The sequence below is a fragment of the Opisthocomus hoazin genome, chromosome 6 (assembly GCF_030867145.1).
Source record: "Opisthocomus hoazin isolate bOpiHoa1 chromosome 6, bOpiHoa1.hap1, whole genome shotgun sequence".
NCBI classification, from domain to species: domain Eukaryota; kingdom Metazoa; phylum Chordata; class Aves; order Opisthocomiformes; family Opisthocomidae; genus Opisthocomus; species Opisthocomus hoazin.
Window position 1 is genome coordinate 6,433,987 of NC_134419.1, and position 418,665 is coordinate 6,852,651.

Consider the following 418,665-nt stretch of genomic DNA (forward strand, 5'->3'; position numbering starts at 1 on the left):
GCTGTCCCCCGTTGTTACCCGCACTGCGCATCACCAACAGTCTGGATGCTTCCTAGACCTGCCTGGCAAACCAACGGACAGCACAGTGTAAACCGAAGTTCTCTGACCTGTGTGGGACACTTCTCTGGCCTGGCTTTCATTAGGACCAGAAGTTCCTCGTTTTCAGGATTTTTGCTTCTCACACATTACCTAAATACGGAAAACAGCCCAGCACCAGGAACAGAAAGCTGAAAATAAATACTGCAGGTCTTGGCGCTGCAGCTCTGGAAGCAAAACCTAGGTCGTTCATTGATCCTGAAAACACCTTCCATGACAGCCCAGGGTAGGTGAATTCAATCACAGCTGTGCAGTTTGAAGTTATTTAAGTGGGAAAGGGAGCTGATTACTTGTAAGAAATAAATTGAGGGTTTTCACATCCCTTGCTACAGCCTGCTCAACAAGTGTTAATTCTTTATCGAGGTATTATCCATATAGTCACCTCTCCCAGTTTCCCTCTCGTATTGTCTCCAGCACACCCAACCTTAACCTTCTGCAAATGAACCGTCTGTAGGCCAGAGCATCGCTGTTTTCAGAAAAGCTGGCTGTTTGAGGGTACGTCACAATGTGCACAGAAAGAAATGGCCTTGCGCTAGCCCAAGCAAACAAAACAGGATTTAGATGTTCTTAAGAGAACCTGCAATTATCTATTGAAATTTAGGGAGTTCAACACCTTCGGTAAGTTTTGAGTGTTTAGTTTTTAGTGTCCAGAGAAGAAAATTCAGCAGGTCCACATGGTGACACTCAGTCCTGTTTTAGGATGAAGACCAATTCATAGTTTTCCCACTGCATTACCTATCCTTGAGTGACTCTCCTGAAACAAGAGTGCTGACCACAACAGATCAAAAGTCGCTTCCTTACGGTATATTAGACTTCAATTCCCACGACTCTGAACGAGCAGGTTTCACCCATCCCTGTATTTGGTTCTCTCTACCCTGATACGGGGACTTGTGAGCAGTCCCTTGTGTACATACACACACACAGAGAACAGAGAGCACTTTATCACCCACCAGCAGAGAAAGACTTCGCCTGCCACAGCTTAAATAACAGCATATGGAGAACAAGATGACTTGGGGCACTAAAGAAATCGGAGCAAATACGAGAGGCAAGATTTCCAGTTTTTAATAACTAGAAGGAATTAAAACAATAGTTTGTTGGTTAAATTTGTTCACACAATCATTCTGAACTGTGTTTCTTTTGGAGGAAAAAAAGCCTTTAAAAGGAGTATTTTGCTTATAACCTGATTTTATTTACAAAATTCATTTCAAGTTTTTTTCATGTTTTACGGTAAGAACAAGCACCACATTTAAATCATGAGTGAGGTACGGAGCTCTGAGTGAGCCGCTGTTAAACAGCAGAGGCATTAGGTAGCACCTATACTCCGGGGCATTTTGATTTTCACCCCAGGGCTTTAGGAAATGCCCACAGTCGCAGGGCGACTGAGCCTTTGGAATGGTGGATAGCAAGGTATGGAAACCCATTTTACATCCGACCCTGGAATGCAGCAGAGGCAAATCACCCAGCCTGGCAAAACAGCTAGCTCTTGCCACAGGCAGGGCCGAGCTGCAGCCCACGTGGCTGATTTAGGGTTAACTAGAGTTTGCAGTTATCCACCAGGAATCTGCTCCCAATTACCCTGAATTCCCCGTACTTCCTACCAGCACAGCACAGAGCTGCTCCTTTCTGTTATTCAGCTGATGACACCTGAAGATCCACACCAGGGATGGAGCTAAACTGAGGTATGACAAATGGGCAGAAGCGAGAAATGGGTGAGTCAGAGATGGCTTTGTAGCAGGAAAATACACGGCAGAGTAGAAGAAACTTTTCTTGCAACAAGCCCACGCGGACTTCCACCAGGTGAGATTTACAGCACCACTTTCATCATTAGTAGTTCTTGTCTTCAGCAGCCCCGCTCATAGCGTGGTGCCAAGAGAGTCACGTTGTCAGCGCTTCTGCGCTCCCCCCACGACAGAGAGGGCTCCCTGCTCCACAGAGACGTAGGCACATGAAGTTCTCCCCCAGGTTCAAGCACGACACCTCACTTTTTATGGCTCTGTACAAACGCGGGGACAGTGAGCGTGCCAGTCTTGACTTCTGCTCGGATTTCAGGTTTGTGCTTTAACGAGAAGACAAGAGCTCGCACCATTCTGCGATACGGTGCGCTAATGAGACGGGAAGAGAGATGAAAAGCTTCTCGCTCAATATTTTCAGCCAGTGGGTGATCCATCTGAAAACAGCAAAGTATAAAATTAGATCTTTACATTTAATAAGGAGACGGATTGAAATTGGAGTTTGGTGCTTTTCAGCGTTTCCTCATTAATCAGCTGAGATTCAAGGAAATCTACTTCTTCTCACAAGTATAACAGGAAGAGCAATTTAATTCCACCCTAGCAATTAAAGAACAAGGCAACATGGTCAGTAGCAGGGAACGTATCCACATCTCCAGCTGGGTGGCCGTACTTTGCCATCACAACAGGAAACTAATCTGCAAGTAACTTTGAGTATCAAGCTCCACTGCAATTATAAGCTGCGTTGTACTGTCTCCATAAAGCTCACCTTTGATCTTGCTGATATAAGCTACCTTGGACACTATTTTAAACTTGATTCCGACAGCAACTCTAAGACATGCCAAACGCTTGGCAACTCTGCCTGGTACTATAAAGGGAAATGCGGGCTCTCTGTGTGGAGAAGGAGGTGTAATTAAGAATGTAGAAAGGGATTTGCTAAATGTTAATTATGTAGTTATTGCTTCAACATGTGCCAAAACCTGTAATTTAGCACAGCTTAGGAAGAAAATCCCCCACCCACCAAGAAATGGTTTTCATTTCACTTCTGCCTTTTGTGATGGGGAATCTCCCATGCTTTGCATGGAAGAGATGTCCGTGTGCCAAGCAGTATTCCTCCACACCCTTTGCCCACTCTGTTCTTGCTCCCCATGACTAAATTGCCTCTCTGCTGGGCAGCACTAGAAGCCCCTCCGATCCATTCAGCCCCACCTTTCTTTTTGTCAGCCTCTCAGGTGTCCCTGCTCCCCATTTGCTGTACCTCTGTGCCTCCCCTGCCTACATACGCTGCTCGTCTGCTGCTGTAAGCTCCGCCGACACACACAGTGCTAGCTGCAAGCTAGAAGGGTACTTTTCCTTGCTGTGCTTCCAGGTGAGTCCTGTTCAGAGGCAATTCAGCTTTACCCAGTACGACTCCTTTTAGGGTGGTACCACAGCCTTTAGGTCCCACAGGTTCAGACTTTACTACCAGCCTTATCACTGTGTGTAGATGTGCTTTCCAAGAACTAAGCCTGACCTGGCGCCCTGGCAAAGGCGAGCTCCCACCTTTCTCAGGCATTCCCACAGCAAACCATCCTTTTGTGGTGCCTCAGTCCAGCTGGACTGGAAGTTGGGGAGGTTGTTCTCACAGCTAGCAAATACACAGCTTTGAAACTCTTGAGTGCTTATCACTTGACTTGCCATTTAAAGGATAATTAATGAATAAATTAAAAAGGGTAATTATTATGGCATTTCATAGACCAAGCAAACTACTCATTAAGCCTTACAGCAAAGCCTTGTTCATTTACTTAAAGATACCTGAGGGATCTGGCATTTATCACCACTTTATATACTGTCAACCTTGTCTCTCTGTTTTTGCAATAGATTTAAATTTACAAATGTTTAATTACTTAAATGTGAAACACCCAAAAGGTCCCAGTGTTGCTTCCACAGCTGTTAAGTAGTAGGAAAAACTTTATGTTCTGTTAACTTCCTCCTCCTCTTGTAGCCCAAGTGCAGTAGATACACAATTACTCTGCTGACTGGTTATGTAAATGAGAGACCTCACTTACAATTAGCACGTTTACTTGGTTAACAACCCCCCTCCCCCAAAAAAATCTACCTTGAAAACAAAGCTACTTATAAACAGGGGCATGCAGAGAATAATTGAAAACAGGAACAGATCATCTGGTTCTGTCCCCACTCTGCAGGCAGGACCAGCTTTACAGCAGCTACGGCTGAAAGAGGTTTGTTTAACTTGTTCTTCCGAGAAGGAACTCTTTGAGCCAAAGACAAATGGATCTGAATGCTACCTCTAGATCCAGGGCTTCACAAAGCAGCTTCCGCGCGTTCTTTCTGAAAGCCTCGGTCTTGGGATCGCTCCTGACCTCTATTGAGGGTTTGTTTGAATGGTCTCTGATGAAAGTTCGCCACTCCGTGTAAATATCTTTGGCGAGGCTGGCCACATCGTGATCTGAATGTTTGCGCATCTTATTCACTGTGTGACCTGGAAAACAGTAACAGCTCCTTCAGCTTCGGGAGGTGGACAAAATATCATGGACACCAGTCAAATCACACTGGTGCTAAAGCAGCCACACACATTTTTAATTCAGGCAGTGTCAGCAAAACAACCAGAGCATTGACACAAATATAAATATAAAATTACTGGGAATGAAGCCTGAAGTTCTCACTCCTTGACTTCTGCAGTGATTTCTGCCTGAGCAATTAGCAAGGAATTGACCTCTACATGTGAAAATTACCTTACTGAGTGACCAAGGTGTGGAGCGACACTCGTGTAACACAGGGCTACGCTGATTTTCTACACAGATACCAGACTGGGTGAAAGCTTGTGAGATTAGCCTACAAAGAATGCTGGCTTTAAACTGAAAACCCCTTTACGGAAGCAGACGTCGGTGGTGATGACCACAGCATTTTATAACATGCAAACAACACAGCGACTCCGAGCAGAATCCTTCCAACCGACAGCGCCTGCCACTGCAAGAGGCTCTCCTCTGCGAGGAGACAAAGGGGACCTTCTTCTCGTGGGGTGTCTCTCCCTGACCACTCGCGCGGTTGGCCAGGAGATGTCACTGTTAGGCTTCGGCGGCTCTTCCAGCCCGGCCGGGTTCAGGCAGGCACTGGGAAAAATCTCGGGAAAAGCCTGAATAAGCTGAACGCGGCAAACGAAACGGCAATTCAGAAGTATGGGGAGAGGGGCAGATCGCCTCTCCTTTTCTTAGGCAAGGGAGGCTCTCTGAATTGAGATCCAGCTGCTCTGACGGCAAACCAAGGCCAGCACGACTGTCCCTCACGCCGGGATGCTCTCCAAAGATGAAAGGCAGGGACCATGTGGTCTCACATCATCCCTCCCCCAGGTCCTATGGAAAAGAGCCAGGCATCGGGCTGCGTCATTCGCATGTTGCTGCCCATCTGCCAGGGATTTCTCAGTGTGAAGATGCGGTAAGCAGTTCTGGGCCAATCTGAGGGGAATTTCTCCCACGTTCAGAGGATTCAGGCAGGTCAAATAGATAAGCCATGTCTCGGATGGCAAGAGAGCACTCTGCCATGCCCCTGACAGAGAGCAGGAGAAAAAATAAGACACAGAGGTGCCCAAGAAGAGCTCTTCCAAAAATCTGACCACAGATGGGGTGATGCAGTATTTGGTAACAAACAGGGAAGCTGGGAGGAATTAGCCAGCAGGTCGAGGGAGGTTCTCCTCTCCCTCTACTCTGCCCTAGTAAGGCCCCATCTGGAGCACTGTGTCCAGTTCTGGGCTCCCCACTTCAAGAAAGATGAGGAGCTACTGGAGAGAGTCCGGCGGAGGGCTACGAGGATGATGAGGGGACTGGAGCATCTGTCCTATGAGGAAAGGCTGAGGGAGCTGGGCTTGTTCAGCCTGGAGAAGAGAAGGCTGAGAGGGGACCTTATAAATGCCTACAAATATCTGCAGGGTGGGTGTCAGGAGGATGGGGCCAGACTCTTTTCAGTGGTGCCCAGAGACAGGACAAGGGGCAACAGGCACAAACTGAGGCACAGGAAGTTCCAGCTGAGCATGAGGAAGAACTTCTTCCCTCTGAGGGTGACGGAGCACTGGCACAGGCTGCCCAGGGAAGTTGTGGACTCTCCTTCTCTGGAGATATTCAAGACCTGCCTGGACAAGGTCCTGTGCAGCCTGCTGTAGGTGACCCTGCTTCGGCAGAGGGGTTGGACTAGATGACTCACACAGGTTCCCTTCCAACCCCTACCATTCTGTGATTCTGTGACTTTTTCAGTCCAAGCTCTGAAAACAGCACACTGGATGTCAACCACTTTTTACTGCCAGCTACTCTCATTTCCTAAAAAGCTTGCAAGCTAGTCTCTTTTGTACTGACAAGCCAAGCACACACAAGACAGCCTAATATTCACAGCCTAGATCAGACAAGACGTACCTATTTTTGTTGAAAGTAACACTTGCTTGGAAGGTATTTTCTTCTTCAGCTCCTCCAAAGCTTCGATCAGATTCTCTTTCGGTTGCCCAGGAAGCTCAAGCATAGACTTCCATCGTTTTATGTCTTCCACAACCACAACTCTCTGCAAAAGAGAAAAGCTATTAGGAAGCAGAACATTCTTCTTATAAATAAGGACACTGGCTTCATCTTAGCTAATGGGGCTGTTATCAACACATGAATTATTGATTATGGCATGAACCAGAGCACAGAATACGTGATAGCCTGGAATGATGGGTACTTGCTTGTCATCAGCAGCTGCTGCAAATCAAGACTGAAGTAACTAGAAAGCAAAGCAAAATGCTTCACGTTGGTTTGCCAAACTTAGGGCATGTAACAGCAAATGTCTGCTAGAAGGGAAGTGTTTTGAATTTAAGGAGCCCGTTACATAAATGTCTTTTAATAGGAAAAGGGATTAAGAGGAAGGCAGCTAATCAGCAGCCTGGTAGAATCTGGATCCTGCTCAGATTGGCTTTAAATTTAAAATAACGCCAGCAGGGAAAGAAACAAAGCATTAGGGAACATGAATGCAAACTCAAGTATACTGGATACTTGCAGTGTTTTTCACTCTGCTTTTGCCACAGACCTTGACAGAACAGGCTGCAAACAGTGCCAGTCTCGTATTTCGGACATGAGGCATCTTGCGAAGGTTCAGCAGTGGTCAGACAGCTGGGGTGCCTTCTGCACCACTGTTTCGCTTTCTGCCTTACATTAATAAGCTCTTTGGTGTGGTAAATGTTTTTCTGTTGTGTTTCCACAGCTCTTGCGCAGGCCTTGCACGGGACCACCACGCAACCAACTGCGGGGCTCTCCTCACTGGGGAGAGAAGCGAAACGGCTGGCAACACCGCAGCTTGGGCTGTCACCCGGCTGTACTCAAGCTGTGTGCCCAGCCTGACCCCACGCCACACCAAACGCTCAGGCAGGAGCCACGTTATAATCCGTCTGGGTTCAGGAAACCCCTCTGAACGCAGCGGAGCCTTCCTAACCTCGCATCCCCACTCTCCGTGAATCACACAATCACAGAATGGTAGGGGTTGGAAGGGACCTCTGTGGGTTGTCCAGTCCAACCCCCCTGCCGAAGCAGGGTCACCTACAGCAGGCTGCACAGGACCTTGTCCAGGCAGGTCTTGAATATCTCCAGAGAAGGAGACTCCACAACCTCCCTGGGCAACCTGTTCCAGGGCTCCATCACCCTCAGAGAGAAGTTCTTCCTCATGTTCAGATGGAGCTTTCTATGCTTCGGTTTGTGCCCGTTGCCCCTTATCCTGTTGCCGGGCACCACTGAAAAGAGTCTGGCCCCATGCTCCTGACACCCACCCTTCAGATATTTATAAGCATTTCTAAGGTCCCCTCGCAGCCTTCTCCAGGCTGAATAAGCCCAGCTCCCTCAGCATTTCCTCATAGGACAGATGCTCCAGTCCCCTCATCATCCTTGTAGCCCTCCGCCGGACTCTCTCCAGTAGCTCCTCATCTTTCTTGAACTGGGGAGCCCAGAACTGGACACAGTACTCCAGATGGGGCCTCACCAGGGCAGAGTAGAGGGGAAGGAGAACCTCCCTCGACCTGCTGGCCACACTCCTCTTAATGCACCCCAGGATCCCATTGGCTCTCTTAGCAGCCAGGGCACACTGCTGGCTCATGGTCAACCTGTCATCCACCAGCGCACCCAGGTCCCTCTCCGCAGAGCTGCTCTCCAGCAGGTCTGCCCCAAGCCTGTACTGGTGCATGGGGTTGTTCCTCCCCAGGCGCAGGACCCTGCACTTGCCCTGGTTGAACCTCATCAGGTGAGGGCTGCCGCCCCGACGATCTCGGCGAAGAACCGGACCGACGGGGTGCTTCGCGGGCCGGTCCCCACCCCCACGCTGCCCAGCTCCGCGTAGAAGCCCGGCGAAGGCCCTGACGCCGCTCCGCCCGCCCGAGGCGCCTCAGAGGAGCCGCCGCCAACCCCGCACGCAGCGCAAGGCCCGGCCCCTGCCCCGGCGCTGCGGGGGAAAGGCCTCCCCTCAGGCCCGGGCGAGCCGCGCCGCCCCTCCCGCTCCCCGCCGGTGACCTGCCTTGAGGGACTCGAGGGTGGCCTGCCGGTAGGCGCGGGGGGCCGGCCCGGCGCGCCGGGAGCTCTCCGGGCAGCGGGCCCTGCGCACCACGAACCGCTCCATCCGCCCGCGCGCCCTCCCGGAAGTGCGCGCCCCCTCCCCCTTTCCCCCGTGTAGTTCCCGCCGGAGCTGGGGCCTTATGGGATGGCTGCGGCCGTCGCGCGACGCAGACTACATCTCCCAGTAGGCACCGCGCTCGGGAGGGAGGGGGGCGGGAGGTAATCTCGCGAGAGTTCCGCGGCGCACGCAGCCGCCGGCGGGGGCCTGAGGGAGGAGGAAGATGGCGCGGCGGCGGAGTGGCTTCCTCTGTCTGCCTCTCGCCCTGGTGCTTCTGGCCAGCGGCAGCGCTCGGGCAGCCGGGCCGCTGCCCGCCGCCTCGTCCGAGGCCTTTGACTCCGTGCTGGGCAACACGGCGTCGTGTCACCGCGCCTGCCAGCTGACCTACTCCTTGCACACCTACCCCAAGGTACGGGCGGGCCCTGCCTCACAGCTCCCCGCGGCGGGGCGGGCCCCTTCCCGGGCTCGGCCCCGTTCCCCTTCTCCTTTCCCCGGCAGTCGTGCTGCGGGGCTGGCTTGCAGCGCGGCCCCGGCCTCCCCGGCACGGCCGGGCCCTGGCCTGGCCCCTCTCCCCCCTCAGGCCCTTTCGCTGCGGGGTGACAGGAGGGGGTTTCCTCGGGCAGGAGCCCTTTTGGCGGCCTGTCCCCGGGCGAGTTCTCTCAGGCAGTGCTGGACGTGTCCTTCAGTAATCTTAAAGATGAAGGAGGCTCATGCTCGCAGTGCTCAGGTGCAGCCTGCCACTGTTCTTCGACGGCAAGGCTCATCTGGCTTAAATCTTCATCCCCTCAAAGCAGGGAATGCAATGGCTTCTCTAAAAATAGATGCTTCGTTTTGAAAATAGATGGTTAGGTTGCAGCTTGCCAAATAAACGCCACTTTATAGCTTTGCTAGGGCTGGGTACTTTTGTGGGTTTGGGGCGATATTCTGCTTTTTTTTCTCCTATTCCTGAAGAAGCAGCTCTAATTTGATTCGGGCTGCTCCATATTTTTGGGCACTAAAACAGTGCCGTGTCAGTGACAGGCTGGAGATCCTGAGTCAGGGTGCCAGTGTGGCACTTGGATGTTGAAGGGTGAAGCGTAAATTATGATGAGTCAGAACCTTCAACCTGTGTTTTGATTCGCTTGCGTGGAATTTTTTTCATCTTGTGATAAGATCTGACATAGTGTCTAACGGGAATCTAGTTTCGTGCTCCAGAGTTTGCTCTTGGTTCCCGCTTTGTACAGCTGTGAACTACTGGCTTGAATTTGGAAATTCTAGTGCCAAAAATCTCATCGTTCCTCATTCTTTCTTGGCAACGTACTTCATTATCAGCTGCAGCTATGGAGCAGGTTGAACTTGTAAGCGGTGGGAGCTCTTACCCCATCTTTGAGATTTCACAGGAGGGCAGCGGGCAAATGGAAGCAGTGACAATGTTAGTAATAGGGCTTTGTCTGCTTTCATGTGGAGCTTAAATCAGATTTTGTGACTAGTGGATACTGGCATCCCCACAGAGAGAAGTAACAGGGAGCTGTGTGGAATACGAGTAAACTGTATATACATCTGGAATACAAGTAAACTGCAAATACATCTGTACTTGTGGCATGTTTTGGTGCCTACATGTGGTGATAGTGAGGAGAAAGAACTAAACCTGAGAAATTACGACTAAACAGTATCCTGATACGTTTCCATACTGTTTTGGAGCAGTGCTCTTATTTCTGTTACAGGACTCTTTCAAGTTCAGGGAACGCTGATATTTCTGTGATTGTTACTGTACTTTTGAATTTTTTTGTGTATTGTTGGAGCTGTCAAATAATACATCCGTCTCTTCCTTTACATTTAGTTTTTGTTCTGTTTGTCACAAAACTACCACTTGAATTTGAAGGGAACTGGTTTAGTTGTTATTGGAAAACAAGACAAGCTTCAATAAGACTTTCATGGAAGACTGCCATGAAAATCTGTCTGCTAAAGCTAATGCTGCCTAGATATCAAACTACAAATGTGTTTTCTGTAACAGCATAACTATCTTGCATTTGAAGGGAACTGGTTTAGTTGCCATTGGAAAACAAGACAAGCTTCAGTAAGACTTTCATGGAAGACTGCAATAGAAATCTGTCTGCTAAAGCTAATGCTGCCTAGATATCAAACTACAAATGTGTTTTCTGTAACAGCATAACTATCTTAGTCATCTTGTCAGTGTTGTTAGAGTTAAGTTTTAATTTATGTACACAGTTTTCTATTTTTGTGCCTGTAAAGCACGTGAACTTGTGTTTTGAGAGACAAACAATGGCCAATTCAGTTATAACAGGTTATACAGCAAGGTGTGGCGTGTTTGGTTTTTGTTAAATCAATTCGGAGTCCGTTTCCCACCTGTACAGCAACTGGCTGCAGTCATTTGAGTGCTTACCTAGTTAGTGGTTTTGATGGGTCTGATTCGTGATGGGGTGTGATTGTAAGCAGGAGCGCTCACCTGATAGAGGCTGTCTTCAGTTCTGCAATGTGGGGAGCGCTGTGTGTGGAACATGCTTGTCCATCCCTTTGGTGTTGCAGACAGAAGAAGTGCTAGGTGTAGGTTTTCTGTAATTTTTATACCTGCAATGAGGAAGCACTTTTCCCCTTCAGTTCAATAAAATAAATAAAAATGTGTGTTTGCAGAACTGATTTGGCAAGTAAGCAGTTAACCAGGGCACTGGTATAGTACCTCAGAAGATAATCTCTTATTTTGACAATTCTGTTGTAGTTCTGATTAGAGTCTGGTAGGGAACGTTGTAATGTGTCAATAAAATATGTCAAAATTAGTCTGTTTTTGTCCTCTCTTGTTGAGTTCTACAGTTTAAGTTCTGAGATGGAAGACTGTTCTTTGTAGGGTTAAACATAGGCAAATCTTTTGCAGCAGTATTTCTTGTTTTTAAACTCAACACTTAAAAAAAATGCAGTGCAATTTTGCTTGTGAGTTGTAGGACTGGAATTACAAAACAGAATTTGCTGTTCCAGGTCTGCCCCCCCACCGAATGAAGAGCTCTATTTGAAATAAATGAATAGGTATGTTAGTGCTAAAGAGCTGTAGCTTGGTTTTATTTCAGATCATCCAGAGTGTCACGGTTTCTAGGCCTAGCGGAGGGAAGGAGGATGATGCTCCCGTGGGTGGCTTTTTATAGCACTTCCAAAAAAAGAAATCTATTTGTTTTCTGACGATTTATTCTTGAATGGAGGGATGCAAGTCTTCTCTTGTGCCTCCCCAGGAAGAGGAGCTGTACGCGTGCCAGCGAGGCTGCAGACTGTTTTCCATTTGTCAGTTTGTGGACGATGGCATTGATTTGAATCGAACCAAACTGGAATGCGACTCTGGTAAGACTTCAGTACTCCTTCAGCATCCTGTAATGTGGGGACTTTACAGAGGGAAGAGCAGGAACGTCTGAAAGGGTGGTGTTAAATTGGTGGTGTTACTTCAGTTGCTTTCTGGTTTTGTTTAACAATTTCTTGAGGTTTATGTACAGGATATAAAACAAGCATCTTAAAGAAACGTTGTCTGTTCTCTACGAGTTTCTTCTTACCTGAATCTTAGTGTTCTGTTCTCCTGAATTTCTTAAGTGTCATTGGTCTCTGTAAATAAATCAGTAATACTTCATTTTACTATAAATAGTTTGTCATAGAAAACACAAAATGGCTGAGGAAAGAAAGTCCAGTCAAATTAACACTTTTCCTTTAGCAATTCTATGCGACAATCAGTCCCATTTACGATTCCTGACAAACTTGTGTATAAAAGCGAATTGTTCAGGCAGAGTAAGAACACAGATCTTAATGTGCTGTCTGCCTTGCTACTTGTAGTCTAGGCTACGCCCTGAGGTTTACGTACAGCTAAACTCTTGGGAATGAGGTACGTGTTTTGTTTGAAATAGGACACTGAATGCTGGTGACTAATTCTCTCAGATTATCTGTGGTAGAGCAAAAATTTCACAGCGAAGATGAAATATGTGTACTGTAGGCCAATGAATAGTGGCTTTGGAATTGTATAGAACTTTCATCCGATAATGCTGAGGCAGCTGATTCACGGTTTTATTCAGAGATGAAGTGGGACATAACCACCCAAAGCAGGAAAGGTAGGAGCTCCCATCTGCATAAGTCGGCACTCCGCGGAGGCTTTTATCCGCTCAGTAGCTCACAAAACAGGAGGGCTAGTGGCTGGCTCAGAGAGCTGGTGGAAGGTATGCAAGTAGAAAGCCTGACACGCAAAGATGCTAATGTGATACAAAACTGCATTAAATACTCTAGAAATGGGCTAATGCTCTAGTCTGTCATACACTCTGTATAGCTGTGATACAGCATGTCAGTCTACTTGTCAAACCACGCATGAGAGAGTGCCATGTAAAAGGGTAATGTGGCAATAGACCACATGTAGAGGTAATTGAACAGTTGCTTACTTTCTGGTTTAGCTCTCCTTTCTGAGGCTGTTGTCTTTTGCTGGCTTATGTTCTATAAGCTGTTACACTGGTTGGTGCCCTGACTAAGTATTCTGTGCTTGGCAAGGTACATCTTGGCTGATCTGCTCAGTTCTGGCTGCTGATGCTTCTTTATGCCTGCAAACACTAGTGTGGTGGCAGTTTTACTGTGGAATTGCTGTTCAGGTGCTATGAGCTGAATACTCAAATGTTTAGCTGCTGATGCCATGCTTCCTGCCAGCTTCTTAGCCTTTATGGTGGTTGATTTGTTCCTGTGGAAAACTGGGAGAGCTACTGTCGTCTGTTTTGCTGCTTGGTTTGATTCTTTAGTTCGGGTAGTACTGCAGCATTGTCCACCTACGCTTTAGAGTTTTGGGGAGGAGCTATGCCCATGTATTGCCTGCCTGATTTCTCCGTGAGCAGGATAATCTAAATTACTCTCTCTGAATAATTTAGATTTCTTGGTCTTTATGATCTCTAGTGAACCATTAATAGAAGCTATTTGTAAAACAAAGAGTTATTCCATAATACTTTCAATGCAGTTTCTGTACTCCACACACTAGCAGGAAAATGGTCCTTTGGTTTTGCTGTGATACCATGACTTCTGTTGTTACCTCGTAGGGATTTAATGGACTGATGGTCCCTCTGTTCTTTTTAGGATTCCACCTCTATTCTCTGAGGTAAAAATTCATGGTTTACACGGTATGTAGAAGAAACACTGAAGTCCTAGTGGGAGGGTCAGTGAAAACTTGTGTCCCTGAGTCTGACCAGGGTAACATTTCTGATCAGTTGATCTGATTGCATTCAGATTTCAGCTACCTCATCTGTCCAAGCTCTGATTCCTTAACGTTCATTAGACCTCAGAGCAAATGCTCCCTTGAAGCGACTGCCATATCTTTCCCTGCAAATGGGATTGTCAGTCCTTTAACTGCTGCTTTGTTTCTGATCCAACTTATACTGAAAATGTTTTCTTAACTAAAATGCAGAGTTTATCTTCTCATTTGGGGAACTTCTTCCTTGCAGCCTGTACTGAAGCATACTCCCAATCTGATGAACAATATGCTTGCCATCTTGGATGCCAGAACCAATTGCCATTTGCTGAGTTAAGGCAAGAGCAAGTAAGTAGATGACATGTTTTTCAAATACCACCTACTTGTTTTCTGTTCAGTGTGTCTTCTCTTTTTTAAATTTCTTCAAATGGAAGATAAATCTTCCTAAGGGCTGAAATCTAGGCATGGGGCGAGGGGTGAGCCAGACATGACTTCTGTCCTTTTCATAGAAAAACAAATGGAAAAGCAGTTAATGTTGTGCTTGCAGTTAATGTCCCTGATGCCAAGAATTCATCTCCTCTTTCCTCTGACACTGGTGAGGTCATTCTGGAGTGACATGATGGATTCAGCTCAGAGCTTCATAACATCCTCATGGACTTTCTACCTTCAAGCAGATGATGGCAAAATTGTCATATTCCAGGTGCTTGCCTTTTTCGTTGAGATTAAGGTGTTCTGGCTGCTAAATGTTTAACTGTGCTCCTTCCAGTCACAGAAAAGACTGTGGAGCACTGTCAGAAGTGGATTTTTCATAGTATTTCACTATCTTTAGGGCCAGTGCAGGGGAAAAAGAAAAAATAAAATCAAACTTCTGTGAATGGTGCATGTCTTACGGTTAACTTCTGTATCAGGTCTGAAAATCTAAATGATAAAGATCCGTGGAAGCCTGCTAGCAGGATCTCCTAACTCCTTGTTTTGTTTTAGTCAAAGCCAGAAGTACAGTATGTTCCACAGCTTGATCAGGAAAATGGAGATACAAGAGGATCCTTGTCGCTGAGTAAGACAGCCTGTAAGTTGTGCTTTGTGCTTCGGAAGAGCAAATGCAAATGTTCCCTGTTATGCAAGAAAAAAAAAAAAAAAGTTGCAGGTGGTACATAAAAGCAAACTTTTAGAAAGCTGAAATAAAATTGTTTGCCGTGTAGGCAGTGCTGTGTATGCTAAGCACAGTCTGTGGTAGAAACCCAGCTCTGCTGGAAATAGAAACATGCAGGCTAGGGCTGTTTTGAAATCTTCCATTTGTGCTCTCTGTATAAACAAACCGTATGGCATTTGGGTCTTCTCTTCTGCTGCTTTCCTGACCACTCTTTCTGCGGTTGTATTTCAGCGGACCTACGTCCAGGAAGTTCACAGACGTACCGAGGACTTTTTGAAGAGCGAGAAAATGACAGCTTTTTCAAGTGTCTTTCCATGTATGTGTATTCCAGAATGCCTGTACCTAGTGAGCAGGGTGATGGCCTTTTGTGTTTGTATAGGGACACGGTTGCAAGACCTCAAAGTGCTGCAAGTCTGTTAGGTTCAGGATGCGTAGCAGTTAAAATTGTGTGTCTGACTGTTATTGCTGCTTTTCTGTGCTGGCCCCATGTTATTTGCAGGCTATTCTGCCAGCTTTGATTCTCCTTTCCATTTCAGTCAGACATCATATTGGTAATTTCCTACCCTGTTTTTCCAGTGTGTTCTGTGAACTGTTTAATCAGTCCTGTGTTTTGCCTGTTCTTTAGCTCTGGATGTGTTTCAGGGCAAAGCACTTGTTTTATATTTTGTTTTGGGATTGTCTCATATGAAAGACACTGTTGTATCTCATTCCCAGGCTGAAAACACTCTTTCCCTTACTCTGATTACTTTTCCTCCTTAAAAGATTACACATGAAGGATCAGTGAATTGCACTCCGAATGTCGACAGAAAAATCTGGTTTTAAGACTGTAAATGGGAGGATGCTTAGGGCCCAATAAACAGAACCCAGCAAGTCTTTTGTGTCTTTCAGATCAGATACTAAATAGATATTAGAGTACCCAGGAGTCTGAAGTGGCCCGTGTAGCTGGAAGAGCTAGAGGCTAATGAATCAGCAGGAAATGCAGTCAAAACTGAGCCAAACTTTTTAGAGGATGCATTGTCTTGCGTTCAGTGTATGAAATCTAGTAACATTCTTTTCATTTCAGAAATTCCAGTTGGATTTTAACCACTACGCTTGTCCTGTCAGTGTTGGTGCTGCTCTGGATTTGTTGCGCAACTGTAGCTACAGCTGTAGAGCAATATGTTCCATCTGAGGTAACGCTATTTTATAACTTGGAATATTTTGAGTTTATTCATTATGTTGCTTCTGTGTTACAGCTGTGTAGAGACCAAGAAACGTTTGGGGGAGGTTCAGCTAGAAAGAGCTTTTTTATTTTGCAAACGTGGTTAGCAAACCAATTTAGTTGTTGCAGTGATGATTTTATAGCTGAGCAATTCTTGCTTATTCCTGTGGGTGATAGGTGCTCTCAGCCTTACTCGGGCAGCCCAGATATGAGGCCTTTTGGTTTGTAGCACTTTCCTCTTGACAACCTTCAGCTTACTCTTAACAAATGGAGGCTGCTTCTAATTCCTCTGGGAGTAAAGCTATACTGAGAGCTGGATGGTGTAGGTGGAACCCGGTGTGGGTGTAATCCAGGAGGACCAGTAGCGAGAACAGGAGTGACCACGTATTCCCGGTGAGCACAGAGGGTCTGAGCGGAGAGGGCTGGCTGAGCTAGCATCCCCAGCAACTCCTGAAATAAGCAGTCTCACAGTCTTTGCGAACGGAGGGAGCTGTTACACGAGCACTGTATCTGCTGTTGTTCTGGCAGATTTAATCCGTTTCTTTTGGGCTCAGATCTAGTTCCAGCCATGAATTTCAGATGTTACGGAAGGCCTGGGTTAACTTGTGTTAAAGGGCTGCAGCAGTCAGAACCGCGGATGTAGCTGCGTAATGACATGCATTGCATTCACAGTATGGAGAGTCTTTGTCTGAAAGTAAATTGTTTAAATATTTCAGAAGCTGAGCATCTATGGAGATTTGGAATACATGAATGAACAAAAACTGAACAGATACCCATCCTCTGCACTTGTTGTGGTTAGATGCAAGACTGAGGAGCATGAAGAAGCAGGACCTCTTCCTACAAAAGTCAATCTGGCTCAATCAGCAATTTAAATAAGTCTCCATTGGATCCAATAGACTAATTCTAACAGAGCTAGGAACTCCTGATTGTTTGTGGTGGTTCTTCAGACAAGAAGCTTAGCAGCCAGTCTTTAAATGCAAATAAAGTTACAGAATCAACAAATGTCATGGGATTTTGTTTTCAACTAGTAGTGAACATTCAGACATCTTGAATTTATGTTTTTTCCAGGCATAATCACTTCTCACTGGTGTTTGCTATGTGTCCTTTTGCTTACAGAAGCGGTAAGCAGGCTTTCCATTCTTCTGCCTTGACACTTTCAAACTTATCTGGGTGTTCTAGGATGTAATGTGTACATTCAGAGTTAGCTTTGTAAAGGTATAAGAAATTTTAAGTAGGCAAGAGATGCCTTTTTAGTGTTGCACTTTCTGTTGTAGTTAAGAGAAAATATTATAAAATTATCTGCTGAATTTTTGTACTTGTTAATGTCCATGCACAAAGAACCCGTGTCTCCAAAAACAGAAATATATTTTTTCTACAGTGTGGCGGTATCCGAGGTGGAAAGCGTCTGTGAGGTGCTGTAGGCTATAACTCCGTTTGTGAAAGATGGAAACTTTGTGACAACTTAGGGACCTACCCCTTCACACACATGACATAACATGGTCAATTATTTTGTCAGACTTTAGCCTTTGAGTCTTAAATTGCTTGTAAAGTTAGCGCCTGTGTTTTCGGAAGAAATTCTACTTTCTGTTCTTGATTGACTGTTCTAGTCTTGTAACTTCATTTACAGAAACAAGTTGATTCCTGGGAGATGAGAACAGACAAATAAAATTGACTGTACAGAAAATGTTGACTACACAACTTTTTGCTATGCTGTTATCGACGATGATACTCGGTATGAATGCCTGCCTGTGGCATTCCCTCATGGGCAGCGTGGCCTGGTCTTGCTGCACGACTCGCTAACACAACCACAACAAACAGCATCTCGCAGATTTCCAGTTTTTTCTTGCGGTGCTCTCTGAGGAGATTGCTGTGTGCTATATCCCATAGCACTGACAGGTTGGGGATGTGTGTGGTTTATTTTAAGGTCTCTGTGAGGGTTTGAAAGCTGAATAGGATTTATGATCTCCAACTCATCATCGCATTCTGTTGATTATGCAGAACTCCACTGAAAGTTTAAAAAAAAAAAAACGAAACAAAACCCAACAGCTCTTCAGGTTTTGAATTCTAGTGAGAACTGAAGAGGTTCGGGAGGGTACAGCAGTGTTCCCTCGCTGTTCAGACTGGTTCAGTAGCCGTTCCTGATTTGGCTGTAACGCTGAAGGTTGTGTAACTGCAGATGACAGAGCCTTTCAGGGGCAATTAAGCAGGAATGTGCATTAAGTGGTCTGTGCAGTGCTGCTGCAAACCCTGGCCTAGAAGCCCTCGAGCGGGTTTCCTGTCAATGAGGTTTAAGAGCATTAGGAGATGTTTGTTTTAAGGAGGCTGCTATGAACGTGCAGAAATTGTAGTTTGAAATCTTAAATTAGGGGTACCTCTTCATGCGAAGTTGTTCTTCAGTGGGACAATATCGTAGCCCAGAAATCTGGGTGCCAGCAGCCGCTGGTGAGTGCCATTGTGTGTAGGTGGCATCACTGCAAAGGCCTCCAGCGTGGCTGTTGGGAAACTTGGCGGTCTGATGTTTTCGAGATGTTTCTGGTCACATGGTGCAAACCTCCGCATGCAGCCCCGGTGCCCTGCCGCGTGCCAGCGTTCCACTTCGAGCAGTATCAGACGCGATTTGTGCAACGGGTGTTTGAATTTGTTTGTAAATATGGGCTTTACATTGGTGATTGCTGCCTGTCTTCTCAGCACTGTGTCTCGTCTGGGGTTGCTGTTCCAGAAGAGACTTTAGCAATCCCAGTTTTTCTAACTGGATTACTGACATGGACATGTTTTCAATTCTGTTAAAATGGTTTCCATGGCCATTATATATAGTTGCAGAGGCAGTGTTCCAACTGCATGAAACTGTGGCTATTTGCCACGTACAGCACAACCGCTGTTATGTTGATGACTTGGTTTCACAGAACTTACTCTTCCAAAACGTTTGACTTCACTGCTTGCGTTCCTGGGTTTGAGTGAATCCAACAGCTTCAGCTTGCGTTGGGCGCTGTATCTGCCTGCGGCGAAGGGAGAGGACCCGGCACAGGCCTTGTGCGTTTGGTCTCCTGTGGGCTGCTGAGTGGCATTTCAGCTGAGCGGAGTCAGGGATTCCCTAATGCGCTGCTGGGTTGCGGGAACCTCGGTGGCAACCTGGCGCCTGGCACTGCGGCTTCCAGGGCAAGCCAGGGGCTGAAGAATTTGTGGTGGGCTCATAAGCTCTTCTCAAAGTACCTTCCCGCAGTAAAATCAGGTGCTAGCTAGGCTCCAGTAATTGAACTGTTTCTCGAGATTTCTAATCTAAATGGACTAGTTTAAGTTGTCTTCGCGTTTAACTTTGCAAAGTGGCTTGTCCTACTCATGTTTTGTTAAATGTTTGACTGTCGTTGTCAGAGGCTGCAGTTGGGTTTGATCTCTGCCCAAAACCACTGCTTAAATGAAGGGCCTTGAATTACTGAAATTGCAGGAGGAAAGCATTTTGTATTCTGTGCAGGCACGTGTTCAGCTGAACTTGCGTCGGATCTTTGGAGGGAATCATCTTGACACAAAGAAGGCAACCCTCTCAAGCGTGCGTGATTCATTGCTGGCAGCAATAGCCATGGTACGTTTGGGGGGACCTGGGGGTTTTTTAGGTGCTAGAATTAACAAGAAGGCTCCTGTCATACCGGCTATCTTCATCTGTGTTCCCTCTTCAGCTCCTCTGATCTTTGGCAAAGATTTTTATTTTTTTTTTTACTTCCGAAGGGCTTGCCTGTGTTCGTTACCTCATCCTGATGAACTCGTTTTTCTGAACTATAAGGAGTATTTGATATGGGGTAACAGCTCTCAAATCCAACTGCCTGGTTGGTTACAGCTGAGCTTGGTATCTTGGTGTGGGAAGTAGATGGTGATGGATGTCAGGTCTTAGGGGGCATTGGCCTCTCAGAGTGGGTTTACTCTGTATTTTAAACCCCTCCATCGCAGATTGTTTTGTGGGCTCTGCACAGCTACCCTCCCTGACCTGGCTCTGACGTGGGACTCTTGGCAAACTCACAATCACCTCATAAGCTTTCTGAAGGCACACAACAGTCCTGCTGTTTCAAGTCTGCTTAGAAACTAGAAGTTCCTCTGGAAAGGTAAACAGATCCAGAGGTGAAGACACGCAGGTTTTAACCCTTCGTCTGTCGTTCTTCCATGCTGCAGCAGCTGCCCAGACTTGCAGGCTGCTTGGTGGTCTCACTCAAAATCCCCCTCGGAACAAGAGAGCTCTCTCGCAGCCAGCTGAACAGTGGTGTGTTCCTGTGAGGAGCTGCTGCTTTGGACAACTTGATGGTGCCACGCTGAAGGAGGAGCTCCTGAGAGACTGGTGAGTTCTGGCTGGCCTGCGAGTGCAGGGCTGGCAGACGCCCTGGTCAGGAAGCGTCTGTTCACTCCATGTCCTCGAGCATGAGTTGTGTGGGGATGGAGAAGGAGGTAGCCGTGATTGTTCCTCCATGTTGGGCATTATTTGGTGTTTTGAATCAACTCGAGGCAACTGTCTCGGACCCAGCTTTAGGCAGTATAGCTGCCAGCTTCTCCTCTGAAGCCCTGGTGAGCTAGCTTTGCTGGTGCTTGGGGAGGAGTTGTGATCTGTGAGGTGGCAGCAACTTGGAGGCACTCGAGTCCTATGGATTGTCCTGCAAGCAAGAAGAACGCGGGCTCCTCGAGCACTTCAGGCCAGTGTTTTTTCTCGCCACAACCCCCCATAGCAAAGCTGCCTGCTCGTGGCATTTTATCCTTGGAGGTGCAGAACTCCACATTGCGTGTGCGCAGACCTGCAGCCAGTTTAGAAGGCCACAGTCTGTTCATAAGTTGGTGTTAGCTGCAGGCTGAGCTGCTAAGGCTTACTGCAGGCCTGGACATTCGAGTCCGCAAGTGAAGGAGAGGACCGTGAAGGATTTGCTGTGCCCATGCTCATTGCCCAAGCAGGGGAGCTGTTCCTGATGGGGTGTCCTGCACAGCTCCGCTGAGATCTGGTCGTCTTGCAGGAGTCGGGGCTGCTGCAAGGCCAGCGTGTCGGCTCTTGAGAAGGAAGTGGGGAGAGAGGAGACTTGTGTGAGGATGATGAGACTCTTCCCTCGAGTTTTCATCGTGGAGGGGGGTTCTTCCTGACTGACACCAGGGTAAATGCAGTTGGCACCAGCCGGAGGTGAGCATTCCTCTTCCGAACCACGGTCAGGAGTGGCGATGGGGTTCTCGGCGTCTGAAATCTCCACGTCCTTTCCGATTTGCCTAATGCCCTGTTGTGAAACCAAGATGGAGCCAGGAGGAACGAGAAGCAAACCAGAAATCCTGCTTCCGACCAGAGCACGGGCTCAGCGCTGCCTTCCCTGTCCCCTCCTGCTTGCACGCCCGGGCAGCAGCGCGCTCCTTGCTTTCCTCGCTCCGTTGGGTTTTGTATCCTGGTAACATCGCTCGAGTTAAGGCGCAGAAAACTCCCCGCGGTGCTCTGAGCTGCTGTGAGGGCTGTGGCTCTGGGAAGCATGAACAAAACTCACCCGCAGGTACAGTCCTTCGCTTCGGAGAAATCTTCCGTGCCGCTGTTTCCTAAAGCACCCGTGCTCTTGAGAGTGGTGTTTGTCTGACCTCTTTGTCGCTGGTTCCTGTCAGATTTCGAGTTGTTTCTGCTTAACCTAATTTGATTCAAAAGGAAAGTATTGATACAAAGCGCTGCCTTAGTGTTTGTTTTGCAAATGGGTAATGAAGATTTAAAAGGTGTGCTGATTGATGGCTTCACAAATTGAAGCTGGGCTGCATTTCCACCGAGGCAATTTTTACTTGTATGTAAAAAGAGAGGAAGGTACCGTATGCTCCTGGTTAGCATGGTACGAGAACTAGAAAGGCATAGCTTGCGTGGTTACTGCGTGCTGCTTCTGGAAACAGTCTTTTATTTCTTTCCTTCCAGAGAAATGGTGATGTGCCTGCTTTTGATTCAGCAAAGTCCTTCTCTGAGGAAAGAGGTAATGAATAAAATGCAGAGCTTAACATTTTTATTATTAAGGTATAAATCAATTGAAACCATCTATGTAATGTAAAATACAACCAGTATTTATGGTCTGTTGAGTCTGATTTATTTTTTGTCCCCCCCCTTCTGTGTAGTGAAACGTCCAGACTATGAAATTAATAAGCATTGTTGGCCTGGAGTTGGCAGTCTAATAGCACAGTAGCATGATCGGTAATCACAGAATGGTCGGGGTTGGAAGGGACCTCTGTGGGTCATTTAGTCCAGCCCCCCTGCCAAAGCAGGGTCACCCAGAGCAGGCTGCACAGGACCTTGTCCAGGCGGGTCTTGAATATCTCCAGAGAAGGAGACTCCACAACCTCCCTGGGCAGCCTGGGCCAGGGCTCCGTCACCCTCAGAGGGAAGAAGTTCTTCCTCATGTTCAGACGGAACTTCCTATGCCTCAGTTTGTTCCCGTTGCCCCGTCAGAAAGGCGCATGATGAGCTGGCTATAGGCTTTCTATATGTTTTAATAGCCAAACTTCAGCAAATTTTGCCCCTATTAAGAAGAAGGTGGGAGCCAACAGAATCAATAGCCAACCTGTAGGTCGGGTTGCCACACCGTTTCATTGCTGCCATTGTTTTATACTCGTGTCTGTTTGCAGCAGTTGGGCTTCCTGGTCAAAGGTGTTGTCCTGTAGACACAAACCCGCTGTAATTCCCCGCTGCTCTTTCAAGCTGCCATGTCCCGCGTTTGGTTCCTGCTCAGGCGTGACGGAGGGGGTGGTTGCTGCCGCCAGGATCCCTTTGCTGTTGAGCGAAGGCCGTGCCTTCACTTGTGTTTGTACAGTACAGCAGCTAAGTAAATAGGAAGCGCAGCGAAGACAAATTCCAACTTCTCGACCAAAGTTCTTTAAGTTCAGAAATACCAAAATGCAATTACACGTGCAGGGTTGTCTCAAGTGACCGGTTACATCTTTCTCGGATGATCACGTTAATTTTTTTTCTGTTGCTGTGGGGATACAAAGGGATGCAAGAACATCCAACGCTGGTTTAGAGACAAAGCACTGGTGCTGCAGAGCGCCGAGACGGGGGCAGCTGGTCGGCGTTGCCCTTGCGTGCGCTGCTCTCGTGTTGCCATGACTGAGTTTGGCCTTTAGCTTCCGCATTTGGTTTGATTGACGTATGTGGCTTTCTGAAAGTTGGAGTCCCTGGAAGGTCGCTGCCCTTTTTACACTGGAGATGTCTCTGGGGGGGGAACGGGCTGCTCTTTGGCCAGTTCTTACCATTTGGAGCTGATAGTTTAGCGCCGTTCTGTGGGGTTGTCAAAGTCCTGGGTGGGGCAGAAAGCCTGAAGCGCTGTAAGATGGAGTTTTACCTCTGGAGTTTTGCCGTGGGCTCTAGGAGGGCAGCTTTCCCAGCCTTACACCGACCTGCCCTGTGTTTCAGCTGCTCCCTGTGTGAACGGGGCTGGGCGGGGCCTTGGCCTTCTCCACCCTTCTACATCCGTGCGCGTTGGGTGGGCTCCGACGGAGACGCGGTGTCTGTGCCGTTCGATCCCAGTGCTCCGTAACGGCGGCACGGGCTCTTCTGCACTGCAAGCAGTGGAATTCCCTACTGGGAGGTGTTCAACATCAGGGTTGGGCTATTAAATCTCAACTATCAACCCCTAAACTCCAGCAGCCCCCCACCAGCCCCGCACGCAGAGCCCCCCGAAACACCCAGCCCCTCACCTCTCGCTCTTGCCTCCTGACAGACTGCTGCCGGCCCCGCGGCGCCTGCCCGGGCTGCACGTGGAGACGCGCGTGCCTCGCGGCCGCCGCGCTGCTCATCCTCGTCCTCGCTCTCGCCGCGGGCTTGGCGGCGGCGCTGGGACTCCTGCCCCGTGCACCGGGTTGGTATCCTAAGAGCTGCTATTTTTTCAGTAAGGGAGGCAGAAAATGATGTTGCGTGAGAAGAGCCGTCGTGTCCATCGCTGAGCGTGAAGTGGTGCTTCCTGGTGCGGGGCGGAGGAAGGAAGGGGACCTGCAGTGACCCCAGGTCGCCACGAGCTGTTCCTCAGCTCCGGCGTCCCGCTCCGTAGGGTTGTGGTAACTTTGGGTGGCACGGCCATGCTTCAGACTGCTGCTATAGTCTTCAGACTCTGCCATGAACCTACCAGAGATTAATCTTGGCCCCTGGTTATTTCCAGAACAACAAATGAATTTCTTTTCCCCCTCTCTTCCCCTTGATCTGTTCCCCATACCATGAAAATGTTGGAAAATAAAGTATTTCTGGCTTTCCCTTCAGCGAACCGCTTCTGTGCAACTGCCAATAACCGGACAGGCTTCTTGTGCAACGACGGAGCAACCTGCGTCCCGGCCAGGCGGGTCTGCGACGGAGTCGGCAACTGCGGGAATGGAGAGGACGAGCGGGACGAGTTCTGTGGTGAGTGATTTTGTTGTCACCCTCCTCCCCACGCTGGTGCTCCTGTGGTGAGACTGAGCAGCCGGCATCCCTCTAATCCTGCTCCACACTGCTGGATGCATACCAGAGCAGATAAGCCTGGGAGATCCTTTGTAGGGCAGACGCAGAGAGGCAGTGCTGCCCAAAACCCAACGGGAGTGCCGGGAATCAAAGACTCCAAGCTCCTCTGATTTTCCTAGGTTGTTTTTTTTTAAACCACGATCCAGTTTTCCTCCACTGGTTAAGCTGTATGCCTACATGGTTAAGTTATTGTCCAGTTACCCTGGAAAAAAAACTCCTTAAAGCAGAAGCGTGAGGCACCCTGACTCTGCTTCCAGCTCAGCCACGAGCACCCCTTTCCCTCTCCGACCGCAGCTTCCCCGTCTGCGGCGGCGTTCATGCCCTGACACCCCCGTGGCAGCAGCCTTCGGCAGCTGCTGACCCCGCGGAGCTGAGCAATTGCCCTGTGCGTCCGCCCTCGCAGGTGACTTGCCCCGCCGCCTGCCAGGATACCTGGTTTTCCGCTGCGGAAACCCCGCGTACTGGGTCTATGCCGATCAGAGGTGTGACGGGAGGAACGACTGCGGAGACTGCTCTGACGAGATGGGGAGCTGTAAGTCTGTCTTCTGGCTGCTGTTGGGCCAGAGGTCTTTTCTGCTGATGGATTGAAGTGGGTTGTGCAGGTGTGGTGCTCGCTGATGCTGCTGGAAATGCCTGGAGGCTGGCATCCACTGCTAAAACACAAATTCGCTGGGACAGGACGCGAGTAAGAACCGTGCAGGCTCCATCCCATCAGCTATGTTCAAGCCTGAGGGCAACCAAAGGCTCCGTGCTTTGCTTCCAGCCCCAGAAGTCGCTCCACCTCTGTGGCTTGCAGAGTGTGGAGCAGTTTCACCATGATGTGTAGCTGTAGGCAGCGGTGATCCTCCAAGCTGGCCTTTGGCTGTTGGTCAGGAGATAGGTACGTCTCTGAGTCGGGGACACTGAGGGGGCCTCAGCAGCTTCGAAGCCATCTAGATCTTCCTCTTGCTAAAACGAGCAGCAGGTTTGTTGCAAAGTCACCCCCCTGGTTTTGAACCTCAGGTGAGACCTGCTGGTGTCAGGAGCTTTATCTAAAGTAGCTTATGAAAATAAATTGTTCCTCCCTGGATGGCATGTCTGCCACAAAGGTCATTCCAATGTCACGCCCCATGGTTGTGTCCCTCAAGTTAGCATCAAGCGAGTGTCCGCTTTGGTGGGTTCACAGACTCAGGGTCGTCACCAGTGGCTTTTCAGTAGCTGCCAGGGGTGAAGGGGTGGCTACCTGCGTTATAAAAGGAGGGAAGGGGCTGGTGCAGCAGAAGCATTTCTGTTCCCTGTTTTCCGTCCCTCCCAGTGGCCGCCTGCCCCCCGTGCGGGTCGGAGTGGTGGAGCTGCAGCCCTGTGCTCTACGAGTTCTGCTCCTGCGTCCCCAGGAGGCTGTGCCGGGACGGCATCCAGCACTGCCTTGGCTGGTCCGATGAGTACGTCTGCAGACCGTGAAGTCTTGGCACCCAGCAGCGCTGGAGACTGCAGGGTACTTCCTGCATCGTCACTTTTAAGCCTCGGTGTCCTCCGGCTCTGCTACCCGCTCGGGAAGCTCCAACCGAAGCCAGCCCTCATCACCAAGTGCTTTGGGCTGGAAGGGATCTTTAGAGGACATCAGCAGTGCTCTGGCCAGCTCGCAGTGACACCGAGCAGGGAGCAGATTCTGTGCCTCCAGTCTCCAGCTGCCCACGCTGTGAGCCGGGCACCGGCTGTGGGACACCTTCACAGGTTCTCTGGTCCTGTGAGGGTGAGTCCCTTCTACGTGGGCAGAGCACCGTCTTGCAGCGTTGACTTGACAGCTCGATGGGTTCTGTGCAGGCTGCTGGAGACTGCCAGCCGCTGGCAACACGGATACTGTGTCTGGCCAAGCCTGGGTGAGGGGCTTCTCCAGCATGGACATGCTGGTGGCTTTGTGGGCAGCCAGGTCAGGGTACACTGAGGACTACCCTGAAGAGCAGGAGCTGGGTGAGGTGAGCCTTTCTAGACCTTGGGTTGGCATTTCCCTCCGACACGTGATCCTCACGGGCAGGAGGAGAAGCCCATGCTTGTGTCCAAAGCACGTCTGCAGATGGTTTCGGCAGCGGCTTTGAAGGCTCTCTGCTGATGCTCCCAGGATGATTCCTCGCTGACGCTGAGGGTGATGCCGTGGCGAGCTGCTGCACAGGCCACTGCCCACGCCCTTCTCAAACCACAAAGGCCAACGCAGAGAGTGTAACGGCAAGGAAGACTGAAGTGGGTGTTCCATGGTGTGTGGGGACAAATCACCGTGTCCCTGTGACCACAAAGCTGTCCCTGCAGGGCAGGGAACTGGCGTGTATGGCAAATGTACTTCTCCCAGGGCTGTGCAGTTCTGGAGCAGCATCTCCGCAGGCTGAGAGCAGCCGTGGGGCTGGGATAAGTTTGCACTGAAGGTGGCAGAGAAAGGAGGAAAAGAGAGTCGCTGCCTTGGAGCGGAGAGCAGCAGAGAACCAAGTGCCGCAGCTGCTCCCGGGGCGGTGCGGTATGACACGGGGTCTGTTTGCTGCTCGTCTCGTTCATCTGCCAACAGAGCCAGATCAGGCAGCCAAACCTTGAAGCAGTCCTTGGGATACAGATACGGACATGACACTGAAATTTAAGAAAGATGCAGTCTGCTCCTTTGAAAAGCTCATCTGTGTCTAAAACATCATCTCAGAGAAAAACCCACATTTACAGTGAGTGCACTTTCTTTTCTATGCCCAAAATAAACATCAGGCGATACGCTTCCCGCCACCATCCCAGGTCATATATCTTTAAAAATAAAACCCATTCAATCATTTCCTCTCTGTCCTGTGATCTGCAACTCAGGATGTCACCATGGCTTGTGTCAGCAGTGAATGTTTCTTCTAATTTGTAGCTGGGATCCAGCTGTAGATCTGAGAGATCTTTTAAAAATAGCTTTACTGTATTCTGACTCATACTTCACCTGGAATGAGATGGCAAAACTCTGCGTAACGGAACCGGTACTGTGGGAAACTTTTAAAGCTGCGTTTAATAACCTGTCCTTCTCCAGGCTTGGCTAGGGCGGATGACTTGCCTTCTCCATGCCTGCAGAACATTCCTGCAGTGCCTTCAGCACTGCAGCTCGGAGCAGAGGTTAGGAGTTTTCTGGATAAACATTTCTCACTTGCAAGCTTCCAGCCTCAATCGAAGCTTGAAATAGAGATGCACATTTTTACTGGAGAGTCACAGACATCTAGCGCTTCAACAAGGCTGAGCTGGGGTTGGTGAATACAGCCTGGCTTATTGTAGTTGCTGTTGTTCCTCTTGTTACCCCAAAGTACGTTCTGGGGCAACCACTGAGGAAGTCTTGCAGCGTTTCTAAGAGGAGCTTGAGGAGGGGTGATTCAGCGGCAGCACTGCCAGGTCAGCCCCTGCTTCCCGGGGAAGAAGAGCTTCCTTCGGATTCAGGTCGGGTTCAGCTCCGGGCTGTTTGCCTGTTCCTTGGCTTTGAAGTGCCACGAGCTCGCCGCACTGGGAGGGTGCAGGTGGGCTACGACGTTCCACCAAGGAAAGGTGGGAAAGGGGAAGCAGAATCTCATCCCTCATGATGGGAACTGGATATGGATAACAGAACAACTGTAGTTGGTGAGGACTGAACTAATAAGCTGTTAAAAAGAGTATAGAAACCTCCATGCTCAGCGTAGGGCCTGCCCAGTACGGTTGGTGAAATAATTTGTTCTGTATCAGGGATATTGGGGCAGCTGTGACTTTGTGGAGCCTCTGGTGTTTGCTGTGGTTGGGAAGAGGATGCTGGTTGGGCTGACCCGTACGGCAACTGCGGCGTTCTCCCACTCCAACATCTGTCCATCGTTGCCGCAGGTCACCTCTGCCGAGTTCCACGATGCTCCCGAGGGTGAAGGGGAAAGGCTGCGGGCATGTGACGTGCGGGCGTGGGGAGCCGGACGTTTGTGCTTGCTGTGAGGAAGGCTGCTTCTCCACCCCAGCAGAGGCCAAGTGGTGGCTTGCCTTGGCTGGGTGGGGACAATGTCGGCATCTGGGAATCCTTACTGTAGTGTGAGGCATGATACAGGAGGGAAATGCCACCTTCGCTCTCCTTCAGCGTGAGGGTGAGGAAACAGAGGCAGGCTTAGGGCATGCAGAGGATATCCCTGGCTGCAAAGAGGAAAACAAACGCAGTCTTCCTTTCTGTCGTCTCTCAGCTTTGTAACTGAGCTGAACCACAAAGAAATGGGGTCAGGAACGTGATCTCTGCATCTAGGACGGCCAGTAAAGGTTTACTGGTGTCAGAGGAGCTGACCCGCCTGGGATGTGCAGGGTAGAGCCCCAGCGCTGCTCTCGGGCTGATGTCCCTGGATCAGTTCACAGCAAGCGCTCTTGGGAGAAGAGAGCTGTGATTAATGGCCTCAGGGTAGGAGAGAGGAACCAGGGACTCATCCTGCTCTGGATTTACCCGGGTGAAGAGGCCAGCCAAGAGAGTCATGGGAGCAGCAGTCTCCGAAGCCAGCCTGGAAACAGCCAGGGATGCAGTGGGCAGTTTAAGCAGATGCTTGGCTGAGCCCGTCTGTCTCAGGGTGAGTCTCTCCCTGTAATTTTCTTCCTTACTGCATTTTTCCTGGCCAGCAGAGGCTGTGTGCCTTACAGAGAGCAAGAAACAGAGGTGAGTGGGTTGAGGACGTAGTGGTAAGCGTGTCTAAGTCTTCCTAGGGTAAAATTGACACAGTGGTGTGTTTAGAAGAGGAAGTCTGCTGGTCAGCAAGAAATCTAAGAAATGGAATAATTGTACCAGGGATGGGGAACGCAAGAAACACGGTGCTGTAAAACCCCTCTTCTGAAAAGGAAAGGTGCACTGTGTTATTTTACCGGCGAGCCTGGGACCTGAATCACGATGGGCCTATTTTCCGGCTCAAGGCATCAGCTCCCAGCTGCTTTGCCGATGTTAAATGGAGCCTACGCTTCCCCGAGGCGCCCGTCGCTCCATGGTCGGATCTCCACAGTGGTGGAAGGGCTGGCGCAAGAATTCCGCGGTGGCTGCGGAGCAGGAGGAGGGTTAGACTTCAGTGCCACAGTCATCTTCCTCCCTGTTGAGACACTGTTTTGCTCAGTCACTACTTGTGCCGTCATTTGTCTCAGCAGAGGGCTGAGGTAGTCGTCAGTGGAAGCTATTAATAGCCTTGAGTTTCTGGGGGAAAAAAAAAAGTAGGGCTTGAATGCAAGTCTGCTTGTTTTGTTTGTGGGTGGTGCTTTTCTGAGGAAAATTCAGCAATGAAAGAAGAAAGAGAGAAAAGAGCGTAGCTCTTCATGGATTTTTGAGATGAAGTTCCTTTTCTTGGCCTCTTCATGATTTCTAAGGATGTGTTGCTTTTCTTGTCACTGAATTGTGGCAAACAACAGTGTGAAAGGAAGATACCCTCTAAATCAGCACCAGTAGAGCAAACCTGTAGTAAATTCTCAGCCTCAGAGCGCTAAGAGCACAACGATGGTCACAGAGCCCAGCTCCTGGTGCACCTCGGCCGGTTTTGATAGAAACGCTCAGGAATTCAGTGATAAACACACCTGCAGCATCACAGCTCTGCTCCTGGCTGCAGACAAACACAGAACGAGCCGGAGTATCTCGGGTTTTTTTACAGCAAATACGTATAATTCATGTTTGAATTATAAACTTCCCTGAATGTTTCTAGATGGGGAAGCGTGGTTAGTATGATTGCAGGCATGTGCCTGCACCGGCAATGAGTTTTAAACCACAGAGCACTCTCAAACGTGGCGAGTTTGCTTCTAAGGGAGAACATATTGCAGCTGCAGAGTCTGTTCTCTACAGTAACCCAGCTTCAGCTTTCATTTCCTGGGCTCACCCAAGAGACTCGGGGACTTCTGTTCTACTCCGGATTTCTGCAGTAACTGATACCGAGGGGTTACTGTCTCTCGGCCTCCCTCCCCTGGGGCCTCTGCTTACGCTCTTTGCTTCCTCCCTTTGTCAGAGCTCTGCCAGCACAGCCTGGTGCTTACAGGCTGAGGTTTATGTTCCACCAGCACTTGTGAAGTCCCAGGGCACTTGACAAGCACAGCGCGGCTTCATTTCAGGCGAGCTGCAGTGATTATTCTTCTGCCCCTCAATAGGCAAGAGAGGAGGAGGGACAGGACCGGCTATTTTTGTGAACGATATCTACATCAGAAGAATTAGTTAAGGATGACAACAAAAACTTTATTTGAAAAAATTATTATGTATTGAAAATATACAGTAGTATCATCCACCTTCTCCTTGACTCTGTCCCTCCCCAAGCGTAGGTTAACCCACAAGCACATCACAGCAACCAGATTTACCAACACTGGTCTCCTTTGTTACTCCCTCTCAGGACGTCTTAAATTCTGTCACCAGCAAGAAAACAACAAACAAAAGACCCACTTCTTTCTGACTCAGTAGGTATTTAACAAATCCCAGTCCTCCACAGTGAGGCACAGATGCTTCTGTTTGGAAGTCCTTTCTCTCTCTTGTTCAGCCAAAGCTCTTTTTTTATTGTTCTTTAATTCGTGGCTGCCTCCAACCTCCTTTTTCAAAGGCAAATGGCAATTTTGAACTTTTTCCTTATAAAACTGCAAGTTTCCGCATGCTTTTGTTTCTGCCTCCACCAGCTTGCATTTGACTACTTCCTCTATTCTGCGTGTCTTGCCATCTACAGGGGAAAAAAATAAAAATCAAGTTTAGATTGCCGGAAAAACAGAATTATGCTGTAAAATGCACATTTGTGTTGCAAATTGTTTTGGCCGAGCCCACCTGGAATACTGTCTGCTTTGCTGAAATGTGCATAGAGAAACGTAACATTTCTATTTTGAGCTCAGCATTTTAAGGAGAAAACTCAATTATTATATGTTGCCCTAAGCATGCTGCCATGCTGTACTTATCCAGCAGTCCAACAAACGAACAAGCTCCAACACATGGTAATGCAGTGGCACAAATGGCTGAAATTGCACTCTTGAGATGCTATTTGTACCAAAAAAAAAAAGGGGGGGGGATGAAAATATTCCTTGTAGAAAAGAAAACAAATAACCTATGTGGTCTCTATGCAATTACGTACAGAAGTGCAGAGCTGCTGTTCTGGATGTCAAGTTGTCTTGTGGCTTCATGGCCTCCGTAACTGCCTGCTCCCACTGCAAAACTGTCTGAAATAACATTTGAAGGAGTTAAAACGTTTCTTGTAAAATTTACAGAAATATAACTGGAAAGAACTCCACCCCTTATTCTTTCCTACTCAGTGATTTAATACTCCACAAGGACAATTTCTAGAGAGTAAAACAGACTTCAAGCCCCATACCTGCTCTGCCCATCCCTCTGTTTTGCAGTTGCTGTGATCAAACTCTTTCAGAGGCACTTTTGAGTGAACCAGGCCTATCTGCATTTGGATCCGCTTAACGACAGCATTAACGTCCTAGAGAAAAGGGAAAGAAAGCAGTCAGAGTGGGAGAACATTTGATTATGCTTGTCCAGTAAATTTAGATGCTTTTCTTACCTTGAGACCTGTCCCAGAAATGTCCAAACAATTCAATTTCTTGAAAGAAAAAAGGTATCCGATTCCTACATCCGTGATTTTAGGGTTACCTGTAAGGTCAAGTACAGTTATCTGAGTTGCAAGATGTGGAGAAAGATGATCAGAATATCAAGAGACTGCTTGTTCCAAAAGCTAATATTGGAACAAGGGGGTCTGGGCCTTTTTTTGCAGTATGCTTCATGTTTTGAAAGTGAGTCAAAGCTGACTTTTTCTCTCTAATGATCAAAATACAAATATTTACAATACCAGTTCTCAAACTATTAAAAATATTTATGTAAGTAGCAAGTGGGTGAGACTACAGGTATGACCTGTGCTTTCTGGAAAGTTGGTTGGTGAAATTTGGGGTTGAGTACTTGGCTCACGGGAATCATCAAATTAACTGTATTCCTTCAATATTAAGGAGGACAAATCCTTTATCAGAAAGGATACAGGTTGCTTCTAGTATCGACCCATGAAGTACTTACAAGACAAGTCTAATACCAAAAGATTCTCAAGTCCCTTTTTCAGTACTCGTACTGGTGCTGTCATTCTGCGAATGCCGGCATCTGATAAAGCGTTGTCTTTCAGGAGAAGCCGTTTAACGCTGCGGGGAGAGATACGAATGTGTATTTTACAGACATTATTTTAGACAGTTTTGCAAAATGTCCTAAAACTGTGTTGGAGGGCCAGGGTCTTTCCTGTGCCAACCGTTGTCTACTTTGTTAATGTTAGTAAGAAGTAGCAGGAAAGCAGCCTGGATTAGTAGGACTAACGAATCTCTTTCTATTGCCTCTGCTAGCCCAACAGAAGCACTTGCTTGACCAGGTAGTCCCAGAGCTCCAGTGACAAACTGACCCCAGAGCACAAGCATTTGCTGAGACAGTAAGGTTCTTTATACACTGAAGTCCTCTAAGCTAAGGCTGCCAATCTCAACTCCACTCAAAACTAAAAAAAAAGAAAAATGCTTGGCAAAACAGGAGAGGACAGATCTGGTAAGAGCTAAAGCAATGATTTTAAGTAAGCATTGAGGGATTATAACATAGATGAACAAAACTCAGGGAAAAACATAACACTAAAACATACTCCAGCACACTTCAAGACAAAAGCTTGATGCAAAATGCATCAAAATCTTATAGCAACATAATATCCCCTAATTAGCAGTCATCCTGCCTATTGATTTCCAAATTTTCTACTTTTCAATCTTTAATATCCAACAAAATTACAAAATTTATTTTTTAAAAATGTTAATTAACTAATTCAACCTACTGCTTGCAGAAATCTTCATCTGAAACACTGGTTTGGTTAGAAATTCGGCTGATAAAAAGTTCCCTCGTAAAAAAAGAAACAGAAGTATAAAACTGTTCCAAATGCTTAAGATGCAGTTTTTACCTGGCCAATGGAAATTATAAAAAAGTTGATTTAAAACCATGAGACAGTAAATTATCTTGCATGGTTGTAGGACCTTTTATGATTCAGTATGTGCTTTGGATCGTGTGCTTTGTGTACAATAAATTCTGTATTTGTTCACCTCAAGAGCGGGTTTTATGAACAGCCAAAATCTTCAAACTTACACATTGCTGCCTGTGAAACTTTCCTTTAAAGTCACAGCCCGACTCTTTGAACTGCCTAGTGATAGGAAAAGAAAGTGTACCTAGACAGAGCCTCTTTGGTGAGGTGTTCCAGCAGTTCATGTTCATCTCCAAGTTTACAACAGGAGAGATCCAAACACGTCAGCTCCCGGAAAGACTTAATTTCTTCTAGCTTTTCAGAGATAACCAGGTATCTGCAAAGAGGAGTGGGGGGAAGCTATCAGTGTTCAGGCACATAAGGAGGGTCCTATGTCCTCAAGTGTCACAAGCATCACACAGCCGTTTCTTGTTAGTACCTATGCGAAAACTGACAGAAACTAGCCAGCTGTCCTAACTACATTTTTATGTGCAGTCTGCACACTACACATCCGGGTTCCCAGTCTTCTCCTTGAACACGTCATGGTTTTGCTTTGATTCAAAATACTGGACTAACAATTAAGACTTCAACTTGCAAACATCACAATTACAGACTTTGTTACAGATTCTTATTGTATTATTTCAGAATAATGCAAAATATATATACCAGCTTACCATACATCAGCTTCACAAACTGCTCTTCCTCAGCGTATAGGAAGCGAGTAGACAAACCCACATTGATCCAGGTTTAAAATCTACTTCAATTGTATCAGCTTGTCAAATGGCAAAATTTTACTTTTTATATACATACATAAAATAGTTCACTAGAGATAAACTCCTACAGGACACTTGGAGGCCTCCAGCTAGAGCTGTGACTGCACCCAAGCAGTAGTTACTCAGTGGGTTATTTTTTTAGCTGTGCTGGTTCCCTGATCTGATTCACTCCGTAGCCACGCAAACATCTGTGCTGGAACTATTCGGGAGGAGGTTTAGAGACGGGAACAAACCACTAAAGAATGGCATGCACGAATATGCGGTAATAAGCACGTAGCAGTCACTACCTCACCAACCTCCCCTGCATTTACCTTATTGTCCCCGAGGCAAAACAAGCCCCACATTCACTAATCTTGCCTGAATTCACCTTGCAATCCCCATGGCAAGACAAACCCCAAGGTCAGCATCTTCACTGCTGAAATGAGGGGTGCTTACTAATGTGATCCCTCAAGGAACACCTCTTTGCCCATGCAAATAAGGGGACCTTAACATCCTCCCACTGCAAGTATACCTGTCAAACCACTGCACCAACTCCCTTGGCTGTGCAGTTCAGCTGTGCGGAAGGCAGTAGGTACAGTCAGACCACAAGCCAACTCTCGAGAGATACTACTAGCCCGGCGCGGGGAGAATGAAGAGCAGGCTCTTTTAGAAATAAGATTCATCAGAGAATGCCTTAATATCTTACTTCCTGGATTTCAAAGACTCGATACTTAACTCAGCTTTCTGTAATGGCAAAAGATGCCAGAGGTAACTTCATTTCTGAATTAATCCCATAAAAAGTATCTGTACTAGAGATAAAAAGGGAGTAGGCTTAAAGGATAAAACAAAGGATAATTGACCTCTGCTCAAACATTCCTGCTGTGCTCAAAACACCCTTGGCACTTCAGATGAATATGCCTGTACTTTGATTTTAAAGTGGATTAACCATCTTTTTTTTCAAGTGTACAGATGGAAGACAGACTGGTTATATTACTGGGAAAACTTCAGTAGGAGCAAGGCTTTAAAAACACAATCCAGTTTTAAGCTTGGTAAGACTCTTTTTAGTGAAAGACAACATGGATATTGAGAAGATGGAAAAACTGGTGCTGGACTCTAATCAGAAGCTTGTTAAAGCATGTTCAATATGGGGATGGGAACCACAATAAACTAAGGTAAAACCTGCCTGACTTGAAAGCCTGTAACTTACCTACAAGACTTCTTCTGAGCCCCCAAAATGAAACGGGATAGCAAGCTTACAGTAAATAAACCCATACAGTTTGCAAGGGTGTATTTTATCTGTACAGTCAGCTAAGCATGTTGAAATGTTTATAAACAGCATTTGCAAAAACATCCCACAAAATACCTGAGAAGGCATTAAACACACAGATTGCTATGGAACTGCTGATTATTATCGTTAGAAAATAGCTGCAAGTTTAACCCCTCACATAAAATCTCCTGTTAGTTAACGTGGATGTAGTCTGCTACCTGCATTACGATCTGTATCGTAGAATGCAAGCAGCAGCTGCGCTTGTAGGAAAGGAATGGGACAAAACGAGCCAAGCTGCAGAGACAAGGCTTGGGTCACTTGATTATTAGGTGCTGTCCTAAGGCCCAAGAGACGAGTTTTTTTTAATTATTTTTGAGAGAAAATAAGGGAAACTTTAAGCATGCTATCAAAAAGCCCTAGCAGATGATGGTATTTGTAACCGAACACACTTACCTGTTCCGCAAGCACAACGAACACAGCACCAAACCGCCATACGCTTCGGTAAACTTCTGCAGAGCTCTCAGTCCCGTTACTGGTTCTGCGAACTTTTGTCTCGCCTCTGCAGCTGAAAAGAGCTTTTCAGCAATCTGCTCTGGGAAACCAATCAACGAGTCAATGTGATCAACATTGTCAGAAATGTAACCCAGCACCAGGCTGAAGAGAGACTTGGCCGAGTACCGGAGGTTCCCCTCCTTGGTGTACGTGAAGATGAAATGATCAGTCCTCTGCCTCCTTGCCCTGTCGTCCTCCCTGTTCATGCAAAGCTCCACCGAGAATCCTCTGGCAAACAGCCTAAAAGGTCTTGTTTTGGGAGGGACATGCTGGAAGCCGCCTGCGCCCCGATTGACCACGTGCAGCTTCCCGTTTTCGCGCACGTATATTGGCCCGGTATCCAAATGGCCTTCTGAGTGGAGACAGTAAGACATTCCCCTCGACCAGCTCTGGAAAAACAAACCGTAGACGGGTAAAGCACGGCCGCAGAGGAGAGCGCTGCCCGGGGAAGACCCCAAAGGCTGGCAGCTCCCCTCACGCCCCCGAGCACGGCCATGTAACCCTGCAGCGCTGGGACAGGGCTGCGTGCTGCCCGCCGTCGAAGCGCAAACGCCCGCCAAGTGGGAAGCGAACGCAGGGCTGGAGGGGTGCAGGCCCTGCCGCCCTCTGCCCGGTGCCCACCAGCAGCCTGGGACTGGTCCCAGTCCCGCAGGGGCGCAGCAGCAGGTCCGGGGCTGCACAGAGAGCAGCCCCCACAGCTCGGCCTGGCCTGTGGCGGGGGGGTACCCATTTGCTTGGGTCCTGGGGGGGGGGACACCCAGCCACCCAGTTTCCTGGGGGGGGGGGGGGCCCTCAGATGTCTGGGTCCCTGGGTGGGGGGCACCCACGTGTCTGGGTCCTGGCAGGGAGGCACCCACATATCTGGGTCCTTAGGGGGGGCACCCACATATCTGCGTTCTGGGGGGGGGCACCCACATATCTGGGTCCCTGTGGGGGGGGGGCGGTACCCATTTGCTTGGGACTTGGGGGGGGGCACCCACCCACCCAGTTTCCTTGGAGGGGGTGGTCCTCAGATGTCTGGGTCCTGGGTGGGGGGGAAACCCCTATATCTGGGTCCGGGGGGGGGCACCCACATATCTGGGTCCCTGTGGGGGGGGGCGGTACCCATTTGCTTGGGACTTGGGGGGGGGCACCCACCCACCCAGTTTCCTTGGAGGGGGTGGTCTTCAGATGTCTGGGTCCTGGGGGGGGGGGGCACCCACATATCTGGGTCTTGGGGGGGGGAACCCCTATATCTGGGTCCGGGGGGTGGGCACCCACATGTCTGGGTCCGGGGGGGGGGGGGTGGGGGGGTGGGACACCCATATCCGCAGGAGGGCAAATGGCTGACTGCAGCAGGGCAGCGGAGCCTGCGGGAGAATCTCCCTCCCCGGGCGGGTGGGCGAGGCTCCTGGTGCCCCCTCCCCAGCCCAGCCGGCGCTGCGGGGCTCTGGCCTGTGGGCAGGGGTCGTGGCGGGGGGCAGGGGAGGGACGGGGTCCCCTCAGCTCCTGCCCTGAGGGGCCGGGGTCTCGGGCGCGCTGAGGGGGGCGGGATCGGGCTGAGGGGGGAAGCGGGCGCTGGAGGGATCGGGCGCTGCCCGGCGGTGAGCGCGGCCCCGAGGGGCGCAAGGGGAAGGGTCCCCGGCCCGGCCCCCCACCTACCTGCCCCGGGAGGGGCCGCCCCGCCGCGCCGTCAGCCGGGCCGCGGCTCCCCGCTCCCACCGCCCATCCCGCAGCGGCCGCGGGCGGCGGGCGGAGCCGCGCCGGGGGCGGGCCCCGGGAGCGGGCCGGGGCGGCGCGGGGCATGGCGGGAAGCTGAGGGGAGCGGGGCGGTGAGGGGCTGCTGCTGCCACCCCCCCACCTCCCTCCGAGGCGCTGGGTCTGAGGCGGCGGGTGCGGGGCGATGCGGGCCGCCGACTGGTGCCTGAGCTCGGCGGGGGCTGCCCTGGTCCTGGCCACCTCCAGCGACGAGCGGCACCCCGCCGAGAACGTGGCGGACGGGTGAGGGGGGGCGCGGAGGGGCCGGGAGCGGGGCGCGGGGCCCGGCGGGAAGCGGCTCCCCGTGATCCCCCCTCCTCGCTGCCGGGCCCTGGCAGGCCCCGGCCTTCGCCTTGCCGCGGGGTTCGGCTCTTCTTCTGGGACCCCCCCCCCGCCGTGTGTGAGGCCTGCGGGGGTACCCGCTGAGCACCCGCAGGGAGCTCCCCCAGCGTCACGCAGGGCTGTGCTTAAAACACCCCGAATAAACGCGCCGCAGCGGCTGGGTTAGGTTCGGGATGAATTTCTTTCGAGGTGGTTCTGGGTAGAAAGCCGCAGGTGGGGGGCGTTTTGTCCTTTTTCTCTCTGCAGAAGCTCAGAAACGTTCTGGACGACGACGGGCATGTTCCCGCAGGAACTCATCGTTGGGTTTCCTGCGCGCGTGAGGATCAGCAGAGTCGCAATCCAGTGTTCGCAGGGTAAGGCGCCGCGCGCTGCCACGGGTGACGCGGGCTGTCACCCACAGTGGGTGGCCGTGCCGTGGTCTGGGCTCTCACGGTCGCAGCGCGTCCCGTCAGGTGCCACTTTTAACACATTCATAACGACTTGACTTCACAAAGCAGTCGTCCTCCACCTCCAAAGTATTTCATAAATCAGAACAAGATTGAAAATGTACCCCACCTGCACTTAATTTGTTCTTATAACACTTTGTTTTGAGCTTATCATTAACCTTTCTGTTGCACAGTGGTGGCCGCTCTAATGTACTGAACAGGACTACAGTACTCATGGCAGGGGCGTTGGAACCAGATCATCTTTAAGGTCCCTTCCAACCCAAACCATTCTATGATTCCATGACTTATTCTTTTAATGATCTATTTTGAATTCTGATTTGTATAATTTTGTATGACAGGAATCTCTTAGTCTTACTTTTTTAAACAATGTGAAGGAAAATGCGAGTTCTAAACCAGAAAGGACCATTGCAAGGTCAGAGCATGGAGACAGGAGCTTGACCATTAGCGACGGCTACGCAAAAGACGCGAAAACTGGTCATTGTGTGTCCAAACTGGAACATGAGGGTGGTGGTTGCATTGCAGACCTGCATTACAGACCAATTAGGGGAAGAATGGATTGGTTAATGCTTTTAAAGTGTTTTATAGATGACAAGGGGTGGAATAAATGTCATTATCAATAAAGACTCAGAATTTGTGTTGATTTTTTAAATGTGTATATATATTTTAGTGCGGACTTTAAGGATTGAAAGAAGCGTATCTAAAGACCCGGTGGGTTTTGAAGAGTGCATTGAAAAAGGTAAGATTCTGAACCTGAAGCAGCGAGGATTTTGTGGGAATAGTGTTATCTTTTTCAGTGAGTTATTTTGACCCCATATCTATTTGTTGAGTAGTCAGGTGTGGCTTGATGATTATTCCATTAGACGTTAATGTTAATAGTCACATTTAAATGAAGTTTATGAACACTGCTGGTCTCTGGAGCAGTTTGGAGGTGTAAAATGCTGTATAAGGGCTAAAAGCACTACTTGTGCACTCGCTTTTGTGCTCAAAAAAATTAAAACCAGACTTACATAGTATAATAGAGTGCCATTGCCTGTGTGGTTTTTTTTTTTTTGTAATGCCTCTTGGGTGACATTTTTATGAAACAGTGCAATGAGTGGGATATATATACACACACACACTGGGATATCGCAAAAAGTATTTGTTCTGTTAAATCACCTGGGGGGAGGGACACAATTTCTGTATGCAATGCAAGTTCACAGTCCTTAAACTCTCTTGAACTCTGAAGTCCAGTGAAAACATTTCACAGCTTTCCACATTGTTCTTCATTATTTGCTTTGGAATATATTTTCTAGATTTGCAACACACAGAAGGACAGCTTCAAATGGAAGAATTTTCAGTGAGTATTTACAGCGTACATCAGTAGTGGTTCATGAAGTGGGTTGTGTAGACTAATTGGGGAAAAACCATGAAAAACCAAACATGTCTTTATTTACAGTTATTGCTAAGTGGATGCTAGATACAGGAATTTGTAGACCGTGGTATGAAATGGCACTGCCCGACTGCTGCTTTGTAGATTATGGTATGAAAATGCACCTGCCTCCTGCTCCTAACTGTGTGAAAGAGCTCTCTCCACAAGTGTGGCTGTCTTTCCTCCTTCAGTTGTTGCCTTCAAGGCTGGCTGCAGTGTTCAGGAGGGATGGGACTTTTTTCAGCTGCTGCCATCTAAAGAATCTCTGAAGCTGGCTAGATGAATTAAAAGAGCTTGATATGTGTGCAGTTTGAAAACAGACACAGAAATAATGTAGATCCTTCTGTCTAACAAACTTCTGCAAACGTTGTTTGGTAGCTATGTTACTACAGAGAATGCAATAATTTTTTTTTTTCCTTCTACAGCTTCCTGATTTCCAAGCCACTTACTTGCGTTTCATCATCAAATCTGCTTTTGATCATTTTGTATCAGTGCACCGGGTGATGGCAGAGGGCACAGCAGAAAACACTTAAGTCCAGCTTAAATTTGTACCTCGATTTTTTTTTTTATAAAGAAGTTACATTTTCGTATCTGTAGTGAAGAGAATATTTATTACTAAAGCCTTGTATTAAAGTGTTTTTTGAAGGTGTGGATGTGGTATGTATTCCCTGCCAGTTTAATGCATGGATGGACTAGAATCATTTAGGTTGGAAAAGACCTTTAAGATCAAATCCAACCACGATGCAGAACTCTTGTTAATTGTAGTAACAGCTTTCTAGTTTTATAACCTAGACTGTTACCCTAGAACACTTGAATGTAACTGAGTCCATTTAAATTAGTATGTTTATATCAGGCTTTCTTAATATATGAATTCAAACTTGATTTTCTGTAAAATGGTTCCCTTGCACTCTGAGGAAAAAACAGTGTGAAATACTTAAATGGGAGGTATTACTTCCTACTGTCAGACGAATCCTTCAAAAGTTCTTAAATTGGTAACTTTCTCATCAACTCAAACTGTCAGGATTAATAGGGTGAATATAAACATCTACTAATGCTTAGAGATAAGCTGGGGGGGAGAGGGGCAGGGCAGGGAGGGAAATAATTTGAAGCTGTGTGAAGTGGTCTGGTAGATTTTTAATAATTGCAGATCAATCCTTTGTTTCTATAAATATTTTCTACAATCAGGTCACAGCTGTCTGCGCTTTGTGCTATGACCGTCATAACAAATATTAGTAGAAACAAGTGCGGATAGAGAAGATTGTCTTACTCAGAAGCCTTCCAAAGTCGGTGAAAGTGAACATTTAGGAAAATTGTATGCATACAAGAGGATCTTAATAATGTGAAATCGGTTGTTTTGCATGCCAGTCGACTTGCAGATGTCACCACCCCTGAAGTTTATCCTGCATGGTATTCCTTACAAATGTAAACGTTGGTATCCAGTCCTGGACCCAACGGACCCAACTGCTGTTCATTACTGCACGTGGTGGGAGCGTGGTAGGGCACTGCAGGGCCCTAGTTGGGGTTGTGGTGATGAGACTTGAAAATCTCTATACAAACACATCATGAACCACATTACAGATGCTCTTTACATACTCATACATTATTCTTGTTGTCTGTTGTCTCTTGTTATTTTTCTCTCCTTGTTATTTTTAAGTTTTTTCCTTCTTATGTCTGTACAAACTTCTTCACTGAGCTTTTTTTTATCCAGATAGTCTTTACGCTGAAGTCCTCCTCTTTTTCTATTTCAGTTTTTCCAGGATGGCGCGTATTTCCTGGGGGTGATAATTCCAAGGCCCCACTCCTCCCTGCAAAGGCAATAAAATGATACAGTGATGCTCAAATATGCAAAGCAGAAGTCCTTCAGAGCACAGCAGTTGCACCAGAACTGTGGGCAGGTGTGCTCGGGCTTCCTTTGCACAGCAGCCATCTCCTGGGAGACGCTGTATGCACAGGTTACACCCTCCTGTGTGACTGGGACAGGGCCAACGCCTGGATCCTGGAGCTAGAAAGCGTCCCTGGATCTCGCAGCTTAGCTGTACCTAGGTTTCCTGACAAGCCAAAAGATAAATATTTGAGCAAGACTGAGGTGTACATCAAATATGTACGTTATAAAGGCCCAGACTGGTTTTGCTGCAAGTCCTTCTCTCTCCACAGTTACAATGAACTGTGAAATTTTTACTGCAATACTCACCATTCAACATAAAACATTCTCAAATTATGTTGAAATTTACAAACTTAATATATTGTGCTCATTATGATTATTGTCGGTATTTTTTACCTTGTAGATGACCTTCCCTCTTTGGAGTAGATACAGTCGTTCTGGCAGTGCAGCGTATTTTGAACTGCTCAGGTTTTCCATAGTGTCTAAAACCACTGGACATAAAGGATTCTTTTCCTGAAGAAATTGTGCTGCAGTTTTTCGATCTTTGAGGCTTCTGTGATTTTTAATAACAATATTGTTTTTAAAAGCCCAACCATCTAAAACAAATGAGAAAGGGATTTAGCAAGGGACATTTTGAATAGGTGTTAAGGGGGGAGATGTACTGTGTGTTATATCCCAAAACTGTGTCAAAAGAATACTGCACTTTACTCTGAATGCCAAAACTTGGCACGAAATGAAAGCCCCTCCTCAGAGTATGAGCGCGCTAGAGCTTTTCAGATAAATAGGTCTCAAGATCTATTTTTTTTCCTTTGATTTCAGCAAACTGTATTTTGCCCTTGCCCTGGATTCGGAAATACTTGATGTGTTTTAGGTGTTTTGGGTAAGGTTTGTCCAAATTACTGGCACAGGAGGGGATGTCGTGCTGTCATCCCCGTTCATTTAGCGCAGTCGCAACGACAGGTCCGTTCATCCTGCTGGGTTCCGCTCGTTCAGCCTGTGAAACAAAACCTCAGACCTGGGAGAAGTGAAACGTTTGGGCCAGGGCACGCCTTCCTGTTTCAGAAATACGCAAACGCACGTTTGCGCACCACTCTTGCTAGTAAAGTAGAAACTAGTAAAAAGGGTTTGATGACTGACTTAGCTATTATCTGTTTCTCAGCTACTGCAAGTGATGTATTGATACAAAACTTGAAAAGTGTAAATGTTACGTTTTAGAAAACCACCTTAACCCTGCGATAAAATCAGTGCCAGTGTGTTACTTACAGTCCAGCGCAGATAAAGGAGTGTGTATAGTTTGTTTGCTACATTTTTCAAATTAGAGTCTCTATCCTGTTCTTGAGACATGTTAAAAATTATTTATTTTTTTGTAAAGCACGTAACATGCTGGCATTGTACACTTAACCTTTGTTCTGTGAAATGCCTCCCCCCCCGCCCCCCAAAAGGAGCTGTACTAGCACTGAGAGGAAGTTTTGCAAAGACAGAACTCTGCTTCACCTGCGCAGAAATGAGCGTCTTCAGCAGGAGTACCTCGGTGTACGGTCAGATGTGTGAGTAAAGTTTTGGGAGAATTAGGGACACAAACTGGTCCCTAGCTTTGATGTTGCTGCTTTTGATTCGAGGAAGATTTCCTTCCCGTTTGCAGTTCCCTCCTTTGCTAACACACTTTTCTTCCTAAGGGAATGATACGTCTGACGTGTTTTGGCAGGCATTACTGCGATACTTGTACCGTACCTACTGCGTGAGCTTCTTCGATGTAGACGATAAGGAAATCTGCTACAGAGCTGAAATCTTTGACGAGCCTGTTGAACTCATCAAATTTTAACATAAACGAAGGTCAGGTGCAACTTCCAAAATTCAGGATTAAAGGTCGGTTATCTGGAAAAAAAGGGGACAGTTTGTGGTTCATTCGGTGGTGGGAGGGAGGACAGAATGAAATTAATGCACTGAATTGAGCCTCCACCGCAGTTTCCTGGGCAACAGGAGGTCAGTCACTTACCCTGTAACTCTCGTAGGACATTAAAATCGGCCGCAGAGCATCTGCATCTATGCAAAACAGGCATGAAGATGCTTTCTTTTCCCTAGCCTGGCTCTGACCTGCACCGGATCCAGCAATGAGCTTCACTGTGGGGACCCTTCCCTCTCTAAAGCCTGGTAAAGGCAGGAGGCACCGTGCGGTCACAGGGCTGCTCCCATGTCCTCATCACAAGAGCCAGTTCTCACCAGCATTTTGGGATAGGGACCTGATCTAAAACATACCCAGCAGGTAGCACATCGCAGCCTCCCCAAGATCCTTAGTACGAAGGAACTTAAAAAATACTAAACGCAGTCATCGGCAAGGTTTTTCGAAGGACAGCGGTCCCGGGATGGACGTGTAAGCACAGAGTCCCGATGCCTTTTAAGGAACCTATTGGACATGGCTTGAATTTTTCCCGAGGTGCCGGTTCTAGCTGAGCTGAGTGGAAGCTGCAGGCTTTCCAGCCGTGCATCACAGGGCTTCATGCTTCCGATGTCTTTCTGCAATTTTCTGTCCAAACAGAGCTCTGGTTGTACATTATTAAACTGATGTTACACAAGCCACGGGCAAAGGGGTCTATGCAGTTGCTTACAAATTAACACAGCATGTGCCCACAGGTCTTTGCATCTGTTTGCAAGGCCTCGGCCTCACAGAACTTGCAGGGTGTTTAAGCACCTCTTTTAGTCTGTGGTTACGCTAAATTATCTGGAATTTGTTCAAGATCTTCCTTCTGGCTAGGCTTAACTTCAAAAACTGCTGCTAGCATAGATCCACCCCTAGCGAATCTAATAAAGGCGGTACCTTCCTGTAGATACCGTGCATCTCTTTTCCAAATTTGTATCCTATTTTCGACATAAATACAGAGATAAAATTAGAAAAGCAGAGTCAGAGAAGGACGTAATCTCTCCCATGGGGATAGACTGAAGCTTAATGATTAATTCCACGTTCTACTGAGATCTCTGTGGGAGGCAGCGGACAAAGTACAAAGCAGATGCTTATTTTTACTGCTTTATAGAAATAATATATAGCCACTTATATAAAATGTAGCCACTTTGAATCTGGAAGAAACCACCGTGTGCTTTCTGGGCTTTGGGCTGGCCAAGGGAGCTGGTGTGGGTCTTTCTGCACGCACAGGGAGCGACAGCCAGCACTCGTGAATCCCTGCCCACGGTTCCAATTCTGGGTATTTTCTCCCTAAAATAAATCATTACCCTGGCTTTCAGTGAAGAGGGGTTTCCAGGCAGAGCCAGCTTTTGCAAGCGGTTCCTAAGCTGACTGGCGTGAAGGGAGAGTGGAGCCAGGATGACAAGCCCAGGTTATTTCTGAGAATGGAGAGGCAGAGAGCTGGAGTGAAGGTGCTGCACCTTTTCCATCCTCTGATGCTGACGGTCTGGCCTGCCATGCCGCGCGCCCTCACGCCGGCTGCCCGTCCCTGCTCCCTCAGCAGCCTCTGCTCCTCATTTACCGTCTCAGCAAACCCAGCCCCTCCACGCGGCTGATTTACTGACCTCGCAGGAAATCAAGGAGGTGACGGACTTCCCCGCTGAGAGTCACCACCGGCGTGTTGGGAGCAGGGTGTCCCTCGTGGGCTTCGTCCTCCAGCCTCTTCCACTTCACCTTCAGCACAAAGAGCAAATACTTGAAGCTGAAGAAAGTCGGACCCCAGTTTTCGTAGCTAAACTTCGGGTTCTCATTCATCCTGCTCTTCTCGCCCTGCTTGAGGATATATCTTTTCATGGCATTAGGGAACAGTATCATCAGCGTTTTGCCAACAACAACGCATGCGGTAACGTGCAGAAGAATCAGGATTTTCTGTAGGAATACCCTGACTCCCAGCATCGTGGTGGAGGAGGTCTGACCGCTCCGGACAGGAATGTGGCGCGACGGCAGGGGCAAAGGTGGACGGTGAGGGGGAGGACAAACGTTCACGTGTTTGGCCAAATCTCTGCCTCGCACCCCGTCACGTCTCCGTGGACTTCGGTGTCGGCGCGGGGAGCCTGTCAGCTGCACCACCTCCATCTGCGTGACAGTGACGGGTAGGTGCTGAGCGCCAACTGCCCCCTGACGAGGCTCGTTCCCAAGTACGTCGTGTGTTTGACGAACGACCTGCATCGGGATGTTCTCCCAGAACCACGGACTAGAAGCATGAGTTACGCTGGCGGCTCGTGCGTGCCGGGCTCGGGGCTCACGCGTTTTCGCAGGGGGCCATCGCCGGCGACGCGGCTCGGGGCCTGGTATCCGTGCGGTGCTAATGGTGACCTGTTCCCACAGCTCTGCACACTCGAGTTTGTCACCTGGGGGCTGGCGGGACACCCCAAAAACATAACACCAAAATAGATGCCATTTATAAAAAATATAAATTATCAGAATATATAATATACATTTATAATGGAATATATGAACATCCAACGATATGTATGATCTATATGTGCGTGTAGGAATGTATATAAGATGCATAAACACAGCAGCCCCACGACGGCCGCCCCGCCGCGGGCTCTTTAAGGGGGTGGGCCGAGGCGGAAGAGGAAGCACAGCGTGGCCTCTGATTGGCCGGCGCCGGGAGCTTCGCCGGGGTGTTCCTGTCGCGCCGGGGGAGGCGAGGGGCGCAGCGGAGCTGCTGATTGGCTGTGGCCGCGCAGCGCCCTCCCCGCCCCTTTAAAGGGAGCGGAGCGGCCACTGCCGGGAGCGGTTGGGCTGCGGCGGCCGGGGGTGCGGGGCGTTCCCTGGGGCCTAGGCCGGGCTGAGCGCCGGGGCCGGCGGTGCCGCCGGGAGGGGCGAGGCCTGCGGGCCCGGCGGGCGGATGGCGGCGGCGGATGACCTGAAGTTTCAAGGTGAAGGCGGGCGCGGCGGGTGGCGGCGGCCCTGGGGCGCTGCGGGGGGTTGCGGGGTGCGGGTGGGCCGTTGTGGGGGGGGTGGGTGCCGCCGGCGGGGAGGCAGCGGTGCCCGGCCTGGGCCCGATCCCTCGGGTGGGGAAGGGGAGGCTGACCGCGAGCGGGGCGCTGGGTGCCGCGGAAGGGAGCGTGGCTGCAGGCTTCCCTGGGTTTTGGCCCGTTCAGTTCCAAGGCTGAAAAACCTGGGGGTTTTTTTGGGGGGCAGAGGGTGAATCTTGCCCGTTTCTCCAGCCCCTGCGGAGGGGCGGCTTCCCCCGGGCTGGCAGAGCCTGGCCGGCCCCCGCGGTGCGGGTTCGTGCGGTCGCCTTCACCCCCGTCACTCCGGGCCCCAAGACACAGACCCTACTGGCGTGTCGGAGCTGCTGACGTGGCCTTGGGCTGCCCGGGGGGCTGAGCGTGAGTTTCTGAGCCACAAGAACAAGGATTTTGGTAGCTTGGTCATCATCTGTCTCATAATTTACTTACTTGCAGAATTTGACGATGCAGCTAATTTGCTTGCAGCGAATCGTGACGCTACCACCATAAGCATCGATGAGCCAGGCGAGATCCCCAAGAATAAGCACGGCCGGCTGCAGGAGCCGGGGAGAGAAGAGGACGATGAGTTGCTGGGGACTGATGACTCCGATAAAACAGAGGTAACTGACGCTCTTGCACCTCCAGTGCCTCCATCAGCGGCTGTGCAGACGGTGCTGGCCACACTGAGAGATGTGTGGGGACACCAGGAATTTGTGCTGGGTGACTTAAAACTCTGCTTCTTCCCTCTGCTGGGGGAGCTGGGCTTGTTTAGCCTGAAGAAGAGAAGGCTGAGATGGGACTCCAGAAATGCTTATAAATATCTCAAGGGTGGGTGTCAGGAGGATGGGGCCAAACTCTTTTCAGTGGTGCCCAGCGACAGGACAAGGGGCAATGGGCACAAACTGAAGCAGAGGAAGTTCCAGCTGAACATGAGGAAGAACTTCTTCCCTCTGAGGGTGATGGAGCCCTGGCACAGGCTGCCCAGGGAGGTTGTGGATTCTCCTTCTCTGGAGATGTTCAAGAGCTGCCTGGACAAGGTCCTGTGCAGGCTGCTGTAGGTGACCCTGCTTCGGCACAGGGGTTGGACTAGATGACCCACAGAGGTCCCTTCCAACCCCTGCCATTCTGTGATTCTTCTCTGTTGCAAGTTACTTTCTCGATGGCAGAGTTGGCAGAAGGAAATGCACACTGGCTCTTGAGCTGTTGTGGCCTGCAGCCTAGGGAATTGTACTGAAATGGTGGTGATTTACACTAAGGAAACGTGCCAGGAGATGAGCGCAGCAGCAGCTGAAAAGCCAGTCCTGTGCTTGTTTCTGCTGGTTCTGCTGTGGGGGTGGTGGCTCTGGCAGGAGAGCAGAAAGCTTCGAAACAGCCAGGGCTCGTCTGGGGTTCAGCTAACGCAGCCGTCGGCGACGGCAAGGGAATTTGTGATGCGGATGAAGGCGTGCGTTGTACGTGATGTGGCAGAAGATGGTATCAGGCTGCTCCTTGGAACTCCAGGCCACCACTCTGCTTGTGGGGAGATAAGAGACTAGCTGCTGCTGCAAATATTGGAGGGGGAAAGGGAAATGAGTAAATAATTTGTAGTAAGCACCACCCTGTGAAGTTTGTTTTCTGTCCAGGTACTGAAATAATTTAACTGTTGTGTAAATGAACTAGTAATGCATAAATTGCGTGCCTGTAACATTTTCCGTGTTGCCTTTCCCGCCACGCAGCTGCTCGCAGGACAGAAGAAAAGTGCCCCTTTCTGGACATTCGAGTACTACCAGACATTCTTCGATGTGGACACGTACCAGGTTAATACTCCACTCCAGAGGAAAACTGTTGTCTGGACCATGCTTTATCCAGACGCTGAGGTTTTTTCCTCCTTGCTTTTCAGTCAGACAAATCTGTGTGTTTTCACAGGTCCTGGACAGAATCAAAGGTTCGGTTTTCCCAGTACCAGGGAAGAACTTTGTAAGGCTGTATATCCGCAGCAATCCCGACCTTTACGGTAGGTGCAAGGTGTGAGAAGTTCACTTCTGTGCTAAATGTTTCAAGTTTGTATTTCTTTTTGCTTGCTAACCTTAAACAAGAGGGCAGAGGAGCTGTTCTTGAAGTTGTTTGTTTCCTTTTAAGGTCCGTTTTGGATTTGTGCCACACTTGTCTTTACCATCGCTGTCAGTGGCAATCTCTCGAACTTCTTCATCCATCTGGGCAAACCAACGTACCACTACGTGCCGGAATTCAGAAAAGGTTTGTAAGTAGTCGGTACAGTCCTGAGTTTGTGGGTTTGTTTTTTCGTTTTGTTTTTTTCTAAGCACTAATGAAGTAATATAAAAGCAGGTCACAGCTTTGGTTTAGCAGAGTCTCTCTGTTTGATTGGTCTCTTTAAGGACTCTCTTCACATCTCTGAAATTTTAAAGTGGGCTGTAGCTGCCAGAGCCCTACTCCTCCGGAGCATAAAGTAGTTACAGGCTTTTAGTAGAGCAAGCAGGAGTAATTGGAGCAATTATTTTTTTAGCTTTAGTGAATGCCGCTTGTGCGGAGAGGGAAAGCCTGGCAGTGGCCACTGTGGTGCTTTTGTGGGTGCTGCTGTGGATCTGTGGCCTCCTAGGAGCCTGCAGGCCTCGGGCAGAAAATGGCTGCATTAGTGTTACTCATAGCACCTACTGAGAGCTGGAAGCTGTTAGCTTCTGGCAAACTCAAGCATAAGCAGAAGATGCTCAAGTGATACGTGCCCCAAAGAACTCGGTGTGAGGAGCCAATTGTCTGTACCTGTCTCTGTAGTCTGGAGGAGACGCTGTCCCTGCAGAGGGGCGCGCCTCCTGTTTGCTTCAAGAATCCCCAGCTTACTTGGAAGAACGCTGCCACCCAGGGAATCCAGGCGCTTCAATAATTTCAGGTTTGACACTTGTGTCTGTGTTCTTTCAGGTTTTTTTAGCATGCCCGCGTTCTGTTCTCATTTTTCAGTAGCTGTTACTAGCTGAGTTTTTATGTTTAACCAGGCTTTTTTTCCTCCGTGGCTCTTCCTTTCACACTGAAACTGATAGCATTTTGTACACAGGTGTGATAAAGAAATTGAAAATACCAAGAGAATACTTTCTGGAATCTTTACTTTTAAAAGTAATGTGAAGTGTTGGCAAAATAGTGGGTGTAAACTGCATGTAAATGCAAAGTTCTCAGTTTATTAGTAATTCATACTTTATATATTGAAAGTAACTTCAAAGGTAGCTTTCTAGTTTTCAGGCTAAACGCTTTCACACATTTGATTCTGGCTGATATTCTAAATAAAATGTGAAATCTTTTGTCATGTTTCCAGTGTCCATAGCGGCAACAACGATTTATGCATACGCTTGGCTTGTTCCCCTTGCCCTCTGGGGATTCCTGATGTGGAGGAACAGTAAAGTCATGAACATTGTGTCCTACTCCTTCCTGGAGATAGTGTGTGTATATGGCTACTCCCTCTTCATTTACATTCCCACAGCGGTAAGTACGGCCTAAGGAGTGCACCTCTTGCATGCCATGAAAAAAGGTCCTGGTTCAGGAAATTTTCTATTTCTTGTAATGTTCATATTGGCCAAAATCTTGGGGACTGGGTAAATCATGTGGACCTTTTGCTTAGCTAGAATAAAGCTTACTGTTTCAGCTTGTCTAAACAGCAGTGTGCCCAGGTGTCCAAGAACGCCAACGGCATCCTGGCTTGTGTCAGGAATAGTGTGGCCAGCAGGAGCAGGGCAGGGATCGTGCCCCTGTACTTGGCACTGGTGAGGCCGCACCTCGAGTGCTGTGTTCAGTTTTGGGCCCCTCACTACAAGAAGGGCGTTGAGGTGCTGGAGCGTGTCCAGAGAAGGGCAGCGAGGCTGGTGAGGGGTCTGGAGAACAAGTCTGATGAGGAACGGCTGAGGGAGCTGGGGCTGTTCAGTCTGGAGGAGGCTGAGGGGGGACCTTATTGCTCTCTACAGCTACCTGACAGGAGGTTGTAGTGAGGCAGGTGTTGGTCTCTTCCCCCAAGTGACTAGCGATAGGACAAGAGGCAGTGGCCTCAGGATGTGTCAGGGGAGGTTCAGATTGGAAAAATTTCTTTCCTGAAAGAGTGGTCAGACATTGGACCAGGCTGCCCAGGGCAGCAGTGGAGTCCCCATCCTTGGAGGTGTTCAAAAAATGTGTGGATGTGGCACTTCGGGACATGGTTTAGCAGGCATGGTGGTGTTGGGTGGATGGTTGGACTTGATGATCTGAGAGGTCTTTTCCAACCTCAATGATGCTGTGATTCTATGGTAATGTAAAGATGTCTTGTGGGTCCTGGAATAGCCTGGGGCAGGTGGCTTCCCCAGAGGCAGGAAATCCAAGCGAGGGTGCTGCTGGCGAGCCTGGCAGGCAGCCTGTGGTGGCTGCAGGACTGGCGATGCATGTGTCCCCACATCAGTGTGCCGGGTGGCAGCGCTGATGGCTCTGAGGAGAAGTTTACCTGGCAGGGACCAGCCTGGGCTGCTCTGGTAAGGGGCAGGCCTTGGAGGGAGTGCCGTAACTCGGGAGACATGCTCTTGTCATGTCTGCAAGTGTTGTTAGTCTTTCTTCAAATAACAGACATATCAGATAAGGCAGGAGTTAATTTGTGCACAAATTGTCTGGAAGTGATGAAATGTCACAGAATGATGCGTTAAATGAATCCTTGTTCCACACAGTCTCTTTAATTATCATTTTACTCCCTTTTACAGATTTTATGGATCATACCGCAAAAAGTGGTGCGCTGGGTCCTGGTGATGTTCTCCCTGTGCCTTTCGGGGTCTGTTTTGGTGATGACCTTTTGGCCCGCTGTCCGAGACGACAACCGGAGGATCGCGCTGATGACCGTGGGGGCTGTCGTTCTGCTTCATGCTCTGCTGTCTGTCGGCTGTTTGGTACAATGCTGCCTTTCCTTTGCTCTGATCTGATATTTTCTGGGACTGGCGACATGTTACAGTGTGGGGAAGGAGGAGTTGGCTGGTTGCTGGAAAAACGTTATTAAAAAAGAAAGAAATAGTACTTCTGAAAAACCTGCAAAGTAAAATAATCCTGTTACGTCAAACGTAGCAAAAATTGATGCCAATCTGATTTTGACAGTGCCCGTAACAAACTCAATAATGAATGTCTTTAGCACAAAGACACCGAGAGTAGTCTTAAATTTATCTGGAATTCTCCATAGTATCAGCAAAGTGTTAGTCTTTATTGTATCCGGATGCAGCTTATTCCAATGAGTACTGTGCTTCGTTAGTCCTTTAAAATGATTAAATGTTCAATATGTAAGGTGTGCTTGTGAGTTCTATGTACAAAAACGTGAACCTGCTAGCACTTAGTAAAATGCCAGCATTATGAAAGCAGAAGATCCTAACGCTACTGGCATACGTAGTGATGAGAACTTAAATTATTTTGTTGTCTTTTTTGCAGTAGGTAGAATGATAATCACTCAGGCTTTGGTTCTGTTCCCCTGCCCCAGCTTCCAGAGTAGACAGGTTTGGCTCCCTGCAGCTCAGCGTGCAGGGGGGCGAAGGCAAACACAGCTCTCGAGTTAGCAGGAGACTTGCAGCTGACTTCAGCGCGGCTCCTGTCTCCAGAGACTGCCTGGAGCTTCTTCAGTTAAACTGGCAGAGCCAAATAAACGTCTGCAATCCAGTCCTTTCCAGTACAGGTCTTTTTCAAACGCCTTAGCTGCTAACTGTTATATTGAAAAGTACAGTTTAGAGCAGCATTTTATTTCACCATTTCTAATCTGATTAAACCAGAAAAGATCCAGATTTGCCATTTCAATTCTCTGTTTGTACCTTGTGAACAGTGGGTGTGGAAAAGAAAGCTGGGACGAAGCACAACTGTTTCTTTCTCTCTAAACAGTGTTTTTCTTCTCTAATAATTCAGGCGTACTTTTTTGATGCCCCTGAACTGGAGTTTCCTGCACCTGTTATCCCTGCACCTATTATCCCTGCTCACAATGGAACAACAGTAATAACGACAAGTCAGTAAATGATAAGGTAAGAATCCAATCTAAACTTTCTTGTGTAATCATCACAAACATCATGAAACTTTTCCCCATTACTATGGTTGAATGGGAAAGTCTGTAACAGGGCAGTTTTGCCAAATGGTACCTATATATAAATACTATTTATGAACTGTTCTTCCAGTTGTAAGTGTAGCCCTAAAAATGTAAAAGACTCTGAGGAACAAAGACATGTTATCTTTCTTTTCTTTGAGGTTTACTGTTGGCAAAGAAACACATGTAAATAATCTACTCAAAAATGTCTTTGCAGTGACTTATGGGACTTTTTCCTTCAATCCCTTACAAAAAACCCAAAGTGTTTGTTGGAATTTGTGCTGCACGAAATACAGTTATACTCCTATTTTCTTCTCCTTTTAATGTTAAAAGTAAATTGGATTAGTTTTTCGCAAACCTTGATGTTTGTGATAGTGTGTTTCAGAGCAGCAGCTCTGGGAGGGGAACATCGGTGTACTCCCTGAGCAGGGCTGGCTCGAAGCCTGAGCCGTCCGTGCGGACCGGTTCCTTGTCTGGGATGGTTTGGGGTTCTGCTTCCTGGCAGCTGGGAGCGCTGCCAGCAGCAGATGACATGGGAGTTCTGTTGGAGAGACGAGACATGGAGCAGGTCCAGGAAAAGGCTAATAGACACGCAGAGGCCAGGCCTCTGCAAGGGTGTATGTGGAGATGGGAGTATTGACTGACCAGAGGCTGTGTTAGATTTAAAAAAAAAAAAAAAAAAAAAAAAAAAAAGGCCAAATATGCCTAGCAAAAGTTGTCATAAAAGATTACCAGCTGTGACACAATCGAATCATGCAGATCAATTTTAGCAGCTTTCCTCTTGCAAAATCAGTTTCTCTTCCCAGGTGCCTATTAAGTTTCAATAGAATAGTAATGAATTTTAGTGTTTAGATACAAAGATGTGCCTTATTGTGTCCTCTGGTGCCTGGGAGGAGCTGTAATAGTCACAGGAGTTATTTCTCTCTTTCAGATTACAATGCCTGTTTCTCCATCTGTACAGTAATTTTATTTTAGATTATTTTTTCACTCAAGAAGAGGGAAAGTGCATGAACAAGGCCTGTTTTTTGTAGAAGAAAGGACAGCCATGTCCCATGGACTCAGGGACATCTCCATGCTTGCTGGGGGGACTGACTGGTTCTGTGAGGAGAAACAAACTGTTTGAATCTTAACCCCCTACAGCAGTTTTTCTTCTTTTAAATTGTCTGTCCTCATCACACTATTTTGCCTCTGAATAAAGTGTTCTGCAGGTGATTTTGGATTTTGTTGATCATCCAATACTCTTCCTCCAAAGCCGTTGAGGGGGTTTGCGAAGGTGGTGGGGGGCAAGAGGACAGGATTTGCTGTATTACTCTTGCCCAGCCCCTTCAGTAGCAAAGGCTGCCTCGAAACTGGTTCATAGAATCACTAAGGTTGGAAAAGACCTCTCAGACCACCAAGTCCAACCTTCACCTCGACACTGCCACGCCTGCCAAACCATGTCCCGAAGTGCCACATCTACACATTTTTTGAACACCTCCAGGGATGGGGACTCCACCGCTGCCCTGGGCAGCCTGTTCCCAATGTCTGACCACTCTTTCAGGAAAGAAATTTTTCCAGTCTAAACCTCCCCTGACACAACTTGAGGCCATTGCCTCTCGTCCTATTGCTAGTCACTTTGGAGAAGAGACCAACATCCACATCACTACAACCTCCTGTCAGGGAGCTGTAGAGAGCGATAAGGTCCTCCCTCAGCCTTCTCCAGACTGAACAGCCCCAGCTCCCTCAGCCGCTCCTCACCAGACTTGTTCTCCAGACCCCTCCCCAGCCTCGCTGCCCTTCACTGGACACGCTGCAGCACCTCAACGTCCTTCTTGTAGTGAGGGGGCAGCCGCTCTGCCTCCCCGTGGGGCCGTGTAACCCCTCCCCTCCGGCCCCACGGGCGGGCCCTGCCCCGCCGCCGCCGCACAGGGCCCCGTAGCGGCCGCGCTCCCTGAGGGGCCGGGGTCCGCGGCCGGGCCTCCCTCCGAGCGGCGCGGGGCACGCCGGGACTTGTAGTCCTCCCGGCGCTAGCCGCCTCGCCACTTCCGTTCGGGGGGGCGGGGAAAGTGACCCTGCGCGCTTCCCATTGGTCGCCGGCCGCCCGGCCTCCCGGCGTGCGGCGGAAGTGGCGTGCGGCCGGCGCGGTGTGGCCGTTGAACGGCGGAGACTTTGAACGGCGGCGAGGGCCGCGGCCATGGAGCCGGGCCCGGGCCCTCAGCGAGCGCTGCTCCGCCAGGTGAGCGCGGGGCCCGGCGGTGGGCTCACATCCCCCCCCCCCCCCCCCCGCCTCCCCTCACGTTGTGCTTCCCGCAGGTGCTGGGCTGGAGGGTGGCGGCCGCCGTCGCCTGGTCCGTGCTGCTGCTGCCCGTCTGCACCGCGGCCTTCGTCGTCCTCAGCGGCCTCGACCCGTTCCACCCGGTGCGCTGGATCTCGAGTAGGTGCTGCGGGCTCGCCTCGCCCCAGGGCGGCGGCGGGGCCGGGGTCGCTCCGCGGCGGCGCGGGGCAAGGCGCCCTGCGGCCTGTCGGTGTCGGCGCGGCCGCGCGTCTGTGGCGGCCGGGGGTGTTTCCCCCTTCGCTGGCGTTTTGGGCTCAGTCCCGGGCCACGGGAACTGCCTGGGGCCTGGCGCTTCCCCACGGCCGGTGGACTTCGGCGTGGGAGCCTCTGCGTTGCTGCTAACCGCGGCGGCCGCGGTTCTCCCTGGGCAGAAATAACTGCCCCGGGCTCCCGTGTGCGTCCTCCAGAGAACAAACCGGGCTGAGCCTTGTCCCGGGGCTGGGACGCTCTGCCCCGCTCCGCCCCGGCCACTGCTCCTTGCCTCCGACCTGGAGTTTCCCCTGGCTGTGGTGCAGTGAGTCACAAGTGGGATTTCTGCAGTAGCCGCTCTGCGCGGTGAGGGCGGGATGGCTGTCCCGCGGTGAGGGCGGCTGACCCTCGCCTGCACACGCAGACAACCCAGAGGAGTTTCGATGGGAACGTAATACCTGTGAAACTTAATACCTGCTGTAGGTGACCCTGCTTTGGCAGGGGGGTCGGACTAGGTGACCCACGGAGGTCCCTTCCAACCCCGAACATTCTGTGATTTTGCTGCTCCAGGCAAGGAGACTTGATTTGTTTCGCTCTTTGATTATGTCTTATGGGCTTTTGTATTTTCAAAAATAATTTACTCCGTAAGGAATTTCTTGGGTTTTAAGCGTGGCTGCATGGTTGCAGCTTCTGTTAAGTGAAGGGAAGCTGTGCTAGCTGAGCCATAGCTTAATTCACTTTGAAAGACTTTTTTTTTTTTTTTTCCCAAACAAAGTTCTGAGTGGAAGAGAAAACCAGTTATAAGGGTGTAAAATAGCTTCCATGAAATTTAAGTGTGCTTTTATGCAGAAATACTGCGCAGCTGGGCAGATGTGGTCTGCGATTACAGAGTCCATTGAATGTTACTCCCCTTTATGCACTTAGTGGATTACTTCGAACTGCTTAAGTGTTCTGTTCTGCTACTTAATGTGTCACTGTTGTGTTACTGCAGTCTTCTGAGCAATGTTTTTTTTAATTTTAGATTCTTTCAATGATTTATACACCTCCTATGCCATCTTTTGTATCCTTCTTATGTCTGTGGTGATACTAGTAATAAGCATCTTCAACGCTGAATTTTATGCAGGTGGGTTACGTAAATTGCTGTGATACCTGAAGTGAATGGGGTGACCACTTAAAGAGATTTATATTTACATTTGACATACTTAACATTGGTAGACTTCCTTTTAAATTGGTGTAGACAATCCACAAAGCTATTTTTAAGTGAATCATCCCAGATTCCTGCTTACCTCATGGCTGAGACCCTCTTAATTGAGCCACTTCATTGATTCCTTTATCATTTAGTGACTGGTTCCAACTGTGAAGAGTTCTTTGGTGACAATTGGGGTTTTTTGGTTTTGTTTTTTAAATGAAGGATTTTATTAGTAAGAAATGAAAATTCACTTTCAGCTTTTATTTACAGTTGTGCCATCAATACCATGCTCTCGGTTAGCACTGATAGGAAAAATTATTCACCCTCAGCAAGTTATCCATTCGGTTGTTCATGCTGTAATGGGAATGTTGGTTGCTTGGTGCGCTGCAGTTATGACAAAAGGGAAGTTCCAGTTTCTTGCTGTGCCCTGCATGCAGTCAGAAAGGTAATTATTCATGTGTTAAAGATAAATAATGCAAAGAACTTCTATTGTAAAATGTATTTGCTGATGACTTCATTCAAACGAAGAACTAAAATCTGAGTACTATCAAAATAAGCAATTAATTGATATACTTTATTAAAGGACAGTAAATACCTTGCTTTGTAAATGTTACAATGCACAGAGAAATAACTGGGCCAAAACCCCAAAATCGCCAGGATTCTTAATGGAAAATTGAATAATAACAAATTGGTTGTCACTTGAAGTAAGTCTTTGTCTCCTGGTTAGTGTGACATGAGGTCCCTTCCGACCCCAAACAGTCTGTGATTCTGTGTGATTCATAATACTGGAAGCATCCTCATGTCTAAATTGCAAAAAGAAGTGGTGGGACTCCTACTTTAGAAAATACTTGCTGAGATGTCATCGTATGTACTGATCAGGAAAGTGAAATTCAACTTCTGAGTTGAACTTCCTAAGGTTAGAGTGACTTTGTTTTTTGAGATCAGAACTAACTCTAAGTTTTCTGTTTCAGTCTAGATGATGCTGTTCCTCAGATGTGCCTAAATGAATATCACCTCTTTTTTCTACTTTCTGGAGCTTTCATGGGATACAGTTACAGTCTTTTGTATCTTATTAACAATATGAATTATTTGCCATTTCCAGTCATACAGGTAAGAGGTTGAAACACTTTTGCAGAAAGACATGTCTAAGGAAACAAAAAAAGCCTTGACTCTTTATATTGTTGAACATGGCGGTAGCAGCTGTCTTGCTGGCATGCTTTTGCTAACAGATGAAACATATGCTCAGCTTTAAATGCCAGTGATGTTCCCCTTTCTCCTTCCTGCTCAGCCACTTTGAAGTGAACACAGAGGTCTGGGATGCTGTGACTATAAAACTTAATGGCCCCCCCATGCATGTTAAAAGCTGACTGAGCTGGGCCATTGCAGAAAGTGACCTACAGGAAAGAAACAAGATACACAAACTGAATGTTAACTTCAGGAACTGGCAACAAGGGTCACCTAAAAGCTGAAAATCCTGGGGGGGGGGGGGGGGGGGGGGGCATATTATCAGTTGTAACTGGGTACCAGATAATTTGAAGTCTTAACTAGCACATTACAGCTTTCTTAAAGCTCAACATCTGAAACTTGTTCATGTGTGTAGTGCTGTGAAAACTGAAATTCCATTAACTCCGTTGGAGGGGACTCTAGCAGTGACACAGAAATCTGTACCAATGTGAAGTGATGGGGAGTGGCTTGTGAAACATCATCTTACAAATATTTCTTCTGTTGCTGTAGCCTCACAGCAATCATTAGCTTTCCGTGATTCCCAGATTTACGAAGTCCAACCAATTTGGCAAAAAGTATCTTTAAACAAGGTTGTTTGTATTAGTGGAAAACATTTAACTCATGACCGGTCAGTTCATCAGCAAATTATGCATCATTTTGGCAATGCTGTAGTTACAGTATTTTTAAAAGTTCTATTATTTGAATATTGTTAATTCTCTTTAAAAAAAAAAAGTAAACCCACATCTTAGCTAAATAAAAAGTTAGATCTCTGGTTTCATTTGCATATAGTGTCAGATGGGTTGCTCTGGTCATTTGGGAAGATACGGAATTTGTTTGCATGGAGAAGGGCCTCAGTTTTACACTGTTTTCGTTGCTTGGGGGATTGCTGACTCTGTGACTCATGCTTGTCTGAACTTTCCCTATATTTTAATGGAACACTTTATTTCTAAAGGAAATCTAAGTAGATTAAATAGGCCCTCTCTTTTTTGTTTTTATTTTGCATTAGACATAATTCTTCTAGTTTGTTCCCTTGTCTATAGAGTCAGTTTACCCCATCCTCCATTTTCATACTGCTACAAGCAGGAAAAGGGATGAGAACTAGAGATGTTTATAAAATGGCAGAAGGAGACCAGGAGAATAAGTAGGTGTAACACTTGGAATTGCCTTAAACTATTTTTTTTTTCTTCAGGTTTTCAAGTATCTTTGTCCCTTATTTTTTTTACCGTTTTATTGATTTGTTCTGAATGTGGAACACTAAACTATTTTTTTTGTTTTTAGCAATACAAGTACTTACGTTTCAGAAGATCTTTGCCTCTCCTCGTTAAACACAGTTGTGTGGAATCGCTATATTTTGTTAGAAACTTCTGTGTCGTGTATTACTTTTTTGGTAAGGGTTCCCAAAATTCTCTGTCTCTTTTTTGTTTTGTTTTTTTTTAATTCCTGTATTTTGAAAACTTTAATCAGTCAGGCCTGTTATACTATTTCAGCCTTCCAGGTAACTTGCTGAAGGCACCTAGATGTGTTTAAACAAATAAAGAGATCTAACACCTCTCTAAAACAGTGAGAAAAGGCACAGGGTTTGTACAGCAATATTTGTGTGATGACAATTCTTACAGCCTCACAGAAGCTCTTTTAGCATATGAGGAGTGTCTCTTCTCCAGAGATTAACAGCTTCTATAAGGCTTTATTGTCTAGCTGATAACATTCTAAGACGATGACAGTATTCTAGGGAGAAGGGAGTGGGGAACAATTGTTTTCTAACCCGAAGTTTGTGTTTCATCACTGTACCCAAACATAGGCTGCTGTCTCTGCTGATCTCTTCTGTGCAGGAAATCTTGTTGCAGGCAGCTGCAAACTCACTTACATGTAAGAGGAGCTACCAAATTCTAATCGGCTGGTGTTTTACGAGTGCATATTTTAAAACCTGATGCTTTGGGCCACTGTTTACATACTTGTCCTTATTTGTGGCAACAAGATTATAAATCTGAAAACACAGTGCCATTAAAAAAAAAAAGTTTAATCTGTAATTTATATTCTATTTTTTCTTTAAGTATTCCCAAATATTTTTTAACATGGGTAAACAATCTCTGTGCCTTGGACTGCTCCTTCCTTTGCCTGGCGTTGGAAATACAGTGTCACAGAGCTGAACCTGACATACCAGCAGTGGGCTTGACTTCACTATATATAATGTTGCTGTATTTTCACTATTTTGACTTTATTCTCAAGTGCCCTTTATATTATTTGGAGGAAAGTGGGGAGACAAAGGTGGTATGGCTCCCTCCCAAATGAAACTGAAGTTTGATCTTTAAAACTATAGTAAAAAAAAATCTGTGCTGATGAAGGTGATTGCACTGGACTTTCTAAAAGTCAGAATTTTTTTAATGTCATGGTTATAGTTACTGTCCTACATGATGTCAAAATATGCTAGAATTCATTCCACTTTATTTACAATTGGGGATAAAATACAAGTATGGTGGTTCTGTATCGGTTTCCATTAAGTCTTTAAAAGCACTCTGCTGCTGCCTGAGCTGTAGTAAACGTTAATATTAATTACTATTAACCCTCTTCTGTTGGTGAGGAAGCACAAATGCTGAGAAGCCAGCAAGAAAAGATAAGGTCTGTGTCTCTCAATGTATAGCTGCTGGCCTGGAGCCTTTTTCATTCTCTTGTTTCTGTTTCTTAAAAAAAAAAACACAAAAAAACCCAACCGAAAAATCAAAACCAAATAAAAAACCCCCAAAACCCAAAGGTAGATTGTTTCCTGATGCACGTGTGTTACAAGACCAGTCTCTTGTCTCTACACATGCATTGTACTTAGGTCCTTTTTTTATTTTTTGGCGTATTGTGTCCGTGTTTTGCAGTGTTATATTTGTGTCAGTGTTCCTTTTTGATCCCCTAGGTTATATCCCGAAGGTGTGGATAAGTACCACAATGGATCTTCGTATAGACAGGTAGGTAGTATGTTGTGCTGAAAGCTTGCAGGGGAGTATTGCTGACAGCTCCTCTCGCTGAAGAAGTCCACCTTAGCCGCTGGCTCTTTGTGTGTAGCAGGACTCGGTTCCTTGCGTCGCTGCACAGAAGGTGGGGAGCATTGGGTACCTCTGAGACAGATCCAAAAGTAGCCAACATCCCCTTACAGGAGCCGTCCTGTAGATAGTCATTAAGAAATCCTCTCTGTTTGCTTTATCTCTGTAAGTGTCTAAAGTATTAGGGTAATCTCTCCAGGTTGCGTATATGTGTTTTATCTCCTTTTCTGTGTTTTGGAGGGTGGGGGCATATCTTTATTTTGATTTGGCTGCCATTTATTTTAAAATAGAGAAGCTGGAGTATTAAAACCTTAATTGACTAAAACTGTAATCATTGTTATTTATTTCATATTTCTTTTATTTTCCTTAATTTCATTAATTTTTCATAACTTCATCACAGTTACTGAAAAATTAAAGAACTGGAATCTCAAATATCTTTGAGAAACTGTTTTTGCAAAAAAACCCCACATCTTTATTCTTGCAATTGTTGCTACTGTAACAGCTTACTATAGAACTTTTCCATAATAAAAATACTTAGATCTTCTTGGTTTTTTTATCTGCAGTAAATTGCATCCCCTTGACTCTCTGACTGGCTTATTGGATCTCTCCTTGTTTTACCACGCCTGGTTATGTGGCGTATTTCTTCTGATTACCTGGTACATTGCATGGTTACTCTTCAAAATCTATGCTACAGAGGTTAGTACTTAGTGACAGTGCCAAAGGTGTAACATCAGTGTTTCACAGAGAATACTTTCTTTTCAAAAGAAGTTTTACTAGGAAATAACTAATTGTAAATTTTTGAATTTTCCAAACATGCCCTACAGATAGTATCTGATAACTGAACAGTCAGGGCATTAACCGACTTTCCCTTTTGCTCCTTGGAGCAAGGCAAGCCGGTGCTGCTTACAAAATTAATGCTTTGTTATTGCCACCTCCTTCTCTTACTCCCCTACTTCTGTTTCCATGTCCCCATTCTCCTGTACATGTTTGATGCTAAATCCATGCAGGTGCTTTTGGGGCCGCCCTAACAAAGAACCGCTTTGTGCTTTCATGGGTTCTGCACAGTGTTCTTTGTCCTCTTTAGGTGTGAAGACAGATAAGCCAGCGCAGGGCCCGTATGTGACTGGCAGTGTCCTAGCTTGGTCTCTTGCATGTGGTTCCATGCGATGATTTTGTAATTGAGTGTGAGACTAGCTGAAGACTTGTGACAAACAGCTACAGGTTACGTAGGAAGATAATATCCAGCAACTGCACAGCTCTCAATCGAATTTTACAATAGAAAAGAGAACAAAATGCTATCAATTTGCTGTGAGCTAAACTCTAGAAATCTCAAATTTAAGCAAGCCATCAAGTACACAGTTCTTCGCCACAGAGACATGTTCATCTAACTTGGGCTGCAGTATTAAAGTAGACTTCAAGCAGTCTTGGGAATTAAGACGCTTTTGCTTTTTCATTCAATCATAAAATTACAGATTAATATGGCTAAAAAAAGACTGTTTAAATATATAATGAATCATATTGGACTAAATGTGAGACCATGATTGAAGAGAGAAGGAAAAAAAAAGTCTTGCCAACAAAGAATTGGAGAAGACTTGATCGTTAACTAATCCAGATATTTCTTTGTAAAAATCCAGAGGAAAAAAAATTGTTCATCTAACTTGATTTTTGTTGTTTTTTTTAAAAAAAACATTACTAGACTGCAGATTAGTAAGAAAAAAAAAGTGAAGTTTAAATCCTGGACCAAGGTATTGGTGTGAAACACTCTTACGGGATGAAAGGCATACAGTGCTTGTTGGAGTGTTAGCTTTAATTAAGAAGGTCTAGTTGTTGTGAGTGCATGGAGAAAAGATTAACAATGAGTCAAGCATAACTGATGTAATGTGTCAGAATCTATAAAAGGCTCCCAACAACTGCTCTGAGGTGTGAACAACCTTTTTCAAAGGACAGTAGTTGAAGTCCCAGTGAGCACTGTGTATCAGTGTCTGTAATTATTGTATTGCTCATAAAACTGGAAGGCAAAAGAAGCATCCAGTTGTGAAGGTACAAAATGGACCTTGCCCTTTTGACTGTTGAACAAAAGATTTGTTTACCCACATGATTTGTTTTTTATGAGCAAAAATAGATACTTGCATAGTGTTAACTGAAAAGTCAGGAAAGAACTTGTAAACTTAGTCTGAATGAAGTCACTTTATTAATGCTTTGAAAGCAATTGCTACCTGAAATTTCAGTTTTGCAGCTGGAAACAGGAGAATAAAACTGTGATACGTGAAATGAGTGCAGTAACACAAAACTGACAGACATTACGGTTTAGATTTCAGTCTTGTTTCTGAATGTGGTGTCACTATTTTTTCCCCTGGATATATGGTTAGAGGGATTTCTTGTTGTAATGTTATGATGCCCCTAGCTACACATTATATGGGTACATGGAAGGTGTTTGAAGATAAAGGTATCTGCATTTTCTGAGATTTCTCAATTTTAAACATATGGAGTAAAGTCTTTTTGTTTCTGTCTTGGAAGTTTCAGGCTAGTTTACTAAGTTGAAGCAGTGGGGTATGTGCCTTTGTAGTTCATCGTTCGTCTGACAAGTAACAGCTCGACTGTGGTCTTTCACAAAGTTTTCTTGTGTTTTCCTCTGTATAACAACTTCTGATGTTTGTATTTAGATGCATCATTTTCCTGTCCAGCCAACTTTTGCTGAGGAGACAGACCAGTGCCTGCCTAAAATCTTAAACAGCAACCCTCCCCTTATTATAAAGGTAACTGAATTCCCACCATCTCCCCAGCTAGGTGTGTGCTGAGGAGGTGTTTCTCAAAGCAGATAAAGCTACCAGTTAGTTAAACCGAGGTGCTTGTTCTTTGACAAGCTGCCAGGGAACACTCAAGCAGGAAGTTATGCTTAATGGTGAAAATTTGTTCAGTGGTGACATCTGCTGGTGCTCACCACACTGCTGCTTTAAGCTGAAGGCAGACTTGGAGGTGAGATCTGTTTGTCTGCAGCGTAAGTGTGTTAGTGTGTACTGATGCAAAACCAACAGGTTAGTGACATTCAGTTTTTTTTTTAACTCTTTCAGCTTTGGGTCTGGTCAGATAAGCAGGTGTTTTGTCAAATCTTCGTACAATCTTAACACTTTGCCTCTGCTGCTTATGTTTGAGTTCTTACGTGTGTGTTCTCTCTTGAAATTAAGAAATTATTGCCATATTTATATTAGAAGTTGGAATTCTTTATTTAAAAAGACAATACTAAAAAGCTCCTTAAAACCTGTGAGTAAAGAAGAGTAATTTTGTTCTGGCTATGGTAATCATTAATGGGATTTACTGATTATAATATTTAGCAATTGGAGACCGTTATAAGAAGTATTGTGTAAATAAAGAATATTCTCCTGCACGTGCAAAATCCACGTTTACTGATTTTGCAGATCTTTCATAAGACTGGAGATGTCGTAGGCTGCAATCCATTTGAATCCATTTTTTAAGCTTTGCTGCGTTATGAAAGGGTGGGTGGGGAAGAGTCGAGCACAGCACAGTTAAAGGTGGAGGAAGTCTAATTTATAATCTCAGCCATTACTGAAGTGTCTAATTTATAATTGGGTCTTGCATAGTGTTAGAAATCTGGTTATTTTTGGTTTGCCATATTAACTACTTAATCACATGAAAAAGCAGTATTAGGTCTGGTACCGTATGGCACACTGTGTCATTGAGCTCTGGGGTGCAAAAACAGTTCTTCCCTTAGACTTTTTTTGCTTCTTGGCTCTTTGTCTGAGCTGTTAGCTGTTAAGATAAAAAAAAAAATTGTTAGATCTTCTTGAACTCAAAGAAATGACGTACCATTAAAGTTCTCTGAAGCTCTTACTAACTCATCCAGAGTGGTTCTAGGGATGTGTGCAGTCATTTGCCTCCCTTCTTCTGTTACACGCCTGGCTTTAGTCTGTGTGAGCTCTTTCTTTGTTAGGGATTGCTTTTGTATGGATAACCGTATTTTAAGGAAATACATTGGACTTTGCATGCACTGAAACATTTTTCCTTTCTTTGTAGTTTTTGGCCTTACAAGACTTGATGTTACTTTCCCAGTATTCTCCTGTTCGACGACAGGAAGTCTTTAGCCTTAGTCAGCCAGGTAATTATAAAAATTATTTCATATTCATTCTTTTTCTTTTTTTAAAAGTGTTAGTCAAATGCTTTTAGAAGTTATTTAATGCTGTAAGGCACGCTACATAAGCCAGGAGGCCTCATCCCTATGATGCCTTTTCCAAAAGGACACTTAATTATCTATATTCATGTTGTTTCATCTACTAAGCTCAACACTGGTGCCTGTTGTTTGATTTCAATGACAGCCGTGAGGAAGCAGAGGTCGTAGGATACTGAAAGCAGGGCCCTCTTGACACCACCAGTCAAATAGTCCAAAGCGAATAATCTAACAGATGTGTACGAAAGCCTAATTTTCAGATGTGAATGAGGTGAAATCAAGCATAAATGGTGAGTCACCACTAGAGCTGTGAAAGCAAACAATGGCTATAATTTCAATTAGTGTTCAAGCCTCTTGCTGTATGTAAAGATAGGGCAGAGAAGGTCAATTAAAACTGCTTAGAGGCCTTCAGGAACTTCTTGTTACACCTCATCAGGAATTCTAGTGTTTGTACTACTTCAAAACTGTTTACTGTCACCGTTGATATTACTTTGTTCATTTTAGTTGTTCAGTGATTTCAGATCTGATGAGCCAAGCTGCCTGTTTTTCCTGCTTGCGTAGTGGGTTTCACTAAAGTCTGTTGATGGAAGGGTAGAGTCTGTCTTCATCTTCCTCTCAGTACAAATAAACCATCGCGGTGAAAACGCGCTGTGTCTTTTTAACAGTGGAGTGGTACTATAATCTTTGAAGCTTATGCTGAGAGCACGTGGGCGCTGTCAGAGTAGATACAAAGATGAGCATCTGGGTTAAACGTACCTACTGCGTTTCCTTTTTGTTCACACGCTGCTAGGTGGGCACCCGCACAACTGGACTGCGATATCGAGGGAATGTTTGAGTCTGCTGAGTGACCTGACCCAGAGGCTGATCACACAGCAGGAAGCTGCGGCAGCAAATGGGAGAGCAAAGCAGCCAGCAGGAGAGCTGAAAGTATCTCCACAGACTCCAGGTACGTGAGGAAACACTCAGAACAGTTTGTGAAGCGTAGCAGTACCAATAGATCGCCTAGGTACATTAGTCTCAATGAAGTTGTGTGGGGGAAAATGAGTCACAGGGTTTTCTGCAAATAAATGCAAACAAAAAAATTGCCTCCCCCGACTTCACTTCAGGTATTCTTGTTGAAATAATCCCAAAATAACTAGAAAATTTGGAAGGATCATGTTGACTCAGTTTGTTTACTTTGCATGATGGTATGTTCAATACAGTATCTTTTCAACACTTGCATGAATTGAGAAGGTCTGAGTATTACAATTTTAGTAAGTGGTTGAACCTAGTGTAGGGAGAACTTAAGTCTTGCCAGGAGATGCTTTGTAATTTGCATAGCTGCTCTTGTGATTAGTTTAAGATGGTAAAATTAATTTTTAGTTTTGTTGTTGTGGGGACTTAGAATATTCTGTTTGTGATATACTAGTATCACTGTAGAATTAGAAAAACCAGTCTGACTCTGGCACTATGTGCAGCCTGCAAGCGTTACACGTGTTTTACATGCCAGACTTGGGCATCATTCCTGGCAGCAGAGCTGTGCTAGCGCAAGGGGTGCCAGGCAATTGAATCCCTTAGCAGTCAGTGCCCGGATCCAAGTGCCCTGGCACCAGCAGGGCACAGTTGGTATGGCAGAGGTGGATTTCTTCTAGTGCTGCTGTTCCTTGGATTTTGTGACTGACATGTCTTTTCCTACACACCAAGCAGAATCAGAAAGAATTGCCATTCTTTTATAGGTAGCCTTTTTTTGTAGTACTTATTTCTAAAAGCACACTATAGGTAGTTACATACCAGAGCATAGTAATCCTAGCTAGCAAAAGGAGAAAAATAAATAAATCCACAGGGATCTTTCTCATCACTTGCAGTTCTTAAACTGATGAACTTTTAAAGCACTTCATGCTCATGTGGATATGTACTGCTTTGCAAAACCACGGCGAAAACAATGCCCTTTAATAAAAGCTTTAATGATAGAGAGGTTGTTGACATAGCAATCAAATAACAAAACTCATCTCTTATTTCCCATGTGCCAGCCTGCTTGTCTCCATGCAGTGTGTTCTTTGTCATTAGGAGCTGCTGTGACAGACGACATGTCTTTCCAGTTACAGAGGTCTAATATTGTTCCCAGAGCCTCCATGTCTTCACTGGTTAAATCGTCTCTAATGCCTTCAAAGACATCGCCTGGGTCTGATGTTGGTTCGCCTTTCAGCTCACCTGCTCTAAATTGCAAGATGGGAATTCCGGATGTAAGCTCTCCTTGGCATGGACCAGTCCAAAGTCCTCATGTTATGAGAAGGGGACTAAAGCTGTGGACATCAGGTTCAGGTAGAGATTTTTCCACAGCGCTGTTTTAGCCTTCTAGTTGTAAGTGTAGTAGGCATGTCGATGGAGATCTGTCTTGAGGATTAAAGTGGCAGCAACCAGTGTTTCTGAAGATACTGTATTTCTCTTGTAGATCTGCAAATGAATGGTTCCCACCACGAATCCTTCCCAGTGCTCTCTGCTGCAAGAGTTGGCAGTGAGGCAGTGCAGCCAAGCTTTATTTACACATGGCTTCAGAACAAGCAAGAACAGGTAGAGTATAAGTTGCAGTACAGATAGGTTACAGCCAATGCAGTTCAGGTGTTCTCTCTTCTGGAAGAACTTTACATTTTTCTAAATGATTACGTCCTTCTCCAATTAGGCTACATAACAAAAATCTTCCCCCCCCCAATCCGTTTGTACTCTGAGGAGATGGTAGGGTTGAGTACAGCCAACTGTGCGTACCTTAGACAAATACAGATTATATTTTTAATCTTTTGTTTCTTTTCAGATAAAAAACTTCTTGTCAAAACGAGTGCTGATAATGTATTTCTTCAGCAAGGTAACTGTGATCCTATGTGTTGTGACTGAGCAGCATGGGCTAGAAATGCATGAGCGTATGGATTCTGCTTGTGGCACTGTGTACCTTTTGCAGATAGTAACAGTTCTAAAACCTTTCTTTTACTCTAAGGTTTTCTGTAAGTACAACTTTGTACTTACTGTGAGTTTCATAGCAGGATTATCCAATACCTGCATAAAAAGAATAAGAATATTTACTTAAACTCATTGGTTATAAACTGCATTTTGCATAAAGCATCATGTACTAGTAAAACACAACTGAGAACTTAACTAGAATTGTCTCGGTATACTAATTGTAAGGTGATATGGCTTCTAGTTAGTTTTAAAATTCACTTAACTGCTTTTTGTTAGGACAGTGTACCAAATACATTCTTTATAGTTTTCCTTTGTGGGAGAAGTGGTAGCTAGAATGTTGGGTATTTCTCCTTAAGAAATGCTGGTACTAATATTACTACTACTTTTCAGGTGAACTTGAACAGTTACACTAAACTTGCGTAGCGTTTACACAGAAAAAGAATTGGGTATTTCTCTTAGCATAATTAAACGATAACTCTGTTAACTTTTTACAGAAGCATCCCCCTTTAATTTAGGTCTTTGTTTTTTGGGGATTTAAAAGTTTCTTGCAAATAGGGATCATATTTTTATATGCAAATCTTTTTTGTGTATGACATAATGGTTTATACTTACATGTACAGCAGTGTTTTCTGGTCAGTTATGGACTGGAGCTGAGACTGAGGCATCAAGAGCATGAAATAGGCACGAGGGAATTGTATTGCCCATTTAGCCCTTGAAAACTAGTTAGCTTTTTCTTTTTTTTTCTTTTTTTTTTCTTTTTTTTTTTTTTTCGGGGTGGAAGGGAAGTCCCCACCATAGCTGTAGCTTTGTGCGCAGCTCCTGTCCAAAAGAATTTTAGTTTCTTCAAATATCAGATTTTTCTGGGTATTCTGAGATCTGTCAGCCTTGCGGGTCTCTTCTGAGGGGAGGGACGTGACCCTATCAAATGTGTAATACCCTAAGTGAAGCCTGCAATTTTGGTGATACTATTTATACAGTGCACTCAGAATGCTTTGATTTCTTCTCAGCACCCAGAAGCTTCCATCGAAGCTGTCTTCTCCGATACCCAAATGCACATCTGGGCTTTGGAGGGTAAGCAGGTTTTCTTCCCCGGTGATCCACTCTGTTGGCTCATGGAACTACAGCAACTGAAAAGATCCGATTCCAGGTTCCTGGGATTCTGTGCTTTATAAATGTAACGGAAGAAAAATCTTTGAATCTCTTTTGACAAAATCCCAGCTGCATTTCAGATACCAACATGAATAAAGGCCTGATTCACTTGTTAGTTTTGAGATCCCACACGAGATCTTGCTTTACTTTCTGTAGAGGTTTGGTAGAGATTACTAAACTTGATTTCTGTTGCTTCTCCCCCATGTGAACCCATGTATCACTTTTACATTTTTTCCAGTAACAAATTTGTGATGTCTTTTTTTCAAGAGCTTTTCTGACTAAAGGCTCTGAGTCTTTCTCCATTAGTCACGGAGAGTGGAGGGAGGGAGGCAGGCACTCAGGTAGTAACTTAACAAATCAATGGGAAAAGATGGTCTGCAGACAATTAAAAGACCAATGACAGTATGTGGTGGCACTACGGGATTTTATTTTTTGTTTCAAAGTCATGAGCAAATACAGATATTGATAGAATCTTTTTATTAGATTTGACTGTGCAAAAGTTGATCTTTTTCCTAGGCTATATGTTTTATGGGCAGATACGCCATGCTGTGTCAGATTTAAGATGACAGGTTGGGACGTGTAGGGTCAGGAGATAGGGATCACACACAGAGTTTGCAGGAAAGCAGAAGATACCATTTGTGATTTACCTAAGGACAGGGGGCTGGGCTGCAGTTTTTAAAAATATGATAAACAAGTAAACTGAGAAGGGGTTTAAAGCTAAATCAAGGTTTCCTTCAAAGTAGTAGACAGTTCTCATACAAGCTGAACAAAGGAAGCTAAGTGATCTGGAAATGTTTGTTTATGGCTAGAAAAATTGTGAAATAGGTCCTGTCGCTTGGTTCATGTCGGGTACAGCTCTGATCAGAGCAGTAGAGAGATGGAGCCAATGCTTTTTTAAAATTTACTTTATATGTAATCTCTCTTGCATTGCCATGAACCTCAGACTATCGTCAAACCAGTGACTGGTCTAGTCCTGAAGCAAGCCAAAGCTGAGGTAACTGTCATCTGGCTGCAGTAAGTCCTGGAGAATTCCACCACAGCAGTAGAATCTTCAAGCAAAACCATGATCTTTGTTACTGCTTCAGTAGTTGAGAATTCGGTAATTATAGCAACCTTTTTTTTTTTTTTTTTAAAGGTCTGTCTCATTTGGTAGCAGCCTCCTTTACTGAAGACCAGTTTGGAGTTGTCCAGACTACATTGCCAGCTATCCTGAGTACTTTACTGACTCTTCAGGAGGTAAAAACTGTTCACTCTTCCTTACTGCAAAAGGAGTTTAGGAGGAGGAGTTTGTTAATTTTATATTTTGACATTGCTGACCGGTGATAATATTCAAGTTGGTACCACTGTAAATGGCTTCTCTTCTGCAGTTAATATAAACAAAACAGCTAGTTGCCACTGTGTGGATTATGAAACAGCTGAATAAAAACCCTGTTAGGTTTTTAAAATGTAGAAGTAAAAAGCATGTTTTTAATGGAATGTTTAATTAAAAAAAAGTACTATGTGCTTGGTTAAAAGCCTGATTTCAGGGGTGCAGCAATCACAATACTGTATTTTATGCATAGTTAGGACTTAATTTTTATTTGGCTGTACGCAATTCCTCATGCAACCTGGAGCATTTGGAAACATTGAAAATCACAGGAGGTAAGATCTGTGTGGTGTTTCTCTACTAACGCTGAGACGTTACTGTCAAATTACTGATGTTTGTGTAATGTGTATTTAAAAAAAAAAAATCCAGATTTGTTTCCTAGGCAATGTGTCTCCTATTGACATAACCATTTTACAATGCCTTAATGGAGTTTCTTGGAAAGAATTTAGAGGTTATTAAAGTTCTTCAGTGTAAGTCATCTATTCCAAGAACAGGCACCGGGCAGGGGGAGCCAATAGCCTTGTTTCTGAGATAAACAAGCCACAATACAGGCCAGAGTTGTATTCCTACTGCAGTGTGTGCTGTGCTTAGCATTTAAGACTCATTAGCAGAGAATCTTATTTCGCAGAACTTGGTTCTGTGTTCACGTTGATGGCCAGGAACGGCAAGCTCAAGCTCAGTCCCCAACACATTTTTGTGTGTCTTAGTGGAATTCCTGAACTGGCACTTTCTTTTTGCTTTAGTTGACATAGATGTGTTGCTAGTTACATTATGAAATAATTGAACAAGATGAAACAAGTTTGTTTATGTTTTTCTCCATCAGGTCATAGACAGACATTTCAAACTGCCTCATGTTTCTAGCAAGCCCCCCAGGATTTCGGGAAGTCTGGTGGACACATCCTACAAAACGCTACGGTTTGCACTTAGGGCATCTCTGAAAACAGCGCTATACCGGATAACTGCTGTCTTTGGAGAACACTTAAAGTAAGAACTTTTTCATGGTGGCTTGCTTGCTAAATTTGATTTTAATTAATATTATTGTAGGACCTGTGAAAAGGGAAGTTTGGGCAAAAATCCCCTCAGGTCATTATTCTAACATGGTATTTTAGGGTTTTTTTGTTTGTGGAACCCTAAAAAGTTCTTGTTTAGATATATGGTCCTCCTTAGAAACATATTAGTCATAGATTTCTGGGCAATTTTTCTTAGTGACTTTTTGTGAACTCTTTAGAAGCAGTCCATGAATACCACTCGTTTAATAAGTCTTAGCTGTTGAAAAGCAAGTAAATCAGCTAGAGACAATTGTCTGTTCTGTAGGGAGAGAATCCGATGAAGAGTCCAAATAATCAAATTCCCTTGCTTCTGGGTTGTTTGATGGCTCTTTCTCAGCTACTGTCACAGCAGGCAGACTTCCATAGTTGGCCTCTGAATATGTAGGGCTGAAACTTCCTGCAGCATCTGCCCATCTCTCCCTGTGGGGATGAAACCCCGCGCAGTTTGGAAGTGCTCGATACACAGGAGAGAGCGTTTTAAGAGATTCTTTCTTACCTAAATTATCCTTTCAAGTTAAACAATTGCTTGTGTGTGTGTTTAAAGGTAAGGAAATAGGCTGGGTTTCTCAGGACAAGTGTGTTTTAGTAGTGGAAGCCGTTGAGGGTAAGAATTGACAGTTTTAAGGGTTAGTATACTTTTTTTTCCTTGGAAGTAGATTTTTCATACAGCTGGGTTTTCTTAAAATTTAGCTTCAGTGTAATTGTTGATTTCAGTGTACGCTTAATCTTGGCACGAGGCTTTACTTCTGGTGTATTGCATTTAACGTAAAATCTTATGTTCTGCATTTGTTGTTTTTAGTGCAGTGCAAGTGTCTACAGAACATAAGAAAAGACTGCAGCAATTCTTGGAATACAAAGAATAAATAACAGATTTTGATGCAGCTACGTTATTTTTCTTTCCCCAACACTCTTGGTGAGAAGAAGGTGGGACTTTTTATCTTGGCTTTTTGGAAAAGCATGTGGAAGTACAAGTTACAGAACAAAATTCTTAAAACTGTAGAAGAGCTCTTCCAGGTTTGGATTATCTTTTATATAATAAAAGTTTTCTAAAATTCATCTTGCCTTCTTTCAATATCACTTACAAATGAGAAAGTGTTAGTTCCTATTTTACGTATGGCTATGACATCTGAGATTTAGAGTTACATTGCCACTCGGATCCTTCACTGTTTTTCATGATGTATTCTTTCCCTGCCCTTTTCTGTTAGCAGGCTGGATAGAGATTTACACAGATACTTAGCGTGCCTAAGAGTTTCATAAATTTAGTTGATAACACTTTTAGTGCAGATGAAGCGTGTACTTTAAGAGTAGGAAACAGATGTGCCCAGGAATAAAACATGCTACTCTTCTGTAAGATGGAAATATTCCTTCAGAATAAAGTGGATGTGCAGAAAGGCATTGTTAAAGCACAAATGCTGCTTGAAAAGCTAGCAGCTTGGATTTTATCTTTAAGGTGACCTGGGAAACAAAGTTCTGATATATATTGAAATATACAGGAAACATGACTGCATTTAATAAAACTCCAAGTTACGATATTGTGAATTAGTTTAGATCAACAGCTTTCTGTTAAGGGGGACAGGAAGGATGTTAACAGCATATCCAACTTCTTCAAAATAATACACATTATTGCTAGCTTCTTGTGAACAATATGACTTTTTAAAAGCATTTTCTTAAGCTTTTTGTCTGGAAGTAAATTTGTCCAAATTGTTTGAAAATTAGCTACTCAGTCTTTAAACTGACTCCAGTTACTGGGATATCTACACTAGAAAATATGTATGGAGTATGAAGAGCTGAGATGTAGTTGCAGTACCTTACTGTAATTTCCTTGGGCTAACAGTAAGCTAAATCATCTTGCAAATGAGTTTAATGTGATAAGAGGAAACAAAATTTGGATCATTTTCCTTCCATTCTTTTCAGTGCTCTTGGTCCTATGGGGTTTTTGTGCTTTTTTTTTTTTTTTTTTTTTTGCTACAGGGCCTAAGATTTGAAAATGGGCCACAGTGTCAGTTACGGTGGTGTCATAGAATGACAGTAAGCCAGATGGGCAAGACAGCTGATAGCAAGTGGTTGTGCAGTAATAATTCTTAGGGGTCCTGTGAGATTTGGGTAAAAGAAAAACCCAAATCTACAATGAGACCTGTATATTGCTTTCTTCACTACAAAGACACAGAACTCTCTTGTCATGCAGACACTGCCTGTGTTAGATGTGATAGTGGAAATTAGAACTGTATTGTTCCTTTTGTGTGGAGGTGGCTTACAGCAAACACCGTAAGGTGATGGACTGCCTTTCATTGTATTTGAAGGTTAAAAGCACAAAGTCTTTTAAAGCTTCACCAGGCTTAACTTCTACCACAGGTTTGACCATTATGTCAAAGCCTCTTGCCTGTCTGGCTGATTTTCTGATATTGCAGTGTGCACCTGGAGATAAAATGGTGCTTTAGCTAGTACCTCAGGTAACTGCTGACCCTAAGACTTATGCCGAAAGTTTCAGATAAATTTTTCATGCATTTAAACAGGTGCAGAGTATTTTTTTTATTGCTCTGGTATTTTCTGCAATGCTCCTCTAACTACAAGCTGTAAGTTGTAATTAACAGTGTTATGGCTGTCAGTAGCAGGCTTAAAATGTAGACTTATCTCGGTGCCAGAGTGCTTGAGGTCTGTCGTCCTTGTGTTGCAGTAGAGATTTGCACATGACATCCGCTAATGTGCGTGTGGTTCATGGTATTCTCTGTGTATGACAGAAGAGCTTTCAAAAGCTGATTGCTTTGTGGTTTCTTTAAAAGCTCCAATTCTTAAAGAGCTCTAGACTTTTTTTTAAGCCTTTACTTAAAAGTGCATCTTTAATAGTATCTCATGCTCATGAATGTAAGCGTACAAGAATATGAAGTGTACAGTGGGTGCCCTGTGAAGATGCAGTAACTGGCTTACACAACTCACAGAATCACAGAATCACAGAATAGTAGGGGTTGGAAGGGACCTCTGTGGGTCATCTAGTCCAACCCCCCTGCCGAAGCAGGGTCACCTACAGCAGGCTGCACAGGACCTTGTCCAGGCGGGTCTTGAATATCTCCAGAGAAGGAGACTCCACAACCTCCCTGGGCAGCCTGTTCCAGTGCTCCGTCACCCTCAGAGAGAAGAAGTTCCTCCTCATGTTCAGACGGAACTTCCTGTGCCTCAGTTTGTGCCCATTACCCCTTGTCCTGTCACTGGGCACCACTGAAAAGAGCTTGGCCCCATCCTCCTGACACCCACCCTTCAGATATTTGTAGGCATTTATAAGGTCCCCTCGCAGCCTTCTCTTCTTCAGGCTGAACAAGCCCAGTTCCCTCAACCTCTCCTCGTAGTGGAGATGCTCCAGTCCCCTCACCATCCTTGTAGCCCTCCGCTGGACTCTCTCCAGTAGCTCTTCATCCTTCTTGAACTGGGGAGCCCAGAACTGGACACAGTACTCCCACCAGGGTAGTGTAGAGGGGAAGGAGAACCTCCCTTGTCCTGCTGGCCACACTCTTCTTGATGCACCCCAGGATCCCATTGGCCTTCTTGGCAGCCAGGGCACACTGCTGGCTCATAGTTAACCTGTCATCCACCAGGACACCCAGGTCCCTCTCCGCAGAGCTGCTCTCCAGCAGGTCCACCCCAAGCCTGTACTGGTGCATGAGGTTGTTCCTCCCCAGGTGCAGGACCCTGCACTTGCCCTTGTTGAACCTCATCAGGTTCCTCTCTGCCCAGCTCTCCAGCCTATCCAGGTCACGCTGAATGGCAGCACAGCCTTCTGGTGTATCTACCACACCTCCCAGTTTGGTGTCATCAGCAAACTTGCTGAGGGTACATTCTAACTCTTCATCCAGGTCGTTGATGAAGAAGTTAAACAAGACTGGGCCCAGTACTGACCCCTGAGGGACACCACTTGTTACCAGCCTCCAACTAGACTCAGCGCCGCTGATGACAACCCTCTGAGTTCTGCCATTCAGCAAGTTCTCTATCCACTTCACCGACCACTCATCCAGCCCACACTTCCTCAGCTTCCCCAGGAGGATATCATGGGAGACTGTGTCGAAAGCCTTGCTGAAGTCAAGGTAGACAACATCCACGGCTCTCCCTTCATCTACCCAGCCAGTCATGTCATCGTAGAAAGCTATCAGATTGGACTCAAACAGGGATAGCATCCTATTCTAGTTTTGGCTTTGGGGATAATTATAGTCCTCTGGAAAACTGTGCTGGTGTTTCAAGTCCTTTTATATACTTCTGTCTTAACATAATCAATCTGTGAAGCCTTGGTGAGGTAGGGGAAGAGTCTCTTGAGGTCATTTCTGCATTCTGGGTAACAAGTTAAAAAATAAAGCCTTTTTACGGCTGGTTTCTGTGTAACTTCAGTTAAGTTGGATCCCTCAAGCCTGATAATATTCCTCATCTGTTTAATCATCTCAAAGCTGAGCTGCATCCTCTTGCTGGATTGCATACCAAACACATGAGTGAAGCTGATAGCGTTTGGTTTGATGGCTGTTCTGGTAACCCTGTGAGCTACCTGCCTCTCCCTACAGGTTGGCTTTAGTCAAGAGTATCTCCACAATTATTTCCACTGCAGCTGTGGAGAGGTTGCTGCTGATTGTTCAGATCTGTTTTCCTGTTAGGATGGAGTAATGAAATAGAGGCTTTAGCTCTTAAGCAGTCTCTTGTAAATATTTTAAAAAACCCCAACCCTATCCTGCTTCATTTTCTGAGATACAACTTTGAAAATCCAGACTGTGGGTGGACAAATGTGGTGGCCCTAGTCCTTGGAACGGTTGCACACTGCTGTCTGAGGGAGCCGGGCAGGACTTGCTGCCTTGACAGCAGCACTTTGCCACTTTGGAGAATCGTTTTGGTGCCAGTTGCAGCTCGGGGCCTTACTGCACCCTTGAGGTGGTTTCAATGCTGTTGCTGCTTGCTTTGAACAGAGGCTGCATTGTATGTACCGTGCTCTGTGTCTGAAAGCCTTGAGCAGCCATCTTCCCATCTACTGAGACACATGTGTGGCTCCGAGGGCGAGGCAAGCACCCCTGCATGTGCATCCAGCTGCAGCTGCGGACGTGTCGGTCTCTTGCTGGTGAATTTGCCGGTAGGCGTTCAGTCACAGGCAAGCAGTGCGGTCTGTGTGCTCACCGGAGCTCCTGGAGCTGGCCATCAGCAGATCTGATGCTCTGCCTGGGGGTAGGGCCTGGCATGTTCCGGGGGCTGGGGGTGTGTGTGAATCCCTGTGAGGTGGCCCTGTGGAGGTGCTAGGTGCCAGGTGCTGTGCTGTCCCCTTTCCCTGGGGGATGAGTGGTGGCAGCTTGCAGAGCTTTGCATTTGGTAGCTGTAGGGCTTCACAGGCTGGCGGCAGCTGTGCTCCCACCACTCCCATCACCACCTTTCTGCAAAGATGCAATAAAAAGATGAAGGTCTGGGTGGATTCTTCAAAGATGCTGCAAGCTGAGGACCCTTCCCATTACCCACACACCCTCCTCTCTGTGGTCTTGATATTTTCCATCACCAGTGCAGTGTTAATGTATTTGCTGTGTCAATCAAATGTACTTGGGTGCCGTGGATGTACCGGGAGTGTGGTTTGCCAAGCTCTCATGTTGTAAGCGGATGTCCTCACACCAGAGTATTGCTTCCCCTCGCTTCAGACTCATAGTAGAAATTTGCATCTCGCATATCACGTTTGGACAAACCTGTAGTGTAAACAAACTGCACAGCTCCCTTATGTCTGAGAAAACAGGCTGTGAGAGAGAGCAAAACCTGTGTTCTACTCTGATTTTGGAAGACAAAAAATAGAGAAGACCTCACCTTTCTGCCCTTGCAAAAATCTTGGGACTACAGTACAGCTAGTCAGTCAGGAGATAAAGCAACACGGTGTCTCTGGAGCCTGCCGTGAGATCAAAACACAAATTCAAGGGGGAATGGTTCCCTGTGTGGCCTGCTGCATGCAGTAGCTGCTGCTTCTAATAGGTGATGATGGCATAGGAGTTCTCTCTTCTTCTGTTTCTTTGTTTAATCCCCTTAAAGAGTCAGTTCCAGAAGTAGGAAAAATTTCAAGAGAAAACTGTGGCCTAAGAAGCACGTGTATGTGCTCACGCAGTCATCAGAGGAACGAAGTGTGGAGTGAATAGTGAGCTCCTCTCCCTCCCCTGCCCAAAACACACAACAGGCTTTGTTTGCCCTTTGCTTCTTGAATAACTCAACTTTTAAATCTGACTACTAAAACAACGATGCTGGGGCACGCTCATGTATTTAACTGTATCTTGTCTGAAAAGGTATGGCGAGAGCTCTGCAGTGATCTGTGAAGTAAGTGGGAGTGGGATTATATAGCCTTCTGCGAGTCGAAGATTGTTGTAGGTGATGTGTAAGCATCATTCTCTGCTTGCTCTCAGCAGCCTCCATTTGTGCGCTGATGTCAGGATGTTTCAGACCAAGAGGCGGGTTGCCTTCAGGGCGAGCTCTGAGGACCAGGTAGATGGGGCACCAGCTTTGTACACTGCCGGGTTCCCTGTCTGCTTGCCAGCAGAGGTCACTGCTCAAGGCAGGTTTGGGGAAGCACCAGGCTGTGGACCTTTGGTGGTGCAAAGTTCTGGGTTGAGCACAGGGCTGCAGCTCAGTGGTTTGGATGGGTGCTGCCCATGGTTTGGGTGGGTGTACTCTCTGCTGGATAAAGAACTGGCTGAGTGGCCGAGTGCAGGGAGTGGTGGTGAATGGAGTTAAATCCAGCTGGTGGCTGGTCACAAGTGGTGTCCCCCAGGCCTCAGTTTTGGGTCCAGTCTTGTTTAACATCTTTATCAATGATCTGGATGAGAGGATTGAGTGCTCCCTCAGTAAGTTTGCAGATGACACCAAGTTGGGTGGGAGTGTTGATCTGCTTGAGGGTAGGAAGGCTGTGCAGAAGGATCTGGACACGCTGGATCAATGGGCTGAGGCCAATTGTATGAGGTTCAACAAGGCCAAGTGCCGGGTCCTGCACTTCAGTCACAGCAACCCCATGCAATGCTTCAGGCTTGGGGAGGAGTGGCTGGAAAGTGGAAAAAGATCTTGTGGTTTTGGTCGACAGCCAGCTGAACGTGAGCCAGCAGTGTGCCCAGGTGGGCAAGAAGGCCAATGGCATCCTGGCTTGTATCAGGAATAGTGTGGCCAGCAGGAGCAGGGAGGTGATCGTGCCCTGTACTTGGCACTGGTGAGGCCGCACCTGGAGTACTGTGTTCAGTTTTGGGCCCCTCACTATGAGAAGGACATTGAGGTGCTGGAGTGTGTCCAGAGAAGGGCAGCGAGACTGGTGAGGGGTCTGGAGAACAAGTCTGCTGAGGAGCGGCTGAGGGAGCTGGGGCTGTTCAGTCTAGAGAAGAGGAGGCTGAGGGGGGACCTTATTGCTCTCTACAGCTACCTGACAGGAGGTTGTAGTGAGGTGGGTGTTGGTCTCTTCTCCCAAGTGGCTAGCGATAGGACAAGAGGCAATGGCTTCAAGTTCTGTCAGGGGAGGTTTAAATTGGATATTAGGAAAAACTTCTTTCCTGAAAGAGTGGTCAGGGATTGGACCAGGCTGCCCAGGGCAGTGGTGGAGTCCCCATGCCTGGAGGTGTTCAAAAAACGTGTAGATGTGGCACTTCGGGATACGGTTTAGCAGACATGGTGGTGTTGAGTTGATGGTTGGACTTGATGATCTTAGAGGTCTTTTCCAACCTATGATTCTGTGGTTCAAAGTCAGGTACCGAGGCGGTGGCTTTTGCACACCCTGGCAGCCGGGTCTGGGGAAGGACTTATCAGCAACCACAGAGAGTGCTGTAGGAAGAGAAAGCCCAGCCTCATGGTTAGTGCAAGCTGAACGCTGCCAGGGAGAAACTGTTTGCCCTTGCCTTTATCAGTGAGATCCTGTGCAGCACTTCAGCTCTTCACGGGTGGCCACTCTTTGCAAGACTCCCAGTTTCCGCATGCCCTCTTTGGGACACCAAGGGCTGAGCTTATCTGGTGGAACTGGAAATGTACTCTACCATACACAGTGAAGGGAAATGCTAAGTAACCTGGAGCGAAGGGCAGGGAAGCAGTCAGTCTTTGTCACAAGTTTTGAAGCTTTTGGCTTCTGGGCCTCTGTTATGAAATGGGGCTTAGTCTAACCCCATCCTCCCTTGCCTGCAACGATGATACGTAAGTATTTCTTTGCAAATCGGTAGGCTGCTGCAGTGATGGACACCAAAGAAATGCCCTGAAGAAAATTAATAATTCTGTATTCTGCGCAGGGCTTGGTGTCTGGACCACACATTGGATGTACTTACTGCACATCAGCCGTGCCAAATAAAGAGAGAACAGAAGAGCAACTAGCTGCCTGTTCAGCAGTCGCTGTCTTCAGTGCATAGAATATAGGAATCCCCAGGCAAAATGACTGTGGGGCCGTTATAACACCAGTGCTATAACTCATTTATTACAGGTGGGAGTCGAGGTTGTACCAGTATTTCTAGTCCTGGCATGTCCTGGTGCTGAGGATTGGATTTTCCAAGATGAACATTCTTACGTTGTGCTGTCCTGGTTTGTTTCATTTATGACAAGTTTATTTTACTACCTGTGTTGTGTATGCACGGTGTGAGAGATGAATCTATTTATGGACTGATGCGGAGAAATAATACAGATGAACATTTGAGGAAGCAAACTGCAGGTGTAGGCAACCATGTCCTGAATGGAGGCTTTTAGAGGTTTTTTTTCCTCAAAGTCCTCCAGAATGATCTGTCAGTTAACTGGGGAGGTGGGAGGGTGGAAGAGATCTGTAGTGCTACAGCAGCTTTTGGAGATGCTGGTCATTTCTTGCAGGCTCTGCAAGACAAAGGTGGATTCCAGATTACTGTGTGATTTTCCCAAAATATGCTAGCTATTGAACAGAGACTTGTTTTTAAAAGATAAGTCACAGTGAGCTGAGGAATTTCTTTTTTTCTAACTACAAGAGCTATAAACAAATCTGCAAGTTATGAGGCAATGGTTGAGTACATTGCTAGATAATGTGTGGTCAGTTTGACCCTGCTGTCTTAATTTAGGAGGTCATTTTAATACCACTGTGAAGAAGGGCTTTGTGCTGCCTTAAAGGGACGTGGGCAATCTCTAAGAAACGGGCATACTTACAGAGACAATCCCTTTGGCTCAGTTTTTGTTTGGTTGTTTCTTTTTTACTATCTGTGGTGCAGTAAGTGAAAAGAAAAACAAGTCTGGACTTGGCATGCCTTTGTAAATAAACTGCTGTGTGTGAATCGACAGCTCATTTGCAAGCAGATTATTTATAACAAAGTTTGTTATTTCTCCCACCGGAGAGCTTGTTTTGCCCTATATGAACATAATGCTCATGGCAACACTTCCCACCTCTGTCTATACTGCGGCAGTTACACAAAGGCCTCGCAATTTCAGTTGTGTCCTCTTGAAATTTAGTGTTGTTGCCTGCTGGAGTAGAAGCAGGGATTTCAGTCCGTGAATCAGAGATGAATACTTCAACTCTGCTTGTTTGCTCTGCGTAGCTCAGCTTACCTCTGTCCGTTCTGCTTCATTCCTCTCCTCCCACAGAAGAACTGCTCGGGGAACCGGAGTTTTCAGCTCCTACGAGTTTCTTGAAGATCCGGTTTGTGACCAGCCATAATGCTGAGGCCGGTTACAACCGTCTGTTCCCGATGAAGGTAAAGAGCACACCTGGAAGACTGAATGTGGTCAACTGGGGTCCCCTTCATGTAATTTCCTTCCCCCCCCTCCTGTTGCCCCTCACCTTTTACAGATGATCTCTCCTCATCCTCATGGGTATTCAGCTCCCAGGCAGCATCATCTCAAGCCAGGACAGCTGTGCTTGCACAGCTGTGACCAGAGGGGCTCACACTGTCTGGAGCAGAGAGGCTGTGTGTCTGCAAAAGCACCTGTAGACCCTGAGAAAAACCACTGTTGTGGCAATGACCTGATCTAGGCTGGTATCAGCAGGGAAAAACTGAAGTATCAAACTTGTTTAAACTTTATTTTTCTTCTCAATGCTCTGTGTAAGCTTTGAGTTGGGCCTGGTGTGATACGGCCTTGTGTGTGCTCAGGGCACAGTTGCGCTAACTGTGCTGTGGTGGTGCAGGACTGCCTAGTTTCTGTGGCTGACATGGTCCAGGAGCTGGTTTTGGTGTCACGGCCTTGTCCTACTGCCACCAATGCCAAGAACCATGAGGGCAGGGAACTTGGTGTTCCAGTGCTGTCTGGCTACAAGGACACCGATCGGCACAACTAGCGTTGTTGCCCCAGTAATTGTCTGTGTCCTGGCTTTTTCTTAGTTGCTGTGAGGTACGATTTCACCCCAGCCTGACCTAGCCTTGTTTTCTCGGTGTTTGGTCACCAGCTAGGAGTGAATGGGCAGATGGGCAAGTCTCTGGTTACTTATCACCTGTGTCCTACCCACTTGACCTAGGGAGAAGATATTCAGGCAAGTAGTTGCATTCCTCTGGATGTTTTTTACCCCAAATTGCAACCTCATCTTTCATATCTGGCTGAAAATGAAGCAACCCACAGGGGCTAGCTTCAGGGACTGAAGATGGCCTGTCTGCCTCAATGGAAGGTCTGCTTTGGTGATGGCAACTGCATTAACAGAGGGAAGAGGCCACTGGGCTAGCTGTGGGTCATGCTATGACCCATGACTACAGGCCTTGGCAACCAGGAATGTTGAACAAGAAAGCCAATATGGAGAAATCTTCTTCCCCCCCCATCTGCTAAGGGGAGAGTATTGCTGTCACGGGGAGTGAGGCCAATGACTGGTTTTCACAAGGACGCAAGGAGAGGAGACACCCATCTAGCCCACGGATGTAGTGACAACATTGGGTGAATCAGTATTTGCTGTACAGCTTGTGCATACAGTGAAGTCATGGTGACCCAGGGCATAAAACAGTCTTAGCCACGATTGCAGTTGCTTGGCCTTTGTTCCAGAACTGAAACATATGAAGCGTCTTCTGATTCAGCAGGGAGGCTCCTCCCAGCACTTGTTGTTCCTGGGCTTGCTGGAGGAGCCAAGTCATTGCTCTGGAAGAGCTGGAGGTGTCAAGGCTCTGTCATGCACAGCGAGGTCTGGAGGAGGATGTCTATCCACCGCCTGCTTCCCTTGCTTGGCACCAGGGTTGATGGTTTGATGGCTGGACTTGATCTTAGAGGTCTTTTCCAACCTATGATTCCATGATACCCAGCTGGATAATCCCAGCAAAGACGGGGCAGCTGCCAAATGTCTCGCTTGAAACTCAGGAAACGGTGGTTTGAGAGAAGGTTTGAGTGCGTGGGGCCTCGTTTCCTCTAGAAGGAATGTGGGTACCCACAGCTTGAGCTACGCAGTCTACATCTCTGCGAGACGACCTGCCACGGACCAATTTACCTTGCTGTGAAGGCTTCAGTCCTATGCGCTGTTGAAGCTTGGAGCTGTGATCTGCTTCAGTACGAAGCCTTCCTGGCCACCCGTGTGAAAAAAAGGCTTTTTCGGGTTCCCCCACTCAGAGGGTGGCCAGAGCAGGGAGGTGTCTCTGTGCCCCCCCGCCAGCTGAGCAGCCCAGCCCGGGGCTATTGCTGAGCGAGTGGCGGCACCTGCCGGCGTTTCGCAGAATATTCTGGATAATGGTGAGGAAAAAGGAATTACACAGGGGTTCAGAGCAGGGCACGCGTGCCCCGGGGTAGGGAGTTCAGAATGATGTGGGTTAACGAGGCCAGCCAAGGTGCTGGTCTGCCCTCTTCCCTGCTTCCTGTGGGAAGATCCCTAACCATGAAAGAAAATCCTTCTAGGAAGTTACACAGTACATCCCAAACTACCTGTTTTCTAGGAAACCCCCTCTATTTTAGATATTCAGACAGTGTGGGTCAATACAGATGTAGTAATTTGCACAATGGTCAGGATCCATCTAAACACCTGGTTTTTCCTGCGCTGGAAGCAGCGGGATTACCCTGGTTACACCGTGTTCCAGAATAATATTTCCCTCAGTAAATTTTACTCTCTCTTCACGTCACTGGGGTTTAGATCATTACCACAGTGTATTTGTCTTAAATAACTGTTTCTGGTAGCACTGCCAGGTGCTTTCGGCATTTCCAAATTGAAGAGCAAGACCGACTTGGTCCCGAGGGCCCCACAGACCGATGGGACTAAGGCACGGACGTGGGTTAGCAGAGCACTGAGAGGTGTTGTGTAGCTGTGGAGAACAGCCACGCAGAGGGAGAACGTACGCTGAGAAGTTTTACTTTATTTTTATAAGTCCCCAGGATATCACCATTACAATTCAGTGTTTGTGCCAGCTAGTTGATAGTTCTGTTTCCTATAGAGGTAAGATGGGGATTTCTCCCGCTTTGTAGTGTCTTGGTCCTATTAACATATCCTGAGGACATTTACCAGTTTTCAACCACGTTTGATAGAGAGCTATTAACTTCTGACAATTTAAGACATGGACTTACAGAAGAAAAAGACCCTATTACTGCCTTCATTGAGGGGAAAGGCTGGCAAGCTCCTTCTCTGGTAGACCTCAGGGCATCCACACAGGGCAGGAGAGGGGAGAGGCAGCGCAAACGAGATGCTTGTTCCATCTCAAGATCTCATGTCTTTTATGGAGAGTTGCCTCCTGCCCACCAAATCCACAATGTTCCTAGCATTTACCAAGAAGAAGTCACGCCCTCCTGTCTTTACCATGCCTTTACTCCGCAGGGTGGCATGTTATTATGGGGATGGATAAAACTGTGAGTGAGGCACTCTATGCTGTGAGAAGATGAAGATCTCTGTCGTCTAGGCGCGGGATGCTCCTCAGGAGGGGCATAGCAAGATGCTGGTTCAGTAGCTGTCCCTCCTCCTCGTGCTAGATCTCCCAAGCCTCTCCTTTAGGTCTGATGTGAACAGGCACGATTTCCAACCAGATGTCTGTCTCATTTACGCCCGTGTAAATCGGGGATGAGGCCGAGTCACTCCTGTCTTTGGGCTGTCCTGGTGTGTCGCAGACCTGCTGTGCTGCACCTGTGCCAGCAGCAGCGTGCTGGGCAGCGCCGTGCAGACATCCCCGAGCCGGCAATGAGCGGGCTGGTAAATCTTGCTGGTGCAAAGCTGCGCATCGTAGCTCAGCCTGCGTTTGCTTGGAACCAGGCCCAAGCTAATAAACCCAGCTAGATTGCTTCCAGACCCGAGCTGGCCCAGGAGGAGTCAGCGCAAATGTTGCTGCTCTGTGCTAGCTTAATTGTCTCTAACGGTGTGGGCCAGCTCCAGGCACCTGTAGGATGGGAATGGAGAGACATAGAGACATCAGCACCGAATGCACCTGAAACCGCACCATCGAGGAGGTGTGGTGGCCAGGTCGTACCCACTTCTGACACATCTCCTCCTTCCTGCGCCCAGGCCCTTGGCGAGGCTTTTGCTCTCTCCCGCTGCTCCTCCACGACAGAGCGCAGTAGTGGTGGCTTTCACGCAGAAGTTGTTTATGGGGTGCTGCGGGCTGTTCAGCGCGGGTGGCCCGGGGACAGGCGCGGGGGACCCTCCAGGCCCTCGGCAGCGGCTGTGAGGGACGAATGCGGGCCGTGGGGAAGCACAGGGCCCCGGGAAGATGCGGACCCCGCCCGCCGAGCGCGGGGCTCCCGGCTCCTTCCCCTCCCGCCGTGAGGGGCGGGCGGACCCCGCTCCCCGCCGCGCCGCTGTCCAAGCCCCGAGGGGCGGCCCCGGCGGCGCAGCCCTCCCCCTGCCCGCCCCGACTGGCCCGAGCGAAGCGCTGGGTAATGGCCCGGGCCGCCTTCACTCAGGCAGCCGGCCCCGCGGCGGGGGAGCGGGGCTGAGCCCATGAGCCCGGCGCGGCGGCGGCAGGACGGGGCGCGGCGGGAGCCGGCGGGCAGCGCGGCCCCCCGGGCGGCCCCCCCCAGGTAGGAGCGCGGGGGCGCGGCTGTCACCCGCGCCCGGCCGGGCTCTCCCCTCCCTCCCTCCGTCCCTCCCTCCGTCCTTCCCTCAGCGCGTCGCCGGTGACCCAGGGGCCGCGGTGAGCCCGGCGTTGGCAAACACGCCCCGCCGCCGCGTCCGCCGTTGCCCGGGCGGCTGCTGTTTGGATGCCTCAGCTGAAAGGCACCGGCCTCCACACAGCCCCAGCCGTGCACCCCCCCCCCCCCCCCCCCCGGCCGGTCTCGCCGCCCCCCGGAGCGGTTGCGAAGAGCCCGACGGTGTTGCCTGGAGAGGGAGGAAAGCTGAGGCGCGGCGCCAGCCTCCCCGTCCCTGGCCGAGTTCGAAGCCTCCCCCCCCATTTCTTCGCCCTCCGCCCGGCGTGCGTGAGAGAGCGAGAGGGGCTGCGGGCGCGTTACGCTCCCCGCCGGCGGCTGTGGGCAGCCTCCCCCCGCACGGGCGGCCGTTAACGGCCGTTGGCGGCGCGCGCGGCGGGGCTGAGGCGGGCGGTGCGGGGCGGTGCGGGGCTGACACCCCGTGTGCCCGGCTCGGTGCAGGAGAGCGGCGAGGGCCCGGGCGGCAGCCAGACGCGGACATGCACTGTGAGCTCGCAGGGGGTCAGAGAGCCAGCGGCGGTCCGGCCCGCTTCGAGGTGACCGAGGAACGCCGGGGAGCGCCTCTGAAGGAGCTGCCGCGGGCGCCCGGTCCCGGTGCGGGCCGGGCTCTCTCGAATCCTCAGATGTCCTTTAAAACCGCCGCCAGCAGCGGCGGTGACCCCGCGGAGCCGAGCGCCCCTGAGATGTCAGCGCCGCTGCTGGATTTCGTCCCCAAGAGAGCCAGCGTGTTCGAGAGGATCCCGGCTCTGCCGCGGGCGCCGGAGCTGCGGTGCGCCAGGGCCTCGAGAGAGCACTTCCCGCAGCAGAGACATCCAGGCGTGAAGGGTGAGTCTGAAACTGCGTGAACCCAACATCACCGCCACCAAAATACGCTCACCGCCAGACAAAAATGCGCACCAGGCTTCCCCCCCATCCCTTCTTTTTGGTCTTCAGGATGTTTTCTAACTTGTTTATTTAACTGCAAGCTTTAAAACTTTTTTTTTGTTTTGTTTTATTTTTTTTCTTCTATGCACCGTGGAGGCGCAGGGTAAGCCAGACTGGTTTTTTCTGGTGGGAAGCAGAGTGTTTCCAAATATTCTTTAAGAAATCCCACGACCAGCATCTTCCTTAGTTCTCCTGAGCGACTGGAGCTGCGTCCGGTCGCTTCTCGGAGGCGGTTGTTTCGGGGATGGTGCCGAGCGCTGGGTTAGCCTGTCCCGCGCCCGGGCGTGCGTGTGGGGTGTGTGTTTGTCAGTATGCCTGCCGGACAATAAATGCCCGGTTCTTATTCAGCAGTTTTCACCACAGTTGCTTGGATTTAGAGTTTGTATTTCAAGGAGGTGTTACAAATGCTGGATTCAGGCAGTGAATCCTCAGGCTTGGGATTCCTGGTGCCTGGAAGGAAGGGCAAGTTCTGCTAGTTAACAAATGCCAGTTTTCATCTGTCCATTGTTAAAGAACTGGCACTGAAGTTAGGTTAGGAATTGCCTGCTAAAATCTCTTAGTTACCCTTCTGAGCCAGAAGTTGTTAATTGTGCTGGAATTTGTTAATCGAAATTTAGTTTTGAAATAATCCCTCTAAGGTGTCACTGGATGGATTCAGAGGGAATTCAAGCATCCAAAAGCCACTTGCAGAGACATATGCACCTGAGGTTACTAATATTAAAGCAATGATTTTTGTGAAGTTAAAAAGGTCATTCTCTTTTCTCGGTTCTTTCTGATTCTTTATTTTGGGGATGTACCTGCTGTTGTCTTGTTGGTGTAAGATACTTCCTACTAGGATTTTTTCAGTGCATCCCATTTTGTCCATTCTTCTGAAAAACAAAAGCAGACTGCGTTCCCTTGGACTAGTATCATTTTCCTTTGGAAGCTTCTTACCTAGGGTGATGGCACTTTTCATTGCCATGAAGCTATGTTAATGAACACCTCAATCTGTGCGAGGTCTGTCCTGCAGATTGTACGATGTGTTTGTTCGTCACCAGTGAATACAGACAGTGTGGAGCAGCAGGTTATAAATTACCTTTTTTATTTTTCTGTTTGTTAATGCTGCATTTCTCCTCTCCTGATTTAAAAAAAAGTTGTTAATGTTTGGCGGGAATGAAATGAAAGTCTGTTACACAGAACCAGATTTGGAGAGGGGAGAAGGAGAATTCATGAAGTATGGATGGCTGCAAGCTCTAGCACTGCTGTACTGCTGCAACTGCTGCCTGTGGAAGGGACTCGTGAGATGTCCCACGAGTGGGGTTGGTGCCACTTGACTAGCGTTCGTACCAGCGTAAAACTGCACCCATGCATTGCTCTACTGAAGCAGACTGTTGAAGCACTTTTTTAAATTTTTTTTTTCCTTTTTCGCTTTGAGCTACTTACTCCTCTTTTCATGCTTGTTTCTCTCGTGGGTGCTGCAGAGGGCAGGGATGTAGGGAGGGTAGGAGGAAAAGCGTAATTTCCATTCACTTGGGACTTCTTATAGTAGGTGTAGGTGGGCTCTGGGAGAAGGATGCTAATTCATCTTTCCTGACTGATCAATTTCCCCTTTCACCACTGGGAGAAAAAAAAATGTGTTTTAAGTTTTCTTGCTGTTTTTGTTTAATGCGTCTTCTGTTCAGGGTGTTACCTTGTGGTTGCTTCAGCAAATGGGTGACTCATGGGAGTAAGTAGGACATATCCATGGGCAGGATAGGGCTCATTTACTGAGCGTGGTGATTTGATGGATAAGGTTGGATTTTTCCAAAGACGGCAGCACTGCGTGTTTTTGGTTGCAGTTTTTTTTCATTTGTTTTTGTTTTGCTTCCCCCCCCCCCCCCCCCCCCCCCCCCCCCCCGTGATGATACTGTCAGGAGAAGTTGGGGAAAGTAAAATTTTGGGCTAAAGTCTGATTTCAAGTGTGTGGGCTGTGCTGCTCCTTCTGACCTGTACGGTGTCAGCAAGTGTCTTAATGTCCACTGGGGTGTTTTGGAGTTCTCCCCGCTGAATACTGCAAGCTGCCAGCCCCTGCTCGGCACCCTATGCTTCTGAGTCAGTTCCACAGAAAGAACAGAAGTCACTCAATTGCTCACTGTGATCTAACTGTAAAATCAGAGCTCTGTGCATCTCAAGTGAGCTATGCCGCAGACGGGAGAGCCTCTGATGTTTCAAGGAGTGGTGTAAACCGTCTCCCAACACCCCTGGTTCTCTTGGGAAGAGAAAGAAAAGGGCCAGGGATGGCCGTGTGTGGATGTGATATAACAAGATATAGCTAAGAAGTGGGAATGAGGGAAATAGTCAGATTTACCCAGTGAAATGTTTTGGGAAGGAAACTGATGACAGCTTGATTTCAGATCATCGCGCTATGCGTCTCCTGCTCTCCAGCCCCGGAGTACTGTGTACCCAGTAATTCCCTCTGCAATCTGGGTTAGATTACAGAATGCGCCTCCTGGTTTTGGTTTATCCACAGTTGAAAGCTGCAAGTAGGAAGGGTAAAAGACCCTCTTTAACAAGAGCAAAATCAATTTTTATAGTTGCCTGTAATTTTTTTTTTTTTCTCCTAAAGATGCCTTTACGTTTTTTGGATTTTTTTCAGAAAAGAATGAATCAAAATGATATGCTACCCTATTAATTAAAAGGGCAGCTTTGAGTAATCACAATGGGGAAAAAGCATCCTGCTGTTGTAATGTCCCTGTGGTGTTACCCTGCTGCTTCACAGTGTTTAAGTTATGATCCTGCAGAGTGCTTCTGTGCCTGAGCAAGTCTTCTTACGTGAACAACCAAACAAAAACTTGAGGGATGGTGGTGAGCATTACTTCTGGGAATCATAGCATTTGGGTGTAAGCTTTGCAGGATGAAGCTGTTGGTTGTTTACAAAAAATATCAGTATTTTGGAGTTGTGCTTCATGTTTTGTTCTGTTTGGGAGCTGTTTAAAATAAACACCCAGTTTTCACCCAGCCTCCCCCTTCTGGTATGATTGGCTGTGATACACACAACGCTTTTCTTGATCGTTGATTTCCCTGTGTGCCACAAGGCAGAGTATTTGCACCCAGATAGTGCTGCTTAGAGGCATGTGTGGTCTGCTCGGCATGGAATAACTGTACCATAAGGTATGAAGTCCATTTTACAATATTTTGCTGGGATTCTGTGCTTTTGGTTCTGTTTCATTGAATTTCATGCTACAGTATTACCATTTTGAATGTAACACAGGGCAAAATAATTATTGTCAATAGGAAGGAAACTTTTGGGAAAGAAAGTTTTAGTGGTGACAAAAGACTAATCTATAAAGATGTCACATATCTCAGGTTTTAATGGCATTGATTATGGTTGTTACCAGGAAACCCTTCTCCTTTTCATTCTTTCCCAGTTTCGTTTGGTGTACCTAATTCATGACTCAGTACAAATGACGAGACTTATCCTGTTAGTTGTGCCACTGGGAAATCATCCAAATGGCCCAGACCTTTGCAGTAACCACTTCAGATATTAACTTACAGTGGGCAAAACAATAAGCTGTTCGGGTTGCAGGAGCTGGATGTTTCCTTGTCGAGAGTATTTTTTTTATTCAGACAAGGAGAAGGTGGGTTGTTTTTTTGTTTTACATACAAACTTTTTTTTTTACATGTAGACTTTACAAACAAAACTAAAAGTTGGTTTTTTTTTTCTGTAACATACAGCCAATGTATTGAAATGGATGAATTGTCTTCTGCAGTTGAGAGGAGGGTTAAACCTTGCCATTGCAGCCCCTTGGTTATGTGACTATTCCCTTGGGTAGCAGGACAGTCCTTGCATAAGTAACAGCTTATACTGTTGAGCTCTTAAGCAAAAGCATATGTTTTGGTTATATGACTTATTAGGTGTATTGACTAGTCTTGGGCCTGATTCTGCCATTTTCTTTCATACACCTTGTCTGTGTTCATCTGAATTATCCCACTGGAGCAAATGGGACTACCTAGAGCTAATAAATACTGTATGGACTGATAAGGAGACAGGGAGTGTGCTCACTGGTACGGTGATCTCTAAATGCTCTCATTTTTATATAGAGCTATAGTAATAAATTTTTCTGCTTTTCGCTGTAGTTTTCTTGCTTGCTGCATCTGAACTCTCCAGCACAAAAAGGAATTTAAAGGTTTATTTGAACAGAACTTGCAGTTACAGAACTCTTTTTTAGTTCGTGGTCCGTGTGGTGGTTGGTGGTAGTTGTGTTTTTTGTTTTTTGTTTTTTTTTTTTTTTTTTGGTAAGGGGAGAAAGGAGAAGAAACTGCGGAGTGGAGAATGTGTACATAAAGTCATTTGGGATAAATTGTGACTGTCCCCTCCTCCCTTATACTGGCTAAAATGCTTACTTGTCTTGAATAGGAAAATAGCTTTCAGTTACTTGCTGCTGAAGGAAGTTCTTCTTACAGTTTGTGTTGCAAAATCAGGGGCGCTGAATTGAAGATGACCTTTTCATGGATTTAATTTAAAAGAAGTTTAATTGTATCTCATGATAAAATTCTGTGCTATTTAGGGATTGGTAGTAACAAATATTTAGTGAATATAAGCCAGAAGATTGAACAATTGACCTGTCAAATAAAGGCACTCAGGACTTGTAAAGTAAAAGCAAAAAAACCCGTTCTGCTTCAGAAAAAAAAATACAACCATTGGAAAGAAGGAATAGAATAAATATTGTATCTATCTTATATTGTGTAGCATTATATGGAATAGTAAATAATGTCAGATGACAGGAAATAAGTCTGATCTGTGGAAGAAACTTTGTAACTTCTTGGGTTATACTTGAAGGAATAGAAGTAAAAAATAAGAAAGTACTTGCTCTGCCTTTAAAATGTTACTTTAATACATGGAATGAAAATGAGGATTATTATATACTCTGCTAAATGTGATGAGAAGAAAAATAACTTTTCCTTTCTTCTTTTGTGGTAAGAAAAACTTTAAAATCTCTATCTTGCAAGTGCTTAAGTATGTGCATTACTGTGTTCCTGTCAGTAGTTTCATCAACTGCAAATACTTTGGACTTAGAATATTCGAAATTATTTATTCAGCTATATCTAAATGATTATTTGTATTAGAGTTCGACCCTGTATACACATAAGACGATAAAGTGTATGCTGAGGATTTCTGTAGATTTGAGATTATATTCTGGAAGTGCTTCAAGATTCTATCTAGTAAAACTACTAAATGTAATGTGAGTGTCTTCTGGAAGATTGTACATCTTTATTGTGACAAAGTTGGTTTGGTTTTTGTTTCACTTTCAGTTGGTAAAGATGCGCGGCCTGCTAAATAGGAGGGACACTAAGTGATTTATCTTAGAGGAGTCTTGCCACTAACTTTAGCTGGGTCGGTATTTCAATCCTAATGTTATAGAAGTTCTTTATCCTGCATACAGGGATAGGCTTGTAGAACATAGAACAAACTTGTGTTAAATCCATCTGTAAGCTGGGAAATGGAATAACATATGGACTATGAAGAGAAATTTGTAGCACTGTGAATATAATTTCCATGTTCAGTACCATCATTACCATTATTCTAGAAATGTGAACCTCTGTTGTTTAGTGATTTTAGAACTGTTGAAGTTGTCAATGGCAGGATGATTGGAGAGGGAATATAGATGTAAACTGCTCCATTTTGTACTCCAGGTTTCTGTCATTATACATCAACAGGCTTGAACGAGGCGTGCAATCTAGTAATCATCTCACAGTGCATGAAACTGATCTTAATAGACTGTTATTTTTGTTTGCTTTTTTTCCCTCGGCCACCAAACGTTGTTCCCCAGCACACTGATATAACTCAGAGAATACAGGGTTCCAAAGCAAGGGCAGTGCTCGCTAACTGTGGCACAGTGTAATCTTGCCCTACAAATGTGCAAACAATAGCAAAAGTATGTGTTTCTGAATATGGCACAGCTGTTATCTTCTCCTGAGAGCAGGGAGCGTTACAATGACATAGAACGACCAGTTAAAACCACTCATGATGCAGTTTTATTGCATTTAAATGGAGCATGTGAAAAAAGCAAGGGCCAGTTCTTCCATTCGGGTAAGTATTCTTTCAGACTACTGTAGTACTACCTTTCTGCACAGGCTTTGAAGAATAGAGGTGAAGAATTCCCCTTTTTCCTTCCCCTTCTGTTGTATTCCTGGCACCCAGTATGCGAAATCTCAGTTGGAACCTGGAACTTTCTGTTCTCAGAATCTGTGCTTCACTAGTAACCTGGAACAAGGATTTTTTTTTTTTTTATTGTTGTCATTAGTTTGGATATATTAAAAGATTGTTAATATTTTTTGTCAAAATGATCCTACTTGGAAAAAAAAAAAGAGACATTGACAAAGCTGCAATAGGAAATAGATCAAAATTCTGTATTTTAGGTTATTTTAAGATGTTGAGCATTTAGGAATTACAAGGTTGAACTCGGTCAAATCTTCACAAAGTACTCGAGCTCTATCTCTTTCTTTTTTTTAGGCAATTGTATGGGTTTAAATCTAACGATTATGTCTGACTTTTCTGTCATTATGTCTGAAAATATATGTAATTATTTTGCATAGTGGATTGGTAAGGAGCACTGTAATTAAATCTACTCAATCAAATTTATCCTAAGGGTTAAATGAATGCAAAATATCTTAAACTGCATTTAATTCTGGCATTTATGTGTGTGATAAGAAAAAGGCTTTGTGATATGGAGTTGTCAGTTGTTTTAGAATGAGGGGAAGGCAAATACATTCTTATGTGTTTTTTTGCATATTTAGCCAGAGGGAAAAATGACACTAAGGCAACATCATCAAATACTGTAAAACTAACTTTTTTATACAGATCTCCATTGTTGTTTTAAGTGCTTAAGGGTTTGGTGGTTTAGTTTATTTTGGAACTTGCTGAACTATACGAAGTGTGTCTCCAGGGGCCTGGTATTTTAATACCTAGTAGAAGGTTGTATAACAGTAGATGATGTATTTTGCCTGCCTTCCAATGCCATAAATAAATTACACATGCTGGCTTGAGAGAGCGTAACTGAGGTGTAAATCAAAGGCTAATATAAGAGGAGAAAAACCCAATTAGTGATACCTTGTAACCGATTAGGGTTTTTTATTCTTTTGTTTATAGTCAAGAGATACGAAAGCAGTAACATGCATAAAAATGTTAAGACGAGGTGCTTCCCAAGCAAGGCAGAGGGTCAAGGATTATTTAAAAGAAGTGCTATGATTCACTACTTTTTCATAATTTGCTGTGGTTAAAAGTCACTTAAATACTGAAGTCAACAGTCCCCTAGGCAAAGAAAGATAATAAAATTTTAAGCTTATTGTGAAAATTGAATTTTGATAGCTTCCACTCTATAATCCTATCTAAGTCTTGGTTGTATTAAAATGAAAATAGGTGCATGTGTCAGTTTTGGAGCATAATCTTTCTTTAAGCTTAAAGACTGATAAATGTGCTTCAAACAAGCAACACAACAGTTCATTAATATGAATGTTTTGCTAAATACTACATGCTTAACGCAATCGCCATTCCTTTATAATAAGTTTAAATATTAATTCTTTGGAATGCTAGATGCCTAAAGCTAGATAGAAATGCTGTGCAGTTTCAGATATCTAGGAGTGGGCTTGTGAAACAGGATATTTAACTGGGAGAGATGAGTAGCACATTTCAGAGTTATTAGGGCAGAACAACAATGCAAGAGGATGACTTAAAAAGAAGTTACAAAGTTGTTTTTGATGCATGAGGCTTAAATACCTTAGAGTTATTTATTTGAAATACAAGGGTAGATTTCCTATGTATGTAGGTTCTGGATTGCGTTTTTTATTATTATTTTAACTTCTTTTTAGCTGCCTGCCCTGCTCTAAAGCAGCTGGCTTTGATTTAACCTGAATCCTTTACTGAGAGCAAATGATCAGTCACTTACGATGACTGTATGTTTTGCTCTTTGATGGAACGTCTCCGTAGTGGCAGACGCTTAAGAGAGAAAACCAAACAGGACAAGAAGAGTGCTCGATGGAAAGCAGCAGTTTGCATTCAGAACGACTCCATTAACTCTAAAACAGCTCTTGCTTATTGTTCCTTATTTAAGTCCTGCCTACCTCCCAGCCCCCGTCTGTGCTGGACAGAGAAGGGAGAGTTAAAGTGGGAAAATCTCTTTTTTATTTCCCAGTATTTTCTGGGAAAATCCCAGAAAGTATTTAACATGAGGTTTCATAACTCTGGCTTTGCCCTGCTGCTCCTGCTGAAATTGCAGGCAGTCGTAGCATTGGCTTTAGCAGGAGTCCAGTACTGAATGTTTTTGAAAATCCCATCCATGCTAGACTCTGTCCCAGAGAGAAAAGTGCACAAGCAGAAGCAGCCCAGTAGCTCAAATGCCAAGGTCAGTCAGCACAGCAGGCTCACCTTTAATTGTTCTTCCTGTTCAAGACCCTGCATCAGTCTAAACTGGTGTGATCTCCCATCATACGTGAAACAGGCAAAAATGGTGAAGGATTGTGCCAGCAGCTGACATGGCCAAGTATATAAATGTTTCGGATGAAAAGAGTTAGGGTGCTTGAACTCTGTTCTAGGCTGTACCACTTGTATTATTCTGGGGCAAGTTTGTGTACTGTTCACAATATTTTTACTGCAAGAGTGTAACGGAGTATGGTATAGAGAAAGACAAGCCAGTTTGGGAGCCAGAAACAGTGCAGTTGTTTCAGCACGCCACCAGGGCTGGCTTAATTTTCTATGCTGAGGGACAGAGTTTGTTGGTTCAGGTGCAGTGTTCGGGTGGTGTGGCTGTACTCTGAGATCTGATCTGGTGTTGGTGCAGGATGCTGCACTGCGACATGTGGCTGTATCAGCCTGGGGTAGCACTTGCTTGAGCGTGACTGCAGCCCCTCTACACAGTGTGCGCGTGGACCAGATTTATCTCTTTGCTACGTGAAGTACATGGTGCTGCCCTTGTTGATGAGTCTCCTTGAGTGTGAGTGGTGAAAAGTGCAAAATACATCTTTGGGAGAGTAAGGTTTTTAACGGAATGTTTTAGTCAGGCTTCTTAGTGCTTGGCATCTGGTTTACACTGCCAGTTGCAGAATTGTTGCTGAGGGGCAATTTCTTCCATTTTATTTTAGTGCTTGACATTCTGAGGTGAAGGAAAGGAGGCTACATTAAGGGAGCAGTGTTAGAAACAGCCAATAATAAGGACCTGTTGGGAGGAAAATCTTCCTCCCTGGTTTGCTGGAGGAAGCAACTTCAGGGTTGCCCTTGCCTTCCAGCAGATGGAAAAGTCTCTTCCGGCTGTTGTTCTTGAGGCAGAAATCACCCGATGGATTGTATGCCGTCTGGGCTGGAGGTGCGGGTAGTGACTACAAGGTTCCTGAGATCCTCACCACTCTGGCAGCTGAAACTGTCTCCCAGGACTTTAAGAAGGAAAAGCAACACTAAATTCCTCCTTTCTGGATATCTGATTGTTGTAATGTTCAGTTTCCTTGAAGTCATCAGAGCTGGTTTATGTTCAACTGAAACTGAGCTGGCCTGATTCCATAATCTTAACTCTTGTGCAAACCTGAAGTAATGCCATTTTAGAACCAAGAGTGGACAAAAAGGAGGCAGACTTGAGCCCTGGAGGGCTAATGCATAGAAGTTTGTCCTGTAAGTATGGACTCGGTTCACTTGGCAAAAGAAAAAGATGTCTCACATTTTTAATCTGAACAGTTTTGCTTCTTATTTTTCCTCTTGCCAACCCACCACAAATTGGCTTATACTCTTTTTCTTTGAGTTCTTGAGCTATTCGATAAGGTTGGCTGACTTGCCATATTTTTGTGGGGATAAGCTACAGACTATGTGTGTGACTGGTTCTCTTTTCAAAAATCCCCATGCGTTTCAGCATCTCTCTGATTTGAAAGGGTATGGAAGAATTTTAAGGGGATGTTCACCCTAGAGCCCACTTGCTCTTTCCCTGCCCTTGAGTCTCAATAACTTATTCTTTCTACTTTCTTAGCCTTCTGGCCTCTATCTTTTACTTTGTGCAGTTTTGCTGTTGGCTTATTTTTAAATATATGTAAAGGTTGTAACTTATTTGAATTGTGGGCTAAATATGTGGAATTATGGCAACTGATGTAAGTAGGTTTTGGTCTGTTCAATGTGTAAATACTCAAAATCTGTTAGGATGATTTGGCTACTGTTTATTGGAAACATTATTCATATGAGATCTCCTTTCTCTTACTGCATCCTGTAAGCTGTTAGGCAGAGGTAACTGGCATGAATACTCGGACTGCTTTGTCAAAATTTGCTTTTATGCTGATTTGCTTATAAGTTTACCACTTCCACAAATACTGTTACAAGTGCATATATTTTGCAAGATTAGTCATAGAAAGCCAATATAAAAGGGACCAAAACCTAGAAAGTGAGAGCAAATCATTGGAGTGACTAATCATCAATAGTGTTTTGAGCCCGAATGTGTGATGGCATTGGCTACAAGTACAGTTTATTTGGCAAGTTTGAGTGAAAACACTGATATTTTGCAGAGACTTGCTGCTTCAGTAGTACCCAGGTGAAGTTTCTCAAAATGGGACTAACCTGCTTGGGAAACTTTCCTTGCTAAGGGTTAGTGTTAATGCCATCAATAGCGTTATTAGCTGCTGGAGAAGTTGCTGGGAGACTTGAAAATTATGAACAGTAAACATTAGAGATGATAAAGATGTTTTGTGCATGGGGTAGATGTTTCAGCAGCAAGCAGTCACTCTGAAGTGACAGGGAGGCACTTTCAGAGTCTATATAGTATGAGACTTGAGGGGAAACTGGGTGAAAAATAGCCTCATAACCAACTAGCATTTAGGTAAAAATGAATTATGATACTACCACTAGAGAAAACAATCAGGAAGACTGGATACAGCTTCAAGTGTGAAGGCTCCTGACTATGGCATTTGCTAGTTTGATGAGCAACCCTGATTTAGAATATAAGCTAGACATGAGAAGGATCTTCTAAACGTTGAATCCGCCAGTTTGTAGATCAAAGTTATAATTCGTCTGTGTGGTGCCCTCACATCCTTCAGAGGCACCAGTCTTGTTCTGCTGGTATGGAAGAAAATCTCCTGTTGCATCCTTTCTGAAGCTGAGTGTGACTGTAGGTTTTCCCTGTTGGTATTACGTACTTTAAGAAACGCACCTGATATTCAGCACCTTCTATCTCTTCTACATTGGTTTATTCTTCCACAGGGATTATGTTGACTTGACACTGGGAAAGATATTAGTTAGCAGTCTACTTAGCTTTTGACATATGGTGCCCAAGCAGGCTGTGAGTTGTTTGTCAGTGGAGTTTTTAAAGTCAGGCTGGATGGAAATTCTGCTGTGGGATGTGACTGGTTGGGCCCAACCATCTTTCCTGTGACATTTTTAGTTCCCACTCTCGACTGCTTAGGCCCTATAAAGAGTTACAAGAGGTCCTTCAAACTGTAATACTCCAGGCTTTTACCCTCTCAGACTTGCTGAACAAAGTTCAAATCCCTCCTTGTCTAACGTTGGTGTTTCTGGCCACTCGTTTGTTTGTCTAGAAAACACAGAGAAGGCATACAATAAAAACCAGACTGAGCTGAAGGGCTCTAAGAGCAGCAGTTGGAAGAGCCAGTGGTGGGACAGCTGGGCATGGAAAATGATTGATTTTTATGTGTGAAGCAGTTGTGAAATGTTCTGTGGCATTATGGGGACATGCCATTGCTAACAAACGATTGCCTGTTGGGGACAGAAAATGCCAACCATTGTTCTGAAGAAGGAAATAGCCTTATTGATACTGAATTAGGCTTACATTGAATTATTATTATTCATTTGCAATGCATCCTGTTTTCCAAATATGAAAATTAATGACCATGCTGAAGTCATCCAGCACTATCGGCCTTTAGTTGTTGGTCATATCTACATCCTTATGGTCCAGGTGGAGTTTAACTGTTCAGAACTGGGGAGGTATTGTGGCGGAAATCTGCGCTAACAGAGCAGCTGAAGGAAGCTGTTCTGCTGCTTAAGAGTTCGTCAAGCTTGTTCTTGTTTTATAACAGGCCTGAGAGTGATGCTGGCAGAGGTAGATGTGTTGGTAGATTAGACTTAAGCTTTTGGGATATATTTCAAACTGTCACATGCAGTATTGATGGCAGAAAAATAGTGGTATATAAAACAATAATGTTGCCTTTGAATGGAGTAAAAACTGATTTATCTATAGAAATTGAGATGCATACCAAACAGCAATATTGTATACAGTGACAGTATTTTGTATACAACTCCGGAAGTTTGAGTTTTGTTCCCAGTGTTATCTAATAGTTTCTACTGAAATCCTGACAGAAAATGGAATATTACTGCCAGTAAAGTTTGTCTGTTGCTTCGGATTAAGGAAATAAGAAATAAAAATTAGGAAATGGCTGGCATGCGACATGGGTTTCTTAAGCAATGATCAAGAACTGGACAATGAATATTTTCATACGGTCAAACACATGAGACTGTACCTCAGCATGGATGATAAAAACTATTTTTATAGATGGGAGGCTGTATGTCCTGGAAAGCACTGATGCTGAAAAGGATTGGGACGTCATATTCAACTGGTATGAGAAAATAAATTTCTAATGGGCTATGAGGTGATATTATACATTATTAAACAGTGTAGAGGAGTGATGTTATCTTTCTGTTAAGCATCACTCTAGTTGCAGGACGATAGGTTAATGCTCAGACTTTCTTAAATGGCTTTGAAAAATCACAGTATTTGGAGAACTAGGAGATGCTAACCCATATGTGGTACTGATGGACTAATGGAAGATTAGAGGGAATCTGGTCTGTTCCAGAGATGCACCAGAGGAGAAAATATCTGATACTTGAGGGTTCTTTTTGGTGCACGTAAATGCAGAACGGCATCTCACAGCTGGAAACCGAGAAAGATCAAACAAGAAAGAAGACCCATGTTTTTGACTGCAAGGGTAAAATAGTCCTGGCAAAGCTTAGCAAAGGATGTGGTAAGTCCTCTGGTACTTGAAGTTGCTGAGCCAGGTTTGGATGTTCCTATGGAAGCAATGATTTGTTTCAACCCTGGACATTTGCATTCGGTGGTAGAATCACTAGATGAACAAGCTGGACCATCCCAATGGCTTCCACTTGCAATCTGTAAAACGCTCGGTTCCAAGCCAGCTCCTACTGCCAGACCTGGTGCTGCCCTTCCTTCCTGTGCCCTCTGCATTGCAATCCTTGGGCCATATTTAGGGCCTCATTCTGGATTTTGTGACAGAAATCAGGGGGCAGGCTGGGGAGGAAGGAGCATTACTGCACCACAGTGCCATAGTTTTGACAGTAATTATGGTAAAGCAATCGCTAGCAACTAATGTTTCCTCCAAACCCGCCCTTTCTTTCCTCTTGTTATGTCTCTCTCTTCAGCAAACAGCACGACTCCTCCTTGACTAGACTAGTCTCTGTGCAGAGATGTTGTGATGGAACCTGCTGTTCCCTAGGACCTGGGCTGAGACCAACTAAAACCAAGTACTGGGTTTAAAACCTGGACACGTGGGGAAAGAGTGACAGCTGTGATCTTCCTTCTCTTACCAAGCACTAATGATTTTCAACATTAATGCCTTCCCTTTCTTTGCTGTCTGAAATGAAAACAAAGGCTCTTAGCCTCCTTCCTTGCATAGAAATAGTGACATACTAACACAGTTATTACAGCAAACATTGTGGCCCTCTCTGGTCATGATGTTTTCTTTCTGTGGGGAGACTGAAATACTAACTCACAAATAATGTCTTTAGAAGTCATATTAGTCACACATTTTTAAGACATTCCAAAATCATACCAACCTCATTCTGAGCTTGTCTGTTGCTACCAATGATTCAAAGTTTTGAAAACTCTCCTTTAGTTTTGATTTACATTTTGGTCTTGGGCACTTGTTATTTCTGGCAAATGCCAGCTCAGTTTCATTAAAGAAAAATCTGTTTTACAGCCACACGGCTCAGATCTGCTGCGCTTCTAATAATTGATGGCTGGTTTCCTTATTTCCTGCATTGTAGAAAAATAAGGACCTTGTTAGACCCAAACAAGCCTGCATAAAGTCACAGTGTGAAACATCAGGTTGGGGGTGAGCAGAGCAGCTGTGGGCAGTTTTTACAACTTTGGGCCACAGCTGATCGAGGCAGCCAAGGGAAACTGAGAGATACCCATGTGACCAAAATTCAGTTGAGTTCTTTGGCTCCCTGGTCTGAGATTTATATTTGTGACACCTTCCCCCTCTGTCAGTCTCTGGGCCAGACACAAGTCTGTGTCTGTATATGTACTTATGGCTCCGCGCACCCTGTGGTGTGGCTGCTGTGCCCGTTGCTTGCCATGCCACCATGGGACATGTCTTATTTCCAGTGTTGGCTGTCTTGCTCCAGCAGTCCACAACAGTGCGAGTGTGTGCTTTGGAAGAAAGCAGCTGCCATGTGGTGGAGATGAAAAATCAAGAGCAAACACTTTCAGAATTTCTGCAAGTGGGCAAATTAATTTCAGTGTGAACTGTCATCATGAGGGCCTTTTTTTCCTTCCCCTTTCCTTTGGGTGGTATCTTTGATTTACGTTTCTGAATGGGGCAAATGATTTCACTTTGGTGCCCACTAAGAGTGTGCGCAGTTCCATTTCTTTATGGACGATCCATTACAGAACCCTGTCAGTTTCTTGGTTTATATTATTGTGGACAGGTTTTTTGTTTTGTTTTGCTTTTTTTTTTCTTGTTTTGTTTTAAGAGCCAGTGAAATTCAGTGATGCCTATGTTAATTGAAAACAATCTGTAAGTTTTAACGAGCAGCTAATGTCTGTTGGGTATTCTTCCACAATGCAGTAGCTGTTGGATGCCTCCTATCATATTGCCACTCCATAAGCCTGGTAGTAGAGACAGGATCCTGCCTTAGAGATTCACAGAGCTAAATGACTCCTAGGAAGCCAAGCAGTGACACCTGAACAATGTCATAAAAGGTGGGTTGGTTTTCTTTTTTTCACGTACTTATCAGGTCCAGTCTGTTTCTTTTGAGACCCAGATCGTTATTTTCAAGCAAGACAAATGCGCGACGAGTCTCCTAGGCATTCCTTTGAAGGACTTGCTCCTCAAAGGTGGTGCTGAAGAGTTTGTAGAAACTGTAGAACCACTGAAAAATCAAGCCTTAAAGTTTGCTCTGCTAAAGGTCTGATCCAGAGAGGTATTCAAGCACCTATCTCCCATTGACGTCAGTGGAAATTCAGTGCCTAAATACCTCTCTAGTTCTGGTGCTTAGTCTTCTGGCATTGAGTGATACATAGTTCATGCTTTCTGTAGGTCTCCTTTTATGGCATCTTCTGTGAGTGGTGCGATAGTATTAATTTTGAATTCTTCCCATCGTGAGTTCCAGTGTGTGATGCAGACAGTTGCCTAGAAAGCTATGCCATGTGATAATCTACTGTTCCACCAAGGAGTTGAGGCCTCATAGACAAGGAGTGGGGTGGGAGAGTGCCTCAGAGAAAATACACTGGTCGTTGATTAGTTTAGTGCTACTGAAGGAGGATGGAGCCGACCTTCAGGCACTGGGACTTTGTTAAGGGGGGGAACTGAAGTGACATACTCATTTGTTTGGATGAAAATCCAGGGAAAAGTGAGAGGTTTTTGTTGGCACTTCCTCCACTCGATGCTGATCTTATCATGCTGGTTTAGTAGCAGAGCTCTTCTGGCTCCTTGCCAGGTGATATCACTGGAGTCCATCTGAGATGTGCAAGATAAAAGATCTCAGGGAATTATAAGTATTATGACTTTCCTATCAAACTGTTCTGATGCATAGAGCCTTCTGACCCAGAAAACTAGCTTTGTGTTTAAAATTTTGTTCTTGAAAGAAAAGGAAACACAAGACCTGGGAAGTAGAACCTTATGTTTATAAGGGCCCTGAGAGCAGCTGTAATTAGTGCATTTTTTTGGCAGGGACTTGTTCCTCTGACAGCAAAGGGCCCTGGTGTCCAGCCAGGTTAAATGTAGCCTGGGAGTAAGCACTTGGGAACTGTGTACCATAAACTGATTCTGTGTGTCTGGCACTGAGACCATGTAGTGTCCTCTCACTTAAGATATAAAATACTTTGCGTGCTTCCAGTGTGTCCTGTAAGATGCTCCAGAGGTCTGAGTCACTGCCCAGCTGCTTGGGCTGGTTCTCTAAAGTCTGACTTGTGAAGGACTGCATCGAGGTGCTGTGAGGGTTACTGTGCTGGGTGCTGTGATGATGATTGCCCTACTGGGTGCTGTCTTAGTCTTGTGATACTGTGCACTTCACAGTTTTACTATGGGCCCACATGTCTGGTAGTACTGCCAACTGAGTGATGTGAGAGTGAGGAAGTTCCTGTGGTGACAGGAATCCCCCTTGTCAGCCCCTTCCTTGCAGAGACTCACAACAGCAGTGCTGTGAATCTATATTTATTATTTTCAGGTAAATTCAATAGTGATGCTCAGCAATACTGGAGGAATTTTGCGGTGCTGGAATGCCTTTGCGTGAGGTGTGAGCCACATCAGCCCCACTGGCTGAATGTGACATTGGCTTGCTTGACTCCTCCTTTGCCTGTATCTGCTGTCATCTTCTTCCTCCTGTGTGCTCATCACGTGGCCTCTTCCCATCCCCACAACACCCAGTCAAAGCTTTGGCTGACCTGCACTGGGGCCGACCTGACTGGTACCAGGAAGGCGCAACTGGGAATCCCAAGGAACTCCGTGAGAAGGTGTGTATGCCAGGCACAAGCTCAGCCCAGCAGTGCTGTGAGGGCAGCAGAAGCTGACATCTGCTTGCTGCCCTGCATGGGTAAGCGCAGTGAGGTGTCATAAGGCACATATTGACATTCTTTGGGCAGTTTTAGTGTTGGAATCAGTCCCAGGGCAGTAGACATTCCTACAGCAAGATGATGAACTCTGGCAGATTCTTTAAGAAGACACAATTGGTAGTGATTTGGGTAAGTGAGTGTCAGAGCCTGGTAACGATACAAGGAGTGCTGTACCTTACCAGTTCCTGACTAATAGTGCTGTTTTGTAATTCCAAATCCAGAGGCAGAAGAACCAGTGAGTTACTCAGAGTGTAGACATGCAGCTCCCATTCTTCAAAAGTGAACATCTGAGAAAGGAGTGAAATCTAGAAAACTCTGTGTGGGGACTTGCATGAAACTGTTCAAAATTAACTTCAACTGTTCCCCATAGGAGCAAATGCTCCAACTGCAGAGTTGGGCAGGGAGAGGCAATGTGTTGACCTGATGAGCAGATCAGGGCACCCAGACCATCTGTTTATGTGCATATCCTAGGCCAATCAGTTAGTGGCTGCAGGACTGGGAAGAGGTGAAGGTGGAATTGGGCATAGAAGGGAGGGAGCACTGGGAAAAGGTGGGAGGACGAGGAAAAATTAGAAACCACTGGGGATCGACTACTTTGGACATAAGTATAGGCTCATCTACACAAAGAGGTGAAATGGGACCTGCAGAAAAGAAGTGTGGGGATGTGGGGGTGATCAGAATGGTCATTAAGGACAAAAACATATTCTTTTATTTGTTTTTAAAGCTTCAGAATTGTTGTGAGCTCCTTGTTCCTCAGATTTCACAATGCGTGAGAGGAGAACATTTGACTTCCTTTCTCAAGGACTCTAGAGCTGCTGTCAGTCCAATTTCCCTGTTTTCAGACAGAAATCAGAGCTGTTCACCGCTTCCCAGATCCTGCAGAAGTCAGTGGGACCTGAGGAAAAGAATGTTGCTTCTGGCAGAGCTAAACGGAGTGAGCCACCTAGCAAGTCGGCCAGCTCTAGGACACAATGGGCAGCATGGCTGCACAGAAAGGTGCTGGGGGATGGATAGGGACCCCAGTGAACCCTCTGGCCCTTCTGATCCATCCTGTGGTAGAGCAGAAGGTTGGGCAGGGAGGGTGTCTGATCCAAAGCCTGCTGGATTGGTAGGAGCTGGGGCCTGGGAACGACCACATGGACGATGGAATCCGGTTTGTTGCTGTTGCAGGCAACTGACGCTCAGTCCAGGGAGCATCTGTCCCACAGCACCCACAAGCCACAAAGCTTGTAACTCAACAGTATATAACAAACTGAGATCATTAGTGGAAAATACTGAAAGCCACAAACTGCTGTGTGCAGTAGAGAGCAGGAGAGGTTGAAAGCACTGACAATGGCCTGCAACTCTGGAAAAACTGGGAATTTTCCTAAGTAAAAATTCCCAGATGACCCAAGCATCAAATTTGATCATTGGTTTAAGTACCAAAACAAAGCACCTCATGTATTTGTGTACTTGGACGATCGGAGAGCTGGTGACAAACTGGTGCCCACCAGCCCAGCAGTGGAGGGGCTGGGGAGAGCTCGCTGGGATCCTGTGCGTGCTGTTTGGACTCACTGGTGTTTACAGCAACCAAATTTCCATGCAGCGCACAAGAGAAGGTGCTTTTTATTTTCTTCTCCTTTCTTCTCCTCTCTCTTTTAATAACTGAACTCAATGGCTCCTCTGAGTTACGAGGGATTTTTACAGCAGAGTTGCGTGGTGGAGAGACCTGGTTTTCATTGTGCAGTCCGGGATATCAGTTTTAACCCAGAGGCAGTGATGTTATTTAACAGGTGCCTTAAAGGCATAGTGCTTATTTAATCACCATCTCCACATCACCATTATGTAAATTGAAATTGCTTAGGTACGCAATTAATTGTGAATGCTTTGGACATTTTTAAAGGCATAAGACAATACCTGAAGTTCCATTTTAAGAATATCCAGGTCAAAGGACACACATGTTTTTATTTTCTTATTTGAGGTATAATGTGTTCAAGGCAGGTTTATGGCACAACCTTTGTTTATTGACTTGTACTTTTCCACATGAAACTAATGGAACATGACAGATGATATTTATGAGGCATGTGTTCCTGATTAAATCATGTTAGACATTAAAACCTGATAAAAGAATGTATTTTAAAGGGTGGATTAATAGAAAAGGAGGCAGCACTGATTGGGGAGTTTACACGGAACAAGACACATTGGTCTTAGACTGAGTATTTATAGGTGAGATATGTGGTTATAAAACTTTAGAAGCTGAACAGAAAAAAGATTAATAAGCTTTTGCTCTGTGGAAAGTTTGAGTTTTGTTTTTCTCCCTTTGTAAGCCACAGTCCACCTCGTATTTCTGGCCTTTCAAGTGAATTTATTCAGTTCTGCCTAAGAACTTGTGACCCCTTATGGCCTACTGCTTTTACTGTTGGCTCTACATGCGTTCTGTATGCTTCAGGATTCCCAGTCAGCAGATCTGTGCAAGCAGCCTTTGATGCTGCTAAAAACTGCTCTGTAAACATGCTCTAAATTCTGCTTACATGGGTGCGAATGGGGTAAATCAGCAAGAGTCAGATGGAGCTGCTTCTCGCCACCTCGGTATCTGGGGCTTTGCACAGAGTTCTTAGTAACAGGTTAGTAGGGAATCACCCTGTGTAATGTTTTGCATGTCAGGATAAGAGTATCCTCTAAGTATTTCCTGTGGAGAGCAATTATAGGATTTTGGTAAACACAAGAAGTGGGAACAGCTTGTGTTTGTTTTCTTGTCTTGCTGGATATTAAGTCTAAAGGGAAAGCAGGTACGTGCATTCAGCTTTCAGTTACACAGGTGCAAACCTGGAATATTTCTACTGATTTCAGCGACACAGATGTATCTAAGGACACATTCTGACTAGGAGCAGCATTTTCACTCCTGAGTTTTAGCCTTCTGTGGCTGAATCTGTGGTAGCCTGTATCCTCCTCAGATCTGCATCTTCTCTAGAACAGACAAATCGCTGCGTGAGAAGATGGCCTTGAGTTCATAAGCTGGTTTATATTGCATTTTTGCCTCGTATCAGTTTAGACTTTTAGAAACACCATTCGCTACAAATATAAGAAAATGTTAAGTATAGTCTTTATGACAACAAAGTAAAATTACATACTGTGCAATATTCACCTCCTTCCTGTAACCTTTTCATTGTACCTAAAAGACTTGTGCCAAATTAATAGCTGTTTACTTTTCATTGAAAAGCAGTATCTTTTTCTGGATGAGGTACAGTAACAATGTGTTCAAAGTACAGGTTTCAAATATTTGAATGAATAGGGTGCTTCAATATCTTCTACAGGGAAGGAATGCACATTTATGATTTGCTTTCATTTGGACTTCTCAGGATAGATAACTAAAAATATTTGCAAAATGAGAAAGCTATATAAGCAATACAGTTTTCTGTGAATAGAGATGATTTTTATAGTGTTGTGTGATTAAATTGAGTTAAGCAAGACCTTGCACCTAGTATCATCAGAGCAAGTTGTGTCTGAAAATTTGTTAGCTAAAGTACACCTCTGCCTTCCAACAAATCCAGTGGAAATTCTTTGGTTTGTTTTTTTTCTTTTTCCAGCTCACTCACTAAAACATCCATACCTACCTGAGGTTTTAGAATAAGCCTTCTCTCCCATTAGAAAGTGAAAATCTTCATAATGCAGATGTTTCCCTGTAGAGATTTCAGCCCTCCTTCCCCAACCTTATGGCATAAGCCCAAACAACAGAGGTTAAGAGAATAAAAACAAGATAATAGAAAATAGCACAGGAAGGAATATAAAGTTGTTATATTAGTATTTTGCCTCCTAAACATTTTAGCAGTATTTTAAAAAGCTTTGAAGATGGATTGAATTAATAGGTCAGAAACTTAAAAGAAAAAGTGGATTGAGACTGAAAAGAATGGGAATGATTTCGTTGGGAATTGATACAGATTAGAGATGCACAATGTTTATGGAAAAAAATGAGAAAATGGATGGTATTGAACAAAATTTAGTGTAGTCCCTCAGTCCTACAAAAAATGGAAAAATTTATCACTTTTAGAAAGATGGTCTCTTCAAATGGGAAACTGGATGCTGAACACAAAGGGCAGGTAGAAGAGTATTTATCGTGTTTTGGCTTACACTAGTAATGGTACCGCTAAGTTTTGTGAGGGCATCCCAACTCTCTGCCCTCATAGCCAGGTTGTCAGGTTCTCCTGGAAAAATAGCACTTTCAATTGCCAGTGAAAATGACTGGTGATGATGGTCAGCACTCGAGGTGACAGATGTCCTCCTTTCACCAGCCAGGATCAGTGCTCCCCACACCATTTCTGGTAGATCTTTGCCAAGTCTGTTCTTACATGCCACAAAGAACAGAGCTTCTGTGTCCCCTCTATCCTAGTGCTTAGCTGTCTTTCACAGCCCTCTCCTTGAAGTTTAAACCGTGTCTCATTTGCTAAGCTTGACTTGTTCTGTCAGCAAAACTCATTTGGAGTTTTATGTATTGGTGCTAGCGATAGGACAGGAACTGGATCCAGAAATCCTCCTCTTGACTTAGATTTTTTTTGAAGTCTGTGTAAGTTGAAGGAAACTTGAGTTCCTTCGGCTCCGACAGATATTGCTTCACTAGGAAAACCAGTTGTGCTATTAATGATTTCCTGTCTCATAAGAGTTGTCCCTGGAGTCAAAGTGTTGGTACCAGGCTGCCAGGGAGGAAGCCCTGTAGTTACAACTTTCTTCTAAATGTGGCTTCCTACTGAAAAGGTTCTTGCTGGCTCCCCCAGCTTCTCTACTTTGCTCTGTCCTGCCATCCTTTGCCAGGGTGGTTGTTGCTCTTCAACCTGTTGCTTTTTCTTTGTGTATTTTTTTTGCTGGTTTGGGTTTCTGTTTCTCTCTGCTGTGGAGGATGCAGACTGCTGGTGTGTTGCTGAAGGAGGCTAAACAGGCTGGGCAGGAGGCTTCTGTTTCTCTCTGCTGTGGAGGATGCAGACGGCTGGTGTGTTGCTGAAGGAGGCTAAACAGGCTGGGCAGGAGGCCTTTAGAAGACGCCTGCAACTGCCAAGTCATACATCAGGATCTCCCTGGATGGTGCTTGGGAAGTGAGGATGACCTGTTGGCTGTGGTGTTGGGTCCTTGTAAAGATTGGGGTTCTTGTAAAGAGAGGACAGCTCCAAGGAAACCCAGTTGGTGTGCGGAGACAGTCCCAGGGAGTGCTGTCACCGCAGGGTGACTGAGCACTAGGTGTCACTGAGGTCAAGTTCATGTCTAACATGGACCACTGTCTTTTCTGATGCATTCTAGACAGTAAGAAACAGCCATATTGGAATCCTTATTATCGAGCATGTTCAAATCACTATGCTAGATATATATACGCATAAATATATACATGAGTACATCGAGATGTACATACACATATAGCACTAGCATATCACAGCTCTCTGTGCTGCTGGGAGGCAGCAGTGCCTCATTTCCTGCCATTAGAGCTTACTGGATCTAAGAGAAGGAGGGAAGCATATCAAATCCGAAGGTTGTAAGAAGTTTGTGTTTAATCTCCACTTCTAATATAAACAGAAAGAAAACCACGTATCAGCTAATACTTATTAATTATATCCCTGTGCTGGTGGCCAAGAATGGAGAGTGTTGTGCCATATAGAGTATATACAACATGTTCTTTTTATGAATCAGCCAGGGAAGGCATCCAAGCTCTGTCAGTAGGTTGGTAAAGGGTTTGGCTAATTTTCAGATTTTGAAGCCATCTGGAAAAATTTAACCAAAATTATCTGCCTCACAGTCCCATGATAAATCATTTTCCTACTTATACAATTGTTCCTCATTAAGCTAGTCAGGTTAGGGCTGATTAAACTGTGATATTGTAACTCAGACTTTTACAGACCATTTTGTAGATACAGTTTTGGTGGTGAGAGTGGTACCAGTATGAGCCTCAATTGAGAAGATGACAGAAAAAAATAGTTTCCTCGAGTGGAATAAACATTCCATGAAACAGAAACAATTCTGTTCAGTTCTGTGCTTTTTAAGACATTGTCCTTTCTGACAAATGTTTTATTTAAATTGTTCAGTGTGTACTGTAGTACATATGTTTATATACTGATATATTAATATGTACTAAATGTATATTATGTATAATAACCTTTTTTTGTGAATCAAAGATACTGAAGTGTCGTACATATTACTGAAACAGTAACAATTTTGAAATGAAGCAGCAAATAATTATCTACTAGAAAGCAGCCCCATTATATTCTTCATCTCTTTTCTGCACTCACAGGTAGACTCTTGTAACGGAGAAGCAGAGGGAGAAGGAAGACAAAAAGTGAATATTGTTATTTTTTAAATATTGAGTGAAAAGAAGTTGATGAACCTGATGCTGTATAAATGGAGAAATAATTCAGTGGATATGAAATGTCCTTGCATTTAATACTTTCCAGTGCTACTCTTAATTTTAGAAAATATTCTGGAAATCAGTTATTTAAATTGTGGAAAGATAAATCTTATACTCCAATACATTGTGTGTAAGTACTTGAGTAGTCTTGCTGACTTCAGAAGTCTACTTGCACGAGTGTGTTATTAGAGAGCTTGGACTTAGACCTGGCTGTGAAGTGCTTTAGATGCATCTGATTAGGATTCTTGGGTTGGATAAGGGCTAAATCATTTGCACAGATGATGTGGATTTGCCGATGTGTAAGAGCTGCAGCCAGCTGACAGCATCGCTAGCGCTCTCAGCTGCAGATCAGGGACATCCCTGGGAATGCCTCACAGGCAGTGTTTACTTGATTGAATCCTTAATTTAGCATTTTGCCAACAAAGGTGATATGCTTTGCTTCCTAAGTCAGGTGAAATTGATTATGAACGTGTGGTGTATAACCCAGCTGAATGTCATCTGTCTCTGGCTACAGTGCTGAAGTCTGGCGATGTGGCTGTGTGCCAGATCTGGGTTGGGGGCCTGACTCTGCCTTGGCTCGTTGTGGCATTCTCAGATGAGTCAGGCAGCTTCTCTGTACCTTGAACTCACTGCTTGCAGAATAAGTTGTGATACTTACCTGCTTTTGTAAAGTGCTTAGTGACTGGGGGGAGAATATGTGGTCCAAGAGCACTGCATATGAGTAAATATTGTGACCCAGAAATCCTTAGAGCTCCACTTTTGAGAAGAGTGGTCAGAAGTGTAGCCACATTAAATGAAATTATTGACTGCATCAACCTCTAAGCACAACCAAAACTACGTGTGGGGAGAAAGAAACTTCTGGTGCCCATTTCTGTTCATGCTAACCACTACCCGTCTTTTTTATTTTTTATTTTTTTTAAATAAACTTTGTTATTCTTCTCCTTTGGAATGGGGTTTTTGAATGCTAAGAATTACTCGAAGCTCATAAAATGCAGGGCTTGGAGCTACAATAACTAGTATTTCGAGGACACACATTATCACTGAAGATGATACTGGTGGGTGTGGGTGCAAGAGCACGTGTGCCATTGTAAAATACTAGGGAGTCTTACCAGATGGAAGAGTTCTCTGAAGCAAAGCTAAGCTGGCTAACATATGCTCATTTCAGGCACGTACTTTAAATGTCTGCCAACACTGAAAAACTTCATTTTTTCATTAAGTTGCTGCCTTAGGATCTGTATCCTAATGCAGTTCCTCTGAAATGGGAATATAGACTCTTTCTCCTCAGTGCTGTTTATGTTTTCATAACTGTGCGATTTTCACATACTCCAGCAAGGGTAATATGTCAGGTTAGAAAAAGAAACAGAACCAGACCCTTTTTTTTTCCCCATCTGATTTTGAATTGGAATGATGATCTTTTTACGGTATTGAGGAATTGACACTTACTTTCTTATAACTGATTTTCTATTATTTTGAAACAGGGGTGGTAAGTTGAGCAGCTTCTGTGAATCTTCATGATGCAGATTCTGTAACAGTGTCAGGGTTGCATTATGTAGGAGATCTGCAACCCAGGTGGCATGAAAGGGACATTTCTCATTGAAATGTCTGTCCCTGATGGGAACAGTAAATGAGATCGAGTATGGCTTAGGATGGGCAGGCCGCAGTGGCCCGTTGAAGAGCCCTGAATAAGCTGTGTGGTGAAAGTAGAACCCCCAGCCTGGAGTCTCTTTCGGTTCAACCTGGGGTTAGTTTCTGAGCTAAATCTGACAGCTCTTTAAAAAAAACCAAACCAAATCAACTTGATTGAACTGGAGGGTTTCTCATCTCCTTTTAGTCCAGCAGACACTGAAGCTTTCTGCCGTCTTACCCTTTTAGTCCCATTCTGATTTCATCTCAAGGTACAGATTCCTTCTCTTGCCTCAGATCCCTGTGCGACACTTCTTGATGTGATGGTTGTACTTCCACTGCATGTTTTGAGGTTTCCCTTTTATTCTCTGTACATTATCTAGTTCTTTCACACAAGTGCAATCTTGCAAATGCTTATAAATTACTTTGTGGACTTGAGAAGCTGCTGTTTTCCTCATAGAGCATTTTGATACCAGTGTGTAACTACCATCCAGACTGTTCAAAAACTTTTAGAAGAGGGCTGCATCTGTTCATATAGCACCTAGCACTGAAAGACTGGTCTTGACCAGACCCTCTACAGCTTCCCTAATAAGTAGAGTCCCAGATTATGTTAAAATTGCAGTTTTGGGGTTGTTTCTTTCATTCCACATAGGTTATTCAGGGTCTGATTTAGAAATCAGACTCTGATATTTTAATACTCATGTCTAAATGCTTACTGAACCCTCCCTTCCTTCTAACATAATCCCTTTCTTGTCTGCTGCTAGTACTTCTTTGTTAAAGTGAGCTGGGAAGTTATTTGCATTTGGAAGGGAATAAATAAAAACAAACTAACATTAAGGTGCGGTTGCAAAATAGTGCAGGCCGTTTGAATGTTGCGTGGCTGCTTATTTTGGAGTGTTTGCTGGGCTAAACGTAACATGAATTTGTCTGTGATGTGTCATAGACTTATCAAAGCAAAATTACTCATTAAAACAATGCTGAATTGGAAACATAATGCAGTAAACTAGCGTATAAATAAAAGGTTAGCAGAGAGGTAACTTGATATATGAAACCATAAAAGAGATTTCAGAATTAATGAGGGAGACAGTATTTCTCCTGTAGAGACTTTAAGATTTGGTTGGAACAGTGTAACAGCAACACGTTATTTATTTCTCATGTTGCCTTATTCTTAGGCCCATGGGACCAGACAGGAAGGAATTAGAGAGCCCTATATTACAATTTAATTGCTTGAAGGAAAAATATTATTTTTTATTGTTAACCATTAGCTGCTTCTAGTTTTATTAAAGTCATAATGTCCATGCTGTAGCACCAATGTTTGCAGCATGCAGTCAGGGCTAAGAAAATAGTTGAATCGCTATAAACTCAGTTTTGCGCGGGGCGGGGGGGGAAAGATGGAGAGCTGGGACTAGCCCAGTGGCTGTTCAGGTGTTACGTGTCTAAGAGCTGCATTTTCTTCCATTTAGAGCAGAGCTGTGCAGAACTAGTCCTGATCTTTCACTGAAGAAGTGTTCACACACTACACCTACTGTTTTCATTTAGTTGAGCTGTTGGGAGCAGCTCACGCTCTTTGCTTTTTTGTTTTCTCTTCTTTGTGTTAGCTTGGAATTTCTGCATAATGTAATATTTTTTGATCACTTAAAATGTTAATGTTTTTTTAACCACAGGTTATAATTGTGACTTTATTTGCCCAGAGACATCCCTGTTTAATGGATAGGTTTGTTTTTCAGACAGGTTTGGTTTTTTGTTGCAGGGACAGGAGACAATGAGTCTTCTGCTTTTGTAACTGTTTTTAATTTTTGGAAAACAAAAATTCTCATGTGCCAGCTACACTGTGATGACTGTGCCCTACTGTGCTCTTGGCCTGTGGTAAGGGGGAGACAATCTAACTTAGTTTGTCTCACCATGGAAAAAATATTTGAGATGAATGATCTCACACCTGCTTCAGGCTAAAAATGCTTACTCCATGAGCAGACAGAATGGCTCAGCTATTAAGCTGTGGTGATTTCACCACATGGACAGATAAGCAAAGATGAGACATGCGTGTAATGCACAAAGCAGTGTGGTAGTGGCAGTGTAGCAGTTCAGTCTTCCGTGTATCCACACAGAAGATCTGACAGGTCAGTACAGTAATCCTCTGCCTTTTTGTGTAGACTTGGAGCATTTGTTTTCTCCCATGAAAGCAGGAGAGCAGATTTTTTCCTATGGATCTTTTGGTCCTTGATCCTTTGCTTAGGCTCCCAACAGTAATGTTGACTTTGTATGATGCAGGGAGCTGGGTCCTTTCCAGAGGCCACCAGCTGGGAAGGGACCCTAGTATTTCATCAACTGATTTCTCTTTAAGGCCAGCTTTGTCTCTGAAGTGGGCTTAGTTCTTCTGATGACTGAGAAGCAAAAGACTTTCCAACCCATAGGTGACACACCTGCAGGAGTATCCACAGAAGTGTTCTGCCTTCTTGTAAATTCAGAAAACGATGGTCGTCTTTCTGTCACTGTTGAATTCTGTGGTTAAACCACAATGTGAAAGGAGTTGGCTAGGTTACAGAGATGATGGAGCTGTTGCAGCTCAGTGCTGGTGACTGCTGATACTACCTGCAGCAGCTGGCTTGGATTCCATTTTAAACCAAGGGAATCTTCCAATCCAAGAGTAGCTTGTAGGTACTTGGGTACAAATCATTCTCTTGTTATTACACAGTGAAAGACAGCAGCAAGACAGAAGACCATCTCAAGAGGTTTCAGTGACCTATAAATCCCCAGGTCAGTAGGTCAAGTGTGATAAGCCACTGTCTACTGTGAAACAGGGCTGTAGTATTTACTGTCTCTTGGAGTTGGGTTTTGTGAGCTTTGGCTCATGTTGGCAGCACATCGTATGTATGTAGGTCTCCTAAAAGCCTTGAAAATTTAGGCTAGGTATTTCTGTATGTATATACGTGGATATATATAAGACTTTCAGGGGTTCATTTCTCTTTAAAGAGCTTTTTTGGAAGCCCTGTGAGCTGACTCTTAAGTTGTTTAGGAAACATGATCTGTCTGATCTTGTGAAGCACAGTTGAAATTTGAAATATATTGTGGACATTGTGACTGACTCCAGACTGTATTTTTTTTTCTAAGGTAGAGTTAACCTATTGATACCAGAGCAGCTCTGGTTTTCTGTGTTCTTGCAGACATTCAGCAGGGAAGGTGCACTACTTCTGATGAATACTTCCATTGTTTGCCATGGACTCTGGGCGGTAACTTTGGCCTTACTGGGAAAGATTCCCATTCTTTGATGCTCCGATTCTTCAGCCAACTCCATTCTGTTGAATGTAGTTTTTAATCAAGTTTTCCTTTTAACTTGTAAGGTAACAAGTCCCTAAATGTGTTACTATCCACCAAAGAGGGTTTCTTGGCAGAATTTCCAAACAAAAACAAAACAAGAAACCTCGGTTCTGCCAAAATACTCTTAGCAGATGAAGCAACAATTACTTGTGGCTTTGTGAAAATAGACTATATATTGTATATATTGTGGAGCAAGAGACCACGATGTGTGTAGTGATGATTTGAGATATCAGGAAATTAAGTGATCCATCAGTATTGATGCTTGATGCCAAGTATTTAGTTCAATGCTCTAATTTGCTGTGCAATTGAAAGTGGGAGTAGGCTTTTCAGGAAAGAGGGTCTAGTGGTTAATGCACTGAGCTGGGCCTTGGGAGGTCTGGCTTTAATTCCTCACTCTCTGCAGGCTTGCTGTACAACTGTGAGCACGTTACTTGAACTTTCGGTGCCTCAGTTCTCCTCTCTCCTTCCCTCACCCACTTCTTTTTTAAATTCTTTGGGGAGGAACTGTCTTTAAGCCTTGTGCATGTTATCTAAACAAAGGGTACTGCATCTCAGTAGGGGCTTGGAGACACTTTGACCATAGAAATATTTTTAAGTGTTCTGGCAAATACAAAACTGTCATGTACATATGCATGTCAGGCAGGCTGAGTTATGTGCACAGTAACAGGGGAAAAATTAGCAAGCAGAAATGGCAACCATTACAACTGCATGTTTTCATTTGGATGTCTTGATTATGTGAATATTCGGAGCAGCTGCTACCATCCCTACCCTGGTCCCTAGCAGTACTGTTCCACTTTTGCACAAGTTTGGATGAAGATGGACTTCCTTAAGAACAAAATTCTCTTGTCCTTTCTCTTCAAAAACCTTTCTGGGCAGTTCATAAAGCATTCTGAGGTGTAATACAAGGAGAGGCAGCTAGAGAGGACTGTGAACTTGAGGGAGAGCATTATTCTGAAGGCGGTCCTGCATCCTGTCCTGGACTGAGGTACGAAGTCTCCTTGCTTCCAGTTCATGACCTGTAAAAGACAGGAAGTCATAGCTACCGTGATACTACCCTGGACTCTGCAGATTCATTGATGCCTCTAGACAACACTGAAGATGGTACTTGGCTGGAAGTCTGACTTAATATTAGCTGTTGTGTTCAGTGGAAGTTGAGGGCTTGAATAATAAAGGCCTCTGGTTAGGTCAGTACTGAAGTACATTCACAGAAGTTAATTCAGCCGAGTTACGCTAGCCTAAGGACAGCAGGCCAGGGCTAGGGTTCTTCAGCAAAGTCTGAAGCCTGGGAGGGAGCTCCCAGAGGCCCTGTGTGCTCTGCCTCTTGAAAGGTTTTGGTTTAGTGAGGGTACGGAGTAGAGCTGTATTGGCTTGACAGAAAGAGAATGAATGCAAGTCACTGCCCTTTCTGTCATCTTACATACATACAAAAGTAGAAAACATTCTGTAATCCTGTCATAGGTGTTTCTGAGACTGAGCTCTATAACATTTCCCAGTATGAGAACACCACTTCTGTGTCTATGCTAATTTTGGCTGTTGGAATAGATAAGGAAGCAGTTTCCTGAGTATCTGATTCAGCATTACAGCCTGATAAAGACAAACCTCCTCTCTGAACACAAGTGACACAACAGACCGATTAGTTAACTTCATTCAAGCCAAGGATTAGCTTTTGGAATCACAGTATCATTTTGTCATCATTAAAATGGTGGCAATAACTACTTCTTTGCAAGGCAGTATTTCACTCTCAGGCAGTGGGAAGGCAGGATTGAGTCTCATGTTTTGTTTTCATTAGCAGAATGTTTTGTTGTTGGACCTAGGCCTAAACAAGGCACTGATAGCAGAGCTGTTTATCTACAAGTAGGTTAGACATGCATTGCTGGACATATGCATACTGTACGCCATGCAATTGCTAGAGTTTGGCAGTTGCTATAGATCTAGTTTTCACAGAAGGATTTGGCTGCTGGGGTCTATACCAAATTACATGTGCTTGGAAGACAGCCATTTAAGATCATACCAGCAGACACCTGTGGAGCTAGAGAGATTAGACTGCCTACGGTTACTTCCACTACAGAAGAGGGAGTTTTGTTTTGTTTTCAACAATCGGTAATGAGATCTCTTGTTGTGACTCCAGTTTCTGGAGATTTGAGTGAGTAGCACAACAGTGACCATTCATGAAGATCGTATGTAAGTATTTAAAAAAATAACCTGACAATCTTAAACCAGACCTGCTGTGTAAACAAATTAGACAGTGCTGGAGTGAGCTTTATTGACCTACCACAAGGAGGACCTTTCTGATCTGCTGATGGACTTTTACTGTAGATTGTCAGCTCAGTGCTTGTCTCTGAAGCATGAAGAAATCTCCTGGTTAGACGCACTGAATGTTTGTTTTGGCCCACAGAAGGCACAGTAGTATCACAAAGAAGAAAAGATATCGAAAGTGATATTTTATTGGACTTCTTGATAATTACAGGAATTCCTAGCTAACTATCATCTTTATATTTTATTCAGATACGTAAGAAGGTAGGTATACAAGCCCAGTTAAGAAGGAATGAGATTTTAAGGTATCCTAAGACTTCTAAAAGTAGAGTCCGTGGAGATTATGGAAGCCTTGCTTTTCTAGAAGGATATTGTATCCGCAGCCTCAGTAATGCATGTGACCTGCTACCTGTACTTAAAAATAATAACTTGCAAATAAATACTTTAAGTTACTCTTGGCATACAGGAGACATAAGGGTGCGAATAGAAGAAATAGATGTTTTGCAAAGTAAACATTTGCAAGATCTTTTTTCAGATGCAAATTCAGAATCTGCTTTTTATGTATGTATACTTTTTTGCCAACAAATGTCTGTAAGATTTTACAATAGAGTCAATTTCCTTTTTTTTTTTTTTTTTTAAACTCTCTATGGGAGTTATCTTGATTTGCTGCCAGTAGGATCTGTCTGGCCCACAGACTCTTCCTGATGGACAAGAGTGCTACTGTTTGCTTATAGCTGCTGAAAGAATTGTGGAATTGGAAAAAATACTTAGTGATAGAACTTTCATCTGCTCTTGTTTGACACTTCAGTTAATGAATGTCTCATGTTTAGCGATCCAAAGGAGTGATATTTGAAAATCTAACCCAAATGTTGCTTGAAGTTTTTCACAATTAAGGCAAAAACTGACTGAATTGTCACACCTTGAAGGCCAAGTATGAGGGCAGGACTGTAGCCAGTTTGCTTGTGTGGATACCCCAACTAGACTTCTACCTCCCCAAGCATTCAGTTTTCATTTACATCTAACACATGGACAGGTGTGTGAATATAGCGACACATTTTGTGCATGGTCCCCGGTTTCGTGCTTTGAAAACCTGGCTTTGAATCTCACCTTGTATGAGAGAGACTCAAACTGAAGATTTTTTTTGAATTGGAGATGCCTTTTAGCAGAGGAGTGATCCACCTCTCCGATAAGCCCTGGAGTGCTGGATATTACAGATGGGTCAGGTGTCACAAAGCAGATGATATAAAATTTTTCCATTGTGCTGTATTTCTGTAAAGCCATCAGTATCAGCACGGTTACACTCAGTACAGATGTTTTTGGGTGGTTGAGAGCACCTGATCTGTACCTTGGGTAATGCCTGATTTAAACACATTCCAAACTGCAGGTTATGGCACCAACTCAGTCTGTAGCTAGGGATATATAGACTGGGATTTTGGCAGGAACTGTCTAACTTTTGTCTGCAATATATAATAAGTCTTTACAGCCTTTAAGACATATAAATCTTAACTCCCCCCAAACTGTCTGTAGTTCATTTCCTTCGGGGTTGGGGGGAAGGGGGAAGTCCAGGTAGGTGGAAGGACAATTTGAAGAAGAGAGGGATCCTGTGAAATCATTTGAGAATGAAATGTTGGATTTAAACAATGAAGTAGCTTCCTTTCCTATTCTATTTATCATTTTAATTGCTTAAAACATATTTCTTAGAAATAGTCAAAATACAGACTCAGACATATTTATATTTTATGCATCCCTGCTGTTAGGTTTTTTTGGATGTAAAATGGATCAGCAAAACCCATGGAGATGTTTATACAGAAAACATAATATAATGAAAGTCTTACTGTGATTTTTGTGTTGATAGCATTTGTAATAAATCAGGAGAGTCAATTACTTTACTCTGCTATATGCACAGTAACTACTGTCACATTGCATGAAAACATTACTTATCTACTCACTGTAAAGATGCCAGCTCTCTCTGGATCAAACTATGCTGAACTATGAAGTCAGACTTCTTATAAGGAAGGAAGACTTGCAAATCATAGGAATATGTGTGCTGGTGATAAAGCCAAATGTTTCTGACAGACTGCTTTATGAGGATTTTTCTTATTTGTTGTTTTCTGTACTGAAATGGAGGAGGGAACACAAATCAGTTCCTTAAGTTGTTAATGTTGAAGTAGTTCCTCGGGGACGCAGAGGGATCAAGCATTATATATCTTAAGTATTTACTATTTGGCAAACAGAGTCAAGGCATTAGTCTAGCAGGATGTCCTACAGGGAGAGAAATACTGGGTAGGTAATAGACACTCTTATTTCTTGAAGTCTGGCCTCTTCTCAAGGTTTCCTCTGGTGTCAGGCGGAGCAGGGAGGGAGGGACTCAAGACCAGTCTTTTTAAATAAAAGTACCTTGAAAGACGTTCTGACCTCACCTTCTGACTATTCATTGTGGCTCTAAATATAGTAATACATGGCGAGGTTGAGCATCTCAGTGCAAAATTTAGGCTATTAATAACTGCAGCTTTTACAAGAATTGAGGAAATGCCACTTTCACAGTTTGAAATGCTTTAGCTCTAGAACCAGCATAGGCAGAAATAATTTGAGGTTCTGGGGCCTTTAATCTTTTCAGAGGAAAAAAAAAAGTATTATAATTATAACCTAAGGAAATGCTGAGTTTGGAAGGGAAAAATGGCCATCTCTTAAGGGGTGGCCTAGCCCTTTGTAGCTCAAGTTTGAGAACCTGTTAATTTAGTTAGGACACTTTTCTGGTTCCACTTATCTTGAGGATAAATAGGGGAAGGCAAAGAAAGTATTTGAAGCCGTTGGAGGAAGGGAAGGCATAAGAAACCCAGGCCCTCTTGCTGTAAGGTCCTGGGATGAGGCAAGGCTCCCGTCATGCCCTTGATGATAGGTGTTCATAGGAAAGGCAACATCTCCATTAAACAAGTAGCTGTTTGGTCCAGGTCATTGTTTTGGGTATATGAGGCTTCTAGAAGAAGAGGAGCCTTGTCTTACAGATACATGCTTGGAATAGGTTATTTCTGAAAGCTGGAGGAAAAGGTGAAGCAACTGCTCACATGGTCACCTGAGGTTAGGAGGAAGCACATCAGCATTGCTTTGTGAGAGGAGGACAAAAGGCTGTTTCTAAAATGTGAACAAAAAAAAAATTATATGCAGGCCCCCCAAAAGTTCTAGTTGCCCACATTTGCCCTCCTTTCTTGATATGAGTTCTTCCAAAACATCTGTAAGCTGTATGTGACCGGTTCTGTTCTCATTTTTAAAACCATACGACACTGGATAAATAACTGTCTCATCCTGGATTGAAGCTCTATTTTTAATATGACAGTGAGTGTTGAAACTGCACCTGCTTCTAGCACTGATGGCTGGTGACATCAAAATTATCAACTGTGCCATTGTGGAGGCCAGCATTGGCTGAGGCAGCTGAGATACTTCTGAGCTGACTACAAGGACCCTTCTGTGAGCTTACATTTGGCTTGCAACAGAAGAGGCTGAGTAACCAGGCAATTACAGCTGAAATCAGAATCAGCCACTTGAAGCCCATTTTGTTTTTGCATTTCTGTTATGTTTGGAGTTGTTATGTGAGTTTAAAGATCTTGAATCATTTTCTAAGCCTGTGCATTCAAATTGATTGAATACTGGATGCTGTAAAAACAATTACTTCAGCTCAGATACACTTACACAACTCCCTTCTAATTTTTGGTAACTGCATTCAGGCACTCCAGTAATCTTTGGTGAAAAGCCATTGGATACAAACAAGTTGTAACTTTTATCCCAGTTGGATGACTGAAGGAAATTAATATCTTTGTGTAAGAAAGTGGCCTTCTCTATTAACATACCCAGCCCTTGCAGGGCTGTGAAAAGATTGGTTGTTTACCATGGCTTGGATTCTTTTACTTAATTCAGTACCAAAGAGGATATTAGTCTTTCCCATCTGAGTTTCTGTGGTATTAATTCAGGATCTTTCACTGTACCCTTTACATCCTCCCAAGTTTCACATGTGCAAAGCAGTTCTCAGAATGTGAAGCTGTTTCTCTTGCTGGACAGAGGACCCAGATGCTAGGTGATGTATGCAATATATCCTTGTTAATATCCTTCGTCCCTTTTGGGTATTTAAAAAAAAATTAAAACATTTTCAGAAATGTCTGTATAGATAAAGGAAGTTGTGAGTATTAATGGCTTGTAGTTCTTCCTTTTGTAGTCAGGCTGATGCAAAGCTTGCTGCTTTAACAGCACTTTTGTAGCATTATCCGTACTGTTGGATGTCCCTTAGATCTGCACACAGCATTCTAATTATTGGTGTAATTTCATCACAAGTATAGAATGGATTGCAGAATCTGCTGAACTCTGTATGAATGTTCATGTTGTCATCCACATACTGCAGACATAAAACCGCTAGCTGTCTTCTGGAGAAATCCATTGTTTCGTCATTCATAATTGTACAGCACTTTCCAGAAATTTTCTCAGAAGCATCCCTCATGAGTTTTAGAGCCATAATTTCCATTATCTCATGTTGAGTAACTGGATTTGTGAATTTGTCTTGAGTCATTTTCAGCTACTTTGAAATAGGAGGATCAGATTCCGTTTGCAAACAAGACAGCTAAGACTGATTTCAACTTTATTCTTTGCTAAAGGATATATTTTCAGTTTCTTTAGTAGTCTTGCAGTGCAAGCCTTTGTCAGGCAAGATAATATCTCCTACTTAGTATTTTTATAAGGATCTTCCTGTTTTCTTTTTTCTTTGGAGAGCATTGAAAATTTAGCATTTCACCCACATTTTTGTGGTCTTTTGAACGATATCAGCTGCTTTGCAGTGATCTCAGATGGATTTTAAGATTGTTTTTTTTCCCCAACTGGAAAACATGGATGGCATAAAAGCTTCATCTGTGCAGTTAGTCAGAAGTTCAGTTTTTGGATGCAAGCTGCAACAGTAGAAACTACGTGTGCTATGACCACCTTGAGAATGGGGAACGATTAAAAATCCTCAAATTAGGGAGATGAGCACACAGTCAAGTAAAGGAATCACATTTTTCTTGATGAGCTGTAGTTGGATTCTGCTGCAGACATCAGATACAGCTTTAGCCAGCAAAAGCTGAGTCGCATATTGCTGAAAGTCTGGTGGGATTTCCGCCCCCCTCCCCCCCTCAGCAATCAGAAAGCTTTAAGTGATTTTCATTTTGGCACCTTGAAGTTATGCTGTGTAATTTTGTACTTTGTTCAGTCATTACTGACACAGTAATAGGGCACAATAGTAGGTTGTTTATCATTTAGGTAATCCTGTCTGGAAAAATGAAAGTTTTATATAGCTACTGCAGTGTTTGTAGAAGACGACCAGTCCCTATGATGTATCATTTACAACAGAAAAACAAACCATACGTGGTGGACTGGTAGCTCTTTGGATTTTCCTCTGCCATATAAAAAAAGGCATTTAAGAGAGGAGCAAGAAACCCTTTAACTTCATGGCTGTGGGATTCCAAGCTGCAGAAAATCCACTAAAAATCATGGTCTCACTGTGGGCTAGCTGGCTGCTCCTCATGCAAAGATAATTCTTGAAAACTGGAGACAGAAGAGAAGAAACGGTCAGAGCAGAGGAAGTTGGCCAGACCTGTACTGTGCCTCCTTAGATAGCAGGTGTCCTTGTGAAAGACAAGCCATTTTTGAGAGAAGCAGGACAATAGTGTAGGAGAAATGGCAGAAACAGAGACAGGTAAACTTCAGCCAGGCTCAGATGGGAAGGCCACGTTGGATTATTCCTCCAGCCAGAAAAAAAGAAGAATCTACACTGTTGCAGAACAGGCCCATCCATTCACAAGGGTTTTCCAAGAGCCCCTTGACTCGGGGGGAAAAGCAGCAGCTGAGACGATTGAAGACCTATGCCTCTGAACTAAAGACAGCAAACTGTGTATCCAGGGGACTGATCTTGCTAAGAATAATTAATAGGAAAAATGGTTGATCAGCTTTCCTGCTCAAGCTGTCTCTCCCTCCTCCCCTACCCTGCCATTTCCCACAGAAACAAGTGTCTACACCCATGGCAAATGGTATGCCTTAGAAGAAACATGTCAGGACCTCTTGCAGCACTGGTCGTTCAAAGCAGACAGACTCTGAGAGCCAGCTGTGAGAAAAATGCTCAGGCACCTAACATGCCTTTTTGGTAGAATTTAGGAGCTGATGCCAGAAGGCTTTGTTGGCTGACTGCTCGAGTGTTCAGAGCTTGGAATTAGAGAAAAGCCGGGAAGAAATGTGCTTTTGGAGTGCTTTCAGTGCACTTTGACTTTCTTGAGGTACATAACATCAGTAGTGCAAACTGCAGAATTCTTACTCAGAACTGACTATTCTATTGTACGAACATTTTCATGTCTTGGAATGGCACATGCTGATCCCAGATGTTAGAAATAATCAAAGCAAGCAACAGCTTGAAAACTTAGTATCAAAAGGCACAATCTAATCTGCATGTTAAGTACCTTTTGAAAAATGCAGATTCAGGAAAAAAAGTTTTTAAAATATTGACATGTCATTTCAAAAGTATAATTAAGAACAAAAGTATAAAATTTTGCATAATAAACAGAATGAGAGATGGATTTGTTTCATGTATTTCATGCAAAAAAATAGAATAGATTGAATTCTATTAACTGTGTATTGGCTAAAACTTATCTTGAGGTGACTATCTGTACAGCTATGTGAAATAATGAAGTACATGGTCACTGAGGGGAAAATGACATAGATACAAGGTAATTTCAAGGAATATATAAGAAGGAAATGGAGGACGTGAGTTGCTGTGTAGACTTTCAGTTGGACAGTGTGTGGTAGTACATAGGCATCCCTTTTTTGGAGTTATCTCCCCTGTTAGTAGATGCAGTGGTAATGAGAGGAGTGTTACCAGCGTGATATCCTTCTATGTATGCACAATATGAGAGGATGAAAAGCTAGTTTCTGGTGTCTGGTGTGCAAGCCTTGTTGAGGGAGATCGCAAGCAGAAAAAAGACAGCAGTTTACAAAGAGGGAAAAATCCTTCTTACGGCTACTGTCAGTGGCTGCAGGTGTTCCTGAGGGCAGACTAACAGATCCAGCAGTGGGCATCGTTTTGGAAACATGTAACACATTCAACAACTCCATCTGGTAATAAGCCTTGGAGTTGTTATTGAAAAATGCAAAACGTCAGAGAACCAAAGGAAAAGAGCACATCCTTAAAGCAAAGGGCATGTTCTCTGCTGACATAATTCGGTGAAGTTGATACACACAACATGAGGGAATTTGGTCCACACACATGCAGCCCACTATAGGGGCACAGGTCTGCCACTGTCTTTGAGGTAAATAACCCTGGCCCCTTTTAAAGAAACATTTTGGGGAGTAGAGTAGAGGTCTGGGAGTCCATGAGGAGCTTGTGTCAAATGACCCTTTAGCAAAAAAGGACTGCACCTGTCCTTACTAAATGTAAAGTAATAGTACAGTGGTGGTGAATGGAGTTAAATCCAGCTGGTGGCTGGTCATGAGTGGTGTTCCCCAGGGCTCAGTATTGGAGGCAGTCTTGTTTAGCATTTTTATCAGTGATTTGGATGAGAGGATTGAGTGCTCCCTCAGTAAGTTTGCAGATGACACCAAGCTGGGCGGAAGTGTTGATCTGCTTGAGGGTAGGAAGGCTCTGCAGAGGGATCTGGATGAACTGGATCGATGGGCCGAGGCCAACTGTATGAGGTTCAACAGGGCCAAATGCCGGGTCCTGCACTTTGGTCACAACAACCCCATGCAACACTTCAGGCTGGGGGAGGAGTAGCTGGAAAGCTGCCCAGCAGAAAAGGACCTTGTGGTGTTGGTCAACAGCCGGCTGAACGTGAGCCAGCAGTGTGCCCAGGTGGGCAAGGAGGCCAACAGCATCCTGGCTTGTGTCAGGAACAGTGTGGCCAGCAGGAGCAGGGAGGTGATCGTGCCCCTGTACTTGGCAATGGTGAGGCCGCACCTCGAGTACTGTGTTCAGTTTTGGGCCCCTCACTATGAGAAGGACATTGAGGTGCGGGAGCGTGTCCAGAGAAGGGCAACAAGACTGGTGAGGGGTCTGGAGAACAAGTCTGCTGAGGAGCGGCTGAGGGAGCTGGGGCTGTTTAGTCTGGAGAAGAGGAGGCTGAGGGAGGATCTAATTGCTCTCTACAACTCCCTGAAAGGAGGTTGTAGTGAGGTGGGTGTTGGTCTCTTCTCCCAAGTGACTAGCGACAGGACAAGAGGCAATGGCCTCAAGTTGTGTCACGGGAGGTTTAGATTGGATATTAGGAAAAACTTCTTTCCTGAAAGAGTGGTCAGACATTGGACCAGGCTGCCCAGGGCAGCAGTGGAGTCCCCATGCCTGGAGGTGTTCAAAAAACGTGTAGATGTGGCACTTCGGGATATGGTTTAGCAGACATGGTGGTGTTGGGTGGATGGCTGGACTTGATGATCTTGGAGGTCTTTTCCAACCTATGATTCTATGATTATCAGCCATGGGATGATTATGTTTATGGTGTGGGTGGTGAAAGCTCAGTTGTAGCTAGTACATCTGCCATGACTTACGTAATTCATACCTGTGATCCTGCAGTGATCAATCATATGGTGACATTGTTGAAGTTGAAAATAGACCCTATGGATTGCGAACAAATAATATACTTTTTCCCAGCTATACATGACAGGATTGTTTTCCAGCAGAAAATTTTAATTTGGCATTTTCTTTTTGCATTATATCATTCTGTGATAAAGAGGCCTCAAATCTGTATTTATGGTATATCCAGGTAACATAGGGGTTTAGGCCTTTGTTTAAAAGAAGACTATAAAGATGTTTGTAAGGAAGTCCTGTTCTTTTTCTCTTCTAGGTGTATGTCTTAGGAATATGTTTTTAAAAAAAACTCTGGAGTCTGGGTTCAGAATTTTGTTTTTCTTGCTGTACTAAAAGCGAAGATAAGCCTTGCCTAAAATTGTTTGGATGCTTTCAGGCTTCCGGAGAGTTGAGGTTTAAATCCCAGATTGATTTGAGGTTGATGCAAACCAAATCCTCTTATTAGTCTAGCAGGCTGTGCTGCCATTCAGCGAGACCTGGACAGGCTGGAGAGTTGGGCAGAGAGGAATCTGATGAAATTCAACAAGGGCAAGTGCAGGGTCTTGCACCTGGGGAGGAACAACCCCATGCACCAGTACAGGCTTGGTGCGGACCTGCTGGAGAGCAGCTCTGCGGAGAGGGACCTGGGTTTGCTGGTGGACGACAGGTTGACCACGAGCCAGCAGTGTGCCCTGGTTGCCAAGAAGGCCAATGGGATCCTGGGGTGCATCAAGAGGAGTGTGGCCAGCAGGTCGAGGGAGGTTCTCCTCCCTCTCTACTCTGCCCTGGTGAGGCCCCATCTGGAGCACTGTGTCCAGTTCCGGGCTCCCCAGTTCAAGAAAGATGAGGAGCTACTGGAGAGAGTCCGGCGGAGGGCTACGAGGATGATGAGGGGACTGGAGCATCTCTCCTATGAGGAAAGGCTGAGGGAGCTGGGCTTGTTCAGCCTGAAGAAGAGAAGGCTGAGAGGGGACCTTATAAATGCCTACAAATATCTTCAGGGTGGGTGTCAGGAGGATGGGGCCAGACTCTTTTCAGTGGTGTCCAGCGACAGGACAAGGGGCAATGGGCACAAACTGAAGCACAGGAAGTTCCGTCTGAACATGAGGAAGAACTTCTTCCCTCTGAGGCTGATGGAGCCCTGGCACAGGCTGCCCAGGGAGGTTGTGGAGTCTCCTTCTCTGGAGATATTCAAGCCCCGCCTGGACAAGGTCCTGTGCAGCCTGCTGTGGGTGACCCTGCTTCGGCAGAAGGGTTGGACTGGATGACCCACAGAGATCCCTTCCAACCCTGAACATTCTGGGATTCTGTGATAACACTGCCTGATTAATAATGCTTTACTTTAAGATGAGGGCTTGAGATCATGCAAATGTGGTTTAGAACTTACCGCTTCCTTGGCTTGAGAATCGGTACATGCCTGTGTGCCTGTTCTGCATATGTTACAGTGCAAAATGAAGTGGGGTTTCAGAAACCCACAGCCTTGATTTACAACCAACACAGCCATTTAGTGCCATTCTACTACAGCGTTTCCCCTCGATTTGAAAGGTGAATTCAAGGATGTTTCTGTCAGTAAACACAACTGCCATCCACAATTACTTTTAATCATAATAATTTTTTAAAAAGTTGGTGGGAGGGATTTTTCCTGATTTTTATGTAACAAGGCACAATGTTTGACTGCAGCTTTACTGTCTAGGTGTAGGAGGCAGTGCCTAGCTACTTCATATGAGGTGATAGGCATGGATTTGCTTGGGGAGGGAAGACAGTAGAAAGTCTAGCTCTTAGCACCATGATATGACATAGTTGTGTCTGTCCCACCCATGCAGCTAGCTCAGTCCTTTAGGTCAAAGTGACACCTGGACCTGTTTAAGGGTGGAGAGCTTGTGAAGTCATCACCTTTTACCATGTTTAGGAACACCTTAGAAACACATCTGTTGGGGAAGAATTGGATAAATTTTATTCTGATTTGAGGCAGAGTTGTACAGATAACATCTTGGGGAACCTTCTAATCTCTCTTCCATGAGACTGATCATTTTGCTTGGTCTTCTCTGATGTATAAGCATGTATATTGCATTGAAGTCCAATATTCTGTATCTTACTGGAGCTGGGAGCAAGTGCTGAAGGAAGAGCAGAAGAAGGGGGGCAAGCGTGTAGTCAAACTTCCTGAGTATCTTCTCCCAGCTGCTAATAGTGTGCAGCCTGGGGACTTCTTTAATTAGTACTCATGTTGTTCTGTTTCATAGACCTTGACCAGTTTTACTACACAATTTTTTCTAATCACTTTTTGAACACATGCGTTCACAATATTCACGTATCCTCTCACGGTAAGTTTTGTAACTTAACTGTGAGGTTAGTTAACCTCCCCACTAAAAGCTAACCCATTCTGATTACATAGAAACTGCCACATGATGTTTTCATTTGGCATCTCTTCTGCTTTGCACCTTACAGGAGAGTGAGCGGCATGGTCCATAGTCCACGTGTTGCTTAGTACTATTTTACTGGTTGGATTGCACAATATTTAAGACATGTTAGGGAAGGAAACTTGTCATTTCTTTTCCTGAAGGAATCTTGTCAAAAGATTGAACTCAGTTTGCTGGGCGCAGACACACACTTGAGTTTTATAGCATGACCTTTAGGGTAGAATGAGATAATTTTAAAAGGCCATCTTGCTTCAGGGGAGCCAAAATGGAGGGAATCATTAAAAACATGAATACTAAATTGTTCTTGCACTGTGTTAGGTTCAGATATTTGCCCAAACATCTGGTTTCTGTACCACTTTCATCTTGAATCTAAGCTGAATTTTCTTGGTAAACAAGCAGCAAATTCATCACTATGAGCTTTCTAAAAAGAATTATAAGTTATTTTAAAGATCTTTTTAGAGTTTTATTTTAATTGCACAGTAAGCTTCCATTCATGACTAAAGATGCCTGCTTGAGGCGTCAACAACTATTTTTATTTCCTGCATTTCAGCCATATTCTGTTAAATTGGACCAAAAAATCTATTAAATTAGATACACCAATAGAAATTGATTTTGAAATGGAGGAAAAAGAAATTATTGTTCCTTCTGATATTCATATAGCTGTGAATACATCTTGATTCAATTTGTACCAAGCGGTGGGAAAACACTTTTTGAATGGTTTGAAAGCATTTAATAGTCCTGTGATGCACAGTTGATTTACAGCTGAGCTGTACTGGATTTCAGTGCCATGTGTCTGAAAGTTTGAAGGTATGATATGGAAAATTATTACCTTCCCTGTTATTCTGAGTAATTGCTCTCTAATGGACTCTTCCAGCTTTGAGACTGTTTTATTGCTTAAGGTAACTGTTAGCTGATGCCAGTTAATACAGCTATGATTATACACCAGCTCCTGGGAGGATATTGTCTGTTCCCTAGGTGACAGAAACTCTGCGCTCTCTACCCCTGTTAGCTTTGCAATTGCTTTCTTAAAGCAATTATAAAACAACTCAGAAAATTAAAAAAGAAAAACCCTTTCCTTGTAGGAGTGATAACTTACTACAGCAGAAACAAAGCACTTGCCAAAGTGATTTGGACCATTGGTCTGTCTAGTTCGGAGTCCTGTCTTAGGCAGCAGTGAGTCCTGGAGGCTTCAGAGGAGATACTGCAGCAGGGCAGTTATGGGATAGTTTCTTTCTACTGCAATTTTATTGAACATCCTCTTCTTATGATATTAGAAGGTGAGAATTAACTATCCATGGTTAGCTTGATACCATCCATAATGTGGCTTGATCACCTCCTATTTGTTTCTGAGATAAAGTTCCAGATCTCTGCGGGATCTGTTAATCCGAGGTGCATTCTCTGCTTTTGCTTATCTTTACTACCTGTGTCCAACATTACCTCTGTTTCTACAGTGTCTCTTTTGGCTGGAGTGTGAACTATATTGTTGATAAAAGGTAGCCATCGATACATTAAACAGCGTTTTTTGCTATTTTGGTTTGTTTACAACCCTCAAGTGCTCTTCTGTTGAGTTTGTAGCATGGTGATGTGTCATCTGAGATTTCTCGTATTTACCAATAGGACTGATGTTAGGTACTTGACAAAGGAATGGTTTTGGGGGGTCACAGTTTTCTCGTGACTGGAAGTGAAGCCTGTTCACCAGCCACAGATGTTAGAAAATCATGGATGTGGCTTCTGGCTCTGGTGGAGTACACAGGAAAATTATGCCTTGAATGAGCAAGTACTCATCTGAACAGGTACTTTATTCAGTTTAGCATGCTTTTGTGTACTTATTTAATTCATACCTCATCTGCCCTGATCCTTGGATTTTCTTTTAGTCTGGGTGAGGAACCAGATTGTGTCAGGTTGAAACTGCATGGGAAGAGAGAGGAAATATTTTAAATAATTAAGAAATAAGGTAGCTACAGCTAAGCTATGAAGTACTGAATATGGTGTCAAGTGCTGAAAGAAAGTAGAATAAGTTTGCATCAAGAAGAGCGTGGCCAGCAGGTCGAGGGAGGTTCTCCTTCCCCTCTACACTGCCCTGGTGAGGCCTCATCTGGAGTACTGTGTCCAGTTCTGGGCTCCCCAGTTCAAGAAAGATGAAGAGCTACTGGAGAGAGTCCAGCGGAGGGCTACGAGGATGGTGAGGAGACTGGAGCATCTCCCCTACGAGGAGAGGTTGAGGGAACTGGGCTTGTTCAGCCTGAAGAAGAGAAGGCTGAGAGGGGACCTTATAAATGCCTACAAATATCTGAAGGGTGGGTGTCAGGAGGATGGGGCCAAGCTCTTTTCAGTGATGCCCAGTGACAGGACAAGAGGCAATGGGCACAAACTGAAGCACAGGAAGTTCTGTCTGAACATGAGGAAGAACTTCTTCCCTCTGAGGGTGACGGAGCACTGGAACAGGCTGCCCAGGGAGGTTGTGGAGTCTCCTTCTCTGGAGATATTCAAAAGCTGCCTGGACAAGGTCCTGTGCAGCCTGCTGTAGGTGACCCTGTTTCGGCAGGGGGGTTGGACTGGATGACCCACAGAGGTCCCTTCCAACCCCTACTATTCTGTGATTCTGTGATAAACTGAGACTTCTAAAATCACACAAAAACATCTGGAAGAGGAGCTTAATTTCTTTATAAAGTTCTGAGCAGCTGTGGAGGGCAGGTGACAGTGGAAATTTGTGAACATCAGCAGCAAGATGAGCTCTGAAAATACTGTCATTATATGTATCTCTTGGAATTTAAATGGTTTTGAGCTTGGCAGAAAGGAATTCAAAGTAGCTTAGCAATCACCTCTAAAGCCTGGTGACCACTGATTTCTCAGCAGAGGAGTTCAGCTCTGTTCTGTGCTAGTACCTAGCAGTTTTCCACAAGCTGATGCAGAGGTTTCCAGGGGCTTGTCGTGTATCTTACTCTTTTCTCATTTGTGAGCTCTTCATGGCAGGACATACTCCATCCTTACATAAATCACCTCAGCGTTTCTTTATCAAGCTGCTCTTTGAATGCTCTTTGTTGTTCAGATATGACTGGACTCTTCTTCAGGAAAGAGGTAAGTTTCTGATGAGATTAGTCCGAAGAAAAAAAAGGTGGTCTTCCAGTTATTAATGAGCTGTAAGCTTGAGATGAGCACCTTCTCTGAAAACCTCTTCATCTCTTGGTTCAAGAACTGGGAATTTTTAAATTGTTATTTTTATTTATTTATTTGCAAGGCTAATCGGCAGTTCTGTCTCAAAACAGTAGATGTGGACCTGTGAGGCCCCTCTCGGTACTGAGCCTAGAGATACAAATGAAAATGCAAGCACACTTATTTCACTGTGCTTGTGCTGTGATGAGGCTGCAGCTTGCTATACACGTTAAATGGGTTGAGATATAATGGTCTAACATACAGGAATGGCCAGCCATCAAAATGTTTCCCGTTATGGATGGTGAGAAGAGAAGGAAAGTGGGCAGCTCTTTCCTTTCTGCTTGGGGAGCAGTGCCTTTGGCAGTGGTGGTGGTGGTGCAGTCCCATTCCTGTGGCAGTACAGGTACTATACTTCCCAAGCTTCTCCAGATTAGGCTTTTACCCCACATTTCCCCATTCCTTTCCAGGATGTTTTACCCAGCTAGAAGGAGGGTAGGCTTGTCTGAGGCTGACTAGAATGCTGTTGGCTATTTAGATGTCCTGGCCATCAGACATGCTCAGAGAAGTACTACAGAGCATGTGGTCAGCTTGTCACACTCTAGATGTACCAGACTCGCTATGTGTGAGAGTTCATGTATGTGTTACTGTCTAGTGTGCATGTACAATGGGAGGAGCATCAGAGGGGCCGTTTTTCTGAATGAATGAAAGAAGAGACAATGATTCTTCTATAGGGGTACATAAATGCCCAGGGGCCTTTATTGTGGGTTACTTGTGTCCCATGTGTAAGACTTTGTCTCCTGGATAACTTAATCTGCCTGAAGTGGCCTTCCTGAGGGGAGATACAAGTGGCATGCAGGTTGGGAAGCAAAGGAATTGGACTGCAAGGAGGGAGCTGCATCATGCTAAAGGACAAAAAGAGAGAAAATAATGATGTTTTGAAACAGGGTGATACATACCTATAAACTGATGCTGAGAACAGAGGAGAGTTTAAGGGGAGAGCAGGGGCTGTCACTGAGTGATCCAAGCCATAGGAGACCTGTCTAGTCAACAGAGCAGTAAATCTGAGCTTTCCTGTGTATATTTATTTTCACGTCACAATCTGTTTAAGCAAGAAAAGCACATTCTAATTGCACTCTAAACAAGGATTTCTCCTTCAGCATTTTACAGCTGTTTCTCGTATGCAGTGCCAAGCTGAGCTTGGTGAGATGCTCTAGCACAGCATGGATATATGAGCCCAGTGGGTGGATGTTTCTTTTGCTGTGTTTTCATTCACTGTTACAAGGGGCAGTTGAGAGACTGTTTTGCTCCTTCATAATGGAGTATAATTCATGAAGTCCATTACTGTGTACAGAACTGTGCATCTGGCATAGAAGCACTCTGGTGCTCAGCAAGAAAGAAGATGCTTTTGGAGCAAATGTTGCAGTCTGACTGGAGTTAACTTCATTTAAGACTAAAGAGCAAAGATAATAAATATGATAGTGGCTGCTGAAAAGGTGATACGGAGAGCTGAGCTGAGTTACAGTACCTGTGACATCTCAGAGCAAAGTGAAATGCTTTGGGCTGTAAAGCTCTTGCATCCAGTTATAAGATAAATGCACAGTAGTAACCTAATGATTTGCTCCTGCTCTTGTTGAAGCTGATAGGAGTTTGCCTAAGTGCAATGAGAGTTTGGATAATAATGACAACGTGAGCAGAAGGGCCGTTAGCAATGGTAGAACTTTGCTAGAAAACTTGCCTTTCTGTACCTGCTCTGTAGTTTGCTTTGAGGGCTCTTTGTTTCCTAGATTCTGAATTCAGAACAGTTTCAAAACAGAAGTCGAATCCATTTTTATTTAGGAGCTGACATTGTACCCAAGAGAAACTTTCCCATCAGGCAGTGTGAAGTCCTGAAATAAGAAGAGGTAAGAATTCGTGCAGTGAAAAGGAGCTGGATCCTGCTGGTGTGTTACACAAGCCGAGGGCGACCCCTTTGGTTAGGGTGCCGCGGGACCCGTGTGGGTGATGCTGGGCACAGCCCGGGTCGGGTGCTGGGTTTCCCATTGCAGGGTCACCCCACTAGAGAGGTTGCTGGCCGGCTGAGCCCTGCGCTGCTCTGCCTTCCTGCACAGGCTCCTGGTAGCTACGGGCTGCTTCAGTTGCATGCAGCCGGTTGCCTGCTCTCCCCTTGCCTAGAGCAACTTTTAGCAGGGAGAAATGAGAATGGGGCTAGCAGTTTCAAACCGAAGTGTAGGGACGTTACATTCTTTGTCGTCATTCATGCATTTATATGACAAGCCAGCATATTGGAAAGCAAAATTCTTTATGTATAGATGCTGCTAGGTGTTTGGTTGCAAAATATGTATTTGAAAACTGTAGTCTGTATTTATAAATTAAAAAAAACAAACCAGTGATTCTGGAGATAAAAATAAGGGATCTATTCCAGCTGAAGGATCAAATGCACCATAAGGTCCCTCTGGACTAAGACATCTTACTCGTGGCATCCCAGCTAAATTTAGACTTTCAAATTAAAACCATCTCTTCTGAGAGGCCAAATGTGTAGGCTCGTTCTGGAGTCAATGAAAACACAGAGATACTTCCCAAAGGTTGATTCAGCCACCTAAGATCTGGAGTTGCTTGTGTGTGTCTGCTGACTCTCATGCAAGGCTCTGATGCTCCTGAATTAGACATAATGAATTCAGGACTGAATTTAAGTGTAAAGTTTTGGGTAGGCTGTGCTGACTTGAGCCACAGATTCTGATTAGCTTTCAAAAAAGGGTGGAGACAGCCTGGTACTTTTTGGCATGGAAGGCCAGATACAGAGTTGTTATGGACGTGAAGAACCTCAGTAAAGGATGAGATTAAGTCCATATTAATCAAAAGTGGCTGGGTTTTTTTTATTTATAGAATAGTACAAGAATCCTGCTGACTTTCAGTGGACCTTATGTTCAGCTTCCTTCTGTGACCCATTGCCCACAATGGTACGCAGCAACTTCAGTACTTGTATTTTCTGATCAGTGTGCTACTGCAGACAGCATCTTGGTGAGCCTTGCTGACTTCATAAGAAACTGTGCAAAGCGGGGGAATGAAAGCACAGGAGGAGGGATGACAGACAAGGAGTTAGATGCTACATTTATCTTGGGAAGTGGTGTCATTTGCAAGATGCACAGACTAGCTGCAGTGCTGACTGTATTTCAGTTTTCAGATCATAACAGACATACAGGTCTGAAGTAAGTACTATGTGCAGTATTGGGAAGAATGGGGATTCTTTTCAGGATGGTCTGACAAGAAATCCCCAGTGGAAGCTTTGGAATATTCATTAATAGATAAATGAAGGCAAAAATGAAACAATTATTTTAACAAGAAATTTTCACCAAAACCACATCAGGGACACTATCCTCTGTCAGTTCCATTGGAGGAGTCGTAAGAATCAGGCCCAAAGATGACCAGAGGGGAAAGAAAATACACTTCAGTGGAATGGGTCATAACTCCAGTTTATGGATGCAAAAACCATCCTATTTGCTAAGCAAGAGATTCTGCTGCTTAATTTCAAGTTCCCACACCAGTCATCTGCTGATCTATTACCTATATAAAATTTTAGGTGTAAGAATCTCCTGTCATTTGATTTCATGGTATGCACTGCATTTATTCTAGTTTCAGTTAGTGAGAACAGAATGTGGCCGCTTCATTGTGTAACAGATGAGTGTTCTCTACTTCAGCCTAGTAAGTACTCATTTTGCTTTATTTAAATATTTTTTTCTTCTCCCCCTTTAAAGAAATGGAGAATAAAGGAGTTCTTTTTAAATTTTTACTCACACTCAAGGGCTTTGTAGAAATGGAATGTGCAATTAACATAAACCCAATTCTTATCTGAAATTGTGGGGGAAAAGGCAGAATTGATTCTTGATGCCTCTCTTGTGCAACCCAGCATTCCCTCAGAGTAGCGAGATTCCAGTATTAGTGGAAAGCATTTTTGTAAGACATCCCAGCCTGTGCCAGCATGGCGTGTAATGCACACCAAACAGGCTAGCTCATGAAGAAAAACATGTTTACAGAAACTGAAATGACTTCTTTGTTGTTTACTCATGAAAAAGGAGAATGGCGTCAGGAGTACTTCGAGAGAGAATCTAGCTTTTGAATTATGAGTGAAACAGCATTGCGGTGTGACTAGGCAGAATTTTCATGATCTTGAGGCAGTTCCAGGAGCTGCTGAGCAAATGCCCCGTCCAACAGTTGATCTGTTAGGCACAGAGAGAGGCATTATCATCTAAACACACGGCTGTACATACTGCGCTGCCCAGTCACCCCAGGCAAAGTGACTCACTGTTCAGTAAAAGCAAACCCTGCTCCATAACATCACCTACCTCCACAGTGCTTCCAAAGTCTACTGTCGTCGTTTGCTCCTTGACTGTTTCAGTGCTTCAGCACGTGCCCTAAACTGTCTGAGATTGTCAGTAATGTGCCAGGGTTTACATGCAGCGGTGCTGCTTGTGCTGATGCACGCTGGCCCTCTTACAGCGCATTGCAGAAATCTTGCTCCCAGTTGCAGGATTTTGGAATTCCTCTGGTTGTTTCTTGTTCACTTTTATCTGTTCCCCTCCAGGGATCTGTAATTTCCCCTGATTTTTTTTGCCTCTGATAGATATGCATCATCACTAATTGTTAAAGGTTTCCAGCCCCTTGGTTTGAGGTGGGGTTTTTTTTGTTTCTTTTGCTTTGTTTTGTTTTGTTTTGTTTTCCCTAAAGAGTAATTTGTCGTTCATGTAATGGAGGTGTCTTTTGGCTCCAGGCTTGAGATCCTGGAGATCCTACGCACTGTGGTCATAGGCGCTGTTTCGTCTGTTCGCCTGGGTATGGAAGGAGTTTGAGTATTGCCCATGCAGTCAATCAAATTACATATTTGTACCCTTCTTGTTCCAGTAATATCTGTGTTTACCAGGGTTACCAAGGTCCGTGGGTGTGCTGACAGTACCTGGGCAGGACGCAGCTCAAGGCAAGAGAAGGAAAAAACTGACAAAATGAAAAATACTGACTGTAAAGGATGCCAAGCAGTAGGCTACAGAGGATGACTTTACCTTCGCTTTTCCTGGTAGAATAGCTGCCCAACAGGGCTTCCAGCTAGATGCTGGAGGAATATCTTTTTTTTTTACAAAGAGTAGGGAATGGGCAGAGGAGTGATTCACACACGGGTTAGACATCACTTACTGTAAGTGTATTTCCTTTAGAGAGCTTACTTAAGCAATTCTGCAAGCAGAGAAATGCTCCTGTAAGGATTGTCATGTCAGTTTTAGGTCCTCATCCTTTCGTTTTCTTTTGCTTCCAGGTGATAGTCCTTGTCTTTGCTCCTCTAGATTTTCTCCCATTTTAAGAACAGCATTTGTACTGTTTGCAGCATCTGCTATTACAGGCTCTCCTGGTTCTTTTTAAAGTTTACATTACCCTTGTGACATGAAGTTATCACTGCAAGTGGGGAAACAGAGGCACCAAGAATTGGTCCACAGACCTCTTGGCCCTTCTTTGTATGCTTTATATACAAAGTAGGTGTACATTGTGCTCTATCCTGACTTCAGTCAAAGAAAGAAACAAAGACTGAAGAGTCGTTTGGCCAAATGCTCTTCCTCTTTCCAGTGTGGGGTTGCTCTGTACTGCAATTTACTAGGGATTTATCCATATGGCAAAGGAGTGCATTTTCTGTAGAAACCTGTGTGTAGCTGAATAGATGTCCCTCATCAGGCTGTATTTTCCTGCTTTCTGTCCTTAATTTCATCCTGTGCATTTACCTATGCTTCTTTGTTTTAAGGAACAAATAGCAGTGTGTTCTGTAGGATCATTGCCTACTTGCTTTCCTCCCTCCAACTATCTGCCTAGGATGTGTCTCACATTCTTTCTCCTCAGATTAGTGAAACTCTTCCACACAAAATGTGAAGTTTTTTTTTACTTTCCAGGCCTTTCCTCCCCTTTCTTATTATTTCTCCGTTTAGCTGGAGTGAGCTCTTCCTTCTCCCGGTGTCTGCTCTGAAGACAGGAGCTATCCTGGCGCTTTCCCTGCTTCAGCAGTGGGAGGTCAGTGGCTGGATAACCGTTGCCACATAGCTGCCTTGTGCTGCCCTCAGCATTGCCAGGAGACAGAGAGACTGGGACAAAGAAATTGCAGGGATAAGATAGTTGGGTGCATGGGGGAACGTGGGAGTGAGTCACACAGGATCAGAAGCATGCCACAAAATGGTGTTGCAGCAGTGGCAACTGCTTCATTCTCAAAGGCTCATGGCTCTGTGGGAAGCAGATTGCATATGACTCAGTTGGCTTTGCTGACTCCTGCACAAGTTTGAATGAAGCCCAGGTTGACCCCAGAGATCTGCAGTGAGTTCATTCTGTTGCAGCACACAGCTGTGAGAAGTCTGAATCCTGTCTCTGGCTGCAGTGCTGGCAGGAGTGAAGATCGCTACAGAACCTGTGCTCAGAGCAGAGGAGAGCAGAACATGGGAGAAGGAGTCTTCCAAGGTTCACTGCGAAGCAGTGCTTCAGAGGAAGAAGCTAAAGGGTAACAGGGATCTCTTAGAGCTCTACTTAGCTTGTTAAAATAATGATACTGATAGCAACCAAAGGGCAGCTTTACCAAGGTGTTTAATAGCCATGATAGGTTCTGACAGCCCCAGCTGCTGCTGCAGTATGTTCCCTGGATATAGAGCAGCGATTGACGGACTGACTGTGGGCAAGGCACACACTCCACATGTTTTCCTTTCCTCTGCCTTGCCCCATTTCACCTACCTTGCTGTTTGATCAGTGTGTACAAAATCAGTGGGTATCTGTCCCAAGGAGCCTTGGCTTCCTTGATGGCTGTTGGACGTGGCTGGTAACATGTCGCATCACTTGAGTCAGGTTCTTGCTGTATGGCTTCACAGGGGAGTAAGCAGACAGCACAGCAGCATGGCTATTTTCCTTACACTTCAACCTTTCGGTTGCGTGAGATGAATTTTGGGCCAATATCAAAAATGAACAAATAAGGTGGTGGCAGGCCAGTTAGTAGGACTTCATATTTGGCAATATCATGGTTTGATGAAGTACTGAAGAATAGGCATACAGTTAGTTTAGTGTGGTTGTAAGGAAAGTGCATCTTGTCCAGTAAATTTGACATCAGATTTCTGTGACGCTGTAAGGTTAATGGATTGAGGTTTTCTTAAAAATCCCTCAACAATGAAAAACCAAAAAAACCCCAACATACGTAATGTGATGTTGCTGAAACATCTACTAAACAGATGAAGTACTCGCTCAGAGTAGCTGACAGTAGCAAGTAGAAAGGTGGATCCAGTGGGTTTGTGTATGGGGTGGTTAGGTTTATTAATACTTGAGGCTAGAACTTTAAAAACCATTGCTGATTGATAGAAATTTCTACATGATGTGAAGGTTGATCCAATGCTAAATAATGACAAAAGCAGAGTAGTGCAGCAGGCTGGTTGTCAATCACTTGACAAGTTGAAACCCACTGAGAAAAAATGTTTAGCACAGCTTGGTATTGGGTCCTGCAACTGCTGGGGAAGCAAGGAGGGCAGGCAAGCAGTATCTGCAGAAGGAGAGGCGCCTTGTCTGAGAAAGCCTCAACTCTCTAGGTGATTCTGTGTTTGTGGGGAGCAGGGGCGATACATGTGGTGGGGTGTTGCATAGCGTTATGCTGCTCCCAGTAGAAATGATGACAAGCTGGAGAAAGTGCGTTAGAGAGAAAGAAACCTTCCTGGACTTGAGGGCTTTATCCTCTAGCTTATCAAAAAGGTTAAGTGACTTGATGACATGAAAATTCTGTACTTTAAAGGATTCTTAATGCAGCAGAGAAAAGCATAGCAACAACTGGGGGATGGAAACTGAGATCAGACAAATAAAATGAAAAAAGTCATAAATTCTTAATAAAAGATGTCAAGAATCCCTGAAGCAAGTGAAGGCTGTTGGGCTCCTGAAATCAAGACTTGGATGCTTTTTGGCAGTTGTGTCAGCTAGAACAGGAGTTTATGGGATCAGAGGTAACCGAGAGAAATTCAGGCTCAGGCAATGGGATTCAATGGGTCCAGTAGTCTCTCTTTTTTTTTAAAATAAAAAAAGAAAAGGTCTTGAAAAATTGTATCACCTAAAGCATAGGATCAGGCACAGAGCCAGTTTTCTCTCATGGATGGTAAAGGCAGATGTTATTCGTATCATATTCCTGCTAACCTTCACCAGATTCTCTTTGTCATCCTTAAAAGGGTCTGATGTAGCTCAGTTGGGAGGGTTTTCATTGGCTTTGGTGAAAATGAGTGAGTCAAAATAGCATTAGTCTTACTCCTGGATCAGCACTCTGATTTGGTAGTGTTCACTTCAAGATATCAAGTGCGAAGGATACACTAACACATTCTCACACAGGCAGCCCTTTAGAGTGCAGTTTTAAAGCATTGGAATATAGTTATTTGACTGGTTATCTTCCCAAGAGCTAACACAGAAATCAGAATTTGGATGTTGCATTTTCCAGTGTCAGTTAGTTACAACTGCAATAAATTTGATGTATTCCTACCCATATAAATTAACTGAAAGATCAGAATCAGACTTGTTTATATTTGTGTGATTCAGTTGTAATTGCTTTCATGTCTTCACTGTTCTTTCCATGGAGATCTCCTTGGACTTTTGAGTTTGAAGAATTATTTTGAAAAAGGAGGTGCAAGGAGAAGGGGGAGGATAAAGGCAGAGAGAGAGAAAGTCTGTCTGCAAAGCAGATTTTTTTTCTAGGCTCTCGCAGCTATACTAAAAAGTACCCAGAGACAAATTAAAAAAAAGGTATTCCTAGCCCTGGCACAGAAGTTACTGTTGCTCATAAAAATGGCAGAGACGGAGGTGCCTAACAACGTATTTGGGCAGCTCGTGTTTGAGCACTGCGCCAGGTTATTGTGTAACGGATTATCCGCTCTGTGTATCTGTCGCTGCCTGGAGGAGAGTGTGCCAATTCCTGATCCTGGTCCAAACTGCTGCTTTTGCTACCTGTTTCCCAGTGGCTATGAGAAGATGGTATTTCATGTGAAAATAGGTTGTGTTTGTTTGCTTTGCGTGCTATTAGGCGAGTATTCTTTGCAGGCCACAGCCAGGATCTCTGTTTTCTGTTCGATGCGCGTGCAAAATTCCCATGAAAGCTAATGGATATGCAATGGAGGAGGCCGGGGAGGGCTTTGCGGGTCGGTGCAGTGAGCGAAGGGACTGCCAAGTTTCTGTCTGTTGCTGTGTGCACAATGCACGCTGCAGCCAGAAAGCAGACATAGCGTGCCACAGAGGCCGGCATGAAGTCTCTGCTGCCCTATCTTGTCTTAGCAGGGGAGATGTATTAGGAATTGAGGGGAAGGAGCTGTAGTCCTCTAGCTGGTGAGAGAAAAGCGGTACTAGGGGCAGTGGAAGGAGTGGTACGTAATGGGGACAGTACACCTGAGTCTCAGAGGCTGAGGCTGTGTGGCAAAAGGAGCTGCAGGCCTGCGCTGGTGCCTCTGAGGTCCCAGGCTGGGTATTCTGAGAGGCAGGAATGCTCTGTGGAGAGGGGATGCTGTGTAGTGCCCAGATGGCTTGCTGCAGCGCTGTGAGAGAGGGAGTCATTTACTATTTGTTTCTCATTATACTCCTGTTCCTCCAGAAACCACCACATTCAGACCAAGCTTGGAGTTTGTCTGCCTCGATACTCCAAACTGAGAGGTACCAGCAGACTGACTGAAAGGAAGGGGGGTTAGGCATGATAATAGAGAAGAAAGAGAGAGAAGCTGTCAGTGTAAGAGAATACCAGGAAACTTGTTTTGGAATCCATGGGCTCAGGGAAGCACAATACAACTGGATAGATGGTTTCAGGTGAATGATTGCATTGGTCACTTTAGCACTTTGTGTGTGTCTGAACTACCCAGGACTAGAATTTATTCAGAAGTTCACATACATCCCATGCAATCATATATTAGTGTACAGGATCTACTCTGCACACCCTCTCTTCAGCAAGGTCTTCCTGTATTTCCTAGTGTTGGTAAGCTACTTGATAACTTGTCTATCTCTTGGTTGGCTAACCAGAATACCCGTAGCTGGAGGGCAAGTAGTTCACATGAGTATTGACACAAAACATATTAATCCTGAAAATTTGCTGGAACAAAACAGAACGAGAAGTGATAGCAGAAACATAATGTTGTGTGAATGCTGCCCTTCAGAATTCCCTGGTCACCTGGATTTGAGGCAGAGTGAAAGGAAGGAACATGGCTGTTTCACTTCCTGTGATGCAGGTTGTTGGGATTTGTCTGATACCAGTCTGTGCCTTTCTGTCCTCGGGTCGCCACTTGAGCTTTATAGCAGACACACAGCAAATTATAAATTCCTCATCTTTCAGTCAATCAGGATTTAGCTTAGTCCAGCCACCAACATGTTGTCTGTCCCTTCAGCATGGAAGACTGCTTCAGCTTTGTCCTCATCTGAGTTTGAGGCATCATTGTAGTTTGTCCAGGCTACATCTGTATGTTGCCATGTCTGTAGCACCTTTTTTTTTTTTTGTGAAGGGCACATAAAGATTAAGTTAGCTGTTAAATCACAAAAAGGCTGACCTCTTCTGTCGCTGAAAAAAAGAAAAGAAACTATGGCAGTACAAATAATATTTCTTAGGTCTAGTTTTCTGATACAGTGTGAAAAGTTTTGAGTCAGCCCTGTTAATTACACTAAACAGATCAGTGCACACTGGGGTCTAGTGCAAAATTAAACGAGCTATAGTCTTATGGACAACCTAGAAAAGCATTCCTCAGTGTCAGAGCCATCCACTCGTTCCTCCAGCCTTTTTTTCAACCACATAAGATTTAATTGTTGCAAATGGAATACTTGTTCTACAGAAGTCCAATAAATCTGCAGTCTGTCTTCCCAGTAATCAATCACAGATTGTGAATTGCACGAGGAAAAATCTATAAGATATGTTCTTCATGTCTAGTACGTTGGGTTATTTTCATGTCTTGTGGTTTGAATTTGGCCACTGTCATTTTAGAGGAATTTCCTGCCATCTGCGTTCAATTGAATTTTCTCACAGATTTGGGCTTGCTTGTAAATACTGGGATCTGGCAAAAGGAGTATCTTTGTTCTTCAGGGGCATATTCAAAAACTGTTAACATGGTGTTGGCAATGTGCTGGGTTAGAGAAGATCCAGGAGATGAAAAAGGTATAAATTCTCTCCTCCTCCTAACAGCTGATGATTTGTCTGGGAAGGAATAAGAACAACGAGTGGATGAGTTTGTGGCAGAGTTTATCTTGAGCTATCATGGTATTTCATATTTTGCTCATTAGTAGTGTGTTGGTCTTACTGTCTGCTTGTGACCACGTATGCAGGCAACAGACTGAGCAGCCGAAATATTACAGAGAATTCCTGGGGGATTTCATTGCGGAGTCCCAAACAGATCAGGAGTCGATTTACCGCCAGCTCTAATTTGTGTTTTGGCTGTTGTTTTTGCATTGCCAGTTAATATCCAAACAGTGAGCATTAGGATATGTAGATTCTTAGAAATCACACGTTCTTCCAGTTACGTTGGGGCAATCAACAGCCCCTACTCCATCCTCACGTTAAGGCATTGCTTCAGTGTTACAAAATTCAAGGTAATCTCATCATTCTAATTGAAAGCTGGAGAGAGCCCTCTGCATTCTTTCTGAGAAGAGTGTGTATAATCAAATTAAAAAAAAATCCAAATGTTGAGGATCAAGTTTAAACCAGCAAAATCAAAACAATTCAGAATGGAGTTTATTGCTGTCTTGAGCTTAGCCTCACAACGAGAAATAACAAATAAGATGGATTTACATGTGTGTTCCACTGCATTACTCGCTAGAGACGGAAGAGGTGTCTCAACTGAAAAGGAACCTGCTTTAATTAGTCTCATTTTGCATATTTCAGTTTGTCAGACTGTGTTCTTTGGGCGTAAATCAGGGTCAGTTCCAGCCTTGCTGTGAAAAGTAGGCCTGTGAAAATAATGGCAAGGGCTTCGAGATTTATCATGTCGCTGGTTGCTTAACAGTTTATTCCATTTGTAGGTAGAAAGATGTGTTTTCTGACTGCCAGTTTCTCAAACTAACCTTGGTCTTTAAGAACGGGTTATTTCATCTTCTGTGTCGCTGGGCCAAGATCAGATCTTCCCCAGTTCCTTTAAACACGCATTGTGCGTTTAAATATGTGCAACTGCCTGGAGTTCAGCACAGTGGTCTGTCAATAGTGCAGCAAAGGGAATCCTGCTTCTGCTCCCTTAGTTCTGCAGAAAGGGGAAAAACAAGGCTTTTGGCCAGTGATGTCCTTAGAGTGTCTCAGTATTGTTTAGCTTTTCGTTTCTGTAGCAAGCATTTTCCAGATTCTGTCAGTACCTGAAAGCAGTCCAGTCTAAGAAGTTAAACAACAGCTCTGCCCAGGGAGCTAGAGGGTGACATTTTTGCATAATTTATCTTTTAGAAGAACTGCAGCATGAGAATCAATGTGGTGTTTTCTGTATTGCATTTTCCATGGTTAGGAAACAGTCAGTGCCTGTGAGAGGAGGCTCCTTGCGATAGCTGCGGACACACAGCTGGCAGGCTTTGTTACCGCGACCTCTGCTCTGCCCAGGGATGCTGAGATCTGTTGGGAACACAGTGATTTGCCCTTACTGGCATAAGCAGCTGCGCTTGCATTTACATCTCTGGGTGCTTTTAGGACAGACAGCTTTATCAACAAGGAATGGTTGCACCCAGGTTACACGGGAAGCTTACTGCTTCGAATGGAATCTTGGGGAATATTTGCGCTTCTGCAACGGGCAGACTGACAGTGTGAGCAAATGGGCATAATTCAGCTGAAGCAGGTTGGTGCTGTCTGGTTCTGCCTGGTGCCTTTTGGGATGCCAGTGTGTAGCCCTGGCTGGCATGGACCTATTCATTGCCTGGGAGGAACTTCTCATGTGGAATATTCCCCCAAGGTTCGCCATATGCCTTAGCTCCTCTTTTGTAAGATTTCAAAAAACTTACTGAGATTTTGGAGGCATTTTCCAGTTCTTGCTGTGCATATTTTTCTTTCCTCTTGCCCTGTTTCCTTATTATTTTATATTAGTCTTCCTATCGTAACATTGGTATAGATATTTATCTTTTTTGAGGCTATTTCCACTGATGTAACTGTATTTTAACTCATTTGTAATACATTGGGCAGCACTGTTCTGGCCTGAGCAAGAAGCTGAGGCCACTGTTGCTTCATGAATAAATAGATGTTTTTTCACTACTTCTATTTTTTTTTTTTTTTTTTTAATATGACATGACTATATTAGCAAAGATTACCTACTTGGTCGTGACAGCAAAGCCCATGATAAACATCTGGAAACACACCTTCCAACGGGTTTTAAGCCATAACTCTGAGAGAGAGAGAGAGAGAGGCTCCTTTATTTAAGTAAAGTTTCCAAGATTCTCTGGATCACCAGTTTAATTTGCTTGTTTACCAAACAAAGGGTTGCATTTTACACAAGCCAAATGAGCCTGGCACTGCAAATAAAAAACAGATTACATTCGTTGCCGTTAGTCACTGAAACTTAAAGGGCAGCTCCTCCCTGAAAAGCAGCTCTAAAAACAGCATTGAAGATTTCCATGTTTTTTGTCCCTTAATATTTCCAAAGCATGCGCATTAAAGCAATGCTTTTATTTTCTTCTGTCAGTCTTGCACAATTCTAATGCGTGATAGTGGTGATGATAAGTACCTAGATTTTCTCATTTGACCTTCTACTAATAAAGCATTTTCACATCTGACAAGCCTGTCTGCTGTTCACTTATGCAGTCCACTCTGTCCAGATTTTGTCCCTGATTACACTGCTGCAAATCCGAGTTCTGTTGTAGTCAGGAAGAGCTGGAATCCCTGGTCTTTAGGGTTTTTTTTCTTGGGTGGTGGGTAAATGGTGGATGGGATAAATCTTCAGAATTTCCTCTCAATGTTTAGATCACATCATGTCCTGAATGAATCCTGCTGTTTGCTTCCAGTGTTCTGCTTTGGGTAAAATACTTCTTGCTTTGTCTTCAGGAAAGTTGGTAATTTGCTTTGTCCCTGATCATTTGTCTTTATCACCAGTCCTATTATCCCCTGGTTCTCTCTGTCATGCCTTCACACATTAGATTGTTTTCCTCCATTTCAAACAACTACCTCCCTTCCTTCTGCTGGATTTCCCAAACACACGCCAGGCCCTCACGAAGTTCATCTGCACGATCCTCTAAGTCTCTAATGGAGACCAATAAAGCCAATAGGGAATTAGCTGACAGAGACAATTGTTATTGTTGTTTCTTAAGAAAACATGCTTGCATTTTCTATGTCTCTGAATAGCTAAATGATCTTAACAATAGTTCTCTTGTTCTTTCTCCTTTATTCGCGTCTCCCTGCCATTTTGTTTCATGAAGTTACACTGCTGATATATCTTGTGTGCTGAAGGGCATCTGTCAGGCTTGCCACAGTAAGAAATATGTTATGGTGAGATTCTACATCGTTCTGCGTAAGTGTAACTCTGACCTGCAATACATGTGGTTATTCCAGAAAAAAGAGCATCACATTATGGTCCTGTATGATTTTAGCTTTGATAAGAACAGCATGCTTACCCTATGGATAGTGAAAGATTCCTGATGGTCTTAAATGATCCAGTCCAGCTTCCAGATGCTTGGGTTTTATTGTATTTGTGTTAAGTGTATGATTGTTGCTGGGAAGCTTCCCTGGATGTGCTAATTCAGTTTCATTTGGATCCTGAACTATGTCTCAATAAGAATATAGACAGTCTCTTCTGAGTTATTGTGTCTGAGTGTGCATATATACGTATGTGACTCTTGGGGATTCTGCAGGCAGAAGTTTCTGGTGTCAAGGGCAAGGTGCTCCAGCAACACAGAGCAAAATAACCTGGAGGCTTGCCTTAATCTCCCACTGTAAACCTTGCAATTGCAGATATTGATGTCCCCATGAAATACTCATGAGCTACCTGATGAGATCACATGAGCTGAATATAATTTTACACTGTTACCCAAATGTTGCGTTTGTTCAAGCCAATCCTATGTATATCTCACTTCTTTTAATGTTACTGTAGAGAGGTTCCTGCTTCATCATTGGAGATATACATGTGGCTTATTAGACTGAGCTTCAAAATATGTCATTGGAGATTGCTATGCTAAAATTTCCTGTAGATAAACCCAAGAGTAAAACCTGACATTGCTATTAGAGATTTCCACAGATCTTCACCAAAGGGTTCTATTAAAGGTGGCATAAATCTGTGTGCTTGAACTGCATTTACTCAGCTGAAATTTTGACCTGGGTGGTACTGATTATTGGAAAGTACATTTGCATTGCACTTACCTATCATGTCTTTCATAGAGGCCAAATGCTTAACTGCAAGCAGATGAGTAATTTAAGCCATTGTGGACTATACATAATCCAGAGAATAAACAGATCATTAGATAGTGTAAATCAGCAGTGAAGCTGTAGAAAAAAACATGCCAGCTAAAAGATGTGATATATTATCCTTATAATTTTCAAAAAGACATGCACATTTCTTCCTGATACAGCCATCTTAATGTAAGCCAGAATTTGTCTCTGAAGTTAGTATGCAGCCCTGAGAGACAGAGGAGACATGGGAAGCACCATTCAAGAGAGTGAAAAGCTCCACAGTAGGGTATCTGTGAGTGGTGCAGGGATTTCTGACTTCAGCCATGTTATTATTGCCTTTTATGATGTGTGACTTGTGCTGTGATAGATCAGAAATATGTTGTTGGAAGCTCAAAGAGGCATAGATACATACAAGTTCTATGAAAGTGTTTAAAAACAGGAGTCATGTTTCCTAATTACATGCATTATTTTCTTCTAATTTTTTTGTCTATTGCTTTGTTCTGTGGTTCTTGATAAACAATTGGTTTTATTTAAACTGAAGCTGTCTTCTTCCCAAATCCTCAACCTCCTTGTGGGTTGGATACACAACCCATCATTTGTGGCCTCACACAGTCATTATGGGGATGTTCAGGAGTAGTTTTATCACACCTCCTGCTTGGTGTTATGCAGACAAACTGAAGAAGCAGTTGAGGATGAAAAGAGAAAGCTTGTATTCACAGAAGAAAATTGTAACTTCATAGCCAGCACCTTTGCTCTTGGAAAGCCGAGAACCTCCCAGAAAAAGCAGTTAAAACGCTTAGTAAGGTTTGTATCATGAGCTTGCAAAAGGCTGCAGGAAGCATGGGGCTGTGATACCTTTCTCATCTCAGGACAGAAGCTCAGTTGCCCTGAAGCCAGCAAAGAGGAGCTAAAGTCAAGGCAAACACCCAGAACAGACAAGCTCTCAGATCGCATGCTTTGGCCAAAAGTCTGCTCTGGACTAATTTCCCAGTGATGCTGATATTGCCAAGAGACAAGAGGGCTGTGACTGCTTCTCCTCAGCTATTAGTATTAAACCAGCACGACTGTGGGATAGATCAGATTGCTTCTACTGGGAGAAAATCCTCTGGTTTATAATCCCGTTGTGCCTGCTGGAAGATATGGTGTAGGGCTGTAATATTTAGGTAGCGAATGTTACTGTGCTGTCTTGACTTGCAAGCTCTTCCCATGCAGAACTCCTTGGAAACGATGTGGTTAACTGTGTGTTTGTTTAAGAGGTAAGGGGGGAGGGAAATCAGTATCAGGTAAAAATGTATATGTGTGTGTATATATAAATTCCCAAAGCATTCACAGCCAGCTACTTAATAGTTTTCATTGAATTAATTTTAAAATGAGAACCTTGTTTCCTTTATTTAATAGAACAAAACGACTTCCATATTCTTGCCTGTAACTAGCAGGGTTTATATAGCATTCTGCAAACAAAGTAAGCATTAAAGTCCCTTTTGCCCATCTGTGGAATGAATAATTTTGTGCAAAGTATTTATTATAAGCACACTATACACTTAAACTTTTTACTGTAGTGGTGACAGATCCAGCACAGAACTGGATTGTTAAGTAGCAAGCACACCACGCTTCTATACTGTATAAAAATTTACCAACCTTTCTAAAGGCTCATGGGTTCAAAGGAAAATGTTAGCTCACTTGGCTAACTATTGGGTGCTACTTAAAATGGTTCTGGAGGTTGGAAGTAGAGCATAAGAGGTTGTGATGACTTTCAGTTAGAATCGCACAACTTTGTGAAGATGAACGGAAAGGGTCTGGTACACGTGGAGACTGGACGCCTGCTGCTCCCTGGGAAACCGCACTGGGCAGTTTCCCTGGGTCCCGCTGGGTTAGATGCTCAAATGTCCTTGGGAACCACCTCGGGAAAACTTTATTTTCCTGTTACTTGGCAGAAGTTGGGACTAACCCGGAGGTCATATGTCACAAGTACCTTCCTCTAATGTAGGTGCTTTTAGGATTATTTACAATAGGTTGCTATAATTTATACACACAACAGTTATATTATGCTGCAAGTTGAAGTAGTCCCTTCCCTTCTTTGAGTTGCACTTTCTTTTACATTCCAGTTAGTCACTCCCACAGTTGCACTCTTCCCCCCCTCTAGGATTCAGTACAGGTTTAACATTCAGCTTTCTTGTCAGATCCCATAGCTTGGGCTTCCCAAAACATCCTTCACATGCGCATAAATGCAGAGAGCCAAATTCAGAGGTGGGGCATGAGGAGTAAGAGGGTGTGTGTGTGAGTTAGCAGAGATAAGCATACAACAGGCTGGAGGGAGTCTGAGTGGAGATGACGTATAGGCCGAGGGCTCGTGGAGGTGACCTGAGTCACACCACCATAGGTTTCCTGCAGCCTTGCTTATACTCACCTCTGGATTTGGCCTGCTGACTCTCTGACGTGATCTCTGCAGAATGTCTTGGACGTGGCAACATAGGCAGCTGTTTCAGTTTGTCTCCCATTGTACTGGTATTACTGATTGGAGGAAAAAAAAAGAGCCAAGATTATATTAAAGGTATTTAAAAATGTATTTCCAATGTTTTCTGGCAGCCAAAGTGCCAGACTCCTTTCTGTTTATCCTTTCCAATCTGCTGCCCTCGCCATTTGGAATGAACTGCCTGCCTTGCCTTTGCGTCCAGTCCCAGGGCCAGTCCTGTCTCCAGCAACACCTCTCCCTCACTTAATTGAGCATCCCAGGGATGAGCAGTCAGGGGTCAGCAGAGATGTTGATCTCTGAATATTTGCCTTTCCCCATCCGTCTGGCCCCATTTATGAGTGCTGTTTTCTGTTTGGTTATTTTAATCGTATCTGTGGTCAGTGATAAGGAATTCATGCCAGAAACCCAACATGTATCACGTCCTTTATTGTCTTGATAGGGCTGCTGCAAGTTTGGTGTGTATTCTGCCCTCTGAAGTGAGGTTTTGTCACCGACGGTTCATCTGTGAGAAGAATGTCTCTGACTTCTGTGCTGATGTGTTCTGACTTTTATGCTAGAAAATGTCTTCCAGTTTTACTATGGTTGGGTTACATCTGTGGGGTAGAATGGCACCTGAAGTGGGTTTAGGGGTGAAGAACGTGTCCCTTCACTTCTCCAGCTATAGCACCATTCTTAAGGCTGGTGGTGGATTCGCCTTGCAGCTATTCTGGAAAAACCTTTTGGACTCACAGCTTGTGGTGCAACTCTCAGAATAAACATGCAATTTCTTTTTGCATCTTTGAAATACAGCTGAAGATGAGAAGGGTGTGCATGTATGACAGAGGATAGATATTGTCCTTTATATGCAACTGCATTCTCTCGTACATTGTTTTTCCCTACAGTTTATGGTTAGTAAAAAAGATCCCTGGAGCCCTCTTTCTCACTGTTCAGCAGGAGCGCTGCATTCTCTTTCAAGCTTTGCTTTGCGTAGTGTTCCTCGATTGTCACTGTGTCTATAATGCTGCTTTCAGGAGAGGTTTGCTCTTGTCCTTGCCCATATCCCAGAGGGACCTGTAAGAATGGTACAAGGCCAGACGAGCGTGGAGTTCCTGTATTCCGTTTCTGGATCAGAGGGGAAGACATTCCTGAATGCAGGTCTCTGGATTAGGTTTCTGTTGCTTCTGATTCTCTGAGCGTGCAGAGGTGCTGGCTGAGATAACGGAGCAAGGGACGACTACTTCCCCAGCATGTGCAGTTTGTCAGATCCTTGAAATCTCGTGGTCAGTCCCGGAGAACGGTTGGGAAGAACAGTTCTTTTGCTGTGCCATTTCCAAAGTGTCCTCAGAGTTACATACACCCTGCCAAGGTTAGGGGCGCGGACAAATGCAGGGAGGGAAGAGCAGTGGGAATGTTTCGTGTTATTGTGAGTTTGGGAAAATGTCTGTGGTGTGTAGTTGGAGTTTATTGTTGTAACCAACAAAAATAAACATAATAACTGAGAATACATAGAAGTATTTCAGGATGTTAAAAAGTGATAAAAAACAAAATTATTTGTCCTGTGAAAGCCTTTTTTTTTCCTATTGGATAATGACCTAAAGCCTGTTTATTTCCAAGCAGTCAATTTGCACATCTGTTCTGATGTTACTGTCCAGGTTTTTTGCAGTTATTTTTTGATAGGAACACCTAAATTATTTGCAGTTCACAGCAGAGCTGTTTAGTTAGGACAGTTGTTTTCTCCATGCGTGTAAGACATTCAGGGGCTCATTTGACATGCAGATGGGAGGAATCTGATTAAATACTGTGTAAGTAGTAAATGTGATTTTTATTTCTGTTGAAGCTTGCACCTGATCCAATGTTAGCTAGAGTTTTAAATTTATAATGCTTGTGTCAAGGAGAAACTTGAAAATAAATCGTGTTTTATAGTCTTGATAATGTGCTGTCTGTTCCAGCTGAGACTTTATTTCTTCAATCCTTTGATTCTTTCCATATGAAGGCAACAAATGCTTCCATCAGGTTGATATGGCTGTTTTCGTTTCTTAGAAGGTGGATACCTTAAAAATGGTTTGAGCAACTGCATCTCTAAAATTTGCATAAATAAATCAACTACGTACTGTGGCTTTTGTGGTGTTCAGTGTCTTTCTATTATTTGATGATTAAAAGTATTGCCATTTACTAATGAAGAGATGTATTTTGAAGAGCAAAGGTCAGGGCCAAATTTGAAGACTTCCATTGCCTGAAATGTCTAAAGTAATTTTAATCAGGAAATTTACTTCCCATCATCAAAGCACTTTTCCTTTCATGATTTGAAAGAGTCTTACTGCTGATGTTTATAATTATGGAACACCACCATCAAACCCCTTTGCTCATCAAACTTCATTACAATGATTTATTTGACATGCAGCTATACTTGTAATATGGAACAGAAACAGAGCTATTGATTTACCAGCAAATTCATTAAAATTGTGTAAGCATTATTGCCAATAGATACACAAGGAACATAAATTGTTTTATGCTGGTTTTTGGCTTACAGAGGGTCTGTCAAGAAGTTCCATATAAAGTAGTGCAGAAAGCTAAGGTTTCTGTATATTAGCAGATGCTGCTGGAATAGCTTTTCATATTTCAAGAGCTTGTACTGTTGCATTTTGCTTAAGGAAGTATTTTGTTTGGTGCAGTCCTGTCTTGCAAAGAGACATATTTTATGACCTGTAGTGAAGTCAGGAATGTGGTGAGTGACGTATCAAAACTGTGCGCTAGATACCACAATGATATTACTTAATGAGAAGGAAAAATCTTTGCATTTTTTTGCATCACATGTTTTGAGTTGATCCAGAAGCTGCTGTGCATTTGGAACATTTTACGGGTGTAAAGAAGTCCTTAAACTTGTTTTTATTTGTTTTAAAATGATTCCGGAAGGGCAGCACAGGACATTTTCTTGTGCTTTATCTCCAGACTGTTCTTTGATCTCTATCTTTTAGAGTGCGTAGTACATTATCCAGCACCTGCTCCAGTGGAGCTGCAATACTGATATTCTTAGCTGCTGCCATCTGCCAGAAATTGGTATTAACTTTCATGTTGTCATTAGTAAGTGCTGTGAGTTGCTGGTCCCTTGCAGAATGAAAAGCACCATCCTGTTACATTGGTGATGGAACTATCTGGAGAAATGTGAAGGTTGAGGTGGACTCCACCTCCAGAGTGAGTTGTTTGTCTCTGTGGGCCTTCTCCAGTGAAGGTCAAATATTTGAAGGGACTCCTGGTGCATTTGAACTGCTGTGAGTTTAAGGGCACTTTTTGTTCTGTGTGTGTTTTACTGCTTTCCCTGGATGGTTTTTTTTTTCGTTTTTGCTTTGCCATTTTCTGTAGGCAGCTCCATTTTGTGCTTATCATGGCTCTGCGAGATGCTGCACTAAACAATCTGCTCCTTTCCCCAGTACAGAGCATCTACTCAACTGTTGTTTGGTTTCCTTGCCTAGCCTCAGGCAGGATTTTTTTTTTTAATTACAAAGTTAATTTTTTTCTTTGGACACAATTCAAACGGCTAACAGTAATGCTCATATATCCCCTAATGCCTATGACAGGTTTTCCGTGTAAACAAAAATTGCATCTGTCCTCAGGGACTAACTTCTATGAGTATATATCATGAAGTGGGCTATTTTTATAAGGTATGTAAATGAAAATGGAAAATACTGAGAGACTGTCCAGGAATGTGAAGAGCTTGTATTTCTGTCTGAACTTGGGTAAGCAAACCTGTCCTTGCTTTTAACAACGGTTGATTTATTTGATTCAGAGCTTCATTTTTGGCCGATTGATAGTATATGACCCTTCACCTCAGTCTGTATCTAACGAAGACTCCAGTGAAATCACAGAACTTGAGCGGTCAGGAGTCACTTGCAACTATCATAGAGTTGTTTAGGTTGGAAAAGACCTTTAAGATCACTGAGTGCAACCATTAACCTAGCACTGCCAAGTCCACTACTAAACCATGTCCCTAAGAGTCACATCCACATGTCTTTTAAATACCTCCAGGGATGGTGGCTCCACCGCTTCCCTGGGCAGCCTGTTCCAATGCTTGACTACCCTTTTGGTGAAGAGATTTTCCCTAATATCCAATCTAAACCTCTGCTGGTGCAACTTGAGACAATGTCCACTTGTCCTATCGCTTGTTACTTGGGAGGAGACCTACACCCACTGTGGTACAACCAGATAGAAAGTGTGAGCTGAATTACTCATTGGTCCTAAAACTTAAAGTTCCTGCAAAAGGAACATTAAGGGACTCGGTTTGTGAGAAAGGAATTAGGAATTCCAAACCTAGTTTTGTTTAGTTTGAGAATTTCCTATCTGTTTTTCCCAGGAATTTGCAAACAGATACAAACGTATCCTTTCCCATTTCCTTACTCTGCCCCCTGGGCTGATAGGGGATGCCTGATACCTACCGAGTTCAGTGTCCTGTGGGACAAGGAAGACCATCTCACATTTTGTGGCAAAGGCAAAGTCTGCAGGAGTCAGGGATCACACAGACCTTATTCTAACTCTTTGGATGTGGCATACATTTGTCAGGATTAGAAATGGAGCTGAGTCCCCAGCTGATGTGAATTGTGAGATGGATATGAAACCTCGTGGTTCTGTGTATAACCTTTAAGCAAAGGAGCTAGGAAGAAACTTTCCTTATGAAAAGATTATTTCCTCATTTGTAGTTTCAAGTTTCCATGGTTAAGGAGCATTCCATACCTCACCAAAAGCCAGATAAGGCCAGTCCTTCCCAGAAGAGTCACTGTAGCTATTTCCATTCATTGTCCAGGCTTCATCTGAATGCCTAGACACCATAACATGTGGTGCAGAGGAAGAGCAAGTCAGTATAACTGTTTATTTCCCTTTCCTCAGCTGTGTGAAGCAGCCATATGATTTTTTTCATCTGACAAGCATTTAAGTGTAATATGCTAAGAGATGCATTTTGCCAAACATCATGTCTCGTCTGTTCATTCTGTTATTTAAAGAAGCAAAATGGAATCTTTTCCAATTAGTGTCTCACTGCTGCTGCAGAGCAAGGTATGTAAGGAAACATGTTTCATGTAGTCTCCTTCCCCACCCCATGCTTGGATGCTGAAAAATTATTGTAACAATTTTCTCAAAAGCAGAAAGACTTGGTGGATCTATTTAGCCCATGGATGGACCATTAAGCTTAGCTAAGATGATGTCTGCTTTTAGGTTGAAAGCGCTCTTTAATCCCTATCAAGGATGTAACAGATCAGATCCTGCCCCCCTCAGCTGTACAGTGTTTGCCTAAACATACACCTTTAGGTCCTTGTTGCTGTAAATCACGGTAGTTCGTTCACTAAAGAGTTGACCTGAAGTGAAGGGAGTTTTGATGATTTGCATAAGCTGAGAACCTGCCCTCTGGTCTCCCTGCAGTAGAATTTGACTGTGCTGTGCATGCGTGTCTGTAAATGGAGGAAAAGTTAGGCACCAGGGGATCCGTATCATGGGGATCCGTATTCTGATCAGCCGACAGGATTAACAGAACCGTCCTGGGCAGGTCAGGCAGTCATTCCCACAGCACAGCATGAGAATGGCTGGACAGACAGTATTTGCTTCCCAAGATTTTTTTCTGAACTGTACAGGTTTTCCAAGAATATCCCTTCCAGGTGTACAGTCATTGCTCCTGAGGTGCATAAATGTCTCCGATTCTACTAGGAGACAGATGACTATTGTGTTGATATTTCAGCTCTTTTAAAAAGCCCATGGATAGGAGCAGAGGTGTTCAGAGGAGGCACACAACCTCAGGGCTTTGGTATCAGGATAAATTACTACAGAGTAACAAATCACTATGTGACTGTTGCTTGGTTGTGAGTAACCGTATGCACACTCTCACCTTGCAAAACCTGCTTGCCAATGAGAGGTACTTTACCTCTCTTTAACTAAAGGAAAGCTACCTTAAATTAGGTTACACTTACTTAAGGAAAATGCCTGTACTAGGCAGTTAATATGAAGTGATTGATAAGTAGTAACTTGCCACCTTGCAGAAATTTATCTGTGGCAGAGTTCTAGTTCTCTGGGTTTCTCAGTTTTCTTTTACTTTAAATGTAGCATTTTTTCCCAGTTCACAAAGGAATCGAAGACAGTTTAATCTTCTTCATCTGTTTCCAACTTCAGAACGTGTTGGTATTTCCCTGTTACTTTCACTGGAAGTTCAGAAATGATCTCCGTTGAAGAAATACCCTTCCTTAGAGGATTTCTGGAAGAATGAAAATTTGGAAATTTAATTTCCACTCTCTCCCAAACCACAGCATTCCCCTCAGAAAAATCATCATTCTTTTCCTTCCCTGAGTGCTCAAAAAGGAGAAAAAATTAGCAAGCCCCCCTTAGGTTTGGACTTTATTGACTTGGTTGGCTGATTTCCTTATGGTTTTTCTTGATGAGAACATAGGACCTGAAACTCAGTGTTGATCCCAGAATCACACAAGTCCGCTAAACTGAATGAACTGGAAGGAAAGAAACTGAGGTGGGAAGAGAGGCGTCCTCCTTTTAAAGCAAGTATTTTCTCTTAGCTGTTTTTGTTCCATGAGCTCTACCAAATCAATCCAGCAGAGATGTCTGGAGAAAGCTCTTTTCCCACCTACCCTAACGTCAGCAGTTCTGAAGATCTCCATACTCAGCCCTGGTCAAAGACTGTGTTTGAGTGAGGCTGAGATGCTTGGTTTTCTTAGCAGCTAGAATCTAGAACAGTAGTTGCTTGACAGGAGGTTTGTGGTTAGAGGCCCTGGCCTGGGTGTATTTGAACAGTCTTTGAACAGTCACGGAGCAGAACATGTCCTGCAGCCATTCCTCCTTCCTGTGAGGGTCTGCTAGCAGCAGTCATTTGGATGGGCATGGAGACTACAAACATACTGTATTCCCAAGGCAGGTCGGAGGGAGGGATGTGCTAGTTTGCCTCCCTGGTGATGACAGACCTCAAGGCCTTGCAAAGAAGAGCATGAGGGATGGGATGGGAGGGCTGGGATGACCCAACAGGGAACAAGTTGGGGAAAGGGAGGGAGAAAGTGGTGACAGGGACTCCAGCGCTGCTCTTCTTTCCCTTCCTTTTGTCCCTTCCGATTGTTTTTACCTGTGGATACAACCATGAAAATGTGACTAGGCCACAACTTAAGGTGAATGGGAAATGACTGACATCTGACACTACAAGAGAAAGTGTTAAATTACTGTCTTAAGCTTGACTTTCATGTAGGCCCAGATCTCAGATTTGACTGAGCCTTGGGGCTAACAGCACTGTGCCCCATTTCTGACTGCTCCTTGTCTGCGCAGTTATTTTGCCCCTATCAAAACGCTCATTCCCAGAAATCATATCTCACTCTTTATATCCTCTGAACACTAAATCCAACTTATTTGTCCCAGAAAACCTCACTGAAGTGTGCTCCAGCAAGACTCTGACTGCCTGAGCTTTCATTAATTGGTATTCTGTTGGGGAATGGCCCTTGCAGCACACAAGGCAGTGTGTTCTGAGCTAATTTGTCAAAAATGAAGACAGATTGTGAGAGGTATAGAAACCTACTCTAAAGAGCTTACTTTCTTCCTTTTCTTATGCCTTTTCATCAGTTTATTTGTGATAAGAGGCATGTGTGTGGGGGACACATGCAGTGATGATTCCCTGAGATGCTTCTGAAGATCCTTCCCTCTGCTGTAACATTTACCCTCAAGGTTTCTGCTGTCTGGCAGTGACAGCAGAGGCTTAGGAGGTTCAAAGTTCAGGCTTAGCTCCAGTGAACATCCTCTCCCCCCCCCCCCCCCCCCCCCCCAATATATGTGCAATTCTGGAGCCTGTTTGAATTATCCAGACTTCTTCCTGACAAAGATCGTGCAATCCCTTGTGTGCTCTCTGGCTATATTTTAAGAAACTTTTTGTGGAGGCTTTATATTAGGTCTTGTCAGCAAATATATAAAGCATTGAAATGGGGGTGGTGAGACAGCAACACTTTTGACAGTAACTTCGCTATACAGGATGATTATATGGTCCTGTAGAACTTGGACGTCTCTCAGCCTTTAATATATTCATTTTATTAGTATCCCTATAAAATACAGAAGTGCTGTTACTGCCATTTTACCAGAAAGGCGTAAAATGCCAGATGAATTCAATGACTTGCCTGAGGGCCACCCAAAATGTGACTGATCAGCTCCAACATTTCAGTCTTTGCTCTAATTCACGGACCATGCTTCCTTCCAGGCCTTCAAGTGGACATAGGCAACACAGTCTTTGAAGATAAGCACTCTACACTGTTGAAGGAAAATCTAAAATTGCCCTAACCTTACCCTAGTTAAGGTGTCCTAAGAAAACAACAATAAAAGGTGCCAGCTGAGATGGAAGTATTGAGCTTGATCAGGAGGCCTGAAAGATTCTGACCCTAGAGGGACATTGTGACCATGAGATGGTGGAGTTCACAATCCTGCGTGGAGGAAGCAGGGCAATAAGTAGGATCACAGCCTTGGACTTCAGGAGAGCTAACTTTGGCCTCTTCAAGGATCTACTTGGAGGAATCCCATGGGTTAGGGCTCTAGAAGGTAGGGGGGTCCAAGAGAGCTGGTCAGTATTTAAGAATCACTTCCTCCATGCTCAGGATTGGTGCATCACCATGGGTAAGAAATCAAGCAAAGGAGGCAGGAGACCTGCATGGATGAGAAAGGAGCTTCTAGCAAAACTCAAATGGACGGGAATGGAATGTAGAATGTCTGTGGAATGTGGAAAGAGGGACAGGCCACTTCGGAGGAATACAGAAATGTTGTCAGAGCATGCAGGGAAGCAACGAGGAAGGCTAAGGTCCACCTGGAATTAAATCTGGCAAGGGATGTCAAAGACAACAAGAAGGGCTTCTTCAAGTACACAGTAGAAACAAAAGACCAGGAAAAATTTGGGGCTGCTGCTGAACGAGGTGGGTGCCCTGGTGGCGGAGGATACAGAGAAGGCGGAGTTATGGAATGCCTTCTTTGCTTCAGTCTTCACTGCTAAGGCTGGCCCTCGGGCATCACAGTCTCTGCAGGTAGGAGAGGAAGCCTGGAGAAAGGAAGACCTTCCCTTGGTTGAGGAGGATCAGATTAGCGATCACTTAATCTGGACACCCACAAATCCATGGGCCCCAATGGAATGCACCCACGAGTGCTGAGGGAGCTGGCGGATGTCATTCCTGAGCCACTCTCTGTCATCTTTGAAAGGTGATGGAGGACAGGAGAAGTGCCTGAGGACTGGAGGAGAGCCAATGTTACGCCAGTCTTCAAAAGAGGCAAGAAGGATGACCCAGAGAACTAAAGGCTGGTCAGCCTCACCTCCATCCCTGGAAAGGCGATGGAACAGTTCATTCTGGATGTCATCTCCAAGCAAGTGGAGGAAAAGAAGATTATCAGGAGTAGTCAGCATGGATTCAGCAAGGGGAAATCATGCTTGACCACTCTGATAGCCTTCTATGATGGTGTGACTGGCTGGGTAGATGAGGGGAGAGCTGTGGATGTTGTCTACCTGGACTTCAGCAAGGTTTTTGACGCTGTCTCCCATAACATCCTCCAAGGTAAGCTCAGGAAGGGTGGGCTGGATGAGCGGACAGATTGGGAACTGGCTGAATGGCAGAGCTCAGAGGGTTGTGATCAGCGACGCAGTCTAATTTGAGGCCTGTAACTAGTGGTGTTGCCCAGGGGTCAGTACTCGGCCCAGTCTTGTTGAACTTACTCATCAATGACCTGGATGAAGGGACAGAGTGTACCCTTGCCAAGTTTGCTGATGACACAAAACTGGGAGGAGCACTGGCTGTGCTGCCATCCAGTGAGACCTGGACAGGCTGGAGAGTTGGGCAGAAACGAACCTGATGAAGTTCAATAAGAGCAAGTGCAGGGTCCTACATCTGAGGAGGAACTACCCCATGCACCAGTACAGGCTTGGGGCGGACCTGCTGGAGAGCAGCTCTGCAGAGAGGGACCTGGGTGTGCTGGTGGACGACAGGTTGACCACGAGCCAGCAGTGTGCCCTGGCTGCCAAGAAGGCCAATGGGATCCTGGGGTGCATCAAGAGGAGTGTGGCCAGCAGGTCGAGGGAGGTTCTCCTCCCCCTCTACTCTGCCCTGGTGAGGCCCCATCTGGAGTACTGTGTCCAGTTCTGGGCTCCCCAGTTCAAGAAAGATGAGGAGCTACTGGAGAGAGTCCAGCGGAGGGCTACGAGGATGGTGAGGGGACTGGAGCATCTGTCCTATGAGGAAAGGCTGAGGGAGCTGGGCTTGTTCAGCCTGAAGAAAAGAAGGCTGCGAGGGGACCTAATAAATTCTTACAAATATCTTACGGGTGGGTGTCAGGAGGATGGGGCCAGACTCTTTTCAGTGGTGTCCAGTGACAGGACAAGGGGCAATGGGCACAAACGGAAGCAGAGGAAGTTCCAGCTGGACACAAGGAAGAACTTCTTCCCTCTGAGGGTGACGGAGCCCTGGCACAGGCTGCCCCGGGAGGTTGTGGAGTCTCTTTCTCTGGAGATATTCAAGAGCTGCCTGGACAAGGTCCTGTGCAGCCTGCTCTGGGTGACCCTGCTTCGACAGGGGGGTTGGACTAGATGACCCACAGAGGTCCCTTCCAACCCCGACCATGCTGTGTGATTTTTGAAAGAACAGTAAAGTTAGCTGGCCACACTAGTGTTTTCTGCACCAAGGTGATGCAGTAAAACTTAGAGGAATTTGTAAGGTTTTTTTCATGTTGTTGGAATCTGTCTAAGCTGGAGTTTGTACTGGACAGTTACATTTGCGGAATCTGAAGTCTGGAAAATCTGTATTGCTTCTCAGTTTGCCTATTGTGCAGCATGTAATCCACCAGTACAGAGGTTGTTTCTTGCTCCTGTAATCTGACATGAGTTGAAGTGATCATAAATGGTTTGTTTTTTGGTGGTTTTTTTGGTGGGTTTTTTTGTTTGTTTTTTGTTGGTTTTTTTTTTTTTTTCAATAGAGAAATGCGGTCTTCCTATATTGCAGTTAGTAGCTTTTTTTAAAAAGCTAATTTGCAAAAACAGTACTTAATTCTCTTGTGCATGCATGTGTACTTTGTATAAGCAGGTCCTCTGTTTGCTGTTTAGATTAAGAGTTGGTATCCTAGCAGCTAGTTACACTAATACCATCCTGGAGCATCCAGAAGGCACTGATTGCAGTGGAACACGCATCTTGCTAGGTGTGAGGAGCACTTTCTGTAGTGCCCGAGGCTTTCGTGGACATTTCCCACCAAAACCTGACTGTGTTCAAGGTTGGTTTGCTTGCAAGACTTGTCGAGCTCAAAGCAGGAGTTAGTATAGCAACAGTACTGATGCATCCGTGGAAATTCTGGCTCTGTTGGCTTTGGCAAAGAATTATGAGTGGTTTTGAAGATTTTAAAAACATTTGGTGAATTAGCAGTCATTTTTCTCCACATGAAGTTATTTTCAAAAAAATACTATGTTAAAAAAAATCTTGGTCTCTGCAGAGTTTCAACTGAGTTAATAAAAAAAAGTAAATCATCAGCTACCAAAATGCTGGCAAGATGAAAACCTAAGGAAAAATAAGTAATTTCTGGCAGGATGCACTCTTCTTATTTTGCATTTTGTTACATTTATCTGTGAGCCCGTTGCTGCTACTTGCTTTTAATAAAAGGCAATTGTCCTACAAACCTTACTCTGATCACTGAGCCAATCTGTAATCCTAACGAAAAGATTACATCCAAGTAAGTCAATTAACTTATTCAGAAGAATAGCCTGATAATGTTGAAGAGCTGCCTGGACTGACTGTAAAGTTTTCTTCTGGCATCCTTATTAAAGAATCAATAGAGCTACCTCAAGCACTACACCAGTAGAGAGAGAGAATTAAAAAAACCCGCACGTTGGTAATGACTGTTGCTGTATAATTAATACAGACTTTGTCTTGCAGATTTTTTGCATAGTTCTGTTTGAATAAGCACTAACCCTTTAGTGGAGAATTGTTAGGAAACTCTTAGCAGTGAAATGCTCAGAAATGTCCGTGGCACACTGTTGACTCATAGGAAGTTAGAGCCCCTCTGCTAAACCCTATAAACTATATGTAAAAGTATAATGTTTTGTTTAAACTGAGGCCCCATCATTGATTTCAGCGTACGTCACATTGCAATAAAACTGTGGCCTTCAGTATCTTCTGAAAGCATCACTGTTACAGAATTACACAATAGACGTTAAAACTTGATGGCTGGAGAACAAGATGTAACATGCCTTAGAGGGTCAGGGTCGTAGTAAGTGTCAGCTTTTAGACGTAATGTTTTCCTGGCAAGACAGCAAGACTTGCCATCCCTTCAGACTGGGAGGAGAATGGACATTTATAGGTAGAGCTGAGCCTTTGCCTTGCAAGAACAGTGCATCCTTTAGGTCTGGGAATGGTGTATTTCTACACGAGCACAACCTGTTGGCCAGAGAGATTACAGGGAGGTGAAGTAATGTTGCTGTGACCAAAATTCTGTGATGGGTGGAAGTGCCAGAGGGAAAATAGTGGCAGTTAAAATAGGTACAATCAAGGTAAAACTCAGAAGTGAAATCCCGGTACCCATACTTCTTTCTGATTTGGTAGTTTCTTAGGTGAAAAGTCTGTAGACTACAAAGATTTTGGCTGCAAGGTCAGAATTTGGTTCACTAAGTATTTTAAATTATTGTTCATAATTAGTTTATAATAAAAACATGGATGATTATGTCTGGGAGAGCTCGGAATTTAGTCCTTGATTCTGCCTCACATTCTTGTCTTTCAGAGGGAACTTTGTCCAGTGTTCCTCATTTATAAAAATTCATTACCAATATATATTTCATTCCGAGATGCTTGCATATTTCTGAAAAAAACACAATGACTGAGAAATCATGTTTGATATTACAAAAATCACTTTTCCCTTAGTACAAACCTAATTGCTTGAACTGAAGCAACTCTTCTAGGGCACTCTAAATAAGAGAAAACTTTTTAACTTTAGAACTTTTAACAGGCAAGGAAGCAGTACAGCCAGATGAACATAATGAAACACGATGAAGATACTAAGAACAGATGTGAGTGTGTTTCAGCAGCATCCTGTAAGCTGTCGGGTACCAGTTAGCAGAGAGAGTAGCTACATCTGTGTGGTTTGTTTTTTTCTAAGAACAAAGGATGTATTTCAATCAATTATACCATATTTATTCTAGCAAAAACAAATAACTGCAGTTAATTTTTGTTTTATTATTAGTTTTATCTTTAACTTTTTTTTGTGTAGAGTATGTTATTTTTCAAAAGCATTGTCCCTTTGTATGCTTTTTGGTCTCTTGTTCTGTACATTTAAGTAGTCTGGGGGCAAGGCTTGTCTGTCTTGTTTTGTGTTTGCCCATTGGTAGCAAAAGGAGATTTACTTTAGGACTGGAGATTTCGGGCACTATGGCAATATGAATAATGAACAAATACTTGGCTTCCTGTCTTACTGTCCCAGTTGATCAAGTCACTGTATGCTGTGAAGAATAACTCTGTATATGGTACAGTGCAAATTAGGAAACGGGCCTCAAAATACCGTAGTGTCTTGTGCTGAAATCCCATACTGACAGGTCATGTTGAATTTAGAGTGCTAGGTTATTAAAAATACAGGGTTTCTAAGCAACAGAGTTTATAGAAGGAACATTTCTTGTTCCCAGTTTTGCCTTTGACTGCTGTATCTATAAAATAGCTTAAACCAACAGTACTGAGGAGATTTCAGTGTCGCAAAATGATTAATTTTGATCCTAATGAAATGGGGCCCTGCTGCCTTCCTTGTGCTCCGGTGTACTTGTACTGCTTATAGGCAAGGTACAGGATCTTGCAGTGAGCTCTCTTTGTTTTACAAAGCATATTGTTTAAGGTTGTTTTTGTGAACAGCAGTTCAGTGATCCATAAAAATAACATAAATTTTCTTGTAAGATAAGAACTTGCAAAGGAAAATCTTGCATTGACTGAAGTCCTAGCATTAACTCAAATGTAATATTCTAAAGAACAGAAGAATGTGGTACCACAAACTATGGAAAATGCTGTTTTACACAGAAAACAAGTTCTGCTTGTCTCTGTGTGGTGTGTTTGCCTCCTCCTTCCAGATGATTTATGTAGTGACTTTCACAAGCCTCACGGCATTTTGCTGAATTCCAAAGGAACTTTACTTGTACAGAGATGTGTGTGATAGGATTAAAACTCAAGTAGCTGTCATTTAAATGCTAATATCTCTGGATTACTGGATTAGGAGAATTTGGCAGTAATTACCAAAGCCAGTGATGGTGCATACTGATTTGAGGTAATCAGTGATGTTGAGTGCCCTATGCTGGGAGTAGAACCAACACTGTTTTACATCCGGGTCAAAGCAAAGAGAGTTATATTTAATCAGAATTGGCTATGGATGACTTTGTATAGGATGGCTGTTTCTTAGACCCAGACATTGGTGAAAGTCTCTTCCCTGCTGCGTGGGGAGAGTGGCTGAGCCAGGTGCAGGGTGACGGCAGGGTGTCACCCTGCAGGCCTCTGAGAACTGCCCACCCTGTTGCGCTCTGGCCTGCCTCTCAGCTGTGCGGTGGTGAAGTCAGGCTGCTGTATACATAGGCTTTTATAAAATCAGTATGTGATCATGTTTATAAAATTCAAGTAAGAGTAGCTAATGTATGAGATCACTGAAGAGGAGTGCTGGGATCTTAAGCAGCTGAAAGAAAACGTTGCCTGTTTTAATTCAAAACTCTGATTTCAAGGACAGTCTGATGAGACTTGATGATTATTCCTGATTTTGTATCGCAGATGAACTAAAATTCAGAATAGTGATTGGAGAGAAATGGCAGAACCATTTTCATAAATCAGTATCAAACTTACTAGAAGAGAATTTTATTTCCCTGTATGTCTATATAATAGTAATGGTATTAATCTCAATAGAGTGTCCTGAATCCGTGCAGTATTCCCATATGCTCCAGTCCAGTCTTCTCCCTCCTGATTTGACAATTTAGTAGGCCACTGTGACAGCTGTTTCTCCTGCAACGTGCAGAGACTTCCTCATTTAATCCTTGCTGAGTTTACTGTAAGGTGCTGCATTTTGGCTAGACCTTGCTCTCTTTAGGGACTTCATTGATGCCCAAGCAGAATGCATGCCAGCAGATTGTGGAATATAACTTGTAATACAAAAAAAACCAGGAGGTGAAAGTGCACAAATTTCTTAGGCCTTTGTTTATTATGTATTCTGTAGTAACTAATTCCTCCAGGACAGTTTATATCTAGATTTGTCCAACTTCAGTGGGAGCATGTTGAGCGAGCATGGAATGGAGTGCACAGCACACAAGATCTAATCTAGCAATGGCATGTGTGCAAGTGAAACTTCGTGTTCATGCGTTGCCCCAGGGATTTCGCTGAGGCTCTGCCTGGGCACACGGTTCTGCCTACATGGAATAAATGGCAAATAGGAGTCATGTGTCTGAAAGCAGCACAGAGCTGTCAGATGCTTGTTTTAGCCAGATTTTACTATTTGTGTAAACACTGTAAGCACTCTGTTGCAAATCTTGGAAAACATTTCGCTCTGCCTTCTTTGTTTTGGTTTGATTTTATTTGCATGCATCATTTTACATGTGAAGAAATTAACCCAGTATAACCAACCAGCTTACACAGCAGGTAGAATAAGGTCTTACAACCAAAATTTATTTTCTCATGTCCTTTCTGTTCTGGAACATAATTTTACCAAAAAAACCCAGTTTGACACTGATTTGCTCATAACAAATGTTAAAAAAAATAATCCAGATATCCACTGGTTTGTGAATTGGAGTTGCACACACTGAAAATGTACTAGGCTCAAACGTTTACTTTAGACAATGATTCTGAACACTGGGAAGTTGTGTGTCTTACATGCAAATATTAGTTCTTTCATCTGTCTTCGGAACAAGCAAATATTGGGAGACGAACTTGCTCATCCTTTCACTGCCACTTGGGTGAAGTATTTTAGACACTGAGGTACAAATTTGCTTTTGATGTTGGCTTGTTTTTCTATATATCTTTAGGATAATAAATACAGAGAAAAGATACATTCTTTATTAACTTCCTAGAGACTGGCCATCTGATTTATGGCTTCAAAGTGTCTCGATTTAATCTGTCAAAACTGATTTTAAACTTCATTTGTCTTCTGGTTTTGGCAGCACTTTTTACCTTGAATTCAGCTGTTTGACATGCATTGTACCAGAGTCACATTTTAAAAACATTTACAGTACGTTGCAAAAAAAGGTTCAGTTTGGTACATCTGCTTTCAATATTATGCATCTCTAAAAGTGAAAACAATTTGAGAGTTGACATTGGGAATGTTCTTGCTGTAGCTGTGAGCATGGTATTTAGGTAACTTTTACAAGAACAGGGTAATAATTAGAGAAAATGAATTGTCACTGAATAGAATTTTCTTGTGATTATCACCAATTACAGTTAACAGCTCCAGTGGCCTGCTGTAGATGCAGAACGTGGTTTCCCCAAGTGGAAAGACAGGCCATTTCTCAAAAGATTATTTTTTTAAATTACTTTCAGAGAGAGACTGCGTTCCTGATGCGGCATTAACAGCCACCTTGGGCTTGGCACAGACGCCTCACAGTGTAGGCTACCATAAAGGAGCAGAGCCTCAACTGTGGGCTTCTCTCCAGACTCTGCCTTTCAGGCACTGACCACCGCTCCTTTTCAGACTCTGAGTGGTGGAGTTGGCGTAGTGGGAAAATAGTGCATTGCAGGCAGATGGTGGTACAGCAAGAAGGAGCTAGGTACCAGGTGGTGAGCCTTACAATAAACAGTGTTTTAGTTCTGCCAGAGTTGGAAGAGAGAGATCTTCTCCAAGTCTACATACAGCTCAGGGTTCCCCTGTAAAGCCCATGGTTTTTAATCATGGCTACATAGGCTTTTTTGGTCAGCAACACAGTTTTTCCCCATCTTGCTTTTTTTTCAGCCCTACTGTCACTATGTATTAGTTTTTTCCTGCACTAGTCTGCATGATTATCAGCAGGGGAATATCATGTAAGTCAGGATCACATAAGAGGATGTATTAGCAATAGAAGCACAGGGTAATGGGGAGCTGGATGGACGTGCTGGCAGTGCAGGTAGATCAGAAGGCATTACCTTGGGAATATTTGGTAGAAAGGCCTGGCAGTGAAGTGAGGGCTGAGAGATCCAAGTCAGAGATGGAGCCTGTGTTATGAAGAGCTTGTAGTAGGGAATGTTGAAAGTAAGAGTGAAAGGAAGAAGCAGATTGAGGGTGCAGTGGTCTGGTTTTTAGCTGCATGGAGCTACCTTTGATGACCTGTCATCCAGGAAGCAATGTCAGAGACTGAATTTTTAAGTGGTGGTAGGCAGACAATAGTCAGCAGAGTCAGTGTGGTTATGTGTGGTTTTATAATTGAGATCAGCAGTGTGAAGGTGAAGAGGGAGGAGAGAAATAAAGAAAGGACTAAGCTCTTTGAAACTGAGAGGACACAAACAGGATCTGTTCCCTGGACAGCTCACTGGAGTAACCACGTCTCCCAGTGCATCACAGGGCTTGGCCATGATTCCCACCAGTTAGAACAAAATAACCTGGTGTTTGTGTGTGCACTCACCAGTTCAGAGAAGTCTGCTGGGGACTGACACTCCTAGCTTGCATTCGCCTTGAACCTGTCTGGCGTGGCATTGGGGGATTATTGCCTGCATTCTCATCAATGTAAGGAAGGATTTAAGCAGTTTCATTTTTTTTTTCTGTACGTGCCTGATGCTGAGCCCGGGGTTTTTATTCTTTCAATTATGCTCTGTAGCACTTGGAATGCTTAACAGAGCCAGGCACAGGCAGTGCATAGGGATGAGAGCACTGGAATAATAAAATAAACAGCGGAAACCCACAGCTGAACTACCAGATGCTGGGGTTTGTCAAGAGTTTTTTATAAGAACACAAGGACTCTGACTGGGGTCATTATCCCCACCAGCCACTTGTCAGCATAAGTCTATCTCCTTTCTTTTCCCTACTATCTCCACTGCTCCATATAAAATGTCTCTGTCCAACCATGACTGAAACAACTGCTAAGCTACTGCTTCCTTGGAAGAGAGGACCCACAATGCCCCCTACACAGGGGTGTGCAGGGCACTGTGTCACCTCTGGAGACATTGCTGCGACGTAGGGCTTGCCTTGGAGTATAGGAGAGCAGAGGGAGACACAGGTCACCAGGCGATAGGGTGTTTAGGAGGAACTTGTTTTCCTGCTTTACTAAAAGCACTGATGTGAAAGTGTGAGGAGTTCTCTTAGCTCTGAGCATGGGTTGCAGGGGCAGAACATAGTGTGTGTGTGTGTCAGTGCTCTCCCTGCCTCTTCTCATGCTCTCACCCTTCCCCAGTTTCTCTTCTGCCAACCATTAACTGCTGGTCTTTACTACCACAACCTAAGCCCAGCAGCGCAGTTTGTCTCTGCTGCGTGTCAAGAGGTTTGACATGCCGTGTTTGGCCCATGATGCGCACATAAGGTGCAGACACCTAAAGCTACATTTGTGCCATGGGCACTGCTGCTGTGCTGAGTGGCCCTGCCTCATCGTTCCTTTGTGCTCTGCTGCCTGTATCCATCAGTCTCTTAAGCTGAGTGCTTTCTGAGGCAGGAGTCAGATTTTTGGTCATTTCTGTGCAGAATAAACTGCAATGGCATTATAATCCTTTGTGCTTTGGCAGTATTAATAAGTAAATAGCAGGGCATGCTGTAGAACTGCACGGCTCTCGCTGTTTTTAGAAAGAACAGCCCCCTCTCCAATGCTGAGGGGAAGAAGGACACAAGGTTCCCTGACAGCTCTGCCATGTCTCTGTGGTTTAGACAACCACTGCCTGTGTCTCAGAAGTAAAAGCTGGGGACAGCTCACTTGCAGTGGCTGCACCTCAGTCGGGTGGGTCTGAGGAAAGAGGCCATGGATGATCCTGAGGAGACCACAGTAAGTCTGATGCTCTGGCCTCTGCTGGATGGATGTTCTGCAGCAATGGAACTAAGAACTATCAGTGGGCATTAAAGGGAAAGTAAAACCGGAGCAGGCAGTACATGTGCCTGACAGTGATTTTAACGTGTAGCAGTCTGAGCATCAAGGGTCTGAGTCCAGAAGGAAGGTCAAGAGAGATTCCTACCATAGCCAGGAATTGTTTTCTTTTTTACCTTGTTTATTTTCTATGCAGTTAGCAAAACGTGACTCTTCATTATGTGTGGCGTAACCAGTCATTATCTGTATATACATGGCTGGGATTCAGTTACACAGAAACAAGATACTTTGCTTCTCCACACAGACTGAGAAGAGGAAAATGCACTGACGTGCTGGGGATATAGACCTGAGCTTTGGGAAGCCGCTCTTGCTCGTGCAGGACTAGTCGCTGCAGCATACATACTGGTGTTTCTGTAGAGCTTAGCACTTACTAAGCGTATCCACTGAGTAAGTGCACGTGGCCAGCACCACAGCACCTGACGTCTGGGCTTGCTGTTGAACCAGGCTCTGAGCAGTTTTGCCAGCCTAGCCCTGGGCCCAGGCTAATATGGCCTCTGGAGACAGGCTTTCTTATGGGGGGTGGGAACCCCTCCCAGGTGTTACCCTGCAGAGTGAGGACTTAGTAGCTGAAGTCATGCCAGCTGAGAGGTCCCTGCAGCATGCTCTGAGGTGGCCCAGCTTTGCTGTTGCTAGTCAATTCTTTCCTACCTTTACTTTTTGGAAAACTACTGCTAATGATTTACAGTGCAAAAAATGCACAATACTTGCTTTTGTAATATTGCAAGTAGTGATTTTGGAGCTGTGCTGCTCTCGTCTTTTCTCTCCTGCTGACTGCCAGGGTCCATGCAAATGAAGGGTTATGGCAATGAGGAGGAAAAATTCCTTGTTTTTCTCTTTTTGGGTAGTTGTGACTTCTTGGAGGTTGCATTCCTCGCCCTTCACCACAACTAGTTTCTTAGTCAATGCTCAGGATCACATGGATTTTTGCCAGGTAAACACGGATTTTTGTGAGCTGTACTCTTCTCTGTCGGCAATCATTTTAGCTCTAAAAGGCCGTGGCTTAGCGTGGGGCTTGGATGACACACACATTCAGCTTCCAGCTCCTTTATTTTTTAAATGGCTTTAGTTACTCCCTCTCTGCTGTCTTTTGCAAACCAGCCATAGGGTTTAGATGTATTCTGCAGAACTTGTGCTAAACCAAACAAGGCAAACCTAAGAAAGGCTTAATTAAAACAACAGAAATCTCACACTCACTGACTCTATTGTTGGAGCCCTTTTTGCCTGTAAACAAAAAATTCAGATGGCTGATTTTCCCCCTCAGTTTCATAAGTGGTTACTGAGCTTCTGCAGTTGCTACATTCCTTAAAAAGTTATTATTTCTTTTTTGGTCACACACTGGGGGACTCCATTGTTTTCAGTGGTGCCTATTGAGTTAGGCTCATCGACAGCAGAACTCATTCTGGGTCGTTAAGTTTGGAGGCACAGTAGTATAATTTGGTGACTTTATTCTATTTCTTAGCAGAGACTTGTATTAAAGTCATGCACACACAAAACCAGAATAACCATCCTTATCCCTTCCCCTAAACTCTGAGAGCATGAAAGGACCCAGCCAGGCAGCCTCAGGTAAAACATTAAGAATCTGCTGGCTGAACAAAGTTGCTGTTCCGATGCTACAGCAGAATAATAAGTAAAAAATAAATGTCGGATAGCTGTGTTTAGGCACATATCAGGCAGAAGTAGCGAAACAACATTGCTGTCTTGTGTTGTTAATGATTCTAGTACAGTACTGTTCTAGTGTTGACAATTTAACGAGGTTCCTTGGAAAAACTGGCTGTGTTTAGGAGAGGATTCACACAAACGATTCATGATCTGGAGAATGTACTATACTGTGAGAAAATGAAGGAGGAGGCCAATTAGTCACTGAAGAAAAGGTAGGAACAAAGTCTGAAATTATCGACAAAGAGAGAATACCAGGTATGTCTTGGGCTTTCATCTACGCAAATGCATAATGAGACCCAGTGCCTAGGAAATGAAGTCAAACAAGTTCAAGCTATATAAAATTCATGCTAAGAACCATGGAACAAACTACCACAAGCAATTCTTCATCATTTAAAGATTCCAATTGGAGATTTGATGTCTTTCTAAAAGATACACTCTAGATCAAACAGCGTGTGGTTAGACTAGATGCAGATATCCCACATGAAATGCAAAGCACCAAGCACATTGGCATTCTTTCTGGGTTCAGCCTGTAAACTGTGTGGTCTTCGGAAGTTGCTCTCTATTCCTGTGCTATGCCTGCTGTTAAACAGACTCAGTCACTTCACCATAAGGTCTCCATTTCCCATTTAGAAGTAGTTCTTGTAAGGCGTGTTTCTGGCTCTTTAGTCCTGACATTTAGGGAACCTTGCACACCTTTTGGCCACACTTTACCTGCTATAGGAACATTCCTATCTCCACAGCTCTTAACCTGGCATTTTTTTTTCCAGCACTGAATTGATGTAAAAGTGCACATTCCAGATATAAATGCTCATCCCTCATTATCAAGGTTAGCAGTGTGCCAAGGTGATGGGAAGGAGGAAGGGAATGGGACATCTGCCCAGAATTGTAACAAGCTGGACTTTCTCAGTCTGAGGCCCTCATATCTAGTCTGAGTAGAAGATGATAATTCTATCTGTGGCTCTCTGCTCAGTTTGGTTATTCAGCAATGTTTACTGAGTTGCTGGCTACAGTATGTGTATCTTTAATTGAGCACTGAAAGCTTTTATTAAAATGGAGATGTTAGAATTCATCCTTCCAGTGTGCATCTTTAGATACTCGGTTCTAAAAGACTTCATAGGTCTGATCTTGTACCTTGTAGTTTTGTAGTACTGTTATTTCACTGGCAGTGACTCCTGATTGACAACCAGACAAGAACTGGACCCGGAGACAATATGATTAAGGAATAACTCTCAGTTTCAGTGGATCAATTAGATCAGCGTGTTAGAATTATTTCATGCCCTTCATGTGTGCTTGATGATGGGGGTGGTCAGCAGAAGAAGTCCTGTAAATCTGAAGTGTCATCTGTAATTAGAGTTTTGAGGATGCCATAATGCTGGAATGTGTTGGACAGTGTGCAAGTATGTGCACTTTCCTGAGAGTTTTTGTTTAGTATTTTGTGCTGCTAAGTTGAATTATGGAGTGATGGGACTTTGGTGGAGGCAACCTTTACCTCTGCGTGGATGCATTTGGTGAGTTCTGTACCGAGATTTCTAGGCATTTTTCAGAGGGAAGTTCAATGCAACGATAAGAACCAACAGGAAAACTGGGTCATATCACAGGTTCTTTAACCTCATCATTCTTTGTCTTATCTGAAAAAAGGGGTAAAATAATCCAGATGAGATTTAACTGCTGGGTCTGACTGCCTTTGGGCTGCTTCCTTGTTGGCTCACAGTGAAGGAAGTGTGTACCTGCTACCATCTGCAAAGAACAGGATCTGCCAGCGTAAGATGTGGAGAAAAAAAGGTAGCATAAAATATAGAAAAAGATCTGCTGGAGAGGGTTCAGAAGAGAGACAGAGGGAAGTGATCAGAGCTCTGGAAAACATGATTTATGAGAAGAAACTGAGATAATGAGGGCTGTGTAACACTGGCAAGAGAAGACTGATTGGGGACAGCCTTCAAAGACATAAAAGGCTGCTGTGGAGGGCAAGAGAGTGGACTCTTCTCCATGTCCACTTTGGACAGGGCAATATGTAACACACTAAGTTGTGCTAAGGGGGCTTTAAGTTAGACGATAAGAAAAAATTTCTAAGTCAGGGGAAACAAGTGAATAGGTTGCTGGAAATGCTGGGGAATTGCTGGAGGCTGTAAAGGACAGCTTGGCCAAACACCCCCTTAAGCTTGTGAGACTGGATTATGCTGCAGGGAGACAGGATAGAGTAAATCACCTTCTGAAGACTCAGCCCTGTTTTCTGTGATTGCATAATCTGTGTATCAGAGTAAAGGACTTCTTGTGATTACAATGATACTTGCTTCACTGGAATAACCATCTTCATGTAAGCACTGAGATACCTTATTCTCATGATTTGTGTGGTAAGTGCAGACCCGGTTTACAGAAGGACGCAGAAGGTAGCAATGCTTAATCAAAGTAGAGAGTACTCCATGTACCTCCTAATCCATAGCAACTGCCCACTGTCGTCACTGGAAGATTCACACAGGGCTTTTAGCAGAAGCTAAACTTCTAATTGTTGTTTGTTCATCTAAGCCAGCACCATTTAGTGAGAACATTTCCTCTTTTTGTAGCAGTCCTTGTACCCTTTAATCTTTCTGCATCATCCTGTCCCTGTTTTTCTTCTTCCCTGTGCCTTTACCCCTTCACAGCAGATTCCACAATAGCCTCATTCTTACCCTGTCAAACAATCTGCTAAAAAAAACCCAGTGCAGAACAGGTAATGGTGAGGGTGTCATGGTTATTACCAGAATCTGACTTTCTGAAGAGGTAATACAGTCAAGATGTTCAGTCCTCCCAGCTGTCTGAATCTGGCCCGCTTTGGATAGACACCGTAACTAGTTATACTGAAGTCATAGAGGAGAGTTTTTCTTCTTACTATGTTGCATGGCGTAGAGATATTTATTGCACCAATAACTCGTATGTTTGACACTGTCCTTCAGAAGACTGTTCTCACTGGCGATGACATTAAGGTTTGTGTTTTAACAGGCACTGCATATATCTACGGTCCTAAGAAAGTGATTACAGATAGCTGCATTTCTCAGACTTGTGTAAAGTTAGGGAGAAGTGCGCTCTGTTGTGGAGAGCGTGCAAGAGGCCCGTTCACTGGCAGCGAGCGCAGAAGGGTAAATTCTACTTAAATAGAATTAGTCCCAGGCATGGTTCTGGTAAAATAGAAAATGACATTGCAAATCACTTGGTGTTAAATATATTTCAAATCAGTCCTTGAAATGATGCCAAAATCCTGGCAGAAAGAAATGTCAAACAATGAAAACAGCAAATGAAAAGTAGCAGGGGTAGGCTGTTGCTCTTTTCAGTGTATACTGGGGAAACTGTCTTGAGTTTTGTTTCTGGCAGTGTTAATTCTAAGCTGCAAAGAAGCCATTACTGTATTAGGTATCAAGTGTTAAATGATAAAGGAGACTGCGTAGGTGAAATGGTTGCCTGTTTGTGGTAGCAAGAGCACAAAGAGGTCTAGAGGAGATGCAGATTACATAGTGAGAGATCTGCAGTGAGTCTAGACGGAGGTTGTGTATGTGAAGATGTCTCCTTTTTCATAAGAGAATGGAGAAACCAATGCAAGTTCCATTTGGAGAATATGTAGTCTTCAGTAATCAAATGCTTTTTAACTGTAGTTTTTCATCACTCATGTAGAAAGAACCAGGAAAAAATGTCTGCTCGTGTAACAAGTGAGCTTGGAGTGAAGATGTCAGTAGAGAGGAGAGACTTGTGAAGCCTCTCATAGGAAAGGAGCTTAATTCGCACTTTTTGGAGGGCCAGAAAATGGAAGACAGCCCATAGCTGGAAGCTGATGTGCAGTACAGGTTTACTAGCTCCCCTCCGTTGTCTTCCCTTGATGTGTAGGAGTGTTCCCATCACATAGCAGCATGGAAAGTTCTTTCTAGACTCCCAGTGCATTTTGATTCCTGTTATGAGTAATTTTCTGTCTCCTTTGACTATGAGTAGACTGGTTTCCGAATATATGCATCAGAATTAGGTCCTGAAGACTGGATGTTGTGCCTCCAGATCCCACCAGACCTTTTCTTCCGTCTAGATTGCACTGAAAAGATCAAAATGCTTTTCGTTCCCAGCTTCCCTCTTTGTTTAAAGTTTACCATTTCTGCATAACCCTCTATGATCTACAGTGATTCTGTCTTTGTAGCAGTTACCTTCTGTGGCTTTTACTGACTTGGTGACACTTCCAGGCTTCTAAATCTTTGAGCCCAGCATCGTGATGGAAATAATTCTTGTTGTGCTCTGTTGTAAGTATGGGTGGTGGGGTTTTTCCTTTTTAATATATGTAGTGTACTGCTGAGCCAGGCAGACATAAAATTCCTTCTTGGGACAGAGAGACATATATGTTTACACAAGACACATGCAAGGTGCCATATGGCAAAACCCCAGTTTTCATTGCCTGCACATCCTTGCGTTTCAAATGTTTGGGAGAGCATGTACCCCTGTGGAGTCTTTACATGGTCTGCTGGCTAGAACTTCCATGGAAAAGAGAGACTAAATGGACTAAGTAAAGTGTGGGGGAGTGGAGATCTGGGAGTTTAAAAGTTCAGGGTTTAAGAAGTAAATGGGAAAGCAGTAACCCACATGCAGTTCATAGTAGGCATGCTCTGGCTATTAGTGAATTAAATGACTTCGAGGAAAAAAACAAAAGGAATAGATTTTCTCAAACAGTGCATGTATGGAAAGATCCTGTCTTCTCAATGGAGTCGTATAATCGATGACGAAAGCATGTTTACAATAGGAACAATTCAAGGACCCTCATCACAAAATGTGTGAACTTCTGTCTTGAAAGAGTCACTTTGAAGTTCTTTTAACCTACAGGCCCCGTCTAACTGCAGGCTGCTGTGAAAACCCTGGTGGTGTCCATTTAGAGCAACAAAAAAGACAAACCAAAGGGGACAAGGGCAGGTGAGTGTGTACATAACCCTAAACGGTGTAGAGTTGTCTTATACCTTACACCAGTATGCACAATGTCATTTATTCAGTGGGTGTGGATTGGTTCATCCTGGTTCAGCTGGTCTTTGGGAGTACAGGTTGCTGGTCAATCTGATGTGTGAGAGCAGGGACTTTAAACCAGACGCACTGACAGCAGCTTCTGTGTGTTATGTGTGTTGCTTACACTGGAAAAATACAGTTGTCTGGTACCCAGATAGTGTGACCAGCTTCAGCTAGGGTTAAAGCTTGCACATCTAAATGATTCAATGGATTTGGTAGAGCCAGCTTTGCACAGTGTGGTGGCAGTCTTGCATCTGTGGCATCCTGGAACATCTGCTGGTGAGACACAGGTGGGAGAGGGTTAAAGATGGCAGTGGAGGAGGGGTTTCAAACTGAGCTTAGAAATGGAAGGGAAATGGAGATGAGTGGAGAAGTGGGAAAGGAGAAAGGGGGCAATGGCTGTATTTGTGTCTCCTTGGAACATGTGTATTCATAAGGTGGCAGAGGCACCCTTATTCTCCTGTGTTTGGCAGGGCAAGGAGAATCACAATGATATATCCTACCTATCAGAAATACTGAGAATTAAACCTAGTCCAAACACAGTCTTCTTAAAAAAAGAAAAAGAAATACATCAAATTTCATTATACTGAGCTTATATTCTCCAAGTGCCCATTAGGAGGGTTTTAGGATTTCCTTTTAATTAAGTTAATGTTTGTTGAGCTTAATATTTTCCTAAAACATTTATTTTAATGTCTTTTCCCCCTGTTACTAAAATCCAAGCGGTGAGGAAGGATAACTGACCACAAAAAAGGCCAGATGTGCTGAGAACAATATTTTTCAGATTGCCTGGCAACAGGCAAAAGGTGATTGTAACTACAATGAATGTAATCACAAGACCTGTGTTTCATCATCGCTGCACAAGGTTTTGTCCTCATTGCCACAAAAGAGGGCAATGGTCATTTTCAGTTTGCTTGCAGCTCTGTTTGGAGGCATAATTTAGAGGTCTGAGATCCAAATAGTAAGCCAAGAATGTTGAGTTTGAAACCTGAGTGTAGTGAAAGACTCCTTCTGATAGTAGACAGTTATTTTATTTCTCTGACAATCTGTTCACTGTTGCCTAAAATGGTTATATTCTTACACATCTAGAGCCGAACTCAGAACATCAACTAAGGCTGTGAAGTCACTGGAACCTAAGCACATGGCATGTGTTTTCCTGAGTCTTGGCCATGCTCACTAACTTCAACAAATGTTGTGAACGTCTCTGCTGGAAATCTAAACTACATGACATTGCAAGCCATTTTAGCAGTGAAAGATGTAGTGTATTGTTACTGCGTTCTTCACCTGCCTATTGGACTGCAAGATTACCTTTAAAATGTCAGAAAGTCAGATATGGGAGCCATATCTATCCACATACTCAGAGGTGAAAAGGTTACTGATCTCTAAACTACTGAAATGTTTTCAAATTGTTTTAAGTTAGACTGATACAAAATTAATCAGGCTTCTTTATTCGGTAATGCCAACCCTACTTATTCACTCTGAAAATACGGTGTGTAGCCTGAAAAAAGAAATTCCACAGAACAGAAATAAAATGCAATCCAAATAACTTGTTTTAAAAATAAATTGAACATGAAATAACAAATATAGATGTAGCCAACGCTTAGGGTGCAGAATTTACTAGAAAGACACACATGGGTTATATTTATCTTTCACAAGTTTTTAAGATTGATACTAGACAGTTTGTTTCACTAGCTGGGTTGTTTTAGTTTAGAGGAGTTTTCTTAGCCCTTCTATCTTCACTCATACATCAATGTGAAAGTAAAGAAATGAGTTTTTCTGCTATAGGATTTGATAGGATGGTTCAAAAAAACTTGGAGGAAAGAGATCCTGTTTTTTTATTCTGATCTTATTGAATGTTGTTGGTTGTAACCCTAATCTTTTACAGATGCATATCAGCTGTATCTATTTTCAAGTAGGCAGAGGATCTGCCACATCTGTTTTGATACACAAATATAGGACAAGTTGGATCTTCACTTGACTCTCACCATACAATATGGACTGCTCTGTAATAGCCATCCAGGTTGGACGGGGCTTTGAGCAGCCTGGTCTAGTGAAAAGTGTCCCTGCCCGTGGCAGGGGGGTTGGAACTGGGTGGTCTATAAGGTCCCTTCCAACCCAAATCATTCTATGATATGATTCTGTGAATCTTTTGGCTCTCACTTACTGTGTTTTTAGTAAGATAGTGTACAAGCATTATAAAAAAAATGAAGCCAAGTCTCTACCAGCTGTATGAAGCAGGCCTAAAAATTTGAACAGGTTGTAACCGATACAGAGATCTAGGGTGAACCTGGAATGTGGTGAGAGCTGCTTTGTTCAGCTTTGAGATACGGACTCTTGAATGCAGCAGTGAAAATTTAGTGGTGTTATTGTTAATGACTTCAGTCCTCAGGTATAGATAAACAGCAAGAAAGGAGACTCGGAAATCTCTTGTCTTGATTCTTTGGAGAAAGAATTGTTACCTTCCTTTGCCAGTTTAAATGAACCAAAGGAGCTGTGCGTGACAAATGGTCATATTGATAGTCAATGTGTTTGACGCCATGGGCTGGCCAGTGGGCTTAAAGAACTGCACAATTAGCAGAATCACAGAATGGTAGGGGTTGGAAGGGACCTCTGTGAATCATCTAGTCCAACCCCCCTGCCAAAGCAGGGTCACCTAGAACAGGCTGCACAGGACCTCGTCCAGGCAGGTCTTGAATATCTCCAGAGAAGGAGAATCCACAGCACCTCTGGGCAGCCTGTTCTAGTGCTCTGTCACCCTGAGGGTAAAGAAGTTCTTCCTCGTGTTCAGTTGGAACTTCTATTTGAATGTTTTAATAACTTTTCCATATAATGTTGACTTAGTTTGATAGTCTCTGTCTGTGTAGTTGTTTTCTCGGCATGATGTTCAGATCCTTACTACCTGTGCATCACAAAAGACTCGGATAATTCATGGAACAAGGAAGGAGTTCTACACCTTAATGCACTGCTCTGGGGCTATTCAGCTCTAAGGGGTTTCTTGCTGCCTGCTACCCCAGGAAAGAAACCTAGTGGTGCGCAGTATTGGTATCACACAGAAATGAAATCAAAACACAAATACACAGGGTAAATCTTAGCTTGTAATAAAAAGATAGAGTTTTCAAAACTTTGTGAGAGTATACATTTACCTACGTAAGGAGTCATGGTCAGTCAAGCTGGGACCAGATCACGTTTGCGTGATTTTAAAAAAGGTAATCTTTCATAGTCAGATGTTATTGAAGTACTGAATTAGAAATTATTGCAAAGATCTCTTAAAGTGCAGAACTTTCCTCTTTCAGGTGGTGAGAAGCCCAAATGTCTAGAGGTTTGTTGTGTACCAGATAGTGCAAATGACTGCAAAGAGGTCAAGAAGAGATCTGAACATACCCTCTTTTGGGTCTCCAGGCCAAGACCTGGAAGTCCGTGTTTAGGATATCTTGTTATGAGCTCGAAGATCTAAGTGAAAATAATGATGCTACATTTGGGTAAAGTCTGCTTAAGGCTGTGATGTCATGCATGGCTAATCACATCAGCCTACTTCTAAAGTGTTTTTCCTTCTCTTAAGCTGTGTTCGTAATAGAAAAATTTAGACCCAGACTCACATGTCTTCTAATAGTGGTTCGCTGAAACTAAAGGAGAAACCAGCTTTTTTCACAAGGCATAGGAAATCTGTCTGCATCATCACACACTTGGACTTGCCTTGTAAGAGGTACAAGAACAACTATAGTATCTATTTTCTGGCCTTTATGCTACTTTTCTGTCCCTCAGCTTGGTGTTGTAGGATTAAGACAAGCCCTCACATTCACAGTAGAGAATGTCATGACAGGCATAAAAAACTTCGAGAAAGCGTTGATTTTGTTGTTGAAAATGTAAAAAATGCTGTATGTTCCTGAATAATTTTGAAGATTCTGTGTTTTGAAGCATTCGGTTCATTCATTAGAGACTTCAGGCAGGCAGCACAGTGCTGGGCATCTCTCTTGACACTCTTAAATTACTGACTGTACGGGAGTCGTGGCAGTCACTCCAGCCATACAGTAATGGAGATTATTCAGTGCTAGGTGTGTGGAATGGGTTGCTGAGTATGGGTCCAGTACGTTCCCTACGATACATGGCTTTGCTGTGTCGGCACCTTTTGAGTTAATAATTTTCTCTCAGTGGAGGGCTTTGATGGCCTCTTCCAGCGTGGACGGTTTTCACTTGTTTGAGAAAATCTGGTGCCGTTTGGTCTTTCTTTCATCTCACGTGACTCATCCAACTGCCAGTAACAGCGTTCCATTTTTCAGTGTTGTCGTGGTCAATTTTGGAAGACACAACCAAACAAAACCAAGAATGGCAATTTTTTTTGAAAAAAGAAGTAATTAAAGAGAATGAAGCAGTAAGAAAAAAACCCAAATGACCTAGTTTGGTCTTCACTGCAAAACCCACAATGCTCTGGAGATATCTAAGTAAGTCAGGCAAGTATTTCAAATCTATCTCTATTTTGAATGTGAGTCATTTCAATTATACATCATTTCAGTTATTTGTTCATTGGCTTTAATTAGGTAAACTCCAAAGCACTGCAACATGTGTTTATTGTTGAAGAATTACCCTTTTGATAAGTTCTTGCTCTTGTCTTCTTAGCCTTAATAGCTAATTTTATCAGTAAGAGTGCAGCCTCCCTGAATGGTAAACAAGATGTTCCCCAGGGAAGAAAGAGAACTATTGGCCTTTAGCAGGGTCATTTTATGTGTTGATCTAATTGTTAGACAGGCAGGTTTCCTTTTGTGGAGGAAGTGTTCTGTTTTCCTCTCGGAGAATTTACACCTAGCAAGAAATGTAGGGCTGACTCTGCAGATCCTGACCAGTTGTGAGTAGTCCTTCCTGAGGTGTGTAGCCCCATCACAATCAATAGGACCAGTTCTCACATGGCTTAATCTGGCATAAATCAAGAAACAACTCCCCCAAAGTCAGTTACCCCAGAATGAAAGAAGCAAGATATCCAAAATTGAACTAACTTGATTACTCATATGGAAGGAATTGACTGATTGCAGCCTTTGCGCACTCTGTATCAACCTCTTCCGTTCCCTTCATGAGCATTTAAATGTAAAGATATAAATCAAAACTGCAGGACAGAAAAAGAGAAAGACAAAAGTTACCTTGATGGATTCTACTTCCACTTCCCGAGATCATTCTGAAAACCATTCTGCTTTTATTAGATTTACTCTCTGTAAATTAGGATTATTTTTTTATATGGATTTATGAAATAGCTATGGTTCTACTGAAAGCAGGGTGAACCCTCTGGTATAAGGCAGGGAGTATGTGCTCTTTTCATCTGTTACTGGTAAGTTACAGTATGTGGGTTAAAGGCCCCTCGATACCAGTGAAAGAGGAGATCTAGTTCCAGACATGGAAAATGCTTAAATCTTGTGTATGCCAGCCGCTGATATTAATATTGTATAAAACAGCCAGTTGTCAAAGGGCCAGATTCAGTTCTCAGTTACACTGGTGTAAACCAGACTTTTTTCCCCCTTTTTTCAGAGGCAATGAATTTACTTTCACATCTGCTTAAACAGTTGAACGTAGACCCTGGTTGGCTGTGTTCAGAGACAATCTCTCAGTTCTTATTTTAGTTGCTGCGGGGGAAAAAAAAGTGAGCTGCTGTTCCTTGCCCATCATTGTTCCAGCTCCCATGTGGTGGGCACATTTCAGAGGGCTTTGATACGAGTGCAACTTCACTCAAGGCATTGTTGTGCCAGAAATTTTTAGCGCTTGTTAATAACTCTGTAAGGTACTTTGTGAAGGTAAGTGTATGGTGGATTGGCTGAAACACACAGAATTTCATGGATTTAGTGTAAGTGCTCTGTTCCTTTGCACAGAGAAAATGTCTTTTCTGATTTGACAGCTACAAGAGAAGATAATCATTTTTGACAGCGTAGGGATAATATTCATGTTATCCTAGGAAATCTCCATCTTCACACAAATAGGTATCAGTGTGTGCTACAGTTGGTATTGCTGAACGTTGGTGGAAGCTTCAAGTTTCTGTGTTTTGATAATATGATAAAACTGATAAAATGCATATTTAGAAAGCCCTAATGAATTTCAGACTTGTATAATTTGGGGAATGAAAGAAAGACAGTGATTTTATTATGGGTCTGGTATAAATCTTAAACATTTTAAAAGAATCCAAAGTATTTTGGAGGGAAGATACATCTTGAATATATTGCAGGTAACATTGCTGGTGGAAAAAGTGAGGAACCGTGAATTGGGTATTGTAAGTATGACCGATTTACCAGCTTCTCTTGGTGCTGTGGCCTTTAAAAGTGCATAGAACTTATTTTGCTAGTGTTCAACAGTGTCTTTAGATACCCTTTAAACGTGATTCATGCATCTGAATTAACAACCCCAAGTCTGATTATACAGTCTTGCTAAGGTAGATACTACCCCTGAAGTGAGTTACATTACGATGGGATAAAGCCAAAATAGGAATGGAATGAAGCTGGATGGAGCTGTGGACTCAAGAGGCTATAATGATCGTTTATGTCATAATTACAAGCAGGGCAGAGTTAAGGGTCACAAACACCATAAGCTGAAAGGCATCCAAAGTGATCTTAAATGCCTCGTTCCAAAACCACCGAATACAACTGACTGCCCTGTGCAGGCCAGAAGCTGCTACGTTTCTGTACAGCCGCTTAGTCTCTTCAGAGTCATTCAGAACAATCACAGAGTATCAGTGAATTCCGGGAGCTCTGAATATCAATCTGAAATAACCAGAACATATCTATTAATTACTATGAAGGAGGCAAATGACCCATTTTGTATAGTTTAAATACAAATTGGTTTATCTTTAAAATCTCATGTATCGTTCCTAAAAATCTTACAAGGGCTTTTTGTTTATATAAAGTAGTGCTGGCCTACACTTCCTAAGAATTGTCACATGCCTTGGTATTGTGATGGAGCTGGGTAGGAAAAACCCGGTATTGTTTTTCCAATTTTAAAGATTCTAACTTCTTAAAAAAATAAAAATCAAATAAATAAATAGTCAAGGAATGTAATGTATCAGCCAAACACTCAAAACTTTTCACTGGAAACAGGGAACTCTATTCTGGAAATGTCACAATAATGCCTCATGGGACTTGTAATTTGGGTGTCACAGGTACCCACTCTTTTCTATGGGTCTGCATGCTTGCCTGGATTATGTCTTCATCTGTCATGGTCTTCCCTATTGCAATGGTGCCATGGAGCATGATGGGGCGCCCAGCCAGCGGAGGAGAATGGACTTTTGTGTTATGATCCTTTTCACAATTTCTCCAGTTACCAGAGAATTTTTCTGCCTTCCCCAGTCACCTGTTTCTTCTCATTTCTGATCACCAGAAACCTGAATGTAATTCTCATTGCTTTCAAAGCATCCATTGACTGTAATTATAGAGGACCACAGCAGCTCAGGCTCTCCCACTTGCCTTTCGTTAGCTATAGGGATAGCAGATGTCTATAAGAGGAAATGGGCATTCATGTATGTTAAGGGTACATTTACTCTGAGGAGCTGTGCTGAAGCAGTAACTGACTACAGTGGGCATAGTCTCTGACTGGGACTTCATAAGCGATGTAACAAAACTGCAGTGATTGCAAAACTTCATGAGTACAAATTTACCCTTATATCATGAAAATATCATTAACTAGATACTGTGATATCTGTTTAATTATGTAATATTATACCTATGTAATGTAGGTGTAATACCTATATAATATAGGTGTAAAACTCAGTACAGACTGAGTGATGAATTGATTGAGAGCAGCCCTGCAGAGAATGACTTGGGGATACTGGTGGATGAAAAGTTGGCTATAGGCTGGCGGTGTGCACTCGCAGCCCAGAAGGCCAATGGTACCCTGGGCTGCATCAGAAGATGCGTGGCCAGCAAGTCGACGGAGGGGTTTCTGCTCCTCTGCTCGTGAGACCCCACTTGGAGTCCTGTGTCCAACTCAGGCCCCCAGAACAAGAAGGACAAAGACCTGCTAGAGCAGGGCCAGAAGAGGGCCATGAAAAGAGTTGGAACAGCTCTACTGTGAGGAAAGACTGGGAGTGTTGGGGTTGTTCAGCCTGGAGAAGAGAAGGCTGCAGGAAGAGCTTATTGTGGCCTTTCAGTATTTGAAGGTGGGTTATAAGAAAGATGGAGAAAGACTAGTTCCAAACCATTCTATGATTCTGTATCAGTATATCTTGCTCTGGATAATGCCACAAATTAATAGTGTTGAAATGGTAGAAGTTGTGCTGTCAATGACAGGTCCAATGTGGGTTTCCCTAGAAGAAGGACCAGACCTGAGAGCAGTGTGAAGTAGGTTATTTGTGAAGAGGATGTTTGTAAGTCCTGTGGCTACTCAGAGGGATTCATTTTGCCCAACTGCAGCTGTCTAAACGTTAGGTACTCAGTTAAAAGTTGCTTGTTTAAGTGCCTTCTGTAGTCAAGGGGGAGTGGAAAGCATGTCCTGAAGTTGCATGATCCCATCTTAGAAACCCATTTTGAGATGGCTGAATGACATAGACATTGTCTGGGTAAAATTCACAGACAGCAAAACTATGATGAGATGAATTGTGCCTTGTAACACCTTAGTGTAGGACAAACCTTGATGCTTGTGGGTATCAGTGATTTGCATGAAACTGAGCAGAAGCTTTATCTTTTTTGTTACTTCGACTGCAGAATTGGTTTTCTTCCTCAGTGTGCAACACTCAATGCCTCCGTAGAGAGTGGACTAACTACAGTGCAGTCTTAGCTCTGTAGTACCCATCACCACAAGCATTGGTACAAGAGTGAAGGAGTTGCTTTCTGGGCTAGGTATGAAACCTGCAGAAGTATGCTTGCCATTAGTATCTGACACCATTAGATTTTGTCTCCATGAAGAAAAAAGATTAGAGGGAGACCTAGTATTTAAAAAGCATGATTCATATACAACAGTGAAAATGACGGTAAATGGCTATTGTGGCTTTTTTAGGTAGCCTCTAAAGGCTAAATTTCTTACAAATACTTTTGTACATGCTTATTTTTAAGAATTTGATCGATTCACTAGAGGTAAAAAGCTCAGCTAATATGCTTTAAATTAAATGGAATTGCTAGGGCATGACCGATGCAATCTAAATTCTCAGTTCCCTGTTTGTCCTCTCTTTTTAGCTAGGTTATCATTTGTGATTGTATGTATATTTCTGAAGAGTATCGCTATAGGTCTAGTCTGTTTTTCCAAGTCCGGTAAAAAGTAATATTCACCAGAGCAGAATATATTATTATTAACATTAGCATTTGTAATAATAGCTTACTTGGAAACTACAGTTAAATGTATACATTGAAACAAAATTAGTTTCATTTTTTTCACACTGTTGACCTGTCAGTAAAGTAGAAACATGCCCATCTAAAGTCATAATCACAGAGATAATTGTCTGCAAAGACAGATTTGACTTACGTCACTGTTTTCACAGAGCTCCTCTCCCTGAAAATAAAAGGACTATGAAACATCCCTCTCCAGAATCTAACACAGACAAGACTGCCATAAAAATACACAGAAGTCAGGCAAGCTATCAGAATAAGTTTTTTTGAATTAGATTATGAAGTGTAAAATAGCCACAAAACTTAAAATGAGAAATAAACAACCGTAGTTCACAGATCCAAATTCTTTTGCAAATAATTTTTGCTTCCTTGTGAAATCTTTCATTTCCACTGCCATGTCATCATGTTCAAGAATTGTGCAAGGAGATTCAAAATGAGGATACAAAGTAGTAGTCACTGGAGAGGGTTCTTAGTCAAAGACTTATGCTTTTTTTTTTTTTTTTTGACAGTGAATGGTGGCTACAATCATTGTAATTTGATCTCTGAGAAGAAGAACATGATGGACATGGAGATGACAAGTAGCTCAGTACCTGTCTGCAGACAAGGTCTGTTCATCCACACAGGAAACTCACTTATGCGAGACCACCCTCTGTCATGTGAGAGGCTGCTTCACGTTGGCCAGCTGAACTTGACACACTCGGATATAAGGTATCACTGCAAGCTGTATCGGTTGATATACTTTGCTCTTCTGGAGTGCTTCTTTGTTGGAACCATTTCCCAGTAGCAGCTGTGGGTGCTACTTTTGGAAGAGTATTTTTGGCTTTTACTTCGTTTTGGAAGTCCTTTGGATGATTGTTTAACCACACTGCTCATTTGCAGGTTCGCATTGCAGGGACATGCACATGTGCACAAACAACCATCCAAGGCAGTGCCAGGAGGAGTCACTGTATATGCAGCCACAGCCCCCCTACATTAAGGTTTAATTGCAGCTTCTCTGTGGGAGCTCTTCCAGCATGCTCAAAAGTCAATGAGAGTTTTGCCAGGGGCTTAAGTAGGGTCAGACTTGCCTCCTCTCTACCTCCACCCTGCACCCCAATGCCGTGTTGTTTCCAAACTGCAGCCTGGAAGGCAAGGATGATACTTGCTCCCAAACCAATGTCTCCCTTGTGGCAATTTGGCATGCCACCATCAAACCTACTGGAAGTCCATGCCACTTTTATTTCTACAGCATTTCCCTTAATGAAGTATTTTCAATGTTCCCATACAGCCACATCCTTGGTATTTACTTTTAAGACCGTAATGTGAAAATTTGGTCTCTGCTTTTGATATATACACTGTAGTTGGATATGCTATGAACAGAATCTCTATTTAAACATTTGCTATAAATTAATTATATGAAAACACAGAACTCCATTATTTTTTTGTTGTTGTTACAAATTTAACATTACCAGATTTTAAACAAGTACCCTAAACAGACATCCATTGTGAATAGAAGCCTGCTACAAATTAAAATCTGTCCATCTATTTTAATTACACTGCTTTTTGGCAGGGAATATAATACGGAATAATCTTGACCTTTTTGAAGAGCTGTAGAAAAGAAAAACCTCAATAAAGTTGTAGCCTTTATCTTAGATACTTGGAATAATTGGCACAGTGTGCATGCAACTATCGAGCCCAAATTTCCATAGCTGCAGCAAGAGGAAATATGGCCTGTAGCTTGGTCTTGGAAATCTCACTGTTTATGATTTTATTATACATAGTTATGTCTTGTTTCCCCTTTTCCATTTACTGGTGGGGTAAGAACATCTGTGTTTTCAGGAGGAGAAGGCACAGCAATATGGCAAGCAAGTGGAAAGAGCTGTTTGTTTGTTTGTGTGTTTGATTGAAAAGGACAAATAATATCCATGCCACATAACAAAACACTCTATGGCTACAGAGATTTGTAGACGCTGTTGCAGCTGTATGTAAGTCTGCTCCCTCCTAGCTTCATTATGGCTTGATGTGGGGCTGGCAGTTATCAACCTTTTTGTATTTTGTCAGTGAGGACAATTAGGAAACAAAGATAATTAGGGCAGGAGCAAACAAAAGGAGGAAGAGAGTACTCTGCTTAGATCTTTTTGAGCCTTTTTGTAAAATCTATAATGAGGAAATGACAGATACCTGTATACTAGGGGTCTCAGTACCCACCCGCAGAAATATGAACCCCTTCCAGCTCACATTTGGAAGAGGATTCCCAGAACAACATAAAGGATTGTCTGCTGCATAACATGAGAAAGTAGCAGGTGATAGGCCTGATTCCCTCCCTTTCACTTTGTAGCATGGTCTAAAGCTGTGAGGCTCTGCTGCTTCCAAGCAACAGTTGCAAAATGTTTGGAGAACACATTGAAGGACCCTTCCGCTCCTTTGCGGGTTGTTTGTGTCCCACTGGTCATGCTCTGCTTGTGTGTCTACCTGGCTAGTACTACTTTTGTCTGCATGGGATTTGCAAAGTAAAACCAATGCCCAGCTGTGCTCTTGTCAGCCTCATAGACACAGTGTCTGATTTTATCACCGTGCTACTCACGAGACATGTGTGACAGAGCCAAAACCTTGGCATGGGAGGGAAGGTGGACAGCAGTTAGGATGATTTCTGTTCATGGTGTTTGTGATGCTAAAGGTTCTTGACAAGCAAGTAACAGAAAGCATGGTCTTTCCCTGAAGATCTGAAAACAGGAAAACGTAACTGAGGTGGGTGGTGAATGCCCGTCAGGTTCCACTGAAGTCACTGGGAGCCAAGAGTGCTCTGTGCCTCCCCAGATTTCAGCCTTCATTAGAAAATAGATGGGAGAAGTAGGGCTGGAATGTACAGATATTGGAGCAGACAGAAGTCAGGGCCAACTCTATCTGGTTGTTCTGTCCAGCTCTAGTGACCAGCACAGAAATAAAGGGAGATAGAAATTCAAATAATCTCGCTGAGTTGAGCTTTGAACTACTCTGCATTTCTAGGACATGCATCATACAAGGAAAACCCAAACAAACCAGAGAGCACCTCCCCTAGCAATCCAAAATCTCCCTCAGGATTTGGGGTTATGATTGGCTTTGTCCTTTTTCCCCTCAGTGCACTGAAACTTGTTATCCCCTTCAGCTTCTCCCTGAATCACTTTCTCTCAGAAAACTGTAATCTAGGAATGACTGCCTTAGTCCAAGAGTCACAATCCTTCTTCTTCCTGGCCCCTTTTCCCCACTCTGTTAATAGCTTTTAAGTTGTGAAACATAATTGCTGCTACATATTATCTGTGAATGCGATGTGTGTGGGACTGGAAAAGTCTTGATACCTTCTTTACCACAGTTGGAGACAGCACACAGCTAATGTTGGCCTTTTGTCAGATAATCCATTATCAGACAGAGCAAACCCGCCCACGCTGCGCTCAGTGCTCCGCATTTAAAAGCCGGGGAAGATATCAGAGCAGTCAGATAGTGTTGCAAAGGGTCCCTGGACGTGCAGCAGAACTATCCCCTCCAGCTTCTTAAAACTGTCAGTTATCACTGATTGCACATTTACAGTGGCAATTGAAGGCATGTATGTTTTGTAAATAATCTGGAGATTTCAGATACAGTCATCTTTTCCTCTGAGGGCAGCTGGGAACTGCAGTGCTTCTGGCATGGTGCTACTGGCCTCGTGCTCTGGCTCCAGTTACCACGTAAGGGAGTCTCTTTGGAAACGCTGCCTTAGTATCCTCTGAGAGGCTGCTGTTACTCTTTGAACGCCTTACACTCAGCTTTCATGTGCTCCAGTAGCAATTCTGTTGCCTCAGACTGTCCATCCCTGGTACATGGATGCTCCCGGTGAAGAGGTTTGTGAGGTACATTCTCTTGCTGACCCCACTCCCTTCCAGGGTTGCTCATCTGGAAGCCCCCCAGAGGTGCTCATGCTGAGCCGCGTGTCCACACAGTGCTCTTTACACTGTCCCGCTATTCTTTGTCCTTCTCACTCATCTCTTGGCAGTTTGTTTCATATGCATTTATATTTTGCTACTGTCCAGAAGTTATGAAATACTTACGGCCAGCACTACCTGTGTGTACGAGGCCTGGAATCTGATCCCTAGCTGTAACAGCAAGATGCCATTACAGGAGCAAATAGTCAATGGGGACAAGAGGAGGATGCCAGTCACCTTATCTCTCTCTCACATCAGTTTTGTTTCTGTGCCCCTTCTCCCCCCACCCCCAGGACTGGGATGAACAAGCAGGGCATTCCCTAGAACAGTGATGGCAAAATTCTACCAGGAATACAGAAAGTTTGCCTTAATGCAACCTTGACATTAAATACCCCAACACTCAAATATCAGGAAATTGAAGGAATGCCAGATTCTCCCAGCAGAGTTAACTAACACAGGGTATATAATGTATTTAAAAGTACAGTGCTACAGAGAAAAGCGCCGCTCCCAGAAAGGACTTGCTTCTGATCTACACCAGCAGCCTGTGTTATCGTTATGTAGGCAGAGCGTGGATAAGACACGGCTGTGGCAGTGGAAAGCATGAATTCAATGCCTTCATCTGGTTTGCTGTTGAAATAGGGTATTCCAGCTTGCCTTTTGGTTCAATACTCTCCTTTTTTGTTTGTCTCGTATTCTGCACTGCAGCATCACAACAATACAGTCCTGACTCTGGGTAAGATCTCGTGCTGGAAATGCAGATCGATGTTTCTGGGAGTTTTTAGAACCTCCTATTTCTCAGGACAGGGATGTTTGTGTCCATCCCACAGGTACTCTGCACTGACTCCAGCTTGAACTCCTCACATAAATTTCTGGCATGATGGGAAATGTACAGAAAGCTGAATAATATGACACCAATTATCACAGATTGAAACATAAGGCTTGGGTTAGCTTTATATGATGTAAGAAATGTGTTGTGTTTACTTTAGCCCAAGGCTTTGGGACCACTAATCTGTGATACAAACTGAATTATGTAGAAGAGTTCTCATACAGAAGAAACTAAGTGATAGGGTATATTGTGCCTGGCATGGTATGCTGTAAAACCTTTCCTAGAATGAGTTTAAAACAGTACACTTTCTACTGAGCAATGAAGCTACAAGCAAGCAGGGCAGGGTTTCCTAAACATGTTCAAGAAAAGGTTTTTACATATGCTTATGCCACAGATTTTACAGACATATGGTTCTGTAAATGTTAAAAAATAATGTATGAATACTGTTGGGTCTGTGGTTTGTTTTTTTTTTTAATTTACCATTCACAAAACCAGGTGCTTTAAGTTTACCCTGAGACCAACTGCGCAAACCTAAAGGGAGATGTTACAACTAATAGATTATGGAAACCTCTAAAATTTTGAAATGTAGTCTTTTTAAACTTCTGGTGGCAAACGCAAGATCTGCTTGTTCTATACCTATGAATTGTGAGGAATTTCACTTCTCTCGTGACCTTAAAGGTTTTTTTATATCAAGCCCTACTGGCTGCAAATTGTTGGCGTGTAGAAGCCTGTCAGTTGTGAATGCCATGTTGCCAGTTGTGTGCCTCAGACAGGTTTAATTTTTTGAAAACCTTCATTTCATAGGAAGGAAGTTTTTTTGAAGCTTTTTGTTGGTGGGTTTTTTTTTTTTTTTTTTTTTCTAATTGGTAGTTCTTGGAGAGCTGTTACCAAGGAAGTGTTAGAAGTCATCCCAGCTCCCCGTTTTAATGTCAATGGTGGATTATTGGAAATAATGGTGATAAAATCGTCTAAGTCATAAAACAAATGCAGTTTATTCAGCAGCTTCACAGTTTAGTGTGTGTGTATGTCAGATTTTTGTTAGCTGTGTTGTCATACACAGGTTGCCAAATGGCTAGGTTTTGTTCAGCTTTTATGGCGCTAGCAACAAAAAAGCATAAAATTCATTTAAGTGGAACATGTCAGGGTAAGAGCCATGGAGCACCTCTCTGGAGGGTTTATTAGTTCAGGTACAGCTTTCCTGCACACAGATGTACTGTTTCCTCTTCTCGGTCTGGCACATCGCTGCATGATGAAGCCATACGTTAAACCCTACCACGCTTTAGATGTGTAAGGAACACTCGCTGGTCCCAGGAAAAAACACAGTTGGGTCATGCACAGTAAACGTTTACAGCTGAGATAGTGTTTTATTTTAAGACATAAACCAATTGCTAACTGCGTGGAAGAAAATGTTAGGAGGAAACAAATGCAGTGTTTTTCTGAAATGTCTGTTTGAGGTTCCTCTAGATTCTGCTTCCCAAGTGGTTGGATTTAGCACACACCAAAAAACATTAAAAATCACTTCTGCGGGACAATCTTCTTTTGATTTGCAGACCCATGTAGACTTTAGTAGGAAAAATGGAAACGGGAATACACAGACTGCCAGTTTCAATCTACCGGTTGTGAACTTTTCTTAGTTACGTTTTGTAGACCTCTTAGAAGTAAATACTCAGCTGATCTCTCATCAGCTCCGGACGTGTTCGAAGTGAGCTGTTCTTTCTTTATATTCCTTTTTTCCCCACTGATCCTTCTTCTTTTTTTTAATTTACCAAAGGACAGTGTTTCTCCGACATGTAAGCAAAGTTCAGCTAGCCTTTTTTGATTCGTGTGAACAAGAATGCCAAGGCGTTTTCCCACTGTGCTCTGAGGAAAATGCTGATATTTGAATAATTCAGAAATGCCCAAAGCTCTCAAACTTCATTCTCAGCTATTGTTTTGCTTGATCTATTATGCATTGAAAGCCTAGATTGTGATTGATGAACTGCCCATAGCAGTGGAGGGGAGATTGTCTGTTCCGTGTGTAAACCACTGTGTAAAATTAATCCTATGTAAAACGATGCTGGCTTTACAAGGGTTGTAGAGGAAGCATTGCAGATTTTTTTTGGTGTAATTGCTGCATTGGGCAACATTCAGCAGACAGCAAGTGCTTCCATTCTCCAGGGCTGAACAAATGTTACATCTTGTACAAAAATCCTGTGGTAGTTAGTGATGCTTAATGAAAACTGTATTTCAGATCACCGAGGTTTCAAGACTCAGTAGATTCTGCTGCTCCATGCCTGAATGGAAGCCACCCGGCTCAGCACATTAAACAAGAATGCCTAAGTGATTATAAGGTTCTGTCTGAGGCTTCCACACATAGGAGGATTACGGAGGGGATGGAGCTGAGAGCCTCCGGTAGCCTGCATCCTGAAATAGACCTAATGAATAATAGCTTTACAAATTCACTTTCATCCTACTTGTTTAATAATGAACATAGCTCCTCCCTGGGTCCTTTGTCACTTGGCACCCCTCAGCACTCGGCCAGGCTACAAACAAACAACCTGAAGAAGAGATGCATCTCTGTTGTGCCGTCTTCAGCTGAAGGAATTGATATTACAGCTATCATCCGCACATCACAGACGTCACTGGTCACCTGTGTGAATGGACTGCGAACTAATTCAGCTGGCATTTCCTCTCATCCTGTGGAGATCAGTCATCACAGTGCTCAAAAATCCTCTCGGCCCCAGTCTTGCTCTCAGCCTGGAAACTCTTGCAGTATTCCCTCCCCTCCAGCATGTCTTGTACCTGTTTCCACTGAATGTGACAGAGGTGACTGTGAGCAGATACAAATGCAGCAAGTCGAGGAGAATGGAAGCCTCAGCCTTATGATGAATGGTACTAGCATTCCTCATCAAAACACCTCACACAGCACCCAGAAGGTGAGCTTCTTAAAACAAGAACCAGCTGATGATTATTCCTCCACTGCTGATCTTTTTCGACATCATCAGGGGCTGCCTCCCCCTTACCACCTACACCAGCAACTAAGCCAAACTCAAGGGACGCTGCCTCACCTACACGCCTCTATGTCTCCAAAGTCCCTTCAGCCCAGCGACGGGGATGAACAGGACCTCAGCAGTGGCAAACAGGTCTGTCGGTGGATTGACTGCAGTGCCACTTACGACCAACAAGATGAACTTGTCAGACACATAGAAAAGACTCACATTGACCAGCGGAAAGGAGAGGACTTCACTTGCTTTTGGGCAGGCTGTGTCCGCCGATATAAACCCTTCAATGCTCGTTACAAACTGCTGATTCATATGAGGGTTCATTCTGGAGAAAAACCAAACAAGTGCATGGTAAGTCTGGAATATATTTGTTTGAATAGAAACGTACTGCTCGGCTCTCTTTCTTGCTCTCTCTTCAGTCTTATTCCAGCATAATTGTTGTGCTTTCCTGTAACTTAGTCTGCAGCAGGCTGAAGCGGAATTGGAGAAAACCTTAATCTAGAAGGAAATGTTTGAGTAAGAAATACTGTAGTTCGTGGAAAAGGGATTCAGTTTCCTCATATGAGAGCTTAACTTTTAATACAGTGCTTTATTTTTTTTTAATATTCATTAAAGCATTAATAAAGTGATGATCAAAGCACACAGCGGTCATTTAACGTAAAACAAGTCACAGAGCCTCGGGTGACATTTTTAACCAAGAAGCATAAAACTCATCTAATGAAATTCTTTTCATTCCTTCAGCTGAAGAATAACCCATAGAGTTGTGAGTGCAAAAGTTTCAAATGGTAGTTTAGAAAAGAAAAAAAAACTTGTTAAGGATTTTAAACAGTTAAAAGAATAAAAAGGAGTATCTTTAATTACATTTTCAAAGTTTGTTAGGAGCTTTTCTAATTTGCAAAACAGAGCTTTAAAAATAAGTGAAAACCATTGTTCTCTTCTGATCAAGAAGATGTAAACAACATCAGTGTTCCAAAAAGAGGATCTTGGGAATAACACCATCTCTGCATCTGCCCACCATAATGACAATATGGCCAAACTAAAATAAAAGTTAATGACTTCCATTAAGCTTTCCACATGTTTGAAACAACAATGATATAAGACCCTGACTGAAACAGATGAAGCAAAACAAGTTTGACATAAGCTTCCAAATTGGGCCATGAAATTTGGAAAGTCTTATTTGTAACACCCACATGTGCACGCGTGTGCGTGCATGCACATACACACAAGTGCACACACACAAAGAAGTACAGACAAAGGGACTGGGTATGGCAGCAGGTTGTGGTTCTTGATAGGCAGAATTTTCAACTATGTGTCTATTTTAGTGTTTGGATCAGAGAATGACATAATGCAAAATGCTGTAAGGAAGTTAAATTAAGACAGACTTTTCTGTGGCAAGCTGTAGCTTTCTATGGAGACATAGGAAAGAATGTTTGTGTAAATAGCTTACTTTTTTCATTTGTTCAAGAAAAAGCTTGCTGCGATGGTTGTGGAAGGGAGAAAGAAGAAAACAACAGTATTCAAAATGGTTTACAGAGAGAAATATTCTCTGTAAGTGGTCGTCCTGATTATCTTTTTACTTCCATTGGATAAATGAAAAACATTATTTTAATGTCTGCACTGTTCACTGTGTATTCCCTAAAATAATACTGGAAACAATGCAGATGCAGAGAACAACATCAAGTTGCCCAAGGTAAAATAGAAACACTCTAAGACTTACTGGTTTCTTTTTCCTTTGGGAGAAAGAACTGGCTTGCTCTTTTCCAGAAGTAGCTCGATCACAATTTGTAAAACTGCAAAGGAATTTAACTTCCTATGAATACCTTCTTTTTGGTCATAAATCATCAAAGAATAATGCAAGTTCGTTGCCTCTTTCCAAACAAAAGTGTAAGCAAGCTGTGAAAGCATACTTACAGATTTTATTTTAGCCTACTTTCTGTTTTTAGTGTTTTTATCATCTGGAATGAGATCAGTCTTCTCCCCACTTTTATCTCACACTTTTAAAAACAACTACTTAAAACATGAAACGCTGATTAGCTTTGCTATGATGCTGAAAGACTCCATGGGTGAGGGAACTTCTGTCTTTTTCTGCAAATGCATATTTGACAGGTATTGTATAGAAGATTTCTAATGTTACATTCCCATTCCTACAGGAAACTGGATAAACCAGAGATGTTAAATCATGTAGTATCTTAGCAAATGCTAAAAATGTCCTCTTTTCAGTTATGTTCGTCTGCATTAAAGAACCAGCTTCTGATAACATCTCAAGGTTTAACTTTGTGAATGGGTTGGAAAAACCTTTGCATCTGATGTTGCAGACAGCCTGCATGGCTCGTGTATGTAGCCTTGGCATGTGAGTGCATAAAGATCTGTTTCGTTTGAGCAGATATTGTAGTTGTTTCCATACATGGAATGGCCCAATCAGAATTAGGAGCTTTACATTGCACAACTTGCCGTTAACTCTTCCATTCCCAGAATAGGACTCTTCCACTGTCAGCAGAGGTATCCATGTATTAAACGCTACAACCTGGAATCCTGCGGGGAGTAAAGCTGGACCCAAGTGAGCACAAGAGAAATATGCATTCTTTGCAAATTTAGTTTTCTACCCTGGAAAAACCTTGATCTAGCAAAGACAAGATCCAAAGCTGCAACATGGCTCCTTAAATTTATTATTATCAAGTGGGGATTATTTGCCCAGCGAATTCCATTCCACTTTAAACAAGGGTTGCTGTGCAGTGTTTCACTGTGCAGTGATGTCATGTCATTTTAAATGATGGCTTTTCTTTTGATGTGGTAATAATTGTGCTGTTATTCCTGCGAATTAAGAAGGCAATTCATTCTCTCTCTATAGAGATCTGAGATTTTGTTTCATTTTTGCTGTAGCCCTGTTAAAGTAACTTTACATCTTTTGCTATTTGTAGTGGAGATTTTGTTTCGCTGTTCACAATTACCCATTGTACTTTCTTTTTAAGCCCTCGATTTTATTCCTCTCTGTAAGATTACTGGATGACTAGGTATTGAACTGCTCAGGAGAAGCTAAGAGCGAGCAGCACCCGACCCTCATGCATAAAAGTACTTTTCCATGTAAAATTATTAATTTCTTATGACAGGCTTTGCTACTATGTACTGTAATAGACAAAGGAATTTTGGAATTCAAGCTACTTGAGAACAGGAAATACAAGAGACATTTTGATTGAAAAGTAAATGGTTTGCTAAAACTGCAGTTAATCCTTTTATTATCTTTCCAACAGCAGTTTCCACAATACTTTCATGAGGTAAGCTTCCTTCAGTCCAACTGTAACACTCTCATCGTTACAGCTGGTTTAAATTTAGCTAGCCTACTGCTTTCCTTACTACAGACAGTCGACAGGCAAAACAGTATCTGGTGTAGGGAGCTACTGATGTTTCGGGTCCATATTCCGCTCGCTGTGTTTCGTTGCCAAAACCGGTACTATGAGTGTTCGGTTTTCATATTCTGTTAAATATTCTAATTAAGCGGTGCCTTCTCGTCATTGTGTCCCTCAGTTTGGTTTTTCCTTGGGCTCTGCAAGTAGTCTAAAGGAAACTACCTAATCTCTTTGCAATATCCTGTTATGTTTCATACTTAACTCATGTTATTTTAGTTTTATTAAATTTGGGGTTCATCTGCATTATAATCAAAAATATATCCAACAAAAATAATGATGCAATGCCTTTAAGACTTTAACTTCTGAAGATTAATTTCATGCTTTTTTAGATTTGATGTCCCAGACAATTGGAATTTTGATTGTCTGAGACAGCAAAAATTAGCAAGCTTAAATGGTTTTTATTTTTAAAAAAAGTTTCTCATTGATGCATCTTTTGCTGTCTTTCAGTTCTTCCAGTACGTTGGTGGGTAGAACCCTGCTGATCTCCAGATATTGCATCCTCAGTTTAAGCCTCTGCTTGTGAATGTAAATATAGAGCTGCTCATTTTGTTGTCTAGCATTGTTTGATTTGGACAAATCCATATTTGGCTTATCAGTTCACCCTCTGGCATGCTTGTGGCTTCATAAAGAGTAGAAAATTACGTTCCCATCACTGCATGCATATGTGCTCAGGGAATATATGTTACAGGCCTCCACAGACATGGTCAGGGTAAATATATTTAGCTTTATGTAACTTATGCATATGCAATTAGTGTTGATGGAAATTGGGTATCATAATGTATGTGATATCCATGAAAGGAGCTGGATGGACAGTGGTAATAGCAATTGCTGATTTCTCTAGTTCATGTATTTCAAAGAAACAAATATCTCCGGAGTATGCTCTAGACCTGTCTGGGACGTTATGTTGCTGCCTAGATAGTTAAGACTTCGAAGCAGAATCTTTTTTTCTTGTATAAGTGCAGCATACTCAGTTTGGGAATAGTCTTCATGCAATGATTTGGGTGCTGTGTTGCACACAGTGAAATTCAGCACTTGTGCTCTTTCTTTGTAGTCTGTTCTTTTGAATCCCTGCGGGTGAGACACTATAGGTACTGCATTAAACATGGGGAAATTGAGACATAGAGAAGATAAGTAACTTGCCTAAGGGCATCTTTAGGCAATTCCAGCATTCCAGCACAGATCTTGTGTTCAAATCCCTACATCACACAAACTAACCACTTGCAGTTTACCTATGAAACAGATTTTTGTACGGATTCCATACAAGATAGTGGTCCTGCTGAACTTCCTGCTATTTTTACTGTACATCTCTTGACACAGGTGGTTTGGCATGCCATAATCCTGTGAAACCTTTCCTTAAAGGCTCGGCTACATTTGTAATACTTCGTGGGCAGCCACCTGGTTACTATGATTACAGGAGAAGGGGGCCTATGGAACAGATTAGTATTACTGCTTCTGCTGCTAAGGAAACCAATGTGGAATCTCTGGTCTCCGTAGAAGGCAAGTATTATGCTGTCTGCGGTCAGTGGGGAGCATGTGTCTAGCAATGCATGGCCAGTAATGAGATCTCTGCAGGCTACATCTACAGATGAGTCTAAGGGACAATCCTGCATCTGCAGGGGAAATAGGTCTGCATGCATCAGCTTACAGGCTTTTGAGTTACTTCACCTAAACAATAAGTTTCTATGCCTGACTTGAGGGAATGTTGTGGAAGTCTGGAAAGTATTTTCAGCTTTTGGAGTGGAGGGTGTCATGCACTGATGCCAAAGGAGTGCTTTAAAAAAACAGCAGTGATATTAGCTTCACTTTCTTTCCTTTGAAGTCAATAGTAGGAAGCATCCATCCTATCAAAGCTGCCTCACCAGAGATCTCTCTTTTTATTAGGTCTCTGATGGCATTTCCCGATACTGTCAAGGAACTGTAGCATTAAAACCACTCTGATTAGAGGAGCAGACAGCAGTTCAGTGGTTTTGTGAAAATACAATGTTTGTTTGTTTGTTTACAAAAACCACTACAGATTACAGACAGTATGAATGGGTTTAAGCATGCACCAGCACTGGAGGGCAGGCTGGCAAATGGCTTTGGGCTTGGCACTGCGTCGGCTCGTGCCCAATGGTGGTTGGTGAGTTTGAACTCTTGTCTGTCGACAGGAGAACTCCACACCAGCAGATCTTGCAGGGCAAAACCTGTAGACATTATTTGGCCCAGATTCTGCCCAGTTGGGTTGTCTCGTGTTTCAGTGCAGTAGGACAGAAATGCAGATCTGCAGTCCTTTGTGCAGATAGGAGTACAGCGCGATGGTTTGGCACTATGGTATGGTGCCTTTATGGGCTGGCGACCTGCCTGCTTGAGTTGAGCTGCAGAACGAGTAGCTGCCACTGTTTACCTTGAGGGATTATCAGCTTTCCAGTGTGGCCCTGGGATTGCTGACCTTCGGGACATTCTGTGAGGCACACTGCTCTGTCAGGTTGATGGGAGAAGGTGTAGGATGCTGGGCTGGATGGACTTCTGCTGTGACCAAGCAGGGCTGGCTGCCTTTTTTATTTTGTTTTCCAGCAGCTCGATATAGGTTAGGTTTGGCTAGCAGGCTCTCAGTTTTACTACAAATGAAGTAGATTCCGGCTGTTGTTGCCAGCACCCAGAATGGTTTTCAAGTTCAGTTGCATGCCTTAAAAATGTTATACAGTACATTGAAGAGATATGATAAGTGGAATATGGTCATTAGAAATATATAATGAAAATTCCATGGAGGGGGCTTTCAAATACGTACCTTTTTATTCTACAGGAGCATTTAATTCCACAAGGTTTTATTTCATTTGACTTGATAAATTGTTAAGTAATTTGAGACCTGGTTAAAACAGAATTATCCTGAAGTTTTCCTGGCGTATTTATACAGAGGGGGTCACCATGTGTAGATATCGCTGTTCATTCAGTCTTTTAAGTAAGAAACAAAGTGGGGTAGTAATGGTAATATCACCACAACATAGTGGGTACTCACCCTATGAAACTCACTGCCATAGGATGCGATGTAATTAATTACCACTGTTACGGTTCTCAGAGTGTTGGATAATTTCCACTAATAATGCTTAGTATCTACTGAAGGCCAGTTGATAGAACTAACCAGATAGTGGTTTAGGGAACAGATAGCCTTGTGGCACAAGGATGGATGTTAATTTCCGTGTTCCACATTAGAAATTTCACTAGGTATTCCATGCCAGTTTTTTCAAACCAGTAGTAGTATCATTGTAAAACAGCACTTTGAGAAGAAAACCAGTAGTGAACCTGGGTCACATTCAATTTGGAAAAGAAAATGTTGAGGGGACAGGGAACAGGACTGGAGGATTTTGTTACGACTGACATTTTCTAAACAGTGTACTATTTTGGAACTAATGAGATATTTCTGTATTTTAACCCATCTTTGTTGACTTTCTGTTTCAGAATGAAAAAGTGTTAAACAAAAGTGCTTGCTTTTTTTGGTTCTTTAAAAGCTCTCATTTGATTTATTCAGTGGTTTTATTTTGTTAGCGCAGTCCCCCAAACAATTATGTTTCAGCTCATCCTGGACTGATTTCTCTTCATTCTTTAGTGTTTTGATTTGGCTACTGAAATACATATCTTTTTTACCACAATTCCAACGGTGACGTGATTTGAGTAGAAGGAAAATGATCCACTTTCCTACAAAGCAGCAGATATTTGTCAGAAACCTAAACACTCTGAGCTTTTGGAAAATACCTGACAGTGGTCTGATTGACAGAGGACATATTAAAGGAAGGAAACATTTTTGTGTTAGAAATGGTTCTCCAGAGTGACTACGCTTCTTGGCACCGTTGCGGCACATAGACGAGACAGTTGTATCAGAACTCTTCCATGCCGAGCAAAGTCATTGATGTTCTTTGTCAAATACTATAGGCGAAAGTATGCCCAGCTTAGAAAAGTGAAATTTATTAGTTGTGACCTACGATGTCTGGCTGCCAGACAGACTTCTAGGCATGTCTCCCAGGTCTTTTTGGAAAATTTCTGCTAGGCTTCTTTCCCTTCCCTTTGCCCAGTTTGAACACAAAAATGACATCTCGATACCATGTTTTTGTCTTTATCCTCTTGTCCCGCAAAACTCAGCAAGTAGTGATTCTTTCTCATTTTAAGACACTCAGAATTATTTCCAGCTCTGCTGTGGCCTGGCTCTGGATGATACTCCACATGTAGATTTATTCAAACCCCAGTCTCAGCACAGACCTATAAACCTCTCATGGGGCATCACCTTTTGAAGACATCTTGCATGCAGCCTCTTAACTCCCAATTCATTCCAGCTGCACCACAAGATCACTTTCTTTGCCATGCAGATCAATGAATTCTATCAAATAATCACATCTGAAGATGCAAAAAGGAAAAGGCTTTCCAGCCTCTGAGCAATGGGTTTGCAATAACTCTTAAGGATTTCTATAGCTCACCATTTCCCATGTAGCAAAATTCTGACAAGATTCGTTTCTCACTATGCATCCTGTCTGGGAGTGAATCGTCCATCAGTTTCACTATATGAATCTGCACAGTGGGAAAGATCAAGTGATACACCCTCAACGAGTCAGATGTATTCTCCTTTCTAGTCAGAAGTTTTACAGAGCAGTAAATATAACTGTGAACTACCTGCTTCCTGTAGGAGTGTCTTAATACACTTCAAGAGTACCTCAAAGCTGTGCCCAGCCATTGGGTCCTAAAACTATAATTCTGCAGAGTCCAGCATCATTTTGGCGGGGTGAGTTGTCTCCAGAAGATTTGGGAAAGAAGGTTGCATTCAGTGATTTGAAGGCAGTCTGCAGTTATAGGAACAGTGAGAGAAGAATTTTCCCCCAGAAATTTCATTTAAAAAAAATTGCATCTGAATATTATTAATCTTGTCATTTTGAAGCTGGAGAACTTGAAAGCTCTAAAATTTTAAACAAAGTCTTTGTGATTGTGTTCTTGAGGTTGACTGCTTGGCTTTGTTTTATTTCTATGTATGTGTTTTGTGGGGATTATTAAAAATGGCATGAAATTGTTCTGAAGTCCCAGTGATTTAGCCCTTCTGAACAGCAGTTAATCTCAAGAAGGAAAAATAGTTTGAATCACCTGGCAGAAGGGTTGGTCAAATTAAAAAGCAGTAAAATTAAATATTGTTTAAAAACTATGCCAACGATATACTCATTAATGTTTCTTATTAGGCCAATACGTTTTAATACTCTGTATTAGTGAAACATATGTCATTTAATAAAAATGTTAATCTGCATTTGCAGGCAGCACAGAGGCTGTATAGTATAGTCTCAGGGGAGAAAGAGGAATTTAGTGCACATTAAAAACTTTATACAGTCATTTATGCAGTTGGATCTCAGTTCTGAATGTGATGCATTTGTTTGTTACTTCGGGGCAAACGAGCAACAGTTAGCCTTTAACAATCGGATGAGAAATAAAAACCTGTAGTTCCACAGCACAGGGTGTTTATGTCAGCTTGGGCTTCACAATGGGCCGGATTCTGAAAGCTTCACTCACTTGATTAGCAAGTAGTCCTGTGGGCCTAGTAAAAAAATAATGTGCTGTTTAAACAAACTATATGAAAACTTGACTTTCTGGCATCTGACAACTCTCATTGAGCAAGATTTTCAAAAGCGGGCCCTGGTTTTGGATAGCTTTATTCTGGAGGTGCCCTGCTCTAATAGGGCACCTCTGAAGCTGAGGTCCTCTTTCTCTCGAACCAGAGAGTGTGTAACTGAGTTACTGACATTTCAAGAGCGCTTCTGGAAAGTTTGACCTTGGATCTCCATTTCCTCACAAGTACAATGAAATAAATCTCTCTGGAGCACAATGAGCATGGATAATCACAGTGAGGTAGGGAGGCCAAAAATGTAACGCATCCATAATGCTGTTTTGCATCTCTAATGATTCCTTCTGCTGCGAATCTCAAAGCTCTTTGAAGCTTCTGTGTGCCTGCAGAGTTTCCTCTGCGGTGAAAACTCTTGTGCCCAAGTTCCAGGTACAGTTGAATTAAGGCAAATTACTCTGCTACTTTCTGTCCCTGTTTACACTGGTGGAATTCTAAAGAAACCCTGAATTTACACCAGGGTGCGTGAGCCCAGAGATGGCTCAGCCACAAAGTGCCAAAAGTCACACGTGGAGTGCCTGGCAGAAGAGGCAAGAAAAAGACCTCCCTCTTCCCAAAGCCTTTTCTCTTTCTTTTCTTTCCTTGAAGTCAGTGTGAGGCTGTGCACCTTTGCGACCAGAAAGTCCCTTCTACTTCAGAGCATGGTTCACGTGAGTAAGGGTAAGCAAAAGAGTGCTTTTATTCAGCTCTACAGTGGCTTTCAAAGAAAATGTTGCCATCATAAAGTATTCAGTGCCCTGTGTTCTACCTCAAGAACATCTATATTTTCTGTGTTTGGGTAAGTCAAAAGGGGCTTCATTTCAAATAGCTGTGTATTTACATCACAGACATTTGCCTGACTTTTCTGTTTACATCCCTGGGCTGACTGTAGAATCCAGGAACAATAGGAGTTTTATTTCAAAGTCTACTTTTGTTGTCTATAGCAGTGTCTTCCTTCGATCTCCTGCCTTTATTGTTGTGTACAGATAACATGTGTGAAGAGATCCTACACTCAGGTACAGTGTGGCTGCAGTGTTAAATAATTGATCTTGATCTTTCTTTTGAAACTGCATCCAAGGCATTTAGAAGTGGGAAATGGAAAAAGCATGTTCTCATAATCCAGCTCAGTAAAGTTTGCACAACTGCTCTTTGTTTCATCATCCCTACAATAAATCTTTCATTTTTGCCAATTGAGAATGCCTACTAAATCTGCAAATGATTACTTCCCTGAATTGTGTTGGGATTCTTGCAATACATTTTTCTTACATGGGTAATGATAAAATAAGAGTCCATCAGAAATATTTTATTGCCTGGCAGAGAGCCTTTTATGAAATGGTTTTGATTCAGGGAGATTCTTCCAAGTGTTTTAGAACCGTTGCTTACAACTTTCCTTTAACCCTTGCATGGAGGGGTGCCAGGCCCTGGGAATGTCAGAGATAACGTTAGTCGATCATGGCTGGTAGAATGCAGGACCTGGGTATCAGTTGAACCTGCAGCCCTTGGACTCAGACTGGGAGCACGCTGCTTCAACATGTACTCGTAAAGGGTATTGTGTTACTATTAGATTAGAAAGCTGATGAATGTCAGACTGGTGGGAACCTTGTAAAACTAATCTGCTGTGTCCATGTTGATATGATTTCACTCTGTTTCAGCGAGAGGGTGAGGAAGATGGAGTGTTACAAAAAGCAAAACACAAGGCAAACCTGGTAGGGCCGTTTGGGTCACTGAGCCCAGCCGCTGCGATCCCAGGTATCGTGTCACCTTACAGTGATCCCCTCATTACAACCAGAGGCACATAACGCCTTTATGTCTGCGCTTTCGAGAAAGATGTATCATCAACACTATGACTTGTAAGTCAGGATCTGCCAAAGAAACAAATCCTGCCTTTTTTACCCCTAATTTCAAAATGGGTACAACTACATTTGCCTGGCTTTGTGCAGGAACTGGCCAGCTGTAGGAATTGCTTTGCTTTCCGTTATAAAGAGATACAGTCTCAACCTGATTCCCTGTAGATCTCTAGCACACTGTCTCCATGTAAAACAAGGCCCAGGGGGCTGCTCCTCGAATGGCACAAGTTGTGATGCCTGAAAACACATTCTAGTACTGCAGGGAGAAGGGATCTGGCAAGAGATCTACCTTGTGATACTTGCTTGCACTCACAGAAAAACAGCGGTAGACCTGACTCAGTGTGGGGTGCTCTCAACAAAACCACATCTCATGGTTGACATGTTGCCTCCCTGCAATAAATTGTCTCCTCAGACAAGACATGGGGAGAGCAGAAAAAAAGCAGATTATGTGAAAATATTTAAATGTATTACAGTTATTCACAGACTTTTATCTTCCCGCATATCCTCAAACATAATGACATTTTTAATTGCATGGTCGTGGTGATCTCAGAGTTCACTGTTTACAGTGCTTTGGTCCAACTAAACATTTTTAGCTTGTGCTTTGTCTTGAAGGCCAAGGAGTGTAAAGATGACAACAAACACACAGAAACCAGACATAGGCATCAGCGACACGGAGCACACTAGCTTAGTCAGTGTAAGTGTTAGCCAGGTAGATGCTAAATAGCGTGCTTGACACTTCAGACTGGCAAACCTGCTCCTGTATAAGTCTTACTTCTGGGCTGAAATGATATGCCAAAGTTATCTCAGATGATCATTGACCATTTTTGTTCAGATTTTGAAAGGGAGCAATCAGAAATACTTCCTGGTGTGAAGAGACTTTGATGAATTTAGAGGGAGAGGTACTGTAGGTGCACAGTGAACATCACAGGAAGGGCCAGGTCAGGGATTCTGTATCATCTCTCCTCACTGATGGCTATTGAAAAGCAGCAAATTTAGGACTTTTTAAAGGAAATACTTTTTAACACTAAGCAAAGCTGAAGGGATCAGAGTGGAAGGAACCTTTGTGTGAAGCATGGATGTTTTTAACTGTGGACAGTGATATCCCTAACCTTCCATCAGTACCTCTCAGGCACCTTGTACCTGGGCCACTAGAATGACAGCATGTTTAAAACATTAATATTTGTAGCTGCATTACTTCATTTCTAGTGCTGTAAAAATACCATTCACATAATGGGGTAATGGCCTGCAAGTTCTCATGGTTTCAACTGTTTTGGAGTTACAGGAGTTCTGTTCCTTTATGGCAAGCATCCATTTCTCATTTTAGTATCTTTGGCAGTCGTCTAAAGGATGGGAAATTAAAAAATGATTAAGGGGACAGAGAGACAGTCTTTTAAAGAAAGATGAAAGGAATTAAACAAGGGCTGGGGTGGGGAGAACGAGGAAAGGGAGGGATTGTTTAGAAGAGAATAGAGAATAAGTAGGGGTGATCAAGGGAAATCAAGCAAAGGAAAATTTTAAGCTAATCTTCCGCTAAAAGTTCCTAAAAATGAGGTGTATTTTAGAGTGGAATGATTCCGTAGTGGAAATAGAAGATGCTCAACTGTGTGAATAATATAAGCTAGACTGTCTGGAAAACTGGCAAATATATTGTAGAGAATAATTTTGAATGTAAACTGTCTTATTCCTAATTTCTACCATTCTGTGAAAAGTAATTGCATCATTAGACCTAAGAGAAGGAACTGCATTAGCAGGCACAGGTGTACAGTTTAAGCCTTCAGGTGTCTGCACTCTCAAGGTATTATTTGTATATTTTGTACTCCCAATGTTGCTATGAGGTGGCTGGGAATGGTCACCATGCAGAGATGGTGCTTGGCATCCCCTGAGATGTGGGCCCCACTGCCCTTCCAGGCAAGACTCTCAGACCATGTCACAAACGGATGCTTGCTTTGCCCAGTGGCAAGTATGAAATCAGAGGTGACTGGCTAGAGCAGTCAGTTTGCCAAGAAAGACACCTTTTGTTTTGCTTTGCCCTTACTAGTTTTGACCTTTATAGAACAAAAAGTTTCTCCTCACCGTTGAAGGAAAGCTTTGCTGTTGATTCTAGTGAACGCTAACGTAGCACATAGACCATTGTGGCAGAAATGACTGTGCCATGACATATGGATATTTTGTTTCTGCTGTGAAACTGGCCAGGTAAAGACTGTTGAACACAGCAACTTCACCTGCAGATTTCTGGTCTAACTTCCTCCAAACTCAGGCAGTGAAATTAAAGTTTTGGACCAAGATTGTTCGGTGTGCGTTGATCAGTGTCCCAAAGCCCTGGGGACTGGTCTGTGTTTGGCTGGCGAAGGGTGCAGGGCACAGCTGCACTTGGGGATGTGGGACAGATATGGGAGCGCAATCAGATGATGCTTATTAAAACCTGGGGAGAGGGAAAGAAGCTAGCTCCTTTCTAGATATCTCCTGTGCTAAATTTGTACCTCGGCTTGTGTTTGTCAATATTTTTGGCATCTTTGAGCATGGTAGACAAGGCAGGAAAGGAAGATAATGAAAAGCATGATAATGCTGCCTTCATGTTTTACATTTGGCATGGACCGAGATTCCTTGCAAAGGTGTTTGCTGATCAGCAGGTGCAGAGCACACCAGGTCTCTGTTTGCTCTTAGTATTTGCACCAGCCATTTTGAATGAGCTGTTCCCTTTAGCAGGTGAAAGCACCCCTGTTAAGAATTTGTCTAATGGTTGTAGGTGGACAACAGAGGACTACCTTTGTGTAACACCAGCAGTGCAGACTTAGAAAGTAGATTAAGCTTGTTTTGGATATTTCGGCTTGTCAGATATAGGCTCTGATATGTGTAAATTGTTTTAGGAAAATCTGTGTTGGAACACGTCTCTGAATGGCAAGAGAAAGAAATGGGTATTGTAGTCATCCCAGATACTTTCAATTTCGATTGTTTATAGCACCGCTTACAGAAACTAACACTATACACAAAACTGGTTTTGAAACTGCCCTATTTTCAGAGTTAATGACCCACAGGCTAATGGAAATTTGCCAGTTTTTACCAGCTGGGTTCTGGCCTGATTTTGCTGGGAAAGAAAACTGCAAGGCAAAGAAACCATTTGGATTTTTGAAAGTCTGTGATGGTTGTCTTCTCTCATTATGTAGCCTTCGCGCTTTTTTTCTGATGTGTTTATAATTGACCTGTACTTAGCAGAATTGCTTGCTTTGTCCAAGGACAGCATACCCTGCTTGCCCAGGAATTCCCTTTGACAACTGCATTTAGATCCACTTCTGTGAAAACCCAAACCCATCCCAGTCAGTGTGAAAGGACTTCTGTTAAATCACGGTTTTGAGGATCCACTGACACAGCTCAGCTGCCCTAGCTCCATCCAGCAGAGGGTAGTCATCTGCATTTTATGTTACGCTGCTTCATTTATTGCACTTGGGTCTTTCCAAGGCGTTACCTGGGCACTGCTCACCTGATAGGCATGGCCGATTCAGCTCACACAATTAACCTGGGAAAGGCAGACTCTGTACCTGAGTGCCTTTCTTTGTAAAATCAACAAAAGAGAGCGAGCCATTTATACTAATTATATATATCAGAAAAATATCCCTAAAGGCAAGACTATATAACGTGCATTATGTTCAGGCAAGTATGGGATCATTAGTGTCATTCGTGATAATTTGATTTACCCCTGTGGCTTCCAAACAATACATGGCCCGTAGCCTTGTGAATTGGTGTGTGTTAAGAATTGCATGGCAGCCCTACATTTCTAGAAGGAGAGCTCTTAGGTCTTACTATGATGAAGGCTCTTTTGTTGTAAAAGTTTCTTTACTAAGATAGGTGTTACTTCAGTTCACACGAAACAAATTGACGCTGGAGTTTTCAGTCTGAGTTGGCCAGAGACAAGTTGTGAAAGCATCTAATTGTAGCCTAAACAAAACCACACTTTCCTTAAAAACATGACAGCATATCATTCTAAATCTATGGTGCTTTGCCAGGAACCATTTCAAGCGAAAAAAACCTATGTGCAAAATGCCACCTTAGACAAAACAAACCAGCAAACCTGTGTATCAAATTGAGTGCTTTTGACTGCAATGTTGCACTGAAAATGTTGTCATTGCTTAAACTCTCTGTCACTCCATGCAGTCGAAGACACCAGTGTAAACTTAAGAAAATGATAAATATAGAATACTGGCAAACGTAGCTTAAATACAGTTACTAGTAAACAACCATAGCTGGACTGTCTGATTTCCAGGACTGATTGCAGCCAATTTTAACTTAGATTATGAAAGATGAAGAACAGAGAGCTTTTAAATCCTGATTCCCAGTTCTTTACAACATTTATCAGTGTACAGTGGCTTTATTCATGACCTGAGTCTGGTTGTGATAAATTTTAATAAATGTTCCATAATGTTATTGTAGAAATTATAGACATACTTAGCTATCAAGTTGTTGGGCATATGTCAGGGGAAGAGAAGTTGATGGGAAGGGCTGAGAGCAAAGGGGCTGTTTGTTCTGCTAAATATGTAGAAATTTTTGCTGATGAGAAGGCAGCTCTGCTGTTGGGTGTGCTGGAGAAGCCTTAAAGTGGCCATTGCAGCTCCCAGGTGGGATTGTAGCTCACATGAGCTGGCAGAAGGTGCTGCTCTCCCACCCTCCCCTCTGCACTTTGCTTTGGCCTGTCGGCTCTCAAGCAGCCGGTGACCGTGCAAAGCTGTGAGGGAGAGGCACCTCTTTCCCAGGGTGTCCCCCAGCTGTGGTCTCTCTGGGCAAAGCAGGGGCTCCATCCTTTGTGCACCTGCATGGAGCCTTCCCAGCTGCAAACTTCAAGCCTCTTCCAATTCCTAAAGGCAAATTTCAGCTGTACTGAAAACAGGGGCAAAATTCCCGTTGACCGCAAACAAGCGGGAGCACAGCCAAGGCCGGAATGATACAAGCTTAATAATCAAGCCCCAGTTCACAAGATGTTGAGTGCTTCTGCGGCAGGGGTGAATGACTTTCCCTGGGCTTTGCTGTACTGCACACAGCTCCGTATACGGTCCTCTGGATGCTGCTGTCCGTGGGTTGCTCCACGTGCTTGACAACAGGGTGATTCAGTTTGGGAGGCTTCGAAGTTTTTAGCTCAGGTTTAGGGAAAATATGCCACATGAGTCATCCAGGAACTTTGTTTTCTCAGTGAATTCTGTGGTAATTGCACATTGCAGCAATGTTTAGGACAAAACAGTATAAGACTTTGGAGCCTTTTGTTACAGCCAGTCATATCCCACTGACAGCCAAGTGTTTGTCAAATTAAGCAGACAACTCATGCCTGGCTGTCTTTTGGGGATTGGCGGGGGGACAGGGACAGGAGGGGGCATGTCTTATTTGAATGTGTCAGTGTGCATACAGGAGAAGAAAGGGAGACAACTCCTTTATTCTTTCTTCCTTTGCAAATCTGGCCTTCTCTGTTTCATGATGAATGGAATTTTAACTTTAGTACATAGTGATTGTTTTAATTTTGGTCTTGGGGTACCCAGGAGACAAAAAATTAAGACAGGAATTAGTGGAAAAAGGACCGTTCGTTATATTAGTGCAGTGTATCAGTTAATTCCGGAATTAATAAAATGGACAGGTGGTAGTGGTGCTTAGGCCACTGCGTTAGTTGTATCCCCTTCCGCGTGCTCCTGATGGTGTGGAAGTTAGGCCTGCAAGGTGGCCACAGCACCACGAGCAAGTGAGCATCCATGAGGGACAGTCTCACCCCTGTGCTGATGGGGGAGACCTTGTCAACTGCCAAGGTCAGCAGAAGGTTCAACTACCCCTTTTTCACCTGTCATTTGTAAAGACCACTCCCTGGAGGGAGCTGGCTGAGAACAGGAGAGGACTTATGAAAAACACTTGCATTTATAGAAGCTTGAAGATCTCTCAGACCCTATGGTAATAAGATGCAGACCTGGAAATGCCAGAGACAGGGTAGACGAGGCTGGTGTTTGGCACAGGAGAAGTGCTGAATGTGTTTGGGTTCAAGACGCAAGCTCTGTTTCCCCTTCAGGAAGGTAAAAGGTAGCTGTGTGGGAGTCCTGTGGCTCAGCCACAGCCCTTGCGTGTGTTTTGTTTGGATATTTCTGATCTCATTACCTCCGTGGTTGGCACTTTGGGTTTTAGCAGCAGTGTCCTGTGCAGTAGTTATTTTGGAGCTTGGCTTCCTGTGTTTGTTCCGGATCTATTCATTAATAATAATGGAGTGTAAAATCCTTGCTCTTTTTTTTTTGAGTTATCAAAATAAATGCAGTCTTTGTGACCAGTTCTAGTTGTATGTGGGCTATATGATCTCTGTTATTTAAATATTTGCTCATCACACTACCTTCCAGCTGCCGTATTAAGCCTTCTAGAACACTGACTCCAATGAGGAATTAAGTTCACTGTGAAGGGAAGGAGTTTCTCATTTACTTCCAAAGCTACTCATGATGCGTTTGGAAAGATAAATAGAAAGAGAACACAGACAGAATGTGAAGAACATGTATGCAAGCTAACAGTCTCGCAGCAGAGAAAAGAAGAAAATCAGAGGTTACATCATATATTGTAAGAATACATTATTTTGTTTTCAAAACGGTTATTCAACAGCGGGATGAATCCTTGAGTCATTTGGTGTTTGAACTTCCAAAATGACTTGTGGTTGTTCCATCGTTCTTCTCCCACAATCCCCAAAGACACAAAAGTTAGAGGCAGTGATTAATCTTTCTGTATTAATGGCCTGATCCAGCATTTACTGATGTTGAGAGAAAGCTCCTGATATACTTCAGCAGATTTTGGAACAGGCTGGTGATTTTTAACTATGATACATAAGCAGCAAATGAGAAGCAAGTTAGGAAAATCTTTCCAAGTGCTGTAGACCCAGTTTAAAAAACTGCTGTATTCTCTTGTAAGACTGTCTAGAAACCTTAAAATATACTTAAATACACAAGCACATGGCTTATAATTCATTGTGATCACTTCCTACCTTTGATCTTTTGTTTTACTTAACATCACTTGTGTGCATATGTGTGTATGTGAGAATAAATAACTTAATCCTAATTGTCTGAAGATATACATATAGACATATAACAGGATGTATTGCTTATATAATGCCATAAATGAGCATAGTGTTTGTGTGTAAATTATATTTAGATATAAATTTCCTACAGTATATATGGCCAATATAAATAAATTCTTGTCATGGTAGTGGTTTTTATCTATATATTTGCCTTATAAACTAGCAGGTAATAGTTTAATTCAAAAGGTCCTTCCAAAAATGCAATTAATGTCTTCTGTTATAGTTTCCCTGGGTTTAATAATCCCCTTTTCCAGATTTATATTGGTTTCTGGAAAGTAATGCTTATTAGAGTGTTTTTCCAAATTGGCCACAATAATCCACTGAGATCTGCCAGCTGAATCATTGCTATGCTTGTGAAATTGCCAGGATCGCCTGACAGTTATTACTGGGGTAGAAGGGGAGGGGGAAAGGGAATGAAAATTTCATAATATGTCACTGTTATTGATACCTTGGCTACGGGTCTTAGATTTGGATTGATATGTTTACCAAATTCTATATGAAAGATGGAATGCCTCGTGGTAGATTGGCAGTGCTGCTATAACAGAGACAAAATTTAGTAATTTCGTTAGGCAACTGTGTTTTATTCTGGGCATATTTTAAACGTGTATATATATGGATGCATGTGTGTATATACGTATATGTAAATATATACATATGTTTATGTAGGTGTGCGTACTCCCTCTGCCCCCTTCCCCCAGCCTGGTTCTTGGAGAAATGAAGGATATATATATTTGCTGAACCAGGGTCATGCTTTACATACAAAATCCCACCACCTGTGCAAAATGTGTTACCAGGTCACAGTTAAATCATTCACCTGCTGCCAGGCACGTTTAACATCTTAATGTGCTCATTCTCTTCTGTGTACTATAGAGGAATGTAGGAGGCAGGGAGTGAATAGCCGTAGGTCCAATACGTGTCGTTTTCTCCTGTACTTCTAAGATAACCGTAAGGAGCTGATTTTGCAGCATCTGAATTAACCTTTTGTGTGAACTGCTGCGGAACTGGACCCTAACCCTGAGTTGGAGAGCGATTTACACCCCTAGCAGCTGCTGACAATGGGACGCTGGATCCCACTGCCTAGCTGAAGAGGTGTATAAAACAACAGCAGGGCTATGGCCTGCCAGGGCTGTGCTGGAGGGAGAAAGACAAGATGCCTCCCCCCTCATGAGCCCTGGCACCGCTGCTGGGACAGACCGCATGTGGGGATGAGTGCTGCAGGCTCTGGGTATCAGGGATGAGAGTATTGTGTCCAACAGCCATCCCTGGTGAGACTGCTTAGGGCAGTGCCCACCCCTAGTGAGCATTTGTGCACGGGATTTATATTCTGCTGCTGCAAACAGGCTTCTGTTTCAATAATCGATCTGACTAACGGGCAGGATGGGAGGTGTAAGAGTAGCGTGCTGCTGCCCAGGCAGCTGGGCAGTGCTGCAGAAATATCCGTAGGGACGCTTATGTGGAACAAATGGCGTACGCTGGGGGTGCAGGGCTGTCATTGCCCTGCGCAGGTGTAGCAGACCCAAAGTCTTCCTGATACAAGGCATAAAAGCCATTCTGGCTTGGATTTTTCTGTTTGTGGTGTTGCAGCTACTGCAGCTTTATTATGAAAGTTTTGCCTTTTTTTGTAGATGATGGGCTGAGATAGTGGATGCCCACTGCAGTAGAGCCAGAATAATAAGATTCTGAAACGTTCTACGATTCTATGATTCTTTCATTCCACAATATATGGTTACAGACAATTTCCATCTCAGCAGACGTTAATGTGCACAGTCATGGTTTGAAGCAATAAAATTCCCCTAAATTTTCCTTGTGATGAGGCTAAGTTTCCCTTAAGTACCAGCCAGTGCAAAAGGCACATTGCTTTGGAATTATCGTTCGGATCGTTTCTGTCCCTGAGCTCGAGTGCTTTACAGTTTGAGGGAGCAGCCACACAGGCGCACTTCCCCCTTACATACGTTGTGATCTGTCTGTGGCAAGCTGAAGTAGCAGGCAACATGTGAAGAATCGGCAGTGCTGTTTACATTTGAACACCAAATATTGAAGTCAGCGCAAGCCAACTGGACTGCAAAAACAGTCGTCCTCAATTTTTATAGCCTTATAATTTGTAAGACAATTTTTATTACTCTGATTGGAACAGAGATGATGTTTGTAATGCCTGTTTATGCCACTTCAAACTTGAACATAAATCTCATTTTTTAAGGGGATTTTGTGGTTTTCTTGGCTTTATGGATTTTTTTAAATCCATCTTTTATGCATTCTGCTAAATTAAACCAAAATAAACCGAAGGAAAAATATGATGCTTTAAAACAAATTTATTATTTTATCCCTTCTTTGGACAGGAATTTTCATCGAGAGACAAGGATAGAACATTCTATTCAGCCTTCGCCTGCTGATTTACGCTGCCGTCGTTATAAAAGCTGTCATGATGTCCAATAACTAGTAACAGGAACTGCAAGGAAAAGCTTTGTAATACAACGCCGCTCCCATTTTTCTCCCAGCAGCTTTGTTGGTGGTCTAGACGTAATTCCAAAACGTGTTAGATGGTTCTCAGAGAGAAGCGTGCAGCTTCTTTTGTTTTAGGAGAAGTCCAGGCCTAAGATGGCATCATGTAGGCTTCTGCCATGGCTCTGAGGTGCAGTGGACTTACTGTAGAAAGCTGCAGATTAAGAAATGATGGCTGTTATTTTCCCGACAAAGCAGACCTTGGATTCTGGTGGTGTAGCATATAGGGGATGCTTCTAACCATGCTATGGGATTCTGCCTTAAGTGTTAGGGAGAACATTGAAAATTAGAGAGTGTATACATAGCAATATGTGCCTGCAAGTCTGGTTAATTGCTAAAGAAACCAACGGTATTTGATAAACCCATCAGTGGTTTACTGTGAGTATGTGTTGATGCTAGCAGTTTTGTTCGACATGTGTAAGTACTTTTAAAAGGTAGCAAGTGCTATTCAGCTACATACCTGATATTAAAATATGAGTTTGTTATTGCAGGGTAGCAAGAATCAGTTGTCACTTGAAATGGAACTTGACAGTATCATTCAAAAAGTCCCATTCTGAGTGTTGCTGGGATAGTAGAACACAGTGGCATCAAAGAATAAGCCTTTGCCAGCAGCTACCACAGAGCAGCAGGTGAGGTGTGACTGCTTTTTCCCATGTTTATAAATAGGAAATGACTGTGGTAACCCTGTGCTATCTGCTAGCAAATATGGACTTGTTAATGTTTCCTAATGTAAGTGGTTGATGTTTTATGAGCATTACCAAAGCCACTTTTCTAAAAATTTTTTTTAATCACATTATTTTCAGCTGTTCATTATTATAGTAGTTGGTTGTTACTGGAGGTTATTTCCATACGGGTTGCTGGAGTTGTGTGTTGTATGAGGGAAAGTGGGTTGCTTTGCCTATAGAAGAGTGTGTGTATAGTATTTGGTTGGGGTTTTTTGTTTTCAGGTTAAGATTTCTCCCACTGCAAAAGGGGATGTTGGCATGCAGACTTGACCACAAGTGAACTGCACTTCTTAAACGTTTAGATGAACAAATGACATTAGCAATAAAAAAAAAAAAAAAAAAAGAATCTCCTTACATGGAAAATTTATGCAAAAATGTTTAGGCAAAAAAAGTCTTTTGCTCCTGACTCCCTATTCTACCTGGCTCTAGCAACATCTCTGTGACTGCTTTGGTGCAAGTGAGATCAGAATCTAGCCCCTTCGTGACTGATATCCTTTGATTGACTAGACAATGCAAAAGACACATGCAGCATCAAGTTGTTTTAGCAACTAATATTTGACAATTTTAAAAAGTTTTCTTTTAGGCTGAGTTTTATGTAAAGCTGTTTACATTAAAGTGACATCCAATTAAAGCGTATCATGTAACCCACATCACAGTTCAGCACACATTTTCTGTTTTAGCTGACATATGGCCCCATTTATGAAAATAAAAATCATCATGTTTTGATGATATGTTCACATAATTTATGTGGAAAAGCAGGGGGAGAGAAGCAGGGAGAGGGAATGCTTTTACTGTGTAAAGCTGTTATTTTCTGTGATTCATTAAATGTCTTTTAACCCATGCGCACAGGCAAATGCCTCTTCCCTCAATTCCTGCCCAGCCTTCCCACGCCATTGTCCATGCTGGACAAAGGGACTTAATATCTTTTATGGGCAGAGACAGCAGATAGACAGAAACACTTTGTACAGCCTCATCCCATACCATAGGCATTCTTACAGTAAGGGATTCTTTAGTATTCTGTAGAGGAGATAAATTAGTTAACCTAAAAACAAGTCTATGGGAAGCAGAGCTAATTAAGCCCATTTTCCTTTGATTGTCTCAAGGCTGAGTGCTTGTGAGGATTCTCTGATGTCTAGGAAAAAACAGTCTCCTGTTGAGGTCTTTTCTTCAGTGGCTCCTCTACTGAGCTGCCAATTTTCATAAAAACTAGTAGGAACTTAATATCTTTGCAACCAGCAATCCTCTGTCAAATTTGCCTGGAATTTTCTCTCTATACAGAAAAGTCTTTCTCTTGCACTCTTAAGTGTTTCAGGAAAGCCAGGTTGCTTTCGTTAGGGTGACCTATTGGTAAGGAAAATGGTTCCTTTTATAAAGTGGCCATGAATCAGAGGCATGTCAGCACAAACTTGGGTTTCTCAAGCCATCTACAGCCAAGGATGGAGGTTTGGTACTTCTGTCCACGCTTTGAGCCTCACTGACACCAGCTCTCTGCAAAAAAGAGTAAGACTCTAAGCTGATTTTAATTTGCTTAAGGCAGGACCATGGTAAAGCGTTATTTAAAACTGTATCCTTTCATTTTTCCCTTTAACCAATTGCATTTAACCCTCAGGCCTTAATTTTTTTTATGTGGCAGTACATCAGTGGAAGAAAAGGTTCTGCTAGCTGACAAAATCACCATCTGCAGAGGAATTGGCCAGTAAGTGTCCAGTGAAACCAAAAATTCCTGGCTTTCTCACATGTGTTGCCAGGTAGAATTTGCTTTAAAATGTAAGCAACGTAACTACAGTGAATCCTTTGTTTATCCAATGTTTTGGGACCAAACATTGGGGATTATTCTTTAAATGGTAACTGTTGTGACACGTCAGAGTGCAAGACATGTTAATGGTAGTTGGACTGTATAAATCAGTATGCCATCTTCTCCTTGCCAAGGTAAACTAGACTGTACACCTGGAGACTAGTTATTTATAGCATGAGACTGACAAATGTAACCTTTAGTATGTACAATTTTGGTCAGTAGATGTTTGGCCACCATCACAGATAGGAACGGAGTCATGTTCTCTGTCAGTGGACTCTTTAATGTATACTACACGAAGCTCTAAAGAGACATCACCCAGACATTAAATTTGGGTTACCCTATTTCTTAGCACATGTGACTGAAGCCTCACCAGCGTATCTTATTTGTTGGAGCAGGAACAGCACCTCGTCAGCTGTAAGGTATTATACTGTAATCACCCTTCATTTTCTGCTCTCTAATGACTTTTTAGAATCATCATTCTTGACACAAGTTCATGCAAAAAGGAAAAAACCTGACTTCCTCATTTGCCTCTAACAATGGGAAAACCTAATAAACTTAATATTTACCATCGAAAGTCCAGTGGGATATGAACTGCTGATGATAATATTAAATCCTGAGAAATGTAAAAGTTCCAATCAAATATGGCAACCTCTGGCAGAACCTTCTTTTTCTAATGAAGTATGTGCATTATGTACAGTTTGGATGGTGATCCTAATCAGGGTACTGAGATCTGTGCATTCTGGTTTTGATCATTATTACTAAGATTAAACAGGCATAGAGCCAAGATGTTGCAATGTAATAAGCTATGAGTTGAGGAGGAGGGAGGAGAGGGTGAGGGATTATTTATTGGTTGGATAAATGGGGTTAGCAGTTATTGAACGTAGCAGAGACTTATTTTCCTGAAGTCAATGGCCACTTAAATAATGGGGCTTATGAATGAAGAATGTCTGTCAATTTAAAAAGTAGAAACAGTATAATGAGTGAAGGAGAAGGCCAAAATCAGACCCTCTGACCCTGAAATAGTTTTCAGTTTGCAGATTTCTAAAAAATGGTTGAGTAGAACTGCAGACTCTTGGATAACAAATGTATGTCCACTAGTAATCAGCTTTTTGTAATTATGTTTTACGGCAGCCTTGCAGATAGTTAACCTTAACACTTTGCAGACCACAGATGGAAACCCTCGGTCTTTTTCTTTCTTGGATGGCTGTAGGTTTGTGCGTAGGAGTTATTCAGCAGCAGGCAAAAGAATTATTTTCCAGCTTTTAAGAACACAGAAATCCATTACATATGCTCATAAGCTTCACTTTCACCAAGATCATTAAATAGAAATAGAAATTCCCTCCTTAGTGCAGAATTGTGCTGTTTCCCACCAGCTCATCACCTCAGAGAGGCATTCAGGTTCCCTGAGTAGGTAGAGTAAAGCTGGAATTGTGACGTCTGCTTCTGTTCTGTAATTTGATTCCTAGAGTTTTGGCAGTTTCTTTAAGGAAAATAATTTTACAGGGTTGGGGTTTTTGGGCTTTTTTGTTTTGTTTTGTTTTTAATTAAAAAAGTCTGAAGCTTTCATCAGAGAAATTTCTGTATCCATCCAAAGGAGAAAAAAAGCCCACAAAACTACCCTAAAAAATTGTTCTAATAAAAATTAAGTAACAGTTAGAAGGAACAGAGGTTAATCTTCTTAAGATTCTGGCTTACTCTGATGTAGAAGTTAACAAAAGCTAATGGGAATGTCATGTGCTACGTGGGGATAGTCTAAAACATGCGCATGCAACATGCACATGGGAAACCTAATAGTTGGCTTTAAAGCACTTGTAGCAGACTGTTTCACTTTGTTTCGAAAGCAGAGTTAGCGGTCAGTGCTCTCAGGATATCCTGCGCACAAGAGGGACCTTCGAAGTTCCTGCCAGTTCTCTGCTCTTTTGCATGCAGGGTTGCTCACTGGTTTCACCTGACCTGGTCTTGAAGCAATTCTTGTGAGTATTTTAGTTGGAACCTAGCCTCACTGTGCTCAGGTGTTCAGTAAGAAAAGGAACGTGTTTATCTTGACAGGGAAGACATTCCAATTTCTGTGCCCCCAAAAAACTGTTCAGAAACCACCAGTGAGTCAAGTGTCAGCACTAAGGAGAGAGGACAGATTTTTGCCTGAAAGCAAAGTATTTCGGGTTGTTTGAAATATACCATCAGCTTGAGTCAAGAGAGAGATGGTGTCTAAGGAAGAGCACGCTGATTTTTTTTTCAGAGGTGCAAAGCGCTCAGCACCTTTAAAAACGGGCTACTTTTAAAGGTGTTTAAATAAGGATTTAGGTGAAGAATTTGGCCTAGTTTCAGTTGAAATTAATGATTCACTGCAAGTGATGTTAAACAGAAACATCAGGATTTTCAGAATAGCAGAACAAAAATAAAAACTTAAAATGCGGTTACCAGAAAGTTTTAAGAAATGCATTGCAGGTGAAGGTTGGATGGTGCAGTTTGTGGCTGTCTAAGCGTGTTTTTTAGTACAACAAATTCTGCTCTGTGTAGAAGGGTTATTTGCCAGGTATAGTAAATCTTTCCTCTGCTGCTGAGATGAGAGCTTCTCAGAGAGCATTTGCAGCTGCCCACCTGATGTAGTGTGGCACAGATTACCTTCTGATGAGGTTTGAACTATATACGCTTGCCTCTCCTTTCTATGTGCCCAGTCTGTCCTGGGTTTCTGGGGGTTACGAAGAGCGTGTTTTGTGCTCACCTTCATAAGAATGTGTTCTTGCTTGAAGTTGGTGAATTCTCTGGTGGAGACTGTGATTAAGAACTAAAGTTGCTCAGAAGATGTTGAGTCATGTCCTCCTGTCTAAACTACACGCCCACATCTGCCTTTGTCTCCTTTTTCTCTGCTTTTACAGTCACACACTAATGATTTAGTCTAAGGCTTCTGCCATACCTGCCCTGTTAAAAGTTTCCAGTTGGCATTTTACTCCAGGTCCCAAAGGACTTGTTTCCTGTTCCAGAACAGTTCCCAGTGCTTCCAGTCAGTGGGAAACACCTGCCAACCTGAAACTGAGGAAAAGCTCCACATGAGAGTTTTTCCTGCACTGTAGTACTTCAGCCAGTCATTCTAGGAGAGACACGGTATTGTCATGATATCTTTGGTTATCAGGAGGTTATGCTGATTTTGAATACTAAAGGCTTGCGCCTGAGCAAGGTGGTCAAATCAACACAGAGAAACTCATCTCTAGTCTCTTTGCCTGTCAGTGCAGTTTGATTTTTGTCTGTCATTCATCTCTCACCTTCCTAGATACAGAGGTTTTCGGACAAAGCTGTGCTGCTGTTTGGTGGCAGCAAGAAGGCTACAAGCCAGCTTCCACGGCCAATGTGCCTGGAATGTTTTTATATGTTTTTGTACTCTGTTTTTAATCATACATTTTGAGTGATCTACACTGCAAAACTGAACCTGGGTTAACCCTGTGGTGGATGGAGAAATTGTGGTTGAACTTGTGACAGAAATAATTTTCAGGTCTTGCATTAACAAATGGGTACAAGCCAAGCTGACCTTGCAGTGTTCTGCTCCCAGGCAGACAAGTCTTGTTTGTCAGGGGCATTCACAGTTGCGATTTGAGGTTAGTGAATTTATAGGAAGGGAATTAAGGTGGTCATAAAACAGGACTTAACCGTACTTACTCATCTGCAACAGTGCAAGCATGCTGCTTCTGTTTTTTCTTTTGGAATCAAGTTCAGTGAACGTACTTTAATAACCTGTCTAGGATGAAAGGTTAAACACATATACCCTGCAGAGCTGCTGAACTCAAGACCTTGGGGATTTTTTCAGCCTAGTTGGGATCCATAGGCTATCTGAGGCTTCTAAAGACCTCTTCTGCTCCAACTGGCTGTTAAGACACCAAAATTACTAGGTAACCTGGTGAAATGTATCACAGCCATTCCCTGAAGAAGAAGAGGTGGAAACATGCTAAACAGATTAGAAAGCTTGTCTGACAGTGAGTCCTTGCTGAATGGTGTATCAAACAGCGAATACAGCTTTTAAATCTGGAACACATGGCCTCTGTCTTGATGCTGTGCAGGCTGACTTTTGAACAGCATCAACACGGCTGAGTCTACATACATTTTTTCAACAAATATATATAATACATAGAAAATCAAAAGAAAAAGTCAAAAGGATTTCCAGAGATTTGTAGCACGTTATTGTCTTCACAACAGACTTTAAATATAGGCATGAATTTCCTTCCAGTGGGGAAAGAATGAAAGAGAGACTTCAGAGTTGGCATTGATCTTCCTGGGTCAGGTTACATGTTCCAAGAGGCCCAGTTTTTTAAGGTGCCTCCTCTTCATACCTTTTAACGCACAAGGCTTTTCAGTTGATCCATCACTGATATAAGCAGCAGATCTTTAAGGCCTTGGTGAACATCCAAACACCGAATAATGAGCCACATTTCCTGCGTCTTGGCTACAGGATTGGGGTAGCTGACCTAGCTCCTGTCTGCTCAGCCCACAGATCCTGTGAGGATCATAGCTTCTGTTGAACCTTCCCAGCTTCCACGGACTCTGGTAGGAAGTTGAGGCTTTTAGCCCTTGCCGTCAGCCCAGCAGAGTTCGTGAAGGATCATATCCAATAAACATACTGATTTCCATAGGTATTTGTCGCCCAGCTCCCTGCTCAGTGGTGAGAGCTGTCTCTGCTGCCACAGGTGCAGTAAGAGTGGATCAAGGCATGCAGAGGAAAAGCAGTTTGGAAAAAATAATTTAAAAAATAGCCTTGCATAACAGCTTTGGATTCAGGACCTTAACAACTTCATGAAAGCTTGTTGCTGGTGTTGTAAAACCCTAATACACAAGTTCGTTCCACATAAGAATACGGCTGTAAGTTTTTAGCTTCAGATGCCAAAGAGTGAACCCAGCCTGTTTAGAATGTGTTAAGCTGCAACATGCTACGTAAGTTAAGACCAATTTTCTACTTTTACCTTTTCTGCTTGGGGCTCTGCCAGTGCCAGTCACTTACATACCCCTTTACCTTGATTCACTGTTGGAGATGAGGTTGCCAAGCCAGCTATTTACCTTGGGAACACACATTCTTATCCTGTAGCATTTCATCAGCCACAGCTAAAAAAAAGATTTATGGACTTTGTAATACTAAGATTATTTAAGTCACTTGTTAGCCAAAAATAATGTAAAGACATACAGTGCTTGTTTCAAAAAAGTTTGTAATTAGGAGCCCATACTTTGCTCTGATTTACAATGTAAGCTTGGTATCCAATTAGCAATAATAGTGTTCTTTTAACTATAACACATATCCTTCCAAAATTATGCAGACTTTCCAATTACTGTGCTATGATGAAATTATAGCTAGAGACTCGTAAAGTTGTGCATAGTTTATAAATGCAATATATTCTTAACTACCTTGCCGTACAGTATATACTAGCAGGGCTCATATGTTCTCTGTGTTATGGAGGCTTGTAAAAAAAGCACATATAAGATTATTGAAAAAGTATGTCCAATAATATTTATGTACTTACTACTATTGTGATAGGCTGTTACTGTTCATTCTGATTAACACTTCTGCTCAGATGTAGCATGATAGTGTGACTCAATCTCTAAAATTGAAGAAACAGTTTAGAAACTTCTCTTCAAAGCACCTGGTAATGTAAACCCTTGAGGGTTATGATTTGCTTTCTTTTTTACCTTGTCATTATGGTATCCCCTTTATTTTGCATAAAATGAGAAAAACTTTTGCTTGTTTTTAAAAGCAAATTTATATAAAAATGAATTGCAGTGCCTCACCAGCTCATATCCAGCATTTTCCTCTTGCTTTTCTTGTAGCGAAAGACAGAGATCCAGCCTTTTTTGCCGGTGTGGGAGCAGACTGATAATCAGAAATGATTAAATGTTGTCATGTAGTTAAAATCAACATTAAGAGAACAGGCTTCTGAAGTGCAGAACAACCATTAACTGCTGTCCAGCCAGTGGGAGAGGTCAGAGGGGAACTCCTTGTGCTGCTCGTAGCAATTCCTTTGCAGCCGTGACATTCTGGCACTTTTGCAGAGGATTATTGATGAGAAAACCGTGTCTTTTACAGGAATGAGTGGCTGACTAAGGCCTATTCAACGCTGCGAAAGCGATGGTAACACTTAATAAGATGACTAAGCAGACTGCTCTGGGGCTTTTGCAATTTATTTATTATTATTATTTATTACTCAGAGTTTGCTGAGGACTGTTAGTCCCAGAAGGAAACTCCCATTCAGCCTGCAGAAAAATCCTGGGTAAAATGGCACAGATAAAGAGACTAGCAGGAGGGCATGTGCACTGTGTTATCTGCGAGAAGTATGACCTGTGTGTGTGTTAGCTTGCATTAGTAGAGTAACTCAGGTTTGCAATTACTGGTCATTAAAAGTTATTTTGAATTTGCCAAAACCTTGTGAGCTCTATGAGGTGAAAGTAGACAAGGAGAGGATTCAGTGGGTATGACTCAGGCTGTTGTCATCCTCAGTCATCCTGTGACCTGCCCTGTCTCACCCTCCTCTTCCTCAGCGTCTTAGCAGGACCTGGCGTGGGACACACTCTGTGTCAGAAGTTGGGGAAGAGGCATTTAGCCTGGGGGGATGGAGAAGAAAAAACGAGTTGTTAGGTGGTGACAGTGCCGAGCCCTTTATGGTACCTTCCCTACCCCCAAAGAAAGGAGGAAGAGCAGGCTACCCTGCCACCACCATCGTGAAAGCCCCTGCCTTGGGGCACCTCCTCGGCTTTACCGTGTAATATGTAATCAGAGATTCGAATTAAAACAAAAACGGAGTAACCTATGACTCTCCTTATTTTTACAATTCTAGCCTAATCAACAAGGCGTCTTCTTTAGTGTGAGCCATTTAGGGGGATGGTTTGGGTTCTTCAAGTTTTGAGGCTATTTTAATTTTTCAGGCTATTCATTGTCTGCATTTGCTTTGTGTCATTTGGTTTGGTTTTCCTTCATGCTCTCAGTTCTATATAATATAAAAGTACTCAGAGCTGTATAAATTATGGCCCAAGATGCCTCGGGGGACTTGGTAGTGAGTTACATCGCTGTGTCTGCATACAGTGTCTCAGCTGCTCCGATTTACTGGTCCAAGTGGAGGGAGGCTGAGAATCATCACAGCTTTAGGAGAGCTTGATGGCTGATGGCAATCTGTGTGTTCAGTCAATAAATCCTGACCTCTGTGGACAGGGATTCATGCTGCCAGACTGTTCTGGCACACCCAGCTGAGGTGTAGGGCTGATGGACGTGGAAAACTTGATTGCAACATTGCAACGTAACCTTAAGGATCTTCCACATTTTCTTGGCTCTGTTCCAAAGGCTTGCCTTGGCCTTTGGGGTGGCTCCCTCCAGAACTATTTTGTGAACTTTCTGGAACTGGCAGCCAAAGTCCCAGTTGTTCTCAGTGCCACCCACTGCTCAGCCCCCTCCCCGACCACCCTGGAATTCGTCTCTTGACTCTTTTGGCAGGTTTGGCTCTACCAAGAAAAGGGACTAAATTGAGAAGAACATGCTTGGGTCATGTCTGCTCTGCTGTCACCTGGCCTTATCTTGCCAGTTTAAGTTCTCCAATATACTAGAATCAGAACAGTGTAAGCAGGATGGAGGAGAGGTAGAATGTTAAGTACCAGGGGAGCAGTCAGCACAGGGCAAAAACAGATTTAGGGTAGCTGGGGTTCAGGCTGCACAATGATAGACATCCAACAGCTGTGGAAAACAGTAACAAATGGATAAAAGAAGGATTTATGGGAAGATGGTGTGTGCAAACTGGGGCATCAGAACTGCACTGGTTCCCATTCAACTATCTGTTGAAAACCTCAACAAAACAAGACAGCCCCTCACTTCAAAGGGCTTACGTCAGCTGAGGAGCCGTGGCCTGTATCTGGAGAAACTGCAAAGACTTAGAAAACATTCTAGCAGCTGGTAACATGTCTGTAGCTAACAGGATGGAAGCACTTTTATATTCGTGTGTTGCAAATATTTATACATTAAGTCATGGCAATTAGGAGTAATTAGAGTGGAATGTACCTTGTATTCACAGAGCCAGGAACTAGGCCTATGTCCTAAACACTGAGTTTATTTCTGTTCCAACTCGACGGGGTAGGATGCAGAGTCTTTGGTGCCTTCCCATGGCTGTGCCCAGCGCTGGCACGCAGTACTGTGGTACAGGTGGTGGTGGCAATCCACGCTGCGGGTTTGAAGCATGAATGCAAATTTGGGTCTTGAGGTATGCAGTGTGACCCCTCGACCCCTCTCTAGGGCTATTTATTTGCTATTTAATTGTTTCATCTTACGAAATAATTCGTGGAGTAATATTGAATATTGCTTACCAGCTACCCAGGAGCAAGATTTATCTTCTCACAGGAATACATAGTAGGAAGCCTTTCCGCCAATACTTTTCTGAGAAGAACTGTTACAAATAAAAGTCAGTCTTTGTTTAGAATAAATGTTTCTCATTGGGAAGTGGAGGGGGTTTATGTACCGGCTAGCAAAGGGCCCAGAGAATTGTGACTAGTTCTAGATGAGCTTTGCTAGTGAGATTATAAGTGGCCGTGAGTAAGGCACTTAAACTGTTCTGAGAAGTGTATCCTCGATAGCTATTTGGTGTGTTTTGAAATTCGATTGCAGTGTGATGCCACTTAAGGCAAATCCAGTCTGTAGAAGCTGTTGTCATCTCTAGCGGCCAGGAGTAATGGTTGGGCTTCTTTTGCTTTGGCTGTACCACAGCAGTATTGTTATTACATAGTGTTGTGAGGCATCATTATTCATAATTTTTCATAAATGTGGTGATTAAAAATGACAGAGCACATCAACTGCTTTTTAATACTTTGTATTTATCCCAAGCTATCTATTAATTAACTTCCCAACATATTATTGCTTCACCTTAATTGGTGTCTGGCAGTGTGTTAATCAGTCCTCTGCCACACCACTTCGGTGCTCTCTTTAATTGCCATTGGCTTTCTACTGTGAATGCTATTAGTGTGTGCTTGGTGATTGTTTTGGTTTTGGGGCCCAGGGGGATGGGATGTTGTTAAGTAGGTAGGCATGGTGTGTTTTGTGGATAGTCTCAGCATTTTTGGGAAGCTCTGTGCTGGTACAGCGATTGTGAAGATCAAACAGGGTGAGAAGAAGTAGAGACGTGTCATATCCTCGTCTGCACCAGAACTGACTCGGCAGCACTGCAGATACAAACTAGATTAGCCTGACCCGTGCCTGTGGAAGCTCAGTGTTACCTCGCTCGCTGAGGGAATGATGGCCTGGGGCTGTGCAGCTGTGCCTAAAGGGTGACATTTAACAACAGGATAATCAAAATCAACTGGGCCTTCATACTGCAAAGTACTTTTCTGGCTTGAGGAACATATTGCTGACTCTTCTTAATATTAGGTGTGTTTTGAAATTGGACAATGATGTAAGTAGGCTGTGTAGTTTTAGAGTGAATCCAGTCTTTAGAGATAGTTGAAATCCAGCTACCATGAAATATGTTGTCACTTCAATTACAGTTGCAAGTACCTCTCTCTTATTTGTTTCCTGTAATACCAGACAGACTAGGTAAATATATATCTTTTTTAATGAAGCACAATATAGTTTTTAAATGGTTTATATCAAGTTGTTTCCAGTTTCTTATAAACTCCTGATTTCTAAATATCCCATTATTTGTTCCATATGTTTCACTGAAGTCATTGTTACCAGTACAGCAGAAAAGACATAAATAATCTGGTAATTTAACATAAGTTTGTGATTTTTCTTAAGTTACTGTCAATCAAATATCATTAGTATAAACTGAAATCAAAGCAGAGCCAAAATCTGTAATTAAATCATGGAGGGTGTACTGAGACAATGAGAAAACAGGGAGTGCTCTTGTAGGCTGTGCTGCGTACAACTGTCATTGTGTTTGTTAGCAGAGAGGCCACAGAAGTCTTGAAGGATGTAGTTTTTCATGCCAGTGACTATGCTTTTGGCAAACAGGTTTCAAAATACAATCATGATGGTATTAATCCCTTAATTGCATTTGGTTTTCACTGAAGCTAAATATTCCATGCTGTATGAGGGAATAAACCTGGTTCATTTTGCTGACGTAATAAAAGCAAAAAATGGTTGTGGAAGATGCTCCCAACTTGCTGTTGAACCTGATGAGACCAGAGCAGTGTTGTAGAAAGTCTCTGTGCTGTGAAGGAGGTGGTCACAGAATGGAGCTGGCAAAAGAGTCAAGTTAGGCTTCATGAAAAACTTCAGCATTTCCTGACCAAAAAATGTCTTGACAGCCCAATGCACAATACAGCTTTTTTCATTTTGTCTTCCCTCAGTCTCTTTCCAGTGATGAAAAAATGGAAAAGGAGAAGGGGCAGATAGTCAGAAGAAAAATGTGAAAGAGGAAATGGGAAAGGAAAACAACACAGAATTCTTAAAAGTTTGTTGGAATCCTTTTAGAAACATTTAGAAAAATCTAAGCTATATGAACATTTGCAGATCCGGAAAAATGTAATTTTAAATCAGAGATGGAAAAAGACTACTCCACATCCTAAAAATATCAGTTCTCACAATGAATGCAAGATTTCACGGAGGAGAATTATTTATGTGACCATTGTTCCTTTTTTTCCCATTAGATAGGGTTTTTGAGACTTGGAAGGTGTCTGTGTTAATAGCGCGTGGCTTTGTCTGACGTATTTTCCACCCATCGCTGCGTCTGTACATCAACTAATAAACCGCATGGTGCTGCTGAATCAGGCCAGCAGTTCCAGCTGCCTTTACACCTGCACATTATCAACCTGTGCTGTCGCCCTTGTGTCCGTCTTTGATTTTGATCGGTTTAGAGGTGTGTTTTCAGGCATGCTGTATAAATAGAGATTATCCTGATGAAGTCAATTGCATTACTTTCGGTCTGTGGCTAGGAACTCAAGTTTCCCAGTTTTTAGGGGAAGTTTGTGGTGACAAGGTTCAACTCAGGTGAAAATCCTATTGGGCAAATTTAGTGTATTCCCATTATAGCTTTTATATTGACAAGTTCTTGAAACAGCCGATTTAACTACATAATGAACACTCATCTGCTATTTTGTTAGTCTCTGTCACGCTTTTCTTCTTTCTGGAATTCTCTTTCTCTTCTGAATCTCCACTTTCGTTCATAGACCCTTGCCCTGTAGGCAGTCACTGATGTGTGAACTAGAAGTATGCTTCCTCTGCCAAGGCAGAACGTGAGAGGCCAGCAGCAGGCTTTATCTGCACAGGGTAAACTACAAATCTGAGAGGGAGATGTTCCCTGAGGATAAGCCACAGCAATCAGAGTGTAGAGCAGGGTGCATGACAGGTCAGAGAACGCGTTGTGTTTTAGTGCCAAGAGCAGTGTTCAGTGATGGAGATGGAAGATACAGCCGTTGCAGACATGACTGCTCATTTCACAGCCACTGCGGGAAGCAGTATCGATGTTGAAGATGAGGAAGAAGCTAGACTTCACCAGGCAAGAACAAGCAGCATATGTTAGGGCTGCTGCAGTGATGGCTCTTCCAGTGTTTCTGTTGTAAGCTCCATTTTTCAGGGGTTTATAACTTGCTCATAAAAATTTACTGCAAGCTATAATTTGGCACACAGGGTTCCAGCCTGAGAGCATACTGCTTTTCTTATTTAAACTACATTTGGTTTATTGATGGGCCTGTTTTCAGGTTGCAAGAGAGTGACGAGTGAAATAGAAATCTAATTGTTTAAGAAACTCGGGGTTTTTTCCTGTTTTAATACTCTCTAGCCCCAAAACAGCTTTAAACATCTACTGGTGCCTTTGAGTATTACAAAGAATTAAAACTCGTTAAGAAACTCATGTTTAAAGAGTGGCTACTGCATATATTGAGTAATTATACTTACAGCCTATAGCGTCTTTCAGCCTGAATAGTCCCAGTACAGGTTTCCAGCTTTCTAGATGCAAAAATGTATTTCCTCACAGCTGAAACAGAGATATCAGTTAGGATACAATGAAGATGCTAATGGCATATAGATGTATATAGCAGGACTGATTGTGATTTGGGCCAGGCCATCCAGCTTAGTGCATCTGCTCTTGCGAAAGACATCAAGATGTTGTGAATCAGATTTTCGGGTACTGCCTTTCTCTGCTGGAGCACACAGGTAGGAGTGAAAGCAATTTTCCAGTTACAGTTTAAGCCATTGCTGTATTAAACTTCTGATTTGAAAGCTCAATCATGGACACATCGTTTATGGACTGTTCAGAGCTCATGCTACAGGCAAGGAATTCAGGCTTTGCAGATCATGATCATGGTGTTGGAGTATCTGTGAACTCTGGGAGGCTAATTCTGATCAGTTAGCCAAGCTGCTCCCCAGCCCCTGCCAGCATCCTGCCCTTCGCTGTCACCCTTCTGCTCACAGGCTGACATCCTTTGTGCAGTTCTTAACCCTGCCTTTCAAATACCATAGAAGAAATCTGAAAATTGCAAAGTAAGGCACTGAGAAATTGAAAGAGATCTCAGCGAAAGCTCTGTCCCACACTCCTGCACGTGTGTAAGTCCGCAGGTTGGAATTAAATGCACTGAGCTTATGGATTCTAGTTTTATGATGAAAGTATCGCAGAAAATAGCAGTATTTATTTTGTACAAACCAGTTTATGTTTTTAACCCTATTAAGTAAAAATATGCTAAATATGTGTCCAGGTTTGCAGATGATCCTTGCTAATGTTTGAGAACTTGGGCCTTAGCAGGTTAATGTTGCACATACAGAAGAATACTTCCCTGCCGTGTCTGAGCACACCTTTTGGATCTAAGCAAGAGAAAGTGTTTTGAGGTGGTCAGTTTGTTTTTCAGCATCTAAGCTGATGTGAAGCAGTGTCTTTCTTGACAAAATACACTTCTGAAAACATATTTGGAATGCTGTTGTAATATCTTGCATCCATATTGTGGTAATGTCAAGGAGGAGGGAAGATGGGCATTTTATGAATTCAACTGCTGGGACCTCCTAAGCGTTTCACTGGACCTGTTAAAAAGCTGGTTGTGTCTCTGTCTGTCGTAGTGGAGATACTGGGCTCAGGCTCACTGGATAACTGCTATTTCAGACTTCAGTTCTTTCTGTGGAATGTCAGCTGAAAGCTGAAGTGCTGTAGCAAGGTATCAGATCTAATTCTTCCTCCTTGCACCCAGAAAAATGAATTTTACAATCTCAAAAGATGCTTTTACTATCGCAGGGTATCTGTATTCTCATGAAGCTTAGAACCGTACTTTTTGTACCTCCCACCCTGACTGATCTCACCCTTTCTAGATTTGTCTTGGCTGATTCAAGATGCCTGCTGTGCCCTTGGAGATGCAACTTTGAATAATTTTTAAAAGAAAAAGTTTGGCTACATAGGTGCATACTAAAAAGACCGAGCAGAGGAATTTTTAGACTCTGTGTGGTCACAGTACTTCAGCAAATCAAGTGGACAAATTACTTTGCTGCCGTATCTGTTTCTCTTGGCAGAACACTGACAGTCGTCTGGCAACGTGTTGCAACTGTCCTCCCCTGTTTGTGATCAGACTTCGTTCTGCAGTTTGTGTATGTGTGTGTAGGGATTCGCCGAGCTAATTTGCATAGCTAACATTAGAGAGGCTCTTCCTGAAAGGTAATAAATTACAGATGCAGTTGTCTCTATAGATGTATTTGGGAATGATCAGCACATCGCCATTGCTTCCACTTGGGGACAGCTCCTGCAGAAAGATTATATGGATTGAACCCTTAGCACTGATGTGCTGGAGGGAGGATGAAAGTTGGTTACGATAAAGTAATCTTGTCTCCTGGATGACAGGCACACGCCTTCTGTACAGGGGGAGGCTTCTGGGATTTTAGGATTGTGGGGTTTGGAGGGGCAGATTTAGGAAATGAGAACAGCGCTACCAGTCACAAGGGTGTGGGAGGTGAAGATGGATTAGCATGGAGTGTGTGGGGCTCAGCAGAGTTCAAGAAGGGGAAAGGGGCTCAGCAGGAGAGATGAGGACATGGTGAGGAGCAGCATGGAGGGAGAGAGGACTGGTCCGGGTCCTGATAGGATCCTGCTCCTCCTTCCCCAGCCTCCTGTGGGACCTGGCCCTCTGGGGAAGGGGGCCTGAACCCTGCTGGCACCAGGAAGCAGTGACAGGCTGCTGCTCTCCGGCCCCTTCCTGCCCCAGCGCTCCCCCCACGTCTCACAGCCTCGCTGCCTCCAAACCCAGGCACTGGCCAAGAAACCATTTTCCTGGAGGGGGTAACTACTGAGAAGGGCAAATGTCTAGGTTTCTTCTGTCAGTACAAGAGGTCTGGCGAGCCAGCATGGCTGCTGGGTCAGTGCTGCTGTACGAGGGCGTTTTGGGGCAGCACAGCTACTGGAGCGAGGGAGATGTGGTGCAGAGGCAAATCAGCCCAGCTTCCTTGGTTTTGCCTGCTTACTGAGGACCGTCTGTTCCTGCTTCTGGGACTGCTCTCAGGAAAAATCAGAAATGTTCTCACTCACCACACTGCGCTCTGTGCTGTTTCTCTGCCACCTCCCAGCTCCTCAGGTCCCTTTGGGAGGAGGCTGCTCAAGGAGGGAGGGTCAAGCAGCTCTGGAGAGGCAGAGAAAAGCAGAGATGCAAGACAGAATGGGCGTTGTGTGGCTGGGGCTGTCATTGCCGAGGGGTTGAGGGAATGCAGAGGAATAGTGAATGAGAGTGATTAGAAATAATTGTTTTAAAATGAAAGAAATTAAATAGCACACAATTATTGTAACACATAGTTGAGATTGCCCAGTGGCTAAACGTACACCTTTGAGATTTAAGACATGAGGAATTCTGGTGCGGATTATCCCTAGTTCACTCTTCTAAGATAACACAGGAGAGTTCAGGGATGTGCAGAAGTTACTTAGCAGTATTGATCTCTATCTAGCCACAGGAGAAACTCAACTACAGATTTGCATGCTAGTCCCAGCTATTTAACACCCCACCCCCTCTTGTTTTGTTAACAAACAACAAAAGTAGAAACTTGCCAGCCCGAAGCTCATTTAACCCAGAGCTAAAGTTATGTTCTGACAACTTGTCTATTCTCTTCCGGAATATCCAGTTCAGGTAAGCACAAGCATCTGGAAGCCATGGAAGAATGAGTTAATGTAAGCCGGAATGAGAAAATGCATGGTTCATACAGACTCCAGTGCAGCCTCAGTGCTCCCGCAGGAGCTGGCAAAAGCCGCTGGGCATTGCCTGCCTACCTTCTCACAGCCTTCACCACCCTAAGAACAGCTGACAAGCTGAGAAGGTCCGTTCCCACAGTCGAAGGAGGATGTTTGAAGTTACCTTTGCCAAGCTCTCGGCTTCTCCCCACCCAGTGCAGCAGTGGGAAGCGGGTGGCAGCTGCAGGTGTTCACAGGGCTTGCCTGATTTCAGTACTGAGCTGTGTGAGCTCAGTATATATCCTGGGCTCTTCTTACCTGGGATGGTCGGCAGTGGGGCAACGTGCTGATGTTACCCTGCGTATATAAACCAACTGCTTAAAACAGTCCTGTGGGTGTAGGCAAAGTGTCTGAGAAATTACGGTAAGGTGATAGGGTTCATTTTCATGGGCAGACTTCAGCCTTTGTGTACATGACAAATATCATAGAATCATAGAATGGTAAGGGTTGGAAGGGACCTTAAAGATCATCTGGTTCCAACCTCCCTGCCATGAGCAGGGACATCTTCCACCAAACCAGGTTGCCCAGAGCTCCATCCAGCCTGGCCTGGAACACTTCCAGGGAGGGGGCATCCACAGCTTCTCTGGGCAACCTGTTCCAGCGTTTCACCACCCTCATGGTGAAGAATTTCTTCCTAATGTCTAATCTAAATCTGCCCTCTTTTAGTTTACAGCCATTCCCCCTTCTCCTGTCACTACACACCCTTGTGAAAAGTCCCTCTCCATCCTTCCTGTAGTCCCTTCAGGTACTGGCAGCTGCTCTAAGGTCACCCCTGAGCCTTCTCTTCTCCAGGCTGAACAGCCCCAACTCTCTTAGCATGTCCTCAGTATAGGTGACTTTTGTTCATTGCAGCTCATCCAACTTACATTTGTTCTAACAGAAAAGCACACATTCTGCACAGATGCTGAGTGTGGCTTCCAGTATTACGGGCCATTGCGTAGAGAGGGCAGAGATAGAATGACTTTGCTGAGTACTTTTTTGTGTTGAGTGTGAGTTATGACCCTCTACTTTTTTTTTTCCCTCTTGGCTTTTGGATATTTGGCTTTGCTCTTTAGGTGATGCTGGGAGAGCACTAAAAGATTTTGTGAGCAAATGCTAGGGGCACACAGAATGCTGTTTATCTGCAAAGATTTATGTCTGGATAATCAGATGCTCTCTCTCCCTGTGTTACTGGATGGAATTCTAAACATTATCGGGATGTACTTTTTTTAAATTTAGCAGACATTTCTCATCTGCACCTGCTAGAGGATATGATGCCTATATTATCTTACGTATTTTAAAATACATGTAGCTTTAAAGGCAAATGAACTGCTGGTTTCTGTCAAGCTGCCTTTGACTTCAGAAGTGCTTAGTGCCTTCTTTTTTAATGGTTTACGTTTTTGTTTCTGTGCAGTTATGGAGGATTTGAGAAGGAAAAATGCATTCAGTTGCATTGATTCTAGCATAAAGGACCTTATGCAGATTATTGTAGGTATAAATTAAAGATTTACTGTCATTATTTCTTAAAAAAACCTTTTTTAAAGTGCACGGTAAAGTTTGTTTGTGAATGCCTGTATACCTGTGAAAACATAAACTCTTAAAAATGAATAGAAATTGTAATAGTAATAATCACTTATGTTTGTATAAAGTCTTTTATTTCAACAAGTCTGAGATTGCTTCACCAAGGCACAGGTCAAGCTTCTTGTCTGTGGAACACCGTGTGCAGGGCACGGAGACTCCTGGCAGTTTAGGGTAGGAGAAGAGAGATCACACAGAGCTAAGCAAGGAGAAGAGCATTATAGCGGGCTGTGGTTTTACTGTATAAACAGTATTTGCTTGAGAGATCGGGGTGTGATTCCCTATGCTTTCAGTTAGTGCCTTGCAACCTCAGTTGGGCTGGTCCATTGCTACTTCAGACGTAGTTTCCCAGTGCATGGGCTCTCAACAGCAAACGTGGTTTAAAACGTTCTCCCTACTTTTCATTCATGCATTTGAATGTTGCTGTCCCTTCTTTCCATTATTTGTCTTTATGGGATCCACACGTTGCACTGAACAGATCTTCATGAAGATTAGTGTTCTCAGTTTTTGACGCTGGTAAAATCACTGGTCTGGTTCACAGCGTGGCTCTGCAAACACTTGGCTGAACTGAAGGCATGCAAAACAAAGTAGGAATGAGCAAAAAAGGGTCGATAACAGTGACAAGAATTCATTAAGTCAGTTGTGGTACCACAGTGCCTGCTTTGTGATACTGGGCCCTGAGCTCACATGAGATGACACGATGAACACACCTACAGTGGATTCTGGTCATACTTTGTGACAAATACAGGTGACTTTTGTTCAGAGCAGCTCATCCAAATGACATTTGCATGTAACTTGCATAAAACTCCGCATTCAGCACAAGTGCTGAGCGTGACTTCCAGTATTGTGGGACATCGCAGAGAGAGGGCAATGATAGGATGGCTTTGCTGTGTCCTGAAGTAACAACAGCATTATTTGATAAAGTGCAGTATTGTATACCTAGTGCTGTAAATTTTCTCCCTCTAGAAGTTAAATGGAAAGAGGCCTTTATTTAGTACATCTTCTTGTTCCTTTAATTGTGATGGTTAGGATAAATTATTGTATGCCACTAAATCTAGTGATCATAGAACAGTGTTGGGGTGCAGCTACGTATTTTGATGCTACCTCAAGTAAGCAGCCTGAGGTTCAATATTTAATTTAAAGCAGAAAACTTGATACAACTAAGACAGGAATCTGAAGCCCTAGGAATGGTGGTCAGCCTGATGCTTCTAACATACTAACTGATAAATCTCTCTTTACAGCTGCATCTGGGACCAGTCTTTGTATGTCCTTTATCTCTTTCATTCGTTTTGCGTAGAACTTAACAAATTCGAAATGAAAAACACTGGCTTGTTGTATTTGTCCAAGGACATGGTAATTGAAAATGATTGCTTCATACTGGGCTGGGTTCAGAAATATGTACATCTCTCTTTCTCTCTTTTACACATAAATCCATTAAATATTTGTGTTGAAATAGGAATCACTAGGTCGGAGCGAAATGAGATAAGTAAACCGGAGACAGGCACTTGAGAGGTATCCATACCATGGGCCAAATTCCTGTGCCGGCTCCCAGATCCTTTGGCACAGACATGGTTGCCAGAATCTACATTTTCATTAAAAGCAAAACAAAACAAAGGTCTGAGCTTTTAGGCCTACACAGATAATTCAGAAAACATGAACAAGACAATAACTTATTTTAAAAAAGAAAATCTTAGATTTTATTAAGCACACTTAAAGCTACTAAAAAAGAAATGTAGTGTGGTTTTAGGTTAATCTGGAAGAGGATTTGATGGAAGTACTTGTACTCTCTTCAGCCAGTTCAGTTTCTTTCTCAGAAGAACTGGTTGTGGTAGAGAAAAGGGGAACGCATGAAAAACCTTAATAAGGAGATTTTAAAAAAATCTGATGATTTTTAATAATTATAAACTCATTATGCAACTTTTGGACTATAAAGGGATTTTGTTCAGGTTCTCTCACCTGAAAACCTTAGTAGAAAGAGCTTCAGATTACTTAGGATTTAGGAGTTTTTTGGGGACAAGGGTTGATACCAGATGAAATGTGTGTCATGTATGTTGCATGCTGGTAGTTCCAATTTGAAAGATTAAAGTAAAAGAAAAGACCGGTTAATATTATAAGTGAACCAGTGTACTATATCACAGAGAGTGTATGGCTCTTGTGTTAAAAGAGCACACGCTTTTCCAGTTAGCACTGCTGGGCACACAGAGTATAAAGTCCCGTACACAGCAGTAGATCAAAGAATAGCAGTAACTGTATGTTTCAATTGAGAACTGTTTCTGACAGATCGCAGATGCATAGCAATAAGCTCCTTCGTGGCTAAATTGCCAGTTATTGAACAGTGGCCAACAGCAAAAAGTGGGTCGTGATGGCTTTTCTGTACTATGCAGAATTACGTGTTTTTATCTTGTTTATCATCACCATTATTACGTTGCCATTTACGTCCTAAATCACCTACCCATCATTGGAAGGGCATGAAATTTGGCCAGCATTATGTTGTGCCTAAGCTTCAGAACATACCGATTTTTCACAACTTCTCAGCTGATATTAAAAGCAACAAAAAAATAAAGTTTTGACTTACTGTGGCCCCTGACTCCAGATTTCCTATCCTCCCGTGAATGTTAGTATGCATTTGGAGCCGGACTGTTGTGTTTGGCTAAAAACTTTTTGGTTTTGTTTGTTTGTTGTCACTTTAAGATAGCAGATGAAGTGCCAGTGGATTCGCATATGGGACAGTTGTGTCAACTTTTTACTAATAGTCCAACACCACAGCTTAAAGAGAGGAAGGCAGAATGTCCCAGGTAAAGTGGCGAGAGCCTGGCTTTGTTGACATTGCATATGGACCCATGGATTTTGCATATTTTGCAGCACTCTTCCTGTGCTGGGCTATTTGTCGGTGGGTTTACACACAGAAGAGAGCAGTCCTGTCAGTTAGCACCCAATTCATCCTTGTCTGTCTGAGACAGAACTCAGTAACTTGACTGTTTGAACAAGAAAGGATTCACAAAACTTGTTTTGCTAAAAAAAAAAAAAAAAAAAAAAAAAAAAAGACTTTTCAGAACAACCTGCAAATGGATACAATAATTACATGCTTTTGGTAACAGCAAAATCATTTCTTCCTACTGTTAAACTTGGCAGAACACTCACTCTGAGCTGTTCCTTCTTCATCGTTGTGAAGAAAGTTCTCTTGGTCAAATCAGACCAGCAGCTACAGCTGCCCGAGGCTGCCAGTGCGCCCTGTCTGCGTTTGAGGTCCATGGGGTGAGCTGGCTCGCCTTACAGCCCATTGTCCGTCCATTCTGAAACGACTAGTTCATGTGGTGGGAAGAGGATTGTGCATAAGGAGCAGATTTTTGGATTAAGATGCTGCCATTTCAAGCCTGTGGTTTTTCAGAGAGGACCTGTTGCTGATGGCTCTCCAGAAAGAGGTCAGCGTTCCATGTGTCTGCCTTATCTGATGTAGCTGTGCTGGTGGAATTCCAGAACAGTTCTGAAAAGGTCTTGGGGAGAATGGCTTTCTGTTCTCATTTGCTCCTGGAGTGGTTTTGATTCTCTGGAGAAGTGAAGCTCTCTAACAAAGACTTGTTCTTTGCACTCTGGTCAGTTTTTAACGTACCGTGGGACCATGCCATGGAATGCCTTGTAGGAGAGAAAGATGGGATCCAGATTGCAAGGATGGTTCAAATTCATACAGCGATCCGGAGAAGAGAGCAGAGGGCAGGGTAATGTCGTAGCAGGCTAGATGGATAGCCTGTAATGCCCAAATGCATTGCCTTTCTGTGGTTCAATTTAAGAGGTCACAGCTGAGGTTGTGGCTAGCCCATCAGGCAATGACTGGCCCATCAGGTTGTGACAGTGTCTTCAAGGCAGCTAGAGATAATACAAAATATTCCTCACAGATGCTGCTGTGGAAAAGTACCCTTTCAGCCCTGACTACATGAATAAACTTTTCCCATTCTTGTTTCTGCCCTATGCCAGGAATGTTTTATATGCTGAGAAAACTGATTTTAATGCAGGGGGAAAGGACTCTTAAGAAATGGTTGCAAGCTTAATTAAGGTTTGAACCCACTGATCTGATTCATTTGCCTTGCAGTGTGACAATTCAGCTGATTTGCAGGGAAGTCCAGCCTAGAGGAAAAGATGATTTTACGCAATGCTCATAGAGGTTCTTCTCAGTTGGACACATCTTTTCTGTGCCCTGAGGAAGGGTCACTTCCTGTTGTCATTAACATTGTTTGCCAGAGTTTGGTACATGTGGCTTTGAAGGTTGAGTGCACAAATGTGCCAGTGGTAATCTGCTGGCATAATCCTTTGTGGCTATGTCCTCCATGCTTTTGTTGTTCCAGGGCTTGCTTTAACTCAGAGAGCCTGTGGGCTGTACTCTTATGTTTAAGAGCTGTGATTTTGTCATGGTAAGTTTTGAGGGAAAATCATGTGTTAGTCATGGTAAAAAATGTCAGTGAAGAACCAAACAAAATAACAAAAAATTGGGGTGTGTTTTGTGCTGCCTGACAAGGGGTATTTAGGTACATGGACTTGGTTGATCCTAAGCAGAACTAGGTTCACAAGTCAAAATCCGTAATCATGGTAAACAGGATTCAGAGGCAGAAGGAGTATCCTGTAGCCTTTTTATCATTTATTTCGTCCCCATCCTGGGCTCTAATTTTAAAGTCTTTTCTGTTCAGTGGGCACAATCTGCCACACAGATTGCTCAGCATTTGTTCTGCTTTCCCTGTCTTGATTTTCTGTGCTGCTCTGTTTTTCTTGGTGATTGAAGGTGTTAGCTTTTAAGCTTTACCTCCTCAGGAGCTCACCTGATTTGGTTGTTCTCTAGGATCTCCTAACGGTCAGTAAGGAGGAAAGTGGTGGCAGCGTACCCTAGCTGTGCCTTGCACAGCTGTCCGAGGATGAGGGGCCTCAGTCACCTCCTGAAAGGCCTCTTTGCCTCAGTGGTTATGAGGAGGGTGTCAGTGACTGAGAAAACTAGCTGTTTCGTGTCTAAACGTGGGTAGGAGTCCTCCTCCCGGCATGGCTGGCTAGCATGGCTTTGAGGAGTCTGTGATCTTTAAAACACTAAAGGTGTCTCCAACGAACAGTGGGTAAGAAACCTGGTAGTACAACAGGTACCTAGTGTTACAACAGGTGACGGTGACCAGCTGCAAAGGCTTCACAACGGGTATGAAAACTGGAATAGATAAATGTGACACCTTCCCATTGCATAGTGCTCATCCAAACGGTAGAGAGTGGTGGTAAGCCCAGAAGCAGGAGGCTTAGCATCCTTTCCATACTATTTGCTTGAACTTTGACAGCTCTGAATAGTCTTGCTATGCATGCATTTGTCCAAAAGTTTTCTAAATTTCACTTTCTCTCCACACTAGTTCCCCACAGCAACAAACTCTGAAATCTCCCATGTTCCGTGAATGAGTATTCCCTTTCCTCAGTGTGAAATTTGCCTTCTTTTAATTTCATTGCATGCCCTTTTGTTCTTCCTGTGCAAGACAGAAGAGAAGATCCCATTATATTTTCCCTCAGACCTTTATTTTGGAGACTGTTCAAGAACTCGCCTTTTCTCTCCTTTTTAAAAATAGTCCAGCTTTTTTCAAAATCAGTCTTTTCATCTGCACTGCTGTATTTGGCTAAAGAAGCATCACAGAAATTAACCCTGCACCTCAAGTGTGTAGGAACCCTTAGGTTGTCCCTTAATGAGTTTTGGGTAGCTCTCTTACTTGCCTGACTTGGTTGGAAAATGTCCAGAGATTGATGAGGTGGATTATTTGGCTGTGTACAGGTACTGCCTCCACGAGGATTAGGAAAAGGCATTCTAATGGTGAAGAGCCATCCTGAACTTCTCTTAAAGAGTCCTTCACTCTGCCTGTGCTTTTAGGGCAGATAAACCTAGGTCTAGCTGATAAACCTAGCTGAGCAAGTATTTTCGAACACCCCTAAGCCCCCTGTCTCAGTAAGGGGTAGTATTTATGCTGTCTTGAACCCATGTCCCCTGTGTTCCTGTAACAGACTGCCAGCCAGTAGCTCAAGGCTCAGCTTTTAAGGCAGTCTTCTATAAAGATAAATAGGATTACAGTTTCCCCAGCAGTTCAGGAGAGTTGTTTAATGCATGCGTGTGTCAGTCTGGAAGCAGCATGGCTGTATGTGAATTCCTTGTTTCAGGATATGCGAAAGGCTAATACTAGCGAGTGGTTTCAGAGGTAAGTTTCTCAGACCAGGAATGTTTTGAAGACATTCAGCACAGAGAGAACGGTCCTGTTGATGTCATAGCATGTAATTGGTGAGGTCATGTGTATGTAAAAATCACGAGAACAGGAAAGACTAGAAGGCCCACCGCTCATGCACCTTTTATTTTCCTTGCATACATTTTCCAACTGCATGTTTGCCTGTTTGCTCTTTTGCTTCTCTGTAATTATGGGCTAATTAAAAAGGCACCAGCCTCCAAGATGAAATTTAAAAGAGTTTTCACTTCATATGTATATGTTTGGCAGTGAGAAAATAACACAGAAAGCTCCCAAGGAGGAATGTGAGGTTTTTTCCTCACACAAGACATTGATCCAGGATTTTTTTGGACAGAAAGAAGGGCTACATCTCTCCATTCCCAGGGGCTTTGACATTTCTAGGATTGCAACCAGTGGGAGAGGAGTTGGAGTGGGAAGAATCCACAAAATTGCCTCCCTGGTCCCAAGATTAAAAAGTAAAAAAGAAAGTTGAGCAGTGCTAGGCAGAGGCTGTCTTCGCGTGGCCTCCTCTGTTCAAGGCAAAGGATGCCCATTCCAGCCCAGAGGATGGCTGTGTCGACAGCCAGCTCTGTGGGTCCATGCCATGCCGGTGCACTGTGTAGCGCCCATTCGGGAAGCTTGGCACTGCCCTCGCTCTGACCTGCTCCACAGCTGGAAGCTCCCTAGCCCAGCTGTGGTGGCCTGTGTCTGAACTGATGAACTGTTCTCAGAGGCAGAAGCGAGCTCATGGCACTCTGCTCAGCCTAGTGTAGATACAGCATAAAGACCCCCTTGCTCATCAGACCTCTTCACAGAGCAGCGTGGAAACATGATGCACATATCCGTTCTTTAGTCTCTGGCTGCAATCCTTTGTGGTCAGTCCGGAGAGTTTTACATCCAAAGCAGGGCTTTTGTGCTGAGAGCCTGGCTATCTTTTTCTGCTCAATTAGTTGGTCTGATAAAAAGTACTTTTCTTCCTACAAAACTTTCCTCAGTGCCTTTAAAATATGTGTTTGTTGGTATGGGGAAAGTTGAGATTGTTTCGGACGTGCTTCTGGGGAAGGAGAAAAGGACACAGCGTTTAAAAAAAAACTATGGTAGCTTTTGGAAAAGTTCTAATCATTCATTCAATGCCAAAGTTTATTCTCCTTTTCAAAGAATGCATTGTGGTCACATAGATCACCGTGAAATCAAAGCAAATTTACTCCAGAACTCATCTCTGAAGCAGAAAAATAAACTGACCGTTTTTTTTTTCTCAATTATGAGGTCACTGGAGAAGAAATACAAGAAGAGAGGGAGGGATTCAAAAAAGCATACTGTAGATTAATGGAGAGTTCCCAGCCTTTATTCCCATTGAGTATCATTTGCAAAAGCATAATGGAAGCGTTTATCAGAATTCTGTGTGAGTAAATGGGCCAAACAGGGCCAAAATTTTGGAATAAGAAATCATTCGTGAGGTTCTGATGTGAATTTGCTGGTAGAATTGGGATTAAAATAGCAGAATCTTTTCCTTGTTTAAAAACAGAGACATGGAAAGAAAGTTCTGTGCAGAAGAATCACAAAACAGTGTAGCCTAAGACCAGTGAAGATCAGCTTTTCCTCTGCAGCTGTGTGAAGAGCAAGACTTGGAATATTCTTGCCTGTGGAGTGCACACTCAGAGCAAAAATCTCAGGGTGCTTTAGAGAATTAAAACCCAACAAATTAAGGCTCAATACCATTCAGAGACACAAATGTATTTATATCCCCATTTTTGTAGATGATTAATGACTGAATCACAGAGAGAACAAGCGTTTAAAGCCTTGCTTGAAGAATGGAGATGCGGTATTGTATGTACTCAGACTGGAGGCTGTACGTTGCCTAGGTGCTTGAGCTAACCTTATCCCTCTGCACCTGGAAGTTGTTCTCCCTCCACTAAACTCAGTGGGGCTACCAGTTCACAGGTGTCTGAAATTTTACATGTAGAGATGTGAGACTATTTGAAACATATGTGGAGGTGTTTACATCACAAAGTGCAGGAGCAAGTCTGCGCACATCCAATTTAGGTTTCATGTTGAAAGACTGGGCTACCTTCAAGGAAGTCCTGGAACAGGTGGCAAGGTTGGCATGTTCCCAAATATATCAGAAAGGAGATAAACCATATTGTAAAGAGCTTGTTTTTATGCTGTATAAAGTAAATGCTGGTTACTTGTTTGAAGTTTTTCTTTTTTTCCCCAAACACCTAGGAGAATATTTCAAAGCATAAAGGTGCATTAGCAAACTACCTGAAGATGACTATGTGTCTGGCATTCTCTCCAGTGCTATGGTTAGTGATCTTCTGCTGGAAGACCTGGTTCTCCAGAGCACCGCTGCTGGCTCAGTGGCTTTACACCAGTGACTGACCCGTTCAGGGTGCTCCGAAAGTATCTCATGAGGCTCTTGGTGTTGCACAGTCCCTGCTCGGTAGGCATTTCAGTACAAATAGTCAGAAAGTGTGAAGGACTAAACCACATGCAGGAGATGATGTGATTTGCTTAGCGTCACCCAGTCGAAGAACTTAGTAGCTAACACCGACTCTCTCACAGCCGAGCACTGTGTCGTATCCATTGCACTGCACGGTCTTTCCAGTTCAGCGCTTCCTGGACACCCAGCTGTCTCGTTTCATGCTGTCGGGCTGCCTGCAGATAGAAGTGACCCCTTAGATCTCACAGGCAGACAGGAGCAGGAGGGGTGCTTGGCATGGCACCAGTGGCAAGCACGGCTCCTTGAACCAGGCATTGGTTGTCCAAAAGTGTAGTGGGGATGCTAATGGCTTCTGGCTACAGAGTTTTTCAGAAATTTTCTTGCTAGTAACTGTTTTGTCTAGTTGGAGATGAACAGTTTTATAAGCCGGTAACTTCTGGAAAGCTGTGTGCAGCAGAGCTCTGAATGGGACATCTGAAAAGATGTCCAGGAGAAAAGTTAGTTCTCCCCTGAAGTTTGTGTTCTTGGCAGGTGCCGAGCCTGGCTTTCTGAGGAAGCAGAAGCACTCTTTTTTCCTGCTTCAGGACCAAAGTGGATGGGCCAGGTATCCAGTTGTGGGAAGCCCAAGGCTGTAGGCAGCTGCCTTTCTACTGGGGTGACATAGAGGAGCCAGTTGTGGAGGAGGGTGATTGTAGGGAGGTACCCCCCCATACACCTCCTTCATCCTGGTTAGTCTCTCTAGGATTTGAGAGTAAGAGCAGTACAAATGCTTGACTGTCCTGAGTGCCCAGAATTTGCACACAGAAGAGACAGGAACAGGGATGGAAGATTTCTTTGGGTTTGGAAACAGGGAGCTATGCGATAGCCTCCTGCACAGCCTGCGTCCCTGAAACAAAATGGGCAGGTCCCACCAGGAGCAGTGTCTTCTCTTCTTTCCCTCACCTCAACAGGAGCTGGGAGGGCTTCCCGGTTGGCCATATCAGACCTCATGTGAATGGAGTAGTTTCAGCATCAGCAGCTGGGAGGAGCTCAGCATCTTTTAAGAGGGCCCCTGCAAGGACTTGAAGTCATCCAGCACCTTCAACACATCAACCCTGGATGCTCTCCAGAGCCAGAAAGTGAGGAGTCAGCATGCAAAAATAAAAATGAAATATATTCAGGCCCTGGGAGGTTTGGCCTGGGTGTTGTCCAAGTACTGCCTATAGTTTTGGGTCATTTCCTCTTGTTTTACCCAAGCCACTTTGGTCCACGCTTGGCCTTGGACTCCTCATTCTGAACCTCCAATGCAGGACTCAGCAGCACATTTCAAGATGCAGCTGTTCTGCCTGGTGCTGTTTGCATAGATAATATCTGGGAATGTCAGGGCTCCAAGAACAGTGATAGGAGGCATAAACAACTTTAAAAACAAAATAAACCCTTGCTATCAGATTCACAAGGTGAGCTGTCCAACACAACATTGGTCTCTGATTTTATATTCAATTTTAGAAGCTGAAACTAAATGTTTTAATTTTTTATTATTCTCAACATAACGCTAATTTGCTCCAGATGTCCACTCAGAGCTGAAGACTGCCATTTTGCGTAGAAAGCATGTGCGTCAGTGATTTATTCCAAATAGCTTCTATTTTACTGCGTTTCATTTTATTCTCAATGAAGTACTTAACAACATGTTTCTCTTTAAGAATCTTACTTAATCATATGGATATAATTTCTCCAATTTATGTTTTCAGTTCTTTAGTGTGGTGACCACAGGGTGTTTCTTAACCTAGGAAGATTAAATGCACATGTTGAAAGCTGCTTATATTTGATTTTGAAGCACTTTATTTTCAAAGTTCTTCACGTAAGGTACAGAAGTGATTGTGGTTTCCTGCTAAGTTATGGGGTGGAGGTAGAACACTCAGGAAAACCTTGCAGATACCTTCTAAATGTTGGATAATCATGCATGACAATAACATAATTTAATTTCTTTCAAAACTGTGGTCTACCGAGAGTGTTTAAGACTTTTTTATTGGGGTTCAGGAAAAAAGAGATTTAATTTTCTTGTCATTTCTGGGCTACAGTTCAACATTTCAATTTAAAACCTATTTCCATTGGGTTCCGTTTCCAGTTTTCCCTCAAAATATTATCTTAGAAAATGTATTTTATTCATTTATTTATTTATTTATTTAGCAGCATATTAACAATTATGTGAGACAGTTCAATGTGAAACCTTTGTTATTTGAGCCTGGCTCATTCAGCCGTTCCTGTACATGGGCTGCTATTAGTCAAGTACGTCAGGAATGTCCTTTGGCAGTGTCCTCCTTGGGAGCTACGTCATGTGTGTAAAGCAGCTCGTGTGAACGAGTCGGCATGGGTAGGAGACTGATCAGAACCTAGAAAACAAAATCGAGGAAAGATTCTTATTCTTCTCTCAGTTTAAAGCTGAGCCTGCGTAGGTAGTTTGTAGTAAGATAGGATGCTTCTGCAGTGATTGTGTCACATGCCAGTTTCCTCAGATATCAAAACATTCTCTTCTTCCCTTTTAAAAATAATTTCGTCTGTATAATCCCTTTTTGTCGTAGGCTTTTAAATGGCAACCTACAACCACGGAATCTAAATTTCATGAGGTCGCATCATTTGCAAGGCTGGTTATTCCCACCTGAAATGTTGTTCATCTGTATCCATTTACATTTTCTTGTTGCATTTTCTTTAATCTTGGCTTTTCATTTTTCAGAACTAACCTTGCTGTTATTCTACAGTTGTATTAGTTTATTACGCTGAATTGTTGACACAGCTGGTAGGGAGCTAAGTACTGTGGTTTCACACAATAAAATTTTAGACAATATGTGTAACACTTCTTTTTCATACATATCATTTGAAAGCCATATGGTTCACCAATATGTGTTATTGTTATCCACCCATGTGGGATACAATCTATTTTAAATTAGTGAAGTGACTTGCTAAACTCCCTGTAAACAGTAAGACTGTGGGAAAACACTAAGTGCTATTCAGAAAAGAACATTGCTATACTGCCTTTTATCTGAAGGATCCCACAGTGCTATAGAGAATGAAGGGACCTGGCACTGCTGCCACGTCGTCTGCGCTTCAGCAGAGAGCTCATCTTCACAATAGACTTCAGTGGGCAACTCCACCGCTGAAAACTGGAGCAGGGTTTGGTGAAGATCGTAACTACCCGCACTGGTTCAGTGTGCTAGAATGTAGTAAGTCACTATGACTGAAAAGTAGCAATGGAGTTTGGGGTGTTTGTTAGCAAAATCTTGATTTAACATCTCGCTTCAGAGGTTGGTGTGTATCAGCCACTGTAACTGTTGAAGCACGTGCACTTCACGCATGGAAGTGTGAGGTCAGAGGAGTGAGCTCAGCCTCTAACAGGGGGCATCATATTATATTGGATTTACCAGAAAGAAGGAGCTTTGTTATGGGCCGTTGCTGCGGCTCAGCTGAAGCATGGTAGTCATTTACAAAGTGCAAGAACAGAGCTGGGTTTCCAAAGTCTAAAACACAGCTCTTCCAACAACGCAGTGCCTAACGAAGCCTAGACAGTGATTTGATTTTGGCAAAGCCAGAAAACTGACTTTAAAACAGATGAGATCTTAAAGCCATTTTCCTAGGAATAAGTCTCACAGATTTTCCTTCGTGTAATGAACATGTCCAAGCAAGATGAAGTGAAAACACTGCAAGACTAAACTTAACGACTTTGGGTAAAATGAGGAGAAGTTCCCCATTTGTAGGGAAGAGAGCCTGTTCTCTCAGAAAGAAAAGATTGTTCTTCTCCATGTTGTTACCTTCTAGCTCTCCCAGTGTAAAGTCACCCTGTGGGATTCTGGTGTAGCATGGCTGGAACAGGTCAGCAGGCAAAGGAGAGAGCCAGATCTCTTGAGGCTCTACTCCACAACCAGGGCACGAGGGAAAGCAGGATAAAGTAACTAACCCTGAGGTAGTAACAAGCTCCTACCACACCGCACAATCTCTCTTTCCTGGTGGTTTGCCAGCAGCCCTTGTAGGGCTCTTTGCCAGAGCTCAGCTCTACACATGCGAAGAAATGTTGGGCATAATCACGTACATCTTAGCAGATCCCTTGCCTTCCTTGGATTGCAGGTTGAACCCCAGTCTTCATTTATGGATATTCAAATGGGCCCAGCATGGCACAGAAAAGAGCAGGAGCCTACCTGACCGAGGAGAATTCCACCAATTTGTCCGTTCCCTTGCCAGGAAGAACCTTGGAGAAAGTAGTGTGTCCTTCTCATCACTTTGTGCAAAGATACATCCAGTGGTGACAATTTCATGCAGCTTGTTGTTAATTTGCACGGAAACTTTATTCTTCTTAGCTGATCTTTAGAAACAATGGTTTGGTAGAGAAGCTCCGTTATGTGCATGTGGAAACGAATACAGGTAGAGTATGAGAAGGACAGTGCCTTTTAGGAAAAAATGCCACCCTGTCTAAAACAGGAAAAAACCCTGGCAATAAAGCTACCCACTTTGTGAAACAGATTTTGCGAGGAAAATCAATGAACTATGTTGAACCAGATACAAAAAGTTGCATTTGCAACAAAAAACACATAGGGGGGTGGAGAGTTACCTTGCTGGTGATTTTCATCTTTTCCAAGGGAGAATTTAGTTGTGGCTGACCAGTTGAGTTGCCTGTAGCCAGCAATTTCCAACTGTAGATCAGTTTTCACCCACAGGACCCTCCTCTGTTTGATCTGCCAAGGACAGGAGTCACTTGGTTAGCTGGGTGACAGGTGACAAGCTATGACTGTAAAACATATTTATTTATTGGTCTTGACAGAGATATGAGCTGGGTTTTCCAGGATTAAAAAAAAATAGCGGTCTGGGGGGTGAGTGGGAAGTTAGGATGGACACTCACTGTTGCCAAAGTACACCGTATTTGTTACAGACAGGGTCTGGCACACGCTTGTCTCAAATCTTCCTGGGACTGGGGACAGACCGGGCACAGCCCTCATCCGGGGTGTTCATGCCTGTGGTGCGCTGGAAACCCGTCCTGTTCGCAGACGCATCAGTGGCGTGTTACAGAGGCAGAATGGACTCTGTGCGGATCTTACTCTTCCTCTACTGGTTCGTTAAAAAAAGACAAAAATATGAAAAAAGAGGGAAGTTTTTCATTTCAGTTTTCCATATAAATGTTTGTTAGTGAATACATTCAGAGTATTGCAATTACAGTTGATTCTACTGTCTCATGCCAATATAACAGCTTAAGATTGTTTGCTTAATTCCTGAATTTGTGCATTGTTTTTAGCGAACATTTTTAGTGTACATGTTTGTCCTGCCTCTCTTCAAATCTCCCACTGGATTCAGAATGTAAACGAGGACAGGCCGTTTCTCTGCCATTCTCTCTGCAGATGTCTCTCAAAGAATCAGGAGTGAAAAGTGCCCCTACACCGGGTGCAAAAGGGTTGATGAATTCCCCAGCATGCGTGGGTGTCCTATGCTGAAAGAGAGCACTCAGCACCTGACAGGAACAGCTTACAGGAGCAGGGTGTGTAATTTTTAATAACTGGGATAAAAACCCTCAGTGACATCTTTAAAATATAAATGCCTTTTCTTGTTTCTTTTATTTCTTCCCCCTCTTTATTTTGCCTTTTCATCTCTTCTCCCTTCAATTCCATTAAGCTTCATTGTACAATAATGTATCACAGTGGACTTTTTTCAATTATGTTTTTGATTTTTTCCTTCTTGTTACTATAAAACTCCAGATGTTTTGAGACTTCATGGTTCTCTGGATATTTTTTCCTTTATTTTAATCTTCTTTTGTAACGTGCCACACATGTGGTATTTTGGCCTTTTAAGATGCTACGCTATGCTAATCAGCCATAAGTTTGGGGGAGGGTTTTTTTTTCTTTTTGTAATTACTTTTTTTTTTCCTTCTTGCTGTTGTCCCCTCTTTAATTTTTTTTTTAACTGGTTAGTTCACAGAAATGGTTTCTCTCATTGCCCTGGAAATGCATTCGTTATTTTAAACAAATTAATTCTTCACTCCAAACTTGCAAACTCTTCTACCTGTAAGTAAATTAGGAGCGCCTAGTCCATCTTGCATGGCAGTGAAATGCATTCTGTGCAGAACTGTTTGCAGTGTAACTGGCCTCCCAGACCAAGAGCACAGTCTGGTATTTAAAGATGTGACTAAAATGTGGACCAAAATGCAAAGATACAGCGAGAGTGTGGGACAGAATTTCTGTGAAGTCTCAGGTGAGACACGTGTAAATATGTTAGATGCAAACTGGAATGGAAGTGTTTCCTTAGAAAGCAAGGTGGGACTTCCTGACCCAGAGGAACAAAGTTTTGAAGCATGTGTCGTGAACTATATTTTTGTTTAAAAAAACCTAAAAGAACTGAAGGGAAGCATTTTAATTTTATTTGTGGTTCTTTGCTGGCACAGCTGGAGAGGGTTTTTAATTGATTTTGTTCAATCGTAATTTTGTCCCCAAAACAAGCAGATCTGGCTTCAGATATTGGAGCAGCAAAACTTGGATTGTGTGATGTCCTTTAATTTCAAATAGCTTGCAAGCTATTCAAAAAATCCCAAATAAATCATAGTTTCCCAATTACATATAAGAAAATAAAGGGACTGACATGTAGATTTTGGGAGAGGTGTCTTCTTTGCTTATTTCATGACCATATAAATTTTGCATTTTATTTTTTAAAATGTTGCTCCATGCAACGTTATTTTTGCCTGCAAGCCATGATACTGTATTCAGTCCAACTGTGATGAGGTTTCAGAAAATTGCTTGGTTTCCAAATGACATATTTAGCAAAACCTTATGGCAAAATTTGTGGCTGTCATTCTGCTGATAGGAAGATATCCCCAGCTTTCCTGGTTCCTTCTCATATGCTGCAGCAAATAAGTGCGAGTACCCCTGTTTTGACAAATGTCAATCCTTCTGCTTGATTAAAGATTGATGACTAAAAAGAGTTTTAAGACTAGCGATGGAGTCTTGTGAAAATGTTAGGATGTGCTGATAGTTTCCCCAATATTTTGGGTTTTGCTGGAAAACGTATGGAAAGCTCTGTTGGCTCGCCCAAACGCTCGCTGAAATGCTTATTGAAGTGCCTGACCCACGGGCACTAGAAGAAATAAATCTGTGAGTATTTCGGTGCTTTGAACAACATTCACCCCTTTCTTGACAGCTGATAATTTGCAGTTATGTGAGCAAGACTTTTGAGAGACAAAACATGCCGGTGCTACTTAGAGACAGGCAAAGCCTCAGTGTCTGTCCTGATGAGCTGGTCTTCTGCACTCTGTACGACAGCAGACCTTGAGAGGTGGTTGGCAAAATCTCATTTAATGCTAGATATCCTCAGGAACACAGGTAAAAATATCTTTAAAAAACAAAACCCAGAAGCTGACTCTAGTCTGCCTCTGTTGTCAGGGGAGAGGGACAGGCACCTACCAAGCAGGATGTATCTCGCTGAGCTCGCTCAGCTGCCGACCTCATGCTGGTCAGACCTGCCATTCCCCAGGGACTCGGGGAGCTCAGACAAGGAGGCTGTTCAGTTTTTAGACAGTACAGTGAGAGTGGAGGAATCCTGTCTCCGGGGATGTTGCAGGCAGGTGGTTGGGTTTCGCTGTCAGAGGAGTCTGTTTGTGTGTGGAAATCGCCTCACATGCAGAATCAGAGCTGGTTGCTGTTGAAAGCCTCATGACTTAAATGAGTCTGTTGTTACGCCTTGCGTGGGCCAGGTCTGCATTCCTTGTGCACCCATAACTCCTGGTACTGCCAGCGGGGGGTTCAGGAATGTGGGCTTAGGGGCTTATAAAATTCATAAAATTGAAATAAAGGAGACAGCCCAAAGTCTTGTTTCATTCAGTGATGTATGCTGATCAAACACCTCCTCTGGGATTTCCAGTGTATTAGTATTTCCCAGTTTCATGTTAATTAGGAAATACGCAACCTGTCTAATACTGTAAAGAAAAATGAACTGCTGGTGTATGATGTGTTGATGTCAAATGATTGGCTGCAATTACCCTAAAACCCAACAACATGAAGGGTGTGCTGCATTTATACTGTGGCTTTACTCTGCTACACTTTTTCTTTTTCCTGTTCTGAACCTTTTTACCTTTTCTTCTCCTGCACACCAGCAATTGTACAATAGTCTGGCTAAAGCCCCTAAATGCTTTTTTGTAGTATGAACAGTAAGACAAGTAGAAGCAATTTTTCTCAGGACTCAGATGAAATATTATGCAGAAGTGTCACTTTGCAAATGTGAATTGTTCAGACTTCAAACGAACCCATAGCAATTGGCAGACCCTTGTTCTGTAAACAGGTATTTTCCACTATTATGTTACCACAAAGGGAAAAAAGCAGTTTCTAACAATTTAAATCTGTAAACTGGCTATATGAACTGGGATTCTTTAGGAAGTTGAGAGGTCGGTCCTATGTTTTTATACACACAAATAGTTCTGTTGAGTTTAATAAAATTCCCTGTGTGAGTCAGGTTACTCATGAGCAACTATTTGCAGGATCAGGGCTTGACATTGTAGCTACAATAGAAAATTAAAAATCAGTCCAATGGGGAGTTTACTAGAAAAAAACAAGGCACCAAAGCAGATATTTTGATTCTTGTGTTGGCTGGAACAACTCATGTGCTTAAGCTGCTGACATTCGTAACAGTTCGGAGCCTTGTGTGCCTCCTGCCATGTCCCCAGTATTAGACTCAGTGTGCTGTAAAACATTGATGCTATTTAGCGAGTGGTGTGACTATTTCCTCCCCTCCAGAAGGGATACATATCCTCACAGGATCCTTTTTCTTGTAACATGTTTTTCAAGCAAATTTTCCCAATTTTGTAATCAGTTGGGAAGAAAGAACATTTCACATTGTTCATAAGGCTCGTATATGTTTTGACCAGACATAAGATTTCCTACTGATAGTATTAAATGCTTTGGAATGAAATGTTTTGGGTTCTCCATCTGTAGGCTGTCTGAGATGTCAGCAGCCAATATGACCTGCTCTTTCCCTTTTAGGTCTATAAATAAAAGGCAGCTTGTTTAACTGATCTTGCAGCAGAGAGCAGAGGTGTATATTAATGAGCTTTCTCTAATGGCACACTGGTCCTATTTAGCACTACAACTGTGAAGGCTTCTCTTTTTCAGTCATAACTCATTTCCTAAGAAAATGTCAGTTATTGCTTCACCTTATGGTCTGAGCTGCTTGGTTTATAGTTTATTTCTTCTGATCTGTACCACTGACAGATATTGTAGGCATGACTGTGATTAAATACGCTTATGAAAATGGTAAACATTTGATAATATAAACCCTTTGGGGAATATGCTGTTATTTCTGCATGGCAACATTCTCAGGTGCATTCAAAGTATAATGTGGAAGCAAAAAAGAAAACACTGTAAGCAATTATAGTTATTAGATTAAATTGTTTTGTTAGGAAAATTGTGATGTGTTTAGATCACTGTGAGATAATTTAGTGTTTTCATAAATATGCCTTTTAAATGCATGATACTGCAGCAGTTACACTCCAGTGAGACTGTAGTGTAAAATAAAGGTTACATATGTACTTTCATATGGTAGTGAACTAATTTAGTCCCGTAAATTTCTACCAACATATTTCTTTCCTGGTAGAAGCCCTGTTCAAAAAGCAGCAGTAGTTATAAAATCGAATAACTGCATCATGCTATTTACTGTAATCATGTGGCATTGTTTGTGTCTGTCCTCAGATGTGTGTAGCATAGCAGTGTCTGAAGCACCCATTAACAGTCTCACAATAAAGACAAAAGTAGTAATTGCAATATAATTATTATTTTTATTGATGTACTTGTTTAAGAGCTCTGTTGACATTTAAAGACTTTGAGGATCATGCAGCGTTTGTTACAGTTATCCCAGGCATCAAACATCAACAAAATGTTTAAGATTGTAGGATTAAGCAGTGACAGATTGGGGCCAGATGTCTGGGAGATATTCTAAGTGGCCTTCTCAGTTGATCAAATAGCTCTTGCCATCCTAAAGCCCTTTGGAAACTGAACATTTGTTCTTTGTAGTTGAATCTGAGACACTTCTGGGATTGATGGATCTTCCTGGAGGTTATTTGGAAAGGGGAATGAGCACCCCATTTATGCAGGAGTAGTTTTATTTGGTGTATATGTAAATACAAGTACGCTCCAAGTAGCAAGGGTAAGGTGGAAGGGTTAAAAGTGTTGGTAAGTAGAAATGAAGCCCAAGAATTACCTTTCAAAGTCATCTTAATGCAGTTACCTCATCAACCCAGTTGAAGTTATCTTGTCCTTGTACAACGGTACAGGTGAGACACTTCTGCTTTGGGGAAGCTGGGTCTCAGCAGTGCTGTCTCCACATGTGCACTTGTAGGGAAAGACTGCAAGGGACACAGTCAGCAGATCCAGCAAGAAGTAACAGAGCTGAACTAGGTTTTCCTGGAGTCCTTCGAAGGGGAGACCTTTCTGCAGCTCTGCGTGGATTCTCTCAGCCTCACGCTTGTCAGCTCTTTGCACCAACTCCTTTCCTCCCTCCCTCTCTGGCCTTTCACCTTCACCTTTGCACATCACCTTCCCCTCTTGTCATCTCTTGCCAGCAAGATTCTTGCCCTCCCCTCCCTTTCCACTGATTTTATTCCTATTTAGCCAACACAGCCTTTAGCAACCCCGCCTCCTTGAAAATATGAGTGCTGGAGCCATGTCGTTCTCTTTGCTGGTGTGTTCTCCCACCATGGATGTTTAGAATGAATTTATCACAGCATTGCGGCTGTCCCACTATCTGTTGGTTTCTGGCTAATAGAGAGGGATAATACAAATAGTATAAATTAGGAAATTATAATATAAATATGAAAAGCCCTTAAAGTCCAGGCATATGTGGTGATGGAGGAACCTTACTGCTGAAGGCATTAGACCTTTGGATTATGTGTTAGTACCAACAAGAGGATGTTGACCACAGTTAAAGTGTAATAAACCCCTGTTTGAGTGTTAATGCTTACATTATAGCTCTGAGCATTTGTGGTAGGGCCTGTTCCTTCTCTTCCGTAAGTCCCGATCCAGCATCCAGCAAACTCTTAAACATATGTGCTTTCATGTGTTTTAAATTAAGCTTGTGTTTAGATGTTTTAGGACCTTTGCCATTGGCATTTTTGCTACTGACATCAATGAGAATGGAGCTGGACCTTTAATTAGTTTGGATTATTCTGCATAGTTTCCTACTTTGCATTAGGCTGTAGATGTGGAGCTGAAGACTGGTAATCCATTAGAAAAACATTCTGAGGCTCAGGATCCTCCATTTGTGACTGATTAGCTGAGAAAGTACTTCTGTGACCTAGCAGGTCTTCCAGGTCTGAGACGACATGGAGAGAGGAAGGATCAGGTTGTGGAGTGTCACTGTCGTGATTCTGGTGCCAACAGGGTACAAAGTGTCCCAAGGAGCCAATAACAAGGAACATTGCTATATAGTGTCCTTCTGGGCTAGGTTTTTTGGTGCCTGTATGCAAGAACCAGAAACTCCTTTGGAGAGGGTAGAGGAGTACATAGAAGGGACTCATGATACTCGGGGAAGAGTCTGCCCAGGTCAGGGGGAAGGAATGGCCCACATGGGCACAGTCGAAGGGAAAAGCTTGGTCTTGCTGGGCACCGGGCATTTGGGTGAATGAGCTTGCAGAGCTGAGCTGCAAAATAATTTTGTAGACCCTGGGTCTGATTCTCACCCTACCTTGTGGTCATACATCAGTGAGTAAAACTGAGAAGAGCTGATCTATTGAACTAAATGGGGTGATACCACACAACACTGATCAAAGCGAGGGGAGGGGAGGGGAGGGGAGGGGAGGGGAGGGGAGGGGAGGGGAGGGGAGGGGAGGGGAGGGGAGGGGAGGGGAGGGGAGGAGAGGAAGGTGGGGAACAAAGCGGAAACAAGTGATCTTTAGGACCTCAGAACAGTAACTCCTTTTGCCAGAGACTGGCTTTATGGAATGTCTTACGAGAACCATGGATTTCCCAAACTCTGCTTTATTTTTCATGGACTTCAGCATATTTGCACATTTCAGGTTGCTTCATTCTGAATCCTTGCCAGATTTTTAGTGATGATGAAGAAGAAAGTTTGGATTTTTTTTAAGCCTTGGTGGCTTGGTCACTTCCAAAACTCCCCCACCTCCCTGCATCAGCTCAAGTGTTCAGAGGGGAGTTGTGGCCAAACAAACTTCTGAAGCCGTAGGCTGCATGCCTCCAGGTGACTCTGTGGAGCTGTCATGATAGTTGTGATGGGGAAAGGTGGAAATATATACATGTCAGATAGTTGTCTGCACACGTAGACCCAAATGTGCCATTCAGGCAGATTAAATATCTGCAGTGAAATATTTAGGGCCGTATAAGGCATAGTGATCCTTTCACGTGTGAGTGGCGGGGAAAGGCAGAAACTTGCAATCTGGCAGGAGGCCCTCTGTGTGGGTGCCTGGGTGTTGGCGTGCCCGGATGTGCAGAATTTCGCAGAGCTGATCTGCATCCAAAGACAGAACACAGCCTGCAAAATGAAGTGCTAGCTGGAGAGTCCAGATCACTCTGTTCACTGCGCTGAGATGCTTAAAACACACTGGTCTGAGCAGGAGGTGGTGGACCTTTGTCCGTCAGTACTTTAAATTGCCTTTGTTCAGGCACCAGGAGATCAGGTGCCTCCAGTTTACAGCATCTTCTAGGCTCCATCTGCATTTGCTCTCCCTTCCCATCCCTCTTGCCTGCAATGTTGGGTGCAGCTGCTGAGTCAGAAGTTTGCATGCACCAATGTGTAGAAGAGGTGTGTGGGTAACAGAAAGTTACAGGGGTTAGCAGGACTGTAATTTCTGTGACGCCATCCAAGGAACCACAGGCAGTGGATGGAAAGCTGATGAACAAAATCTTGACTCAGCACAAGGAAGTGACAAAGCACTTGCTAATTTTGTGAGTGTCAGGATTTCACTCTTTGTGAGCAAGAATCGTACAAAAAAATCTGTCTTCCAGAAATGGTGGTTTTAAGATACACATACAGAACCACAGAACCACAGAATCCCAGCATGGCAGGGGTTGGAAGGGACTTCTGTGGGTCACCCAGTCCAACCCCCCTGCCGAAGCAGGGTCACCCAGAGCAGGCTGCACAGGACCTTGTCCAGGTGGGTCTTGAATATCTCCAGAGAAGGAGACTCTACAACCTCCCTGGGCAACCTGTTCCAGGGCTCCGTCACCCTCAGAGGGAAGAAGTTTTTCCTCATGTTCAGACGGAACTTCCTCTGCTTCAGTTTGTGCCCATTGCCCCTTGTCCTGTCACTGGGCACCACTGAAAAGAGTTTGGCCCCATCCTCCTGACACCCACCCTTCAGATATTTATAAGCATTTATAAGGTCCCCTCTCAGCCTTCACTTCGTCAGGCTCAACAAGCCCAGCTCCCTCAGCGTTTCCTCACAGGACAGATGCTCCAGTCCCCTCATCATCCTCGTAGCCCTCTGCTGGACTCTTTCCAGTAGCTCCTCATCTTTCTTGAACTTCTTTCAAAATTGATAGTGTTGATATGAAGGTAAATTGGGTTGTGTTTCTCAAATATGTTCTTTGAGATCTTGAATCATAGAGGAGCCAGGTTTTTATCTATGTAGACACTAGAAAACGTGCAGTGCCATGATGCTGCAGTGCAGAGTGGACAAAGTATATGCATACCACTACACCTGAGTATGCTTGAATAGAAGTGCTTGTACACATGCGTAAGTATCTGAGTGCATTTTATGGGTTTGCTGGGGCATGAACGTCCTCCCCTGTGCTCCCCTGAGTTAGTTCCCAAAACCTGTCCTACGTACTGGGCCTCCACTGCAGTCACCTGTTGTCTGGAACACTGAAACTCACCAGAAAGCAATGTGAAACACCCTGCCCTTGGCCTAGTAGCTGGCTGTTTTAATTATTGATTTATTCAGATTGAATTTGAAACAGTGACTTTTGTTATGAATGCTACACAGCATTTTATTACGGAGTTCCCTAATGCAACGGGTCCTTAAGAAGTCAGAATTGCTCAGCTTGCTGGTTGTATAAATGCTGAGCACAGATCTGAAGGATACGGCTAGTAAGGAAAAGGGTGCGGAATAACAGCAGAGTTCCTTTGGATTGCTCCTCAGATGGGTCAGGTCTTCGTGTAATAGTCTGTGCTCCTCTGCTCCAGTGTATAGGATTTCAGACACCTGAAACCAGGTTCTTACCTGCCACAAATAGCTTCTCTTGCTCTCTGTCTGTAGCAACTAATTGTTACTGCCCACAGTGGTTCCTGTGCCAATTAACATCTAAGAGAACTCATCAGAACACTTGTTCTTTCTTTAAATTTTCTGTTTCTGAGACCATGTCTTTAAGCATTCGGAACTTCAGACAGAACATGTGAGATATTTATAACCCTTCCATTATTGTTGAGCTACACACCATGTCTTCAGTGACAGATTAAATGAACAGCACAAAATGTTGTGTTTCATCCATAAATTTCAACAGATGTTTGAATGGTGGTTGATTTATTGCATGTCTAGCTTGGAACTTACACTGTTCTCATTGTGGCTGCACATGGTTTATGTAATAGTACTTTACAACGATTTTTTTATGACGTTTTTCAGTTTGAAGGGTGCAACAAGGCATTTTCTAGGCTTGAGAACCTTAAGATTCACCTCCGGAGTCACACTGGGGAGAAGCCATACCTGTGTCAGCATCCTGGCTGCCAGAAAGCTTTCAGCAACTCCAGCGACCGGGCGAAGCATCAGCGAACGCACCTGGACACCGTAAGCATGATTTCGTACTGGGAGTTGCACGGAGTTTTCCAATGATCCTTGTGCACAGGCTGTTCTGCAACTGGAGGGTGGCTTTTCCTTTTCATGGGGAGCGTCTCAGAAAACTCGGCTATAAGCAACTGTACTCTTGTTTTGAATTGTATATGCCTTGAGAAGTGAAAAAGTTGTGATCATGGAAAGGCAAATTCAGCACTCTTACTCATGCTGAGGAAGAAGTTACTCAGGAATAGGTTACTCAGGAATAAGTTACTCAGCAAACTCTCCCATTGTTCTCGTTCCAGTAAGAGGAGGCAGCAGCAGAGTAAGGTACAGTGTGAGTGAAAGCGGAGTCATTGCTGCTGCTGTACTAAATGCGTGTCATTGCCTTGCTTCCTATCCGATGTTGCTTCAGTAAAGTCTGTTCTGAATGAATGCAAAAGCATTTCGGCCGTCTCAGTGGAAGGTAAATGCGTCTCAGTTTTGGACGTGATTATGTAAAGGTAGAAATACGTATGAGATTTGTTAAGTACCCACCGTCAGAATTAACTGTAAGAAACCAATTCATTTCGTAAGTACAGTTGGTAGATTCTGGCCTAAGTCTTCTCACTTGAGCCTGTCTACTGTCTTAGGCTCTGATAAAATTAAATCACCGTATTATGGGGGAAGAAAGTAAGTAGGCAATTTTGTAGACCAGTTAAGTTCTCAGCATAGAGCTTGTGAAGAATAACAGGCGGAGTTGCTCCTTTGTCTTTTACAAAGAAGTGAATATATGGTTTAATGTTTGACCAAGTGTTTATGGGGCAGAACTTTGGAGTTTAATTGATATTTACTTTTTAAGCAGCTACACGTTTCAGACAGTGCAGCATTAAGGAATGTCTAACGTACATTATGCCTTGCAAAAACAAACAAGTAAGAGAAGCGAGTCAGTCACATTTTCCAAACCAAAGCACACTTACAATAACAATGTTTTATTTATTTGAAAGTCAACCTGAGATATTTTAATTTGTAATTAGTTCTAAAATGCGTCTCTTTTGAAAGTGGATATACTAAATTGGGTACACGGTTTTGAAATTTAACTGCTTGAATCTAATAGACATATTTTTTATTAGCCAAACTCACAAATGGAATGCCATTTATTAGTTTTGAAAGCTAATTCAAACGGTTAACAAAATAAGCAAAAATTCTTGTATCTGTTGGTCTGCATTATTGAAGACAAATCTCTTAACTTTCTGTTTTCTTTTCTTCTCTCTTTATCTCTGTCTTTATTATCTGAGATGCTCGTAAATCAGGAAAAAGGTACAGTAATAATTTTCTACTAACTTTCTTAAACATCTAAAAATACCCTCCATACTATTCTGTTGCAGGTTCTTTAAAACTGTGGCTGTAGTCCTACAGCGCAGTAACTAACTTCCACTCACCTGGTTTGACTGAAGCCCGACGGTTTAGCTTAGTGCATTGTGTGCTTATGTGAGTGTGAAAAACAGCAGAGCTGCAGGATGGTGCTACTGTAAAGACTGCGCGTTGCGCTAGCGCGGTGGACAGAGTAACTGCCTGGAACGTCGAAGTAAATAGCCGTGAACCTCTTTAAGGGTAGTCAGATTTTCGTCTAGTTTCGCTATCACTAAGTAGAATGACATCAGTGATTTGAAAAATACTCTACTAGTTTTTCTGCTAAGGGATTTGTTCAAGTTTTCCGTTGTTTTTCCTCAGGTGTCAGTTCTCTGTGTTCCAGACACTCCCAATAAATCTGCTTTGCCCTGTAACGTGCTGGGTAGGTGCTGTGTTAGCCTGTAAGGTCGTGAATTGGTGAATGATTGTATTATTCCTTTAGAAATTTCCTGCTGGCTGGACAGAGCAGCAATACTTATCCTCTGGAGGTTCTTACAAAGAAAAGGGGTTTATATAGAGTGCTTATTCCTTATGGAGTGCAGTTGGAATTGGTTTTAAAGCTTCTCAATGTAGGTCACTCCATCATTTATCTTCTCCAAAAGGAGAATCTGTAAATCATTTCAGAGACTTACTGGTGTATGCTAGTTTGATTGAATCTCTACTAAATCATCTGGAAGTAGATCCTTCTACTAGGTAGGAGCAGAACAAAGGGAACATAGCTGTCCTTGTGGTAAAAGGGCATGTCATCACTCCTCCAGGAGCAAAGAAACTTGTTTAAAAGACTTCACAGTCACAGCTCCCAAAACCAGTGAGTTTTTTCCCTTTTGTGCATCCTCTTTCTGAAACCAAGGGGATTAAAGACTGTGACTCTGAGGTCATGAAAAAACAGTTTTTTACCTTTGGGAAGGCACCAAAAGGACTTAGAGTCCAAGTGAGAAGGCCAAGGTAGTGTTGACAGATGAGGCAAGAAAAGAGAGAAAAAAGGAATGTTCTGCTCAACTTTAAAACTTTGTGAGCTTTGACATGCAGCACTGTTTTGCTATCACTTAAGTCAGTGGTTACTTAATAACAAGTGTCAGAGTCCCTTTGTTCGACTTGGTACTTGCACATTCATTGGGAGGTTGTACTGTAACACAGAGATCGTGTTTCATTTGTTGGGAGGAGACATAACTAAGAGAACAACTTGGTGAGGCTTTCAGTCACTGGGACTCCAGAATCAGCTGTTAAATTGGAGCATCCTTGTGTATTTACTTATTTATTGTCCTATGAGGAGAGCACACTGGAACTGCCTGCACAGACCCAGTCGGTTTTCCTAGGAACGAGTGCTCATACCGTGCCACATAAAAGTGGTGAGCTCTGCCGCATGCCAAAATCAGCTGGAAAGGTCTGCTCGACACAATCAACAATAATGCATTTTTCTTTCTGTGTTGATTTGCTCAGATGTTAATGTTTGATGCAGGTTGTTTGGTTAGGAGTTATAAAAAGAAAGACATTGCTGCTGCTATTCAAAACAGGAACAAGGTATGAAGGAAACCAAATGTCTGCTATGCCGCACGTTTTGCTCTGCTGCATATGGAACAGCTGTTGTAAAAACTACATAAATCAGCACTGAACATCAAAGCTTCTACATTTATAATTATACTGGGTGATCTCATGATCATTTTGCCTACCATAAAGGCTAGGAAAAAAGGCAATGCTGTCAAACCCCATCCAGTTACATCTCATTAGCATTTAATTCAGCCCAGTAATCTATATCCAACATGCCAGAGCATCGATGTGTGGAATGCTCTCAGTGCTTGCGTGGAGTCCAAAATCAGAGCTATCAATGCGGTTCTTCTCTTGGCATCATCTCTGGCTTGAGTACATCGAGGAGACAGAGCAAATGCGGAAACAGCAAACAGAGCAAACAGCTCGGGCTCAACACTGCGTTTCACAGAAACAGCCGTCCTGCAGCACTCTGCTGACCGTCGAGAGGCAGAGGAGTATGACACCTTTCCCCTTTCCTCACATTTACAGAAACCCTATGCCTGTCAGATTCCTGGCTGCTCCAAACGCTACACCGACCCCAGCTCTCTGCGCAAACATGTGAAAGCTCATTCAGCCAAAGAACAACAGGTGCGTAAGAAGGTAAGACCCACTAGGCAAAAAGTGACGCATCTCCAGATCTCCTCAGTATAGTTATTTTTAATTTACCTTTAGTTTATGTATTTTCAAATCAGAGCTATTCTGCGATATCACTAGAATAAAACTGAAGTTGAGCTAATTTTCCTGTTGGTTTTTAATCACCATTGTTAACCACTCCACCATATACTTTTGTACTTTCTAGGCTACCACCCTCTAATTTTGGTTTGCCCCACACTTTCTCTCCAAGCATTTTTTTCCTGTTCATCTTCCTTACACACACCTAAATTCTGCTGTCATTCACATAAAATGGCGATGCATTGAGTCTCTGCAGTCAGCTAGTAAATACACGTTGGTAGATCATCTAAAACACAAATGAAACTAAGCCAGGATACTATGGAAATGTTAGGAAACGAGCCCTTTAATAGATGAGAATGAACACCCCCCCGCCCTTTTCCCACCACATCTGTATTTTAAATGCATTTATAAATCATTCCAAACCCAGACTGCTAGTTATGTTTTCACTAGTATTAGATTCCAGTAAGTATTTTGGTTTCTGTGGGCTAAATCCTGAACTCATTATTAAATGGGGATGCTTACGGGCCACAGCCCAAGATCAGAGACTTGTTTATTACACGTTTGTACACACAGTTTGTAAAAAGATGATTGGGACCCCATAGAGCTAGTCTGTGACAGAACAGACTATGAGCATACTTCAGGCCCTGGAGTGGAAGGGAATGCAAGCCTTAGCGAGCAATTACAATTACTTCATTAAGCAGCAATGACATCGTCCCCCAGCTGCTTTGCTACTGCCAAGAGCGTCAAGGATGAGACAGCAAGGCGAGTTTAAAGGATGGAGGACAAAGCAGCAATGACAGCCTGGCAAGACAGAGCTAGGGAGCAGCTAGTTTGGAAAAATATCAAAGGTAAGAACTAGAAGTACTGGAGAGCAAAGAGAGGAACACGTGGAGAAGAGACAATAGGAGAACCCAGGTGATCTTAGTTGCAGAATTTGGGATGAGGCATGGAGGAGTGAGAAGGATGTCAAAGGCCTAATTCTCTTGTTTCAATACAACTGTGATGAGTTCATACTGATTTGTCTTTGGGTCAGCCATGCCCCCTGTCTTAGACCCCTTCCCTCCTGCTGCTTCTCAGCACGAATTATATCCCCTGCAGTTTTCACTTGGCCAGATTCACCAATCTGAACTTATGGTCCCCTTCCCTAGGACAGCTGTCTGTCCCCCAGTTCTCCCAGTAACCCTTCTCTGCACAAGGTGCTTGCAGTCTGAGCAACACTTCCTAGAACAGCAGTGTCCGGAGTCGTGCACGTTCTTTCAAATAGTCAGTCAAGAAACACTCATTACATGCTGAGCTTTGTGCCTCGGAGTAACACTGCTCATGCCTAGCACCCATCCACGTGTCCACAGAATCATGTGGCTGTCTCTGCATCTGTCAGGTCCAGTCTGGCAGGACTGGAAAGGACTGCCTGATTTTCAAGCCCAGTTTAATATTATCAGGCCATGAGTTTCAGTACAGCTCTCTACTTTAGAAGGTTCCACAGGGTGTGCTGTGCACGTGCCTCCCACAGCACAGGTTGCAAAATTCCCAAAGCTTCCCTAGGGCAAGCTTTAGGTCTTAATGAGAGTAAGAGTCAGGAAGCCATGGCAGTAACTGGCCACAGAAAGAGGTCAACTGTGGCACCAAAGTCTTTTGCAATTAGCAAGATCTTTGCAACAGGAAGATTTTGTTATATGAAATTCTCAGCTGGCTGTGGAAAGCAACCATGCTCCCTATTCAAGAGGAGGGAACCCCCTTCTTTCCTACCTGTGGTTGCTGACGTAATTCTTGGGGGAAGGAAGGAAGGAGGGAATTCTCTCCTGATACCAGACGTGGATATTGTTTGTTCAGCTCTGTGTACTGGGCTGAATGCATTAACGTGTTAACATCCTTTCCATCTGGACAAAGGAACGGTCCCCACTGTTACACCCTGTCACCTGCTGAGGCCTGTTTGCGGTTCTGTGGAGCAAGGTGGGGAAACCCCTAAATCCAGACTTTGCATTAAGGGGCACAAAGTGCTTCCTGCATAAGCAGCCCTTAAGCATAGAATCAATACAAGACAAATGCGGTACACGCAAATTGCAACCTCCAGCTGATTGGATGTACCAAGATGTCAAACATCCAGGGTTTCATATCTCTTAATCTCCTAGCCTGAGGAATTTTCCTGCATGCGTATACATACCCTCCCGTAGACTTATCGAGTCCGTCTTAAAATAATGTTAGTTCCTTGCCTCCCACACCTTATTTGGTAGACCAGTCTAAATCTGCACTCCAGTGGTTTGAAATCATCTTCAGATTTCCTGACTCGTTTATCCGTGATAACTTTATGAATATTTGATCCTGTGTCTTTTTTCCTTGAACTTAAAAGGGATCTGAAAAAGCAGCAGATTTAAAGTGCATTTTGATCAGGCTCTCTTAAAAGGCACCAACGTAAATCTGACTCATAAAGAAATAATAAAACCCCCCAAATGTTTCACTTAAATGTATTATAGGAAAAAAAACCCTTTCACAACTAAGGAAATCTCAGTGTTACTGAAATGGTCACAGCCTACTTTGGATTGAGATTCAGGAAAAAATGGGGAAACACTGTTTATACGCACTTGCTCATTTTTGGTTATAACTCAGCAAAGGCAGTTGTCTGTTGGTGTCAGCTTCCCAGGAGTTCTGAGTGGAAATGACTTAGCCAGGAAAGAAAAATTAGCAGGCTGCTCTGCCCACATGTCCTGATTAAGATGTACGACCAGAATGTGCCACCTCTGATACAAAATAAAGCATTTGAGCCTAGACTTACATAAAAGGAATCCCGAAGATTTCATTCATAGCTTAGAAGGTGACTGCAGTTGTAATATTTTGTTGTTCTGAAAGGCTTTACAAGAACAAAATTGGAGAAAGTTAGCTGTTAATTTAGTAGTTGTTTAATTGGCTGCAGACGTACTTCGTGATCCAAATGTTAGATGTTTATCCTGAACCAATAAATGGCTGTATAGCAGAATTCTAATAGGCATGGACCTTTTATTTAGAATAACCAAACCCAGGGGAGATCAGTATGCAAAACTGTAAATGTAAAGACAATAACTATTTATTAATAGCTATAGAATATGATGGCTGTTTGTATAATGTGAGCGTTATTTTATGACAAAAGTTTGGCAACATCAGCATGTTTGAAAGAGAATTAGAAATGCTTTTCTTTCTTAATTCTCCTCTCCTGCTGTTTTTAGTATGATCGACATTGTGGTTTTCAAGAGTTTGCTTCAGACGCTTTTGCCAGAGCTTTAATTTACTTGGAGAACAGCTGACGTATCGGTGATACCTCTTACACATTACTGACAGCACATGATTCTGCTACTTCCAATCTGATAAGCACAAACGCTTTTCTTGCCCTATCAAATGTCTTTCCAAGTGTCACAGTTACAAAGTGATGCAATCCTTTTGCCACAGAACCCAAGAAACTACAGAAAGCCTGAAAATATGCAGTTAAATTACTCAGGAAGGTTTGAAGAAACACAGGGTTCATTATTTTCTGAAGCTAACTGTTGTTGATTTAAGGTTAGCACACTTGTGCACTTAAGAAAACCAAAACTATCTCTAATTAAAAAGACCCAATAACAGATAAATCTTTAATTACACCAAGGTCCTAGCAATGACATTTTGTTCCTTCCTTCTGTACATAATCTTTAAGCAGAGACGTATGAATTTAATTAGAAGTCATTTGATTTACTTTGAAATAAAATGTTTGTTTTATCCTCCTCTTGTAGCTAAATTCATGTACCGATATCGAACAAGATGTACTAAGTGAATGCTTAGCTATACAACAACTCCACACATCTTCACAACACATTTTGGACGGGAAATGTGGTAGATCTGTAGGTCATCATGATTTAATTACAGGTAAGAATACTTCTAGTAAGTATGGTGCTAAATATGTCCTATAATACAGGATTTAAAACAGAAAAGCTTACGGGTCTGATTTGCCACAATGGAATATGAAAAAAATAAAAACCAACAAATAAAATGAATTAATTTTGTGAGTTGTCTGCTAAGACCTGACTTTTTTTTCAGAGTTAGTCAGCCAAATAGCTCCTATTAATTTCATGTGAAGGGGGAAGCAGCCCTGCTGAAAGTCAGCCTCTATCCATTTGTGCTCTTTTAAGAAGTTTGCCTTGGCTTCAGTAGAAGGCAGGTGCATGAGCTTTGCTGAAGCTAAAGGAGTGCTCTAGCAAAGACAAAGTGTGCAGCAAGAAGGTCTTCCAGCTCTTCAGGAGTTGCAGAAAAGTTGATGAGGCTGTGTGTTATCATGCACTGTGTGATTATAACAAATAATATGTACGAATAGAGCAAAAGCTTGAATCTGAAATGTCAAACATGTTGTTTTAATTATCTTTTCTAGCATTTAATCTCTCATTCCTTCTTGTCTGTCTTGCCTTTCTTTCTTGTGGTTTGAACAAGAGCCAGCCCCTTTCAGGGACCTAGACTGTGCTATACATTTTGTATGAACAGAAAAAGATGCTTCCATTCCCTTCTGCTGAAAATAAGATCTAGATTCACAAGTTTAGAACCTCAGCAGAGGATCCTAAATCAGGGATGCAGCAATCTCAGGTTCTTTGTTTAGCTAGCAGAGAGAAAGAGGAGCTCTCGAAGGCCATCCGTTTAGTTGTCATCTGCCTCACGCTGTGAAGTCACCCATATCCCCCTACTGATTCTAGAGATTAGAGTGGGGAACCTTTCACTTGCTGTTTTCACTCTCACGTCTCTTTCTGTCCATGTAACTATTTAGCCTTTTTTTGAGCAACATCATATATCGGTGAGTTGCAAAGCCCACACTTTTTTGAAAAAAATACTTTGCTGGTTAATTTTGCATGTGCCCCTTTCAGATGATGTTCGCTGAGAAGAATATGCACATAACTTCTTCCTCGGTCTGCTTAGGTGGGATCTACTTTTGGAGAACCATTGATGTTACTGCCTTTGAAACTTCTCTAACTCTGTAATATCCATTTTGGGATGAGATAACCAATACTACCCACAAAATTCCAGATTAGACCATTCATTTTACTTACAAGCTGTCATTGTTGCATTTTCTTGTCATCCTCTGTCACGCTCCAGACACGTCCCAATATCTTACTGATTTTTTAATGGCAGCTGCATATTAGAAATGGGATGGATATATTGCAACATCTTATATCTAGCACTTTGTATGGTCTGGAGAGAATCTCCAGAAGAAAAGATGTAACAGAGATTAATCAGCTTTTCATTCTATAATTGTTCAAATAATAATGCATACTAAAACCGGTTTTGGACAGACTGTTCCTAATTTTAGGGCAGGAACGTGGAGTCTGGTATCCCACATGCTATGCCAAAGAGCAGAGGGCAGTTTGAATCACAGAATCAGAGAGCAGTTTGGGTTGGAAGGGACCTTTAAGGCCATCTACACCATGCCCCCTGCAGTGAGCAGGGACATCTTCAACTGGAGCAGGTTGCTCCAAGCCCGGTCCAACCTGTCCTTGAATGTCTCCAGGGATGGGGCATCAACCACCTCTCTGAGCAACCTGTGCCAGGGTTTCACCACCCTCATCGTAAAAAATTTTTTCCTTATATCTAGTCTGAATCTATCCTTTTTTAGTTTAAAACCATTACCCCTCATCGTATCGCAACAGGCCCTGCTAAAAAATCTGTGCTTGTCTTTCTTGTAAGCCCCCTTTAAGTACTGAAAGGCTGCTATAAGGTCTCCCCGGAGCCTTCTCCTCTCCAGCCTGGACAATCCCAACTTTCTCAGCCTGTCCTCTTACGAGGGAGTCTTCGGATTGTAGAGCAGAGCCAAAGTGAGACATAAAAAGGCAGGGATGTCATTTTTTAAAACTTTACTTTAAAACTTGGTCAATGCTAGAAAATGTTCAGTGCTATTAAAATCTAAAATTATTCATAAAATTATTTACCTTTGAGCTAAATTAATCTATCATGATTTAAGATGCGCTTTATCCTCTTTCAGTCACACTGCGAAGAAGAGGCTTGACATGGTTTAAATTGATTTAGTAACCGAATACGAGCTTTCCAGATAAACCCCAGATTGTTGCTGTTGAGGCTTAGAGAAATCCAATGGTAAACTGGGATTAGAAAACAAACATGCTTGGTACTTCCCTGCACCAAGGGAAGAGCTGATGCGCTTTTTTAATTTATTTTACTTTGTAAGAGCAAAGTAATAAATTACTAAAACTTTCTTAGGCAAGAATATCCTGCTTTTTTTCTCACTCCAAATCTTAAAGACAAAAAATGCATCCTGCTTGACATCTCCTATTCTCCTTTCTAGTTCAAGTTGCACTACAATGTTGACGTGTAACTGGTGAACAGAATGGGGTAGAAAGGGAAATCACCCAACATTCTAACATCGTTCCCCTGGGATTCTGCACTCGTGGTTTATATGTGGCTCCTCAAAAAGTGGCAGAGAGCTGGAGGGACTTTGGGAGGATTATTTCCATTCTCTGCCTTTGTGGCTTGGCCTCTCGCTTCCGCAGGACGGGAAAGACCAGTGATGTTTCCCTCAGAACAGGCTGCACTCAAGAACCTCAGAAATAGCCTCAGATTTCAAGTGACAACAATAAAACAGGAAAAAAGTTATTAGCTTACAGATAAACAGACCATCCCTAACCTCTCAGTGTCATTTCTGAGAACCTCTTGTGAAATCAAGGATTTTATCTATCAGTGATGCTGGCTTTCTCTGATACGATTTCTTTGCTGATTATATCAATCCATCACCAGGATGCTGTAAAAAACCTAGTAAATCTTCCCTGATACTTCCATTGGCTTACCCCAAACGAGACCCCATCACATGCACAGTATGAAAAAGTGCCAGGGAAAATAAATCACGATTTGAAAGACTGTTTTACAGCAAAGCAGAAGTTGCTTCATACTATGTGTTGTACAATTCCGTCAGCAGGACTGTTCCTCTGTCATTTATTTAGGGCTTATAAGCTGAAGTGCTGATCCTTACAGAATTAAAGCATAAGGACATTCCTGCTGCCACCTATAGTCTGCAGTGACTGCACATTTGCTCTTTCAAATAAGCAGAGGTAATATATCTAGACAAATCAGCTATAATACTCTATATAGGTTATATATGGATAAATATTGTATGATGTCCTCTTGATTCCACTTCAAAATACCAAAGTCTTCATGGTTTGGTTTTTTTGTTTTGAGCTTGGGGGGGTTTTTTCCTGTTTTTTTCCCCCCAAAGTAACCACATTATTAATGTGCAGAGCTCTGGGCTTTAGGGATCACTTGGATTCCTGGAGAGTTTCAGTTTTGTCTTTCTCCAAGTTAAAGCGCATTTTAAATATGTCAGGGATGAAAGCCAATCACAGAAAAAGTGAAATATTTTAAAAGCTCCCATCCCTCGTGTCCAACTTCAAAGCAGATTTGGGCTTAAGACTGGGTAAGACAGCGAGCAAAATAATGTTTTGCAGTCAGAGGAGCCCCTTGTTTGCTTAGATCTTCCTCCTTGTTCCCTCCTCATAACTAAGATGCTTCATGGCTGTGCACATTCAACTCTGGCTGTGCCCAAGGGCTCGTGTCTCTCCCCCCACCAGGGAAGTACCTCCATTCAGGTGATTCCACTCAGGCATTTCCTCTGGGCAAGTTTTATTAGTGTTTTTCTGGTCTCAGTTGGCATAAAGCTGGGGAAAAGAAGAACTGCTGGCTACAGATGCTCAGAGTACTGTTTTGGCAACAGATGTTGAGGTTAAAGGCCAAGCCATTTAAAATATTGATTGATGACATATATTTACAAGCTAAGACGGCCAATGCGTGAAGAGGCCCAAGGTGCACTGTCCTGAACTGGGTTGCACTTGCAGGAATAGTCATTCATGACAGCACCAAAGGCTTCTGTGTGACTTCAGGTACTCAGAATATTATAGCTTGCTGCTGAAAAAAAGGAAGAAAAACTATGAAAGAAGTTAATTGAAAATTATACTGAGGCTGGAATAGCAACTGCTCTCCCCACCTTGACTGCTTCATTGTAGAGGCACCTGGTTTCCTGGGCAAAGGGTTCCACGCAGCAAAGACAGCATTTCTCTCCCCTCAAACAACTCTTCCTTTCTGTTAGGGCTGTGGGAAGGGCCTTACACCCCTCCTGTCAGCAGATACTCCTGCTTCCCTGGACAAGGCAGTTCACTCTCGCTTTCCTGATAAGCTGCCACTGCCAGTATTCCCTGCTAAAAGCACCATCTTTGGGCTTAACACCGATGAACATGCCGTTAGGCAGTCATGGAATCAGAGTGGCAGCAGCTCCAGACTTTGAATCTCTTAATTCTGGAATTAAAATACGCATACCAATCAAAACTTTTTACAGTCAAAATGAATTCCAGTAGCAGCATAAACAGCTGATAGGTGATAGCACACCCTGCACAGCACCCGTGACCAGAGCAGGGTCTGTCCCACCGAAGGAAGTAAAGTTAATGTTCTGTTAGAGTGCCCTTGTTTTGCACTGTGCAAGTTAAGTAACTTTTAACTTCAAATAAATACCGGTTTGGTTGTCAGTGACTCAGCAGAAATGACTAATGTCTCATTGCATGGACTCCCATGGAATCTCGCAGCAAATCCCATCTTCCCCTGCATGTGCCACGTGGCCCTCGAAGTGCTCTCAGTTACAGGCAGACGCCCTGTGGAAGCGAAGGAAGCCAACAAGCTGTGAGACAGGCTGCCTTGGCAGCAGGCAGCACACATGTAGTGCCACATATGTCACAGTGTCACCAGGGATATGGGGACAGCTGGTTTCACCCTGAGGCGCTGCAGCCGGTGTCGCGGTGGGCTGCCGATCCAGCAGTGCCGTGTGAGGGGAGCCAGCGGCTTCTGGGGTGAGGCAGCATGAGCTGCGGTGTGGAAGGGGGCCCGGGGGCCGAGATACACCACGTGTCAAACCCAGTGTGAGTGAGGGTGTTGTGGTTAAAAAAGATGTAGGAAAAGGAAAACTCGCTGATGAACAAACCCCACAAGCCTTAGCACACACATGCTCCGAGCAGGGGCCGTTTCCAGAGAAGGTGTGAGCAGTAAGTTGAGATGTGGATCAACCCAGGGTGGATAGCAGAAGCCCTGCCTTAACTAGGAGAGGAGATCTACAGCAATACATCTTTTCAAGCCCAAGAGTGGGCAATGGGTGTCCACCGTGGTAGTTTCGCAGCTGGGTAAATGCCTCTGCGTAGTGGTTGGGTATGGCGGAAACTCGGTGTGACAGGGATTCTGTTTTCATCTGGTTTTCTAACGGGGTGAGTGATCGCAGGGGATCATGCAGGACTTGGCTCCTGGACATACGGATACGTGGGGTGTTTGTTTTTAACATTTTCTTGCTTCTCTAGAGGGGTATGCTGATTGTAGGTGCTCTACTGCTCTGTCTTTCTCACCCCCCTCAAGCAAAGGACTGAACTATCCTCGGTAGCTGAGACAGTAAGGAAGGGGCCAGGAGAGACCTCTTCAATGTTCGTGAACTGTTCAGGGGTGGGATTGTAAAATAAAACATTTGCGTGTGTTTACTGGCCACCACACTGCTAACACTGCCTTTTGAGGGTTTTTGAGCTTTTTGGGTGAGTTATTGACCAGGGCCATTAGCAGTCTGCTAGCCTGAGCAAACACAAGCATCTCTGTGTTCAGCAGTTTCCTCCAGGCTGTGCTGCCAGTATACCTGAGCTGTGGGTTGTAGGAAATACCGCTGACGTGGGAAATGACACTGTACCGTCAAGGTCAGATTGGTATTTGGCTCATCTTCCAAGCCTGGCTTTGGGGGAAGTGGAATCTATTGTATTATAAAATGGAATGAGGCCACCAGTAGAAAAATGACATTTTCACAGTGTAGCACACTAGCTACTGACTTACCGTTATCAGGAGAAGCTTTGACAAATAAATCCTAGCATCACCTGGGAACATCTGACTTCTTAAAGCCCCTTCTGTCTGGCTTTCAGTGCAGGAAGCAAGTTGGTTTCACTGGCTGGTTGACAAATGTTCTGTCTAGTGGGAGACAGAGACAATGTGGTTAATTTTTGTTGCTTTAGATCTGTCGGCAGCTGAGGACTCATTGTTCACGAGAGGTTTTTGACTCATCTGAAGTCCCTGACAAAGGTGGCTGGAATCTTGCCTTAGTGGTTCTGCTCTTCAGTCACACAGAAACAGATGCTGGCGTTCAGCCGCTGCTTATCCGCCCAGAGGGCTGTCACACATTCCCCGTGGCTCCGGTTTCTCGTGTTGCCTTCTGCTTGTTCCATGCCACTGCCAGGGTTTGGGAGGGATGCCGGATGCCTTCCAGAACCCTGTCAGCAACACGGGACACAGCCCAGCGTAGCTGACACAGCTCTGTCTTCCTGAATGTGTAGTGGGATGGAAAGGTGAATGCTACCAGAGGAGAGAAGGCAAAGAAACGAGGCCTCAGAGGGAGTGTGGGGTCTTCTGTGCTGTGTAGCTGGACACTGTGGAACCTAGCAAACTTCATTGGCTCCCCTCAGCCTTCAGAATGCAACATGAGTGGCTGCCCTGGGCCTCCTCTGTGGGCACATTCCCTGGGAGGCATGCCCTGGTGGGCAAACGCTGGGAGATGTGCTGCAGGCAAACTTCAAGAGGAGGCGGAGAAGGGCAGAGAAACTGAGAAAGAAGGACTAGACTTTTCCAAGAACTGAATTTTCTAGGAACCAGTCTTTTGCCCTCTGCCATGGGGTGGCATTTGCAAACAGCATTCATAACAGGCTGCCCAGGGAAGTGGTGGAGTCCCCATCCGTGGAGGTGTTCAAAAATCGTGTAGATGTGGCACTTCAGGACATGGTTTAGCAGCCATGGTGGTGTTGGGGTGATGGTTGGACTTGATGATCTTAGAGGTCTTTTCCAACCGTAATGATTCCCTGTCAGTTCTATGTCAGTTCTAACGCCAGGCAGCAAGCACTTCTGCAGTCTCCTCTCATTACAGAGGCCTGCCCTCAGGGCAGCCTTCATGACACAAGTCAGTGTCCCCAGATAGCCTGGCCTGTCTCCGTGCGTGGCTTGCTCTTTAGAAGGGAGACTATGAGAAAAAAACTTCATCCCAGCATCTTAATCCAAGCATCCTGGACGAAGCATCCTCAACCAAGTATGTGCTTGAGGGCATGACAGACACTTCACTACTGATGCCTGCCTGCCATGGTAGAGGAGACTAGCCAGAGTCCCCCCAAAAATGGAACATCCACACTCCTTCAGTACCTCTGTGTGCTAGTAAACCTTTCATGCTCTCCTTAAAAATTTCTCCTTGCTCCTCTTTGCATTTGATTTTCTGGTGTTTCATTTGTATCAGTATGTGATATTTTTAAATGGTCCAGGATGTCCAGCAGCATACTAATTGCAAGTCAAATGAAAAAGTTTGAAATTAATAATGAAAAAAACCCAGATCGTGGTCCCTCTTACGCAAACACAGTGCTCTGAGTTCAGTGTCTAATGTGATGTTGGTAAGGTATCATGTACCGCTCTGCTGCAATGTGAGCTCCATCGTGCTGCAAGCCACGGAGCGCTGCGGGTTCTCACTCGCTACAGTGGAGGCAGGGTGAGAGCCCGGCCAAGTCCTGCCAGCTGGTAGGAGGAGTGCTTACGGGTCTGTGCTCACAGCAAGGAAGCAATGGACCACCTGCGAGGGCTGGAGGGGAGACACGTGCGTCCAAATACCTGGATACAGCTCTGAGTGCTGTTCCAAGCGCCGTGGCGTTCACTGACGCCCTGGGTCTCTGAGCAGGTGGCTCCCCTGGCAGTGCAGCTCCCCCGGCAGAGCTGGGCTGCTGTGCGTTTGTGTCTCGGGGCAGGCTGGGGGAATAGGGACGGACTTGGGGACCTACAAGGACTTACTTGGATGCTTTGTTCCTTGCTTATTTTATTTTTAAAATGATGTGTGTTCACAGGCATGTACAGTGGTTCCAGCGCTAACCATAACGGTCCCTCACCGGGTATACTGCCGCCTCCTCATGACGTCCCTTCAAGACACCACCCTCTCGACTCTACCCTTTCCAGCCCACATCACCACCAGTCGCCGCTGGAGAGTGCCAGGGAAGGGTATGTGTGTGGGAGACATGCTCGGCCGCTGTCTCGCATGATAATGAATGATTAATTGTTTATTTTACTTTGCATGGATTCTGTTCCAGTGAAAAGCACTGGCCCAAACTGAGAAATTTTGTTTGGTTTAGAATCATAGTTTAGTTTTGAAGGGACATCAGAAGGTGATGTCTTTCATGCCCTGTGCAAAGCACCGCAAACTTTGACCTTACTATCAGGTTGCTCAGGGCCTTGTCCCTGTCTTCAACAAAACACACTGAGTTTTTTTTTATTCATAGAAAACAGTTGCATTTAGATTTTAATTTTTTTTTTCTAATTCTTCCTTGATTAATTCTTGTAGGTTTGGATAAGTGCAGAGAACTTTCTCAGCTCAAATGAAAAATATCTCAAAGGGTAAAAACCCAAACTGTGACTCACTCAGCAATAAGGCAGTGTTTGCCGTAGTAAGAGTTGTTTTGTGTCAGAGCGGGAGGCTTGCTCACTTCCTTGCTCTCTGATGAGATTTTCTCTAAAACACCTCTCAGCAGCAGGCACTGACCAGTAAGATCCCAATCGGGGAAGAGTTTATTATCACGTTGATTGTATAGATTGCATTGCTATGGTATGGATCGCATTGCATTGCTACAGTATCTGGTTCTAAAGCACCACTTGCTCAAGGGTCTCATAACGTCTTCGCAACAGTAAAGCATCTCTGTAAGCCAAAAAATTCTGCTCTAATCTTTTAGCTCAGATTTTTTTTTTTTGTGGTGCCTAAACTCATGCAAATTAAACCTCAAACTTACAGTTTTTCTGCCCAGCACTTTGCACAGGGAGGGAACTGATTTTGGTTTACTGATGGGAACTTGGGATACAGAGAGATTAAGAGAGGGTTTTTTTCCTAAAAATATGTTGGGGTTCTTCAGCCAATACAGCAACTGAACAGAGAGTTTTTCTATCCTAGTACAGTGACTGACCCATCCCTTCTTTTATATGGGGAAAGCCCAGGAAGTTTTTAATTCTATGCTTTAGGCAAAGGGCAGAAGGCAGAGGGTATGTGGCAGGGGAAGGGCACAGAAAGGAAAGTTACACCTGGGGTAGCTGAAGAACAATCTGATTGAGGAAATTCAGTGAGGGACAAATTGCTCCATTTTTTTTCAACTGCAGAATGAATGCCATAGCAAGCTTAGCTTCTGTACCCAGTTCCTCCTTCAGCCATCTCTTCTCACCTATGCCAGCAGCAGGTACCAGTGCCCCCTCCCAGTGTAGGACGCTTATCTGCCCACCGCCCCTGTCCCTGTCACGTAAGATGCCCAGCCCTTCTCCCTCCCTGCCCTGCCCCCCCATTCCCAACCTTGTATGTCCCGCTGGCAGAGTCATGGCCAACAGGAAGCACTGGGCATGCGGATTTGGATGGAAGTTATACCAGGTAAATATGAAGTTTTCTGTAGCAGTAAAGGCAGTGAGCGCAAACAGGACAAGTGAAGACAGGTAGTCCAAAGTGAAGCTAATCCACGAGCTATTCTTTCCCTGCAGAATGGGACTACTTGAGCCTGGGGGAGTAGGATTCCTTCCTCTCACTGCTCCCTGGTGCACTGCTCAGCTAGTTCCTCTCTGAGTTGGTTCCTAGGGGAGTTAAGGCAAAAAATCCCAACCAAGAATGAAATAAAGTAAGGATATACTATGGGAAGGATTTAACAGGCTGTCAGGAAGGTGAATTTGTTTCTAAGGCACTTCATGTTCTGGTAACATTAATAAGAAATGAAAGCAAAGACTTGAGCAGAATGAGGGCAACAGTTTTCCAGTTTGAGGGGTCTGAAGCTCCCAGATGAATTCTTCGTGCTGCCCCTCGCGTCTCCATTCCAGAGTACGGCACTTCTCTTTCAGCAGAAACGCCGTGCTGAGTGAGCCACGTTTCTCACTGAGCTCCTTCTGCAGACATTTTGATCATTTGCTTAGGCCAAAGTTTACATCAGAATTGTCTCTGCTGTTTTCAGTTCTAGTGGAATACGTATTTTTTCGCAGAGGAGACAGCAGTGCTGATTTATTATCTCTGTGATTTATTATCTCTTCTTTGCAGAACTACCATATTTAATATCCTATAACAAAATGTAAGAGTGAGGTGGTAACACATTTGTGTCCATGAACCAAACATCAGAAAATGGAGAGTGGAATGTATTTCTGAATAGTTATTTTAAAACAGAGTATCTAGTTTCATGACATAATTACATGGAGTCTTTCAGCATCTCAGATCTCATTTTCTAAACTCAAAATAATCTGCATTCAGCATTGTCATACCCAGTCCAAGATCTTTTTGCTGTATTTAATTGTTTATGCTTACGTTATTAATGGCTGCTGAAATGAAGCCCATACATGACATTTTAATTGCAAGTACAGAAACTCAGTGTGAACTAATAGTCCTTGAATTTCATTTAGCACAGTTTTGTTTAAAGCATTCATCCATTTAACTGGGCAAAATCACTTAATAATCTAATGCTTAGAGCCACTGAATTACAGAACTGTTACACCTTTGCCAGTTCATAGCAGTCTGCCATTACTCATACAAAGTATATATGGTTTACAATAGAGGAGAAACACCTAACACTACGCTTCTTCGTATTAGCTGCTCCAGCTTTCTGGCACGCAGATAAAGTTTTGCCTCATTTGTCAGCTGTCTCAGCATTCACGTTTAAGTAACTGCAAAGAATTTCTATACTGTGAAATCAGCACGATGACAAGACTGGATTGCATAGTTTAAGTCTGTGGAATGAACCAAATGATTACTATCAAGAAATCTAATTACTGAGTCATCAAATACGCAAGATGCCAAAAACTACATGAGGTGGAGTACAAATAGTCTACTCAAGTTTGACATAAGATTCAGGATTTGATTTAAAGACTTTTTCTTTTTTTTTTTTAAGCCCTATGTTATACCATCCTTTGCCAAAGTCAATACTGAGTGCAGCAGTCAATTTTCCCAAATGGTTTGCTAAGACATTTAAATAGTTTGACAAAATTATCTAATTCACTTGAAAACTTTCTAACAAAATCTGACTTCATTACCAAATGTATTTATATTGGCTTTATACAATATATTTTTCAAATTCTGGTATAAAGTGTATGCTAGACCAAAAAATTTTACTTATATTGATATTAATTAAACTAAAAGTGACTGAGAAATATTTTGGCATCCAGAAAGTCGGCTTGTCATGATCCAGGTTTAAATATATATTTATTTTTTATTTCAAGTAGCAAAGGTTTATTTTAGCATTTTTTGTAGCGTATGCCATCTATAATGTCTAACTCGGTTTCATTTTGCCCATTGCAAAAATAGTCTTATTTTGATTTGTAGCAGCATGAAGGCAGAAAACCAGCTTTTAGTATGAAATCTTAGGTGAATGTTGCACTTGGCTTGCTTTCTGCTATTTTTTTAGCTGTTATTATCTAAGTCATCTAAAAATGTACTTAGTTTCATTTGTAAACTATCTCTGTAAATTCCAGTTTAGAACATTCAGTGTGATAAATTATCAGCTTAAATGAAAGCGATATGACGAAAGTTAAGTGAGTTTGAGTGGTGGCACCAAGTTAGGGATTTGCACCAATTTAGCTTAATGACCTAACAAGGTCACTTTGTAGGCTCTGAACACGGTCCCTCTATCCATGACTCTGAGGCCCTCTGTCACTTGTGTCGCCCATAACAAACAGCACTTCTGTTCTCAGAAGAACCCAGGAGTGCTGACAAATAATAACTTTATTGGGAAGGCGATGTGTCTCCAAGGGAAGGGAAAGTGAAACTATTTTTTTTATATTCCTTTGGTAATTTAGGTCATTTCTGCTCTGTAAACACAGCAGTAAATGAAGAACTAGTGGGATTAAGACATCTGTGGTGTCCATAGGTGATGATTAATGAGAACTCTGAATCCAGTCTTGTGAGCCCTTAGTATAAAGGATTAAGTAATCAAGGTTAGAGGAAGGAGTTTACACAACTCTCTCTTGCTCAGGCTGCTCACCAGCTAACTGCAACCAGTTCAAACCACGTTCCAGATGCCCCTGAAGAGCCACTTGCCCATACCAAATCACAAGAAAGAGGACTTAAAAACAATGAAGTGAAAAGAGACGTTTTAATCAGGATGCTCAAACATCATCAGAATTTTTGTTTGCTTGCTTCTTAGCACCTGTTAATTCAAATATCACAGAAACACTTCAATGTAAAGAGATCTCTGTTAAAAATGTAGTCCTTCATTTCTCTGTACGTGAAGTAACACAAGGTACATGGAGCCTCCCTTCTTGCTCAGTCAGAGAACACCAGATTGAAATTCCTCGTATTTTCAAGATTGAAAATAAATAGGCAGGATAAAATCTTGTGTGGCAGATTTGTATATGTAACACTCCCGTGTTATACTTGGCAGGATGAGACTGTAAGCCAGCTCCTACCCACGTTTCAGCCCTGTTCCGTGCACTGCCAGGGTCCTGTCGGGTGCCTCCATTTCAAAGCAGCATCTGGCCCAGACCCCCGCCTGCTCTCGGTGAGCTGCGGGGCTGGGAGAAAGCACCCGGCAACGACCCCACGTATCTGCTCTGTGGCGTTGGGTTTGGCTCCCGTGTTGCTGGTGGGTGATGATGGCATACAAAGGGTTTGGTGGGTGCTTGCTCGTCAGGTGGGCCCAGCCTCAAATTGTGACTGTAAGAGTTTCACTGTTGCTTGCGAGCAGCTAGTTTTCTGGAGCATGACTGATTCTGGGATGAGATTTAAGAAATCACCCCAAAACCAGTAAAAGAAATGGAGGAGATTCTTTTCAATATGTTACCCATTTCCTTGAACTGCCAGAATCCAGGCCAGGCAGGAAAATGTGTACCTAATTCTAATTACTTTAAGAGACAATTAGGTGTCTTAACTACTTATGTCTAATTTTTATTAATCTTTATGTTTGTGAGCTCACATAAAACTGACTAGGAACTGGCACGTTGCTAGAAGCTTTGTAGGAAACAGACTTTTACTCTCTAGAAGTACTCTGGAGAACTAAATGCCTACACAGTTTTTCTAACAGTTCTTAGGATGAAGGAGATCCATCACTCATTCATGGTGGATTCCACTGGAGAATACTCTTCATTTATAATAGAATACACAAGTCAGTGTTTTAGTCTCTCTTTCAAAAGCACTAAAACCAATAACAAGAAACAGATACCTCTGACAGCTGAAAACATTTTCAGTGGAGGAAGCCAAGAACCCGTCATAATTTATCTCGGTGTTACGGATCTGAGCACGCAAAAGGGGCATCAGTACATCTGTCCAAAGAAAGAACAATGTATAGGTGCGGAGCTGAGGTTCGTGTAACAAAGAAAATCAGTAATTAAAAGCATCTGGTTTCAAATCCCAAGTCATTTATCTCATTGTAGAAAATGTGATCAGAATTCATTTATAATTGTGTCCAGATAGGCTTATACAGTTTTTTTCCCCCCTCTTAAAGCAAAATTAACATTAGCACAGGCTTACTTCAACAATACATGGTTAAGAATAACTTAGTGCTTGATCGTGGGGTAAGATGTTGTTTGGCCGTCAGCAGAAATAGGTGGGCACATATTTCATTTGTGATGCTAAAAGGGCTGGACTGGCATTCATTAGTGAGCCTGCATCAGTGCATCTGCATCAGTGAGCGCTGTGCTGCCTGCCCAGAAGAGAGACTGTGAGAAAACTGGCTGGGAGTACGAAACAAAAGTGTTACAGGAGAAGGTGGGAGGTTGAAGGAGCTGGTCAGAGTAACTCAAAAAGCATGTGAGATGGACTCAACCACAGCTCTTCTGCATTATATTAATGATTTTAGCCATTACTGGTATTATCTGTAAAGCTGATTTTTTTCCTTTTATTTCCAAATTTTGTTTTGCTTTTTAAGTGAAACTTCTGCAGTTAGATGTGAGCCACGTACGCATACGCCAAACGCAGTAATTTATCATAACAAATGCTGAAGTTACCTTAACATCTCCCACTGTTTGGTGTAGGGCCTTTTGGACTGTAAACTTGAAGGAAGCAGACATCAGCTAACTGTGCAGCATCTACCAGCACCTGGAAGCATCTTGCTGCATACTTGCCAGAGAATAATGACCTCAAATGACTAAAATAAGAGAGATCAGTCAAGCATGCAGTACATGCTGGGTAATATTGACTAGACAGTATCTGTGTTTGATTGCATGTCTTTGTAATTGACTTCCTGGCAATCACTGGAACCTAAGGCAGTGCTCTTTATTTAAATATGTTTTGATATTTCTTTGACCACATTAATAAGGATTTTTTTTTACTTTCAAAATATATGTTCCTGCTAGATTGTTAGCAAGAGTAAGTTTTCAAATTTCCCTTACATGTAGTGGCTTCCACTGTAGTGATTCATCAGCTTCATTTCAAAGATTATTCAACAAACCCTTATGAATAAAAACACCTTTCAGGCTGTCACAGTTCCCATAATGATTGCTATGATTAACTGCTCTGCAGACATCACAAATACCAGGTCAGAACAATTGTAGAGAGATTCATTTAACAAAGAAAAAATGTGTTGGTGTAAATGTGTGAATTTGTGTAGGTAATGAAGTGCATTAGAAAATACGGAGTGATGTTTTACGCCCAGCTGAGACTCACGTGTGTGTTTGTTAGTGAAGATTGTGAGCACTTCAGTGAGCCACTCTGTACCTGAAGAGAAGGCTCACACAGAAAGCCTCTGAGCGTACCAGGAGAGCGCTCCTTTGGCTCCTGTGTGATTTTGAACTCGAAGCTATTTGGTATCACTGTTATTGGTATTATTAAAAATATTCCAAAGCAATTAAGTGACCCAGGACTCTTCAGTCACATTAAAGGTCCCGAGGATATCGTCATCTGCGACGTTTATGAAGCCCCTCTTACTCCTCATAGCTGGCTAGCTCCTGCACTCATTGTCCAGGCATTTGTTGGCACTGCTCCGAGCTTGGGTGAGGGAGGGCGCAGAACCGGATTCAAGTAATCCAAGTAAGTATTCTGAGTGAAAAATAGTGTCTTGTATTTATCTGGAAGCTAGGAAAAGGCATTGCCTCAGTCCTACTTTAAAGATGTTACACGCGGAGGTGTGTCCCACGCCGAGCCAGGAATAGAGGCTGAGTCTCTTAAGAGCAGCCACTAACTCCAGCTGGCCACAAGCACAGCGAGGAGAGAGAAAAACAGAGCCACAGCCTCGTACCTTGCTGTCACGGAGCAGACTGAGGCCCTGTAAGAAGGGCAGTGTGTCGCAGCCCAGTAACAACCTGTTTGCTCATTGTTTATGGAAAAGGGTCATGAAATGCAATGATGCCCAGCAAGGTGATCTGCCTTGAAGGATTTATTATATCTCAGGGAGGAGGGGGGAAGAGGAGAAAGGAGGAAAGAGAGAGAGAAGGAAAAGATTCCTTGCATTCCAGAAATGTAGCCAGGGGCACCTGGTAGTGATTAGTGCAAAGGTTCAGCAAACTTCAGATAGAGTCCGTCCTAAAAAAAAAAAAAAAAAAAGGCCAAAAAAAAGTGAACGGTGTAACTGTTTCCTGAGCATGTGCTGACAGAAATTCCCGTAGGGCAAGACCCAGAACAGAAACACGTGGCAAGAGATTGGGCGCTATCCAGAGACCAGATTAGCAGAGCTTTACACATCATTTTTAATATTATGGGAAGAGATGAAAATCAGTGTTAACTTTTTTTTTCCCTCCATTAAAAAAACAATAATCTCCTGGTCCTGGAACTGAACTGGACTTTCTCACAATATGAGTAACTATAATGCTTGGGGGAGAGACTTCATGAATGAAATGGTTGGCATGCTGGATTTTGTGGCAGAACATGGCTTCATGGCACAATCGCAGGTTTTGTAACTGGCTGCAATACTGTACAAGTCACTTGAGATAAAACACGGAGCTTCTTTGCTTTGCACTTCTCTGGTGCTTTATTATGTACTTCTCTTAATATGAGTTAAGCGTACTTCTCAAAGTCAGGATTGTTTGATATGGCGATACGCTATGCATGACAACTGTATTACAGAATGGTCTGATAACCCAAAATATACAAAAAATTATCTGAGATAAAGGACAGACATTTTTCAGTCTGGATTTGGTCCTGTTTCCACTGAACTCAATGGGATATGGGTTGAGGTTCTTTGTCTAGCTGAGGAATCTGCCAATCAAACCATCACATTATAAAAAGAAAAAATCCCAGACAGTTTTCATATTGGAAACATCCCTATCTTAGATATTTCTGTTTTGCGGTTACACTTCATTCCCACTTATTATTCGGGAATCTTGGTTTGAATTTATTTTCATTATTTTCCAATTTTCAGTTCCATTCAGTATTTACTAATTAAGTATACTCTCTGTAGTTTTTGGCAGTCGAGAGATGATGCACTTAATTTGTCCAGGATCTGCTTTTGAACAAAGACTGGCTAAAGCCAAGTGTAAAACTATTTCTTACTCTGACTAGGTACTGTGGGTGAATGCAGAAAACAGACTTCTTGACAGAAAGCTCAGAAAAATCAATGTCAATACGTATTTATTTTTTGGGTCTTTATGCTGCAATAAGATTGGAACAAGACATTTGGTGTGCATTGTGAAGATACACAAATTCTTATACACCACTGCCTACTTGGGGAGGCTGAAACTGGAGGCAGGATAAATAATTCCAAAACAAGATAATGGTATTTGTAGCCTGTGAGGTGCCTTTTCAGTAGACAACTGGTAACTCGTGGCATACCTAGACAGTTCCTTCGCATATGCCTTACAATTTAATATGAACTTTCACAATCCAAAATATATTGTTAAAACACGATTACAAGAAAATTTATGTAAAAGTCTTTGCAGGATTTCTGTCTGAGATTCTTAAAGGTATGCACTTTATAAAATGGGGGGGGCGAAGACAGATTAATATCTTCTATGTTTTGACTTTTAATTTTCTTTTTAAAAAATCCTTCTGTTAAGATCCAGCTTTCTGTGAGTTCCCATTAATGTGAGTGACAGATGCTTTGCAGCAGAGGTGAGGAATTAGCTCGTTGTCTGTGTCTAACGCTTGGTTCGATGACCCTTCATGGGTAGCATCCCATCTGACTCGAAGAGCTTCCCTTCGGAAGGGCTGTGAGGCCGAGTATTTTAAAACAGTGTTTAGCATGGTTCAAAAGTGTGCGCAGTATCACGGACAAGGTATGTTACCGGGTTGGAATTGGTTCTTCCAATAGTTTTCTGTTGGCTGTGTGGATGAATGTATTACATAAACAAGAATTTTCTGGTTAGTCCTTATACTTAATTGTCTACTGATGCATCCTCAGGAGAGGAATGCATAAGCTTTGCAACTCCACCTGAAATCATAGGTCCCTTGAGGCTAGTATTATGTCTTCAGCACCATCCTACACACGGTGCTTCAACGGGAGTTTGAAAAAGCCCACAATACCTGGTCAATCATACAAAGCTGGATGATGAGCGAGGAGAGAATTCCTGTCTGCCTCCTTGGGCGATCAGTTTACATCCTGAAGCACAACATTTGATTACCCCTCGCTTAGCATGGAAATGTTGGTTTGGCCATTAAATTAGTCCCTTTTCAAAGAACTAGGTATTTTGTCTGATTTCTGTGACTTCATGTGGCTGTGAATGCCACAGGCCAGGGCACGCTGCGTGAGCAAAATGTTCCTTTTGTTTTAAACCGACCTGCTTCTCTCTGTGGTGCATGCCCTGTTGCTCCCATGTCTTGGACAGGGTGGAGAGGAGGCTGGCTCCTCCATTGCGCCCCTGTAATCTGAAAAAGTGCATTTTAAATTCTCTTCTTTCAGTGATTTGCTTCCAGTTTCAGTGGTTTTACTCTGTAAGAAAACCTTGTCTTACTATTGTAGCGTATCTTCAACTGCTTTTAACTCCTGTGATAACGCATCAAAACTGAATACAGGTTTTCTGGTTTTACCACTACGTAACACGTTGTCATTGTTAAGTAAATTCTTACTGCATCCAACTGTGTAGTTGCCTTGCTGTTATTGTCACTGCTCAAGAACGTTGTACATTATTCCTGCAGCACTGCTGTTCCCAAAGGTGCTGTAAGTTCAGACCCAGTTGACCCGTGCAGGGACCAGAGACTCTTCTGGTGTGTACCCCTCTGCAGGAGAGGGACTGCAAAGCCCCTGCTGTCATTAGGTCTGAAGTCACCAGAATGAATCTTCGGGTGAAGAAACTTTCCTACTTGCATCCTGTGTTACACACAGCAAGGGGTCTAGCAATAGCAGTTTCGCTGGTAGGCAACTGGAAATCTGGATTCAGAGAGGGCTTACTAGGAACTTCATTAGTGGCTGTAGCAGGTGATGGCTACGTGTAAGATAAATGCCACCTTTCACATAAGGGACTTACGCTTTCTGATCATGGAGTAGTAAAAGCCTTGCGATGGGTTGATTTGTTGTTTTGAGTTACTGAGTTACCGTCAAGCATCTTGTGAGACAGGGCAGGCTGTACCGACAGTCAGACTGCAGCAGCAGAGCAAGCCATCTGTAACCACTGTTGATTCTCCCCAGCTTTGTCACAAGGTTAGGGAGATGGCAAAAAGATTTATGCTCGTGAACAGAAATCTTCTGTATAGCCAGAAGCCCTCAAATTTAATGAATTAAGGAGGGATAAGGATTTTTTTTACATGTGTGAGAGTATTTATTTATATACCTCTCTATATAGCTATATATAGGCACAGATATATATTAAAAGGCCCCAAAAGGCCCTGCAAATTTACTGACTTATACCAGTTACAATTAAAGTAAAATATATGGTATATATTTATTATTAATATCCAAACCAAAGCAAACTATGGTTGTAGTACAGTATTAACAGGAAATGTCCAGGCTATTACTTACTGAAACATACACGGCTGAGCTACTGCCTGGGAATTTTTAATGTATCCAGCTGAGTTCCTGGTGTAAGTAGTGTAGGGTTTCTTCTCCCTCACAGAAAGCATCTCCTTTCAAGCTCTTCTCTGTTGCTAATGTATTATCTATTTAATTTGTATCAGGAATGAGTCCTCCTCTCTTTTAACAACCTGAATATCACAGCAACCTAATGAGTAGGCAAATATTCAGGAGAGAATTAAAACCACGGCACTGGGAACTGGACAGTTAGCTGATGAAAAGCCTCCCCTTGAGCGTGCCAGAGCACATTGCACATGCATGCACACACACACAAAATAACATTTTAGGAACCAGCTCGCGCTGTAGGCATTGTGATGAGCATTTTAAGGAGGCAAATCCCCATGTTGGACACTTGTACTAGTGCAGCCAGATTTTTTCTGCCGAGCAAAGCTTTTTCCAAGCTAAAAACTGTGCCTTAACTTCTGGGAAGCATGTTCAGTTCCCTGTTTGGGAGAGGCTGAGCAGAACGTGTAGATTCTATGGTGACCTGCTCAACTGTACGAAACTCTTCACAGCGAGGAGGCAGTGCTGGTCAGGCGTTACACAGAGCTCTCGGGGTGTCAGCTTGGGTTCCTGTGCTGCAGTGAGGCCCTAGGACACTGGCTGCCGGCAGCCAGCCGCGCTTGCTGGGCTCCCGTGCTGTGACAGCGGTGCTGAGCGGGGCAGCGAGCTGGTGCTCAGCTCACCTGGCTGGAGCAGGGTCCTGCACACCTCCGCACCCCTCCCGCCTCGCACTGGGAATCTCACCGGCCCTTTACCAGTCTTTTCAAAGGCTGGGAGGCACAAACGCGATCACAACTGTTGAGCTCACACATAGGAGAAACAGGAATGTAAAAGAGTGTCAATGGGGAGGAGCGCTGCTTTGAAAATAACAATAAAAACTGCCAAATTCTTCTCACACAGTTAAGATTTCAGTAGCCTCTGGGAGTAGTTAAACTGGGTAGGGAAGCTGGGATTTTCAGTATTCCCACAGCGGGACACCTTAAATGTACCGGTTTTGTTTGACATGCAGCATTATTTGCATGGAATTTAAAAATGCGCTCACTCGCCCATCCTAACAAAGCAGCGGGCAGGGAGCAGCCCGGCAGGCCTCTCTGGGGTGCAGCGTTCCCCGGCAGCAGCCGGGACAAGGCATTCCAAGAGGAGGCAGAGGAAACCTAACACGGGCAGTTGCAGAGTTCTCTCTCACTAGAAGTATTTTCCTCCCTCATTCAGCGTGGTTTCTGGCTCATCCAGGCCTTGGAGTCCTCAGTACATCTTTTGTTTCTCTTTTAAATGTGCGTGTGGTCATTATCCGCATAAATGTCACTATCATGAGCTCTCTGAGCTATTATCTTTCCAATGAAAACAACTGCAATCTTTTTAATCTCCTTTCAAAGAGAAGCATTTCCAGGCTTCTGACAGCATTTCTGGCACGTCGACGACATCGTCCCCATGCGCGCCGTTTGGAGGGGCTGGGGACAGTCTTGCAATTTACGGTTGTGCTTTGCCGGCACTCGCTTGCAGCCTCGGCAGAGACGGCAGCAAAGGCTTTTCTGCAGGTCCCAGCAGATCACGTCAGCCCCATCTTCATGCCATAGTTCACCACAGACGCGCATTTGAGAGCATTTGCAGAAGATGTGACTTGTAGCTGGGCTGCGCGACAGCTCGTTCGTGTTAAACTGTTTCTCCGATGAGACCTTTGAGGAAAAACTGCAGCCACATGGGAGTGTGGCTGACCTTGGCGTTTAGCTGCTTCTTAGCAAATCAACTCGGTATTTTCCCCCGAGGTTCTGCTCTTCAGCAGTTCAGACCCCAGAGAGCGTTTTCTGTCTCTGACCCGAAGAGGGCACAGGTGGCCCTGCCTTCCCTGCCTCCCTTTGCACCACCTCTGCAGCCCCAGGCCTGTACCCTCGGGCAGCGCACGGGCCACCCCCGCGCTTTTTAATATGCACTTAAAAAAAAAAAAAGTTTTTTTTTTTTTCTTTGCATGTTGTCTCTTAGAATTTGTCTTTAGTCCTCTATTTTACGTATTGCTGATCATCGCTTATTGGGGGGGGGAGTTATCTTTCTCAAGAAGAATTTATTTTCCAGTTCTTACGTATTCGGCTTGAAAGTATCCTTGCCTTCACCCATTTCACAATACTGGTTTATTAGTTGGGGACATTTAGTGTCTCTGTGGTTTGTATTATATGCTGTTATTTTCTTGCTTTGGGAGATGGAATTATTTCAGCATAGGATGGATTTTGGCTGGTCGATTTATTTAAGCCCCTTGTAATAGAGCGTCACTGTGACAGCTTTTGGCAGTGTTCCTCTGTCTCTCATGTTAAATTTGATTAAGCTGTTGTCACCATTAATTCACAGTTCATCTATATTTACCTCTTGAACGCTCCCATGTAGTGCTTAGCCCTAAGTCAAGCGTCGCCTCGCTCCCTGGGTTTAATCCTAATTGCTCCAAGCAGCAGTCGTGTAAACTGGTGAGGAGCCGCTGTTGCACATCGTGGTTTATGGTGTTTGAATGGCTTGGGCAGTGGTAGAGGAAGACACCAGTGAGAGATTTAATCTGTTTTTCAGTTGATTCTTTGTACACCTGCAATGATTTGTGCTCAATATTTTTTTTCCAGCTACGTTGACATGTATTATGACTTGCAGGGGTACTTTTATGTCTACGCCTCAGGCCCCGTGGCTGTGAAGTTTCAGCAGGGTGGCTCTCAGGCAGGTGGTTTTTCTAGCATCGGAAGGTTCTAGCGCTGCTCAAAGAGCTGTTTCTTATGCTCAGCAAAAGCTCCAGCGGCAGCAGAGAGTATATGGTGAACATACAGCCCGCACAGCCCGCGCATTTGGCAGCGTAACACTGGGCTACGGAGCAAAAGGTGATTTGTCCCAGCTACCGAAGGAGGGTGAAAGATCCACCTTCTACCTATTTACTCATTTATAGGGTTAGTTTCATGCAGCTCTACAAGAGGCCTGTAAATGATCGGCCAGGTTTTTGGTCCCAAATGACCATCGGACAGTTCTCTGGCCAAGGGTTCGTCCCTTCTGGGCCAGCTGCTGCCCCAGCCCTTGGTGGGACAGTCGCGGTGCGGCTGGGAGGAAGCGTGGAAGCTGCTCTGCTCCACTGGTTGCAAAGGATGCCCAGGGACGCCATGGGTTAGTAAGGCTCTGCCTCAGCTGCTCCAGCTCCGCGGTGGAGTGTTGGGTCAGGGTCCATTCCCTGTGCGGTGCTGGCCCGAGTCCCAGACGTCTGGGGGGAATTTTCCATCTCTCAGGTACAACCACTTCTCGGTCTTCCACTGGGCAGTGCTGCATGAGCAAACACTTATTCCGTTTTTTAATTTGAAAGAATGGTACCATGTGTTGCAGTTAAAGCTGTATTTCTAGGTCTGAAAAATTCTACACAAGGAATAACTGAAACAAATGCTTTTCTTTGTCTTCACTGAAACTTGGGTGTAAAGGTTTACCCCGTTACAGCTATGAAGGCACTTAAACAATTTACTTGCATTTACCTACTCTAACTTAATTCTCTCCTTCTGTATTCTGGACATGTTTCTTGGCTCACAAAAGTTGCAATTAAAACCAAGCTGTGTCTAAGTTGTGTACTGAGGAGTGGTGTCATTTTGATCCTGTCATTATGGCTAGCACAGGAAGTCAGCGCAAAGGAACAGACATCTTTTCTAACTCCCTTTCCTCCTAAATGAATACCTGAAAGCAGCACTGCATTAACTTTTTTTTACAGTATAATTTGTACCTGCAAAATAAACATTTCTATAGTTTGGCCATCGTGGAAATAGGGCCTTTCAAGTACTTGTTTTCCCATATTGCGATGTGATATGTGAAGTTTTTCTGTATTTTCTTTTTCTAGGCTTGCTCCCAACATAATCTCTCCACTTGTCAGCCCCCTGAAAGCATTAGTTCCACCTTCCCTGTTGCAGAAACACGGCTCTCCATCATCACACAGCCAGTCACCAAATGGGCAGCAATTTTCTGGAATACCAAATAAACCATATGCTCAATTTCAAAACCAGTCTGTACAGCAGGGATCTCAAGGTAACTCTTCCCTCTTTTTTTTTCTTTTTTTTTTTTTCTTAAACTTTCCTAATTCCAAGTTGGGGAGAAAGAATTTATTTCAGTTTTATTAAGGGACATACCGAGCAAAATTTTCAGACCAGTTCATGCTGTGATATGTTATCATAATGGGGAAAGCTATCACAACGGCAGATTTCTTGCATTTATTCAGGTTTTTTTAGGACATGTTTTCAAAAAGGTCCTGACAAGAATGAATTATGCCCTCAAATAACTTCAGATAACTTCTCCATTTAACGATGAGGGGAAATATTTAGCCCAGACTCACCCTGTGATTGTCAGTACCGGATTGCTCTCACCACGCAGTGGATGGCCACTGGCTGTGCACCTCACCTGCCTGCTCACCCAGCCCTCCGGCAGCAGGGAGAGAGCGGCCCTGCCAAAGCAAACCCCCCTAGCCCCAAAGCACATGGGCTGAAGCACACCTTGGCAATGTCCTGCTCAGCCCACCGACAGTGATGCAGTAGACATGAGCTTAGACAAAGAAAAAATAGTTTGCCATTTATTATTTAGAGGTTTGGTGTCTGTATCATTTTAGATAATAATGTGCAAGGGCACTCTGTACAACTATAGAGCGCCAGTGTGATCTGAGGACAGGAATGGGAGCAGCTAAGCAGCTGTCCCACTGCTTAATTTAAAACATTTTTTTGTTCTGAATTACCCAGCCTTTTTAATCAGGAGCTTATTTACCTATTCCGAAGTTCTGCTGTGGGAGCTAATTAATGTTTCTGCAATTTTTGAGGTATAAATTAGCAAGAGATAATATTATCACAGATTTTTCCAGTAACAGGAGCTTGCATATTTAACAAATGTGGTATATAATCCAGATGGCATGCTGCTGAAGTGTAGTAAATATTCACAATAAAGAAGTGTGCAGGACATCTGTCTGGTTGCAAGTATAACTAGGTGTAGAAGTTTATACAGGCAGATAACCAGCTTTTTGAAATGCTTTTTGCAGCTGTACTGTCATTTGTATAAGGTCATTTTTGGCTGGTGAAGTATCACATGTGATCAGTTTACCAGTGGGCAAAACAGGAGGTTTGCATTCGCTCAACTGATGCGACGGCAAGGTGTGAAACGCCGGGGTTGAACACAAACCCAGTGAGCAATGCACGGCTGTAATGGGGCTCAGCCTCCCAGCAGTTCCCTCTGCCCTTCATTCTCTGAGGAGTATTTTTGCTCTTTGGTTGAACTGACGGAGTCTGAAAAGTTAAAGCGTATTATATTAAATGATTTGTGCTGAAGGGAAAACTAACTCAACCTGATGCTCAACAGATTATTCAATTTAAAAAGATTAACTCTGTAAGGGAAAAGTGGCAGATTTATGATAGCATATAATGATATATGATTATGTTACTATAATGAGCTAAATAACTACAAACCACAAGAGGAAAGTTTAGCAGCTCATTACTGTGGCAGAAACAAATGCATAGACAGAACAAGTTTTGAACCACTTAAATAAATTGACTTTATTCCTTAAGAAAACCACATTTCCTTCTGAATGAATTGTTGCTTTCTAAGTGTTATGTCGTGTGGTTTTGAAAAAGCAGTAATTTTCCACTTCGGCCAAATGTTGAAGTATTATTATAAATTCATTATGGAAATGGTCATTCAAAAATCAATTTTGATTAGCAGCCCTTGAAATCAGTTGATCTGTAACCTGTACTTAGCTGTACTTGCTCTACATCTTTTTTTGCATCTCAGTTCATGAATAACACATTTTTCTAATGGAATCTGTAGTAATTTGTGAGTTTTGAATTTTTGCCGAGAGAAGGAACACTGTATGAGCCTAGCCGTAGAGCTAGGCAATTGTATGGAAGCACAGACACACTGTGGATCTGAAATTTTTAGAAGACAGCACGCTTCATCAAGCTGGCAGCAGAAATACTGATAATGAAAGAATAAGCTGACATTATTTATATGTTTAAACCTAGTTGTAGTAAGATCACATGGAAATTATTACATGCTGAAAGAATTTGGCAGGCCATGGAATCCTGTAGTTATTTATACCTGACATTATTCCTTGTCAGAAATTTTATGGAATTTGAAAAGCTGAGATTTATTTGCACATACATGTAAATGACATGGCATAACAAGATGGCATTTAATAGGCATATTCCAATGATTTGCTCATTACATCATTCATTTTAAAGCTGCTTGAAGTTTTCTAAGCCGTGCCTTAGAGAAACAGAGGCAGCCAGTGCACTGTGTGAAGTGGCTAACTGCAGCTTTTCTGTTACAAATTATTTCAAAGCAAAATTCTGACTAAATGTTATGTTTGGAACTCGGCTTATTCCTTTATTAACTGTTACATTTCTACATCTACTGTACATAAAACATTTAATAGTGATCATTTAAACTGACAGGATATTTAGTAAATTCTTCACTTGAAAATTAACCTCAGAAAATTTTTGCTTTAAATCAAAACTGAAGGAAAACCTAAAATCCATGTGGAAAAAAAAATATTGGTGAAACACTTGTTGCAAAATTGGTAATACACTCCTGCTTTCCCAGAAGGAGCAGGGATGTTTGCACCAGACAAGCCTTCTTGCTTACTTCATATTTTAACCACTGAAATGAGTCTTCTTTCAGAACTTGTAAAAAATGCTCCGTGGTTAGTTTACTCTAATCAACCATATGTGGCTGCTAATTGAACCATTGATTATGGGATTTTAATCATATCTTAAGTCCTAATACTTTCTGTTTAAAGTATTTCAAAAAATCTAAAGGAACCACAACAAAATAGCATGAACCAAAAGCACCGTTGCTTCATACTGCACATTTTTTAAATGTACAACTGCAGTAAAGCTCTGACTTGTACTGCATATTCAAATCAAACATTGTATTGCCTGCAAGCAACAAGTTTCATTTCCTGTGGTTGTGTAAAATGAATGAAACCTTATCTGGCAAGAGCACCCGTTGTTACAAAAGTCCTTGTGGCTGCTTTAACTCACGTGGCCTTTCCATCTCTAGTCTGATGACTTTGCTTTTTGGGAACACTTAGCATTTAAACAAGCTGGCAGTTCTTCCTTTTTAACAGTGTAAAAGATGTGTGAGGCTCAGGTCCTCTGGAACAGACTGACTGGCCTTTTGAGCCACGCCAGGCTACTGAAGGCCATCAGCAAGAGCCAACCTACCTCATACCAAAAGAAACTCTCCCATGTGTCTCTGAAACAGCGGGTGGGAGTACAGAAAGCACATAAAAAGTCATGAAAAAAATCTTAGTGACATAGCAACTCACTGATCCTGCAGTCCTTCAACCTGGAGGTTTGCGATTTCAGTCACTCCAAGACTCATTTCCACCTTCCAGGAGTGACATTCAGCTGGCTACACTTTCAAACACAGCTTTTAATGCTGCAAGCACAATTCTTCCTACCAGTTTAAGTGCAGGGAACATCACCAAATTCTTCTATACGTCCTAGTAGTGGAACTGCAGATCAGGTTCACCAGCTGCAACTGCAGTTCTTCAGCATTTCAGATGTAAGGCCAGAGTCCTGCTGAATAAACCGCTGCCACTGTCACTCGGCATGAAACCTCCCTGCAGCCACTTGAGAGGTCACTCCGAAGGCCAGTCATGTGAGCACACAGCAGAGACACACAAGTGCTTGCTGACCGGTCTCCAGCCAGGCGGTGAACTGCCTGGTGTAGAATCCCCATGCAAGGGATAAAGCAGGCACAAACTCAGTAACCTGCTCAGTGCCCTTGTCTGTGCAGGAGAGCTGTCTTGCGTCTCCACCTCTCTCACCTTTTCCAATTGCAGAAGCTTTGGGGAGTCTCTTTATCCTTCACCTTTCATCCCCAAGGAAGCAGCTACCTGCCTTTTAGTCCACTCGTCCCACAGCCATCCCTGAGCCTCTTCCCACATGCATGACATGCCTTGCATAAAGCCTCTGCCCCTTTCTTATAGGGTCCCACTGTCTCATCATTTCTATGAAGCTAACGAAAAAGCAAGAAAGCTTTCATTATACGGCTCAGCTCAGAAGGGTTAAAAGTCCCATTTTTAGTGTCATGGTTTGTTTTACCTGACCAGTGTTCCTGATGCAACCTTTCCCTTCCTCACTTTGTCTTTTTCTCTAGTTTGATACCTGCATTTATCACATCTGCAAGCACATTACAACAGGCGTGGTGTATTTCTCAGTATATTCTTTGAGAAACACGTAGCAGAAATTTGGTCTTCGTGAATACAGCAGTGCAGTAACACTAGTATTTTCCTACACCGTGTCCCTTCACTGGATAGTCCCAGTAATACTTTTTGCACTGCATTTTCAGATTATCACACAGTGATGCAGAGGGATAGATACTGCAATCCAAAGGAGAATTTGATTGCTTACGGCAGTTCTTTTCCAGACTTCTGACTCTGAGGCAGTTCTCTGCCTCAGGTATTTTCTCCTGAGCAGCTAGACAGTGTAACTTAGAACACTTCAAAAGAAACCTTTACCCACAGGTCTTGAGAAAACCCTGGATCCGACTAGTTTCAATCCAGTTCTGTCATGCTTGGATGTTCTCTCATTTTCTAAGCCACTGTGCCAGCCCTGTAGATCATAAAGCTATTTAATTGATTTAGCAAAGGCAAGCCTGGGAGCATGACGAAAGGGCAGCAATTACAGAGACAGAGAAAATACACGTCATGCCTTCCCTAGAAGTGATGTGTATAGCAGACATTCTGGAAAAGGTTCGGGTTTTTTCTCTAGAAATGCATGTAAGTGCTCTCTGCAAGCAGTTGTACCTCATCTGAAGCCAAGTGTCTCATTTTTTTTCACTGCTCATGTGAAAAGGATATATTTTTAGAAGGCTTACAGCAAAGAGTTAATGTTTTGTAAACAGAAGGCAGTATAATTACCAAAAACCAATCAATAAAGCACTGTAACTAAAACCACATCAAAAGATGGCTTTGCTACCTCTCATAGAGCTCTTTGGTTTTTTGAGCCAGACTCTCCAGGCAGTAAATAGAGGTGGCTGTCTATTTATTCCGAGGAAGCACATGCATCATTTAATACTCTGTTTTCCAACCGGGCCTTCTTCTCTACAGCAGCAAATATGAGCAGCTTTGGTACAGTGTGCATAGTGTCTTTATCTAATACAGTCATCCATTAGTACTTCACCAATCATGGATATCAACAATTTAGGTATTTTGCGGTGGAGAATCATAGGTTCTCAAGGAATAAATCATCTAATCCTTGCAGATTCTGCCAAAACACATATTAAACTGTGAAACTTCAGAGCAAATCTTTCACCACTCAGTGAGTTCACTGCATTTCTACTAAAGAATTGCCTCACTTAGCCTTATTTATTACCACCTTAGAAAACACAACCAGAATGAACAGACAGACTCCGAGCATTGCCTGATGTTATCTACTTGGTCAAACTTTGCTAGTAAAGGGAAAAGGTAGAAAAAGACAGGTCATCTTTCTTAGCAGGAAAAAGCCTACACGCTGCATGACTTGTAAGGGACAAATGCCACCCTGTGCAGCACCCAGACGCTCTGGTGACAGACACGGCTATTTCACTTCCAAACAAACAGACGGAATAGCTGCACAGCTGGCCCAGCGAGTCAAGTCTTCCACTGGTGAGCGGAGCTGTGCTGACGTCTGTCAGCTGAAGATGTGGTTGTGTCTGCGTTTGAGTCAACTACCCGGAGCTTTTGCAGTAGTTCCTTAGGAAATGTTTCAGGCTGAATATGACTGAGGGAAGAAAGACAACGGCCCCTTATTTTTTCTGGCAATTAGAGGAGAATCCTGATGGCACATTCTACTAACTTTAAGCCTGACTTCGTTGACTTCAGTCGCATATAAGGGAAGGGACAGTCAGAGAAGGTAGGAAAAGGGATAGTTAATATGAATGTGCAATTAGTGTGCTATGCACCTGGAATCAGGAAGAGGTTATCAAGGCAGGAGGAAGGAAGAGAATTAAATCAGGCCATGGTGGCATGTTTTGATGTCACCCTTACTGGAGCAAATAACATTTTCTTTTGGGATGCTGGCACAAACTTGTAAGTTGTAAAATTCCTTCATCAGCAATTCATTTGTCCTTTACTCTTAAATATCTTATTTTGGCTGGCAAAAACCAAACTGCTGGTCCACTGGTAATATGATACTTTAAAAAAAAGCAGGAGTTAAGAAATGTAGGGTGTGTGAGGGACAGAAGTCAAACACACGCCAAAAGCAGAATGACCAAGGCCGCCAGAGACCATACAGATTCATGTCGGCACTTTTCAGAAGCAAGAAGAGCCTCTAGCTGAACTCAAAGTCTTCACCTGACGTCCATCTGGAGTCAGTCCTGCACCTCTAGTTCAATTTTACTTGCAGACTGTGGCCCCCTGTGTTCAGTGAAAGGGATTTCATTTGAAATAAGCAGTCTGAGAAAGGAGAGGTTTAAGGCATTCTTAAAGGTATTTTGAATAAACAGCGCCGTCTCCAGCAGTGCATAATGCACACTGGATGGGAAAAGACTTTACTCAACTGAAAACAGCACAGTGCAATTCATTTAAATATTGCATTATTGTATTTAAATTCAAAGTAACTCATTATAGACACATTCTCGTAGGAGGTGAGCATCCTGGACCTGATCCAGCGCAGTACTTACTGCTTAGCGTGGAACACAAGAGGGCCGTTGACTTCCTGCAGCTGATCTATTGCCTGAAATGAAGTGCATCCTTGACGTTTTTGCTTGATGGGGATCACAGTCCACAGCACCTTGTGGGACCGAGTCTGATGTAGCTTTTATATTATTACGCCTTATAGAATAGCATGATCATTTTTCCATAGTTTAAACTGAGGAACTAAAAAACCCCACAATAGTAATGAAATACTGTGACAGAAATGGAGCTAATACCATTGCAGCAGTGTTAAAATGTGTGTGCAATGTCTGTTTTCAGGTTACCAAGGCAGCTTTCACTCAATACAAAACTGTTTCCACTATGGAGACTGCTACAGAACAATGGACCAGTCTGTCACCAGTGATGTGCTGACAGGGGAATCCCACTGCTTTAATCCTCTGAGGCAGAACGGCTATCACATACTCAATGCACCTTTAGCTTCACCAGGTAATTTATTCCACCTATAAATAATTATCCATATATTTTTAGCAGGAGGGGAAAAGAATGCATTTTATAGTCAACGTTACTACAAAAATATGTTTGCATAAAAAACTCAGTAACTGAAATTCATTTGCATCTATAAAAATCCCAGAAGGAAAGCAAATTTGTTTTCTTTAATCCTCCTGTATTTGACTGATGCACAAACTCTGCTTTCGTTCTGCCTGTCATCACAGGCACCACATCGCTCAGGAGTGCTGACAAACAAGACACTTCTCGCATTTACTGTGTGGGCTATTAATTTTTGTACATCTCTTCAGGTATGCTCAAGCAGGCTTTTATAATCAGATGAAAGTTAAGAAGATTGTTAATACAACTCTCAAGAAAGTAGCAGCACCAGGGACTTCCCGTCCATGTAAGAATGAACGGATGGTTTTGTTTTGCAATAATGACCTTTACGAAATGGAAAGGCACTGCTTTGATAAATCTTCGTTTGTTTTTGTTCGGCAGTTCCTTTGTCTTGTGCTGTTGCACATTCATTGCAATTGTATTTTCCTGTTTAGCTACATATTTGCATAATGTAAAATTTCCAACAAATGATTATAGCTGGATTACTTCAATATTTAAGTATTCATTTTTATAAATATTTTTTCTACTTTTAAAACCACAATTAAGAATTGACAGAATTACTGAAATCAAACAAAATGCGAGTATTGTCAGAGCCATGAAACACTACCATTTACTGCAATCTTTACATACAGATCTCCAAGAAATTTTTCTTCATGTCTGAATTCAGGAGGGCATCTTGGTTACGGACGATACCAAAAACATATGTTTAAATGCTTTTTTGAAATGGGGCCTGAGTCAGACCACAAAATTACAGTTGACTTTCCTGTTTGTTTTGTATTAAAGGAGACTGTTCAGAGAGAGCGCGCATGCATTTGTCTGTTGTTCCATACTAGAAAGTGCACGCATCAGTAACGAACAGAAGGGAAAAGTTTAAGATGAAGCTTCAGCTTTGAATTCTTTTGTGTTATTCATAAGTTTGATGTTACTAAAACATAGTTTTTTCATCTTAACATCGAATTTCAAGTTTAGATTGACAGCCTGCAATATTTAAAGAACAGACTAAATAAACTTTCCAAAAGAAATTGTAGGAACAAAGAATAACACTATGGCAAGACACCAAATTCAACAACAGTTGATTTTTCTGTCTAGGGCTAAACTATTATGAAATGTTTCTGTGTAATATTTTTGTTTTTAGAGTGGTTATTGAGGTATGCAAATACTTTAAAAGCTGAAACATAAATATATATGAAATATATAAATCTTATCTCGTCTTTTTGTGTATAAAATAGAACCATTCAGGTTTGCAAGATTCATCAAGGCTATGCATTAATTTTTTTTTCAAGCTTTTATAGCACCATTAATATTAAATGAGATCTCATCTCACAGGAATGCCAAATGTGACTGGCAAACAGCTGTTCCATGAATCACATTAACAGTCAATAAATTTTTATTTTCTGTTCAGGACTTTGGATAGTTTACTCTATCTGGAATCTAATAATGATTTCTGGGGTGTATGCTTATCTTGGGTTTTGTCCATTTGTGGTTGTGTATCCACCCTGTATACAGGCTCATCAAACAGAAATTAGCATAACATAAACACTCGCAAAACTTATCAAAATACCGGTCACTCCACTTGGACCGATGCAGCACAGGGCAGATAAACAGGCCAAGGTCGTCTCCCAGAGACTTTGGACATAGGCCGCATGCCAGATTTCTGCAGACAGCAGAATTTGACCTGTAAACTAACAGTAAATTAATATGTCATAGGAAAATGCAGAAATGTAAATAAGTAGAGAATTTGGTCTCAAATAACAAAAACATGCGTAATAGTAAAATACCTATAATTAAGTTCTAAGGAGTGAGCCGACGGTTCTTTCTGAAATCAGTCAGCCCTACCTAGACACACTTGCCTGCAGGGTTAGGCAGTCTGGAGAGATGAGAGAAGGGCTGAAGAGGAGAAAAGAGCATCGTTTTCCAGATGGGGAGCTGAGGCACAGAAAAACAATGGCTTCAGAGAGCTCCTTCGTCAAGCAGAGGATGGAGCCAGGTCCCAGTGCTTTAACCACGAGGATCAGCCATCCACACAGCGACTTGCAATTCACACGAATGTGGTTTGTAAGAGATTTACTTTCGACAGCAGGCACTTAGTTCACAGACATGTTCTTAACTGGAAGAATCTTGTTCCATGTGTTGCCTCAGCTGATTTAATGCTGCTGCTGATTATTGCAGTTGTGGTAGGTGGGCTCTGTGGGCCAGGTGCAGGAGTCAGAACCTTGCGCTGAAGCTCACGCAGACAATTGCCTAAAGACCCAGCCCAAATCAGGTGGTACAGGGTAAAACAGAACACGTATGTGAAAGGATGAACATAAGGGGGGGGGGGGGTCGATGCTTCCTGCAGTAGTTTGGGGAAGGGTAGTGGGGTGTGTTAGAAAGCTGCTGAAGGAGAAGGCTGAGGTTGCCCAGCACCAAGGCAGAGAGCAGGGCCTTGGGGCAGACAGGAGGGCGTGGCTGGTGCGAGGAGGAGTGGGGGCACAGGGACAGATACAGAAAGGAGAAGGGCAGGGCAGGGTGAGAACACAGCAGGGGTGAAGCAAGGAAGGAGCTGGACGGCAGTAAAATGAGTATGTGCATGTGAGCCTTGACTGGCCAGCTGCAAAAGCTGGTTATAGCGGGGCACAACAGGAAACGTTCGTGTCCTTTGGGGTAGGCAATAAACCTTTTGTTTTGGGCTCCCTGGTACTCCAGCTGCCACAGCACCTGGTAGCAGGCAAACCTGTTCCTTTCCACAGGGGTGGACAGCTCAGGGAGGCTGGTAACAGCTGTGGCGGTTTTGCGTTAGAAAAGGAGGACAGAGAGATTCTCCCCCACCATAGCAGCTTTCTGGTAGCCTGGCAAGCACCAGCCAGCTTGGCCAGGTGAGGACCCAGCAGCATGGTGGGCTTTGGTGGCCTGAGGACAACGTGGTGCACAGCTCCTTCCACACGTCCCATGAGCCTGACCTGACCCAGACACACTTCCGCAGGCCTCACCTCTGCAGTGTGTGGGGCTCCAGTAAATGTAGGACCCAGACTTCTTCTGCATCTTACAAGAAGCTGGGAGACACATGGAACATTTTTACAAAGTGCCATTAAAAGGAAAAACACACAAACCAAGAGGACTGCATGACTTTCAGTGCACACTTACTAGGATCCTTGCCCACTCATTGTTTTGACATCCTATTCAGATAATGACTGTAAAGTCCCAAGAGAGTCATACTCCGGTACTTGCACTTCACGTGCAAATGGGTAGCTTTCTGCAGAAATGAGTGGGCGCTTCGTCCGCTGCGACACGAATGCCCATGGAGACGAGTTTGTCTATCTCCTGGGTAAGACTTTGATGGGAAACCCTATTGTCTTTTCATTAACACTGTGCTGTACTGTGTAATCCCAGGCCTTGAACTATGCTTCCTTCCTTATATGTCCTGTGGTACTAAATTATGTCCATACAATTTGTCACGCTTTCAGGCTATGATGCAATCTCTGAAGCACAGTGTGTAGCTGAAGACATGGTCTCCAACGGAACTGATGAAAATGGATTCTTCCAAAACGGCACCTTTGATCACTGCTTGAATCACATTCCTTCCATCTATACAGATACCTAAGAGCAGTGCCGACCTTGTTTCCTTTATTATACCTATAACTGTGTATGTAATAACAAAGGTGTTGTTCAAGTACTTTTATTTAGTCTGTATCCCTATATGTGCTCATTTAAACAAACACCTCACATTTACCAAACCATTTTATACATGAATAGTCTGTATAAGATAATATTGGAACCTGTTCCTTTGCTGTGGCACTTTGAAATTCATGCTTTAAGGGAATGAGGAGCATTTCAAGCAGCTTGTTTTGTAAGTTCTCTCAGTAAAGTGTAAATGTAAGTTATATAATAAACTTGTAAAGAAGGGGGGTTTTTTTCCAGAAAAGTATGTTTCAATTTGAGAATGTCAGTCCCTTTAATCAGTTTTCATTTAACTCATTGGTCAATTCTTCTGTTTTTTTTTTCTTTTTTTTTTTTTAAACTAAAAGGATTTTTTTAATCACAGACCTCATGTATATAAAGATCTTCATTTGCTCAGCTGGTTTTATATTTTCAGTTTTACAAGAAAGCATTAAAAACTGGAAACAAGTGTACTGTCATTTCTTAACATCATCGGTCTGCCTAATAAATCCTAATATTGCGTTCTTAAAATGCCTGAGAGTGATTTAAACAAAGCAGTGACATTTCAGTAACTGTGAAATTAAAGCAGCCCAAGTGTACATGAAGAAAACCCAGGGGCCTGCAGACTTTCAGTGGAAGGGCCGGCAGCCTTCCAGCGTGGGGCAGCACCATGGGCTGGCTTCCCGGAGCTGCGTGCCACCGGCCCTGCAACCTCTCCCAGCCTTCCTGCTGCCGCTGGCACGGTGGGTGCATCAGCACATGCAGCCATCCCAGCAGTGCAGGGGAAAATTAGATGGAGCTCAGTTGGCTTTTTGCTTCCACAAGTAAATGTACAGCCTCATCCCATGTGAGATCCGTGGCACGTTCACACTGAGTGTGGGGCAGGTCACCCGATTTCTCCATTCACAAGACCCGGCAGCCACTCTGAACTCTCCACTTCAGGCGCACGCCATAGAGAAGAGCAGGACACCTTTGGAGGGCTTTCCTGCATCCAATGCACTCATAATAGGGGCTTCCAGAGGAACAGAGGTCACCTGTAGTAGCTTGGTTCCCTGTCACTGTGGCCCTGGCCCCACAGGGCTGCATTTCCCAGCCTGGTGGTGACTCCTGGGGAGAAGCAGGCATACTGCAAGAGGACCGGCACTCCCAGTGTGTGCCAACGCAGGCATGTTAGACGTGAGCTCCTGGAAATGTCCCATGGTGGTTTGGGAGAACAATAAGGAAAAACTAACTAAAAAATAAAATAAATTGTTCTCATCTGCAAGCCATTGCTAGCTGGTGTTAATAAGGCACCCTAGGAGCGACGTTGGCTATATGAAAGGCTTGACTCTGTCTAATGCACAACCCCAAGCCTCAGGGAGTGCTGCTGCATGCGGAACCTGCGGCCCCACGGGTGTGGGTGCAGCCTCAGGAAGGAAAAAGAGAGGCTGGCAGTTTGGGTTAAATGAAGATGTGCCACATCCCTGGGAGGTTTCTTAGAGTTAGCATCAAGTCTGCTCTTGTACTATAAATGGAAACAAATGACAACAAATGTCCTAGCTGCCCTCGGCAGTGTCCACCTGCGGCTGGCTGTGCCTCCTCTGCCCGATGCCAGAGAGCTTGAGCTTGGCCACAGGGCAGAACTCTTGTGGAAAGCCTGAAGGACATTTTCACAGCAGGTCCCAGAGCGAAGTCTGCACAAGGACACCACGCCCACACCAACGACAAGCCCTTCCCACAGGCCAGTTCCCACACCACCACGTCTGCAGCAGCAGAGGTGCCACGCCAGGCACCCGGGGAGACTCCAGCTGGGGGAGCACGCCTGAGATGCTGCTGATGCCTGAGATGTCTTTCACCACCAGGCAAATCTTCACCAGCACCGTTCACTAAAGGACGCCCAGACTGAGCATCTATCGATGCCTGGCAAATACCCCTTCATTCACAGCTCAAAGTTCCCCAAGCTGCTGTGGGACACCACAGAAAAGCTCAGCTCACACTGCATTGAAACCAGTCACTGACTGAGGTCGGTTCTTTCATTTTTTTCCTCTCTTCTCCCCATTCCAGGATCTGCTCAGCAGCTGTGTGCCCACGCAGTGCTATCAAGGACCTTCTCTCATGCCAGGAATGCCAGTGCCAAGCCCCATCTCTTCAGTTTTCAGGCCTGTAATCCAGTTAGCTTCTCCCCAGAGAACAGCCTAAAACAAGAAGCAGATGCTGGAAGATTTCTTGCCCCCCTTGCCTCCAAAGGACTGACAGAAAAAAGTCAAGCACCTGGCTTCAGCAAAACAGCAAGTTCCACAGGAAAAAAAAATGCTAAATTCAGTGGCATGTTAAGAAAATACCACATTTTGCAGCTGCATAATCAGAATCCACAGAGCAGGCCCCAAGCTGAACGGGGTGATTCTTTGGCAGCATTTGCAGAAGTGACATTACTGGGTCCACAGGACTGCGGTTCCCCTTACAGTCACAAAGTTCCACAGCCACAACGAATATATATATTTTAAAGCACAGTTTGGTGGCAACATGTGAACACAGCAGCCAAAGTATGGTGAAAATACAGTAGCAGCATAAAGGAGGTCTCCAGTGCCCCAGCCATTCTGTTTTTAAATGTCCTTTGCAGCCCTACCAGGGGATGCCAGCTGTAGCTCTCGGCAGTTTCTAGCTTTGGCAAACATCTTGTACAGAATCAGAAGAGCACAGTGAGGGTGTCCTAAGCTTGTGGACAACCCTTGAACCGGCAGCTGTCAAGGGGACCAAGACCCTGCCCTCTGCAAGCGTGTTGTCCCCAGCTCCCTGCCTCTCTTGGGCACTTTGCACAGAGGTGCCACAGGAGGGAAACCTGGGCAGCGCCGCAGGGGAAATTGTGGGTGGCAGCTGAGAAAAGAGAAAAAAAACAACAACATGACACTGAAAGAGGACAACCAGCATTCAGTCAGTGAAAAGCTTGTACCAGTCTGCCCAGACAAGTGCGACAGCTCAGGTCCAACATGGTGCCTGGTGCCCAGTCCCAGGACCAGGCAGCGCAGGGGGCTGCTCCTGCTTAAGCACCGAGCACCCCAGTACCTCTGCGCCTCCCCCCAGCCCTGCATGCCACGCCACCACAGCAGCACGCTCAGCACTGCGCTGAGGCGGATCTGGGCTAACCACAAAGCCTACATGGACACATCCTGCTTGTTTCTCCAGGTCCTGGCTGCACCTTGTTACTGTACACGAAAGTGCCTCTGTATCCAATTTAGCTTTCTGTCCTCGAGAAATTTGAATGAAATTTAGACATTTGGGAAGATTACTCTAGTCACTCACTAGAGAATAAGGTGCACGAGGTTATAGAACACCTCCCCCCCCCCCCCCTCCCCCTTTTATAAAGGGTTCCTCACCATCTCTAGCTCTCAAGGACTCGCAGTTCCAGCTGCAAACCCGTTAATTGTGGCTGCCCTGCCTGGCCCAAGCAGTCCCTGGCAGCACTGACTCATCATTCCTCTCCTACAATTAAGTGTATAAAGGCTTCAAGTTGTGTTTTAAGCCTACACACGTGGCTTTGCTTCTGATCACGGCCACATTTGGCTTTCTGTCCTGCTGCTTATCGTTTTTTAATCTCAGACATGAATGGCCTGAACTCTTTCCTAGAACATTAAACAAGAAGGCAGGTAGCTTAACAACTGCCAAGCAGTAAAAACTCTAGAGCTTTTGAAGAAGGACTTAGAAAAAACATATCCAAAGCCCAACAAAGCTGTAATGGCTGAAACAAAAATCAAAATAATTCCCGTGCTTCAATTAGTTGGATACACTAAAAGGAAATTGTGCCTTAAAAACACGATTAATCTCATTTCCTAAAAATTAAAGAAATCCTTCTAAAAATGACATTTTTTTAGTTAAAAATACAAACCAAGCAAACCTAAACATATTTGATCAATTACAAAAATATTTATGTCACAACAACTAGGCTGTTCAAAACCACACAATGATTCACAAAGGTCTGGGAAACTTAAAGCATAGCAGCTGGAATGATGATTTAATTCCAGAATCTGTGTGAATCAGGTTTTCTGTAAATTAAAAGGATAGATTCAGAGAAATGCAAAGGCACTCGTTTAAGTCTGTACAATTTGGAAAGTCATCCGTAATAAAACCATTAAAATACACAACAGCATAAGCTAATGGTTACTTGTGTGCTTGCGTACTTCATTATTCCCTTTTATTACATGTAAGCAGGGAAGTATCTCATGTAAGCTTTTCCTAAAGACACAAAGAAATCTTTCAATGGAAATTATTGCTTGGCAAGCTTCTCGTTGTGGTGCTGTAAAAACCCCACCAACTAATATATAAAATAACTGGAGTAAGGCTTTATAATAGTAGAAAATTATTACCCTGTGGAATTAAAATGGAACTGCTCATTCCAGTTGACTGTCAGATACTTTTTCAATCTAGGCAACAGAATTCAAATAATAAATTACAACACTACTTTATAAATAGCTACAAATCATTTCCCCAGTGAATGAAAGCCCCGTTTACCCCTGTGTATGTACTCTGTGTGTACGCAGGACGCTTTAGGAACGACTGAAATAAGATGACCTTCAGTGGCTGATCAAGCTGGGAGAGAGAAAATGAATTTCAAGTTGACACTGAAGCAGCCAAAGCACTTTTTTGTGCCTTCCACCAGCTGGGATGCGAGCCAAACATTCAGCAGGACCTCTAAATTTTTAATAAAATCAAGCTCAAGCTTTTTGTTATATAGAAAACCAAAATGCTTGTTCTTTTCCCATTTACTAGCTGCAGTACTTCACAAGCTATAGAAGTAATAGTCCGTTCAGTGCTACAGAAATGCCTTTGCAAGTGAGCAAATGAGATGTACACGTGGCTTATCATGACAAAATAACATTATTTTAATGCCATAATTCTCATGTGGCAATATGACACAGGAATTTGCAAAACCAAAGCCTCAGATCTGCAGTAGGAATGGTTACATTCTGTGGCAGGTATCAGATGTGCCTTCAAGGAATGAATACAGGGTCCGCAAGTATATTTTCAGATTGTATTTTCTAGTTATGTACACACCAAACAGCAGGGACAGCTGCTGCTTGTGTAAAGGCTTCCCTGCCTCTGAGATTGTCCTTTCAACTGGATACATTTTCTAAATGGTAAAAATCCAAAAAACTAAATTCCAGAGCACATTAAGAGGACCGACTTGATACTGCAATAGATGTAAGTTATGCAAGCAGTGCAAAAAAAACCCCCAGTTCTTAAAACAACCAAGTATGTGAAAATAAACAGTGACTGTAAATTGAATTTAAATTGCATAAGAGTAAAAGATTTCAATGGTTTTTGTTATGATCTTATTAAAAACTGCACGAGTTCAGTTCTCCAGTAATGTATTTGTATTAAATTAGAAGATCAGTGCAACAGAAGACGAAAAAATAGCCAGCCTATATAATTTAATTCACTGACAGCAGAAAGCCATTGGAATATTCACTCCTGAGATAAGCCCTTCTGAGATCTGCAGAGTTACACTAAAAGCTCCTCTCTACTTAAATTTCAAAGAAAATTGCAAACTCCCTTAAGTGATTTGGAAGTCCATGGCCCAGAGTCAGCAGCAAAAAAGCAGTAGACATCTAGATTGTCACAGCCTTGCAAGACTGGCTATCCTGGCTCCACGGGCTCGCAGCCACTAGAGCTCCAAACCCAGTCAAAGTATGACAGACAGTTTTCTTTATAAGTGTCTAACCATAGAAAGTCCCAATCTAGCTAAAGCCCTTACAAAACTGAACTTTCTACCTGATTTCTGCCGAAATGAAAAGAAATTTGGCCATTCCTTTGGCAAAAAGATTTTTGTAGTGGTGGTGAAGCCAGAAAAAAAAATAAAAATCAGATAATTCTTCTGTGCTAACACGGATTTTCTGGCTGAAACCAGTAACTCTCCTTCAAAACCAAGGGACTCAACTTTAAAAGTGTATTTCTGGCCCTGTGTTATACAGAAGTTCTCTTCAATTAATCAAGGACACCAAGAAAAGCATGTTGTTAATTTTCCAAACTTCTGCAAGATTTGGCCCGCTTGATTTCAAAGGGTTTTTCCCTTTCTTCTGAGAGAGGCCGTGTCTCTGAACCCTCGCAGTGTGCCTGGGTGCCAAGCAGTGGACCAGGAGGTGCTGGTGGACACAGGGACGACCCAGAGACATGGGAGGACATGTAGAGACACTGGCCAGGGACTGGGCTAGGAAGGGAGTACATTAACCTGGTTTATTGGAGGGTTAGACACACACTTCCATGCTTTCAGGTTTCCTTCTTTTCAGAAGGGCAACACAACACCACCCATTCTCAGGGCAATGGCAACTAAGAGAACCCAGAGCAGCTCTTCCCCTCCCAGCAGCCGAGTTCAGTGTGTGGTTCAGACACCACATTCAGGATTTTCCTCTTAAATAACTAATGGATGGCTTCATTTCACCCTATTCCAGGCATCCATGAGTTGTCAAACCAGCACCCTGGCTTCTTCTTGGGTACTCGGAAGGGAAATATGCCTCCAAAGGGGGAGTGAGCCTGTTCCAGGAAGGCGCTGAGGAGCCACAGTCTCCACTGATGGACATCAACATTCAGACAGCATAAATCCCTCTCAGCACATATCCTGTAGCAAGGAAGGCTGAGCCTGTGGTGTGCCAGTGCCCTACATCCTACATTGGTCGGGCATTGGAACAGGCTGCCCAGTCAGGTGGCTGAGTCCCCATCCCTGGAGGTGCTTAAAAAACGCGTAGATGTGGCACTTGAGGATATGGTTTAGTAGGCATGGTGTTGTTGGGTGGATGGTTGGACTCAATGCATTATCTTCGAGGTCTTTTCCAACCTATGATTCTATGATCCTTCCCTAAGCAGCCAGTGCTCCTCTCTGAAACAGAGTATGACCCCACACAGAAATCTGCACCACCTCTCTGAGCAAAACTGGGGACCACTGGTACTGAAAGAAATCCCTCTGAGTCAGTTTGTACTCAATATAACCCAAAGCAACATTGCTGAATTGCAACGGGCTGAGGGACAGATTTTTTTAAAGCTGTCTGAACACCTAAAAATTAAAAAAGGGCATTAAATGGGATTTTTCAGAACTGCCTTAATTGCTTTATTTCATCTCCAGGATTTTATGTCCTTTTGAAAATCCTCTTAGGTGCCTATTTGCATCTTCAGGCACATTCTGCAAATCTGGCTATATTGCATAATAAGTTTTATTTCCTATCTCTTTGGGTTGAGAACCACACATTTGCCTACAGAATTCTCTGTGGAGCTGAAATCTGTTAGGATTATAAATACAGGCTGAGCTGGGAACAGTCATTGGAAACTGCCATGAAGACCATGTACAGAAAACAGTGATTCTAGTCACACAAGATACCTGATATAGTTGGCAGGAAGGCAAAGCTAAACAAATGCAGGTTTACGTTTTACTATTTAAAGAATAAAATATTCAGCTTGAGTTCCATTAACACCTGTCAGAACTTTGGTACATACTCAAATCCACATTTCTAATTTTACTGCTAAATAATCCCAAACTTGGCAGTTAGAAGGTAAAGCAAAATACCCAAGCTAAACATCTGAAGCAAATTGTAGCTCTCTGGAAGAGCCCTTCTGCTGTATAAATGAAGGTCATATGTATAAATGATTAGAAGCTTAAGGAAATATGTCTTCTGCTTTTCTAAATTGATAACACACATATTGCAATAATAATCCCACATCAATTATTGGACATGTTCCCTGCTGTAAGAAAAACGATAATTTTTTTTTAATAATCCCTTGGAATAATATTCTTACACTAGCACAATTAACTTTTGCCATGCAGAGGGAAAAGACATTGATTTAATAAACTACATCCATCCCTGGAGATGCCCCCACCCGGGTGCACCCTGGTTTTGGAGGACGGTTAACAAGACACAGAAGTCCTCCTTTGCCTGGTGAGGAAGTGCCGGAGGTGACAGGTCCTGGCGGGGATGGGACGGCGAGGGAGCAACTCCGTTATGTTGGTTGTGATGTTACAGCCGTGGCAGTTGCACTGATGGCAAACCTGGGGGCTCTGTTTATTTATCAGCAGCAAAATAAACGCAGCAAACGTTGCAGAAGACTCCCTGAACACTTGCTTTCTCTCTGTAAGGGGCAACTCGCGCTTGGCAGCAGGCATGGGGCAAGGTCTCACCCCAGCAGTGCGGAGGACCCCCAAGTGCCCAGGCTTTTGTAACAGACAGACTGCCCAGACCCTGCCATGGGGCTCACTCCTGAAGTCAGGGGAGGGTCAGGGCAGCTGTTGCCGGCGACCGTCAGCCCTTTGGCTGCCGCTGAATCACACTTGCCAGAAAGAACTTAATCCTAGGGCTCATAAAAACTCTTCTGAAACACATTTTTTCCCCTTCGAAGTGCACCAGATCTCACTAAACACCAAGTATTTTCCATAAATGTTCCTAGGCTAAAATACACCTGGAGCCATCTATAGGGTCTTCATACATACGGCTATTATATACAGGTATCCCATTACACCCCGATCGCCCAGTGCATGGCTGGACATCCCCCATTTCAAAGGGAGATGGTCTTGGCATGGACGTGAGCGAGCCCAGCTCTGGTGCTCCCTGTGAGAGGATGGCAGAAGAGTTACTGATTCATCACGGCTGACGCTGAGCACAGCAAGCGCAAAAATGCAAACAGTATTCATCACTTCTGACAGATGCCTTCATTTTCTGCTTTTTCTTAGCTGATATAAAGTAGGGTCTTTTTGTTAGAGACAAAAGTCATTAAAACGAAGGCGGGAAAAAAAACAGGAAAATTATTTCCATTGAAAATTATTTCTGTATTTTTATCAAGCATCAGAACTCTGTGACAGGTCACAGCTATGTACAAATTACAGTACCAGTTTCAAATTTTGCAAGACCGTAGCCACAAACGTCACATTTTCTTGTCCTAGTGCATGAAGGTGTGTGCAGACCTACAGGGAAAGCTGCTGAAAATCGCTTGCCTATTGAACACCACCTGTCCTGCACATTTCCAGTTGAATAGCCCTGGCCTTTTCTGATATTTCTCTTTTCTCACAAGAGGGAGCTCCAGCTCTGGAATAACGGCATGAAAATGTCCTGCCCAGACTCTGCTGCCGCTGAAAACACCCATCTCTTGTCCCAGGTCGGGCTTACAGGGCTCCTTTTGCAGCTAAAAACCCATCATCAAGAGCTTGAATCTCAACATGAATTTTAATGATGAAAAAGTTGCCATTATCATAAACTTTTCCAGAAATATTCCAAGCAAATTCGATGTTTTTGAACAGTGCCAGAAGGAGCAGTGATTGTCTAGTAATTTTTTTTCTCAAAAATCAGATGGCCGTTATGGTTGAGCAATGAAAACTGATCAGTCAGAAGTAATAAAACGGCCAAGGAATAAGACAACAAGAATACCAATAATGTCCATTATTGGTATTTTTCTGATGTGAATACCTCCCAGCAAATCCCAGCTAAGGTAACATTTTGCACAGACTGCTTAAACCCCTATCAAGGTCCACTCCTGACTCTTACTCAGGCTGACGGACACCTCTGCGGACGGTCACGCTGGATGCAGGGGAGCGAGCACACGAGCACAGGCACCAGTGGCCACGGCCACTGCTTTCCATTACAGCTGAGTGAGGGAAGAAGGAAAAGCCCCTGTCCCTGGGTAAGGTTAAACTGCAGATGCAATCGCCATACACAGGATGACTACAAGTCTGCCTGCAGCTGGACTGACAGCCACAGAGTAAGTTTTAACAAAACAAAACCCAGTTTCAAAGCAAAGTTGTGAGCAGCTACCATGGGTTTCAGTGTGAGATATTGGTAGCTGCAGTATTTTTGACCCTTCTGCACATGGAAGGTTGTTCCACACCTTTGCTACATGGTGCTTAGTGATGGTCTTCTACCTCCAGCCTATATGTGTGTGTATATATATATTATCCTGTGGACGCAGCTTTACAGTTTATACTGTCGCTTTTCCTCCCCACTTCTCTTAGTGTACACTGCAAGACCAGCCAACTTCTCCTACAAGATTTTTCAGTCTGAACTGGTGTCACCAGAAGATCGTGTTAGCACACCTTGGATTTCTGTCCTGATTTAGTTATTAACAATATTAAGGAAAAAATTCTCTTCCCAAAGGGATTCCTATTAGTAACACCTCTCCCACTCAGCTCTCCTCCTTCCAGCACAACCCAGGTGGCCCCACACAGCCACTACACATTTTGAGGGCTTAAAAATAAGTTATTAAAACACCCAAAGGCAGAGAGTTTATGTGAGGAACACTTCAGCACCCAGAAAACTGTTAGTCCAAGATCCAAACTTGAGACTGCATGTCCTCGAGCTCCCTCTGCTGACCCCATGATTACTACATATAGAAAAACAGGATCTGCTATCATGGCAATGCCAACAGTATCTCAAATAACCCAGAGATGTATCCCCAGCCTGATACCAGGTGCACAGGGCTCCTCTGAGGCAGGGAGCAGAGGAATGTGCTGGAGGCTCCTATTTTTTAGGGAAACCGACCCAGGATGGACCCAATACATGGCTCACACAAGGGCAAACGCCCCTCACGAACCACAGGAGCAGACAGCGGTGACTGGGGGAAACAGTCTTGCAGCCTGAGGCTCAGTGCCCTCCTGCACCTCTGGATCAGGCCCCAACAACTGGGCATCCCAGAGAGACTGCCAGGCAAAGCAGCACATGGCCGGGCTACAGGGGCACATCAGTTCCTTCTGATTTACCCTAAACAACAAATTTGTCTTGAAAATACAAATCTGCAAGGATTTTCTGTGACCAGCAACCAAATGAAATTCGTATTTGTCTAAGCCTAAGGTTAAGAAGACCTAAAGGCTGTGTGGCAGCTCTACTGTGGAGTTGGCGTGGCAAATGCAACAGCCACTTTCCAGTCTTGCATTGTATCTACTGCATGCTGAACTGAGCTGGAGTAATTAAATGCAGTACATATCTGTGACATAGTGTGAACAAAAATATAAAAAAGATTAAAAGATGACTGTGGAAAGCTAGTGTGCTCCTCACATAATTAAAACAAGTTGTTCAAAGGCTGCTGCTTGCCTGCTAGCGCAGAGGCTCCAGGCGGGTTTGCAGACTGGAAACCAGTCCTGATCTGAGACAGCTCTGCCAGAGCCAGCAAGGGTACCCGGGAGTCACACTGGGCGATATCTGGGTCCTGAGCAGCAGTCTGCCTTGCCTTCTTTTGCGTAACCCCGAGGAATTTTGGAGTCTCAGCTTGCCTCAGTTTCCCTACATGTAAAACAGGTTATCATGTCACTCCCAGTTTTAAAGAATTATTTTATATCTGTGGATTAAGGGTCTAAAATTATTGCACTGCCTTCCTATTCAGCTCAGCTTTGCTTAATTAAGACTATGATTAAGTGTGAGGAAGAATGCAAATTTGGTGTTGGCTAAAGACTTCTTCTGGACAATGATAAAAGTCTGTCTTTAAAAATTTATATTTTGCTCACAGTCTATTGCAAATACTGCATTTAACGCAAAATAGTTTTTGAAGTACTATTAGCAATATATAAAACCTTTAGCCATGCAATACATTCCCTCTAATCCTATTTTATTTTTTGTAAATATCATATGCTATTTCTAGGAAACATTCATTATATAATAAATACAGGATATTTCATTGCAGCAATATTTCTGAATTGACATTTCTATTACACAGTACCAAATACTATGATCAATATAAATATGTTCTTCTATATTATGTCAGAAAAATATTGGTTTAAAGAAACTTTCAAAACAATCTTTCTGTTTTTTCCCATAAAACTAATACCCTACTTCCTCTCTCAGATCCATTTTAAACACCCAGCAGATGCCAATAGTTACAACTTAAACATTTGGAAAAATCCAAAAGACAGAATTCGCCATCTCTCTAAACTTAAGAATATAAAAACCACATGTCGACATCTAAATAAAAACTGTCAAATACAAAAAAAAACCTGTCACTTTTTGCCAAAGTGGTTCTTTTAGTTCTATAAAATCAAAATATATAAAAAAGGGCAGAGCTCACGCTGGGGAAAAAATAAGTTCTGCAGCTCTTACTGAGTCACTTTCTTCCCCTCCCAATTTGAAATTTTAGGGAAAAGTTAAACTGACTGATTGCACACGACAAAGCAGCTACCAGAATTAAAGTCAGCTCTGAACTGAAGTTCCAGTGTATTTTATCCAGAAAACTTCCCCAACCAAGAGATCTTTCTGTTCATATCTCAGAACCTTGCAGCAATGCCCAGGCTTGTATTTGCAATTCACGTTGCTGACCGGTGCTGGCCATCCCCAGCACCATCTGTGCTCAGCACATACCGACCCACAGCAGCCGCCCTTGCAGCTGCAGGCCCAGAAAGATCTGCAGCATGGCCAAGCAAACTACACCTTTGTTCACTTCATCAAAAGAAAACCGGCAAATTTAGACTTGTTATGCTGGGGAATTCACGATTTCCTAGTATGGCTGAAAGTACCTCGAACAATCTTCATTTAGGGATTATACTGGTGGAAACAACTGCTCCCCAGGACAACCAGTAAACCTTGCTGGCCACCTTTGTGGACTGTGCCAGAGCCTGTTGTGTTGGGTTGCCACTTTTTGCTTTTCCAGAGGTGGAAATTAATCTGCAGGCAATATCAATAGAAAAAGCTGGTGGTCTTCAAGTACCACTTGAAACACAGCTACCACCTCTCTGCCATTAAAGCCACTGGCCTTCATTCTTCTAGCAAGAACAGAGGCTGAAATGTGCAGGTAGGTGATGGATCTGCATCAACCAGTCTTTTGCTTCCACGACTAAATTTCTTTATGCTAATGTGCAGTTTCTCATCTCGTAAGCTGGCTCTGACTTGACTGCACAATGAGTAACAGGCGGCAGCGCCAAGCTTTTCTCTTCCAACCACCATCCTGCTTCCGCAGCAATGAACATTTGCACTGGAATTCAGTATTACAGCAAGAATGGAAAAAACCTCGTCAGGGAACAAATTGGCTTAGCTGAAGAAATGTCCCTGATCCATTCACTGCTCCAAAACAACACAACTTTCTCTCTGATCCTCTGCATACCCGGCCCTCCCATGAAACCTTGTTTTAAAATCAGCCCAGGTGGGACACAGAAGTTTAGATGCTGATATTTTTCTCTTGAACTGCTTAGCAAAGTAGTTTACTTTTCAGAAACTGGTGGAGCAGAGATGAGATCAAACACAGGGGCAAATTATTTTTAGTGAGGGAAGTAATTAAGATTGTGAATGTACCTTACTGCACATGTGCACTTCTATATTTATGTTCCTTTTTGTAGCATCTAAAAGCTATGCCTGGCACATGTATCTTAAAATTAAATGCTGCATTATTGTTCCAAAAGAAACTGTAATGGTCTTTTGCAAATAATTTTATCTACTGTTCAGCATTTTACTAGTCTTGCTATGCTATAGTATAGCATTTATTGTTTTACAAGTGTTAGCGTTCTCTGGTGGGAAATGCTGTAAAAAACATAGAAACTTCAGTAATTTTTTTCATCTACTGAATTTATAATAAACATGGGACTCAACAGACAGTTACTCAAGCTGTAAGCCATTTGGTTTGTGTCAGGGGAAATGCTGGTTAATCAGGACAGCCTGCTGTTCTGCACTGGCTAAACTAAGGAAAACATACACAAAGTTAAACCTCTTTCACTCTATATATGGGATTTTACAGCTAATGCAGCTTAGCAGATTGCCCAGCGCTCCCCCAGACCTCCTCGCTGATCTTTAGGGATCATGTCCCAGGAGAACAAGGACGACAAGCCTGGACAAAAGCGTTTCTCAGCTCCAGGAATTTGCTCCAAAAGTGTCTGCAAGCTGTTTGCAAGTCAGCCTTGCTCTGCACCATCTCGCACAGGCTCTGCCAAGACTCTGTGGGACAGTGCGACGTGTTTCTCCTGGCCCAGGACGGCCCAGGTTGAACAGTGCACAGCCCTGAACAGCGCTCCTAGCACAAAATACTGCTTACAGGCTGATGGAGGTGTACATCACTGTGTCACAGCTCAATGTCAACAAAATAAGCTTTCACTTTTTCACGTACTTTTAGAGTACTTCAGTCCTAGGGTTTTTCTTCTCTGAAAAGTAACTGCAGATACTTCCCCTAGTATTTTTGGCATTTTTGCATGGTGTTCACAGTCAGATGGCTTACTACTGTTATTTCTTCTTTTATTTTCTCTTGTTTCTTCTGTTTTGGGGTTAGATTTTTTTTGCCTTTTCCCTGCACTGTGAAGCCAGCTACAGGCTCCTATTAATGCTTCACACTGTAGGTATTTTCTGCCCCCAAGGTGCTGTTGGTTTAAGCTTAGTCAGCAGAAAATGTATGTCTTTGAAGGGTTCACAGACCTTGCCTTTTTGTAGGAGCATGAGTTTTCTTACCACTTTTAAGGTTTACTGTGCCAGAAGGACAATGTCACAGGAAACAGAAACCAAAAAGGTCATAGCCCATCTCTACCACAGCGGAGGATACCAGATACCTGGAGATACCTGGACATTCTACTTGGGGAGACTCATTAACAATCAGAAAACCACATTGTAATTTTTGGAAGGTTTTTTCCCCTACTGGATCTTGTTGTTCACGCAGTTGGTGAGATTCCTGCCTTGCTCAGGGGCAAGGAACAGCAGACCAGGGACCAGAGGAGGGCTCATTCTCAAACCCAGGGCTCGGCATGCCAGGACAAGCATATGGAGGGGCGGGGGTTCGAATTGAGCACCTGAGGCACAGCCCAAAGCAAGGATTCATTTTTAATCTGATTCTTCGAAAAAGCTTCATTTCTAGTCACTATGCTGCCACAGGGGGATAAAACCCCCACCCCCAGCAGCACATACTTGCCAGTATTTCATCAACTTCCATTCTGAAATAGAAAATGTCATTTTTATACGAACTCTCCCAGTATTGTTAATGAATTAACGAACGCTGATGCGGTATCTGAGTGGTTATGGTGCTCATTAATAAAGATTTCAGATCTCGTTTCCAACTGCCTGGGTATGTTTATTCAATTAAAATTGTGGTTGATTTCAGAGTAATATTTATTAAATGTTATTTTCCAATTCACTTTTAGATATTTTGCTAATGGAAAACACATGACATTCATATGTTTGCTTTTGCTTATCCCATACAATATACTATATTTACTTCATGTTCATTGTATTTAATATTTATGTGGTCCCTACCTGAAGCAGAAGCAGCATTTTGGAAGGCTAAACACTCAATGTGAATAAGCCTTGTCCTCTACAGCAGTGGATTTGTGTAGGTTTGAGTGAAAAATGGGTAATACTTGCAGAAATCGCTTTTCCCCATGTAAATTATTAATAAAACCAATAATTATTAACATAATGGATATTTTAAAAATAAAAAAGCAACAGTAACACATTAAAACACTGCAGGAGAATAGCTGTAGTATTTGTCTGATGATTTAAACATCTGTGATACTGGAAGTTTTCAGCAATTGTTTTAAATAGTTATTTCTCTAGATGTGTACACACACTCTCTAGGATCACTCTACCCATCACTTCAGATGACCCGGTCATGTCTTTAAACACCCACTTAAAAATAACAGTTAAAGTCAGTAACACTATTCAAAATAACATGCTCTGCAAAATAAATAATTGTAATGAAACTCATCAGCCAAAATAGTTCATTCTTTTCAGACTCCACCTCCCCTTTGCAAATAATAGCTTTGCATGGGTAGAAAAACTAGCATCTCATACCTCACCTACCTCACTGTACCTGCCCTCCAGTACATTAATCCTTGCTTCTTGTAGAGCTTTGTGCTAATGAGAAGCATGGACTAATTACCTCCCAAATTACTGGCACATATCATCAACCAAAAAAATATTAGTACTCCTCTTGTTCAGCCTGGCTTCTCTGCAAGCAATACACCAAAACAGCACCAAAAGCAAATTTTGTACGGTCATCTCCTGAGAAGAGACAAGACTGGCATTGGGGGTAAAGCAAGATGTAGTTCAAGGTATTGCAAGAGAGATGGGGGAAAAAGAATTACAGAGGCTGACGGGAGTACAACCAGGAACTGATATGTGGGAGTTTATGATGTCTAGCTAATAGCTTTCTTTAATGAATATATTATTAGACAACATTTAAGCAAAACATGATAATAGCTGTATGTCAGAAATTATCCTAAAAACAATTGCTTCAGGTCTAGCAAGTCAATATTAATTTAAGGTCAAAACAACAACGCAGGAAGGTTTCCAGAGATGTTGTGGAAAGATAAACAATATTGCTGAAGGTATTTTAGTGCTGTGATACTCTTCTAAGTTTCTCTTCACTGGACAGTCTTTGAAACAGTTAGGAAATACAATATGGCAGCTTAGAAATGCTGCTGTCAGGCTGTGCTCTTTCAAATAGAGAGAACAAAAGACACAACTTGGAAAAAGGTGAGAGACGCATTTGATACTTCTGTTTGTTTTCATAATGGCTTCTCAAACTACCTCAGCAATAATCACTAGATCAAGTAAAGCCTTGCAAGTGCTAAAACTGGAAGGTATGGAAACCAAAAAGAAAGGGAAGACAGTTTATGTCCTCCAGGCAGAGTTAAATTCTGACAGATTAAATTGGAGTGAAAACATCTTGTCAACTAATTAGTGCCTTTATTATTTTAGCTGACGTTATGCTGCCCAGTGACCTTTTCTTGAACATTTCATACTAAATAAAGCTATAAATACCTCTAAAAGTTTTACTTAACAAGATTAAAGCTGAATAACACAACATATAATTGACTCTGCATGCTGAGACTCAGCATCCCAAACCAGCTCACAAGGCACATTTACACACAGATGTCGTCAGTGCCTTCACAGAACAGTCAGAAAACGACGCTATCAGCAATATTTAATACAGCCATAGTCTTTGCCCCCAGCAGCAAGTTTTTGCATCTATGAGAAGTGATGCAAGTTGAGGAAGCAATTACCAGCAGTACAGACTGGGTGGATAAGGAGGGGGTCCTGGGGGCTCACCCTATGAGTTGTTCCCAGATGCTCCTCGGACTGTAAACTAGTTGATAAAAAAATGGTTACAGTGAACCTACTGCTATGCAGGTTGCAGACTGAGGTCCCTGATAATCAACAGTTTTTAAAGGCCAAAACAGAGAAGTGAAGCCCCTCCCTGAAAACCTGGTGAGCAGACTCAGAGGAGAAAATCTGATTTGCTTGAGATAAAGCTACAGAAGCTGCTGAGCATCAGTGATTTGTGGGGAAAGGAATGGACAGTGCAGGACATGGGGCTGGAAGAAGTGGGAGATGCCAGAGGAGTTGTTCTCATGAGGAGCTGCTCTTCATAGGCAGATGAAGCTCGAAGAGGCCCATCCTGGTGCAGAAAGGTGAGTGGTAAAGCAAATCAGAGCAATTGGCGGGAGCCAGAAGAAGCAGAAATGTAGGATCTGAATGGGAATTATCCAAAACCTGAAGGTAACAGAATTGACACTGAGCCATATTGTGCACTACTGTAAATACAAGAAAGATGCTCCTACAAAGTGACACTCTTCTCTGTGTTAGTGTTGAACTAATTCCCAGTCTGGTGCTGGGGAAACTGAGCTGCTGGAAAGACAATCTTTCATACAAGAAATATAACTAAAATCTTGACCATTTATTATTCAGCAATTACTTCATGATACTTTGAAAAAAAAAAAAAGGCAGAATTTTAATCCTAAAGTCTTCGCCAGCTTGCATTCTTCCTCACCAGAAGTTTCAACAGAAGTAATTTCTCATTGGCTGTTGAATGTGCCAGAAGGGGAGAGCAGCTAGCGCGTGGCTGGCAGCGATGCTTCTCTCCCCACAACAGATGACAATTTGCCCCATGCTCAGCAGTTTGTGCCTCTAAAGTGAAATGAATCAGCTGTAAAACTGGTTTAACAAGCTGAATAACCCAGGCTTAAGGCTGCAGAGACACCAGCGGCTCCAGTAGAGTCACTGGGTGATGACAATGCCAGTAACAGGCTAAAAACTGAAAAGGATAGAAGAAAAAGAGATGTATCTGAAAGCCAAAGAGAAACCCTCCAGTAATGTAGGTTCCTCACTGGCACCAGTTCTCCCTGGGATAAGCTATCTGGATGCAGCACTGGTGTTTGGAGCCAGGGAAAAGCAGGGACACAAACACAAGCCCCCTCTGAATGGCTGCAATGCTGTGAGAAGCTTGAGGGGATGGTCACATCCATCTGGGAAGTTTCTCATGTCAGCATAGCCTCATTATTCCACTGGGCACCACACGAAGGCCCAAGGCTCCTCTTGACCTGCACCCCCTTGTTGGTGGCATCTGGATGGAGCCTGAGCTAAGAAGCATCACAACCTTCATCCACACTTTCCCAAGTGCAGAGGATGCTCCGAGCTTTGCCTTCTCTAACAGAAATATATATTAATGGTGGCACATAAAAGACAAATCAAAAAGCTTAAGATAAAATAGTCACCTCACTAAATGGAGGTTTTGCCCCAAGGATAGATTAGGAGAAGACACACCATGTACCTGATGCCAGCTGCAACATTTAATGCATTACAAGTAAATGCTGAGATGCTGCTCTAACAAGCCTGGTATAAACCCACACACAGAGTAAACCAGGTACTCAAGAGACCAGCTACGCTCAAAGGCGGGCCAGAGAACTTAGAAAAATTCTCAGCTGTTTAAAAAAAAAAATACACTTTATAAATCAGGAGAGAGACAATGCTTTGTCCCTGCAAAGGCTTGCAGTTGTGCCAAGTCCAGCCTGAGCAAGCTTCTTTGGATATATATGGTATTTTTAAAAATATTTTTTGTATCTACAAGTTTTGGTTTCCATTTGTGTCTAGTTCCAGTTCCTTTCTTCGGTCCTCTGCTGGTTTTGTTCATTTTGCCTATATATTTTTCACAATAAAAGGATGGTGTTTTTGCAGCTGTGGCTTAACTGAGTCTTGAATTTGCTCTCGCTGCACACAAATAATAATCCATGATGATATACAAGTGCTTTATGGATGATATGTTCCTGCCCAAAGATGAAGAGCAAACCTGCCAAAGATGAGGAGCAAACCTCCATTTTCAGGCTTCCAGATTTCTTCATAGTACTTGATAATAGTGAGTGATGCCATTGCCTTGCCTTAAATATCCCAGAGGGATAATCTCTAAAAAGCCCACAAATAATTCCACTTCTGACCATATGAAAGGGTTTCTGATTTTTGGTTGGGTTTGGTTTTTTACTGTACCTGACAGAGAGATAGGACACATAAGCAGGATGTGCATATAGGCTGGTCTGCACAGCGATATAAATGAAGTCAGAAGCTCAAAGAAACTTCAGTACCTTCAGTAAATTCAGTATCTGAGCCTGAGTTCATTCAGTGTCTGGGTACAGTTGTTACACAAGCAGATAGCCAAGTGCAACCATTACGTTGTGAAGTGTCTCACTACTTGCCAGGTCTTCCCACCATGCAAGAGTTTGCATTACAGAACATTTAATTACAGTGTTTTGACTAGAAGCAGCTTTTTTTTTTCAGCCAAGCAGAAAAGTTAGAGTAATTAAAAAAGTAATGAAAACTCAGTAAAAATTCCTTAAACCAAAGACCTCCATGCAGTTGTGATTTCAAAGAGCATATGTCAAGGAAGACTCCTGCTCACTGTCATTTAGCAGGTTGTTAAAAAGTTTCAAAAATGAAATAAAAGTTTATGCAAGTTATTGAGGGGCTTTTCTTTTGTCTGAATTTTTAACTATCTTTTCTACTCAGAGCAGATATAAGACCACAAACCACAGAATAGTAACTTACAGAATTTCATCCTGTGGCTTACAAAATTATCTTATGCAAAGAGCTGTGTTGGCTTCAGTGGAATAACTTGCACAGCCAGTACATGTAGGTGGCAGAATTCACACCCAAAGCTTTCTAATATTGGTTACACTTACAGGTAGTTGCTTTGCAGAAAAATCTTCCTGGGAAGTGTGGCTGATATTTCAGTATGCCAGACTCATTGCATTGAAAAGCAGTGAAGAAAGCTTTCCTTCATGGCATCGAAAGGTGCTGAAAAAATGATGGTAATTTAAACCATCATCACAAAATATATCCAGCCTTATGCAGATAGTCATGTGAATTTACTTTTGCTGTCAAAAGCTTGTTTTTAAAATAAGCCTTGACTAAGGATAGTATGTAAAATAACATTTTAGAATGTAATCTTTCAGCAGTAATCAAAGTCCTATTCCTCATTTCAGTCAAAGTCTCACTACTTAAAAACATTAATTTAGCCTAGTGTTTCTTTCTTTTATGGGAATTTATAAAATATTATATAGAAGAAACATAGCAATCAGGCTTACCCCAGAATATAATGGGCTTTTAGATCCTTTAATGAGTTGTGTAAGAACAGTGTATTAAGAAAAGTCATGCATGCCATACATCTCTCCCTCATTGTAAAACATTGTTCTTAGATTTTACTGCAGCCACAACAACTTTATCTTTTTAATTAAAAAAAAAAAAAGGGTATCAAATTTCACTAAGCTTAAGCGGGAAGAATATGTTCTGCGTTCCTGAAACCACATTGCAACACCAGTGAATTAAAAGAGGCAGGAGTGCAGGTATATGGAAGGGACAAACATGAGTAAAACTGAGGCTACCCTGGTGCTTGCCTGTGCCAGCTGATGCTTTCTCAAGTGAACCAAACCACCAGAGAGCGGGGAAATAGAAGGGACGACACCTAACACTGGGGCAAGCTAGGAGTTTAAGGGAGCTGACAAACAAAAGGGAGCACAAGCTAATGAGCTTCACTGAGTCCCACTAAGCCACTTTGCCCCCTACCTGGGGATGTCAGGGCTGCCATGCAATATAGGTCAGCTTCAGAAGACATCCAGCTGGAGAGGCCTGGGGCTTACAGAAGAAATTCACCTGTGCAGACACTTGGGTCCAGCCCCAATCTCTGGGCACATCCATTTGTCAGCACTCCCACCAGCTCTGTTTCCCTGGAGGCAGCGGGTGTTGTTGGATCTGGCTCTCGCATCACGAAGTTTCAAAATGAAATACTATGTCAAAAATATAAAATCCCACCTTCTGCTGCAATGTAAACACCATTCCACACACCCACGGAGTGCCTGGAGGAGCGTGCTGTAATCTCAGCATACAGCCCGACAGCCCGCGCCTGCCATCCCCTCCCAGCGCCGGGCACTGCTTAAGCCGTGGAGCCGACTTCAGCTTTCATGCATTATCTATAGCACAAAAAGAGGGTCCTCAGTAAATTACTCCCACAACACGACAGAAGTGCCCTAGCTTTCAGTAACAAAGCCACTTCAGGTGTCAAATTGCTTTGCCTTTTCCCACTTCATGCTGAAAGTGTCTTGACTATTTGGGACATGGAACAGAAAAGTGGCATAAAATAAGTATTCAGGATGTGTTTAGGACTGTAAGACTCCAGTTCTAGTAGCCACCAAATAAAGAATAATTCTAGTTCATGGTTTCGGCTCTGCTCTTAGAAAATGTGAATTTCTGCCCATTTTGTTATGATTTGCTGTGGCTTTTTTTAAGATTAAGTGATGAATACAGCAAGTCAGAGTCTGAAGACACCCGCATACCATTCCAAGTAAATGCTATTTCAGTCAGTCAGACAGTTGCAGTGAACAGCTTTTTCTAGCAGAGCTGGCTTCAGACACTGCATACTTGTAACAAGCTAAATCCCACCATTAAGAGGTTTAGCCCAGCTATGATTGTCAAAAGCTGTCTATCACAAGGCCTATTTCTCCTGTATTCAGAGAATTAACAATGAAAGTACTTTTTGACGTGCTAAATGAGATTTTGGGACACTTAACAAGAGTTGGCTCAAAAGCGCTACCTCAAGAAATAGAAAATACCAGCAATGTTGACACTGTATGACAAATTATATGTTCCTTAATATACTGTGTCACTCCATTCAGTTTTATAATTGGCACTGACTGTAGCTGAAATCTGATCCAAAGTATACAAAATTAACTGGCACTTGTTTTGTCCCTCTTAGCATTTTCTAGGCTACAGATCTTTGTAAATATTTACTTAGCAAGGTGGCATACTAATTTTTCCCATAAAATATACATGTCCATATCTGTAATGATATAATTAATTTTTTTCTGTTGGATGACAGGCTAGCTGTGTACAACCAGCTTAGACTGCAAGTGATGGGAAACTGCCTTTAGAGTTCAAGCAAAGAAAAACCTATATATAAAGATTATTGTACTCTTTGACTTCTGCCAACCTCATTAAAACTACTGAAATTACAGAGGTTATTAGCCAGCCCATACTTGCTCAACAGGGAGATTTTCAAGGAACCATTGTTCCAGGGAGAAGTACTGTCAGCATTAACTCTGGGGTTGCACCAGTTAAACCTCCTACTCAATACCCTCTTCTCCTGCACTGGGTAATGGTGTCTAATAGTCCTCATGGGCCTCTCCCCATGATTTTGTCCAATTCCTACTGAAATAATTTAGTCTTTTTGGTCTTGATAGCATTCTGTCACCTAACAGCGTGTACCCTGGAGTCTCCTTACTTTTTGCAACTGAGTTTATTTTGCATTTGCTGGCTCCCCAGTGATTAGGATTTTGTAAACCTCCGTTACGTCCATTCCCACATCTCTTTCACGACTCAAGTCCTAATCAGCTCTCCTAGCACGGAAACACCTCAGTTGTGCTTGCTACCTCTCCTCTCTCTCTGGGTCAGCCTCAAGCCACAGAGAGGAAGAGTATCTCACTCCCAGGAGCTGTCCTGGCTTCAGCTTCAGCTTGCTGTGCTTGGGGAAGAGTTGCAAGGACAGGCAACAAAGTGCTGGAAATTCCCATGGATGTTGCAGGGATCAGAAGTCAGGACACCACCTTCTCCCTGCCCTCCAACAAATCCGCATCTGGACACAAACGACTCAGTAATCCTATTAGAAACCAGCATTTCAGATCCATGCTGTAGTCCAAGCTCCATCTGCATTCACAGTAATGCAATTCAGGAGTGACCCAGATTTACAATAGATAAAACAGTGAGGTAATGCTAGTATGGGAGAAGAATTACATCCTCGTATGTATATAAACATGCACAAATATATAAATAAAACATTTCTATTTCTTAGAGAACATTGTAAACTCCTCAATAGCCTCTCAGTAGCAAAATCAAAGCATGCGTCTTGCACTTTTCTGGAACATTAAAATGCCATTTCCTTCTAAACAGAAGAAATTCAGCCCATGGTTGGCTTTATTTTCCCCTGAGTTGGTCAGAGTCATTGCAGAGATTTTCAGAAGTCTTGGAAGCACAGAGCTCTCCCTGGCACACCCACCGGCATCACTGCTTGCAGGTTTGTGTTTGGACATTAATTTTAAAACCATTTCCAAGGATTTTTTAACTGGGCCTGAGGATGTGCCAAACAAGTGAAACTGATTACAGACTCAAGCTCCTAGCATGAGAATTATTTGAAGAGGAGAAAATCTGCACTGGTTTTAATTTCCAAAGAACAGAACCAGCATTTTGGTTTCATTTTGGTTTCAGATACTTTCAGGACTTAGAATTATTCATATATACCTGACCTCTAAATGATGCTGGTCTTGTAGATGCAAATGACAGCTCTAATATTTCTTAAACATCATTTTCTAAGACAATGTGTGCTTATGTCATCAACTCTTTCTCATGCAATTATTTGTCAGTTAACACTTTCTGGTAGTGCCAGATCTGGCAACATTTTGGAGGGTGGATGCAATGATCGCCTGAAAGACACAGGCAGCACCCAGTTTGGATTATGTGACACCCAGCATGTGCATCAAGCCACATCCAGGACATGTCCCCAGACATAAGAGAACCAGTTGAAGATTCCTGGGCTGTGCTGAAGTTTCATCTCAGTCCTGCAGCCACACCATGCCATCACTATATTTATTTAGTTTTTATCATAATCACTTGAGCTTCTGAGTAACTGGAACAATTAGGGTGATTAATTGCATGTTTTCAATAAAAACAGAAGACCATGGAGGATTACATTACAGGCTAAATATTTTCAGAAAACTCTATCAGCTAGTAGACATAACAAATGCAATAGGTCCAATGCAACATGAAGCTGTGCACATTGTGCAAACTGGTTTGCTCTGGAACTCAGATCTCCTCAAAAGAAGCCAAAGTGTTTAAAAAAATAAACTAAGTCAGAGTGCATAGGGGGAAAAGAAATATTGACATGTGAGGCTGCTCTACCTCTAATATAAAGAAACATTGTTTTCCCTGTGGTCCTTTTATTGTCTAAATAGAAAGTGCAAAGCATAGGAGAAAGCACACAACAAGGCAAAGTGCACAAGTGAAGGTCATTAGCTTTTGCTTGGAAGCAATGAGTTACATTGAAAAGGAAAATTAGAAAAGCACACAGTGGGATACCTACAATACTGACACGTTCCTTAACGACAGCAAGAAGGCAAACTAACCTGCCTGCCACTACAACTCAAACAGAGGGAGGTTAAACCCAAGAACAGAAGATACTCACACTGAAAATTTCATTTGTTGAATCCTTGCTTAAAAATCTGGGCTTTCATCTTCTACTCATCAGTATGCTACTGAAATGCTTAAATACAGCTTCAGCCAACGCCTCTTTCTGGATTTCCTTGCAACCACCTGAGATCCGCTTTAACTAAACAGAGCATGAACGCTTACTGAGATACACTTTTGAAAGAAGAAACTGGACTCAAGAACATCCCTGCCATTAAAGCCATGCCAGTGGATGGCAGACTGTGAAATTCCCTGTAGGGGAAGGGAAGTCCTGGATTTCCCATAGCCATGCCAGACATGGCTCATCTATCACAATGTTGCTATCATGGCCATCATCTTCCTGGCTGTCTTCTAAAGAATATGACAGCTGCCAGTGTTGTATGATAAGCTCAGGCGTGCTCTGCAGAAAGGGTGCACGTCTTCGAGCAGGGCTAACAGGACAGGGCACTGAGGCAGGCAGACTTCTGTCAGCTGACAAGCTGCAGCTCTTGCCATCACCATCAAGAGACGCCTGACCCATGCTCCACACAGACAGGCCCTTGGCCAGCTCAGTCCAAACCAATCCTTAAGACCAGTGACTCTATAGGATCTGGTCCATGGTGCTCATCAGAGTCTTACCTTCAGCTGATGCCTTTATCAGGCTACTCAGTGAGGTGCACTATAAAATTTCTACATAAATAAAAAGCCAGCTTCTTTCGTTGCCCACACTACCACGTACTTGCTTGGTTACACAAAGAAAGAAGTGAATAGTGAAAGGTTTTATGTTCCATCTGCATGATTGGAGACTTTGTGCTTTAACACAAGCACCGGGGTCACAGGGCAGGAACATGGTGTTTTCTTTCCAGTCAGCATGAAACTGACATTTACTAGATGAGTGTTTTGTTCTATTTGTTTTAAGCTCATTACATTTTAACTCAGTTCAACAATGCTGGAAAACTTGACCAAACCCAATATTCTAGGGTGTTTAATCAACATGAACCGAATGTACAAATGTCTGAAATTTAAAATAAGAGTATATCGCAACAAAAATACATTCTTTATACCAGAAGCTCTGTCTTTTTGATTCCAGTCACTGCCAAGTGGTCATGTCTTTGCATTTAGGACATGTGTTAAACATTTCTCTTTAGTTGATAAATGTCTTCTCAATGCCAGTGTTTCTTGTGATTAATTATTGAAGAAATTGGCTTTTATTTTTAATTTAACTGCAGAATTTTTGTCAGACTCAAACAGGTAAGAGCTTAGCTATTTAATAAGAGAATAAGCAACCTGAATGTGTAAGAGGAGTGGAGGGCAGCAGAAGAGTGCTGAGGTACACATCAGTAGTATTTCTGTACATTCCCTCCAGAGAAGGCCTATATTTTCCATATGTGCTTTTAGGTTTCATCACATTCAGATCAAACAAAAAAGCAAAATGAAAAGACTGGCTCTTCTGCTGTCAAATGCATCTCTATTATCAATCCGAAAGAGATTACACACCAAAATTCTGAATGCATTTTCCTGCATCCTCCCTTGGAGCCTCACTTACTACGCAGGGGCAGGCATTAGCCCCAGCCCACATAGCGATTCAGTGCTGCCACCACCTTCTCCGCAGTGGGGACATGAAAGAGCTGCTGTGGCACACAATTCTGCCAGTACCTGGGTGCAGCCTGACTGGGATCAAGGCTCTTGGAGATGGGAGTTGTGGACACTTCGGCACAGCTCAGTGCTGGCAGGTGGACTCCAGCCAGGCTGGGTGTTGCTCTGTCCTACTTGTCATCCCAGCACATTTGTGATGGTTCTGCAATTAGGCACCCATCTTCCCTTTTGTTAGCTTTTCCATTGAAGGACAGTAATTTATAAACCGCATATTAAAACCCTGAATTTACTTCCTTTAGCTACAGGTTGTTACTTTTTAACACAAATAGACTTGTTGCTACAGGGCAAGAAGCAGCCTTCTCCAGCTTAGACCAAACTTTGCATTCAAATATCCAGTTTGTTATGGGGATACTAACTGCAGTTTGATCACTGCAGAAAAACACAATCAGTATCACCCTGAGAGCCCATTTCAATGGCTAAGTGACTGTACAACAAAATTTAATGTTTCCATTATCATTTTGGTCACTATCGTTATCAAGAGAAACATATGCTTATTCCTTCAATATTTCAGCACTTCATTCACCAGTTACACAGATTATTCTGAAGCCCATGGAGCTCTGACTTCATGTTTAAACCAACGTAGAGAAAAATTAATGTCATCAACAAGCACCAGTTCAGTGAGAACTTCTACAAGCATTAGAACCATTCATGAAAATTTTACTAAAGTATTTTTAAAAAATGCAAAGCCATTTTAATTCACTTCTTACTTATTATTCAGTACACTACTCTTAACCCATTTACACCTTGTAAAATACCCCTTAACAAGGAATAGAAAGACAACTAAAAAGTTCTGCTTTTTCTGACAAGACTTTTTTGTAAGCTGTAAAATATACAGTAGCTCCATTTAATGGGTAGTATTGTAAAATAGTGAATAAAACTGGCTAGTTGATGCTCACACATACAAGAAAAATGAACCACCTATTGGAAAAGATCTTATTTTCCCAGTTAGGGCACTAAAAACAGCCTCTCCAACATGAGCTTGGCTATATTAACACGAGGAGTACCTATTCATACAGGTAGTATTACTCAGCATTTTGCTGAGAAGAAAAAACTCACTTCTGATGATCCAGAAATACCCTAGAGAAAGACATCAGTCCGGCTCTTCATTTCAGTCACTGCTCAGGTTGAATAATTATATCACTACTCACTCAAAACCTGCAGATCATCCCCTCTCAAAACAGTTTGATTATTCTACGTGCTGAAACTTTCCAGTGCATTGAGGCTGCAGTTTCAACCTTTCAAGCCAAAGACAGGAGTCCCAGTGAAAGTCTTGCTTTGATGGTGAGCGGTTAATGCTATGCTCAGACTCCAAGTTAAGGAAAACACTTACATGACTGAGAGCTAGAAAACCAATCCCATGTGCAGCAGCTCACATTAACCGAAGCACCGGAGGCAGCTGCAAAGCATGGTGACTTAGATTTAATCTGCTTCTTGGGTTGAACTAACAGAGAGAGCTACACTGTTGTAATTCGTAACTCATGTAAGAAGTAGCTCGCACCCAAGTCAGATACTTCTGAACTGCACCAGTTCTGCATGCATTCTCCAAACAGTGACTCAGTCCTGCTCCTACTGAGAAAATGCCCCTCAACATCATCATGCATGTGTGGTTTATGCCTTCCACAAAGATTCAATTGAAAATGTTAAATTCTGCTTTGGAATTTTCATTTCAGAATAAGACTGGTAGGATATTCCAGCTAAATATCATAACCTGTCCTTTGCCACAGACACTTACGGTTTTGCATTCTGGATCACATGTTGCTTTTTTCCCACAGAATTAATGTCTTGTAAGGTTCTGAGCCTGCATTCTGATCATAATTCAATGTATAGTTTTCTTCACATTTTTCAGAGCTAGCCTGTGTTTTTGTTGCCTCTGACTGCACATCCATCTGAAAAGAGCTAAACTCACTGGATGAAACACTAGCCCTCCAACCGCAGTCACTTTCTTTGCACATTTCTGTTTTCTTACTCAAATTTATTTCTCTAAGCTGTGGCTCTCAATTAGTCAGGTGTAAAAGCATTTCTATTTGAGAGAAGAAAGTTTTGTGTTTGGTATGGACAAAGTCAATGTTCTAGAACTGTTGTGCTTGAATATATTAGAAGACAACCAAATGTTGGAAATTACGCTTGAAATACATTAAGTTGAAAAATGAACTGGGACCAATCCTAAGTAAGTTTGTGTGACTGCTACAAGGTACCCATTGGGTCTTTCTAGGCTCTGAGCTACTGCCATTCCCTCTATTTCTCCCTGCTGAAGACGCTGCTTCATCGTGACACATTCTAGCTCTTCACCTGCAAAGATTCTTCGTTTCCTCATCAAACTCAAGTCTAAAAACAGAATGCTATTTTTTTCTGGGAAGGAGGTTTATACCCTACAAGAAAAAAAAAAAAAAGAAGCAGCACTTCAGAATTGCCTTAATCGTAATCTACTGCTCTAGAACACTAGCACAAGACTATGCAAACCAGATCTGTCCACAGGCTGTACTCCCACTGGTTTATACTATACTCTCAGACACCATTTTGCTGCAAGCATTTCAAGTCCAAAAAAGGTCTGTAAAACCGTAGATCTGATGAAACCAGGATGACCATTAACTGCCTGACTTTACTCACTAGGCCTGAGGTAAGGTATTGAATAAAGCCTTCCTGACTCAGCTTCAACTACTGTATCACCCTGCTTCATGAATAATCCACTAAGAGCTAGCTCATTCAATGCCTACTTAAAAGCTGTATGATTTAAACACTGTAATAATCACTAATCAATTTGACAAGCTTGAGCTTAGAGGGGGAAAGCTAGAAACTTGGTAGTAAAATATCTTTGGCCAATCTTTTCCCTACAGTTACACAAAGAAGTTTATTTCTTTATATTACTATATAAATATATCTAAATCTCATGCAGAGAGGTCCTCAAAAACAGGGTCTTAAACTGAAGGTAACACAATGTAGGTCAAACTTCACCAACCACCACTGAGCATGCTCTAGGGAGAATGAATACCCGTCTGCCATACTGAAGCAAATGGACAGTCCTCACAGCGCATTATTCTCTTTCTTATAGCACTAGGACCTTTTAGGAGGCAAATTGAGAGTTGCCTACCCTAAAAGGCAAGTGCCTTCTTCAGCCCTAGTCTATTCTGTGGCACCAAGAGCAGCCATCACCCTCTGAACTATCTATTGCATGAGACAGACCACATTTCACTTGGATTTCTTCAACACATCCACCTGCATTTCTTCTAGAGAAACATGCTTACTTGTTTTAGACGTAATGGAAAATTCAAGCGACCCTGTTGGTAATCTGTTACACTAGTTAACTATCTTATTCTGAAGTTTCGATTTGAACTTGGAAACTGGCGTAAACAAACCAAATTAGTTTAGCCAGTAAGAAGTATTACAAGGACATAAATTGGTCTGAAAGAGTCAAATTTCATTTGACCTTGAATCTTCTTAGACTGAAGAAGTTCCACATGAATAAGCACAAGTCTCACAGGGCTAACATTTGGGCTAAATGTCCATTATAGCTAAATTTAAATTAAAAAAAATCCAAAGCCATGAATAACTGCATTGAATTACTCTAAAGTTATTTTGGCTTAAGTCTTGAATGTTTCCCTTTCCTGTTTTTAAGCTACAGGGTGTTTTTTCTTTTAGACTTTTCAAACGGTAAAAATATTCTGAAAGCATGAACTTTTTAAATGGGTATCAAATACAAAGCTACATCACGTACTGGTAACACATGTTACAGGCTTATTTATACCATGAAATGCAATGCCATATATGCCTTCCAAAACTTGATTTTAAACTGTAGTTAATACTTAGTATATGTAAGTGGCCAGACAGACACCTTACAACACGAACTTGTCCTTTTCATGCTAGTAAGGACTTAGATATGGTGACTGACAAAAGTTACCCATGTAAGTTAAGCTACAGATGTCCAACACAACTGACCTGCTAGCATGCACAAAGCTGCCTCAGCTTTTCCCAGCATGAGCAGAGCTAAGTGTTTGAGGTACCCCTAAGCCTTGCTGTACAAGAGCTGTGGCAAACCACAATCCTGCCACCATCACAGGTACCTCTCGGCACAGGTAAATGCTTTTCTCGGAACTCTGCTGGAGGGCTCTTTGCTCTGTACCGGCGAACAAGCACAAACACCCTGAAGACAGCCTTCTTCATGGACTGTTCTCCCTCTCGCACTACTACCAAGGCTGTAGTCAGACACATGCGTTGCAAAGGCCGGAGCACCAGCCCAGCCCAACCACAAGGTCATTGCTTGCACTCTCCTCCCCGACCCGTGCAACACACTGAGGAAATTCACAGCACGCGTGGCTACCGCGGCACAAAACCCGCAAGGGAACCACGACCTCAACCCGCGAGTGCTTGATCTATGTAAGCAAATGGCCATTTTACCACAGCAGGGCTCAGGTGCGGGTCCCGACGCTCCCACGAAGCCCAGGGAACCCACCGCGCTCAGCACAGCGAGGGGCCCGACCCCGCCGCACGCCTCACGCCGCCAACGGCCGCGCCGCCTCGCGCCCACGGCCGCGCCCGCGCAGAACTGCCGCTGCTCCTCCCGCCGCGCGCGCGAGGCTCTGAGGCTGGGGGCGCGCGACCCCTGCGCGGCTCTGCGGCTCCTGCCTCGTTACCGCCCGCCGATGAAGGGCCGGCCCCGCCCGCCCCGCGCAGCCCCTGACGGGAGGGTGTCCGTCCCCCGCCTCACACCCCGCTGCCCGGCGAGCGCTCGGCGGCGGGGTGAGGGGCGTTTCGGCGCAGGAGCGGCGGGGCCGGGTTGCCCCTCCGGCTGTGGGAAGGGTGCAGTGACCGCTCCTCTCTCTGACAGCCGCCGCGGTGCGCGTCTGCGGAAGGGGCTTGGCCGCGCCTTGGTCCTCGGAGCCGAAGTTGCGGGGTATCCCCGCTGTGCGGGCAGCGTTGGGCTGCGCTGGGCGCTGGTGGGGGACAGGAGGCTTTCTGCTCCGTACGGCACTGCCAACCCACTACAAGGGAACATGGGTCCAGCTTCTGGTTTTCCATCTTCCTCTGCAGTATTCCCTTTGAGTACCCCAGGGGCTTTGCCTATCCAACTGCTTCATTAATGACCTGGATGAAGAGTTAGAATGTACCCTCAGCAAGTTTGCTGATGACACCAAACTGGGAGGAGCGGTGGATACACCGGCAGGCTGTGCTGCCATTCAGCGAGACCTGGACAGGCTGGAGAGTTGGGCAGAGAGGAACCTGATGAAATTCAACAAGGGCAAGTGCAGGGTCCTGCACCTGGGGAGGAACAACCCCATGCACCAGTACAGGCTTGGGGCAGACCTGCTGCAGAGCAGCTCTGCGGAGAGGGACCTGGGTGTGCTGGTGGATGACAGGTTGACCATGAGCCAGCAGTGTGCCTTGGCTGCCAAGAAGGCCAGTGGGATCCTGGGGTGCATTAAGAGTGTGGCCAGCAGGTCGAGGGAGGTTCTCCTTCCCCTCAGCCCTAGTGAGGCCCCATCTGGAGCACTGTGTCCAGTTCTGGGCTCCCCACTTCAAGAAAGATGAGGAGCTACTGGAGAGAGTCCAGCGGAGGGCTACGAGGATGATGGACTGGAGCATCTGTCCTATGAGGAAAGGCTGAGGGAGCTGGGCTTGTTCAGCCTGAAGAAGAGAGGGCTGCGAGGGGACCTTATCAATGCTTATAAATATCTGCAGGGTGGGTGTCAGGAGGATGGGGCCAAACTCTTTTCAGTGGTGCCCAGTGACAGGACAAGGGGCAACGGGCACAAACGGAAGCAGAGGAAGTTCCATCTGAACTTGAGGAAGAACTTCTTCCCTCTGAGGGTGACGGAGCCCTGGAACAGGCTGCCCAGGGAGGCTGTGGAGTCTCCTTCTCTGGAGATATTCAAGACCCACCTGGACAAGGTCCTGTGCAGCCTGCTGTAGGTGACCCTGCTTTGGCAGGGGGGTTGGACTGGATGACCCACAGAGGTCCCTTCCAACCCCTACCATGCTGGGATTCTGTGATTTAGACGAAAATTATTTTATTATTTCTCTGATTTTTTTTTAAAGTTCGTCTCTGATTCATTTCTACGCCATCGTTGCACTGGCCATGAAAAATACTGTAAAGTGTTTTGAGAAAAACAAAATCCAGCTGGAGACGCAGGCAGTAAGGAAAATAAAGTAAGCAGGTGTGGCCTCTGCAGATCTCTGGGCAGCTCTGGGGAGTGGGATTACTAGCCCTGCGCATGCCTTTGGAAAGGCGGGCAGGAAGATGGCCAAAGTGCCTTAAAAACAAATTTGTAATCCCAGGACGGAGGAACATCAGGAAGTAAAGAACCATTTCGCAGTGTGAGACAGTCCACGAGGAAGGGAACGTAAAAAATAGCTGCAGGTACATGAGGCTTTTCAATTACTTGAATGTAAGTGTATATTTACTGTTGGAAGAGCATGAGAAGCAGTCGATTTGCACCTTGATCAAAAGAAAACATTTCTTAATGGGAAACAGAGGCTGTCATGAAAAACTAGGAACGTTCTCCCAGGGAACTATGCATATGAGTATTATTTAAACCACATTTTGTAAAAATAAATAACTATATAATAACTATAAAACCCTGACAGTAATTAGTAAATGAAACCAGAAATGCCTCTGCTAAAGACAGTTGCATAGAACAAAAGTGAAAACAGTGTGAGATCACAACTGGGCCATCATTAGATCCATAGGGGATCACCCTATGAAGTCAGTAGCAAGGTCACCACTAACATTGCCCAGCTGAGGACAATATCCAAAGAGCCAGTGGGAAGGGCCAGTAAGGAGAAACAAGAGAAAAATGTTACCCACTGTACATAAAAGTAATACCAAAATAAGCCTGGGGTTTGGGTAGGGGCTTTTTCAGAAATGTTCTAGCCTAGGCTCTTCAAGCCTTACTCAGGTATGATAAGAAATACCTGTGAGGATACAGTAAATAAGTAAATTGCATAGGTGGGTGGATTGGGCACATCGCTGCCTGGTCATCTGTGGTGGATCTAGAGCTCTTTCAATGGCCTGGGCTGCAATAAAACATGTAGTGACACTCTGATTTCAGGAATAGATTCCACAAAGTCTTTCTTAACATTTGGATTTCTCCCTTACGTTCTGGCAAGCTGAGACACAACTCTGTGACTAATGCTAATGTTGCAGTAGTAAAATATTGGGCAAAAAAGTAGGAAAACCAGACCCACTTGCCCATAAGAATGATTTAATTAAACTTTCCACTGTTCCAAAATAGGTATGTTTCACATCATAAAGAATTTTTCTGTCATGAAAATTATTTTTTTAAGGGGAGGGAGAATTTTGTTTGCAGCAAGCTGACTTTATTGGTAGGCAATTAAATATTTCTTTGGATTGCTGTTCAAAATTAATTACTTGTTAATGTGGAAAAAACAGCTATAGTCTTGCTGTGAATTCAGAGGTTTCCAACTGGGTGCATCTAATTCCAAGAAGAAAAAGAAAAAAAAGGCCTAGAAAGAGTGTTATAATTACTGTCATACAAAAACCTGCTTAAGTCCAGATGTAGAAGCCGATACCACAGAAATGTTAACATCTAGCAGTTTGCTGCAGGGCAATGACAAATGAATCTTACATATGTTTGCAGAATGGACACATTACGTGTTCCTTCTAGAATCCTTTGGGTTTCTTTTTTCCAAAGCTCCTACAGAAAATGCAAATCTACAATAATGTCAGGTTTTGGACAGTGTCACAGACACCTCTGTATGAAACTTGGATCCTAAACTTGCATACCTAACCACCGTTGTCAACTCTGTACCCTCTCAAATAATTCCACTGAAAGTAATGAAATTAGTGGTGTGAGTAAACGTTAAAGAAGTGCTTCCTAATTTCAGGTTTTCCCCTTCAGTGTACAAACAAAGCTTGTTGCTCTGTGATGACCTAGGGGCTTCCAGTGAGGACAGAGGACTGACAGAAGTGCCAGATGTTAGGAATCATATCTTTGGAAGTTCAGATCTATTTAGTAAGTGAGTCAATTCACAGAAATCAGAAAATAAGTAAGATGACAAATGCTGTGTGCAGAATTCCTTCTGCAGTCAGTAGCAGCTTGCATGCAGAAAGATTTCAGAAGTGGGTATCATAGCTAACTTTTCTTTTTCTCCCCAGATTTTATGAATTTGACCAAAGTCTATGTGGCTTCAGCCTTAATAAAAAACAATAAAATTCTGGGATGATTTAGGCTGGAACAACCTCTGAGTGACTTGTCTAATCCAAATAATTCCATTTCAATCCAAATTGATTTCATTATCCCTAAGTCATTTATTTAAATAAATGGAGTCAGAAAACATCACAGAGTTTAATTATTGGAAACATTGGTTGGCACTAAGTTAGGAATTAAAATTACTCACTTTGAAGTCCTTAAGTGCACAGTATGACAACGCCAGTTGTCAAGGAACATTTTTTCCTCGGTTAAAAAGGACAAGCTGAGCATAAAATGGAAGAATGAAACCTTGAATTATCCACATAAGCTAATTCTTTCTGTCAGCTGGGGAGTTACTCGCTTTAATTCTCCTACCATTTACTTTTCCATGCAGAGATAGGTGCAAGAACTCGGGGACAAATCTTCCTAAAATGTGAAAATCTGAAATGACACCAAACAAAGTTTGACTGATGATACGATTATGCATACTAAACAGTATTGGCCTCACTGTTGATGCTCTAGGAAAGCTAATTGTAACTGTTCAACTGTTAAGACTTTAGACTGGGGTAAATACCTGTCATTTCCTTACAAGGAGGCAATCATGCTGGTCAGACATCATTTGCCTCTGCTCCTGGTCACCTTCATGTTCTTCACATGTATGGAAGTAGCAAGGTTAGGTAATGGTTTTGCATCTACTTTGCCACAGCTGACATGATGTTCTAAAACTGAGTCATATCCTCAACTTTCTCTTCTCCAAACTGAAGACTCTAGTCTATTTTTAGACTCCCCTTGTAAGGCAACTCCTCCATCTCCTTGTTCAGTTTAGTTGCCTTTCTCTGGCTCCTCTTCAAACTCACTACATCGCTCTGGAGATGAACACTGGTCTGTGGCAATGCAGTGAAAGAGATCCTACTGGAGTGGCATACCATCACTCAAACAGCCAAAGTAAAGGCTGAGGTTCACTCAATGATAGTTCAAAAGGATGGAGGAAAAGGAAAAGGCATTTGGCTTGGCAATCTGGAAGCGGTCACTGGCACAGCAAAACAGAAAACAGTACTGTATCTGCAGTGTATCTACAATGACTGCGCATTACAGTCAGTGAAATGGGCTGGATCCATCTTGCTTTGAGACTTAAGGAGTAATACAACACCGAATATGACTTTAGAAAAATATCTGGGAAGGAGACTATTTAACTGTTCGTCTTGTACATTACTATTTCCTTAAATCATTATATTATACATATAAAAAAATAACCCTCCATCCACAGAGGAACCTGCTTTGTGGGTGCTACTGGTATTTCTATTTGTAGATTATTTTATTTTGAAAAGAGCTTTGCTGTATCTGGACACCTTAAAGAAGCACCCAGATTTTCCCAAGCAAACAGCTGTTTTAAGAGGAGGTTTGGGGCACTCCTGGGAGCAAAGATACTGTTATAAATCTAGTATATAGCAAGTTGTACATCAGATTATTTTCTGTAGATACATGTGGTTTTCAGTCTGCTGCTTGGCAGTTCTAAGTTTGCCACTTTCACTTTTGCCCCAAAACGCTGTGTGCTGAAAAGCATTTCAGCAGATCATCTACTACATTAAAAAAAAAAATTAGCTTACTGTAATTTCTTTACATCTTGCATTGAACAAAGGATTATTAGTACAAGTAGCAGAAATAAAGAAGTTTATTTTACTGTGCTCACCTCTACAGCAGCAGTCAAAAGTTGTAGAAGAAAAATACTGAAGCCTAAATCTCTTGCCAGACAAGTTTGTTACACAGAGCTGTTCAGAGCAACATCTGACATTTAGCTAGAAAAACTGCTTGTAGATATGCAAGCCTCAAATCATCAAAACCATACCAACAATTTAATGTATCTTTTTTAATTATACAAAACTCCCCCCCCAATTATTCAAACATTAACAACAAATCCACTTAATACAAAACCAGTTCCTCTAGGCAAAACAGTAGAGGAATGTACCTTTCATTTTTAATTAAACACTATCATTGAAAATTATAATATGTATGGATTTGACTAATTATTATTCTAAATGGTGTTTTGTCCTAGTTTCCTAGGCAATCTCTCCAAACCTTTAACACGCCACAGCGCACTTCCCATACACGTGTATAAAGCTGTCTACATGAGCCCTTTAGAAACAAATAGTACTGTTTAGTTTCAGCTGCACTGAGTTAAACAACATTGAAATTATGTATAAACCATCAAGGACATTAAAAATCCTGAAGCCTATGTGACATGAAGTGATTCCAAATCAGTCGGTCCTCAACCTGAACGGAAGGTGCCTTAAAGGCAGTTCACCCAGAAAACAATGTGGAGGCGCTGGATTTCAGCCTGTATCAGACCTTTCTGCAAATTCCTCCCACGCCCTTCTTGACAAGCACCTACTGTTCCCTAAAACTGCTGAATCCAGTAAATCATGTCCTCGGGCAGCCAAGTATTTCAGCAGCCCAGAGTGTCTTCCCATCTGCTCTCACTCAGTCTTCAGGCCCCACATCACTTAACTCTTCCATAATGTTCAGAACCAGGTTTCCTTTACAGAAAATTGATATACAAACAAGACATTTTTGACTACTGTCATGAACACGAGAAGTCTACAGAACGTACGTGGCTCTGCGACCTGACTCCAAAGTCAGGGAGCCTTCTAACCTCAGCAAAAGAAACAGAGTCCTAATCATTTGCTGCTTCCACCTGCTTCAGGGGGAGGGGATTTACCACGGCTCTGGCAAACCTCTTTTTAAGAACAAGGGCTTTACAGTGCTAGGGAGGCAGAGCTATGAGCCTGGTAGCTCTAACATGATCACAAAGTGAGGCAGGGGACTAATCCCCTTCTTCTAGCTGTTATGACTGCTGAGTGACTGAAGTGTCACTCTGCCCTCATATTAACTAAAACTCTCCTCAGAAATGAAAATAGCGCTGCCTGCTACTCAGCTCTTCTCCAGCCCATTTACTCGTTAGAATATACAGACTGTTCTCTGGTTGTTTCTTCTGGGGAAGAAGATGGCTGTCCAGGTTCATGAACCACCCCTGAATCCTGACTGTCAGCTTCAGTAGCTGAAATAAGAATGAAGAATAGAAAAAGGTCAAGAGTCAACACAACACAAGGTCAACATAAACAATCCAAAAACCCCAAACCCTGTATTTCAGTCTGCATTACACCTGGTATCAATCACATTTCCAGAGGTAAATTCTCAATGCAAAATTACTTTTGTCAATCCAGTTTGTTTTTCAACCCTGTTAATTCAAAGGCCCTTGACATTAAGAGCTGCAGCTCTCCGAGCTGAGATACCGCACGTCAGGCAACAGTTGATTGTTTCAGCGGTGCTTAAAGAAATGTAGCAAGAGTGCTTCAAGCTGGCAAGTGTTGAAGCTGCCCTGAAACAGGAGAACGAGACAAACTCTTTTGCCCACTTAACCACAGTGAATCTATGCCATGCCTTTTTAACACTCTGGTGAATTCTCAAAGGCCTTGACAGACTAAATAATGCCTTCTTCAAATCTGGCTAGGGACTTTCATTTTATAAAGTATTTACTTGCCAATTTGCATGAAAAGCTCCCTCATTTTCTCACAGGCAACTTGGGGTTTTTTTTTGTTTTTCTGTGGCTTGCTCTTTCAGAAAGCCAACAATCTACAATCAGACTCTATCCTCAGATGCTGTCCTGGCCGTTTCACTGGACATACCTTGTGTTTATTTTGTCAAATCTCCATAACATTACTAGTCAATACTGCATGACATTGTGTAACAACATGGCCTACACTTCACATCACCGTTGTAAACCTAACTGGCCTCAAGCATTCAACTGCAGTCAGCTATTGACTCAGACGTTTCTGGCAGCAGCTTCTAGCCTTGGAAAATCTTTTTCAGACAGGACTTCATGGGGTTTTTTGCCTTCATCTCAGATTCCCTTTGGGGCAGAGATCACAGACATTTCTTCTCACCATCTGACCCCTGCTAGAGTTTTCTATGTCCATTGTCCTGCAGCAGCTTTGCCAGAAATCCCATTTCGCCTCCGATTCCGGAGGTGTCTCTGGAGGAAGAATGTTCCCAAGTCTGACTGCAGGTTTGAGTCAGTTTCTTTCTCGGGAAAAAAGATGTGATGCAATCCTAACACATCCCTGTCCACTAAATGTTACAGCTTTTCTCTTTTTTCAAGTATCTTGAATACCAGAATCAAGGAATTATTAGTTTCACCATAGCTTCCCTCTCCATCTGCATCTTCAGCTGGCAGGCTGTTTTGTATATGACCTCATGCAGAAGTATCCCCCCTCACTGGGTCACAATTGCAAATTCCTACATATCCTGGAGCACAAACACTATGTAGTGGAATTAATTTGTACTTTCTCCATAGTACTAAGAAAACTGGATTGTTCTCTGAGCACCAGAATGCATTATGCGTTGTTTCCTATGGCTTTGTGCCTGGGTTGTGATTTCCCTAGTGTGTAATAAGGGCTGAGGTCATTAGATGGCATTTTGCTCTCAGGGGAGGGGGGGGGGGGGAGGAGGGTGCTCTCATGACATCCATTCTCTGTCCAGTTGCCTGTTCTCATGATTGTTAGGCCAGTACAACTTCACTCTACCAATACAGAACTGGATATCAATTCCTCTGTTTTCCTCACACAATACCACTACTTCTCTCTATGTCTCTCATGTTTGTCTGCTACTCCCAGTTCCCTCCCATTCCCACACACTCAAACAGAATAGCTGCAGTGCCCGACAGGTTCTCTGCCACTGCAGTATCCACCAGATCTTTTGTCCCCTCCAAATCACAATACCCCTCAATCCTCACATACACTTTCTGGTTTGCCTGCCAGCCCTCAGTTTCCTCTCTTCCCTTCAAACTCAGCCCATATTATTTCACCTCCAGCACATCAGTATCTCCTACATGCTGTATTAAAGTCCTAATGCCTTTGTTGGTATCTTAAATACATTTCTACAATGTCTGTACACCACCCCCCCGCCACATTCTTCATATTCCCCTTGTCCACCCCATCTCCTGCTTATTTTTCTTTGGCTTTCAAGCCAGACAAGAAGCAGGTATGCTCTGACTGCTCTGAAGATTTGTGCCCGCTGCTGGGCTGACTGGCAGGCACTTGGTTGTTGGCCAAGGTACACACACGTCAGTCAGGAACTGAGTGCAAGCTGACAGCCAGCCAAACACCACAACAAACCATTTTGTGGGAGGCATCTGCTTCCCTTGCAGATCAATATTGTCTAGGCCTGTGATCACAACAGATATGTTTGGCTGAAGTTTGGCTGAAAATAACTAATCGGTTGAAAAGTTATGAGAGGACTGACATTAACAGAAAATGAGACTTCATGAGCCTTATGTTGTCGAGAAACCAGCCCAAAAAATGCCCCACTTATATTTTGTCCCACATAACCACTATCAACATCTTTTCAATTCAAATGAGATAATTACACTCCTCTATTTCTCCTCCCTCTTACACAAGAGATTTGATTTTTTGCTGGGTAATTATTGTAATCTGTTTCATAAACAGATTAACAATTTTTTATTGTGTTCGAGAAGAGAAACAAAGTTTTATTTATTTATCTGCAGTTTCAAAAAGAATTTAAAATAAAACTGGCTGTTCACTCATGCAGTGCTAGCGGTTAATTCTCTAGGCAGCTCTACCCTCTTGTGGTCACAGCTAGCTGCAGCCAAATGAAAAACTTGCAACTATAATCACAAATAGGCACAATACATGAAAGAGACACAAAAGAGAGGGGCACAAAGATGTAGCCCATGCCAGAAATTTAAAATCCTGTGAGATTCAATAAAACAACTTGAGATTTTGAAGATACAATCTTTCATTTCAAGCAATTAAAATGCAGGATTTTCAGATGAACAAGAAATTTCATATTGTTCCGCATTTTTTAACATTTTGTCTAAATTGCAGCAGAGCCAAGTAATTTTTATAATATGTCCTGCCAATTAGCTATTTAGAAAAAAATATTTGGAGAACATCAGCAGATCATATTCTGGAATGCCTCTGAGTCCTGGGGCGTCCAACGTCCGTGTGAGGTTGAGGTGCTTGTCAGCTGGAAAGCCCAAGCACGTCAGGCTGCTTTCCCTAAGTCAGGCCTGCCTAGAGCTGTACAAGCCGGCAACCTGTCCTGGAACTTCAGGAGCTCAGTCCTGGCTCCATCACAGTGATCTGTGAAGCCCTGAAAACTGGCTAGAAGCAGGGTCTCCTGAGGCTTCCAGCTCTGTGATTAGGTATTGAAACCAGGTTAAAACTGAATCTTCGAGGGCTCATCTCATACTTCCTTACCATGAGCTTCCTTGGTTGTTTCAGCCAACACGTTCAGTGAAAGGGGAGGTGGAATGTAATGAATCCCTGGCAGAAAACTTGGTGGGATGAACTGAGGCAGAGGAGTGTAGTACCCTTGATGGAAATCTCCAACTCCATCTGGAATCTGCGGAAACACATGAAGCAAAGCACCTTCCATCTGAAGGCTCTCTCCAGGACAAATCTGCAGTATCAAACAATTTCTGTTTAAATTTTTACCTGTGAATGTTACATTTTTTTGTCCATTTTGTGGCAATATGCTGCCACATTTGTGCATGTATTAGCATGTGCAAAGCCTGTGCATAGAGTAACATGCTGAAACTGAGAAGTAGCAGCTTCTCAGACCATGTCTCAGCTGAAACTGACCTTTTAAGTCCTCATCTTCTGCTCTCTCATTAGAGTAGATGATTTAAACCAGGAGCGGCTCACCTTCACCACTGACCTGGTGCACTTGCCACTGAATAAGTCTAGAAGTCTTCATGTAAGAGGCAACCTAGGAAATGCTCCTTGCCACCACCTCCCTGCTAGGTATGGATTCTCCTCTGAGCCCAGGCAAGTGAGTGGCTCTACCTACACTGAGGGGCTGGTGTGCACCACAGGGTGCCCCACAGCCCTGGTCTTCTGTGATCACCAGACCTGTTAGAGCATGATAAAACTCATTCCGTGTGGAAGGAGAGATTTCCATCCCTCGGAAACAATAGCATCAAACAGGAGCATTTCTCTCTTGGATCTGGCCATGCACCCTAGTACAGATAGAGCTTGTACGAGATCTTTCCATCTGTTTCAGGACAGTTAAAAATTAAATTCAAAACCACATACAGTGATAGTCTAGACAAGGCATTTCCCAACTTGTGCATATTCAGCCCACCAGGACTCAGACTGCTGCCAGCCACTCTCTTTCTCAATAACCCCTAAAACGGGACAGGGAATTTCTATGCAAGTGTAATAAATCTAGTAGTCTTGAGGCAGATCACTCTAACATGAACCAATGAACTGTACTCCGTGCAGAGAGAGTAACGCATAGCAGCTGGAAATCTGATAATGTGCCCAACTGTGGTAGAAAAACTGGACACTACCAGTTTAAACCAACATGACTGACAGCACTGAAAGGAACTGGAAGTGCTCACATACCCCATTACAACTGACAGGCAATTCAGCATCTTTTTTTCTTACCATGTCTGTGTGGTTTGAAGGTGTGGGCTCTATGATGCTAAATATCATTTTTCATCTGAAACCACAACAATTTTCCACTGGTTTTGAGAAACTAAATGTTTCAAAACAGAGATATCCAATTATACTGATTCGCTTCCTTGTGGAAGTTGATTTTCCCCCCTGTTCTTCTCTGCGGCTCTGGTGCCTTGGCCAAGCCCTGACACTCTCCCTCCCCATTAGATTGGTCGTGCATGGAAGAGGAACCTCCCGACACATATTCTGTGCCATCTACGCTGGCTCAACACGGCCATATTAAGTGTCTAACTGCCATCATTCCAAAAGGCTGTTGCAGATGTTAGCAGCATGTATGAGCCTTTAAACACTTCAGAAAATCTGGCCCCTTGCAAGTGGGTGGGTGTGCTTTTCTGGGTTCAGGTCAGACTATTAACATCATCACTTGCTAATGTTTTCTTCAGTATAATACATCAAAATGCTGTGAAGTAACTTATAAGCAGGGTAACTTTTCACAGGTACGTTAACAGCAAGAAGGCAGCTAAAAGTGAAGACAGAAGTATTTCCAGAAGTAATTAAAGGACCACTACTTACTGATGCAGAAGCTGCATTCCCTGGCCCATAGTTGCTAGGAATGGGTCGGAAACCTCTCTGCAGTGGTATCCCTGGAGGTGATGGTGCTCCCCTACAGTTTGACGGATTGATGGCAAATCCCATGGGAAATGGGTGGTAAGGATACACCCCAGAACACCGAGGGTACACTTTCGGAGATTCTCTCTCCAGGTATTCTGGCTTGACCATGCATTCTGGAGGAAAAGCAGGGTGAGCTTGGAAACAACAAGAAAAGAACAAATGAAAGTATCCATGTAATCCTGGATGTTCAGTAGAAGTAGCTGCAGGACCAAATTCCACTCTCAGGCAGGAGAATCTGGCCCTTTGGTTTCACGCTTAGCTGCTCATGAGTTTATTTCGAGATTTTTTAAGGAACTAAGGAAAGGTGCAGCAGATGATACTGTAATGCAGAATGATCTGCGTTGTTTTCTGCCTTGTGCATTGTGAAGCTAGTCCTTAGTAAATCACTGGCTGCACAATCTTATGGAGTACATCAGCAACAGCAAAGCAACCTACCTGAAGACTTTTAACTCTAGCACAACTTAAAACAAAAATCTACAAATAGAGTTCTTTAGTCCTATCTGTCACTTCTTAAATTAATTTACAGACAAAGGCTCAATTTTAGGGACATACACAGGCAATTTCAGATGCACAAATCAGTTAATTCCTTTGTTTTTTATCTTGCATCTGGAGCCTTATATGGCCTTTCCAAAGTCTTAAAAAAGAGAGTGATTATTTGAATACGAATAGGGTCTTTCTTGTCTGCACATCCTCCTGTTGATAGAGGAGTGGAACAATGTGCTTCAAGACTAGGTTGACTTCTGGAGTACTAGAATTATACTATTTGTCCCTAACCTTTTTTTAAATTTGTCAGCAGGTTAAAAGTGTTATTAAGGGAAGGACTGACAGGCACATATACAGCTAGCGTCATCCATAAATACAACTTTCTTAGGAAAAAAAAAAAAAAAAGAACAGTTATTGGCAGATTAGGTGGGAACTAGAGCTGTCTGAAATTATTCTCTCCCCTGGGCTTCTCAGAACAGCATTTTGTCTTGCAGGCTGCCAACTCTCCAGAGGCTCAGACTAATGACTGTTGCAGTCAGTAGGGATTTCTGTAAAATTACCACAGTAAATAGTAATAGTATGAAGTTACTGTAATAAATAGTAATAAACTAGAAAAGTCACATGAAAGACTCTGTTAAAGGAAGCAATTTAAGAGGTGACAGACCATACAACTGTTCCACCTGCAAAATCTATGCTCTGCTCTTAAATACCAAATGCGCGTTTACACCAAGTGATCCCAGCCAAGTTCAGTCTTTGCTACAGGAGTTAAGGCCAAAAGGCCTCTTTCTTTTACAGTGCTATCATAAAATGCTTGCTTCAGGCAGCTGCAGCGGTAACTTCCCCATTTACCTGCCATCGCTGAGTTTTTTGGCACTTTTGTTGCTGGAGGCTTGTGCCTGGGACTTTATAAACAGTGAGACAGCGCTCAGAGAAACACGCACCAGCACCTGCAGTGCACAGTGGATCACAGTCTGGTTTCCCTCCCAGACCGATTGCCCTCTCAGAGCAAAGCCACTTGCTTAAGCTTCAACTTTGCAATGAGCGGCGAGGCTGCGCACCTTGCTCCGGCTGCTGCGGAGCTGCGCGTCCCGTGCTGCAAACCCCGCAACAGGGAAAATAAATGCAGGGTTGCACCTTCAACATGGAAGGTGAGTACCTGTCTCCACTGAGCAAGGAAAGAGGGAGAGACAGCAGGAACGGCTCTCGGGGGAGCTGGAGCCCAAGGAATCAGCCGGTGTTTGATGGGGGGAAGAAGAGGATGAACGCAGAAAGGAAGATGGCGGGACAGGGGGAGAGGCTCTGGGGCCTGGCTCTTACCGTAGTCCCAGAAGGGAGGGCTGCTGGGAGGTGGCGGTGGCGGCCCCCTGCCTTTGCTGTTGCTGCCGGCAGGCTGGGTGCCCCTCGTCTCCTCATGGCTGCCCTGCTCCAGAGCACCGGCGGCCACACCAGGGCCTTCGCCTGGGGGAGCGGGCCCTGCGTCTGCCCCAGCCGGGGGGTCGGGCACCTGCTGCCTCAGGGCCTTCTGGGCTGCCATGATCTTCTGGCGCTCGGTGACGAGGGCGCACTTGTTGCACAGGCAGAGCTTCCAGCGGCAGTGGCCAGCATGGCCCTTCACTGGCACCACGAAGCCGTGGTTACGGCAGCGGGAGCACTTGGGCGTCCGCAGCGCCGCCTTCGCCACCAAGGCTGTGGCTTCCTCGGCCTCCATGGCACACCGGCCCTGGCTAACCCCCCTGGCACGACTGGGCTGGCTCCTCAGGGCTCTTATATAGGGCATGGCCACTGTTGCCCTGGCATGTAGCAACCTGGGCAGGCGGGGCAGGAGAGCCCACGGCAGCGGGTGGGGAATGCCCTGCTCCGGGGAGCCTGCAGCACAGCAGCCCCACCGGCCTCCCCTCCCTCAGCCGGGCATGGCTGTGCCTGCCACGTCCCCCTGCAGTCCCCGGGGTGTGGGCTGGAGCCAGACCTCAGCCATGGGGGCTGGAGGAAGAGACGGAGAAGAGACTGCACCTGCAAGAGCCTGGGGAAACATGCAGCAGTTTTAGTACATGTGCCTGTGCTGGTGTGTGCAGAGATGGGGAGTTTTGGCCAGGCAGGGTGTGCATGGGAGAGAAACGCAGTGTCCCTCACAGTACTGCCTTGAGTGATAGTTTTCCCTTTTGGCACGTTAACATCTGCGCTCACTTTCATACCTCTCCTGTATTCGCTTTTAATATGCACAGGATTTCAGTGCTCTTTTGTTTCCAATTTGCAGTGTGCTTCTCTTGATCAGGAGGAGTGACTGCCTCAGCAGAGAAAAAAAACAGTTTCATCATTCTGTTTTTCAAAACAAGGTACTAAGATGAAGGCAGAAAGCGTATGTCATTTGAAAGACCTGTCTCTTTTTGTTGGAATTTCTTATTCTCTGGAAAGGAAGACAGGCTTTCAATTACAAATGCAGGAATGTTCCAGTTCCAGTATTGCTTAGAAAACACTTGTTATTTGTTACTGCTGGTAGCTACAAAACCATGGTTTACACAGTAGCCCATTTCCAGGAGAAAACTCTCCACTTTGCAATGTAAGGAACGACAGCTCCGATTTTTGTCACATATGCAATAGCTAACTCTGTTTTAAAATCCTGAGATGCCAATAGCTCCTTCTACATTAAAGAGAACACCATAAAAATAAACCACCAAGTAGTTGTGAAGTTTTTTACCAATTAATTTGAAGAGAAACAGGCAACATCTGCCTGCTGCTCTAAAACAATTCTAATCTGCAACAGAGTATGCTTCACAGCAGCTTTGCAGAAGCCCTACTCTTGGAGCAAGCCTTCCTGCAAGACTTGGGTGCACCCCTCAACATCTGGGGGAGGGGGGCGAGGCCCCGGCACAGCAGGAGCTTTTAGAGATTTGGCAACAGTTTGGTCTGCCTTATCAGTGAGCAGCCAGCCCCTGTGCCTTGCAAGCCCCTGAGGCTCAGCCTAGATTCAGGCTTCTCAGTTTGCAAAAGACCCAGTAGGACTTTGTATCTGAGTCCTGCAGGTTTCCAGTAGGATTTCGTCTCCTGGGGAGGTGTTTTCTGAAGTCCAATACCAGTATACAAGCCCAGACTTGCTCTCGAAAGCAGTTTGGACCCAAATCCTCAAATGTGCACAGTCCCTAGGCCACCCAGCACAGCAGCAATCCCAGCCTGCAGATTTTGCTATCCCAGTTGCAGACTGAGTCTTCGGTCGCTGCTTTTTGTGAGGGGCTCTCAGCAGTGCCTTTGCACCCATGCATTCAGGGACCTTGTGCAGGAGCAAAGCCAAATCTGCGCAGGCACACAGCAGGTCACGTAGGAGTGACCACTGCAGTGCTCTGTAGAAACTGGGTGCTGGACTGCACCCACAGCATCTCCTTTTTAAGCAGGAGGCAGAAAAGCAGACAAGCGAATGTAATGCGCTCCCTGTCCTCAGTCACAGACCATTTTCCCCAGAAGACTTATAAAGTGCTGCCTAGAAAGCCAGCTTCATGTGCATGGGCGTGTGTGCATTGTGGCTAAGTATCTCTGAAAATGTGACCTGAAAATGTTACCATTTTTTCCTAGTCCAGAAAGGTACTTGGTTAATATGCCTTCAATAGAAGTTACTCTTAAATGGAGTCTTGAAGTGCTGCTCACTTGTGCCGGGGCCTTGATGTTCCAGTAATGATTCTAAGTATTAACTATGTATTAAATATAGACAGATAATATATTCCTAATTTAATGCTCCATGTTTTGCTGTATGTTGAAGATGTGCATATTTAGCTGTAGAATGAAACAGGATGGATGACACATTTTAAAAAACTGTAATTATGTCTTTCCATAGATACACAGTCTGTTCATTTGGATACTTAAGCAGTGGAGGAGAAGGGTAGGCTATGTACATTTTCTCCAGTAATCACAGAATCACAGAATCACAGAATGGTAGGGGCTGGAAGGGACTTCTGTGGGTCATCTAGTCCAACCCCCCTACCAAAGCAGGGACACCTACAGCAGGCTGCACAGGACCTTGTCCAGGCAGCTTTTGAATATCTCCAGAGAAGGAGACTCCACAACCTCCCTGGGCAGCCTGTTCCAGGGCTCCGTCACCCTCAGAGGGAAGAAGTTCTTCCTCATGTTCAGACGGAACTTCCTCTGCTTCCGTTTGTGCCCATTGCCCCTTGTCCTGTCGCTGGGCACCACTGAAAAGAGTCTGGCCCCATCCTCCTGACACTCACCCTGCAGATATTTGTAAGCATATATTAGGTCCCCTCACAGCCTTCTCTTCTTCAGGCTGAACAAGCCCAGCTCCCTCAGCCTCTCCTCGTAGGGGAGATGCTCCAGTCCCCTCACTGTCCTCGTAGCCCTCCACTGGACTCTCTCCAGTAGCTCCTCATCTTTCTTGAAGTGGGGAGCCTAGAACTGGACAGAGTACTCCAGGTGGGGCCTCACTAAGGCAGTGTAGAGGGGAAAGAGAACCTCCCTCGACCTGCTGGCCACTCTGTTCTGAGTCACATAATACCACTAGTCAAGATATTTACTCAAACATACTTAAATTTATCTCTCTTCTCTCAAAAAAGGTATACCAGCCATGGGCTGCAACGCCTTCTCCATTAATAAATCATGTCTTTCAAAGTCATGTGGGTTTTTCTTTTGAACAATTTTCACCTAAGCATCCAGATTTATTATAGTCTCCATACAGTTTGTTTCAAACATAACTAGACTTGATTTTTATAGAAAAGTGAACATTTTATTTTGCTTGTGAGGTAAATATTTATTTCTGCAGACAGTTCAAAGAATTCTGCTGTTCCAATCCTGTTATATGTTTATACGTACATTTGATTTAGCTTATCACACACCATTGGTAAGACCATCCTACAGAGAAGGCAGAACAATTTCAAAATGAATTTTTGGAATGAGATGTAGAATTGTAGGTGGATGCAGCTTCATGTCTATTATCATTTTCTCCTTTATTCTTATTTGAAAGAAAATGAGGCATAATAAAGTCTCATTTCTCTAAAACGTAGTTCACTCTAGCATTTTATGTAACATATGGTGGGACTGTGACATAAAGTGTGTACAGATAGAGTTCTATATTAAAGTAGCATTTATAAGAACTACTATCTTGCCAAAATGAAAGGAGACAAAGCTGCTGATTTCATGTTATTGAAATCAACAGCAATAATGTCTACTTCCTTCCAAATTCTGAATCATATAAAGTGTGTGGTTTTGGTATGCAGTTTGCTTTGTATGTGAAACAGTGAAGAAAAACAATGATTTAGCTAAAAGGGAACAAATCAAAAGACTGTCTGCCTTTAAACTGAGCAGCAGAAAATTGAGTTTTGTTTTTTTCCTCCTTCTCAGACTTTCCAGCTAACATTTTATGCAGTTAATGTTTTTTGGCAAGGAAATTGTTCTGCTTACACCTGACATTTCACAGAGCAATAGTAACATATTCAAGAAATTTCTTCAGTCTAAGATCTCTATTAACAAACATTTGCAAACTTGGGTCAAAATAAATGGTTTTGTATACATGACAATCCAGAATATCTTTTAGATTTTTAAGACATCATATATGAAGATAAAATCCTCTCTTCAAAAATTATCTTAGTAATTTGGAAGTGTCCATTATGTACTGCCTTAAGTCATTACATAAACATTTATATAGTGATAGTGTTATTAGCTCATCTACATTATAACCGATTAGTCCCATGCTTATGGCTATCAGTTATGGTATACTCCACATGAGGACATTTACCTGTACAGGCAGAACTGCCCAAGGAGGACTAGCCAGGCTTCAGGTGCTCCCCACTGCTCCCCACCCTGGCCTCTTCTGTTATCGAGTTCTAACTGTGGATTGGTAATTGATCTCCTGGTATCGCTCACTCTTGGGTTTACAGGGAGACCGCTGCAGCTTCCTACACTGGCTGATGAGCTTGCAGGTTAGTTTTCAATCCCTTGCTGGACATCTCAAGTCAGGTCTGTCCCACAGGCTGGCAAGAAGTCTTCTCTATACTGCCAAGGAACATCAGTACTCCTTTGCCTGTCTTGTTGCTGGGAAGAAGCTGTTTTCACCTCCTTACATGCGGTTCATGTATCTGTTCGTTAAAATATAGCTTAACTATCTTGACACTGTTCTGCAGTCATATATGTCTCTTCTGTCCATCCACATGGCTAGAAAACCAGGCTTCCTTCCCCTGCTGTCTAGATGAGGATGCTGCAGTAGTCTTTCCTCTGAACTCCACATGTGCAATCTTTTCCCACTCTTACACGCTCAGAAGGCTTCAGCAACAATTGTTCTGGATTTTGTCGTGCATCCCTTTCCCTTCCTTACACTTCTCTTTTGTATTAATTACATCTTGCTTCTCTTCCCTTTCACAAGAGAAGAAAGATCCCCTTCATATTTTATCCCCATCACACCTATGAGCTCATGTTCACTGTCAAGATACGGACTCTCACCTTCACCTGGTCCAGAATACCATTTTACTATGGAGCATTGACAACACAACTTCACGCTTTCTTCTGTAGTCATCGTCACATTTAGGAGGTCCTTATAAAAACCATCAAAGCCTTTAAAACATCCTCTGACTGGCCTGTATGACAAAAATCTCCCTTTCACCATTGAGCTAACACTAGTGCATATCCATCAACAATACCTGTCATAGAATTGCAAGGTTCAGCTATCTGCTGACATGCTTATGAGGCTGTCTAATCCTGCCCAAAGCAAGCCCACAGGACAGGCAAGAAAGTTGTATGAGTTGCTTCCGTAGACTATTTTTTCCACCTTTCTAATCACTGTGAAATTGTACTGTAATAAACATATTTATTTAAATGTAAGGAAAAGTGCAGCACAGAAACACTTCAGTATGATTAGATCATATCTACCTTCAGATCAGAAATGGCTAAAATGTGTTTGGATTACACCATTTTTAAAACAGGTTCCAGTAAAGTTGTTTAAGTTCTTATAAACAGAATCACCTTTTTTATTCTCTTTTAGTGACAATTCCTTTACTTTAAAATGTTCTCTTTAGTAATTCAAACAGGAGTCCCACTGGAGTGTAATTTTTTGTTGTTGTTACACAAGTTTTAGGTGGAACACAACTGGATGTTGATTTTCATCTGCTGTATCAAAAATGTGAAATTGTGCTATGATCAGAGAAAATTATAAAAGTTCTATAAAGCACTTCTGGTTTCTTTAACAAACACAACTAAAATAAAGCTTGAGTACTTAAAATTGTGGATCTTTTTAATATATAACAGGAAAACTTAGTTCTCAAATATTAACAATACAGACTTTATTACTATGACTGATGTTTGTTTATTGTAACAAGATCTTTATTTAAGAGAAAAGCAATAGTGATTCAGCTGGAAAGTTTCTGATCTGGTTATTTCACGAGTACCGGAAGGGCAGGGTGTACCAGGAGAGAAATCAACCCCAACAAGGAAACAGAACACAGAACAGTTCTTATCCTGCAATAAATATGAATCGCGGTATCATCAAAGTGTAATTGTTTCCTTATATTGTGCTGGCTAAGAAACTTCATAATTATCCCTTCAGAAGAAATCTTTTGTTTCTTTAGAAGGTTACCTTTGTAGACATTAAAAGAGAAACTGAAAACCAAAAGAGTAGTCCACTCTGTTAGTGCTATGGCAGCTGCAGGGATGCCTTAGTTACAACACCATTTTACTTTAGTAAGTTCCCAAATTTAGCAGGTTTTAGCCTGGATACCACTAGGCTTGTCAATCAGTCTTCCGCCTGGAGAAATAAACACATTTTTAATCCAGAGTCCTCATTCTCTTTCCCCTCAGCTATAATTCTTGTCATATTCTCTTAGACACAAAAAAACACAAAATCACATTTGAATTCTCCCGAACAGCAAAAAAAGAGATTTTATGCAGAAAGAGTCACGCACACCACAGAAAGTAGGTGGCCCGTTTAGAGTCATCTTTGCTTAGCACCTATTTTGTGCTGAAATTGTCAGATTACCTTGTCAGCAAGCCTAAAGCAATGCTAATAGATGGATAAAGTGGGAGATGGCTGAAAGACTACTACAAACATCAAGTGTACTTGCTGTGGGCAGGATTCCATTTGTGACTGTCAACACTGGTATATGTCCCACATTTTCTAACTGCACTTCTCCACCTCACGTCTGAATTAGATTTCAGAATATCTGAAGTAGCTTAAACAATGCAAAAGAAATGAAAACAGCTGTTTGCCATAATTTCTTCCTCTGCCATAATTTCTTCCTCTTCAGCATGTATCTTCACAGATACTTGAATAAAGCAAATAATAATGAAATGACCAAATAGCAGTTACTTATCAGCATAACATGAAGACTATCATCAAAATGTTTACCTTTTAGAGAGAACAGACAAGAGTAGTGACAATTAACCTCTGGCAAGCATGCTAGAACTGGCTTCTGGTATTCATACCAATAGCACACCATCTGCTCTTTGAGCATGATTCTGGAAACTGATAGTGAGGTGGCAAAGCTTCTTGCTGGCTCCTTAACCCCATATGTCAGACAGAAAGCGTGGTTTGTAGTGAGGAAGAAGAAACAAGCACTAGCATTGATGAATTTGTGTTAGCTGATTCCAGCCAGCTATACTGAAGGACGCTGTTCAGAAGGATTCCTTCTATGTTATTTTCATAAAATTCTCCTGTGGACAATGACAACAGAATCTTTCCAATTTAGCTGAACCTTCTAGAATATATATATATGCTATGTATATTCGAGGTGTATTTTCACTGGAGAGAACTTCTGCAAATATAAACATAAGAAGACAAGTTGAAAGAATGCCTGCCTGTCTCCCAACTGAGGAAGTAAAGCTCTCCTTCCCTGACAGACTTACTTTCTTGCTATGTTAAGATAACTTGCATTTCTCTCTCTTTCTGGCATAAAATGTGTTGATGAGCTACCTCAACTGGCTCCTGGAACTTCAAAGTCCACTAACACGATGTAGAAAGTAAAAAATGAAATTGAAAATAAAATGTATGCATTGATAGGGCATCCTCCTCTTCTACTTCCTTGATGCAGCAAATGAAAAGGGGAGAGACTTACTCAACACTGGACAGTAAATCACCTGTGGTAGCAGAGCTTATGGACGAAGAAGACATGATAGTAGCAGAGGGCTGACCAGCAGCTTTGACAGATACAATGATAAGAGGATGTTGGTGTGAAGCCATACTAAGGCATTTTCACCGTGGAAGCAAGAGGGAAACCAGAAAGGCAGATTTTCTTGCCATTTCATACTTTATGATCATAAAATCAGACTGTCTTTCATCACAATAAATGGAACAATTTGCAGGATAAGTTTTTATGAAGCATAAAAATAGCAGAATCAGACCATAGGTTGTTACCAGTATTTCCTTCAAATCTAAAGCAAAACTTATTTTAAATCAGAAAAGTTTAGTTTGATCAACTCCAGAAAACAAATAGAAAAAGACACCAAATCATCTCTTCAGTTTCCCTGAAGCTGTGGGACCTAACTGTCACAAAAGGTTGCCTTTTGCTGCAGAGTTGTGCTGTTGGAAAGCTTGACCTACACAGCAGTGGCTCCTCTGGGCAGTCCCCTCTTTAGCTTTTTCCTCAGCAGCACGCTGTTTCTCTGGGCGACTGCTCTGCTCTGAGACCCAGGTCCTCCGAAACACCGTGCTTCGGGCAGCTGTGGCAGCCGTCAGTGCGCTGTGGCTCTCAACAACATGAAAGAAGAAATGAAAGGGCAGCTGAATGCCCAGCAGCAGATCACACAGCCTTGTGTAGCTACTTGAAACCTGTCAGACTTATGCTTATTCCCCATGCCTGTTATATACATATGAAATAAAAGGAAATACAAAGTCAGTAGTAGTGGGAAGTTGTTGCTACCTGATGGCTGATGGTGAGCAATGATCCCTGTTAATGATCCCTAGTTCTGGCTGAACGACAGCAGTCCTCTGTCTTTCTACATAAATACCTTAATCTTTAAAATAACAGCACCAGCTGTTATTTTATTGAAAATAAAATACTAGAGGATTGAAGTCCCATCAAAATTACTTCGATTGCACATTTAAATTGAGGACAGGAGCTGCATTTCTGGGAGGAGGTGAGGTACACCTGCTTTGACATATCAGTACAACCCCAGCATGAGGAGCGTGTTTCAGGCATAGCGTCCCATTTGGGCATAGCATGCTGCGGGGTATGCTGAGGTCTACCTCAGGCTTCCGCAGACTCTGCCACCAGAAATGTCTTTATTCCTGAAAGACAGTTTGGTTTCAAAGTAGATTGAACCCACGATTTGGCACTCTACTCAGTTCAAACAGCCGTGAACTTATACGTGACAGTTGTCTTAAAGTCTATCAGGACTCCAGTCTCTAACATATGACTCCTGTTTTCCATGGACAATGAATCTGAAAATGTTCAACTGGAACATGCTGTATTCTACTACTGTAGTAAAAATTCTCATATGTATATAACAGAAGACTTTCAATATTTAATGGAACCAAAACACTAACATGGCTACATAAAATAAAGTGAATTAATAAATTCACATAACAACAAGTGTTCCTGACTAAAGTGTGTATCTACACAGTTAATTGAAATCACATATTTGCAATATTTATATTTTATTTTAGCATTCTTTGTCTCAGAACTCATACAAAAGCAAACAAGTTTGATATTTTTTGAGCACAGTGTATAGTTAAAGGCTGAAGTGTTAATGGTAGTTACTGTTATTTGCAGTTGGCGGAAATGTTTGCAGAATATTTACTTGAAGATATCCAAAGGTTTTTTTGCACTTAGAGAATCTGTACATGTCTGTACTGTACAAATCTGTACTGTATTTTAAAGGATTAGCCAGGGATAGAAGACTAGGTATAATATATGCATTAATTAGACACAATAGCTATCTTAAAAAATCACAGCTTTTTAGAAGTACAAATTAAAAACAATGCCATTAATTTTCTTTAAGAAAGGAATAAGGCAACATCTTAACTCAAATTAAAAATTTCTGTATGTTCTTCATTCAGATAAGTCCCAGTCACTACAAATAATCTCAGTCCTCTATTTTCCCAAGTGTTATTTGTTAAGTGTTAGAGTTTTAAAAATAAATTGTGAAAAAGAAAATAAAACCATCATTACCCACAGGAAATCTTATCTGAGTTTCCATTATTGTAAACAATAGATATTATAATGAATATTTGTGTTGAGATTACAAGGTATGATATGGATATTTATGGGTGATTAGACAGGGCTGATAATTAGGCAACCATCATCCCCAAATTATATATTTTAGACTTGATTTATTGGCTACATTATCATAACAATGATCTACAGTCTTGTGATTCAAAATGGTGAACTGATGAATATTATAGACTGCTAGTGACTTGATGATAATAAGCCTGGGGAAAGAAGCTGAACTGTCTTCACTATCTCAGTAAGACAAGATTTCCTATTTTTATAGCAGTCTTTTCCACCTGTCCTAGCACTGAAACACAGAGAGTAAGAATGAGTATTTGACATGAGATTTCAGGAATACCTTGTACAGTGGTATTAATATTTTCATATATCTACTAGCAGTACCAAACCTAGAACATTTTAGGGTTACGTTTAGGTTTTCCACAGATGTCTTCACAGTAGTGACTGACAGGTAACCTGCATTCAACTAATGTATCTCTTCCTTGTTTGGTTTCCAAGTGCTTAACTCCTGCTAATGGTTTTTCATACATACATTGTATGCTGTTAAATTTCACTCCATTTCTGTTATGCCAGTTGTCACAGTTTCTATTTCTTTCCCTATATGAGCCTTTAATCCTCTTCTGTATTAGTAATATCTCTCAGTGTTTGCTTTCAGCAAAATTTCATCAGTATACTCTTTTTGTGTCACAATCATTACTGGGAATATTAAACAAGACAGATTCCAATACTGATCCTTTAAGAATTACAGTAATAACCTCCCTCCAGACAAGAGTTGCTCTTCTAGCTCAACCAGAGATTTTTCCTGCTTTGGCATTTTATTCACAACTTACTTTACAGAAGCCTAATAGATAGGATCTACAGCACTTTCTACTGATTAAAGGCAGTGCTTTTAATCAACAGAAATATAGTCACTCAATCTGCTTTACCGTTGGTAAACTTAGATTGCATTTTGTCCCATTTTCCATTTATGTCTACTTACGTAAATGTTTTTCTTAAAAATACTTTCTAGAGCCTTGAATATTGTTGAGGTCACTCTAATGTTTTCTGGTTATCCTTTTTTCAACTTTCTGAAATACAAGCAAGAGGTTTGCTTCTGAGTAGTGACATGCTACCAGTTGGCAGCTTTGTTAAAAATCCTTCCTGCTGGAGATGCAATTTCATGTGCCCGTTCTTTCAGAACCCAGGGACAGAGATTATCCTGTCCCTCCAATTTCAGTGCTTTAAGCTCTTTGAGTTTTTCTTCTACTTCATATATGATAATTTCCATTTCTATATCCTCATTCCATTTACATATTACATTTTTCTGGATAGTTTTATCTTTAATTGCAAAGTGCCTGGCAAAGCAATTCTTATTAGGATTTATTTTCATAATAAAGGTCCTCTGATAAATCACAATTCTATGTGAATTAGTAGGCTTTGCCACAATAAATAAAAAAACCTATAGTTTAGGGGCTTGTGGTGTTTTTTACAGCTAATTCTATACATAAACTTTACTGTGAAAGGAAAGAAAGAGTTGTACATCCACGCATGTGATAGTGCTATCACAATGTTACTACTATCAGACCATGCACTGTTTAGAATACAAATGGATCTGAACATAACTGGATTTGTGAAGTGGAAATGGCAGAACTGAACAGAAAACACTGCAATTAAATGACTTGCAGGATTAGGGATTTCAGTCTGTTATCAGATTATTTAATTCAGGAGCCTGCACCGCATCCATCTGAGCTTCACAGGACAGAGTCAGGGTTTTTGGAAATTAGAAAACTTCACAGATGGGAGTTCACCATTGTGGGTGACTTCTCCGGGGCTAAAGTGAGATACTTCCCAGGTGGGGTGAGTTCCTGTGGGCTGTTTAGGAAACGGTTATAAGTACTCTGAGGGTTTTCCAGGGTAAGGTTGATAAGAGCCCCTGGGCTAAGGCTGTGGATTAGGATAGTATAATTTTCAGTAATTTGTCCTAACAAATGGACAATTGATAAACAGTCTCTTTCTTCTGTATTTGTCATATGATAACTAGCTTTCACCTTGAGCTACCTGCGTACTGGCCCTAGATACTCAGAAAGTGGGTGTGGGCAAATGACTACTCCATCAGCCTTGGGTTATCAGAGTACCTGATGCAGAGAAACCCACATAAAGAAAAAATGAGATACAGGCCTTATAAGGAGATCCTGGGATATCCTGATTTATTTTTTCTCAAATTGTGCCTGTATCTGATTTTCTGTGTGCAAATTATTGAGTATCTATAACATCATGTACAAAGTTTATGTACTGTGTATCTAATAACAAGGAAATAAGGAAAATTGCAAGACTATGTTGCCTGGGAGAAAATTACACATAAGTCTGAAAGTAAGATCTAAAGAAATTATATTAAGGAAAAAAATTATTATTATTAATTTTCTCAGTTTGAACTCTGTGCACTTGTGTATGAAAAATGACAAAGCAAAGTGTCTCCCTTTTACATTCATTTCCATGATGAAAGTGGGGTTCACAGGGAGAAAAGCATGAAAACAAAAAGGTGAAGAGCAGAGTATGTGGTGAAGAAAGACAGACCAGAAATGGAATGAATGAGGAATAATTTAGAAAGAAAATGTATGCCTGAGAAAAAAATGAAAAAGAGGGAATGAATATGTGTAGGAGCAGAAAAAAGAATGGAGGTTAGATTTACAGAATTAAGTGAAAATGAGAGATATTGTGCTGAGGGGTTTCAGCCTGATTTTGATCAGTCCTACAGCAGATGATTAACAGAAAAATAAAATTTATGTGGGGCACTGAAGGAGGAGGGAATTTCTGTTTTTAATTTTTTTATGCTTATAATAAGGCTTCCAGAGTATAGCAATGTATTGTTAATAAAAGTTACTATAGATGATCCTAATTCATTGGGCAGAAAGCCTTTGCATTGGTCACATGGACCTGGATAACAATACAAGCATTCTAGCGAGTCATGAAACAATAGACTTGTCGCTCAGAAAGAATTGCCCTCTAAAGCCTGTTACCTGGCGTCCAAACAGAGCAATCGGCAATGTAACGCTAACAGTCCTCGTGCTGTTGATGTTTACACGTGCAGTTTAGGCAGACTTAAACCAAGCAGAAGCGAGGATAAACTTCTTCCAACGAAGATTCAAAGTTTGAACTGGTTGATATGCATCTCCTTCACAAAAGACTATTGGAAGCAAAAATAATTAAAGACAAAATCTGGCCTTATTTATGATCATTTTAGACTGATGTAATGCAGAAGAGTCTGCTCTGACTTTTCACCAAAGTTAATAAACCCCCAAAGCTCTGCTTCATTTAATGAAATTACACTAAATTGATATCAGTATGGTCAACAGCAAAGAAAAACTCTTAAAAGAATCATACCAGTGTGTTTTTTCAGCAGGGCAGAATCTGGCTCACAGATGTTCACGTGGAGGCAGATGGCATGCATACGTAATACATGTACAGGACAGATATTCAGCCATATACAATGACTGTTAAAAGCATAACTGGGTTTCCCAGAAGACTTAAAAGGAGGGTTTCAGTATACTCAGATATTTTTTTCCAAAGTTTGGTGCCCCACTAAGTCTTTTCAGATATCAGAGTGACTTGATTGTAAAGACAAGGAACATCCCGAACTGTGGTATTTTCTGAAAGACAAGCCTCTTTCTACGTAAACATGTAACTGTGGCACAGATTACCTGGAAATTTCAGTCAAAATGCTGTGGAGGAAACCATAAGCACAGGTGACTCCTTCTCACATTCAGCCCCTCAAAATCTCCTGCCTTTCAAGTCATTGCATTGCTGCCTGGGTCACCTCACTCTCTGCCGTTCTTTGTGTCTGAATAATGAAAGCCTAGATTAAACAAATACAGTATTTTCATGTAAAGAAGACAGCACTGTAGCAGCAGAAAGCTCTGCCTGCTGCCCTCTGCCCACTGTCTCCCTCACGGTGCTCCTTCCCTGCCCTGCAGCGCAGCCGCCATTTTGCTGTGCAGGAGGAGGTGTGATGGCGGAGCATTCCCCCCACAGCCATCAGCTGAGTCTCTCTGGCATCGAGGAACTGATGTGTTCCGCAGGGCAAGGCGAAGGAGATTTTCATGGCAGCTTGCTTGCTGTGTGTGGGTTGGGGTTGCTTAGGGGTCCCTGCATAGCTGCCTGCCCTGGTGCCTTGGCAGGACCCTCCCTCCTCCCAGCCCTGCCCCAGCACCACAGCGAAGGGGCTGAGGTGGGAGAAAGAAAATGGCCACCTCAGGGGGAACATGGGAGCCCAGTGCTGCGGCTGGGGAGGATAGCAGTGTGTGGCACCTCTGAAGTGAAAAATGCCCAGGAAGAGAGGAAGAAATAGAAAAAAACACACCAAAATATGGGGTAAAGTAGGCGTTGCATGGTGGGAAGCTGTTATTCTGTCTTCAGGCCTCCTGTCTCTGCCCTGTGCAGCTGGGACAAGAGAACAGCACCGAGGGCCACCCCACCATGTCAAGCAGCAGCTGCCATTGCTGGAGATGTGTGCAGGACGTGTGAGCCCGTCCTTCAGGAGGTGCTGCCCCAGGGGAAGCACAACATGGCTGTCCCTGAGGTGGCGAGAGACGCGCTTGCAGCAGCCTGGCAGATGGTGCAGTGCCCAGGAGGAGCAGGCACGGTGCTAGGAGGATCCCAGGCCTCAGGGGGAGAAGGCACTCAGGAAAAGGTAAGGTTTATTTTTTAATTAAGGAGGGGTTGTTTTGTGGCTCTTCTGGCATTGCAACGGCCTCAGGTGCAGCTAAGAGCTTGGCACTGTCATGGTGCCTGCTATTTTTGTGGTACTCGGGGCTGTGGCAGCAGCTGGTGGCTCCTGTGGCTCGTTCTGACAGAAACTCAGGAGCAAAACTGAGAGTAGGAGAGGAAGGTGGGCTAAACCTGGGAGGTTATATTCTCTCAAGCAATAAGTCTCTTAGAGCCCCCTGTTCCGCAGTCCTTCCTTGGGCCAGAAGGCTGCTTCAGCCTCCTTAGCCTGGCACTGCAGAGTTTTTATGTGCTGTGGTTATAAAACCTGCCTCCATGAGAATAAAAGGGCAGGGGCAGGAGGGCAGCAAGGGCTAACAGGCCCTGGCACCCCTAGCCCTGCTCGGGAGCCTGACATTGACAGCTTCATCCATGGCATTGATGGATTTTTATTGCTGCTTGTGGTCTCTTAAAACTCATGACAAAATTTTGCTGTGTTGCGGGTGGATATGGATAAAGAATTCACGAAATGGGTTTTGGAGGGGGGGATGTTTTTTCAACAGAGTGCTGTTTCTAGAAATTCAAATTAAACTAGACAGTTCTGTCAAGAAAATGTTATAAGCTTCTGCTAGATCTTATGCCTTTATGCCAGGCATTTATGCTTTGTTTCTGTCCCAGTGGCAGGTGGAAGTTTCATATGGATAAAGTAGTCTTGGCAAGGACTAATTAGCAGGATATTATGGATTAGGTGGGTGTTCCCTGAGCAAGGGCAGAACCAAAGCAAAACTCAAGAGGAGAAAGAAAAGGCTGCAGTGATTAATTTGTCCTACCCAGGTTCTGTTCTTAGTGACCTGTAAAATCAACACAGCTTTTAGTGTTTACTGCGCATCAGGCATATTAATGAAGAAAAATGTAAATGTACGATACATTTGGAAAGAATTGAGTTGAAAGTGCTGTTTCAGAAAGTGCAGCCATGTCTAGAAAAAAATGCTGTATTATGCATGCATACTCTATGTGCACGGCACTGGCTTTTGGAGTACAGCACGTATGCCTGAGGGGCCTTTGATTTACTGGGTTCTTGTGGCAGTTCAAAAACATCTCGTTAATGTCATTATTGATAGCAAAGGAAACATACTTAAATTGCTTTTCAGAGCGGATAAAACACATAATTAAACATTTTTCAGACTTCTTTTTAATTAGATGGGGTCTACTTTTTGTCTTTTACTTGAGCCCTTGGATGTCTTTGTATGAACAGACAATATGGTTTTCATTATTAGCCAGTAAAGACCTCAGGATACAAATGGAATCCTACAAAAAGATTTCTGTTGTGCTTTATTATATGAACAAATCTCCAAAGGAGATTTTTAATGTCCTAGTTTTCTCTTCGAATATTCTTATTCCTCTGGGTGGAATCCAGTTTGGGCAGAGGTTAGTGCACATGATGTCTGGCTGGGTCATTTTGCTGGCAGGTGTAACTGCACTTGCCTGTAGCACTCTTTCTCTTTGTTGGCAAAATGGTGTATTTTTGACCCTGCACATCCCTTTTTCTCTGTGTTGCTAGCAGGCTCTGTGTCAGAGTCATTCCAGAGATTTTCCTGCAGTGAATTGCTCATGAAACTCGGAGTCCAGCAGGGCACCCCAGGCTATGGAGCGAAGTGTCACTGCTGGTTCCTCTGTCACGTGCAGCAATGATATGTAGTCCTTGCTGGAGACCACTTTTACTCATGAGCTGTGTTCAGGATGGCGGAAGACTGAGTACGTTTGTGCACTTTGCTTTATGAAAAGCTATAGGGGCGCAAGCGACCGACTAGCAAAATGAAGCAGCTCTTGGTCTTCTCTAATCAATGCTAGACACCAGGTCAGGGAGTTAGAAGTCACATCTCTTCTGTCCTTTCTCAAGAATACGGAGATAATTGGATAAATTTAGCCTCAAATTTCAATATACACTCCCTGCTCTGTCTCTACACAGTTAATTTTATCATAAGTGTTTGTTCTGCCAGCATTGTTTCCAGTGTTTGAAATTTCAGATGCAGTCTGTTTCCAAATGCCCTGTTATTCTTCATACAGGTTTAATTTTCATTGGTCTCTCTGTAAGAAATCTGGTATAGCTTATTTGAAAAATACAATTCAGTTCTTTTTAAAAAGAGCTGGCATTAAACCTAGAGTGCTTTTCACACTGAATACCCAAGATGATGGCTTGAGTAACTTCTATTTTCTAAAACAGAGCACTAATCTTTTCTGAAAATTATAATGGACCAAAGAACAAGGATTTTACTCTGATGTATCTCATTTAGTCCTATTGAAGTGAAGGTGGAACTGTCTGAATAAAATCTTATGCAAAGATATTTGGGTTTCTACAGAAAGAGGATCTATTTGTATTCATCCTCTAAAGATGCATGACAGCATGTGACATACATCATTTCAACAGTCTGTTCAGTGCTTCTCTCTAACTTGGGGCAGGAGGGTGTGTGCTAGCCCAGGAAAAGGTTGCCTTCATCCCAGAACCTGGGACCAAAACAAGTCAATATTTTCTGATTTAGCTCCCTGTGTTCACTACAGAGCCTGGAAAGTGGCTTTGCAGATGTGACTGACAGTATGGCGCTGGGAGGTGTAAGAACTGGGCAGAGAGTGCTTGTGCTGACACTGCAGAGACTGATGCCTGCCCAACTGCAGCAAGAGTTAGCTGCAGCGATGAAGTAGAATATAGATATGGCCCTGCTATGTGCACCAGCAATTCGCAGACTTGCTTATTTGGCCCTTCTTACAGTGGGATTTACCTGGGTTTGGAACAGAGCTAAGACCCGTCCGAAGGCTGGGTGGGATGGTTTCTAATACGTTGTGCCACCTTCCAATCAGTAGATGGAGCTCCAAGATAAATCGTTCTTGCCCTGAAGTACTGCAATCAATTAAACATGCAGCTTTCAGAGACGACAGTAATTACAAGACTAAATTATGTCCTTAAATAATCACTAGGGATTTATACATCTTATTCGAAGAATCTTATCATACATAGAAGTTTGTTAGAGAGGAGAAAAAAAAAAAAAGTCGTTCTGTGCCTCTCTGCGAGAGATCTCTGGTGTCTTTCCAAGCACTTCGAAGACTGAATGATAGCCAATGTCATACATGTACTCTTGGCTTCAGTGCTTTTTCTTCAACAGCCTGTTACACTCTAGTTTACAGAAACGTGCTTATCATAATAAGGTGCTTTAATTTTCACCCTCTTAAGTTCATTGCATTTTTCCTATATAATATGAACTTTTAGCACTGAGTTCCATGGTTTCTCCACCATTTTGGCCCTTGGTCTCCCAAATTGTGGTCCATATTTAGTGCTATAATAATTGTTCAGAAATCTGACCCTCTGCTTTAGTGTGCTTTTCATTATTCTTCAAATTGTCTTTGACCTTTACTGTCCATATATTTGCTAATTGTTCCCACTGTTAAAATGCATCACTGAGAACTTCAGGAAGTGGAGACTGCTGAGTGCCTGATAAAAAAATGCTTTGAGTGAAACAGAAAAAAACATCAACAATAAGACTTACTCCCTTAAACTGTGGTGTCTATAAACGATGCAATTTTCCAATAATATTTTTATTGTGGCAGCAGTAAAAGATAAAACTTCAGAGCACAAATAAATGGTCTTAAAGTTATTAATAAAATGACTGAGGATATGAGAGGAATGACAATTTGTTCCATGAGAATCTGAGTTTCAGTAAAATAATTGTCAGATACAAACTAATTAGAACATAGCAAGAAGATTGCCAGCCAGCTTCTTTCCAGGTAAGCGAAACTGAGAAGCGTTAGGAGGTTATGAGGACAGGACCAGCTTTTTGGAGATGAAAGACAAGATAAGGATTGACTCTTGTAGGAAACCTGGGTTAGGTCCACATTCATGTTCTGTTGTTCACAATGTGGGATGGGAAATGCTGATGGTTTTGTCTTGTGTTTGACTGTCTGATAACTTCATGAAATACCAGTGAAGCCAGGGTTACTATACTAATATATTGAGAGCCTGACTGCATCCTATTAGTTAAATAAATATGTATTTGCTTCTTCTGATGTGTGAGAAATCCACAGAGAAGCATTAGCAATATTATATATTAATGTAAAATGAAATTAATAGTGATATGAGCTAATAGGCTGGACTTTGAACTTTGGCTGCAATAGTGAAGATTTCTTGCTTGATCTTCTGACTCAGATAGATGGATAGTAATCTTCAAGCAGGTGAGGGAAAGATGCTGGGACCTGGCATTGTGAATCCTAGTAATGTGAATTGTTGGAGATGATGAATCACACACCTTGGGGACCTGGTTCCATCTTCACTTAGATTCCTTCTGGTAATTTTCCTAAGGCTGCCACCTCACACTGCATCCCAGTTTACCTTCCTGTACCCCCGGAAGAATGAAATCCAACCTTGCAAGGAGAGCAGATTGACAGTGAAAGTGATCAGAGACAGATTTATTACGAATGTTCTTGGAAAGGGCGTTCGTTAGAGATGGAGTGCACACCTGACAGGGAAAGCTGAGATAATGTTTCCTCCCATAGGAGCAATGCTGAGATGTAGAGGACAGAAGCCCTCACTCAGCTCCCTGCTCCACCATGCTGCAGGCCCTGCTGCAGGCTAGCAGGAAAATGCAGATCTGTAGCCTTCTACAAATCTCTGCTGCAAAATGGCTGTGCTTTAGGGGACCAGCTCCCTCCCCTTCCACTGACCTTGGAGGATGCTGGAGAGTCTGTACATGTAAAGAGGTGGGCATAAGCTATGTTTGCTAGAGTCTTGCAGCGGAATTTTTCTCTACAGTTCTGCAGAGCTCCCCTGCTGTGACCTCCTTGCAATATTTATGAAAATGTTTTGCTAAGCTTGTGAGAGCCTGTAAATCCCCAAGAGATCTGCATGCAGGATTTCCATTGATGCCACCCACAGTTAACCTTCACCAAAATCCTTGAGTATCAAAAAAAAAGACCTCAAAGGGGAAGCCTTTAAAAAAAGGAAATTAATTAGGTGGGAAAAGCAAAACACCTTCTGCCATTTGAAAATTCGATTCCATAGAACTGTAACCCTTGGTACTCAGAGTAGCAACTTTAATCAGAACTGTGGCTGATTTTGTTAGCTATGTTTTCTGCGGCAGTCCAGCTTTGCTATTAAAACCCACTCTTCCATTATGACTTGGAGGAGAGATGGTTCTATTGGGAATAACATGAAACTGTTGGGAATAACTTGAAACACGTATATTGGATTTCTTTTTTTAAAAAAGAGGTTAAAATAGCAATAGTAACCTTGTCACAGAGCACTGGCTGGGGAACAGCTTGTGGAAGCTAATAGTCCTTGGCCTTGCTTTCAGTGATCCAGGCTCACAGGTGGTCGTCAATCCCTTGGAAATACTCTCAGTGTTGCTTGTTATTTTTAATTATTAAGGTAAACATTGTAACTTGGATAAAGCTAAGAAGCACAGCTTTTCAGTTAAACTAATATCTGAAATATATTAATGGTGAAATGTCTATCTTTTAAAATCCTTTGTGATTTTCTGAAAGAAAGGAAAGGACGGACGTGTGTATGTTAAAGTTTAAGCAGAGGAAGCCATAGGATTTTGGTAAGAAAGTACTATGGAACACAACCTGAATTCTTAAGCCAGCACAGCTGGAAATTAATTTGACCGTGAACTCCATGATCAGGGCTACTTCAGTCTCCAGGTACCTACTGAACAGCACCCGCAGGGAGAAAAGTGGATAGAGAAATACTTCCTATGTAAAACATTTCATTCCTTCAAGTCGACTCTGGTTGCATGAAGTAAGCTGGATGAGAATGATACTGAGAAGTTTCAGAGGGAAAAAGGGAATACAGGATAAATCAGGAGTCTTTGACATTTCCCTTTCCGCCTGGAATAAACTAGCAGAGTAGCAAGCACTCATTATGAGCAGTGCTGTAGGAGAAATTCTCCTGGAAAGATACTGAATTTTCATTTTTTTCATCGCACCACCTGCCCCAAGGCCAAACCTGTCCAGAATTTTAAACAAGCAGTCCCAGGCAAAAGTGTCAAAACCAACTACAGCTTATTTGGTTTTTCTTGAGTAGGTACAGTTTTGCTCACAGACACTGAAGTTTCAGGGAGCTTGCTCTCATACGTTTGTTAATGTGAGTAAAAAGTCTCGTCCTGAGCCAAAATATAGCAGCAACAGGAGAGAAAGGCTAACGGGATGGGACCCATGTGCAACTGATAGCAGGAAAAAATACACTATATACTGTATCCTTTCTTCTATATCCTATCAGCAGGACTCAAAGACTTTGAATGCTCTCTGGTCTGAAGGCAAGAGAGGCAAAGAGCTGTAGCACAAAACTGCATAACAGAACTGTCGCTCCCTCTTAATGCTTTTTCTTTCTGCAGCCTCTGCCTGGGAATCATGGAGTGCTCTGGTCACTTCCCCATTTATCATCCTTCAGGACTGCAATCTCTCCCTGGAAAGGTTTCAAAGGAATTAGGGAAGAGCAAAGAAATAAGGAAACAAATTTAGCAACAGAATTCCAGCTCCTCTCATAAATCTCTTGCTGGTGTAAGCTTTAGCTGGAATTTCAAGGCAAATGTTATTGGTCTGATAAGACTTATAGTCATGGGAGGATTTTTGAATAGAAATAGCATTGACAATACAGTGAATAATTCAGGAAATGATCCACTTAAGAATAAAACTTCAAAGATAGACAGGCTAGGCTCATTTACTGGAGAAACTGCCCATGTAAAATAATATGCCTCAAATCTCTCTGACCAAGGAGACAGCTTATTTTAGAGATACTCATCCAAGACCTCAGCTAGTGTAAATCAGCATAGCTTGACTGATTGAATCCTGTGAAAACATAATTGGGTAGTGCATCCCCTCCACTCCATTTCTTGGAGAGAGGCAAGGACAGGCCCAGTTCTTGAGGCTGAGAGTAGAGAAGCTATCACAAGTAGAATTCTACGGTAGTGACATAGTAAAAGAGAAATAAATTTGTCTGTGAAAGGATTCAAAACAGTTTGGAACAATAAAAAAACGCAATATAGCTGCTCATTTTCAAGAAAGTGTCATAAAAAGGCTGATCAAAAACTCCATCTCACTTTACAGTACAGAAGATTAAGTAAAATGATACCATTTTCAGTGGAAAATTGTAGGGAGAAAAAAGCAAAAGACCTCAGCTCTTGCTCTGCAGAGTAATTGCTAAGAGATACCTAGTCAATAGCTTTGTTCTGTCAGAGATCATGATAATTTGTAGAAAGATAAAGCCAGACAGTCTGTTTGTCTAGACATCATTAATACAAATCCCATAATTTAGAAAATGCCTCTCCAGATTCCCTCTCCAGATAGAAATCTTCTAATGAACCATGATTCAGTTATGTTCCTAATCAGGGGAATTTTTTTCAAGGTGTGTTCTAACTGTGCAGTATTTTGCTTCATACGTCCCAAAGAACAATTAAGCATTTTGTATGCAGCTAGGCTATAGATAATGAATGTACAGTACAAAAATGCTTAATTAAAAAAAAAATAGCCTATGTTCTGCTCGTTTCAGTAAAAAATCCAAACTGGATGATTTACAGGACATCTCTGAAATGGAGTTCTGCAAGGCAGGGAGCAGGGTGATTGCAAGTCTGGGTGGCAGTATGACGGTTAGTGACATCAGCCACTGAAGAAACTGGTGCCTAATCTGATTTTGTAGCATGTCAGTCACAGCATACTAATATCACAGTCTTTAGTGGGCCTCCACCAGAGATAGATTTGGCCCACTTAACTTCACTAGAAGGTCTGGAAAGGGTGAAGTCCTGTCAGTAAAACCTGGAAATGGCTGGGAAGCATAAATTCATCCACTAATAGAAGGCAGGACTTTGTAAATTTGTCCTCTCATCACAGCCACATGGATCTAATCTTGGCAGCTTCTTTAACCAGGTCTGAACTCTGCATTAAAATCTTCACTGCCTGAGTGTAAATTAAATCCTATCCATCCTTGCAAAGAGAAAATACAGAGGAAAGCCTAAAGCAAAAATATCCATATGGTTCAAAATCAGGATAGGATCCAGCCTCTGCAGCAGATTTCAAACAGTGAACTACTATTTTAATAAATAGCATTTTGCAGGAAGATCAGTAAAAAAGCTTTCACAAAGGTTCTCTTTCGCTTCTGGTATAAGCAGGCAAGCCATTTCACTTCAGTCAGAGAAGAATCATCGTATCAGCATCTTGATATTAGGACTCAGTTGACATCAGACCATTTATCAGTCCAGGTTTCTCCCCAGAGATAACTGGGTTCATATCTTTGTCCATTAAAGTTTAAAAAGAATGTGTGCAAAACAGAAAAAAAGCTCTTTGTTTATGTCTGTGAAGACCTTTTGCTGCCAGATATTTTGGAGCATCTTACTTTTTCCTGATGGCTTGAATTCTGATTACTTATCCTGGGGAAGTCAGCATGATATTAGTTCCACTGATCTTGTTGACTTTGCTTTGATGTGCAGCAGGTAACGCTGGGGAAAAGCAGAAAAGATGGAGTCATTATGGATTCTGAAAGAAGTAAAAACAAACATCCACCACAGAGAACTTCGAAGAACATAAGAGACCCTGCAGCACAGTTCTGCCATAACAACCCACTCGTCCCCACAAGCTTTATCTTTCTGAGTGGAAAATTTGCATGGCAATGCAGACAAGCTTGTGTGAGAGGTGCAGACTAAGCCTCCAGGTACATACAGGCATTCAGTGCTTTCCAGCAAAAGAAACGACAGCTAGGAAATGCACAGTGCTAGGCAAAAAATCTTGATGGATTCCAGTTCCCTGACCTACCCAGTCTTGAGGGAAATTTCACTCCAGGTAAGCATTAGTCTCTGTCCCCGTGTACTCAGTCTATATTTGAGTTTTATGAATCAGCTGTAGCACGGGCAAGGCTTGCAGTGGTATTTAGATGCTCGAAGCTGCTGCTAGGTAGATAGTAATTTTTTTCCAGATGCCTAGGGAGAGGAGATACTTAGTTCCAATGGAAGTCAGGCAGATCTTTCCTACTAGGAAAAGTATGACACTGTATGCATATCTCTGTGTTTGGAAATGATTTTGAAAGTCTGATCCTTGTTTTGTTTAGCTCAAGGTGCCAAAGCCCTTGTTCTAAACACTGCAGCTCCCAGGCTGGACTCAATAAAATCTAAGTTAATCAAAGTTGATTAGTAAATTTTCCATCAGGAAGTACAAAGCAGACACACTCCCTCCTATTCACACACCCCTATTATCAGATCCACACGGAGCATGCCACATACCTATCTACATGTCTTCTTATACAGAAGTTTAATGCACAAGGAGATACCTCGCCTGGAGATGTCTGGGATTTTGCTTCCTGATTATGCCCTATAGGATGTAACAAATTACATCTTTTTCAGCTGTGAGCTCAGCGCTGCAACTCCTTATTAGGGAACTGTTCGTCTTTCCTGAAGCACCCAGGAATTTCCTGGCTTGAGAAGGTTCCTGTCTGTGATAAGTTCTTTTACAAATTGATGCTGCTTTGTATTGCAAAGGAAAATCTGTTTCATCGGTTTCCTTCTTCAGCTTGTTTGTTATGTGGTAGCATGCTTAGACAGAATGCAAGAAAGAGAACAGGAGCTCTGGTGCTTAGGGAAGAGCATGTAGGTGACCTTAATTTTGCAGATCCCCAAGGTATCAATCACATGAAATGCAAAGATTTTGCAGCAAAATACATGGCATACAAGACTAGTATATCAATGGAACCAAAGGTGAACAGTCCAACAGTTATTACATAGTTTTCCCTATGCAGTGCTAAAAAGCTAAGGCATTGCCACTGAAAAAACAGCAAGCGAAGTCAGAGAGGGAAAACGCATTTCTATGCATATTTCAGACGGTGGAACTGGAATATCTTATTCACAGCACATGCTAGTAATTGCTATTTTACAGCACTCCAAACTACATTAGGGTTTGCACTGATGCATTTGCACATTGATAGCTTTGCACAGATGTCCTCTAAAAGCCACATTTTCCCCAAAACATAATACTGCAAAGGAGAGACTTGCGGAGCTGTGCTAATACGTAGCTCTGCAAACTCAGATGCTGACATTCGTATGACCCATTGATGATCTTATTGGCTAAGTGCCATGTTAAGAGATTGAGTGCTGATTTGATAGAACCAGAAGATGAAACCAAGTGTCCAGGCTTTGATACTTGTATTTGACAGCTGGATTCATATCCCGTCACAAGATCTCTCTATTAAAAGGTATTGGTGTCTCCCAGTGAGGCAAAAAAACCAAGAAGACAACGGCAGAACTTCACATGAGAGAAGAAAGGTGAAGCAAAGACAATAAAGTATTTTACCTGGCTACATACAGATGCAGAATAATTGGATTTTAATTCAGAATGGCACCTGTAAATCCAGGACTGAATGATCAGGTATTTTGGGGGCTGGCTTTTTCCATCCCAGCCTGTCAGAAAGGCTGAAGCAGGCGAGCAAGTGTACGGTCACCCCTACCACTGCAGGTATACCAGCTATGAGGGGAAAACCGAATTTGTGTTGACTTATATTTACTAACCCTCCTCTACCTGGCAGGGTTCCTCTGCTGGATGTACCAGGAATATTTTTATTTTCTGAGACATGATTTCAGGCTCCTGCAGAATTCAGAACATCTGTGCAATGTGAAAAAGAGAAGGTACTGTACAAAATGGAAGGAAAAAGCAGAGTAAGTGAAAATAAAGATGAGTGGGGTGATAGTGGGGAATACAAGGAAATGCAAGCATGACCCTTGCTAAGGCTGCAATCCAGAGTTTATAAATTTCTACAGATCTTTTCTGACCAGATGATTTGTAAAGAGATTTTTTGTGGTGTCAGCAAAGCTTCATATCAGGGAATGGAAGGACAGAGTGAATTATTATGAGAAACAGGCAAAATTTGCTTAAAGAACTAACTTAACTACCCAGTTAGACTGAAAGAAAATCTGGAAGATTACTGATAAATTGCTAAAATAAGGATATTTTGATGAGCAATATGGATTGCCGTATCCTCTACCTTACCCCACACACAAGATCATTCTAGCTTCCTATCAAAGATCCACAGAGAACAAATCCAGAGATCTAGAAACTCACCAAGAAAGGACTCAGCAACTTATGTGGAGAGGGTTTGTAACTGATTGAAGATCTCTAGCAAAAACAGCGCATGCTTTCCTGCCCCTGCCTGGGACAGCTTCTGTAGAAGGAACTATTAAAGACAAAGATTATGCCTGATTATTCTCAAATGGAGAAGTACTTATATTAGAGGGGGCGTATAGTTCACAGGCGATGTTATTACTCGATTTTTACGTGTCTCATGATACTCATAAATAACAGCTTTTAGCAGTAAATGTGCAACTAAAGAACTGCACTAGGGCACTGCTCTGCAGAATAAAACAACCAAACCAAAGCAAAAAATTGTTTTGTATAGCTGTTTCTAAAGACTCCTGTGACTGTGGTTACAGGTGGGACTGCAAAACACCTAGAGCTCGACTTGCACATTCAATGTTCCTCAGCTCTGGCACAACAGCAGTCTCATGGCAGACCCATCTTGGGGCATCTGTGGCACTGGCTATGTGAAGAGGCACTGAGTGACAGGGAGGCAGTTGCTGCAGAAATCCCCGGCGTGGTTTTCCTAGCCAGTCACTCCTTCAGAAATATGCACTCTTACTGTAAGAGGGAACTTGTTGGATTGCATTTCCTAGTACTAACCTCTTTTCACCAGCCTTTCTTTAAAATAAAATAAAAATGACAGGCAGTCACCCTAGCTCTATACTATAAATTAGAATGGCTGAGGAAATAATGTTTTGTACAAATTAAAGGGAAGAATAACTAGAAAAGCTAGTCACCAGTCTTGACTATGCTTTTCACCACCGCAACAGCTTAGTGTGCTTTATTAAGTTTTTTGTGTAGTGAGGTATAGACACTAGAGAAAGAGAGAGAAAAAACTGAAAAATCATTCCAGTTGTGATACAATGATAAACTGATAAATGAGTCCATGAGGAGCGGAACCACAGATGTACAGTGCAAAGCTATGTATGCTACAGTGCATCTAAAATTACATTATTAGAGACTAGATTTGACCATGTTCTGCACAGTAGAGCCTGAAACAGTCAAAAATCTGTTGTAATTATTCTCTATTTTAGGAGTAGCCATTAAACATTCTGGTGTGAATTTTAATACACAGTATTCTGTGAAGGAAAGATATTCTTCAGTAGTGTGGGCTCTGAGGGCAGACAGTTCATAAGTCATGTGGCAAAGGCACAGGCTTACAATCCATACAGCTTTTAATTCAGTACCCCTCTGCTAATTTCTGTGTGAGCTTCATAAACCCATGACAGGTCACCCTGAGAAACCCTGCTTTGACTAGCTGGAGCAATTCCTCCTGCAGGTGCGCACATTTACTCCTATCTGCCTCATCTGAGCAGACTGAATTCTCTGAGGTTGGAGCACTAGCTTACGGTATCTACATGCTTCGCTTCCCATGGCAGGCCCTGATCTCAGCAGGGGCTTGACATGTCACTCACAATGAAAACCAGAGCCACTAGCTTTGGTGAGTGTGTGTGGTAATGGTCTGACCTTGTTTCATCCCAAGGCAGGGGTGATATTCAGTACTTTTCTTACAGTGTACGTGATGCAAATCAGAGGCAAGTGGTGACATGAATTTACTTTCCTTTGGGGAGAAGCCTTGATTTTTTCTCTTCTCAAAAGAAGCATGTTTAACAAAATACAGGCTCCTCAATCATGTGTGTAACAAGGCGCTGCAAACACTGCTAAGACTTCAGTTTCCAGGAAAAAGAGAAGAGGCTGCTTTTACTGAGACAGGCTTGCATGCACAGGAATTTCCAGGGACTCTGTCCCTCCTCCTGCATTTTGCAGCCCGTTTTCACTATTTCATCTTAGGTTTGGACTGATGGTACCACTGGAGCAGTCTGGGGAGTGTTTCTGTATGTGCAGTCTTTTTACCTGAAAGACTATCATGTCAGCACATCATTTGCAAATATTAGTGCAACAGGAATGCCTTGAAAAGTGCTCATCAGTATGCATACAGTAGCTGCTGTGCACAAATATATATGAAATTTTGATCATTGGTATTGAAATTGTGATCCTGAATATAAATTAGGAGCCTTCTAAGTATATCAAATTTCAGTTAAATGGGAACCAAGTAAATACTGAATTTTAAAATTATAGTTGTCTTCCTTTTTCAAAGGGGAAATCTGATGTTAGTTGGTTCTTCAGGCTAGCTAAAACCCTTTAGGGAACAAAAAAAAAAATTATTAAAATAACAGAGACATTTAAATTTGAAAAATAATTTCCTAGGCATAAGTAAGCCTTTTAGCATGCATATGAATCTTTTAAATCTTTAGATGGCAAATAGGACATAAAAATGCTTACCTGTGCAATACCTTTCTACTATCTGATCAGGGAATAAATTCTCAAATAAACTGATTATCCTAAACAAACGAAAAAACTCTGAACAGACAGAGAATGTACTGTATCTGGTTCCAGCTACCACTTGTGAGGAGTTGGTCTTTACAGCTTTCTTGCTATGGCAGCTCTCTGAAAGCCATTAAACCACTGGACATCTTCATGTTCCCCCAGCATTAAAGAAGAAGAGAGAATTCCCATCGTCAGAGAAGCAGAAAAGCCAACATCAAATTTTTCCTCAATTGCCTTTGTTCAGGAGCTGAAATGCACCTTCCCTTTGCTTTGTCAGCCGTAATCTTGCAGGCAGCTCTTCATACAGTCAATACAGAACCCTACTTAGGGAAGACACCAGTATTTTTTTCTTGCTTTATCAGTCCTCATCTAGCAAACCCTCTTTAATTAACTATCTCTCTGTCAGAAATTTTTAATTTAACCAGCGAGAAACACTTGGTTCAACAGTGCAATCTTTCAGATTTGTAAACAGTACACTGATTACGGTTTACAGGCAAAGTTTTTCTGTTATGAAAATACCAACAATTATCTAGCAAGATCCCAGTGCTTCTCCCTGTTTAGGAGATGTTATTGCCTTCATTGCAAATTGCACTTGAACAGCAAATCTGCTATGTGATATGACTTGCTGTGTGTTCAGTCATGCTCTGTAGCTTCTGTGGATTTTCCTTGTACAAGAAACACACAGTATGTTAGTACTGCACGTGTTCAAATCACTGTGATGTAAATATTCGGTTAGTTATCTGTTCATCTTAAGCCAGTCTATGCTTAACACATCAAATAGCTATGCTTTAATTGTGGAAAAAGGGAATGCAATAAATAGTAAAAGAAATAATGGGAAAGCATGTCAAAAATTCAAGATCAGTTGGGAGTAGTGGTTCAGAAAGCAGTACACTACTGGTCGAGTATTATCTTGGTGTCCAAAATAACATTTGTACAAGATGCATCTGTGAAATAGAGCTACTGTCTTTGTGGTGAAACTGTAAGTGTAGCTACTTCAAATATTTATAGTGTAGCATTATTTGAAGTGTACTAGGCATGCTGTACAGCACTCTGTCCTGCTACTTTACATTTTGGACCGTTTACAGGCTGAGTTTGTTAAAAACGACTATTGCCTCCTAGTGTTTACCCCATTCTAGAAGCACAGCAGATGTTGAGCATCCATAGAAACTCAGAATGGGAACACAAACACAAATAAATCCAACAACTGTCATTATCCTGACAGTCTCAGATACAGCGTATGAATCTGCTGAAGACAATCCTCTTTGCTTTCAGCTGTATTCCATATTCCATCCCGGGAGAAGGGAGAGTGAATGCATTTTCATGCTCCGCTGGGTCCCCCCTTCCTCCTTACACTGCATGCTATTGTTGTCACCTACTTGTGTTTCCTCTGACTTCCTGCAAAGCCACTGGGGCCTGAGCATATTGTTTGGTGTTCACGTATCATGCCATATGTGCTGCCACATGCCTGTACTGCACACAAGGCAATGCATATTTTGTATTCTGATACCTCCAACATGCCCCTGTTTTAGCTTTTAACTGTGAAATGACAGCAAAAGGAAACGTCTCTTTTTGGTTGCCTCAGAGATCTAGTTGTATAAGTATAATCAATAAAAACAATCAATCAATGACTGACAACTGTCTATCAACAATTTTGACATGACAAATAATTTTGAACCATACCCAGAAGTGTGAAAGGAGTGCTGTCTTATGTATCTTCGACTGTCCTCCCAAATCATCTTCAACAGACTGCTGAATAGCTGTCCATACCAATTGTACTGCAGACCGTCTTTTCAACCTGACATCATCTTCATTTTATCCCCACCACAACAAGTTACAAACTATGATCCTGACAAACATTCTGCTCTGGCTGCTGGTGCAAATGTGGCAGCTGAGTGTCCTCCTTATTTCATCAGTGTAAGTGGAGCAACTCCACTGAATCCAGTGAAATCATGTGAGTGCAAAAGTTGTGCTACACTAGAAGTGGTCTGAGAGCACTGCAAAAACCAAAAAGCAAGTTTTCCTTAACCTGATACACCTGCTGTATACTTACATGTAGCTATGCCTTTCAATCAGAATTTTATGTACAGTGTCATTTCCAAACAAAAGTCCTCTTTTAATGATGTGTAAATTAATTTTTAGAGGTATTATTTCTGTTTCATGGCAGGGAATCTTATTTCTGGCATGAACCAGACTTCAAATAAAACTTTACCTGAGGCTCTGAGGGTTTAACAAGCAACAGTTAAAAACATTTTTTTTATATATATAAGACTTCTGCGAATCAATGGGGCTGAGTTCTGATGCAGAGTATATGGCCTTTGTGATGTTTAATTTCCCAGAATTTTATGACAATATATTTCCTCTTCCTAGTTGTAGTATGCAATTAGAAGAAAAATCAGGAGCCTTTCAAAAGGTGAATTATTTTGAGTGGGTGAAAATCATCCCTCTAAGAGACAAGTACTTACAAATGCAGATCCTACTTATGCCCTATTGAAAATTAGGGAACACTGCAGACACATTGTGCTAGCCCTAGGAGGGCAGCCGATATGTATTTCTATGTGCTTTTATTCTTTAATGATGATAATATTTATACAATCAGTAAACAGATATAAGAGAAGGCTTGGGAAAAAAAATAACACTTCAGTGGAATGGCAATTCTACTTGCAGCTGACATAGTTAATGTTTTATTGATAAGATGCAGGTCTTGCTGACTACTATACATATCCTTTACTTCATTTCCTTTGCAGGCAGCGAGAAATCTATCATTCACATTTTTCTTTTAGCCTACATCTGTCTTAAGCAGCATTCTCAGTACCTAGTACTGTAACGGCATCATGTCTTAGCAGGTCGAGAGAGGTGATTCTGCTCCTCTACTCTGCTCTGGTGAGACCTCACCTGGAGTACTGCGTTCAGCTCTGGAGCCCTCAGCACAAGAATGACATGGAACTGTTGGTGCGGGTTCAAAGGAGGGCTACAAAAATGATCCGAGGGCTGGAGCACCTCTCCTATGAGGACAGGCTGAGAGAGTTGGGCTTGTTCAGCCTGGAGAAGAGAAGGCTGCGGGGAGACCTGATTGCAGCCTTTCGGTACTTAAAGTGAGCCTATAGGAAAGATGGGGACGATGTTTTTAGTAGACACAGCAGTGACAGGACGAGGGGTAATGGTTTTAAACTAAAACAGGGTAGGTTTAGGCTGGATATAAGGAAGAAATTCTTTACAATGAGGGTGGTGAAACACTGGAATGGGTTGCCAGAGAGGTAGCGGAGGCCCCATCCCTGGAAACATTCAAGACCAGGCTGGACAGGGCTCTGAGCAACCTGATCTAGTTAGCGGTGTCCCTGCTCGCTGCATGGGGGTTGGACTAGATGACCTCTAGGGGTCCCTTCCAACCCAAAACTTTCTATGATTCTATGATTCTGTGTCTCATATTATTAAGTCGATGGCTAAATGCCTGATCCTCTTGTTCAAGCCCTCTCAATGGGCAGAGGGGTCCACAAAATTTTGGAGGTGCGTGAACATCTAAGACTCTTGAGTTAGGAAGGAAAAACTACTGATGATCTGCAAAAGCAATCAATTCATTTTGTACCCTTTTCCTCTTCTTCCTTACCACAGGGCAAGAGTTAAGGTGCAGACAGAACAATGATAAGGGTGATAAAAATGTTCACATACAAAGCGAAGTCAGGCTTCTTTCCAAAGTTGTTAGGATAGAAATCTAAAAACAATAAAACAGTGGGTTCACCATTGCCAGTGAGTTAGTATCTGTTCATTTACAGTAAAACTTCACTTCTGTGCAAGGACCTATGCCCTATTTCAGTATCCCTTAGTTGTTCTTTAGTACACTTACTTTGACTCAACTCATTGGTCACAGTCATCTTTTGTTTCTGTCTGGGCATCAGAACTATTCCTTACTCATATGACACTCCTATTAACTGACCATTTTTGCAATAATTGCAGAATACATCTTGTATTTTTGATGTGGGCACAACAGGAAGCTTGACTTCAGGTACAACATGGAAAGTTGGGAATGGAAACCTAGATATCTGCCACTGATGGGTAACTTGATAAAACTGCTTAATGGATTTTTAAAATTGTTTGTATTGCTGTCACTCTAAATAAAAACTGACAATGGTAAATATACAGACTTACATTTTAATTTTTATTTAATTCATATATGTTATAAAGTTAGTTACTAATGTTGTGTACTTTAATATTATACCCTATATCTCACATCTGGTTTTGAGGATGTTAAAACAAGAACCAACTTTGTGATGCATAAAATCATCAGTAGAAACAGTTTGATAGAATGAAGCAATGATTACTGCAATGAGTAAATATGCAAGCTGCCCTGAGGAGGTCCCTTAAACACATTGTTATAAGAGATACTTACAAATTGAATTTTCCATGTCACAAAAGTCTACTGCTACAAAATATGCCATCACTCAAAGCAAAGCTGGAAAGATGCCTTCTGGCGGAGTGGAATCACTCAAGAGCATCGTGCCCAGCCAGTGGAAGACAACAAAGAAACATCTCTGTGTCCATTCTGAATTGCTATTGTTTTCTCTTTTTTTATTATCCAGCAGCTCAAAAACTCTCACTTCTTTTCATTAGACCTGCTTCCACTGTTTAATTCTGTCTTTAGTAACCTGTAATTTTAATTTCATATTTGAAAAGCAGATCTGGTGGCTCTGTCTTTGTTTATTGCTTTAAGAGTATGGTTGCTGAGCTCTTGGGTAGTTGGTGCTTTTTTTTCTCGAGTGTTTTCAAACACTTATGTGTGAGTGTGTATGTGTAAGGAAGAGAGCAAGAGAGTGGATAGGAAAGAAGAAGAGAATGAACAAATGAGCATTAGCCCTTTCTTTAGGTTACATTCTCAGAAATGCCTGGATATCTTCAATTTCTTTTTTTTTTTTTTTGTTTTGTTTTGTGTTTCACAGGTATAGCTCCTTTCTCCAGAGTTTTCACCCTGCTTTACAAGTAGAGGAATCTTATTTTCCCCATCAGAGAGGCAGAAAAATTGAGACACACACAGTTAATGCCCAAAGTTATTTAGCAATTTCTCTGTTTTTTTTAAAATTGTCTTATGGACCAAAAATATTCCCTCATCTAATTCATATCTCTCAAAATTTCTATGTATGAAATATCTATTTTTGCATGGTTTGAGCTGTATGTTGGTCTTAATGTGTAATTCCTTTGGTATAGGGACTGAGTCTTTTGCAAAAAAGCATCCAGGTGCACTGCCATGTCAAGACTCGATGTAATAATACCATCTGAGGCAGACTTTCAAAAAAAATAATTAGCTGTCCTTGATCCTAGATTTCTGTTTGAATCTATACATTCTTGTCTGCGGAAGTTCTAGAAAAGTTTAGTTGTAAGTTTTGCTTTTCTATTGCGGCAGTAACTTATCACAAAGTGGTATTTTAAAGCAGGTCAGTAAAACTTTGATCTCAAATTTTCAAATATAGCTATGTTTTGCCTGACATACAGTAACTTAAAGAGGATTTGATTTACAGATGGTGCATGCTCAGCACTTTCTGAAGGCAAAGTTCCCCTCTTGTCTTTCAAGCTGAATGTTCAAAAAAAGAAGCATCCCAGAACATCAGACACATTTTGGAAGTCAAAGTGAATCTTTGCTAATGCATATTTGTTGTCAGTGACTGATTTACTTTTTTTCTCTGCTTTTTCAGGCAGAAGATACAGAGAGTACTAAGTATCTCTTGTATCCCATGTATGCAGAGTAGAATAGGTGGTCCTATAAAAAGAACTCTTATGTTTATTATTTTCAAGAGCTCAAGCTATTTCGGTCTCTGAAAATAACAATCCAGCAGCATTAGCAGTTCTCCATGTAGCAAGTCTGTTCCATTACGCTGAAGCACCCAGCCTGAAGGAAGATGTCTGATCAAACTGTCATCTGCATCTTTCAGACTTCACACCTGCTTGGAGTCAAGACAGTTTTCCATTGATAGACTTTCCCCCCTCATCACACTGGCCAAAGCAATTCTTAATAGTAGTACTGAGCTTCAACAGCAGGTAATTCATACTTGTGAATAAAGGACCAGCTTCCACTGATGCAGATGCATGTAAAACAACACAGTTCTTACACTGAAACCTTTTCACTGCTAATATAGAGTCTTCCTTCCTGCCATAATATGCATTTACTCATCCCTTTAACACCACAGAGCAAAAGTGGTTTTCACCTGTCACAGAACTACTGGAACTTGTCTTCATGTGCCCCTAGCATAAGGGTTTCTTTGAAAATTTCATGGGAGAGCCATTTGCATGCAGTACGTTGTGGACATGCTCCAAATGCTGCTGCACCAGAGGCATACAAATGTAGCAGTCTTATAAAATAGGGTCTGTCATGGCTAGTCTTTAAGAGGCGGCATATTGGAAAGAGAAAAATAAATGTATTAATTGAGACCATAGCAATTCTTTCTTTATGAGAATCGTGTCATCTGCCCTCCATTGGTAGTACTAGTCAATGCCAACTTTACATAAACCTTCACATGAAGAATCTCTGAAGAGACAAGTGGGAGTGTATACGAACTTCAGGATTGATATGGAGTGCCTGCAACATTTGCAAATAAGATTTGTAAGACCCTGTATTCAGGAGATGCAGATGTGCGTATCAGGGCATTTGTAGCTTAGTTTCCATCTAGTAAGTAATGAAGTGGCAACAATGGGCAAAAAAAAGGAAAGGTCTTTTGTGACACAGAAAGAACTTGCATAACCAGGTTACAGGACCCATACAAATGCAGGGATTAATAGATAGAAAGGCATATAGCTGAAGGGCAGACTGTACATTTTCAGCATCTTGCTTTTTTGCTATCACAGATTCTGTAGCTAGCAGAAATAACCAGCAGTGCAAGTCATCATTTTGCTGTACAGTATATCCTTTGCTTTTATCTTCTTTCACTCATGTATTATATAATACTTGGTGATTTCTGGATATTTTGTTTTCTATTTGATAAAATATGTTTACTGTAGTCTCAAGGTATGTGCAACGTATAAAAAACAATTAAAACATAAGGAACTAACATAACAGTTCAAAATATAACTTCCCAGACAGCAGGGAAGACAAATTTTTCTGTTCTTGTCAGTTACCTAACTGGCATAAGAATATTTTGAGACATTGTCTATTCCCTGCCTTTTTTTGAGCACAAATTCACTACGGAGGTGCATCAGTAGTTTCACTGTAGAAACTAAGATTCTGAGACTGAAAAGGAGACATTAATACCTCTTCATTAGAAGAGAAAGCACACACACATGGGTTAAGAATAAAGCTCTGAGTCAGGAATCCTGCACTTTTTACTGTGGAATACGCTTCAGCTTGGGAGATCAGAAAAGGTAGTTAAAAACCCCTTATTATCAAGAAGCTTAAATTTGCCACGCATGGAGCCTATGTCAAACAGGGCTACTCAAGCTGCAAGTGTTGTTCAATAACTACATTAATGATTTCAATGAGGTATTAGGAACATGATGATTAAATTTGCAGATTAACACCAGGATTGAATGGCTGCAAGCATTTTGGAGGATAGGATTATAATTCAAAGCAATGTTGAACGGAAAAAATGTGAAGACGATGAGAACAAACGCAACACAGGTAGGAATGATCGCTACAGCATCAGAAAAATGAGATGACTGGCTACAGAGAGTTCTGCAGCGAGGAGTCTAGAGGACTTCAGTGGATCATAAATTGGACTTCAGTCAACAGTGCTGTATTGTTGTGCAAATAACAAACACCATTTGGGCTGTCCAAACTGAAGCACAGCAGGTAAGGTATATAAATGCTCCATGCTTCCCTCACCTCTACTGGGACAATGTGACTCATTGGCACATTGTGCTTCAAGAAAGATTTGGACCAATTAGTCCTCAATGATGACAGCCAGAAGGATCACAGGTCTGAAAAAACATGGCTTTGAGGAAAAGCTGAAGAAATTGCGATAGTCCAAGGATGTCAGGGCTGATGGGGGTGGGGACAGAGAAAACAAAGTGCCGTGTAGTAATCAGAATCTTCTTTCTTATATTTGTGTTCTGTCAGTAATGTTCTGTTATCATTGGACTTCTAAGGAAATGTCTCTAGACAGCAGCATTTAGCTTCTTTTTGCTCACCTACAATATAAAAATATATCAGTTTTCTTGGCTAAATAGATAGGAGGATGTCAGATAAGTCCCATTTTTCTAGGCCAGTTTGACAGAAATAATTCAAATATCGCTGTTTATTGTTATCCAGCATGGCTTTAAAGTTGAAATTCAGTAAAAACGACTGACTTTGTGGTGGAAATATCGAAGTTGGAATTAGACTTAGTATTTAGCTGCCTCTGATAAAAGAGGTTTCCCATATTTACTGTCACAGAATCACAGAATCACAGAATAGTAGGGGTTGGAAGGGACCTCTGTGGGTCATCTAGTCCAACCCTCCTGCCAAAGCAGGGTCACCTACAGCAGGCTGCACAGGACCGCGTCCAGGCGGGTCTTGAATATCTCCAGAGAAGGAGACTCCACAACCTCCCTGGGCAGCCTGTTCCAGTGCTCCGTCACCCTCAGAGGGAAGAAGTTCTTCCTCATGTTCAGACGGAACTTCCTCTGCTTCGATTTGTGCCCATTGCCCCTTGTCCTGTCACTGGGCACCACTGAAAAGATCTTGGCCCCATCCTCCTGACACCCACCCTTCAGATATTTATAAGCATTTATTAGGTCCCCTCGCAGCCTTCTCCAAATTATTAATTTTGTTAGTATGTGACCTTTTAGGGTTTCACATTTATTTTAAGTCTTTATTTTATGGTGTTGCTTAGATCATTCTGGGATCCACACCAACTAAGACATTAGTGATTTTCCTTTTCCTTGTCTTTTCCAGAAGAGGATGGAATTGGGAGTCTGTTACAGACATCAAACTGGTAGGTGAGCAAAACATGCTTTGGACACTAGCACTTAATTGTCCCCATTTAACAAAAAAAAAATTAATTTTCCTTGGTTTATGTCTCAAATCTAAGTACAGAATGAAAAAAATTAGAAAAAAAAGAGGTAACGCTGCTGCTCTGAGTCTGTCTTACCTTGCTGATGCTAATTTTCACATTAAGATAAATGATTTTTTTCCAGCAGGAGATCATGCCATTCTGCAGACATAGGCGGACTCCTCCCAGACCATCAGAGTAATTCTGCCCTTGACCATTTGTATCAGCACATTGTATGTGGAAACATCTATGATTGTGCAGCTATGTAATTTAAAAATTATTTTTATGGGAGTGATAAGTAATTCATTTAACTGTTTTTCAAACATCGGCTGTTTCACCACCAAATCTCTGACGCTTATCTAGCATTTGAAGTATTACCCAAGCAACGCAGAAGGGCTGCAGAGCCAGCTTGTGTCTGTCAGTGTCTATTGATGATCCTCAGCCTCTTCTGTATTCACTCATGTTACAGGTATTTTCCCAGCAATTAATTCAGCTTGCCTCCTCTTTATCTGATGAGCACTGGATTTATGTGCAGGGTATGCAGAGTTGAGTTGTCTACACAAAGATAGACAGTGCCCTTCACTGATAAACTAGTCATTTATTTTCAAGGTTAGTTGTTAGGGACATAGCTAACACTTCTAGTTAGGACATTTTATGAAGAGCTGACTGAGTCAAAGTTTTAAGATTCAGACAGCTAGGAATGGATAATACTTTGCAGGGCACCTCCAGTAATTACAGCAATTTTCTCAGTATAACATGCTCTTCCATGAAGTGCATCTGTAATTATTTATCTCATTAATTGGATAAACTGCTTTTATCAGCATGACCATGTGAAAACGCGTTTCAACATACAGCTAAAATGCTAATGCCTTGTGTGTGTTTTTATTAATTTTTCAACCTTTGAAGTATTAATGTCTTAAGAATGTATCTGTGCAGCAAAGATACTAAAATAGTTTTCTGTCACTATCCTAAGACCAGTGTGCATAGCATTGTTACAGGTGCATCCAACTTCATTGTGCTATACTGCCTTGACATCTTTCATGCTGCATTTACATGACGAATCTTTCTTTTTCCCAATACCCTTTTTAGGAAAATTATTCTCTTACTATATTTTGTTCTGGTTTGATCTTTCCCCTTTTTTAGTCTTTCATTTTGCGCACTAAACTAACTTCATCATCTTCAAGGACAAAATGAATCTCAGTCTTGACACTGGATTTTGCCTTGCTGTAGCTGAGTGAGGTTTGGAAATTTTACACGAGCGATTCCTAGTTCTTTGATTCTTCCTTGAGAAAATACTCTGTTATTTTCAGGGCCTTAAGTGAGGCTGACTGGCCTATATTTCCCTGAATCCTCCTTTTTGTCTTTTTTATGGGTGGGTTTTGCCTTTTTTACATCATTGGGATCATAGGACTAGTCCAGCTCTTCTCCCAGTGTTTCTGACATGAGAGGTCCTGGGAATCAGGTTGGCAATGATGAGATATTGATGCCTTACACCAGCTGAGGACCCTTGATGGCATGATCTGGGATTACCCTGATTTTATACAACAGGACAAAGGAAGACTACAAAAGAATCTGATTCTTTATTTTCAATTATAAATTCTGTGTGTAAACAAGGGACTCAAAAAACTCTCTTTTTCTGTGCTTTAGCTGAGGATCTGGCAAAGGCTTACATCCCAAGACAAACTATGTTTTATTCAACCAGCATAGTGAAAAGGAGATCAGTGTGTATTGGTGTCTGCTGATCGGGGTGATAAGGCATGGAAGGAGATAGCAGCACCAATGGAAAGGGATATGCACACTACAAAAAAAAAGATAGTAAAAGCAGCTATGCATGAACTAATTTCTATTCAGACAAGTACAATACTATGAAGGCAAAGTTACTGAATGGAATAATAATGTAGGGAAATGTCTTGGCCAGTTACTGAAGGCAAATTGGAAGGAACATGCCTAAACTATCATGAACAATTTCAAACAGCTGTGTTTCTCATGTATGATGTGTTAATATATTCCAAGGATTTTACAGCTTTCTGTATACATGAAGTAATTTGCTGGGAATAGCAGTACAAGGGGAAGCCAGAGCTACATAATACCAACCTTAGAAACTCTGCTAAAATTGTTGGAATCACTTTGCCCCAAGGTACAGAGAAAATCAGACTTCAGCATCAGTGTGTGATATCATGCTCCTTTAGGAGGTAACTGTCCTTTACTTAAGGCTTTGTCTTTCAGAGGAGACAGACAATACTATGCAAATGAGACTATGGAAATTTTTAAATCACAGAATCACAGAATAGTAGGGGTTGGAAGGGACCTCTGTGGGTCATCTAGTCCAACCCTCCTGCCAAAGCAGGGTCACCTACAGCAGGCTGCACAGGACCTTGTCCAGGCGGGTCTTGAATATCTCCAGAGAAGGAGACTCCACAACCTCCCTGGGCAGCCTGTTCCAGTGCTCCGTCACCCTCAGAGGGAAGAAGTTCTTCCTCATGTTCGGATGGAACTTCCTCTGCTTCGATTTGTGCCCATTGCCCCTTGTCCTGTCACTGGGCACCACTGAAAAGATCTTGGCCCCATCCTCCTGACACCCACCCTTCAGATATTTGTAAGCATTTATAAGGTCCCCTCGCAGCCTTCTCTTCTTCAGGCTGAACAAGCCCAGCTCCCTCAACCTCTCCTCGTAGGACAGATGTTCCAGTCCCCTCATCATCCTCGTAGCCCTCCGCTGGACTCTCTCCAGTAGCTCTTCATCTTTCTTGAACTGGGGAGCCCAGAACTGGACACAGTACTCTAGATGAGGCCTCACTAGGGCAGTGTAGAGGGGAAGGAGAACCTCCCTCGTCCTGCTGGCCACACTCTTCTTGATGCACCCCAGGATCCCATTTGCTTTCTTGGCAGCCAGGGCACACTGCTGGCTCATGGTTAACCTGTCGTCCACCAGGACACCCAGGTCCCTCTCCGCAGAGCTGCTCTCCAGCAGGTCCACCCCAAGCCTGTACTGGTGCATGGGGTTGTTCCTCCCCAGGTGCAGGACCCTGCATTTGCCTTTGTTGAACCTCATCAGGTTCCTCTCTGCCCAACTTTCCAGCCTATCCAGGTCACGCTGAATGGCAGCATAGCCTTCTGGTGTATCCACTGCTCCTCCCAGTTTTGTGTCATCAGCAAACTTGCTGAGGGTACATTCTAACTCTTCATCCAGGTCGTTGATGAAGAAGTTAAACAAGACTGGGCCCAGTACTGACCCCTGGGGGACACCACTTGTTACCAGCCTCCAACTAGACTCAGCGCCGCTGATGACAACCCTCTGAGTTCTGCCATTCAGCCAGTTCTCTATCCACTTCACCGACCACTCATCCAGCCCACACTTCCTCAGCTTCCCTAGGAGGCTATCATGGGAGACTTGTGTCGAAAGCCTTGCTGAAGTCAAGGTAGACAACATCCACGGCTCTCCCTTCGTCTACCCAGCCAGTCATGTCATTGTAGAAAGCTATCAGATTGGTCAGGCATGATTTCCCCTTGGTGAATCCATGCTGACTACTCCTGATAACCTTCTTTTCTTCCACTTGCTTGATGATGGCCTCCAGGATAAGCTGCTCCATCACCTTTCCCGGGATGGAGGTGAGGCTGACTGGCCTGTAGTTCCCTGGGTCCTCCTTCTTGCCCTTTTTGAAGATTGGAGTGACATTGGCCTTTCTCCAGTCCTCGGGCACCTCTCCTGTCCTCCAGGACCTCTCAAAGATGATGGAGAGTGGCTCAGCAATGACATCCGCCAGCTCCCTCAGCACTCGTGGGTGCATTCCATCGGGGCCCATGGATTTGTGGACATCCAGATCACTTAAGCGATCCCTCACACAGTCCTCCTCGACCAAGGGAAAGTCGTCCTCTTTGTAGGCTTTTGTAGAAGAAATGAAAGAAAGAAATGAAGAATGCGGAAGAGCTCTGTAAGGATGTGGTTATCTCTAGTTGTCATGTAGCTCCCTGAATATACTCCCTACAGCCTCAAGAATCTCTGTGGGAGAGGACAGAACCATATTTAGTTGTGCTAACTTAAGCAGAGCAAGTGACTTCAACTTTTATAATAATCAATGATTTGTTCTTAATAATAACTGAACCATAAAAACTGGAATCTTTACTCAGCACAAGAAACTATTAGTTGGACAGCTGTGAACCAGCAGACTTCTAAGACATTCTGCTTCATGCAATGCTATATTCTGATCTGTTATATGTGTGAACAAATCTAAGGCCATCTCAAATAATGTGCATTATCTTAGAATCTGTCTATGGGTCTGTGTCCAGCTCTACAGTACAAAGTTGTGTAGACGGAACTATGACAACATGGTAGTGTTACGAACTTCATAATTTTGGTTGGCATACTCAGGGTAGCAAGATTCCCTGGTGTGAACACAGCTGTTCCAGGCATGATTTTTTCAGCTTACTTCATGTTGTTTGGAGAGGCTGTGTAACTTCCCCGAAAAAAGAAACAAACCCCTTCCTTCTGCTGTGATATGCTGTGCTTCCAGCAGCTCTACATGCACAGTGGCCACAGTAAAGGTACAGCTTGAGACTATATGGGTTCAGGAAAAATCATCCTGTTTCACACTACTCTTAGTTTTCTGTGTTGCAACATTTTGTATGTGTTCTCTGCATACTACTTGTCACAACAAAGAGAGAGAATTCTCTGCATACTGCCTGCTATGAGCTGCTTGCTGGGCAATATGGAAGATTATTTTGCAGGACACTGGAAAAATATTCATAATTATGGATTTCATACATCTTGAGTTATTCAGAGGTTCTACTTAAGGAAGCTTTTTTTAATTCAGGATTTTCTCTGCTTAGTGAGAAATAAGGTATATGTGTATCCTCTCCTAGGCAATCCACATCAGTGCAATGAAAGCCTTTTGGTTTAGTTCCCTCAATGGCTGGGACAGGTATTGCTAGTTCCTCTATTCTCTGACCATTAACCCTTGCAGCCGTTCATCCTGTAACATAAACCAGCTGATTTTAAGTCAGGTGTAAGTGGAAGGAGGACAGGACAATGGAACAGCAGCCAGCTTTCACTTTAAGCAGGTTAACCACGTCTTCTCACTGCATGGGGCTCCACCAAGCCATCCACTACACCAGACCAAACTGGTGCAGGTGGCCAGCTGGAGTCACTGGCCCCCAAGGACTGGCAAAAGAGAATGAGGGAGAAACAATTAAAGAACTGCTTACTCTTTCCTTTCAGCGGTGCTTGCAAGCAGCCTAACCAGGCCTGGGTGGGCTCAAATAGTGCAAAAGCCATTGCATTTCATGTTACTGCAAAGATTGTTCTGGCAAATACCTCAGCTGCCTTAAACTGAGAGTCAGTGGTGCAGGAGTGGAATCCAGGGAATTTCCTTCCAGCATGATTCCTGCTATCATGCTGCATAAATTTGCTATTTGTCTAAAGAGGGGCTTATAGAGTTTTGCTGTTCATCATAGAAAGTTTGCTAATCATCATCCTGTTTCTTTTCAATAAGTAAGCTGGAAAGGGACTTTTTACAAGGTCATGTAGTGATAGGACAAGGGGTAACGGCTTTAAACTGAAGAAGGTAGATTTAGACTAGGTATAAGGAAGAAATTCTTTACTATGAGGGTCTTGAGGCACTGCAACAGGTTGCCTGGAGGAGCTGAGGCTGCTCCCTCCCTGGCAGTGTTCAAGGACGGGTTGGATGGGGCTTGGAGCACCCTGGTCTGGTGGAAGGTGCCCTGCCCATGGCAGGGGGGTTGGAACTGGACAATCTATAAGGTGCCTTCCTACCCAATGACTGAAGAAATGCACAGAAAGCTGTTTTGAAGTATCCTACTCTTAAGTAACTAACTAACTGCCACTTTCTAATATGGTTAAGTTTGAATAAGTAAAATGTCCCTCACCAGGCTATTTAGCCATCCAACACCAAAGTAACAATATTTGCAAAGACCATTAGAGCTGTTGCTCATCTGTAAGTGCAGATCCTTAAGGAATCTCTGAATTTCCATACTGGATGCTTGTCCACTTTGGCACCTTTTCATCCTTCCCTCTTTCCTGATATCTTTGTCCCACAAAACTAACCTTACCACAAATCAGTTCATATAAGGTGTATGCAAACCTGTCCCCAGTAACTCAGCAACAGGGATTGGTACAGGAGACAAGGAAGCTGCGGGGGTGAATTGAATGGATGTCACATCTCTATTCTCCACTTCTGCATTATAGCTCTTATTTTCCTTGAGGAATGAGACAAATGGGGCTTGTTTCCAAGCAAGTGAATATAAAGCTGAAGTAATTGCATCCGCAAATATATGGTCATGGTTTATATGGTTGAAATAAATGACATTGTGTCTCAGTGTTCAGTGATGTAGAAAACACTGTTAGAGACAGAAACAAAATTTTGTTTTCTTTTTCCTTTTTTCTTCTCCCTGATTAACCAACATGCCACATCTTCCTTCTATCTGAACTCTACTTTATGTCATGATAAGCAGCTGTGTGTTCATTGGGGTAGAATCTGCAACAAAATCCTGTGACACGGACATTTGCAAGGGACTTTAATGGTGCTCCTTCAACATTGAACATGGTCTGATTTGTTATTCACTTTGTGAAATCCTGAGTATACAGCACAAGGAGAAACATACAAATTTGTTATGCTTTAGCAAACAAAGAGTATCTGTGAAAGATCCAAAACAAGTCTGCAGCTAGCTATGTCTTACATATAGGTTGCTATCTTAAAAAGTACGGAGCTTTCAGTCAGTGGGCTCCAGCAGAGTTTCAGTTAACACTCTAGTGGTTAAATTTTATTAATTTAGTATCTAATGCATACTTTGCCACAGATCAATTAAATTAGATTTCAAAGAAAATTTACCACAGTTTGGTTTGTTCTTATAGAGGAAAATTATTTTAAAGGAAAATTATCCTCATTTTCAGGAGCTGTGTTACTATACTTGCTATTTGATTTATGAATAAAAGAAATGTTTCTCTCAAACTATATTTGGGTTGATCATCACGTTTACTCTTGCTGTTGTATTCATGGGAAGGAGCCCTTAGATGCTATTGTAGTAAGATAAACCTGCCACAGGGCGAGAGCTGCCTGCTGTAATAACAGGCCAGACTGATCACATCTCTTCTGTGCTCTGTAATGGGGACAGAGCATCCCCTAGCGCAGCTGTTTTCATATCTGCTTACTTATTTGAACTGGTGCCTGGGTCTTCACTGGAAATTCAGAGTCTGCTGGCTGCTTTAAAACACAAAGTGGAAGCACTGTCTGTCCCAAAGAGGGACACGTAGGAGAGAGCGTACAGACGGGGGACTGGGATACATACAGAGATGTAGTGGTATGTCCATGGTTTGTTTTACTGAATTACCAAAACGCTCCTGTAGACAAGTGTGGCCTGTGGGACAGTGGGGGAGAGGTTAGAAGGACTGATTTGCAAAGGGGTGCTAGAGGGACAACTGCCGAATCCATGTCCCCCTGCCAGTAGTAGGAGTGCTGGTACAGTCTCCTTCATGCTGCTGGCAGCTTCCTCTGGTTTGGTGAGAGCCAAAAGGAAGAAGGCAGCAAGAGGAAGAGGGAATGGAGAACAGGAAAGGGCACAGGGTTTGGAAATTGCTGACAGAAAAGGCAGGAGGTTCATTAGGATCTAGGAGACATTCCCAGATTGAAAGAGCTGGGGCTGTCAAGAGAGAAGGTGCCAGGGACTGGCAGAGAAGTGAGATGGCTTTTCAGAAGAATGAGGAGAAATCCTAGGGCAGCTGAGACTTGACTGCAGTGCTGGTGATGGAGGGCAACACAGAGAAGTGGGGAATTCTCCACCCCAAGAAACAATGGTGCGCAGCAAACCAGAGGTGGGAATCACTATAGGAGAAGGAAGGGAAAAGAACGATTGGCAGGAGACAAAAAAACTTTGTGGCCTGGATCAAGCAGGTGTAGAAAAGCTTGTGTAGGGGTGATGCAATGATTTACATTACTCTTTCTAACCTTCAGGCCATTGTGTTTTCATGAGTAGATTTAAACTCTGCCCCAGACGAAGGCGGCAGTTGGTGCCAACCTATGGCACAGTCATACTGTGGGAGACAAGTGTGTTTTAACAAGTTCTCCTGTCAAGCTGAGGTGACTGGAGATTCACTTGTACAGACTCTGCACCCCAGCAGAGCTTACTGCTTTGTTTCTGCTGGACTGAATGTCTCTCAATACAGTTGCTGCCTGACCAGTGAGGAGGAAAGCCCTAAGCAGTCAGAATTAATCTTTTGCCAGTTGAAGACATTTGTCACCTAACTCACTCTCCCTGGATTGTGGGTTTATTCCTTATGCTCTCTGAGCACCCAGGATGCAGCCCACCCGCGTGAGCAGAGGTCCCCACTGACGGAAGCAACAGGAAGAGGAAGTCTGCTCAGCTAGCTGTGTAACAGTTACTTAAATGACTGATTAACAGTGAGTCTGGCCAGAGGGAGGAGAAGTTTAATAGTGAACAGGAGAAGAGGAAAGGAAAGGGATATGCTTTCTCTTTTTCAGACCAGTGCTAAAAATAAAGATGTTTTTCCTCCTCCTTCCCACCTCCCCTCTTTACAGACCAGCAAATGCATGTGAGTCTGCATTCTGGAGAACCTTTTCCTTACCTCTGTAATTTCCTACTCAACAGTTCCTCCCACCTGGCCATCAGAGTCAACACAATTTTTCGTATGCTAAAGTATACTGCTTTAACTTCAGCTGAAGAAATAGCTCTGTTTCTTCTCAGTCTTAGATTTTTGGCAGAGGAAATAAAGCCACTGTAAATTTATTCAAGTGCTAATATATGTGCTCAGGTTTACTGAGACTAGGAGGAGGAGAGTTGTGCACAGGTAACTTTAAAAATCCCTCCTTTTCTAGACTGTTATAATTTGGCATGCTATACTGCAAATATCAATTCTTAAAAGATCTTACTAATGAAGCTCCGTATAGTCTTGCATGTGGTCTAAAAAGAACCACAATCTGCAGAAATGCTGCTTTCCCCAGACTCCTGTAGCATTATCTAGTGTGTCATAGGTGCTGCCATTAACCATGATATATCAGCTTAATAACTATATAACTATTCAACTCAGATAGTGTGGGATTTAGGGCAGGTTGGACTGAATTGTATTTATGTTTTGGACACAAATTCACTGTTAATTCTTGAACCTCATACACTACACTGTGCTCATTCTAGTGAGGATTCCCATCAGAATCCAGATTGCTCCAGGTACTTAACAAAGGGGATTTCTGAGTCTTAGAAAGAGGTACAGTTCTGGGCTTATTTGCATAAAAAGGAGCTCTCGAAGAAAATAATGTATTGGTAGCTAACCACTACTGACTCTGTCCTAAGGATCTATCCTTACTTCAGGATATAAACAGAAGATTTTTTTGAGAATAACAGGGAAGAGCATCTCAATGTGGGCACAGTGTCTACTTCTACACCTGTATGGTTGAAAAGGATGCATTGGGGCATCCTTCCCTATTCTGCAAGAAGTACAGGGTCATGACGTACTGGGTAAGAGACAGATGCACAGACAGCAACAGCTGCAGCAAAAATACATTCTTGCTTATTCCTAGCCGGTTTGCTAAACACAGCTGGAGAGCGTGCAGCCAGGGAACCCTGAGCACTTCTGCATAATTTTGCACTTTGTAATGATTAAAAATTTGCTCATTTACTGATTTCTAAGGAGTCAGTTCCAGTTCAGCTGTGGATAAGTTATTTTTCCAGCTGCATCTAAATGATTGTTTTCATATTCAGTACCATGATTAATGATTTCAGAAACAATAAGAAAAAGTATAGTTTTCGTAGGCATATTCCTAATCCTTGTGAATCTGCAAAATTCCTGTAAATAACCTAGTGTTATCTTTGTGTTGGTTTCCTTCTCTTTTTTGTCACCTTACCTGAACACTGAAAAAGGCTTCTAGAGGAGTGCCATGTGTTTAAGTAGCCAGTGTCCTAGTTTATACTGCTCATATGCTGTAGTTCAAAGCAAACCTGCCTTCAGTGCAAATCTGGAGTAATCCCACTATTGTTAATGAAAGTACTCCAGAATTTTACCAGTTCAAAGGAGAACAGAATACAGTGCTGTAATACAAATCCAAAGCAATCCAGTTGAACTCAGCCCTTAATGTAACCACCAGAAATGTACTATAGAGCTACGGCCACACAAATTCACCACTTCTCAGTTGTTGATTTTAGACGTGTTTATTGCCAGCAAACCTGAAGTGCCACCAAATTGTAAATTAAATTTTCTCCATCAGAATGTGAGATCTTGAAATATTCAGCATTGCCATTTTGCATTCAAATATTTCATCCCAAATTGCTTAATTCTTCTTGTATTTTTATGAACAGGTGAAACTAGTGTCATGAATTAAAGCACCAGAGTTTGGTCCTGCATTCCTGGGTTCCTCGTGTAAATTCTGTGTGCTATGCTTCGGCTTGCATTTTGGCCTGGGCTAGAGAATTACAGCAAGCACACGTCAGGACACTCTTATATATGCTTTGGACTGTTAGATTAGTAGGAGGAGACAGGTATGTGATTAACCATGAAAACTACTAAGAGCATTTTATTAAAGAATTGCCGTTGTTTATGCTCCAGATTTGCTGAAGTGTCTCCAATAAAAGAAAGTGCATTCAGAATGGTGAGCCATCTTGGTGTGGTTTCATTCGCTGAAGCAAATTTGGACAGGTACAGATGTAAGTTCAGATCCAGCGATCCAGCGATCCAGTGATCCATTGGCAACTCCACTGTATTTGATCCACAAAAGGACAGAACTCTGTATGGCTCCCTGGAGAACACATTTCTTCCTCATGTCTCAGAAGCTGATTTCAAATGTGTTTCTACAGGCTTTTACCAGAGCTGATGACTTCTGTCATGTACGTGGGCGTTTTCTAGCTATGGAGGACTTTGACCATGAGTTTCATTTCCAGGACTATATTATCCCTGGCTTTTCTGAAGATAATCTAAGTGCACCGTATTTGTTACTGGTGACATTTTGGGAATAGTGTTGTTACTTAACTTTTACCTCACTGGGCAATCATCATTCAAATAACTTTCCTACTTGGTTTGGTCTTAACAAATGCTTATTAGCACGTGCACTAACATAGTAAGGTTTTTTTTGCAAGCTATAGGCTGTCTTACTTCTCAGGCAAGTTTCCTTTATTTGAAAACTGTCCTCTGCTGCAGTCTGAACTACTCTGTCGGCAGAACCACTTCCTTGAGCACCCTAGATAAAGGACTTGTGGCTGACAATTTGTCTTCAAAATGCCCCATTTTCTTTAGGAAGGCTTCTTATTAATACATCCCTTTAGCAGATAGTGAATCTTTTTACTGCCAATTTCACAGAATCACAGAATCACAGAATAGTAGGGGTTGGAAGGGACCTCTGTGGGTCATCTAGTCCAACCCCCCCGCCGAAGCAGGGTCACCTACAGCAGGCTGCACAGGACCTTGTCCAGGCGGGTCTTGAATATCTCCAGAGAAGGAGACTCCACAACCTCCCTGGGCAGCCTGTTCCAGTGCTCCGTCACCCTCAGAGGGAAGAAGTTCCTCCTCATGTTCAGACGGAACTTCTTGTGCCTCAGTTTGTGCCCATTGCCCCTTGTCCTGTCACTGGGCACCACTGAAAAGAGCTTGGCCCCATCCTCCTGACACCCACCCTTCAGATATTTGTAGGCATTTATAAGGTCCCCTCGCAGCCTTCTCTTCTTCAGGCTGAACAAGCCCAGTTCCCTCAACCTCTCCTCGTAGGGGAGATGCTCCAGTCCCCTCACCATCCTTGTAGCCCTCCGCTGGACTCTCTCCAGTAGCTCTTCATCCTTCTTGAACTGGGGAGCCCAGAACTGGACACAGTACTCCAGATGAGGCCTCACCAGGGCAGTGTAGAGGGGAAGGAGAACCTCCCTTGTCCTGCTGGCCACACTCTTCTTGATGCACCCCAGGATCCCATTGGCCTTCTTGGCAGCCAGGGCACACTGCTGGCTCATAGTTAACCTGTCGTCCACCAGGACACCCAGGTCCCTCTCCGCAGAGCTGCTCTCCAGCAGGTCCACCCCAAGCCTGTACTGGTGCATGAGGTTGTTCCTCCCCAGGTGCAGGACCCTGCACTTGCCCTTGTTGAACCTCATCAGGTTCCTCTCTGCCCAGCTCTCCAGCCTATCCAGGTCACGCTGAATGGCAGCACAGCCTTCTGGTGTATCTACCACACCTCCCAGTTTGGTGTCGTCAGCAAACTTGCTGAGGGTACATTCTAACTCTTCATCCAGGTCGTTGATGAAGAAGTTAAACAAGACTGGGCCCAGTACTGACCCCTGAGGGACACCACTTGTCACCAGCCTCCAACTAGACTCAGCGCCGCTGATGACAACCCTCTGAGTTCTGCCATTCAGCCAGTTCTCTATCCACTTCACTGACCACTCATCCAGCCCACACTTCCTCAGCTTCCCCAGGAGGATATCATGGGAGACTGTGTCGAAAGCCTTGCTGGCTTTTTTTCCAGTCTATAAAAATAATTCACCATAGCAATAGTCATCATTATCTTGTAAAGACCTTTTGTTTGCTCCTGTCATGGGCTCACTGTCATTGCACTCATTAATCTGAATAGACTGCATTTTGTTTATCATCTCCATCATTTCTGCAAGTTGCTGATGAGCTCTGTCAGTCCCACAGATATCGAGATGAATGAGCTTCCTTGGAAAACCAATGCCAGGGCAAGGAACAACAGTGACAATTAAAAGAATAAAGTGCTGAAGACAAGAAAGCTAAAACTTAAAAATTGAATCTCCTGGATATAAAAACAAGATTAAAATCTCTGTGACTAAATTGCTGGTAGGTTGACTTTGAATTCTCTGAAGTCAGCATGAATTTTGCCTGTCTTCCATGGGAGCAGGATCACATGTGAAAATGGGTACGTATTTCTTAGCAGGTAGTTTCTCATCAGAAACAGCTGGAGTCCTTTGAGTTAGCTGAGCCCATTTGATCAAGCTAAATACAATATAAGCCTGCAGACCACTCAATTGATCAGATACACGTGACAGCCAGCATGGTGGATTACAGCCCAAGGCTGTAACCCAGATCTATGTTCATCATGTGAGCAAAACCAATGCGACCGATCTTCTAGTGAACCTTCTCCATTTCCACAGCATTGTTAACGAGGCTGTTTCTTTGAAACTCACAGCTGTGAGAGGATATACATTTTACCCGGGAAGGAAAGAGTGCTTTATGCACTTTTGTGGCTATGTTCAGTGTGTATTTGGAGAGAAACTACAAATTAATAAATTATGATGTTAGAATGCACAAATTATTACAATGGGTCTCTTTAAGAGGAATGGCTTTATTTTTATTGTTACACTGACCATTCGAAGTGTTTAATGTTGCTGGGGAGTGGCTGTGAAGCGACACCGGTACCCACATGCTCTTCTGACCCTCATTGCACTGAAGCACCTTTTAACAAATTGAAGGCCCTTGTAGTTGCTATGGGAGAATCACCGTCTTGCTTCTTACTGTGTAAAATACAATGCAGGAAAGAGTGGAAGTGCGGAGAAATCCTTTGTTGAGGTTGCTGTGAATATGCAGAGATCCATCTCTAGCAGCAGAGAGGGAGAAAAGCTTCTTCCAGGTTTATTTTTAAGGATTGAACATGTGAAAAACTTGCTAAAGCTGAAAATCTTTGGATTCAGATAAGCTTTTCCTATATATTTCTTATCTCCTGTGGCTGCTGATAATGACTGGCCTTTTCACCTGCGGAACTGCTCAAGAGCACATTAGAATGTCAAGTACTAAATGAAAGCGGGCAGCACATATTCATGAATGCAAGCGGTAGCTTATGTCCCAATTTCCAGTGAGCAGTTTCATTTGATGTGACAGAAAGCATGCAAATTGGGATATTGGCATGAACAGAAAAAGTTTTTTGTGCATACGGTGTCACAAAAGAAAGCATTGCTGTCTACATATATTAAAACTAATCTGTTTTTAAGGTAGCAATACTGTGAGGGACAGCTCTTCTTGCATTCAGTGTTTTAAAAACAGAATTGGAATTACACAACAATTTACAGTCAGGGTTTTCATACCAAAGAAAATGCAGTTCCTGAGGGTGCCTGTCCACAAGTGCTATCAGTGGAAAGCCTGCAACTGTAACTCCCAAACCACAGGTCAGATACAACAGTGTGTGGTCATGTGCCTAATGCTGATTAAATACTGAGCATTCAGAGATTTCTGATCCAAAGCCTTAATTGGTGTTAAAAAAAAAAAAAAAAAAGAAAGAAAAAGAAACCCAGAAACTAGAGGTCAGGCAAATTCAGAAGTTTGGTGGGGTTTTTTTGCTACTAAGCATTTATGTAGATTTAAATGGAAAATGCCACTATTGGCATGTTTATAGTTTTCTCTGTGAGTTGCAAGGTCTTTGACTTTATGTTATAACTGACAAAGCAGAGGAGTGAAAGCTCTGCAGAACAGTTTTGCAAACTACTGGCAGTGAGGAAGTACTAAGGAACAGATTTGGTAGTCCTTCCTTTCTGCCTGTTTTCCCACTCTATTTGCTTGGCTTCTTCTCTTCTTCCTTGAGGCACATTTTCATCTCATATGTTGTTGCTCATGTTACAAACCTCTGTGTTGTACGTCAATTATGCAGGTAGATATCACAGAGTGACCCCAGTGACTTGGAGAGAGAGGGATTTTCTTTACCTGTGCAATAGCTGCTTTTTTTTCCTTTGGTATTGATCAAAACCACGTGACTGATCATGGTAGTATGTTCGATCTCCTGTATCTAGGTCAGCTGCTGGCTTGTGTGGTCAGTACTTTTGTGGTGGTTCTCCTGCTTAGTGCTGACACCGTTACCGGAGTTTTGCTGGAGACGTTCAGCCCTCTACTAAATGGCCGTTTTAAGCAAATTCCATTTCTCAGTAGAATATCTCTGTGGTTTCAGATGTGACTTCTGGAGCAGGACTTGTGATGACAACTCTTTTCTGATCTTGGGCTGTCTATATGGTGTTTCACTCCCTCAAATAAAGTCTTCCAACCCCAGATTCAGACATACTCAGTTTTCTATACATTGCTCTGTCTACCTCCAGACATCTGATACCTGCTGATATCACAAAGGGACCCTGTGAGACTGAAACTAAGTAGTGGTCTTATTGGCAGAGGAAGAGGAAAATGATCTTCTACTGGCTAGTTTCAAGAGCATACAGTGGAAAATTTGAAGTCCTGTCAGTGTTTAAAAGTGGAAGGAGCTGGAGACAGAATGGAACTTCACCTTTTGCTAGCTTATGTTCTGCAGATGGGTATCTTGGAAAAGGCTCATCTTACATTGTAATGCTGGACTGTGTTCCAGATGGAGAGAACAAATTGAGTTGGCAGAAGATACGAGCTGTACTTTTTTTCTATAACTAACTTACTGGACTGAAATAAAAGGCAGAGGGCTGGCACATGTATACTGCCAACTCGAGCCCCCAGCAACTTGGGGGACACCTACTTCCCCGCAATGACTATTGAAGTTGTATGTGCCCCAGGCAGGGCGTGCTGAACTGCCCCTTTTTTAGATGTCTGCAGCAGATGAAGAAGTTTCCACCTCAAAAAGACAGGCTGTAGTCACAGCACCTGGAACAGTTCAGAAAGAAAAAAATGTTGGAAATATTTTCTTTTTCCATTCCTTTTTCACTTAGGTTGCTGTTCATCAGGGCTTGATGCGTGCCCACTGTCTTCCTCTCATTCCTGGCAGCGTGAAGCTCTTCACGTTTCTGAAATATTTGTCCATCTTCTTGCATCTCAGATATTTTTTCCCCCTTATTCTTTGAATAGTTTGTTCGCAATTTTGATAACCAAATTGTTTTATAGCTAGTGTCTTTTCTTCACTGAGCTTCTCACTCACAATATTCAAAAGGCAAATAAAAATTTTGCAAGAAGTTTGGTACAGTCTGGCGACCTATAGTCCGTCCTGGACTGCGGGATTTGCATGATCTTTGTGTTTTTCTCCCCTGAGCTCATTTACAATTTCAAATGGTTTCTTGCTGTCAGCTTCCCTGTTTATCTCCTCTATTTCTCCTGGTTGCTTCTGCCAGCATTCTTGCCTGCCACCTATTGTAAGTTTGGAGATGTCATCACTTTTCCCTAAGCCATGTTTGCACTGAGCGTACACATTTAAATATGGATGAGCCTGGATAGATTCCACTTTGTCTTTTGCCTGGCACTGTTATAAGCTTGTCATAAACACTTCCTAAAGGATTGCCACATTGAAATATTTAAGAAGCTGTTTAATCTAGTCATATTGATTAAAATTATTTAGTTCTTTAATGCACCTCTCTTGCTTGCTTATATTTTTTATATTTACTGTGTTGATTTGCAAATTTGCTGAGAAAAAAGATCAACAAATAATGATATTAATATTAGAAGCTTGCATGCTTTTGTCATGAAAGACTCATCTTTTGCCACTTTCTGCAAAGGAGGAGTTGGCAGGAAAGAAATACACAAAGGAAATATAAATATAAAATATTTATAAAATGTAAAAGAAATATAGTGGCAGGGGTGTTCAATAATTGCTTCGGCAGGAAAAAAGTTATAATTGAGAAGAGTTTCAAATCATTTGATTCCAGGACTTCAAGCCTGAATTATAGTATCAGTGGCAGTTATGCCACTTCTGTCATTAGGGAAAACTTTTTACTGCCCTTCGATGTCTGGCAAAATCAACAGTCATCTGAGAAGTGTCAAATTATTCGTGATTTTGGTTCTGAATGCAGTAAGCTCCTGTTTTACGTGTCATTAGTTCAAAGCCAGTAAGGATGACCAGGTTCTGCCTGTTCTTTGTCTTTTTTTCCCCTGGATATCTTGCCATATCTAATTGATATTTTGTCGACCATCACTATGTAAATCCTCAATGCTGTCTTCCATATGAAATGTTTTAATCTATTTTGCTGTTTGTATCGTGTGTTGTATAATGGGGTCTAGCCAGTAGACAATAGAAGCAGCTGCCTCTGGTGCTAAAATGTGTGGTGAACATGTCCTGTTCCTTGCTGCGCTGCTTTGAAGCTCAGAGCTCATGGTAAGGCTCAAAGCTCAGGAGTGTGAAATAAAAATTAGTCTACAGAGACAAAAATCTCCTATTATCACCAGCAAGTAGCAAGAGTCCATGTTACTTTTTTCATTGTTCTGTGAGTCAAATGAATTATGTATGTGTTGTTGGTGCTGAAGAAATAAATAATAGAAAGTAATATTAAGTTTAAAGTATTTTCATGATACTTATTTGTAAAAAGACATAGATCTAGGTTTGTGGAAGCCTTTATGAGTTTGGAGATAACCATCAAGAGCTTTTTGGGCCTTGAAGAATTGGTCCACAAGTCTGTCAAGGAAGAAGCTGCTCAGGAAAATTTTAATACTGTTTTTTCATTATTATATATCACATTTATTTTTTTCAGAGGTTTATCTACTGCTGCATATTTGCACTTCTTTTTCTGGTATAATGTGACAGGGAGAGACACAAAACCTTACCTGGAATTATGGGAAGAAAGAAGAGCTAACCTTGATCAGGGCTATTGAAAGGTGCCTCTATTAACTTTTTTCCATTTTGGTTAAATTCGGCAGCTCCCTGTTCATTCAGAATGATTCCAAAAATCTCTCCAAATGTCTTCCAAACGCCTTGTGAGATTAAACTGGGTGCATGAAACACAAGTCTGCAAAAGTCATATGATTCAGCAAAGCAGAGTGACCACCCTTCAAAATTTTTTTAAGGTGTCACAAATCAGTCTTTTAATTTTTTTATTAGTTTTATTCTAACATGATGGCTGTAACTATTCTAAAATTATTGCTAATTTCTTCAAAATATTGACTTTTATTACTTTGACCTAATTAATTTCCAATTCTTTAAATCTGTTACAGTGTTTACATCAATATTCCTCATCTACTTCACAGGTTTTAATGATACTGAGCTTGTTACCCTGGTATTTATCTCTTCACTTTCATGAAACTGACATTTTTGGAGCCAAATCCTCTATTTCAGTCGAGAACGGGAAGGCAGAATGATTGGAAACAACTTACAGAGTATTTCTGCAATGTTGGGAAGCCTCAATATGCTGTGAAGTGTCTCCGAAGCACCTGTGTGCCAGCACTCTCTCTCTGCCTCTGTCATTGCAGGGGTGATAGTGTACAGACAAGCTGTACTGACCACTTAGAATAATATCATTTATCTTTCCATTTATGTTGCCTACTTTGTGTCTTCTCTGGTAGCATTTTACAGATGCAGATATAGAAACTTAACTGACTGTGAATTGTCCTTTCCCTATCTCTTATGTGGGTTTCCACAAGATATTTATGATTTAGCAGGAACCTGAATCCGGATATTCCACAGCAAGCTCAGTGCTTTTTTTCTTTATCCTTTCTTGGGAATCCAACAGCAGAGAAGGATAAGCCAGACTGGCATTTAGGCTGTTGTTGCCTCCCGGGAGCACAGCGTAGACGAGTGCCGGTGCACCTGCAGCTGGTTTTCCTGAGTCTTACCTCCATGCATCCAACTCCCTGACTCACAAGTCCCATGGAGATGCCAGCATGCATAGGCTGCCCTCCCTCCTGTCCTGTTTCACAGGTGAGTCCTGTGCTACAGAGCTCCCTGGGAGCTGCTCAGCAGACAGAGGGGCTGGAGGTACCCTTCTCTGCCTGTCTCTTGCCTACCAGGCATCTGTGCAGCTGCTTCTGTGGCTGGCTGCAGCAGGAGTGCTCCGGCCCCACTGCATCAGCACTCGGTGCAGAGCTGAGGAAAGGGTGGCAAACCAAACTTTAACTTAACTCCATGTGGTGTGGGCATGATCTAACCAATCCTGTGTGCAACTCAGCAGTCATTTCCAGCTCCCTCCTCCCTCATTTCAACTGAAGGGATTTTCTGTATTGTACTCTTCCTTGAAAGAAAACCCCTTCAGAACTGAAATCTTGGGATATAGTGCTTTGCAGTCAATACAAATGCTCTTATCCGTAGCCTTAGGCTTGAGAAGCACACAGACTGAGGCAGTACCTGTCTGTTGTCTCTAATATATTAGCTGACTAAAGTACTTCCCAAGCAAATAGCAGCAGCACTTTGACCTCTAAGTAATGCTGCACTTCCAAGTGTCCTGTGAACTAGGCATCTTCATTCCTGTTGCTCAGAGATGTGGATGCTGGAGCATGCAAAAGGAGAGACACAAGAATTTCAGCCTGCTGGTTCAGCCATCAACATTTTTTCTTATCTGTTCAGCCTCGTCTCAGCCTGATGTACGTCTTATTTGTAACTGGTAAACAGAATTGGAAATTGTTGAAAATAACTGGGCTGCTGTAGTAGAAAAGGGTTTCCCTTTTTAGCTGAGGTGTAAGAATTGCAGCCCTTGCTTGCCTGAAAAGCTTTTGTTCGGGGAAAGCCACAGTGGCAACAAATTCCAGTCTGAGTTTTGGTCTAGAGGGGGCTAGAATGCCAACTATCCTGCGAAAGGTGGCCATGGAGTCAGCTGCTCTGGTGACCCCAGACTGCTTCTGGTTGAGGGACAGAAGCCAAAAACCATCAGGAATATTTTTTGTTTGTTCTTTGAGTTTTGGATAATGATTTCCTGTGGTTCTTTGGGCCTGAATTCTGTTTGAAGCTATTTATTTTTCAGGAATCTGTGCAGCAAAAGATGACTATATTATTATTGTATCACTAAAGCTACCAATTGACAGTGGGGCTATAATGTGGGTCCTACCATATTTACTGATAGTTGCTGTGTAGGTTAAGCATCAATGACACTTCAAAGCAATCTTTAGTTTTCAGAAGGCTTGGATGTCCATGAGACTGAAGAGCCATTTAAACTTTTAATGAAGACTGAAGGGAGTGGCAGAACCATTTAAACAAACTGGATAATAACACAAAGGTGAACTGAGCAGCATAAGGATGTCAGGCCATTGCACTGGATGAAATATTGGCATTAAATCCTTTCCGTTGTTACAGTGAAAAATAGAAATGATCTCTTGGTTCTGTATGTTAGAAGCTGGGTTCCTACTAGTGCTGCTATATTAATTTTCTGGAATAAATATAGGCGTGTTTTTCTGAGCATAAAGAATCTTTCTTCTGAAGCCCTTCCTTGCTTGGAGGAGAAGGGCATTTGTTAATGCTTATGAAGCCAGATTTTACCATGCGTGCTACATAAGAAGTCCCACTGAAATCAATTACAGAATGTATGTCATAAGTGACCATTCAGTATGAGTAAGGATGGCAAAATCTAGTCTTTGGATAAACCACAGGAGGAGAAAATTCTGTCTCAATACTTTATTTTCATAAATCCTGAAGAAAACACAAGACAGATTGGTACAAGCATGTTGCAGAAATTGAGGTGAGCGGGATTTCTTCTAAATAGCCTGATAGCAGGGCTGTACCCTGCAAGATTGATCTGGTGATGAATACAGAAATAAACTAATTAGCAGCATCTTCTGTGAGAGACTAATATTCTGCTGTATTAGCCCAGAGTACTGGGAACCAAAGAAAAAAGAGACAGATGAAAGAATGGAAAATAAAGGCCTTTAAAGGAAAAAACAAAAGAAAAAAAACACCATTTCTGCCTCTGAACAGATTCCAAATGAATGATTGACATAAAGGATCCTGGTATTGTCTCCCACCTTCTGTTAGGGCTGTCTTATGGCTTGAACTGAGGAAATCTTAATTTTGTAGACTGGTGTAAAAGGAAAAGCATCTTGAATTCCCTGGCCCGATGCCCTATTGAAGCACCAATTTATATGCTGTTTCAGAATGGGCCTGGCTAACAAGTGCTTCTGTTCGAGTCCTGAAAAGCTTTCAAGGACATGCAGTGGCTGTTGCCTGGCAAACAGTGAGGAGCTGTCTGTTGAAACCCATAGCTGGTGTGCATCTGAAGAGCTGGACCAACTGAAAATAATACCTGCTCTACTTGTATGTGTGAAGAGATCAGCAGGATGGTGTGGAAGGATGCAATACTAAGACAGAATTGGTGTAGTGTACATAATTATGGTTCATAACAGCAAAGACTGATGAAGGGATGTGTTCTCAGGTAACAGCTAAAGCCAGAAAAATGTAACTAACTATTTCTGATTTAATTTTTTTAAAAATGACTGCTGTGATTATTGTACATCTGGATGACTTTTAAACAAAAGTATATAGTTGTGATTAAATTATTATATTTAAAAGAACAATTGTTCTTTTAAGAATATACAAATAAAACTAGAGAATGCACATGCCGCACTAGGAAGAGAAACAAAGAAGAAAAAAAGAAGAAAAGGAAAAAAAGACAGGAGTTTAGTCATGGTCCTGAACACAAACGAAGGAAACTGTGTGGTCTCCAGGGCTTCTGCAGCCCTCACCCAACTTGCGGTGGTGATGAGCAGTTGCAGCCATGGTAGATGATAGTGGGCACTGACCAGTGCTAATGTGGGACAAACACCTCAAGCCACAAGAAATCCAGCAAAACCTCAGCCTTGATGTTTTTTAAAGTGGGACAGCAGAGAGGAGTGTGACATCCCAGTGTGTAGCACAATGAGGTTACCAGTTATGGCTGGAAATGTTGAATATGAAAGCTTTTAAGTGAAACATTTTAGCCATAAAATGAACTGCTCTGCTGAGCTGAGTTTCTGTACCCTGGCAGGGGTACCTGTACTTGGGTCAATGGTTTGTACACACAGAAGGGTGTACTGAGATGCAAAGACATCATTTTGTTTAAAATATAGGTAGCTCAATGTAATGAACTGCTAACAGTGCTCTGTTCTAATGACAATGCCTTTTATTTTCAGAGGATCTTTCTTCCAAGAATTTTGAAGTATTTCAAATTAATCAAGGGCAACCTTAAATCTGTTCAGTTTTCTGTGATGCTGCTTATGCAGGCTCGCATGCCTCCTGTGTTGAAGCCACCTCTGGTTGCTCACTGATGATTCCCTCAGATTTTATTCATCGGCCCATGGCAGAGGACAATTCTCTAACTACTTTCCTGTATACACTGCTTGAAAACTTCAGGCTGCTCTCAGCTCCGGCAGCCACACCGGCAGATGACCAGAGCAAGGGTGCTAATGGTTCTGAATGAGAAAATGGCTTCTCCCCTTTACTCGGGGAGTAGTGGGGAGGAGAGGGAGGCGGGTTAAATTCCCAATTTACTGAACTTGTGGATGTAGTAATTTCTTTATAGCTTGTTGGCGTTTCTGAGATGTCTCTCTAGAAATTAATAGGAAATAGACTGCAGCGATTTTTTGCATGGTTGATAATGGTGCATACTTCATGCAGTTTTAAACTCTACAACCTTATGTCCTGAGCAGTTTTTCCATATCACTTTTCACAGGACAGATAAAGATTATCTTGAAGTGTTTTATTAGCATTATTGATATATTTTGTATCCAGTACAGTCCCATTAAAGTCATAACTCAGAGAACATTCCCTGTGAATATCTCATTGGAGAAAGCTGTATATTTATAATCCCTGTTAAGACCTCGCCAGTCATACAGTATCATGTTTTTCCTCCTTCAGCACAATTTCATTTTTCAGTTTATCAGTAGTTCTGACAGTAGAAGTAATGAGTGCTCTATTCTGGACTGTTTGCTTTTACATTACTGCTCCTTAATATGTTATATGCTAGTTTCATCTTTCTATCTCCTCCATTCCTTTGCTATGACATCACTGTAAATGTATGTTCTATAACCTCCTGTTTTGTACAAGTCTGGGAAAAAAATGAGAAATAAAAGTCCCATTCTCTCCTCCTCAGGGGGGCAAGCAGGCAAATTGTAGTGGTTATTAGTGCAGAGTACAACAAAGAGATTTTAAATCTAAGTAGCTGGGTGAGAAGAATGGATATTTTATTATTCCATTAGGTACTTTGTGTGATAGTCACATTGCTTTATCATCCCACTCCTTTATCATTTCTATTAATAATCATGTTTATTTTCTGTTAAATTGTTCCTGAAACTTACATCCCTGGAGCCATAAATTGTGCTGAAATATGTTGAGATTGTGTACTTGTTTATGCAATTTTGCTAAAGCCAAATTGGATAACAATGGCTGAAAGTGATGCTTAGGATGGAACTCCATTGAATACTTTATCAAAAACACAAATTAATAGATTGTAATTAAATGGTGCAAGCAACTGCTTAATGCTTTGTGAAGCTGCATATGTCGTCTGCCCTATTGCTGCTGTTTTCAAACAAAGGGTTATGACAGTCACTCTATGCTTCATTGACTTGTGTGAAAAAACTAAAACTTGTTATACAGCAAGGCCACTTGCATGGTCATTTCACTGCTGACATCTTGATACAAACCCCTTAGGGGTCTAACAGAGATCAGTTTATCCGTACAGTAATAAACTCATTAAGTGCCAGGGAAATCATAAAGCATTAATGCTATAATGCATTTGGATTGTGGCCATTATTATATTAGGAAAATGTTATTAATAATACTTTGTGCCTGTTTATAGGAATTCTTATGAGCAATCTGGGATCCTAAATGGCAGGTGGGTCGGTCATGCTCTGTTTAGTCAATGAGCTTCTGAATTAAAAGACCTGGACTCAACTTCCACTCTCCTATGACTGCATACCTCCTTTGCAGCATGGGACCAGTGACCCGAGCCAGAGCAGCGGTACTGACACTGCCTAACCTCACAAGTGTCTTCAAACACACATCGAGCATTCCTATCTGTCCAAAACACTATTAAGAACTTCGGCTTTCCTCCTTTAAATATAATTGTTAAAGACATCCATAGCTGAACAGTATTGTCTTGTGAATCGCACATAGCTAAATTGCGCTGTAGGAAAGGCGACTCATCCAAGTTTTCACAGATAAGGTCCTCCTCCATTTCCATAATTGTTTTAATTCCCGCTAAAGCTCTGTGACAGGTGAGCTGAGTCTAATGCCAGGTATCTTAGCTGCAAGTGCGAGGGACAGCTGTGTACTTTGATTCCCTCAGGAAATGTGATAGCTGGTATTACTACCTATGGCTTTAGTTAACATCTGATGCCAGCTGGCACCTAGGGGAACGGTGATCAGTAGCAGTTTCTTCAACTGTTTGGGAAAATAGCATAGCATTTTATGTGCAGTGGCTGTTTTCGCAATGTTCCTGGGTGATGGTGATTCCCCCTTAAAAGACACTGGAATATGTTGCTAATTCTGTGGAAGATACTTTCTGCAGATTAACAGTGTCATGCCATTTTGCTAACAAAATTATAAGGCACACCAAAGGCATTTCCAACTCTCCTCCATAATATAACACTAGGAAATGTAAGAACCACAAGTACTGACATACTAAACTTTACCTGGGCTCCAGATACCGAACCAGGCTTTGTGTTTTAAAGGACACAAATGCATATGGTACTCAGAGGTTTAATTATGTAATGTTGTGGAAATAAGGAAGTATTAAATATAGCTATTGGAATACAGGACAGAAGATAGACTCTCCAAAAGGTATAGCAAGGAGAATTTACACACTTATTATCACAGCCGATGTATATTAGCTCCTGGAGAGAATCTAGAGCTTACTATCACCTCTGAGAGGAAGGCCAGGATGTGAGCCAATACTCAAGTCAGTGCTTAATTAACCAAGGAAAAAATATCAATAGCGGTGCATCTGAATGTCACAGATAATATGGAAATACAGTTTCTAATTTAATGCAGTAAAGTCTCTAGACGTGCCCACCCCATATAAATGAGATCTAGGCCATTATTAAATAGAAAGGATGATAAAGCAAGGAAAGAAAGGCTAATCTAAAACAGCTTGCTGCAACTTTATTAGAGATGTACTGATAGGGATCATCTATGTTTCTGAACAACGGTACTTTCAGTTTAATAAATAATTGTTTTAAAGGGGTTAATTTGTCATTCAGACTTCTGGTTGCATTCCACTGTGGTTCAAACAAATAAACAAACATACCATTGTTTTCTAACTTGAAGCCATTGGATTGGTAACGTAGTGCAGCTTGCAGAGTAGGAGCACCCTTTTCAGCGCTGCAGCAAGGCTTGCCTGCCAAAGCCCTGCTAGAGAGGGTGCCCAGGCCGTGCCTGGTATCTGCAGTATCTGAAGCAAAACAATCCCTCACCTTTCCACTGCAAATCCTGTGCTGCTCCATTCCTGAAAGTGGTGCTGGCATATGGATTTGGTCATACGCATTTACTTTGTGTTACTGGAATGCCTGCAAGTAATGTACCTGGAAGCAGAGAAAGGTGTTTTCTCTGCTATTATATTGGGAAACCCAGTGTAGCAGATAGCTGACATTGTCATCGGCAAGAGTACCAGCTAACTGCTCAACCATTTACACTGAGCTAAATATTATGTGTGCAGTGCAGAGCTTTGTTGCCTTGAACTGAAAGAACTCAATAAATTGTGTACTGCTGTTTCTTAGCGGGTCTGTAACAGCAGGTTATTTCGAAGTCAGATGTGCTCAGCGGCATGGATTTACACTGAATTTCTGGGATGTCAACACTACAGTCTGAAAGGAAATGGTTCTAAAGTAATATCCAAGATGTTATGTTTTCCTTTTCTCTTGCTGCCTAAATAATCTGTCCTACTTTAGTTGTGCCCTTATTACCCTGAACTTAAGCTCTAAGATTTCCCTAGCAGCCACAATGCTTTCTGCACAGCGTATCAAATGGGCTGTGTAGTCCATAGCAACATCATCAGTTTCAGTCTTGCTACGAGCCTCCTGCATTCACTCAACTTCATCCTTCACTGTGACTTTTGGGGACTTTTATGACAACAAAACAGTAAATCTTCTTTGACTTGATAAATCTCTCTGTGAGCATGTGTTCTGTTCATGAATGGTACTGGGTAGTCCTGTACATCCTTTCCTTATTAAACACAGATAGTGCGGACAGTGATGATGGATATTATTTTCAACCACTTGCACAGTGGTCCAGAGTCTTCCAAAAATAATGTTAATACCAACCGCGGACCAAAGAGTTTCTACAGTTCGGGTGCTTTTCTAGCATCAGTGGGAACATCCAATCCCACCATACAAAGCCTTGTTAGTATCTAACACTATGTAAATTAACAGTTCTACTTAAAAGTTAATCTATTGGTGGTAATAATTATAATGGCCTAGGAAAAAACTGTAGACTGGGAATTTCCTGAAGTACTGTTTCTCTGAAGCCGATGTCAGGAAAGGATTGCACAGGATATACTCTTTCCCCAAGCATCTGCTGCTGACCACTGCTGGAAGGAGGATACTGTGCTCTGCGGATTCTTGTCTGGCCCAGTGCAGAAGTGATGTCCTCAAATCAGCTGCCTGCTGAGGGTAACTTTGTGTTTCAAGTGATCTAAATTATTTTGAGCCAGCAATTTGATTTTTAAATGCTCCGTGTTCCATGACTGTAACATAGTTCTCTGATTGTGCTAATGATGACTGCATTCAGTTAGGTCAAAACAGGAAAAAGAGTAGCAAAAGGAAATACCCATGGAGAGTGGAGGAAGCATGGAAAAAAACAATATTTGTCATCAAGAAAGCACCAATATTACAGAAAAAAATGTGATTTTTCATAGCCACTAATAAGAAATACAATAACACAGAGAAGCTTTTGCTTTCTTTTGTGAAAGAGAGGAAATATATAGATAGCTGAATCCATTCAGTTAGGAGAATAAGTAAGCATCATTGACTACCTCTGTCTTTCAGAGCATGTAATTGATTTTTAACTAATTCTACACCCAGAGAAACTAATCCTTGTGTGAAAAAAATCATTGGATCTAAATCAGTTCTTATCTGAACAAGCAGGTCAATAACTGTGCAAGCAAATATTGTCCCAGGAAAACATATACTGTAATACCACTTGACAGGTACGTTAGTCTCCACAGAGTTTTGAGTAAGGAGTCTGACTGTGCACCACCTCCACTGAAATCATTACAATTTTGTAGTGAGCTCAGTCAGGACAAAATCATGCATCCTAGGAGAAGCATGAGCAGCAGTCTAAGGGTGCCCAGACCTGGACATCGCTTATTGTGCAGCAGTATTTCAAAGCCCTTTTTCTCTGACTGCCCTAGTATGAAGTTGGGACAAAATTCCTCTTGGCCATGATGGGCTCTGTGCTGTTCGGTCACTGGTCCTGTTTGCCCTCCCTCCCCAGGCAGAGCACCACAAGCAGGTTCTTGGCTCTCACGTTGTCCTCTGAACACCTACTCCTTTGATCTCAAGCAACAAGACCAACTTGCCTAATAAGGCGCCCTACTATGTGTTCCCTTTTTGTGCTTCATGCCAGCTACCAGCCAGGAATATCGCATCACTGCACAGTAATGTTTCCATTAATATAAGTGCGATTTCCTGGTGCTCCATATCCCTTTATCTTGTGCTCATATGCAAACAGCCTGTATCTGTGCTGTGCAGAAGGATGCATCCAGAATTCATTTTCATTCTCATGTAACATGAAAGGTATTTCTGAAAGAGTAACTAGTGAAGTGATGAGAATCCTCCAGGCTTTGAAGTCTAAGCTTTGCTGGTGTGATTAGTTTAAATGACTAGTTTGCCATATAAGGAAGTGGCATTCGTGGGTTTGGGTTTCTTCACCCCCCTCTTCTGTTTTGAAATTTGATATCTCCCAACAAGTGCTATTTGGAGCAATCTCAAAGCTACTGTTGTGTTTCCCAACAGGAGCCCTCCAATATATGTGCAAAGAGGAAATTGTCTGGCATTTCTGAGCTGTTCTCTTGGTTGCCCATGTGCTACTTTACAATGAATGTGTTTGAGAAGATGGTGGTGGGTGTATAATACAAGCTTAGTTGTAACCTTTCCTCTCCAGAAGCCTAGGGCACTTCTCAAGATACGTGTTTCTGACTCATAGAGTTAGACAATTGCAAATGCTTACAAGAGCAGATCCAAGTTCTCTGTGCACCCAGCTGGACCTTTCTGTAACAGTTGCTCACTCTCCCACAAAGAGGATTTATCCTGGTGTTTGTTGCCTCAATCTCATCTCCTCCTCATGAAGATGAGCTCTCAGCCAACATAACCAAGACACATCTGCCAGTTATGCGATCCAAACTTCCCTGTGGCTGGATATTAAGACAGACTGTATGATGAGAAAACCCACTTATGCTGAAGAATGACTTGATATACTAACACACAAAACAATCAATCCTAGAACTCCTCATAAAAAACATTTTAGTCTCTCAAACCCTCTTATTATTCAACTACTCTCTTTCTGCTTTTTAGCCCAGGAACAGAGGGGACAGTAGGATCCAGAGATAACTGCAAGCTGCAGAAGTATTGAGGAACTAGCAAATATCTGTCATCATTTAAAGTCTGGCTGGAGTGTTACTTTTACGTGTTCAAGTTTTCCTGTGGATAGTCATCTGCATGCTGACAGCCCAACATCCGTATGGGTCCGGAAAGGCTCGCCAGAGGACCACTGTTCAAACCTCCTACGACTCCACGTGCAGTGAGCACGGTCTGCTCTAGATGAGCAAGGTTTGATTGCAGTCATGGGATACTTTAAGTCAGGCTGGGCACTCATCCTCCCTCTTCTTCTTACAGCCCAACAACTGCAAAAGCAAGCTGTCTGACTGACTCTGAGGGGCTAACAGCTGGGTCTGATGCTGATGCTGATGCTAAAAAAGAGCACAGACTTTACATACATGTGTTTAGAAAAACTACGACAAAGGAGTGTTAAAATTACAAAGTTAAGTTCCCAAAAGTTGAGCTTTCCTGTTTCCTGTGCAGCCTTAATTCATCTGTTCTACACACTAGAATTTTGTTAATCTGTGATTATGGTATCCCACACTACATGTTTTTTCGCTTGGGACCTTTGCTTCATTTAAAAACTTGCATAATGAAGTGTGCTTTGGAAATAAATCAATAGTCTGTAGTGAATGAGCACCAAAGCCTTTCCTGCTGCAGAAAGCGAAGAGCACGTAGCCAGTGATGCAAGGAACTGCAGAGGGAAAAATGTTGGTTTTGTGATGGCTTTCTCTAGGGCAAGTGAATAGCAGAGAAATGGATTTTACCTCCCCATGGGCCAGAGAACTCTTGATTCTGAGCATCACACTTGCATCAAACAAAATTTTTCAAGGCTGTTTTCTACTTGTGAGTTTGTCTTATTTGTGGTACACAGCTAAGATCCCTGGGTTGTCGAGTGGGTAATTGTTGAGCAATCACAGTTCCACGTGAAGCCACTGGGATCTTAGTCTTCAATATATGAAGTACTGTAGAATAGTCTGAAAACACAGGTTTTAAACAGCTTGTGTTAGGTACCCAAGTTTAGCTGGTACTTCTTACTAAGTTTACGTTCCATAAAAATGGCAAAATCTGGAACTTTAACATCCCAGAAAGTTTATAAAAATGAATACACTGATGTCTGAAGCATTCATACTCTTCTGATAAGCACCACAGAAAAGCCTATGAAGAAATGAATAATTCTGTTTTCAAAGCAGAATCTGAACAGTGTGCAATAAATAATGCCTGGTGAGAGTGAATAATGAAGGGAAAATAAACTATTGAAAGCTACACATTAGTTGAACATTGTTCATTCTGCGCACCAAATGAAGTAAGGGTCTTATGGAAAAGAGCATATGTGACAGTGTCATTTACAGTGCTATTGTGGTGCCTGTGCACGAAGCACATGAATTACTCTTTCATAGGCAACTACACCATTTCATGTGCTTGATTAGCAGCCTTTATAATGTAAGCATAGCATAGTTTTTGTGTGCGATAAATAAGTTACATGGTTTTTAACTCATTTGAAGTCCCTATTTCAAGAACTGAAGGCTCCGAAGCCTTTTCAGTCAAATGGTACTTGGGTTATTCTGTTCTTTCATGTGGGGGAACAATATGTTCTCCCTGCTTTAGTTCTCTGAAATCTGTGTACTATTTTGTCTGAAACTAAGAAAGAAAATAAAGAGTCAGCCTAGTGCAGGTATCTCTCATGATGAATTTCATTAATACTGTAATTGAAAACAGAATCCGACCATGGAAACTGCTGGGCAGGGACTAAGACATCCGTTGGTGACTTCAGTGTTTCCTGTTGTACCACTGCTATTTAGGAACCTGGTGGTGGCTCCTGCACCTCACCACAGTAGTGACTGGAGATGCCAAACTAGTCTTTTCCTTGGCGGAGTCACCAGTCTTGTTTATACTTCTGTCCTATAGTGCTGTTACTCACAGAAAGAAAAATATGTGTATTTATCCACCTTCAAGGATAGAAGTGCAGTTTGGGTAGCCTCCACGTGGTGAGGATGAATTGCCTGGTTTCATAGATGTTTTTTGTAAACGAATACTGGTTAATACTGACAGGATTTCAAGGAGACTCTGCGTGGAAGACAGCAATGCAGTATATAGAGGTTTGAGCGAGATGGAAGTGAATCATGTGAGGTGTTCGGGTTGCTCACAAGGTTGTTGTGAGGATGGATTTATATCAAGTTTGCTGCTGCCTAGATGAATATTAGTACTGATGGCACAGGAAGGTGTCAGAAGATGGTGGTCAGTCTGACTTGCCACACGGCAGAAGACATAGAATTTGAGATCTGCTGAAAGCCATGAACAGCCTCAGGGTAATCAAGTAATAAGCTCCTCTGCTCACAGCAATAATTTGAGAAAGGCTACCATTCAACTTAAATATTACTTTGCAGCCTTTTTTAGGGGTACTCTTCTGTTTTTGTCCACCAACAAATCCCCATTCCACTGTGCAGGACTCAGACAATGGCTTATTTCAAGATAAATTCTCATAAGTACTGGTATCTTTTACATCTGAATCCTTGTGCACTTGGTTAAAACAAAACAAAACAAAACAAAACAAAACAAAACAAAATAAAAACAAAACAAAACAAAACCACTGTGTTGTACTATGCTCGTTGTTTACTCTTGCGTTTAATCACAGGAACGGTTGTACCCTTTGACTTTCATTTGAAGATGGATGAATTCCCAGAGATGTCTAAAACAAACGAGCGGGCTTTAACTTTAACATGAGAACAATGACGATTTCAAAATTTTATAAGGGTGCCAACCATGCTGGTTTAATTTTTGACAGGGGATGTGCTACGTTTCTGCATTTTTAATAAAGAGACTGACAAAAGAGTCATTCAAGCTACCTAGAGAGACAAACTTTTACAGCAGGTCTGTAACCCATTCAGATGTTAGTGGCAAAGATATCAGGACAGTCTATCTTAAAAGACTGTCATGAAATACTAGCGTTGCTGCATAAAAGTCGACAGATTACTTTTGATTTGCAGACACATTATAAAATGCTTTCAGATTCTTAAAATTTATTTGGAAATTATTTTGATATTGTGAAAAACTGATGTAATAAAATCCATGAAAGAACCACCCCACACTGCAGGTAAAACCAGAGGGAACTTAATTCTACTGGATTTCTGTTTGTTAAGGGAAGACTTAGATTTTATATTACCAGAATATTTTATGTGTTTCAGAAAGACAAGTAACCTCAGGTAACTAAACTCTTAAGAATATAACCTACAAGAAAAGATTACTGCTGCCATTGGCACAGATTTCATTTTCAAATGTATGATATGCGTTATGAACAATAGATCATAACACAAGCATATAAGGCAAGTAATATTTAAATTTTTTTATTTACACAGTCTAACTTTACAGATTATCCTTGCTTAAGAGCGATGTTTATCCATGAAACATTTATAGTATGAACATCACTGCAAGAAACATGACTGGACGCTTTTTCTCAACGTTGGATTTGTGTACTTTGGCTGTTTTGGGGGGGAGCTGAGTCATGAGTTGAGACCTGTCATCATCCATGCATCAGATGTTCTAGATGGGTTGAATGGTAAGAAGGGCTCAGTTGACGGGGAACAGGGCTTTTGACAGGCCTTCAGTGAATGCAGGGCCCTACTACCTGGTACACTCCCTGGTTGCAAGGCAGTACCATTGTCTATATACCAACTCTGTCTGCTCCGCAGTGGGTCACAGAGCTGTCTGACCATCTGCATCCTGCATATGTGACCACAGATGAGGGGAGAGAGGTCACAGTGCAAAGCTGTGCATGTGTTTGATATGAGCTTCACTGTGGGGAGTGTGCAACAGGAGATAACTACATTGCTCTCAGCTCTGTGAGTAAGATGTACAAGGCTTTGGTTGCCTTTTATGGGCCTGTTCAGCCTTGTCTCATTCTAATTCCCCCTCTAAAATGGGTCCTGCATAAATTTGCCTGGCCCGGCAATTTTTTGAGAGGCCAATAATGCTGTTAGACCCTAGATGAACATGAATAATAGCCTGTTTGCACAGCTGATAACTGAGCTCTAAAAATGAATCTGCTTCCAGATGAAAATTGACATGCAAAATTTAAGCTTGCGGAGCAATTCTTTGTACGTATTCTGAAAAAAAAAAAAAAAAGACTTGGACTGCTTAATTTTTATTCATCCTTAAAACAAAAAACCCTACAGTAGGGTCAGCAGAGAAAGCTTCTGTGTTTTGACATAGAACTTGGAATTAACTTTAAACATAAAATACAGCAAATGTTTAATCTGTAATAAAGTTGAATCTTCTCATTTTGGAGAAGAACAATGGCTGAGGGTCAAAGCTTTGGGTTCTGCAGTTGCCAGATGGGATCATTTCCAAAAGGGAATTTGGATGGTAATCAGTGTCCGCTGGGATCCATGCCCACCGCTCCAAGTCCGCGTGCCACAAAGGAGAGATTAGGGACAGAATGAGAATGTGCAGGGCTGGCACGAATCAAAGGGACTCCCTGTAAAACCTATTACATCTGCGCTCTAAAAAATGCATAGAGAAACTGACAGTCAGGAAAATGCAGTTTTGATTGTGCTTTGATGGCTGGGAGGCTAAAATTGTGTGGGTGGGTGGCTAAGTGTAGCTCCATGTCCATGCCAGCTTTATTTGACTGAGACAGCCAAAGTCAGGCCAGTTCTCATTGTCCTTTCAGGACTTTCAGAGCAGCAGGATAAATAAAGGAGTGAAATGAGGAAATGAATTTATAGACTTTGGTTGTCAAATGATTAACAAAAGGCCCAAATCTTGGTGTTTTGTTCTATTGATTTTGTTTTGGCAAGGCAAAGATAAGATTGTGAACCTGTACAAAGGGAGGTGGCCTTTACGTCCCTCTGTGTCTTTGTGATGGCTGGGTGACTTGCTGAATTGAAGTTTCACTTTCAGACTGAAAGCAGGTGTTATTCTACACTGAATTATGAGATACAAACATTATGCCATGTTTTTGGGACCCACAGAGTTGGCTAGTATTAAATCAAAACAGACCCCAAACGTTTGGGTGGGAATATCTGAATCTCTCCAATGTCTGCTTTGTAACGGTGAGAGAAACAACCCACATTCCAAATCAAGTTTTGGGTGAACTTGTCATGATCTTTGGAAGCCCATGTTAGTCCTTGAGGCCTGTGCCCTCTAGCAGGTGAGTGTGCCCATGGTTTGGGTCCTAACACTCTAAAACAGCTGAAGAACCTCAGCTGCTTTAACGTGATCTGGCCACAGAATGTATCATTTTCCAGTGGAAAGGGAAAAGCTGTGCAGGGCTGTGAAGGTGGCTGCAGCCCTTCAGCGCTCTCTTCCAGCGCTTCATGTTGGCCTGGTGTTGCCCTTCTGTCCTCCTACAGATCATGGGCCTCCTTTGCAAGTACCAAGACCAGCCTTTGATGACTAATGGACAACAAGTATCTAACAATTCTACAGAGTGGCACAGGTTATACTGAAATAGAAAAGTTATTTTGAAAATATAACTCTGAGATTAGCTTGGACATGTTTAAGCTTTCTAAAGGGTGAATGGAAGGGAGACAAGTTCTTTCTCATACAATACCAGGCGTCTTATGAGGAAAAATTAAAGTGGTTTGACCAAGTGCTGTAGAAAGCGCAAACTGTGAGTCTGAAAAGATCTGTGCAGACATACAAATGCGTGAATACTGTGCTTCATCAGAGCCATAGGAGAACCCACTGAAACACAAGTGGTGCAGCAAATCACAGACCAACTGAATTAGTAGCAGTTGGTTTAGACTACCAGTATCTATATGCTTGTATTCTTTCAGGCTTGATCCATCGTGATTAAAACTCAGCATCTATGGAACTGAGAGACACTTCTGCTTTTGAAGAAAGAATTGGGGATGGGGGGAATATTTTGAAAACTGTACTAGTAAGGGTAGGAGGAGAGTTGTTTTGTGCTTCTAGAAACTATGTCTCTAGGACACGTTATTCTGAAGTGCATCTATCACTTGATGCTTTATGTGATCTGACAAAATGCCACAGGGACTGAACCACCAACTGCTGTTGTTGCAACATGGCATAACAGGCAGGAAATCTAAAAGGACACGTTTTCTGAAACTTTGTTTAAAAGAACTGTAGCTCTGGGAGTGCATGTACACATGTCTATCACTCATACAGGCAGGATTCTACATATGGCGTGAGCTCTGTCCTAACATTTGTGAGAAAAGGTGTCTCAACTTCAGAGAAACAAGTTTTTCACAACTCGGTTACACAGGTAACTCTTCTCAAACGTATGTAAACAAGGCTGCCCTTGTGTGACTCTAATGTATCACTAATGAAGCTACGCATAGAGACCCCCAGAAGAATTTTATCATCGACTAAGCAAAATGCTGCACAAAGTGAGGAGATACTTGACCAGCAGGCCTACATTTGCAAGATGTGAATTGGATTCTTTTTCTTTCCTGGAAAAAAGATCTCCCAGTGTTTCCCTTTTCTTTCCTCCCCCCATTCCTCTTTTGGGGGGATTTTAAAAACTAATTTCATTTTTATCCACTTTGAAAAACAAATAATTCCACTCTGACCAAGCTCAAATGTGTTGGTTATGCACAAGACTCCATTCATTCTCTTGCTATCTAGGAATTGAAAGTGATGAGATGGCAATATCTAATGCAATAGCTTTGAAAAAAATTATTAAAGACAAGCTAGTAAATCAAAAGAGAAAGCAAGAAAAAAATCATTCAGAATCTGACCTTGAAAAATTTGCTTTTAATGAGCTTTCACTTTAAAAAGGAAAACAAATGCTGGGTTCATATTGCTTCATAAAGAAAGACAGCCTTGTCAAGCAGCTATAAGAATTTACAAATTAAATGACGTTTAGGCTCTGCCCGCTGCTTAGCACGAAGGCAATAGATTCAGCACTAGCTTGAAAGTAAGGCGGGTTTTTAAGTGTTCTGCTGTCATACAAAATCCATACAAAAATAATGAGAAACATTCCACGCAGCTATCATCCTAAATTCCCATTTGGGTATTATTTTCTCATTGATGTTGTAATTAATGCTAAAATAATTTGTCTGTGAGCCTTCAAGATGCTTAGAGCTTTCCAGAGGGGTGCTAGGAGCCGAGGGAATTTTGCACCTCACAGAACCAGACCTTGTCTTCCCTTCCACCATCCGTGCACAATACACCACTTCTTTGCAGGACTGGGCCTAAACAAATAAGATGCGGGAGAAAAACAGAGTGAGTGTCTGCTCACAGAATTATAAAAAAACTAAAAATCCAGCTTTGGTCCTGCTACTAGGTTTCACTGTTTGTGTCTAAGCCCTTTGGGAGCCACAGAGCAAACAGCAGCCTGTGGTACTAATCAGCTGCTTTACAGCATTGGTATATGGTCACTGTAGAGTTACACGAGACACTGTCGACTTCAGTTTTGCTCCAATTCATGATTCCTTTGTTAGCAGTAATAGGATAAATAGTTTGAAGTGAAACATCTTGAAAAAATCCCACTGTACTTGTTACTAACTATGGCCTCAAGTCTGCATTTCTGTTAGCTTTCACGGTGATTAGTCACTGTATGACAGCAAAGAGCAGATCAGTCTATAGCGGTGCTCCTCTAGAATGCAAAAGATGTTGCCAGACACCTAATCCTCACGTTTTTTCCTTCCCAGTCCCTTCATTCTTACGCTCATTAAAATTAATGGGAGAGGTCCCTATTGTGACTGTAGGTTTGGTTGCACTCAAAGATCTGTTGTCTAGGGATACTGCTATGGCAGGGTGTTCAGCCTTGGGATGGGAATGAAGAGCAGAAGCCTTCTGTGTTAACTCCTCTCTAGCTGAACAAAAACTATCAATGATCTGCAAAGCATCTCTTATCTTTCCCCTACTCCCTCGCAAGAGCCACTACAGAGAGGCAGGAGCGAGAGCATGAAGTGGAAGAAGATGGATTTGAAGCCGTACTGGAAAAGCATTGTGAGTAACGCAGCACTCTCCAGGAAGGCAGGGTCCCAGGGAGCTGCTCTTCCCAGTTACTTTGGGAACCTTACATGGCCAGAGTACTGCTGAATGGCACTGGGTAATATTTCAGTTGATTTGCTAAGGAAAAACAGGAGGTGGTAGTCACAGTGGACTAACTTGGGTTTGCAGTTATACATACATATATAAAATTTGAAGAGTGGTTGTAAGTCAGCATTGCTCTGACCACAAGAATCCATGAGTGCGCGATGTGGACTGCTGTCCGTCCACGTGTGTATGCAGGTAGCGAACGTGTGATGCAGTGTGGTTTACATTTAAGCAGAAGCTTTGGTCATTAAATGTTGCAGTCTCATACCTGGACCATAAGTACCACTGACATTTTGTCTGGCCAGCAGTGTGGCAGTGTTGTATCATGCTGCTACTTGTGCTTGAATAAGGAACTGAGTGACAGTTTTAGGACAAAGAAGAAATATGGCTATGGAAGTGAGATTCTGGCTTGTAGGAGAGAGAGTTCTTGGATGCTAAACTGATGGGGTTTGTAGTTTGATTTAAATCTGATTATATGATGTCCTCCTTCCTTTACTAGGCCATGAGCTACTTAAAAATAAGGATGTCATTAGAGGAACTTTGAGAGTGCTAAGGGGGTTAAACTGACCTTTACAGCGTGAAACAAGCAAAAGGAAAGTCCCAGCAGCTGTGGGACTTAGAATGTGAAATGGGAAGATCTGATAGACAAAGTAATACAGAGCATGGATTTAAATAAGAAATATGAAAAGCAAAACCGTAAACAGCTGACTTTTAGGGGACTGGAATCCTCTAGAAAGAAGCTGAAGTTAAAAGAGAATGAAATTAATCTGAGAAGTGAAAGAGATTATATAACATATTGAACAAAGCATTTTAAAACAATAAAAGATGCAAAAATAAGAGCATAGAAAAGGGAGATAAATGTACGGATGCCATTTAGTCAGATACAAATAAAAATATGAATTGGAAAAAACATCTAAAGACTTAGAGCCCTAAGTTGCTTTCACACATGCAAAAGAGGATTTGTGCAAATGAAAGGTAATGTCACCTGTCCTTAACAGTGCCCTTACAGAGAGAGATGGGGACGGCTGCAACGATGTCATGGGGCTGGAGGGTCAAGTGGTAACGGACACCAATGCTGCACTAACAGTGGTCGGATGCACGAACTAAGGGAAATTCCTATAACCACATGGACAAGAGTGAAAGGATTTAAGGAAGTTAGTAGAGGAAAATTTTTAATTGAGAGCTCTTGGAAATCAGGCTGGGAAAAACTAAGAAGAGAGGGGAAGCAGAAGAAACTTTTCTGTGCAGTTTAAAATGCACAGATTTTGAAGAAATTCATCAAAAGAGAAAGACAATGCATGAAAACAGTAAGCAGAACATTTTAAAACCGAGTATTAAACAAGGGACAAACAAAAGTAGGTTTGGTAATCCCAAAAATAAGAAGGAAGGTTGTGAAAAGTGTTAGTCATTTTGAGCACAGTAGGTAAAATCCAGGAGCCATGGAAGAGTCTTACGTCCAAGTCCTGATCAGAAGTGAACCTGTATTTATACTCTGCTGGGCTTGTGGCTTGTTTTGTGCCTCACTTACTAGATGCAGCAGAAAATAAATTTTAGTTTTAAGTATAATATACAATACTACATATACTACATATAGCTGAAAACTCACAGTACTTTTGTCGAGAATTTTGTTTTAAAATGTAAAAATTATCACAGGTACAGTTGGCAGTTTAAGGGATGTGGCTGCTAGTGAATTTGTTCAACTAACTTTAATTAAAAGGTTTAATTTAAATATCTGTTTGCAATGCATATTACATTAGCATATCTAAAAGCCATGAGGGGACTGAAGGAATTAGATTTTGTCTAGTTGAAAGACAAGACTGAAAAAGTCAGTCTAATGGACAAGGGATATTTCCAAAGGTTATTATGCAAATAGAGGAGGATAGTTTTTTAAATGTCCACTTGAAAGGAAAAAAAAAGATTGTAGAAGGATATTAAGTTGTTTGGGGGAAAATAAGGCGGGGGTGGGGGTGGGTGTTAATACATATAGCTTAAGAAACTTGGTCTCTCCACAGCTAGAAGAGTTTCAGCAGGGAGACTGGAGACTTCCTAGTGGAAGTGTATGTATACTAGTCCTGTTCTTTCTTGTCCTGGATGGTGGGGGTTTTTTTTACATTTAGCAAAGGTTTTATTAACAAAAACAATGAAACACCTTCCATTCTTCCACACTCGAGAGAGCTCTCTTTGGCTGAGGCTGTCTCTAATAGCGGTCAGAGGGCAGGGGAGGTCCATGGCTTGTTGACATCATTGATTGTGAGTGGCAGTAAATAAGACAGGGTAAGTCTGATGCTGCTCTAACTTGGCACCATCGTGCCCAGGTCATAGTGTTCAACTAGATGGAATCTGCTGCCTTCTCTAAGTCAGCGTGGATGGTGTTTGTTACCATATCTTGCACAGCTAGTCCGTGGCCTCTTCAGCTGCGATGTGGTGAACATTAAAACGCTCCTGGGTGTCATACATCAGGTGGAAGTGCTTGTAGCATATTGCTCAGGATGGACTTTTGGTCTGAACCCGTGTAGTGTTCTTCTGCAAAGCAACAGAAAGTGTATGTACAGTGGACAAAAGCTGGAGACACCAGCTGAACTTGCATTGAAATAAGCTTGGTGCGTTGATTTTTACATACTTCTGAATGACTCTTCCAATTGAAATAAAATCTGTGGTTGGGAGGGTGTATATATGCACACCAGTGTGAGCAAACAACAAAAGAACCTGGTATACTAATACAAGCCTGCAGAAAATCCAGTGTGCAGAATACCAGTTACTCATCATGACACTGAGGTGACTTCTCTGATGTATAAGCTGTAGCAATCATGAGATAACCTATGGATCTAAGTGATCAATTGTTGCAAAACGTATGGAAAAAAGATCTGGGTTCTGTATTTGGGGAAAAAAGTAATCTAGCTTTAAGAATCAGTTTGTGAAATAGATCAAAGAAATGGTATGGATGATGAAAGACACAGGGTAGGTGACGGGAAGCTCCGTCTGGATGGAGCTCTATAGAAATAGCATTTCACTGTTTTGATCTATCTCCTTGGTCTGTTGGCGGCAGGCTGATTTGTGTCAGTGTTGTTTCATGTGCAGGGGTATGTGACCAGAAATAGAAGCAAATTAGTGAATCGCACAGACAGCAGGTAATTGAACCGTCACTTTCTTCAGGGTCCTTTGACACGGTCTGAGACCCTCCTGCCCTTATCTTCTTTGTGCCCTGGGGCTGAGGCTGCCCCACTGCTGCTTGGTCTGCCTGAATGTTGAGGGTGACTTTGAATGTTTAGTTAGTAGACAGAGGCAGAACATACCAGTCACTCAGATGGAGAGAAAAAGAGTTGACACAGCAGCCTGAGCCTAATTCCTAACAAAAACTATGCGTAACAGCCAGCAGAGAAACAGTCTGCTACAGCAAGAGCCCTGCACTAGCTTGAGAAGTGTTGAACAAAGCTGGGTCACCCTTATGCTACAGGCCAACCAAAAATAAGTAACATGTAGTTCGACTGTGCTGGTCTTCTAAAAATCATTAGGATGGCACTGTGTTCCTAAGTTTACTCACATTACTTTGAAGCTGAAATATTTCCATGCATGGCAAGAGCACACGTTCTGTGCTACACACCTGGAGCCAGTAAGGACCAAGCCGGGGGCAGAGCAAGGTGAAGCAGAGGTACCTCACACAGCATGTAGAGCTGGGGAACTCCTTGCTTCAGGATGTGACCCACCCCTAAAGCTTTTACTTACATTATTTTTGAAAAGGAACCGATATTCATGAAAACGTCTTCAGGACTATTTGAATACAAAGAGACTACGGCTGTTTCAGGAAGTCCGCAGGCCGCTAAAGGCTGGAAGAAAGGGACCTGCTCTGCGCAAGCATGGCTGTACGGTGGCTCTGGCCTGACACGCGCTCTCAGGCATCTGCGGTCAGCTGCCGTGCGGGTCGGAAGGAGTTAGAGAGACCCTTGGGCTCACCCACCGTAACACCTTGAGATTAGGAGGCAGACTGGTTTGTGTGTGTCAAATCTATAAGCAAACTCAGTTGCCAACTAGCAAATGCAGTATATTAGAATGTTTTGTGTATAGGATGGCTACTGGATGTTGCATGGCAGCTGTTGGAGTCTGTTTGGCTAAATCTGTCTGTGCTGTTGCTTTACAGATTTCCACACAGTCTGGATAAAAGAAGAGGGAGTTCTTGTTCCAGTTTCTGACTCCAGGGGTGAGCTCCTGGACGAGATGCACCTTGGGAGGTAAATTAACAGTCTTAATTAACTATTGGAACATAATGGATAAAACTAGATTTAATTTCTCTTCCATACCAAATGGTTTCCCTTGCCCAATTTACTCCCCTTCAGCACCTCCAGTTTCCTTCTGGCCTCTGCAACTCCTTGGAGAGACAAATGTCCACAAGATGGTACTAGGCTACCAGTAGCCCCTACAACGGCTGGTCAGCGAAGGCTGTTGAAATTGCTGTTGGTCAGGTGTCATCATAGCAATTTACTCAAAAAAAAGGTTATTTATCTTGTTTTCTGTTAGCGGCATTCAGGCCAAAATATCCATGTGAGGATTTTTAATAAAACAAAGTTCCGACAGGAACCTTAGCAAATACTTGCTGTGACTGATGCCCTGCACACTCGCAGCTGTTTCACACTGGATACCTTCATCATTGCCGTTGGAGCCACTTCCAATTTAAACTGATTTAGTAGAGAAGAATGAGGCCAGGAATTAGAGTAGCTTTATGAATCTGTGTTTTGGCACAATTAAAAAAAGAGAAATTTGACCTAATGTATTATAAATACCTCCTTTGCTTTAAGCAATTATTGTAATCTATCACATTGATCCAGCCAACACAAACATGCACTACATTTTGCATGCTAAAAAATGGTTCGAAAAGGCTTGAATAAATTTTCAATACTGTACAAGCTGCTGGTGAAATACCTCAGCGATTAGCTCTGCTCCTCGCGTGACTCAGACCCGCTGGCGACACTGCTGACTAATGACTTGCAAAATTTTTTGTTAAAGGCACAGGTGTACTTTTAAATGGTGGACCAGTTCTGAAGTCAATGGCATTTCAGGGTTTGAAAAGTTTTGTTACGTTGGCTCATGTCAAATTAGTGCTTGATTTTTTTTTTTTTTAACACTCCACCTATGATCGTGTTAATCCTGTTGTGGCTAGATTCAAGTTCTTCCTGAAAAATATCTTAGATTACTGAAATACTCCGTAAGCAGTGTTTCATATTGTCATATATAGTTCACAGAATCACAGAATCCCAGCATGGCAGGGGTTGGAAGGGACCTCTGTGGGTCATCTAGTCCAACCCCCCTGCCGAAGCAGGGTCACCTACAGCAGGCTGCAGAGGACCGCGTCCAGGCGGGTCTTGAATATCTCCAGAGGAGACTCCACAACCTCCCTCGGCAGCCTGGGCCAGTGCTCTGTCACCCTCAGAGGGAAGAAGTTCTTCCTCATGTTCAGATGGAACTTCCTCTGCTTCGATTTGTGCCCATTGCCCCTTGTCCTGTCACTGGGCACCACTGAAAAGAGCTTGGCCCCGTCCTCCTGACACCCACCCTTCAGATATCTACAAGCATATATTAGGTCCCCTCGCAGCCTTCTCTTCTTCAGGCTGAACAAGCCCAGCTCCCTCAGCCTCTCCTCACAGGAGAGATGTTCCAGTCCCCTCATCATCCTCGTAGCCCTCCGCTGGACTCTCTCCAGTAGCTCCTCATCTTTCTTGAAGTGGGGAGCCCAGAACTGGACACAGTGCTCCAGATGGGGCCTCACTAGGGCAGAGTAGAGGGGAAGGAGAAACTCCCGGACGCACTCCTGTTAATGCATTATATTCATATATAATTCATACATCGTCACAGTAAGATTACTGAAACACGCAATTAAGCGGAGGGGACCCCATCGGCACCGCCACCGCGCGGTCCCCCCGGCGGGAGAGCTGCGGGAACAACCCGGCGACTTCCAGGCCCATTTAAATGCGTACGCGCGTGTTTAATTAAGGAAATTTCAGATCGCGGACGAGGGAG

The 418,665-nt window shown here is 43.1% G+C and overlaps 10 protein-coding genes across 11 annotated transcripts; 6 read left to right on the forward strand and 4 right to left on the reverse strand.

The window, feature by feature from the left end:
* Positions 1-1,194: 1,194 nt before the first annotated feature.
* TCEANC2 (transcription elongation factor A N-terminal and central domain containing 2) lies at positions 1,195-8,449 on the reverse strand. The gene is made up of 4 exons (XM_075424035.1): positions 8,340-8,449; positions 6,227-6,368; positions 4,112-4,305; positions 1,195-2,263 (listed from the first exon to the last, which is right to left on the reverse strand). The coding sequence occupies exons 1-4, from the start codon at positions 8,439-8,441 to the stop codon at positions 2,075-2,077; spliced, it is 627 nt and encodes a 208-aa protein (XP_075280150.1). The 5' UTR covers positions 8,442-8,449; the 3' UTR covers positions 1,195-2,074.
* Positions 8,450-8,629: 180 nt separating this feature from the next.
* On the forward strand, positions 8,630-16,973 carry TMEM59 (transmembrane protein 59). The gene is made up of 8 exons (XM_075424444.1): positions 8,630-8,844; positions 11,654-11,759; positions 13,874-13,968; positions 14,168-14,320; positions 14,602-14,686; positions 15,002-15,086; positions 15,834-15,942; positions 16,688-16,973. The coding sequence occupies exons 1-8, from the start codon at positions 8,659-8,661 to the stop codon at positions 16,841-16,843; spliced, it is 975 nt and encodes a 324-aa protein (XP_075280559.1). The 5' UTR covers positions 8,630-8,658; the 3' UTR covers positions 16,844-16,973.
* A 746-nt stretch (positions 16,974-17,719) lies between these two features.
* LDLRAD1 (low density lipoprotein receptor class A domain containing 1) lies at positions 17,720-27,449 on the forward strand. The gene is made up of 6 exons (XM_075424445.1): positions 17,720-21,469; positions 21,871-21,925; positions 23,663-23,800; positions 24,196-24,333; positions 24,836-24,964; positions 25,727-27,449. The coding sequence occupies exons 1-6, from the start codon at positions 21,449-21,451 to the stop codon at positions 25,870-25,872; spliced, it is 627 nt and encodes a 208-aa protein (XP_075280560.1). The 5' UTR covers positions 17,720-21,448; the 3' UTR covers positions 25,873-27,449.
* Positions 27,450-30,573: 3,124 nt separating this feature from the next.
* Positions 30,574-37,684, reverse strand: LRRC42 (leucine rich repeat containing 42). The gene is made up of 8 exons (XM_075424447.1): positions 37,578-37,684; positions 35,838-36,325; positions 33,571-33,702; positions 32,405-32,523; positions 31,902-31,990; positions 31,707-31,820; positions 31,470-31,554; positions 30,574-31,067 (listed from the first exon to the last, which is right to left on the reverse strand). The coding sequence occupies exons 2-8, from the start codon at positions 36,308-36,310 to the stop codon at positions 30,811-30,813; spliced, it is 1,269 nt and encodes a 422-aa protein (XP_075280562.1). The 5' UTR covers positions 36,311-36,325; positions 37,578-37,684; the 3' UTR covers positions 30,574-30,810.
* A 41-nt stretch (positions 37,685-37,725) lies between these two features.
* IFT25 (intraflagellar transport 25) lies at positions 37,726-40,518 on the forward strand. The gene is made up of 5 exons (XM_075424450.1): positions 37,726-37,916; positions 38,262-38,368; positions 39,129-39,197; positions 39,754-39,797; positions 40,295-40,518. Exons 1-5 carry the CDS (start codon positions 37,819-37,821, stop codon positions 40,400-40,402), a joined length of 426 nt encoding a protein of 141 aa, XP_075280565.1. The 5' UTR covers positions 37,726-37,818; the 3' UTR covers positions 40,403-40,518.
* A 465-nt stretch (positions 40,519-40,983) lies between these two features.
* On the reverse strand, positions 40,984-45,675 carry DIO1 (iodothyronine deiodinase 1). The gene is made up of 4 exons (XM_009939743.2): positions 45,274-45,675; positions 43,483-43,626; positions 42,148-42,347; positions 40,984-41,674 (listed from the first exon to the last, which is right to left on the reverse strand). The coding sequence occupies exons 1-4, from the start codon at positions 45,602-45,604 to the stop codon at positions 41,609-41,611; spliced, it is 741 nt and encodes a 246-aa protein (XP_009938045.2). The 5' UTR covers positions 45,605-45,675; the 3' UTR covers positions 40,984-41,608.
* Positions 45,676-46,459: 784 nt separating this feature from the next.
* Positions 46,460-53,929, forward strand: YIPF1 (Yip1 domain family member 1). Of its 2 annotated transcripts, none has more exons than XM_075424449.1 (9): positions 46,460-46,596; positions 47,158-47,291; positions 48,387-48,467; positions 48,577-48,664; positions 48,790-48,906; positions 49,973-50,139; positions 51,372-51,554; positions 52,546-52,658; positions 53,649-53,929. In XM_075424449.1, exons 1-8 carry the CDS (start codon positions 46,566-46,568, stop codon positions 52,648-52,650), a joined length of 906 nt encoding a protein of 301 aa, XP_075280564.1. In that variant the 5' UTR covers positions 46,460-46,565; the 3' UTR covers positions 52,651-52,658; positions 53,649-53,929. The 2 variants fall into 2 exon arrangements, with proteins under 2 accessions (XP_075280564.1, XP_075280563.1); XM_075424448.1 differs by having other exon boundaries at positions 46,461-46,596; positions 47,128-47,291.
* A 903-nt stretch (positions 53,930-54,832) lies between these two features.
* Positions 54,833-72,347, forward strand: NDC1 (NDC1 transmembrane nucleoporin). Its single transcript, XM_075424451.1, has 18 exons — positions 54,833-54,932; positions 55,010-55,130; positions 56,242-56,343; positions 56,680-56,854; positions 57,381-57,519; positions 58,912-59,020; positions 60,533-60,584; positions 61,223-61,355; positions 63,323-63,415; positions 64,692-64,773; positions 65,633-65,788; positions 66,889-67,143; positions 67,274-67,392; positions 67,631-67,681; positions 68,781-68,844; positions 70,058-70,158; positions 71,112-71,272; positions 72,137-72,347. Exons 1-18 carry the CDS (start codon positions 54,891-54,893, stop codon positions 72,198-72,200), a joined length of 2,019 nt encoding a protein of 672 aa, XP_075280566.1. The 5' UTR covers positions 54,833-54,890; the 3' UTR covers positions 72,201-72,347.
* Positions 72,348-85,377: 13,030 nt separating this feature from the next.
* Positions 85,378-295,767, forward strand: GLIS1 (GLIS family zinc finger 1). The gene is given in 12 exon segments (XM_075424036.1): positions 85,378-85,402; positions 85,405-85,557; positions 85,759-86,148; positions 183,959-184,157; positions 190,420-191,521; positions 254,036-254,197; positions 257,591-257,701; positions 261,508-261,640; positions 269,641-269,791; positions 284,510-284,694; positions 291,605-291,772; positions 295,336-295,767. Coding segments are annotated over 12 exon segments (2,916 nt in total). The 3' UTR covers positions 295,473-295,767.
* Positions 295,768-332,653: 36,886 nt separating this feature from the next.
* DMRTB1 (DMRT like family B with proline rich C-terminal 1) lies at positions 332,654-340,052 on the reverse strand. The gene is made up of 4 exons (XM_009939776.2): positions 339,656-340,052; positions 337,757-337,989; positions 335,981-336,125; positions 332,654-332,760 (listed from the first exon to the last, which is right to left on the reverse strand). Exons 1-4 carry the CDS (start codon positions 340,044-340,046, stop codon positions 332,654-332,656), a joined length of 876 nt encoding a protein of 291 aa, XP_009938078.2. The 5' UTR covers positions 340,047-340,052.
* Between the last annotated feature and the right edge of the window lie 78,613 nt (positions 340,053-418,665).

Bases quoted from the DNA above. Each gene is read 5' to 3' on its own strand.
- LRRC42 (XM_075424447.1), bottom strand. From the start codon at position 36,310: ATGTCTTACTGTCTCCACTCAGAAGGCCATTTGGATACCGGGCCAATA. The intron at 31,991-32,404 runs GTAAGTACTTCA...TTGACCTTACAG, and splicing joins TTTGGTATTAGACTTGTCTT to GTAACCCTAAAATCACGGAT. The intron at 31,555-31,706 runs GTATGGGGCTTG...ATGTTATTTCAG, and splicing joins CAGAGGGATGGGCAGAGCAG to ACAGTTTTGCAGTGGGAGCA.
- YIPF1 (XM_075424448.1), top strand. From the start codon at position 46,566: ATGGCGGCGGCGGATGACCTGAAGTTTCAAG. The intron at 46,597-47,127 runs GTGAAGGCGGGC...ACTTACTTGCAG, and splicing joins GGATGACCTGAAGTTTCAAG to AATTTGACGATGCAGCTAAT. The intron at 47,292-48,386 runs GTAACTGACGCT...CCCGCCACGCAG, and splicing joins ATGACTCCGATAAAACAGAG to CTGCTCGCAGGACAGAAGAA.
- IFT25 (XM_075424450.1), top strand. From the start codon at position 37,819: ATGCGGGCCGCCGACTGGTGCCTGAGCTCGGCGGGGGCTGCCCTGGTC. The intron at 38,369-39,128 runs GTAAGGCGCCGC...TATATATTTTAG, and splicing joins CGCAATCCAGTGTTCGCAGG to TGCGGACTTTAAGGATTGAA. The intron at 39,198-39,753 runs GTAAGATTCTGA...TATATTTTCTAG, and splicing joins TGAAGAGTGCATTGAAAAAG to ATTTGCAACACACAGAAGGA.
- TCEANC2 (XM_075424035.1), bottom strand. From the start codon at position 8,441: ATGGAGCGGTTCGTGGTGCGCAGGGCCCGCTGCCCGGAGAGCTCCCGG. The intron at 6,369-8,339 runs GCAGGTCACCGG...TCTCTTTTGCAG, and splicing joins CCACCCTCGAGTCCCTCAAG to AGAGTTGTGGTTGTGGAAGA. The intron at 2,264-4,111 runs GTAGCATTCAGA...TGCTGTTTTCAG, and splicing joins GTGAAGCCCTGGATCTAGAG to ATGGATCACCCACTGGCTGA.
- LDLRAD1 (XM_075424445.1), top strand. From the start codon at position 21,449: ATGAACAAAACTCACCCGCAG. The intron at 21,926-23,662 runs GTAATGAATAAA...GCCTCCTGACAG, and splicing joins GTCCTTCTCTGAGGAAAGAG to ACTGCTGCCGGCCCCGCGGC. The intron at 23,801-24,195 runs GTTGGTATCCTA...CTTTCCCTTCAG, and splicing joins ACTCCTGCCCCGTGCACCGG to CGAACCGCTTCTGTGCAACT.
- DMRTB1 (XM_009939776.2), bottom strand. From the start codon at position 340,046: ATGGAGGCCGAGGAAGCCACAGCCTTGGTGGCGAAGGCGGCGCTGCGG. The intron at 336,126-337,756 runs GTAAGTAGTGGT...GTGTTTCCGCAG, and splicing joins GGAATGCAGCTTCTGCATCA to ATTCCAGATGGAGTTGGAGA. The intron at 332,761-335,980 runs GTAAGGAAGTAT...TTCTTATTTCAG, and splicing joins AACAACCAAGGAAGCTCATG to CTACTGAAGCTGACAGTCAG.
- NDC1 (XM_075424451.1), top strand. From the start codon at position 54,891: ATGGAGCCGGGCCCGGGCCCTCAGCGAGCGCTGCTCCGCCAG. The intron at 67,393-67,630 runs GTAGAGTATAAG...GTTTCTTTTCAG, and splicing joins TTCAGAACAAGCAAGAACAG to ATAAAAAACTTCTTGTCAAA. The intron at 71,273-72,136 runs GTAAGAACTTTT...TGTTGTTTTTAG, and splicing joins GTCTTTGGAGAACACTTAAA to TGCAGTGCAAGTGTCTACAG.
- TMEM59 (XM_075424444.1), top strand. From the start codon at position 8,659: ATGGCGCGGCGGCGGAGTGGCTTCCTCTGTCTGCCTCTCGCCCTGGTG. The intron at 13,969-14,167 runs GTAAGTAGATGA...TTGTGCTTGCAG, and splicing joins CTGAGTTAAGGCAAGAGCAA to TTAATGTCCCTGATGCCAAG. The intron at 14,321-14,601 runs GTGCTTGCCTTT...GTTTTGTTTTAG, and splicing joins GCAAAATTGTCATATTCCAG to TCAAAGCCAGAAGTACAGTA.